Raw genomic sequence first — 494,791 nt, 5'->3', positions numbered from 1 at the left:
GGCATCCTTGCTAGGCTAGGTTGAATGGGATGGAGTAACCTTGCTGCTTGCAAACCTGGCCTCTTTCTACCTTGCAGAATCCTTGGTTGGCCAGTTTGCATAGCAATAAATAGTCTCGGTGTGGCAGGTATGAATGCTGCAATTAGCCACCTTTATTATCATGTAATGGCCTTGCAGCTTCAGAGCCTGTCTGCTTCCTACCTGGGGGAATCCTAAATTGGGAGGTGTTAGCTGGCCCTGATTGTTTCCTTTCTGGAATTCCCAATTTTCCTGCTTTCAGAGTGTTGCTCTTTATTTACTGTCCTGGTTTTAGAGATTATATTGTTCTGTATTATTATCCCACAGTAATTATTACATAATATATTTATAATCTTACGTTATCTGCTTAGAAGTGGATTATATGAGGCCCCTTCTACACAGCTGTATAAAATCCACACTGAACTGGATTATATGGCAGTGTTCAAATCCAGTTCAAAGCAGATACTGCTGTTTCACAATTATGGATTATGTGCCTTGGCATTCTGGGTAATATAGCTGTGTGGAAGGGCCTTGAGTCTACACTGCCATATAATCCAGTTCAAATCAGATAATCTGTATTTTATAGGCCGTGCGGATCAAGCCTAAGTGCACTCTACCTGTGCCCTGGGTGCCATTTTGGCTGAGAAAGTTGCTAGGACATGAAGGGGCGGGACCTAAAAGCAGTGGGGGGGGGGCCTAAAGGCAGCAGAGCCTACCTTTCTGACTGGCAGGGGGAGAAAGTCTTTTCCTCATCCTCTGTAATTTGGACTATTTTTCTAGGTTTTTTATTGAAATGGATGACTGTCTGTTGTGGCCAAATTTGGTGTGAGTGGGTTCAGTGGTTTTGTTGTTTACTCCGTAGTAAAATGTTTCATTGTACAAGTTTTCTTTCAGAGCATTACTCAAAGTAAACTTGGCTCATTCTTCCAACTGGATGCGCTTTAAGGGCTTTTCTTCGCACACTTTTGTGGGAGTTTGTTGTCTGGCCACCTTAGTTTGAAGCCAGCTTTGAACTGCATTACATGGTCAGTGTAGATGGGGCAAACCTCTGACACCACCACCCCAACACACACAAGTAAGGATGTTAATGTGGCAGTTAAAGCCAAAAGGGAGGGAAGCCAGTACACCTGACCTGGCACTAATTGTATCATTTGCTGGTGCTGAAACAGTGAGGAAAGTGGGAGATTTGGGGATCTTCTGCCACAAAAAGAAAAGGGCAACATACCCAGACTTTGTCCACACTCTGTAACAAAATTTGAAAAAAAACATGTTCCTGGTATGACAGTATTATTTCCTGTTTAATTGTACAGCACTTGCTTTGAAAGTACAGTAGAGTCTCACTTATCCAAGCCTCGCTTATCCAAGCCTCTGGATTATCCAAGCCATTTTTGTAGTCAATTTTTTCAATATATCGTGATATTTTGGTGCTAAATTTGTAAATACAGTAATTACAACATAACATTACTGCGTATTGAACTACTTTTTCTGTCAAATTTGTTGTATAACATGTTTTGGTACTTAATTTGTAAAATCATAACCTAATTTAATGTTTAATAGGCTTTTCCTTAATCCCTCCTTATTATCCAAGATATTCGCTTATCCAAGCTTCTGCCGGCCCGTTTAGCTTGGATAAGTGAGACTCTACTGTAGTTGTTACACTCCAGAAACTTCATGTTTGTTGCTGCCACAAACTATGCTGAATTGGTTGAGACTCTTGAGATGCACATTGGATTTCAATGGCTTCTCTGTGTAGTCTCACATGGTGGTTGTTAGAGTGGTCCAGCATTTCTGTGTTCGCAAACAATATGCTGTGTCCATGTTGGTTCATCAAGGTTGGTTCGCTTTGAAATCCACAAGCATGTGGACAATTTCAACAGAAAGGTGGAGACCATGAAAATGAACAAAATCTGACTGCCAGTATTAAAAAAAACCCTCTAAAATCAGAACAATAAATAAAGAACACTCAAAAACAGAGGGATTTCAGAAAAGAAATAATCAGGGCCAGCTAACACTTCCCAACAAAGGATTCCCCCAGGCAAGAAGCAACCAAGCTTTGAAGCTGCAAGGCCATTCAATGCTAATCAAGGTGACTAATTGCAATATTCACATTTGCTCAAACAGGCAAGAGTTCTTTCTCTCACCCTGGCCTTTCCATATACAGTAGAGTCTTGCTTATCCAACGTAAACGGGCCGGCAGAACATTGGATAAGCGAATATGTTGGATAGTAAGGAGAGATTAAGGAAAAGCCTATTAAACATCAAAATAGGTTATGATTTTACAAATTACACACCAAAACATCATGTTATACAACAAATTTGACAGAAAAAGTAGTTCAATACGCAGTAATGCTATGTAGTAGTTACTGTATTTATGAATTTAGCACCAAAATATTGCGATATATTGAAAACATTGACTACAATAATGCGTTGGATAATCCAGATCGTTGGATAAGCAAGTGTTGGATAAGTGAGACTCTACTGTATATATATATAAACCCCACTTGCCTAGTTTCTAGCAGACATCACAACCTTTTAAGATGCCTGCCATAGAAGCAGGCGAAACGTCAGGAGAGAATGCTTCTGGAACATGGCTATACAGCCCAGAAAACTCACTGCAATCCAAACAGAAAAAACATTGAGGTGGGGCTTTAAGATCCCCCAGGAAAAATCTGGCCATTTGGGAGACTGGAGAGAGTGCTGGGAAAGAATGGGAAGGGTCCATCTATAGCAGGCATGGTCAAACTTTATCCCTCCGGGGGTTTTGGACTCCAACTCCCACAATTCCTAACAGCCTAGCGGCTGTTAGGAATTGTGGGAGTTGAAGTCCAAAACCCCGGAGGGATAAAGTTTGACCATGCCTGATCTACACTGTAGAATGAATGCAGTTTGACAGCACTTTTAACTGCCATGCCCCCATGCTATGGAGCACCCAGAGATCTGTAAGCATGGAAACAGGCCTGTGAGAGTGACGTCACGCCGTAGTTTGAAGCCTGATGGGTCGAAGGGGAGAAGGGACCGCCCACTTCCCTTCCAGGCCACGCCCTTAAACTACAATTAACCCCGAGGCCACTGGGCTTGTCCCTACCGGGCTCCCGTAGTTGTGGAAAGCGGCGTTTGGAAGGAAGAAGGGAGAGCGCGCGGGGTCAGCTGACGGCTGTCTTCCAGATGCGATGGAGGAAGAGGAGGGGGGGGGGCTCCCTCAGCTGAGCGGCGACAGCGGCAACGTCTCACAGAGCCACAGCAGCGCCTCAGGCCTCGCCGACGAAGAGGCCTCCTCCGCTGGAGCGGAGCCGCTGGTGCTTCTGGGCAGCCACTATGCCGCCTACCTGCTGCCTTCGCCTTTCGGGCAGGTGAGTGAGCAAGCGAGCGAGAGAGGCGGCCTTTTCCTCTGAAGGACCCGAGTTTGGGAATTATTAGCTTAGCATTGAATAGCCTTCCAGCTTCAAGGTCTGGCTGCTTCCTGCCTGGGGGAATCCTTCGTTGGGAGGTGTCAGTTGGAATTGATTCCCCCGGCAGCATCCAGACCTTGAAGCTGCAAGGCCATTCAGTGCTAATCAAGGTGGCCAATTGCAGCATTCCCACCTTCCTCAAACAGATAAGAGTTCTTTCTCCCACCCTGGACATTCCACAGATATATAAACCCTTACTTGACTAGTTTCCAGCAGACCTCACAACCTCTGAGGAGAGCTGCTTAAAACAAATAAAAAGGCAAACATTCAATGCTGTATAAGTATACAAAATAACATAAGTCAAAAGGTTAACCCTATTTACATCTAGCACAAGCAGCAAGGACATTCAGGCAGTTAAACACAGACCAACAAATTCACATTATGACAATATCAAATTTAACAGATTTTACATTTTAGAGTTTAAAACAGTGATTCCCAAAATGGGCGCTACTGCCCCCGGTGGGCACTGGAGCGATCCAGGGGGGCGGCGATGGCACCTATTAGGACATGGGGGCGGGGCCAGAGGAGGGGTGGGGCCTCTTCCCAAGTGCCGGAGACAGGGCTGAGCACCTGAGGTGCCTGTTAGGACACACAAGGGGCAGAGCTAGACGAGTGGGCGTGGCGTCTTCCCAAGAGCCCGCGATAGGGCTAAGCCTCTGTACCTCTCTTGAGAGGCCTTTTAGGACTAAAGGGCAAGGCTAGGGGGGCGGGGCCTCTTCCCAAGAGCCTCTGTATACCTCCCCTGAGGCACTTGTTAGAACACGGAGGCACTTGGGAAGAGGCCCCGCCCCCTCCTCTAGCCCTTCCCCGTGTCCTGACAGGCGCCGCAGCACAGCGATAGAAGCTCAGCCCTGCCTCAGAGCTCGTAACTCCGCCCATCCCAGTCCTGGCCTCCCATTTGTGGCCCCGCCCACCTCCCCCTCCCAGCCCTGCATCTTGGACTGGGGAGAGGCTCAGCCCCACCCTCTTGAGCAGGAACCACACCCACCCCTCTAAGCCACACACCCCTTTCCAGGGGGCACTGAGTAATATTTTTTCTGGAAAGGGGGCGGTAGGCCAAATAAGTTTGACAACCACTGGTTTAAAAGATTATACTAAAGGTTTTTTAAAAACCAAATCCATATTCTACTTCATCTTATCCACTTGTGCAAAGTTTATCAGATATCCTCATGTTCCTAACTTGGGGCCTGCCTGCATTTGAAAGGAGGCCACATTGAGGAGGGGATTAGCTTGTTTTCTGCTGCTCTGGAAACTGGGATGTGGAGTAATGGATTCAAATTTTGCAGGAAAAGAGACTCAACATAAGGCAGAACATTCCCTAACAGTAAACGTTCTTAGGCAAAATGTGCTGCTGCCTCTTTCCTTTTAAGCAGAGGCTGAATGGCCATCTGTTGTGGGTGCTTTGATTGTGCTTTTTCCTGGCCTTTGGGGTCTCCTCCAACTCTAGGATTATATGATTCTAATCTAGTCCTTTCTGAAATGACTGGAACAGATCAGATTCCATTTTGTGTCCAGCTACTTTTTAAAAAATTCAAATGCTTCAATATTGGTTTAAAAAGAAGCATGGCATTTTCAAATTGGTAATCCACACAATATAATAAAGTATAACTAAGAATATTATATAATAGCAGCAATGGCATACGTATGTATTTGGTCAGTCCAAAATTACCAACTGTGTGGATGTCATTTTCACATAAGTAGCATTATTCATAGAAATTATCCATGAAGAGTCTGCTCTTATTTGGATTGTGTATTTTCTCATGAATACAGTAGAATCTCACTTATCCAGCATAGACGGGCTGGCAGAACGTTGGATATGTGAAAATGTTGGATAATGAGGAGGGATTAAGGAAAATCCTATTAAACATCAAATTACATTATGATCTTACAAATTAAGCACCAAAACATCATGTTTTAGAACAAATTTACAAGAAGAGCAGTTCAATACATGGTAATGTTATGTAGTAATTACTGTATCAATCAATTTAGCAACAAAACATCGCAATGTATTGAAAACATTGACTACCAAAGACACTGACTACTAAAAAATTAACTACAAATAAAGATCGAATTGCATAAAATGAGCGTACGTACAGTAACAACATCGTTGGGAATTAAATCTGTAAAAATTTCAGTCCTTGCTGCCTAGAGAAACAGCTGTGGATCCGGGTGAGAGACAGACTACATTGGATAATCCAGAACATTGGATAAGCAAATGTTGGATAAGCAAGAGACTACTGTATCAGCAACTAGATGTCCATGTGGTCTCTTCCAACTCTGTGATTCTATAAAAAGTGCAGGGTGAGGCTTTCTGTCATTATCACCATCATCATACATTTTAATGTATTGTTGAAGGCTTTCATGACCGGAATCACTGGGGTGTTGTGTGGCTTCCAGGCTGTATGGCCGTGTCCTGGTTTTATAGTTTTATAAATTTTATTTGTTACCCGCCTCTCCTAACAGCTCAAGGCAAGGTCCAACAAAGTCAAAACATGTCAACATAAAATACATACAATGAAAATATATATATCAAAGCACCCAATTATGAAAAAGCGAACACCAAAACATGGTAAAAGATCAAAATACACTGATAGTAGAATACAAATACAAACTCATGATTCAAAATTGACTGGTTACGCCTACCAGAATAGATGGGTACTGGATTGAACTGTTCCATATATATGAAAGGACCTCCACCTTTGTTTCCAAATTTATTTTTTGTTTTGATTAAGTCACAGATATCCCCTTTTTGCCTGTGCTTGTCGCCATTCGTGTTTTTTCTTTCACTTTTTTTTTGCAGATTGAAACTTTAGACAAGGGTCTGGAGGATTTGTTGACCAGGGTAGATGAATTTGTGGGAATGCTCGACATGGTAGGTATGCTACTGAGAAATGGAATAGTTAATTCTTGTACAGGGTGGGTCAAAAGTCACTAAGGGGTATCAATATTTAAAATAACATCTTTATTTGTTGTTTTTAATTTACAATACCATGGCATCAGACATAAGAAATACAATTAAATTGCATGTAAGATCTTTTCATCCCCCTCCCCCAAAGTTATTAACCTTTGGCTCATCCTGTATCAAATTCTTAGCAAATGACTGTCCACGGCCTTCAAGCAAATCATGTATAAATAAAGTTTTAACTCTATGTAAACATAATAAATATTTCAAAACTACTTAGAAGTTTTAACTCCCTTTGATAATCTTTTAAGAAGGTAAACATTTTCTTTCTCGTTTTCTTGCAAAGAAAAGCAATTGGCAGTCAGCTCTGGACTTTAGCTTAAATTGCTGTATAATAGCCAGTTCAAAACACTTGAATTATATTATTGGAGTGCATTTTATTCTGAGCCAAATCCAGCCTTTAAAGCATGATATAAGTATATAATTCTAGAGGAGCAATGGTTGAGATTATTAATCTTTAATTTATTATTAAATTTATTCACTCAAGTCTTTCTACTACAACATTTGTAGGCAACATTGTCTGTTTTTTTCCAGATTCGGAGTGATTCCTCTCAAGTAGTAAATGAAAATGTCCCACATATTCATGCAAAGGCTGTGGAAATGAGGCAGCTATATAGAAAGATTGACAAATTGGAGGTTGGTGTTTCTAGTAACAATGTCATAGTCTTTTTTCCCTGGGGCTAATATGAGAGTTTTTTTTACAGTGCTATGGAAAAGATGGAAAATAAGTATAAATGTAACTGTAGGTTATTATTGGTTTCACAATCTACCTGTTTTGAAACATAAGTGATATGTTTTTATTGAATGTATTTCATGATGATATATTTTAACTCTGTTGTGCTCTGCCTCAAGTTGTAAAGAGAAGTAACATAAATTATTACTACTACTACTACATTACCTTTCAAAAATTCAAATTAATTCAGCAATTTAAAATTAAAATAAACCTTGGGGTTAATCTTCACTGTGATGCCATTACTATTTCATAATTATGGAGTGATATAAAATTCCAAATGAAAATTATTACCCATAAGACCCAGTTTTCTTCTTGTGCAAAATGAATATTTAGCGTCATACCTGGAAAATAGGCTTTGTGTCCATTTATTTCCATGATGTTAATCAAACTAAGTGAGATTGTGGGTCTTATGTCATGCTATTAGTTGCATTTTCTGACTTTAAAATAAAACTACTTAGCTACAAAATATCCTTTCAGTATTTTTCTGTGCTTCCATGTGATCTTGCTGATTTTTTTTCTTTTTTCTCCCTGCTATCAGGCCTTTGTTAAAATGGTTGGAAATAGTGTTTCTGGGATGGAGGAACAGATCACAAAAGCAGAATCAGACCTGGGAACATTTCCAAATACTTTTAAAAAACTTCTACACACAATCAATGTGCCATCTTTTCTTAATGTAAGTATTCTAATGATAAAAATGCAGTGGAACCATGCATACATGTATGATATCTGTGCATCTATAAATATATTTGATAGGAATTTGGGTGGTTCAGAATCTCTGTGTTGAGATATCATGACTTTAGAGCTTGTAAATCAGTAATGGAAATCAGTATAATGGAATGTACCCATTAGAGTTTCAAGAGGTAAAATAGAAGCAGAAAGATACATTTCAGCCTAATTCCATTTCTTGTAGTTGTATCCCATGCAGATGTTTGCTTATAAAATGCCACTCTGTTTTCCCTGTTGCTCTTTTTTTTAAGTTAGACGTTCAGACAGCTGGGTATTCAGACTATATTTGCATATTGTGATAGGAGAGCATAGTTTCATTTATTAAGAACGTTCATATTAAAACCTTTCATAATCCTTTACCAGCACTTTCCAGGCAGATAATGAATTTTCTTACCTCCATAGAAAGTAGTGATGATTTTACTGCCTCCTTTTCTCCTTCTTAGGCCCCTTCTTCACTGCCATATAAAATCCAGATTATTTGCTTCAAAATGTTTTATATTGCAGTGTAAACTTCTATAATCCAGTTCAAGGCAGAAAATGTAGATTATGTGATTTGGTAATCTGGATTATATGGCAATGTATAAGGGGCTTTGGTTTATTTTTTAGTCCCAAATGTTTATTCCCAAAGAGTGGTGATTTGTACATCTTCTTACACATTTCCCAGTGTGTTCTCACTCTGGAAAATTAGAATGAGTGTAGATTTTGATTTTTATATTTAAAAACCCCTAGTGACTGTAGACTCTAAATTTCATTCCTTATTCTGTTGTGTGCAAATCTTTTAACAGAGATTTTAATTACAGAAATCATCTTCCTCAAGACAGAATTCAGCCTCTTACGAACCTTCTGATCTCTTCAAAACGGAAGATTACTTTCCTTGTCTTGGTGAAGCACAGAATAAGTGACATAACTGAAAATGACATTTTCCAAATGGTAGTATTGTAACTGGTTGAGTGCCAGGCTGTTCTTCAGGTTGTTGCTCTTTGCAAACAGTGGCCTGCTGCCTTCCTGTGTGTGTTTCAGTCTCTCTTCATCCACTTTGCATATAGCTTGGGTTGTTTTTTTTTTTGCTTTGAACATGTGATTTCTCATGTCTTCCTAAAGGCTCAGAAATATATATATCTTTGAGTGGCCACTAACCTTATCAGTTAGCCTTATTGAACGGAGGGGATAGAGCTGTGGAGAACAAGTGTACTTTCACCCTGCTGGTGCAACCAACTACTTTTCACAGACATGGGAAAGAAAGGAACAGCCACCCACCACTCTCTTTTATCTTGCCAAATTAGAAAGAAGCATGGGAGACGAGAACTGAAACCTAATATGAAAGAGATTTGTTCCTTGCATCTCCCCCTTTGCCAAACTCCAGTCCCTCTTTGGCTTTGCCAGAATGAAAACAAACAAGTAGAACAAGCAAATACGTTCTGCCGGTTTGTACTTCTCCCAATTCTGCTCTCCATGAAGGAGGGTGACAAGAGCCAAACAAGAAAATGTCCCTTTCCAAGAAAAAAACTCAAGAGGATCAGTAGAGTTGACCTAACAGCAACCAGTTGCCAGGACTTTGGTATATTTTTTCTTTGCTAGCTTCTTTTGGAAATTTTGAATACATGGCCTTCTGTAATTACTGAAAAATGATTTATGTAGGGAAAATGTATATTTTTGAGTTTTGCTGCTACTAGTATTAATCTGAATATCACAGGGGTGTATTTTTTAAATAGTTCTATGGTACATTTCAGTGCAATAAGGACCAAATTATATGCATTCACATGTTTCATGAATGTGTGCAGCTTCTGTTCACCATCTTTTAAGAGAAACCCACTGTTTGATAAAAGAAAAGGAAAAGCTCCATTGTCTGAACTGCCTCAGAGTAAAGGAGAACAGCAATATATTCTGATTTCTGTAACATTTCAGCAACAGGTCTCTGACAAGGTTCTTTTTTATGAATATCCTAAAATGTGTGTATATAATGCCAAAAATATAATGACCAAAGCTCTTATAACTTAAAACTTTAATTAAAAAATAAATACGGTTCTCCATATTGTGTACCCATTTTTAAACCAGAAAAAAGGTAAACTACAGGTAGACTTGTACAGATAACCAGGTTGCAAAATTATTGTCTTTGGGTCTTTAATACTTTTTGTTCTTCAGTAGTGTTCAATCACTGTGCCCAATGAAAAAGTAAAAAACTATAAATGTTCAAAAACAGGGTATATCTTGAAGTGTTTAGCGTACGTTATCCACAAGAATGTATTTGAGGCAATCATGTAACAAAAAATTAACCAATTTCTTCATATATTATGAGAGTAATATATGCTAAGGTTGATTACTTTTGATTACATGGATGCTTTAAATACATTGTGGGATAATATAGCCTGAAAACCCATATTGACTTTAGAACATTTAGTATTACTATACTTTTTCACAATCTCGAAGTTCTGGTTTTCTGTGTGTTTCAGTGTTGAAACAGGTTTTTTTCCCTCCCACTTGTGCCTCAGTCTCCTATTCTACCTTTGTACTGAAGAGCTGTATGGGAACAGGCAGCTTGATGACCTCCCATGTTTTTTGTACTTAACCGTTGTCAAGTACCATGGATTCTGAGAGGGCTGATTCTGATCTTTCCCTTCCATCATCTTTCTTTGTATAAATGCTCCTCAAATTCAGCTATTCCAAAACTGAGCCATCTGTACTCTGAATTTCACTTTATCCTGTCCTAAAAACCAGGCTCAGAAAAACGCATTCTTTTCTCATATATTCATATAGAGAAACAATTTATAGTTTTTTTAATATACAGTAGAGTCTCACTTATCCAACATAAACGGGCCGGCAGAATGTTGGATAAGCAAATATGTTGGATAATAAGGAGGGACTAAGGAAAAGACTATTAAACATCAAATTAGGTTATGATTTTACAAATTAAGCACCAAAACATCATGTTATACAACAAATTTGACAGAAAAAGTAGTTCAATACGAAATAATGCTATGCAGTAATTACTGTATTCATTAATTTAGCACCAAAATATCATGATTTATTGAAAACATTGACTACAAAAATGCGTTGAATAATCCAGAACATTGGATAAGCGAGTGTTGGATAAGTGAGACTCTACTGTATAATTCATATCAGGTCACTATTAGTCAGGCAAACTGCCAAAACTTCGGCTTATTTTCCACAAATAGTAACAGTCCTTGCAGACCTTCCTGTTAATATGTTTAAACCTCTCCACACTGCCCGTTATTACTTACGGTAGTTGATAATTTATTTCGTCATGTTATTCTGCTTTAATGACTTCCTCTTCCTGTAACCTTAAGTGACTGTATTTACTTGTTTTCAATGCACATACGTTTTTATTTTCTAGCTGCTCCTTTCTTGAACATTTTCCTCAAAATCAGGTTGGCATAGTGCTCTCTGGTTGTTGACAAACTACAATTTCCATCAGCAGGGCCTGTGGTGATATTTAAAGCTGTAGTCTGAAATTATACTTTGCCCACTACTGTTGCAAATATATTAATTGGTGCATTCTTATTTTGTCAACTTTATCAATTCAGGAAACATGGTGAGTTATCAATATTAACAATGCAGACAACATTCAAAGCTCAGTCCAACTGAATAAAAACAGCAATAATTCTGTTGGGGATTTGCATTTCAGGAATTAGACTTGTACAGTTATGTAATTTCCATATCCAGTGGAGGGTTGCTATTGTTTCTCCATAGCAGAGCCAGCAAGAGCCCCAAGTGTACATTGGTACTGATGCTGAACAAGCCTAATGTGCATTAGTCCCTATTGACATTAGGCACTAATGTGCAGCAGACACTCTTGCTGGTGTCTTTATGCATCTTTGCAACTCAATAGAAGGGTTTCTTAGCACCTTTGCTACATAGCTAGATGTATGTAAAATCATTTAGGATTCTGGCATGGTAATGTACCTTGAGAAAATGTAAGAAGCCATGTGCAAGTTTGATCCCTTTCCGTATTGGTATGACCTGAGTGGGGTTAGCATGTCCTCTCTCATCCGTATTTATTGAACACACAAAATGCCAGAATAGGTCCATGTTGTAGCCCACAGACCCATGTCAGTCTTGAACACACACATAGCATCACAGTAAGACTCGAGCTTTGTCTAAACATGAGCCATAGACAACTACTCACAGTTCAAAGAAATTGTATAATCTCCATTTTTTTAAAATAAATTTGTACGTATTGAAGATGGAATGCTTTTTCACCACAACTATTATCATAGTGCTTTGGAGATACATCCTAGAAGATGCTAAATTTCTGCAAAAAAAAAAAAAAAAGCTTTGGGGTGGGGTGTGGCAGGAGATTAAGACTGCAAAATATGGATTGAAGTGTTAGCAGTCAAACTCAATTCATCTTGAATGGTCAATTTTATCATACTAACATCTGCAAAAAACTACATCAGATTTCTGTGGTAGTCAAAGAACCAAATTTATTGCAACACTTTTCCTATTTAGCTGTCAAATGGCATTAGTTTTGTCAAGATTGTGATAACAGGAATTAGACCTGCAACTTCTGTTCCAATAGCCAATCGCCTAGCTAAGAAGCTGTATGCTGACTTCATCTAGTTACTAAAAGCATGTAGCCATACGGCAATAACGTTATTGAACTTTGTGATAGAAATGTAGTTCATCACTATTAAAGAAAACTTCTTGATCAGGTTTGTGAGGCTCTCAGCCAAAACATTCCTGTCAACCTCTATGGAGTACAATCTTATCTCTTCCAGACGCCCAACTTCATTAAACCTCAGACTCTGGTCCAGGAAGCCAAATCGTTCCCAAGAGCACCCTCTTGTGAAGCCAGTTATTCACATAAATGATCCTTTTCTTCCTTTCAGAGGAGAGATTAAATGACCTCAGCATCAAGGCCCTTCATCTTCCTACCCATAATCTTGTAATCCTATTTTCCCGAAAGATACTTTGCAGTGTTATTTGTTCCCACATAGACCAAAAAGTATCAATCTATGGCCATGCTGCTGAACATGTGGCCCTCCAAGTGTTTTGGACTTCAGCTCCCAGAATTCCTGGCCATTGCATAAGCAAGCTAGGGCTTCTGGGAGTTGGGAGGCCCAAACATCTGGAGGGTCACAAGTTGGACACATCTGATCTATTATGGACTTGACAAGCCTTGTCATTCTCTCCATTACATCACATAACTTGTACTGATTACAGAAAGGGCATCAACACTTGATTTTACTGATTAAGCCATACCAGAATTAACCAGACACAAGAGTCATTAAGAGAATTATTTGAACGTGCCAGTTATATCCATTTCAAAATAATCTTTATACACATATCATTGAAAATGTAATTTATTGGAACCCTCCAAAAATTACGGTCCAAATTGATAATATCCATTGCCGCGGTTTGCAAGATTTAGAAGTCTGGATAGGAACAGAACAAATTATCACAATGTTAGGTTTGAGTCTTATTTTGTACTTGTTTTACTCCTTCAAAGCTCAAGTGACACTCAATGAAGAAATGAAGGATGCTGCTCACCACTTCTAACAGAATCTCTATTCACTTCTATTCTCTATAGGCCACACCTGTGGAGCCAGGAAGGAGCACATGCATTTTACAAACTTTAGCCGGGCTGTAGTTTTTGTTTGTCTGCACTGAACAAATACCTTTATTTTATCATAATGCCCCTGCAGGTGGGATCATTTCTGCATATGTGAAGGCCAAATGTGAAATGGTCATCACTTTCCTTCTCTGAGTGGTCAAGCCATCTCTTCGGACCATCAATATTAATGGTAACATTTATGATCATTCTACCAGTCTTTGATGCACTCACATACGTATGGACCACAGGTCCCATATCAATACCTTTGCCTTTCTGCTGGTACATCTACTAAAAGGCTGAATTAAAGGACATGTAAAATAACTAAACAACTTGTAATGCAACTGCTGAAACTTCATTGTTGGTAACACCCAATTTCACCCGAACATCCCTTGGCACAAAAGATGTTAGTAACTAGAAAGAAATGCCAAGTTCAGTACTCAAAAGCTTTTCTATGTTACAGTAATCGTTTTGATTTATGTTAAATAGAACGATTTTGTCTACTGGAATCAACCATTTGTTTTTTTAATTTGGGGAGTGCGGAAACCAACAATGTCCAGAAATAACAGCAAGAACAAAATTTACCACTCAGCTCTATTCTCTTTATAAAAAATATCTGCTTATGCTTTTGTTTAATTTAGGACAAAAGAGTTGTTTAACCTCTCCAATTATTTAACTTTTGCAATAATACTGATAGTTTTTAGTCAACACTGATAAAAATTACTTGGCACTTTAAATCAGTTAAATAGCTTCAGGACAATGCAAATGAGTTTCACACATTCTATTTCATATATGAGCCCAAGGGCCAATGCAAGATCTTCCTACACGGGCAATGTTGAAGAGTTTATAATTGATCCCACACTCCAGATACAAGCTGCATAGGCACACACAGACATGTTACATGATACGCAAACGTTTTGCTTTGGGCATGCTTGCCAGGACCTAGCAATCCTTTGTAAACAATGCCAACTGCTTCCTAGAATGGCATACATTGGGACCAGGGTGTTCCCCTGCAAAAAAGAAGTGATCCCTCCTAGATATCACTTTTTACTGTATATTGAGCAGCAAATCAATACTGGAAAAGTCAAACAGAATGTTAGAAAAAGGAATTCAACTTTTTGCATAATCCCTTCAGAATGACTTACTGGAAAAAGGAGATGTTTTGGAAGTGTTTGCAAACCATCCTCTGATGTGTGGCACTGTAATGGAAGCAGTATTGTTGTTTTTTTAAAAAAAAATTAGTATGACTGTTACACTTGGTATTACTTCACCAGTACATTATATAGAAGTGGGGAGGCTTAGAGGGCAATATGAAAATCAGATTGGAAGCCAACATATTAAAAGAGTAGGATTTTTATTATAACTGTCTTACCAGGTTTGAGCTTTGACCAAAACTTGCATTTGTAAATACAACTGGTACGTTAAAAATACCTGGATGTCTTCCACTACTATATTTTATTTAAAAAAACATGGGTCGAATAAACTGCACAACAAACTTAAAGAGACAGCCTCAATTATACTATACCTTACCCCACTGCCACAATGAACAATTGTTCAAACTTAAATGAAGCATTGACAGCTTTTGTATTACATTAACTTTCAAGAGCAGTGTGCTTGGTGCATGTTTCCTGGTCCTGTCTATTGTGCTTCCTTTCAAAATAGGAGCAGCTATAGAAAACAGAAACTTGCCACAAATATTTTTAGTATGGCACCTCAACTACAACTCTTTGTACATGAGTCCCAGCCCCTCCATCCTATTTTCATCACTCTTGAATGAACAAGCAACCCATTTGAAATGGAATGCCTTTCCACGTGATCGGGAATCTTGAAATGCAACTCTTATCCTCCTGCTTGCTTTCAACTTCATTCCTAATGTTTGAGTAAGGCTATTCCCCAACATGCCAGCGTCTACTTTAAAAAAAACCAAAAAAAAAAAAAACCCTAGTATTTCTAGTCTGTCTGGAGGGAAACAAGCCAAAGGTCAGGGATAAGGCTAGCATTTTCCTTCCCCGAGAGTTCCTGGTTACTACATCCAAAAGACCGCACACCATGCACTAGTATACTGCTCAGGAACAATAAGCCAGAATTCCCTGCAATTCTGTTTTATAGTTTTGCGCAAATGTGGCCATCATTTACTAATATCTTAATGTCACAAGAAACTAAATTGAGAGAATTGCTGAAGTAATAAGTAATATTTCTTGCAGACCATAAGATTGTTTTTTATAGTTGCACATCTTCTGATACATGTTTCAAATTCAAACTGTGCTTTACATTTTTAAGTTCAGACATATTAAAGCCCAGAAGCACAGATGGCTGATGATGTTTTATTGCCCTTAGGCAGGTGTGTCTCTTTCTTCCAAAAAATGATGCAATATCAACTTTCCATGCGCAGAATATAGACGATAGTAATTCCAACTCCTTCTTAGTGGGATATGGATTCTTGTGAAAATAATCTGCAAGAAATCGTTTTTGAGCTTCATTTGAGCTATGTTGGAATGGCTTTGGATTTAACGCCAATATATGGAGATCCTCAAGTGAAAACTGTCCTTTAGTTTCAGCCTTATGATCTGTCTTTTGTCTTTTCAAAGGCATAAAATTCATGTCCTTTATTGGAAATTGGGCCATATCACTATTTACAATCAGGAATGGCTGGCTATCACTCCTTTGATTTCCTGCAGCAGCGTAAAGATGGTCAGATTGTTTCCTTTTGGCTGAAGAAGATGCTTCATGCTTCTCACCATTCACAGGCAGAGGCTCTTTTTTGACACTGAGTTCAAGCGGCAGCTTCACGGCTGATGTACTATCTTTTGGGGCACTTCGGCAACGGAGTAAATGCACAGCAATAGCAGTTAGAGTCATGTTGCCAGTGTATACACCACAGCAGTGGATGCACTTGAAACCAGGAGAGTTCAATATAGTATGTACAGTTGGCATGATGTGGTGCCTATCCTTCAAATGGATCTCATAGGCAGTTGTACTAGTAAAAGTACTATAACAAAAGGGGCAAGTTGACACCACCTTATTGTCCTTGTCCATTTCAGCCCCCTCATGTTGTAGTTTGATGTATAGAGGAATAAGGGTCCTTGAATTTACCCCAGCTAGGAGTGCTAGGTACACTTCTCTTTCACAAAGTTCTTCTTTTGCAGTTATACTGAAGTCAAAATGGGGAAACAAAAGGTCACCTTCAGAATCACTCTCAAGTTGAAATCCTTTGTCATCATAATTGGCATGTAGTTTCTTCTTTCCTTTATGTACAGCTCTAGTGTGGTCCACAAGGCATTTTAAGTCATGGAAAATATGTGTACAGAACAAGCAAGTTAGGCCATGTGTAAAAATATGTTTTATAAGCTCTGATTCAGATAAAAAACATTTACAAGAAAAACATCGGACAGTCTTATCTTTAAGCCACCTCAAAAAAGGTGCATAAGCTGCAACTTTGTCTATTTCACAGGCAACCTTTGCTGCACTGAATTTGTGAGCTACTTGCATGTGCACCTGATAGACATTTGACGGAAAAAGCTCACTGCAAACTGGGCATGTTTTCCATTGCTTAGCCTGTTTGAGGGCTAGGCTAATGGCAGTAGGAGACAGCTTCATCTTGGCGGAGACATCAGTGGAAGGAGTTGTTATAGCAGAAGACGGCACAGTAGCTGGAGCCTGAGAAGCTGGGGTAGATGGCATCAGATGAGCTGGCATCTGAGGTGGTGAAACAGTTGTAGCCCCACTACTAGGTGGACCAGGCAAAGCCACTGAAACAGACGCAAGGGTGTACGTGGGGATCCCATTAACTTGCTTTCCAGTTGGAATTAACTGTCTAAGTAATGGTCCTCCAGTGAGTAAAGGATTCTGAGAAACTCCTGGTCTGTTTGGCTGGTTCATAGGAAGAACTCCTGGTGCTATAGGCTGGTTAAACTGCAGAATCCCAGGTCTAACTGGTTGGTTTACTGGAAGAACACCTGGTGTGCCAGGATGATTAAACTGAAGAACACCTGGCGAAACTGTCTGGGTCACTGGAAGAACCCCTGCAGCACTGGACTTGTTCAAACTACCAACAGGCCGATTTACAGCAAGGATCCCTGGTGAAGAAGGCCCATTTATGGGCATAGTGGTTCTGTTCAGAGATCCAGCTGGCTGAGTACCCATGGGATTGCGAATTGTCCGCACTGACTGATTAACAGAAAGTAGACTAGGCCGGACAGAATGAGGATATGAAATGAGCCCCGGAGGAACTGCTCTACCTATCGCCCCTGCAGACTGGTTGAGACAGAAAACTCCCGGCCTTGCAGGCTGTTTTAGGGGGAACCGATGGGAAACAAAAACTTGTTGGGAAACTGCAGATGTATGATTTGGATCTCCTGGGTGGGATCCAGACATAAGTGCAAGACGTGATTGAGCAACTGAAGTTAAAGGTGAATTATGGGGAAGATTACAAGAGGCACTTGAAACACTCAGTGGTCCAACTGTGTTTTGAATTCCTTTTGTTGACATCATATTTGGATTCTGATGGAGTGGTGGGAGTGAAAGCGGAACACATGATGTGGAAGCACATGGCCCTGCTGAGCCAGGTGAAGCGGCCTTGGCTGTGGAAGGTTTAGGAGCAATATTGATCATCTGCAGTGACTTTGCATGACTTAATTTCTTTGGCTGTACCAAAATGTTAGGCCGCAGTAGGTTTTCCAGGTCTCTGTGGACTTCTGATGTCAAAATATGATATATTAAAGAATCTCGACTGTTTGCAAAAGCATTGCACTGTTTACAGTAGTGATCAATATAATTCTCTTCACTTTCATCAGTCCTCTCTTCAAAATATGTGCTCAATACGTTCTGGAAGTGGGTTACGAACACATGTTTCTTTGTATTGTAATACAGTGTGTCTGTAAACTGGCATTTCTGACATACAAAGTTTACTGCATCATTTCGGAACTGTCTCATGCCACCACTCACGCTATAGTTTTGTATTTTTTTCTTGGAATGAAACATCCGGAGATGTTTTCCCACTTTTTTGGAATGAGAAGCAAATGAACATTCTGGACAAGAGACAAGTACTTCTTGGTCCCTTTCATCTTCATGGCAACGATTCAAGTGATTTTTGAAAGAACAAAGATATTTTGATGAAAACTTGCACAGGCTACAGCAAAATGGATTTGTTCTGTATCTCTGCAAAACAAGTAAAAGACAACAACTGCTTCAGCAAACATTCACAAAATGCATGAAAGTACTAAAAGATACCACTGCCTTACTAACTAGAAAAGTTCCTCCAAGACTGTTCTTTATTAAATTGTTGAATGTATATCCTGCTTTTCAAAGTGAGGTCCAAGACCATTTAGATCTACTGGGACTAATAGATAAGGTTTTATAAAAAGCTACAGTTCTACATATTCACTTGCATGCGTTTCTAGAACAATAACCTAGCAAATGTTTCTAATGGTCTTGCTGTAGCAGTGGACAAAAGGAAACTGAGGAATTAAGTGGTAAGGATCCTATCTAGTGGTATAGAAGGTAGGTGGGGCTACCACCAAAACATTTATATAATGATCTATAAGGTTCCAAATTATGTACCGTACAGGCACACATGACCTATCTGCGAGTCACAAAAACCACACAGACAAACCAGCAATGCAACTGTTTCACATTTGTTTATACATATGCCTTCAAGCTGCAATCCAATGAATTTCAAAGGATTTTCTTAGGCAAGGAAAATCAGACTTCTTTCCTCTAGCAACACCTGGCACTGACATGAAGCCACCCATACACGTACTCTCCAGGGCTAGTCCTGCTTAACTTCCATGATCAATCAGGATATCTTGGAAGCTGTGCACCTGACTTCATGAAATTATCCCATAATTTTGTTTGCATAAAATCTTTCTTTTGCCAAATGACAAAGACATTTTGATTTAAGCAGACCTTTATAACACATATAATGCATTTTAAACTCAATTAAAAACATCCAAAAATTAAAAGATATATAAAATATTTAAATTTTTGGATGTTTTTAATTGAGTTTAAAATGCATTATATGATTTTAACTGTTTTTACATTATGCAGTACATGTTTATAACTTAAGGTTTTTGAAGACTGCTTTGACTACCGCTCTAGAAGACATATTAAAATAAACAAAGTACCGCAATGGATCAACTGCTCACAGCAAAAATGTTTCTTAAAGGTCCCAAAAGTATGCCCAACACTCTGGCTTCAAATAAGCAAGCTCTGTAAATAATAGATAACCTTTTGAAAGATAGTCTTCTGAAAATTATAGTGAATATACATACTCGTCTTTTAGTCACAGGCTCCAAATGAGACACATCACTCCATGAAGTGTTGTAGAAATATTTTTCTCCTGGATCAAAACGTTTCAGTGTCTAAGAAGAAACAGTCTTGTAAGAACAGCATATAATTGGGAAAATGCCATTTTATACAGTTAATTGAAATAATATTATTGTATTCATAAACACTGATTTCAAATCCAAATTATCATAGAAAAATGCCAATAACAAATCTTTTAAAACTGATGGGAAAAATGAAATCCTTAAAAACCTGCACCCTCTCAGAATTAAGGACTGTTTCCCCTCAAAGTAAAAAGGGATGCCCTGATTTACAAGAAGGCACCTTACCTTATGGGTCTTACAACAAAGGACAAAAATAGTGCAATTGCTTTCAATGGAAATAACAAAAACCTAGTTTAAAAATTGCAGGGCGGAAGGGAGTCAGAGGCATGGGGGAAGTGTGGCCCTCTAACTGTCAAGAACACAGAAGGCTACCTATTCTAAGTTTTATGAGATATAAAAGCAGTGAAATAAATGATCAAGATATTTCTCAAGTAAGATTCCTCAATGTTCCAAGAAGAACTGAGACTCAAGAGTGAACTGCACATACTGTCTTCGCTGTATCTGAAAGGTATGTTATTTACATATATTAAGATTTATAAAGTTCTAAGACCCATGTCCTTATTATACTGGGACTCAGTATCAATAAAGTACTGTGACAGATTTGTTTGCTTGTATTAAAAAATACATGACAATATAATACAACATCACAAATTCTAAATGTATGGTAAAAAAATGGACATTCATCAAATAACAGCTCTCCTTACCATAACTACTGCTATTATTATTATGTTTAATTATACCCTATTTTTTCTCTCAACAAGGAGACTCAAAACAGTTTACATTAAAAAAAAATACAATTTAAAATATACAAATATGCAAACATTAAAACAGGATTAAATATCATGGGTATTTTTTTAAATTCAATTTAAATTCATAAACACATATCCAAAATTAAAAACCACAGCACCCACTTATTTGATCTTAAAAACCTTCTTGATTAGCCTGCCTGAATAAAAATGTTTTAGCCTGCCGCTGGAAGGACAACAGGGAAGGAGCCATTCTGGCTTCCCTAGGTGAGGAGTTGGACAAACTTTTGGACACGAGGGCCTCATCGCGTGAAATTTGACAGACGGGTCGGGCCAGTGGCGGATGGATGGAGAGTGTTTGTGTGAACTAATTGAGAAAAAAAACCCAACAGATGGCTGTTCAGCCTTTGTAGTAGTAATAGTAGTAATATTAATAATAATAGGAGCAACGCCAGAAGCCATCCAGTCAACCCCTTATGTCATACAGGAAAGGAACAAAGCAACCCTGGCAGATGGCAATCCTGTCTCTGTAGTAATAGTAGTAGTAGTAATAAAAAGGTAAAGGTAAAGTTTTCCCCTGACATTAAGTCCAGTCGTTTCCGACTCTGGGGGTTGGTGCTCATCTCCATTTCTAAGCCGAAGAGCCGGCGTTGTCCGTAGACACCTCCAAGGTCATGTTGCCGGCATGACTGCATGGACCGCCATTACCTTCCTGCCGGAGCAGTACCTATTAATCTACTCACATTTGCATGTTTTCGAACTGCTAGGCTGGCAGAAGCTGGAGCTAACAGTGGGCACTCACTCCGCTCCCCGGGTTTGAACCTGGAACCTTTCGGTCTGCAGGTTCAACAGCTCAGCGCTTTAACACACTGAACCACCGGAGGCTCCTAGTAGCAATAGTAATAGGCACATCCAATTCAACTCCCTTCTGCTATGCAGGAAAAGCACATTCAAAGCACTCCCTAAACAATGGGAGGGAAATAGAGTTTTGGAAGCATAGAAGGTGAAGGGGAGGGGTCTGGATGGCAAGGAAAAGTGTGTGGGCAACAAGGGAGGCAGGGGAGAAAGAGCCTGTGTCCCAGCAGCTCCAAACTTTAATTTCCCTGTATTTCCTGGGAGGAGGAGGAAAGAGGAGGAGGCGGGAAGCAGCATGACACCACGGAGCCCCAGACTATCACTCGTGGAGCCCCAAGGGCTCCACAGAGCAGAGTTTGAAACCCCCTGAACTAAAGCATGTACCATCACAGTACATAATAGATTATCAAAAAGTATAGGAGCTGTTATTCAGTAACATCTGGGAACCCAAAATGGGTAAAAACTAAAAACACTAATCATTATGTAAAAATATAGTTGGGTTCCTCTGTATCCAGATTCTCCGTCCATGAATTCAATGGCTCTCTGAAGGCAACTATGAGGCTGATGTAGCCCTTGATTAAATTGAATGTGACATCCTTGCCCTAGCTACATTAGTTCACAATAGAGTGGTCTTATCACAGCAAGGCCAGCAGACTACCCTCTGCTATAGATTGTGCAGCCCACACTTACTTTCTCCTATTGTATTGCTGAAGATCAGGTAGTTTGTGGAAAAACATCACTGAAACAGTGATCCAGATTGAGGTTGCTCAAGAGAGGCAAGGAGAGGATACGTAACTCAATCATGCAAGAGGAAAGTATGGAAATCAGAAGCCTGCATGCTCAAAAATCTTCCCTCACCCTAGTACTGCATTGTGCTATTTTGAATGCCTGAAATCTTTCACAGCTGTGCTTCCTTCCAAGGAAACATATCTCAAAGGAATCTGTGGACTATATTCCTGGTGGGGAAATTTACAAATACTAAGTATATATGTGTCCATTTTATAGATTTTACAGAATCTTTTTACAAAACTCTCACACATACTCTTTTCTTAGTCAATCTAATGTTGGTGCTTCTTTGCCTTCCATTTTTACCTACTTCATTCTAGGCATTGTGGGTAATAAAGACACCCACTTACTGCATCCTCTCTTTTGGGTAGTGCTTCAATTCCACAAACACAGCTTGAATTACCACTTTACACCCCCAAATCCTGCAGTTAATGAGCTGGCTCGCACATAATGCAAAGCCAAACTCCAAGTTCTCTTCTTTCCTGACACATAGAATTACACCCATTTTTCTGTAGTCTGAGGCAAAATAAAGTCATCTGAAATGGGGAATTATGGAGAAGCAATTGGAGGTTTTTTGCATATCTTTTCAATGCATAATTCCTCAAAAAAATCAAAGATGCTATTAATAGAAAGATCACTACAGAGCGATTGCATTATAGTATTTTCCTGCATTTACAAATTCAAAATATGATTTCACAACAACAAAAACACTCAGTTAAATTGATTATATTTCTTTACGTGAATTAACTCCCGACAGCTATCAAGTCCAATATCCACAAGAATCCGCTTCACTTTCTTTCGAGCCTTTCTTATACAATCAAGATTCTGTACAGGAATCTGGAACATGTTGAATTCTGCCTATAAAAAAAGGAAACAACAGTGTAAGTACCATTTTCTTTTTAAAAAACTAAATCTGATTTTTGTGGCTTACGATTTTGACATGTTTAATGCTTATTTTAGCAATCATGGACACTATTTATACAGAGCGTCCATAAAGCCTCTTTATCATTTAAATGGTAAAGAGACTTTATGGAAACTCTGTATATTACTTTTACAGCCAATTCACACTATTTATGGCAGACTATGGAATTGTAAGCATTTGTAAGAAATTGTAATACAATAATTATACATTCAGAAAGAGAGCTGCACTGATGGCATTCATGGATAAGAATTGCGGGGACTTCCTAAATTGGCTGAACCTGTAGGTGGTTTTTATTACTATCAATCACAGTATCCTTCTAGGCTGCCTCGCTGGGATGGGACTTGAAGACAAGTGTTTTACAATGCCCCTTTTCCTTCCTGAACAGGTAAGCCCCGAAGATGATGCTAGATGATAGTTCAGCTTATTTACCATTAGCCCGTGGAATCCCCAAAGGCTCTATTTTATCGCCCATGCTATTCAACGCATGCATATGTGCTTTCAGGTCACTGGTGGGAATCAGAAGACACTATCTATCTATCTAAAAGTCAAAGTATGCAAGTCTGTCTGTACCACAAAGGCTCTTATTAGGTGACAGTCCAGTGGCCCTTTGTGATGTCACTGAATTGATTGCTGCTAAGTGAAAAACTGGCTGTTACTAGGCAAAGTGGTTGTCTGTGATGTCACTGGGAAAGAAAGGTGACATATCTAAGAGGGGAAAGGAGGAAGGAAGGAACCATGGAGACATTATAAGCACCTCTCAAAGCTGGAGAAGGGAAGGGGAGGAAATAAAAAGGAAGAAGGGAATGAGAAAGAAGAAACAAGAACAGGGGGGTCGTGGCACCTCCAAAGCCCGGCCATTGTCACTTCTGACACAATAACAAAAAACCTTTTGTCCAATTTAAGAATAAAGGATACTAGAGCAGAATGGAAAAACATTCTGTTCATGTGGTGGCCAACCCATTGTCTATGGAATGTGTCCTAGTAGAACATAAATCCAATTGCATTCTACCTCTGTCACTGTTCTATTTTTAATAGGAACCACAGCATTCACATTTGCTGGCATCTGCGAGGGGTCCCAGAATCAATCCCCTATGGATATCAAGCACCTACTGTACACACCCATCCTATCTAGGAGCCCCATCCTTCATTAACTTCCCAGTTCCATTTTACAATTATCCACACTGGCAAAATCATAATTTCCCATCATTCAATTTTGATACATGACCTTGGGTAGATTAACTGGAATTTTATAAATTTCCATTCATTTCATCATGGGCTATCACCTGTGGCTGAATATGATTGTCTTCCAAGTGTAGACTTGGCGGTGGGTTCCCAAATGACTGCAGAGACCTATTCTGCATCTGCATGGTCTTTTGCAGTGAGGACATAAATTTCCAGATAGAAGGCGGTCCCGACAAGGGTTTGCTTTATGAGCCTTCCTCTTGACATATTTGTTTCTCCCTCTATTTCTATTATAGCTATTTCTATTACATTTCTATGACACCTCCCCTTACTTGCCATTTTCTAAGATAAATGGTTCAAAACATTACAAACTGTGCTCATAGGCAGTTTTCTCCTAGCCTTTGGCCATTTTGGTCACCCTGTTTAGCATGTTTTCAATCTTTCTTTTTAAATGTGATGACCACAATTGTACACAGTATTCCAATGGTGGCCAGAGCATGGATTCATATGCAATAATAGCATTATGCTGTGTTCCATCTTGGAATTTGTCTTTTTTACAGCAGCCACACATTGGGTTGAGAGTTATCCAGAGGTAACAACTATAATCCCGCAGATCTCTTGGTCAGCTACTGCCAGATCATATCATATTAGAGTACTAGCGTATCTACCTGGCGTTGCCCAAGTGTCTCATTCCTGTATTGTTTTATTACTATTTATAGCATTTATATTTTGCCCTTCTCACCCCGAAGGGGACTCAGGGCACATCACAGAAAAAATACATGGCAAGCATTCAATGCCGTTAGACATACAGGACAGACAACTATTTCCAACTTCGGAATCCTGGAGGTTGTGTTCAATTCCTGCCACAGGGGGCGCTGTCACTCCATCTGCTATGATGACACGCCCTTGATCACAAACTTTTCCTCATGTTCTTTGATCGCAGCATTTCTGGTATTTCCTTTTTTATGGTGCTGTAAAATACCTCCCCGCTTAAGCGATGCCTGGTTTCTCTACGCACAGCTGTTTTCAAACTGCTTAGGTGGACAGTGAGCTGGGCTGAAGGTTGGATGCTCACCCCAACCCAGGCTTCAAACTGCCAACCTTTCGGTCAGTAGAGATCTACTGCTGCTGGTAATTAGGCAGCTGTGCTAAAGCCCTGCCCTTCTTTTTCTTCTCCCCCATACTTTTTCCCACTTCCTTCCTCCGCCCCCCTTCCTTCTCTTTTCCCTTCCTTTTACCATTCCTTCCTTTCCTTTCCCTGCCGTTCTCCCTCCTCTAACTCTGAGTGGATCTCATAATGTTGTGGTGGGATGCTGAAATAATTTATAGTTTCTAAATCATGACCTCCCTGAACTGTTGCAAGATGGATAGCAAGTGTCCCAGAAGCAAGCAAAAATACAGTAGTTTTTATAGCAAAAACATGCTTCAGCCTGTCTATTAGCAGAGTCCAACTGCCAGCATCTGACCTTATCTACACACTGTTTAATAAACTCATGGATCTAGGTGTTCACCCAAAATATCTGGAGGCTTTAGTCTCCACGGTTGCAATACATACAAATTTACAATTAGGATACACAGATCCTCATTGAGACCTGTCTTTGCAAACAATCAGAGTAATCAAATAGTCATATACAGAATAGGTAGATACTCATGACTGAGTCACACAGGAGAGAGAAAGATGGATTCTTTAATCCTCCTTATATAGCCACCTGCTGATAGGTCATCAGTTAAGGACACTGGCTGATGCAACCCTTTTGCAATATACCTCATATGGTTATGACTCAGCCATTACCACAACCCCATCATGACATTCACTGTCATTACCCAGGTGCTAACAATATCTCACACGTTCATCAAACAGTATTTTCTCTATGACTAGAAATGCTGTGCCATTTCTATCTAACAAATGTTTCTATTACAACATGGTTCCCTTTGTGGCTCTCTCCTTCCTTCCTTCTTCCCTTCCCCTCATACACGTCACCTTTTCTAGTGACATCAGAGGACAACTTTGCCTAGCAACAGCCAATCCTTCACTTAGCAAATGCCTATCTAGTGACATCACAAAGGATCACTGGATTGTCACCTAGCAACAGCATTTGTATGACAGAAAGGCAGACATTGTTGCCTGTTATATAACCAGATATGTGAAGGTGGTATTTTTGCCTCACTATGGCCATCTTTACATTTCTTTTCATTTTAAAGCCAGTTTTTCCAATGTAGAGAAATCTTTTGTAACACTTTACAATTTTTTTTGTTCTCATCACTTTAAATCAATTAACTGATTTCAAACTTGGCACTTCATTATATATCCCTAACTCCAGGTTTTGCATAAGGTGATTCTGAATACTTCAATCTGGGTAGATATGCATATTTTTCATTTTCTATTGAACTCTGTTTTTATTATCCCATATTTCCTCATGTATCTCTACATTGTTAAAGGATTTGTTAGGAGACCATACATTCCTTTAATAAAATCTTACATATTTTCTTCTCTGTTTGATATATTAATTGCATTATATTCAATTTTCTATATTTTCATTTATTACTTTGTTATTGCTTTCACTGTAATTGTTGTTGTTATTATTATTATTGTTGTTATTATCATCATCTGGCATTTCTCCCACAAGTGGAACTCAGATTAGCAAAAAAATGGCTAAAAAACAGAAATTACATTATTACAGAAATACACATCATTATCCTCTCAACCAAGTAAACAATAAACAACTACACCGCAGTCTGGTAATGATGATGATGGTTATTTTAGCACATTATATCTTGCCCCACTGTTTTGTAAAATCACAGTTGTAAATTTACATGCAGTATTTACAATGGGCTCTGGAGAAAATACTTTAGCTGTACTTCATAAAAAAAGGAAATCAGCCTGTTTAGCAAATCTTGGAAATGCCCATTTATTATCAGTAGTTTTTTTTTATACCTATCTTATATAAACATATATCTTTCTCGGGAGAAAGGGGTCACAGGTGGAAAAGGTTTAAGAAGCCCTGGACTAAACCACCTAACCCACCTAACCTTGTTCTGTCTGTTCCAAGTAAGCAGACATCTTTTTCCTCTTTGTTACCAAAGCTTCTTTAAAATAAAAAAGTCAAAACTTTCAGCCTGATGTCCACAGGGAAGCAAAAGGCTGGGACCAAAAATGTCAGCATATTTTTATCTTAAAGCTCTTCCAGTCAGTATCAAAGCCTTTAGAGATGCATTTTAGATGTGTACAATGAGGGAAAAGTACGAAATCTGGGAAAATACTAACTAATTGTGTATTCCTGCATGGCAGGGGGTTGAACTGGGTGGCCCTTGTGGTTCCTCCCAACTCTATGATTCCAAGTTTCAGTGGTACCTCGACAAAGATGGCATAACTTTCTGAGAGATCCCAGGTGAGCCAGATTTCACCACAGAGCCTGAGGTTTCCCATTCAGCCAAAGATTACGCTGATAGCTTTTCACATACAAAGCATATTGTGAAATACCACCCAATGCAGTAGTGGCCTAAACATAAATCAAAGAACACAAAGGGCACTGCAGACTGATTCAACCGGAAAAATCAGCAGTAGCAGAACCCATGATAAACCAAGCTGGGCACAGAATATTATTTGAGAACACAGAAATTCTGGACCACTTTGACAACCACTATGTCCAACTACACAGAGAAGCCATTGAAATTCAAAAGCAAACAGACCATTTCAGCAGAAAGGAAGAAACCATGAAAATGAACCAATTTTGACTATCGGTATTGAAAAACACCAGAATCAAGACAGTTACTAAAGACCACCACACAGACATAAGATGGCTCCAGGCAGCAAGCAATCATGGATACGTGAACATAACCTAGATAAAGGATGTCTCTAGGCAGTAAACAATTCAAAGGGAACAAAGGCCAGGATACTTCTAGACAGATGCCTTACTCACATGTTAATGGGTGGATCCAACTCAACACACACAAAAAATCTAGTTTGCTAATTGCAGCCTTCACACCGGGTTAACAGACATTGGTCCTTTCTCCCACCCTGGACATTCTACAGATATATAAACTCCACTTGCTTGACTACCATCAGATCATCTGAAGATGCCAGCCACAGATCCGTGTAATTATAGATCTTCTACAAAACTTGGAAAATTTCTAGAGAAGACTACAGTAACTGATGTATCAGATTTTTTAAAGACTGTTCTAGTTTCTTAAGATTTCTATTAAAACACTGTTGACAGATACATACACTAGAAAGGTGAAAAGGTTAATACAACAAAGGTGACCCAGCACAGAGAGCTTGATAGCCTCACTACGATGGACTAAAAACCACTGCCTGCCTCAAATAACCTTAACATTGATACTTCTTTGTTCTGTCTTCTTGATGATCATGAGTTATCATGATGATCGAGTCTATTTATGCCGATGACAATATCTATGGAATTAGTATAGGCCAACCATCAAAAAATGTTCTACAGCCAGCTTACAGAAGAACACATACCACCACTAAAAGGAAGTCATTTATTTGCCTTAGGAGGAGATTATGGTACTTTGCATAACTGAAGTCCCATAATCTCTGGTCATCATACACTCAACTGTATGATGACTAGAGATTATGGGACTTTAGTTATGCAAAGTACCATAATCCAAGACCATGGTTATTTTGGATTAAATTCAACTATTCATGGTATCAATCCCTGAAGGGCTTTCCCATTTGTGGATCATGCCATGGCTTCAGATCCAGGACCCCTGGAGAAACCAAAATCTGTGATGCTCAAGTCCCATTATGGTAGACTCTCAGTTAACCAAAACTCTGGCAACTGGCAAAATATATATATATATATATATATATATCTCAAAGAAATAAAAGTGTATTCACAAAGCTGTTTTGATAATACAGTAAAAGTTTGCCTTTGTCTTCATCTTGTTTTAATGACTGTATTTCAATATAAATATCAAGTCAAAACAGAATTTATGGTATAGTGTAAGGTGAAATATTACTTAAGCCTATTTTTATAGTAACTCTCAAGCAACCAAATTACATACATCCCAATAGATGCTGGTTAACTGAGAGTTTACTGTACACACAATGGCATAGTAAATGGTGTCCCTTTTATAAATTGGCAAAATCCAGGTGTTGTGTTTGGGTGTGTTTTTAAAGCCCTGGATGTTTGAATCCGCAGATACAGAGGGCCGGCTGTATGAGAAACCATTGAAAATGGATGGATTGGTTTTATGGCAAAACTAACTATAAAACTATGTAACAATTTTTTTTTAAAGAATTCTGTTCCTTAGAATCATAGAGCTGGAAGAGACCTCGTGGGCTATCTAGTCCAACCCCCTGCCAAGCAGCAGGAAATCGCATTCAAAGCACTCCAACAGATGACTAGTAGCAATGACTTCCATACCTTGAAAGTCCTTGTTATACTCTAGAAACTAGGTGTTTGTGGCTGCCATAAGCCATTCTGAATTGCTTGAGATTTGATGAAATATTCATTGAAAAACGATCACAAAATGTGCTGCAGGATGTCTTGCCAAAACAATTTTTTTGCAATTTAATTGTTGCATTGCTTAATTATAGTTTTTAAATGATTGAATTGTTATGTTTTTAAATGTTTTATTAGGTTATGCATGCATGTATTTATTTGTTGGCACTGAATACTTGCCTTTTATGACGTTACCCGCTCCAAGTCCCCTATGGGGAGATGCAGCGGGATAAAAATAAAGACAGGAAGAGGAGGATAACAATGATGACTTTATTTGTAACCTGCCCTATCTCCCAGAAAGGACTCAAGGCGGTTTCCATCAAAAGTGGCATTCAATGGCATATAAAACAGACAACAACCAATAATCAACAGAATAAATAAAACAATATCAATATAGGGTTGCTGTGAGTTTCCTTGATGTTTCACCTGCATCTATGGCAGGCATCCTCAGAGGTTGTGAGGTCTACTGGAAACTAGGCAAGTGGGGTTTATATAATTGTGGAATGTTCAGGGTGGGAGAAAGAACTCTTGTTTGAGGCAGGTGTGAATGTTTCAACTGGCCACCTTGATTAGCACTGAATAGCCTTTGAGCTTCAAAGCCTGGCTGCTTCCTGCCGGGGAATTCCTTTGTTAGGAGGTGTTAGCTGGCGCTGATAGTTTCCTGTCTGGAATTCCCCTTTTTTAGTGTTGCTCTTTATTAACTGTCCTGACTTTAGAGTTTTTTAATACTGGTAGCCAGATTTTGTTCATTTTCATGGTTTCCTCTTTTCTGTTGTCTACATGCTTGTGAATTTCAATTTTCATGTAGTCTGACATTGTGGTTATTAGAGTGGTCCAGCATTTCTGTGTTCTCAATTAATATATGTCCAGGTTGGTTTATCAAGTGCTCTGCTATGACTGACTTCTATGGTTGAGTTAGTCTGCAATGCCTTGACTAGTTTCCAACATACCTCACAACTTCTGAGGATGCATGCCATAAATGCCAAATGCCAGGAGAGAGTGCCTCTGGAACATGTCCATACAGCCCGGAAAACTCACAGCAACCCAGTAATTCCATCCTTGAAAGCCTTCAACAACACACTGAACATTAATATAAACTTATAATAACTAATAATAACCAAAATGTAAAAACATAAACATAATATATCACATTACACACATCTATCTACCTATACACATAATAAAAGTGAAAATCTGTATGAGGCACAGGTATCTACTCACACAGCCAGCCTCCGGCCTCCACAAACAGGCTATAATTCCCAGTGCTGAGGAGTCACCAAGTCACTCCCTCCCAGGACATTGCAGGTTACAGCGAGCACATCCCAGTGATCCTTTTTCTTTCTATTTGCATGACCCCACCCACTGCCTCTCCCTTAAGCCTTTCCTATGGCACACAGCAAACAGAGGAATTGATCAGCAACTTGAACATATTTGAAAGGTTTGGGGAGAATTCACGATGATTGTTGTAGGGACTGGAATGTATAGTTCACCTGCAATCTAAGAACACTCTGAAACCCACCAACAATGCACCTGGAACTAACTTGGCACACAGACATGGCAGGGTTTGGGGGTGGTTCACCTTAGCATCCAGGACCTAATAGTCCACCCATAGTCAGAGAACACGGAACCCATCTGATGATGGATCTCAACCAAACATGGCACAGACCCAACATGGCCAACTGGGAATACTGATGGACTTTGGATGTGACTGACCTTGAACTCTGGGAGTTATAGTTCACCTGTATTCCGTGAACCCTTTGAACCCCACCAACAATGGACCCGGAACGAATTTGGCACACAGACCCAACACTGCCAACTCTGAATACTGGTGGACTTTGGGGTAATTGACCTTGGCATCAGAGTGTTAATAGTTCACCCTTATCCACAGAGCACTGAACGCAGCCAATGTTGGATCTGGACACTTGGCACACAGACCCAACATTGCCAACTTTGTATACTGGTGGGGTGTGAGGTGATAGGCACATGGTTTTGGGGAATTGCAGTTCACCCACATCCTTATGCATTTTCTAATGGGAACACAAGAAATACAGTAGAGTCTCACTTATCCAACATAAACGGGCCGGCAGAATGTTGGATAAGTGAATATGTTGGATAATAAGAAGGGATTGAGGAAACGCCTATTAAACATCAAATTAGGTTATGATTTTACAAATTAAGCACCAAAACATCATGTTATACAACAAATTTGACAGAAAAAGTAGTTCAATATGCAGTAATGCTATGTAGTAATTACTGTATTTACGAATTTAGCACCAAAATATCAAGATGTATTGACTACAAAAATGCGTTGGATAATCCAGAACGTTGGATTAGTGAGTGTTGGATAAGTGAGACTCTACTGTACTGTACTGGCTTCTTTCTAATAAATAGTGTTACAAATTACCAAATTGACATGATTTAACACCCCAAAACAAACAATGCCTTTTTCAAATAACCCGGGCCCCGCTGGGTCCCCAGGGTAGCTTAATAATAAAGTTTATTATTATTTAATAAACATTCCATATTTTTACGATAGAACCCATTAGGAAATGGCACTGATAACCCAGGAACAGAAATGGTGTATCTTCCACAGATGGCCATCCAGCCTCTGTTTATGTGTTTCCAAGAAAGGAGCATCCACAACCATTGTCTCAGAACGCTGAATCCTGTTCCAAAAGTCCCAATTCTAGCGTTCCTAAGTTTTCCCCGCCCTGGTGTCGGGAGAATTTGGCGAGTGAGAAAAATTAGAGAGTGGGAGGGCTTAGACCAAGCATGGGCAAATTTGAGTCCAAGTGTTTTGGACTTGCAACTCCCGCCATTCCTAACAGCCTCAGGCCCTTTCCTTTCAGCTTAAGCGGCTGAGGGGGGAAAGGAAAGGGCCTGAGGCTGTTAGGAATGGCGGGAGTTGCAAGTGCAAAACACTTGGAAGGAGGGCCCAAGTTTGCCCCATGCCCTGGCTTAAGACCTACCTGCCTTCCCGCGCTTGGCGCGCTCTCCAAAGAGAAAGCAAAGAGAAAAGAGGGAGGGGAGGCGCGCGCGAGGCCAGCTGGACTCCGCCCAGAAGCAACAGCAGCAGCAGCAGCGCGCGGAGAGAAAGGGCGAGGGGCGCGCGCGCGCTCCCTCCCTCACTCGCTCATTCTTTGCTTGCAGAGCCTGGCTTCTGTTTAGGAGACTTGCACTTACCTGCCCCGGCCGCAGGGGGCGCGCGCACTCTCCCGCGCTCTTTCTCTGGCGCCGCCCTCAGGGGCGCGCGCGCCTGGTTGCTGCTGCAGCTGCTGCTGCAGCCGCCTTGTCTTCTTCCTCCTCCTCCTCCTCCTCCTCCTCCTCCTCCTCCTCCTCCTCTTCCTCTTGTCTGGTGTTCACTCGCTCAGCAGCCGGCCCGGCTCCACCTTTTCGCCCTGCAGGCCCAGCGCTGAGGGCCTCCGAGCTCCGAGCATCCCCCACTTGGCCCTGCTCTCGCGCCGAGGCGACGGCGGACCGCACGAGCCCCTGCTCCCTGCTCCTCCCTCCTTCTTTCCTTCCTTCCAGTGAGAAAGAGAAAATGGCGCTCGATTTGTCCCAGGAAGTGACGTCCCGCCTAATTTGCATCCCAGCCTGTGAACCAATGAGGAGAGGCTAAGGTGCAGGGCTCCCATTGGCTCCCTCCATCAGCACCAGCTCCTCAGAGAGGCTGGGGTTCCCAGTGCAGCCGCTGGGGAGCGCTCCAGGAGGGCCACTCAACCTGGGCCACTCACCTGCCCTCCTCTGGGGCCTGGGCACCTCTTCCACCAACCCAAAGTTGGCAGCTCCCACGTGACTTTGTGTTGTGACGTCACTGCAGAGGGGGGTGGGCCTTGCCTGCATCATCCCATGTGATGCAGTCATGTGGCCATGCAGCTCTCTGGCTGGTTTGCATACAATGTTGAGGGAGCCTTGTTTGCATCAGCAGGCCTCTTGAAAGCCTCCTGTTCAACCTCCAGTCAGTGGAACCCATCCAAGTCATCAAATTGAGTCTCCCATTGGAGAAAAGAGCCACCAAGTCATTTAAGAAAGACTGTTGCAAAGTTGGCATCAAACCCAGAGGGCTCTTCTTTGGGTAAACCATTCTTTCCATCTAGAACAGTGGTCCCCAGGTGTTGTGGCCTACAACTCCCACAATTCCCAACAGCTAATAAACTGGCGGGGATTTCTGGAAGTTGAAGTCCAAAACACTTGAACGACCAAAGGTTGGGAACCACTCATCTAGAAGAGCGAGTTTGTTTTCACAGAGTCAAAAAAATATGTTGAAACTGTGGAGGTGATGCAGATATTTGACCTGAACGGGATCTTGTTAACAGCTTGTTTATTTTAACTTCTTTTGTACCACGGGTTGTATGTTGTATGTATGTCTATGTGTTAAATGTTTTGCTACGGCCGATGGGCTAATCAATAAAACGTGATTTGTGGCTCAGACAATGTTGAAATGGCTGGTTCTTCTTCAAAATAACAATCCCATCATTTGAAGTCTTCAAATCATCCGGAAGTCAATTAAGAAAGACTAACAAAGTTGGCATCAAACCTAGAGGGCTCTTCTTTGGGTAAACCATTACAGTAGAGTATCACTTATCCAACATTCTGGATTATCCAATGCATTTTTTGTAGTCAATGTTTTCAATACATCGTGATATTTTGGTGCTAAATTCATAAATACAGTAATTACTACATAGCATTACTGTGTATTGAACTACTTTTTCTGTCAAATTTGTTGTGTAACATGTTTTGGTGCTTAATTTGTAAAATCATAACCTACTTTGATGTTTAATAGGCTTTTCCTTAATCCCTCCTTATTATCCAACATATTCACTTATCCAACATTCTGCCAACCCATTTATGTTGGATAAGTGAGACTCTACTGTATTTCCATCTAGTCCAGTGGTTCTCAACCTGTGGGTCCCCAGGTATTTTGGCCTACAACTCCCAGAAATCCCAGCCAGTTCACCAGCTGTTAGGATTTCTGGGCGTTGAAGGTCAAAACATCTGAGGACCCACAGGTTGAGGACCACTGATCTAGAAGATCAAGTTTGTCTTGAAAGAGTAAAAAAAATAAGGTTGAAATGGCTGGTTCCTCTTGAAAATAACAATCCTATTATTTGAAGTCTTCAGATCATCCGGAAGTGTTTTGGAATTGGGTTCCTCCATTTGTCCCACGGTGGTGTGAAACTGAACCAAAGTTATGCATCTAGCTAAAGGAAAGCAGGACCTAGAATCATAGAATAGTAGAGTTAGAAGAGACCTCATGGGCCATCCAGTCAATGAGTAGGAAACTGGGTTTTTTGTGGTCTTCCTAAAGAACAATCCAAAAACTGGACAACTCTTAACAACTACCATGTCAGACTACACCAGTGGTTCTCAATCTGGGATCCCCAGATGTTTTTGGCCTACAACTTCCAGAAATCTGTCGGTTTACCAGCTGTTGGGATTTGTGGGAGTTGAAGGCCAAAAACATCTGGAGATCCCAGGTTGAGAACCACTGGACTACACAGAGAAGCCATTGAAATCCACAAGCATGTGGACAATTTCAATAGAAAGGACAAAACCATGAAAATGAACAGAATCTGGCTACCTGTATTTAAAAAAAACTAAAATCAGGACAGTAAAGAAAGAACAACATTCAAAAAAGCAGGGGAAATCCAGACAAGAATAAATCAGGGCCAGACAACATCTTCCAACAAAGGATTCCCCCAGGAAGCAGCCAGGTCTTGAAATTGCAAGGCCATTAAAAGCTAATCAGGATGAAAAATTTTGAACATTCACATGTGCTTCAAGAAACAAGAGTTCTTTCTCCTCCCCTGGACATTCCACAGATATATAAACCTCACTTACTTAGTTTCCAATAGACCCCTCAACCTCTGAGGATACCTGCCATAGATGTCGGCGAAACAACAGAAGAGAATCCTTCTGGAACATGGCCGTACAGCCCGGAAAACTCACAGCAACCCAATCCAAAAACTAAACATTTTCTTAAATAAATAGGGCAAATCAACCAATTTAGATGTAACCTCCAGTGTCATTTCTGGTCACAAAACAAATATATAAAAATGGGGAGGCCATTGTGATGTTCCTTCAAGTTGACTCTGACTTCATAGTGACCCTCTTCAAAGATTTTCTTGGCAAGACTAATTCAGGGGAGATTTGCTATTACATTTTTGTGAAAATACGAATCCCTCAAGGTCACTCAGCATCAATTCCTGAATTCTCATTTTGGACTTCAACTCCCACAATTCCTAACATCTGGTAGGTTGTTAGGAATTGTGGGAGTTGAAGTCCAAAACACCTGGCGGGCTGAAGTTTGCCCATGCCTTTCGTGTTGTCTTCCATTAGTATAGTTCATGCACTTGTTATTGAAGTGATGCAAGATCTGACCATGATACAAGGTACAGTGAGCACTTTATATCAACTGGCGGCTTGGTTCCAAGACCCCCTGTGGATACTAACAGTCAATGGATAGTCATTATATACAATGGCATAGTAAATAATCATCCCTCATATAAAATGGAGAACAATGGAAGCTGAAGAAAGGCTGAGGATCTGTGAAATGACAGAACGCTACAGCATGGTATGTCCACATATCACTGTAGTGCTCAAGGTTTTTGGCATTTTCCCCTACATATTTTGAGCTGTGGTTGGTTGAATCCATAGATGCCAAACCCGTGGATATGGAAGGCTGACTAACATTTAGGTCTGATTTTTGCTGCCGTTGAGAAGAGGATAGCTTTAAATAAGGAGCAAACATCTGATGTTGATTCTGAGAGCCTTTAAATAATGGAGAAACAAGCATTAAGAGCATCACAAAGGTTTGAATTGAGACTATTTTTGATTACCATCTTTCCTTATAGAAGCCTGTGGATTCTCTGGTACCTCCTGCATTTAATTCCAGTGATTAAAAGTAGGAAATGAAGGGGGTTATAAAATACTTCACAAATATACCAAGGGAATAATGAACTCACATTTCAGACCAACATAACAAATTATGGTAATTGTTTTTTTTAGCTACAAGGTGTGATGTGTAACATTTTCCAATTATATTTAAATGGGATGTTAGAATCAGTGTAGTTTAATTTCTCAGGTTTGATGCCATTTTCTTTTAAGCAACAACTTATGTTTTTAGTTTTTAACTGCTGTCAAGTCAACTTCAATCTATAGTCACCCTGTGAATGAGAGAAGTCTGAGGGCTCTTCTACGCTGCCATATAATTCAGTTCAAAGCAGATATTCTGGATTTTATGCAGCTGTGTAGAAGGGGCCCAAATCATCTACTTTCCAACGGCCCTGCTCAGATCTTGCAGACTCAGAGCTGTGACTTTCTTTATTGAATCCATTTACCTGGAATGAAAGTTTTCTCTTTTCCTACTGCTTTCTGTCTTACCAAGCATTATTGTCTTTTCACGTAAGTCATGTCTTCTCTTAATATGTCCAGAGTATGACAGCCTTAGTTTAGTCATCATGGCTTCTAGGGAAGTCCCAACCTGATTTGCTCAAGGATCCATTAATTTCTCTTTTTCATGGTCCATAGTATCTGCAGAATCCTTCTCTGGAACCACATTCATTTCACTTCACTTTATGTCACTTTATTTCTTAATTAGTTGCTCTCCACCAGAGTGCTCCCAGCGACCTACAATTTAAAATATCATTCCACAATATAAAAACATTCAACATAAAAACATTCAACAGTGACTATTTGGCAAATTAGATCTGATTTATTTAAATGCACAACCAAACAGCCAAGTCTTGAGCGCTTTGACAAAAGATTGTAACTCCGACATTGCTCTAACATATGGAGGCAATGAGTTCCACAGAATTGGGGCATAGGTCGAAAAGGCTCTACGCCTTATAGCTTCCAGGTGTACCTCCCTAGGGCCCAGTACGTATAGGAGATTTTGATGAAAAAAAGGAATGAGGCGGTCCCTAAGATATAATGGTCCTTGGCCATTTCAAGCTTTAAATGTCAGGATCAGTATCTTGTAAGAGATCCGATGTTCTATTGGTAGCCAATGCAGTTGTTTCAGAATCGGTGTAATGTGGGATCTTATAGATGATCCCGCTAGCAGCCTGGCCGCCGCATTTTGGACCATTCGGATCTTCTGGGTTTTTGTCTTCAGAAGGCCGGCATATAAGGCGTTACAATAATCCAACCTAGTGGTGACTGTTGTATGGATTACCATTGCCAATGCTTCTGTCGAAAGGTAGGATGCCAATTTCCTTGCCTGGCGAAGATGAAAAAAGGCCTGCTTACTTATGGCAGTGATCTGGGCCTCCATTGTCAGCGATGAGTCCAACACAACCCCAAGGCTTTTAACAGTAGCAGATGGAACCAGAACTTCCCCATCAAAATCAGGCAGAGACTGGATTAACTCTGGTGGCTGGCCAGGCCACAGTATCTCAGTTTTTGTGGGATTCACTTTTAGTCTACTCGCTTGCAGCCAACTCATCACTGCTTCCAAACACAGCTTAAAGTTCTCAGGAATTGTGGTTGTCCCAGGTTCGAGATGCAAGAGTAGCTGGGTATCATCTGCATACTGGTAGCACTCTATGCCAAAACTCCACACTAGTCCAGCAAGTAGTCGGAAGTAGATGTTAAATAACAGGGGTGAAAGGATAGCACCCTGGGGAACTCCACAGCAAAGGCAGGAGCTCTCAGAGCTTTGGCCTAACCACTCCACCCTCTGTCTCCGGTCCTGGAGAAACGAATTTAACCATTTAAGAGCTAAACCTCGTACACCAGACATAGCCAATCGATGGATCAGCAAGTCATGGTCCACGGTGTCGAATGCAGCTGTAAGGTCCAAGAGTACCAATAGCGCTGATCCGCCCCGGTCTAACTGACGACGAATTTCGTCAGTAATAGCTACCAAAACAGTCTCTGTCCCATGACCTGAACGAAAGCCTGATTGAAAGGGGTCTAAGCCCGCAGTCTCATCTAAGAATTGCTGTAGCTGTCCCGCCACTGTCCGTTCAATCACCTTGCTCAAATGAGTTGATTTTCTTCCTATCAACTTTGTTCTCTGGCTAGCTTTCACAGTCATATATAGAAATGGGAAATACTATAGGATATATCTTTATACTTTGAGATCTTGTCTAGTTCCTTCATAACTGCCCTTCACAATCTTATTCATTGTCTGATTTATTGATGAAAGTCCCCATTCTGAATAATGGTTGAGTCAAGTCATTAACATTCTTGAACTAGGTAAATGTCTGCATTGACTTTATAATAATCTAAATCATGTGTGGTCATTATTTTTATTTTCTTAATATTCAACTGTAAATTTCTCATTGTATTGTCTTTCTTTATTTTCTTCAATAACCGTTCCTAGTCTTTGCTATGTACTGCTATGAGTATGGTGTCATCTGCATAACTTTATTGTTGATATTTCTTTTTCCAGCTTTTACACTTACTTTCTCATTATCTAATCCTGCTTTAAGTATGATGTTTTCAGCAGACAAATTAAATAGAAAAGGTGATGCAGCCTTACCAAATCCCCTTGACAACTGGAAGCCATTTCATTTCTCAGCAGCCTCTTGTATACAGGTCATGGCTCAAGATGTTGTGGCGCACCAGTTTCTTTAAGAGCAATCCATAGTTTTTTATGAACTGTACAAAGGCTTCGCTATGATCTATAAAATACAGACTGATATTCTTTTGAAATGCTTTGGCACACTCCATTATCCAATCTATGTTTTCAATATGATCCCTAGTGCCTCTTTCTTTCCTGAACTCAACTTGGACTTTTGGCATTTCTCAATTCATATTTGGTAAAAGTCTTTGTTGTAGAGTTTTGAGCAGCACTGTGCTTGTGTGAGAAATGGATGCAATTGTGCTAGACTTACTGCTGCCCTCTTTCTTAAATATTGGAATGTACACTGAGCACTTCCAGTCTTTGGGCAAAAATTGTTTTGTTTTCCTTATCTGTGGACAAATTTTACCTAAGACTTGAGGAATGCAATGAGATAATGTCATTGAACCTTTTTTAAAATAACAGTAATGGGTCCTATAAAAAAATTGCCATCCATATAGGACCAATGGGGGAGCTGGATACTGGGGACAAAGAGTTCACTTCATGATTGTTTACAAATTGTTTGGCAGGTACTTTGAGCAAATACTTTGTGTTTTGCAGTTTGTAGTTCAGAAATTTAACCCAGGATCACAAGATCAAACTGCTTTTTATTTGTAAAATATTAAATTTTCAAGACACAAAGAATAATATATCTAGGTATATGATTCCATGAGACATGTGGTCTCATAAGAACACAAGAACCACCACAATGGATCAAACAAATGCTTACATAGGACCTCATCCCATGGGAGGGGGGAAGCGGGGGAAATCATCTTCTTACCATAGTGTGTTCCTCCATTGTTTATAAGGAAAACGGATAATATATTCACCCCATCACATGTGATGTACTTTTGTCCATTTCTATAGTAATCCTCTGGCTTCTGATCTATCATAAGGGCAAATGTAGTCCCTACCCATACCACTTTTATTATTATTATTATTGGGGGAAATCTCAGAATTGTGGAAATCCAAAATCTAGGTCTTAAAAAGGGGGAAATATAGCAACAACTAAGTGGTGATACCGTGTTCCCTCACTACTTCGCGGTTCACTTTTCGTGGATTCGGTTTCATGGTTTTTCAATAAACTCTAAAAGACTATTATAAATAATAAAAATTACAATTTACAGCCTAAGGAAGGGAGGAACGAGAAGCCAAAGGGAGAGAAAAGGAGCCCAAGCAGCCACGGGAGGAGAAGGAGGCAATTTATCAACACACAATTGGTTGATAACGACTTAAAATAGTGTATAACTACTAAAATAATGTATAAATATTAAAATAAATAGTGCCCCTACTTCGTGGATTTTCATTGCAGGTGGTCCTGGAACTTAACCCCCGCGATAAGTGAGGGAACACTGTATATTGAAATTGCACAATTTTTGACAAATAAATTATTTTTTGAAAATTACTGTAAAAGAATCATGCAACAGGATTACTCGACCTCAAATTTTCAGCATCAAGGACTTGCAATGTACATTGGATGGGAATGGAAAAAATGTAGTATAATATTGATTTAAGGCCAGATGTAAAATATTTCTTGGAAATTTTAAAACTACCACCCTTTTTTACTCTTAGCTAATTGCTTCTTTACATCTATAATATAAAAAGGCAATGGCTACTACGGTATATAGCTGGTCTCAGTTTTAAAAACTGTCATCTTGTGATGCAAGGAGTTATGAGAAAAGGTACTTACCATCTTAAAAGGTCTGTTGTGTAGATCCATCCAAGCTAATGTGATTTATCATATGCAAAATTATCATATTCTGCATAATTTGTTTCTCAGCTGAAAGTCATAAGAAAGGCACACTTTCTTCTTTGCATTTCTAAATGTTGGCTAAAAAATATATCTCCTGTCCCACTTGAGGAAAGTTTTTTTTTTCATTTAGACTCATTAACTTTATTATGTTACTATAACAATGTAATTACTCTGTTAAAAATACCAGTTAATTAAGCTTTTCAAGAAATGTATATTTATAACAAATGTACTGTAAATAGAATAAAATGCACTGTATTTCCTGTACGGATGTTTTACATATTTTTTTGCAAATCCTGGAAGAGCTTAAGGCAACTGCTTATTAATATCTGATGGTTACTGCTGGTTTAAGTAGCATGACAATTTATGCCCACTAACGTAACAGCAGAATGCTCATAGACAACTGTCAAAGGTATTGCAACATTCTGGGTGAATCAGACCCTCCCCAAAGTGGGAGAGAAAGAGAAAAATTATTTAATAAAAGGGACCATAGCAGAAGAAGAGGAAAGTTTTTTTTTAATTTCCATTGAAGTAAAATGTTTCATTGGTTGCTTCTACACTTACCGACTTTTTTTGCTTCCTTTTTGTAGTACACTGGCAAAATAAAAATAAAGCTCCTTCCATCTCTAGGAAGCTGCACAACTTGGGAGTCCTTTTGCTTTCTTTTCGCAGTCCATGTTTATTAATTTGTTTTTATCTGTAGCCTGTGAATAACTCCTTATGATTATCTGCTTTTCACTTCTTGATACCCTTCTAGGAATTAAGACTCCTTCCTTCTTTTTCTGGAGTAAACTTAGTTTGCAAACTTTCAATTCAGTGTTTTTTGGTCTTGAGATCAGTACTTTTTATTCTTAAATTGATTCCAAATTCATTTAAAATGGTAATTCCTGCGCCACCTTCGGATACTCCCCCACTGGATACAAATCCAGCCATAGGAAGAGACTATCTTGCGGAGCGTAATGCTTAACAATATAACCTTGCTGTATGTTAGCAATATTTCTAGACCAGGCATGGGCAAACTTCAGGCCTCTGGGTGTTTTAGACTCCAACTCCCACTATTCCTAAGTCTACCTGAGGGCTGAAGTTTGCTCATTCCTGGTCTAGAAATATTACTACGGTGCAGAGAGGCCATATTGTTAAACATAATGCAGCTCTGCAAGGTCTCTTTCTATGGCTACAAGTCCGTGTAGGACTTTCGAACTGCATTATATGGCAGTGAAGATGGGGCCCAAGGCCCTCAAAGTCCTACCCAACACAAACTACCATGCCAACATTTACTGTTTGAGAATGGATGCCCTAATTTTGTTGCTTTTACTTTAAAAAGACATATCACTATAAAGGTTTTAGGCAAAATGCATAGTTTAAAAACTCATTTACAGACTAAATAGCATTATTTTCTTCTCCTCTGCCAGGATAGTTCATGTACTGCTCATTTTTGAGTTTTTTACACCTCACTGCGGAGTATTTCTGCTGGCTGCAGAGTACAACATGCAGAGGCTGAGATCCAATTATCAGGTTTTCTTCTAAGGCGGTGAACCCATCGTTAAGTGGTTTTACAACATCAGCTTCACATTGCAGAGTTCTTGATTTCCATGTGCCTGAAGCAACGGCTTTTGTTTCCCGCAAGGGCATGCTGTTTTTCAATGTTCTGCCCAGTGAAAAGTCAGACATCCTTGTCAGAATTTATTTAAACAACATATTTCTTATGCCGAATTGACAAGCACATTTTATCCTGAGTCGACTTCACCATATTAACAAATAATGTGAAAATGTGGTTGCAAGTTGTACAAAGGAAAGGCATTATGGAATAGCAAAACCTCGGCTCATGTCTACCAAATGGGTTTCGTAGTGGTTATTTTGTTAAAAAGTATGCTATTAAAAATCATAGGTTTCAGCAAATGTAATGCTATTTAAAAATCCAAGACAATTTATGAGATATTTTATGTGACAGATGTACAGGAGAGGAATATAGATATATCTGGCAAAATAAACATACTAGTTATTTTAATTAACACAACAGGACATACATGTTCTTTCAAACATGAATCTCACAAAAAATAACTTCAAACTAGGTTTTGTTTAGTTATACATTTTAGAAAAGGAAAGGAGCACTTGAAAACAGAGGTTTTAAGCATAGTTGTAAAGAGCCAGCCGAAAGATGTCATTGGAACAAACCCATTTATCATTAATGTTCTTGAGGACAAACAACTGATGAAATCCCATCACTGGATCGTCATCCACCTTTACGAAAAGAAGACAAGTTTCACTTTCATGTTAATGTGCCTATTACATAAATAAAGTCTGCATAGTGATTTAAATGTTACAGCCAAACCCCAACTAAATCTATGTTCCTGACATGAAATAATAATAATAACTACTATTACTACTACTACTACTACTACTACTACACACTCCTAAACACTTGGGAAGTGTTTGACTTGTGATTTTGTAATACGAAATCCAGCATATATATCTCATTTGCTATGTCATACTATGTCTTTGTGTCAATAATAATAATAATAATAATTTTTATTGTAGACAGCCCTATCTCCCCGAAGGACTCAGGGCGCTTTCCAACATATATACCAAACACTCAATGCCAAAGAGGAGAAGACATATATTAACAAACTAGCTGTGCTCAGCCATGCATTGGTGTGGCTTATGGGAATGCTTTGTTAGCCAGGTGGAATAGCAGTGAATAGCCTTGCAGCCTCAAAGTCTGGCTGTTTTCTTCTTATGAGAATCCTTGTTTGGTGAGCTGGAATACAAAGCAATAGGCTTGCTGCTTGGAAGGCTGGGTACTTGCGTTGGAAGGGAATGGTTTTTTGGGCTGCTAGAATTGCAATGAATAGCCTCACTACTTCAAAGCCTGGCTGCTTGCTACCTAGGGGAATATTTGGTTGGTTAGCTTCAATAGTACAGAGTAGTAGAGTTGCTTCAAAGCCGGGCCGCCTTCTACCAAGGTTAATCCTTTGTTGGTCTGGTTGAATTGCACTGAGTAGCCTTGCAGCTTCAATGCCTGGCTGTGTTATACCGGGGGGAATCCTTGTTTGGCGAGCAGGAGTAGCACCCTCAATCAAAGAGCAGCTTTGAAGCCTGGCTGCTTCTTTTGTAGGGGAATCCTTGTTTGACCAGCTTGAATTGCACTGAATAGTCTTGTAGATTAAAAGCCTGGCCGCTTTCTACATAGGGCATCCTTGCTAGACCATGTTGAATGGGACGGAGTAGCCTTGTGGCTTCAAAGTCTGGGGGTTTTCTACCTAGGGGAAATCTTGGTAGGCCAGGTTGATTAGCACTGAATAGCCTTGCTGCTTGTAAGCCTGGCTGCATTCTACCTTGTGGAATCCTTAGTTGGCCAGGTTGAATAGCAGTGAGTAGTCTTGGTGCGGGAAGTATGAATGCTGCTATTAGTCACCTTGATTAGCATTTAATGGCTTTGCAGCTTCAAAGCCTGGCTGCTTCCTCCCTGGGGGAATATTTTGTTGGGAGGTGCTAGCTGGCCCTGATTTTTTCCTTTTGGGAAATTCCAATTTCCCTGTTTTTAGAGTGTTGCTTTTTATTGACTGTCCTGATTTTAGAGATTATATTGTTTTGTATTATTATACCACAGTAATTATTATATATTATATTTATAATCTTATATTATCTGCTTAGAACTAGATTATATGAGGCCCCTTCTACACAGCTGTATAAAATCCACACTAAACTGGATTATATGGCAGTGTGGGCTCAAGATAATTCAGTTCAAAGCAGATACTGTGGATTATGTGCCTTGGCATTCTGGGTTATATAGCTGTATGGAAGGGCCTTGAGTCTACACTGCTATATAATCCAGTTCAAATCAGACGGCCTGTATTTTATAGGCAACTAGCTGTGCCCAGCCACGCGCTGCTGTGGCAAAGTGGTGGTGGTATTGGTTAAAAATTGTTGTGGAATTTGATGTTATTTGTATTTTTTAATTAATTTTATTGTAACTTATCTTTTTTATTTATTATATTTTATTATTTTCTTGTATTATTGTTAGTTATTTTGTGTTATTATAGTATTTTATTGTATTAATGTTTAGTGTTTTTAATCATTTTTAGTGTTTATTATTTTTATTGTATTATTTGTATTTATTTTATTTTTTATTTTTTATTATTTGTGTTTTTATTATTTTATTTTATTATTTGTATGTATTATATTTTATTATTTGAATATATTATATTTTATTATTTGATTATATTATTTTTATTTAAGTTTTTTAAAATTGTATTATTTTATTTTGTTTTTTATTTGTTTTTTGTATTTATTTTATTATTTTTGTTTCTCTTTGTATTGGGTTGCTCTGAGTTCTGTGGTCTGCCTGGTCATGTTCCAAATGTATTCTCTCCTGATGTTTCGCCTGTATGTATGGCAGGCATCCTCAGAGGTTGTGAAATGTGTTGTAACGAAAGCAAGTGGGGTTTATATATCTGTGGAATGATCAGGGTGGAAGAAAGAACTGTTGTCTGCTTTAGGCAAGTGTGAATGTTGGAATTGGCACTAAATAGCCTTGTAGCTTCAAAGCCTGGATGGTTCCTGCCTGCCTGGAATGAAAAAAATGTGGCTCCCAGTATTCTGTGAAATCAGGACAGTTAACTAAAGAACAGCACTGAGCAATCAGGGAATTCCAGACATGATGTCCTGAGGGCCAGCTAGCATCTCCCAACAAAGGATTCTTCTCTGAAGCAGGAAGTAGGCAGGCCTTGAAGGCGCAAGGGCATTCAATGGTAATCAAGGTGGCCAAGTGGAACATTCACAGTCACCTGAGACAGATCAGAGTTGTCCCATCCTGGATATCATTGGTGAGATAGAAATAAACATCCCACTTGTCTGTTTTCAAACAGAGCTCATAGTCTCTGAGGATGCCTGGCATAGACATGGGTGGCCGTTTGGCAGCAGAGAGGGTCGTGAGGGAATGGGATGTTTAATCGGCTTTTCCTGAATCCCTTCTTATAATCCAACATATTCAGTTATCCAACGTTTTGCCGGGGTGTTTATGTTGGATGAGTGAGACTCTACTGTATATCTTATATTATCTGCTTAGAACTGGATTATATGAGGCTCCTTCTACAGAGCTGAATAAAATGCACACTGAAGTGGATTATATGGCAGTGTGGACTCAAGATAATCCAGTTCAAAGCAGATAATATAAGATTATAAATGGGTTATATAGCTGTGTGGATGGGCCTTGAGTCTACAATGCCATATAATCCAGTGCAAATTAGATAATCTGTATTTTATAGGCAGTGTGGAAGAGAGAGTGAGGCCTGAGTAGGTTGCTAGGCGACCAAGTGGGCGGGGCTTAATCTTCTAACTGGCAGCAATTGGCTAAAGACAATTATTCCTCTCCCTCTAATTAGGACTTTATTTTTCTTTTCTTTTTGTTGCCGTAACGTAGGGGCAAGGATGGTGGATTGTGCTGCCAAATTTCTAGGTTCTGGGGCTTGTACTTTTGTTGTTTAGTGGCAGGGGAGAACACCATTTGTCTTTTATATATATAGACTAGCTGTGCCCGGCCACGCGTTGCTGTGGCTTAGTCTGGTGGTGTTGGTCAGTCTACATTAGGTTGTATTGATGCTGTGACCTCCACCCTTCTTTATACTCACATTAGTAGTAGTATTTGAAGTCTGTTACCTTCTTCAATTTTTGTGTTGATTGATAATTGCTTGAGATCCCTGTTGTCTTTGGTTTGTTGTTAATCGTGATGTCTGATTCTGCTGAGTGCGGTTTATATCTTATTGTGGTACAATAGTCTTTTTTTTTTTTTGCCTGTGTAGGTGTTTATTATTGTTGTTGTTGTAGTGGTCATGAAGGCTGGATAAGTTAGATGCTACTGTATTGTTTTTTGAAGGCCCAGTGTAGCACTGACTGGCCTCTCAGCCTCAGTGCCTGGCTGCTTCTTGCCTGTGATGGTGTTGATTCTTATTGTTATTATTGTCATTGTTATTATTGTAATTTTTTTTTGGAGGACAAGTGTGAATGTAGGGATTGGGGAGGTGGATGAGTACTGAATGGCCTTGTAGACTCAGTGCATGGCTGATTCTTGCCTGTGTAGGTGTTTATTATTAGTGGGTGAGTGGATGGATAGATGAGTGGATGGATAGATAGAGTGGGTGCTCTCCTTGTTTCCTTTATTCCTATGCTGTTCCCTTTCTCTGCTCCGATCCTGAGCTCGCTGATAAGAACACACTGGTCAGAAAGGAGGATAAATATAACCGGATCAATGGTCTTTCTCTCCCTTTTGCTCCTGGCCTTCCGGGCAGAGAGGGAGGGCTCTTGTCCTTGGCATTCCTTCGCTTCCCTCCCCTCCCTCCTTCCTTTGTTCTATCCGTCCCAGCCTTTCCTGCCTACGGAGCCATGGAACTGGGTCAATGGGTTGGATGGCGGGGAAAGGGAGAAGGAAGAGGCTTCTAATTGCAATGCATGGACTCCATGCCATGGGGTGCTGGAATTTGTAGTTTGCATCCAGTCCAACCCTTTTCTTTCTTTTTGTCATGGAGGAAGAACCCACCCAAACCTTTCAGACAGATGGTCATCCGGTTCAGTTGTGTTGTTATAGTCACGATGCATTGTTGTGAGTTTTATAGGTCCGGATTGTGGTTTTGTGGTGTGGTTGTGTTGTTACAACCAGGAGGCAAGGCTTTTGCATTGTGTTGTCAAGTTTTGTATTTCTGGGGCGTTTAGTGCTGTGCCAAGTTTCGTATTTCTGGGGCGTTTAGTTGTGGTGTTATAGTCACGATGCATTGTTGTGAGTTTTGTGTGTCCGGATTGTGTTTTGTGGTATGATTGTGTTGTTACAACCGGGAGGCAAGGCTTTTGCGTTGTTTTGCCAAGTTTCATATTTCAGGGGTGTTTAGTTGTGTTGTTATAGTCACTATGCGTTGTTGTGAATTTTGTGGATCTGGATTGCGGTTTTGTGGTGTGATTGTGTTGTTACAACTGGGAGGCAAGGCTTTTGCATTGTTTTGTCAAATTTTGTATTTTTGGGGCGTTTAGTTGTGTTGTTATAGTCACGATGTGTTATTGTGAGTTTTGTGGGTCCAGATTATGGTTTTGTGGTGTGGTTGTGTTGTTACAACTGGGAGAAAAGGCTTTTGCGTTGTGTTGTCAGGTTTTGTATTTCTGAGGCATTTAGTTGTGTGCCAAGTTTCGTATTTCTGGGGCATTTAGTTGTGTTGTTATAGTCACGATGCTTTGTTGTGAGTTTAATGGGTCCGGATTGTGGTTTTGTGGTGTGGTTGTGTTGTTACAACCGGGAGGGAAGGCTTTTGCGTTGTGTCGCCAAGTTCCGTATTTCTGGGGCGTTTAGTTGTGTTGTTATAGTCACGATGCGTTGTTGTGAGTTTTGTGGGTCCAGTGTGGTTTTGTGGTGTGATTGTGTTGTTACAACTGGGAGGCAAGGCTTTTGCATTGTGTTGCCAAGTTTTGTATTTCTAGGGCGTTTAGTTGTGTTGTTATAGTCATGATGCGTTGTTGTGAGTTTTGTGGGTCCGGATTGTGGTTTTGTGGTGTGGTTGTGTTGTTGTAACCGGGAGGCAAGGCTTTTGCATTGTATTGCCAAGTTTCGTATTTCTGGATGTTTAGTTTTGTTGTTATAGTCACTGCGCCCACAACTTTATCCTTATATATATATAGATAGATGTAGATGAGACCTAAGTGAACTTTGCCTGTCCCCTGGGTGCCATTGTGGCTCAGGGGGTTGCTAGGAAATGAAGGGGGTGGGACCTAAGGGCAGCAGGGCCTAGCTTTCTGACTGGCAGCCAGGGGGAGAACGGCTCTTCCTCATCCTCTGTAATTTGTACTATTTTTCTAGGTTTTTTAAATTGAAAGACATAGATTGGATGACTATGTCTTTTGTGGCCAAATTTGGTGTGATTTGTTTCAGTGGTTTTGTTGTTTACTCCATGGGAATTATGCACATTACATTTATATATATATAGATTACATCAAAACAGAACACATCAAACAATATAAGCAGCCTAATTTTAAACTGAAAGACAGACAAAATTAATAAAAGATAAAACTTAATAAAACCCAAACAGACATAATTTATCACAGGATAAAACATGTAAAACTAACAGCTAATCTTCAATAATTTCAACCAAGTGGGATCTTACAGTGGGATTGTACAATATCAACCTCTGATTAGATTATATGCTTTGTCACCTTTTAGATGAGTTTTAGACAGCTTAAATAACATGTAAATCAGTTTCCCTAAACATCTCTTCTCCACATATACTAGATTAAAAATCCTATAATTCCCAATCATTACAGAGCTAGCTCATTGTCTAAAGAAAAAGTTAGATATTGTGCCACATTGGGGATAGATAAAGCTAACATATACCTGCCTATACCTGCCTTATACTTTGATTTTATTAATAACACAATTTTGTCTGGGTGCCTTGAGGATCCAACTTACATGATGAGTAATTGTCGATGTAAATACTTTGTAGTTGTAGTAACTAAAATGCCACTGATTTCCAAACTCACCTTCAGCTGACCCACTACCATACTAAGAATACAATTGTCAGGAGTTGGCTGATGATCTTGGGATGTGATGCTGTGCTGAATTTTTTGGAAAGGGAGTCTCTATTTCCAAGAAAGAAAAATCATATTAAGCCTTTCAATAGCTATCATACAAACATGATACAATCCAGTCAGTCCACATTCTTCTTTAGCTTTCCCAATCAAAGTTTAAATATTGAAAACCAGTGCAAGGAAGATTAGTTGAATAAAACACTTTGACGACTACTTTTAAATGATAACATACCATCAATTTTTCCATAATTGAGGATTTTCCCTGGAACTGTTGTCCTTCCCATGACAAACACGAAGCATCTGTCTGCAAAAGGTTTTTTTTATGTCAGTAATGCATATGTTAAATGATTAATCGAAAGCAAAACGTATAAATGAATAATCATAAATCTGATACAAACCCTCGTTTCCCACAACCAATCACACCCCAGAACCATTGCAAGCCCACTGACAATATTTTGTGGCTGATTAAGCCAAAGCACTGCACATCATCTCTCTATAGCAGATAAAAGTGCCCATCATTTCCAGCTAAATGTCCAGACTGCCTACACTTCAAGGGTTTTATCTTCAGTTGCTAAAAATAATGAAATTCCTATTTCCTTTTTTACATGAAATAACATCTCTCCAAGATCTCTAGGTTCTCCAGCATGAGTCTATGGTCAACTTCCACATTGGAAGATTTAGAGATTCCTTTTGCAGTGTTATCTATGGGAATCCTTATGTCCTCCAGCATGATTCTATGATCAACTTCTGGTGGAAATTTACCATAGTGTTGCACTGAAGGACCTAGGAATTGTCAGAGGACGTTTTAATCGAGTTTATGAATACAGTAAAGTTCTGGTTATCTGACATAAACGGGCAGGTCGAATGTTGGATAACCGGAACTGTTGGATAATAGGGAGGCCCTGTTATCCCTCCCAACAAGCCGGGTGCTTGCCGAAGGGAAGAGTCTCGTCCCTTCGGCAAGCACCCGGCACTTTAGAGAAGCCTGGTGCGTGTTGCTGCCTAGCAACACGCACCGGGCTTCTCCAAAGTGTTGGGTGCTTACTGGAGGGAAGAGTCTCGTCCCTCCGACAAGCACCCAGTTTGGAGAAGCCCCTAGCAAAACACACCGGGCTTCTCCAAAGTGCCGGATGCTTGCCGGAGGGATGAGACTTTTCCCTCCAGGCAAGCACCTGGCACTTTGGAGAAGCCTGCTGCGCATTGCTACCTAGCAAGGAACAACGGGCCTGTCCCCAGCACTGGGTGCTTGCCGGGAGGGAAAGTCTGCGACAGCCACATCTCATCCTTCCATCAAGCACCCTGGGCCACGCAGCCTGGCCTGGCATGTCGGATAATACAGTATGTCGGATAACCGGAAGTCGGATAACTGGAACTCTACTGTAATCAAATTTGCAAAAGTCGAACTTGCAAATAGAGAGGTCCAATTTTAGTTCAAAACACAAACAAAAAACTAGCATATTGGGGTGGGGACCTTTCTATTGGTTTTTGATATGGGGATATAGAGGGACAAACCATCACAGAGGATTTCACTTAACCCAGTTAGATGGTACATTGTAGCTGACAAAACCAGGAGGCAATCTCTAAAACTGAGCCACTTTGTTCACACCCAAGCAGCACAAATCTGCATCCAACCACACAACAAACATGACTAATAACTCATGCATTAAAGGGTAAACTGTACCCCTTTAGATGGTATTGGACGGCAACATCTATACAGGCAGTCCCCAAGTTAAGAAAAAGATAAGTTCTGTTGGTTTGTTCTTAAGTTGAATTTGTTTGTAAGTTAGAACAGGTGCATTTTAAAGTGTAACTTCAGCCATCTTCAGAACAGGGGCACAGACAGCAAAACACAGGAGTGTTAACCCTTCCCTTTGCTATTAAAAGTGCTTATATGTGTGTGTGTGTGTACACACACACACACCCAAATAAGCTTTTAACAGCAAAGGGAAGGGTTAACACTCCTGTGGGGGTTGTTTTGCTGTCTGTGCCCCAGTTCAGAAGATTTAACTTCACTTTTTGTCCCTGTGATTGTTGGATTTTGAAAAAAATTGACTTACTGTGGAAACAAGCTTTGGTGAAAAAGCTTCAGTGGAGACCCCTTTCCCCATGATAACTCTTTCTGGGGTGTATTTCCCTTCCAAGGGATAGATTTCTCTCATTTCCTGCTGTCTCACCCCCATTCTTAAGTATGAGTCATTTGTAAGTCGGATGTTTTTAACTGCCTGTAAATCCTAGCCAATATAGACCAATGTTGCAGAATGCTGGGCGCTCCAGTTCAACAACTTCTAAAGGTTGCCCAGCCCTGCATTACACCAAGAAGAAAACAGTGCTAATACGTACATAAAGGGCTCCCAATTGTTCCCTGTTGTTATCAAACTGTTGATAATACAGCTGTATAAAACTGGTTCCAATTTGCTCCCAGACGGGTCTCTCTGCCATTTTACACACCTGTAAAGAGAAAACCTATTAGATTTTTTTTCATTTCAGGAGTGACTTGAGAAACTGCAATTCGCTTCTGGTGTGAGGGAATTGGCTATCTGCAAGGACGTAGCCCAGGTGACGCCGAGGTGTTTTACCATCGCTGTGACAGGCTTTTATTTATTTATTTATTTACAGTATTTATATTCCGCCCTTCTCACCCCGAAGGGGACTCAGGGCGGATCACATTATAACACACATAGGGCAAACATTCAATGCCCATAACACATCAAACAGATGTCCCTGCATGGGGAGCTGGAGCTGACAGACAAGAGCTCATCCCGCTCCCTGGATTCAAACTGCTGACTTTTCGGTCAGCAGTCCTGCCGGCACAAGGATTTAACCCATTGTGTCACTGGGGGTTCCTAATTTATTACATATGTTTAATTAATAAAATTGAATTAGATAGAAAACAGACAATCACAAGCTCACCCATAAAGCAAACAAGCTTGGGAGAATAAATGTACTAAAGTAGTTTAACATACATGAATTATTGTCATACTGAATTTAAATGTGAAGGAATTCAGGACTATAGAAACATAAGCAAGAATCAAATTGCATAAGGTATACAAATTCACATAAAGTAAAGGTGGACAATTGAGCATACAGTACCAAAGAGAACTGAGGGTGCATCTACTAAGATATAGAATTAATAGTTTGATTCTATTGCATTGATTCCATGGATCAGTGCAATAGAATCATGGAAATTGTAGTTTTACAAGGTCTTTAGGGTCTTTATATATATATATATTATAATTATATAATTATATATATATAATTATATATTATAATTATAAGGTCTATATATATATAATATACAGCTTAGAATCATAGAATAGTAGAGTTGGAAGAGACCTCATGGGCCATCCAGTCCAACCCCCTGCCAAGAAACAGGAAATTGCATTCAAAGCTTAATTTATAATAATATATAATAATATAATATAGTGTATATACCTATAATATTGATAATATTATAATGTATTACGATATAATACTGATAATAAGACAGTGTAATAATATTAATTATATACTATATATTAAATGTAATATTACTAATAATAATATTACAATGTAATGATATAGTACAATATAGTAATTTAATGCTAGTATTGTACTATGCCAATAATACAATGTACTGTATGTGAATGTAATTTGTAAGCCGCTCTGAGTCCCCTTTGGGGTGAGAAGGGCGGCAGATAAATGTAGTAAATAAATAAATAAATAAATGTAGCCTTCTCAGCCAGAAAGTGTCAGTGCCTCACCAAACTACAAATCCCAGGATTCCACAGCATTTCATTAGTGGCAGTTTAAAAGATGTGGTGTCAGAATACATTGATTCTACAGTGTATTTGCATACTGAGAGATTCTTGTTTACTTTTAAGCTGTGCAAGTTCATTCCCTTCAGATCCTACCTTCCAATTAGCATGACTGGGTGTCTTCCAAAAGTATATATACACCCCTTAACAGCTAATCATACCTATGGTGGTTATCAAAAGACTAAGTAGACACATTTACATTTAAGAGTGAATGTTCTTTAAAAGTTTGCAAATTTCATCTTAAAGTGCAATTTTATGTAAGGTGTCCAAAAGGCCAACCTTGTGCATTGTTGGCCTTCTCAAAGCACAGAGATGTTGCAAACTTCACTTAAATTTGTTGTCAAAGGCTTTCATGGCCGGGATCACAGGGTTGTTGTATGTCTTTCGGGCTATGTGGCCATGTTCCAGAAGCATTCCCTCCTGACGTTTCACCCACATCTATGGCAGGCATCCTCACTTAAATTTCCCTTGTAAACTTGCAATACTTTACTACCAGAACCATTAATCCTGTCAAAGGTGCATACATTTAAAAAATCATTGCAAAAAATATATTGTAGAATTATATACTGTTGTAAATGTATATGATGAAGTGTATGCATATTATAGAATTAATGCAGTTTGACCCCACTTTAACTGCCACAGCTCAAGGCTATTGAATTCTGGTAGTTGTAGTTTTACAAGATCTCTGCCAATGAGTGGTGCTAGGTCTGTTGTGACGTCTGTTGGAAACTAGGTAAGTGGGGTTTATATATCTGTGGAATGTCCAGGGTGAGAGAAAGAACTCTTATCTGTTTGGGGCAAATGTTGCAACTGGCCACCTCAATTAGCATTGAATACCCTTGCAGCTTCAAAGTCTGGCTGCTTCCTGCCTGGGGGAATCCTTTGTTGGGAGTTGTTAGCTGGCATATTGTTTCAGAATACAGAAATGCTGGACCATTCTAACAACCACTATGTCAGGCTATACAGAGATGCCACTGACCTCCACAAGCATGTGGACAATTTCAACAAAAAAGAGGAAACAATGGAAATGAACAAAATCGGGCTGCCAGTATTTAAAAAACTCTAAAATCTGGACAGTACATAAAGAATAAGACTCTGAAAACAGGGGAAATCTAGACAGAAAACAATCACGGCCAGCTAACACCTCCCAACAATGGATTCCCTCAGGCAGGAAGCAGCCAGGCTTTGAAACTGCAAGGCTATTCAATGTTAATCAAGCATCTAATCAAACTGAAAAAATCACACTTGCCTCAAACAGATAAAGAGTTATTTCTCCCACTCTAGGCATTATTCCACAGATATATAAACCCCACTTGCCTAGTTTCCAACAGACCTCACAACCGCTGAGGATGCCTGCCACAAATGAAGGCGAAACGTCAGGAGAGAATGCTTCTGCAACATGGCCATACAGCCCGGAAAACTCACAGCAAGCCAGTGACTCCGGCCATGAAAGCCTTAGACAACACAAAACCACAACTCCCAGGATTCCACAGCAGTTAAAGTGGTGGCAAACTGCATTCATTCTACAGTGCAGCTGCACCCCGATCGCTGGAGTTAAGAGTCACGTGTAAAGTGAGGAAGGAGAGGAAAGCTCTGTAAGGTTATAGGGAAACACGCGGGACCACAACCCACCTTGAGGAAAAGGCGTCCCGCAAAGACAGTCGCTGTTCCTGGGGATTTGGCGCCAGGGCTACAAACTTTTCCACGCCCCCCTCGGCGCTGTTCCGCAACACGTGGGCGGGCGCGCCAGATCCAAGGACCGCCTGCAGGGGGCGCTGTGCGGCTCACTACGTCACGTCTCCCTTAGCCAATTGTAGCCGCCACGCCACCGACCCGCAGAGGATTTCCGCTCTCCGATTCTGAAGGTTGGAGTGCAGCGCTTTTCAAGTCGCAGCCGGTCCTTGAGAATGAATGCAGTTTAGTCCCGCTTTAACTATCCATGGCCCAGTGCTATGGGATCCTTGGAGTTGTCGCCTGCTGAGGCACCCACACTCTCGTGGGTTCCATTGCATGTTTCCATTGCATGGAGTCAGGGAAGTGCATTCATTCTGCAGTCTAATGCACCCCAAAAGTATTCAGTTATTCAGTGCAATATATTCATGAACAAAGTGATATACATACATCAGTCTGTCCCTGAATATACTCTAGTCAGAGCTGCAATCTGCCTGATCTAACTTTGTCCTTAACAGTTTGGGAAACATTAGACTACAGAATGAAATTCAATGCAGCATATTCATATATGTGTGTGTGTGTGTGTCCCTGAATGTACTGCAACCTGTGTTTGTTTTTGAGTGTGAGGTCATATCACTTTGGTCACATGTTACGCTATGTCTTAGAAAAAAATTCAATCTTTGCTTCCGTTTTTTTATTAATGTTCCCATTGGAAAATGCGTAAGGATATGGGAGAACTACAATCCCCAAAAATATTGGGTCAATCCACCCCAAACCCTGCCAGTATTCACAGTTGGCCATGTTAGGTCTGTGTGCCAAGTTTGGTCCAGATCCGTCACTTGCTGTGTTCAATGTTCTCTGAATACAGGAGAGTTATAACTCTCTGATGCCAAGGTCAATCACATCAAAGTTCACCAGTGTACAAAGTTGGCAGCATTGGATCTGTGTGGCAAATTTGGTCCGGATCCGTCATTGGTGGGGTTCAGAGGGCTCACAGAATACAGGTGAACTATAACTCCCAGAGTTAAAGGTCAATCACCTCCAAAGTCCACCAGTATTCCCAGTTGGCCATGTTAAATTTTTGTGCCAAGTTTGGTCCAGATCCATCATCAGATGGGTTCATTTTTCTCTGAATACAGGTGAACTATAACTCCTGGATGCCAAGGTCCATCACTCCCAAACTCCGCCAGTATGCAAATTTGGCCATATTGGGTCGGTGAGCCAAGTTAGTTCCAGATCCATCGTTGGTGGAGTTCAGAGTGTTCTTTGATTGTTGGTGAACTATACATCCCAGTCCCTACAACTCCTATAAATCATGGTGAATTCTCCCCAAACCTCTCTAATATGTTCAGTTGCTGATCAATTCCCGTTTTGATGTGCAATAGAAAAGGGTAGGAAAGGGTTAAGGGAAAGGCAGTGGGCAGGGTCATGCAAATGGACAGGGAAAGGAACACTGGGATGTGCTTGCTGTAACCTGCAATGTCCTGGGAGGGAGTGACTTGGTGGCACCACAGCACTGGGAACTATAGCCTGTTTGTGGAGGCTGGAGGCTGTCTGTGTGAATGGACACCCATGCCACACACACACACACACACATATATATATATGCTTAGGCGATCCCTTGTTGTCTGAGTATGATGTGTGTAGTGTAGTGTCTTGGCGAGGGATACGTACGTTCTCATGGCAAACCCTTCTATTGATCTCTTCTAACACTAAGAAAACTAAGACTATTTATTTAATCAAACCTATTCTTCATACTATTGCTATTTGTTAATCAAATTAAACCAGGTCCTTGTTCCTTGTCTCTTTCACAAAAAACAGAGTCTCATTTTTTAGGAGTGTCCCTCTTTTCCCTGCATAAAGGGTCTGATGTACAATTACAGGCAGATGAGTTCTTATCCAGAATTACAAAATCTGAAATATGTTCTCAAACATTTTGGATAAGGGATATGCAACCTGTACGTGACATCCTGCAAATGTACTGAAGAATGCAGAATAACAAACTCAAGGGTGTGCACTTCTGCTTTGCTGTTACTATATGCCTTCAAGTCCACTCCCAATTTATGGCAACCCTATTCTAGGGTTTCTTGACAAGATTATTTATGCTCTTAGGCTAACTTGGGCTTTGAGCCCTGGTGTCACACACTCCCAGTTTAACACTTGTGCCACCACAGCACACTGGCTCGGTGCTTTAGCTCAGGTATCTCTAAATTCTGAAAGATACAATTTCAGTATTCATTTCTGCAAAAACTAGAAAAACATTTTTTCATGATGTATGTTGCCATTTTTCTAACTAATACATTCTTAAAACTGACAAAACAGATGGAAAAATGGTATTAATAATAATCAAAGTAAACTCAAGATCTCAGCTTTTTTTCTCCCTTAGTTTGAAAAGAAATAATTTACTATGCCATCCCAAAGCAAACTTTTATTTGACATAACCAGGAACTATCTTCAAATCATGCTTTGACGTGGATTTAGAGCAGGGTTGGGAAACTACAGCCTTCCAAATATTGGTGGACTGAAACCACCAGCATTACTTGTAAGGGATAATGAGAATTGCAGTCCCATAACGTCTGGAGAACCACAAGTTATCTGCTCCTAGTTTGTAGGTAAATCGTATTTTGCATTGGTCATTGTTTGTTTTATTTGGACATCATTGCAAACTATTGCAATGCAAACAAGAAAAAGAAGTCAATGTTCATCCTTACTTAACCTTGGTGGTTCTGCTATCTATCTCCACTTCATTATCATTTTCATCTGATTCATGTTCCAATTGATTTTCCTGTGAGGATGCAACTTCATGATCCCAATAAGCTTCATTGTATTTGTCCATTAGATATTTCTGAGGAGTAATATCATCGTCAAATGGTTTCTTGGTTTTTTTCCATCTCATTTTCTTTTGCTTTCGTATCTCAGCCAGCTGCTGCTCCTGCTGTTCTGACAGTCCAACCCCTTCTATTTCCTTGTCCTTTTTCATTCTTTTATACTCAAGTATTTGCTTATTTAACGCTTCATGATCAATTCCAAACAGATTAGCATGGACAGAAGAAGGTGAGGAGTCCAAGTACACGTCACACGTAGTGGAGCTTTGTTTACTGCAAGAAAGGGAGAAAATAAGCAAGAAGTATCACCATAACCTAATCTGTGCCTGATTCTTCCCAACGCCTATCTCCAAAGGCAGCCCATGCTCTTTTCCAATTGTCTTCAAAGAAACATGGAGGATTACATTGGAAATAAGGAAAATCCCATTGCATGAGCAGCCTATGACATATTCTAGACCTACTCAGAAGGAAGCCAAGTGCAGTTGATGGGCCACAATGGTCTGAGGCCTTTTATGGTCTGCAGGGCTCTCTAGGTCAAAACATTATCCCCAAATGTTATCTATTTTTGTATTGTTGAAGGCTTTCATGGCCGGAATCACTAGGTTGCTGTGAATTTTCCGGGCTGTATAGCCGTGTTCCAGAAGCATTCTCTCCTGACGCTTCACCCACAAGTATGGCAGGCATCCTCAGAAGTTGAGGTTTGTCGGAACTAGGCAAGTGAGGCTTATATATTTGTGCAATGTCCAGGGTGAGAGAAAGAACTCTTGTCTGCTTGAATCAAGTGTAAATGCTGCAATTGGACACGCTAATTAGCATCAAATGGCCTTGCAGCTTCAAAGCCTGGTTGCATCCTGCCTGGGGGAATCCTTTGTTGGGAGGTGTTAGCTGGCTCTGATTCCAGAGAGGAAACAATCAGGGGCAGCTAACAACTCCCAACAAATGATTCCCCCAGGCTTTGAAACTACAAGGCCATTCAATGTTAATCAAGGTGGCCAATTTCAACATTCATACTTACCTCAAGCAGACAGGAGTTCTTTCTCCCACCCTGGACATTCCACAGACCTCTGAGGAAGACTGCCATAGATGTGGGTGAAACGTCAGGAGAGAATGCTTCTGGAACATGCCCATACAGCCTGGAAAATTCACAGCAACCTTTTTTTTTTTTTTACGCCAAGACAATTTAGGTACAGAGCAATGTTTCCTTTTTGGATAGCATCCCATTCTGGGCTTCCATTAATGGAACGGTAGAAATGGGTGGATGACCAGAGTTCACAACCATCCCATAAACCAGAATTCACAGACTGCAAGAGCTCCACAGTCATTTTGGAGGCCAAAGAAACAAGGATGGCACTATCATGTTGGGTGAGGCAACTGCTACATTCGAGAGCATTTGACAATGCCCACTCTTTTCTACTGCCCCAGGAAGAGGTCCATATAGCAATGCTGCCTGTGCCTCACTCTCTTTAGAAGGAAAAGCAATAGAGCCCCATGCATGAAGGTGATGTAGCCACACATCCCCACACCTGTGCTGCACAAAAGGCCAGCCCTAGTTCTACACCTGGCTAACCATTTCCTGAAATATCAAGCTCTGTGGAGAGCCAACCCTTGGGATAGTGGAGGTATGGCTCCAAATCTTTCCTTCTTCTCTTTCTGAGGCACAAGTAGGGTCAAGTATCCTCTTCCTCTTGCTGTGGATACTGCAGGGAACAGAGCATTGCAACTGCCTCCTTCACTAGGAGAGCATGGGGAATCTACTGGGGGAAGTATAACTTCCCTTCACCACTTCAAATAGTGTCCAGGGGAGAAATGAAAATAGAAGCTCTGTTGCACTTGCAGTACACTACCAGTGCAATGCTGGGCTCTGATCATTTACCTGACATCATTAAGAACCAATTCAACACCTCCTTCTTCTGGCCCCATATCAGCAATTGCCAACAACCGTTCAATCTGTAAAAAAGTATATTTAAAATATCATTAAGAAACCACAAAATAAGTAAATCTGAATTGAAATCCATTCTGCAAGCAAATCACTTTTATGTCTCAACTACTGTGCATGTTCTACTTTTGAGTATGCATTCTGTTGCAATAGACTGCTGTTCCATAGATTGTGAGCCAAACATCTTTCACAGCAGTAGAACATTCTTCCATATACGTTCCATATTTTTTTACAAAATATTATTAAGTGTGTGTGCATAAATGTGCCTCCAAGGTGCCTGTTGACTTATGGCAGTCCCATAAATTTCTTAGGGTTTCAAAGCGTTTCAAAGATGATTTTGCCCATTCCTTCCTCTATTCTCTATTCTCACTGGTTTTCTCTGGTTCTGGAGACTTCTCCAATGCCATACTCATGTCAGGGAAGGGATATTTGTTTTCACAGCAAGCAGGATCGAAATATTTAAAATACATTGCTTCGAAAAGCAGAACAAAACCACACAAAAATATAAACATGCTTCAATGTTATCTGGTAATAAATTCCACTGAATTCAATGCTTGAGTTTGAGGACTGGATTGTAAAAACCTTTGGAAAAAAATGCCTTTCGACTGTATTTTTGTACACCTGTTGCAGATTTAAACTTTCATCTGTTTTTTGGTTTTTTTTAAGATTGCATTTTGACTAGGATCAAATCCCAATTCAGGGTATGGGCAAAAGACAATATATATATATACATATGAGATTCAACATTTCCTTTAGCTTCCTAATCCAAAAGATTCTTGGTTAACACTTGGTGGAAGGGCAGAGCTGAATGCATGACCAGAACACCTTCAACAATACTTTGGATGTTCCCCTGTGCACTTTTTACAAGGCCCAACAAGCATGGCTTCATGGCTTTGTTTTAACAACTAGTGAATGCATCCTGCAATGGTATTTGCTTGGAGACTGGTATGTATAACTGGGGGAGGAGAGAAACTGCAGCTGGATCCGCAATTAAATTTTTAAAAAAGATAATGCTTATGTACTTTCTTCCTTACCTCTTTTACAACAGCATCTTCCTTATCTCTAACAAAGACTATTGAAGGAACATTTCCCATGACTTGATATGTGATCAGAATGTGCCTATAAAAAAATAAAATCATCATCATAATGACCACATTTAAAGCCAGCTACCATGTTACACATGCCTGACAAAGCCATCATCTATGAAAGCACATAAGATAATATTTTTTTAAAATAGAACAAATAATTACAACATCTAAATAGCCTGTCAGACAATTATTTGGAGTCCTTTAAGTCTGATATAGACCCATTTTCTAGGAACTGTCTAGATCTTCCAGGGCAATTCTATAACAACAACAACAACAATAATACATTAAATATTAATAATAATTACATAATCCTAGACACTTGGGAAGTGACTGACGTGTGATCCAATACAACAGCCAGCATAGTAATCTTATTTGCTGTGTACTAATCTTGTTATGTATCAAATTGTAATAGTAATAAAACTTTATATTCCACCCTATCTCCCCAGGGGAACTCAGGGCAGATTCCAACATACAATGGTAAACATTTAATGCCTCCATAAAACAAATACCGACATAAAATCCCAGAAAAACCCCACATATGAAAATAACATTAAAACCTAACATCAAATTAAAACCTAACATCGGTAAATTAAACATAACATCAATAAATTAAACCACACATAGTCAAACAAAATTATATAATGACATAAAATCTGAACAAATATCCACATTAATTTACAACAGCCAACTAGAGTTCACAAAACTGCGGATTGGTTATGTAGTCAAATGATGGTCACTGGGCTGGCGTGGTCTAGGAGATATGTTTCCTACAGATGTTCTATTATAACATCTGTAGGAAACATATTAGAATTCACTGGAGGACCAAGACAACTCCAAGACATGACATATTTTGTTAGATGTGGTGGATTAAACTGCAGCTACTGGTCCTGTGATTACAGCATTTGCCCTCCTCTAGACACATCAGATTACCTTATACGTGGAGCACTCTTCTGCAGAACTTTCTCAATATGGTCATCCTGCTCTATGTTACCAGTAGTCCTCCAATATATTCGACATATTGAAAAATCTGATGTGAGGGATGCCTAAGGAATTCCAAAAGGTTACCAGATATAAAATGCACATTCTACAGGGTAAAAGTGTTTTTGAAGTAAATTTGAAAATCGTATGACAAACACAGATGAGGAAAAGATGTCCATAATTATTCTAGACAGATCAATTCTATTTCAAATGTTAAGAATGCCCTGATGGTGCTGAATTAAAACGTTCTTACAAACGTAAGAACAATAGTAACTAGTAGGGAAGGTTGGAATGATAGCATTATAATCCCACTTTAAATGCCATGACTGCACTCCTTGGGCATATAGTATACTGCATAGTTTACACTGCGAAACTAGCCCATAAATGCTTATGTGAAATATAATTATTTGGCCTTTAAGATGCTACACAACTCTTGATTTGATTGCACTGAAGTCAGTATGTGGAAATTCATCGTTTAACGATTTGTTCAAATGATCCAGATCTTAGCACAACATAAGGACACCTAGAATGTTTGGGATGTTTTAAACAATAAAGGTAGCTTCTAAGCCACAAAAATTGCATCATATACCAGGTACAGATTTCTGAAAATTATTATTATTATTATTATTATTATTATTATTATTATTATTATTATTATTTCATTTCTATACCGCTTTTTCCCATGAGTGGGATTCAAAGCAGCAACCATATATTAAATTTGTCCAGATTCTAAAAATGGGAAAATAATAGTACATGTAGATATGAACAACAACCTTTCCTCCTTTTCCACTAAGGGACTAAAAGTTAAACACTTCAGTAACTGGCCTAAGAAATGCTATATAAAAACCACAATACTGTATGGAGACTCTCCCAGGCAAACTATAACAAACTGCTGGTTATTTTCAGGGCAGCTTGCAGAAATGAGACTTGAGATTTCTATAACATTCCAATATGAAATATTTTGCTGGACTGATATACTTTATACTTGCCTTGGACAGTTCCACACAGAGGTCATACACTTCCTGACCGGCATCACAAGTACTCAGCACATCTCTCACAGCTTTAAATAACAAGACATTCAGCACCTTTTTCCGTGTGCTGTCTCCTTTCTTTGGTGGAGCAAGCTTTAATGTGTTTGCCAAACTGGATGGCTTTGGTGTCTTTAAAACAAAAAGACCAAAGGAGAAAAGAATATTACATCACAAGCAGGACAAACTGTATGACAAAGCGAAAGGATGTGTTTTGAAGTCCAGTTTGACTCTCACTTTTCTTCCTACTATTGCTTCTTTCTTGTGTTTTAACATATAACAACCAACACATAAGAATGAACGTGAATCATCTCCTGGCATGAAGATAAGTGTTAAGAAACATTTCAGTGCTGGGAAATATTCTAAAAAGCTCACAAAATTGCCAGTGGTAAGTGTCCTTATCCTGAAATCTCCCATCAATAAAGGGATAAAAGAAAACGAGGAAAGTCCCTGCTCCTGCCTTCTACAAAAGGAAATGAAATAAGAACACTATGTAACATGATTTTTGTTCCTAGGTTATAAATGCCATTTCCTAATTGGTTCTATCATAAAAACATGGAAAAAGTTTATGAAACTACAAAAACTTTGTTTTTGAGGGACATCCTGCACTACATTTTGCTGTAGTTTTTCAGTGCATATCTCTTAAGAGTCTCAGCCAATTCAACATAGTTTGTGGCAGCCACAAAAATGAAGTTTCTGGGGTATTATGTAAGTAACGCACAATAAAACAGAAAACAACACTTTCAAACTAGGAACGGAAACTTTTTCAAATTCTGTTACATAGTGGAATTGATCTCCTCGCTAACATCACACACAAATTATTTGGCCTAACTGGCTTGAGCCTTATCTCTTGAAAGCCTTCAATGAAAATATAAACTACATCTCAAATTAGGCTGGACATTCCTGCCTTATCACACACAAAGAATGTGGACGATTTTGGAGTATTTTGAATTTTTGAATTCCAGATAAAAGATGCTCAAACTTTAATGCCTTCTCAATGGCATAGAACTCCCTTCATATGGAGGAAAAATAGCATTTAATCTGTTGGCAAAGGATTTAAAAAATCCAATAGGTTTTTGAGACTTGAAGGTTTTTAGAGGATGACTTTTAAGAATGACTTTTAACAGTTTAAAATTATAGTGTTTTAAAAATGGATTTTTAACATTTGAATTGCATTTTAGAATCGTGTGTAGATTTGTTAATGGTTTAATTGGGGTTAAGGGCTAAGGACCCCCATGAAAGTGGAAAACTTCAAATAACTATTTTTTGTATTCATTAATAAACAGACCCTGCATACATGCTATGTGGATGGATGGCTGTAATACCATTTTAATGTTGATATATTTTTATTTTGTGATCTACATTGCATTTATTTTAATTTGTAAGCCTCCTTGAGTCATTGTTTTTATGACTATGGTGATCATGATGATGATCCTTCTGTTTAGGGATTTAAATAAAATACTAGAAAATACACAAGTGCAAATTGTCAGCAAAAAGGAACTCCACAAACACACCAGTCACCAACAACAGCACGATGACAGAATAAGGGGATAGAGAGCAAAATTCAGAAAACAGAGGCATTCTAGACATGAAAAAATCAAGGCCAGCTAACACCTCCTAACAAAGGATTCCCACAGGTAGGAAGCAGCCAGGCTTTGAAGCTGCAAAGTTATTCAGTGCTAATCAAGGTGTCAAATTGCAACATTCACACTTGCCTCCAACAGACAAAGAGTTCTTTCTCCCACCCTGGACCTTCCACTGATATATAAATCCCACTTGTCTAGTTTCCAACAGACCTCATAACCTCTGAGGATGCCTGCCATAGATGTGGGCAAAACGTCAGGACAGACTGCTTCTGGAACATGGCCATACAGCCCGGAAAACTCACAGCAACCCAATAAGAGGAATGTTTCAAATTAAAAAGGCTTACCAGGTGAGAGCTCAGAGAAGGACTTTCATACCAAAACTTCTTCCTTTGTGAAAAAAGAAAACATATATTTACATTATAATCAGTCTTTTGTAGCTATGAATTTTGCATCCACTGATTTAACCATCCATGCCTTGAAAATATGTTCACTAAAAGCACTATTTTACTATGCCATTTCATATAATTGGACTTGAGAATCCATGGATTTTGGCATTCCTGAACCAAACCCCAGCAAATAAGGGCCCACTCTTGGTATTCATTTAGCAATTGAAATAATAAATAGCGTCCTATGTGTGTATCCTTTTGTTCCATAAAATCCATACTGAATATTATTTTATAACAGATAACAATTTTGCATTTACTGAAATATTTCTAATGAAAGAGAACCCACCCCCTCTTGAAGTAACATCTTCATGAAAAACATTCAGATACATAAAAATCAACTATGAGGTCTCTCCTTAAATATTGCATTCTGAGGTCTTAATATGCCCAGCTCTTTCAAGCTTCTTCACAGACTTTCTTTTCCAGATTCTTCAAAATACAATGCCACAGAACACCGAATCTAAACAGACTAATGTAGAATGTAGGGAATTATTACCACCTGAGATTTGGATGTAATGTTTCCATTAATGCATGCCATGATTATACAGGGCAAATGTGCCTTGTTTGGGATTCCTAAAACCAAAATATGAGTAGAGCAGTCCTTATCTAGAATCCTTAAAATGGAAATACAGTAGAGTCTCACTTATCCAACATAAACGGGCCAACAAAACGTTGGATAAGCAAAAATGTTGGATAATAAGGAGGGATTAAGGAAAAGCCTATTAAATGTCACATTATGTTACGATTTTACAAATTATGTACCAAAACATCATGTTTTACAACAAATCGACAGAAAAAGAAGTTCAATACACGATAACATTATGTAGTAATTACTGTATTTACAAATTTAGCACCAAAACATTGCAATGTATTGAAAACATTGACTACAAATACAGGGTGTTTGAAAAAGAACTCCCTATTCACTATTTAACTTAAATGGTGAATAGGGAGTTCTTTTTCAAACACCCTGTACATTGACTACGAAAAGGCTGATTGCTTTGGATGAGCGAAGGTTGGATAAGCGAGACTCTACTGTACTCGAAAAATTATCCATCTGGGTGCCTGAGATATTGACAACTTTGTCTTTGAATGGTTCAATGTACCGACACCTTGCTTCATGCACAAAATTATGAAAAATATTGTGTATAACTTTAATTTTGGACTATGAGATATATAAGAAACAAAAATAATGTTGTGTTCAGATTTGGGTTCCATCTCCAAGGGATCTCATTTGCTCTGTCTTTATATACAGTAGAGTCTCACTTATCCAACATAAACGGGCCGGCAGAACGTTGGATAAGCGAATATGTTGGATAATAAGGAGGCATTAAGGAAAAGCCTATTAAACATCAAATTAGTTTATGATTTTACAAATTATGCACCAAAACATCATGTTATGCAACAAATTTGACAGAAAACGTAGTTCAATACGCAGTAATACTATGTAGTAATTACTGTATTTACGAATTTAGCACCAAAATATCACAATATATATTGAAAACATTGACTACAAAAATGCGTTGGATAATCCAGAACGTTGGATAAGCGAGTCTTGGATAAGTGAGACTCTACTGTATATAGTAGACTCTCAGACCCCATCTACATTGCCATATGATGTAGTTTGAAACTGTATTACAGTAGAGTCTCACTTATCCAATATAAACGGGCCAGCAGAACGTTGGATAAGCGAATATGTTGGATAATAAGGAGAGATGAAGGAGAAGCCTATTCAACATCAAATTAGGTTATGATTTTACAAATTAAGCACCAAAACATCATGTTATACAACAAATTTGACAGAAAAAGTAGTTCAATATGCAGTAATGCTGTGTAGTAATTACTGTATTTATGAATTTAGCACCAAAAAATCACGATATATTGAAAACATTGACTAAAAAAATGTGTTGGATAATCCAGAACGTTGGATAAGCGAATGTTGGATAAGTGAGACTCTACTGTATATGGTGAGTGTAGACCAGGCATGGGCAAACTTGGGCCCTCTAAGTGTTTTGGACTTCAATTCTCACCATTTCTAACAGCCTAGGTTGTTAGGAATTGTGGAAGTTGGAGTCCAAAATATGTGAAGGGCCCAAGTTTGCCCATGCCTGGTGTAGATGCACCCTGGAGCATAAAAGAGAAGGGAGAGCAAAGGCGCTTACTTTTTCTTAGAGAGGAACTTCCTGAGAAGGTTCCTGGAACCGCCAAGGGCGCCGGAACAGTGCAGAGCCCGGCAGCCGGAGCGCTGGGGCGGGGAAAGGCCTCCTTCGGCGCCGAAGCCACGGAAAGAGACGTCCAGCCAGGCTACGGCGCCTGCGGTCCGGAGAAGCGGGCTCGCCCTGTGCGAGAAACAGGAGGAAGAGGCGGCGGAGGTGGCTGCAGCCCCCGCGGTCATGCGGAGGAGCCACATGGAAGGATCCCCTTCTAGGCTTCTTCCCGGGAAGCCATTCCACTCGGCCTCCTTTGCCAGGCAGCCAGCACAGCGCCCCTAGTGGCCGCGAGGCACAGCTTCCCTTCCAAATCTTTTTGATCTCCCTCCTGCCTGTGTGTGTGTGTATAGTATATACTAGCTGTGCCCAGCCACGCGTTGCTGTGGCAAAGTATGGTGGTATGGGAAATAAAGTATTGAGGAATTGGTACTAGTTAAGGTAAAGGGTCCCCTGGGCTGAGTGGGTTTCTAGGAGACCAAGTGGGCAGAGCTTAGCCTTTTAACTGGCAGCAATTGGATAAAAACAATTATTCCTCTCCCTCTAATTAGGACTTTATTTTTCTTTTCTTTTTTGTTGTATCAACCTAGAGGCATGGATGAGGGGTTGTGCTGTCAATTTTCGAGGTTGTGGGGTGTTTACTTTTGTTGTTTTGTCCGCTGCCGTGATGCCATCACTCTTTTATATATATAGATATACCAGGCATGGGCAAGCTTGGGCCCTCCAGGTATTTTGGACTTCAACTCCTACAATTCCCAACAGCCGGGAGGCTGTTAGGAATTGTGGGAGTTGAAGTCCAAAACACCTGGAGGGCCCAAGCTTGCCCATGCCTGGTATATACAGTATATGTGTATAAATTATATTTCAAATATGCTATTCATAAATTATATTTCAAAATAGAATATATATACAGTAGAGTCTCACTTATCCAAGCTTCACTTATCCAAGGTTATGTATTATCCAAGGCAGTCTGCCTTTTAGTAGTCATTGTTTTTGTAGTAAATCTTGCAATGTTTTGGTGCTAAATTCGTAAATACAGTAATTACTACATAACATTACTTTGTATTGAACTGCTTTTTCTGTCAATTTTTTGTAAAAGATGATGTTTTGGTGCCTAATTTGTAAAATCATAATGTAATTTTGATTTTTTCTTAATCCCTCCTTATTATCCAAGATTTTCGTTTATCCAATGTTCTGCCGGCCCCATTTATCTTGGATAAGTGAGACTCTACTGTGTGGATATATATATATATATATATATATATATATACACACACACACACACACATACACAGTAGAGTCTCGCTTATCCAACCTCCACTTATCCAACATTCTGTATTATCCAACAGTCGGCCTGTTAGTAGTCAATGTTTTCGTAGTTAATGTATTCAATATATTGTGATATTTTGGTGCTAAATTCGTAAATATAGTAACTCCTACATAACATTATCATGTACTGAACTGCTTTTTCTGTTGATTTGTTGTAAAACATGATGTTTTGGTGCTTAATTTGTAAAATCATAATGTGATTTAATGTTTAATAGGCTTTTCCTTAATTCTTCCTTATTATCCAAAATTTTCACTTATCCAACATTCTGCCGGACCATTTATGTTGGATAAGTGAGACTCTACTGTGTGTGTGTATGTATGTATATATATAATTTCTAGATATTATATGCATGTGTGTGTATATATATGTGTGTGTATACTTAGGAATTATATTTCAAATATGTAATTTATAAATTATATTGCTCTCTTTCTCTCTCTATATATATATGTATAATTTACAAATCTTAAATGCATAAAGTAAAGGTAAAGGTTTTTCCCTTACATTAAGTCTAGTTGCGTCCGACTCTGGGGGTTGGTGCTCAGCTCCATTTCCAAGCCAAAGAGCCGGCGTTGTCCATAGACACCTCCAAGGTCATGTGGCCAGCATGACTGCGTGGAATGCCAGTACCTTCCCGCCGGAACAGTACCTATTAATCTACTCACATTTGCATGTTTTTGAGCTGCTAGGTTGGCAGAAGCTGGGGCTAACAGCTGGAGCTCACCCTGCTCCCTGGATTTGAACCAGTCAGCAAGTTCAGCAGCTTAGCGGTTTAACCCGCTGTGCCGCTGAGGGTTATATGCATATGTGTGTATATACCCTGTTTCTAGGATTTTATGTGGATACGTGAAACTGCAGATAATAGCAAACCTTATTGACTGAATGATTTCTGGCAGAAGCATACCATAGAATCTCCTGGAGGACCTAGAAAATGCCTGGAGGGACATATTTTATCAAGTGTGGGTAAATCAAACCATGGGTTCTGATCCTGCAGATATGGAACGGATGCTACTGTATATCATCTTTTTTATTTTACGTATTGACATCCTATCTTGTTTAACTCTATGGAATAATTGAAGAATACAATAAAAGGAACAACAAAAAAGAACTGTTTATTCATGTTCTCTTTTACATATCTGAGGAACGTAGTTGAAAAGATTCTGTTGCCGAACGAAAAGAAAAATCAGTATATCATGTTTCAATGTAAAATCTCCTGCAGATACAGATGGCTGTACACTGAACATAGATGCAGCATGTTATCCTTGGACTTCATTCGGGACAGGGAGACCTTGCACAGCAGCTAAGACGCTCTCAACCATGTTTCTCATCATAAGGAAGCGGGTTTGTGAAGTTGCGCTTCCAATGTGAGGTGTTATAATGCAGTTTTTTAACTGCAGCAAAGGGTGGTCTCTGGAAGGAAAGAAAAGGAAACCAGGGATCTTCATGAGATCTCAATGAAGCATAACACACTATTTCAGTTCTGAAAATACAACAACTTAAAGCCAGATGAAACTCATACTAATGTTTCTCTTCTTTTCTCTTATAGAAATAAGTTCAGCATTAACCCTATGCTAAATATTGTGCTACTTTACTCACAAACATCTTTCTGGAAAGTAAATAATAACATTTCTTCCAATCCTATAATAATAGACATCATATCATAATGACCTACAATATCAGACCTGATTTGTAACTCTTTTTTGGTATTTATTTAGCTGTAAATTGTTTTAATTCATACTGTAAGCCACTTTGGATCCCATGCTGGGAGAAAGGCAAGACATAATGGAGTGGAAGAATAAATAAATAAATTCCAATAATAGCTTTGCACATTAAATGGAAAGTTTTTCTTATTGGGATATTTCTTTTTTGATCCCATGCTGAGAGAAAGGCAAGACATACATTGAATACATGATTTCCCCCCCCAAAAAAATCCAATAACAATTTTGTGAATTAAATTGATTTTTTTTACTGAGGGATTAAAACAAATGCATTCAACCTATTCTGTTATGATACTTAGGATATTTAAGACCAGAGGTATCAGTTCAAAGAGGGATTTAGAGATCTTGAAATTCTGAATTCAGAATTTCAGTTATTTAAGTACATAGGTGTAGTTTGTGAATAATAGATATTGGCAATATAAATACTCTGAAACATCAGTTGATCTAAATGAGTGAAGTTAAGCACATAATTCACTGTATTAAATATTTATTGCAGCTTAGCCAAAAAGAATTCCAGGTCAACAAAATACATTTGAAGCAGCCAGGCTTTGAAGCTGAAAGGCCATTCAATGCTAAGGTGGCCAATTGCAACATTCACACTTTCCTCAAGCAGACAAGTGTTCTTTCTCCCACCCTAGACATTCCACAGATATATAAACCCCATTTGCCTAGTTTCCAACAGGTCTCACAACCTCTGAGGATGCCTGCCATAGATGTGGGCGAAATGTCGGGAGAGAATGCTTCTAGAACAGCCTGGAAAACCCACAGAAGCCCACATTTGTATTGTTTTGGAGTAAATGACCAGCAATCTCATCTTGAAATAACTCTGGGTTGAGATGATATTGATGGATTAGAAGTGAGTTTGAATATATTTTAGTATAGTTTATGCCGCAGGCATAATAGCAGAGCCAAAACATTCATAGACCCAAATAGATTGTACTGCTACTTAAGCATTTCACCCTGAACAATTTTTACCTTGGCAATGGCTCAGGATAGGTCACATCCAAAGCTGCAGCCTTAATAACTCCATTCTGGAGTGCATTCACTAGGGCATCTTGATCAACCACTTGGCCTAAATTAAAAAACAAAATAATTTTCATGAATCAGTATACAATACTGATTGTTTCATTAGAAAATAAAAAATAAAGACTTTAAGATTCTACTAACAGATTTTCACAAACGATAACTGATGCCCAATATCTCGGGGTGGGGTGTATGGTTGTACTGACATTGTCACATCTTTGTTCACCACAACCTATGTCAGCTAGGGTTGCTGAGATCTATATAGGCAAATAACATCTGGATAAACACATATTCCATTATCTTGCAATATTTAGCCCTCTAGTATCTTCCTAATCAAGTGGAGCCACTGCATCATAGAAGGTTGTCAAGTTTCATCAAGTGTCAAAGAGCCCCTGGTGGTGCAATGGGCTAAACCCTTGTGCGGAAAGGACTGCTGACCAACAGGTTGGCGGTTTGAATCTGTGGAGAGTGGGTGAGCTCCCTCTGTCAGCTCCAGCACCCCATGTGAGGACATGAAAGAAGCCCTCCACAAGGATAGTAAACATCAAACATACGGACATCCCCTCGGCAACGTCCTTGCAGACAGTCAATTCTTTCACACCAGAAGTGACTTGCAGTTTCTTAAGTCGCTCCAAACATGAAAAAAATAAAGTGTCAGAGGTCTTCTAACAAAGGCTTTTGTGAATCTAAGATGGTGTATTTGTGTTGATCTGGAAAGTGACTGCTGTTGATTTAGTTGCCGTTTTCATTGTAATCAACATGTTCCCACAGGTCTTATCAGGCATACTTCAAAGCACATGATAACAATGTTCAACTCTTCTAATGACTTTTGGATTAATCACTAAATGTTTACAGACATGCATGCACACAAACATATCAACAAAACAGTGGTTATGCCTACCCATTATTGCTTTCCGTCAATGCAATATGAATGACTTCCTTACAAAATATCTCAATCAGGGACAACATACTGGCAGAATTGCTACCATATCCAACACATACTCAAGGTAGGTAAGAGGTGGAGGAAAGACAGCACAAATGTTTTAAATGGCCTTTCATATTCTCATTAACCTTGGCAAAAGAGCCACTATCCACCAATCCCAGAAAATGCTGGAGAAGAGAGCCTGAGACTATCCAGAAACAGAAGGAGTGAAGCCATGGCAGTCAATATTCAGAAAATTGGGAGGGCTAGACAATTATTTTCCCTTTTATAGATCTTCAACTGGCCGCTCTTTAGTACAGTATCCTAAGTGTGTTCAGAATCAAGTGTGCTTAAACTGAGGCTACCTTTCCAATCAGATTTTACCGATCTGTTCACAGCTGTGATAGGTTTCATACCATGAATGAATGTATGGTTACAATGAGTGCCACAGCAGTGTTGTCTCCTACCTCTACAGATGTTGATTAGAGTAGCAGTGGGTTTCATCAGCTTGAGCTCCTTTTCCCCAATCAGCTTGTGTGTTTGAGGCGTTAAGTTAACAACCAACATCACAAAATCAGATTGTTGGAGTAACTCTTCCATCTTGTGACAATAATGAGCCCCAACCGCCTGTTCGTCTGCTTCTTTTCTGTAAGAAGCAAATGTTTAGCTCAAGTTAAAGTTTCAACATAAAGAATGTCATGAATACTGTTTAAACAAAGGTTCTTTTATTGCAGTTTCAATGTAAGAAGGTATATCAAAAATTTTACGGAAAGAACATTTAGACATAGAGATTCTATGTACTGTAGCTACACTGAATTCACAAACAGCCTACAGTTACACGGGCTAACAAACAAAGGGGAATTACATTTTTACTCAGCATTCACATTACCACATACACTTCCATCATTCTCATGCATACGTCACAATTTCTCCATACTTCCGCCATGAAGAACACCTGTTAGGACAGACTGCTTACTTGCAAATCTGCCAAGCACAAAACTTCTAAAATGCATACCCTCAGGAAAGCTGGAAACTGGAGAAGGTTTAAATTGCCTCTGCGTCTGTCTCTGTTCTATGTTATATGGCATTGAATGTTTGCCTTATATGTGTACAATGTGATCCGCTCTGAGTCCCCTTTGGGGTGAGAAGGGCAGAATATAAATACTGTAAATAATAAATAAAATGCCAAAATGCCCAAAAGAACATGACTCCAAAATGCACATCTTTCTCTTCCCTTGAGAAAAGGAGACAAAGTGTCCAGAATTCTGCTTTCCATTGCAGATCTGACACTCTCCAATACACTGTCTCCATAGAGCATAGCAGGTGAACAGCATTGCTATCAGTCACAATTTTTGGATTGTAATAAGGTCTCTTATATAGCAATATTTCTGCTGATGTTCCAACGTTGTAAATGATAGATGTTTTCCATCCTGAAATATCCTGGCTCCATCTCAGTTTCCTGGCAGATGTTGACTCTGCATAATTGGTGTTGATAACGTAAGTAGTCTTGTGTTGACTTCCTTAATGTTGTAAACATTTCCTTAACTTAAAGAGCCATTGTCTCTTATTAATGTAAACATATTGTTTTTCCACAAAAGTTCATCTAACACTGTTGTGATTAATAAAAAGTATCAAAACTTGAAAAAATGCCAATTGAAATGCCTACACATTCCCTTTGTTTGTTTACATTATGTTAATAATTCTGGGGTCTTACAGTATGACTCCAGTATACATGGGGTTCTTGGATATGCCATGGAAACAGAAAATTATGGATAATAGCAAATCCTATTGAAATTAACGGTTTTCACAGAGCTTTAACACAGACATGCACCCAAGGACCTAGGTAATTCCTAGAGATACCTTTTCTAGAAATTTGCCAGTGTGGCCCTATGGTAACTTCCAGCAGAGGAGAACCACAGAATTGTTTGGAGGACCTAGAAAATTCCTAAGGAGGATATATTTTGCAGTATTTGCATCAGTTAAATCAGGATCCTCCAGGGCATATTGTATTACACTCTTATTTCACACTAAAATAGTGCAAGTAAAGACGTTGAGACTTGTGTCTCCTATACTTTGACACATGCTTATATTGTATATTCCTAAACCCAAATATTATAGTACCTTTTCAGGTAATAAGTGCCCTTAAACATGTTCATGGAAATCAGGCTCACCTTCCTGACAGATCAAGCAAAGGCAGTAATAGTTTACCTGAAATGGGCCTGAATCAATGGAAGAGAAACAGTTAATGCTGAAAGTAGCAGAAAAGTGAAATCAGTTTAGAAACAGCCACAGTAAAACCAAGTTCAATGAAAGATCAAGCTGATCAGAGATTAAATTTACCTCCGGTTCCTGTTATGATAAAGGATTTTCATTTCAAAAGCTTTGGCTCTCTGGGCTACCTTATAACCTATGGTGCCCATTCCAATGATCCCCAGTGTTGCACCAGTTACTTCTTCTCCCAGCCAGTCAGCCCTAAAGTGTTTAGTGTCAGGAGAAACTGAAATCTGATGACCTGAAATAAACAAAGATATTATTCCTGCACTCATATGACTTGAATGATAGAAGTTTTAAGTGCTCAGAAGTGGGATACTACACTGGGAGAAATGAAATTTACACCATTTTAAATTGGGATTTTATTTTCTGGGGGGGAAACCTCCACCAACCAAAAGTAAAACTTTTCAAATTGGCTTCTACTGAAATACTTTCTTTTATCCAGTGCCTAGGTTAGGGTGCATCAACATTATAGAATTAATGCAGTTTGACACCCCTATAGCTGATATGGCTCAATGCAATGGACTTACGGGAATTGTAGCTTTACAGTTGGTAGCCTTCTCTGCCAAAGTGTGCTAGTGCTTCGCCAAACTACAAATTCCATGATTCCATAACATTGAGTCATGACAGTTAACATGAGAGAAACCTCACACAGGATGGTAAAACATCTGGGTGTCTCCTGGGCAACGTCCTTGCAGACGGCCAATTCTCTCACACCAGAAACGACTTGCAGTTTCTCAAGTCGCTTCTGACACACACAAAAAGACACTTATAGTGGTGTCAAACCACATTAGTTCGAAGTGTAAATACACCCTTAAACTCCTTTCTTGTCACAGAAATATTGTCTGTGTAACATACTACTTTCTTCACACCAAGGAGCCTCTAAATCACACAATAGCAAGAAACTGGTTTGAAGTTTTAAGGGGATCCATATAAGACAGCACTTAGTTATCATTTATTTGCACTCAAAAGTGATACTACGATTCTACTGTGAAACCTTGATTTAAAACACGGGCTGAGGATAAAGCAAGTATTTGTTGAGAATGGGATACATCTATGTTTTCCCAGTTCTGCATGATAAAATTGGCTGGAAAGCTGTTTTCTAAAAGACATCATCAACGGCTGCAGTTCAGACTGGAAGGAAGCCTTGGGCTTCTGTCCTGGGACCGACTCTCTGCAATAATTTTTGTCAGTGACCTGTTCTGTAGGTTGGAATGTCTGTTCCTTTACACGGAGAGGTAAAAGTGATTTTATTCTGCCAAAATTTCAATATAAACATTTTAGTTAGGCATTTTATTTTAATTGTTACACATTAGATTTTAATACTCTCCTTCAAAGCACATTGAGATTTTTTCTTTCACAAATCGCCTTGGAGGCTTTTATTAAAGTCACAAGGAGATATAAAATGTTTTTGGAAGAAAAAATAATAAATACAACTATGTGCTTATTTTAATGCTATAAAGTTATGTGAGCCTTTAAATAGTACTGACACCAAAGCATCTTCATTACAAAGTTATGACTATGACTATTTGTGATTCAGAGCCCTTCCAGACAGATGCTAAAATCCAGCTTGAATCTGGCTTGAGGTTGGTGTGTCCACAAAATATAAACACCCAATGCATACTGCAATGTGCATCCAGCCCAAAACAGCATGTTTAAAAAATGCCAGAAATTCTGGTTCAAGCCATAAAATCCACTGTACCTGATTAATGTATATCCCCTGTAGAGCGAGAATCCAAGACCAAAATGCAGAGGGCTAGTAAAGACAGGCCTAGTGCTGAAGCATCCAGGGGAAGAAATCTCATACACAGCTCAGGCAGAAAGTAAACAAATACCTCCGCCTGGAAAGGAAACGGTAGCGTAATACTTATACACTTTCCCGTTGTTCCTCTGCCCTGGTTTTGACCATCACTGATCTTCATTGGACAGAGCACTCCTATCAACGCATCCCACCAGATAGCTAGGGGAAAATTACTTTGATCGTATTGATCTAAATTAGCAGTTATTTGTGGCCACCATCCCAGCTGGTTCCTGGGGTGTTTGTGTGGGTACCATGTCTATTTAATCCACATCCTGACCCAGTTTACCTGGCTTTATAATCAGTGCATTGGTATCTGTGTCGTAAACATTGTACTGTATGTGGAAACCACATAAAACAGGTTTTGGCAGTTCTTTACTAGTGAAATCAGCTGTTCTCTGATCCACATCTGCATCTTGCTTACAACCTACATATGTTTTATGTAAGGCTTTCTACATATGACTATTCTTAATAATAGGTCTGTGTAATTAGGTACTTGTAGCATACAAACAATCCAAAGACAATACTCCTTGCCCAGCCCTCTCTAGTCTGATCATGCCCAACGTATTCCTGGTTAATGGTTGTTGAGTTTGGTTTGATATATTTTTAACGCTGTTTTTAATTGTGTTATAATTAGTCTGTTATATGTTATTATGTTTTTAACTGCATTTTAGTTGGTACATTTTGTTGCATGTCCTGGGCCTGGTCTCACTTGTAAGCCCCTCCAAATACCTTCGGGGAGACGGTGACAGAGTATAAAAATAAAGTTGTTGTTGTTGTTATTTGACAACTTTACAAAACTAGGAATGTTATGGTGCAGTCTTTCATCATACATTAAAGCTATACATGATCTAGCAAACTCACAAGCAAGATATTTATCTAACAGTAACAATGAGACTGAGTTGTACCTTCCACAATTCTCCTAGCAGAAGCTAGCATCAAAGTCATTCCAAGGTCTGCTGTAGCGTTGGTAACTGCTAATGGAGTGTTAGCTAGTTTCACACCAAAACTGAAAATCAGCTTTAGGTCGAAGTGATCTATTCCAGCACCAGAGTTTACTATCACCTTTAAGTTAGGCAGAGTCTGTAGAAGCTCCCTGTTAATCACGGGCTTGTGCATCCATACGAACACTGCTTGGATTTTATGACGAAGAGTTTCCTTGTTTTCAAGAAAGTCCTTCATAGGGATGAGCTTCAGATGTTTCTCCAGAAACTCTACATGGTCTTCATATATTCCACCGAGACCTCCTATAACATTTATTAATGTATAAGGAAGCTCCTGTTCTTCCATGCTCTGTAAAAATATATATATACATCATACAAAAAATCCTTTTAATGAATGTGAAGTTAGTAATGTTACACTTTCAATTATATTTCATCTCATTCATAGTGGTTTAATCATAGTATAAGTTAAGGAAGGTCTAATCAGAATGGTTATTCAACATTTCTAAGTGGTAAAAATTGAACTCTACTCAGTAGGACTCACTTTGGAGACTAGATCAAGATCTTTTAATGTCCATCGGTTCTTCTATACCAGTGGTTTTCAACCTGTGGGTCCCCAGATGTTTTGGCTTTCAACTTCCAGAAATCCTAACAGCTGGTAAATTGGCTGGGATTTCTGGGAGTTGTAGGCCAAAACACCTGGGAACCCAGAGGTTGAGAACCACTGACGTAGACACTCTAAGGACCCTTCCGCACAGCCATATAACCCTGAATATCAAGGCAGAAAATCACACAATATCTGCTTTGAACTAGGATATCTGATCCATACTGCCATATATTCCAGTTCAAAGCAGATAATGTGGGATTTTTGGCCTTGATATTCTGGGTTATGTGGCTGTGTGGAAGGGCCTATGCTACAAAAGCAGCACTACTGTTTGATAAAATAAGGCAGTAGGTGTTGGGAGGAGGCTACAAGGTGTGAAATGAGAATACAGCGTAGACCACTAGTATTCAACCTTTGGTCCTCTAGGTGTTTCAGATTTTAGGTCCCAGAATTCCTGAGTATTGGATAAGCTGCCCAGAATTGTGGAAGACACTCTCCCATTGCCAGGTTTAAGAAAACATTCAACTCCCTTGCATATCATCTTGTTCTTTGTCTCAGGTAAGAAAATGTATTGAAGCAGCCCTACTTCACCACTCAATTAATCGTCCACTTAACAATATATAAACTGTTCTGAAAGCCTTTTTGGCTAAAGGTTGGGCGCTAAAAACTCCAAATGCATATTATAAATAACGAGACATTAGAAGTACCCGTTTTTTAAAGTACAATTTCCAAAAGTTGGGAAATGCTGCCAAAAAGGGAACATTTCCAGGCTGAATCACTGACATACTCATGCAATTAAGACTGTGCTTAGAAATGAGAAAAGCAAATTAAATACATCCCAAATGCTTTCAAGACTAGGAATGGCCCAAACGTTAACCAAATGGTTGACATTAAATGCACTTTAACCCAAGGCAGCTGTCACCTCACTTCTTGTGAATGTTTGTCAAGGATGATAGGATCTACACTACATTCCTTTTCAAGATCAGTAAAATAATAATTCCAAAATTAGCTTTGGGTTGCATGACTCAATGGCTCTGATTAACTTTCTCCTTTGTGATAATGTAGCTTTCTTCTAGTGAAATTGTGATGACGTATAATGAAGCGCTAAAGGATTAAATACTCTAAAGGCACCAGATCCCATCTCATTTAGAAACTAAGTGGGCGCTCAGCCCTGGTTAGTACTTAGTTGGGAGACCAGCAAGACACACCAGAGCTGGCAAAATCACCTGAGTAATCCCTACCTGAGGCTCTATCTACACTGCTATACAATCCAGTTTCTGAATCCAGATTATCTGATTTGAACTGGATTATATAGCAAGTAGACTCATATAATCCAGTTGAAAGCAGATAATCTGGATTAAGAAACTGGATTAGATGGGAGTGTAGATCCAGCATTTTCATTATAATGATAGCTCTTTATTCGGCCCCTGAAACGTCTCCATACCAAACTGTTAAATGTGCTAATATCAAACATTCATGAACAATATACATGCACAGCCAAAATATTTGTTTCAGACTTTTCATACAATCCTCTTGGTTGTGTTTATTGTTTAAATTGGCTTTTAATACTCTCTCCTCACATGAAGTGAACAGCCTGCTTTCACTACAGCCAAAAGGCAGATCTATGAGTACTGTAATTGTGAAACTTAGTTTATCAATCTAGCAGCTGCAACAAGTTAGTTAATTATTATAAAGGATGAGGAGGAGAAAACATTCAAGCAGAGAGAGCTACCAAAAATGGGAAAGGGTTGTGAAGGCCAAAAGAAGGAATCTAGAAAGGAAATTCTGAGTGTCCAGGTCAATTCTGAAGCATTTATCTTTGTCTATTTTCATTAGGAAGGGGGGAATGAATATACAATGAAATCTCAAAGTATCCTATATTTTGTAATCTCGATGTTGACTACAGTGTTCCCTAACTTATCACTGGGGTTAGCTTCCAGGACCACCCACAATAAGTGAAAATCCACAAAGTAGGGACGCTATATTTATTTTAATATTTATACATTATTTTAGTAGTTATATACTATTTTAAGTCTTTATCAACGAGTCGTATGTTGATAAATCGCCTCCTTCTCCTCCCATTGCCGCTTGGGCTGCTTTTCTCTCCCTTCGGCTTCTCCTTCCTCCCTTCCTTAGGCTGCAAATTATAAATTTTTATGATTTATAAAAAATTAAATTAAATAAAAAAGTGAACCGCAAAGTAATGAAGGAACACTGTATATCCAAGAACAGACCTTTGAAACCTCTCACCTCTGCAGGAGGTTGTGAGGTCTGTTGGAGACCAGGCAAGTGAGGTTTATAGAGGGTATTTGGGGGGGAAAAACAACTCCTAGTTTAAGGTTAAAACACATTAAAATGAGGGAGTTCTTTTTCAAACACCCTGTATATCTGTGGTAGAAGGTGGGAGAAGGAACTCTTGTCTGTTGGAGGCAAGTATGAATGTTTCAATCTACTATCTACTATCTAAGAAAATCCAACAAATGCTACATTTAACAAAGGACAAGAGGGATCCTCTATATATCATGCAGCTGTGGACAAATCTACATAAGGATCACCAAACGCAGCATTGTCCAAACACGAAGCAAGGAACATGAAAGGTACTGCAGACTAACTCAACTAGAGACATCAGCCATAGCAGAGCACTTGATGAACCAACCTGGACACAGCATATTATTTGAGAACACAGAAATGCTGGACCACTCTAACAACCTCCATGTCAGACTACACAGAGAATCCACTGAAATCCACAAGAATGTGGACAATTTCAACAGAAAGAAGGAAACCATGAAAATGAACAAAATCTGGCTACCAGTATTTAAAAAATTTTAAAATCCAGGACAGCAAATAAAGGACAACACTCATAAAACAGTGGAATTCCAGACAAGAAACAATCAGGACCTGCTAACAACTCCCAACAAAGGCTTCCCCTAGGCAGGAGTCAGCCAGGCCTTGAAGCTGCAAGGCCATTCAATGCTAATCAAGGTGATTATAACATACACACTTGCCTTCAACAGATAAAGAGTTCTTTCTCCCACTCTGGACCTTCCAGATATATAAATCTCCCTTGCCTAGTCTCCAACAGACCTCAACAACCTCTGAGGATGCCTGCCATAGATGTGGGCGAAACGTCAGGAGAGAATACTTCTGGCACAAGGATATCTGAATGTTAATGGATGGCAAACTGGCAAACTCAATAACAACCTCCCTCCCACGGCTGATTCCTCCACCTATACCCGTTTTACCTCTGTTAGGAACAGATTACAAAATAGAAACACGACGGATCTGCAACCTACATCTGAAAAATTAATGCAGTTCGGCATCACTTTAACTACATTTGCTCAATGGTATGGAATCCTGGGATTTGTAGTTTGGTGATGCACCAGACCGCGTCGTCAGAGAAGACTACTAAAGGCTATGCAGAACTACAGCTCCCACGATTCCACCCCGTTGAGCCAGTTAAAGCGGTATCAAACTGCATTAATTCTACAGTCGAGAGACACGTCACAAAAAGCCCCTCCGCCTTCCAATCCCCCTCCCCATCTCTCTGCTGAAATTTGCATAAAACAATCCTATTGGTTGGAAATCGCTTCCTAACCCAATTGGGTCTGGAGCTCTGCAAGCCCCATTTCTAAAGAGAGGAAATGAGTTACCTTTAGGAAACTAAGGTTTTACGTAAGATAGTTAAAACGACAGTATTCCTTTGACAAAGAAGCAACAGAAGATAGGGGAAAGGATGACATTACATTTTCCTTCACTGTATGTGATCAAGCAGCTAGGACAAGCCATAAAATTTACCTTTTTCAGCTAGACTCTGCAGAGAAGAATGAGTTTCTTGTCCTGATTTGCCCCTTTAGCCCAGATTCCTGGACACTTGTGTTCAAAGGGCTTTTTAATTCCTGTCTTTCTCAAGCCCTGGAAGGAGTGCACAGGGAGGACTTTATACTTGAATTAAGAAGTTATAAAGTGGGAGGAGCAAAAGGAGGAAATCCTGTGTATTGAGATAGCAGGCTGAGATTGCAGACAAATAGTGCGTAGTTAGACCAGGGATTTCCAAACACAATTTTTAAAAATGCATCATTTTGCGACACAGTAATTCAGATTTACTAGCAAGGTAAAACGTAAAGGTTTCCCCTGACGTTCAGTCCAGTCATGTCTGACTCTGGGGGTTGGTGCTCATCTCCATTTCTAAGCCGAAGAGCCGGCGTTGTCCGTAGACACCTCCAAGGTCATGTGGCCGGCATGACTGCATGGAGCGCCCTTACCTTCCCACCAGAGAGGTATCTACTCACATTGGCATGTTTTCGAACTGCTAGGTTGGCAGAAGCTGGAGCTAACAGCGGGGGCTCACTCCGCTTCCAGGGATTTGAACCTGGGACCTTTCGGTCTGCAAGTTCAGCAGCTCAGTGCTTTAACACACTTCGCCACCGGGGCTCCATTACTAGCAAACCAGAGGTTAAACCAGTCCCTTATAAGAGATACACATAAATGGATGGGGACACAACATTGCTCATGAAAACATGTCATTGATGTTTCCAGTGTCTTATTTCACATAGACTCAGGTTTCTCATTACATTCATGTGTCATGACACAGTTTGAAAAGCTCTGAATTAGATGCTATCACTGAATACCTTCCTCATGTGATTTCAGCAGCTGTGGGCAGCCAGAAATTACATAGTAAAAGTAAAGGTTTCCCCCTGACGTTAAGCTTAATCATGTCTGACTCTGGGGGTTGGTGCTCATCTCCATTTCTAAGCCAAAGAGCCGGTGTTGTCCGTAGATACCTCCAAGGTCATGTGGCTGGCATGACTGCATGGAGCGCTGTTACCTTCCCACCGGGGCGGTATCTATTGATCTACTCATATTTGCATGTTTTTGAACTGCTAGGTTGGCAGAAGTTGGGGCTAATAGTGGGAGCTCACTCCGCTCCCTGGATTCAAACCGCCAACCTTTCAGTCAGCATGTTCAGCACCTCAGTGGTTTAACCCGCTGTGCCACCGGGGGCAATTGCATACTGTTGCATCCCTAGTTTGCAGAGACACCTTAAAACCACATTGGAACCCCAGGCTATAAATAATACAAGCTATTTATTGAAGATAATATGTAAGCATTAGCAAATCAAAGTTCAAAGTCACTACAACAAGGTTATAGTCCACAAGGTACGAGGCACTTGGTGTCCCTACGGATGTCCCGATCCTCAAATGCTCTCTGTTTCATTCGAAGAAATGCTGCACTTGTAGAGCTCAGGTGATGTTGTATTTCAATGTCGATGCCGATTTTTGTGGAGAGGTGGCTGCCAAGGTAGCGGAAATAGTCAACATTTTTTAATGTTACACCATTAAGCTGTATTTCTGACCTTGCAGAGGGACTGGCAGGTGTTTAGAGTGGCTTGTAGGTCTTCTTCTGAATGCGCACAGACTACGTTGTCATCGGCATATTGGAGTTCTATAATAGATGTTGTGGTGACCTTGGTTTTGGCTCTTAGTCTGCTGAGGTTAAATAGCTTGCCATCTGTCCGATAGATGATTTTCACTCCGGTGGGAAGCTTCCCATCAACAAGATGAAGTATCACAATGATAAAGATGGAAAATAAGGATGGGGCAGAAACACATCCCTGTTTGACACCAGATTCCACCTTTAATGGTCAGTTTGGGAGTCATTGCTATCCAAGAGTGTTGTCATCGTGGAGGAGCCCCACAGGATGTTCACAAATTTGTCAGTAAATTTGGAAATCGACTGTTAAAAGAAGTCTACTTGAATCTTTGTCTGCTGAAAGCATCAAATAGAAACAAGATATTTATGTGTCCAGTGATCTTCCATTATCCAATAAACTAAAGGAACACTCCTGAATCTCTGCTACCCAATAGGTTATGATCCTAACAGGTCATAATCTAATAGTCCAATAAGAACAACTCTGATCAATGAGCCATGATGGTGAAAGTGGTGTCAGACTGCATTCATTTTACAGTATTTAGATGCATCCATAGTCACTGCTCAACCATTCAGCACTGTCACCCAGAGGAGACCTCTCTGGGCTAAAGAGGAGGAGGAAGGTGCCAAAACAACAGGCCTTAGAGGGAATCCTGTCTTGGCAATAACAGCCTCCACCTTGTTCCAGGAAGCAGGTGCTGATCTGGAGAAGGATGCAAGCACATGAATTAAAATACCAGAAGCAAAGGGTCAGGAAACGCCCTGCTTCCCTTTGAAATGAAGATGTTCAGCTAATGGGGTCAACTCGACCAATTAACTACTGATTATGAATTAATTCAACCCAGTCTATTTCATTGCTGCAGACAAACAGCTCCAACATTTCTTTGTGGATTTTTAACTTTCAGGGTGTTTCCTCAATTACTTTTTTGTCTGGTAATGTTTTGGACTGTGGCCAGGATTAGCTTTACCTATTTGGACCTAGGACTAAATGTTTCTATTTGCAACTCTGTGTAAGCCCTACAACTGGTTTAGTATCCCTTTGCCAGCTCATGCTGACTGTAAAAACATTCACCTTGGTTCTTGGGTGCATCTACACTGCATAATTAATGCAGTTTGATGCCACTTTAACTGTCAAAGCTCAATGCTATGGAATCTTGGGAGTTGTAGTCTTACAAGGTCTGGTCCCTCAACAAACAACAACTTCCAGTGTAAGGGACTGTTCTTGTCCGTCCAGCGCATTCGGAGGGGAAGTAAAGGAGAAAATTCCAAGAGAGCGATAAAACAAGCCTTTTTTTTTGTTATCACAGCTATGATAAGGTAAACAGTCGTACATACCCCCATAGGGCTGTATCATGGAAATGGCCACCGCCCCGCATGTGGTAGCAAACAAATAATATATACCTTGGCTTATCTAAAATTGACCAATGGCTGAGGGTCTTCCTCACCTTCTACACCCACTTGGTATAAGTGATACCTGTGACCTCACTTGTTGATTTCAAGCTAACTTTTGGTCTTGGAACTTTCTGGAGAAAGGCACCAACTCACAGGAAGGGAGGGGCATATGCAGAGGCAAAGCCACATAGGCAAAAATTTACTATTTTCTGGCTCATGATCCCTTCACCAGGATTTCATAGCATTGAGTTAAGTGATGTCAAACTGCATTAATTCTACAGTGTAGAGATGCACCCTTAGCTAACAGGACAGAAGCGATAGCTAGTAGTTCTTTTTTTAAATAGGACTATGAATCTCCTCTGGATTCTAATGTGAACTTTAAAGGAGCTTTCCTTTAAAGTTCACTCTTTTAAGAGGATAAGGTGCATGAATCATAAAATCATAGAATTGGAAGAGACCTCATGGGCCAAACAGTCTAACCCCCTGCAAAGGAGCAGGAAAATTGCATTCAAAGCACCCCTGGCAGATGGTCATCCAGTCTCTTCTTAAAAGCCTCCAAAGAAGATGCCTCCACCACACTCCAGGGCAGAGAGTTCCACTGCTGAACAGCTTTCAGAGCTAGGAAGTTCTTCCTAATGTTCAGGTGGAATCTTCTTTCCTGTATTTTAAAGCCATTATTCCACGTCCTAGTCTCCATGACATCAGATAGCTTCTTCAAAGTTCAGATTAAAACCTAGAGTGGGTTCACCACCTCTTCAACAGGGAAGTAACCAGCTGCCATTGCCATCCATCGAAGTCAGTACATCCAGTATCCGAACCACACAATATTTTGGCTCTTAAATCAGGAAGTCCCATAAGTATACAAAATTATGTCTGCTTTCTGAGACGGTTTCCTCATCTTGGCATTGCACAGTAACCAAGCAGATGATTCTAGGAAGTCTGTGAGAAATATATGATGAAAGTAACAAGCCACTCCTGGTTTCTTTGCAGAAACAGGGACATGAAAGCCTAGGATGATAAATTAGTTTGGAATCAACTGGGTTGCTCTTGCGCTGTGAAATAGGTCAGCAAGGTTTCTGACTTTTAATTGCCTGACAGTGGTGACAGCTAAAAAATCTCCCTCCCTTTTAAAGGTCACCAAAGCTTGAGGAAAAATAAGTTGTATGTGTGTTTTAAAGCATATAGACTTTATTCTTGTACTCAGCAGCAATTCCGGGACTGATGATATTTTCATAGGTATGTTATTCTTTAATTCTTAGAATAACTCGTAGTGTATATGTGCACAGTTTTCGCACATAAACATATCAAAGTTGCAATACCAGATACAACCCTGAAGGTCAAAATGTGTGTATATTCCTGCAGCCAAAGCAGGTCATTTTGAAATGGCAGGCAAGCCTATTCTCAGAATATCCCTTATGCCTGAAATATCATTTTATACCGATGGCACTTGAGTATCAAGCCTCTGTTTGTTTCCAAATTATTACGAAGTCACTTATTTACAGACTTTGAAAGAAATTGATTTCATTAACAGAACTCTAATTTGATAGTACACAGTTTCACAATAATTACTAATTCAATAAACCGGTGAGCATTGCTTGAAATGGAAATGTGCAAAACTATATCAAATAATATATCCTGTATGTTATGAAATTGATTTACAGCATGCAACAATGGTTGGTTTGTTTCACACCTTCAGTTCAGAAATAAGTGTTATAAGTACTGTAGGAATTACAGTATGGGCATCCTGAAAACAAAAATACTCCAAAATCCAAAGTTGACCTCAAGGGTACGCAAAATAGGGATACTTGTCAGGGTCTGCAATACTTCTGAGTCAGTAGAAAGCAGGGAACAACAACAACTGCAGCAGCCTGACACTAAGGGAGTCTTGAGTTAACTCAGGATCAGAAGAGCAATGAGGCAGAGTTAAGTATCTCAGAAAGACTGCAACTGAGGACTCATGCTATTCAGCTGTGTAGATCCGCCCGGCTGTCATAGAGAAGGACCAACAGGTGAGAGCATTTGTGCTATGGAGCATAAAAAGTGGCAGTTTGTATTTGGTTTTTGCTGGGAGATTATTAATTATTCTCTTTTCTCTGTTTGGTTGTACATATATGATCAATGAGGGATTTTGGAAAGAGGTGTTGTTTACTTTGCCTGTTGTAGGCAAAAAATATACAGCTAGAGTAGAACTGGCTGAGAATAATCCCATTCTTTATTGTACTGTTTACTGAAGGCATACTGCTATAACCCAATTTTGAACATTTACATTTTTCCAGCCCTTCTTCACCATTTCTCAATGCCAATGCAGATAAAAGATTTCTTTATCTGTACAGATGACAAAGAGAAAAGGGGATTGGTTAGGCAAAAAAAAAGTATTAGTAACAGGAGCTTCCTTTTCAAAGGTTAATTAAGGAATGTTTATATATGTGAGATCAATACTGAATCAATATCCCTATTATACTAGGAAAAAATGTAGGATAAATTTGTATTCTGGGTGATGATATCCAGCATGCTTAACCAGGGAGCACTTCATTGGGCATTGGGAGACCATTAAGAGCAGCCAGTATATTTGCTACTGCTTCCTCTGTTATCATAAAGGCAGTTTTTGTTGTCCTGGCACCAAGGTGAGGTGTTATGATAACATTCTTTAATTTTAACAGCGGATGATCTCTGAAACAAAGAGGATACAAAAAGATAAAGTTAGGAAATGAATGACATCCAAATAAGTGAAAGAAAAATAACTTGGAGCCATTTAAAGAATTCTAACCAAAATATGGGAGCAGCTAGTTACAAGTGGTGTAGCAGCCATCTGGAATAAATTACTTTTTTGTTTTTGGTATGGAAGGTGAAATAAAGCCACATTCCAAATAATACAGTGTCCTGCAAAAGCATTTACTCCTTTTCATCTTGCCTACATTTTGTTGTCTTGCAGTTCAGAACTGAAATGGATTTAAATCACAGTTACCACTTGACATATGTGTATGCAAGATATACAACATTGTGAAGATGCATACTGGTAAATATAAACAAAAACAAACTAAGAAAAACAGACTGCACAGTACTGAATACCTTGTACACCCAAGTGGTAGCAATGCTACTAGTAATTTTAATGTCAACTTGTAACAGTGAAAGAGAGTAGAATATCGGTTATTCTGCAAGGTAGTGTATAACAAATTAAAATCACTTGACTTTATTGGTGTAATAATTGGTGTCTTACGTAAAAATATTTTCACAAGAATTTATAGTGCTACAAATCGTCTTGAATACTATAATGAATAAGGACAATGAATTTTAAGCATCAGGTGTTCCAAGACCTCATTTTAGTTGATTGTGTGGCTTGATGATGTCTAATATTTGCTCAGTCAGTACCATATAACCTATACAAATAACTTTTCAAAGGAGGAAATTAGGGACAAGTTGAGGGGAAAGAGATCGTGGCTGGAATCCTGGTTACCCGAAGGCTGATATTGGCCATAATACTAACATACGTAGTAATACAAGAGCAGAACAGATGTAGTAAATTAGAGAGTTCCAGATAACACTCTAATGTTTAGGATGAACCCTAAAACTGAGCAGGAAAAGAAACATAAAACAAACATATAACATTAGAGAGTCCCAGATAATTCAAACTCAGCCTACTTTCTCAATGTTATTTCCACTAAACACCTCTTCATGGCACATATCAAAAACTCATTATGTTCCTTATTCCTTGTCTATGTAGTCATCTCCTGTGTGAAATATTTGCTCCTATTGTTGGTGTAAAATAAGAATTTGATTCAACTGTATGCTGATCTGTTTTATTGGGAAAAATAAACTAAATTTTGACAATAGCTGACATCTCTCTCTGGCCTGTATTGCCATATTTGCTGAACTCTATTATTAATGATTGCTAGAAATGCTGTAACTATAAGGGTTATGATATTATGGTGACATACAGTGCCAGACCCTGAGAACATCCTTGTAAACAACCAAAATCTTGAACTATATTATGTGATCACATAGACCTTGGATAAGGATTTCCATGTATGCATTAGACAAACATTGCTTATGCACGCTTTGTATTTATCTTCATATCTCTGAAGTTGTATAAAAAACTGCTGCTTGAAATAAACTGTATTTATCTTGACCAGTGCTGTGAACAGGTTGGGCTGAAAGCTGTATTGGACTTGGTAGTACCTTTGGCCAAAGTTATTGTTTGTTTTATATTTCTTTTCCTGCTCAGTTTTAGGGTTCATCCTAGCTTTGTGTCCCAACCAGAAAGATACAGTAGGGTTGATATTTCAGGCACTCCTATACTTTCAAAAAGATATCAATACATGTATATGTGGAGTGTTTTAACAACTCTCACTTCTAGTCCTTGGACTATAAAGAGGAAAGCAAAAACATTAGTTTTTAATATGTGTTTCAGTCTATTGTCTTACAATAGATATGAGAAATGTGAATTGTTGTAACAGAATAGGAAAGACTTCAGAGTAAACTTCCACATCTTTTCTGCAATCTTAAAAATGTGCTAGTGGACATTTCCATATTTCCATACAAATGATAAATTGTTTACCTGGGCAATGGTTCAGGATAAGTAACATCCATGACTGCACCCTTAATGATACCACTTTGAAGGGCTTCCACAAGCATATCTTGGTCTATGACTGGACCTATGTGCAAATAATTATAGATCATGTTCATATGTATTTACAGATAATCCACGAAAGATATGTACCAGAGCTTGAAAAAGCTAGTTTTTGCTTACAACCCCTTGAATTCCCCAGGCTGACATGAATCGTCATATTGAATGGACGATTCTGAGCGCTATAGTGTCTAAAATAGCTTTTTCAAGCTCGACATTCACACAATAGTTACTCTCTACTTCCAGTTATTTATTCTAGTACACGATGGATTTATTACTACATTTCTTTACCACGTAACAGCTGCATCTTTCTGGGCTGTTAATAAAACAAAGTTTGAAGCTATGATAATAACAATATAATACAAAAGCCTTAGTAAAAAAGGTAAAGGTTTCCCCTGACGTTAAGTCCAGTCATTTCTGACGCTGTGGGTTGGTGTGCTCATCTCCATTTCTAAGCCGAAGACCCGGCATTGTCCGTAGACACCTCCAAGGTCATGTGGCCAGCATGACTGCATGGAGCGCCGTTACCTTCCCACTGGAGCGGTATCTATTTATCTACTCACATTGGCATGTTTTTGAACTGCTAGGTTGGCTGAAGCTAAGAGCGGGCGCTTATTCCGCTCCCGGGATTTGAACCTACGACCTTTCGATCTGCAAGTTCAGCAGCTCAGTGCTTTAACACACTTCACCTTACAGTTTTAAAAAAAGAATAACAAACAATATTGTTTCTTCATTAATGACATGCATTTATTAATCACTTTCCTAGCTCTCAGCCCTCCCAGCAAGGAAACAATTTGAAAACCACAAGCAAAAAAAAAGGTTCCTTATGTTACATTGATCTACATACAGATTTTTGTTCTTTGCAAGTTAAGTACTTAGCAGTAGTTCTTAGAGATTCTTTAAGGAGGTTCTTTATGGCCTACCTCTAGATATGTTTATGAGAGTAGCTGTGGGCTTCATCAGCTCCAGCTCCTTCTTCCCAATTAGTCGGTACGTCTGAGGTGTTAGACTGACCACTACCATGACAAAGTCAGACTCCTGGAGCAAGTCTTCTATTTTAGGACAATAGCAGGCACCCACAAGTCGTTCTTCATCTTCTTTTCTGATAGAAATATAACAGAGGTGCCTCGTTCAACAGATCTTGGAACTATGCTGGAAATAGCCACATATGTAGACACACACATGTTCCTTTTATACCAGTGGTTTTCAAACTTTTTTTGACCAGGGACCACTTGACAAGGGACTACTTGACCAGGGACAGCTCTCCAATATTAGTACCCAAAGGGTTATGCATCAGTTTTTGATCAACTTTAGATTTGGTTTGGTTATTTGGAGTTACAGAAAATTGCATTGGATAGACTGCATCAGCTCTAGTTTCCAATACAGAACATATGCCATCCAGTAGACACCATCTGCTTGCCTACAGAAAACCATATTTAATTAAAGCTGATGTTGGTCTATCCAATGCAATTTTCTGAATCAGCACCACACATAATCCCAGGAACAGGGCTAAAAACAAAAACATTAAGGTGCCCACACTTCCAGGTGCCACATGGAATGGTTCCACTCAGGGGGAGGGAGGAGGAGGGGAAGCAGCAGTCAGGAGGCTTGTTGTCATACCTTTCATGGGTAGTCAGCCTCTCTACTCCCAACATCCCCAATGCCTTGGCACTATAAGAGGGTTTCGCGAGACCAGTCATTCTTGTTACAATGGTGTAGTAACGGTGAGGCTGTGGATCATATTTTAGTCCATGGGCCACAGGTTGAGAACCATTGCTTTCTATCAACATTAGCTCTCCAGATGCTTCTGGCTTGCAGCTCCCATTATCCCTCACCACTCACAATGCTGTCTAAGGCTAACAACAGTTGTAGACTGTAGAATTATTGTTATTATTAAGTCATTTCAAGGGTTAGTTACCCAGCCCTCTTCATAACAGATTGTATATGGGCTATGCTCTTGCTGTCGTTTTAATCTGTTCCTTACAATTGGCCCATTAGCTTCTTCCTCACTGCAAAATTAAAGATGTTTTAGTTGGATGTGAGTCAATGGTAAGACAGACAGTAATTTTTTGTGAAACATTATGTTCCATCTTTACAGATGATAATGAACATTTTAAAAATAAATAACATATAAATAAACTATTTATAGCAGTCAGAAAATAAATTTCATGTTGGAAAAGATTTATGTGTAATCAGATGCTAACATAGAGTTTGGCATGAAGCATTAATGAAAAGTGAACATTCAAGGTTAACTTATTAAGGAATGATAGGATTAATTACAAATGTTGAGCAATATGGTATTTATTGATTAATAACAAGGCCCCCAGGCCAAGTTACTCATCTTTAGTGCCAATTCATGAGCCATCAGCTTCTGAAATAGATTGATATGGAATGAAAATGGGATCTAAACCAGAAATAAGATTTCAAAAAGAAATAAAGTATTGGTAAACTGTAATGAACTCTACATTGGACATAAAGAAGTAATACCAAATATCTATGGTTTTCTTGTGTTTTTGTTGTCTGGTTTATTTCTGTAATGTAATTTATTATTTATTGTTGTCATTGTTTGGTGGATGAGTATAACATGAAATAAAAGTAATTAAAAAGCAAACAAATACTCAATTCTTCTATTCGCTGCCAAGCAAAGAGACAGGAAGGACAGCCTAGGGATATGCTACAATGGTGTTAAGGGCTGAACCACCTTGGATCAGCAACTACTGTTTTCATGTGAAGAATACCAAACAGGAAAGCAGCAAGCATATCCGCATATCCCACAGCCCTTGACTTCATTTAGTCTGGATAGAAAGTGTGTCCAGTTTTGCCAACTCTTTAATATTACTTGAAGCCTTTAGTTTATTACGATATAGAGGTTATTTCAAACCTGTATCAAGACACACATTTTTACCTTCTGTTCCTGTTGTGATAAAGAATTTTCATCTCAAAAGCTTTGGCTCTTTGAGCTATTTTGTAGCCAATGCTGCCCATTCCAATGATGCCCAGAGTCGCACCAGTAACATCTTCTCCTAGCCAATTACTAGAGAAATGTTTAGTATCAGGGGAAACAGCAATCTGACAACCTAAACAAAGAAAGAGATAAAGCATTGAGAAAGGAGTAGTCCACAAATAAAAATAGAATTCTGGTATGTCATGACAGTTGTTCTGCACATATTGATAAAGACTGTATAAAGCCATGGCTGCGTTCAAACACATCAATGACAGAATTCTGGAGAATAATAGCTTGTAGAATAATAGAATCCTTGAGTTAGAAGAGACATCGTGTGCCATCCAGTCCAACACCCAGCCAAGAAGCAGGAAAATTGCATTCAAAGCACCCTCGACAGATGGCCACCCAGCCTCTGTTTAAAAGCCTCCAAAGAAGAAGTCTCCACCACACTCCGGGGCAGAGAGTTTCATAAATAAGCAGCATGCTATGGAGCAATGCTATAATAATGGGAGTTGTACTTTGCTGAGACACTGTAGTTTGCTGAGACACTGGACACTCTTTGACAGAGACTAAAGACCTTGTAAAACTGCAATTCCCAGGATTCCATAGCATGGCAGTTATAGTGATGTCAAATTGCGCTAATTCTTCAGTATACAGCAGACATGGATAAACAGGCCCGGGGCCAGATGCGGCTCCCTGGGCGCTTACCCCAGGCCCTCCTCATTTTCCCTCTCTTCTTGGCATAAGGACACGGTGGCTTGCCACATCCTAATGCCAAAAAGATGGGGGAGGAAGGCACATTGCAGCTGAGAGCCTTCTGGAGCGCTATCAGCCACCGTGTGTCTCACTCTTTTCCTGGCATAAGGACGGTATGAGTGACTCCGTCCTTATGCCGGGAGGACAGCTTGAGGAAGGCACGTAGCAGCTGAGAGCCCTCTGGAACGCTCTCAGCCACTGTGTGTCTCACCCTCCTCCCGGCATAAGGACAGTATGAGAGACTCCATCCTTATGCTGGGAGGAAGGCTTGAGGAAGACACGCGGCGGCTGAGAGCCCTCCGGAGCACACACAGCCACCACCTGTCTCGCCCTCCTCCCAGTATAATACCAAGAGGATAGTCAGAGGATCAGGAGAGGAGGATGGGAAGGTGGATCAGGACAGTCGCTGCATGTCCCACTTTCCTTCCAGCATAAGGATGGGACAAGTAGCCCCAGTCCTGCTACCTGGCCCCATTCTTTCTTGGCCCTCCTCACCTAGCATGTGCCCAGCCCCCCTCTCTCCTGGCCCCACCCTCCCAGCCAGGCCCACAATTTATTTACCCAAGGCAAATAAGTTTGCCATTCCTGGTGTAGATTCACCCTGATTGGTATGGGATTTACAATCAGCATCTGGATGGCAGCACAATTTCTACCCTTGCTATAAACCCCATAACTTTCTGTTCAGTGCATTTGTTATTGTTATTTTGTGCCTTCCGCTCTGGATACTAGAGTAAGAATCCCTGCTCAGCCACGAAAATATATTCGGTGAATTTGGGCAAATCACACTCTCCCAGCCCCAGAGGAAAAGAAAAGCAAAACCACTCTGAACAAATCTTGCCAAGAAAATTCCATGATAGGTTCACTTTAGGGTTGTCGTAAGTCGGAAACAAAGGCTCACAGGACATTCAGATGTCTCAGTGGAAGCAAATGATAAGGCAATCACATCTTGATGCAGGACCATTATGGAACGTTTAAATAAGAAAAAAGAATGGTCAGTTGATGCCATTTAGGGCAATTTAGGGCTGGTATAGGACTGGATAAGGAACAAAGGAATGTGTTGGCAGGACACAGGCTTTCATTAGCTATTGGGATGCTTAAGGTGTACCCATTTGATATTCAAACATCAACATTCAATGGCCTTCCAAGGACCTCCTCCTAAAGGAAACTTCACCTAAAGGAAACGGAACTGTGGTAAATCCTAGCATTCAAACGGTGAGCCAATTCTAACAATGTGTGGAAGCATACATATTATTTCAAACTTTACCTTCAATTAGTCTTCTAGCGGCTGTTAGCAAAAGAGCCATGCCAATATCTGCTGTGCTGCTGCACACAGCATGAGGAGCATTGGCCATTCTCACTCCATATCCAGAGATCAGTTTCAGATCCAAGTGATCCATTCCTACTCCTGAATTTGCAATCACTTTCAAGTCAGGCAGGCTGTCCAAAAGTTCCCGATCAATGACTGGTTTGTGCCACCAGACGTAAATAGCCTTGACTTTGGCACTGAAACGTTCTTTGCTCTCAAGGAATTCTTTCATGGTGATCAGGTGAAAGTGCTTCTTCAGAAATGGCAAGTGTGCTTCCAAGATCCCGAGTATGCCACCTACTTCGTTTACCAACAACCCAGGCAGTTCTGGTCCTTCCATGACCTGCAGAAGAGTAAAAGGCTATTACTTGTCTGGAAAATTTTAAAAGGCATTAGAGATCTACATAAAAAACATAGTTCAATGTTACTTTATTGTGAGTAGCCCATCCTACTCCCTGAACAAATCTACAATAATTGGTATCACATGAATGAGATAGTTTTCTTGCCAATCACATAGCCTTATTTGTCATCACTACTATCAATTACCTGCAAAGCTACTATTGCCGCAAGTTTAAAAAAATCCTTGAAAATCAATACACATCAAACAAATTAACAAGCTCTGTTGATGACTGGAATCCCTCAAAATAATATATAAAGCTTAATGCTGAACTTTGAACACTAGAATGCATCTAGTTACTTTTTAAGCCTTTTTACTTGCCAATAAAAGGTATTATGCAGCATGTTAAGTCACCAAAGTCCTTTAAATAATCAGGTTGATATTTGAACATTTTGTTTATCTCTTTGCTTAAAAAAAGTTTGAAAATTCAGGAAGTCGCCTCTTTTTATTAAACACTGACTCCGACTTAGGAAGCTAAAAATGCAAAAGAAGGCTGCTGCTTTAAAGCAGGAGGACCTTCTACTTCAAGGATGTAGCATTATTCAAACCATTTATATGTTAAGTGTGGGCTTTTACATTCAGCTGCAAGTTTCCTCTGACTGGAGATAAGGAAGTATGCAAACTTTAAGAATTAGCCTGCTATTGTTATTTTGTACCTTGATGTAAGTTCGGACTACAGTGCCCCTAAGGCAAATGCGGAGGAAAGAAAGTTAAGTTGTCTTAACTGAATTTAAATTGCAATAATATGTATGCTTATCTATAAGTAAGTCACATTACTTATAGATAAGTTGGAGCTATTTACAGGTAAACAGCTGTAAGGGAATCAAGTGATTAAAACCCAGCTTCCAAGGTAGGAAGTTGCTTTGTTCTGTACCTTCAAGTTGTTTTTGTCTTATAGTGACCCTAAGGCCCCTTCTACACTGCCATATAAAATCCAGATCATCTGCATCTATTTCAGCCTACTTGGGTTTGGCCCTGTCCACCCTATCCTTCATATTGCCGCCATCTGCTGCTGAAATGTGGGTCCCATAGACTTACCACTTTTGTCTGATTTCCCAGCTAAAAAGAACTTGCTCTATTTGTGTTACTGGAATTATATGCACAGCCAGAAGTATGTAGATTTAAATTCATTTAGCATGAGTTGTCGGAGGCTTTCATGTCTGGAATTACTGGGTTGTTGTGAGTTTTCCGGGCTGTATGGCCATGTTCCAGAAGCATTCTCACCTGACGTTTCGCCCACATTTATGGCAAGAATCATCAGAGGTTGTGAGGTGTTGGAAACTATGTCCACACGCTTGTGGATTTCAGTGGTTTCTCTGTGTAGTCTGATATGGTGGTTGTTAGAGTGGTCCAGCATTTCTGTGTTCTCAAATAATATGCTGTGTCCAGGTTGGTTCATCAGGTTGGTTCATCAACACAGAAATGCTGGACAATTTCAACAGAAAGGAAAAAACTACGAAAATGAACAAAATCTGGCTACCAGTATTTAAAAAAACTCTTAAAAAATCAGGACAGTAAATTAAGAGCAACACTCAGAAGACAGGGGAATTCCAGACAAGAAACCATCAGGGCCAGTTAATACCTCCCAACAAAGGATTCCCCCAGGCAGGAAACAGCCAGGCTTTGAAGCTGCCAGACTATTGAATGCTAATCAATAGGCAATTACTACATTAACACACGAGTTCTTTCTACAGATATATAAACCCCACTTGCTTAGTTCTCAACACCTCACAACCTTTGAGGATGCCTGCCATAGATGTGGGGGAAACATCAGTAGAGAATGCTTCTGGAACATGGCCATACAAGCCGAAAAACTCACAACAACCTATTTAGCATGACTCACATTTTCTAAAGGAGGAGTCAGGTTAAACCTGTATGAAAATTATCCAGAGCTTGGAAAAGTTAATATTTTTGACAGCAGCTTCCATAATCTCTAAACCAACATGGGGTTATTGGAGCTGGAGTTCATAAAACATTTTCCAATCTTTAGAATGATCCAGTAGAATGATCAGTCACAACCTCATGATTATATTTGACATTATTTGAAGATGAATATAATGAAACAATTTGAAATAATGTGTGTTGGTTCTTTGAAAATTAAAGAGAAAAATACATTTTTAGTCTTTTTCAAATTCTACAAACATTCACACATCTGGTTTGTAGGAATGAACTAATGACGGGCTCATGGATGTACTTATTATGTTCAGAAACCTTGAAACAAATTTTATTGAATACATAAATTGATCACAATATGAGAGTACACAAATCAAAACTGTGGTAGGAACCATTTGTTTTAGAACCATGATATTACATTGTTACTTAGAGGTTAATATTCTTTTGCTGCCGACACTGACTATTCTTTTTCTTAGAGAAATTATTTATGGATCACTTCACTGGGAATTGGGAGGTCATTGAGAACAGCCAGTATATTTTCTATTGCTTCTTCAGTCATCATACGCAGGGCTTGCACAGTCGCAGTTCCAATGTGAGGAGTTATAATGACATTCTTCAATTTCAACAGCAAGTGGTCTCTGCAGGAGAGGAAGAGCAGAATAATTATTCTCCTGTCAGAGTCGGAATAACTTTAATTGCTTTGGCATGTGAAAATAGTTGGAAAAAAGGAAAGTGAAGGTAAAATAGAGAAAGATCCATGCCATTAAGGAGGTTGTACTGCTCTAATTGTTGTTGTGTGCATTCAAGTACACAGTTTGTGACTTACGATTCTATGGTGAATCTGTTATGGAGTTGTTTTGGCAAGATTATTTCAGAGGGAGTTTGCTACTGTCTTCCTCCAGGAGCTGTATAAAATCCACATTGAACTGGATTATATGGCAGACTGAACTCAGGTAATCCAGTTCAAAGCAGATATTGTGGATTGTCTGCCTTGATAGGTAAAGGTAAAGGTTTCCCCTGTTGTTAAGTCCAGTCATGACCGACTCTGGGGGTTGGTGCTCATCTCCATTTCTAAGACGAAGAGCCGGCGTTATCCATAGACACCTCCAAGGTCATGTGGCCGGCATGACTGCATGGAGCGCTGTTACCTTCCCGCCGGAGTGGTACCTATTGATCTACCCACATTTGCCTGTTTTCGAACTGCTAGGTTGGCAGGAGCTGGGGCTAACAGCGGGCGCTCATTCCGCTCCCGGGATTTGAACCTGGGACCTTTTGGTCTGCAAATTCAGCAGCTCAGCGCTTTAACACACTGTGCCACCAGGGGCCCTTGATATTCTGGGTTATATGGCTGTGTGGAAGGGCCCTAAGAGAGTGTGATTTGACCATTTTCCATGGTCTCCTCAAAGCTCAAACCACTTCATCATATCCAGCCAACCTGATGTAACCGTTTGAGTTTTATAGAAATCCACTGGGAGTCCTTAAACAGGTTACACTCTCTCAGCCTCTAAGACAAATCCCTGTTGAACACATCAACCAAGAAAACCTTAGGGTTGCCATAGGTCATAAACTACTTGAAGGCACACAGCAACAGCTATTATGCAGCATATTTGGCACCTCAGTAACCAAATCTTGTTAGTATCTTGTGCCAATGATACTAACAGAATAGGAATTAGCCTTACAAATATTTGTTCCAGGTTGGAATGTTGTTGTCTGTTCTCTGAACACCATCCACCCCAACGTTCTTCTCCAATTATGTATATAAAATGTTTGTATATAATTTGTACGTTGCTAACTGGGGTTAACTTTAGGGAGCATACTGCGCCCCTGTTAAAGCAGTTCCACTGGCTTCCAATAAGTTTCCGAGCCCAATTCAAAGTGCAGATTATTACCTATAAAGCCTTATATGTTTCGGGTCCAACCTATCTTTGAGACCGCATCTCCTTCTATGAGCCAGCATGAGCTCTGAGATCTGCTGGAGAGGCCCTTCTCTCAGTCCCACCATCATTCCAAATACGGTTGGTGGGGATGAGAGAGAAGGCCTTTTCAGTGATGGCTCCCCGGCTCTGGAATGCCCTCCCTAGAGAAATTAGGCCAGCTCCCTTGCTTCAAGCCTTCTGTTCCAGTTTAAAAACATGGCTTTTTAAACAAGCCTTTGATCTTACATAGATTTTTAAGGGTTAGTCCGAGGATTTACTGCTGGCATCACTGGGTGTGTGTCAATTAGAAACAACTTGTTTTTTCCCATAGCTATGACTGCATTTTAGGAATTTTAATGTTTTATATTGTAATTATGTATGTGTGTGATTGTAATTTTATGGTTTTATCATTTTAGATTTATGTATTGTCTATATAGGCCCGGGCTGTGGTGCAAGCTGGTGAGCAGCCATCTGTAGCCAGCTGAGACCAATCACTCTGAGGTCATGAGTTCGAGGCCAGCTCGGAGCCTGCGTTTGTGTTTGTCTTTGTTCTATGTGAAGACACTGAATGTTTGCCTTATATGTGTAATGTGATCCGCCCTGAGTCCCCTTTGGGGTGAGAAGGGCGGAATATAAATACTGTAAATAAATAAATATGTGGCACTTCGCTGTATTTTGTTAGCTGCCCTGAGTCCCTTCTGGGAGATGGTGACGGGGTAGAAATAAAAAGTATTATTATTATTATTATTATTATTATTATTATTATTATTATTATGTAATTTATTTCCTTATTTCAGCTTTCTTTATTCATTCAATAAACTGAGAAGTTTTTAAAAAGAAACAAAATATATGACATGTGATATAGAAACAGGGTTTAGAAATTCAAGGAAGAAAAAAAGGCTCAAAATAGTAATAAACAATAGAGACAAGGAATGGGGATTGCTGTCTTTGTTCTGAGCCTGGTATACTGTTGTTACTAGTGGATTTCCTAATTTTGTTTTACCACCATCTCTTCTGAGATCCCCTGTGGGTTTTTGGTTTGTTTTAAACCTAATCCGTCAATTATTTTTTTTTCGTGTCAGGAGCAACCGGAGTTGCTTCTGGAGTGAGAGAATTGGCCGTCTGCAAGGACGTTGCCCAGGGGACGCCCGGATGTTTTTGATGTTTTACCATCCTTGTGGGAGGCTTCTCTCATGTCCCCGCATGGAGTTGGAGCTGATAGAGGGAGCTCATCCGCACTCTCCCCGGGTGGGATTTGAACCTGGCTGCTTTCAGGTCAGCAACCCAACCTTCAAGTTACGAGGCTTTTATCCCCTTGGCCACCGGGGGCTCCTATCCGTCAAATAAACTGCAATGGCTGATACACATATACAGATGGCACATATGTAGCTGACATTTACATATACCTCCATACACACTACAAAATCCAAGGATAATGATTTGGCAGGTAATCCAAAAAGAAATTCAGTGATAGTAATCATCTTCAGATATTATAACAACTCAAGGAGCTATGGGAACACTTGCTTATTAAGAATGAACATTAGATGAGTGTACACTGCATAGTCATATTTCATCAATATCTTCAGACATCATAACAATGAGCCTGTGTGTTATTTCTCCGGCTTGTTGTGTGAAAAAAACAACAGACCAGCATGCCTTTGATAGGCTGTGTCCTCTGGCTTCTTCCTCAAGCATATTATGGAAAAACAAGCTAGAGAGAAAGGTGTTGCTAGCTTTGGATATCAGAAGCCACAGAGCAAAGCCTTGAGATTTGTTGGGAGCATGCACCAACACAGTGCACATTTATGAGTCAGCTTCCTGGCTAATGTGGAGTCTCAAAACAGCCAATGTATGTTCAGTATATAAGGTATTATGCATATTGGTGCTAGAGCCACTCATATTGACCAAGGAACCAGGCCAAAAATAAAAAAAAAATAAAAAAGATCAAGCATGAGCATTTGTGATGTTTTCAGAATTATGGCTGGATCAATGAAGAGATTTTCTTTGTTTATTCAGTATTATTTTACCTTGGCAGTGGTTCAGGGTAAGTCACATCCAGAGCTGCAGCTCTAATAGTTCCTTTTTGAAGAGCATCTACTAAAGCATCTTGATCAACTACAGCTCCTAATGGAGAGAAAGCAAGAAGAGGGAGTGGGAAGAGACCCAAAGAAATAGATATTTACTCCAAGATATACATCCCAATTTTATACATATACTTGAAAGTATAAGGTACTCTATGCACTAAGATTCACTCCCAATGCACCTAAGGCCATAGACCACTCTTAGTAGCTACTCTATTTCATCACATAATAGTTGCAATTCCCCCTTTCATTTTCTGGGGGAAATGGAAGGTGCAACTATTATGTGATGGTGACTATTATGTGGTAAAAAAACCCATTTGGTCTTGGACTGTTTGCTGTTTGGATTAACCCCCATTTGGGATCTGGTTCTTGGTTTCATGACAGCACCAAAATGGCAGTCACACCCTTAGTTCCCTCCCCTGGATGAGTTAATTGAGGCTCCGACTATTATGCAGGGAATGGCCAAACTCCATTTTTGCCTTCCTCAAAGGTGAGGTGCAACTATTATGCAATGGTGACTATTACGTAAAGAAACACAGATAAATATTTCCCTTCATAAGATTTTATGCTAGTACAGGAATTAATGAGGGTGTTTCCAGGGAAGTGAGGTGGAGGGACGGTGGTGATTAGGCATTTTTGAGGAATAATATTTTATGATGGGAAAATGTACTGTATATACTAGAGTATAAGCCTAGTTTTTCAGCCCTTTTTTAGGGCTGAAAAAGCTCCCCTCGGCTTATACTCGAGTGAGGGTCCTGGCCGGCTTCTATTCAGGTCGGCTTATACTTGAATATATAGGTATTCAGAGTTGGACAGTCTTATCATATTAAAGTCTAATTATTATTTTAAATTACAGTTTTATATAAATATTCAAAAACATTTAACTTACTGATTCCTCAAATAATGCAATTTTTAATATCTATTTTTATTTTTGAATTTAACCCGTAGCTGCTGCATTTCCCACCCTCGTCTTATACTTGAGTCAATAAGTTTTCCCAATTTTTGTGGTAAAATTAGGTGCCTCGGTTTACATTCGGGTCGGCTTATACTCGAGTATATACGGTAAGTGAGAAGAAGGGCGAGAGAGCATTTCCAAAGCATTTGACTGTGACAGTAATCCAAAGTTTGTCTATGCTAAGGCATGACAATCATTTAACTGTAAAAAAAAATGGGGTTCTCCACTTTTCGGTGGAGAACAAAAGTTAACATCTGGGCCAACACATGCCGTACCTCTGCAGATGTTGATAAGAGTGGCAGTGGGTTTCATCAGCTCAAGCTGCCTTTTGCCAATGAGCTTCTGGGTCTCTGGTGTCAAATTCACAACCAGCATCACAAAGTCAGACTGCTGGAGCAAGTCTTCCATATTTTTACAGTAAGTTGCACCAACTTCTTTTTCTTCTTCCTCTTTTCTGGAAGAAATACATGTGAGAATAACAATGTATACTAATGCTACTCAGTGCTAGAATTGCTTTAGGGCAGGGATTGGAGCTCTTTGTGGATTCTTTTCCTGTGGGAATCAATGTTTCAATCCAGAAAGGTGATTCCAACCCATTTTGTACTCAATACTGCACACACAGGACACCTGTGTTGTTCTAAGTTCAATAAATTTTCTACCTTTCATAATTGTCAAATGACATTGTTAAAGGATGCACTGCTTACAAAAGGAATCAATTTGTCCATTTTAATGCAAATATGGGACTTATGCAATCCATGAGCCATATAAAGGTTACAGAAGCAATTTTAAACACTCATCCAGCCCACACTGCATTTTCAAAGTTTCTGACTAGTAATATTTTTCCAAAAACAAAGGCTTTTAGGAATATATTATAGTAGAAAACATATTTTTATGTATCCCATGGCTTGTGTTGACTACTAGTTCTGAAGATAGAATATCACCATTCACTGTTTTCTGTTCCTTGAGAACACTTTCTCCAGAAACAGCAAAAAAAACTAGATTACATCATTCTTGTTATACAAGCAAGTTGTTCTGCCCCTCAATTTTTACATTTTTTATGTTTCAAGCAAGTATATCTGTTAAACAGTGGTTAATACAGATAGGGTCATGACAAAGTCCAAGAAGCTCTGGTTTATATTTTAATCCTAGAGAGTGGTTTTGGTTGTTTGTGATTGGTAACGCTTATTGGAAATCAAAGTTACTATCTTTTTTCACTTCAATGTACAAATGTCAGCAGGAAGAATCACACTATACTGACTTTTCTCATTTCAATGTGGACGTGACAATAGGCCATGCCATCAAGAATTAGCATTTTAGATTTTACCGTGTTCCTGCCTCTTATAACCACCAGTCAGCCTCCATGATCACATGCAAATTAACATATTTTAACATGGCATACAGATCTGTAGTTTCAAGAAGCTGCTTCTGACTGAGTCAGAAGTATAAATCCTAATATCGAAGAACATCAACAAGTCACACAATGGTAATATCCCCAGCACACCTTTACCTACGATTCCTGTTGTGATAGAGAATGTTCATGTGGAAAGCTTTTGCTCTCTTTGCCACTTGATATCCAATGCTTCCCATCCCAATGATGCCAAGGGTGGCCCGGGTGACTTCTACTCCTAGCCAGTCCACAGCAAAATATGTGGTATCTGGAGATGTTGCAATGAAATGACCTATTTAAAAAAGCCATAAAACAGTGTGAACTAAATTGTACCTTTTCAATTTCAGAAAGAGCGTCGACATGAAGTTTAAATATCCTCCATTGTACAGTACACATTTCTGCTCTGAATCCATACAATGAGCAAACAAGAATATAGATCTGTAGTCCAATGGACATTTGTGTCTGTGTAGTAGATGATATTAAGTGATACATCTAGTTAGGATGGCAGGTCCCAAAATAAGGTCAACTTGAGCACACAGCACCCCTTCTACATTGCTATATAAAGTCCAGATAAATTGCTTTGAACTTGATTGTATGGCTGTGTCGACTCATATAATCCAGTTCAAAGCATATAATCTGGATTATCTACTTTGATAATACAGTAGAGTCTCACTTATCCAACATAAACGGGCCAGCAGAATGTTGGATAAGCGAAAACGTTGGATAATAAGGAGGGATTAAGGAAAAGCCTATTAAATGTCAAATTACATTATGATTTTACAAATTATACAACAAATTGACAGAAAACACAGTTTAATACATGGCAACGTTATGTAGTAATTACTATATTTACCAATTTAGCACCAAAACATCATAATGTATTGAAAACATTTACTACAAAAACATTGACTACTAAAAGGCAGACTGCGTTGGATAATCCAGAACACTGGATAAGCAAATGTTGGATAAGTGAAACTCTACTGTATAGATTATATGGCAGTGTAAATCCAGCTTCAGCTAGCACAACTAATGATTGGGGATTCTGGTTGTTTTAAAACAACATCTAGAGATCTATAATTAAGATTAAAGGAATTGAAAACCATCTGCAAAAGACTTTGAAGACTTGAAACTAACTAGAGTTCAAAACTGGATGGAATTTGGTCTGACTCAGTTTTAGTTCACACTCAATTTAATGTTGAGAAATGTTGAGACTACTTCAAGATTTTCAATTCCCTTATTCTGACTAAAGGTGTTGTACTATCTTCCTAATAACAGGCTAAAGCCATGCACTAGAGATTAAGGGATATATTTTTTTCTGTAGCCTTAGTTATACAGTTATAAAAATGCCACTCAGATCAAGAAAAACCACAGATCACATCAAATGGATGTAAGATTTAAAAGAAAGTTTTCAGAAAAATTGGAGAAGTGCCATGTGCTTCTTTGTAGTGGCTCCCCGACTTTGGAACACCCTCCCCAGGGAAACTAGACAATTGGGTTATTTTCCTATTTTCTGTAAATGTTGTTTTGTTAATTGGTATTGCTTGTTATAAAAGTAGATGTATTTGATGTGTTTTATGGCACTATTATGTACTGTTTTTTTAAGCCGCCCCGAGTGCCTTCTGGGAGATGGTGGCAGGATATAAATAAAATTATTATTATTATTATTATTATTATTATTATTATTATTATTATTATTATTATTATTTGCTGACAAATGTCCTAATCATTGGAAAAGGCCTGCTCCTATTCACAAATATCCTCACTTCTAGCTATGAGGTTTTGCACAAGTATTTAGTATAAAATCTTATTAACTACAACAGACTAAAGAGTTCATATGGGAAGGAATATCTCATAATTTGTACATGAAAGTACACATTATGTTCCTTCATCGTCTCACTTAATGGGAGCCCTCGGTGGCACAACAGGTTCAACTGCTGAGCTGCTGAAGTTGCTCACCAAAAGGTTGGGGAGCAGGGTGAGCTCCCGCTGTTAGCCCTACCTTCTGCCAACCTAGCAGTTCGAAAACATGCAAATGTGAATAGGTACTGCTCCGGCGGGAAGGTAATGGCGCTCCATGCAGTCATGCTGGCCACATGAACTTGGAGGCGTCTACAGACAATGCCGACTCTTCGGCTTAGAAATGGAGATGAGCACCAATCCTTAGAGTTGGACACGACTAGACTTAATGTCATGGGAAAACCTTTACCCTTTAGTCTCACTTATCACTCATAACTTTGGATATGCTGGAACATTTATTTGTTGGGTTAAAACGGCATTTTACCTTCTACTAGTCTTCTGGCAGATGCTAGCATTAATGCCATGCCAATGTCTGCCGTCGAGTCAGAAACTGCATGTGGAGTGTTGGTTACTTTTACTCCAAAGCTTGAAATCAGTTTTAAATCCAAATGATTCACTCCTACTCCTGAGTTTCCAACCACCTTTAAGTTCGGCAGACTTTCCAGAAGCTCCCGGTCAATGATGGGCTGGCGCTCAAATACAAACACTGACTTAATCTTTTCACTTAGTTCTTTTTGGTTTTCCTGAAACTCCTTCATAGTGATGAGAGTGAAGTGTTTCTTGAGGAACTCCACGTGGCTTTCCAATACACCAAATGCACCTCCTATTTCAGAAATAAGGACACCTGGAAGATTCTTTTCTTCCATGATCTGAAAGAAATGGAAACAAATATTAAATTAAGCAAATCATTGTCAAAGGTTGCTAAGGGGAAAGCTTTTGATGTCTCTGACTGTGGAGCGTGGTGTTCGCCTATACACTATGGAGTGTTATGAACAGGTTCATATAATCCAGTTTAAATCAGATAATCTGGGATCAGATACTAGATTATATTGCAGTGTAGATGCAGCCAGGGTCTTGCAGCCGCATAGAAATTAGAACTGAACTGCAGTTAGTCTGCTTACTTTCTCATATTTGTCATGAGATAAGGGAGGTAGTGTTGTGCAGTGCTTTAAGCACTGGACTATGGGCCCTTCCAGGCAGGCCCTATATCCCAGGATCTGATCCCAGATTTTCAGCTTTAAACTGTATTATATACAGAAAATCCCTACTGCCAGATAATCTGGGATAAACAGAAAACCTGGGATCAGATCTTGGGATCTAGGGCCCATCTGGAAGGGCCTTATGACTCTGGAGAAGAAGGCTCAAGTCCATGCTCAACCTGGAAACCCACTGGGTCACCTTGGGCAAGTCACATTATCTCAGCCTCAGAGGAAGGCAATGGCAAACCACCCTCTGAACAAATCTTGCCAAGAAAACCCTGTGTTTAGATTCACCGTAAGTCAGAAACCATTTGAAGTCATGCATCAATGATTTTGCATCTGTCTCCATATTGTATAATACTGCCTACTACTATAGCAGCTGATTTTTCCAGAGGACTGTTTTGATTTATATCTTATTCCTAAGAGTATTTTAGTAGCAGGTACTTTTGGGACATTTTTCTTTCTGTCTTTGGCCCCATCTACACTGACCATTTAATGCAGTTTCAAACAGGTATTGAAGAAAGTGCAGGTGATTATAAGAAATTCAAGAACCAATTTGAGTTCCAGATGGTGATTACACAAACCACAGAACACTGATGATCATTAAAGGCTTTTTTCCCTACCCTTTTGTGGGAGTTTGTTGCCTGGCTGCTGCAGTTTGATGCTAATTTTGCACCACATTAAATGGTCAGTATTTGGGGCCTTTGGCTGCTGGGGATACATGCAAGCGGCAACTCTTAAATACCTGTATTTTGTCTAGAGAGGTTACCAGCCACAGTGTAAAATTGCCCATGTATGATTCCCGCTTCCTGGGTGAATCAAATGACACAACATGTGAGATGCAAACTGTCAGCAATTTTGAGGCAGACCTTGAACACCCTTATTGAACTTTGGCACTCTCTGCGCATGGAGACTGCATGGTTCTGTGGGTAGGAGTTCAAACAAGGTCTTGGGATCAGTGTTCCTTCTAAAAAGCTATCAAAATTCAATAGGCACACAAGGCAGCATGAACTCCAATCACCATTAAAACAGGAAGATTTTTGCAAGGCAGTTTCCCCCATCTTTGGTACTAACCTGAGCCTGAGAAGAACTTGATGCTTTCCTCCCTGCGTTCCTTTGGCCAGTTCTGTAGCTTTGAATGCAAGCAACACTTTTCTTTGCCCACTTAGAGCAACGCCTGTCTGGCACCTTAAACCGTGCAGCAATCAGTTGAAAAGACTGTGCCAAGAAGGTTTTGACTCCAAACATAATCTCAAAAAACCCTGTGTTGGTAATACCTGTCTGAGAAACAAGTTCAGTTTGAGTTCACGTAGTGGAAATGTAGCAGATAACACTATGTAACAAAATTTCAACACTTTTATGTTCCTAGTTTGAAAATGCTATTTCCTGTTTAATTGTGTGGTACTTACTTTGGAAATACAGTAGAGTCTCACGTATCCAACATAAACGGGCCAGCAGAACGTTGGATAAGCAAATATGTTGGATAATAAGAAGGGATTAAGGAAAAGCCTATTACACATCAAATTAGGTTATGATTTTACAAATTAAGCACCAAAACATCATGTTTAACAACAAATTTGACAGAAAAAGTAGTTCCATACATGGTAATGCTACGTAGTAATTACTATATTTACGAATTTAGCACCAAAATATCACGATGTATTGAAAACATTGACTACAAAAATGCGTTGGATAATCCAGAACGTTGGATAAGTGAGACTCTACTGTACAGTAGAGCTTATCCAACGTTGATGGAAACAGTAGAGTCTCACTTATCCAACACTCGTTTATCCAACGTTGATGGAAACAGTAGAGTCTCACTTATCCAACACTCGTTTATCCAACGTTGATGGAAACAGTAGAGTCTCACTTATCCAACACTCGTTTATCCAACGTTCTGGATTATCCAACACATTTTTGTAGTCAATGTTTTCAATACTTCGTGATATTTTGGTGCTAAATTCAGAAATACAGTAATTACTACATAGCATTACTGCTTACTGAACTACTTTTTCTGTCAAATTTGTTGTATAACATGATGTTTTGGTGCTTAATTTGTAAAATCATAACCTAATTTGATGTTTAATAGCCTTTTCCTTAATCCCTCCTTATTATCCAAGATATTCGCTTATCCAACGTTCTGCCGGCCCGTTTATGTTGGATAAGTGAGACTCTACTGTAGTTGTTATAGTCCAGAAACTTTGCTTTTGTGCCTGCCGCAAACTATGTTGATTTGGTTGACACTCTGTGAGATATTCATTGAAAAACTATAGCAAAATGTGATGCAGGATGTTCCGCAAAAGCAACGTTTTTGGAGTTTAATACACATTTTCCATGTTATTATGATAGTACCAATTAGGAAATGATATTTATAATCCAGGAAGAAAAATCGTGTTACATAGTGTAATTCATCATTTTATCAATGGATTTTAACTTGTATTTTAACTCTGTGTATCTTGTTGTATGTTTTTAAATAGTGTTTTATCTCTTGTTTTAATGATGTTGTAACCCACCTCAAGCCACAGGAAGGTACGGGTAATAAATTTATTATTATTATTATTATTATTATTATTATTATTATTATTATTATTATTATTATTATTATTGGGTTGCTGTGAGTTTTCTGGGCTGTATGGCCATGTTTCAGAAGCATTCTTTCCTGACGTTTTACCTGCATCTGTGGCAAGCATCTTCAGAGGTTGTGTGCTATTATTATTATCATTATTATTATTAAGTTTTTGCGCAGAGTGTAAATAGTGATATCACCCTGCTATATATTTATTGTGTATGTGCCTTTGATTGATGGCAATCCCATGAATTTAATTGAGGTTTATTTAGGCAAGAAATATTTAGAAGTGATTTGAAATACAGTCTACATTGGTGGTTTCATCCAAGGCTGATTCTACTTATCTTCCAACATCAGACAGGATCTTATATGCCTTTATTTTCCTTTCCTTACATTAAAACCTGCATTTTTTCTTAACAACTCTTCTTTAGGAGGAAGATAACAAAGTGAGTTGCTCAGAACATTATTTTTCTTTAATACAGAAATATATTTAACATAGGAGACTCCTAGATTATTTCTTTATGGATGCTCCAATCCTCTTCCACTTGTCATCTCTCCCTCTAAAGTAGCTTTTCCATTTATGTCCCCGTCCCGCCCCTTTGTGGTTGCATCTGAACACTGCAGTATCCAGCTATGAGTCACCAATATAGGTTGCTTTGAAAAAGAAGGGTACATAGCAAAAGTGATGGAGTTGGGTTTTTTTTTTAGTTCAAACCCTTAAATATTTTACATTGGATAATGTTAGTACCAAGTCTGGTCCTGATCCATCAAGCCAAGTAGGTGCCTTTAAGGTACAAACAAACATACATGTTTCACACACACATATACATCCGGGGAGTGGGTGAGCTCCCGCTGTTAGCCCCAGCTTCTGCCAACCTAAGAGTTCATAAACATGCAAATGTGAGTGTTGCACCTCAGCGCTGGTTCACCTTGCTCTTAACACACACTCCACCACAGCAGACTTGGTTTTTCAGTTTATTGATAAAAGATAGCAAAGTCTTAATAAAAAAGCAGTTAAGAAAGCAGTAATCCGATTGCAAATGCAATCTGCAGAATATAGTTCAAAGTCTCTGTAGAAAATAGTTCGAATTCTCTAATATAGCGAATCAGTCTTGAAAAACAAGGTAGCGTGAACTCCAAAATATAATCCAAACAGAATCTAGGCATGAACAAAAGCAATAATCTTTTCCCATGAGCAAAGACAAGGCAGGAATTAAGCTTCCAAAATCAATGTTGCTTTGTCTGAAATCTTTCCCTGTTTCTCCCTATTTAACCATGCTTACAAGCTAAGAAAACATTCCTCTGACCTTGGGTTCCCACACGTTTACTAGCTATTCTCACAGAACGCCTGGGACGAATTCTTAACTTTAAACTTGTGTCTTCATCTAAGGAAGACTCCTTTGACTCGCTGCCCGAGCCACCTGGACTTTGTTGATGTTCTAAATCTTGTGAAAGGTCACCCTTATCACTAACTTCAGCTTCCCTGCTAGCCTGCGGCCTTTCTGACAATTCAGAGCCTTCAACATTTCCTTGGCCAACCTGTATAAACTCAAATCCCCCTTCATCATCAGACTGAACCACAACAGTGAGTAAACCAATAGGTACTGCTCTGGCAGGAAGGTAATGGCGCTCCATGCAGTCATGCCGGCCATATGACCTTGGAGGTGTCTACGGACAATGCCGGCTCTTTGGCTTAGAAATGGAGATGAGCATCAACTTCCAGAGTTGGACATGACTAGATCTAACGTCAGGGAAAAATCTTTACCTTTACCTTACTAACACATTGTTTCATAGATATCTTACCTGTTCTAGCAAAGCAGAAGAGTTGACTTCCAACAACGTTTTTCTCACCCCTAGGAGGACTTAAAGCGGTTCACAATATAGTAACTGGCAAAGATTCAATGCCTCACATCCATATGAAAGAAACATAGTCTAAAAGTCTAAAAGCAGTCACACATAACCATACATTAACTCACTGAAACTATATAAACAATCAAACATGCCATAAAACGTTAAAACATTAAACATTAAGGCATTGAAACATTGCTGTGATGCCGTGGTTTCCTGTAGCTGCTTGCGTATTGCTGTCATTCATTGAAGTCCTGCTTGCACAGCCAAGTTTTAAGCTGTTTCCTGGACGCCAGGAGAGAAGAGGCTGATCTGATTTTGTTGGGGAGTTTGACAGCCGAGGGGTCACCACAGAGAAGACCCTGTCTCTCATCTCCACCAATCGCACCTGTGAAGGCTGCGGGACCGAGAGCAGGACCTCCCCAGCCGATCTTAACGCTCTAACTGGTTCATAAAGGGAGATGCATTTGGACAGGTAAACTGAACCAGAAATGTTAAGGGCTTTATAGGCTAAAGCCAGCATTTTGAATTGAACTTGGAAGCAGACTGGCAGCCAGTGGAGCTGACGCAACAGGGAGTTGCATGCTCCCTGTATGACGTTCCAGTAAGGAACCTGGCTGCAGCCCATTCAACTATTTGAAGCTTCCGAACAGCCTTCAAAGGCAACCCCACATACAGTGTGTTGTAGTAGTCTATTTGAGATGTAATGAGAGCATGGACCACTGTGGACAAGTCTGACTTCCCAAGATATCGGTACAAATTTTAATTTTCTGTTTAATTATGTGGTACTTGCTTTGAAAGTAGTTATTAGGGCCGGGCTGTGGAACAGGCTGGTTAGCATCCAGCTGCAATAAATCACTCTGACCAAGAGGTCATGAGTTCGAGGGCAGCCCATGTCAGGGTGAGCACCTGACCTAAGCAACCCGAAAGATAGTTGCATCTATCAAGTAGGAAATTTAGGTACCACTTATATGTGGGGAGGCTAATTTACGACACCATAAAAATCATCCAGCTGCCGTTGGAACGAGGAAGTTGTTGTCACAGTGGATGATGAAGCAGCTGCTCCCCCTGTGGCCGGAATCAAGCATACCCTCAGGAAGCTGGAAAAGGTTTAAATTGCCTCTGCATCTGTCTCTGTTCTATGTTATATGGCATTGAATGTTTGCCTTATATGTGTACAATGTGAACCGCCCTGAGTCCCCTTCAGGGTGAGAAGGGCGGAATATAAATACTGTAAATAAATAAATAAATAAATACTCCAGAAACTTCATTTCTGTGGCTGCCACAAGCTATGTTGAATTAATTGAGCCTGGAAGAGATACTCATTGAAAAACTATACCAAAATGTGCTGCAGGATGTCCCACAAAAAACAAAGTTTTTGCAATTTAATAAACGTTTTCCACGTTTTTAAATGATAGAGCCAATTAGAAAATGGCATTTGTAACCCAGGAACAAAATTCATGCTATATAGTGTTCTTTGTACTGAGCAGTGTCAGGAGAGACACATGCAAACTTTTACAGGGCCTTTATCAAGACATACATACAACACAACTATGGGTCTCTGTGAGTTTTCCAGGCTGTATCGCCATGTTCCAGAAGCATTCTCTCCTGACGTTTTGCCCACATCTATGGCAGGCATCCTCAGAAGTTTTGAGGCCTGTCGGAAAACTAGTCAAGTGGGGTTTATATATCTGTGGAAGGTCCAGGGTGGGAACTCTTGCCTGTTTGAGGCAAGTGTGAATGTTGCAACTGGTCACCTTGATCAGCGTTGAATAGCCTTTCAGCTTCAAGTTCTGGCTGCTTACTGCCTGGGGCAATCCTTTGTTGGGAGGTGTTATTTTGTTATTTTCACAAATATGTGGAGCCTTTAGCACAGACTATTTTCATCAAGGGGAATGAATGCATTCAGTTATTCCACTTAGTGCTCATCTACACTACAGAGTTAACACAGTTTGATAACACTTTAGCTACCATTGCATCATGAGAATTGTAGTTTTGCCTTCTCTTTAGCCTTCTGTGCCCAAGAGTGCTAGTGCCTCATCAAACTGCAAATCCCATGATTCCATACCATGACAGTTAAAGCGGAACAATAGCGCGATAACTGCAATTCGAATTTCTTTCTCACATCAAAGACTAGGGTGGCTTTCTCAATTTAACATTCCCTTAACAGTCAGGGTCCCCGATCTCCCCACTTTTCCTTGCAAGTACCTTCCTCGATTCCTGCTACAAGTCTTCAGGATCTTGCCCCGCTTCCCGATCTTGACTGCTCTGGGACTTCAACTCCCAGAAGCCTCAGCTAGCGTAGCGATCACTCGGGAATTCTGGGAAACGAAGTCCAAAGAAATCTGAAGGTACAAAGTTGGATGAAGGGGAACTCACGGGGCGTTCGCTTTCTTAGCCCCGCCCACTTCGCGCTCTATCAAAGAACTGAGCTTAACCGGAAATAGGTGAACCGCAGAAGGGCTTCAATTTCCTTTGGCGACGTTATTGCGACGTCACTATAGAGAGAGCGCCTGCCTGAGCCTCGACCAGAGAGCTGTGCGCGCGGCCTAGATCCGTTGAAGCCTTCTCTGCTTTTGGGTGAGTTGGAGGAGGATTGCTGAAGGGACCCGGATGGTAGGCATTCTCCGCCCCGTGCGCTTTGGACTATATTGTACTACAGGCATGGGCAAACTTCGGCCCTCCAGGTGTTTTGGAGTTTAACTCCCACAATTCCTAACAGCCTATCGTCTGTTAGGAATTGTGGGAGTTAAAGTCCAAAACACCTGGAGGGCCGAACTTTACCCCTGCCTGATATAGGGACTGATCACAATCATCAACCTCCTGGGTCACGTTCTTGGTGTGTCTGGGTTGCTGTGAGTTTTCCGGGCTGTATGGAATGTTCCAGAAGCATTCTCTCCTGACGTTTCGCCTGCATCTATGGCAGGCATCCTCAGAGTTTGTGAGTTGTTATTGTTGTTATTACTATTATTCCGTTTTTGGGCAGAGTGTAAATAGTGATATCGCTCTGCTATATATGTATTGTGTATGTGCCTTTGGTTGATGGCAAGCCCATGAATTTAAATGGGGTTTTTAGGCAAGAAATATTCAAAGGTGATTTGAAATACGGCCTACTTATCTTCCAACATCATATAGGATCTTATATGCCTTTATTTCCCTTTCCTTACAATAAAACCTGCAGTTTTTCTTAACAGCTCTTCTTTAGGAGGTAGTCAATAAAATGCGTGGTTCAGAATGTTATTTTTGGGGTTTGTTGGAAACAAGGCAAGTGGGGTTGATATATCTGTGGAAGGTCCAGGGTGGGAGAAAGAACTCTTGTCTGTTTGAGGCAAGTGTGAGTGTTGCGTTTGGCAAGCTTGATTAGCATTGATTAGCCTTGCAGCTTCAAGGTCTGGCTGCCTACTGCAAAGGACAAGATAAATCTTCTCACCTCTGTAGGAGTCTACCGTATATCATGCAGCTGTGGACAAGTTTGCATAGGGACCACCTAACGCAGCATTGCCCGAACATGAAATGCACTGCATACTAACTCAACCAGAGAAATCAGCCATATCTGTGCACTTGATGAACCAACCTGGGCACAGCATATAATTTGAGAACACAGAAATGCTGGACAACTCTAACAACCACCATGCCAGACTACACAGAGAAACCATTGAAATCCACAAGCATGTGGACAATTTCAACAGAAAGGAGGAAACCATGAAAAGGAACAAAATCTGGCTACCTGTATTTAAAAAACTGTAAAATCAGGACAATAAATAAAGAAACCTGTTAAGGATGGGCCAGGTGTGGTCCCCTGATGTTTTTGTTTTTACCTAGTCAACATAACACCAGTGAAGGAGGATCATGGCAACCACATTTCAACATTTAATGAGCCACAAATTACTCATTTTCCTTTTGAACAAATAGGTTAATGGGCCAAGAAATAAAATATTTTTAGAAAAAGAATCTGCAGTACAGGCAGTTGGTTCTGTAGGTTTGTTCTTAAATTGAATTTGTGTGTAAATTGGAACAGGTACATGTTTGAAATGTAACTGCACACACACACATAGCTTTAGATGGAATTGAGCAGGGTTAACACCTCTGTGGTGTTTGTTTTGCTGTCTGTGCCCCCATTAAGGAGATTTCACCTCACTTTCTGTCCCTGTGATCACTGGGTTTTGACAAATGTGGCTTGTTGTAGAAACAACTATTGGTGATAAAGCTTCAGTGGAGACAACTTTTCCGTGTGTCAACTCTTCCAGGAGTGAATTTCACATCCAAGGGGTAGATTTCTCTCCATTCCTGTTGTTTCACCCCCGTTCTTAACTATGAGTCATTTGTATGTTGGATGTTTATGACTTGGAGACTGCCTGTAATTCTAAAACGTTATGTGTATTCATATTGTTGTGCTTTGGGTCTTGATAAAAAAAAACTACTTAATGAACAGGCTTGATTCCTTTAAACGTAGCACACTATGCAAGTGAGTTCATATGAAGTTTAAGAAGAAAGTGTGTAGGTCACCTAAGGGCTAACATCTTTACCATTATACAATCTGCATTGCTGTAGTAGAATGAATGCAATTTGACATTACTTTAATTGCCATTGCTCAATGCTGTGAAATTCTGGGAGTTGTAGTTGTACAAGAACTTTAGTTTCTTCCAAAGAATGCTAGTGTGTCACCAAACTACAACTCCCATTATTCCACATCATTGAGCCAGGACAGTTCAAGTGGTTGTCAAACGGCATTCATTGTACAGTATAGATGCACCTACAGTTCCTGAATCCATCTGTAAATCATCTCTCTTAAAGGAGGACTGAAGAGAGTGTCATCTCCCTCTCAACATACCTAATTGATATTGCACAGCTGGATTAAGCTTAATTCAAGCAGGCTTGGGAGTGAAGAGTGGCTGAAAAATGGATATTGGATCTAATGCAAGCTTTTCCTTTGTGGGAAATGATCTTTTAAAATAAAATAAATCTCTCTTTTTTATATTAACTCTTTTGTAACATTCAGCATGATGATAATAGCAAATACTCTTCTGTTTCTCTTCTTTTACAGGTATCACCTGAGTTCTAAAAAATGTCGTATATGCTCCCGCATTTACACAATGGCTGGCAAGTAGACCAGGCAATTCTTTCGGAAGAAGATCGTGTGGTTGTCAATCGCTTTGGGCATGACTGGGATCCCACTTGCATGAAAATGGATGAAGTTTTGTATAGCATTGCTGAAAAGGTATAACACAAAGTGGTGCAATATTGTTGAAACCATATGCATGAAATCTAATTGATATATGCTTAAACCCACAACACAAATGTAAGGGAAAATGCTTTCATTGCAGGTAACACTACCTAAATATCTTGTAGAGTACGAATTAAATGTTCACTTTTTGTGCAAGAATGTGGTAAGAAAAAGTTGCAAGCCAGAAACACTTTCTAGGATAATATATATAGTAAAATTTAATTATTGGCTATGGGCTGTGAGACATCTATATTCTAAAATAATTTAGCAATTTGCAGAATACAATACATTACAAATCAGCACAAACTTTGAAATAAACTGAAGAACTTTTATTTATGGAAATCACTGCCATCCGATGCTCTATCAACCACTGGTTTAGAAAGTTTTTTTAAAAGGTGAGTAAACAAGAGAGTCAGATTGGTTTAGTGGTTTGAGGATAAGAATACAATTCTGGAAACTAGGGCTCAAATTCCTGCCAAAACAGCAAATCAGAGATCAAACCGATGGGTAAAAACAAACTCAGTAAAATTATAAAATAACCTAAATAAACAAACATGACACATCATAAACATTTACAACATGACAAGCTTTAAAACTCTTTAAAATACACTAAAAGTGTTAACCCCAAGATGGTATACAACTTCCAACGAGTGAAGATTGGTATCCAACAAGCAGATGAGGTATGTATAAAGATGTTTTGCTCTTGGACCTTTTTAATTAGTAAACTTCTGTTTCAGGGGTGAGTCTTAGCCAACATGGTTAATAATTAAGAATTCTTGGAATGTAGTATTCAGTACAGTATTTATTATATAATATTTATTATGATATATCTCCTTTCCCTTCAACTCTCTAAAAAACTATTCTGGAGAACTCTCTAGAAGGAAAAGGTAGAAGATGTGGGAGAAAGAGGTCATAAAAATGCTTTCCCTCCTGCACAGCGACTCTTTATTTTTGACAGAAGTTATGTACAAGTAGAGGGATTTGCCTAAATGGTAAAAGCATATAACTTTTTAGAATCTCAAGACTTAAAAAAATCCTCACAAATAATACAACTCAAGCCTATTGTTAAAGAACTTGTGAAAGCCACACTATACAGTATTTTTCAGTATTATGTCATGTTAATGTGTTGAGGAAGAGCTTAGACATTACAAAACTACAGTATCACCAAGCAATGAGGAAAGGGCTTTAATATTATTTGGAATACCAATGTAAGCTGATTGTTAAGGAATTCTAGTAACGTGGACGACATACTGGCTTTTCAGTTTTCATGCAGAGGAAAAAGATCAGTGTAACTTTGTATTTAAAAATCTCCCTCTGCAGAAATAGCAGATTAAAGAGGGTGATCCATCCTCATCCTCTTGCTTACGAGTCCTGATCGGATATCACTGCTGTGCAAAAGAGTGAGTAAACAGTCCAGTTTGTACTGCATATTTATGCTAGAACATCATGCAGATCCATTGTTCTGTTGCACTTGCATTCTACATTAGGATAATATTTAGCAAGCGTTAAGTTTGCGCATTTATATACTAGACAATCTTTTCCAGTATATGCAGCACCTTCCTTCATTGTTTGTGTTCCTTCTCTTCTGCACAGAGTATACTTTCTATCCCAATTTATGGGCATGATTAATTTTCTCTCATGTCCACCATTGTTTGGGAGAGAAATCTTCTTTAAAAATGATGTGTTAGGCTTTACATTTTAGCTCTCTAGTATTTTAAGAAAGAAAACCAGTTCCAATTATTGTGTTTTTCACTCTATGAGTTTTAAAGTTATGTTACCATGTCTTATAATTTAATATGAGCACATGGAATGAAGTTGTATTTCCATAAGTCTCAATGTTGATACCTGCTAATGGTATTAAGGGTTATGGGTTGAAATGAGACTTGAAATCAGAGAAGTTCCATTGGTGTTAGAGGAAGGGGTCAGATGAGATGTTTTTGTTGATTCCTCCTTTCTGCTAAAGAGGTTTGGGGGATGCTATCAAATAATGCCTGAGATGGTACTGAAGCCTACAAAGGGAAAATACAGTTGGACCTCCATCCTTTTCCTCCAGTGGGAAGCCCCTGCTAGATATTGGAATGAGCTTGTCTGAGTTAATGTTTATACATTTCTAGTATGGTTTAGTTAGTATAGTGTTTATGTTAAGTGAATTATTTCCTGGGAGTACTTTAGAAAGGTAATACAATTGTAAAATATTTTACAAGATTTTAGTGTTGTGGACAGGAGTGTAGTAGGCTAACACACAGTTGGTAAATAAAATATAAATAGACCTAACCGTTCATTTTGCTTTCCTTCTTCCTACAAGCTTCCTACATGTTAGGTTGAACAATTGCAGAAGTGTATATATTTTAAAATATTTGTAGAAATTATTATTTTGAGTTATTACCCCCAGAATCTCCCACTATCTCCACATGACTGGGAGATGTAATCCAAAAAGTAGCTGTTGTATTGATAACTTACTACACTGCATAGATATGTTGTAAACCAACCAAGCAGAATGTATCATCGTCTCTAAATTAAGAATGGGCATTGTTGAAAAATATGGTGTTGCAGAATTGTGAAATGTTATTATGTGGTATGGGGAAGGAAATTGGATGAATATTTGGTTAGAAACATTTCCTTTTCTGGAAAGTGGAAATGTATTTATTATTGTTAGATGCCAGCATATATTCTAAATGGCAGTGTTTTAACAAATATTTTAAATTTATCAAAGTAATTATATCTTTCTATTCTGACACATTTTGCAACAGTAGGATGTGCTATGACAACGTGAAAATATGGTGAAGATTATTTGGTACAATTGTCACATCCAGGGGGCGCCTAACAAAACTTGCAGAAGAGTAATAGCTAATTGGGAAGTTAGTTATTACTCTACTGGGACGTTGAATATAACCAAAATCACAGTAGATCTTTCAGGTATATTGCACATGCCTTATTATTCCTTAATTAGTAGGAAAATAAATAATTTATTTGTCTTTTGTAAAGTTAAACCCCGTGGGTGTTCCTTTCAACTTTACAGGATTGTGGCAGCAATTTTGCTTAAGAATATAGTATGTTCTAAGCACAATTTTCATTCCATAGGTGAAAAATTTTGCTGTTATTTATCTTGTGGATATCACAGAAGTGCCAGACTTCAACAAGATGTATGAGTTGTATGATCCCTGCACCGTCATGTTCTTTTTCAGGTACATTCTATTCTTACATTTAACACATATATTCTCTGATGTTTTTTGTTATCCCTGTCTGTAAGAATTCCTGTTTTAGTATATTGATTGTTTACTCATGTCATGTAGTGTAGGCTGAGCTGCAGTAGCCAATCTAGGGTGATATTATAACTTACATTGCTGACTTAGAAACTTTCTGACTTTCCTGACAATGTTAGTTGAATGTTATTCTGTGGGAAAGTACCAGCACTACCTCAGCTGACCAACTACTCTTGGCTGTTTCCTTCTGCGTTACTCAAGATTAAGGGAAGGTGGTTTACTCATGAGTGAGCAAATGGAAGATCATTCTTTGCCCTCAAACCAGCTCTTGCCTCACCTGTTGCTGGGTTTGGGGGTATGGCTTTCTCCTTAGCTGTCAAGGCATCATACCCCCACTTCTGTTCTGGCTTTCTCTATCTTTGATGGTAGCAGCATGCTCTTCTACTTCAGTTCCTGTATGGGCATGTGGGCTGGCAGTCATAGACACATATCCCATGGCAACAGTACCTCTGGAGCAGCATTATAGATTATTGTGCTGCCTGGGAACTGGAAGAAATCATGCCACCATCTCCATCACAAGAGTAGAAGCTAGGACAGGAATGCAGGGCCTGGATAGCTGAAGAGGGAATGGTTGCAGCAACAGTAACAGGTAAGACAGAAGCAGCCTAGACAAGGGGAGCAATGAAGAATGAGCTTCCACTTGCCTACTCATAGGTAAACTACTCTCTCTCCTCGTGGCTCAGAAGGGAAGGGTCTTCTCTCTGTCTCACCTCTCGCTCAAGTGTGTTTGGTGTAAACACATTTCTAAAATTAAAAAAGCTCCCACTATCATGTTCTCCAAATTTGTTCAAATTTTAGCTGTAGAACCAGTCAGGTGTTAAGTGATCTAGTATATTATATTTTGTGCATTTATGCATTGTTTTATGCATCCTCATGGTCCTGTTAGTTACTGCATGGCTATTGGGCCTAGCCCCTATGGTGATGTGGATGCTGGTTTCAATGTGATGTATACTATACTTTGACCTGAGTAAATGGATACTTAATGGTCGAACTGCAGAACAAAAACATATTAATCTTGTAGAACAAAATCTTCTCTTTCAGATGATACTATTCACAAGCATATTCAGGTAGACTCTTTTTTAATAATTGGCTTCAAACTTTAGTAGATTTTACCATTTGTGCCAAAAGTGCCAAATTTGAAGAGATCCTGCAGGGCAGTTGCAAATTTGGCAGTATTATGTCCAGCACAAGCATAATGTTTGGTCAAAGTGTTCAAGTCCGTATCTTCATTTACATGGAAATGGTAGCAGTCTGAATAATTTGTCACAACATATTTTGATACACACTTTGAGTCAACTTGTTTGACTGGATTTTGCATCCATAATGTTAAAATTAATTTCATCGGAATCAGCAGAAAAAATGTACAGGATTTCAATTTATACTAGCCATTCTCACGCATTTAGTTTAAATTGTATTAGACTTCAAAAATTGCATTTTGCTAAATGTCGTGTGCGGTCTAGATTAGCAACTATTGCAGTTAGAGACCTCAAATTTTGGGAAACGTAGTTTATTACGTGACTGGCGCTACAGCTAAAATTTGAACAAAATTTGAGACATGATGGTGGAAAGGTTTAGATGACTTCGCATGGAATGACCCTATAGCAAAATTTACTGCAGGATGTCCCACAAAAACTTTTTTACAATTTAATAAACCTTTTCCATGTTTTTATGATAGAACCAATTAGGAAATGACATTTATAACCCAGGAACAAAAATCGTGTTACATAGTGTAATTAAATAAACAACAACAACCCATGTATAAGTTCACCCTGGATTTCTGTCCAATTTTTGTCAAACACTTTTTGACTTATATAATGTAGTTATTTATGTGGTGTGGATGTTCTGTCAGTTATAAAACAGAAATAATAATGAACAAGAGCAGGTACTGCAATGATCTCGGGGAGCAGCTGTCCCTTCATGCACAAAGTAGGACCGCAGCATCAAGTCTTGATATCCTGATATCCCCAGCATGTATAATTTGGCAGCAAATAGTTTCAATTTCCTCCTGAAGAAAATGTTTAAAAATATTATAGGCTTTTCCCCTCCCTCTGATAATGTAAACATTGGGGTTTATAATCCTTCTATTAAAATTTATTATATAAGAAATCTGAAGTAGTAAACATTGTTGTAACATTTGAGTATGTTGTATGAATATTGATGCAACTCTCTTTTCTCCCTTTCTTAAAGAAACAAGCACATAATGATTGATTTAGGTACAGGGAACAACAATAAAATTAACTGGGCGATGGAAGACAAGCAAGAGATGATTGATATAATCGAAACCGTTTATAGAGGAGCACGTAAAGGCCGAGGTCTTGTTGTGTCACCCAAAGACTACTCAACCAAATACAGATACTGATATTTAAGCTGTTTCTTACCATCTTTTCTGTAGAAACTTCATAAATGAAACTTTGTACAGTTTTTTTTTTGCTTACATCTGGTTGTCAAAATATTTTGAATTTATATAAATATTTTATCCAAGTTCTGGGGAAATGCTAAGAGATACTGGATTTTGGAAATAAAATTGTATCTTCTTGTTTTTCCTTTTAAATATTAAAATGGCCTTTCATGTTTACTATTTTTATAAAATAGATCTGCTGTTTTTAAATAAACAGGTGTAAACCAGCTGAAATAGAACAGATGCTTCTGGACTGTTTTGCCAGAATAGAAAAGGAGGGCTGAGATTTTGAGCAGAATCTGAGGATCCAGACTTCTGTTTAAAGCCATTTCCTGGAACTGCATGAATTTACTTACTCTGGCTGTGAATGCAGAGCAGTTGGCATTTAATATAATAAAATAAAATTGTCTTGATCTGGTCACTCTAGCATTTCTTAGAGAACAGATTTTATTTAAAAGTATATTATCCAAATTGCCGGAACATTCTCAAAATTTGGTTCCAGAAAACAATATTTTGCTTACTTCCTACTGTGTGTTTTCATAGTTTGGATTGAAGTGAAATATACACCTCAGGCTGCAAAATACAGTATTATTTGTTCTTAGGTTTATTTCAGTGTCCTTCACAGGAACATCACCAAATGTTGTATAAAATATTTTTCATAAATAAATTAAAATACATACAAATTAAAGTGGTCTTTTGTACACCTTCTGTGGCTTCATTCAGATATCCAGTTTATTATTCATACCCTGAATTATGTTCACATTATATTCTGGTCGACTGCTGAAATGATCTTAAGACCTGCTCCCCCGGGATACACTGGTTAGAGTTCAGAACACACAATACAGGGAGAGTGGCCAGACAGTGTAAATCCTTTCTTGCAAAGGTAGATTGTAGAATACTTTCTTCCCATTTGATGCTCATAACATTTTTTTCATGCATGATGGGGGAGTTGGGAGCCTGGACAAAGCAATATATTTAAAAAGCGTGTATGTTTGCTTTTATTATAAATATATAAATCATTGCGAGATCCAGCATTATCAGGTTTCAAAGATTATCTTAATCTTATAAAAATATTTAAAACTTTTCTTGTAATAAAAGCTAGATATTTTGTTTCAAATTACTATAGCCACTGATGTAATAGGCCGAATTTGTCCATTCTTCGGTCAGAGACTAGTGTGAACAGCCTATGTTGTAGAATTGTAGCTCGCTCTTAAAACCTTTGTTTCTGAGTACTTTTGTCTGATGTACTGATGACTTCATCTTCAGTGCTGTAAGAATAGAAATTTGCACAGGGATTGAAATAAAAGTTGAGAAAATAAAGCTATTAGGTTGATTGTGGCATCTGCAGAAAATAGTTGTAGACCCTCCATTTTCTTCTAATTTCATAAAAATGCTTGAATTTAATAAATGGCAGCTTTTAAAATGATAGCTAATATTTCAATAGTGGAAGAACATATGGAGGAAACACATACCGGCAGTTATCTTACTTTCTGTCCCTGTAATCATTGGATTTTGAAAAAAAATTGCTTGTTGTGGAAACAAGGATTGGTGATAAAGCTTCAGTGGAGACTTTTCCTCATGATAACTTCCAGAAGTGAATTCCCCTTCTGAGTAGATTTCTCTCACTTCCTGTTTCACACCCCTGTTCTTAACTGTGAGTCATTTTGCATGTTCAGGCCTCTAATGTCTCTACATTACTCCATCTGTGAGCACAAATGGGCATGCCTCTCTTGCTACAATTCTACAATTAACCAAAATTCAACACTGCCAACTTTTTCTTCCCCAAACCTGAATTGAGCTGGCTCTCCTGACAGACCCACCTCTACAATTGCAGGGCAAGTAAATTGTTTTCTTTTAACCAGTGCTCATACATTTACCAGCAGACATACAGCTATTAACATGTATTATTTAAGAGAGCCTGAACCTTACCATTATTTCTTCACCAGCATTTTCTATCCCCGCTTGTGTCATCAGTCCAGTAACATGTTCTTCTAAATCATCTATGCGTTCGCCCATTTCATCCAGTAAAAATGTTAAAGAGCACTGCATTTTTGTTTTCTGGGTTTGTATGCTTCTCAAAATAATATGGCCATGGAAAGAGAAACCATTAATATTCAAAGTAACATGAAACTGAAGGACAAACTAATCAAGTTCGATGGGTACTGAGAAAAGGACTATACTGGTCTATTTAAAAAGCATATTCTTTTACCACTCATAAATTATTCCCTTTCCATTATGGACTCTGAATGGTATATCACCAGAATTAAATGTTCGTGTCATAACTGGGTTTAATTTGCAAACACTTTTAGTACTACCTCAGGACCCTACCAGACAGGCCCTATATCCCAGGATCTGATCCCAGGTTTTCTGCTTTAAACTGGATTATCAGGAAACCATATCAAATTCCTGGGGTCACCATAAGTCAACAAGGGACTTGAAGGAACATATATACATGCGTTTAAATCAATATCAATTACTGTACTTCTTAGTAGAATTACAATTAAACAAATTTTGGAATTACAGTAGAGTCTCGCTTATCCAAAATAAACGGGCTGGCAGAAGGTTGGATAAGTGAAAATATTGGATAATGAGGAGAGATTAAGGAAAAGCCTATTAAACATCAAATTACATTATGATTTTACAAATTAAGCACCAAAACATTTGTGTTTTACAACAAATTGACAGAAAAAGCAGTAACGTTATGTAGTAATTACTGTATTTACGAATCTATCACCAAAACATCGCAATGTATTGAAAACACTGACCACAAAAACACTGACTACTAAAAAGCAGACTGCATTGGATAATACAGAAAGCTGGATAAGTGAAGGTTGGATAAGTGATACTCTATTGAATTATAAATGAAGCCATTTCTTTGCAACTGCCTTTCTAAATATAGTTAATGCCCAGGTTTTGTGATTTTTGAGTAAGAAACGTTAAAGGATATTTCTTAATTTTGTCTTGTCAATCAGTGCTTGAAAATTTTCTTGCAAATGTTGTAGTAGGTTTTCTGCCTGAAAAAACAAAAAACAAAAATGCTGTCAGCAAATTACTGTTATTCTGTAAAGGTAGGATAAGGAAAATATTTTCTGGAGCAGTCTTGTGCATTTAGACCTAGTAGAAGAGGGAAAATTGCTGGCTACAGCCCTTTGAAAGGCCCTTGGTATCACTCCTGCCCCCATCCGGAAGTCCCTGGTACTGCTTCCATAAGTAAAATATGAAAGTCTCCTTAGTGGGGCGATTTCATGATGTTTTGAGGCATTTAATATCCTCAAATAGCTCCCAACAAAAAGCTTGAGAATTTTCTGGAAGCAATACATGTCACTTTCTGTCAATCAGTGCAGTTCTACAATTCTGCAGGAGAAAGAAATCAAGTAATTTAGTCCTTTGGTCTCCAGAGTGTGGCCACCTGAACTGTGAATACATTACTTTGGTAAATCAACACATACTTAATTAAATTCAATCGATACAATGGGACCACTAAAACTTGTGATTCAACAGTAGGATTCACATTAATGTTTCTTTTCTTAGGAAAGAATATATACATGGAAAGTTGAGTTTTATTTCAGCTAGCATACGTGGGGAGGTAGGTATTTTAAAGTGCCTAACTGAATCCCTTTATTATTTAAAAAAAAACACATTAGAGAACTATTTACAGATGTTGAAAAAGAACACATCTGGAACAAATAAAGGAAACGTATTTGAGAAGCTTGAAACTCATTCAGTCTTTAATTACAAATCTATTTTCCTATAAAATATTCAGTGTTACTAAGCTGCTTTGAGTGGCCAAATAAATTTAACTTTTACATCATGTTATTTTTGTGAAATCTTATAGATTGAAAAAGATGCCTGCACCTGCATAAGAAATTTTATATATATACACATACACAGTATATTGGATATGTGAACTATAGTTATCTATGTTATTGCAAGAGAAACATGAAACTGAAGGAGGCATGAATCATCAGTATAAGACTTCATTATTATGACTCAGGAAATGTGAAATGGCAAACAATATTGGAGAAAATCAACTCATTTGAAATGTGCTGGAGAAGAGTTCTAGGAACAGCATGGACTGCTACAAAGAAAAATACATGAGTCTTGGAGAAAATCAGGACTGAACTACTTCTAGAATCCAAGATGACTAAACCGAAACTGTTGTACTTTGATCATATTATGGGGAAACTGGGTGCACTGAGGCTAATGAAGACATGGGCAAACTTAGGTCCTCCAGGTGTTTTGGACTTCAACTCCCACAATTCCTAACAGCCTACTGGCTGTTAGGAATTGTGGGAGTTGAAGTCCAGAACACCTGGAGGGTTTAAGTTTGCCCTTGCCTGGGCTAATGTTTGGTAAGGTATAAGAATGCAGTAGGAAACAGGGAAGACTACATTCCAGATAGAGAGACTCAGTCCAGGAAGCCATGGCTCTGAGCCTGTAAGACCTGATTAGGGCTGCTGGAAGATAGGATGACTTGGAGATTTCTCATTTGCTTATGTGTCTTCAAGTGGCCTGCTGACTTTCAGTGACCCAATTTCTAGGTCAACTTGTTAGCAATTAACAAGAAAACAGTACTACTTAAGTAACCAAGAACATGTATTTCTGCTAGTTTTAGCACGTCAAAACCATTAAGGTTTAAAGTTTTATAGCAAAACTTTAGTCATGCTTAAGAGTACATCCTCTGAAATCAGTGGGACCTCTGATATCACTGGCCTCAAATATTAGCTTTGTTCTGAGGATAATTGACCTGCTGATTCCAAAAACAGCACCAGTTTCCCCCTTTCAGTGCTAGTTTTTGAGATACAGAACAGATGCCATGTACCAGTTGCCATCTGCTCTCCTATAGAAAAACATGATAATAATATCTGAAAAATTAGACTGGATGAAGTTGATTTTCTGAATCAACGTCCCAAATAATCTGAGGAACAGGCCTAAAAACAAAGATACTAAGAATTTCTTTTGTTGGGCTGTTTTGTTGGCTTTAGTTGCTTTACTCTAAGACTATCAGGAGCTACGGTGGCGCAATGGGTTAAACCCTTGTGCTGGCTGAACTGCTGACCGGAAGGTTGGAGGTTTGAATCTGCGAGACGGGGTGAGCTCCCGTCTCTCAACCCCAGCTTCCCAATGCGGGGACATGAGAGAAGCCTCCCACAGGATGGTAACACATCGGGGCATCCCCTAGGTAATGTCTTTGTAGACAGCTGATTCTCTCACATCAGAAGCAACTTGCAGTATGTTCTCAATTCGCTTGACACAATAAAATTTTTTCTTAAGACTGTGACTTGATCCTGACATTCATTTTTTTCCCTTACATAACACTATGTAACAAAATTTGAAAAAAAAAACAAAAAACCATGTTCCTGGTTTGAAAGCGTTGTTTCCTGTTTAATTGTGTGGTACTTACTTTGAAAGTACTTGTTATACACCAGAAACTTTGTTTTTGTGGTTGCCACGAACTATGTTGAATTGGTTGAGAATCAGTGAGATATTCATTGAAAAACTATAGCAAAATGTGCGGCAGGTTATCCCACTAAAACAAAGATTTTGCTATTTAATAAACCTGGTACTATTCCATTATCTGGGCAGACTTCAAAAGGGAACCTAGACAGAGAAGGATACTCAATTTTATGTGGGAGGGAGGAGATGAAGGAGGAAAATCATTTCCCCCATTTTTGCTGGTCACCCCCTCCCTTTTCCCATATCCTAAATAATGATTGTTTCCACAACAGTGACACAGGAGGGGGGAATAACATGAAAACGGGGAAATGATTTAACTCCTTCAACCCCCTTTCTCTCTCTAGCGCCCCCTTGTGTCCTCCCCGCCCGGATACCACAACCATAAACATTTCCTATTATTTTATGATAGAACCAATTAGGAAATGACATTTATAACCCAGGAACAAAAAATTCCTGTTAAATTGTATAATCTTTGTATCATAAATGTGATGAAATACATGAGTTGTTGTGTGTCTGCAAGTCATATCCTACTCGTGTAAGACCCTAAGGCAAATCGATCACTAGACCTTCTTGGCAAGATTTCTTCCCAGTCAGTGAGGATTTGTTATTGTTTTCCTCTGAGAGAGTGTCACTTGCCTAAGTCATCTAGTGGGTTTCCATGGCCAAGCTGGGATTCAAACCCTGGTCTCCAGAGAAAGTCTAGCACTCAAACCACTGCACCAGGCTGCCTTCTCTTAAGTCCCAAGTAGTCCAGTTTTTTTAAAAAAAACACCCCCATTTACAGAAAAAGTGTCTGTACCCTAAGCAAGTTTTAGTGAGCCAGAAAATGAACTGACTTTTCCAGGCTGTATGGCCATGTTCCAGAAGCAATATCTCCTGACGTTTCACTCACAACTATGGCAGGCATCCTCAGAGGTAGTGAGGTATATTGGAAAAACTAAGCAAGAGAGGTTTATATAACTGTGGAAGGCCTAGGGTGGGAGAAAGAACTTGTCTGTTGGAAGAAATTGTGAATGTTACAATTAATCACCTTGATTAGCATTGAAAAGCCTTGCAACTTCAAGGCCTAGCTGATTCCTGCTTGGGGGACTCCTTTGTTGGGAGATGTTAACTGGCCTCGATAATGGATTTCTGTCTGGAATTCCCCTGTTTTCAGAGTGTTGTTCTTTATTTACTGTCCTGATTTTAGAGTTTTTTTTAATACTGGTAGCCAGCTTTTGTTCATTTTCATGGTTTCCTCCTTTCTGTTGAAATGGTCCGCATGCTTGTGGATTTCAGTAGCTTCTCTGCGTAGTGTGACATGGTGGTTGTTAGAGTGGTCCAGTATTTCTGTCTACACAGGTACCACCAAACGCAGCATTGCCCAAACACAAATCAAGGAACATGAAAGGCTCTGCAGACTAACTCAACCAGAGAAGTCAGCTATAGAATTTATGTGTTTTAAATGCATTTTTTATCCTGTATTTTTGTTTTGATATATTTTATTACTGTGATATATATTTATATTTTATAGTGTGATTTGTATTATGTTGCCTATATTTTGTCCTAAGTTGTTAGGGCCTCTGCCCCATGTAAGCCACCCTGAGTCCCCGCGGGGAGATGGTGGCGGGGTATAAATAAAGTTTTATTATTATTATTATTATTATTATTATTATTATTTTATTATTATTATATAGAAGAACACTTGATGAATCAACCTGGATACAACATATTTTTGTAGAACACAGAAATGCTGGACCACTCTAACAACCACCATGCCAGACTACACAGAGAAGCCACTGAAATCCACAAGCATGTGGACAATTTCAACAGAAAGGAGGAAACCATGAAATTGAACAAAGTTTTTTCTTCTTTACTCATTCAGTCATTTTTGACTCTTTGTGACCTCATAGACCAATCTGCGCCAGAGCTCCATGTCGGCCGTCGCGAACAAAGTTTGGCTACTAGTACAGTAGAGTCTCACTTATCCAAGCTTCACTTATCCAACGTTCTGGATTATCCAATGCATTTTTGTAGTCAATGTTTTCAATACATTGTGATATTTTGGTGCTAAATTAGTAAATACAGTAGAGTCTCACTTATCCAAGCTTCTGGATTATCCAAGCCATTTTTGTAGTCAATGTTTTCAATATATCGTGATATTTTGGTGCTAAATTCGTAAATACAGTAATTACAACATAGCATTACTGCGTATTGAACTACTTTTTCTGTCAAATTTGTTGTATAACATGATGTTTTGGTGCTTAATTTGTAAAATCATAACCTAATTTGATGTTTAATAGGCTTTTCCTTAATCCCTCCTTATTATCCAACATATTCGCTTATCCAAGCTTCTGCCAGCCCGTTTAGCTTGGATAAGTGAGACTCTACTGTACAGTAATTACTACATAGCATTACTGCGTATTGAACTACTTTTTCTGTTAAATTTGTTGTTAAACATGATGTTTTGGTGCTTAATTTGTAAAATTATAACCTATTTTGATGTGTAATAGGCTTTTCCTTAATCCCTCCTTATTATCCAACATATTCGCTTATCCAACAGTCTGCCGGCCCGTTTATGTTGGATAAGTGAGACTCTACTGTATTTAAAAAAACTCTAAAAGCAAGACAGTAAATAAAGAGCAACACTCAAAAAACATGGGAATTCCAGAAAGGAAATAATCAGGGCCAGCTAACACCTCCCCACAAAGGATTTCCCCAGGCAGGAAGCAGCCAGTCTTTGAAGCTGGAAGACCATTCAATGCTAATCAAGGTGGCCAATTGCAACATTCAGGGAGACAAGAGTTCTTTCTCCCACCCTGGAACTTCCACGGATATATAAACCTCACTTGCCTAGTTTCCAATATTCCTCACAACTCTGAGGATGTCTGCCATAGATGCAGGCGAAACGTACTTCCTTCCTTCCCCTCCCTTCCCTCACTCACAAACTGAGAGAGCTCCCTGGCGCTCTGGGGGTCGTTGCCGTCGGCCATCCCCTTCCTCTTGCCTTCTCTCTCGGTTTCCCTTCCTTCTGGCTGGCTGTTTCCTTCTGGCTGGCTTTTCCGCGCTCCCTCCCGCCTTCCTGAACCCGGCTACTTGGTTGTTGTCTCCTTCTTTCCCGCCCTTTGGGCCGCCCAGATGGGAAGAACGCTCGCCCAGGAAAGCGCGCCGTCCAGAGCTGGTCCTTCAAGGAGCGCCTGTGTGTGGAAAGTCTTTGCGCCTCCGAGATGTTCAATCATGCAGAAAAGCAGGAAGCACTGAACAGTCCGGGTCTGAGGAGCAATGCTATGGAATAATGGGAAACCAGTATTGAAAAACTCAAATATCAGGACAGAAAATAAAGAGCAACATTAAAAAACAACAACAACCCCCCCCCCCAAAACAGGGGAGTTCCGGACAAGAATCAATAAGGGTCAGCTAACACCTCCCAACAAAGGATTCCCCGAGGCAGGAAGCAGCCAGGCTTTGAAGCTACAAGGCCATTCGATGCTAATCAAGGTGGTCAATTGCAACATTTACACTTGCCTCCAACAGACAAGAGTTCTTTCTCCTACCTTACTTTTACTTAGGCGATCCCTCGTAGTTCAAGGACCATTGTCTTCCATCTGTGGGGTCTTAGGTGGCTGAAGAGACCTATTCTTGATCTGCATGTTCTCCCACAGTGATGACATCGGTTTCTAGGTGGAAGGCGGTCCCCGTCAATGTTGGCTTGACGGGCCTTCCTCTTGGCACGTTTCTCCCTTAAGCCCTCCATTCGTGCCTCTTCGAACTCCGCAGCACTGCTGGTCACAGCTGACCTCAAATTAGAGCGCTCAAGGGCCAGGGCTTCCCAGTTCTCAGTGTCTATGCCACAGTTTTTAAGGTTGGCTTTAAGCCCATCTTTAAATCTCTTTTCCTGCCCACCAACATTCCGTTTCCCGTTCTTGAGTTCGGAGTAGAGTAGCTACTTTGGGAGACAGTGAACGGGCATTCGGACAACGTGGCCAGTCCAGCGGAGTTGATGGTGTAGAAGCATCACTTCAATGCTGGTGGTCTTTGCTTCTTCCAGCACGCTGATATTTGTCCGCCTGTCTTCCCAAAAGATTTGCAGGATTTTTCTGAGGCAACGCTGATAGGAATGCTCTAGGAATTGAGTGTGACGTCTGTAGACCGTCCACGTTTCGCAGGCATAGAGCAGGGTTGGGAGGACAATGGCTTTATAAACAACCACCTTGGTCTCTCTACGGATGCCCTGGTCATCAAACACTCTCTGCTTCATTCTGAAAAATGCTGCACTCGCAGAGCTCAGGCGGTGTTGTATTTCAGTGTCAGTGTTGACTTTTGTGGAGAGGTGGCTGCCAAGGTACCATGTTGAAGGTAATCATGTTGAAGTTGAAGTTTTACTGCTCGGTTTAATGTTTTATCTGATTTGTGCTGTCGTGTCTGGGCATGGCCCCATGTAAGCCACCATGTAAGATGGGGCGGGATATAAGAATAAAATTATTATTATTATTATTATTATTATTATTATTATTATTATTATTATTATTATTGTAGCAGAAATTATCAACATTGTCTAATGTTACCCCGTTAAGCTGTATTCCTGGCATTGCAGAAGGATTGGCTGGTGCCTGTTGGAAGAGCACTTTGGTTTTCTTGATGTTCAATGAGACGCCGAGCTTCTCGTATGCTTCTGCAAAGGTGTTTAGAGTGGCTTGTAGGTCTTCTGAGTGCGCACAGACTACGTTGTCATCGGCATATTGGAGTTCTGTAATAGATGTTGTGGTGACCTTGGTTTTGGCTTTCAGTCTGCTGAGGTTAAATAGCTTGCCATCTGTCCGATAGATGATTTCCACTCCGGTGGGAAGCTTCCCATCAACAAGGTGAAGTATCATAGCAATGAAGATGGAAAATAAGGTAGACATTCCAGATATATGAACCTCCCCTGCCTAGTTTCCAACAGACCTCACAACTCTGAGGATGCCTGCCATAGATGTGGGCGAAACGTCAGGAGAGAATGCTTCTGGAACATGGTCTTACAGCCTTGAAAACTCATAGCAACCAAGTTATTCTGGCCATGAAAGGCTTCGACAACACAATGGGAATTATTGTTTTACAGCGTCTTTAGTCTCCTCTACCAAAGAGTGCTGGTTCCTCCCCAAATTAAAAGTCCCAGGATTCAATAGCATTGAGCCAGGGCCATTAAAATTGTGCTAAACTGCATTAATTCTGTATTGTAGACGCATCCAAACTCAACAGCAACTCCAAACCCCAAAACATGTCACATCTCTTTGAGAAGGGAAAGAGTGCCTGCTATTGCATTTTAGTCTGTATTATTTTTGAAATAATGAACTTTGAAAAAGTTTTATTGCATTATATTATGTGAATATATATACAGTAGAGCAGGGGTCCTCAAACATTTTAAGCCGAGGGCCGGTCCACAATCCTTCAGACTGTTGAGGGGCCGGATTATCATTTGAAAAAAAAATACAAACAAATTCCGATGCACACTGCAAATGTCTTATTTGTAGTGCAAAAACAACAACAACAACAACAACAACAACAACAACAGCAAGAACAATGAAAGAACAATACAATATTTAAAAATAAAAACAATTTTAACCAACATACATTTATCAGGATTTCAATGGGAAGTGTGGTCCTGCTTCTGGCCAATGAGATAGTCAAGTTAATTAGGGTTGTTGTTGTTGTTGTTGTTGTTGTTGTTGTTGTTGTTGTGTGCCTTCAAGTCATTTCAGACTTTGGGTGAGCCTGTCTAAAATGTATTATTTATTTATTTACTGCATTTATTTACTACATTTGTATCACACCCTTCTCACCCCAAAGGGGACTCAGAGTGGCTTACAAATTATATGTACATAGAATATATTATATTATTAGCATAGCACAATATTAGCATTATATATTACTATATTGAACTATAATAATAATAATAATAATAATAATAACTTTATTTTTATACCCCGCCCCATCTCCCCGAAGGGACTCGGGACGGCTTACATAGGGCCTGGCCCATAAAACAAACAAATAACAGTAACAAAGCAATAAAACAACTATACCACTATACTGTAATATTATTAGTAATATTATATGTAATATAGAATATAATATTATTATATGGTATTATTATTAGTGTTATATTGTATTACATTATAAAAATATTATCAGTATTATATGTATATACAATATATTATAAAACTGAGGGCAGGGGCCAGGTAAATGACCTCAGAGGGCCGCATCCGGCCCCCGGGCCTTAGTTTGGGGACCCCTGCAGTAGAGTCTCACTTATCCAACATAAACAGGCCAGCAGAACGTTGGATAAGCGAATATGTTGGATAATAAGGAGAGATTAAGGAGAAGCCTATTAAACATCAAATTAGGTTATGATTTTACAAATTAAGCACCAAAACATCATATTATACAACAAATTTGACAGAAAAAGTAGTTCAATAGGCAGTAATGCTACATAGTAATTACTGTATTTATGAATTTAGCACCAAAATATCACAATGTATTGAAAACATTGACTACAAAAATGTGTTGGATAATCCAGAACGTTGGATAAGTGAGTGTTGGATAAGTGAGACTCTACTGTATATATATATACCGTAGAATCTTGCTTATCCAACGCTCTGTATTATCCAACAGTCTGCCTCCCGCCCGGATCCACAGCTGTTTCTCTAGGCAGCAACACGCAGCGGCCCAACATGTCCAACAACAAAACAAGCACACTCCCAAATAAGTAGCGGACTTATTGTAAAACATGATGTTTTGGTACTTTGTGAAATCATAATGTAATTTGACGTTTAATAGGCTTTTCCTTAATCCCTCCTTATTATCCAGCATTGTTCCTTATTCAACGTTTTGCCGGCCCATTTATGTTGGATAAGTGAGACTCTACTGTATGTATATATATATATACATATATATACATACTAGTTGTGCCCAGCCACGCGTTGCTGTGGCAAAGTGGTGGTGGTATTGGTTAAAAATTGTTGTGTAATTTTTATTTGACGTTATTTGCAATTTTTTATTAATTTTATTGTAAGTTATATTTTTATTTATTATTTTTTATTATTTTCTTGTATTATTTTTAGTTATTTTCTGTTATTATAGTATTTTATTTTATTAATTTTTAGTGTTTTTTATTATTTTTTATTGGGTTGCTAGGAGACCAAGTTGGAGGAGCTTAGCCTTCTAACTGGCAGCAATTAGATAAAAGCAATTATTCCTCTCTCTCTAATTAGGACTTTATTTTTCTTTTCATTTTGTTGTATTAACCTAGAGGCGTGGATGATGGGTTGTGTTGTCATATTTCGAAGTTGGGGGGCCTGTAGTTTTGTTGTTTTGTGGGTCGGCGTGATGCCATCACTCTTTTATATATATATATATATATATATATATATATATATATATATATATATTAGGCTTGATCGATCCACGAAAAATTTGATTCTAAACTCGTTGCAAATGTAGAGGGGGGCAGCATTTCGTTTTTGAAGGTATTTCCGAATTTTGTCCCCAAAAAATTTCGAAATTAACGAAAATTCGTTATTTTCTAAATTAATTCGTTAATGGCGGACGCGCATGCGCAATTCCCAAAAACAGCACAGAGGGAGAGGACTTTACAGGACTCTCCCACCCTCATTTTTTTAGTGATCTTCTTCAAACTTGGTACAGTGGTAGAACACATTTAACACTGATAGCTCACCAAAATTTGGAACGTTTCCCTTATCCTCTGATTTTTGGCGAATTTTCATAGCTTTTATAATAAACCATTTTTTAATAATTGCAGAAATCTGTTCCTGGTTTGAAAGTCTTATTTCCTGTTAAATTGGGTTGTCTTTACTGTGAAAGTCATTGTTCTACTTCAGAAACTTTGTTTTTGTGGCTGAAACTTTGTTAAATTGGTGTGTGTGTGATATATACTGTGTATATAGTCCCTGCATAATGTGTGTGTGTGTGTGTGTGTGTGTGTGTGTGTGTGTGTGTATAGGTAAAGGTAAAGGTATCCCTTGACGTTAAGTTCAGTCATGTCTGACTCTGGGGGTTGGTGCTCATCTCCATTTCTAAGCCCAAGAGCCAGTGTTGTCCATAGACACCTCCAAGGTCATGTGGCCGGCATGACTACATGGAGTGCCATTACCTTCCCGCCAGAGCGGTACCTATTGATCTACTCACATTGGCATGTTTTCAAGCTGCTAGGTTGGCAGAAGCTGGAGCTAACAGCGGGCACTCACTCTGCTCCCGGGATTTGAACCTGGGACCTTTCGGTCTGCAAGTTCAGCAGCTCAGTGCTTTAACACACTTCGCCATCGGGGCTCATGTATATATAATATACATACACATACACACAATGTGGAGAATATGTGGAAAGGTAGATAGATAAGTTGGGAGCCACAGCGAAGGCACCTTCCTGGGAGCAAGGTCTAATAATAATAATAATAATAATAATAATAATAATAATAATGAAAAATCCCTTACAATATCCAAGATGGGTACCATTATTGGCAGAGAAAGCCAAGCTGTAGGAGTTGAAATCCAATCATTTATCCTCCCTATAGAATCAATTTTATATGCATTTTTAGCTACAGAAAAGCTAAAATCAGGACAGTAAAAGAACAACACCCAGAAAATGGGAATTCCAGACAGGAAACAATCAGGGCCAGCTAATACCTCCCAACAAAGGATTCCCCCAGGTAGGAAGCAGCCAGGCTTTGAAGCTGCAAGGCTATTCAATGCTAATCAAGGTGACCAATTGCAACATTCACACTTGCCTCCCACAGACAAGAGTTCTTTCTCCCACCCTGGACCTTCCACAGATATATAAACCCCACTTGCCTAGCTTCGCACAGACGTCAAAACCTCACCGCCGGGCCCCTCTCTGTCTCTCTCGGTCTCTCCATTCCCGGCTCCATCCGCCGCCTTCCCGCCTCACAGAGAGACACCAGGCCTGAGCTGAGGCGAGGCGGCGGCAGCGGCCATTTCCCCCTCCGTCTTCCTCCTCCTCCTCCTCGGCCTCCTTCCCCCTCGCCCCCTCCCATTGGCTGAGCCCGTGACGCCCCTTTTGCTGAGGGGCAAAAGGAAAGGGCCTGAATGGTGGGAGTTTGGGTGATTTGCAAAAGCTGTTTTTTCCTAACGAAAAAAACGACGACATAACGAAAAACGGCCTCTCGCGATTCGAAACCGCAATATCCAGACGTGTGGACAATCAAGGTCGTATATTGCTTCAAAACAAACGAAAATAATGAATTAATAACAGGTAACGGGGAAATCGAATTATTTGAGCAAGCCTAATATATATATATATATATATATATATATATATATATATATATATATATATAGAGAGAGAGAGAGAGAGAGAGAGAGAGAGAGAGAGAGAGAGAGAAATGAAGCAGCATAAAGTCCTTTTACTTTCCCACAATCCCTGAATCTTATTGGTTTTGCTATAACCTATGATGATAAATATGTTTTTAATTATCAACGACGACTGCGAAACAAAGAAGCATGTATTTACTAAATAGGATCATGTTTGTCAATGGAAAAATCAAGCAGAAATCTCTTTTAAGAAAGGCTACGAAGGGACTGTGGAAATGGGGAAAAGATGTTAATTTTCCTCTCTCACACACACATTTATATGCAGACATACACAGGATGGAGAGGTCATGGCATTACATCAGGAAAACAAGACAAGCTATTGGTTTATATCAATCATGGGCAAACTTCAGCCCTCCAGGTGTTTTGGACTCCATGCTTGGTTTATATGGATTTTTGGATACATGTCTGTCCACATAAAATGCCAGGAAGAAGCAGAAAAACACAGCTACTTGTGGTCGTGTGACCTATAATAATCTGATACAGTGAACACATGACTATGATAGAAATGTCCTTTTGCACCAAGGTGACTTCAGGGTAGGGAAAATATGTGGCTGTCAAGACCAGTTTGAGATCAAACAGACGGGTAAGTATGATGTTAAAAGGGTCAAATAGGTGGAAGAAAGTGCACCCTGGAGCTGGGATACAGTCCTTTCCTCCTCTTCTGATTTGTTGGAACTAAAACTTGAATGTGATCCTATTTAGTAGACACAACATCCTTTGTATTGAATCATTGGTGGTTATTACAACTTTATTTTTCGCCACATTTTATAGTGAACCTGTCATTAATACTTTTTAAAACAAAGGTTCTTTTTATAGTAATTGACAGCGTGAGAGGCTATATCTGTTGCACTCCTAAGCTGTGACGGCACCTCAAAACCACACTGGAGCCCCAAAATATAAGCAAGCAAACTGTTTATTGAAGATTATATGCAAGCAATAGCAAATCAAAGGTCAGAGTCAATAGAATGGGTTTAAATCCACAAGAACAAAGTACTTGAAAATCTTGAAGCAAGAGTCTATTACAGTCAAAGAATATAGTCCAAGCCAGATATCAAAGTTATTCCCAAGAAAGGCAACAAGAATAGTCCAAGCAAAACATCAAGGATTAATCCAAGGCATGAGTCAAACTGGAATACAGGAAGCCAAAACTGGAACACAGAAATCCACAGAAACATGGATAAGGCTGAAACAAGAGTCAATGTACAAGGCTGCAGGAAATGACATGGAATTCACAGGAATATGGAGCACGGAGCAGAGATCTCTCTCTCTTGAATAAGCAAAGTTATCACCTCTGAATCTTTCAGAGAAAGCATCCCTTCTTAAGGGAAACTCAAGGTCTTTTCCCGTGAGAAGCCCACTCATTATTTCGTTTGAATAGCAATTGTTTACTGTGTCTGACACACTCCCTTTCTCTCCTCTGCTGAGTTATTACTTTCCTTCTGTCAAGCTCATTAGGCTTATCACTTCCAGAATCCGAACTAGAATATCCATCTGGCACCAGGTTGTCCGACCTTGACTCCTTTGAGGAATGTAGTTCAAACTGCCTGCTTGAAACCATTATGTCTCTGGTCCCAGAATCCACTGGGACAAACTCTGGCTGCATCTCAGGCCCAAACCCAGAGTCCTCTGACAAGAATCTTAGAATTACATCTTCAACTAAATTATTAGGTCTCATTCATTCATCTTTCATACAATTAAATCAAACCAAATATCATATTTCTGTGACAAACCCATTAAGACTCGGTTTATATTTTGGACCTTCTACTAGTGAACTTTAATTGATGTGGCTCAATGTTATGGATTCGTAGGAGTTGTAGTTCTTCAAGATTTTTAGCCTTGCTTGTCAAACAGCAGTGGTGTCTCACCAAGCTACCTCTCCCATAATGCCATAGCACTGAGGCATGGCAGTTAAAGTGGGGTCAAATTGCATTGAGTCTACAGTGTAAATGCAAGCTCAGACTGCTATTGTACAAAAAGCAAGTTTGAATCCACCCTGGACATGCAGAGCATGTCTGACAGGTCTTTAGATCTTGGGTATATTTGCAAGTAAAAAAGATCAACATTTTAGTGGAGCTGTCATTCTCTATTCAGGAATGTTTTACATATGGAGTGCCTAGCAACAAGTATTTAGCTTGACATATTTTCTCAGTCTTGAGTACACAGATGGTTTGTACTGCTGAGGGAAAATAAGTTAGAAAAACTCACCAGACAAGTTAGACCAGTATTGTTCATCAGCCACTTTTTTCTGAACTTTTAGAGCCTGGATCTACACTGCCGTACAATCTAGTTCAAAGCAGACAATCTGGATTCAGAAACTGGGTTATATGGCAGTATAGATGAGGCCTAAGAGTCATTCAGTATTCTTTGTACTATCATATAATGCAGTGGGTATCATAAGAGAAACTCAGGATGCATCTGCACTGTGAAATTAATACAGCTTGATACCATTTTAACTGCCATGACTCAATGCTATGCAATCATGGCAGTTGTAGTTTTACAAGGTATTTAGCCTTTTCTGCCAGAGTGCTGACAATTTACCAATCTACAAATCCCAAGACTCCATAGTTCGAGCCATGCCAGTTAAAATGACATCAAATTGCATTAATTCTAGATGCACCCAAGGTATTAACCAGTATAGCTTGTGTATGGATGTTGTGTTTCAGTTAAAAAAACATCATTCATCTCATGCCTTCGCAATGCTTCAAACTATCATTTTCATCAGGATGTTTCTTCCCTAGTCTAGCGTGTTTTGATAGAATGAGAACAGGAAGCAGAAATTTCTGTGTAGTTGGCTGAAACCAACGTCTTGTTAGGTAGAACAGCCTGTCTGTAGGTCACAAGGATTTATTTTATTCAAACTGTGAGATGGGGCAAATGTAGTAAGGCAAGACACATGATGAATGTTATGTGAGATGTATGGCCTCGATTACCTCAGAAGTATGTGTTGTTACTTAGAGTTATTTATGGAACAAAAGATCTGATCGCATGGTAGCAATATGATGGCATTTTCACATACTGATTCAGACCATTCTCTCTCTCTTCCTCCCTCCCTCCCTCCCTCCCTCTCCATACATACAATACACACACACAACAAGGCCATGCTTTTCTTGACTAGTGGTTTTCAAAAGGTGGCCTCCACATGTTCATGGAGATTCACATTTGCCAAATGGACATGACATCATTTTTACCTTTTCAATAAGGTTATGCAAGTTATTTCCAATAGGCTATGAAATTTCCACTAGTATAAAGGATGTAAATCAACTTATTCATAGGTAGCAGATATAGTATCTCTTCAATACAGAAAGTCTATGGAGATGATAGAACTATGAAACCATAATCCCCCAACATTGCTTCTTTTTAATCTATATAACCCAGCCACTTTGGTTTGCAGACACATTGTATGATGACCGATATGCGTGTGCTGAACTATAGCCAAATGGAACTCTTTCTCTAATTGATTTGAATAAAAACATTAGCAGCAGAGAGAAAAACACAAGGACAGAATATTTAGCATCAAATATTTGGTCTCTTGGAACATTGTAATGAAATAAAGATGCAATCGGGTATAGTTTATTTTGTATGCTTGACAGTCTACGTATATATTATGCGTGTATTTATGTACATCTGTCACTTAGTGTAGTTCCCTGTTATCTGCAAGAATAGCATTTATGTGACTCAGTAGGAGACAGAAGATAAATGTTTAATTTAACAAGGTTATGCTACTAGCCAAGTGCGAACAATTGAAATTGTTCTTAAAGCCTCTCTAAATCCTTCCTGGAATAATCGCAGAATAATTATCCCTCTCTCTCTCCATTAGAAGACAGCCTCTAACATTCTATCTTAAAAACTGCTAGTAGATGTGATCGTATATAATAATGTCCTGTATAAGCGATGCTGTGGCTGCATTGCCATTGTTATTACTTTATTGCTAGACATTTTACTGACTATATAGATAGCTCACTGAGCAAATTGCCTGTCAAATTATGAGCAAGTGGATTTTCCCCAGCAGGTTAGAAATTTCTGCTCATACTGTGCTGACCAATCTCGGCTTTTGTGGAATGTTATTTCAACATAATTTAAAAAATTATTCGGATTCTACATTGTCATGACCAACATGTGCAACATGTCATGATACTATGCTAACACAGCAAAGGCTAAACATTACCCCAAACATAAATATAATTGCAAAGAACATATTGAACAAAATATGAAGAAAATATAGCCATAATTCTTCATCTTAATGAAATGTAGATAAGGCTGTCTGCTTTTAATGTGATTCGCTATTAGGAAGGTTTATGTTTGGGTTTAGACATTTTACTGCCAGCTGGCCCTTCATCTGCTTTATATTAATTAATATGTTTGAGCGCCAATTGTTTTCCATGGAAGTTTGGAAAAAAAAATCAGGTCCAAACAGTGGTAAAGATAAAACTCCAGTCCCGTTAACTTTAGGGACTTGTGAGGAACATGTCGCTCTCTAGGTTTCAGTAGATTACAGCTCTCATCAGCTTTAGCCAATGTTGAGGGTGGATGGGAGTTGCAATTTGACAATATCTAGAGAGAAAAATATCTCTCATCTTTGTGAATAAGTGTGTGTAAAGTTATACTGTAGGGAGGAGTTAACTTTAAAAGCCAGGAACTTTTCTCAAAGGCATGATTATTCAGCAGTATGTGTACATAGGTAAAGGTTTACCCCTGACATTAAGTCCAGTCGTGTCGGACTCTGGGGGTTGGTGCTCATCTCCATTACTAAGCCAAAGAGCCGGTGTTGTCCGTAGACACCTCCAAGGTCATGTGGCCACCATGACTGCATGGAGCATCTACTCACATTTGCATGTTTTTGAACTTCTAGGTTGTCAGAAGCTGGGGATAACAGTGGGAGCTCACCCCACTTCCCGGATTCAAACTGCCGACCTTTTGGTCAGTGAGTTCAGCAGCTCAGCGGTTTAACCTGCATATAGAACTGCCTGCATATAGAAATATTTCAATTGGGATAGCAAATTTTTATATACATTACAACTTTTCATAATATTTTTGTATAATTTTTAATACATTATAACTGTAGTTTCAATTCGCTTCTGACACGATAAATAAATTGGTGTAGTTAGTGCAGGGCCGCACTAGTGACTGCAGGTGGATATGTATACAGTATTCCAATAAATTCATTAAGAGTCAAAGCTTTTATTATACAAATCCAGATATTTTGCATGTGCTATTGCCTTGTAAAAGGGAACTGGTTTAATAGCCATCTGTTACCCACTTGCAAGATCTGGCTGTTCTTTTAGCAGGTTTGGATGTGGGAGAGAGAAACGGTCGGTCGGAGATGCAAAGCTGCTTTGTTCCATGTTCCTCAAAGCGATCCAGAAGAGCAGAAAGCAGTGTATCAGATCTGAGAGGAATAGAAAACAAGAAAGGGGATGGTATGGCTTGTCAGTGTGTTTTGTTCTCCTTATGTTGCCTATTTTGTCTTTATAAGCTGCTTCTATGACAACCCAGAAGGTGTCTCCAAACTGTGAGATAATCATCTGTTTAATTCCATATGCTTTGGTGGAGGCAGTGTGAATGCTAGCTTCTAAAAAAGCAAGTAAGCATAAGGGCAGGATCAGCTATATTTATTTGAAAAGTTTATAAAGTTGGGTTTTGATTCTTCAAGGTAGCTTGCATAATATAGATTGAGCAGTATATACTGTATTACTACCTATGATTCCACAGGATTGAGCTCTAGCAGTTAAAAGTCACATCAAACTGCGTTCATTCTACATTGTGGATGCATCTTTTGATGATTTTCACAAATAAGGAACTGGGGATAAGGAATCAACTTCAGGTATACATACATTACACACACATATATACACACACGTGTGCGTGTGTGTGTGTGTGTGAGTATACATATACATATATACACACATATACAGGAACATAGCCAGAAAAAATTTCGGGATGGGGGGTGGGGCGGGTTGAATCTTTTTAAAAGTGAATCATGAAAAGTAGTTCCATAACGCAAAATAATTTAGAAATCAAACTCCATCGATAAACGTCAGTGGACACTCATGGGGATTTGGTTAATCAGTTAAAATTCATGAGTAAACCAGGTTTTATTAAACTTGAAAAAATTCAGGAAGGAGGGATTGAACCCCTAACCCCCATGACCAACACAAAATACTAGAAGTCTTTGGAGGGATTGATAAGGAGTTGTAGTTCATCTACATCTAGAGTTCACTATGAACCCAAACAATGATGGATTTGGACCAAAATTGGCATGCATCCCCAATATGCCCACGTTTGAATACTGGTGTGTCCTGAGAGGAATTGGCCTGAACATTTTGGAGTTGTAGGTACTGGAATTTATAGTTGACCTGCAATCAATGAGCACTCTGAACTCCACTAAAGATGGAATTGGACCAAACTTGGCACACAGAGCCCCCATGACCAGCAAAAAATACTGGAGGTCTTTGGGGAAAATTCACCTTGATTTGGGGGAGTTGTAGTTCACCTACATCCAGAGAGCACTGTGAACCTAAACACTGATGGATCTTGACGAAACTTGGCATGCATACCTGATATGCTGAAATTTTATTACTGGAGGGGTTTGGGGGGAACTGACTTCCCTTTCTGGGACTTGTTCACCCAGAACCAGAGGAACTGTGACCTCCACCGATGATGGACCTGGACCTAAATTGGCACACAGAACCCCCATGACTAACTCAACCTATTGGAGGGGTTTGAGGGGACTGGCTCATCATAGTGGGAGTTGTAGTTTACCCTGCAGCCAGAGAGCACACTGAACCATACCGATGTTGCTTCCAGAGCAAGCCTGCCCAACATAACACACTTTAAGTACTGATGGGAGTTTCTGGGGGCTAACCTGGCATGATGTGAGTTGTAGTTCACCCACAACCTTATGTATTTTGTAGAATTAAAAAATGAGTTTTTCAAATAACCCAGGCAATGCCGGGTACCCATGCTAATATTGAAATATTTATTTATGTGACACTAGCTGTGCCCGGCCACGCGTTGCTGTGGCGAAGTCTGGTGGTATGGGAAATAAAGTATTGAGGAATTGGTGGTAGTTAAGGTCAAGGGTAAAGGTTTTCCCCAGACATTAAGTCCAATTGTGTCTGACTCTGGAGGTTGGTGCTCATCTCCATTTCTAAGCCGAAGAGCCGGCGTTGTCCGTAGACTCCACCAAGGTCATGTGGGATGACTACATGGAGCGGCGTTACCTTCCCGCCGGAGCAGTACCTATTGATGCACTCACATTTGCATGTTTTTGAACTTCTGGGTTGGCAGAAGCTGGAGCTAACAGTGGGGGCTCTCTCCGCTCCCCCATTCAAACCTGTGGCCTTTCAGTCCAGAAGTTCAGCAGCTCAGCGCTTTAACACGCTGCGCCATCAGGGGATATTATTTCCTAAAGGTTGTGAATATACAATATTTCTGATTGGTTTTTTTGTTTGTTGGAGGCAAGTATGAATGCTGCAATTAGGAAAAATGATTAGGATGTAATGGTCTTGCAGCTTTAAAGCCTGGCTGTTTCCTCCCTGAGTGAATTTTTTGTTGGGAGGTGTTAGCTGGCCCTGATTGTTTCCTGTCTGGAATTCCCTTGTTTTCAGAGTGGTGTTGTTTGCGATATTTTATGTGCTTCTACTGTCTGTGGCCCTGAGAAAACAGAGGATTTTCCAGACTTTGATGATGGGAATACTTTGTTGGGAGATGTTAGCTGGCCCTGATTGTTTCCTGTCTGGAATACCCTTGTTTTCAGAGTGATGTTGTTTGCGATATTTTATGTGCTTCTACTGTCTGTGGCCCTGAGAAAACAGGATTTGCCAGACTTTGATGATGGGAATACTTTGTTGGGAGGTGTTAGCTGGCCCTGATTGTTTCCTGTGTGGAATTCCCCTGTTTATTTACTGTCCTGGTTTTAGAGATTATATTGTTCTGCATTATTCTATCCCAGTAATTATTTCATATTAAAGTAGAATCTCACTTATCCAACATTCTCTTATACAATGTTCTGGATTATCCAACGCAGTCTGCCTTTTCATAATCAATGTTTTTGTAGTCAGTGTTTTAAATTCATTGTGATATTTTAGTGGTAAATTTGTAAATACAGTACAGTAGAGTCTCACTTATCCAACATAAACGGGCCAGCAGAACGTTGGATAAGCGAATATGTTGGATAATGAGGAATTAAGGATAACCCTATTAAACATCAAATTAAGTTATGATTTTACAAATTAAGCACCAAAACATCATGTTAGACAACAAATTTGTCAGAAAAAGTAGTTCAATACACAGTAATGCTATATAGTAATTACTGTATTTATGAATTTAGCACCAAAATATCACGATATATTGAAAGCATTGACTACAAAAATGCGGTGGATAATCCAGAACATTGGATAAGCGAGTGTTGGATAAGTGAGACTCTACTGTAAATACTACATAGCATTACTGCGCATGGAACTTTTTCTGTCAAATTTGTTGTATAATATGATGTTTTGGTGCTTAATTTGTATAACGATTACCTAATTTGATGTTTAATTGGCTTTTCCTGAATCCCTTCTTATTATCCAACATATTCACTTATCCTGCCGGCCTGTTTACGTTGGATAAGTGAGACTCTACTGTATATTTCTAATCTTATATTATCTGCTCAGAACTGGATTATATGAGGCTCCTTCTTCACAGCTGTATAAAATGCACACTGAAGTGGATTATATGGTAGTGCGGAGTCAAGATAATCCAGTGCAAAGCAGATAATATAAGATTATAAATATAGCTGTGTGGAAGGGCCTTGGGTCTACACTGCCATATAATCCAGTGCAAATCTGATAATCTGTGGAAGAAGCCTAAGTGAGGCCTAAATCTGCCTGTCCCCTAACTGAAACCTGGCTGTCCCTTGGTTGCTAGGCAACCAAGTGGGCAGAGCTTAGCCCTCTAAACTGGCAGCAATTGGATAAAAAAAATTATTGCTCTCCCTCTAATTAGGACTTTATTTTTCTTTTCTTTTTGTTGTATCAACCTTGAGGCGTGGATGATGGGTTGTGTTGTCAAATTTTGAGGTTGGGGGGCCTGTACTTTTGTTGTTTTGTGAATTGCCGTGATGCCATCACTCTTTTATATATATAGAAGATTTATATCCTGCCCTTCTCACTCCGAAGGGGACTCAGGGCGGCTTACAAGTTATATATACATGCAATATATTCTATTATTAGCATAGCACAATAGAAGCATTATATATTACTATATTGTACTATGCCACTATATTGCAATATTATTAGTAATATTACATGTAATATAAATATACAATTATAATAGTGTATATTATATTGTGTTATAGTATAACATTACTATCAATATTATATGTATATGTATTATTATCAATATTATATGTATATACAATAAAAATATTCCATATATATAAACATACACACATGGAATACAATGTGAAATATTTTCAAGGTATGAATGGTTGAGGGGCGTCCATTCTCTCCAGCCATAGGAGCCCATGGTGGCTCAGTGGGTTAAACCACTGAGCTGCTGAATTTCCAGACCAAAAGGTTGGGGGTTAGAATCCAGGGAGTGGAGTGAGCTTCAGCTTCTGCCAACCTAGCAGTTCGAAAACATGTAAATGTGAGTAGATCAATAGGTACCGCTCCGGCGGGAAGGTAACAGCACTCCATGCAGTCATGCCAGCCACATGACCTTGGAGGTGTCTACGGACAACACCGGCTCTTTGGCTTAGAAATAGATATGAGCACCAACCCCCAAGAGTTGACATTACTAGACTTAATGTCAGGGGAAAACATTTACATACATGCTCATGGAAAAAAACGTGATATTCTCTTTCCCTATATATGCACATACATACACATATAATAAAATGTGAAATATGTTTATATATATATATGGAATGAAAATATTCTACACCCACATATATATACAGTAGAGTCGCTTATCCAAGACTCCCTTATTCAAGGTTCTGGATTATCCAAGGCATTTTTGTAGTCAATGTTTTCAATATATTGTGATATTTTGGTGCTAAATTCATAAATACAGTAATTATAACATAACATTACTGTGTATTGAACTACTTTTTCTGTCAAATTTGTTGTATAACATGATGTTTTGGTGCTTAATTTGTAAAATCATAACCTAATTTGATGTTTAATAGGCTTTTCCTTAATCTCTCCTTATTATCCAAGAAATTCACTTATCCAAGCTTCTGCCAGCCCGTTTAGCTTGGGTAAGTGAGACTCTACTGTACATGCACATAGAATAAAATGTGAAATATGTTTATAATAATAATAATAACAATAATAACTTTATTCTTATACCCCGCCCCATCTCCCTGAAGGGACTCGGGGCGGCTTACATCGGGCCATGCCCAGAAACAACAGTATAAAAGCAAATGCAAAACAATAAGCAAATCAATCAACAATAAATCATCAACATTAACATCTCATATATATATATATATATATATATATATATATATATATATGTATGTATGTATGTATGTATGTAATGAAAATATTCCACACACACACACACATATATATATACACACGCACACATGGAATAAAATGTGAAATATTTTCAAGGTATGAATGGTTGAATCCGCGGATACGGGGTCCCGACTGTAACAACAACAACAACAAAACAACTTTATTTATATACCGCCCTATCTCCTCAAGAGGATTTAGGACAGTTTCCAACATACATGGACTCTTTTAAGAGGTCCATTCTCTCCAGCCAAGCCTGCTGGAGACAGAGAGTGGCAGCCACTCCCACGCGAGCCTCATTCCTCGCATAACACGGGCAAAATAGAGGAATGTGCCCATTCCAGTCCCACGAACCCGTCGCCTTCTAGGACCCCGAAGAAACGTTGCTTGTCAGGCGGGGCGACGGAGAAGAAGAAGAAGGCGGCTCGCTTTCATTGACGGAGGCGCTCCTGGAGGCTGTGACGTCACAGAGGCAGGCGGGCTCCTTCCCTTCGCTCCTGGATGCCTCCGCTGAGCCTGCTGAGCCCCGCCAGTCTTTGGTGAAAGCAGAAGCGGCCGGAGCCAAGGAGAAGGAGAGGGAGCCAAGGCGCAGGCGCAGAAGGGGCGTCCAGGCTGGGGGCCCGCTCCGGAGAAGGGGATGCGGAGGGGGGCCGACCGCAGCAACAGGAACAGCCGCCCTAGCAACAGCGTCCATCCTAGCCGGTCATTGGAGGGGCGCGCCGAGGTGAGAGACCGGGGAGCCTTCTGCGGAGGGAGGGGGACCCCAGGTGGGAAGAGCCGCTTTGTATTCAGACAGCGGTCGCTTCCTGAGTCACTTTGAAAGAAGGCAGAGGAACTGCCTCAACTTGGGAAGAGTTTTATGGCCCTTGCCATTAAAACTGAGCATCTCTTGTCCGGAGTGCTTGGGAGGGACCAGAAATGTTGTGGATTTTGGAATATTTGCATAAAATAATTAGGAAGGGTTTTGGATTTGGGATTTTGTTTCCCTTTTTGGAATATTAGCAGAAACATTAGACTTGGAGACGGGACCCAAGTCCAGACATGAAATTATGTTTCCTATACACCATGTACTCAAAGGTAACATGTATGCACAATATTTTTTTGTAATAAAGGGTGCGTTCGCGCTGTGAAGTTAATGCAGTTTGATACCGCTTTAACTGCAGTGTCTCGGTGCTATAGAATCCCCAGAATTGTAGGTTGTTGTTGAGGCAATGCAAGTAAAAAGAACTTGTAAAATAAAAATTATAAAAAATAAAGTATTATTAAAACTACAACTCCCACAATTTCATTGCCTTCAGCCATGGCAGTTAAAGCGGTGTCCAATCATTGAATCTTGGAGAATATTTCAGTCATTCTGGAGGGCACAAATGAAGGCAGAGATATTATTTCAAGACACGTCTTCCTTCTTGTGGTTGCTGTTTATTGCCCTGTCTTAAAATTATTTTGGTTTTTGCACTTTCTTCCAGGGATCATTTTTCTCCCCTTCTTTAATGTCTGATGAATAGTTACTGGGATGGGTTGCTGTGAGTTTTCTGGGCTGTATGGCCATGTTCCTGAAGCATTCTTTCCTGACATTTCGTCCACATCTGTGACAGGCATCCACAGAGGTTGTGAGGTATATTGGAAATTAGGCATGGGAGACTCCTAGGCAGACTCTTCTGCAGGGGTCTAGCGTTTACCATGCAGCTGTGGACAAGTTTACATCGGGATCTCCAAATGCAGTGCCCAAACACAAATCAAGGAACATGAAAGGTACTGCAGACTAACTCAGCCAGAGTAGTCAGCCATAGCAGAGCACATGATGAACCAGCCTGGACAGAGCATATTATTTGAGAACATAGAAATGCTGGACCACTCTAACAGCTACCATGTCAGGCTACACACAGAAGCCACTGAAATCAACACACATGTGGACAATTTCAACAGAAAGGAGGAAACCATGAACATGAACAGTGAAGAGTATTAAAAAAAACTCTAAAATCAGGACAGTAAATAAAGAACAACACTCTGAAAAAAGGAAAATTCCAGACATGAAACAATCAGGGCCAGCTAACACCCCTTAACAAAGGATTCCCCCAGGCAGGAATCAGCCAGGTCTTAACGCTGCAAGGCTTTTCAATGCTAATCAAGGTGATTAATTGCAACATTCACACCTGCCTCCAACAGACAAGAGTTCTTTCTCCCATCCTGGACCTTCCACAGATACATAAACCCCACTTGCCTAGTTTCCAATATACCACACAACCTATGAGGATGACCCATAGATATGAGCAAACTGTCCGGAGAGAATGCTTCTGGAACATGGTCATACAGCTGCGAAAACTCACAGCAACCCAGTCATTCTGGCCATTAAAACCTTTGGCAACTCATAGTTACTAGGATGACGACATGTACAGATTGACTATTCCTTATCTGGAGTTCCAGGATCTTCCAAAATCCTCCACTTGGGATAGTGACACGTTTGCTTTCTACACCAAGATCGATTCATGTACAACATTATTAGAAATATTGCATATAAAATTACCTTCAGTTTATGTGTATAAGGTGTATATAAAACAGAAATAATTTTCATGTTTAGACTTGGGCCCTATTTCCAAGGGATCTGATTATATATGTATGTGCAAATACAGTTACTCCAAAAACTCCTAAATCTAAAATAATTCTGGTCCCAGGCATTTCAAATAAGCATGATGAGCCTGTGATACAGTGCTGTTGTTACTACTGTAGTATCTGATTAATGCAGGGACATGAGAGAAGCCTGCCACAGGATGGTAAAACATCAAACATCCGGGTGTCCCCTGGGCAACGTCCTTGCAGACGGCCAATTCTCTCACACCAGAAGTGACTTGCAGTTTCTCAAGTCACTCCTGACATATACACAAAAAATGCTACGTGTGTTTTTAACTTTTAAAAATGCCTCACATTACTTGGGATCAGATTATAACTTTAAAATAAATAGAAGTAGTTATAAAAGGTGCAGTTGGGAATGTATTTATTGTAGAATAAATGCAGTTTGGCTCTGCTTTAACTGCCATGGCTCCATGCTATGGAATAGTGGGAGTTGCAGTTCCACAAGGTATTTTGCCTTCCCTGCCAAAGAATGCTGTAGCTGCACCAAACTACAACTTCTAGGATTCCATAGCATGGAGTCATGGCAGTTAAAGTCCTGTCAAACTGCATTCATCCTATAGTGTCGATGGCTCCTTCAAAGACAAATTCCCTCCCCTCACACAGAGCATGTCTCTTTAAGACTGCCAGCTGTGATTCTTGTGTGCATGACCTGAAAGGAATGACCACGTGCTGTCTTCTCCAGTACTATTAATTTTCATGGAAGGAAATTACGTTGATTAAAACTCATACATAAAACATTTACATACATTTTATTTTTTGCAAATTCATGCACAACATTATTGGAAATGTGTTTCATGGGTGCCATAAAAATAATTATTGAATGCAATACCTGTGCAATCCTAAGTTGTAATTAATTGGGTCATGTCCCTAATCAACATTTATCGCTTTACCATCCCATGATTTTGCGTAACCTTTTGTTTGATTCATGCATGCTGTTTTGAAAAGGGCTTCCAAAGTGGGGCATATCAGCTTGCAGTCTGGAAATGTGTGGAGCCATTCATAGGATGTTTTTCAGCCAAGGTTGTTTCATGTTATCTGCAGCGTAAGGAAAACTCCAATAATTCAGAACAAAGGAGTTAAAGCAAGTGAGATCAGAGATCTAAAGTCTTTATGGGTGTAAACACTGTAGAATTAATACAGCTTGATGCCACTTTAAATACCATGTCCCAATACTGTCAAATTTGGGAGTGGTAGTTTACAAGGTCTTAAGCTTTTTCTGCCAAAGAGTGTTAGTGACTCACCAAACTACGATTCCTAGGATTCTATAGTATTGAGCTATGGCAGTTAAAATGGTGCCAAACTGCATTTCTTCTATTATGTAGAAGCACCCTGTGGTTTCTCAGTGGAGTGGACTATGTGGCAAGCAAACCGTCTTGCTCCTATTGCTATTGACTAAATGACACTGAGTCTAGCTATTTCTTCACTGAATCAGTCTCTTAGTAAGTTTGTTCACATATTACACTCTGAGCAATGAGAAATCCACAGAAGTGCAACTGGATTTCAAAACAAACAAACCAGTAGTTATTTCATTGTTATCTTGCATGCTGTAAATGCTATACAGGTGGTGTACCGTGTCCTTTATTGACTCATTACTGCATTGTTTTATGCATTGCTTTATCAGATCCTGCATTGTTTTATGAGATCCTGGTAACTTGGAACCAGCTGTAAAAGATGCAATATTTTCCTGAAAAACATTAGTGACCTAAGTTCAGATAACTATCATTTCTTTGGGTATGTAGAATGAATGCAGTTTGGGATCACTTTAACTGTCATAGCTCAATGTTATGGAATCAGGGAGCTGTAGTTTTACAAGGTCTTTGGGTGCCTCAGCCAACTCCCAACTGCCATGATTCCATAGCATTGAGCCACAACAGTTAAAGTAGTGTCAAAGTGCAATTATTCTATAGTGTTGATCTACCCAGAGACAATTTTATTTCTAGGATTTGAATGCATCCAAAGTCTTCGTGTAGAAGTCAAATGTTTAGCTTGAATGTAGAGAAGGCACTGGTTGAAACCATGTCTCCCTTTCCATTTTAACTGCATTGGCTGAGATTTGTAGTTTGGTGAAGCACTAGGCACCCCAGGCAGAGGATACTAAAAATCCCTAAAGTACAAACCCTCAGATTCCAGATTATTCAGCTGTGACAGTTATAGTTAAATGGCTGTGTAGTGGAGTAGTACCTGAATCCTGTTTCATCTGTTTCTTTCGTGGTTTTGTACTGTTTTGCCTATTCGGATTGCACGTAACGGTACAACCCCACAGGAACAAAAGAAACAGTGAAATGAAAGGCTAAGGGGAACGGTAGCCGTTTGGTCAGCTGATTTTCAGCGCTTGGCTGTAGGCCCTGGCCAGCAGGGCCTTCAGCCAAGCGCCGGGCGCACAATTCTCATAGGCTCTGCCTGCCAGGCCTACGAGCATCGAGCACTCAATGTCTCGTAGGCCTGGCTCACAGGGCCTACAATCGAACGTTCAATGGTAGGCCTGGCTAACAGGGCCTGATGTTTTGCCGTCCAAGGCCTGAATTTTTTTTTTCTGGACCTTGGGCAGAAAAGCCCATTTGTATAGGTGCCCGTTTCTGTAAGCGGCGAATGGAAACGGGGCCATACAAATAGAACAAACAGAAATGTTATGTAATTCCATAGAAATGCACAAGCCTACTGTGTAGTGTTTAAAGGCTTTTGATCAGTGATTCCCAACCTTTGGGTCCCCAGGTGTTTTGGACTTCAGCTCCCACACTTCTAAACAGCTGGTAAGCTGGTTGAGCTTTTTGGGAGTTGAAGTCCAAAACACCTGGAGGCCCAAAGGTTGGGAACCACTGCTTTAGATTTATACAGGTAAGCCTTTTCTACAATTTTGTGATCTGGCTAGCCTTTGATTTAATGATTTTTTAATTTTCAAATACAATCTTGCAAGTTGGTGTTTTTCTCTTTTTGTTTTCTTAGGGATGCGTGAAGAATGACACACGTCCTTTGTCAAGACGTATTAGACTTGAATAAAACTCAAAATCAATAAAGTTTCAAGAAGAAGTAAAAGGGGATCCCCTATCACTGCCCTGATGCTAAGGGACTTTATTTTACCAATAATGGAAGTGGATGGCTGGGAGTGGCTGGTGGCACCAGTGCATCAACTGATATCCTGGGGTGCATCAGCAGCCATGGTGTTTGGAGGCGTGGTGCCGTACATCCCACAGTACCGGGATATTAAAAGGACCCAGAATGCAGAGGGTTTTTCAACCTACGTGTGTTTAGTATTATTAGTTGCAAACATTTTAAGGATACTCTTTTGGTAAGTTGACCCTTTGAACAATATGAATGTTTTCTCTCTACCTGTTTTCCTGGGTGTTTGTGTGAAGAAATGAGGAACGAAATGTATTCTTTTAATCAAGTGCTAAATCTAACCAATCGCAGTCAGAGTAATTTGGCTGCTGAGTCCTGCTTTCTGTGGATGCTTGCCTTTGTCCCTAGTTAGAATGCTACATTTCCGTTGTACATTAACTTGGGTTGAAGGCTTCGAACAAACCCAAACTGCGGTATCGCATGTAGGTTCACATTTGAAGGCTGTGGTATTTAACTGGAAGAACTATATACTGATAACAATCCTGAGTTGCTAGCTTAGTGCAAGATAGGAACCTAAACAAAATCTCTTCAGTTATAAAGTCAAGTTTTAATCCTAACATTTTTGGAAAACTACATTGGCACACATAGTAATAAAATTCTGTCTTCAGAAACAATGCTTTAAACACTCAAGACTAAACTGGAAAGAATGAGAAAGAAATAGGATTATTTTGGCTATACAGTACAACCAATTTGATATCCATGGTTTCAATTATGTAGACTCAAAACATATTCCCTCTGGAAGTGTTTGTGCACTTTTCTAGGGCCCGTTCCTCACAGCTGAATAAAATCCCACATTACCTGCTTTGAACTGGAATATATGGCAGTGTGGACTCTGATAACCCAGTTCAAAGCAGATATTCTGGGTTATATGACCATGTGGAAGGACCCTAGGTTTTCCAGTGTGATTCTATGGTATGTTTCTGTCCCAAGGAGAGACAACCTTCTTCATTTAGTGGGATTACGGATGTGAATTAAAAATGCTGCTCAAGCAGGACTATGTGGTCAGTTTTTTTTTCCAGAAGTTGACCATAGAATCACATTGGATGACATAATAATTAGTAGAAATGTTCTTTTTAAGAGCTTCCCAAGCCTCCATTGTTACTGTGTGGTCAGCTTCTAGCAGAACCTCACCATAAAGTCATACTGGTTGTCCTGGAGATTTCTAGAGGGAATATTTTCATCAAATTGCTGAGTAATCAAATCTGTAAAAATCAAATGTGCTTAGAGTCCAACCTATCTTTGAGACTACGATCTACCGGGGAGGCCCTCCTTTTGGTCCTACCTCCGTCTCAGGTGAGGTTGGTGGGGACAAGAGAGAGGACCTTCTCGGTGGTAGTCCTCCGACTTTGGAATCGAGATCAGGCTAGCCTCCATTCTCTAGGCTTTCCGTATACAATTGAAGACATGTTTTATTCAACAAGCCTTTGACCATATTTAGATTCCTTTTCTGAATATACATGAGGACCTATAGATTATTTCACCAAGTACGTTACAAGACTGAGATTGATTACTGTTGTTTTATATCTGCAGCTATTGCTGTATTTTACTGATTTTAACCAAGGGGTTTTATGACGTGTGATATTTATGCTGGTTGTTCATTGTTTTATGTTACTATTTCTGCACTTTTTGTATTTTGCATGTTTGCACCTTTGAGTGCTTCGTGAGCTGCCCTGAGTCCCTCTGGGCGATGGCGGTGGGGTATAAATAAAGATGATGATGATGATGATGATGATGATGTGCAGTCAAAATATAGGGTGTGCTATCATCCACAGTTTCAGCTATCCAAGGAGGGTCTTGGAATGTATTCCCAGTAGATATTGGGGAGGGGTCATACTCTACTAATTTCTTTGTGGAAGGACCAAGAGACCTAGATGTAGATTATGGCTAGGATCCTTTTGAGTCAAACCACTCATTCAGCAGACTGTAACGTTAATGACCTGCCTGTCAAAATGTTTGCAGAAGGAGGGATTCATAACCACCTTGCATCCCAATGTCAATTGCCATTAACAAGGAAGTAACCACCATATATAGCTCCCTGCAAAAAGTCAGCTTTATTGCAAAGCTGGCTGTTCAACCAAACCCAGCTGTTTTCTCAATGTCCTTGGAGGCAGATGGTGAGGAAATAGTGAACCTTTCATAGATCATGTGAGCTTCCGCTTTGCCAGGACAAAACAGGGTCTTGGCCTATAGTTTCTGCTGTTCTTGACTGTGGCTTATGGATAAATGCTTTTTGCAATACTTGCTTCTGTAGCCCCATATAATAATGCACATATTAATGTCACACCTATTCCTGTAGAAGAACTTTTTTATTGGACAGTTTCAGGAACTCTAGTTATGAACTTTCGTGTACTAATCTGGAATTATTATGTGGTGAACTTCCCTTAAAGATAAGGTATTGTTTGCTTTGTGCACTCATAAAAATTAAAGCTTATATCCTTCAATAATTCCCATTTTATTATTTCCTGAAGAGTAGAAGGAGTGTCATTATCTTAAATGTGACCAATTAGTCTCAAACTAGTTTGTGACAGCTACTTCTTGGTTCACATACCTCAGAGTTAACAATTGAAAGACTAGCCGATAACTCCTAAATAGGCTGGATTTGACTCTTTTGTTTATCGATTTCTTTTGTGCAGTATTTAACTAAGTGTGCGATTTGTGGTTTCCAACATTTTATTTATATTGTAAGCTTCTGTTCCATTGAAAAGAAGATAGAATATCTTGATTAATTATAACTCATATGTGTCCTTTTCTAATGATAGCAACAATCTTATTTAAGTTAGCATTAGAGAATTTGAATTTTGAGAGGGAAAATTGACATATTAGGCACACTAAGATCATATTTGATCTTTTAGAAATAATAATAACCCTATGATTTTTGAGTTGCTCTTTTACTATTGCAAGATTCTGCTGGATTATTTGACATATGGCAAGCCTTTTTAGTAATTTTTTTAATGGGTAGCACGTGCCGATATATTATGTACCTAACGCGAATCAACATGTTAATCAGTATTATCCTGAATGGTTTGGTCTCACATCCCAGCCTCCATCCAGTTAAACAGGCTTTTATAGCAGTATTGGCACTTCTCATAGTTTACTTATGATTATGTCATTATTTGCGGTCTCCTTTTCCTGAAGGAAGCACCTGTTCTTATACTTAAACATAGTTAAGGTTTTCATTTGAAAACCATATCAACACAAATATTTTTGCTTAAAATGTTGACATCACAAACTCAAAAACTCTGGGACACAAAAAGCATTTAAATAGAGCAATTGTTGTGTACCTTCAAGTCATCTTGACAAGATTTGTTTAGAAGAGATTTTCCTTTGCCTTTCCCTGAGGCTGAGAATGGAACTTTGCTTTTCATGGCTGAACAGAGATCTGAACATTGGTCTCCAGAGTTGCAATCCAACACTCAAACCATTATACCACACTGGCAGTAGCTACTGTTAATGGTCTTGAGAGTGACCAATAAGGTATAGTGCTTTCAGTGTGCACTAGATAACTAGGAGACAAAGGTCTGAATATCTGCTCAGTCTTTGGGCAGATCACATTCTGAGCCTAAGAAGTAGGCAATGGTAAGCTTCCTCTGAATAAATCTTTCCAAGAAAACCCTATGCTAGGGTTGCCATGAGCCAGTTTCAAGGCACAGAACAGTAATGATTTCCTTGTGATCAAATTATTTCTAAGTGCAATTCTGCTATGAGAGTTAAAACGTGTCATTTAGCATTAGGGAATACTTTGAGAACAGGTTGTTAACACTCTCTTTATCTTCTAACATCTTTCCACTTATCCAGTGGCTCTTTGCCTTTTTTTTTTTAGTATAGCTCCCAGAACAAGAAAATAGCAATTTGGAGCAAGTTAAATTAGGGTGACCCAGTGATCCAATCATATAAACTAAATTTTGTACTGGAAAAACCGAAGGAAAACCTAACTGGGATATCTTTAAGGCTGAATTCTGCCAACATACTAACCTGCTTTTTAAATTTCCCCCTACCTCCTTACCAAAAATGGGATTGTCATGGGAGTGCTAAAGTAGGATGACACAACTAATGGAGAGGTCTCATCTAAGTATCTTTCATTCTGGCTCAAATAGAAACATTGAGACAAAACAACATATCCTTGGTCAGTGTTTTCTGCCCTCTTTCTGATGTTGAGAACTGTGATTCCTCCCCGCTTCCCTATGTCAATGAACTAATAAAAATCTTTTATGTTTTGAACATGAACTTTGAGTCTCCTTATGGAGAGAAAAAGAAAGTTATAAATAAACATAAACATAATAAATAAAAACTTAATGTAACAGCCTTTTCCTCAGTTTTAATTTGGTTATGGAGGATCATTTAGATAGCACTGTTGTAGTTTTTTTGTGTATGTAATAAAAGAATGTGGGCACTAGCCAAATGTTACCAAAGAGTCTGCTTGTCAGTTGATTGCACTAGATTTTGCTTTAAATCCTGCATTAAACATCCAGAGAGGATTGGCTGTTCTCCAGATGCCACTTGGTGTATTGCCTGAAAGAGAATAATGTTTACTTTGTAGGAATGTGTTTTCGAGCTTTGAAACATTAACTGATAGCTTACAAGTTTAAAATAGGAAGTTGTGAACTTTGTAAACAAAGTGTGTTCCATTTCCTGTTAGAAGGCTTTTGAATCTTTATAAGCAGTCTCCATACATTCAAAAATAGAAGCTGTTGAGAAAAATAGGAACACTGAAACTGATGATATTCAACTTTCATTTCCTGTGTTTCTCTGGCTAGTGCAATTATTGCAAAGGGAATGGGGTTTTTGTTAAGTCTCCCTTATCTGGATGGTCTCTGCAGTTCCTTTGACTTATGAATTAGCAAAGAAAGATCCTCTACTCCTGGACATTTTGTGTGAGGAACTATGGGAATATCAGCCAGCCCTCTCAAACATCCTTTCCTTAGATGTTTCCTTAGATGAAGTGTGCAGAGTGCCTTTATGATCACAATCTCTCGCTTTCAAGGCAAAATAATAGCATCTAACCATTGTGGATTATTGTATGAACCTCCATTATAAACCTGCAAATGCCATATTTACTTCACGTCATTACTATTCCTCTATGATTATGAGTTCAGAAGTTAGTTGCATGAGTGGATCCAAAGATCAATCCAGCAGCTAGTCATCAGTATTTGAAGGAACGGTGCAGTAACAATGACATTGTATTAGCTTAAGAATTATGCTAATTCCCCACCATATAGCAGTACTCCATGGAGTACCCAAATTCTTCTAGCTAAATAGTTGCAGACCTTGACTTTCCTTTCCTGCTACAAGATAGATGCAAGGAGTAGGATTGATGCTGCCTTTAAAAGAGTTATACTGTGTATTCCTGTCTTGCATGACCCCTTTGAGAGAGTTGAACTGTATTCTTCTTGAGCATGATGTTCCTTTTTCCTGTATTTAATAACTTGCTAGTCTGCCATTTGTGTGTGTGTCAGAGACCACAAAGAAGAATGTCAGGATGGCTACCTGTAGTTGTCATTCTTCAAGTTGTCATCTGTGAACTTACACAACCCCACCCATTTTCCCTTCTTTGTGTCTTGTCTTTTTCTTTAGTTTTTGGATTCTGGCGCTTTGGTGTCGGTGAATCTGAAGGTTTGGGTTGGAAATGCACTGTAGGGATCTGTGATGAATGGCCAAAACATATGTAATAGCTGTAGAAGCTTCTGAATGATGCATTGTGGAGGCACAGATAACCCATTTATGTTGGATACTTCTTTACACAAGTGTCTAATATGCTCTTCCATATAATTAAGGCATTGTTTGGGGAGAAAGATCAAAGAAGAGTTTGGTCTGAATGACTCATAACTTTATTAAGCATAGTGCAGTGTGATTGCCTTTCTCTCATTGCAGTTCAGGAAAAAACAAGATTATTTGTAAAAGATTTTTTAAGGGCAACACAGACGAGAAGTTGTCAGTCAGCTTCTCTTGACCAGTTTGATTAGAACAATTTAACCGAAAGAATTTCCCCAGAATGTACTGGTATATGTTGCTGTATGGTGGGGATATATCAGGAAATGTAGCACCATAAATTTTCTGCTAGTACTATAACATACTAATGTTGTTTTTGCACCCTTCGGTCAAATACTGGCGACTGGCTACTGGATTAATCTTTGCCATTTGTTTGGATACTGTAGCTAACTTCTGTTTTTATAATCATAAGGGAATACAGTACTGACATAAAGTAAATGTGATATTTCTATGTTTTTGAGGGAGGTTGAAACAAGACAGTAAACTATGTTTACAGGGGTGTATTTTGCCTTGAAAGCACGAGATTGTAATTGTAAAGGTATCAGGCACATGTCTGCTTCTGATTTTGACATCCATCATAAGATTTAGAATGATAAAAGACTTGATTATGCACAAGCTGCAATATATATGAAATGCCTGCTATCGCAATGTCTGAAATGATTGGACAGCGGATTTTTAAAACTCCTTTTTCATGTTATATTGTCTGCAGATTAGATTGATTATGGAATTACGGAGACCTCTGCAATTCAAGAAGTAGGATCTGGATAGCTGCCAGTTTTCACTGCATATCTAGCTTTTGTGATGAGAATCTAATGCAGTCATGAAAAGTAGACTCTCCAATAACATTTGGCTGATGTCCCACTCCAGATCCACAGTAAGCCTAGCTGAAGGACATTAGTAAATTAATTTATTTGAGAAGCCATTGTTGCTAAAACTGTTCTGAAGACTTAATGTCTGCATTGTTTGCTATGCTTTCTGAATAATAATTCTTTACTTGGCCTTTCTCTAATGGTCCCTAGAAACATATAGTTAAGAAGTTGGCTAATTTATTTAAAACAGTGCAGAACTCATCTATTCTTCAGTCCTGTGGTCTTTTTAGTCTTCAGTCTGCAAATCACTCTTATTCTCTTCCTTGTAATCAAGGAAAGCCCTTGCTTCCCCAGTGTGTGTGTATCAGCATGCTTTCAAGTTGCCTGTTGACTTACAGTGAGCCTATATATTTTGTAGGGTTCTGTTATGCAAAGAATATTGAGAGGTGGTTTTGCCAGTTCCTTCCTCTGAAATATATCCTACAGCACCAGATATTTGTTGGCAATCTCCCATTCAAGTACTAACCAGGGCTGCTTAGCTTTTAAGCTCAAAAGGCTCTGATGCCTTTAGGGTATTTAGGCTCTCTTACCGAAACCCTTGATTTTTCTGTTCTTTTCCTTAACCTTCTGCCTCCACTTGTATTTTCTTTCCTTTCAATTTTTATTTTAGTCATTCTTCTTTTATTTCCCTGGGGAGAGGGGGGACTCCTTGGGTTCAGTACATCCTTGACTCTTTAACCGGCTCATCTGTTTGCATGGCCTACTGCTCCTTATAGGTCTTGTATTTTCCTTGATTCATAATCCCTGTCAAACTGACCTTTTGTCTGCCTCAGAGAAGCTGCTCTGTTTGTCAACATTTTATTGCAGGCAATTCTTTCTATGCGACAAGAGCATTAATATTTGGATTTACAAGAATTGTAGGAGATTGATTAGAGTTCAGAGAGGAAGAGAACAGTACTAAAAGAGGACCAACTTTAATGATTCCACAGAGAATTGTCTTTGTTGGATATTGGGCAAAACCTCAAAGTCTGAAATGTGTAATTGCTAGTTTTCAGAATAAATTTTGCATTAATTAAGATGTTTAAAAATATTCATTGAGGATGGTAGAAGTGGTGGTGGAGGGTAGCAATGTTAAGAGTAGTCTGGTCTGCATATTGTCTTGATATGGTAGAGAGTAAGTGTGTTCAAATGTTCAACTTGAGCTAATCGGACACAACTCCCATTGACTCTGGGATTGATGGATATAAAAAAGGTAATTACAACAGAACAATAAAATTTGAATTTCCATTGGAGAATGAAACTTTAAATCTGTTTCCATCTGGGTTGCTGTGAGTTTTCCAGGCTGTATCGCCATGTTCCAGAAGCATTTTCCCCTGATGTTTCTCCCGCATCTATGGCAGGCATCCTCAGAGGTTGTGAAATCTGTTGGAAACTAGGCAAGTGGGGTTTATACATCTGTGGAAGGTCCAGGGTGGGAGAAAGTACTCTTGTCTATTGGAGGCAAGTGTGAATGTTGCAATTAATCACCTTGATTAGCATTGAAAAGCCTTGCAGCTTTAAAGCTTGGCTGCTTCCTGCCTGGAGGAATCCTTTGTTGGGGGTGATTAGCTGGCCCTGATTGTTTCTTGTCTGGCATTCCCATTTTTTCTGAGTGTTGTTCTTTATTTACTATCCTGATTTTAGAGTTTTTTTAACACTGGTCGCCAGATTTTGTTCATTTTCATGCTTTCCTTCTTTCTGTTGAAATTGTCCACATGCTTGTGCATTTCAAAGGCTTCTCTGTGTAGTCTGACATAATAGTGGTTGTTAAAGTGGGTCAGTATTTCTGTGTTCTCAGATAATATGCTGTGTCCAGGTTGGTTCATCAAGCGCTCTTCTATGGCTGACTTCTCTGGTTGAGTTAGTCTGCAGTGCCTTTCATGTCCCTTCATTCGTGCCTGGGCAATGCTGCGTTTGGTGGTCCCTATGTAGACTTGACCACTGCTGCATGGTATATGAGCATGTTTCCATCTCACTACTTTGCAGAAAGAAAGCCATCTCTTTCCCAGATACTGTCTATATTGTCAGACCTGGTTAGACAAACCAAGCCTGTAGAAGCCAATTTTGGTAGCTTTATCTTTGGTTTATGAGAGCGAAACTTGTCTGGCTGGTTTCCTCCATGTTTCTTTTTTTCTATTTTGTATTGGAATACTACAGGGTTGAACTGTGGAACAGGACAGTGATTAGTACATGTATTTGAAGAAATTCCTTTCTTCACCACTTTAGACTCCTTGGCACAACGTTTTCTTTTGTCATTTGCTTTGTAATTGTGTTGAACAAGGATTAAAGTTTAGCTTGATATCTGATTAAGACATTCATTGAATGCCTATTGCTTAAGACATGTCAGAAATAAACAGTACCTATTTTCACATGCCTATTTTTTTATTTTAAATATAAATATGGACATGTTCATTCAGGATACTTTGAAATGTTTTAACAGGTTATATACAGTATGTTTATTTTTAGTGCATTTTTAACTCCTATGAAAGGAAGAGATCTCCCTCTAGTGGCTGTAGTGAGATTGGATTGATTTCTATATTCACTCCAATGGCAGGAACAGAATTCTATGGGATTTTTTTCTAATATCACCGGTACCTTCTAAGGCCAGAAGAAAGATGCAAAGACCACTCATGCATACAATCTTTGCTATTGCTTTATAACTCCAAAGTTTGTTTTATTTGGGAGTACATATTACTCTGAACTACATATATTATAAGTAGACAAGTTATCCAGTTCATATTTAACACCATGCACTATGTAAAAAAGAGATGGAAAACGTTTGGCCCCTCAGACGTTTTGACTCATACCTACCATCAATCCCATCCAGTATGACCATTGGATTGTGGAAGTTGTCACATCCTTTTGGACAGCCAGACCGTATCTAGCATTTCTAAGATGTTGCACAATTGCATTCCCCAGTGTTTTGCAAAGGGACTGCCACAAGAAATGTTGTTGACTTCCATTTGGCAAGCATGTTGCAACATAATTAGAGCATAGGAAGAAGCTGTTAGCCTCCAGTAATCTGAAGGAGGCAATTCTTTTCTCTGATTCCAGACCAGAAAAAATACACATTGGAGGCTGGATCCAGAAATACCATCCACCTTCTCATCAAGGAGATGTCTGTAAATAGGTGTAAAGCTGTCTTCACACTATTCTGCAAAAGAGGGTGAAGACCAGAGGAAAGGAATGGGCTTAAAGTGACAAGAGGGGTATCTTCCTGAATCTCCCACTGGCTTTTGATACTACGGATCAGAGTGTCTTATTGGACTAGGATTGTGTTCTAGGGATTCTGTTCTTATCTTTGGGGCTGGTTCTGGAGAATATCATCAGAGAATCCCTGCTTCACCCTGTTGCTATTAAGCTGTGAGGTGCTGCATTGCTGTAAGTTTCTATCCTATCTCCCAAGTTATTTAATATCTTCATAAAGTAATTTAGTGAAGTCATGAGAACTTTTAGGGTGGTTTGCTGATGTCACTCAGCTCTACCCCTCCTTGTCGTCAGAGTTGGCCAGTGCTGGGCAGTGCCTAATAGTGTAATGCGCTGGGTGGCAATAAATTGAAGCTAAATACCAGCAAGGACGAGGCTCTGTGGATTATGGTTTTCTCAGATCCTGAACATGGATAAATGACCTCTCCTGGATGAAGTCACACTTCACTTGAAACAGTATGTGCATAGGTTGTGGAAATGCTAAGATCTTCACGGTCCCAAGAGGACTGCAGGTGGACTTCATCGATAAAAGTACTTGAGTCCAGTTGTAAATGTCCATGCACTATGGCCTTTCTTGGACCTAGATTATCAAGCCATGGTGCTCTGTGGACTGGTAACTTCCACGTTAGATTACTGTAATGCCGCCAGTTTTAAGTCTTCCTATTCCAAATAGAATACAATTCACCGTTTATATTTTTGACCAGAACATCAAATAGAGACAGTGTAATAAAGTACTGGTCTTGAAGGAGTTGCACTGTTTAGTGGTCTGAAATCAAATCCCTAAACCTCTTGGGGCTTTGATGTCAAAGGATTGCTTCTTCCTGTGTACAGTCATATTTACATAGTTGTGGGACCCATACTCACAGACAAAATACGTCTTGTCTTAGCATTTTATAGGTCCTCCTGGTTATTCTATGGTATGCTTCCATTGGTGCAGTCAAGTCTGCTCTTTCTGGAAGTAGTAAAGGTAAAGGTTTTCCCCTGACATTAAGTCTAGTTGTGTCCGACTCTGTGGGTTGGTGCTCATCTCCATTTCTAAGCTGAAGAGCCAGTGTTGTCCCTAGACAACTCCATGGTCATGTGACCGGCATGACTGCATGGAGCGCCGTTACCTTACCACTATCGATCTACTCACATTTGCATGTTTTCAAAGTTCTAGGTTGGCAGAAACTGGGGCTACTCCCCAGATTCGAACTGCTGACCTTTCAGTCAGCAAGTTCAGCAGCTTGGCGTTTTAACCCGCTGCACCACCAGGAGCTTCCTGGAAGTAATTCACTCAGTAAGGGTTCACTATTACCCATGGTTTTGGATATCTACATGAAATCATGGAATGATGCACGCACCCGGCCTTTATTGGCATACAACAGCAAAATTGTAACATAGGCATATACAACAAAAGGAAGTCACAAATAAAAGGGAAAACATACTTCATCCAAATATGTACATGTTGTTAAAGGGTTGCAATTTATTTGAATTCTTCCATATTAACTTGGCAAATTGTTTAATATTGTCTCTTATTGTTAAAATTGTTTCCTATTGTTTATATTTTTAAAATTTGTTAAACTGATTTTATTCCCTGTTCGAAATGCTTGGGTAGATGGTGAGATATAGTTTTCTTAAACAAATATGAAGAAATACAAATAAGTAACAATATTAATATAGGCTTTGAATAATATTTTCTTTACATATATACTGTATGTTTTTGCTTAATTAGTGGAGGCTCACCACTCTTCACTATCTGATATCTCTCTCCCCTTTCTTCTAGGTTTGGGAGGCATTTTGAGTCTCCACTACTGTTGCAGAGCATTATAATGATAATCACAATGTTATTGATGCTGAAACTGTGCACTGAAGTACGGGTGACAAATGAGCTGAACATAAAGCGGCGCTCCTTTTCAGGTTGGTTGAAATCATTGGTTAGTGAGGTTGCTTAATATTGGCTTTTTGTGGTTTCACTTCATTTGGTTTTACAAAATTATAAAGTGCGTCTAATTCTCTCTTGGTAATTCAGCACTAAAGGAGTGTGCAGCTCACCTGATGGAAATGGGCTTTATTATTATTATTATAATTCCCTGAAGTTTGTTATTTCACTTTACTGCTCATTGGAGAGTCAGGCCTTGGTAGTTTTAGCCTTTGCTTTACTCCAGTTGTTTCAATGTGGATTTCAACATTTTCTCAACAAGCATTTGCGTTGTGATCATTCATGTCAGAAAAACGTTAATGTAAAGCTCCTTTCAAGAGGAAGAATGCAAACTATCTGTGGATGTCTGTTCTGTAGAAGGAAAGGCAGAAACTGGATTGAAATATGAACTGGTGTTTGTTGAAATTCCGGATCAGCTTTCTTTGTGCTTTCTTGTCCACTTTTGACTTGGCCTTCCTTTCATTTTTGTTTTCCTATCGCAAGAGACCTTTTTACAGTTTTCTTTAATTCCTTCATTCTTTTGTACTTCTTTTTTATGCATCCTTTTGAAAACATTTATTTAGAGTGGACTACTGTGAAAAGGTGTTGCCCTAGTGGCCCATATAGGCACATCTCTTTTGAACAGGAAAAAAAACAAACATTTTTTTTTTGTTAATTCCAGAAATATTTTGATCTCAAGCCTGGCTTGTTTCCCAAATCATCTGAATTTAATGACATGCATCTGAGAGTAAACTCAATTTATAATTCATCTAAATTTGTACAGTATGTATGTATGGATCCCCCCCCCCTTTTATACGGTGTCTGCTACTGTATGAGAAGGGTCGTTCTCAGACAGTTCTCTCAATTGGAGGCTCACTGAACAGTTAAACTGTGAGGATCCTGTAATATCTCACTTTCTAGGTTGTAGAAGAGGACTTTTAAAAAATTTATTTCCCCCAGGAAGTAAAATAAATGTTTCATTATTAAAAGCCATATTCTCTTAGGTACAGGCATACCTCAGTTAACAAAGCCTCTGACAAAGAATTTTTGTACACTTTTTTATGCCTGCAGACCTCCTTTTTCATCTGTACAGTCATCCTCCTCATTTGAGGCTTTGACTTTTGGAAGATCTGATTATCCACGGATTTGATTTAAAGTGTTCTTTCTAGAATCTCGAGGTCCTCCAGTGCAAATCTAGTCTATTTCCTCTTGTCGTGCTGAAGGACCTAGAGATTTCAAGAGAGAATACTTATTTAATAATCTCTAGGTGTGATTCTATGGTCAGCTTCCAGTGGAAATTAAACAGAATAATGCTGGAAGACCTAGAAATCCCTAGACATGTGTTTTCTCAGGCCCCTTCCACACAGATGAATAAAATCCCACAATATCTGCTTTGAACTAGAATATATGGCAGTGTGGACTCAGATAACCCAGTTCAAAGCAGATATTGTGGGATTTTCTGCCTTGATATTCTGGGTCATATGACTGTCTTCCACACAGACCCTTAGTTAAACAAATCAGCAATTTCTTTCTTATGCAGTTTTTCACATTCATAGGGATCCTGTGCCCCTGATCCCAGTGAGCATGGAGAGCTGACTGTATAGCTGAAAATGTTTCAGCCATGTCAGCATTGGGAGAAGGGGGCAGGACAACTGGAAAAACACAAACTTTTGGTGTTGGGTTTCAGAAGAATGTCTGTATTAACATGTAACAAAAATTGAAAATAAATTCTGTTTCTGTTTTGAAAGTGTTATTTCCTATTTAATTGTGTGATATGTACTTTGAAAGTAGTTGTTATACTCCAGAAACTTTGTTTTGTGGTTGCAACAAACTAGGTTGAATTGGTTGAGACTCTATGAGATATTCATTGAAAAACTATAGCAAAATGTGCTGCCGGATGTCCCACAAAAACAAAGGTTTTGCAGTTTAATAAACCTTTTCCATGTTTTTATGATAGTACCCATTGGGAAATGACATTTATGACTCAGGAACAAAAATTGTGTTACATAGTGTAATGGATGCAATTAAGCTTGAGCTTGGAAAGAGGGGATTTTTCTCTAGCTCAGTGGTTCTCAACCTGTGGGTCCCCAGATGTTTTGACCTTCAGTTCCCAACCACTGATGTAAGATTTGGTAAAAACTAGCTGCCCCAAGACTCTCTTGCATGAAGCTCAAAACAGAGACAAAAGGGGAGAGCATATACTCCTTTCCATCTAATCCCAGCATATTAAAAAAGCAAAAAAGCATGAATCTATAACTTAAGACATCAAAATGGAAATTTATAAGGAGGCTGTGGAAAAGAACCCAAACTTCGATAGAGTTTGGAAGAAGCCTTCTACTGATTGCTGGAATACTCAAAATGTTTTTCTTTACATATACCGTGTTTCCCCGAAAATAAGACCTCCCCAAAGAATAAGACCTAGCAGGGGTTTGGGGGGATTGCCAAATATAAGGCCTCCCCTGAAAGTAAGACCTAGCAACTAAGGCTGCAGCAGAGTTCCATTGGGAAGCATGGCTGCAGGGCTAAAGCAGCACTCATACACACACCGGAGGGAGGGAGGGAGGGAGAGAAAGTGCTTGCTGGCCTTGCCTTGCCTGCCCTCCTGCCTCCGTGGCTGCTGCTGCGCTGCCGTTTCTTCCTCCGGAGACAAGGCCATGCTTCTTGGCCATGCTCGCTTCGCCCCCAAGGCTTCTGATTGGCTCCTGGAGCCAGGGCAAGGGAAGGAGGGAGGGAAGGAAGAGGGCTTTCCACTCGTCCTGCTCTTTCAGTTTCTTAAAGGTACAGGACGCATTGGGATTCTCCTCTCATCCTTATTCCTATCCTATGCCCTGAAACATTATTTTATACTATTATTCTATTGCCATATTATTATCATCATATTCTGTTACTATTATTATATCCCATTATTATATTATCCTATTAATATATTTTATATCATTATATTATATTTTTCAATTATTATTATTATATCATTATATTATTATTCTATTATTATTCTATTATATTTTCATATTATTATATTATTATTCTGTTATTATTATATTCCATTTTATATTATCCTATTAATATATTTTATATCATTATATTCTATACTATTATTCAATTATATTATCACATTATTATTTTATCATTATTAGCATATTCTTTTATTATTATTATATTCCATTTTATATTATCCTATTAATATATTTTATATCATTCTATTCCATTCTATTATTCTATTATATTATCCTATTATTATTATATTATTATGCTATTCTGTTATTATATCCCATTATTATATTATCCTATTAATACCATATTATTATCATATTCTATTATTATATCCTATTATTATATTATCTAATTAATATATTGTATATCATTATATTATTATTATATTATCATATTATTATTATAGTATATTATATTATTCATCATTCATGACTACATTGAAACTAGAATAGAGAGAAATCAGCGTGGAAACCTTGTGAAACCTAAACTGCAAGAGGTACCATAGATTGTTGCACATGTAAATAATGGTAGTAACAAGAAATTCTTGATAGGATTCACAGTTTGTCTGGTTATGCTGGTTTGTGATGACAACTACTTTACAGTATATAATAAATGTTCATTTTGTTGTTCAACAATAAATGTGAGCTCTTCTTCATGGAAAAATAAGACATCCCCTGAAAATAAGACCTAGTGCATCTTTGGGAGCAAAAATTAATATAAGACCCTGTCTTATTTTCGGGGAAACAGGGTAGAAATCTTACCTGACCTAGATGAGTCATTTCATTTGTACATATTGTTAGTGTGAATAAAAGACGGTTGAAACATGTTAAATTGCTCTTCTTTTTTGTGATGTAGGAACCTATGCCTATTCTTTTTATGTTATCATTGCCTCTGGTACCAAACTTTCTGTTGAAGAAGTAATGCTGAGGAGCACATTGACTTTGTTAACTGAGGTATACTTGTATTGATCTCCATAAACAAAAGGCCAGGAATATCTAAGCAAGACCTGTTTTGGGTTTGTCTTATTGTCTGCTGTCAGTTTGTTTTCAGTCCATGTGTTATGTATTCTTAGTTTATTTAAAAAGAAAATAAGAGAATTTTTAATTATTAAAAATGTATTGATCTGTTATGGCTTGCTGTGTACTTGTGCATTCATTATTGATGTTGGTGCAAAATTCGTTCTGCACTCACAGACTTCCCAGGATTAACATGAAAGAATGAATTTGTTTGATATCTGAAAAATATCTCTTAAAAATTCTCTTCTGGAATGACTCATAAGTTGAACTTGTAAATTATAGATAGACTTCATGTTGAATTTACTTAATTTTTTTTTACTCAGCTGCAAATGTATTATTAGAATAGGCTGTATAGCCAATGCTTTTGACATTTTTTCCCATTGTAGAATCACATTTGCCCAAGAATACAGAATTGGATTATCTTGGACATAATGTAATGGCTCTTTTTCCTAGATGGGGTATAAATTACCATTATCGAGCTCTAAAACCCGAGAAGCCTCCTTTTTCCACCTCAAATGAACTGAAATAATAATAATAAAATATTTTCTTCAGTAACTGACTGGTAGAAGCTGAATTTAAATGTACTGAACACTGTAAACTCTTTGCTATCTCCTGTGTTTTGAAAAAATAGTAATAATAAAGTACTAAGTTAAGCTCTTTCTTTTTGTTTTCATTTGATTAAGCTTCAAAATATTTAAAATGAAACTGTCTTACAAAATCTTTTTTTTTTATCAAGGGCAGTGTAAATAAAGCTTAAATGATATGTGCTTGGTAGTAATTAATTAATTAGATATTTGCTTAGGCCATGGATAATATGTTACATCAGACTTGCTTTTGGTGTTTTTTCAAATATTTTTATGCAGCATATTGTGACTCCATTACTTGTAGCTTCAAAATCTGCAAGTGTGCCTCTTAGATGTCGAAGGAACTAAACCAACTTTTGGCATGATGACTAGCAGCACGACATACTAACGCTAAGTTAATCTCAAATTCGAGAGGAGTCAAACTAGTCTGTTTTGTCTTTGCTTTCTCTTCAATCTTCTAATGTAGCTGCAGATAGTAAAGATGAAGAATTCAAAACACCTCCCAAGAGATCCTTTCTGGGTATGTACTTTACAAACCCATGCTGCATGAGGTTGCCACTTGCCCGTCTGTCTTTCATTACTTTTTTTTTGCATTTTTAATGTGTATGCTATGGTAGAAATGAATGCATGATTGTCATTTCTACAAAAAAGGCTATCTGTAGCATATTTCTATTAACAACAAAATCTCACTTCAAAACAGTTTCAGCGTTGACTGAGGAAAAAGATGCATTAGTGTCACAGAGATTAGTGTCACAGTTACTTTTGTTCTTGACTTTAAAAGTAATTACACTCAGAGGTCATGCTGCATACTTTTTTATCCCTGAATGACAATGTGGGTGTTCATGGTCAAGATATTTCAGTTTATGAAATTTACTGTGTATAGTGATGTATAAATTGACCTCATGTATAAATCATGTATATTTCTAGACTTATATTTGAGTACATATAGTCAATGATGCTTAAAACACATTTACTCTAGAAGAGTGACCAATGTGCTTTAAGCACCATTTACTGTATATACTAATGTGTAAATCTAGAAATAAGCATGATTTATACATGAGGTTGACTTGTATACAAGTATATATGGTAAAACTTTTACACTAGGTCACTCAAGTGGTATCATTTGTATTCACTAGTAAGCAGTTAGCACTGGCTAGGTTTTTATAGATATATATGTACAATATATGCAAAAATCAAATCAGTTGTTTACAGTAAATGACTGTACTCAAATAGATTTATATATTAGCATGTTCCCAAGACTCTAGGCTGTCATCACAGCTACTGAGTTTTGAAATCATGGGCAGAAGGTTGTGATCATGAATTTAAACGTGTGATGGCACAACCCCTTATTGGCCTCTAAACAATTGTGTTGGAAGTTCATACATCACCTTTGTGGTGTGGCTGCTGTCAGAAATCAAATACCTGCCCCATCATACTCCCTGTTGCAATCGTAAGATGAGCAATGTTAAGCTTTATGGGGCAGCCAGGTGACATGGATGCTTCCTTTTCTCAGTAACTGCAGCCCTGATGGAGTGGTCTTCTTTGAAGTAAATAGTATTTTACTTTCCTTATGGATGTGAAATACTTTCCATATGAACATATTTTTTATCTTCGTTATGCTTATAGGTGTGTATGAGCTCATCCTAAACAAATCACTGAAAACTGACTGCCCAACAGAATTGATAGCCTAAGGATTATGCAGTCTTCTATGCGTATTAGGCAGCCCTTTTTCAGTTATTTCTTTAGGGTGAGCTCATACATTTTTAAAATTTGACCTGTTATTACACTTTAAAGTATAAATGATGACTGGTTATTCTAGATTAGTTGCCTCACATTATTTCAGGCTATTCTTGATAATTATGGGAACATAATCATTTTGAGATTTAGCTATTCCCCATCATTGTTAATAGTAATCTTTTGGCAGGTTGACCTGAGATACCCTCTGTGAAGAATATATTAAAAATTAAGTTGATACATCCTTCATTTTGGGAATAGGAGACTTCTTCCTCCAGTGTGTCGATTGTCTTAAATCTTGTATGCCCTGTTGCATCTTTTTCAGAAAGCATTTTTTGTGTGTAAAATTTCTGCACCATTTTTTTTGTTTTTCATCATTAGCTTATAGCAATTTTCACCTGTTTCCCATACAAACTCTGCTAACCTATGGAATGTAAAATGGGCTGAAATGCCATAACTTTACATTCTTGCTTGTGCTTGTGTTGCATGGTGGAAAACGGTCTTCTATTAATATTTTTTAAGTTAGAAGAAGTATTCATTTTGGATGCATGAAGGGTGCTGTGAGTAAATAATTTAACATATTGGTTTGCTCATTTCTTAATTTTTTAAACAAGTGTCTAAATTAGTTGAACTCATTATGTGCACATAGACGCTATGTAAAATTGGAATGGATTGTTGTGAATTAGCTGTGAATTTGGAATTATGTTGTAAAATAAGAATAGAATGTACTGACCCCCCCCCCTCTCCCACAGCAAAGAAAAAGATGTCAAATGCAGGTTTCTTATACTTGTTTCAACCTGGAAAAATGTGTTGAAAAAGTTATGTGAGTCATGCAGATGAGTAATCTGGTAGCAAACTTGGCATTTCATGTAACCCTAATGTTAAAGCACATATTTAGGTTACATAAACAACGAACAACTACTTTTTTGTCTTCATCCTCTTCTTTGCCCTCAAGTCCATTTTCAAAGTACAGCAACTCTAGAGTGACCCTGTGATGGGGCTTCGTGCCTCACTAATTGTGGGGAGCCCACCTTGCCTTTAGACCTGCTGAGACTTGCACAAGCCAATTTTAAAAGATTTAGAGGGGATTTGCTGGTTTTTAGCAATTTCATGAAAATTATTCCCATGTTCTCATACATATCAACCTCATGTATAAGTCGAGGTTAGGCTTGGAACTAAAGTTTTGGATTTTGGTATGACCTGTAGATACGTTGAAGGTAAATTTTAGGGGAACCTTCTTTTAAAAAGGATAGAGAGAACATTTTCAGGAAAAGCTAAAGAGAAGGGGAGGATATGTTTATTTGGGAGATTACAATGGGGATGTGTGTAAGTTGCATTGCTGATCTTAAAATGTCTACATCTGTATAAAACAGATAGAGAAAGGCATATAAATGCAGAAAAATAATGAGAAAATGATCTCAAAAAGGGTTGGGGGTGGGAGAGACGAGCAAGAAAAGCAACCTACCTCTATTAGGGAGGCATTGTGAAGGCAGTGATAAAAGACAGAGGTGCAGCCCTTGAAATTTACCCACCTCTCAGGTACTGTAGGTCCTAAATATTCTGGAAGTATCTGATCATGGCTGATCTTGGAAGCCAAGTAGGAGTAACCTACTTAGCTTAGGACTTGGATGGGAGATTGGCAGCGAATGCCAGGTGCTGTAGGAACCCTCTCAGAGTATTCCATGCCAAAGAAAACCCTCTGAAATTTGCGGGATTGCCATAAATTGACATAAGGTTTCCATAAGTGAAGTGAAAGCACGTAAACTACAGTGGAACCAAATCAGGCTGTACCTTACTTTACACAAGTCTGGCATCCTTGCAAATGGTCATTTCCATTGTACACTATAGCCAGCCCTCCATATTTGCAGGTTTAGGTTTTGTGGATTTGATTCATACATTCTCTCTAGGAATCTCTAGGTCTTCCATTAGGTCTTCCACTATCTTTGTTGACCATAGAGTTGAGGTAGAGGATCTAGAAATTCCTAGGGAGAATATTTCTCTCAGCATTTTGTAGGTCCTCCAATATGATTCTGTTGTTACCTTCTGACAGAGGTTGAAACAGAATTGTGCTTGAGGATCCAATGACTTTGGTGTGTGGAGGCCCTAGAGATTTTGAATGTGGAAGGCCTACTGCAGTTGGAATATTTAAAGTGTCAGAATTAGCATACGGTTAGATTTAGAGAAGTGTAGTAAACTTGATAAGATTATGTTGGAGTTATCATTTCACATTACCTTACAATCAAAACTGGGATGTTTCTCTCTGCTTTCTTCCTTGGCATCATCTTGAGATACTTGTCAGCTATCCAGCAAACCACTTAATGTCATTGATTCTCTCTTCCTAGCCTGCAGAAAAAAGAAAAACAAAACATGCTTTTATCTGTTCACTTTATTTCTGAATCCTGTCTCTTTTTTTATTGTGCTAATGGATAACTTTCTATTTTTCAAATGGATTCAAAATGGTGATTTTCATTGAAAATAAGGAAAAATGTTGAATAAAAATGAGTTCAGTGACATTTTTATGATTCCATTAAGCTTTCTTAATCATGTTCAGATTTTTAAAAACCCTCTTATGCCAATTTTAACCATTACAATTATTTCACTGATGTTGGTGGAAGTGATATTTTGAAGCTAGTTAATGATGTTTCTTTTAAATAATGAACTTGTAATGTGTTTATATGATCAATTTAAAGTAATCATTCCTCGAATCAAGAGGAGATGCACCAAGTGTTTACATTTCTTAACTTTTGTGGTTTACTGTTAAAGACAAGCTAAAAACTATGCTTAATGGCTGGTCATGTGGATCGAGTGCAGGGCTTCTTAAACCTTTTCTTAAACTTTCATAGCCTTATGTCATGTTAAAGAGATGCTATAATTCCATATTCCTTTTCCGGAAATTGTCCTGAAACTGTCAGTATAGCAGTGATGGTAAGATAAAAGTGCCATATACACAAACATCTCCATTTTTGGAGATTTCTGATCTGACCACAATGGTAAATGCTTTGGTTGCATCCCGTTTTGATTACTGTAACACAGTCTTTGTGAAGTTTTCTTTGCAAAACATTCTAAAACTTTGCCGGTTACACAGGGAGAAGAAAAGCTTCTTGTTATATCAACTTCATTGGCCATGATTCTCTATCCAAGTGCAATTAAAAACGTTGGCTGTGGCCTACAAAGCACTTAAAGTGCTTGGGACCAGACTTTCTAAAGGACCATGCGTGTCTGCTTCAGTTTTTGACCTTTTCTAAGAAAGACTGTGTTCTCGTCCCATTCCCTCCACAGATGTATTTAGTGAGAATATGAGATAGGACTTATTATTATTATTATTATTATTATTATTATTATTATTATTATTATTAACTTCATTTCTATCCCGCTCTTCTCACCCCACAGGGGACACAGAGCGGCTTACAACGTACATTTAGACAAAAATTCAATGTCTCATTATACAAAACAAATAAAAAGTAACATGAAATCAATAGAAAGAATCAACATATAAATACAATTTAAAACCATTAACATTAAGATATTAAGATATAAAACAGCATCTAGATACACTCTACTAGCCCCCCCCCTCCCCCCCCCCCGGTCATGATCTTAAGGTCTTCTTTGGCTTCCTTGGATGGTAATGGGTGGAACTCTCTACCATGGAAAACTATGTACTCTTTCTGCACTTCATGCAGTATCATCCTAATTGAGACTTGTTTTTGACCACTAACTCATTGCTGCAGAAAGATTGTTTGAGGTGTGCATGTTTTACTTCTTCCCTTCTTTCTAATCCAGTGCTTGGTTTTAATATAACATCTTATTTAATAGTTTTGAATTGCTCTTCATTTTTATACTTTAATATTACAAGTTTCAACCACTGTGTGTGCATGTATGTGCCTTCAGTTTGACTCTCAACTTATGATGACCCCATTAATTTCACATGGTTTTCTTAGGTAAGGAATACTTAGCCAAGGGTTGCTCCAATTCCTTCCTCCTCTCCTACATCACCTGGTATCAGATTGGTGATCTCCAATCCAAGTTTTAATTAGAATTTATCTTTCTTAGCTTCCAAGATCAGATGGGATCTAGTGCCTTTAGTTTGGAAGGAGAGTCCATATTTGTCATTGGTGGTATAACATAAGTCAGGGGTCCCCAAACTATGGCCCGGGGGCCGAATGCAGCCCTCCAAGGCCATTTACCTGGCCCCCGCCCTCAGTTTTAGACTTAGGCTCGCCCAAAGTCTGAGATGACTTGAAGGCACAACAACAACAATCCTACTTGATTATCTCATTGGCCAGAAGCAGGCCCACACTTCTCACTGAAATCCTGATGAGTTTACAGTATGTTGGTTAAAATTATTTTTATTTTTAAATATTGTATTGTTTTTTCATTTACTAATATTGTAAATGAATGATATGGTAATAATATAATATACTGTGTATACATATAATATTGATAATATTATAATGTTATACAATATTTATTTATTTATTTATTTATTTATTTATTACAGTATTTCTACCCCGCCCTTCTCAGCCAATAGGGGACTCAGGGCGGCTAATAATAATAATACAATATAATAATATGGTATAATATAATAATATTAATTATATATTATATGTAATATTACTAATAATATTACGGTATAATGGTATACAATATAGTAATATATAATGCTAATATTGTGCTATGCTAATAATATAATATATTGTATGCACATACAACTTGTAAGCCGCTCTGAGTCCCCTTCGGGGTGAGAAAGGGTGGGGTATAAATGTAGTAAATAAATAAATAAGTAAATAAATAAGACATGTGCAGTGAGCATAGGAATTTGTTCGTTTTTTTCTTCCAAATGATAATTCGGCCCCTCAGCAATCTGAAGTTTGAGGACCCCTGACATAAGTGATGAGCTTCTTCTGTAGGGTAGGGGAAGATATAAAAGCTCTTCAAATTCTCTGTAAATGAGTAAAAAGACAGGTGAAAGAATGGTGTTATATGGTGGAGGCATGAGTGGGATAAGGTTCCAGATTCCAAACTAGTGAAATAGGAGATGACAAGATATAATCTTACTAGAAGTGGATTTGACAGTAGGAGAAAGTAGGATGGACTGACAGTCTTTATGGTGGGTTCAGTTGTGATTCTGCTTTTGTATTATGGTTTTGGTTGGCCTGGACAAGAAGGGCTGATGTGTTGAGTGAGCCTGTTTCCTCAATGAGTTTATAGCCCCATCAGTATAAACAAGGTAATAAAACAGTTGGGTTGTAAAATAATGTTTGTGCATATTGAAATAGTGCCCCAAATTCTAGTGGATTTACTCTAGTCTCTGTTTATCATATGGCTAATGACGAGGTGCAGGAATAAAAAAGAATGGAATGTTCTTCAAACAGGAAGCGCTAAACTTGAAACCTAGTTGAAATTGACCCACCACATTTACAGGTTTACAGATTTGATTATTTGTGGATTCAATTAATTTGTTTAAAGAAAATCTAGGTTCTTCAGGGCAACTCTGTCACCTTCTGGTGGAAGTTGGCTATGGAGCTACTGTCGAGGACCTAGCAATTCTGAGAGAGGTGTTTTCTCAGATTAAAAAAAAATCACATTTTTTTTTGTTCAGAATGTTCAATTTCTATGCAGATCTTGTGCCCCTGAATCCCATGAAAGTGAGGGTCTACTGTAGTTCCCAAGTTCTGTGGAGCTGCAGTTGGAGAATTGGCAAGATTGGGCTCTTTTTAAATCCCCCCCCCCCCTATTACTCTATCCTTTATTTGTCTACTGTATGTCATTGATATTTTTCTTCTTGGTAGTGGTCTAGCAAATTGCATTTGTATTCTGAGTGCTATTGCGTAACTCCAGAAAGATTCCGAAACTGCCACAATAACAACATAACATCCTTGCTGGGCAAAATGGCAAGAATGTTGTTTTAAATTTTCGAAGAGTGTATTGATATTCACTGCTAGTTCTTTACATCAAGTGTGTGAAATATTTTTTTACAAAATATGTTCCTATTTTGTTGCATAGACTGCTAGAAAGCAGAAGCATGGGATGGGTAGTATACATCATTTTAATCAATAAACTTCTCCTTCAGTGCATGCTGTGAGTATGCTTTGCTTTAACAAAAAGAAAGACTAGTGTTTCATGTAAGCTTCTTACCCAAATTTCAGATATTGACCAAGACAAGCAGTTGTATTTTGGCTCTTATACAAGCCAAAATACAACTGTGTCTCGTATTAGATTTTTGCATCAGTTGTTCTGTGTTTAACAGATTTTCCAAAGATATTGAGACACTCTATTTCACAGAGAATGTCCAATTGGATAGTTTTTTTTACACATCCTTGCCCCGTACACACAAACACACATAACGTAGATGGTACTTATACTATAAAACCTTATATTATGAAAATTGTTTATTTTTTTAGTTTTGGGTAACAGGATTTGAAGAAATACTGGGTTTGATAGTGAAATAGGATCTTTTTATTGGAGCTAATTTGGTGTAATTTTAATGAAACTGATGGAGATGTTGCATTTGTTGTATCTGACCACTTGATGGTGCTCTTAGGTTTTCAGAAGTTAGTTGTCAGGCAGTGTGTAAGTTAAATAGAAAAAAATATTTTGCACTTGCAAGTGAAAATTTGGAGGAGCAAGAAACTTGCTAACTTGTTCTACTGTTCAAGGTTATACTTATATGTAACTGAATAATAAAGTGTGTTGGATTCCTGATTTCAAAATCAAGAAGGAAAATGTGTAGAAAATGGATTAAATTTTTAGTATTTGGAATATTAGGTAAATCATAAATACATACAAATGCATTCACATGCTGGCAGCATTTGTATGATTAACATAGTTAATTGTATATAAGTTGAAAACAAAAATATATTGAAAACAGAAGGGTATGATTCTGGGTGGGGAGATTTTTAAAAAACAATCAAGTCAATTGAACAAAAGCAAACCCAGGTTGGAGTACTATGGTTGTAATTTTATATTGCCATCGGTTTGATTTAACTGTTAAATTGGTTCTGTGCATTTTACTGAAACATTTAGTGATTGAGGATACACCTGGCCTAGCTAAAGCTTTATGCATCTGCCAACTTCAGCAAACTTCGATGTCCATCTCCAGATGGATCATAGTTGAGTAGCTACATTAATATCTTCTGCTGTATGTGCCCAGTTTCTGTCTTCAGCCAAGCAGCTGATCGCTCACTTGAAGTTATTTTTTAAAGGCAAACATCTTGGCTACTTGTTTTAAGGTAGGCTGTTTGCACCTGCTATTCCTTGTAATAGGGATGCTTTTCCGCTTTTGGAAAGGATTCTGCACATGAGATCCTGGCATGGTGATGGTTTTATGTCTTTCATACTCAAAGAACTTCGGATAAGTTGAAAAATGAGCAATCTTATTACCATACCAAATTCACACAAACTGGAAAAGTTGCTTTTTTTTTTTTTTTTTTTTTTTTGCTTTACAGTTCTCTGAATGTGTCAATCTCTGTGTGGCACAATGAGTTAAACTCTTGTTCCGGCTGAACTGCTGATCTGAAGGTTGGGGTTGCTGGCTTGAAGGTTGGTGGTTCAAATCCCGTCTGTCGGCTCTTGCTTGTGGGGACATGTGAGAAACCTCCAAGCAGGATGGTAACACATCTGGGCATCCCCTAGGCAGCGTCTCTGTAGACGCCCAATGCTCTCACACCAGAAGCGACTTGCAGGATGTTCCCAAGTTGCTTCTGACACAATAAAAAAGCATGACAAATTGCCCTGGATTCTGAGAGTGTTGGTTCCCAAAACAATGTTTGCAGCTTTGATTTTACCAAACAGTTCATGAGCCAATAGGAAAACCCTTCTCGTAATAGTTGGAAGATATAGTCCTTTGTAGTGCTTTAGCCAAAAGAAAACAATGTAGGTTGCTCTCCAAACGCAGGTGTGGGAATTTTTATGAGATCTAAGCAGTTGCCCTGAACCTATCTTGCTGCCCTCATTTTATTTTTTCCCTTCCAAAGTGTTGGATCAGATACATTTTGCTAGTACTGGTGGTTATAGCTATAAACCTCAATCACCACAAAGAGACAGTTTCCCTATAATCTCCTTCAGATGTATTCATGTGGAATCCCATTATATTTCTTGTACGTTGTGAATCACCAACTATATAATGGGGGAAAGCACTGAAAAATGGGACTGTTAAGAAAAAAATGAAAGCAGCCTGGAAGAAGGTAAAAGGTCCTATTAACTCCTAGAATGTTGAAGAAACGGCTAGAGCTTTTAAAGGTCTAGTCAAAATGTACTTTTATTCATTCTGTTGGTTTACTTTGAATACAAGTGTCTCTTTCTGCAAGAAAGTGCTCTTTCCCCAGTAGAGCAGAAAAAGCTCTCATATGTGTAATAATGACTGAAAAGCTTCAGTGACTGTCTTTAGACGTTTTGCTCCCTCTGCAGACATTTGAATCACCCCACATTCAAATGTCGGAACTTTCTTGTTTAGGCAGATTTCCAAAGTAGACTTGGTATTGAATAAGGGTCAGTGAACAGTGTAGGACTTAAAGTTGCATGATTTTTAAAAATCTTGTTTCCACCATTTCTTGTTCTTCATTGTTGCCTTGACTAGATTACTATTCCCTTTAAACCTGCCTTTAAAGCAGTAAAACAATGTGCTACTCACATACAGACTGTGGAAAAAGGAAAATTAACAATGAAAGTATTTTTTTACACAAAAATCAATTATCTTGTGTATAATAGGTAAGGGTAAAGGTTTTCCCCTGACATTAAGTCCAGTCGTGTCCGACTCTGGGGGTTAGTGCTCATCTTTATTCCGAAGCCGAAGAGCCAGCGTTGTCTGTAGACACCTCCAAGGTCATGTGGCCGGCATGACTGCATGGAGCACCGTTACCTTCCCGCCTGAGCAGTACCTATTGATCTACTCACATTTGCATGTTTTCGAACTGCTAGGTTGGCAGAAGCTAGGGCTAAAAGCGGGTGCTTACTCCGCTCCCCGGATTCGAACCTGGGACCTTTTGACCCGCAAGCTCAGCAGTCAGCATTTTGACATGCTGTGCCACCGGGGGCCCTGTGTATAATAGTCAATGATTAAAAAAATAAAATAAGCCAGCATGGTGTAGAGATTTGAGCATTGGATAATGACTGGAAACCAGGGGTTGAAATCCAGTGTGATCTTGGCCAAGTCTCCTTTTTCAGCTCCAAAGGAAGGTAATAGCAAACCAGTTTAAAACATAAACGGTTAAAAAATCCAGCACAACAGCTAGAAAATTAGCAAATCTTTAGGTGGAGTGGCCTTGTACACTTAGTCTGCAAAACCTTGTTGAAAGAAAAAGGTCTTTACTTGTCTGCAGAGTGAAAGTAGGACACAAAGAAGGCCCTCTCCTGAGTTCCCACCAGATGTACCTGGGAAGGAGGTGGGATGGAGAGAAGGGCTTCCCAAGCAGATCTCAAAACACAGGCAGAACCAGGCTTCAAGGTTCCTGACCATCTGTAAAACAAATAAATGAATACATTTTCAAAAAGGCTGATCTTAACACCACTCAAACACTTCTCAGCATTGTAGAGACAGCTATCAGAGTTTGCTGCAGCCCACTCAACAACGCTGAGCAACAACAAAGTGTCATTTCTTCCTTCATCTTGGGGAGACTTTGTGGCGGCTGGCAGCTGATCCTTGTTGATGTGTTTTTCAAAGTGTGCCAGGAACTCCATAGGGTCCGGCAGTCATTTCAAACCCTTCACGCTTGTCCGATCCATGGCGACCCCATAAATTTCATTGTGTTTTCTTAGAAAAGGCATACTCAGAGGTGGTTTTTTGTCTTCTCAAGTATAGCACCAGGTATCCATTGGCAGTCTCCTGTCCTATCCTATCCTATCCTTTCCTATGCAAGCACTAACCGGAGCTGACCCTGGTTGGCTTCCAAGATCAGATCGGATCTGGTGTCTGTTGGGATATTTAGGTCTCATGTTTTTTTCCAATATAATAAAACTTCGTTGTGTATCAAGGTAAGTGACCTGATGAAATTATTGAGAAGCCGAAGAAAGGTTTTAATAGTTCTTCTCTTTTGAAATTGCCTGGTTTTCCTTCAGCAGTGTTTTCTCTTGTAAGCTGACAGATCAATACATTATATCTATACAAACTTTTCAGAATAAAAAGTCTTATCCATTACCAGAAAGCTTTTGTAGATGTGCTAGTTGCAAATGCTATCCATAGGAGTTTGGTTAATTTGGGGAATAATATAATTTGTTCAGACTTATGTAGGATGCTTTTTGTTCATTTGTATAAAATGTCTTAGCTTCCTTCTGCTTTTTTGGTAGTATTAATCATGCTGTTAATGGTCCCCTGCCCCTCATATCCAGTATTTTTAATGCATTCTTCTCTGCTACCCAATTATTTTTCCACTGACAGTGATGAGTACACCTCTCTCTCTCATTTTGCTAACTCTATCTTAACCTTGAAAACTCTTTGATGGCACAAACCTTCTCTTTACTCCCCCCCTCCCCAAACTGCTAAAGAAATGGGATAAGTACAAATTCTGTCCTGCTGTGAAGGACTTCTGAGCTTGTTGACTTTCTTAGAGACGGATTCTCAGAATGATAATTTCAGATTTTCTGTTGTACTGGCTTATAGAAAGAAATGTTAATAGCGGTGCATGCCGAGTTCTTTTTTCGACAGGAATCTTTATCATTTTATATATTCATATCTCTTGGGATTGCATATTGTGTTGCAGTGAAATGCCTAGTTTGCTGCTAAGCATTTCGGAAGAACTTTTACTAAAAGTTAGAAAATTTTACTAAAAGGAGCACTTTGAGAAAAAAAGAAGGGTGGATTGTAAAGCTTGAGAAAATCCGGTGTTTGCATGGGAAGGAAGCATTAGTGTGGGGCACCAAAACCAAGCCCTAGTGAAAAAAATGTTGAGTGTCTATTGGGCAAACAAAAATATAATGAGGGAATGGCATAGAGCAGTGTCTCTCCGTCTGTCTGATGTGGAATCCACATTTTTCCTCATGTGCCAGGGGCTGGGGCCATATTTATGTTCATTGGCTACAGCTGTTTCCTTCGTTCTTGGAAACTCTTTACGGACAAGCGCTGATCCAGGGATAACCACTCTAAATACCGTTGGAGTAGAATATGATGGAGGAGGACTTTGCCAGCAGGAATTCATAACAGAGTATTAGGACTGTTGCAGATCCTATTTGGTGTATTTCAAATGTATTTGTGAAATACGTTTTTGATCTAGATTTTTTTGGATATTGCTATACATTGTGGTTGTGCTGTAAAAGAAACACGCTTTAAGATTTTAACAGAGGAGAAGATGTTTCAGTGCCTAATTACCTGTGAATTCAGATATTTCATTTGTGAATAAACTAGAGAGACAATTAAACATGCTCTGAGGCTATTTTTGAGGCTGTAAAGTATTTTACCCCAGTGGTGCAGTGTATTAAACTTCTGAGTTGCTGAACTTGCTGACCGAAAAGTCGGTAGTTCGAATCTGGGGGGGGGTGAGCTACCACTGTTAGCCCCAGCTTCTGCCAACCTAGCAGTTCGAAAACATGCAAATGTGAATAGATCAATAGGTACTGTTCTGGCAGGAAGGTAACGGCGCTTCATGCAGTCATGCCAGCCACATGCCCTTGAAGGTATCTACGAACAACGCCAGCTCTTCGGCTTAGAAATGGAGATGTGCGCCAACCTCCAGAGTCAGACACGACTAGACTTAACGTCAGGGGAAAACCTTTACCTTTACCTAAAGTATTTTCATCCAGATTCGCAGGACATGATGTTAAACTAGGGCATTGTTCAAGGTTCCAATGTACTTTTAACACTTAAGAGTACTCTCACTCTTCTTTCCCTCTGTGTCAAGCTGACTTGTAAACTATTGTCTATGAATGTGAAATGCTTCTCCAGACTTGTTGACTGTTGTGGATGTCTTCATAATCTCGGTTGAAATGTTCAAAGAAAACCAGGTTAGGAATTAATCCCTGTAGGCTTCACATGTTCGTTTTCTACCTTCCAGTGTACAATATCCAGCTTAAATGTGATGTTATTGTTAAAAACCATAAATAAGCATGCAGTTAGAAAGGCTAATGAGGACAACGTTTACCTGAGCATAATGGCAAACACCTATCATGTCCCCTGGCAGCTTCTCTATGCTGATGAATAGATACTGTCCATAACATTTATTCGGACTAAGCCTCTTTTGTTGTATACTGTAACACTTCTGCAAACATATAGTGTATCCTCTCTTTGCTATTTTCCTGCACGTGTAACTGAGTATTTTGTTCCATATGTCCTATGCCCATATTTTTTTATTTAGCTATTTAGGAAGTACAATTGTATATCTTCCCTTTCTTATTAAAAACCTATCCAGCATTCATAAAATCTGCTTTTATATTTCAGTTGAAATGCTTCATATTGGCCTCATTTAATTTTCTTTTAAGACTCTTAGGATTTCAGATTTTTTTCTTCTTAAATGGAATGATTTGTCACTGTTCAGTAAGCACAGCACAGCTCTTATTAGACTTATTAGGAAGAGGGATACTTTAGGAATCCGGTCTTTGTGAATTGTCATGCAAATTGATGGATTAGAAAGTCATTGATAAATTAATATTGCTCTTGTAATGTGCCATCAAGTCAGCTATGAATTTTCTTGACAAGTTTTATTCAAAGGAGTTTGCCATTGCTGAATGAGTGTGACTTGCCCAAGTGGTTTTTAGAGAGTTACTATGGGGTGAACAGGTATCTGAACTCATGTCTCCCACAGTTCTAGTTTAACACTCAACCGCTATACTGTTGCAGCCTCTTTAGAGCTTATATTATGCTATGTGCTACTTGTGAATTTTTCATGGTCTTCTATTTGCCCTATATGGGAAACTGATGATAGCCCAGATAAATATTTGCACTAATCCATCACAACTCCACTCACGTTCTTGTCTTCTGAGGAGATGTGAGTTCAGTAGTAGAGCACATGCTTTGCTTGAAGAATGTCCTATTTCCAGTACTTGGAATCCCCAAGTAGGACTGGGAAAACTGTCAGGACAAAAGGTCTTCCGCAATGCTAGATAACTCCCTGCATTCCTAATGTATAGTTCCATTTGCATTTGTTCTCACTAAATGTTCCTGTTCAATCCAATAAATAAAATAAAATTTAAAAATGTATTTTAAAATACCTATTTTAAATCTATTTTCTTTCAAAATATGCATTTAAATTCTTTTTGTGGGGGTGATAACACAAGATTAAACAGATTTATGAATTATTACCATAACCATATCTCATATGATCTAGTAGCTAAACATGATCAGCCCTGGTTAGTCCTAGGATTGGATACTGCTAACAAAACGTGAGTCCTGTAGGCTATATTTCAGAGAAAAGACTGGAAAAACCACCACTGATATTTCATGCCTAAGAAAACCATATGAAATTCATGGAGTTGCTATACGTCAACAGGCGACTTGAAGACATATACATACATTTAAAAGTAGAATAGCGCATCCATCCCTCTTTAGGAATAGAAATAGTAATGTGCTAGTGGCATGCTCAATTTATGGTATCATTTTCATCATTATTTAAAGAGAAAGGAATGTTTCTTGTTCCTTTTTGCCAGGAGAAAAGGAGGCTGTGATGACTCTGCCAAATGGCTTTCAAATAAACCAACTGAGACAGTTTCTGTGAACATTTATTTTATTACATATTGATGCAAAAAGCAAGGTGTCATCCTGCAGTCAGTGCGAGTTTGTTTATATTATTTATCGAACTTATGCCTCCCCTTTCTTCTGACATGGTTATTTGGAAGGATTTATTTAATAAAATAGTTATACTCTGCCCTTTATTTGATGCTGTCAGGGTGGCTTACAATGAAATACGCTTAATACAACAAAATTTGAGAAATATGCAAGTATATTAAATAGTTTTTCACTTTAATACTAGCTAAAGCAATCTTGGATAATATAGCTACTAAACGTGGGCAGCCTGGATAAAATAAGTTTGGCTGAAGGCTTTAATAAAAAGCCATGTTTTTATTAGTCCCAAAATTATTATTTTCCCCGTCTATCCTCCTTATTTGAATATTAGGGAACCCCCGGTGGTGTAATGGGTTAAACTCTTGTGCAGGAAGGACTGCTGACCGAAAGATCGGCGGTTCAAATCTGGGGAGCTGTGGTGAGCTCCCATCTGTTAGCCCCAGCTTCCCATGAGAGATGATAAAACATCAAAACATCCAGGCCTCCCCTGGGTAATGTCCTTGGAGATGGCCAATTCTTTTACACCAGAAGCGACTTGCAGTTTCTCAAGTTGCTCCCGATATGAAAAATTTTGAGTATTTAAAAGATAAAAACATACATTCCTTGTTTCCTTTTACTCCCCCTTCCAAGCTTTGTGTGTTGTGTCAAAAAAGTGGTGTGGAGTTGAGCAGGCACAGCCTTTTGTAACTTGCCCTTTTTTTCAACGCTATTTTGTGTTAGCATGAATTGAAAGATTAAGACTATGTACTCAGAAACTCAAATTGGTGTGAAAGGTTGTAGCTTTTTCTATTGTACTATTAAAAGGTTGACAAAGCAGTGTTTTATATTATACCTTTAGTAATGTCAATCCATTTTAGCAGAACAGGTTTTTTTTAAAGTACCTATTCATATACCAGCTGGGGTGAAAATAAAGATTACATTTCATCTCCCAGCACGAAGTCATATTAGAATTCAGACTTACCTAATCAGCACACACATGATGCGTGGTATATTATGGGTCCAGACAAACACTGCAAATCATTCCAAAGAAGATATTTTGCACTGGCCCTGAACAAATGGATGGCTTAGGACTAGAATTTGTTAGAGGTCACACTGTGTAATTGGAACAGGAAAGGTTAGAAGCATTATTACTAATTATAGGGAGGATAGTATTTCTGTGAACATATATTTAATCTACGCAATTATGTGAGTTAAGTGAAATACTTTTAAGTAGTGCAATAGGTAATTAAGGACCAATATTCAAGCTACATGAAAGATTCATGATGTGACCCCCTATTTAATTCTTTCCCCCTTCATCTTTTTCCGGGCCAAAATTTCCTGGCCAAAATTTATCCTGCCTGCTGTTTGCAAGGGAGGAAAATGTTAGTACTGATTTTAAGTCAGTGATGTGTTTGTGAAAAGGCACTGAGGAAGAGGGAAGTCATGTCTATGAAGTATGATTTAATGCAGTGTAATTAGTAAAGATAAAAGGCAAAGACAAAATATAAGATATCATCCATATCAGAACTGCTGTCGCCAAACAGGTGCCTAAGAAAGATAGTCGCAGAACTTGGAAAGGGCTTTTCCCCCCAAGTTTTGGCTCAACACTCATAAGTTTCTAGTCCTGCTAAAGGGTAATATCCCACATTCTGGTGCTGGACTTTTTCACAGGATCCTCACATAGAGCTGAATGAATGCAGTCCCATTTTCCCAAGCAATATACTAGTGGCACAATGAGTTAAACTTTTGTGCTGGCTGGACTGCTGACTTGAAGGTTGGGTTGCTGACTTGAAAGCTGCCAGTTCAAATCCGCAAAACGGCAAGCTCCAGCTTGTGGGGAAATGGGAGAAGCCTCCCAGTAGGATGCTAACACATCTTGTTACTATGCCAGGGCTCTGTCAGTATGCAGGCAGAGGTGAATCAAAACAAACACCCATCTTGTGTCAAATTGCTAATTAAAGCAGCACTTACTGTCTGGCTGTTTTCAAAGTCCCAACATAAAGATAGCACTCAGCCACAGAATCAAAACAAAACTGATAGCAAACGCTGATGCAGGTACAAGAAAACACCATAGTCCAAAAAGGTCTAGTTCAATAGTAAAACACCAAGAATTCAATGAGTGAAATCCAAGGAACAAGTGTCTATCTATACCATAGCCAATTGCCAATCCAGAGGTTCCAGGGTTCCAAGAGTTCAGGAGACTAATCAGGATACCAAAAATCCACAAACCTGGGAAAAAAACCTTTCTCCCCAAAGATCATTCTCTAGGCAAGGTCCTTATATCCAGTACAACCCAGCTGCAACCTATCTCTTGCATGCCTCCACCCTTACTTGCTTTCACCTGTAATTCCTATTTACAGATTACTCAGCCCTGTAGAACTAAGACTTACATTAACCTCTTCCATCACCAACTTCTGAACATGATACATGACACATCTGGGTGTCCCTTGGACAATATCTCAGTAGACAGCCAATTCTCTCACACCAAAAGCAACTTGCCATGTGTTCTCAAGTCTCTTCTGACACTCACAAAAAAAAAAGCAACATACTGCTCCATGTACAAATATTGGCACAGGGACCAGCAAACTTTATTCTGCTTCTTAGATACATCTGAGAAAGTAGACATAGTCTACAAAACCTTATATTTCCAACTTTGTTCTCAGTTAATCTCTAAGGTGCAAAAATATATTTTGTATACTGTGGCCGAGACTTTTATAGCCGAACGGGGAATTGAGTCCTGGTCTCCAGAGTTGTAGTCTAACGTTCAAATCACTGCACCATCTTGCAGACTTCAGTCCCACTGCGTTAGAACTTGGGGAAAGTTTCTTTTTATTGTTGCTGTTGGATTACCAATGCCCAGAATCTCCCAGCCAGTATGGCCAAACTGGTTGCGGGATTCTAGAAGTTGGTGGTCCAGAAAACAAATTTCCGGAGCTCTACATACTCACACACCCCTTCTCTGAGTGTCTTGCGCTTTTTCTTTTAGTGTGGTTTCTATTTTTGAAACCATAGGTTCACACTGCTTTGTTGAGTGTTGATTAGTGCCATCACAAGCCACTTGGTAACCATTAAACTGGTACTAGACCATACTGCCATCCCTGGTTTTCTATTACAAGCACACAGTGTCTGGCTTTCTGCTTTCTGAAACCTTTTTAGTGCCAGCTAGCCAGCTGTTAACTGGTGCTGTGGGGAGTTTCATTATAGCTGTTCTGTGAAAGCTGATGCTCAGCTATGCAGAACTTCAAGGATAAAATAAATACATGTAAGGTGTTTTTAAAAAGACATTTTAAACATGACCTGAGTGAATATTATTCTTGGTATCTGCAATATCGCAGCAGAGTTCTGCTTCCTTTACTGTCTAGGAAAAATAGGTAATAACTTGTGAATTATGGCTTTTCACATCATCAGTAACAGCATGCTCTTGCATTATAGGGTTTCCACCAAGAATAAAAGGTATGTTCCTTTGTTGTTCTATAGATTTAATTTCTTTCTATTTCCTATTCTAAAAAGCTGGGTCAAAATTCTTCCTTTGTCATATATACTCTGTTCAAGAGAAAAAGCCTTTGCTCAAAGTTTCAGCGAGTGAAATAGCTCTGCCCTTACCTTTTTTGCTTCCACCACTGCAGTCTTGACTGTCAAGGCCCAGGTGAGCTTATTGGCATTTGACTGCATGGAGCTGGGCAGCCAAAAACTATTTTTGTAGCAGCATCAAGGGATGAATTCTGGCAGCAAGAAGATCAGAAGATTGTGTGGAGCCCGAGTGTTAATTTGAAGAGAAAATCTTTATTTCTGTTGATGGTATTTGTTGTGAAATTTGTTGATTTTTTAAAATGTATTTGTTGTATATGTTGTCAAAGGCTTTCATAGGTTTTCCAGGCCATGTTCCAGAAGTATTCTCTCCTGACGTTTTCGCCAGGAAACAGAAAATGCTCTGGAACATGGTCATACAGCCTGGAAAATTCACATTAACCTTCTGTTGTATGTTATAGAAAAAAGTGGATGTGTGTGTCATGCACCCCAATTAAATTTTCTGAGCAGTTGGAAAACACTGCAGAGTAAGTTTTCATAATTGAAGGGACAACATGGTGGAGAGGTAGCTCAAGAGCCCCACTGATATTTTGTGATTGGATTTAAGCCTTTATCGGTATTAAGCATAATAAATACAGACACACCCCCATTTTTGACAGTCTGCTTTTTGAGAAGCCATTCTTACAACAGTCACCAGAACTACTAGTGCCCTTCACTCTGTCCATCTTGTCCCCCTCAAAACCTAACCCAGTCAGAAAACTCCTCATGGAAAAAGGTGTAGATTGTTGTTTTAAAAGCATACTTCATTTGGCCCCCCACACGTATTCTGCCTACTTCTTCTCCATCCATCACTCTTTCTTCCTCCCACCCCATGTATTCTAATTGTTTGCACCAGTTTCTTGCACTCATAGTAAGAGTGCAAGAAACTGCCCCAGGCATCTTAAAGATAAGCTTCCACATTTTGATCTTTTTAATTGTGTCAGAAGCAACTTGAAAACATACTGCAAGTTACTTCTGCTGTAAGAGAATTGGCTGTCTACAGAGACGTTGCCCAGGAGACACCCGGATGTGTTACTAGGAGGCTTCTCTCGTGTCCTCATAAGGTAGAGCTGACAGACGGAAGCTCACCCTGTCTTGCAGATTCGAGCTGGCAACCTTCAGGTCAGCAACCCAACCTTCAGGTCAGCAGTTCACAATGGTTTAACCCATTGCGTCACTGCGGCTTTTGACGATTTCCTGCTTTAGTCGAATTTTTGGTTGAATAAATCTGGGATATCTGTACCTAGATCCCGAGTCCCTTGGTGTAGGACATAGAGATAAATGAAGATGGTTTCTGTTAGATAACTTTCACCTTGGTCAAAAGCCCTTGGGGGGGATTAAGAGAGAAGATGAGTGTTGGGAACATAATAATCTTTGGCAGAGGAAAAAAGCAGAAATTTAAGAAATGAAGGAAATTGCTATTATAAGCAAAAATAATGTAGGCATTCAAAAATATAGTGCTTCACTCTTGCTTTATTCTGGGTTCTCTGGAATGCAAGTACAGTAGAGTCTCACTTATCCAAGCCTTGCTTATCCAAGTCTCTGGATAATCCAAGCCATTTTTGAAGTCAATGTTTTCAATATATCGTGATATTTTGGTGCTAAATTCATAAATACAGTAATTACAACATAACATTACTGTGTATTGAACTACTTTTATGTCCAATTTGTTGTATAACATGAAGTTTTAGTGCTTAATTTGTAAAAAATCATAACCTAATTTGATGTTTAATAGGTTTTTCCTTAATCCCTCCTTATTATCCAAGATATTCGCTTATCCAAGCTTCTGCCGGCCTGTTTAGCTTGGATAAGTGAGACTCTACTATATATTTTTTAAAGGAAGATATAAGGAAATAGAAAAGGAAGAAAATGTAAAAGTTTATTTTTACAGTATGCAAACCAGAAATGGGGGACACAGGCCATGATTTGTTTGATCATTTGCAATCCATGGATTAAGCAACAAACCAAGATCAACAACTAACCATGGCTTACTGTGTGCGCATGTGTCCCTTGTTGGTGACCATCATAACTGCAGAAGTGAGGGATTAGGCAAAATGTCCATAGGCAATCCACTCAAATGTAGACCAAAGTAATGATTTTAAATATATTTTAAATTCATAGGCGTTCTGAAGCGGTAGTTCATAAGTTTATTCCTTTATTATAATATAGAAAACTTTCCTAAGGTCTATGGATAGTACGACTTGTAAGTTTTTGAAAGTTTTTGTAAGTGTTTTACAAGTTTGTTCCTTTGTTATAATATAAAAGCCTTTCCCAAGGCCTTTAGACAGCATGACTTATTTAGAACTCCTCCGTAACACATCCTGTTATATATGATGATGTTAAATACTGGTGTTGTCATCTGAGAGGAGCTTAGCTGAATTAGGGAGGAGTGAAATAAATTCTGGTATCCAATATGACATTATTTACTTTATTCTTTTGGAAAAAAAGAATTGCTGATGCCCTAAAAAGAGCCAACAACCAGTATGTACCAAAATAAACTTCTCCTTTTAGAAAATGCAGCTGTTTAATTGCACAGTAAAGTATCAATTTGATTGTTTTTAGCATAAATTAGATCATTCTGATTCCCTCACTATAAATTACTCATGCATTTTGATTTTTCTACCCCTGTGAAACTTAGCCCAAGTAGACAGTTTTGCTATGTTCCCCACAGAGAAAGGTATGAATTGTACACTAGAGTGTACCATAAAAAAGAAAAATGAGCAGTTCTATCTTAGGGAGCATATCTTCTTATTGCCGAAGACTTGCAGCATTTCACCTAAGTGTCCCAGACTACTGATGCATTCACACTATTTATGAGTAAGGAATAAGCTGTGTTTCATGTTGACTGAATCATCAGAATACAGCTGGGAGAATCTTCACATGAATAAGCTTTGAGATTTTCTAAATTCTGTAGTAGTGTCTTGATTTTGTGTTTTATTCATATGCTCTGTGCCGTGTTTACTCAGTGACTTCTGTTTCAGTTCATTGCTTATATTTTCTGTAAAGAAAGCTTTGGATCCTAAGTTACCTTACTCATGAGTCGACCTTACTCCTAAGGTGTTCCTGCTGGCAGAAAGAAAATAGTCCTTTTCAAGATTTCTCTACAGCAGTGTTTCTCAAACTACTACTCTATGCATTTTGGACTTCAGGTCCCCTTACCAACTGTTAGGAATTGTGGAAACTAAAGTCCAAAACATCTGGAGGAGCACAGTTTGGGAAACACTGGTCTACAGCTCCCAGTATCACTCAAAAATTTGCATTGGATGGTTGGAGAGATCTCTCCCAGTAGCAGGGTAGAAGGTGTTTCGTGTGAAAAGGAAGGGAAAGGTTGGCTCAGCCCTTCTGACATTACTGAATTAGACTTCTTTCATGAATAGAGGGCCAACTCAGAATCAAAAGCATGGCTATATTTTATTCTGAGTGATGGTTGGAATCATGTTAAGTTTTCCAGACAAAATGTAACACAGTGTTCTGTCATCATATGCATCATCTTGCACTTTTTGCACATGGTAGCTCTTTAATTGTTATTAATGGCAATGGAACTGAGAAAACTGTGGCTTGTGTTAACATTATTCAACAAGTTCACATGCAGTGGCAAACGGAACTGCACCATTCATCAAGTTGAATGTGAGGAGGAAAGATGGTGTGAGCCTGAAGCTTTCATTTGCTCATTGTGTAATGTAGATATCCAAACACAGTATCTACATTCTGAAGCCTTACAATATACTGTGAGCGTTGTTTCACTTTTAGCCTTTACAATATGGTTGATTTCCACCAGCATCACTACTTCTTACTACTAGCATTGTTGCTAACTTTGTCTGTGCAATTATTATAAATGTTTGTGTTACTTTCTCGATTTGTCTTCCATCTCACACTGTCCAAATGATCTAATATTATTCTTTCCTCTTTTTAAAAATGTGTACAGTACTACATGAATTACCTTGATTGTTATCTATAAACGTTGTCTTTCAGATTTTGACTTGAACTACTTCTGGCACTGGAACAAGTTTACAGATTATGTGCAGTGTGTCCTGGCTTTCACTGGAGTAACAGGATACATCACTTACCTTTCTCTTGACTCAGTGGTCTTTGTTGAAACTCTTGGCTTCCTCGCTGTATTCACTGAAGCCATGCTGGGTGTCCCACAGCTCTACCGAAACTACCAGAATAGGTCAACTGAAGGAATGAGGTAAGATTCTATTTATGTATAATTTCAGTTAGGTTTTTGGCTCTGTCTTAGCACTTAGTCTTCCTTCAGCAACAATTCCAGAATTACTTTGATTGAAAAATAAAAATGAAACCATAGTTCTGGCACAACTCCAGCATTTTGGTGGAAACAGTGACATCACATTGAAATAAACTCCTTTTTCTAGAGAGAAAATCATACTGTGGATGAGCTAAAATAATGTACAGTCGACTCTCCATATCCATCAGTTATGCAACCCTCTATAGCTTGAATTTTTAAAAATCCAAAGTGCAGGCATTACTTCAGAGTCAGACATTTGGACCTGCCTTGTCAATCTTTTCTCTTATTCTGATGCTTTCAGATGTCTTTTTCTGGTGAGCTGGTCATATTCAAATACCTGGTGCTGAGGATGTAGTTTCTCACAGCCAATAATGGTTGTGGAGTTGTTTTTGAACAGGAACAGAGAGGGGGATGGCAGCAGTTGGAGGGTGGCAAATTTGTGGGATTGAATGATGGCACTTATTTATATTGAAAGTATATCCTGCATTTCCCATGTGAATGAGATTTAGAATAAAATAGAGTGATTATAGAAAATGAATACAAGCATCTCTATAAAATGAAACACAATTCGGAAACCACTAAAAGAAAGGACACACACAAAAAAGGAAAATCCCACCTCAATCCATTTGCAAGCCTGTTCTTCAGCAAGTGAGATCAGTTGCCAAATGTATGTCTGAATAAAAGGTCTTTGTGTCTTTATGTGTGAATATATGGTGTGTCATGAGCAGACTTATATAATTTGGAAATCTGTGACAACTGAGCACACTGATATCCCGATATTATGTGTGTCTTTTAGTACAAAAATAAAGTTTTGGATATACTCATGAATTTGCAAAGGTAATGCCTAGTAAAATTTCAGAAGTATAGGTGGGAGTGATGGAGTTGGTTGAGACTTCCAATGCCATGCATTAGACAACATAAGAAATAAATGCTATGGAAAATATGGATAGTGAATGTATTTTGCAAAATTGGTATGTCTTGGCAATGTCTCCTCCTTGCCCGCATTATATATGTAATCCATCAGTTTATTATCATTATAACATAGAATAAGCAGAATGCATGAAGAACTTTACAAAGTGAAGCTCTGCGTTTCATCATTATTTCGAAGTCATTGGTGAACGATCTATGGAAAAGTCTTCTATTTCCCTGTTCACAACTGATACTGATTCATCTTATCTCTGTCCATGGCATTTTAAAAAATGCAGATAAATGCAGAGCTCCAAGAAATGTTGCACGCCTGCCTGCATAAAATAATTTTCTGTCTCTTAATTATTCAAATTTGAAACAGAAAAAAATGTGTAGGAGTGTGACAGTATTGCTTTGACGTCCACCAATTACTTGGATGATGAGCATCATTTTTCCTTTCCTGGGCATCGTCTGGTTAGAGTGCCCAGGCATGAGAAGCATGAAAATCATATGCAGACTGTTCTTCTTTGTGGTGGTTGCATTTGTGTTGTTTTGCTGCATGTATTCCCAGTGTACATGTCCAGTGAAAACACAGTTACTTGCACACTGCCAAATAGAGTTATATATGATGGTCCTACTTCACATGCTGTCTGTATTACTTTATTGGTGTTTTTCAAATGTCACGTTTGAAACAGCCTGAGTGACTTAGACAAGACTTTTGACCAGGCTCAGAATATTGTGATGCATTTTGTGCAACACTTGTAGGTATGCCAACTTCTATCAGATTGTTACATATGGGACTGTTTGCTTATAGAAAATATTTTATGCAAGTGTTTCTTTCCTTCCTAGACTTTATTTTAGAACATTTCTGTTACTCATTTAGACTTTTTTTTGCCTGTCAGAGAGCAGTTTTTGAAGTGACGTCTTAAGCTTATCCCTCTGCTCTCCACCAATGATGCCTGCAGCAGTTTTTAGAAGAATTCAGAAGCCTTACTGGCACTGACTGAGTTGCATGTTTTTTCCTAAGCATTTAATTTTGCATCCACACATAATATCTATAGCATGTGGAGGAGTGACTTTTTTTACTGTCAGTTCTTCATCAAGTTGGTGCTAATTCGAGTTTTGGCTTTTGCTTTCACGTTCCACAGTCTTGAATTATGCCTTTCCATCATTTCAGTATTTGGAACCTCATGCTTTTTATCTCTCTTAATAACACTGTTGGGATCTCAGTAACACCCTTTCAGTTTTCCATATGCATTATTAAATAAAAGTGCAGTAAAATTCTCTTTGCCAGCTTGTTTCTTTATGCAGTACAAAAACATAAGGATACAAAATTAATATTTTAAAGTGAGTTTCTAGTAGAAGCATAAGTTTCCCATCTCTTTGAATTATGTTAGCTGTAGAATACTGTAAGAAAATAACTTTTGGTCTGATAATTGTTTGCAATATGTTCTTATGGCTTCATATGTTTTCCAGAAAAAAATTAAGTGTTTTTTATTTTTTAAATTCACAATGGACCTAGTTCAGTCAGGTAGCAGAAGTTTTCCAGGCTAGGTCCTACTCAACTGCTTCCAGTGGTTCAAAATCTTTTTGAGCTGAGGACAACTGTCTCCTCTCCCTACCTTTCATATCGAATTGATTTACATACAACAGGGACTGTGAATTCACCTTCACCAGCTCAGCACGAACAGAAGCCTCTGGCTAACCTTGTCATGAACTGAGATTCTTCTGTACAATTTACAATGGATACTGACAAGTTTTGCTCAATACAAAAATGCCTAAGGCTCAAGCGTGGCTTTATAGACTGGTTACCCCAGGTAGCCCAAGAGCCCTTTTAGAAAAGGGAAAGTGACTTATATTGGTAGTGATAAAAGCAAAAAAGCAACATGTTGTCCATCTAGTTTGCTATTTTCATCTCCAACTCGTCTTCCAGCATGATTGACAATTGCCCCTTCTGTTTTGAGTGTTCATGTATTTATGCAATGTTACATTTGGAGCTTTGTCAATGGGAAAAGCCATTTGATAGAACTCTTAAATGGAATTCTTCCTCTCCACATTTCCATTATTTTGAAAAAAGATGTATCTCAAAGTACTCCCAAGGTATGTACCTGCTCCTTCAATGAGAGTTTAATCTCATCTAGGGTGGGTTGTTCAACTAGTTCTAAACAGAGCCTCAATTTTATTAGGATTCAGCTTCAGTTTATTGGACCTCATCCAGCCTATTACAGGCCCCAGGCCCTGATCCAGCACCTACACAGCCTCATCTAATTGATAACAAGAAGAAGTAGACCTTGGTGTCAAACACATATTTATGGCATTCCGCCCCAAACCCCTTATGACCTCTTCTAGAAGCTTGGGGGACACAGTTTTGCTCTGTGGTACCCCACAGCTTAACAACCATAGGACTGGAGTCCTGTAATGCTACTGTCTGGAGCAAACCTTGCAGATAGAAACAGAACCACTGTAACATATTGTCAACTATTCATGTCTAATGATTTAGCAAGATATCATGACAAGTGGTATCAAAAGCTGCAGGACGTTCAACAAGGTGATATTTCTCTCATCTTGTAATCCGTGAGTGCAAATGGGATTGCACTCTGGTTTGAAACCAGACTGAAATTGACCCAGTTTCTTCTGAAACTTTGTCCAATCACCACATTCTCAAGTTCCAAAGGGGAATATTGTCAATGGGCAGTAGATGTTACAAGTATCTGGATCCAGAATGGTCCTCTTTAGAAGATGTCACCACCACCTCTTTCTAAGTAAAAGGCACCTCTCCCTGGCACACTGAGGCATTTACCGTCTCTTGGACCTAGGTGAACAATCCACTTCTATTAGATTTTATTAGCCAAAAAAGGCAAAGACCAATCTTCATATGGTGGGATTGGCTAATTCAAGTATCTTGTCTACATCATGCAATAATTGGAGCTGATCCCAACAAATCTGACCAGATGGTACATTGAACACTTCTGTGTCAGACTCTACAATAACAGTGGTATGAAGTTCTGATTAAGGAAGGCTGGATTAAAGTACTGAAGTGACTCTCCACTTAACACCAAGGAGGAGTCATGAGGATAAAATTGTGGGGAGGGCATACATGCTGTTATGAATACCATTGAGGAAGGGTGGGTTATAACTATGAAAAATTATTATAGAATGTGCGATGGCAAAAAAGCCAATGGGATTTTGGCCTGCATAAATAGAAGTACATAGTATCTAGATTCAAGGAAGTCATGCTACCCGTCTATTCTGCTTTGGTCAGACCACACCTGGAATACTGTGTCCAATTCTGGGCACCGCAGTTGAAGGGAGATGTTGACAAGCTGGAATGTGTCCAGAGGAGAGCGAATAAAATGATCAAGGGTCTGGAGAACAAGCCCTATGAGGAGCGGCTTAAAGAGCTGGGCATGTTTAGCTTGCAGAAGAGAAGGCTAAGAGGAGACATGATAGCCATATATAAATATTTGAGGAGAAGTCATAGGGAGGACATTAGGAAGAACTTCCTAACTATGAGAGCTGTTCATCAGTGGCGCTCTCTGCCCCAGACTGTGGTGGAGGCGCCTTTGGAGGCTTTTAAGCAGAGGCTGGATGGTCATCTTTTGAGGGGTGCTTTGAATGAGATTTTCCTGCTTCTTGGCAGGGGGTTGGACTGGATGGCCCACAAGATCTCTTCCAACTCTATGATTCTATAGTTGTCAGAGAATTCCTAATGCATATGACAACAGCAATAAGAGAATAGATAGATAAATAGATATGAAATGTATTGTGAACATCAGGTGTTTTAGACATTGATACTTATAGCGAGACCTGCCAAGGTAATTCAGATAGTCACAGTCATTTAGATAGTTGTCTTAGTATCTGTTAAATGAAACCTTAGTTGCTATAAGCTTATTCCACCCCATCTACATTGCAGTTGCTATTGTAAGAGCAGCTCTCTTTGGTTGTAGAATATGTTCAGAGCAGAGAATTTAGGCAGTGAATATTGAATTCTATTAATGACCATCTAATCTTGGCTTGAAGTTCTAGCTGTCCCAGAATAGCACATTAGCACAATCTGTTAAGGGAAGAATTACTTAATTTTTATTCAGTTCAGGACTCTAGTAAGTCACCAGTCGATTCTTATTATAAATGAGTATTTTAATAGAAGCTAATTGTTTTATAAAGAAGAATTCAATTTATGATTAATGATTAGACTATGTTTAATTTCTTCAACATCATCTGATTAAAAGAGCTAGGAAAGAAATGTGTCATTTTCAGAGTTATGCCATGTTAACAGATAGTAAGACTTGTGACATCTGAGAAAAGGGAATATATAGCCCAAAGTTGAGCGTCCCCTTCAAAGTGCCCTTCCAGCATCAAATCCTCTTCATCTTTAATTCCCTTCTCTTCACTGTTAGATGGAGTGACACTCCCTCTAAAATCATGGGTTCGCAGTTTGGGGGAGTAAATTTACCTCTGCGCCTGGAAGCTCAGGTTTCAGCTTTTGCACAGTTAAAGCCAGTGTACCAAATTGGCCCATTTCTGGAGATGTCAGATCTGGCTACAGTGATATATGGCCTGTTCACATCCCATTTGGGTTATTATAATGTGCTCCTTGTGGGAGGCTGCTTTTGAAAAGTGTTCAAATACTTCACTTGGCTCAAAGAGCTGTGGCCAAGTTGGCACATCTCCGTTGCAGCATCTCCGTTGATTGACAGTCTCTTCCAGACACAATTTAAAAAATCTGATTTTGACCCATAAAGCCTTGAGATGAGTTATTTGAAGAAACACGTCTCCTTGTATGAGCCCCATGGAGCTTATTTGGGTGTTTTTAACATGTGATTGTGACTTTTCCCTTTTGTAGTTGGTTGACTTTTTAAAAAGTGGATAGAGAATCATTTAGAACAAGATCATGGCTTTATATGTGTTTTGATATTTTCAGGGGATAAAGCCCTTTCCCAAATGGTTATCAATATGTAGCCATTTTAAAGCATTGTGTTATGGCTAATTATTGATAGGGATTTGGGACCTGGCAACTGAGCTTGTAATACTATATATACAAATATCAGAAGCTGTGTCTGACAACATTCAATGGTTTGATTTGTTCTTGATGGAACCCTGACTGCTTAGTGTTGAACCTAAGGAAAGAAAACTGGATCTTTGACATTCTGTATGAAACTTTAGTTTCAAAGATCCTCCATGGTTTACTGAACATGTGTAAGGAGAAAAACTCCATTAACTAAGTGCGAGAACATAACTGCATTTAAAAACTGCTTGAGGTAAGATGTACTTTGTGGGTGTGCTGCAGTTTCAGTATAATTTCCAAAGCTGTTGGGGTTTAATCTCTCTCTGTGCATGTATATCCAGATCACTTAAATCATTCTTTTCTGGAACTCTTGTGGTTACTTTCGATTCACACTGTTGAGAGCTTCAGCATGGAAATTGGTCCCAGAAATGCCTCACTGTTGGGGCAGGGAAGAAGACACACATAGAAAAACACACACACATACACAATTTTAATCACTAAATGCCATACTGGTGTTGATGAATGGGCTATGGTTATGAATGAGTACACTAGCAGAAGCAAATGAGTCATGGGTAAGAGAGGTTTTAATGTTTCTTGGCAGGAAAATTTGGTGGCTGGAATTGTCTCCCTTTATTCTTTGTTATTTTTGATACACTTTCATTACATCAGCCTGAAAATGGACCAAAATTAAATGTGAATATTTTTGCAATTATGATAGTTTCCTTATAGTGGCGGTTGGGCAGTTCTATATTCAAAAGAGGCATGAATGCAACCAGCTTTCAAAAGGATCCTTTAAAAATCCTAGTCACTGTTTGGGGGAAAAGATAGACACTACATGTCCAGAAGAGATGGCTCAGTTGTAGAACACAAGCTTTGCATCCAAAAGATCTCAGGTTCAGTTCCTAGCATTTTCAGTTCAAAGGAGCACCAGGGTTGCAGGTGATGAGAAAAACCATTCTTTGAGGTCCTGGAAATATGCAGCCAGTCAGGACATAAATCATATTTGGTAAGATGGACCAACAATTCTTTCAGTAGGAATGCTGTGTCCAGTTCTGGGCAACACAATTCAAGAAGAATATTGACAAGCTGGAACATACAGTATACAGAAGAGGGCCACTCAAAGAGCCAAAAATCTGGAAGTCAGGCCCTATGAGGAACAGTTTAGGAATCTGGTTATGTTTAGTTTGAAAAAGAGAAGGTTGAGAGGGGATATGATAGCCATGTTTAAATATTTGAGAAGAAGACGTATTGAGGAGAGGGCATGTTTGTCTTCTGCTGCTCTTCAGTTTAGGTCACTGAGCAATGGATTCAAACTGCAGGAAAGGAGATTCCACCTAAACATTAGGATGAACTTCCTGATGGTTAAAACAATTTGACAGTGGAATATGCTGCCAACACACTCAGACCCCAATACTCTTCCTCAGCTTCTCATCACGACGTCTTATCTGAGTTTTAAGCCCTTTCCTTCATCTCTTCTTTCCCCACCTTATCACCACAAAATTAGGGGTAAAAACTCCAGATGAGGTTTGGAGTTGAGAAGGTAAGGAAGGGAGAGACAAAGGAAGGGTCTTGAAACCTGGATGAAGTTTTGAACAACTGACTGTAGTAATTTAAAAGTAGAGAGAAGGAGTTATGGTGCTGGCCAACGGAGGCATCCAGGAGATTCCCCAAGTGCTTGTGAGAGCAGTTGTGTATAGAGTTCCAGAAAACAGACTCCTATATTAAAAGCTCAAATACCAAAACTAATGAGTTAGAGCTTTTGCTGCCCATATAAAGCATGGAGGTTGTGCTTTTACAGTCCCTTGGCCAAATAGCATCCATATCAGGGACTGGCTTCTTGGAACCCTTTTACCCCGTAGAGAATGGCAACCTGAAAATGTCACCGTTGTTCCTCTATCCGTTAGTAACATTGGTCTTCTGAGCATGCTTGTGTGTTACATTCTCTAAACAAGCAACTGCTTAAACTTTAGGTTAGTGATATTATACAGGGTTTAGACTAGAGCTACAAATAGCTCTTTGAAAGCAGTGCTTTCTGGGAAGTACCCTAGTGTGTGATGATGGGGATAGAGCAAGAGAGAAACAATGGAGGAAAAATGTATTTGTTGGGTTTTATAGCTCCCTGGTGCTTAATGTACCAAAAGCTTGCTCTTGCTGAAGGGTGTGATTAAGGCATGGAAATTAACAAAGAATATTTTCTCTGCTTGGATGTGAAACTATTGTATTTTAAGACCATTGATTTAGGCTTTGGGGAGTATTGAAGTTGCACTGGGAGATCTTTAATATATATTTTTATTTATGAGAAGAAGAGAAAACCTCCATAGTAGTAGCTGCTGTAATTGAAAACTGTCTAATATTTAAATAGCACAGACAGACCATTGAGGTGGTATAATAAGACAAAGATATGAATCATTGACAATATCTCAGCTAAATTGAATGAAGAGTTTAAATATTTTATTAGTATTATAAATTCATATTTTCTAGAGGGGATTGCAGGAGGATTAAATATTTTTTATTAATAATAGGGATTTCTAGTATGACCTTTCTTCTGCAAGAATTATTCCCCCAAGCAATAATAACCTTTTATTAAATTGTTTGTAGAATTCCAGAATAGAAATAATGAGAATTTTATTGTGCTGTTAGTTTCCTAAGTGTCCCTGTGAATAAAAAGAATACCTAGGTCTTCTGTGGACAAGAGATTAAATTTGCGTGTTTTTATGCATAAATCCATTTTACCTTTCATTGGTATTATGCACATGAACCACTGTAGTCATGTGAGGCATCTATATGCTGTCAAAATGTCCATGACAGTGACTCTGGGCAAGGAAGTGCTGCTGTTATCAAAATGTGCCCAATGTATGTAGTATGAGACCCTGGCCCGTATTCTCAAGGCAAATTAAGTATGGAATATTTGAATGTGCCACAACGTTTGACTATACTCGGGACAAGAGGCTACCGTTAGAACAGAATATGGAGAAACATAATGTTTCCAATTAGTGAGGGGTCAGGGTGCATTTTATTATTGTTTAATTTATTTGCTGATTATATTTAAAACAAGATTAGCCTCGGAGGACGGAGGTATGAAAATTGGAGGAAGGAACATCAACAATTAAAGATATGTAGATGAACCATACAACCAGCCAAAAATGACCAAGATTTGGGATAACTATTTATTCAAAAATGATAGGCTAAAGAGCAAAGGCAGGTTGGAAGAGAGTTTAGTTGGAAGAAACCACAAGGGCCATCCAATTCAACCTCCTGCCATGCAGGAACACCCATTAAGAAACATCAAGAAAACAAAAATAACAGCCACTGATGGCTTACATAATTTCAAAGTAGACAATGAAGACATTCAAATAATTCAAGATTTTCATTACCTTGGCTTAGTCATTGATCAGAGTGGAGACTGCAGTCAAGAAATCAGAAGAAGACTAAAACTTGGAAGGGCAACTATGAAGAAACTAGAGAAGATCCCGAACTGTAAAGATATATCATTTAAAGTTAGGATTGTTTGTGCCATCCTATTTCTCATTTCTAAGTATGGTCATGAAAGCTGGACAGTGAAGAAATGGCCAAGCAAGAAATCAGCTCATTTGAAATGTGGTGTTGGAGAAGAGTTCTAGAGATACTATGGACAAATAAATGGGTTCTAGAGGAAATCAAGTACCCAAGATGACTAACTTGAAACTGTTGTATTTTGGGCGTATTCTGAAAAGATGCAGCTCACTAGAAAAGAGAATAAAGTCTGATAAGGTCGAAGGCTGTAGGAAAAGAGGAAGACCACATTCCAGATTGATAGACTCAGTCAAGGAAGCCATTGCTTTGAATCTGGAAGACCTGAGTAGGGCTGTTCATGATAGGGTGACTTAGAGGTCTCTGATTCATAGAGTCACCAAAAGCTGAAAATGACAGAAGTTAACAACCATGAGCCTGAAGTGTAGACAGTTAACAATAAAACTGTGTTACCAAGCTTGCTAGTGCCTAAAAGTGTGCTTTACATGTTATCCTTTGAGTAAGTTGCTGTTTGATACCCTACTATGGTTAGCTGATTGGGTGAAATGACACTTGTTTGTGTTGTGCAGCACTGGGGAAAAACTCTGAAATAAGAGATTGCCCTGACATTGCAAGAATTTTTAAATGTATTTATTTTTTATTTATTTATTAAACTTATATACCACTACTCCCAGTTTGGCTCGGAGCGGTTTACAAATATAGATTAAAACAACACACTTGGCTTTAAAATAACAATAAAAACAATAAAAACAACAATAAAAGCAACAATAAAAACAGACATAGCCCCGAGTTTTTCACCCATTGAACGCTTGTCGGAAGAGCAAGGTTTTGCAGGCTTTCTGAAAGGCAAGTAAGTCTCGGGTGGTTCGAGTTTCCCCTGGCAAGGCATTCCATAATTGAGGGGCTACAATCATGTTTGATACTTTTAAAAACTGCTCCGAGAAATGGCCATGTAGGTCAGGATCTTGGCAGCCTGTACACACCTTTTGATTGAATGAGTTTGACCTTAATTCTATTCAAAAATAAGTCCCTCACTGATGGACACATTCCAAGAAGATGATGTGTTTGCTTCAGGAATACGACACAGAGTTTGCTCAGGATTATCTTTCTCTGTGCAATTTCCACCATATGTTGTTATTGGAGGGTTATACATACATTTCCACCCAGCTCCAAAGCTGGCTGTAACAAACCTCTCATATTATGTTATTCATTCACTCGGGGATATAGTTTCTGCTTCATGCCAAAGTTCCAAAAATAGACGCTGAAGCTCTTCCTTCCCAATTCCAGTTAACTGGGTTTTGTGATAGATGAGGGCTAGACATATTGCTTCCTCTTGAGGTTCTCAGTGCTGCTGTAATGCCAGAGAGATTGCTGTAAAGTGACATAAGACATTCCTTCCAGAGGTTGTGCATGCAGGCATGCTGGAATGAGTTTCAAATTTAGAACTCCTAATGGCTGACCAAAGTTGTATACCATCTGCCTTTAAAAAGGCACTGATTCTTCTCCAGGAATTCTGTATTTTAAGCACAAACTTAATAGATCTGACTTTAAAATACTCATATACTCTTAGCACTTGTGAAATGTATCCTATTAATAAAAATACCGGAACTAATTGCATTACTACTAATCTGGAATCATGTTTACAATTTCTAACAGATTCTTTGATATCGTTTTCCTTGCACTAGCTTGTATTCTGGATTCAGTCCTGCCTTGTATGATGGTAATGTCATTTACTGGTACTTGCTATAGTGAAATCATACCATCACAGTCAATAGGATCCTTGTAACACTTTCAAAACAAACACAATTATTCCGTTATTTGTCTTCATCACTAGAGTCAACTTTATCAGATACAATGAAGTATTTAATGATGTAGATGTTGTTCTGTAGAAATCTCCCATAGAGGTAGTTGAGCATGACCATATGGGTCAAATTGCATTTGATGAGAAATTTTACAGCAAGCCACCCTGAGTAAAATGTAGCATGTACATGGTGCAAAATTTATCTCTGCTACGACCATGAGGCAAAGAGTAAAAGTGATTTTAAAAATCAGAACTAATGCTCCTGAGATGTGACAGTGAAAAGGTGATATTAGTGGTCTTTTTCACAGATCCTAAATGGAGAACATGTGGCAGGACATGGGAGTATTTCACACTGTGCTTAAAGTCTTTTCTCCTGACTCTAATGACAAATTGCATGATTTGTTAGGCTGTTTCCTGTTCTTTTCCAAATTAAAAGGCACCTTTTAAAAACTGATGTCATAGGCATAGTTCTAACATGTAATATTTGTAATGCACAGAAACACTGTTGTGGTTTATTTCTAAAGTTATATACTGTATATACTAATGTATAAGCTGAGTTTTTCAGCCCCTTTATAGGGCTGAAAAAGCCCCTCTCAGCTTATATTTGAGTGAGGGCCCTGGTCGGCTTATATTTGGGTTGGCTTATACTCGGATTATATAGGTAATCAGAGTTGGACAGTCTTATCTTAAATTACAGTTTTATGTAAATATTCAAAAATATTTAACCTACTGATGCCTCAATTAATGTAATTTTATTGGTATCTATTTTTATTTTTGAAATTTACCAGTAGCTGCTGCATTTCCCACCCTTGTCTTATACTCAAGTCAATACGTTTTCCCAGTTTTTGGGGGTGAAATTAGGTGCCTTGACTTATATTTGAGTATATACGGTATATATTTTAATTTAAGGGAGCATTGTGGATAAGGAAGTGCACCCAGAGACAAAATGGGAAGGGAATGGAGAGTATTAGATACACCCCCTCAATCCTGCCACAACCTATGTCACACCTACAATGAACTTGAATGTGCCTTGAATGTCCCTAAATGTGCCTGCAGCTTTTGGACAAGCAAGTGCCTAGGAGTGACACAGAGCAAGCAAGAATGGTGATGTTAAATGGTGTGACACAAACGAACATGAGTTGCCGATCTGGAAGAGCCTTCAGTTGTAGAACTAATTTCATGTTTTTTAGATTTTATATGCACAAGTTAACTTGCATTTGTGTCTGTGTGACCTCCTGATGCAAACACTTCAGTTCACTCAGAGGTCATAGAAAGGGTTGGTCAAAATATTTCAGTACAGGAAATCTGTTTTGCCCAAAGTCCTTGTATATATCTAAGGCAGGGGTTCTCAACCTGTGGGTCTCCAGATGTTTTGGCCTTCAACTCCCAGAAATCCTATCAGCTGATAAACTGGCTGGGATTTCTGGGCATTGTAGGCCAAAACACCTAGGGACCCACAGGTTAAGAACCACTGATCTAAGGGGTTGAATCCAGGATTTGCCATATGATGATGGAAGAAATCTGCTCACAGAATTTGGTTTTATGGGATAGTTCTACACCACATCCCATCACATTCAGCAGGGTTCTTCAGTTCTTTGTGCACAATTTCCTAGGGAAAGAGCTGCCAAATGTTAGAGTAGGGAAATTATTTTTGCAAGCACAATTGCACATGCGTAAGGGTGCATTTACACTATAGAATTAATATAGTTTGACCCCATTTTAACTGCCATAGCTCAGTGCTATGGAATGCGAGAGGTTGTTGTTTTACAAGGTCTTTAGCCTTCTTTGCCAAAGAATGCTGGTGTTATTCCATAGCTTTGAGTCATGGCAGTTAAAGTGTGGTCAAACTGCATTCATTCTACAGTCTAGATGCATCCTAAGTCATGGATGGATTCCTAAGTTTTCATCATTGCAATGCTAGGATGACCCTGCTCTTGTGGAGCTGTATGTGTAGATGTACCTCATAGGGGTTTGGCTTGTGACCACATACTATAAATGAGGTTACTTGATCCGACTGAAATTCGTCTTATCAGTCTTTAACGGAGAATAGAGATTCTGCAGGGCAGATACGCATTTTCCAGGTAGACTTCCAATGAAATGTCCTCTTGTGACTAATAAATGCTTTTATTAAGTCATGTGTTTAGATAAGCATTAATGGATATTTGCCTTTGCTAAGCTAAATGAATCTTTGTTCTGAGTATTCTTTAAGTGCTGTTCCTAGTGGTTTCTGTTTTTTTTTAAAAAACAAGAGCTTTGATATCCATCAGTGGTACTTGGGATGTTTCCATGACTTACACCACTACAGAAATTGCATCTTCTCTTTTCTCCATTCTGCCTCCCCCTTTTTTTGTGTAAGAATTCATCTGACTATTCTTAGAGCACATTCTTGATGTAAACTCATAAATCATCTACTGACAAATATCCCGCTGAAAGTTTGGAGATTTTAATTGTAGAGTGTGTAAAGTGAGCACTGGTGTCTATTATAGTAAGGATGTAATTACACCAGGAAACCACATCTGTTCCTTAAAATATTATGTACACTTCTGTGCAGAGAAACCACTGTAGAATTTGAAGATACCATTGTTTTTCAAATGTTTTAGTTCTTTCTGGTTATAACAGCATATCTCTAACTGAATGTAGCAAATTCAAATAAAGATGATGTGAAACTTCAAGGAAATGAAAGTTCAGGGCAAAGGAAAGCTATCATAAGCATTCAGATTGCAGATAAATGACAGTAATAATGGGGACATTTCCACGGGGAGTCTTGTAACTAAGTAAAGTGTTTAGGTTTGAGACTAATACAATTTTGAACAGTTAGATGTTGCAGAGACTTTTGTAATGATCCACCTGAGGTGAAAGATTTATCAACTGATATGTGTATATGTGAGAGAAAGGAAAGTTAGGAGATTCATCAAGGATTTGAAGTCTTTATCTCTGCAGTTTGTTTTAGGAAATAATATACTGTTAATGTACTGTTGAAGGCTTTCATGGCCGGAATCACTGGGTTGCTGTGAGTCTTTGGGCTGTATGGCCATGTTCCAGAAGCTTTCTCTCTTGACGTTTCGTCCACATCTGTGGCAGGCATCCTCAGAAGTTGCCTGCCACAGATGTGGGTAAAACATCAGGAGAGAGAGCTTCTGGAACATGAACTGAAAGATTCACAGCAACCCAATATACTGTTATATTTTAGCAATATGTATGCAGCAAAGGCAAGATCTTTTTAAAAGGCTGACAATTTTCAAGAAGATTCCTTTGTCCACTTAAGGTAGGAAGATGTTTGCAGGTGCAATTGTTCTTGCTATTGTGTTACTGAGACAAGAAACTCCCCGTTTGCTGAATTCTCTGTGCCATTCAGCTTGTAAGACATGCAGACTTGTCAGCTATTCATCAAAATCTCCTAAATGCCATAAATAACTGTCCTTGGTGGATTGTGTATGTGAAGTTTAGCTATCCTAACTTTATGTGAGGCTGAAAATCACTTCCATACCTTGAATAGTGGATAACCCATTTAGGCTCAGGAGCTACTCTTAGCTTGTAAGAGGGTTTGAAGTACATGATTACCACAACAGATTAGACCAGTTTCCATCTGTGTCCTCCTTATGACTGCTACTGTAGAGGAGGGGAACAAATATGGTTTCCTACGGCCATGTGCTGAAGAATCACACCTGCATTTTGGACTGGAAAATGTTCCGGAATGAATTTGACATGTTTCCAAACCAATTACTGTTCTGTGCCTGCACCAAGCTTGGGTTTTCCAGCTCTTGGCAATCCGCTATAAAATGGCAAGACTCCCAGTCCCAGAGATGGTATGGACTCATTGCACCAGAGTTCTCACAACATCTATGACTTTTATTTGGAGAAAGGTTGTGGCCAATCTGTGACAAGTGATAGCTTTTCTAGATGGCTGATGAAAAATGTAGTTTTTCTTCATGTCTTGTTTATTCGTTCAGTTGCTTTTGACTCTTTGTGATTTCATGGACCAGCCCACGCCAGAGCCCCCGTCGGCCGTTGCCACCCCCAGCTCCTTCAAGGTCAAGCCAGTCACTTCAAGGATACCATCCATCCATCTTTCCCTTGGTCAGCCCCTCTTCCTTTTTCCTTCCATGGTCAGACTTCACAGGTTCACAGGCTCACTTTTCATCTCTTAGATCCACTGTAGGTCATGTCATCTCTCAAAGCAAAAGTGTAAGTCCACTTCTTATTTTGTAAAATAAGAAGTTCCAAGCCCACCAGAGTTCCAAGCCTATAAAAACATCAGAGGTTCCTTGTACCCTATGGACTATGTATTTTCCCACTTTTTTCATGTCAGGAGCAACCGGAGCTGCTTCTGGACTGAGAGAATAAATCAAATAAACAATTTAAACATTTTAAAAATACAATAAAACACATATAATCAGAATAAATGAGTAATAATACAGCATCAGCCACTGGAGATAAAAAGGGTCAGGCATATAAGTAGTGGTACAAATTCAAAGAAATATAAAAATAGAAATATAAAATAATTTGTGTTAAAAAGGAGAGGCTCATAAACCATTACTGCATGATGTAATGGGCTGTGACAATCCTCCATATTCTGTTAACTGCTGTGTATCCTGATGTAGGTCAGCAATGCCCACCTAGAGCATCTACTAAGTTGGTAGTCTGTAGAAAGCCTATACAGGTATTCATTCTGATCTAAAATTTTAGACTAAACATCCATAATATAAGCTACTTTGTACAATAATTTGTCCATTTGAAAACGGTCAACCATTTTATAATTCAAGTCGGGTGTTATTGGATCCAGCCACTAAGCAATATTTACTGGCTGAACCAATCAGATATCGCAGACAAAATAATTTCCAATTTCCACTAAAAATAGTAAAAGTGTGAGGCATCTTTTATCCCTTGTTTTCCTATTTACATTTAACCAGGAGTCAAATGTATTCCCAAATCATCATCCCTGAGATAGAAAAGTTAGATTAAGTTTACTGAATGCAAAATTACTGATTTTGTCTGGAATTATGTATGAGTGAATTGTGTTGTCCTTTGAGTTTCCTGTTTTCTCCCTATCTTCAATAAATTCATTGCTGCTGTTGTAAAAGGGATATTTCTGTAAAATATTCCCCATATGTAAGATATAAAGACCTGAAAGTTTATTGCTTGGGTTCTTATAATATTGTACAAGCTTCATTAAGTACTGTGTTCTTTGAGGTTTAGGCAAGTCAAATCCAAAGTAAGTTCTGAAGATGCCTACCATAGATGTAGGCAAAACATCAGGAGAGAATGCTTCTGGAATATATAGCCCAGAATACTCACAGCAACCCAGTAATTCCAACCATGGAATCATTCAACAACACATTAATTTATTTTTATTTATTTATATTTTACCTTCAGGTAGGTTGAATGGAAAGGCATGGCAAAAGGGAGTACCCCTTAGCTATGAAGAGTAGGGTAAAAAAAGGTAAAAGTTTTCCCCTGACATTAGGTCCAGTTGTGACCGACTCTGGGGGTTGGTGCTCATCTCCATTTCTAAGCCAGAGAGCCGGCGTTGTCCGTAGACACCTCCAAGGTCATGTGGCCGGCATGACTGCATGGCGCGCCGTTACCTTCCCGCCAGAGCGGTACCTATTTATCTACTCACATTTGCATGTTTTTGAACTGCTAGGTTGGCAGGAGTAGAGTAGGGTGGAACACATGAAAAACATGACTTGTTGTTGTTGTGTGCCTCTAAGTCATTTCTGACTTATGGTAAACCTAGGACAAACCTATTTCAGGGTTTTCTTGGCAGATTTGTCCTTGGCCAAGGTTTAGGCTGAGAGGATATGACTTACACAAGATCTTCCAGTGGTTTCCACGGTTGAGTAGGGAATCAAAGTCTGGCCTCCCAGTATTTAGTCCAACGCTTAAACCACTATACCATACTGGCTGTTGGATGTCAACCCATTGATAATTCTGCTTTGAAGAACCCAAGTTTTAAAATAGAGGAACTGCCCAACAATAAGAAAAGTCTTCTTCATATTTGGAATATGGATATTGGCTAGTAAGTGTCTGTTCCACTTCCTAGTTGAATGGGGCCATTTTTCATGTTCACAATATTGTAATGAATGCTTAGATGGTATGGTAGCTGTGCAGTTTGAAATACTTTCTTGAAAGGAAGTAGTTTAGGTTTCTTGCAGCTGTTGGGTATGTATTATTGAAAAGCTGTCTAGAAATTCTCTCTCTAGAAAAGGAATTCTAAAAAGGAAATCCCTCTTTCCTTGGGGCCTTCGTATGGTGCAGTCTGGTATCTTGAATCCTTTTAATATATTTTTATAAATGCTTGACTAAGGGTCTCCCATGTGTTCCTTTGAGACATGACGACAATCACATCATAAATATTCACCCTGTCATATTTTCAATTCAGATATAATTGCCGGAAACTCCCTTGATTGTTGTAAATTGAGCTTTCCATATTGCATAACTGGATTACTGCATTTGCATCCATAAACTAGCAATTTTATAAGGCTCAGCCATAAGAAAAGCACTTGTATTAGAGAGGCGTGTTGTCACTGGATACCATGGTAGTGAATTACATCTCTGGGAAGCGCTATTTTTGTTGCTTGAGCCTCTGGCAATAACATCTCTTTCAAAGCAGCTCCTGCTTTCTTTGTTCCCTCTGGCATATGTGTTTTTGCAAAACCGGATGCCACTCTTGCACCTCTTGCTAGTTAACTAGCCATGTTGTGTCATGGTTCAATAAACACCTGATCCTCACTCAGCACTGCTTTGATGTTTGTGGGTTGTTGTTTTTTGACAACCATGAAGATTTAAATGTTTTTTTTCCAATTGATGGTTCCCTTGATAATTTATGGCCACTTAAGTACAAGGCCCTGTAGGAAAATCTGCAGGAAAATGATTCATTTATTCATTCATTTTGAAATCAGAAAAATTAAATTCTGTAGTCATCTTCCAGAATGGCTTGGAGTAGGGGACTTCCAGGTATTTAGTGGTCATATTAACTCCATTATCCTTCTAGAATATGTTGGAGACGATATTGCTATCACTGCAATTTGGTGAAGGCTGCCATTTTGTCACACCATGGCTGCTGCAATTTGGCAGACAATGATTTAGGAAGGTGCCAAAGCAGCCTGTGCACCATGGCTCTCTGCCACTGTGTAGAGAAGAGCATCTCCTTCCTGTTCTGTGAGGCCAGAGGAAAAGATGGGCATTTTTTTTTCCTGTGCCAGTACTGTGATCAATGTAGAAGCACCAAAAGTGAGTGTGCCTTTGTATGTGTGTGGCTTCCAAAGTGGCTTGAATTGTTGCCAATTTCAGAATTAGATTGTTGTCCAAATATATTACTGTATACTCATGAAATTAAGACGCTTTAATGCATACGTTTCTTGTACAGCTTCCCTTAAATATATATTTTAGTCTACTAAAGCTCCACTCCATGCATCTGATGAAGCAAATTGTGTCAATGAAAGCTTATTCTATACATTTCTTCTGCCCAGTTAGTTTGGATGTCTTTATGTCTTTGTATGGTAAAGCACTGACATGCCTATCTCTATACTTTGATGCAGGGGTGAGCAAATTAGGACATGTGCCAACATGTCAAGTTATTGTCCCCTCAGTTTCTCTCTGTCCACCAACAGAATGATACCATATTTTTCAATTACTTCTCCTATCGGTTGAGTAATTTTCCCTCTGTTGGCTTTCTATTGTGCTTACCTTGTTTTCCTTCATTTTTATCACCCTTTTGTTGTTTTGATTTTAAAAATATTTCCCTTTACTTTCCCCTTTCCCTCTCTCTTCAACATTTACCATTTCTGTAGCTCCTCTCTTTAAATGGTATTTTATAAAAGAAAGATTGGCAAGGAAGAAAGAAGTCCCTTTGTTCATTTTGTTTGGGAGAGGGACATATTGAAGCAGTATAGCATTTGTAGAGGATTTACTTCACAAGCCCTTGCAAATATAGCATCTCAACAGAAAGTCTGTTGAAAGAAATCACATCAAGAAGGACGACTCAAACATTTTTTTGGACACTGCTTTGGTTTTGCTCTCAAACAAGAAGAAGACAATGTTGGTACTGAGGGTATCTCTTTCATTCACTTTTGCATTTTTGATCCCAGCCATTCTGTCGCACTTATGGCTTCTCCTTGATTTCAGCGACCACACTTGGTGCTGCTGTTTTGGCAGATGAAGATGCCTGTTTGATTCGGAAAGCAAAAAAGAGCACAGCAACTCCTGAGAAGTTTGGTTCTGAGAAGTTGTCTATGATGGGTCCTTCTATATCAATGGTTCTCAACCTGTGGGTCCCAAGATGTTTTGGCCTTCAACTCCCAGAAATTCTAACAGCTGGTAAACTGGCTGGGATGTCTGGGAGTTGTAGACCAAAACACTTGGGGACCCACAGGTTGAGAACCACTGTTCTATATCAACAGTTCCTAGGAACAAGGTGGTTTTACTTCCTTCTGAAAGTTTGGAATTTCACTTTCATATATATATCATCCTTCTAACTTTCTACGCAAATCCTACATCTGATCTGGAAGTGTCTCTACATGGCTTTGGTGTCTCTGGGTCTCACGTTTTATGTTCTTTTTGTCAAAATAGTTGCATCAAGTCTCTTCTCAGAGATCTGCCAAATGGGTAGACCAAACTATTAGATAGATACTCATATGAACTAGTGAAACAACCTATTTCAAGTGGGTTGAAGACTCACACCATTAAGCTAGTAGCATTGTCTGCTTTACTTTGTGGCATTCTGTTTCCAGACCTGTGCAGATCTAAAATGTGGTCACAGTCTTCCATATTTACCCAACATTATAGACTGGACTGCAGGGTTCGTGCAGATGCCTTTTTGGGATGTGCTGTTGTGTCTTCTGTTCTTCAGTGGCCTGACTCATCATCTGATGGTAAACTTTGCAATCACCTATTTGTGTGAGGCATAGAGGTTACGCAGAATAACAGGTTGCTTACCTTTGACTGTGGTTCCTTCAGTGATCATCTTCACCATCACATAAACTCCTCAACCTCCCCTCTTTCAGGTCCCTGTGGTGTTTCACAGCATACTTTAAAATTGAGGGAAGAGAAGTATGTGGTATGGAGGAGAAGCCAGCACTTGTTCTTGCAGACTCTCCCGGTTCAATCCCATTGGTGTTCTTGGTGAACGTTCATGATTTACAGTTATATTCTTTTAAAATTATCTGGGGTCTTTGGTTTGGATTACAAAGTTCTTTAGTTTATATTCAGTTTTGTCAAAATGCCTTCTTCATCTTTCATAAAATAATTTCTGTGTTGCACCTCTTCTCTCTTCCACTAATGGAGAGGAAAACGGTTCTGTAGAACAGCTGCTCAGAATGGGAAAAATAACCTTTGTATAATGAAATCCTTCTTATCTGTCCATGCACTTGGCTTCTTTCTTGCTTCTAGGCAGATTGTGTGCTACTTCTAGCTTCCTGCCTATCTGGGGTTTCTTTCTGTGTTTCCCCCCTATTCTTTCCCTTAAAAATAAGAATAATTCTGTACAGCTGCTGGACTTCACAGAAGGCAACATTTTTATACAAGCCTGCTTCTGTATGAAATTCTGAAATGACTAAAAAGAATGGTTCCTGCAGCAGAAGCTAGTCAGACTACCCTTGATATATACAAACCTTCTGTTATTCCAAACTAGGTCTGAGTTTGTGCAGTGAGGAGACAATAATTATCATAAATGGGAACACACATGAAGCAGAAATTTCCAGTGTCATTAATTGTACCAGATGAGCTCCTGCAATGAGAGGAAACAGCCCTCTTTTTTTCATGGCCCTCTGGCCAAAATGCACTTTATTAAATTGAGGCTGTCACAGCTAGGTTGCTTTAATCTTTTTTTCCTGTTTTAAGTGGACTTGAAATACAAAGGATTGCTAAATGAATAGGAATGACCTCAGTATAGTGCAAGAATTTAGGCACTGTATTTACTGCAATGTTGTCTAACAAGCTTTGTTCGTTTTAAAAAATAAGACATGGAATTTATGTGCAAAAGCACAAGACTATGATGTAGGGTGGGGAACGCAACATATTTTAAAATGGGGTTGAAAGGGAAGGGTTAATGTGTATATGGAAAGCACTGCACGTTGTCTAAGGATAAAAAGTATTTTTAAATTTCCATATATCAGTTTCCAAGTTCTATGTATGATAGGTAAAGGTAAAGGTTTTCCCCTGACATTTAAGTCTAGTTGTGTCGGATTCTGGGGGTTGGTGCTGATCATCGTTTCAAAGCCAAAGAGCCGGTGTTGTCCGTAGTCCAAGGTCATGTGGCCAGTATGACTGCATGAAGCACAGTTACCTTCCTGCTGGAGCGTTACCTATTGATCTACTCACATTCGCGTGTTTTCTAACTGCTAGGTTGGCAGAAGCTGGGGCTAACAGTGGGAGCTCACCCCACTCCCTGGATTCGAACCGCTGACCTTTTGGTCAGCAAGCTCAGCAGCTCAGCGGTTTAACTTGCTGAGCCACAGGGCACGACGGAATGCTATTATTTGGGATTAGATGCATAAAAGATTTTACCTATACTATACAGTGTGTTAAAGTGCACGTGTTGTTGCTTATACACCATCAAGTGTTACTTATAACACTTTTTCCCAGTCTTGTGATTTTGGTACACATATGACAATATCGAAGTACATATAGGGTTCCTGATTCCCAAGAATGCCTTCCGCTTATGGTCTGTGAACTTGTTAAGCTTAATAAATGAGCCATCTTGACTGCTTCTGTGTGAGAAAAATCATCCGCCAGCGCTCTTACATAGTTCATACAGTGACAGCTTCCCAGGGATGCATAGGACTGCATCTGGGTATGAATTAAGAACACTTCCAGATGATGACTTTCTTTGGCATGTTTTTTCTAGGCTTTCTCCCCTGCGAGTTCAGTGTAGAAAAAAATAAACCAAGTGCAAATACTTGTGCATATACAGCACTGACAGTGATTTCAAGCTAAGTTTAAGTCCCAGCGATTTCCTGTTGAAATCATGGGATTTAAATTGTCATGACTAATCTATCCCATCAATTTCAATCAGACCTGAGTTCACCTCACTCAACCTGCTTTGAGCCCATTATTTCCAAACCATTTGAGTTTTCAGCTCCCGTCACAGGATGTGACATCTCAAGGTCACTTGAGTACGAAAATTATAAAACTGCATTGTCTGTTTTACAACATCAATACAGTCTTCTTTTAGGATTGCTAATTTTCAATCCTAAATAGACGATTATTCTGAGGGCCTGATCCAGTCTTGTGTAATGTTAATGCATAATTGTGATAATTACCTTTGCTGTCGTCAAGCTCTAGTTTCCCCATTGTGCTTAGACTGTGATATTCTGGATGCACTGTGTTCTATGGATTAGGTCTCATTAAATGCAGTCAGACTTATTTCTCTGCTACATTGGGACTGTGTGGCACATCTCTCATTCATAATTTGTAAACTTTGCCCCATCTAACATCTGTCCTTGCTTCCCCATTGTCTCTGATTGGACAAATAGAGGGTCTTGTCCCTATTTTGTCACACACATGATTACACCTGATTAATTGTAAAATAAGATCTGAAGTGCTTGTTGCTTTCAATTACCGCGTATTTCTTACATGTTGCATAATATATTTTAGGCTATTATGACAATGAACTCCAAAGCTTTTACTGGGCACTGCTTATCATTCCATTAAAAACGCTGCCCATTTATAATGCATGGCAAATGGGGGCACTTTAAATGGGCAGTGTTTTTAACTCCCAGTACTAAGAGTACATTAATGAAAAACATTTCTTAAAAAATTATAAAAGCTATCTCAGAGCCTCTTCCTTTATTTTCACCCTTAAGAGAAAAAAGCAGAATATTATTGAATTTTATGCTCTCAAGTGGTGAAATCGATGAGGGTGGCTAAGGGACCACATGAGCCCTCTAGGAAAACTTCGAGGTCCACCTCAATGCTATTCACACGTCTGTGAGAAAAAAAACCCAAAATCCTTCCCGATGTTCTCAAACACCCTCTAAGGCAGTGGTTCTCAACCTGTGGGTTCCCAGGTGTTTTAGCCTACAACTCCCAGAAATCCCAGCCAGTTTACCATCTGTTAGGAATTCTGGAAGTTGAAGGCCAAAACATCTGGGGACCCATAGGTTGAGAACCACAATTCTAAGGGACGTAAGGGGCATTCTTGCCATGTCTTGGTGCTTTCCTGGGGAGAAGTTTTTTTAAAAACAGGAAATAAACAGAATTCACTTTATTTCCAAAAAAGGTATTTCCAGTGTGTAGATTGCCCCTAAAACACGGTACAGTTGTTCCCAATGACCCCGAAGCGCTTGGGGATGGAGGCAAAATATTTTTTTGAAAATTATTCCAAGTAAATGTTTTTTTGGGGAAAAATCCTTTTTTCCTGACCCACAGAGAGATCCAGGAGACTTACAAATGTGGAAGTACTTAAGACTGAAATCATTAATTATCATTTGGAGGCATTTTGGACCATTTTTTAAACCCTTAGGGAACTCACAAAATGGCTCTAAAGAACACATGTCGCTCATTAGCTACACTTTGTCTGATCCTGAAATAGATTATCAAAGTGCTTCTCCTTCTTTCAATAAACTATTTATATAGTTAGAGCATCTGTCTTAATACTGCTGTATTATACACAGTCTAACTGATGGGCTGGGACACTTTGTTGTTGCTGTATGCCATCAAGTCATTTCCGACTCATGGTGACCCTAGGATAGTGGTTCTTAACCTGTGGGTCCCTAGATGTTTTGGCCTTCAACTCCTAGAAATCTTAACAACTGGTAAACTGGCTGGGATTTCTGAGAGTTGTAGGCCAAAACACCTGGGGACCCACAGGTTGAGAACCACTGCCCTAGGACAACTCTACCATGAAATGTTCTTGGCAAGACTTGTTCATAGGGGGCTTTCCATTGCCCTCCTCAGCAATGGAGAGTGGGATTTGCCCAACGTCACCCAATAGGTTTCCATGGCTTTGGGGGATTTGAGCCCTGGTCTCCAAAGTAATAATAATAATAATAATAATAATAATAATAATAATAATAATAATAATAATAATAATTCCGCTCTATCACTCCAGGGGGACCCAGGGTGGATTCCAACATACAAAAAGGCAAACATTCAATGCCTTAATAAAAACAAACATACCTACAAAATAATCCAGAATAATCCCGCATGTAAATGTAAAATTAGAACCTAACATCAATACATTAAACAAAATGTAAGCAAACAAAATTATATAACGACATAAAACCTAAGCATGAGACATCCATATTGATTTACAGGAGCCAACCAAAGTTCACAAAGTCATGTGGGTTGATTGTGTGGCCGGTAATGACTGCTGGGCCAACATGGACTAGCCGGCCCAATTACAACAATTCAGTCCTCAAACTGCCACATCACATTGGCAAACTAAAACCAATCAATCAATAGCTATCAATTCATGTAGAGTCTTAGTACAAGACATAAATTAAGATACTTTTTAATCCAGGTTTCTCTTTTCATTGAAAAAACAAAAGAAAACTAAGATTTTAGACACATTTCAAACAGTTAGTTCAGGATATTGGCTTGTATTGAAGTTAGAAACCATATTTTGCTAGTTCAGTCGAAATGAGACTTGCTGATTTCATTGCATTTTAAACAAGAGGAAGCATACAGGTTCTATGGATGTGAACAAATGGGTAACTTACATTTTGACTTAAAAATGATATTGGAATATTTTTTTGCTTTACATATTGCATGAAATCACATGGCATTGTTCTTTATCATATTCTTTAATATGAATTGAATAACTTTATGATGGGGTATTCTGTACAAGCATAAGCAAGAGGTCGCATTCTTGGTGCAAGGCATTTATCAGATGAGAAAGGATTGTGATCACTGTTACTTCATTTCAGTCCCCATCACAGCCATCACCATCAGCATTGATATTTAATGGAGTCACTATGGCAGTTTTCTGATATGACTGTATTTTTTAAAAAAATCTTCCATTTCTAACCCTGTTAAAATGTCCTCCTTTCTTTCCTTTTAGTGTTAAGATGGTGCTGATGTGGACCAGTGGTGACACTTTCAAGACGGTGTACTTCCTCCTCAATCAGGCTCCCTTCCAGTTCTCCATCTGCGGACTTCTTCAGGTCTTTGTGGACATGGCCATCCTGTTGCAGGTTTATTTCTACAGCTGCTACCCACAGAAGCCAGTTTCACACACAACACACCCAGCCAGTACAAAGGCACTTTAAAGCACAACTATAAGTCGAAACGTTTGGAGCCAGGCTTTCAGCATCACTTCTTCTAACTACGATGTTTCTGGAAATAGCAGCATCAGATATGGAAACCTGTAAGGGTACCATAGCTGGAATTGCTTTTAATGATTTACTTTGCTTGGGTTGCATACTTATTTACATGGATTTTCATCTTTAGGACTTTCTCATCCCTTCCTGCCCTATCTGTGGGTAGAATCGAATTTTATTTACTTCACTTTGTATTTGTGCACGTGTATGTATCACAAGGGCTGGATGTTGCTGTTTTCAATGCTGTTTTTTAAAAAGCTCAGTCACAAGAACCAGAGTATTTTGTCTGAAGCTTTAACCTATTTATATAAAATATGTATATGAGTAGTAGTTTTGGAGTGTCTGTTATATTTCAGATATGACTGATGAAGGCAATGCATTCACCGCAAGGGAGAATGCAAAATCATTTTTTAAAAAAAATGATCGGTATGATTGCTTTTGGGTGGAGGAGGCTGAAGCCTGGGAAGAAAAGGGGCAGTGTAAAGAAATGTATTTTATTCAGTATAAATGTGTTATTAACATATATACCTGCACACTGCTGGACCAGTGTGATCAATGAATATATATCAAAGAGGAATGGTCATAGTATGGGTGATTCTCCAGACAATGGTAAAATACAAATCAGAAATCAATATTTGGTAACTGGTATTTAGACAGATGGAGAGAAAGGAAGAAATCTAATAATGTGTAGTAGCATTTCTGTTCCAACAGCTCAACTCATTAGAGAGCCGAGGGGAAAAATGTAAGAGGCTGAAAAACCCTGTAGAGTGATACTGAAAGAACCACTGATGGATTTATAACAACAGTGATGTGAAAATGGCAAAGCCAGAAAGTATGTAACTTGGGACTCATCAACACTCTTTGTGCCAGTATACCTCTTGGGTGGAAAACCCAACAAAGTTTATTAGTTGTGTCTTCCCATAGTGCACTGAGCTTTCTTGATGTTCTAACCCAGTGGTTCTCAACCTGTGGGTCCCCAGGTGTTTTGGCCTACAACTCCCAGAAATCCCAGCCAGTTTAGCAGCTGTTAGGATTTCTGGGAGATGAAGGCCAAAACATCTGGGGTCCCGTAGGTTGAGAACCACTGCTCTAACCAATGGGACTTTCAGTATAACTTGAAGGAGGAGAGACCCATTATGTGGTAGAAGAGCAGTAGCCTAGTGATGTATCACAGATCTAGTTGGAGGAAAACCAGAAGTATGAACTTCTCCTAAGTATTATTTAATGCCAAATCAAACCATTTTGTGTTATGGAGAAAGTTTTTGTAGTAGCCAAATATTGGAGAGGAAGAGAAACATAATTTAAGTAAGAACCATAGGCAAACTGCTGTGATGGTGAAAGAATGGAAAAGTGGGTGATGATCTATATTATTTCCATGCAGTGTAGATGAGAGATAAGGAGAATCTGTATTTAATTTTTTGGTCAATTTCAGATTTATGTAATACTTTCCTGAGAACTTGATCTGGACTTAAATGCAAGCACAGTGCAGCTTGAATTGTTCCATTTTTCAAGCTCCTTGCCTTTTGACAGTTGCTTTGACCCCAATGAGGTGAACACATAATCATGCTGTGGTTCAGGAACTGTTCTGTTTCCTTAAAAAAAAATCTATGGTGTTCAGAAACTTGGATTCTTCATTGTTTAACGTGTTTTTCCAGATAAATCCTGCATGGGGATGACATTTCAGGTCAGCAGCAGACACTCTGTGAAATTGTTGCTCTCTTTCCCAAAAGTGTTCCAAAGAATAAATTACTTTGTGTGCCTGAGAATCTGATCCACAAAACTTGCTTTCAGTTGGGCATTTTATGTGCTTGATGCATTTGGCTGTGCCAAATATCCTTTGTCTTTAAGAGACAACAAGATTTCATTGTAGTGAGAGTATCAAACCTTGTCAAGGATTTTACTTTAATTTTTACGAAGCTCATTTGCCTTCTGTGCCCATACATTTGGCTTTCCAAATTCTTCATCTGTTAAGTACAGAGAAACCTCAAAACTGGCTGGGCTTCCTCTTCTACAAGTCAAACCTTCTGTATCTGGCAGCTTAAAAGTGCAGGAAAATGGCCCACCCAGGTAAAGAGGTTGGATACTTCCACTCTACAGAAGCCTGTAATAGATTTCTTCCTAGCAATTACATAAAACCTCAGGAAAGCTGCTTTCAATAAAAGCTTGGTGTGAAGCACTATGTAGAGTTGACCGTAGACTTTATGCTATTGATTGGCTCCCATGCTTATTCAACTTGTGCCTGAAGTGACCTTACCAAGCTGATTTTATGTGGCATGGCATAATATGAATGTTTAATTGCTCTCCTTTTCATAAATGTTCTGGCTATGTTTGAACTTCTGGGCATTTGTCTTTTAAATTATAAATTTCCATCATTGTTCTATTTCCCTGGTATGATGCTGCAGTTAGGATTGTACTTCTATTTGTATGACAGGATTTCTTATAATAACTTGCTATGCTGGACTTTATTTTTGTACTGGGCACTCTCCCAACCACCCCCTTCTTTGAAGAGGTCTGGTATTAAACTAAGCATTAGCTTAGCCTGTGCAGATCCCCAATGTCTCGTTGTACAGCAGGTCTCACTGAAGGTGAAATTACTACTATTTTTCTTCTTCTGGAATGCTGTGTACCAGTTCCCTTCTAATGGCAATAGAGCAGTCATGATGCTCGGGCTGCAAAAACATCAGAAAATTCAGTAGATTTGTATTAAAAAAGCATGAGTGAACTTTCCTGAATTTGACAATACATTTCGGCAAAAGATCAAATACTATTTTTAAGATTTCCATTATATACCATATCTTGACCAGTATCAGTTGATATCAGTGGGATTATTGCTACCGACTGTAGAGATGGGGAGACTAATTGTTGGGGTGTTTTCCTGCAGCTTGCCAGCACAGAGCTTTGTTATGTGAAAACATCCTGTGATGTCTGCCCACATGAATGCACCATCGTAAACTTTCTCCCAGTCACAGGGGAACTATTCACATATAAGCAACTCCCGCACACCTGGGAGAACCTCTATAAAGAGCATCTCAGTGGTCGGAGAACCATATCCTTTAACACACTGCAAAACGTTTTTCACGGGGGGAAAAACCTTGAAATGCTTATCACACCAGAGTTTGGTTGTAAGTAAATTTTAAATGCATCTCTTGAATGTATGGAGCACTCATTTTGACTATCAGTTACATTGTTTGTTTTTTTAAAAAGAAATAAACCAATTATGCACACATTCACTCTGTACTGTTGCTCTTTTCAAATGTAAGATGAGGAGGATGTGTCCTTCTTGAGAACTTCAGTTAATATGTCAGTGGAAATCATAATTTGTGTTACCATCCTACAGATGGTGGCCAAGGGAACAGATGTGTGTGTTGGAGTGTGAAAAGACACTTGAACACACATGCAATCACACACCAAAACTTCCAAACTCATTGTCTGATCTCCTAACATCAGAAAGTGCTGGGTACTTCTTATTGCAGCTTTATTTTCATTTTAAAGCTTTTGTTTACTTGACTCTCAGACTGCCAGGTGATGTATTGTGGATAACTCTATCAGGGCTGGTAGTATCCCAGTTTTTGAGAGGTACAAAGCCCTGTTTAGCCATTTATGAAGTATGTCAACTCAGAAGCTGAAGAAGAAAGTGTGCCATCCCTCTCCCTTCAGGTAGAGAGCAACAAGCGGCTATGTCTGGAGGCTATGCAATGGGAATCCTGAAAATCCCCCTGCCGGTGTTCCCACTTATGTGGAATGCCTCCATGTGTAGCAAAAGCTCTTTTGTTCCAACACACCCATTTTACATAAGGAGGACATCAGAGTTGAAGATGGAGAGGGTAGTACTAGAGTGCTTTTCTCTTTGCATGTTGATTCAGCATCCTTGTCTTTGCTGTGTGCCTTCAAATCATTTCCAGTCTATTACAACCCTAAGGCAACCATATCACAAGGTTTTCTACTGAACATCTAAATAGGATTGATAGTATTCTCATATTTTAAATAGCATCATCTCTCTTACACTCTAATGTACACTTATTAACCATCCATCAGAATTATTTTAATTATTTAATAGGTGTTTTGCCAATGAAGCCAACTGACTTGTCGGCAGGACTTAACAGTTTTCTGGAGGAAACAGAACTGAGTAAGTGTTTGCAAAAAATATGATTGAGGCTCACCAGCTATGTTCCTACACTGGGGGTTGCACAGCATAAATCTCAACACACTGTTATATATTGGTTGTGCTACACAGCCTTTGTGTTTACAGGCATCCTTCCACAACCATGTCTACATTCATATCCATAAAGGTACCAAATGTGGGGACCCTGCTGCCACAACCTTAAACTGAATACAGATCTTCCACGTTGGATTAAATGCCCAAATATAGGTGAACATGTAAAGCCTGCATTAGATATTGACAGGGTCATAGTCATCCTGTTCACTGATCCACACCCAGGGATGGTAATCGAGAATCTAGATAAGTGGTTCCCAACCTTTTTTTTTTGGACCAGGGACCACTTTGATCAGGGACCACCCTCCAACATTAGTACCGAAAAGGTTATGAATAAGTTTTTGGTCAACTTTAGATTCAGTTTGGTTATTTGGGGTGCTGATTCAGAAAATTGCATTGGATAGACCACATCAGCTCTAGTTTCTGATACAGAACATGTGCCATCTAGTACAGTGTTCCCTCACTACTTTGTGGTTCGCTTTTTGCGGATTCGCTGTTTTGAGGTTTTTCAATAAATTCTAAAAGAATATTATAAATCATAAAAATTACAATTTACAGCCTAAGGAAGGGAGGAAGGAGAAGCCAAAGGGGGAGAAAAGGTCCCGAAGCAGCAACAGGAGGAGAAGGAGGCGATTTATCAACACACAATTGCTTGATAAAGATTTAAAATAGTGTACAACTACTACAATAATGTATAAATATTAAAATAAATATAGCATCCCTACTTCACGGATTTTCGCTTATTGTGGGTGGTCCTGATACGTAACCCCCGCGATAAGTGAGGGAACACTGTAGTCGCCAACTGCTTGCCCACAGAAAACTATATTTAATAATCTAGAGCTGATGTAGTCTATCCAATGCAATTGTATGAATCAGTACCCCAAATAACCCCAGGAACAGGCCTAAAAACAAAGACTTCAAGGCACCCCCGCTTCCAGGTGCCATGTGGATTGGCTCCGCGCATAGGGAAGGAGGAGAAGCAGTAGTCGGGAGGCTTGTCGCGCCTTTCATGGGTAGTCAGACTTTCCCTTTTCGACATCCTCATTGCCTCAGCACTATAAGAGGGTTTTGCGAGACCAATTGCTCTCGTTGCAACGGTGTAGTAACAGTGAGCCCGCAGACAATATTTTAGTTCTTGGGCACCACTGGTGGTCCACGGACCACAGGTTGGGAACCACTGGTCTAGATCAAGTAGGAATCATATGGCTCTCCAGCTACAGTTGGACTACAACTGCTAGGGGTAATAATGTATCTACAACGTAACCACATGTGGAGAGCCACCCAATTGCCATTCATGATTTGGAGGAAATTTTTGATTTAATGTAGCATGCTCTTATGTTCTCTCAAGGCAATGCAGCATTGCCTCAGCAAGTGCTGCAATAATTTTTGAGTATCTGCATTAAATGAGAAGGGTTACACATTTATACAATTACTGGAGTTAATTGAGTCCTATCTAATTGTGACTATGAACTTCTGCTCATTTCAATAGGCCCATTCTTTAAACAACTAACATAGTATTTGATCCATATTTCATTACTGTGTGCATGATCATGGGCTCAGAAGAAAGGCATACTTGAAGCCTATTGTCATCAGGGAGTCTTTGACATGACTAATGTTTTGGGTCTTGGATCAGAAATACTTATCCAGTCTTTTCTATGGCAAAGTCAGCAAACATTTAAATTTAACGTTAGTATAAAATGTCACTAGCACCTCTGACTTTGACAATGAATATGGATTTCATTGGAAAGGAAAACTGCTCTTGCTACACCACATGGTGAATATCCCCAGTAGTTCTAAGCCTGGTTTCATTTGTTAAATCCCTCTCTGCAGCTGAGGACTAGAATCCCTTTACCGCCTCTGGCAAATTGACTTGATGCTGCAGTTTGAAGTTTGAGCCAAACCTATATTCTATGTCTGATGGAAGCCTCTCCAAAAAGTTGGTAGGTTGGTGATTCAAATAGCCCCAGTAGAAAATCAGCTTGCAAAGCAGCATGGCTGGCTCTTTCTCTTCCATTGATTTTCAACAGTGTTGCTTTAATCCAGCCAGCATGTTTTGGATACAAAAAGGGGAAATGACATTTCTTTTATCCAGAACACTGAATGCAATGGAGAGAGTGCTGTCTGTACTACTTGCCATTATCTAAGCCTCCCTCTGGTGTAGTAGCGCATGGATTAAGGTGGCAGCTGCTGTCATTATGCTACCAAAATTAAAATATTTTATTAAATTCTGACAACAGCAATGAAATCATGGAAGAACAAAGGCAAGCATAATTGACAGTGCTTGAACAAGAAGGCGGAGTTCCTCAAAAATGTAAAGCAAAGAAACCTACTCTATGACATTATTCTATCTTAACTGACTTTTAAAAAGGGATCACATTTATATATGGAGGGAGTAAAAGCTGATAGCCCCAAATTCGTTCTGGAAAAGAAATGTCAGGCTGTGGCAGCAATAGTGTCAATCATCAACTCTGGGAAGTTCCAGCTGGTGTTACTACAAAATATCCATTATGACAAAGTGTTGTTGAAGGCTTTTATGGCCAGAATCACTGGGTTGCTGTGAGTTTTTCCAGCTGTAAGGCCGTGTTAAATAAAGAACACCACTCAGGAAACAGAGGAATTCCAGACACGAATCAGTCAGGTCCAGCTAACACCTCCCAACGAAAGATTCCCCCAGACAGTAAGCAGCCAGACCTTAAGGCTGAAAGGCTATTCACTGCTAATCAAGGTGGCCAGTTGGAACATTCACACTTACCTTAAACAGACAAGTTCTTTCTCCCACCCTGAACATTCAACAGTATATAAACATTGAGTCAGAGTCTGCTTGGAGTGTAATACCTGTAAAACTTCTCACCCTCCCTCTTCTGGGAAGAGAGGGCTGGAAAAAAATAAAGTATGATTGTGATTATATCAGTAGTTGTATCATTTAGACATTTGCATTAAGAGGTATCAAGTTCCTACTTACATAAAGGACTTCATCACAAGGAGCTGGATATAACAAGGGAAAACGGGAAAATTCTGAGAATTGCAATTCAGCATCTGGAGGACAAGGTGCATATACCAGCAATAATTCTCTAAGTAAAAGGTTGCCTCTCGTATGTTGAGCTCTCACGCACATTAAATGAAAGCAGCTCCCTGTAGGCAGCGCATGAACAAGTTTTGGTCAGATATGACAGAATGAGTTTATTAAGAACAAAGAGATTTGGATTCTGTGTCTCAAGAGGGCTTTATTGTCCATATTTTTATTTTCAAATATTTTGGAACAAGTAATAAGAAAAAAGGACACAGCAATTAAAAGCTTTGTTTAAAATAATCTGATTATACGTATACTGTAGCAGCATTGTTTAAATGCAGCTATTTTGTCAACACCCCTGCTCTACGAAATGGACTAGAAGAAGCAACCTCCTCATGATCGTGCTATTCAGAAATAAATGACGCCAGCCTCATCACCTTTCTCTTCTGCTAGAGCACTCTTTTTTCTCTGGTGGTAGCCCTGTTAATTTTTGCTCAGATTTGAAGCACTTATTTTTATTCGGATAATGGGAATTGGGGCTGGCAACACCAGTTGTTGTGGCAAATTCTTTTCTCACCTTAGGTAGGAAATAGCCGATACTGGACAATTATCTAATTTCCTCATTGCTCTAAGGCAATAATTTTCATAGATTAGTAGTAAAGGTAAAGGTTTTCACTTGACATTAAGTCTAGTCGTGTCTGACTCTGGGGTTGATGCTCATTTCCATTTCTAAGCTGAAGAGCCTGTGTTGTCCATAGACATCTCCAAGCATGACTGCCGGGAGTGCTGTTACCTTCCTGCTGGAGCAATACCTATTGACCTACTCACATTTGCATGTTTTCGAACTGCTAGGTTGGCAAAAAGTGAAGCTAACAGCAGGAGTTCACCCCGCTCTCTGAATTCTAACCACCAACCTTTTTGGTCAGCATGTTTAACAGCTCATCGGTTTAACCTGCTGTGCCACCAGGGGCTCCTTTTCATAGATTAGCCATGAATAATAATAGAATCCTAGAGCTGAAACGGTGCTCCATGCAGTCATGCCGGCCACATGACCTTGGAGGTGTCTACGGAAAACGCCAGCTCTTCGGCTTTGAAATGGTGATGAGCACCAACCCCCAGAGTCGGACACGAGTAGATGCAATATCAGGGGGAAACCTTTACCTTTACCTAGAGCTGAAAGGGGGCCCATAGGCCAATCTCCTGCTCAGTGCAGGACAGAAATGGTTTGCATGCTACAAAGGTAACCAAGTAGAACAAAGCCTAAGATTGACGTCATTTTGCATATCTGTGAAATGCAGACTTTATTTTCAGCCTCGGAGCAGCTTTATTTGTTAGATGCTACTGCGGAAACAGAAAGCGAGAGTGTCTTGTGTTTCCTTTTTGAAAATGATCAGAGTTCAACTTTTGCATATTCTGATCTCTGTCCCATAGCAGTATGTGTGCAACCTGCTTTTGTATCACTTACTGTCTGTAACATCATCTCAGTGTTTCTTCTTTCTGGGAATGAAAAGAGGCAAGAGGAGCTTTCCCATTTCCCCCAGCTATGGCCGCAGGGTGTGTTTGTTGGAGAAAAGAGAAAGCCAAACTCTTTATTTTGATTGCTGAGGGACCAGAGCACATTGGCTATCTGTCAGAAAGCCACTGCTTTTCCTTAAAGGTTCTCTTTTCCAGTTAAAAAAGTATGGCTCTGCAGCAGGGGAATATATATATGCTGAAAGACTAATCATAATAATGTCATTTTAAAAGAATGTACATTCAAATCTTAGCAAAGACTGTATATGTCTGTCATCCAGGCTAGGATGCAAAAGCTTACTGTGGCAAATCTGCATGTTCGCTAAATAATGCATAAAGAGCTAAGCACACGTCAGGCCTGTCAGCAGGCAGCCAAAATCGTGGTTATTGATTTGTTTTTATTGAAGAAAAAACTACAACAGAGGTAAACTAGGGATAGTTTTGTTAAGTTAGCTAGAAAAGGCCCTGTATCCCTGTGCTTCCCCATTAACCTTTTACCCTTTCTGTGCATATTCCATGAGGTTGTACAACATGAATCTGTTGCTGGTACAAGTTTTTGGGAGAAAAGTTGCCTTGTGCAATCTACTCTTCAATCCAGTCTTATTTATACTCAATGGCACACATATCTCACTGTGGATTTTGGGCACTTTAAAAAAAAACAAAAACCTTCAACAATATTATTTTTACCCATAGATGCACAGTGGAGACCTGTCTAAAAATGGCTGTTATTTTAAAAACCATACAGCAACATTTTTACTTCTAAACAGTCTTGTGTTCTAAGGTTGCTAAAATTGTCTTCAATATTATTTCAATACCACCATTGATCACTGAATTCACTGGTCATAAAGTAGATTCTTTCTTTCACTTCGTGCCTTACTACCATAAATGGAGTGGTTTCGTGATTATATCAGATACGTAAATATCTAGTTGCCCACTTTTTCCATTCTCTTGTACAAAGTCTTTAATTTGGTTTAAATCAGCAATCCTTAGTCTCTGTTTGTGTCTCAGGATGAAGCACCCCTCCATCATTCCCTTGTGGACACGTGGAATCTCCTTCCTGGGAGCTGTCGTCATTTGAGACTTTGTTTTCCGCCTGGTGAAGCTGCCGGCTAGCGGCTCGCTGCTGCTCTTCTTTGAGCTCTATGTAGGAACGGGAAAACGTATGGAAGATGGAAGTGACAGGGAAAGCCATAAGCAAAATGCCACTCAGGATACTACTCAGGGCCACCACTTGTCCTGGAATGCTACGAGGAACCATGTCACCATAGCCCACAGTCGTCATGGATATTACAGCCCACCAGTAACTACTGGGCACACTGGTGAATTCATGTTTGGCTCCCATTTCACTCTCTGCCAGATACACCAGTGGAGAAAAAAGTGCCATAGCGACGCAGAGAAAAAGGAGGAGGAGTCCAAATTCCCTTGTGCAACGGCGCACAGTCAGTCCCAGGGTCTGCAGCCCCAGGGAATGCCGGGCTAACCGCATGACGTACAGGATACGAAGGGCTCGCAGGGTGCGGAGAACCAGGCCCACTCTCTCTAGGTACTTGTTTCCAACGCTGCCTCCGCCCCCGGGCTTGTCCGTGTTTTTGGTCGAGGCCAAATCTATAATCAAAGAGATGTAGAAAGGCAAGATGGCCATAATGTCTATAATGTTGAGTGGGGTCTTCAAGAAGGCGCACTTGCTCTCTGCTTGAATGGAGCGCAAGATGAATTCAAAGGAAAACCAAGCCACACAGACAGTCTCCAGCACAAAGATGTCATGGCACTTCTGGGAACATTCACCCTGTGAGGAAGGCAGAAAATTTAAACAGTGTCTTAGAAATCCTGCCCAAAAAGTAGGATACTGTTTTCACAGAGATGCCATGTGTGAGTTTTGAGTTCAATACACAGGTAATTTGCTACAGCATTAAAACTTTAATTAGAAAGCCAGAGTGGATACAATTTCGTGCTGTGATGTTTGGGGAACATCTGATTTACTAATTGCACGAACCTGCGTTGACAACAGTATCCTTGCTCATATACTTTGCTTTATCCATTTTGTGCCCATATTCTCTGAATTCAACATGACATATCAATATGCTGGTAATATTTTAGTTTCAAAAAAATCCTACCAAAATAAATAAAAGTGAGAAAACGATGCCCAGACTGTCCTAAATTTTGATGAATTCCCAGTTATCACAGATATCACAGTGGGGTATTGTCATCATGGTGGGAATAGTTATCATGGTGGGATATTGATGAATGCCCCAGTGGCGAAGTGTGTTAAAGCACTGAGCTGCTGAACTTGCAGACCGAAAGGTCGCAGGTTCAAATCCCGGGAGTGGAGTGAGCGCCCGCTGTTAGCTCCAGCTTCTGCCAACCTAGCAGTTTGAAAACATGCCAATGTGAGTAGATCAATAGGTAACGCTCCAGCAGGAAGGTAATGGCGCTCCATGCAGTCATGCCAGTCACATGACCTTGGAGGTGTCTACGGACAACGCCGGCTCTTCGGCTTAGAAATGGAGATGAGCACCAACCCCCAGAGTCTGACATGACTGGACTTAACATCAGGGGAAAACCTTTACCTTACCTTTTACACCATGATAGAAGTCAAAATCTCACTGATGTTATGAACTTGTTTCCTGCTCCTCCAGAGGGTAACTATGATTTACTTGATTGAAATTATAGGAATAGAGATTACACCTAACATTTCTTTACTGTCAGAACTATTTGACACTGGGATAAATTGGCTAGACAGTGATGGACTCTCTTTCTTGGAAGTCTTAAAACAGAGATTGCATGGGCATCTGTCAAGAGTATTGTATTTGTGATTTCTAGCATGGCAGGGGGTTAGACTAGATTGCCCTTACTACTCCCACATAATATACTTTGATTCTTTGAACATAGCCAAAGAAACATGAAACAAAGAGCTTCCTGCCTTGTTCAGGAACAGAAACCAACTCTTGATCCCAACTCTTGATCAAATAAAACAAACAAACTTTATGTCTATATAGTCAGTCCCTGAGTTACAAATATTCGACTTGCAAATGATTCATAGTTAGGAATGGGGTGAGATGACATGAAATGAGAGAAATCTACCTCTCGGAAGGGAAATTCACTCATGGGAAATCATGGGAAAAGGTATTTCCACCGAAGTTTTATCACTAATCCGTGTTTCCAAAACAGGTCAATTTCTTTCAAAATCCAATTATCACAGGGTCAGAAACTGAGGCAAAATCTTCTGAACAGACAGCAAAAGAAATACCGCACAGGTGTTAACCCTTCCCAATGCTATCCAAAGCTAAAGAATATATATTTTTGGCTGGAATTTCACTTAAAAACATACTTGTTTCAACTTAGAAATTCAGCTTAAGAACAAACCTACAGAACCTATCTTGTTCGTAACTCGGCCACTGCTTGCATATATTTTCTGTATCATTAGAACATAACATACAGATAATATTTTAGAGCATAATAATGTCAAATTATTTCCCCTGCATGCTTGTTACATTATGAGGAACCCAGTCAAGCTGGTGTTTTACACTTTAAGACCAATAAAGGTTTCTCTCAACAAGGTGGTGTTTAGATTTTGTTGTACTACAGTAAATTGTGCTATTGGAAAGCTACTTCTGTAGGAGAAAGAAAGACCTATCCTACAAAACAATTTCTCTCCTAAAAAGCAATCACTGCTACTTGTTTTTTTAAAATATCTTGGAACAGAATTGTTTGAATGAGCATTTATCAGTTCCTAATGGGAAAATAAACATAGTCCTCATTTTAAAGCCCGTGAACAAATTCACCTTCAGAGCACTTAAACAGCACTGAATAATAATGATGATGAGTTTTGTTTGATTGCTTGTCTCTACTTTCAAATATAACTGCAATTTATTACACTATGTAACAATTTTTTTCAAATTTTCTGTTCCTGGTTTGAAAGTGTTGTTTCTGGTTTAATTGTGTGATAGTTACTTTGAAAGTATTTGTTATACTCCAGAAACTTTGTTTTTGTAGCTGGTTGAGACTCTATGAGATCCTTATTGAAAAACTATAGCAAAATGTGCTACAGGATGTCTCTCAAAAACAAAGTTTTTGTATTTTAATACACTTTCCCCATGTTTTTATGATAGAACCAATTAGGAAATGACGTTTATAACTCAGGAACAAATATTGTGTTATATAGTGCTATTGCCTTTTTGTTATGAGCTTCCCTGTGAATGTTCATCACCTCCAGCAAGTAAACAGGATACACAGCAGAAAGAGGTTATTAGGACACGTATCAATTGTTTTCCATTACACATTTCATATAACATGATATTATTATTATTTTTATGGCTCTGTTGCAAAAAAAGAATCTTATGGGCATCTTGTGCCCCATTTGCTGTTGCTGAATGGCAACTCTCATCTCCCCTCACCTCTGTCTATCCTGGCTAGGAATTGCAATTCAACAACATCTGGAATATATAGAGAATATTTACTGGTTTCAGGAAGCTATTTTTTTGTGATGTCCTACTTTTTCTGGGATTCTTCCAGGGAACGGAAGGACGGAAGGAATAAAAATTAGATGCTATAGATCAGTGGTTTCCAACCTGTAGTCCGTGGACCACCAGTAGTCCACAAGAACTAAAATATGGTCCGTGGCCTCGCTGTTACTACTACGGATAACAACACAGCCCAACCAAAATAAATCTTTTTTTATTGGTGTCTTCGTTTTTAGGCCTGTTCCTGGGATTATTTGGGGTGCTGATTCAGAAAATTGCATTGGGTATGTCAGCGTGGAGGTCAGGGTGCGTGCTGGGTGGGTTTCTTCAAGCTCCATCGATCATCTCCTCCAGCACCCTGATGAATTGGTTGCAATCATCTGCCACACCAATTCCTCTTCAATGTCAGACTCAAACACATCTGTTGTCTGAAGTCCAAACATTTATTTCAATGGGTTGTTGTATGTCTTTCGGGCTGTGTGGCCATGTTCCAGAAGTATTCTCTCCTGACGTTTCGCCCACATCTATGACAGGCATCCTCAGAGGTTGTGACAACCTCTGAGGATGCCTGCCATAGATGTGGGTGAAACATCAGGAGAGAATACTTCTGGAACATGGCCACACAGCCCGAAAGACATACAACAACCCTGTGATCCCGGCCATGAAAGCCTTCGACAACACATTTATTTCAATATCTATAATACATATTTACAAAGCATAGCAAAAGCCATCGCTCTGAGCTGGCATTCTTCTATTGCCTCTCGCTCCAGCAAGCACAGCTCAACACACTCAGAGATAAGAAAAACACATTCCTCAGTCCGAAGGAAGTTCCCGGTCTCCAAGGCCGGAAATCATCCTGATAGGTCATAGTAGTCACAACATGCTGTCAGTCAAACCAGCCTGCTGTTAACTGTATCATTGCTGAGACACACACTCTTGCAAAACAGCAGAAACACTTGATTTACATTTCATACACATACAACCATAATCCAACAGGGTAGACCACATCATCTCTAGATTATTAAATATGGTTTTTTGTGGGCAAGCAGATGGTGACTACTGAATTGATATGTTCTGTATCAAAAACTAGAGCTGATGTGGTCTATCCAATGCAATTTTTTGAATCAGCACCCCAATTAACTAAACTGAATCTAAAGTTGTCCAAAAACTGATTCGTAACCCTTTTGGTACTAATGTTGGAGAGTGGTCCCTGGTCAAAAATGGTTGGGAACCACTGCTATAGATGTTACTCTCAATTCTGATGCATAAGGAGCTCTGCTATCTTTTCCCTGACCCTGAAAAATGTCCCGATTATGGGATAAACAAATGTGGGAAAGCAAAGGAATGTTTCATAGTCACTGCTGCCTCACCAGGCACACCTACGGAAGCAGTTTGGGGGCATATCAGGTTGGCTGAAGATGTGCAGGCTCTCAGTAAGTGTTTCCGTATGCCCTCAAATAGAATTAGAAACTACACCAGGTGTTTGGCGTTAATTCCCTTCATTTGGCAGGGATGGCTGGTCCTGGCTTTGGTAGTGTTAGCCAACAGGATTCAGGCAATACCTGTACTTCCAGTTGTAGCAGCTTTCCTGCTCCTCCCCATGAAGAGTGTCCTGAACCAGCAAATTCTACAGCGGGGATGTTTTCGCATTATACAGTCATTTTATAATGCTAAGATTTCACTTTTATTGCTTGGCAACATCCAATCAAGACAAGTCACCCAACTTTTTAAAGTTTCTTTCTGAATGGCATACTGGGCATACTTTCTAAACATGGTTGAGTTAGTTGATTCTTGCCAGCTCATATTTGCAATGTTAACATATGACACAGAAACTGAGTTGAGTTCCCGAAATCAGACTATGAGCTGGATATACCAAAATCTGCGCTCCAGTCGGAATCAGAAGGTGTTTAAGTCAGGGGGTGCTGTGGTTGTATATGCTTTTATGGTTTTAACTTGAATTGTTTCTAATATTAATGATGTTTTATACTATTTCAATATTGGTATATTGTATATATTTTTAACTTAAATGTAAATGGGAATTTATGTTTTTGAAATTATTTTATTAGTTATTTGACAGAAACAATCTAATATACAATCAGAAAATATAACATTAAAAATAATGAAACGTGTCTAGATCTGTATTCAAATGGCCCCTTGTGCAAAATAAGTATAACATACTTTACAATTCACTCGAATTCAAGACATTTTCAAAGCAAAATCCATGCAAACTATTCCTAATTAGAATTATTGGTTGCTGCATTGTATATTTTAAGTTGTATTGTAATACTTTTAATTGTGAGCAGCTTTGAGTCTCCATATGGAGAAAGAAAGTGGGATATAAATAAACAAAATAATAATAATAATAATAATAATAATAATGTTCACTGTCTTACGTCATGATAAAACTTGCTAACTAAAACAAAATAAACCTTTAACTGAATCACTTTCTCTCTGCTTTTCTTCTAATCTGGATTTTGTAAGAAGAGAATCCTTGGAATTGTGATCTTAGAGAGTGAGAAAACATGCCATAACTTTCTAACATTTTTCACCAAAATGAAACACAGTCATTCTTCTGGGGAAAAACCTGTGTATTGCCAAGGAAACTGCTGAGAAAACAGCGCAATGAAAAGGTGATACTGGAATTCAACCTTTTCAAGTGACAGCTTGTTTTTGCTAGTAACAATTGTGAAGATTCTGCATGGCCCCAAATCTTTAGCCTGCTCAGATTGTTGTAGACAATATTTTGGGAATATTCAGTGTAATTTTAAATACTTCCTCCAAATCTTCAGTAGAAAAGATTGTTACTATAACAGAGTAGTACGCAAGCCAAATAACATGCTTACTACCAAAAGGTTAGATTAATCTATGGAATTTATCAATTGTTATTTGGTATCACTATGCCGTCACACCCAGGCACCTTTTAAAGTTTTAAGATGTGCTTCTTCCTTTGCCCAGATGAACTGGGCCTTACTTAGAAGCTCTGGAAATCCCAGTAACCAAAGGCACTTCAAGTTGAACAATCAAACAAAATTTCATTTTCACAAAGTCCTTGGCAGACTTGGCACACATAGTTAAGGTTGCAAATAAAACTTATAAAACCTTGCAGATGTTCCTTTCTTGCTTTTTCCCTTTAGTTGCTGGGTTAACTTCCACCAAAGGCAAAGAGATCCTGAGATCCTCTTTACCCTAGCCCTGAGCTGCTATAAAAAAAAAGCAGGTCTATCACTATAAAAGCTCAAAGCTAGTTTTCGAGGCAAAGTTGGTAGGGCTTCTTCCAGTGGCAAAGAAATCCGTAGATGTTCTTTGCCCCAGTGCTAAGCTACTATTTTTAGAAAGAACAGGACTTTCCCCTATCTATGCTCGGCACTGGTTTTAAAGGCAGGTCAATACTTAGGATGGCTTTGTCAGAGATGGCCTGGCTTGGCTAAACAAGCACATCTGAGTTCTTTTTCTTTCTGTCTAGAAGGCAGGAGGCTTCTCAAAATGGAGCCTTCTTTCCCCAGGAAAAGGGCGGTCTCCAGAACAAAAAGATACATTTGCAGGCTGCCAGCAGCAAAGCTTTGCAAACAGGCTACAAACTATGCTAATGGCTAAACTATCAGGTTGCTGCAGAATCTGCAACAGCCCTAGAAGAAATGCAAAGAGATGCTATTCCTGCAACTATGAAAAAATGCAAACCAAGCCTCTGGGGGACGGAACAATCATAACTATGATTATTTGATGGCGGGACAAGCGAAAGCCCCTTATTTTGATCTCAACTTGTTGGTTACTATCCAAGAAATATTTATATCTCAGGTAGATATTTCATATCATATCATCAGAAAGAGAACTCTTATAATCTTTAAAGAAACTGTTCCTTTTTAAAAATCATGTCAGAAGTAATTTGAGAACATACTGCAAATCACTTCTGGTGTGAGAGAATTGGCCATCTATAGAGATGCTGCCCAGGGGACACCCAGATGTGTTATCATCCTGCTGGGAGGCTTCTCCCCCAGTCCTTGGAAGCTACAGCTGACAGAAAGGAGCTCATCCTGTTTTGCAGATTCGAACCAGCAACTTTCAGGTCAGCAACCCAACCTTCAGTCCAGCAGTTCAGCCAGCACAAGTGTTTAATCCATTGCATCACCACAGCTCCTAATTGTTCCTTGTAAAATTGCCTGTTGGATGAGTATTATGTTTAATCTATGCATACTATTGTTGGATTGCAAAGTCAATTAATAACCTATGATGACTTAAAATTTAATAAAACTATAGAAGTGCATCTCTTCTCAGAAGATGCTGAATAACAAGAGTTCATAAATGTAAGTGAAAATCTTTGAGAAGTATTACAGTTTTTATTACTGTTCAGCTTCTCCACCTAAGATTTTTTTTAAAAACTGATCTGGGGCTTTGTCATTTAGGCATTGCTTCAAAAAACTCATATCATTTAAAAATATGGGCATTCCAGATAAGTATGGTTTAAAAATAAACATGACATCAATTAAGAGTTGTTTTGTTGCTATAAAAGAAACACTGTCAGCAATTCTGCAGTTTCCTCTACAATTTCCTGATTTTTGTAATGTTCCCAACATTCATCTGCATTAAATCCATGTTACATTTCATAGGAACTAGTATTCTCTTGGTTAGTCCTAAACGGATAGAAACACTGATTAAATTGTTGAATAGTGAATCAAAATATAGGCAAGTAAGTCCAATTGATTCAATGGCTCTGTTGTAATCTAGGCCAGGTTGTGTATATTGCAATTTAGTGGCAATGTTTTACTAAACACATACAGAGTTTGGATACTGAAATTTAGTTGTAAGGATAAAATGAAGAAAGCAATACTGGTAATTCTGAGATTTGGAATCTGTCCATCGTCAAGTCCTAAACCATCAAGGCTGAGCAGAAATAGGTATGGCCAATATAACAGATAATAAGCCGCAATGAAGAGGTATTATCCAAGGGAACCCAGGCAGAATCCAAATTATGGATGAGTAACAAAATAATTGCAGGCTGAATGTTCAAATCAGAATTTCAAATATGTGTACAGGTCTACAATGCACAGAATCTCTCATGCATTCTGAATGTCATAGTTCCCAAACGACAGCCTTCCCAAGCTCTGGAATTCATAGGTAATTTGATATAGAATAGCTCTAACCCTTTTTGCTGAGAAAATCATGAGATAACCAAGACATGGAGATTTTGGTAAGGCATTTGCATACTTGGGAACCATGGAAAGAAGTGTACACACATAAAGCTGAATATATAATAAGGAATGTTTCAGGATGCCAAGCTGCATGAAAGGACATACACAGTTGAACAGGCATGGGCTTTCCTTAGAAGAGCTTTCTTATCTCAATCTGTGGTGCGGTTTTGTTACATAGAATTTCTGATAATCAAGCAGCCTTTAATTCTTAGTATTTTGCTGAATGAAAAAATAAGTTCTTGAAAAAATGTTTCTAAAGTTTTTTAATATAGCGATGTGAACAGGAATCCATAACTTTATGTACTGTATTGTTTTGCTATGATAAACAACATTATATCATGGATTCGTCAAGAAATTAACATAAAAGTAGGTGTGAATATTTGTATGTAATGAAGGGCCTTTTTACCTTTTGCTCAGTGGTTCCCAAACTTTTTTTGACTAGGACCCATTTGACCAGGGACCACTCTCCCACATTTGTACCAAAAGGGTTCCGAACCAGTTTTTGGTCAACTTTATATTCACTTTAGTTATTTGGAGTGCTGATTTAGAAAACTGCATTGGGTAGACCACATCAGCTCTGTTACAGAACATATGCCATCCAGTAGTCGCCATCTGCTTGCCCACAGAAAATCATGTTTAATAATCTATAGCTGATGTGGTCTATTTAATACAATGGTCAGCTCTGCAGAAAAGGAGCAGAAATAAAATAAATAAAATAAAATAAATAAATAGGAAGGAGTTTCACGGACCAAATTTTTGTTCTCATGGTCAGTAAGATAGGAATGTCAGAGTCTTCCAAGCTTCTTTGCCCCCATAAATCTCTGTGGTTTTCTAATTGTCTTTGACAGACTGAGAAAACAAGTGTGATGGCGCTAAAGCCAATTGGGAAGACTCAAGCCAATTGCAATGGTGTCAAAGCAAATTATAAATGCTGTTTCCACTGTTGAGGGGATTTTTGAATCTTTTAATCCCTCTAGATTATATATATATATATATATATCACCTTTATATGAGGGGAAGGATTACATTTTTATTTCAAGATCCCAGCCTCTGTCTCTGTAGTTAGGGATTTCTGTGTTGTTGTTCCCTTTCTGAGGTAACTGTGACTATTACTCTTCCCCAATTAGGTGATTTATTAAGGTAACTGCCACCAATGTGAGGCTTTTGAATGATCACCGATGAAATTTGGCTCCACAGACACAGATGAAATGAGATGAGTCGGTTGTTAACAAAGAACAACAAGTTTATTGCGTACAAAGCTTATGGTTGCAGGTTGACTGATTTACTTATGGAACTTTAGATAAACAAGTGGTTTAATAACTCTTATAACCACCACAACAGTAGTCTCTGGTGTACTTCCACTCTCTCCTACTGATGATATAAATTGTAGCGAACTCTAACCTCAGCTGAGCTCCTTAGTGAACAATGTCCCAACTACAATAAAAACCTTTAATTTGATATATTACCGATCAAATTCCTGATCACTAGTCCTTCCCAACTAGAGATCTTGACTAGGCTCCCTTTAGTCTGCCTTGACTAAAGATTTTGGCCAGGCCTGTCTCCTCAGCCCTTCTTGACTGAAAAGCCTCCAGCCACACACTCCCTGGCTTCTTTTAAAAACTCCCATTTTTTCTTTTCGTGGCTCCGCCCACTTCTCCCTCTGGTAAGCTAGCCAGCTCCGTCTCCTTGGTTACAGCACTACTGTGGATTGAAACAAGATGGCTTCTGTTTCAGCTACTGTGTCAACTAAACACAAATACATACTCTAACAGTTAAAATTAAACATAATAACTATGACTTCTCCACACAAGTTTTGCTTCTTTTTTCCTTTTCAAATGGAAACCTCATGCCTCATCCAGACTCACCCTTTTTGTATCAAGCAGAAATGTAAAACCATAGTGTTATCAGTCTCACTACCAGCTATACCACTGATGCTGAAAATCAGCATTGGCTGACTGAAAACAGGAGCTGATGCATGCTGAGAGCTCAGTGAGAAAAGCTCTGTTTTGTGCTTGCTTCTGAGCAAAAAAGAAATAATAAATATAATTCAGTAAAAGGCCTAAATACATTAAAGGTACAAGGATCCTGCCTGATCTTGGAAGTAGGATTAGCTCTGGTTAATATTCGGATGGGATATGAATACCACTAGGCTACATTTCAGAGGAGCCAACTAGGAAAACCAACTCTGAGTAGTGTTTGCCTGAGAAAACCCTATGAATTTCACAGACTCACCATAGATGGACAGATAACTTAAAGGCGCATACATACAAACATAGTTCAGTCAGTGTACTTATCAAAATATCTTAAGGATAAAGGATAAAGGTTTTCCCCAGACATTAAGTCCAGTCGTGTCTTACTCTGGAGGTTGGTGCTCATCTCCATTTCTAAGCCGAAGAGCCAGGCTTTAAAGCTGCAAGGCCATTACATCCTAATCATTTTTCCTAATTGCAGCATTCATACTTGCCTCCAACAAACAAAAAAAACCAATCAGAAATATTGTATATTCACAACCTTTAGGAAATAATATCCCCTGATGGCGCAGCGTGTTAAAGCGCTGAGCTGCTGAACTTCTGGACTGAAAGACCACAGGTTTGAATTGGGGGAGCGGAGAGAGCTCCCACTGTTAGCTCCAGCTTCTGCCAACCCAGAAGTTCAAAAACATGCAAATGTGAGTGCATCAATAGGTACTGCTCCGGTGGGAAGGTAACACCGCTCCATGTAGTCATCCCACATGACCTTGGAGGAGTCTACGGACAACGCCGGCTCTTCGGCTTAGAAATGGAGATGAGCACCAACCTCCAGAGTAAGACACGACTGGACTTAATGTCTGGGGAAAACCTTTATCCTTGACCTTAACTACCACCAATTCCTCAATACTTTATTTCCCATACCACCAGACTTCGCCACAGCAACGTGTGGCCGGGCACAGCTAGTGTACATATATATGGCAAACATTCAATGCCATTAGACAAACAACACAGAGACAGACAGACACAGAGGCTATTTAACTTCTCAGCTTCTGGCTTTGTGAGGGTATGCTCGATTCCCGCCACAGGAGGAGCTGCTGCTTCATCATCTACTGTGACGACGAGTCCTTTTTGATGGAGTACTTCCTCATTTGATGTTGTAAATCAGTTAAATTAGCCTCCCCACATAAGCGGTCCCTAAATTTTCGAGCAGGGCTATTTTTTTATTTTAATGGTTGGGTGCTCACTCCACCACGGGCTGGCCTCGAACTCATGATTGTCATTGTGATTTATTGCAGCTGGATGCTAACCAGCCTGCGCCACAGCCTGTTCTTAAATATTACATGCAAGCAAAACTTATTGCTTTAATTCGAGTTTCTCAGAAAATATCAACACACTCTGATATACATGTATTCAATTGGCGATCAGTTAGAAATTAAAATGAGTACTTATTTAAGAGATCCTAATTCACAAGATGGTGCTCATTTATATCATAGGCTAATGGCAGAGGCAAAACTGATAAAAAGGTATCAATCATAGGCATGAAAGATATATTTCACAGGTACTCAGAAATATGTTTACAGGAAAACATATTTAGACTTCTGGTGAGAAAATAGGGAGGGCTGATAAAAATCTTCCCACCTCACACAAAATCCAAAAACCAGCCAGGTGCAAAGTATTTTTAGGTTACATTTTACTTGTTCCCTCCAAGTTACACCTTGCTTAACTGACCCTACCATACTGTTGCATTATCAACACTGAACAACTATTAAGGAACAAGATAGAAAGCAGGGGAAGAACCAATGCAGACGTGATGTCTACGGACAGAGCAATCAAATGGATGAAGTGGAATGTGGATGGAATGAGAGAAAGCGGAATGAGGCAGGAAGGGGCACCATTTCTTGAGAAACGTTTGCTCAGGTTTTGTTTTTTTTAAAAGAGGAAATTAGGGTTTTTTTATCCTTGCTTTTTCCACTTTCATATGGGTTCTCTACTCCTAATCCCCACACAAATGTATGATCTACTGTTTTTTGTACAGAGCGCCATTAGTGGAGCATCTCATGCAAATCTGAGTGTGAGAGTATCCCTTGTTAGTGTGTATGAAAGAGAGATAAAAATGGGCAAAGCAAAAATAATGAGCATGTGTTTCTGAACTTACTACACATATTCATTCTGAAATTCCATGAGCCAGGTTCCTTAATTCCATCCTCAACAAATTGCTAGTGCCTGAATGAACAGGACAGGTAGCGCTCATGCGCACACCAAAACCAGCAGCTTTCCTTGGTTCTCCCTGTGTGTAGCAATGCAGGCATGGGCCAATAGACTGTTAGGAATTGTGGGAGTCAGAAGTCCAAAACACCTGGAGAGCCAAAGTTTGCCCATGCCTGGTGTTGTGACTGCGCCTTCGGGGATTATGGTTGATGGTGATGGGATTCGAAGAGGAAGAAAAAACCTTCGTGATGAGGGTTCACTGGAGGAGTTGCGCAGGAAACGACTTAGAGAGCTATATGGGGGATCTTCTGACTAAAATTCAGATGGGGAGTTTGGGGAAATGGATGCTGAGGAACAGGTGGTGGCTGGGGAAGCGGGCACTGAATGGGCACAGCCACCGGAGATGTCTGGGGATTTGGGGCCTATGGATACTCCTGAACCTGGGGTTTCTGCAGGAGCTGATCCCACTTGGGATGCTTGGAGAAGGGAGGATGGTTCTTTAAGTGTTCATGGGGCTAAGTGTGGGCAGGATGATTGGGACTCCGACGAATTGCTAGGTACTCTGGATCCACGAGCTCTAGCTGTGTGGATTTCAGACTCTGAGTAGATTTGGGACACCTGGTGTTTGGGTGTGAGTGTTTGGTCATCCAGGAGGAAGGGGAATAAAATGGGAATGTTTGGCCACTGCACCTTGCATGTGGCAAGGTGTTGCTGAGGCGCCATTGGGATCTCTGTGTTTCCGTGAAGACTGGACTTGGACTGTGATTCGGATCTGCTGATACCATCTGGCTTGGCTCTTGCTGTGTCTTATCGTGGACCTGGTTTGGATGACTGCACCCTCTTCAGACTTTGGATTGAATTTGACCTGGCTTCTGTCTACGCCCTCTGAATGACGACTACTCCCGGCTTCTGACTACTGGTTTGCCTTTCGGAATTTGCTGCTGCCTCCTGACCTGACCTTGGATTTTCCTGACGACGGATATTCATCATCCCTTTGAAGCTCTCGGCTTTATCTGCACCGTGGAAGCAGTTTACTGCTCTTCTAGTTTGTTTGTTTTCAAGCCAGTTTGCTGTTTTTCTTTTGGGAACTGTCCCTTTAAATCCGCAGAGCCGGCTGTCTGTTTTCAGAAACAGTTTGGAACCAAAAGAGGCTTTTGCACTTTCAGTTATACTCTGCAGCTTCTGGAAGGTTTCAAGCCTTCGTTTATTTGCATATTTTCTAGCAGTCAACTTATTTTGTTCTCCAAAGCTGAATTGAAGTATCTTTTAGTTTTTTATTGAATGCCAGCGTGGGAAAATAGCGTGGCTTGTTTTTGAGTTATTTTTGTCCAAACTACTCTTGAAACACTGATAAGTGAAGTGTTTCAAGGATACTTTCTGTGTTTATGTTATTTCTGGCTTATCTTTTGAATAAACTCTGTTTTGTTTTTTAACTGGCGTCTGACTCTTGACACCTGAATTACTGGGATAAAACAGATTCTATTGACCACTCTCTTTCACTTCCTTATCTCATATGTCCATAATAGAATATTATTTTGTATGCACACATGAAGATAGAGTACAGCTCTTGTAGTATAATTTGTGGGGATTTGTAAAAAGGCACCATGATGTAAATGGGTTGACTGGAAAGGCATGTGTCGGCAGTTCATTGGCTGAGCCCGCCGGGAACCAATATTCCAATTGGCTAATGTCTCTGGGTAGCTGCTGAGAAAAATGGTTTTAACTGTGATTTTTCATCTCAGAGAGTGAAGAGAGTGCTGACTGGAAATAGTCAAGAAGGAAATGGCTGCCAATTCTCTGAAATTTTTTTTATTTCTAAGACAAATGAGGCATATTTAAAGTCTTTATTCCCACTGTTCTCTGTAAGAATTTAGAGAGACTGCTGTACTGTATGTATTGTTGCCCTATTTGATCTTTTGAACTGAAGTAAAGTTACTGTTACAGTAGAGTCTCACTTATCCAAGCCTCACTTATCCAAGTCTCTGGATTATCCAAGCCATTTTTGTAGTCATTGTTTTCAATATATCGTGATATTTTGGTGCTAAATTCGTAAATACAGTAATTATAATATAACATTACTGTGTATTGTATTACCTTTTCTGTCAAATTTGTTGTATAACATGATGTTTTTGTGCTTAATTTGTAAAATCATAACCTAATTTGATGTTTAATAGGCTTTTCCTTAATCCCTCCTTATTATCCAAGATATTCGCTTATCCAAGCTTCTGCCAGCCCGTTTAGTTTAGATAAGTGAGACTCTACTGTACTTGTTACACAAACCTGAGTGACACTTTATTATACTGTAGGGTATATTTTGGTTCAGAGACAGTGGTAAAGCTTCTATTTATTTACATCTACAACCCCCAACATAATTTTGATCTATTACTATTTGCAATCACCTTTTGCACGCACACACACAAAAGGCACAGGGATACTAACTTCTGTTTATTTTGTGATGGCTCAAAATTTCCGATTATCCATTTCTGTTCTTTCCTCATTATCACAGTCTAATTTTTTCATAATAATTTTTATTTATTTCTTGTAAGTATAGATACAGCAAAAGTGGGAGAACAAAAACCAAGTAGTAAAGAATGGTGAGAAGAAAGACGGAGTGAAACAAAAAGGAGAAGTTAAAAAAAGAAAAGAAAAAGAAAAAAAGAAAATTAATTTAAAAAAATGAATGAAGTGCTGTTTGGCTTCCTTGTATATAGAAGTGAGCTAATGGAAAGGAGGCTAGAGAAAATGACAAAAGTTAAAGGAAAACGAGAAAAGAGTTTCCGAAGCACAGATAGGAAGTCAATGACAGTCTAATTTTTTAAATGGTGAATTTGACTAATATATAGAGTATCTATATGATTCATAAGTAAGCAAAGCATGCCAAGGCCCTGGGATCAAATTTTGTTTGCTCCAAAATGCGATTGGGGTGGTCTGGACACACACTGAGAAGCTGAAGACCACTTCTTTGGGAAATAAAGAAAAAGCACTGAAATAAAACTGTCATGAAAAGCTGTTAAGGGATGGAACAATAGTGAGTGTTGTCAAGAAATCCATCACAGTATGCTGCACTACAGACATACTATTTCAAACTTTCCTCGTATATTAGAACAACTTCCCTCCTGGGCTCATCAAGATCTATGCCTTAGATTTTCTCTATCCCAGTGCTAGCATTTCTATTTTCAATGTGTATCTAGGACTTGGATGTTTGCTGAAGCAGGAAGGATGAATGTCTGAGCCCTGCTTCCTGCCAGTGACATTTCTCCTGGATGCAGTCTGTTTCAAGCGAGTCATCTGGCTCACAAAGGACCTATTGCTCAAGACTTAGCAGCAACCAATTATTTTGGTTGGAAATATATAATTAAATTTAGGTTTAGTATTGCCCTTCTGTGCCAGTATTGGCTAAGGCATTTCCTCCTCGTCTTTTAGTTCCAGTGCTACATTAAAAGGACACACACTCACAGGAGCCGTCTCAAAACTGCTTACGAGGCAATCACTTGCCTAAAATATTAGGCTGCCACACTCTGAATGGCTGCAGTTTGATATGCTTCCCTCTTATGAAAGGACCTCACACACATCTCATAGAGTTATGATTCAAGTTATGATTTCAAAACTCTTATAACATGTCCCATGAAAGATCCAACAGGGAAAAGACAGGTAGACAAATGGTCAATGTATTCTTCCACTCCAGGCTTATACGAGATTGAATCACTAGTGAAAATACTGTAGTAACACAGAGGCTATCACCCTAAAGGAAAATGATTTTGAAACAAGAGGGTGATGGCAGGCAACTCTAACAATGTACAATAGAGTCTCACTTATCCAACGTTCTGGATTATCCAACGCATTTTTGTAGTCAATGTTTTCAATATATCGTGATATTTTGGTGCTAAATTCATAAATACAGTAATTACTACATAGCATTACTGCGTATTGAACTACTTTTTCTGTCAAATTTGTTGTATAACATAATGTTTTGGTGCTTAATTTGTAAAATCATAACCTATTTTGATGTTTAATAGGCTTTTTTCTTAATCTCTCCTTACTATCCAACATATTCGCTTATCCAACATTCTGCCGGCCCGTTTATGTTGGATAAGTGAGACTCTACTGTATTTGTAATTACATTGTACAGTAGAGTCTCACTTATTCAAGCTAAATGGGCCGGCAGAGCCTTGGATAAGCGAATATCTTGGATAATAAGGCGGGATTAAGGAAAAGCCTATTAAACATCAAATTAGGTTATGATTTCACAAATTAAGCACCAAAACATCATGTTATACAACAAATTTGACAGAAAAAATAGTTCAATATGCAATAATGTTATGTTGTAATTACTGTATTTACGAATTTAGCACCAAAATATCACGATATATTGAAAACATTGACTACAAAAATGCATTGGATAATCCAGAACCTTGGATAAGCGAGTCTTGGATAAGTGAGATTCTACTGTACTTGTAATTACATTACTTGGTGCAAGTTGCTCCTGACATAAAAAAAAGCTATATTACAGTTCAGTATGGGAAGGAAATGTCTGTGGAAAAATAATACATGGCATGAAAGCCAATGAAAGGAGGAACAACTACATGATTCGACGCAGACAAAAGCAAATAGGGGTGTTTTATCGAACATTTTTTTGTGTCAGAAGCAACTTGAGAAACTTCTGGTGTGAGAGAATTGGCCGTCTGCAAGGACGTTGCCCAGGGGACGCCTGGATGTTTGATGTTTTACCATCCTTGTGGGAGCCTTCTCTCATGTCCCTGCATGGAGCTAACATAGGGAGCTCATCCGCACTCTCCTTGGGTTGTATTCAAACCAACAACCTTCAGGTCAGCAACCCAACCTTCAAGTCAGCAGTTCTGCCAGCACAAGGGAGTTAAGCCATTGCACCACTGGGGGCTAGATAAGACGTTATGTTGGTTCAGATTGTGCTGTTAAGTATTCATTGCAGTATCAATCTTAAGTTCAGAGGTAGTACTAAACCCTATTAAGATTTTTCTTACACAAATATGCAGTGCAGATATCATCTAGGTTTGACTGCATGACCCACTTGTGATAGGTTCAAGGAATGAAGTGGCCATTCTACCAGCCAACTGTACATGGTGCATACTTATCACAAGCTGCCCAATAGACAGTCCACCAGTATAATGGCCATTTCACTCCTGACTGACTTCCATAAACGTCTTGGCAAAGGTTTTTCTGACTGTGCACCATTAAAATAGTGATGAGACCCAACTGTCTATTCGATTATACAAACAGTAAGGAGCAGCTATCTCAGTACTCAGCCCGAGTCTGGAATTAAATACAGCAAAATTAACAAGCTGTAACTAAATGCATATGCTCTTAAGATAAAAGTGATGCCTGTAGGAAATCTTGAAACTCTAGAGCTGATTAGTTTGCTTAAGGCAGATGAGGTTAATATCTACTACATATATATATGTGACCTCAAGTATTACTCCAAGTCAGGTTTCGCCAAAATTGTAGATTTTCATATATCCCATACATATCCCATACATATATCTGGGGACAATCCACAAAAATGGAATGAGCTTTCTCCTCATTTTCCCATTTAGGCATTCAAAAAGGTTGGAAGAGGATTGTTTTAGAGAAAGTACTAGCTGTGCCCGGCCACGCGTTGCTGTGGCGAAGTATGGTGGTCTGGGAAATAAAGTATTGAGGAATTGGTGGTAGTTAAGGTCAAGGGTAAAGGTTTTCCCCTGACGTTAAGTCCAGTCGTGTCTGACTCTGGAGGTTGGTGCTCATCTCCATTTCTAAGCCGAAGAGCCGGCGTTGTCCGTAGACTCCTCCAAGGCCATGTGGGATGACTACATGGAGCGGCGTTACCTTCCCGCCGGAGCAGTACCTATTGATGCACACATTTGCATGTTTTCGAACTTCTGGGTTGGCAGAAGCTGGGGCTAACAGTGGGGGCTCTCTCCGCTCCCCCAATTCAAACCTGTGGCCTTTCGGTCCAGAAGTTCAGCAGCTCAGCGCTTTAACACACTGCGCCATCAGGGGATATTATTTCCTAAAGTTTGTGAATATACAATATTTCTGATTGTTTTTTTTTTGTTTGTTGGAGGCAAGTATGAATGCTGCAATTAGGAAAAATGATTAGGATGTAATGGCCTTGCAGCTTTAAAGCCTGGCTGTTTCCTCCCTGAGTGAATTTTTTGTTGGGAGGTGTTAGCTGGCCCTGATTGTTTCCTGTCTGGAATTCCCTTGTTTTCAGAGTGGTGTTGTTTGCGATATTTTATGTGCTTCTACTGTCTGTGGCCCTGAGAAAACAGAGGATTTGCCAGACTTTGATGATGGGAATACTTTGTTGGGAGGTGTTAGCTGGCCCTGATTGTTTCCTTGTATGGAATTCCCCTGTTTATTTACTGTCCTGGTTTTAGAGATTATATTGTTCTGCATTATTCTATCCCAGTAATTATTTCATATTAAAGAAGAATCTCACTTATCCAACATTCGCTTATACAATGTTCTGGATTATCCAACGCAGTCTGCCTTTTCATAATCAATGTTTTTGTAGTCAGTGTTTTAAATTCATTGTGATATTTTAGTGGTAAATTTGTAAATACAGTACAGTAGAGTCTCACTTATCCAACATAAACGGGCCGGCAGAACGTTGGATAAGCGAATATGTTGGATAATGAGGAATTAAGGATAACCCTATTAAACATCAAATTAAGTTATGATTTTACAAATTAAGCACCAAAACATGTTAGACAACAAATTTGTCAGAAAAAGTAGTTCAGTACACAGTAATGCTATATAGTAATTACTGTATTTATGAATTTAGCACCAAAATATCATGATATATTGAAAGCATTGACTACAAAAATGCGTTGGATAATCCAGAACGTTGGATAAGCAAGTGTTGGATAAGTGAGACTCTACTGTAAATACTACATAGCATTACTGCGCATGGAACTACTTTTTCTGTCAAATTTGTTGTATAATATGATGTTTTGGTGCTTAATTTGTATAACGATTACCTAATTTGATGTTTAATTGGCTTTTCCTGAATCCCTTCTTATTATCCAACATATTCACTTATCCTGCCGGCCTGTTTACGTTGGATAAGTGAGACTCTACTGTATATTGATAATCTTAAATTATCTCCTTAGAACTGGATTATATGAGGCCCCTTCTTCACAGCTGTATAAAATGCACACTGAAGTGGATTATATGGCAGTGTGGAGTCAAGATAATCCAGTGCAAAGCAGATAATATAAGATTATAAATGGGTTATATAGCTGTGTGGAAGGGCCTTGAGTCTACACTGCCATATAATCCAGTGCAAATTAGATAATCTGTGGAAGAAGTCTAAGTGAGGCCTAAATCTGCCTGTCCCCTAACTGAAACCTGGCTGTCCCTTGGTTGCTAGGCAACCAAGTGGGCAGAGATTAGCCCTCTAAACTGGCAGCAATTGGATAAAAAAAATTATTGCTCTCCCTCTAATTAGGACTTTATTTTTCTTTTCTTTTTGTTGTATCAACCTTGAGGCGTGGATGATGGGTTATGTTGTCAAATTTTGAGGTTGGGGGGCCTGTACTTTTGTTGTTTTGTGAATTGCCGTGATGCCATCACTCTTTTATATATATAGATAGGAACCAGTGTTTTTGGCTTCTGTTCTGTTTCTTCTGCTGCTTCTTCTTCTGCTTCTCCACCTCCTCCTTTTCCTCCTCCTCCTGGGACAGACTTAAAGTCTTTCTTTTTTCCACCCAACTCAGAGAAGGATATGGTTCCTTTCTAGTAAGAGTTAAAGTACTGTACTTACAGGGATCTGTGAATAAGCTGACCCAGATTTTGAAGGACAATTCTTTGACTAAAATTTCTAGACTTATAGATGAATATATTCACCGTCTCTCTGAGAGATATGCACCTTGACAAACTACATCAATGCATTCCTTCATGAACATTATAAATGACTGAAAGAAGTCAGTTTTAGTGTTATCGCTAGTGTTAATTCACTTTAAATAAAACTGCAGAGAAGGCATCCAATGAAGAATAGTTACCATAGTTGTCCATATACTGCTCTCTATATTTTAAGATAGTTATTCTATATAGAGTAGGAAGGCCACGATGGCACAGTGGGTTATACACTTGTGGTGCTGAACTGTTGACTTAATGGTTGGCAATTCGAATCCATGGGACGGAGTGAGCTCCCGCTGTTAGCCCTAGCTCCTGCCCACCTAGCAGTTTGAAAGCATGCAAATGGGAGTAGATCAATAGGTACTGCTTTGGCAGGAAAAGGCAAAAAGACGCTCCAAGCAGTCACGCTGGCCACACAACCAGGAGGTGTCTATGGACAACAGTGGCTCCTCAGCTTGGAAATGGAGAAGAGCACCTTCCTGAGAGCCAGAGATGAGACCACCTCCAGAGCTGGAAATGAGAGGAGAAGCCTTTACCTTTGTCTGTGTATTTGTGTCTCATTGTATTTCATTGTAACAAGGAACTGAATGTTTGGCTGTGTCTGTTTATACGCTGTAATCCACTCTGAGTCCCCTCAGGGAGATGGGCAGAATATACATATGTTGTTGTTGTTGTTATTATTATTATTATTATTATTATTATTATTATTATTATTATTATTATATAGGAAGGGAACACAAGTGTTATTTAATCCAACATCTTGCCAATACAGGAATCGAAAGTCAACATATCTGTCAAGAATCTGTCCAATCTTTGTTTACAGACCTCTAACCTTTCTGAGACAGTATATACCACTGTAGAGCAGCTCTTACCAACAGGTAGTTTTGCCTATATTCAGCCAGAAATCCTTTATATGCAATTTGAGTCTACCGGTTCAGGTCCTATTCTCTACAGCAGAAACTAAGCCCATTTCTTGTTAGGTGTTTAAATATTGGCATTACAGAAGACTGTTCAGAAAAAGCTCTAGTTATTTACCTAAGTGAAACAGACAAGAAGCTACAGTCTGTTTAAAATCACTGAGACATGTTTAGCCATTTTACTCAATATTAACATAATGTACAACCTCATGTAGAAAAATTTCCCCCCCTCTAATGGTAATATGAACTGATGGGATTTTGTAGTAATTAGTAGCATTTGCTACTAATACTCTAGTTTTCTGAGAAGGGAGTCTTGGATGATACTTGTTTTATCAGGGTTTTTGTATTTTATATTTTTATTTTATTTTTATTTCTTTTTTATTTTTAGTCTTTATTTGTCGTCATTTTGTTTATTAAGTTACAGTTAGGTTGTTTTTATTGTCTAATGTGCCATGTCTTGATGTAAACTGTTTGTATGGTTTTCTTTTGGCATGGAACGGTTGCTATATTGTTGGAAATAAATTTTATTATTTTTATTATTCCCCTCCCCCTCCCAAATCTGGTTGCTACTGTATAGTATTCAACAGAGTTTGGTCTCCTAATATCATTTTAATATTACTTGGTTCTTGTTAGGCTGTAAAGCCAAATGAGCCTTGCCTGTCACTTTTCAAGTCCATCCAATACTTCCTACAGTTCCAGAGCTTCAGATGTAAACCAGCCATATGCCTCTCGCAACAGAATCAGGATTGCAATAACCTTGCCTACATATACTGCAAGAGCAGAATACAGTAGGATTTTGCTATGTGTGCTAAAATGAGACCCCATTTATTCTCTGCAATAGTTTTTTGCTTTGGCATATTAATAAGCAATTCAACATTTCTCTGGAGAATTAGCTATTTGTCCTTTTTGCTTGCCATTCCTAGTCACATTAAAATGTTGTTTCAAGGAGATTACATTTTGATACTGACGTATTATCACATGCCTCAAAAGACATGTTATCTCCTGAAATGACTTCTTAGTAGCTGTTTTTGATTATACCAACTCCATCAAGACTACTGCAGCAGCACATTAACTTCTCAAGTTCTTTGATCGAAATCCCCGATTTCTTAACTATACATATGAAATGTTTAATAAATCCTGAAAAAGAAATAAACGCTGAATCTCAGTTTTAAAAGAATTCATTAATTTACTTTCCCTTAAACTTTGTTATCTCTTTATGTTATGTTATCCCTCTGTGTACGTGTAGTGTAATGCATGGTAGTGTGCAGATGTTTATAGATATCCTTTTAATGCTGTTTTATACGATTGGAACATTCATATAAAACAACATTAAAAGGATATCTATAAATCTAAAAAACCTTTAATCTCACTTTTTCTGACTTCCCTTTTCTATCTCAAAGTGGGAATGGAGAAGGAAAGATATATGAAGGGCACAATCTGCCCAGAACCTCTATGCAAGCTCTACTGTGACTTGTACAATAGCAGGGCCATGCTGTAAGATTAGTGCTGGAGTGTGAAAAGAAATACAAAATCATATTCTGAAACTTTTATTTATAGTTGTTCACTGGTGCAACAAGCTATTGAGTTTGTAAAATGAAAATAACAGCAGAGCCTATAAAGAAGACCAAATTATAATAATAATAATAAACTTTATTTATACCCCGCCACCATCTCCCCGCGGGGACTCAGGGCGGCTTACATGGGGCAGCAGCCCAACCAACATACAAATTGCCCAAATTGTCACAAAGCTTATGCAAAGATTTCAAGTAGCAAAGATTTTTTTAACTAGATGAAGATGATATAATAACATTTATGGTAAAGTGATCCCTACATATGATAGGATTTCCTCCCCAGTAATTCCCACAACTATTAGTTTTCAAAGTAGTTTTTATGATGGTAATGTAATGGTAAAGATTTTGCCTGACATTAAATCTAGTTGAGTCCGACTCTGAGGGTTGGTGCTCATTTCCACTTCTTAGCTGAAGAGCTGGCATTGTCAGTAGACGCCTCCAAGGTCATGTGGCCGGCATAACTGCATGGAACACCGTTACCTTCCTGTCGAAGTGGTAACTATTGATCTACACACATTTGCATGTTTTCAAACTGCTACGTTGGCAGAAGCTGGGACTAACAACCGGAGTTCACCCCGCTCCCTGGATTTGAACCACCAACCTTCTGATCAGCAAGTAGTGCAGCTTAGATAATATGTTGTAACAAAAACGAGCAATAGTATAGTAGCATTATATTAACCAATTAATTTTAGTGAAACATGAGTTTTCATCAGCCACTTTATGAGTTGCTTTAAATTTTATCAAGTTCTCATGTGCACTGTATATAAATGCAGAAGGAAGATGAGACTGTAGTGAAGTTTGCTTATTGCTACATGTGTATTATGCATATACTGTGGAAGCTTAAGATATACTAAATGTGTGAATCTTGTAAACGTGCTCAAACACTCTTGGCTATTTTGGTCCCAATTATCAAGATACTAAATGTTCACGTTAGCAAAATGACACAAATCTAGCACCCAATTAATAGTCTTAAAAAGAAAAGAAGACGATAGCAGTGTTGATTATGATGATGACAACAACATCTTTAATTAAATGAACTAGGATGGAAAAAGCTTATTCCATGACCCTGAGTTACTTCTGCTTGTACAACAGGTGGCTCGTAATTTCACTGCGGTCTGTCATGCAATTTTAGAGAGTCATTAACCCACAAATATATTTTTTTTCAGGGAAAAAGAAGATGGTGAACTCAAAACAGTCCTGGTGTAAAAAGATATCTCTGCTTATATTCGTCTGGATCCATACAAACAAAATCAAGATTCATTTATTTTTAATTGCATTTGGAAGGAAATCATCTTATGATTCAGTCCTCAAATTCAGTCCATTTTTTGTTCTACATTTGGGGTCTCTTTTTTTAAACTAGCCCACATATTGGGTAGGCAGGTAGTAGGGACACACAATCCATTAAAAATGGTTCAAAAGTCATTATAAAACTGGGGGGTGCTGGTGCTTCATTTCTAAAGTGTTTCAAAAGTATACTTAGTGAAAATTTCATTACTATAATGAGACTAATGAAATTTCGTTACTATTTTGTTACAGTAATCTATATATATAAAAGAGTGATGGAATCCTGGCAACCTACAAAACAACAAAACTAAACACCCCACAACCTTGAAAATTGACAGCACAACCCCTCATCCACGCCTCTAGGTTGATATAACAAAAAGAAAAATAAAGTCCTAATTAGAGGGAGAGGAATAATTGTTTTTATCCAATTGCTGCCAGTTAGAAGGCCAAGCTCTGCCCACTTGGTTTCCTAGCAACCCACTCAGCCCAGGGGACAGGCAAACTTAGGCCTCACTTAGGCCTCTTCCACACTGCCTATAAAATACAGACACCACCAGACAACGCCTCAGCAACGTGTGGCCGGGCACAGCTTGTTGTGTATAATTAAATTACTATAATTGGGGAAACTTCAGGGGCTTTTAAAGCTATTGGGGTAAAACTTGCTACCACTGTTAACCCACCAAATTTCAGAATGTTTCACTTATCCACAGATTTTGGGCAAATTTTCAAAGTTTTTAGAAACAATATTTTTTAATAATAAAGAAAATCTCTTCCAAACTTTGAAAGTGTTATTTCCTGTTTAATTGTGTAGTCTTTACTTTGAGAGTAGTTGTTCTACTCCAGGAACTTTGTTTTTGTGGCAGAAGCTTCGCTAAATTGGTGGAGACTCAACAAAGCAAAATGTGCTATAAGGCGATGTGCCATGTGCAAAGGCAAAGTTTTTGCAGTGTAATAAATTTTCATCATGTTTTTATGACAGAGCCAATTAGAAACTGCCATTTATAACCCAGGAAAAGAAATCATAGTGTAGAATATTAACAAATATATTGGGACTGGCCGGCAGTGGCTACAGACCGATCTCCTCTCCTGATTGATGTTTTCTGATGCTAATGCATGCTGGGAAATGTAGTTTAGGGCACAACCTTTTGAATTCTTTGCTGCAAGTTGCTTCTGGTGTGAGAGAATTGGCCGTTTGCAAGGACATTGCCCAGGGAATACCCGGATGTTGTAATGTTTTACCATCCTTGTGGGAGGCTTCTCTCATGTCCCCCCATGGGGAGCTGGAGCTGACAGAGGGAGCTCATCTGCGCTCTCTCCAGGTTGGATTCGAACCGGCAACCTTCAGGTCAGCAACCCAACCTTCAGGTCAGCAGTCCTGTCTGCACAAGGGTTTAATCCATTGCACCACTCTTGCTGCCTCCTGATTATTGCTGCCACTGCTAAGTTTTCCTGCTGCTTAATCCCCAGCTCCTGCTCACTTGGTACTTTGAAGACAACTGGGATGTGACTGGGAGAACTGGCAGTTAAACACTACCTCCCCCCCTGACTGGTGTGAAGCCTACTCCAGTTGTTCCCACCAATCAATGAATTAAAGCCATAGTGGTTCCTGCTTCCCTGCACTGGACCCTGGGAGGAAAATATATACTGGTTGTGATGAATGGGGAGTGAGGAGGCAATGGTGCTCTACTTCTACCCTGAATCACAAAACCCTGAGTGATGAGTTGTCATTTTAATGTAATTTTAAAAATATACATCTTTCTTTTTGAACGATTTCATTTCAGGGCTGGTAATCATTCTGTAGTAGTATATTTCTATTTATCTGTTTCCTAGAAACAAGGATGCTGTTGGATGATGTATGGCTATCAGAAGTGCTTTTCCTTGGTGTGATAAGGAATGCTTTCACTCATAGTTATCAAAAATGAATGAGAACTTCAGCTTTGCAAATAAATCTAATATAATCTACTGTTAACAAAGGACTCTGTTGCTTGCCAAAACACATGCCCTTGAAATAATACACCTGGCGCTATTGATTCACAGTCAAGCATTTTAAGATCCATTAGTTTTCACAGGTGTTTGAGCTTAAAAGCAAGGTTCTCATTGAAATGACGGAACTATCAAATATTTTAAAGATGCAATATATTATATTTAAAGGTACAAGGTATTTAATACTTAATAATGAGATGAATGTGTTGTTTACCCAAATGTACCATTTTGTAAGACTTCTGTAAAAGCTCAGGAAAATCTTGAAGTTTACATATGTCTTTCTCTTACAAACATCCACCTTTCTCTTGTCTAGTTCCTCAAAATAACCTTTCAGAGAGTACTGTGCCCACACATCTTTGAATAAATAAATAAGTTATTTCCATGAAAACCATAACAAGAAGAAGGCACAGCAATAAAATTCCACCAATAGGACAAATTTGTATAAAATGGTATAGTGGCGTTCGAATAAAGTGTTGTTGGCAGTGTGTTTTGCTAAGATTGGTGGTCTGGAAAATTACAGAGTTGTCTTGTTACACGTGAGTGGTGAGTTTCAAAACTCATAGATATGAAGTATTTTAGAAAATTCACTCCTGAACATACCTTCCATTACCTCAATTCATCTACACCTGCCATACTTTGATCTCATGATCTCACATGCCTCACTGACTACAGATAATGCTACAAGAGCCAACACTGACTATACCAAATAGTGTAAGTATTCATTAAAAAGGGAACAGTGAGAATTCCAACAGTGTGGACAAAGAGGATCATAATGAAAACCATGCTGTGGAAGATCAGGTAATGAAAATAATGTGGTCTTCAGAAGTGACAAAGGCTAGCCAAATGCTATTACATTCAGCTTACACTTTGGTGATCATGCTGTTTGAACGACTACGAAATCTTAGAGGAAAGGGGAAGAACTAACTTCTAAGGTATCCTAAAAGGCTTTTTTTTTTTTGCAGACTAGAAGGATAATGAGGTAGCTTACAACCAAACCTTCCTGCTTGGGGAGCAAAAGGAAATTGCCCCAAAATGTTTATTTTGACTCCTCCCCCAATTTCTCCTCCCACAAACTGGGTGATCCTAACCTGAGAGCCCCTGATGGCACAGTGTGTTAAAGTGATGAGCTGCTGAAATTGCGGACCAAAAGGTCCCAGGTTCAAATCCTGGGAGCGGAATGAGCGCCTGCTGTTAGCCCCAGCTCCTGCCAACCTAGCAGTTCGAAAACATGCAAATGTGAGTAGATCAATAGGTACCGCTCCGGCGGGAAGGTAACGGCACTCCATGCAGTCATGGACCTTGGAGATGTCTATGGACAGCCGGCTTTTTGGCTTAGAAATGGAGATGAGCACCAACCCCCAGAGTCGGTCACGACTGGACTTAACGTCAGGGGAAACCTTTACCTTTACCTTAAACCTGAGAGCAACGAGTGCTACTTCATTAGAAATTTGGCAAAATATCCGGAGTTTTGAGAAAAATCCATTTCCTCACCTCTTCCTGATATGTTGGAAAAAAATGCAGCCCTCCATGTTTAAAAGACTCAAAAACTGCACTTTAACCAAAACCAATGTAGTGAACCCAGTGGAATACCAGATTTTAAGTGTAGAACTCAGTGGAATTTAAGTTATGTGATGAAGTGGAAAGAACGATAGGAAGGAAGGAGAAGAGGTGACTATGGCTGACCTCCTCCTCCTCCTTTGGGGGCCCGGCTGCAAGTTAACCAGGTCTGTAGCATGCTGCCTTTCTGTGTCCTCCACCCCGTCTTTCTCACCTTCCCTCCTTCTTATCCACGGACTTGGGGCCTGCCTCTCTCTCCAATAAGGAAAAGGGAGAATGGAAGGAAGGGAGGGAGGGGGGCAAGCCTACCTCCACCGCCTACTCCCTGCTCCGGCGGGAGACTTTATGACACAGGCATAAAAAACTTGTCCCACAGATGACAACATGTATTGAATTGAATGGTCATTATGTGGAAAAATACTGTAATATCTGTGCTATAATCCATGTAAGTTTTATTAACATAAATTCATTCTTTGTATTTAAAAAAATATTGTAACCTTATTTTCCGGATATCCCTTGTACAATGGCTGTAAATTACACTGTATGCACTGAAGGATTTACTTCTGTGTGAACATGCTTTAAACCAGGTCATAAAACCTTTTACACATAAAACCAGGGAACTTGGCTTCATAGCAAAAAATATATATTCTGAACTCCATTTACTGACTTAGCCGCAGGGTATTCAATTTTTCTAAAGGAAAGTGCTTATTGTTTCCACAAAGCCTTTGCTACACCCCAGATCCTGAAATCCTACATGCTAACATAATTATACATGGTTAGAGAAAATATTCAGGATATCCAACAGAGCTGCATTTCATTTCAAAAGGAGATTTTTTTTCAAAAGTAAAAGGTAGTTGAGGGTGGAATTGGGAAAATAAAATTCCTCCAGGACAACCCAAAAGACACAAAAAATAGCTTTGATGTCATGGGCAAACAAACACAATAATCTGAAACATCTTTATTGGATTATAAAGTAGCAAGGATGTGCAAAAAGTTAGAAACAACATTTTTCTCCTACTCTAAAAGAGATATTGCAACAGCAGTGGATGGTCGTGCACCGAATTATTTTGTTTTCAAGAATAAAAACATTATTAAAGTGAGGGCTCAAAGCTTCCTTTCATCTGATTTAGGAAAGGTCTTATATGGTAGTAAGTGTTTTTTTATTTAAAAAACACCCATACTGTCAGAAGAAGGGAACCAAAGTTCCTGATACAAAGAGAGGATTTGGGACAATGGCTAGAATGGAGGACTTTGTGAAACATCTGCCAAAGCTAAATTTCCAAAAAGTGAGCCTCTTTTCAAAAGAGTGCTAACTTCCATTCAATGCACTCATAAAGGACAACCAGAATGTATGATTGAAATGGTACTGAGTGCATGAACTCTGTATGTTATTCTCATTGTTAGGTTGCATTAAAATGAAAGAATGTCAGGTTTTCCCCTGACATTAAGTCTAGTGGTGTCTGACTCTAGGGGTTGGTGCTCATCTCCTTTTCTAAGCTGAAGAGCCGGTTTGTCCATAGACACCTCCAAGGTCATGTGACTGGCATGACTGCATGGCACACCATTACCTTCCCACCTATTGATCTACTCACATTTGCATGTGTTCAAACTGCTAGGTTGGCAGAAGTTGGGGCTAACAGCGGATATTAACTCCACTCCCTGGATTCAAACCACCAACCTTTTAGTCAGCAAGTTCAGCCGCTCAGCGGTTTAACCTGCTGCACCACCAGAGGCTCCCTATACATACTGGTTGTTTGCATTTGAGTTATACCCATGTAAACTTTCTTTCACATCATTATGCACTTACCCGATCTTCTTCTTCTCTGAGATCTGGCATGGTGCTAATACAGAGGCTAACTGCAGTGATGGCAACAAAAGAAACAGATATGCAAGCGAAGATCTTTCCGGGAATCCCCGAGTGAGGATTCTCCACCATATCCCTGAGCCTCCTCATGCACAAACGCAAGCGGCTGGTGTCTTCGAAGGCACACTCTGGCACTTCTTCAGCAGCCATTTCCTCTTCAAACAAAGCAGCTTCCGCCATCTCCTCCTCTTTCTGCCGCAGTCGCTTTTTACAGCACCACTCCAGGTGCTCTTCTTCTATCCCCCAATAAACCAGCTCGTCTTGGAACGAGAGGGCACACATTTCCCTGAGGAGCCTTAGTTTCCCCGCTGTCAAAAACGTCATTATGGTCCTGAAGGCACAAGGGTTGCGGTCAAAAAAGAACTCATTGCAGTTCACATCATAATCATCACAGATATCCATTATTTCATCATAGTTGTTGCACGATTTCAACCTTCCCAGCCTGGTCAAGGGGCAATTTTCTAAAGTAGTCCAGGGAATCCTGTACTTGATGCCACCTACGTTGATGATTACGTACCGGGTTCGGTCCTCCCGGCAGGCAAAGCAATACAAGTCTTCCCCAGGGTGCAGAAGTTTGGCTTTTTTGTAGAAGAAGCCTTTCTTTGTCTGCACTTCGCAATATGTCTCCAAGTTGTTGTAAGTGTATGAGGTGAATTCGGGATCTGCATTCCCAGGGAGTAGTGCCATTTCCTGATACATTTGTTACGTTCATGGGGCTGCCCAGCCTAGTCAAAGAAATGGTAGTGTCTTGGATGGTTGGGGCACAAAAGGCCAGCCTAAAAAACAATAATAATCATAAAGCAAGAGTGTCAGACTTAGCATTCTGTAATTAAGGCAAAACAAGCATCTCCTGCAACTTCTGACCTACTTAAATATACAGTAGAGTCTCACTTATCCAAGCTTCGCTTATCCAAGGTTCTGGATTATCCAAGCCATTTTTGTAGTCAATGTTTTCAATATATCGTGATATTTTGGTGCTAAATTTGTAAATACAGTAATTACAACATAACATTACTGCGTATTGAACTACTTTTTCTGTCAAATTTGTTGTATAACATGATGTTTTGGTGCTTAACTTGTAAAATAATGACCTAATTTGATGTTTAATAGGCGTTTCTTTAATCCCTCCTTATTATCCAAGATATTCCCTTATCCAAGCTTCTACCGGCCCGTTTAGCTTGGATAAGTGAGACTCTACTGTATATATTTATACTTGAGAAGCTCTGCTGAGCTGTTTTTAACTTCCTTTAGTTTCTTATTGCTCTTATGAAAGAAGACTGGGACGATTGAGTGTATGCAACACAATGTTATAAAATACAGGTAATAACACATGATAGGGAAGAAAAACTAATAATCTACATGGGAAGATATATAAACATGTTCATAATGGTAATGATGGGATATCACATTTCTGGAAAAATTGAAAATTTTACATTTGAGAGTTTTGCTCAATTATGTTTATTATTACTGGGGTGTTTTTTGTCATTATTATCATTGCTGCATACACACTGTTTCTCCACTGTGTATCATATGCAAAAATATTGCAAAATAAGAAAAAGACAGGCGTCTACATAGGCTCAGTATAAGCAAACTCCCAAACCATCTCTTTACGTATGGCTATTCTATGAACTTCATGATTTTTGCTTATAATGAAGGGGAAAACTTCCACAAATCTAAAGCCAGGTAACGGGCCTTGAACATATCAATGATGAAGTTTTACCTGAGGAAATATGCATGGCAAAATAAGAGAAATAAGGGGAAGACCCATAAGGTGTGCATTTAGAATGTGAAGTATGGGCATTACTTCTTATAATGGCTGCCAGTCTGCTACCGAGCACAATTCAAAGTGTTGGCTTTAGCCTATAAAGCCCTAAACGGTTCTGGCCCAGGTTACCTGTCTGAACGTATCTCCTTCTATGAACCATCTTGGAGATTAAGATCATCTGGGGAGGCCCTACCCTCGGTCCCACTTCCTTCACAGGTGCGATTGGTGGGGACGAGAGACAGGGCCTTCTCAGTGGTGGCCCCTTGACTATGGAACTCCCTTCCCAATAAGATCCGATCAGCCTTCAGGAAAAAAAATTGACCTTCAGGAAAAAAATCAAGACGTGGCTTTGGGACCAATCTTTTGACAAGTAATTGGAGCAGTGCAATATGTGACTGCGAATCAATGTGATTGACAGATGGAATGCTTCTGAATTATGTTTTGGATGGCGTGATTTTAATTGATATTTTAATAATTGATGTTTTCATTACTGGTTTTAATTGAAATTGTTTACAGTAGAGTCTCACTTATCCAACGTAAACGGGCCGGCAGAACGTTGGATAAGCGAATATGTTGGATAATAAGGAGAGATTAAGAAAAATTCTATTGAACATCAAATTATGTTATTATTTTACAAATTAAGCACCAAAACATCACGTTGTACAACAAATTTGACAGAAAAAGTAGTTCAATACGCAGTAATGCTATGTTGTAATTACTGTATTTACGAATTTAGCACCAAAATATCACGATATATTGAAAACATTGACTACAAAAATGTGTTGGATAATCCAGAACGTTGGATAAGTGAGTGTTGGATAAGTGAGACTCTACTGCAGGGGTCCCCAAACTAAGGCCCGGGGGCCGGATGCGGCCCATCGAAGCAATTTATCCGGCCCCCACGGCACAAGGGCAGAATGGTGTTGGGCTAAATGACCCAAGGGGTCCCTTCTTCTCTTACAACCCTTATTATTATTATTATTATTATTATTATTATTATTATTATTATTAACATTGAGGCTGGGTGGCTATCTGTCAGGGATGCTTTGCTTGTGCTTATGGTGCACAGAGGCAGAAGGGGGTTGGACTAAATGGCCCAAGAGGTCTCTTCCAACCCTCTTTATTATTATTATTATTATTAACATTGATTCTGGGTGGTCATCTGTCAGGGGTGCTTTGCTTGTGCTTTCGGTGCACAAAGGCAAAGGGGGATTGGACTCAATGGCCCAAAGGGTCTCTTCCAACCCTCTTATTTATTATTATTGTTATTATTATTATTGCTCGGTAGCCAACTATAGTCCGGCTCTCCAATGGTCCGAAGGATCGTGAACTGGCCCCCTGTTTAAAAAGTTTGGGGACCCCTGCTCTACTGTATTTGATATAAGTGTATATGGCATCAACTTGCTGCATGTTGTAAGGCTGCCTTGATTCCCCTCCGGGGTTGAGAAATATGGGATATCAATATGGTAATAGTAAATTAATGCAGAGCAGTGCTTCCCAACCTTTGGTCCTCCAATTGTTTTGGACTTCAACTCCCAAAAATGCTAGACATCTTACCAGATGTTAGAAATTGTGGGAGTTGAAGTTCAAAATACCTGGAGGACCAAAGGTGGGAACCACTGATCTAGAGCAGCAAGAGTTAGCGATTACATTTGATTGTTACAGAAGCTTGCAAACAAATAACTCTGGTACAAAGTACAAGATTGATGGTGGGAAAGGGTGCCACCAGCACCAATGTCTATAACTTGCTGAATGTTAAGATTGGTTAGAAAGTGGGCTCAAGAGATGAGACAATGTTACGGATTCATAGGTATGTCTGTGAGGTAGGTTCTCAGAAGATACCTGTATGACTACAGAAAAATATTTTTATGTAACTTAGTGAAAATCTATCCAAATAACACATGTGATTCCTTAAACTATGCAAAATGAATGTGTGTTTTGTTACTTCAACAGAATGATGTTTATGAAGTAGACTCTCAAAAGAAATGAAACGCTCATTCCGTTCTTTCCGACCATCTTAATGTCCCCCACTTCAGGCGAACAACTTGAATAAAAACAGCACAGTTTTACATTCTGTTCAGCAAGATAACAAATTCAGAGCTAAAGTGGCAGACGCCATGCTTCCATGCTGTTCTTTACATAAGTGCTACTTAAAGGGCTGGTCTATGGATTAGTGCTGGTACCAGATATATCTGCTGATGGTCTCTGGTGAATTTCCAAGAAAGAAACAATGATAAGTAATAGGCACAAATATGGGCATGGATATGTTACTGTTCTTGATACACTAGGAGAAATTTCCATTTGCCACATCAACTTAAGAAAGACTACTTTACATTACTCCATAGTCAAATTTCTGTGACAATAAGTCAAATAAGGGTCTTCCCCTTTCCATATATTTAAATAAACCCTTGGTAATATTTCAAAATGAGCAAATTTTGCATCCCGTCCCCACCCTACTTTGGCGTGAAAACACACAGAGACACCGAAATATATATTATTTCACTATGTTTCTGTCTTGCCACCCTCGTTCCTCTAAAATTTAGAATCCAAGGTGTGATGATAGGCTTTCACTTGTGTTTATAAATACCCTAGAAACTAAATGACAAACATGCATTCAGCTGTGTCATGTATTCACTGGAAATCTTGTTTTAACATATGATGTGACCTACTTTGGGTTCCATATTACAAAGAAACTGGATATATACTTTTTCTGCCACATGCAAGTAAAACAAATAAAGAAATACATCTAGAGTAACAATGAGGAAATATGCAGTATTTTAAATATGTCGGCACTGAAATGAATATGGAAAACATTGCAGGTGGTTGTAGCATTTCTTCCTGTTTCAAATAGTGGATTGCTTGCACCAAATATTCTCCTTAGTATGACTTTTTTTAAAAGGTGGGAAGTAAAATTTAATCTCTTGACTAATATCTGGGATGGGAATCCACCCCCAACCTGTAGCTTGAGGGCCATGCTGCTTAGGAACAAGAAAAAAATGAGATTCTGGGGGACTAGAAATTGTTTTGTGTCCTACCTTCCCTGCCTCAAATCTAAATTTTAACAGATAGTGAGTCAATTTACTATGCTGAATGTATGTACCCTAAGGATGGACACTGTATAAGGAAAAGTCCAGCACTATCAGTACATGTACACCGCAAAACTAATTTCCTGTATGGGTTTCATTTATTATACATGTTTTATGATATTGCCAACATCACTCTACAAACATTGTTCTCTAGCGTATGTTAACATTCTTTCTTACTAAATTATAAAATACAAATTTCATGCTCTCTCTTTCATATGCATGCATACACACAAGTCTGTGTTGTTGCTAAGACGAAAAGCAACATAGGCCGTTTAAATAAGTGTGTACAAAAATTAATAATCAGGGAATATTCTACTTTAACTGTACAGTATTATCTTACTGCGTATTCATATGTATCTCTGTCAAAAGATGCAGACACACAATTCATTGGGGTGCAGAAAAACCTTGCAATTGTGATCAATTGCACTGCCATATCTGTATCAACTTCATGTAGCATATCTTCTTTCTACAAAAAGATCAGATTTCAAAAAGGAAATGTATGCACAACAACAATTTTCTTCTATTAAATCAACAGTTCAAATTTATCTTAAAAAGCTAACATCTAAAACTGCAAATAAAAAACAATACAGCGATTTTTTAGTATGTGTCTACAGTATACAACTGTCAGGATACTTCAAGCTTGCGATCTCTAGAACTCCCATGAAATACAACACAGCTTTTTGTGAAGTGATTCAAAGGGACTGATGGGAAACACTGAGAAAAAAAAGACTTTGCAGAGGACTCCCTGATGTTGGAGAAGATTTCACATAGAGAACCCAGTTGCCTACAGTGATCAGTGACATCTAACAGGACAAAAAGTGGTATCAAGTACGACCTCAAAGAACATGAATTCTTTCCTGTTCTGACTCCACATCCCTATCAGGGATCTTGTGACCTTCGCCAACAGTGCATTTTTGGCAAGCTGAACTCAACAAACCACATTCACACAGAGCTCTCTAAAAGAGGTGGGGGATACTAACACAAAATGAGCAAGCTTGTAAGCCTGCAAGGTTTTGGAATTAGTCTGTAGGAGTTGCTAAAAGGAGGAAGAGATGGAAGAAAGAAAAAGGTTCTACAGTAAGTACAGTATAATACGTTCCCCATATGCATGCACACAAACATCAACAGAGAAGGAGGGAGAAGTTTTGGAGTACTGTAATACGCATGGAAGGTGCAGCCGGCCCCTCCACATTTGCAAGTTTGTCCTTTGCAGATTTGATTATTCACAGGTTTGATCAAAATGGTTTCTCTGAGAATTTTAGGTCTCCAGTACAACTCTGGCCCCTTTCCACATAGCTGAATAATATCCCACATTTTCTGCTTTGAACTGAAATATATGGCAGTGTGGACTCAGATAACCCAGTTCAAAGCAGATATTGTGGGATCTTCTGCCTTGATATTCTGAGATATATGGCTGTATGGAAGAGCCCTCTGTTGTCAACTTTCTTTGATCAAGATAGAGAACCTAGAATTTCTAGAGAGAACTCTTCTCTGGGAGACTTTAGGTCTTCCAATGTGATTCCATGGCTAGCTTCCAGCAGAAGTTGCCCGTAGAGTTGTGCTGTAAAACTTAGAAAATCCTAGAGAAATATATTTTTTAGAATAATATTTTTTCACTTGTTCCCCTTACCTAATGAGGGGGGCTGACTGTACTCCTCAAAAGATAGAGTTTACACATGCCAAAGATGGCTTCTTTTTGGATTTTTGAGGAGCTGGATGTTCCTGACTGGGGACAGGCAAAACACACACAGTTTTTGTGCCATAATTAGGGCTTTGAGAAAGGAAATGAGCTAATGAGATTCTTTGGTTGCAATCCTCGATTCTGGAGTGTTGATGGGAGTAATTTCAGATCAGAGAAGTTTAACCTGTGGGTTGATTTGAGAAGTGGAAGTCTTGGCTCTGCCTTTTCCTCTCCTTTGCTTTAGTTCCCTCTGTTTATAGGTTTTCCCAATAGTGTAGATACCACCTTTTGTATTACTTTTTGGGTGGAGAATAAAAAGCCCCTAGAGGCCAGCCTTAGTTGGTCTATTCCATTTGTCTGTACAGAGCTCTCTTGCTAGATTTCTCCTTCTTTCCACAGCAGAGTTACAGTGACTAGAGGCTTGGGCATTGTCTGGTAATCTTAGGCCCAAGCAATCTAAAACAGGCATCCTTAGCACCTGCATTCAGCCAGTATTCATATACCACCAGTCCCAGAGACAACAGAAGCTTTTGACCAGCTTAAGCTTCACAAGAAATAAGATTAAGACAGTTTATGAGCACCAGTTTGTAAACCATTGCTTTACATCAGGGGCAAAAGATTATCAAAGACTCCAGAGAGATGACTGCAACCAGCAAAATCTCCTTTCGTAATGTATTGTTCTAAGTTATCATATAATAGTCCCAGGTGGAGTTAACACTTTATTCATCTTGTTTTCAGTAAAACTCATTTTGGTTATCTTTTCACCTTGCCTAAAGTGCCTCTGTATATTAAGGGTCTTGATCTTAACAGAAGGTTTACAGATAGCCCCCAAGTAAAGCCAGACACTATAGTTTTTAACAAAGGCTCAGGCATGCCATCACAGTGGACCAAAGAAAATCCAGTGATTCCCAGGAAGAGGCCTCTAGAACAGTGGTTCTCAACCTGTGGGTCTCCAGATGTTTTGGTCTTCAACTCCCAGAAATCCTAACAGCTGGTAAACTGGCTGGGACTTCTGGGAGTTGTAGGTCAAAACACTGGGGACTCACAAGTTGAGAATCACTGCTCTAGAAGGAGGAGGTGCATGGCTCAAATTCTTGGTTCAAGTACTTCCCACTCCTAGAGTCAACTATCTTTGAATGTGGCGTCCGTATTAAAACATCTCAGGCAGGAAAATGATCATGAAATCAGGAAGCACTCTAAAATAAACAAATAGTGTCCACCTCGACTTCCTGCGAGATGTTACTTAATAACTGGCTTAAACAAAAGGCAATAATGTCTCAGACAAGCACCTATTTAAGAAAGACACGAGGGCAGCATTAGGCAGATCAATCCTTGCCCCAAAGGTGACATTTTCTATGAGTGGCATCCAATGCATTATTTACTAGCTTCAGAGCCACATGCTGGGAGGGAAAGAGCATTGTCCGAAGGCATATCCATTTGTGTTACAAGATTTTTATTAGTAATCTTGACACATCAAGTGTTGGCATTAATGGAATTCAGAACTGATGCCAACTGTAGGATTGCACTGGAGAGGTGTTTCCAGCTGACATTTCTGTGTCCTTGGCCAGACCCTATTAAGTAGCTCAATTTTAGAACATATGCAGTACAGCAGGGATGCTGGACAGATCCTAACATTAGGAAATCCCTCTACTCACCAAAAAGCAATTCCTTTCATTAAGGAAGTGGTCTGCAAACACTTAGAAACAAATGCGGTCATTGCTAATAGTCAACACGGATTTACCAAAAACAAGTCATGCCAGACTAATCTGATCTCTTTTTTCGATAGAGTTACGAGTTGGGTCGATACAGGGAATGCCGTGGATGTAGCATATCTAGATTTCAGTAAGGCCTTCGACAAAGTCCCCCACGACCTTCTGGCAAACAAACTAGTAAAATGTGGGCTAGACAAAACTACGGTTAGGTGGATCTGTAATTGGCTAAGCGAACGAACCCAAAGGGTGCTCACCAATGCGTCGTCTTCATCATGGAAAGAAGTGACAAGTGGAGTGCCGCAGGGCTCTGTCCTGGGCCCGGTTCTGTTCAACATCTTTATTAACGACTTAGACGAAGGGTTAGAAGGCACGATCATCAAGTTTGCAGATGACACCAAACTCGGAGGGATAGCTAACACTCCAGAAGACAGGAGCAGAATTCAAAACGATCTTGACAGACTAGAGAGATGGGCCGAAACTAACAAAATGAAGTTCAACAGGGACAAATGCAAGATACTTCACTTCGGCAGAAAAAATGGAAATCAAAGATACAGAATGGGGGACGCCTGGCTTGACAGCAGTGTGTGCGAAAAAGATCTTGGAGTCCTCGTGGACAACAAGTTAAACATGAGCCTACAATGTGATGCGGCAGCTAAAAAAGCCAATGGGATTTTGGCCTGCATCAATAGGGGAATAACGTCTAGATCCAGGGAAGTCATGCTCCCCCTCTATTCTGCCTTGGTCAGACCACACCTGGAATACTGTGTCCAGTTTTGGGCACCGCAGATGAAGGGAGATGCTGACAAGCTGGAAAGCGTCCAGAGGAGGGCAACTAAAATGATTAAGGGTCTGGAGAACAAGCCCTATGAGGAGAGGCTTAAAGAGCTGGGCATGTTTAGCCTGCAGAAGAGAAGGCTGAGAGGAGACATGATAGCCATGTACAAATATGTGAGGGGAAGTCATAGGGAGGAGGGAGCAAGCTTATTTTCTGCTGCCCTGCAGACTAGGACACGGAACAATGGCTTCAAACTACAGGAAAGGAGATTCCACCTGAACATCAGGAAGAACTTCCTCACTGTGAGGGCTGTTCGGCAGTGGAACTCTCTCCCCCGGGCCGTGGTGGAGGCTCCTTCTTTGGAGGCTTTTAAGCAGAGGCTGGATGGCCATCTGTCGGGGGTGCTTTGAATGCGATTTCCTGCTTCTTAGCGGGGGGTTGGACTAGATGGCCCTTGAGGTCTCTTCCAACTCTACTATTCTATGATTCTATGATTCTATGATTCCTTGGTCAATTTGGCATAACATTTCTTAATGCATACAATGAAAGCAAGATACCACAAGAAATAACCACAAATTGTAGCTAGTATTTTGGATGCATCATAAATGTGTTTGAACCGTGCAAGTTTAATTCACTGAAAAAGTCTCTAATGACATCCACTTGAGATAACTGTGATAATTCCATCCCCAGTTCTATTTCTGGTTTTCTCACATCTCCCAACACTTATCTCAAGAGGAAAAAATTCAGTGTTTTGTTTTTGTTTGTTTTTTTGGAGCAGTAGGTTGATTGCACCATTTACACTTCATGACCATTCTACTATATTTAGGCCTGTATACATTCTGAATTAAATGCAATAAAATTATATGCTTGCTTTATACATTAAAATGGGAAAGTGCATTTTTCTGTTACAGTAGAGTCTCGCTTATCCAACGTAAATGGGCCGGCAGAACGTTGGATAAGCGAATATGTTGGATAATAAGGAGAGACTAAAGAAAAGCCTATTAAACATCAAATTAGGTTATGATTTTACAAATTAAGCACCAAAACATCACGTTATATAACAAATTTGACAGAAAAAGTAGTTCAATATGCAGTAATGCTATGTAGTAATTACTGTATTTACGAATTTAGCACCAAAATATCACGATGTATTGAAATCATTGACTACAAAAATGCGTTGGATAATCCAGAACGTTGAATAAGCGAGGCTTGGATAAATGAGACTCTACTGTCTTTGCAACCAAGATGCTAAATGCTTGTTCCAAAAATATGTATGCAAGATTATTACTTTTCAAACTTTGTGTTTCAGTGTAACAAACTTCTACTGAGACTACAGAGATGATTCTCATAATGCAACTTGCCAGATTTTGCATTATCAAAGTTTGGAGACAGAACAGGAAAAACGGTAAACTTTCCAATGAAAATAAGCTATGTGTGAAATGCACCTTGCTTTAAAACGAAAATTCTAGAAGACTTCAGAGAGCATGGTTTTCTTTCAGAGGCAACCTCTTCCAACTTAGTGACTTGGAAATGAAATTGCAGTTTTTGATACAGGATTTTAATAACATAAGAGCGAATTTGCAGTGAGGAGACCACAGGACTGCAAAATGGTCAAAGGAGCCATATGTGACCTGCACATCATTTTTTGTCTTACTCTTTCTTCTTCAAAAGAATAAAAAAACACAAACTGCTGTGCTTTGTACCAAGTCAAGCACATTTGTAAAACTCCTGTGAGTCATGGGCTGCTTTCAGACTGTTTGATCCTAGTATTGTTAAAAGACTGCTCTTCTATCTATCAAGACAGCAAAGTGTAAATTCACATTTTTTTAAAAAACTTCCCAAAAGAGATTTAAAATTTAAACATATATAGCAGCCACTTGTATGAGAAATCTGACATTTTACACTTTAAATCTGAATAACGTGGAAGTAAGAAGATGTCTTCCTGCTAAAAAGAGATTTATAGCTATGAGATTATCACTCTGTCAGCCCATTTGATATCATATACCATGGATATCCAATAGAGACTCAGGCCCCCTCTATATTGATCTCAGGCCCATCTACACTTTCACACTGATATTGAAGAAAGTGGTTTCTCTGTGTAAATTACTGGTTTCCAACCATTTTTTGACCAGGGACCACTCTCCAACATTAGTACCAAAAGGGTTATGAATCAGTTTTTGGTCAACTTTGATTCAGTTTGGTTATTTGGGGTGTTGATTCAAAAAAATGAATTGGACAGACCACATCAGCTCTATTTCTGATACAGAACATATGACATCTAGTAGTCTCCATCTGCTTGTCCATAGAAAACCATATTTAATCATTTAGAGTTGATGTGGTCTATCCAGTGCAATTTTCTGAATGAGCACCCCAAATAACAGTCTAAAAATGAAGACAGCAAGTCACCCCCGCTTCCAAGCACCACAAGGAGTGGCTCTGTTCAGGGGAAGGGAGGAGGAGAAGCAGCAGTCAGGAGGTTTATTGTTATGCATTTCATAGGTAGTCAGCCTCTCCGTTTCCGACATCCCTGTTGCCTTGGAACTATAAGAGGGCTTCAAGAGACTAGTTGCTCTCGTTGCAATGGTGTAGTAATAGTTAGGTCAGAGACCATATTTTAGTTCTTGGGAAAATGGACCACAGGTTGGGAACCACTAGTGTAGATGATTAAATAGGAAATCCAGAAACCAGTTTGAAGACCAGATGGTGATTGAACAAACCACACAGCACTGATGCACATTTAGGGCTTTCTTTTACATGCGTTTGACTAACAAATGAATGAGTAAACTGACTCCACTGAGAAAATTGCACTTTAAATACAATGTAGAGCTTCCACCATTTAAACACTGGTTTTGTGCATTTAATTGATAAGATATAGCCCCCTTCCCTGTTGTTCTTCCAATGACAGGCTAAAACCTTTTCATTCAGGAAGGTTTTAAAAGAAAAACAGGATAGGATGCAGGACAGGAGGAAGGATAGAACTGCATTGTTTTAATGGAATTGTTCCAAAATTAAATATATGTTATAAATGTATTTTAATTCAATTGTTTTAATACAGTAGAGTCTCACTTATCCAACACTCGCTTATTTAATGTTCTGGATTATCCAACACATTTTTGTAGTCAATGTTTTCAATACATCGTGATATTTTGGTGCTAAATTTGTAAATACAGTAATTACTACATAGCATTACTGCGTATTGAACTATTTTTTCTGTCAAATTTGTTGTATAACATGATGTTTTGGTGCTTAATTTGTAAAATCATAACCTAATTTGATGTTTAATAGGCTTTTCCTTAATCTCTCCTTATTATCCAACATATTCGCTTATCCAACATTCTGCTGGCCCATTTACGTTGGATAAGTGAGACTCTACTGTAATTGAATTAGTTTAATTCTATTTTCATTCTATTTTAAAGTTGTGACCCCAATTCTGGGAAAAAGGCTGGTTATGAATACTACTACTACTACTACTAACAATAATAATAATAATAATAATAATAATAATAATATTTATTCCCTAACAAGAATATACACAATCAATGTGGAAGGAAAATACATATTAGAGAAACACTGTCAAAAGATTATGAAGAACGAGAACAAAGAAGACCAAGGCATGAGTGTGTTAAGTGCTTTTGCAGCAATAGCAAAACACAGCACTTCACTATATTGCAATGTCTAATTTATTCCATTAAAACCCTTTCCAAAAGGCCATGTTTCAACCACAGTGAAAGCACTGAATTGCTGGAATTGGAATCAGAGGCTAATTAATAATTTGTGTAACAAGTGAGAAGAGGTCACTGACATATTCTTGCAGAATGTCAATGGGCCAAAGGTTTAAAAAAATGCTTCAGGCAAGCATTTCTGGGCAAAATAACTTGTTGCTGTAAATGGCAGAGGTACTTCACTCTAACAAGTACGCTGGGCCTTAGTTGTCAGCCTGTCTTCTTCTCCAGGGACCCCTGAAAGAGGAAGGTTACTGAGCAACTGATGAGTTTCGAACAAATCTTCTGGTTCAAAAAATAACCAAGCCTTTCACAAAACACAAGCTGATTATTCACACTTCACATATGATTTGCAAAGTTTCTTTACTAAGCGGGCAATGGTATGGCCTCTATACAGGGAGCATTCCTTTGCTTGGAGCAACATAACTTTTTGAAAAAAATTCCTACAAACTTCTATTTGGAAATGACATTGTATACATAACAATGCTATTTTTAAAATACACATGTCTGCATGCACACACCCACATGTACATTATTTCATTATGAAGGCCATTTTATCTATACACATAATAAAAGTGAAAATCTGTATATGTGTATGTGACACTGGTGTCAATTTACACATATCCACAAACAGCTACAACTCCCAGTGCTGAGGAGCCACCAATGGCCCTCCCTCCAAGGAACATTGCAGATTATAGTGGACGCCATGAACATGTCTAAGAGTCCTGCCAATGTCCTCCACAAACACCATACTGCCCACCACCCAGGTGAAGGCTTTCATTTGGGGACAATTTCCTCCTAGATTTTCTGTTTTTCCTCCACCAAAGACACTTCCCAGTGTTCTTTTCACTCTCCATTGGTCTGGAATTTGCATGACTATGCCCACTGCCTCTCCCTTAACCCTTTCCTACCCTTTCCTATGGCACAAAGCAAACAGAGTGGGATTGATCAGCAACTGAACAACTAAATATACAGAAGGGGATTGGGGCACTAACTTAACATGATGGAAGTTGTAATTCACTCTGCATCAAGACACAGCACTATGTTCCCCACCGACAGTGGGTCAGACCACATTTGGCACATAGAACCCCCATGATCAATAGAACATGATGGAGGAATTGGCCTTTACATTTGGGAGTTTTAGGCACTGGGATTTATAGGTCACCTACAATCAACCAGCACTCTGATCCCCACCAATGCTGGACCTGGACCTAACTTGGTACAGAGAACCCCTATAACCAACTGAGCCTACTGGAGGGGTTTGGGGAGAACTGACCCACGGGGACCTGTAGTTTACCCTGCAGCCAGAGAGCACACTGAACCCCACCTATGATGCATCTGGAGCAAACTTGTCCAACATGACAAACTTTAGCCACTGATGGAATTTCAGGGGGTTAACCTGGCAAGATGTCAGTTGTTGTTCACACACAACATTATGCATTTTGGACAATTTAAAATGACTTTTTTAAATAACCTGGGCAACGCCAGGTACCCAAGCGAGAAAATACATAAAAACATCATGAGTGACAGGTTTTTGTTTCCAATCATTTATTTTCATGCTGCAAAGGACAAGCTGTTACTCATAAAGCATATATTGTTCTGCCACACATATTAAAACCACCATGTGTTAGTTCAAAACACCTCAGACACCCTTCACGCTTGCCAAGAATTCTCTTCTCTTCACCCCATCAAATGGTGTCATTTAAAAAAATCCCATTACAATGGAAAAAATAATCTCTGCTTTCAATTCCTTCAAAAGAAAATCAGCCAAGCACCTTATTTTGAACAGATGTTACTGAGAGATATGCTGTGCCACAATGTAAGTCCTAATTCATGATCTAAAACTGAGATAAATTCAGAGTTTTGTACCAAAGGAACATATCAACTCAGCCATTAAGGACTGGCCAATCTTAGACTCATCTAAACCAACCTCAATTGTTTTTAGAAATAGTTTCTCTTTTTTCTTATACAACATATCGTACAGAGAGATATAGATTGTTCCATCAAAAGCTTGAGAAAGATAATGGATCAGACTGCAGCACACATGCTTTCCAGATCCTAAAACTGACTTCATTATCAATGAATAAAGTGATGTACGAGCAGAAAAAAAAATATTGCAGTTTCTTAATTAATTGCATGGACAACAATTTATTAACGTATCAATTACTTAATTGAGATTATATAGCATACTTGGAAATAGACTCCATTGATCTTATGACGGCTTACCATATATACTCATGTATTAGTCGAGAACAGGGTTTGGGGCCAAAATTGTGGATTTTGATATGAACCGTCGATAAGTAATGGGTCATGTCACATAGAGGGGGAAAAAAACAGTGCTAGCTCTCGGGACAAGCTGCCATTTCTCAGCCCTGGCTGAAGTCAGAAGTGGTGTCATGGCAAAGAGAAGGTTGAGGGGCTCGGTGCTTCGTTTAGCTTATCTTGGAATAGGCTGAGTCAAGGCCTTTCACTAATTTGCTTTTCACAAAAGGGATGGTTGCTTTTGTGATAAGAATTAAGGTACAGTACTCACATTGATCCATGGATAAGTCAACCCAGGTTTTTAATGAACATTTCTAGAATTATAAAGGTAAAGATTTCCCCTTGACATTAAGTCTAGTCGTGTCAGACTCTGGGGGATATGGGATTTTATTCAGCTGTGTGGAAGGGGTCTCCGACTAATTTAAATGGATTTACTTAAGCAATTAAATAAATGAAAACTGAAGCTGTTAAACTAAGACCTCCATCTATTTTCAAGTTACTTCTGGATAGCAATAGTTCTGTTTTTGCCAAATGCTGTTTTGTTGTTGTTGTTTCTTGCAGACAGGCAGGACATTTGGCATTTGAAAAGGAAATTTCTCATCTTTTATAGCCATCTTGGTGCTGCCATTTAATCATAGCAGCACAGTTTTGGGTGCATTTATGGTATTTTTGTGATCTGTGGCACCATCTGGAACAAATAGCCAATCTTCCTGAATGGATTTGGTGCTTCTAATTCTGTCCTGCATTGTTGGTTTTTTTGTTTTGTTTTTTTAAAAATAATTAACTGTGACTATGTTGGATACTAGTAAAATCCTCTTGATTGACTATGCCATTGTTAATTTTGCTGGCATAAGAAATGGTGGCGGGAAGGAAAATGTATCTGGCACAACTGCTGCGAAGGAAATAAGGCACTGGAATAATAGGCTGCCAGATTTTCTTTCTGCTTTCCCTTGTCACCATCACAAGACCTCAAGGGGTGGGGGTGGGGGTGATACAAACCAGTGACTAAGGATATTCTAGCTACTGCTAGCATTCATATATAAACAATTGTTTTATAGGACTACTGTCATGGTTTCTGCATGGCCATCTCATGTACTACCTACAGAACAATCCTACTGCTTATGGGGAGAGGAGATTCCAGCAGCTGTAACACATTATCTAGATTCAAATCCAGAAATCTGCAACACAACAAGAGCAAATCTATGCTTGTTGTTCTATTCACAAGGCCACTAAGGACCTCTTTACATGGCCCTTTTGGGTCATGCCATTGCGCTGGCAATTGTCGGCGAAAGGGAAGGCATATGGGGTGGCTCGTAGAACCCCACGTACCCTCCCTTCTTTCCTCATCATATGGAGGGTAGAAGAGAGGGTGCTTTGGCACCCTTTCCCTCCCCCGCCAGAGGGCAGATAGGGTCTTTTAATAAGACCGCCCCCTCGCCCTTTCCTGATCGCCTTTATATTATTTATGAGCCCTATCCAGAGTTCTGCACAGTTTACTTCTCTGCATATGTATTTTATGTCCAGGTTTTTAAAATATTTGATGTGTTTTATGTTGTTTTATATTTATTTTGTTATATTGCTTTAATTCATGGATTGTGAGGAGACAGGAAAGCTTGGAAAATATCATGATGCTGGGGAAAATGGAAGGAAAAAGGAAGAGAGGCCGACCAAGGGCAAGATGGATGGACGGTATCCTTGAAGCGACTGGGTTCACCTTGAAGGAACTGGGGGCGGTGACGGCCGACAGGGAACTCTGGCGTGGACTGGTCCATGAGGTCACGAAGAGTCGGAGACAACTAAATGACTGAGCAGCAGCAGCAGTTTTAACCTATGTTGATGTTGGCTCTTCTCCATGTAAGTCATCCCGAGTCCCTTCGGGGAGATGGAGGCTGGATATAAAAATAAAGTTACTATAGGGTGGCAACCCAAAATACACTTTCCTCCCCGTAGTCATGGAGAAAGCACCTTTCGGCGCTTTCCCCAACTTTGGGAGGAAAGTAGGCAGGGCTGCCATGTGAAGCAAAGTGGCAAAACGGGGCAAAAATGTCCCGTGTGATGGGGCGGTAACTCACTGTTGCCTCCTAGTTAGAAGTAGAGGACTTAGCAAGCTATTTCTTCATACTCCTGATAAGCATCAGTTTGATGGGAAAGGATTTAGGAGCTGAAAAGAATATCCTGAAAATAGAAGCTACAGATATTTCCATAATTTCTTGTTGCAAGATCTGATAGGAAAGCTTCACATAGGATGATATTCAAGAACCATGGGATCATACAACTGGAAGAAACTGCAATTGATTGATATGCGTTTTAATTGTTTATATGTTTGGATTGTTTATATTTTGATGAGATGTGTTTTCTTGTTTACCTGTGCAGCATTGAATTTTTGCCAGATTCATGAGCCACCTTGAGTCCCGTCTGGGGTAGAGAAAGGCAGGACAGAAATGAAGAATAAATAAATAAATAAATAAATAAATACAAGGGCCATCCATTCCAACACCCTGCCATGCAGGAACACACATTCAAAGCACTTTCAACAGATGGCCATCCATGTAGCGGATTGATGATGATAAATGGAAACTCTTACATGTGCCTGCAATCCAGAATCACCCGCAGAACAATAACATGCCACCCAGGTTTGCAGAACAAAAATACAGGAACTTTACTGATTTCAAGAGATCAAAAACAGTAGTATTTACAATGGTCCCTCTGATCACTTACAGAAGTCCACAATCATAAATAGTCATTTCTCCGTCCACAAATCTGCTTCAGAGAAGAATATAGTCCTGGTTCTTCTCCCTCTTTTCTCAGCAGCAAAATAGGCCTCAAAATATCAACGCCTCTCTCTGAGTATACATTGATCTCTTCACCAGCAGTACATAGTCAGCAACTGAAAACTTGTCCAAATTGGTTCTGCAGCAGCAGAACAGAAACAGTACCAAAATTAATCCCCAAACCTTTGCAGGCTGAGCCAGTCAGCTTCATGCATTTCATTTTCCAGTTAACACACATAGCACAGTGCCTTTGCAAACCATGACAATCCAGTCTCTGTTTAAATGTCTCCAGAGAAGGAGATCCCACCATGCACTGAGGCAGCATATTCTACTGCCAAACAGCTTTTACCATCAGGAAGTTCTTCTGAATGTTTTGGTGAAATCCCTTTTCCAGTGCTTTGAATCTATTGCTCCACATATTAGTCTCTGGAGAAGCAGAAAACAAGCTTAACCCCTCTTTGATGTGACATCGATTCAAATATTTAAACATGGCTACCATGCCCCTTCTCAGCCGTCTCTTCTCCAAGCTAAACATACTCTGCTCCCTAAGACACTCCTCATAGGACTTGGTTTCCAGACTTTCAACTATTCCGGTCTCCCTTTTCTGGAGACATTCCAGTTTGTCAGTATCTTTCTTGAAATGTGGCAACCAAAATGGGACAATGTCTTCCTGGTGAGGTCTGACCAAAGCAGAATAGAGGGATACTAACAATACCTTCATATTTCAGTGACCGTAAAGTAGAATGGAACAAAATACTAAAAACATTATCTGCTGCCATTCTATTTAGGCATAACAAAAACTGAAATGTCTGCTGTTAAAAGGGAAGGTGTGGGATAAGAATTCCTTCCCATATTTACAATTCACATTGCTCATACACCAAATTGCTACTTCCATGTAGTACTTACAGAGCCAATTTTGTGGTGATAAATGATAGCTAAAAGATCTATGAGGGAACCAAAGTGTGAAATAAATAGAAGATAAAAGCAAATAGGCTTGCAGCTACTGCAAAAGGGAGTGGAAAGAAAAAGCACTCAGCTAAACCCCTGGTGGTCAACTAAAGAATGTGAACTGGAAATTTTTACATAATATATGAAAATAAGCTGAGATCATCTTGTGATTAATGGCATATTTTCAGAAGCGTTCATGGCCAGTCAGGAAATAAAGAACAAACTTGCAACAGAAATTTGCAGAACAGAATTATCCCTTTTCCATTACTTGTTTCCATCACTTATTTTCCACCACCCCCTCCCCAACAATGCCTACTATTTATTTATTTATTGAATGTATATCCAGCTTTTCCCCAGAATAGAATCTAAGGCTAGTCCTTGTAATATCATTCTTGGGGCTTCACTTACGTAAATTGTATTTTTATATACTTCTGCAAAGATAGATGCTTTCCCAAACATTTCCTGCCTGTTTGTGTGCTATGCCAACATGCCATAAAACCAGCATTACCTACAACTTGGACATCAGATATACAAAGATTAAGTGGAACTCCGGAACAAAATGATATTGCATAGACCCCTTATCTTTATGATTTCAGCAGCCCCATTCTCTTTTCCTGGTTTTCCTTCCCTTTGATTCCAGTTATGCACACTCCATCTTGTCTTCACCAAAGCTATGGTCCGCCCACTTCACCATCTTAGAGCAGTGGTTCTTAACCTGTGAGTCCCCAGATGTTTTGGTCTTCAACTCCCAGAAATCCTAACAGCTGGTAAACTGGCCGGAATTTCTGGGAGTTGTAGGCCAAAACACCTGGGGACCCACAGGTTGAGAACCACTGATGGTAGAGTGTATGGTGAATAAACATGCTCCAAATCACAGTAGCATTAAAATCTAAGATTTTGCCATTTATTAATATGGGTACTTCTAGGGTTTTCTTAGAAATGTGGTTAGCCTACAGCACCTGGTATTCATTGGCGCTCTCCAGTCAAAGTACCAACCAGAATTGACCCTGCTTAGCTTCCAAGATCAGTTGAGATTGGTGGCTTCCAGTAGTTGCTCATGTGACTCTGTTTTCACAGAGTCTAGAAATGGATTTCAAAGGTGGGCAGAAATCGACTATTCCTTTTTCTGTGCAGAAATGCTTCAAAACAGGTATTTTTCCTTGTGATGGAAAGTGGTGGATTTGTCCAATGAATTGGGACCTTTCAGTGTGGACATTTATGTGGGCGATCTGCTAATGCTCCTTCTGTTTCCATTAGTGGTTGAAAGATGGTGTGGGTCCCATTGAAAGAAGTGTTCTAAAATGGGTGCCTGTCTCTTCTAGTGTTGGCGATTAAGGAGAACGACCTCATGGAAAGTGGTGTCTCAAAAAGGAAAAGATTCCTGCCCCCTTCAATGTAAGGAGTTTAAGGGAAATGACGTAATGGAAAGTGGTGTCCGTTTCAAAAAGTGAGCTGATATCCTTGGAATAGTTGAGCTAGAAGGGGAAGGAGGAGATCCTTTATGATGGGGGAGCACTTTATCCACTCCCTGGGATATTCTGATGCACTAGTCTTTGACTAGCCCTCAAAGTTGGACATGTCCATTTATTTCCATCATTTCTATCCTGCCCTTCTCACCCAAGGAGACTCAGGGCGGTGTACAATTCTGAAGTTCTGGTTATTGGCACTTTGAACCCATTGATGGAGCATATTGAACTGGAATTTAATTTTTGTGGTTGTTTTAATAGAATTGTATGTTCTTCTTTTATGATGTTTACTATGTTTATTATGTTTAACTTTGTTGTATGGTTTCCTTTTGGCAATTGAATGTTTTGCTTTATGTTGGAAACCACCCTGACTCCTCTCGAGGAGATGGGGCGGTATATAAATAAGGTGGTGGTATTATTATTATTATTTTATTGTATGACACAGCAAACAAGATAGATATGCTGGATTTCGTTTCACAAAATCACAAGTCGAACACTTCCCAAGTATTATTTGTCATGGAGCCAGATCCCAGGGCTGAATTTCCAAGCCCTGAATCTGACTTCATAACATAAAACAACCCTGCAAGCACCTGGCGGGAGGAGATAAAATGAGCCTGGGAACTCAGAGTTGAAAGTATAAACAATTATAATTGCTGTAGTGTGTGGGAATAGAAATCATGGTAGAAATGTGATCCCGAAGGTGGGGTTTGATGATGATATTTGCGTGTGATATTACGTTGCATCAGAAGTGATAAAATTAGATGTATGTAAACATTAGGTCATTCTCGACTTTTCCAAAGTCATGTATTCTTCAATAAAGATTGAATTTGAGAGCAGCTATCTTTGATCTGCGTTCAGACTGGTCCTTTGAAGTGAGCCTGACATTAAAGTCGAGAATCCATTTCTCACCCTCCTGCGGAATTCGCAGTGAAGTGATAATGAGTGAAGAAGGAGATCAAAGCCCAAATGGGGCAGAGAGGCCTTTGCAAGGGGCCCGGCCGAAGAGAGAAGAAACGCTGCAAGCCATAGCTTCCTCTACGGGGTACCCCAGGCCGAACGGCGTGACCCAGAGAATTCCCAGGGGAGGAAGAGGCGTCTCTGCGGCTGCAGAAACCAGTTGGGGATCTGGAGGAAGTATGCCGGAGACCGTGGCCCTGCGGTTATCCATCCTGGAAACTAATTTATCCAGGCTGTCGGAAACCGTGGGGAGATTGGTGCCATTATTGGAAGAGAATCTCCAAAAGGAGCCCAGCCGATATGGCGCCGAGAGAGAACCAAGTAAAGAAGGAGATTGGAGCCAGAGGGGCCAGCGAGCGTCAACGCAGAGTCCCGTGGCGGCAAGGGACGAGGGAGATGAGGAATACTGGCGGGAGCTGGAGTTCCGGGACAGAATGGCGCGAGAAGTGGAGCGTCAGCGAGCCCTGGGAACTCTGAGGCCGCCATCTCCAACAGAGCTCCCAACCCCCCGAATGGGCGTCGGGGTGGAAAGGCCACTGGGGCCAGGGATCGGGTCCAGTGGATTAGCAGACGAAGGCGGAGAGGAGCGGGGGATCCAGGAAGAGGAGGAGGATGTGCCGTACGACGAGGAAAGGCGAGATGAGGGGGCTACAGCAAGGCCAGTATGCGGATGGGCGGAAGAGCCGACAGCGGCGGCAGACTTTCGGGAGCCGCGCAGAATGACCACCGGAGTGGGGCGCGGCGTGTTCCAAGGAGCCGCCCGAGGAAACCTGATGCAACCCTTCCCCATGCCTCCCAGACAGCATCAACGGGCTGCAGAATGGATGCCTAGAAGGGAAGATCTCAAACTAGAATACGGAGGGGAATCAGATGAACTGAACTTTTTTCTAATTAGCATCAGAGGATACATGGAAGACAATGCACACACATTCCCCTCCGAGGCAAGCAGGGTTCGAGCCATCGGCAACACACTAAAGCGAGGAGCAGCCAGCTGGTATGTGCAGCTTCATGCCAGACGCGACCCATGCCTGAGGTCAGTGCCCCGCTTCCTCGCCGCACTGGAAAACCGGTTCAGAGACCGGCTAGAGCAATTGAGGGCTCGAGACCAGCTGAAAGGAATAAAGCAGAGGGACAAAACAGTGCCCGAGTACGCAGAGGAATTCCTTCACCTCGCGGAAAGGGTACCAGAATGGTCTGAAGTGACCAAAGTGGAGTTATTTAAAGAGGGACTGCGCCCCGAGATCTTCAGCTGGGCAGCGCACAGAGACGACCCCGAAACGCTCCAGGGATGGATTCAACTAGCGGGGCGCGTCGAATCCACCCTGGCCCAAGTAAAGTGCTTCAGGAGCGGCAGCGGCCAGCAAAGACCGGTGGCGAGGGGTCGAGGAGAAACGAGGAAGCAGGAAAGACCCGGAGGGAGGCCGGGGATTCCCTCCAGAGGAGACGACAACAAACCTAAACCGGGATGCTTTGTATGTGGGAAGACGGGCCATCGAGCAGCAGAATGCTGGGCCCGGAAGGGGGAGCCGCCAAAAGCCCCAAAGCCCAAGCCAGCAACCGGGAGGCGCGCGGAAGAGGAGGTGCAGGCCCCAGAATCTTCAGAAAAACTGGTGAGTCGGGACAACCGCATGATAGTAGTGCCAATCTGCCTCTCAGGGCTAGAAAATCGGGCCACCTGCAAGGCATTTGTGGATTGTGGGTGTTCTAGAAATATTATAACCCCGGAGTTAGCAGGAGCGCTGAAATGCCAGCAGATGGCGCTTGACTCCCCAATTGCATTTTCGCAGCTAGATGGATCAGTCGCTGCTGGGGAAGTATCTACAAAGGAAATACGAGGAATCCCATGTAAAATAGGCAAATGGGAAGGAAGAATATCCTTTGTGATAGCCCCTATTGCCACATACCACGTAATATTAGGGATACCATGGCTCGAACAGGCAAATCCTGAAGTAGATTGGAGAGGAAAAAGCCTAGCATTCAAAGAACAGCAGATGCAATGGGAGATAAGCAAAATTGCAGAAGAGGAGGACGAGGAAGATGAAGCAGGGGAAATAGACCCACAGCTATTGCCACCTGAATACAGGGACTTTGTGGATGTTTTCAATCAGAAAGAGGCCAGTAAATTGCCTCCCAAAAGGAATATAGAAGTAGAAATTGAAATAACCCCAGGAGCAAACTTACCCAAACCAAAAGTGTATCCCATGTCTGTGCAGGAGAAGGAGGAATTGAGGAAATATATTGATAAAAACCTGGCGCGAGGCTTCATTAAGCCATCCAATTCTCCTCTCGGGGCCCCAGTGTTATTTAGGAGAAAGAAAGACAACTCCCTAAGATTGTGCATTGATTATCGAAATTTAAACGCAATTACTAAGGACAATAAATACCCTATGCCCTTAGTCAAGGATTTAATTACCGTATTGAAGAAAGGGAGCATATTTACTAAACTGGATTTAATTGAAGCGTATCATAAATTAAGGATCAAACCGGAGGATACTTGGAAAACTGCATTTTCCTGCGCATTCGGCCATTTTGAATACGAAATTTTGCCTTTCGGGTTAAAAAACGGAGGCGGCTGCTTTATGCAGCTTATAAATGAAATACTACACCCGTTATTGTACAGAGGGGTATTCATATTTCTTGATGATATCTTGATTGTAACTGAAGATAAGGAAAAGCACGTAAAATTGGTCCGGGAAGTTTTGCAGAGACTAAGAGAAGCAAAGCTGTACGCAAAACTGTCCAAATGTGAATTCAATAAAACTCAAATTGACTTTCTGGGGTATCGGATATCTCCAGAAGGGTTAGCTATGGATCCAGCTAAAGTAGCAGATGTGAAAGAATGGGGAGTGCCTCAAACAAGGAGGCAATTACAATCATTTCTGGGGTTTGCAAATTTTTACAGACCCTTCATAAAAGGTTTCGCGCAAATAACCGCACCCCTTACAGAACTTTTAAAAACAAAAGGGAAAGGGGAGACAGCAAAAGTGAAAGCTCCTGGCGCCAAACTGAGTTGGACGCCAGAATGCCAAAAGGCATTCGAAACCTTAAAAGAATGCTTCACTGAAGGACCCATCCTAAAACACCCCGATATCAGGAGCCCTTTCATAATCCATTGCGATGCCTCAGACTGTGCGTATGGGGCAGTACTATTGCAAAAAGATCAAAATGGGAACTTAAAACCCTGTGGATATTTGTCACGGAAGTTCAGCGAAACTGAAAAAAGTTGGCCAATATGGGAAAAAGAGGCATTAGCCATATTAAAAGCCTTAGAATGCTGGCGACACTTCCTCGAAGGAAGCGGAATCCCATTTGAAATTTGGTCTGACCATAAGAACCTACAATATTTAAAGTCTCCTAGAAAATTGTCCCCCAAACAAATTAGATGGGCGCAATACTTCAGCAGATTCGATTTCCAATTAAAGTTTTTTCAAGGGAAGCAGAACGTCTTGGCAGATGCTCTTTCACGCATGCCTCAACACGAAGGCATAACCACAGCAAAAGAGGGGACAATATTCTCTGACAAACAATGGGGCTTAGCTGTCAGGACAAGAGCACAAACCCAAAAGGAGGACACGGCTTTTGTTGAACTCGGCGGGGAAGAAAACTGGGGAAATGAACTTAAACAGTCTTATGAAGGAGATCAATGGATCGCGTCCAACGCAGAAAAGGGGGAACAGAAGGGGGGATTTTGGTTTGTAAACAAGAAACTGTATATCCCAGCAATATTAAGGATTAAGATTCTGCATCGTTTTCACAACAACCAGAGCGCTGGTCATACAGGAATTACAAAAACAACAAAGGCAATAGTAAAACATTGTTGGTGGCCAGGAATGAGGAAGGACATAAAGAATCATGTTGTTCAATGTGATGATTGTGCCAGAAATAAATCGGGAGGAGGGAAGCCTATGGGATTGTTACAAACAGTAGCGGAACCTACCAGACCTTGGGAATGTGTAGCTATGGACTTTGTGGGAGAACTGCCGGTTAGCAAAGGACATCGTTATATTTGGACAGTATTAGACCTGTTTTCTAAACAGGCTCACTTTATAGCGCTGACGAAACTACCATCGGCTGAGAAACTAGCTGAATTGTACATAAATCATATTTACAAACTACATGGATGTCCCAGTAGAGTAGTCAGTGACAGAGGAGTACAGTTCACAGCAAAATTTTGGGAAAAATTCTTGGAAATGCTAGGAGCAGAAAGGAGTCTAAGTTCTGCTTTTCACCCCATGACAAACGGGGCGGTAGAACGTACTCAGCAAACGCTTGGGCAGTTCCTTCGAATGTACTCTAACTTGAGACAAAATGACTGGTCTAGGTGGTTGGCTTTTGCGGAACTAGCCTTTAATTCAACTATACATTCAGCAACAAATAAAACCCCCTTTGAAGTAGTTTACGGGTATGAAATACAGCCTTTACCCCAGTTGCCAAGGTGGACAGAAAATGAGGAAACAGAGGCAGAGAAGTGGAAAACGCAAATGCTAGAATGTTGGAGTCAAGTGACTGCATCCTTAAAGGAAGCACACAAAAAGTATAAAGCGTTCGCAGACAGAAAGAGGGTGGAAGGCGATAAATTAAATAAAGGAGATCTAGTGTGGTTAAGTACCCAAAACATCAAATTGGGGCTACCTTCAAGAAAACTGGGCCCCAAATATATTGGACCATTCAGAATACAGGGTGTTATCAATGAAGTGACTTTCCAGTTGGCATTGCCAAAAAGTTTAGGGAAAATACACCCAGTATTCCATCGCAGCTTACTGAAAAAGTATATGGGGACTTTGGACAAAATGGACACATAGAGTTATTGTTTGATTTGTTTCAGAACTATGATGAAAGAAGAACCGAAGAGGAGGACGAAGAAAACGAGGGCGCCATGTCATGGAGCCAGATCCCAGGGCTGAATTTCCAAGCCCTGAATCTGACTTCATAACATAAAACAACCCTGCAAGCACCTGGCGGGAGGAGATAAAATGAGCCTGGGAACTCAGAGTTGAAAGTATAAACAATTATAATTGCTGTAGTGTGTGGGAATAGAAATCATGGTAGAAATGTGATCCCGAAGGTGGGGTTTGATGATGATATTTGCGTGTGATATTACGTTGCATCAGAAGTGATAAAATTAGATGTATGTAAACATTAGGTCATTCTCGACTTTTCCAAAGTCATGTATTCTTCAATAAAGATTGAATTTGAGAGCAGCTATCTTTGATCTGCGTTCAGACTGGTCCTTTGAAGTGAGCCTAATAATAATAATAATAATAATAATTATTATTATTATTATTATTAGCCATCTTCTTTAAAAACAGAACCCCATGAAACGCCACACAAAGAAAACAATTTCACCCACCTTCCCCCGCTTGTGGGATGAAGTCCTAAATTCTCAATCAGTTAAAACTCTTTAGGAGAAAGAAAAAGCAACACCCTCTGAAGAAATCATACCAAGAAAACCCCATGGTAGGGTTGTTACAAGGTCACCGCACCATCAAGTTGGAAATGACTTGAAGGCACACAACAAGAACAAGATTTTTTCTCTGTATGTGTTTTGTATGTGTGTGGGGGTGATTCTGTTATTCTCACTACATTTTCTCAAGCACAAAAGAGTTGAATTTGAAATAGAAGTAATTTCATGCAATACTGTCAGATGCATATATAATTGAGAAATGATTTTAACAGGTACAGCCAGAAAGCACAGTACATTTTGCTTGTAAAATACAGATGGTATATACAGGGAACTTGATGTTTGATCAGCAGTATGTATTTCCTAGTAAATGTACTAGGATGGGACTGTAAGAGCTATAGCCTAATGTTTTCAGTTACGAAACTCTAGGGACTGATCTTTTGCAAATTACAACACATTGTTATAATGTGAAACTAGCATTCCTGGTTATGTCATTTATCTTACAGTTCACATGAAACGAAAAAGAAGTCTCTTTCTCACAATCTAACTCTTCAGTTAGTTTAAATTGATGTCCTAGCATAAATACTAAAGTGTTACAGTGGGTTCCTGAAATCTGGTTTGACAGTGGAGTGACTATGGTTCTAGTTATAGCAGATTCCTGCTTAATGCTGATAAAGCCAATGTGTTAATGAATAGATCTCTATGGCCTAAGATTTATTCTAATGGATTGAATGGGTCTACTCTATTGTTGAATGAAACTGAATACAGTATGTGAAAGTCCATAAGACATCTGAACAATATGTAGTAGCAGATACACTTACTTTGGAATAAAACTCACAGGACTCAGTAAAATCTGCAAAGAAATGCATCACACAATGAGAAATGCCAACTTCCAACATTATTGGAATAATTAACATTATTTACTTGGACTATGGATCTTTCTAGTGATCAACAAAACTAAACATGATTATAAACACTACCACAATTATAACAATGACTTAGTTGTTAACTACCATCAAGTCAACTTTGACTTATGGCAACCCTATGAATGAGATGCATACGAAACCACGCCATCTTCCACAACCCTAATCATACCAAGCATCATTGTCTCTTTTAAAGAATCATGTCTTCTCACAATATCTCCATGGTGAGCCGCGGTGGCACAAGGGGTTAAACCCTTGTGCCAGTTGAACTGCTGACCTGAAGATCTGACGGTCGGCAATTCGAATCCAGCTTCCATGCAGGAACATGAGAGAAGCCTTTCACAGGATGGTAACACATCCAGGTATCCCTTGGGCAACGTCTCTGTAGACGGATGATTCTCTCACACCAGAAGTGACTTGCACATATTCTCAATTAGCTTCTGACACATTTATTATTATTATTACTATTACTATATTATTATTATTATTATTATTATTATTATTATTATTATTATTATTATTATTATTATTATTATGTCATTTCTATTCTGCTTTTCTCCCATGGGTGGGACTCAAAGCAGCGTACAAAATTTAAATACGAATACAAATATATTGGCACACAGAATACATAATCAAACAAACCATCATATACAAATATAAAAATAACCCAATTTTAACAGTTAAAATTTACAACAGATACCATTTAAAAATATCCCAAACCTTCGGTCACTGAAGTTATTTGTGAAATTAAAAATTATGCAGCTCCTAAGACATCAGTTTTCAAGGTGAGACCACAGCTTTCAGGGCCAACAAAGCATTCAATTGTGAAGTTTTACCAGCAGTTATCTGGCAGTGCCTGTTATCATTTGTCTGAGAAGGCCTGGCTCCACATAAATGTTTTAATTTGGGAACAAAAGGCCAATCGTACCTATCTAGGAAAGGGGTTCCAGAGTTGTGGGGCCACCACCAAAAAGGTCCTCTCTCGTTCCCAAAAAACCTGCCTGCAATAGATAAAAATACAATATCTCCATACTAGTACTAATTTGATTTATACCCCACTCATCCTCATAGGAGCCCATAATGCTGACCAAGATATAGTAAGACAATTTGCAGGGACAGAAGGGCTAGCAGAGACAAAAATAAGGTGAGGCTCACTTTAAAATACATTCATTTATTTTTTGTAAAAGTCTTTCACAGGTAGTGACAAAAATAAGTGCCAAATAATGCATTTCAATTAGAAAGCATGTTGAAAAGCTTCCAAAAGCACATATCAATTTGAAATATAATGTTGTCCACATGCATTAATAGTCTAAACTAAATAATTATGACTAGGAAATAAAAACATATTGTGCAGCTCGCCCTCCTGTAGTATAATGATTTGAATTGTTAATAAATGAATTCACTTGTGAATAAGTGAATGCACCATGAAAACCTCCAGTGCCTGCCCACTTGGCGATTCTACAAATATATTACTTTGAAAAGCCAAAATTACTTTATTTGTTTTTCTCTGGTGAAGCAATGAATGCCTTTATGGTGACGGCATATATGTCAAAATTGAGAATACATTTTTACACATAGTTGAAGATGTATCAGGGGTGAAACACAGAATGTATATATAATGTACACATGCATAGAAAGACGTCCCTGGATATATGCCATGTTTTAGTATGACTGCGAAATGTTAGTGTTGAGACTTTCCATGACTTTACTTTATTTAGATGCCTTATTGTGTTTCTACATGCTCAGCTGAAGAATGAAGTTACTGCAAATTGATAACTGAAGGAAAAATTAATGTAGAGGGTAGACTTTTTATTTGGAGCACAATACCCTCATTTGTTAATCTCTCAGCCCTCTGTCCCAATATCTACACATCTCATGCTAAATTAATAGACTAAACTGAAGTCCTTTAGGCCATTTAAGCAGCTTGACAACAGGAATACTAGTCTTAAACTTCGCCACCAAATACACTTATATAATTTAAGAGTAAGCCTTTGCTTCTTAACATAAGGGTTGTATTGGCTATGAGAAATGCATTTAATTTTATTTTGTCAGTATCTGTTTCTTAAATCAGTCTGCAAGTTGTAAATGCAATTCTTTCTTCAGTAAATGCATAGAAAAAGGAAGCAAATATGCAAGCAGGGACACAAACGGCAGCCCCAGGAGGGCACGATTTGAATCTAATATCCAACACAAATTTCTTGGAAATACACAGAAGCTACAAAGCAATGGAGCTTCCAGGTGTACCCATAACTTTTCATGAAACAGCAGTTTAATTTGAAGAGATCGAACAATCACTCTTTTCATAAACTGGAATGGGAGAGAATGAAACCATTGCCCCTGGCACCTGCATCTCCCTCTTCCTCTTCCTCTCAGTAAATTTGTAGCTGCCGGATCTCTAAACAATTTATTCTTTACAAACGCATCTTATGTTATCAGGGCAAGGTCTTTCAACATGTCCATCAGCATAAATTTTGAAACAGCAAAACACATTAAAATATATTTCTTAAAAGCAGAAAAGACCAGCACAGCATTAATGGCCAGGATGCATCAAAAGATCCTACTTCTACTGCAGTGTGAAAGACTATCAGACTTAACGCTTTAGAAGGAGTTACTGAGGTAAGGCACAACTCTAGAAAAAGCTTCTCATAGGTCCTAAGCTGCCTATCTTCGGGTCTTCCCCAGAAAAGCCTCCAAATAAAATTCTGGACATTTATTTGGAAAATAATTACATGCCGTTTAGATCCACATACAGTTTCTTGATTCCTGATTAATTTTTCTTTTAAAAAAAACCTAAACCTTATCTGGGTTGCTGTGAGTTTTCTGGGCTGTATGGCCATGTTCCAGAAGCATTCTCTCCTGACGTTTTGCCCACATCTATGGCAGACTTTCTCAGAGGTTGTGAGGTCTGTTGGAAACTAGGCAAGTGGGGTTTCTATATCTGTGGAATGTCCAAGGTGAGAGAAAGAACTCTTGTCTGTTGGAGGCAAGTGCGAATGTTGCAGTTGGCCACCTTGATTAGCACTGAATGGTCTTTTAGCTTCAAAGCCTGGCTGCTTCCTGCCTGGGGGAATCCCAGTGTTAGCTGGCTCTGATTGTTTCTTGACCAGATTTCCTCTGTTTTCTGAGTGTTATTCTTTATTTACTGTCCTGATTTCAGAGTTTTTAAAAAATACTGGTAGCCAGATTTTGTTCATTTTCATGGTTTCTTCCTTTCCGTTGAAATTGTCCACCTGCTTGCGAATTTCTGCAGGAGTCTACTGTATACTTCCGAAAGGAAGCTGTGGACAAGTCTACACCAAACACAGTGCCCAAACACGATTCAAGGATAAATGAAAGGCTTCTGGAACAAGGCCATACAGCAACCCAGTGGTTCCGGCCATGAATGCCTTTGACAACACATTAAACCTTGTCTTCTTCTACTCTGACCAGACTTCTAATGTCTGAGAAACACTGAAAATTCTGCAGGTGAAGTTTATCCTGGAGCTTCAAAAGTTTGTTCTGGTTGTGGCGCAGGCTGGAGAGCAGCTGCAATGAATCACTGCAATGAATCACTCTGACCAGGAGGTCATGAGTTTGAGGCCCGCTCGGAGCCATGTTTGTCTTCTCTTTGTTCTATGTTAAAAGGCATTGAATGTTTGCCTATATGTGTAATGTGATCTGCCCTGAGTCCCCTTTGGGGTGAGAAGGGCGGAATATAAATGCTGTAAATAAATAAATAAATAAATAAATAAATAAATATAGACAGTCTACCAGCAAGTGCTGCTTCTACCCTCATATGCCAGGCAAAGTTACATCGATTTAATTTCTTGTTACTTGTCACACATCAGATAAGAATTCTGAACACCTTAACCCAGGCTGCATCTACACTGCCATATAATGCAGCTTCAAAATACAGTTCAACTGCATTGAACTGGATTATATAATCCTATACTGCCATATAATGCAGTCCAATGCAGTTAAACTGCATTACAAAACTGCATTATATGGCAGTGTAGATGGGGCCCTAGTTAACCTAGAAGACACCTAAGAGTCCCTTTCCATGATGTTGGGAGGGCATTAAAGTCAAAGGCTAAAAAATGCAAAATGACAAAGGAAGCCACTTTTGGGTTTAAAAGTTTCCTGATTAAAAGCTAAAAATTATACCTATATGAGCAACTGGATTAATCAATTCCAAACACATATTATAGCAGAGTTACTCCAAGTGGTGAGCTGAAAACATGCTGAGCCATGGAGGGGTTCCCTGGAAATAAAGTCTATACTGTAATAACACAGGACAAACATGGTGCTAGTTGCTGACAAATTGGGGGGAAATTGCCAGTCTGTCACATCAATGCTTGAAAAGCACTGAGTTATGCCATGTAAGTATAATGGTTGCTACTTATTTTCAAAACAATAACTCATTAGCTTAATGGTGTAATTTTAGAAAATGTTGACCATTTCCGCTACCTTGGCAGCCACCTCTCCACAAAAGTCAAAATTCACACTGAAATACAATACCGCCTGAGATCTGCGAGTGCATCATTTTTCCAAATTAAGCAGAGACTGCTTGAGGATCGGGACATCTCTAGAGATATCAAGGTGCTTGTTTTAAAGCTATTGTCCTCCCAACCCTGCTATATGCCTGTGAAACATGGACGGTCTACAGGCGTCACAATCAACTCCTGGAATGATTCCATCAGTGTTGTCTCCAGAAAATCCTGCAAATCTCTTGGGAAGACAGGCAGACAAATGTCAGCGTGCTAGAAGAAGCAAAGACCACCAGCATTGAAGCGATGCTCCTACGCCATCAACTCCGTTGGACTGGCCACGTTGTCCGAATGCCCCATCACCATCTCCCAAAGCAGTTACTGTACTCCCAACTCAAGAATGGCAAACGTAATGTTGGTGGGCAGGAAAAGAGATTTAAAGATGGGCTTAAAGCCAACCTTAAAAACTGTGGCATAGACACTGAGAACTGGGAAGCCCTGGCCCTTGAGTGCTCTAGCTGGAGGTCAGCTGTGACCAGCAGTGCTGTGGAATTTGAAGAGGCATGAATGAGGGTGAAAGGGAGAAACGTGTCAAGAGGAAGGCGCATCAAGCCAAACCTGACCAGGACCGTGTTCCACCTGGAAACCAATGTCCTCACTGAGGAAGAACACATGGGTCAAGAATAGGGCTCTACAGTCACCTACGGACTCACCGCCGAGACACTGCACTTGACAACGAGGGATCGCCTAAGTAAGTACGTGCCAACAAAAGCTCTTTTCAGCTACTTTTAAAGGCAAAAATAGTTGCTAGTTCTTATATGTGTTTTTATAGAAGAGACAAAATAATGTAAAATACCTTCCCTTATATTGGCGCTTCTTAAACAGATAAATACAGTAATATCAAATAGAAGATGGTTGGTGAGTGAGGAACATTATTTAGCTATGCATCAGCCAGTTTAAAACCTGCAAGGAATAAAGGATATTTATTATTTAGTGCATGAATCAGCATAGAAAAATTGCTTTCAGTATGTATATCAGTATTCCAAGGAAGTTAAAATACATTCCCACAATATAAGAAGTGGGATTAGATAATTTGTGGAGTGGCCAACTTTCTAGACTCAGCAGTGGGGTGGGGAATCAGGCTTGACACCATGCAAGACAGCAATTTTTGTTTGTATGATTGAGTAATTTTAATCCCTTTATTTTAATACAATACTTCAGGCATATATGAAAGGGAGGGGGCGAGATTAATGATAAATTTCCCAATGGAGCAACACTGTTATTTAACAGAGATACTTATCAATCTGCTCATCTTTGTTCTAATAAACCTATTCCTTAGACTCAAAGATCTGTGGTCTCTGATACTTCTGAGATACCCTTCGAAATGTTTCCATTGGTTACTTCAATTAACTTCTAAACTGCCCAGTTTAGATTAGCCCTGAATCAACATTTGTATAATGAAAAATAAATAGCTCAATTAAAACTATGGCATGCATTGGAAAAAAAAGAAGAGGTGTGCTATTTGGCCAAAAGGCATTTCTTTTCAGGGTCCATTTTCGGCTAACCCCTCATTTTGTTTACTGGGAAGTTACTCGAATCAGGAGGAATGTTGCCGTTTTCATTCGGCAAAGATTCGGCCCATTGGCTACAATGGGAAACTTTAAAGGCTAAATCCTCAATCATTTTAAGGCCTATCTGCATGGAACCTACTTCTGTTTTAGAAGTACATTTACAACTGCAGGCTTTCCAAGTTTCAAAACAATTCACCAATCTATTGATTTTTTTTAGAATTATTGTAAGTTTTTACCATCACTTTTTAAAATAAGACCCCATTTACAACTGCAGGCTTTCCAAGTTTCAAAACAATTCAACAATCTATTGATTTTTTTAGAATTATTGTAAGTTTTTACCATCACTTTTTAAAATAAGACAAACGGTAAGAGAGAGTTCTGGGAATTGTAGTCACTGATTGTGTTTATTCTGGACACAACCAGGCTTTTTATTGGCTGAGAAACAAAGTGAGAGAAAAACTTCAACTCCCATCATGCTCTGAGAAGAACTCAGAGGCTTTTCAATGCCTGTCCCATGCAAGTGCTGCTGGGAAAGCGAGTTCCCAGTAGGACCCTCTCTAGAGGTGGAACCTAGGAAACTTTTAAAAAAGAAATAGACGCATGCTGTTGTTACCGGGGAGGGAGAAAAAGATGCTGCAATAATCCATCTTCTCTAGGAGCCTCACGGCAGACCCCTACTTCAGGTATATTGCAGACTTAGCTCCATCCTCCCCAGTAGCTAATAAAATCCGGCTCTCTTAAAACATTTTGATCAGCTTCTCAGTTCTCTCCTTCCTGTTCTGTTTTCAGAGATTATACAAAACGGATTACCAAATATTACAAATTTTTTCGTTCAAACTGATTCGGGCCCAAGCCTACAAGAAACACTATCAAAACATGCCATCAGAGTTTCCTAGCTCTCATCCTTTCAAATGATGCCCAATTAGATACAGTTATTTGTTGTGTGCCTTCAAGTCTTTCTGACATATGATGATCCTAAGAGGGGTTTCTGGGGTTGAAAGTACATGACTGGCCCAAGTCACCCAGAGGGTTTCATGGCTGGGCAGGAAATGAACTCTGGTCTCCAGAACCACTGCCCAATGCTCCAATTCATACACCACACTGTCTCAGCAATTATGTAGAATAGATTTAAAATATTCTCGAAGCCAGAAATCTCTGCAAAGAAACAGAAATGCTCTCATCTTAATTTTTCAGCAGCAGATGCTGAACAGAGTGAGTCACTGGAAGAGATTCAAACCCTTTCAGATAGAACTCCAAAAATGAAATCCTAGATAAAAAACAATCTATGCACTTTTAAAAAAATGAAATGTAGTAAACAATATCATTTGACAAACAGTCTTTTGATAACATGTTTTTCAATTAGATACTCTGTTGTAAGAAGCTGAGATGAAAACATGTTTTGGCAAGGGAAGAAGGCATTTTTGCTAGGAAGTGAACAATAATCCTGGTGACATATATTTTATGATAATTCTGTGAGGATCGGATTGAGCAGGCTCTGTGAACATCATTTGCAAGGGCCAGAAAAATAATTCACAATACATTCCCAGCAATACTGTTACTTTTTCTGCTTGTTCACTGATATGATATTGTGCATTCCCTTCCTTATAAACGATAACAGTAAGATTCCTTATTATCTCTTACTGCAGAAAACACATCTATGAAAACTTTTTAAATATTCTAAATAAGTAGCAGTCCTACTTTCTCATGTAAGAAATGCAGATTTATTTTACTTGCAGTCAATTAGACTCTGCCTACTTTCACATATAGCTGCTTATAAATGCGCAGTGCATACATATGCACACTGTAGACATATAAATAGATGGTTCATTAGAAAAGAGATTATTTACTGCAAACAAACCCACATGCAGAGACATGTAATTCAAAACTGAGTCTAATTAAATATGGTGTTGTTTAACTTTTGCAGATATAACAGACAACCACATTACCAGTCCCTTGGGGGAAAACAGCCACTGGAATAATAAATTACATCTTCAAGTTTTGAGTTATTGGTAATGTTCTTCTCAATCAATCCAATCATTACAGCAGAAACATAACAGGATTGTTGTGTTTTCCAGGCTGTATGGCATGTTCCAGAAGCATTCTCTCCTGACGTTTTACCCACTTCTATGGCAGGCATCCTCAGAGGTTGTGAGGTATATACCTCACAACTTCTGAGGATGTCTGCCATAGATGTGGGTGAAACATCAGGAGAGAATGCTTCTGAAACCTGGCCATACAGCCCAGAAAATACAACAACCCTGTGATTCCGGCCATGAATGCCTTCGACAATAGAAACATAACAGTTTAACAGATTATAAAAATCCCAATTCTGTGCTGATGTTTAGGTTTCACATGAAGTGATCCTGTAATGCTTCTCAGAAATTCTCAAACTTTGGAGAAGTTTACACTGACCAGATAGTGCCTTTTCTATTGTTGCTCCCCGGATCTGGAATTCCCTTCCGGAGATCCGGCAAGCACCCACCCTGGCTTCCTTCAAAAAGCTGCTTAAAACCTAGCTTTTCCGCTGCACCTTTGGATAACCAAGCCCATAGCTATAGTAGTTGCACAGGCCATCTCTTTGACTTGAAACACTGCACTTTATTCCTCTGCCCCAAAGCATTTTAGAATATAACCTTGTATTTTAGTTCTAGTGGTCCCTCCAGGCCATCCTCTCCTCCATCCCAGTGGGTTTTTTTTCTTTTCAGATTCATATGTTATTTGAGTGATTATATTCCTTCTGTTTATGTGATTGTTTTAGTCAATTGTTATGTTTTGTTTTTGTTTTTAATTCTTATAGCGTTTTATAGTGTTTTCAGTGTTTTATTGTACAATGTTTTATGCTGATTTTACATTAGAAACCGCCCTGAGTCCCTTTCGGGAGAGAGGGCGGTATACAAATAAACTTTTACTTACTTACTTACTTACTTACTTACTCCATCTACACTCACCATCTAATGCAACTTGGGGTCAGCTTCAAAGTGTGGCAGCTACAAAAGCAGGCTGTAGTGGGCTTTAAGCCTTTTAAACTGAGATCAGCAAATTCAGGAGATAGGCAGAAATAGAGCCAGTAATGCACATCAGCACATGCTAATATAAATCACATCATTCTACAGAATGTGAATTGCTGTGCAGACACCCAGAGTGCCAAAGCTTTAGGTGCTCTAACTGACTATTACAGCAAAAACCAGTTGATCCCTAATCCATCCAAAACGTAGATGCGCGCTTTTCATCTTAAGAATAGACAAGCATCTCGAGTCTGAGGATTACCTGGGAAGGTATCCCACTGGAGCACTGCAGCACAGCAAAATACTTGGAAGTTACTCAGGACTGTATTCTGACTTATAAGAAGCACTGTTTGAATATCAAGCAAAAAGTGGATGCTAGAAATAATATCATACGAAAGCTGACTGGCACAACCTGGAGATCACAACCAGATACCCATCTGCTCTTGCACTTTGCCACTCTGCTGCTGAATATGCATGCCCAGTGTGGAATACATCTCACCATGTTAAACCAGTGGATGTGGCTCTTAATGAGACATGCTACATTATCACAGGGTGTCTATGCCCTATGCCTCTGGAGAAAGTATACTGTTTAGCTGGTATTGCACCACCTGACATTCACTGGGAAGCAACAGCCAATAATGAAAGAACCAAGGCAATGACATCTCCGGCCCATCCTCTGTTCGGATATCAGCCATCATGCCAATGCCTTAAATCAAGAAACAGCTTTCTAAGACCTACAGAGATACTCGCAAGAACCCCTTAGCAAGCAAGAGTCCAAAAGTGGCAGGTTAAAACTCGGAACCTCAATCAGTGGCTGATACCAGATGAGAAACTCCTTCCTGGGCACACAGAAGACTGGGCAACCTGGAAGGCGCTGAACAGATTGAGCTCTGGCACCACCAGATGCAGAGCCAAACTTAAGAAATGGGGCTACAAAGTGGAGTCCACAACATGCGAGTTTGGAAAAGAGCAAACCACAGATCACTTACTACAATGCAGCCTGAGCCCTGCCACGTGCACAATGGAGGACCTTCTCACAGCGACACTAGAAACACTCCAAGTGGCCAGCTTCTGGTCAAAGCAAATCTAGTATAATGTCAAGTTTTCTAACTTTGTGCTTTTAAAAATACATTATAACTGTACCCCCAATTTGCTTCTGACACAATAAATAAATACCCAAAGTGCCCCACTTTGCAGCTGTCAAGCTGTGGATACTGTCATCCTGGCACTAGTTTAAGGTCAGTCTTTGTATTTTGTATAATCACCATCCGGGCCTGGAATAGGTTCCATGGAAGTCAATCCAACAATCCTCACAGTGAAAACAGTTTCTGCTATTCTAGTTCGGAACCAACCGAAGTCAGTGTAGATTTATGTACAGAACCCCTGGAATCGGTTCGAGGTGTAGATGCTGCTTTTACATACCGCAGAGGCTGGCTTACAACCAATTCCAGAATCCACAGGATCCACAGCTTTATGGTCATGGAGGAATCTTCTTTTTTTACCTTACTCCACCGCAATGTGTGTATGCCAATTGCCAAAGTGCATGTCCCTTAAATGGTTTGGTCATGCAATGTGCTTTCCACTTAGGTGCATTGATGCACATTACAAGCTCCATTTAGACTTTGCCTACCCGGTGGTTTAAAGCCCTTAATGTGCATTGCTGCTTAAAAAATGTACTTATTCTGACATACATACAAATTCAACTTAACAACAAACCTACAGCAATGTCAGTGACTGAGACCTATTCAGCAGACAATCTTTCCCATTAGAAATCTGAAACTGGAGTTTTAAGATGTTTAGACTCCCTTTTTGCAATTTTCTCAATTTTTAATGCACTGCTTACTATTTTAAGCATGATTACGTTACATTTATACGAATTCTCTTATTCATGCCTCTTTGCACACAAACCATAGTACAGAGATGATGGCTCCAATAGTCATATTCATTGAAACTTGATTAACTTGATATATCTGTCACTAACTAGTGAAAGCTAACCTTTTGCAATATGTTATTCCTCAGAAGAACTAAGATGACAAGAAAGCAACAGATAACATACAAGAGCGGTTTACTTAACTTCATCAGTTCTTCACCTAGCAACAGCTAATCCCGTGACATCAGAGGGCCACTTCACCTAGAAGCAGCCAATCCAATGACATCACAGAGGGCCACTTCATCTAGCAACAACCTTTGCAATACAGACAGACATACTTTGACATACACACATATATATACATTTATAAACTACTTTTTCATTTCAGTTCCCATTACCAAGTCCTTCTGTTCATTTCTCAAAAACAGCCTACAACAAATTACTGTAGTCAGAGTAAACCCACAACTTTTTTCTGGGGCTAGGAATTACGTCAAATACACATTAAACCAACAACGTTTCAAAACAAAACTTTAAAGAATTAAAATTTTATAAACAAAAATAGCTGAGGGGACAGTGTTTTTGAATCCATTCAAAATTCAGAGCACAGTTTATCTTCTCTAGAAGTGAACAGTATTTGCTAAATGTTGGTGGCTGGAGGCATAGACTGAATTTGCAGCTGAGAAAGTTTTCCAAAGTTTTGATCCCAGGGTTAAAAAGTCCTGTCTTAGCAAGGATGTTTATATGGGAGAAAATAGTACTTTAGATGCAAAGAACCTGGAGTATTTGCGGCTATAAACTTCAATGCCAAAATTTTAGATACCTGTTGGGAGCCAACAAGACTCTTTTCGAATTGGTGTTGTATGTTTTATGGCAATTTGCTATAACTGTCACATTGAAAAAGCTTAATCACGTCGCTGGTATCTGGAGAGGCTTTTTGAATAGTTTCTTGTTGATGCAACAATACAATCTTGGCACTACAGATCTCAATTCATTTCACTCAATAGTATCTTTCGGTGGTTGAAATGCATGCTGCATTATTTGAAAAACCACGCGAACGTACTAGAAATTGGCTTCATAAATATAACACCACAATGCAATGTTTGTATGTCCTTGCAATCTCAAAGGAACTTGTTTTCCAAACAAGGTCTTGCTTTTCTCCAGCTGTAATCTCTGCAAAATCCCTGAAGACTCTTCACATCAAATGGGAATCACTATTGGAAACAACAAGTCTGCAGGTCAAGTGCTGCCCCGCTGTTCTCCATGCATATTCATCCATTGGACCTGTACAATCATTTTGAGTAGAGCTGCACAGAAATACCAACAGTCACAATTGTATAAAAACCAAAATATACAGCTGACTTTCTCATAAATCAAACAGCACTTCATAGCTCAGTGGCTTTGGATTTCAAAGGTTTTTTTTTATTACAAAAACAAACAACTCTTTGATTTAAGAAACCTTATATAATGCAGCTAAACCAAATGCTGAGTTGGATCTTTCCCAAAGGAGGACCCAAGTCCATTGACCATATCTAATGGATTATACTTTAACAAGAAATCATGTTTGCATGAAGGGATAGTTGATAAATAAGAAACGGAGATAACCCTGTGGTTATTAAATACCATTGGCCACAAGGAAAATACAAAATGGCACTGCAATCCAGATTTTACTATTCGGTTAGAAGCATGTTCCAAAGCCTAAGACAAATTTACTTTTTCAAGTTACAAACTTGTTGGTTTTGCTTTTTCTATATTCATTTTTTAAAAGCTCGCAATTTTCCCTGTCAAATTTAGAAAGAAATTTGGAAATTCTGATAAGTTCCCATCAAAAATAAACTAAAAGATATTCTCAAATACGTGCAATAACCACATTCAACACATACAGCTATTTCTAGAAAAGGAACAGATTGTCCCCGTAAGAAGGAGGGAGGCATCCTAAAACAGGATAGAAAACATTGGGATTCACACTTTTACAAACTAAACACTAGATGAGTCCAACTATTGGTTTTGCTATTCCTCATATTTTTAAAATATCCGAAGTTCTTTGCACTGAATTTATTATTAAGTTTCACAAACTTGGGGAAACTCTAAACACATCACATTTTTTTTCACCATCTCTAATTATTGGCAGTCTTCCTGAATCCTGGTTCTCTTCTGCTATGATCTAACAGCCATCAAATGGTTAATTTGCAAAATTTCTCTTAAAGCAGAAGTAGTTATCATATATACTTGAGTATAAGTTGAGTTTTTCAGCCCTTTTTAAGTGTGGGTCCTGGCCGGCTTATTTTTGGGTCGGCTTATACTCAAGTATATAGGTAATCAGAGTTGGACAGTCTTATCTTATTAAAGTCTTATTATTAACTTAAATTACAGTTTTATGTAAATATTCAAAAACATTTAACCTACTGATGCCTCAATTAATGTAATTTTATTGGTATATATTTTTATTTTTGAAATTTACCAGAAACTGCTGTATTTCCCACCCTCGGCTTATACTCGAGTCAATAGGTTTTCCCAGTTTTTGGTGCTAAAATTAGGTGCCTTGGCTTATATTTGGGTCGGCTTGTATTCAAGTATATACGGTACTTCACCTTGTTTCTTGCAGATACAACAAACTGGGGTGAATTCTTTTTCCTTTTATTTAAATTCTCAGGCGTATTTCAGTTAAGCAGTCATTCCTACCCTGACATATAACAATGCATTAGCGTATAATCTCCACCACCCTCTGCCATGTGGAAGCACTAGATTAGATAAGACTGAAATGGAATTTCTACAGATAAAATGGGATTTTTCCTCACAGATCCCTCAGACTGAGAATATCCTAGTTTTCCACGGGACTCTTCTTGTACTTTTTGTCAGTTGTGTGAACCCGACAGAAGTAGTTCACTACCTATTTAAGATTAAGTTAACAATACACAATTGTATGTTATAAAATACATTTAACAGAATTAGATCCAGATGTAGGGGCTCTTCCAGGCAGCCGCTTAATCTGGAGGAAGGAAATGGGATTAAAAATCCTGATACCACAAGGAAAGTCCACACACGGAGCTCTGAATCCCAGGAAATAGTCCCATGTCATCCAGGGATATACAGTGTTCTGTAGCAGTGCATTTTTCACTCAATATTGGATATTTTTTGCAAACATTTTTTCATGTCGTCCCATGATCAAGCACACATTATGGATGTGTTTTCTAGCCTCCTCCCACCATATCCCACTTTCTACTAGGTTTTCAGGCCTGTGTAGATGACCCCTTAAGCAAGGTGAAGATAGCTGTTCTGTTTCCAGCCACACCACACCTTTGACCAATATGATTAAGATTTTTTAAAAATTACTTGGATGAAAACTAGTCTTTTTTGTGCTTTGATCTGACTATGTTGCCACTTGCTTCCTTGCTTGAAATAGCATCTCTTTTCATTCACTTGGAAGGAACTAAATTATGCATATAATACAGTACTGTAACTGACTTCCTCCCCTGAGATGACCAGCATACAACATTGAAAATCTATGCAATTTTTCTTTTATATTTACATTCAGTAGAATCCTTTTATGTTTTAATAATGGGAGGTGAAATCAGTTTGAGCTAGTTTTTGCTTAAACGATATTAGAATCTTATTTCTAAGAACACTTATTTCACAAGTGTAATAATTCACTTCCTGGCACACAGAAGCAACAATAGTAAAACAATTAGATATTTATACTTAAAGTTCTCCCTAGAATTTAACTTTACAACTTGGAGATATCTCTAAAGTTATCCTTCTGTTATAAAAAGTACGTACAAACTTAAACACCCTGCATAGAGAATATGAGCAAACTAATGAAAGGAACTGGCATGCTAACTTTCCAAGTATGGGGATTTTTGACTTGGGAATGGAAATACATTGGTTTTTCTACTTCTGTTCTGTATGTGGGTGCTGCTCACATTTTTTTTCTTCTCTGGGTACAATATATCATCATCATCATCATCATCATCATCATCATCATCATCATTTAATTACTTATTAATCGCCCTCCTTCCAAGATGCTCTAGGCGACTTACAAGATAAAATTGTATATATAAATAAATATATAAAACACAGGAAGATTATCTTGTGCAAAATATGGTTCTATATTATTAATATAAGTATTAATATCAATTGCCAATGGCAAGAGAGTCAGTAAACAATTATTTCTGTGTCCAGAATTATTTTGTCTTGGATGAAATGGATTACCTGGACCCATTCCAATTTGGGTTTGTGGGACAGAATAGCCTTGGGTCATCTTAATGGATGACCTACTCTGGGAGCTAAACAGGGGAAGCGAGTCCCTTTAGATTCTCCTGGATCTTTCAGGACATTTGAAACTGTCAACCATGGTATCCTTCTGGATCATATGGCTGGTATGAGACTTGAGGACATTGTTTTACAGTAGTTCTGGTCTGTCTTAGCTGAATGTTACCATAAAGTTGTACTGAGCAAATATTCACCCTTTTGGCTATTAACCCTATGGATTCATATCCATAGGTTAATAGTCATATGCTGTTCATATCTTACTACCCCGTGCTGGGTGAATCCATCTGGAATTTGGGGAATGGATGCCATCGGTAGAGCCCCCGGTGGCACAGAGGGTTAAACCGCTGAGCTGATGAACTTGCTGATTGAAAGGTCGGCGGTTCGAATCTGGGGGGCAGGGTGAGCTGTCGCTGTTAGCCCAGCTTCTGCCAACCTGGCAGTTCAAAAACATGCAAATGTGAGTAGACCAATAAGTACTGCTTCGGTGGGAAGGTAACAGCGCTCCATGCAGTCATGCTGGCCACATGACCTTGGAGGTGTCTACGGAGAACTCCGGCTCTTCGGCTTAGAAATGGAGATGAGCACCAAGTCCTAGAGTCGGACACGACTAGACTTAATGTCAGAGGAAAATCTTTACCATTACCTTTACCTGTCATCAGTATGCTCATGCTACGCAGCTATGTATTGTGTCACATCGTGAAGTTATGGTGGTGATTGCACATAACAGGGCTTTCACCCGCAGTGGAGCAATGGATTAAACCCTTGTGCCAGCTGGGCTGCTGACTTGAAGACGTGAAGGTTGGTGGTTCGAATCCGCGAGACGGAATGAGTTCCTGTCTGTCAGCTCCAGCTTCTTATTTGGGGACATGAGAGAAGCCCCCCACAGGATAGTAACAAATTCGGGCATCCCCTGGGCAACGTCTTTGTAGATGGCTAATTTTCTCACACCAGGAGCAACTTGCAGTATATTCTCACACGTGCTTTTGACACGATAAAAAAAGCTGCAGCAACATCTCAACTGTGCAACTCCCTATCCAAGAATGTTAAGCTGGTCCCATTTCTTTTAAGTTTCCAGTTGGCAGATATTAAAAGCCATGTTGTTTCCCATGGCATTCTGTGTCTGAAATCACTCTTTTAACTGTTTCAAAACTGTATCCAAGGATTGTTTTTAGGATTTTTAACATGGTACAGTGTTACCTCACTTATTGCAGGGGTTAGGTTCCAGGACCACCCGCAATAAGTGAAAATCCACGAAGTAGGGACACTATATTAATTTTAATATTTATACATTATTTTAGTAGTTATACACTATTTTAAGTCTTTATCAACCAATCGTGTGTTGATAAATTGCCTCCTTCTCCTGTTGCCGCTTGGGTTCCTTTTCTCTCCCTTTGGCTTTTTCTTCCTCCCTTCCTTAGGCTTTAAACTGTAATTTTAAAAAATCTATATATATAAAAGGGTAATGAAATTTCGCCCTAGGACAAAACAACAAAACTACAAGTCCCAGAAACACTAAACTTGGCAGCACAACCCGTCATCCATGCCTCTATGTTCATATAACAAACAGCTCCAGCTACTCCAGAAAACGGCCAGGCTTTGAGACTGCAAGGCTATTCACTGCTATTCCACCTGGCCAACAAAGGATTCCCATAAGCCACAGCAACGCATGGCCGGGCAAAGCTAGTAATTTATAATAGTCTTTTAGAGTTTATCGAAAAACCGCGAAACAGCGAATCTGCGAAAAGTGAACCGCGAAGTAGTGTGGGAACACTGTACTTTAATGTGTGTTCTTTATAGTTTTTTTTAATGCCTTGTGGGCTTGAAGATAATACAGAAATAAAATAAATGGTTTATTTGAAGCAGTAGGACACATTCTGGTGAGTGGTCCTGGCAGGTGGCAAAGAATATTTTGTAGAGAAGTTCTGCAACAATTCTGCCACAGCAGGAATTAAAAACAGAACAGTGCTAGATGATGGAAAAGACCCAGATGCTTACACACACACACACACACACACACACACACACACACATAGAAGGAAGAAATAAACGTACAATATTGTCAACTGCTTAACATATTCTAGGTGCAAAAGTTGTTTTTTCTTGTGTTACAAGAGTCATACTTTCCTCTTTATGCATGTATACCTTTTATACATCTTGTATTTTAATATTTGTTCTGTGTATTTTAATATGTATTTTATAGAAATATGTTTTCATGGGCTGCTGTGAGTTTTCCGGGCAGGGATTGCCTGCCATAGATATGGGCGAAACGTCAGGCGAGAATGCTCCTAGAACATGGCCATACAGCCCGGAAAACCCACAGCAACCCAGTGATTCCGACCATGAAAACCTTCGACAATACATTTTAATATGTGTATTTTAAATAAAGTTTACGATGATTATGTATTTTTACCTATGTTCTAATATACCTTCAGCCATGAGGAGAGGCAGAAAAGAAATAAAATTATTATTATTAAAAAAGAACACTTTTGATCAAAAGAAAGTGTAGAACATTTTAATGTTTGGTCTTTTCAGTCTGTAGCATTTATCTCATCCCTTGCTTGGAAACTGCAAGACAACATCTTATACTTGTTAAGGACTGTCACTTGTCCACAGGACAGGAGTCATTTTGTGTAATAAAATAAACCATCTCTCCAAAACCGATTTCTATCTGTCACAGTAATCTTATTGACTTTGTCTATATTATCTATACACTGTCCCTTCTCAGCAGATTTGATTTAGATTGCTAAACATGAACCAAGGACAACAGAGATGCAATAACCAGGTTGTTAAAAAAATGAAAGGAACAAATAAGCCTTGTCAAAGAGGTTCTTTTACTCGCATGCTGTAGCTTTTGTATCGAAGTGAATGGCAATACCAAATGTACAAAGCCAGCTACTTCCAAAAACGAATGAGAAGAATTGTGGAATTTCTCAGACATCGAGGTTAAGTTCACACTTTTAAAGCAATTAGTAAGTGAAAACCTATTATAGGTTTTCATGCTTTATGTTCTCTTGGGAGAACAATGTGTGTTCTTTATTTACTGTTCTGATTTTAGAGTTTTTTTTTAAATACAGGTAGCCAGATTTTGTTCATTTTAATACTGATAGCCATTGAAATCCACAAGCATGCGGACAATTTTAACAGAAAGGAGGAAACCATGAAAATGAACAAAATCTGGCGACCAGTATTAAAAAAACCCCTCTAAAATCAGAACAGTAAATAAAGAACAAGACTCTGAAAACAGGGGAAATTCAGACAAAAAACAACACCTCCCAACAAAGGATTCCCCCAGGCAGGAATCAGCCAGGCCTTGAAGCTGGCAAGGGCATTAAATGCTAATCAAGGTGATTAATTACAACATTCACACTTGCCTCCACACACATGAGTTCTTTCTCCCACCCTGGACCTTCCACAGATACATAAACTTCCTTTGCTTATTTTCCAAAGTACTTCACAACCTCTGAGGATGCCTGCCATAGATGTGGGCGAAACGTCAGGAGAGAATGCTTCAGGAACATGGGCCATACAGCCCAGAAAACTCACATCAACCCAACCAATCTATTTTTACCAGAAGCAGTTTTATATGTTAATTTGATTTTAGAGTTTGATCTGTTATACGTAGGATTTTATTAACTATTACTTAATATCACTTGGCAGGAAAACAGTCACAATTTCAGATTTAACTGCATGGAACAAACATGAAGGCTCTGCCTGATGCTGATGAGACACAACAAATACCTGCCCCTTACTAACCTAGGTCTTCATTTGGGCTTGGCAGAAGCTAGAATCCCAGTTCAAAGAAGTGCCACAGATGGCTTCCAAGGATTTCCAATATCAGTGTGGAGCTCTTTGTTCTGCAAGTTATTTTTTTTAACTGAATTTAAAAATGGCTGGACAAACAAAACAGTTTGATCAAAGTAAGACCAGGAAATCACTGCATCACCCACTTTTTAGCATGAATTTCCCCCCTCTCTCTAAGCGATTACAACAATGTGAATTCCATGTAAATCTGCATCAGGCTGAATGCCAATTACACCATCTGTATATAGATGATTGCCCAAATAAAGCACCCCAACATTATTCTGTGATTATTCTTTCTGGACATCCTGCAAGATGAACTAGAAGCGAGTAATCATAGCCACAGATGTTATAAATCCATGGGTGGGTTGAATGAATAAATACTTCAAATCTATGTGTTTTATTCAGTTTAATGGGCTTTTTAATGATTTTATTGGTTTTAACTATGCATTTTAAAACAAGTCCTGTGTTTAACTCTATTTTAATGTTTGCATGCTCTGTGTTTTAATTTATATATTGTATTATTTTTAGTGTGAAAAAAAATTTAGAGTCCTCATGGACAAGTTAAACATGTGCCAACAATGTGGTGTGGCAGCTAAAAAGCCAATGGGATTCTGGCCTGCATAAATAGGAGTCTAGTGTCTAGATCCTGGGAAGTCATGCTACCCCTCTATTCTGCTTTGGTCAGACCACATCTGGAATCACACTGTGTCCAATTCTGGATACCACCATATAAGGTAGATGTTGACAAGCTGGAAAGTGTCCAGAGGAGGGTGACTAAAATGATCAAGGATCTGAAGAACAAGCCCTATGAGGAGCAACTTAAAGAGTTGAGCATGTTTATTCTGCAGAAGAGAAGGCTGAGAGGAGACATGATGAGGACCATGTATAAATATGTGAGAGGAAGCCATAGGGAGGAGGGAGCAAGCTTGTTTTCTGCTGCCCTGGAGACTAGGATGCAGAACAATGGCTTCAAAATACAGGAAAGAAGATTCCACCTGAACAATGGGAAGAACTTTTTAACTGTGAGAGCTGTTCAGCAATGGAACTCTCTGCCCCAGAGTGTGGTGGAGACTCCTTCTTTGGAAGCTTTTAAGCAGAGTCTGGATGGCCATCTGTCGGGGGTGCTTTGAATGCGATTTTCCTGCTTTGTGGCAGTGGGTTGGATTGGATGTCCCACAAGGTCTCTTCCAACTCTATGATTCTAGTGTCAGCCACTTTGAGTCTTGTTTGGGAAAGAAGAAGTGGGAAATAAATACATATCACCACCACCATCTGGGACATTATTGGGGAAAATATAGCCACACGAGACATACAGCAGATTCTCAAATTAATTGGCACTCAATGGGATTGGCAGATGCTGGAGAAATGTAGTTTCTACTTGTTTGAGAGTTACAATTAAAAATAAGTCTAATACTATACCATACCACAAACTGTATTTACTTGATATTAATATTGAAATACAATAATCAAAAGCAAAGAAAGACAAAGAAAGACAAATTTAGCTCACTGCAACATGATTACATTTAATGTATTTTTATTTTTTATTTTGCCTGTTGCTTTAGTTTTGGTTGCTTGTGTTTCAGTTAACTGTGAGTCTTATTATGTAACACAGTTAAAAACTCAAATGCCAATTAAAAATACATAATAATAATAATAATAATTAAAAAAAACTTTATTTATACCCCGCCACCATCTCCCCGTAGGGACTCGGGGAGGCTCACAATGTTAAAAAAGTAACAGCGCAAATACATTAACAATATACACAGACTTGATAAAGGCACATAATTAGTTAAAAGAACACAGCATCAGTTTGAAAAGCATATATATTAAATTAAATCAACTAATGTCAAACCTCATAATTTAAATCCATCGGAATAGGCCTCCTTTACCAATCTGAAACCTGCAAGGGTCAAGACACAAAGTATTTAGAATATTGCAGCTTCTTATATCTAGCGATGAGGTGGTAGATTTCATCCCAGCTGAATATAACTTTTACTGTTTATGCATTTAGGACATTTTTTATATGCAACCCCCTTCATAGCTATGGATTCTGTAATCACTGATTCAATCATTTGAAAAAAAATATGAATTCCACTTCTCTTAATTTTGTCATTATATATAAAGGATGCCATTTTAATATGCCATTGGATATACTGGGACTATCCATGGTTTGTTATTCATTGAGGGTTTCTGGACCAAACTCCAGTGGATACAAAGGCCCCACTGTAACTTCTCTTCAAACCTTAGTATTCAGGTGCCATTGAAATATACAGTTACTGAGTTTTAGATATTTTTTTATCATGTCAGAAGTGAATTGGGTCACTTCTGGTGTGAAAGAATCGGTCATCTACAAAGGCGTTGCCCAGGGGACGCCCAAATGTGTTACCATCCTGTTTGGAGGCTTCTGTCATGTCCCCGCATGGGAAGCTGGGGCTGACAGACAGGAGCTCACTCTGTCTTGCGGATTCAAACCACTGACCTTCAAGTCAGCAGTTCAGCTGGCACAAGGGTTTAACCCATTGCGCCATCGCGGCTCCTGAGTTTTAGATCAAAACTGTGTATTTATTATTTTACATACTATGATAAAATAGTCTTCAACAGAGCATTTTAAACATTAACACACACAGTTACATAATAAGACCTTGTTTATATTTTAGTATATATTTTATTGACAGTTAAAATGAATTATGTATGCTCTGGGATTTAAATAATAATGCTTCATCAAATCTTAAATAAATACAATGATTATTAAAAGTATTGAATGCACTCACTGACATAATAAACCTAAGGGTTTTGAATAATTTACAGCTGTAAGATTGGTAAATAATTTATTCTTTCAGAAAACACTTTTTCAAGTTTAAAAGTCCATGCAATTGTGATTTCATGCAAAAAACTGCGTTGTTGACTGCAGCAAATGGAAGAAATAAATGATTGAGTTATCATCTTGCTTTGCTGAGCCAGCAGGCTAGCTTTAGAAAAAACAACAACGGAACACTTGATTAGAAAAAGTGGAAATAACTCTATATGACTTGTACTTCTACTTTTGATTCTCAGAGATATTATTATGGTGTCACATATAGTAAGAGTTAGTGAGCGGTTGGCTCAGGAAGGTTCCGTATAACCTTTTTAAAAAGTCAGCCTGTAGTCAAAGCATCCAGAACAGAAGACTACCCAAGCTTTTGTGAACAGCTTATCAACTAACGTTTTTCTGTTATGACATTTTTTCTCTCTGAAGTTATCAATGGAGCTATCTTTCTATAGGTTAAATACATACTCTTTGTTGACTTGTCCTTTTTTCTCTTCTTGCTATATCATTCCAGGTTTTATTTATTAAAACCCCATTTCTTTCAGGTCTGGTTAGGAGATAGGTAAAGGTAAAGGTTTCCCCTGACATTAAGTCCAGTCGTGTCCGACTCTGGGGGTTGGTGCTCATCTCCATTTCTAAGCTGAAGAGCTGGCGTTGTCCGTAGACACCTCCAAGGTCATGTGGCCGGCATGGAGCACCGTTATCTTTCCGCCGGAGCGGTACCTATTCTTCTACTTACATTTGAATGTTTTCGAACTGCTAGTCGACCTTAAAACAGAATTGGCAACAGACAAAGTCTTGTTGGGTTGTTGCTTGATCTTATATATACAGTATATTTGTGTTTTATGTTTCATTCGATGTTTCCATATTATTACTCTGGTATATTTTCAATGTTCTATATAGGGATTTTTAACAAAACAACAAGCCACTTTGCCGTGGTGGTAAACCGGGTTAAACCGCTGAGCAGTTGAACTTGCTGACTGGAAGGTAGCCGGTTCTATTGTAGTTCAGCCTGTGTTACCTGTGTTAGTGCCTGATGTCAATGAGGTTTCTGCGCCTGAACCTGTGTCTGATTCTGGGCCTGTGTCTGATTGTAATGGGGATGATGGTCTTGACAAGCTTGCCTTTAGAACCAGAGGCTTCTGCAGAACAGAGACCAAAGCCTCAAGGCCAAATTCCTGAAAGGGGCTGCTTTTCTGAGGGAGATTCTTCAGATACAGATGCAGCTGTAGAGAGTAATGAGCTGGCAGATAGGAGGCAAGACTTTTGTAAACAGAGAGTTCCCAGCTCCTTCGTCGGTCAGTTCATCTTTGAGAAAGATGAGCAGATAAATCATCTGCTGAGAAAGTAAAATGAAATGTGTTTTTCTTAGGGGAGGAGATTTATTAAGGCAAAGGGAAAATCCTGTTACTTCACTGGGGTCAACATTGGTGCTTCAAGTTAGTCATGTCTGTTCATGCTCTAAGTTTCCTATATGGATTTCGATTCATGGTTCCTGTCATGCCAAGTTTTGCTCTTTGAATCCAAGTGTATTCTTTCCTGGTTCCAGTTTACCAAGTTCATGCCTTATTTCTTGGGATTTACTCTGCATTGTGTTTTTGGATTTTACAACCTTGTACCTTGTGATTTATTCCTGTACCTTGGGTGTTGTGAACTATTGCTGATATTTTGAAGAAGTCTTTTGAGACATTACCTTTTAATTCTTTAAAGAAACTTTCAACATAGCAAGATACATAGGTCTTTCTGTATCTTCCTTATAAAAATGATTATGCTTGGCATGCTTGGTTAACAGGAAGAAAAAGTAAGCTTGCTGAAAGCCTTGGCAAGTCTATAAGAAAGTATATTAGGTGTCAAAATTAAAAGCTAAATAGACTTTCAAATAGCCTTCAAGGAGGTTCTTTCTGCCTCCCAAGAGTTAACTTTCTTTTTAAAAAATTCAATAATACATCAAAGGCATTTTGTGCAAAGAGACTAAGCATTCTTGGTCAAAAGCCAAGATTTCAGAGTCACAGGGAAAGAAATCTATGCTCAGAAAATTATCCTGCAAGGCTATGGAACTGTTTCACTTATCTATGGTTTCCTTATTTAGTGATTCACTTAGGGCCTCCTGTATAAGCTATACTCTCTTAAATGCATAGAAGCATTGACTTGGAAGACACCATATGGGTCACCTAGTCCAATCCCCTGCAATGCAGGAAAAGCACAATCAAAATACCCCCAGCAGATTGCCATCCAGCCTCTGTTTAAAAGCCTCAAAGAAGGAGTTTCCACTATACTCCAGGGCACAGAGTTCCAGTCAGGAAGTTCTTCCTAATGTTCAGGTGGAATCTCCTTTCTTGTAATTTGAACCCATTGTTTTGAGTCTTAGTTTCCAGGACAGCAGAAAACAAGCCCACTCCCTCTTCCTTATGACATTCTTTCACACATTTATACATGGCTATCATGTCTCCTCTCAACCTTCTTGTCTACAGGCTAAACATGCTCAGCTCTTTAAATCACTCCTCATAGGGCATCATCTCCAGACCTTTAAACATTTTAGTCGCCCTCCTCTGGACACATTCCAGCTTGTCAACATCTCCCTTAAATTGTGATGCCTAGAATTGGACACAGTATTTCATGTGTAGTCTGACCAAAGCAGAATGGGCAACACATGACTTCCCTGAATCTAGACACTATGCTGCTTTTGATGCAGCCCACAATCCCATTGGTTTTTTAGCTGCAGCATCACACTGCTGGCTCATGTTCAACCAGTTGTCCACTAAGACTTTGAGATCTCTTTCACATGTACTGTTGTCGAGCCGGGCATCAACCATTCTGTTATCTGTGCATTCCATTTTTTTTGGACTAAGTGTAGCCTCCTACATTTCTCCTTGTTGAAATTCATTTTGTTAGTTTTGGCAAACCCTATAATCTGTTAAGGTCATTCAGAATTAGTCTACTGGAGTATTAGTTATCTCTCCCAATTTGGTGCCATCTGCAGACTTGATAAGTATGCTCTTTATACCTTCATCCAAGTCATTAATAAAGATGTTGAATGGCACTGGGTCTAGGAGAGAACCCTCCTCCACATCCTACTCATCACTTACAGTAGAGTCTCACTTATCCAACATAAATGGGCTGGTAGACCGTTGGATAAGTGAAAATGTTGGATAATAAGGAGGGATTAAGGAAAAACCTATTAAACATCAAATTACATTATGATTTTACAAATTAAGCAACAAAACATGTTTTACAACAAATGACAGGAAAAGCAGTTCAGTACACGGTAACATTATGTAGTAATTACTGTATTTACGCATTTAGCACCAAAACATCACAATGTATTGAGAACATTGACCACAAAAACATTGACTACTAAAAGGCAAACGTTGGATAAGTGAATGTTGGATAAGTGAGACTCTACTGTATTTCCAGGATGAAGATGAATCATTATTGAGCACCTTTTGAGTTTGGTTGGGTTTGCTTTTCTTAAAAATAACGGGATTCACTATTATCTGCAGTTTCATATATCCACACATATATCTGGGAATTGATCTCCTATGAATACAGTAGTAAAAAAAGTCTACATAAAAGATTTGATCATGAATGTTATAAATATGTAAACATTCATTTATGGATTAGATCATTAGATCAGTTCTGTTCTGTTGGTGGTGTCTATGACATTCATTTTCTTTTTCAAGGATTTGCCTCTCTGCAAGTACAGTAGAATTCTGGTTACCTGACATAAACGGGTGGGCCAAATGTCGGATAACCGAAACTGTTGGATAATAGGGAGGCCCTATTATCCAAGCCTCTCCATGCTCCAAGCTGAATGCTTGGCAGGGAGGGAGGAGACTTTTTCCTCCTGGCTAGTACCTGGCTTGAAGAGCCCTGTTGCTGCCTAGAAAAACAGCTGTTTTTCTAGGCAGCAATGCGCAGGGGGCTCCTCCAAGCTCCTGGTGCTTCCTGGGAGGGAAAAGTCTGCGCCGGTCGCATCTCATCCCTCCCAGAAAGCACCCAGCTTGGAGAGGCCCACTGTGCATTGCTGCCTAGAAAAACAGCAACCCACAGTAGGCCTCTCCAAGCACCGGGCATCATGGGGGTGGGGGGTGGGGGAGAGAAGTCAGTGCGTCGGATAATACGGTGTGTCAGATTGAGTCGAAGTTGGATAACCAGAACTCTACTGTATAAAGACAGTGAAAGTCAACAAGCAGAGAATTTGACAAGATGTGGTTAAGAATGTGGATATAAATGCAAGAGATTTCATTTCTGATAAACTGAAAATTAACCAGAGAATTATTACTATTCTTGTTGTTATAACTGCCACTACAAGATAGCTTATAACTGTTAATATGAACACAGCTATTAAGCTATCAATAAAAAGAATAAATAGGCAAAACAGAAAACTGTGCAGGGACCATTCACCTTAAATGTCAATCTTCAAAGGAACATTGCCTGCAGAGAGACAGCAAGAAGGGTGCTGGTCTAACCTTTCTAGGGAGGGAATTCCAGTGCATGGGGGCAGCCACAAGTTTAGTATTGTGCATTACAATGGGCTATTGCTAAGATGTGTCACTGTGGTCCCATCCAATATCTGTAGGAGTTAATATACAATCCTTAATTGTGCAAATGTGCTCCTGGTCCCTGCTGAAACCTGAGCTTCCAGGCTCAGTGTTGAATCCAGGAGCACACCCAACTGTGGACCTGTGTCTTCAAAGGGAATCCAGCACAAACTAAATCCCTATTTTCCAATCTCTGTCTCGTCTTGTTTAAATTTCTGCTCATGCTTATCCAGTCCACTATTGATGACAGGCACTAGAACTGAAACATGTTCCTTGAACTGTAGTGGGAAGAAATAATAAAGTTGGGCATTATCCAGATACTGAAGGTAGGGTGCTATTGCCGGTATGTATCCACTATCACTGTTTGTACAATAGTGGCTTTGTTCAATAAAGCCCATATATTATAACAATTAATTTCCAGTGGCCTTTTCTTTCAAAACCACTCATTGTTTAGAAGTTTGAAGCATGGAACAATGCAGTTTTATACTGCATTATTTCTATTCCAAGGGTAAAATTAAGCACCCATTATATATGTAGAATGAGCTGCAAAGTGACTTCCATACAGCTCAAACAGAAGGCTTCCTTTTACATTTCCACCTCCAGAACATCAATGCAGTTCAAAATAGACTGTGGCGCAGCAGGACCATTCATCTACAGCTCTGCAATTGTTTTTAACAGATGCCTACAACTTATGACGTACCAAATCAAGTTCAGCTCACAGCTTCTGCTATTACCAGTTCTGTAACATCACAATAGACCTACCACATGCCATTTGTAAAGATCTAACAAATGTGGTTCCACAAAAACACCAACAAGCTTGGCAGACCACACACAAAATTTATTTTTCACTCCTTTTTATTTTTTTAAAATAACCTTTTGATTTTTAAAATCAGTATCAGCATCCCAAATGTAATAAACTGTCAGTAATCTATTGGTTCAACTGCTCTTCTCAATAAATGAAATCTGAAAACTGGGAAACTGCTGTATTTACTCAAATCCAATGCTCACCTTTTTTTTGGCTAAATGACCTTGCCAAAATTGGGGTGTGCATTAGATTCATGTCATACAGTAATCTTAGTGCTGAGCCAAATCAAACAGGGAAGGTGTTTTAGGAGCTGCATTTGGCACTCCTCTTCGAGGGGTGAAATATCTAATTAAATGAACAAGGCTATGGGATCCCGGGATTTTTAGTTTGCTGAGGCACAAGCAAAGTCTCAAAACTTTGCCAAACTAGAGCAGTGATTCCCAACCTTTGGGCCTCCAGGTGTTTTGGACTTCAGCTCCCATAGTTCCTAACAGCCTACAAGCTGGCTGAGATTTCTGGGATGGGAAACACTGAACTAAAGCCCCCAGGATTCCATAACATTGAATCAAGGGAATTAAAATGAATTAATTCTACAGCAGAGATGCACCCCAAGTTTTGCTTTTCATTGCTGGAAGCTTTGGTGTTTGAGTAATTGTTTAAGGAAAAGGTAAAGGTTTTCCTTTGACATTAAGTCTTCTTGTGTCCAACTCTGGGGGTTGGTACTCATCTCCATTTCTAAGTCGAAGAGCCGGCGTTGTCCATAGACACCTCCAAGGTCATGTGGCTGGCATGACTACATGGAGCGCAGTACCTATTGATCTACTCATATTTGCATGTTTTTAAACTGCTAGGTTGGCAGAAGCTGGGACTAACAGTGGGAGCTCACCCTGCTCCCTAGATTCAAATGGGCGACCTTTCGGTCAACAAGTTCAGCAGCTCAGCGGTTTAATCCGCTGCGCCATTGGGAACTCATATTCATTTTTGTTTAAACATAAATTTCTAGGACGAAGGAATTTTGCTGCTAAGCATTACATTTGGCAAGAAATGCTTTTTTTTGTGTCAGGGTTTTGCAGTGCGCATTAGATTCGATGACACATTAGACTTGAGTAAATACAGTGTTCCCTCACTTATCACTGGGGTTAGGTTCCAGGACCACCTGCAATAAGTGAAAATCCATGAAGTAGGAACCCTATATTTATTTTAATATTTATACATTATTTCAGTAGTTATACACTATTTTAAGTCTGTTGATAAATTGCCTCCTTCTCCTCCCACTGCTGCTTGGCCTGCTTTTCTCTCCCTTTGGCTTCTCCTTCCTTCCTTCCTTCCTTAGGCTGTAAATTGTAATTTTTAATGACTTATAATAGTCTTTTAGAGTTTATTGAAAAACCACGAAACAGCGAATCCGCGAAAAGTGAAGTAGTGAGGGAACACTGTGCGGGTAATTACTAACAAAGTTTTGTTGAATCCTTTTAATTCCTAGTACCGTAACTTTATTACATGTGGCTCTTAGATGCCTAGCATTTTAATTTTCCCAAAGCGTTCAGTTTTGATAAAGAAGTTAAAAATGTGATGACTATTTAGACTGAAAAACTAACTTTAGGCTGTCTTATTAAAATACTCAACAAAGCTTTGCTTATCTGTATGACTTGTTCAGCTAGAGACATTTGATGACTCAAGATTATAGAAGTTGGAATGGCAGTTTTTAGAAAACGTACATTATTTCCTGCTCTCACGGGGTCCCAGAGGAAAATGCTGAGGACCTGGTTGTGCTGAGTACAGACAATACTTTTGGAATAAGCATTTTGCTCTTGACAAAAAAAAGCACTTCAGAGGGGAAGGAAAATAGCAGTTAAAGATTGGCTTTAGTTCTGTGAGTGGTTGATAGCTGCTTTCTGAAATGGGCAATAGTTGCAAGAATAGCATGCTGTTTCGGTCTGTCAGCTAGTTGAGACAAGCCCATGGGCAGCTTGTCAACAACTGCTGTATACCCGAAGTAGAGATCTGTTGTGTTTTAGATGACTGGTTAAGAAATGTATTTGATTTGTAGCCCACCACATGCCATAGCTCAGAGAAAATTAGGAGACTAATGATGGCACCAGTATACAAGAACAAGGTTGTCACAGGCTATATCTCTCCATGATACACAAAGAAACATCTTAATGAGTTGTCTACCAGGCATGCATCACTACTCTGGATGTTCTAACCAAGCAGAATCACTGAAAAATCCACTGAATGCGTTGTTATTGTATCACCAACATGTCATGACTAATGGCATTAAGACTGCAGAAAAATTCAGTGGAAAGAAGTTTCCACTGTACACTTCTGTACAAAAACTTGAGATATATTTGAAAATGTAGAACTCGTGTCATTATGAGTTTACCTTTTAAGGTGTCATGAAATGCCACTAACACTCTTTTAGAACAAAAGATTTGATTTTGGAGTTAAGTCAGAGCATCAGTCAATGCAACATGAGACTTCTTTGCCCAGTTCGAAAATGAATATACAGTAGAGTCTCACTTATCCAAGACTCGCTTATCCAAGGTTCTGGATTATTCAAGGCATTTTTGTAGTCAATGTTTTCAATATAGCATGATATTTTGGTGCTAAATTCGTAAATACAGTAATTACAACATAATATTACTGCGTATTGAACTACTTTTTCTGTCAAATTTGTTGTATAACATGATGTTTTGGTGCTTAACTTGTAAAATCATAACCTAATTTGATGGTTAATAGGCTTTTCCTTAATCCCTCCTTATTATCCAACATATTTGCTTATCCAAGATTCTGCCGGCCCGTTTAGCTTGGTTAAGTGAGACTCTACTGTACTACAGTTCTAGAAAGGTGACAAGATTCAAAAGCAATCAATAGTCTTTTTTGAAAAGGTAAGGGCAGAAACACAGATTTGAGCAGGAATCCATGCAAATTAAGGCTGTCTGACATTTTTCTCATGAGAGATTAACGAAGGGCCACCCTCCAACACCAACTGGTACATACTGGTACATATTAAGTGTATATTTTACAACTGGAAATTTTCTAAATAAACAAGAAAAAATTGAGATGTTGGATATTCAAACTCTGGAATATAAATTGTGATTTCCAAGTGAAACTGAATGCAAAGGATTTCGTATACACTACAGTGTGCAACATCCATATCAGTAAATGAATGATATTATTATTATTTGATACACAACAAGATTAGTACACAGCAGAAAAGATTGTCATGGTTTGCAAAGGCACTGCACTATGTGTGTTAACTGGAAAATGAAGTGCATGAAGCTGATTAGTTAAGTCTGCAAAGACCTGGGAATTGATTTGACACTGTTTCTGTTCTGCTGCTGCAGAACCAGTTTGGACAAGTTTTCAGTCTTGACTGAGTACTGCTGGTGAAAAAAAGAAGTGTACTCAGAGAGGCCTTGCTATTTTGAGACCTGTTTGCTGCTGAGAAAAGAGGGAGAAGAACCAGGACTGTATTCTTTTCTGAAGCAGATTTGTTGACTGAGAAAGGACTATCTATGATTGTGGATTTCTGTAGGTGATCTGAGGGACCATTGTAAATACTACTGTTTTTGATCTCTTGGAATTAGTAAAGTTCCTGTATTTTTGTTCTGCCTACCTGAGTGGCATGTCATTGTTATGCGGATGACTTTGGATCGCGGGCACATGTAAGAGCTTCCATTTATCATCATCAATCCATAACAAAGATAATTATGCTGGTTTTTGTATTGGATCGCGCGTCAGACACTTCCCAAGTGTCTAGGACTATGTGATCTATCGGCGAATAATGCATGCAGATCCAAGTAAGGGGGCTTTTTGCAGCTGACCGATGATGAATTTGTCAGCGACGATTGTTTTCAAGTGCTGGCCAAGTTTCTGGTTGTTGTTGTTGTTATTATTATTATTATTGTTATTTTTACTATTATTAACTTTATTAATACCCCATCTTTCTTTTCATGGGGACTCAATGAATTTATTTCACAATTCAAAGGGAATTTCCTGTTTTATTAGGTAGTTTACCCACCAGACGAAGAAAAAGAAAGAGGCAATGTGATTTCCTTCAAAATTAAATTAAGGGAAAGATACAAAAATTGATAAAAGAATAAAAAAAACCCTTCAAAGGTTCAACAATACAGTTCTACTAATAAAACAACTTTCCTCAAGAAAAGTGTTTATCTGCTTGTGAAGAAATATTCACCAAAATATGTCTGTCATTTCAGAGTACGTTTTTTTTATTATGCCAGAAGCAACTTGAGAAAATACTGCAAGTCGCTTCTGGTGTGAAAGAATTGGCCATCTACAGAGACATTTCCCAGGGGACGCTGATGTGTTAGCTGGGAGGTTTCTTTCGTGTCCCTGCGAGCTAGAGCTGACAGACAGGAGCTCACCCCATCATGTGGAGTCAAACTGGCAACCTTCAGGTCTGCAACCCAACCTTCAGGTCAGCAGTTCAGCCGGCACAAGGGTTTAACCCATTGTGCCACCGTGGTTCCATAGGACGATTAAATTCATTCTCTTTCCATTTCAGGCACTTTGCTTCTTGCTTTTGTTTCTTTGTATTTGGGTGGGGGTGGGATTGTTTTTTTGTAGTTGTTGAGCTCCCAAAACAGATCTGCTGAACAAGGCTTTGCCGGCAAACTGACAGCCCAAGAGAAAGGTTACTTGGCAGCCATCAGTGCGATTGGCATCATCTTTTCAGAATCAGATATGCAGCAATTGGCTTGTTTCAGAGAAAGATGAGAACCATTTGTGCTCTTTTCCTTCCTGTTTCATCTGCCTCCGTCAGGGGATGTACTGGCAAAGATATGGGAAAGGATGCATGAGGACAGTTGTGGAAGTAATCGAAAATAAAGCTGTTGTTTTTACAATCAAGGGTAACAGGCGTATCTGCCATAGAGTTTATAAATTAGTTGCTTGGTCCATGAGACAAGACTTCTAATTAAACCACAGACCCTTAATTGAAATGGTATGTGTCTGTGCCTTCAGAAACTGATGACTACAATGACATGACAATGTTCTGAATTGTTGCGTCAAAATTGAACGTGTTTGCTCCTAATAAAATTTGTGTGTGTGTGTGTGCATGTGGGTGGGCCTTCAAGCAGCCTGTCAATTTATGGCAACTCCAGGAATTTCATAAAATTTCCTTAGTCAAGAAATACATAGAGATCGCTTTGCCAGTTCCTTCCTCTGCAATATAGTCTACAGCCCCTGGTATTCCTTGGCAGTCTCCCATTCAAGTATTAACCAGAACCGACCCTGTTCATCTTCCAGGATGAGATGGAATCTGGTGCCTTTAGAGGACTTAGGCTATTGCAATAACAAGCATGAAAGAATCAATGGTATTAAAAGTTTCCAAAGCCTGTCAAAAATGGCTAATCTTCAGAACACAACTTTGGCAATTTATTGTTTTATATTCTGAAAAATACATCTTTACAGAAGAATACATTATTTTCTAACTTCCATTATTTTTTGTGCTTACTCATTATGGTCAAGTTCAAAAATAATAGTATCATATACACTAATTAAAGCGGTTGGTAATAGTGATTTCTCTTTGCTTAATAAATCCACCACAAGAAGATCCAACCAGTCCATTCTCCAGGATATAATGCCCGGCTGCTCACTGGAGGGAAGGATATTAGAGACAAAGATGAAGTATTTTGGCCACATCATGAGAAGACAAGAAAGCTTGGAAAAGATCACGATGCTGGGGAAAATGGAATGAAAAAGGAAGAGAGGCCGAGATAGATGGATGGTATCCTTGAAATGACTGGCCTGACCTTGAAGGAACTAGGGGCGGCGATGGCCGACAGGAAGCTCTGGCGTGGACTGGTCCATGAGGTCACGAAGAGTCAGAAACGACTAAACGACTGCGTGAATAAAGAAGAAGAAGAATAAATCCACAAATTACTTCCTTTGGACCACCCTTTTACAAGTGCCACAGAAGTATTATACTTACAGTTCACTGTTGATAAATCAGAAAGATATGGCTCCAAAAGCATGATGAAGGAATTTAGGTTCTAAATTTTACATAAACAATACTGATATAGTATGTTACTGGAGAAACAATGGGATTATTAATGTGTGTATTTGTCTATGTAGGTTTACACAGTAAAATCACTGGCTGTTACCATGACTTTCAATGTTCCACAGAATCAAGGTTATAACTTGAGTCTTCTTAACCATTTGGGAAAGCCCCTTTATCTAAATGAGAATTGACATTATTGAATTGACAGACATGTAAAAAACAACCACTAAAGCAGTGGTTCCCAACCTGTTGTCCACGGACCACAGGTGGTTCTCGCGACCTAAAATATGGTCCGCGAAGCAAAGACCTTGTAAAATAGGTGCGGCGAAAGGAGTGTGTGCTACATGTCCACCCACACGTTGCAAGCTGATCCTCATGCACTTTCTCTCAGCAGCGGCCACAGGGAAAGGAGAGTAAAGGAAGGCGAGTTCTGCTGGATTATGGGAGTTGAATTCCAATATATAGATGACTCCTGGTTGACAATAGTACAAGCGAAAGGGATCTAAGGGTCTTAGTAGACCACAAGCTGAACGTGAATTAACAGTGTGAGGCAGCAGCTAAAAAATGCAATGTAATTCTAGATTGTGTCAATAGAAATATAGTGCCTAGGAATAGTATCACTCTATTCTCCTTTGGTCGGACCTCACTTGAAATACTGTGACCATTTTTACGCACAATTCAGTAAGGACAGTGATAAGCTGGAATGCAAGCGGAAGAGGGTGTGTTCTGTCACGCGCTGGGCCTGTAACTGATTGTCTATTACATAGGACGTACACTTTACGCCCAGCGGGAAGCCAGGGTGCCTAAAGAAAGGTTGTTGAGGAATTTCCCTGAAAAGATGGCCTTGAAGTCTTTAAAGAAATAACAAAGTCTTTATTGACGAACAAATAATAAATCTTCAAGGAGTCTTGTCCCCACGGGACAGGCAATTGGCTTTGAATAACTGTGAAAACCCTCTTATAACCTCTCCCAGGCTATCTATTATCTGGACCTAGCTGGTCTGGGACTCACTGCTGACTCCAAGTGCGTCTGCGTGTCGAGTGGACCTACCAGCCAAGGCTTGCAGATGTTTCTGTGCTGTTGTTCTGTATCCCCGGACAGTCTTTATCCCTGGTGTTCTGTAGATATGAAGCTTTTCTACGGGACGAGCTGATCTACGTCCGGTACAGCTGTACCAGCACAGGGTGACTGACATGGTGTAGAAGGTATGGATATGTTTAGCCTAGAGAACAGAAGGTTAAGAGTTGACATGCCAGCCATGTTCAAATATTTGAAAGGATGACATATTAAAGATGGCACCAGCTTGTTTTCTACTGTTCCAGACACTAAGACACAGAGTAATGGATTCAGAAGAGATCATTAAACATTATGAAGAACTTCCTGACGGTAAGAACTATTTGACAGTGGGATATACCACTTCAGAGTGTGAAGGCGTATTTTATTCTGGAAGTTTTTAAACAGAGGCTGGATGGCCATTTCTTGGAAATGCTGACTGTGTGTTTCTGCAGGGCGGGGGCTAGGACTGGATAGTCCTTGTGGTCTATTCCAACTCTATGATTCAATGATATCTGGAGGTACCAGCTGAAGAAAAACTACTGATAGAATATACGAATTTTCAGTTGGTTGATTGAGATGAATCACCTTCCGGTCTCTATTCCTTCTCCGACATTCTGGCAGTCTGCTCAGAAGGCACGAATTAAAATATGCTCCACGACTGCTTAGTTCAGCTTATTTAAGCGGCTCAAACTTTATTGATTATTTACAACTATATACAAGACAGATCGGACGATCACGAGACTCCATCTGTCTACATCGGAGCGTGCTACAGGAGTGAACTTTCCATTCTTATCTCTAAACATACATCCGGATAGCAACCGGAAACTTCCCAAAGTTAACACTCTAGCAATTTCATTTCCACTCTATGCATTTAACCTCTTCAGTACTGGATTACACACACAGCTTTAAACTCTAAGCACAATTTCACACTATATTGACCCATTTTACCGACACGAATTGTCATGATAGACTAAAATTTCTAGTTCAGTATAATGCTGTAAATTATGGGATATCATTATTATTAAACAACCTAATTCAGTGGAAAAATAGGTTCATTGATCACATGAAAAGTTCCTATTGGATTCTTGACTAAACTGCTGGACACTGTTCTGTAGTCTCAATAGTCCGAACACACTGATGAAATTGCTCTCTCCACCATTCAAATTGTCTCCCAAAGGCCATCTGTTCTGTCTCACTGTACTGCCTTTAATATGTATTTCTTGTTCTTTGCTCTCCGTATAACAAGGGAATGAAGCAGCCGGTGCATGGCAGTATAGCATATCAACACTTCTCTGAAGCAATTGCCTTGTTCTTTACCATCCGAGTTTTCCTTAGAAATAATTGTCTCTAGATGGTACAGTTACGAAGAAAACTTCAGAAATGTAAACCAGATGTCTTTAAAGAACCCTGAACTATTAATACACTCAACACATCCCAGGAGATATGGTATACTATTGTTCTTAGAGACAGTTTAACTTAAAAGACACAGAAAAGTGTTTCTTTTCAAAAGACATTCATACAAATGGAATAGATAGAATGTTTTAAATGAAACATGGGATATCATCTGTCCTTTTTGTCCTTCACTCAAATGCAAGCATAATATAAGCTATTGGAGAAGAAGACTACCAAGGTTTCATACCAACCATCTGCTAGCTCTCATGACATCTCTTGAGACATAAACTACAAAATATGCAATTTTATCTTAGGGCCAGGGTTCAAATACGTGTCACCTACTCAACTAACCTATGTTTCCCAAAAGTTATGTCTGCTCATGCTTTTACTGGTCAATCCCACTATTTCATTAAAGTTTATAGAAGACCCATCATCACTGGACAGAATCCTAGAGTACACCCACTGAATCAAGTGTTGAATGCTAGATAAAAAAAACTTATATAAATCAAACTTATTTAATGAATCTACTACTCTAGTTGGGTCTAATAATAGGTTTCAGGCCAACAGGTTCAATCTTCCAGTATTTCCGATTGCATTTTTCATCTTTTTCTTACCATACTTTTGATACCATGAGATACAGTTTTCAGCATATTGCAAGAGACTATGAGTATCTACAGAGGAAGCTAAAGGACCTTGCGGTTTGTTGTTTATTCATTCATTCACTTCCGACTCTTCCTGACCTTATGGACCAGCCCACGCCAGGGCTCCCTGTTGGCCGTGGCCACTCCCAGCTCCTTCAGGGTCAAGCCAATCACTTCAAGGATACCATCCATCTATCTTGCCCTTGGTTGGCCCCTCTTCCCTTTTCCTTCCATTTTCCCCAGCAATCATTCTCTTCTCCAAGCTTTCCTGTCTTCTCTTTATGTGGCCAAAGTACTTCATCTTTGCCTTTAATGTCCTTCCCTCCAGTGAGCAGCTGGGCATTATTTCCTGGAGTATGGACTGGTTGGATCTTCTTGCGGTCCAAGGCACTCTCAGAATTTTCCTCCAACACCACAGTTCAAAAGCAACTATCTTCCTTCACTCAACCTTCCTTATGGTCCAGCTCTCACGTCCAAAGATTACTATGCGGAATACCATTGCTTTAACTATGCGGACTTTTGTTATCAGTGTAATGTCTCTTCTCTTCACTATTTTATTGAGATTGGACATTGCTCTCCCCTCAAGAAGTAAATGTCTTGTGATTTACAATCTTGGGATGCAGGTTATTATTTTATCACTCCTTCCAGTAGAAGGCAGTAACTGAGGAAGAAAAGCATGCTGGGACCACTGGCTTTAGATGGTGCCTTCAAGAAAGATTTTAATTCTTGGGTGAAGGCCTGCTCTTCCATAAAGAAGAATTTCTGACAAGAGATTTCGTAACAGCTGGAACAAATGTATTCGCAAAGCTGATCAACGGGGCTTTAAACTGAGTTACATAGGTGAGGGAGACAGTCTTCTAGAAGGCAGGAGGAACAAGAAAGTGGGGTCACTATGTAAAGAAGATTGCAAAATGCTCACAGGGGAAAGGGAGAAGGCTGAATTGTTTAATACTTTCTTTGTTTCAGCCTTCCATCAACAAGAAAACAGTACCCTAATTGGTGAAAATAGATTAAATCACTGGGCAAGAGGACTGTATTTCAGAATAGGCACAGGGGTAGTAAAGGAACACCTAGCTTCTCTAAATTATTTGAAGTCTTCAGGGCCTGATAGACTGCATTCAAGAGTACTAAAGGAACTTGGAGATGTAATCTCAGAGCCACTACCCATGATCTTTAAGAATTTTTGAGTGCAAAAGAGCTTTCAGAAGATTGAAGGAGGGCAAATGTTTTCCTTACCTTCAAAAAGAGCTAAAAAGAGGACCAACTAGTCAGTTTGATATTACTAGGAAGGATTCCATAACAGCCAATACTATACTAAGAGCAGAAATACTATAACTACTAAGAGCAGCCTGTGACAAGCTAATTGTATCTCTCTCTTTTTATAGAACTAGAAAATAGGTAGATAAGGGGAGTGCTGTGAATGTAGTATATCTTGTAGTAGGCTTTTGACTAGGCTCCCCATGATGTTTTTGAGGGAAGCTGGTGAATTGTGGGCTAAAGAGTGTTACATTAGGTCTGTGGTTCTCAACCTGTGGGTCCCCAGATGTTTTGGCCTTCAACTCCCAGAAATCCTAACAGCTGGTAAACTGGCTGGGATTTCTGGGAGTTGTAGGCCAAAACACTTGGGGACCCACAGGTTGAGAACCACTGCATTAGGTGAATCTGTAGCTGATTAATACACTGTATTCAAGAGGAAGAAACTTGTGGGGTGCCTCTGAGTTTTGTCCTGGGACCATTGTTGTTCAACATCTTAGATGATGGAATATGATGGACATGCTTATCAACTTTGCAAATGACACCAAATAAGTGTGGGATAATGAATACTCTACAGGACAGGAAGAAAATTCAGGATGATTTTGATACATTGAAGGGCTCGGTCAAAACTTAAAAAAACAACAGCAAGGATAAATGTAACATAGTATAATTAGGCAGGAAAAACAACATGCACAAGTTTGGGAAGAGTGACACTGGACTTGAAAGTAGTACCTGCAAAAAGTATCCAGGGCTCTCAGTAGATCACAAGCTAAAATGAGTCAACAGTGTGATGAGGCAGCTAAAAAAAGCCAATCCAATTCTGGACTACATGAATAGGAGTATAGTGTCTAGATCAAGGGAAGAAATAGTATCTATTCTGCTTTTGACAGACTTTACCTGGAATACTGTGTCCGGTCCTGTGAACAACAGTTCAACGAGGATATTAACGGGTTGGAATATGTCCAGAGAATAGTGACCAAGAAGATCAAAGGTCTGTACTCCAACCCTTAAACTAAATAAGTTGTGGACCTTGATATGTGTTAGCTTGGAGAACACAAGAATGATAGGTGATATGACAGCTATCTTTCAAAATCCGAAGGGATGTCATAGAATTCAAGATATAGGCGTGTTAGTGTGAAACAGTATATGCGAACCTTTGAAAATAATTAGAAAAAGAATTCTATAGCATAAGCTTTTATAGACTGAGGGTGCATTGACTGACACCGTAGAATTAATGCAGTTTGACACTAGTTTAATTACCATGGCTTAATGCTATGGAATCATGGGAGTTGTAGTTTTACATCTTTAGCCTTCTCTTCCAAAGAGTATGGCGGCCTCAACAAACTGCAAAATGCAGGATTCCATAGTATTGCATCATGGCAGTTAAAGCGGCATCAAGCTGCATTAAATCTATAGGGCAGATGCATACTCTGACTACTCCATCAGAAGCAATCGGCCTTTGTAAACTACAGGGAAAATGGAGCAAACTTGTTTTGTGCTGCTCCAAAGACTAGAACATGAACCAATTGCTTCAAATTATAAGAAAAGAGATTCCACTGAAGTATTAGGAAGAACGTCATGACTGTAAGGGCTGTTCAACAGTGGAACAGATTACTTTGGAGGGTAGTGGATTTAAATATAAAACAGCAGATATCATTTGGAGGAGAGGACATTGTCCTTTTTAATCTTCCCTCAACGTTTCAATAAGAAGTGGTTGTACTGTCTGCTTTAAACTCACTTGACAATGACTTTTGCTTGCACAAGATATAGTTGAATGCTACCTACATTTACTCTAAAATGAGTCCTGCTGAGTTCAATTCCGTTTATAACTGGAAAAGTGTCCAAAGGCTTGGGCTATAACTCTGAACTCAGACTTTTTTTGAACAGATGTGTTATGTGGATAACAGGGAGTTTCGAGGCGAAGTTTATTTATCTTTTTATGTATTTATTTGCTAATTACTATGTGCTAATTAGCCGCTAAGACTAATGAAGAATATCCTGATTTATATCACTTTTTAGAGGAACAAGGAATCAGGCCCTCTTTACTAGCAGTCATTAATTCCAAATGAGGCTGCTAAAGTGCAGTAATATAACTTAATTAATATAAAAGCAACATTTTTCTCACAGTTTCTTCGACAACTGTGGTAGCTAAAAAGTAACAATAAATCTGTAAAATAAACTAATAAATTTCAACTACAATTGTTATTTCAGTCACAGACTTGCACAAATAAAACACAAAAACTTCAAAAATAAACTAATAAATAACATATACCTCACAACCTCTGAGGATGCCTGCCATAGATGTGGGCGAAACGTCAGGACAGAATATTTCTGGAACATGGCCATAAAGCCCAGAAGACACACAACAACCCTAATAAATAACAGCTAAACTGGGCTCTACAGGCCAATGGTTAGTCCATCACAGACATCTGAAGAGCTGCAAGGCCAAGAACATGCCACGAAAGTAAACACAATGATCCACCCAGAAGAAAGGTGTTTTTACCATACATCAAGGGAATCACTGAACACATAGGGAAGCTGGGGAAGAGACACAACCTACAAACTATCTATAGACCCACTAAGAAAATCCAACAAATGCTATGTTCAGTGAAGGACAAAAGGGATCCTCTCACCATTGTAGGAGTCCACTGTAAACCATGCAGCTGTGGACAAATCTACATAGGGACCACCACACGCAGCACTGCCCAAACACGAATCAAAGAACATGAAAACCACTGCAGACTAATTCAACCAGAGAAGTCAGCCATAGCAGAGCACATGATGAACCTACCTGGATACAGCATATTATTTGAGAACACAGAAATGTTGGACCACTCTAACAACCACCATGCCAGACTACACAGATAAGCCACTGAAATCCACAAGCATGTGGACAATTTCAACAGAAAGGAGGAAACCATGAAAATGAACAAAATCTGACTACCAGTATTAAAAAAATTCTAAAATCAGGACAGTAAATAAAGAACAACATTCAGAAAACAGGAGAATTCCAGAAGAGAAATGATCAGGTCCAGCTAACACCTCCTAACAAAGGATTCTCCCAGGCAGGAATTAGTCAGGCCTTGAAGCTTCATGGCTTTTCAATACTAATCAAGGTTGCCAATTGCAACACTCACACTTGCCTCAAACAGACAAGAGTTCTTTTTCCTACCCTGGACATTCCATAGATATATAAACCCCACTTGCCTAGTTTCCAATAGACCTCACAACCTCTGAGGATGCCTGCCATAGATGTGGGCAAAACGTCAGGAGAGAATGCTTCTGGAAAATGGCCATACAGCCCGGAAAATTCACAGCAACCCATTAACAGTCTTATTTTTTAGAAACATTATTCCGTTTGCTATTCTCTAAACAATGGCACCAAAAGCAGAATTCTCACAAAAATGGCAAGCCATCTCTCAATAATAATAATAATAATAATAATAATAATAATAAGTTCCTTGACAAAATTGAAGGAAAAGCTGATAAGGAGAAGACCTGGCTCTGGCTCATGAATGGGACCCTGAAAAAGGAGACAGAAGGCCTGATCCTTGCAGCCCAGGAACAAGCCATCAGAACAAATGCAATTAAGGCCAAGATCGAAAAATCAGCTGATGACCCAAAATGCAGACTGTGCAAGGAAACTGACGAAACCATTGATCATATCCTCAGCTGCTGTAAGAAAATTGCACAGACAGACTACAGAGACACAACTATGTGGCCCAAATGATTCATTGGAACTTATGCCTCAAGTACCACGTCCCAGCAGCAAAGAACTGGTGGGATCACAAACCTGCAAAAGTATTGGAAAATGAACATGCGAAGATACTGTGGGACTTCCGAATCCAGACTGACAAAGTTCTGAAACACAACACACCAGACATCACAGTTGTGGAAAAGAAAAAGGTTTGGATCATTGATGTCGCCATCCCAGGTGACAGTCGCATTGACGAAAAACAACAGGAAAAACTCAGCCGCTATCAAGACCTCAAGATTGAACTTCAAAGACTCTGGCAGAAACCAGTGCAGGTGGTCCCGGTGGTGATGGGCACATTGGGTGCCGTGCCAAAAGATCTCAGCCGGCATTTGGAAACAATAGACATTGACAAAATTACGATCTGCCAGCTGCAAAAGGCCACCCTGCTGGGATCTGCACGCATCATCCGAAAATACATCACACAGTCCTAGACACTTGGGAAGTGTTCGACTTGTGATTTTGTGATATGAAATCCAGCATATCTATCTTGTTTGCTGTGTCATAATAAAATAATAATAATATATTTCTTATAACCCGCCTCCATCTCCCCGAAGGGACGTGGAGTGGCTTACATGGGGACAAAGACCTAAAAACATCTGTTTGATGTACAATTATAACACAATACAAATTACAAAATTAAAACATAGCAATGATAATTAAGACTATCATAAACAGGAACCCCAGTGGCGAAGTGTGTTAAAGCACTGAGCTGCTGAACTTGCAGATCGAAAGGTCCCTGGTTCAAACCCCGGGAGCGGTGTGAGCGGCCGCTGTTAGCTCCAGCTTCTGCCAACCTAGCCATTCGAAAACATGTCAATGTGAGTAGATCAATAGGTACCGCTCTGGCAGGAAGGTAACAATGCTCAATGCAGTCATGCTGGCCACATGACCTTGGAGGTGTCTACGGACAAGCCGGCTCTTCAGCTTAGAAATGGAGATGAGCACCAACCCCCAGAGTCAGACATGATTGGACTTAACGTCAGGGGAAACCTTTACCTTTTTAAAACAGGTTTTAATCAAAACAAAAAAGTATAATGCTGAAACAATTTCCAGAATAGCATTCTAAGCCAAGAACATTGTATAGCGCCACAGTTCTTTGTTGGCCCAAGTCATGCCAACTTCCATGGGACTTGTGCTATCATAGCACCTTTTAAACACACTTCAAAATAAAAATGCAAGCCTGCAGCCATGGTGCCGGCTTGTAAATTTCTTTCTCCACAATCCTTCAGCCACCACCTACTTACTCAGCAAATGAATTGTAAGTGAATCTCTCTCCCTCTCTGCTCCATGTGTTTCCCTATATGCTGCCCTGGCCCATCCACCCTTATCTACCAACTCTCTTATCCATCCCTGACACATGTACTGCATGCGGTGAGATTTTACAGACTCAAGCACTATTAACTGACAACTGTATTTCCCCAGGCAGTTTGGAGCCTCTCACCACTTTCACAAGTATGGTTTCTATTAGTTTATGAACTTTTGACATCTGTGATTCAAGTTATAAAGCTTTCACGGGCTAGAAGTGTACAGTCATTTTTCAAAAAAAAGGCATCCTTCCATATTCTATCAGACATTAACAACACTAAAACATGATGTGTTTAGACTAAAAGCTGTTCTAAGTATCATTTATGAAAATGCTGTTTGTCATTAAGTACAAGACTTACATCTCGGAGACAAGTGGCTTTAATTGCCTGACAAAGGCAATTCGGTATTAGAGAGGAACAGCCTGAAATCATACTGAAGTTTAAAATAACCTGTGAATTAGTGCATCACTCAAAGACTGGGAGAAGGCCATGGACCTGCCATTGTGGGTACAGCACAACTAATTTGATTTGGACTGAATCGAGCTCTTTGGATGCTGCGTTCTTTTCCTTCAGAGTTTCTAGACTGGCAGACCTCCTGTATTACTTGATACAACTGTAGGAGGAACAGCGATAAAATCAAGAGAAGATCCAGGATTCCCATGGTACCAGGACCAATATGTGGGTTAGGAATCCACGTGTGGCATACCGTGTGCCAGGAATACATTTTCAACTCCTACTTTCCAAACAGTAGCCTTCTTACTCCTCATAAATGATTCAGATGATGGGAAAGAGGGAATTCTCATCTAATGTACAGATGACTCAAAACTAGGAGGGGTAGCTAATGCATTTGAAGATAGCAACAGAATTCAAAAGGACCTCGATACTCTAGAAAACATGGCTGAAATGAATACAATGAAATTTAACAGCAACAAATGCAAAATTGGGCATACAGGTCACAAAAAGCCAAATGCAAAGGTATAGGATGGGGGATACTTGCTCTGAAGTACTACAGTTTTTGCAAACACTAATATTAAACCATACAGCACACCAACAATACCCTACACCTAATTATTACTATCTACAAAAAATATCCATCCCCTTCCCCATATCTAGACACATAATAAAAGTGAAAAAATGTGTGTGTGTGTAAGTGGTGGATGTACTGATTTTATCAGTATATTTATTGTATGTGACCTCATTTGTTTTATGATTTGTTTTATTGTTGATTGACTTGTTTTATTGCTATGTTTTTATATTGTCTGATGTCTGGGCTTAGCCCCATGTAAGCCGCCCCGAGTCCCTTAGGCGAGATGGGGCGGGATATAAAAATAAAGTTGTTGTTGTTGTTGTTGTTGTTGTTGTTGTTGTTGTTGTTGTTGTTATTATTATTATTATTATTATTATTATTATTATTATTATTATATATTTGTATGTGGTAGAGGTGTCCACTTACAGAGTCTCCAGGATCCACAAACAGCTATAGTTCCCACTGAGCAGGAGATACCTATGGCCCTCCCTCCACTGACATGCAGGTTATAGTGAGCCTCGTGAACATGTAGTCCAAAACCTGCCAGTGTCCTCCACAAACACCAATAGATAGCCCAGGGTTCCTTTATTTGCATGATCTTGCCTACTGCCTTGACCGTAACCCTTTCCAACCCTTTGCTATGGCACACAGTGAACAGACGAATTGATCAGCAACTGAACAAGTGGCTTGGGGAGAATTCACCATGATTTATGACAGTTGTACTTGACCTACATCCAGAGCGCACTGTTAACCCAACCAACAGTGGATCTGGACACATACTGTGACCCCCACCGACAATGGACTGGGACCAAACTTGGCACAGAGAAGCCCCATGACAAACTGAACATACTTCAGGAGTTTAGGGAATGGACCTTGATTTTGGGAATTGCAGTTCATCTGCATCCAGAAAGCACTGAACCTAGCTGATATCAGATCTGGACCAAACTTGGCACACAGACCCAACATGGCCAACTGTGCATACAGGCCTGGTTTGGAGGTGATTGACCTCAGATCTGGGAGTTGTAGTTCACCCTTATCCAGAGAACCCTGAACCTAGCTGACGACGATTCTGGACTAATCTTGGCACACAGACCCAACATGTCTGGGAAGGCCCTGCTATTGGTGGGGATGAGAGTCAGGGCCTTCTCAGTGGTGGCTTCTCAGTGGTGGAACTCCTTCCCCAGTGACATTAGGCAGGCTCCATCCCTTCTGGGTTTTAGAAAAAAGCTGAAGACCTGGGTCTGTGCATAAGCATTTAAAGAATAAGTTTCTATGGCTTTGACACAGTCTGGATTAAGGATTATGCACAAGGTTTTTGGATGAATGTTTTTAAGTTTTGTATGCTGTTTTATGTGTATTAATGCTTAATGCAAATCATTCTTAACTGTTTTTATGTTTTACTGTTACTGTTAGTTTTTATCGGCATAGATTTTTTGCCAGATCTGTAAACTGCTTTGAGTCCCTTATGGGTGAGAAAGGTGGGATAGAAATGAAGTAAATAAATAAACTGTGAATACTGACAGGGTATAGAGGTAATTGCCCTGCAAATCTGGGAGTTGTAGTTCACCCTTATCCAGACAAGACTGAACCCAGCCAACACCGAACCTGGACCAAACTTCAGTGATATTACCTAACATCCCAAAACAAACAATGCCTTCTTCTAATGACCTGTGCAGCGCCGGCTCCCCAAGCTAGTTAAAGATAAACCTGACTCTGGAATTATTGCAGATGTAGAATTGAACATGAGCTAGAAGTGAGATTCTGCAGAAAAAGAAGGCAAATGCTGTCTTAGCCAGCATAGTATCCAAATCGAGGGAAGCAACTGTTCCATTATACCAGTGGGTTCTCAACCTGGGATCCCAAGATGTTTTTGGCCTACAACTCCCAGAAATCCCAGCCAGTTTACCAGCTGTTAGGATTTCTTGGAGCTGAAGGCCAAAAACATTTAGGGACCCCAGGTTGAGAACCACTGCATTATACAGTGGTACCTCTATTTAAGAGCATCCCAACTTAAGAGCATTTTGTGTTAAGAACTGTTGCTTGGCCTGGGTTTTGCTTTAACATAAGAGCAGCATTTTGAGTTAAGAGGTAGCACCAGAGGGAGTGCTAACGCCAGACCACAGAGCTTTAGGGCTTCAAGGGAGCAGCCACCGTGCCTCATGCTCTTCTCTGCTTTGAAGAACTTTGGGTTAGTTGATTTTGTATAGTTTTTATTCATGGTTTGTTTGGCTTCATGAAGAGAGCAAGAAAGGGGGGGAGGCTGGAATTAGTACAGTATGAAGAAAATGATGCTTCCGTCTCTTCATTTTGTGCTTTATGCTTCCTTACCACAACTTTGTGCTTCTACCATTTCAAAGTCGATCTTTTTTTTTTATTGTTCCACGTGAATGTGCATTTATATTTTATTTTTGGTATTTATAAAGTACATTTTTACATTTTAAAACATCTAACAAAAATAGGGGGTGTTCAAGGGGCTGGAATGAATAAACAGTATTTCAACAAACTGAAATGGGAAAATTCACTTTAAGATAAGAGTGTTTTGAGTTAAGAGCTCAGTCACAAAATGAACTAAGTTCTTAAGTCAAGGTATCACTGCATTATGTACTGGTTTTAGGACTCATCAGCTTTTTTGGGTGCCTCATTTGTAAAAGGATAGAGACAAGTTGGAGCAAGTTCATAGGAGGGTAATGAAGATGATAGGAAGGATGAAGAACAAAAGATATGAGTAAAGGTTGAAAGAGTTGGGGATGTTCAACCTGGGAAGAAGAAAATCTTCTCTTTAATAAGTTGGTGATCATGTCACCTCTTTACTAAGAGGTGACAAGATCAAACTCTTTAAATAACTCAAAGGCTGCCAGAAAGAGTAGGATACAGATGGACTGTCTGCTGCCTCAGAGGGTAGGACTAAATCAAATATTTTTAAGTTGCAAGAGAGTAGATTTCAACTGAACATTAGGAGAAACTTCTTGATGGTTAAAGCTGTTTTGCAATGACCAATTGCTCAGAATGCTGGTGGAGTCTCCTCTGAATATCTTCAAAAAGAGACTAGGCAGCTACTTGCTAGTAGGGTTGTACTGTCGGGGTAAACCTTGGCCCATTTTGTGTCCCGGTTTTTGGTAGAGGCCCCAATCTGGTTTTTGGGAGCCTCCTGAAATCGAGAGGGCAGATATCTGTTTTTGCTCTGGGGTGCTGAAAAATCCATTTTCTATTGGCCCATTATGGGGGGGGGGGAGCTTCCCAAGCTCTCCTTCCCATCATTTTAGACATGCAGGCAGGTGTGTACTTTAAGGAGGCTTCTAACCTGTTTCTTACTCTGGAGGAGGTGCTTGGCTGCAGGCAGTTGCATATGCTTTCTGGGCCTGCACACCAAATGCACTTTCCAAGTCAAGGAGGCTGCTCACAAAAAGCAGGTGAGGACCTGGGATCGGCTCCCACTTGCTTTTGTGTTGAGCGGATTTTCGTACTGGGAGAGGGCTTTCTGTTACATGCTCCCGAAGGTTATGAAAGTAATGAAAGGAAAATGGGATCAATGCACAACTCTACTTGCTAGGTGCACTTTAGCTGGAGATCTTGTACTGAACTGGGGGTTGGAACCCATAATCCGTAAGGCCCTTCTAGCAATATGGTTCTACTAATTTAGAAAAATATTCACTGATTCAGTTTCTGTGAATGTTGATTTTACTTCTGATTATTATCACTATCCGGTGAAGTTATAAGCATGATCTAAAAGCCATTGGTATCAAACCCTGTAGAGACCAATGCTGAGTACAAATGTTCTTGGCATTTCTGAGGTGTTAGACAAATCCCTCACAAACCTACAGATTTAAAAATTGTTCAACTGTGACCTTTGGAAATGAGATCATTTATGTTGTATAAAAGCTAAAGGGATGGACATATCTCCATGACAAGATCTTTATGTCTTCAGAATGCCTATTTTCCCAATTCCTTCGTTGCCTCTTCATTTTATCAGCCCAAACATTGGATGATCAATAAGAAGAAAATTGGAGTGATGGAGTTACAGCTAAAAATTTAGCCCACCTACACCAAACATGCAGAGTTGTACTGAGCAAAGGATTAAATATTTTAGACAGCTCCATAGTTCCAGGCATAAGAAAGGGCAATAATTTCTGATAGCATGAGTCACTTTTGAGTTTTGACTTTGGAATGTATTAAACTAAACATCAACTGAATTTGCAATCATCATATTTATCCCCACTTTCAGAACCTGGAAAAGTTAAATGTTACAAAAAGATCTTAATATGGAAATAAAGTTAAGACTGAGATAGGATTTGATTCTGACTTTCTGGGGTTATTTAAAAACCTGGGCTATAAATGCCCCTCTTTAAGTGCTGAAAGAAGCATCAAAAGAAAATTATTATTCCCTGTTAATCTGTCACCATTTACATGGTGACAAATTATTGCCTTGCATCTTTCCACTTAGGTTGTAAATTATCGTTAACTTTCAGAGAAAAGAGCAGCATATCCTTCTAGACCTTTTCTGTGAGGCTTCTATTACAGTTGATTCTTCGTATTCATAGATTCAGGAACCACAGATTCAATTACACATGGCTTGAAAACATTTTTAAACGTTTAAAAAAGCAAACCTTGACTTTGCCCTTTTTACTACCGTATTTCCCCAAAAATAAGACAGTGTCCCAAAGATATTTTTGCTCTCAAAGATGCGCTAGATCTAATTTTCAGGGGATGTCTTATTTTTCCATGAAGAAGAATTCACATTTATTGTTGAACAAAAAAACGAACATTTATTATATACTGTACAGTAGTTGTCATCACACACCAGCATAACCAGACAAACTGTGAATCCTGTCAAGAATTTCTTGTTACTACCATTATTTCCATGTACAAAAATCTATGGTACATACATTGACCAATCCTGCAGGCTCTGGTGTTCTGTTTGGCGGACATGCTTCCAAACAAAAACTTTGCTAAGTTTTACTTTTGGGGAGGCCATATATCTAGCAATTCAGCAAAACCACTTATTTTCAGGGGATGTCTTATTTTTAGGGAAACAAACAGGGTACATCATTGTATATAATGGGATCTGAGCATCCATGTATTATAGCATTTACTGGGGTCCTGGAACTAAACCCCTGCAAATACCAAGAGCACACTAAACTTCAGTAACAAAGTAGATGTCTTCTTTTATTTCCTTTCACTTTAGCATAAAATTTGGCACCAGAAGCACATTGAAAGAAATGGGATAGTTTTCTGCACAACAAAAAAAAGAAAAGAAAGAAAACTACTTATTATTCAAAAATAACAATATGCACAAGTGAAGTGAAACAACCAGGACAGGTAAACTATGCATAAGCAAAGGGGAACACTTGGAACTGTCTGGAGACCGCTTGAAGCCTTCTTCCAAAATGCATCCAGGGGCATTTGTTTCGTTCATCAACCTCTATTTTTCTTATCTGTGATTCCACATTACCAGTCCCCACCCCCTCCCCACATGTGGAGCAGCACATCATAAGCCTTCAATTTAAACTGGGCTCTACAAGCCAATGGATACTCCACCACAGACATCAGAAGACCAAGAACAAGCCAGGAAAGTAAAGACAAAGATTCACCCAGAGGAAGTGTTCTTACCATACATCAAGGGAACCACAGACCGTAGAGGGAAGCTGATGAAGAAACACAACCTACAAACTGTCTAAAGCCCACTAAGAAAATCCAGCAAATGCTACATTCAGCAAAGGACAAGAGGAATCCTCTTACCTCTGCAGAAGTCTACCTTATACCATGCAGCTGTGGACAAGTCTACATAGGGACCACAAAATGCAGCATTGCCCAAATACGAAGCAAGGAACATGAAAAGCACTACAGACTCATTCAACCAGAGAAGTCAGAGCCATAGCAGAGCACTTGATGAATCAACCTGGACATAACATATTATTTGAGAACACAGAAATGCTGGACCACTCTAACAACCACCATGTCAGACTACACAGAGAAGCCATTGAAATCCACAAGCATGTGGACAATTTCAACCGAAAGGAGGAAACCATGAAAATGAACAAAATCTGGCTACCAGTACAGTAGAGTCTCACTTATCCAAGCCTCGCTTATCCAAGGTTCTGGATAATCCAAGCCATTTTTGTAGTCAATGTTTTCAATATATCATGATATTTTGGTGCTAAATTTGTAAATACAGTAATTACAACATACCATTACTGTGTATTGAACTGCTCTTTCTGTCAAATTTGTTGTATAACATGATGTTTTGATGCTTAATTTGTAAAATCATAACCTAATTTCATGTTTAATAGGCTTTTCCTTAATCCCTCCTTATTATCCAAGATATTTGCTTATCCAAGCTTCTGCTGGCCCGTTTAGCTTGGATAAGTGAGACTCTACTGTATTTAACAACTCTAAAATTGGGACAGCAAATAAAGAGCAACACTCAAAAAAAGGGAATTCCAGGCAGGAAACAATCAGGGCCAACTAACACTTCCCAACAAAAGATTCTCCTAGGCAGGAAGCAGCCAGGCTTTGAAGCTGCAAGGCCATTCAAAGCTAATCAAGGTGGCCAATTGCAACATTTACACTTGCCTCCAACAGACAAGAGTTCTTTCTCCCACCCGAGACTTTCCACAGATATGTAAATCCAATTGCCTAGTTTCCAACAGACCTCACAACCTCTGGCCATAGATATTGTAGAGTGTAAATGATGATCACTACCATTTTGATGGGGAAACTCATAGATCTATGCTTTAATTGAGTTGATGAGGCAGATTTATCTGTCTCCGTATTTCTATTTGTTTTGTAGTTCATACAGCTCAGTAAGGGTTGCTGGGGTCAGCTGCTATTTACCTTACCAAATGTAGGCAGACATATACAGGAAGATCAGCTGGAGTAAAATCTCATAATTTCCAAGATGAGGATTTATTCCATTGTTTACTATAGGCATACTGTTGCAACCTGACACTGACACTTCTCCTAATGCAGATTCAGCTTTTTAAAATGCCTTTGAACTAGACAAAGGACAAGAAAGAAAAGGGGAGCGAGGCTGGCATAAAAAGACTATATAAAAAGAAGTTTTTTTGTCAGAGGCTTTGTTAAGTGAGTCATGCCTATATACAGATGTACCTACAATTTTTTAAAAAGTAGATGAGTTCCTGGGCTTGACTTCTTGAACAGACAATGTTATATCAGAGGCAGAAATACCGTAGAAAAGACAGGGGTAAGTTGCTACACCGCAAAGAAGAAGAGCAGGTCAACATGCTTCAGCAAGCATTCTATTCAAAACTAATGAATATGCACATATGAAATTGAACAACCAGGTCAGGTAAGTCTTGCATAAGTTAACAAAACATTTTGAACTTTATAGAGGCCAAATGAAATCTTCCAGGGACAGTTTTTTCCACCAACCTCCACTTTTGATTTCTATTTTGATGGACAGACTATCTATGGGGTTTAAAAATATATATGGTGGGTGTTAGGTGCTGAGCTTGGCTTATCAACTTTCCCCTTTCCCTCTGTTTGGCTGTTGATACATTCAATTCTGTCAGTGGCTTTGCCTGCTGTTGGTAGGCACACGCAGCTACAGTTGGGGTCAACTCAAGATTGATGGGATTTTAAAAAAATCACAGACACGTTTCTGTAACCCAACAAAACCCACTCTTTTTCACTATCAGTCAAATGCTGTTGCTGCTACAAAATTTCCAGCTAAGCAGAGGATTAAGAAGAAAAGTGAGTCTGGATGGACATGAGAATATTTTGTTTTAAAAAGGGCTCTGTTAATTCAGGCATGCCTCTACTCTGTGTTTTGTTGCCTTAACAATTATGTAAAAATTATTGTGATTTACAATTTTTTGAAATTAAATGTGTATCATTTTAATTTTTAAAGAAATTAAACGTGAAGACATCTGCTCTTGTGCTTTGCTACTCTGCTGCTCAATACGCATGCTCAATGTGGAATACATCTCACCACAATAAAACAGTGGATGTGGATTTTCATGAGATGTCACATTATCACAGGATGTCTACACCCCACACCACTGGAGAAATTACAGTGTTTAGCCGGTATTGCACCACCTGACATCCGTCGGGAAGTAGCAGCCTGTAATGAAAGGACCAAGGCATTGACATCTCCTGCCCATCCTCTGTTCAGATATCAGCCAGCATGCCCAAACCTTAAATAAAAAAAGCATCCTAACATCTACAGAGATATTTGGAGGAACACCTCAGCAAGCAAGAGTCCAAAAGTGGCAGGCATAAACCTGGAACCTCATTCCATGACTGATTGAGCGACTTGGAAGGCGCTGAAGAGACTGCACTCTGACACCACGAGATCAGAGCCTTAAGAAATGGGGTTACAAAGTGGAGTCCATGACATGCAAGAGTAGAGAACAGCAAACCACAGACCACTTAGTACAATTCAGCCTGAGCCCTGCCACGTCGACAATGGAGGACCTTCTCACAGCAACACCAGAGGCACTCCAAGTGGCCAGCTTCTGGTCAAAGGATATTTAGGACAATGCTAAGTTTTTAACTTTGTTTGCGGTTTTTCTATACATTATGCCTGTATTCTCAGTTTGCTTCTAACACAATAAATAAATACATTTTAAAAACAGTAATTAAGATTATCCCTTGTATGAAAGTATCAAATGGGGATATTTGATCTCAAGATGGAGTCAGATTGTATAACCTCATTCTAAGAAATACTATGGAAAACTGAAGCAACTTTTAAAAAATGCTTTTTTCATTTCATATAATCAAGCCTTAAGCATGTATGGCAATTTCAAGCATCTATAGGCTACAATAACAGACAAGTGTAAGTCCAATTGAACTTTATGCTTCAAACGCAGTACTTCTAGCAGAATCCTCCAGTGGAGGAAGACAGAACGGAGGAAATTCTCTGAGCAGTCCTTTACATTAGGTAAAGGTTTTCCCCTGATGTTAAATCCAGTCGTGACCAACTCTGGGGGTTGGTGCTCATCTCCATTTCTAAGCCGAAGAGCCGGCATTGTCCATAGACACCTCCAAGGTCATGTGGCCAGCATGACTGCATGGAGCACCGTTACCTTCCCGCCGGAGCGGTACCTATTGATCTACTCACATTTGCATGTTCTCGAACTGCTAGGTTGGCAGGAGCTGGGGCTAACAGTGGGCGCTCATTCCACTCCCAGGATTTGAACCTGGCACCTTTTGGTCCGCAAGTTCAGCAGCTCAGCGCTTTAACGCACTGTGCCACCAGGGGCCCCTCCTTTACATTATAACTGACTATTTCTCAGCAATTTCCCCCAACTTTTGTGGCTAATTTTCAGAGATGGGTTTCCTGATTTTCAAGTGGCTGGAAGAAAAGGGAGAATCAGGGAAAAGAACCTAATTATTCTCTTCTATTCCAAGTGTGACTGTCCTATGCCTGGAACACTACTGAGAAGATACATTCACCAATGGGAAGTATAAACATTTGAAACTAACTTCTGAATAGACATGTAGAGAACTGTGCCGATTTTCTATCAGTACTAGTGTTATAGCCCTTTCTACCAAATTATTGGTTTTTTAAAATCGTGTCAGAAGCAAATTGAGAAATTGCAATTCGCTTCTGGTGTGAGAGAATCAGCCATCTACAAAGACGTTGCCCAGGGGACACCCAGGTGTGTTATCATCCTGCTGGGAGGCTTCTCTCATATCCCAGCATGGGAAGCTAGGACTGACAGGCGGGAGCTTACCCCATCTCACGGATTTCAACCGCCAATCTTCAGGTCAGCAGTTCAGCCAGCACAAGGGTTTAACCCATTGCGCCACTGCGGCCCCTAAATTATTGGTGATATATACTATTAAGGCAATTCTGATTTATGGCAACCCTGTTTATTTTCATAGAAGGTTTGCCATTGCCACTCTTTTAGGTGGAGAGAGCATGACTTGTTCAAAATAATCCAAGTAGGGTTTTCATGACTGAACCCTGTTCAGTCATGAAAACTTTACTTGGGCGATTTGAGCCCTGACTTCCTGGAGTCCAATACTCAGAATAGTATACTATGCAGGCTCTTCTACTACTATGTAAATGCATACATTTAAACTAAATATTCATCTACACCCAGTACAGTGTCATTGGGGATCAACACGTTACTGAATAAGTCATGGATCAGATTGAAAGGTCATTGGGAAGTCATGAGCTTCAATCTAACCTACTTCACAGAGTAGCTTCATGGGGGGTGGGGGGGATGAAAATGCAGTAGAGTCTCACTTATCCAACCTTCGCTTATCCAACGTTCTGTATTATCCAACGCAGTCTGCCTTTTAGTAGTCAATGTTTATGTAGTCAATGATTTCAATACATTGCGATGTTTTGGTGCTAAATTTGTAAATACAGTAATTACTACATAACATTACCGTGTATTGAACTTCTTTTTCTGTCAATTTGTTGACAGATGTCAACAAATGTTTTGGTGCATAATTTGCAAAATCATAATGTAATTTGACATTGAATAGGCTTTTCCTTAATCCCTCCTTATTATCTAACATTTTTGCTTATCCAACGTTCTGCTGGCCAGTTTATGTTGGATAAGCGAGATTCTATTGTAAATAAATAAAACACTGCATTTTGCATCCAATATAATTATTGCAAATGAAAATGTCTTGTATCATAGCAATTGTTTTGCCTACGCTACACAATGGATCTTAACTACCAGGTATGTGGAAACATATGAAGAGGCTGAAGTGGAATTCCAAGTAATGGAAAGTCAGGGTTGTTTGCTGCAGAGAGGCTCCTCAGCAACGCTGCACACACACATACAAACAGACTGAAGGGGAAAACTCATCAGAATACAAGGAAAGCTGATAATAGTGGTTGACATCTGTTTTGCAACAAACTATAATCTTATCTTTCATACTTTGGCTGATTTTCACTGAAACGTGCACTTGGTTAGGACCTCACTTATAACATATGCAAGAGACACATTTAAAGACCGCTTCTTTCTCGTAGGTCTTCTATGCGAATCCTACCAAAAACATATTCTGCAGACACAAAACTGAAATAAGTTTATTCTAAATATATTTTTAAAATGTTTTTTTTAAATTCAGTTCTTAGCATCCGTCAGAAAGAAAACATCATATTTATCACAAGTGAGAACTTAACGCCAGGCATTAAAAAGAGCTACAAACAAGAGATTCAGACAGCAATGAAATCTTAAATAAAATTATTGCAATGCAGTAAAAAGAACATAGAGGCTTTATATAATAGGCACATTTTGGTAACTCGTTATTAATTTAAAACAACCAAGTTCTTTCTTGCACATTTAAGAGCAAAGGCTCACTGCTTTGGTTTGTGCTTCCTAATTTTTTTTCCAAAGGTCTCCCTTGATTATCCATAGGCTTAAGAAAAAAATTACATAAACAAATGCAGAGATGCAGGATCATTTAGGGATGAAAACCATTAGGATCTGCTTCAATGAAACCAAAAGAACCTGAAAGCTAAAATCAGGGACTATCAATTACACTACATAATTTAGTGTGTTCTCTACACGCAAGAGAACAAACCCTCTCTTTTTAACTCAGCTCTCAAAGCGTATCATAACAAAAATTACACACATACACAACTATTATAGTGCCATGAAAATGTATTTCCATATGTGGGTAACTTTCCAAAACACATTCTTTGGAAACTATTAATGCCAACAACTTCATCTTAGGTCAGGAGGAAATTATTAGGATTTTGTGTTATCAAAGGCTTTCATGGCCAGAATGTTGGGTTGCTGTGGGTTTCCGGGCTGTATGGCCATGTTTCAGAAGCATTCTCTCCTGACGTTTCGCCTGCATCTATGGCAGGCATTCTCAGAGGTTGTGAGGTCTATTGGAAACTAGGGAAGTGAGGTTTAGATATCTGTGGAATGTCTAGGGTAGGAAAGAGAACTCTTCTTCTATGTTTGAGGCAGGTATGAATATTTCAATTGGCCACCTTGAATAGCATTGAATAACCTTTCAGCTTCAAGGTCTGGCCGCGTATTACCTGGGGAAATGAGAAAACCTTGAAAATGAACCAAATCTGGATACCAGTATTTAAAAAATTCTAAAATCAGGACAGTAAATACAGTAGAGTCTCGCTTATCCCATCTTCGCTCATCCAACATTCTGTATTATCCAATGCAATCTGCCTTTTAGTAGTCAATGTTTTTGTAGTCAATGTTTTCAATACATTGCAATGTTTTGGTGCTAAATTCGTAAATACAGTAATTACTACATAACCTTACCATGTATAGAACTGCTTTTTCTGTCGATTTGTTGCAAACCATGATGTTTTGGTGCTTAATTTATAAAATCATAGAGTAATTTGACGCTTAATAGGCTTTTCCTTAATTCTGCCTTATTATCTAACCTTTTCACTTATCCAACGTTCTGCCAGCCTGTTTATGTTGGATAAGTGAGACCCTGCTGTAAAGAACAACACTCAGAAAACAAGGAATTCCAGACATGAAACAATCAGGACCTGCTAATACCTCCCAACAAAGAATTCCCCCAGGCTGGTGTGAATGTTTCAATTGGCCACCATGATTAGCACTGAATAGCCTTTCAGCTTCAAGGTCTGCTTACTGTCTGGGGGAATCCTTTGTTGGGAGGTGTTGGCTGGCCCTGATTGATTCATACTGGTAGCCAGATTTGGTTCATTTTCATGGTTTTCTTCTTTCCCCAGGCCGTAAGCAGCCAAACATTGAAGCTGAAAGGATATTCAATGCGAATCAAGGTGATTAATTACAACAGCCACACCTACCTCCCACCCTGGACCTTCCACAGATATATAAACCTCACTTGCTTCGTTTCAAATATACCTCATAACCTCTGAGGATGCCTGCCATAGATGTGGGTGGAACATCAGGAGAGAATGCTTCTGGAACATGGCCATACAGCCCGCAAAACTCACAGCAACTTAATCAGCACTCAAGGAGGAGCCAAGTTTAAAGATCTCGTCATGGAGATACAGCCATCTCTTTAGATATTGTAGACTGTAAATGATGATCACTACCATTTTGATGGGGAAACTCATAGATCTATGCTTTAAGTTGTGCTGATGAGGTAGATTTATCTGTCTCCATTTTTCTATTTGTTTAGTAGTTCATGCAACTCAGTAAGGGATGCTGGGGTCAGCTGCTATTTACCTTACCAAGCTTAGGCAGGCAGATACAGATACAGAAAGATCAGTTGGAGTAAAATTTCATTCTTTCCAAGATGAAGATTTATTTCATTGTTTACTATAGGCATTAATGTTGCAACCCAATAACAGCCTTATTTTTTAGAAACACCATTCCGTTTGTTACTCTCTAAACAGTGATACCAAAAGCAGAAGTCCCACAAAAATGGCAAGCCATCTCAAGAATATGGCCATACAGCCTGGAAAACTTACAGCAACCTATTAGGACTTTGCTGGGTGTCACATAAAACTCCTCAATGCTACGCACCTACAGTAGAGTCTCACTTATCCAACACTCACTTATCCAAAGTTCTGGATTATCCAACGCATTTTTGTAGTCAATGTTTTAAAAACATCATGATATTTTGGTGCTAAATTCATAAATACAGTAATTACTACATAGCATTACTGCGTATTGAACTACTTTTTCTGTCAAATTTGTTGTATAACATGATGTTTTGGTGCTTAATTTGTAAAATCATAACCTAATTTGATGTTTAATGGGCTTTTCCTTAATCCCTTATTATCCAAGATATTCACTTATCCAATATTCTGCCGGCCCGTTTATGTTGGATAAGGGAGACTCTACTGTACTTCCAAATGTTTGGCCAGGAACCTAATAATAATAATGCTACAGTAGAGTCTGACTTGTCTAACATAAACAGGCCAGCAGAATGTTGGATAAGCGAATATGTTGGATAATAAGGAGAGATTAAGGAGAAGCCTATTAAACATCAAATTAGGTTATGATTTTACAAATTAAGCACCCAAACATCATGTTATACAACAAATTTGACAGAAAAAGTAGTTCAATAGGCAGGAATGCTACGTAGTAATTACTGTATTTACGAATTTAGCACCAAAATATCACGATGTATTGAAATCATTGACTACAAAAATGCGTTGGATAATCCAGAACGTTGGATAAGCGAGTGTTGGATAAGTGAGACTCTACTGTACTTTATTTTTCGATCCTGCCACCATCTCTCCGAAGAGACTCGGGGTGGCTAACATGGGGCCAAGCCCAAAGAACAAAACATGAACAAAATTAAAAGCATATGCAACAAACAGATAAAATAAAACAGATTAAAAACATCATAAAGGACACAGCAGTTAGAAGGAGATTCCCACTAAGGTTGTGCCTTGACCTTTGGAGAAGGAAAGACAAGCAAACCACCTCGCTTTTTTCTCCTTTTTTGCTTTACAAAGGAGGACCCTCGGAGGTGAAATATAGCACACAGACGGTCCCCGAAGTTTGCTTCCTCCTTGCCAACGAGGAACGAAAGATAACGGGACGAGAGGAGAGATAGTGTCCCCACTTTAAAGATAGGAAGCAATCTGTTCCCAAGCAGCAATGGAGCCAAGAAACAGGGACTAAAAGGAGGAGGAAATATCAATGGGAAAGTTCCTTTGCCAGAGGAACCAACTCTGCACTTGGAGAAGAAGCACTTGGCCCTTTGCAAGATGAGTAGCCAAGCTAAGAAGGGTTTGCTAAACCTCTAGGTTTGCAGATGCTCATTACACAGGTGAGGCAAGAGATTTCTGTGCTTCTCTCCTTAGTGAACTCTGCAGAGTGAAGGCAGTCTTGACACGACTTTCAACGCTTTGAAACCCTGGGCATTATCGCCTTGCGAGGTCTTTCAGAGTGCAAAACTAGAGCAATGGAAGTGGCGTCGAGCTGCCTGCAGGGCCAGCCTCAGCGCCAAGGGCTTGGCTTGGCAATGGGACTGGCAAGGCAAAGCTTCCCCCCTTCCTCTCTCTCGCCTTTGCCAAGAGATTGAGACCCAGCCTCACCTCGCTCCGCCAGCCGCTCTTCTCGCCCGACAGCGAGACTGGAGTTTCTCTTCTGCCCCGAAGACGAGATAGAAAGGGATGGAGAGGAAAGGAGGTGCCTTGCTTCCTTGCTTCTCCCAAGTCCCGGCAGTAGAGGAGAAGGAAGCACGGAGCGAAAGAAAGAAAGAGGAGAGAGGAAGAAACGAGGCGGGTCGGAGGAGGGGCGCTTCCCCCGAGGCGCCGCCCCTTTGAGCCCCCTTTTCGGCGCCTCTGCCCCCCAAGAAAGGTGCTTCCTAGGCTGGAAGGGTTCCTTGTAACCAGCCGCTCTTTCGCCCAAGCTGTATGCGTTTCAAGGCGGGGAAGCGGACCCGCGTGTCTTTCCGCGCTCGCTGGAGACTGTCTCCCAACCTGGCCCAAGGCAGCAGTGTAGGCTGAAGGCCAAAGTTAAGAAGGGGTTTCTCACACTGTAGCTCGCCTTTCTATATCTGCTGGGGAAAGTCTCGGGACAGCCAGGAAAGCGGATTAGAAGGAAAGCCAACTGTATTTTCGCAGTCTATGGTACTACCAGGAATGGGTTCCAGGATGCCTCTCTTGAAACCCACCAGCATGTGGACAATTTCAACAGAAAGAAGGAAACCATGGAAATGAACAAAATCTGGATACCACTATTAAGCAAAGGGGAACCTTCTGGAGACTGCTTGAAACCTTCTTCCAAAATGAATCCAGGGGCATTTGTTTCGTTCATCAAATTCTATTTTTCTTCTCTGTGATTCCACATTACCAGCCCCCCCCCCCCCCCCACACACACACACCTCTCCAAATGTGGAGCAGGATCATAAGTCTTCAACTTCATCTGGGCTCTACAAGTCAATGGAGACTCCACCACAGACATCAGAAGAGCTGCAAGACCAAGAACAAGCCATGAGAGTAAAGACAAAGATCCAGCCAGAGGAAAAGTGTTCTCGTCGTACATCAAGGTGTTGGGGACTGGCCCGGAGGCGAAGTAAAGGAGAGAATTCCAAGAGAGCAATAATACAAGCCTTTTATTGTTATCTGAGGAGCCCCGGTGGCAACCAAAAGGTCCCAGGTTCAAACGCTGGGAGCAGCGTGAGTGGCCACTGTTAGCTCCAGCTCCTGCCAACCTAGCAGTAGATCAATAGGCACCGCTCCGGTGGGAAGGTAACGGCGCACCATGCAGTCATGCCGGCCGCATGACCTTGGAGATGTCTATGGACAATGCCGACTCTTCGGCTTAGAAATGGAGATGAGCACCAATCCCCAGAGTCGGTCACGACTGGACTTAACGTCAGGGGAAACCCTTACCTTTACCTTTATTGTTATCACTTCTAATGATAAGGCAAACAGCCGTACATACCCCAAAGGGCTGTATCATGGAAATGGCTGTCACAAAAGCATGTCATAGCAAACAAAGAATATATACCTTTAGCTTATCTAAAATGACCAATGGCCGAGGGTTTTCCTCACCTTCCACACCCACTTGGCATAAGTGATACCTGTGACCTCACTTGTTGATTTCACGCTAACTTTTGGTCTTGGAACTTTCTGGAGAAAGGCACCAGCTCACAGGAAGAGAGGGGCATATGCAAAGGCAAAGCCACATATGCAAAAGTTTACTATTTTCTGGCTTATGGTCCCTTCAAAGGGAACTACAGACCGCAAAGGGAAGCTGATGAAGAAACACAACCTACAAACTATCTACAGATCCACTAAGAAAATCCAACAAATGCTACATTCAGCGAAGGACAAGAGGGATCCTCTCACCTCTGCAGGAGTCTACTGTATACCACGCAGCTGTGGACAAATCTACATAGGGACCACCAAACTCAACATTCCCCAAACACAAAGCAAGGGACATGAAAGGTACCATAGACTAACTCAAACAGAGAAGTCAGGCATAACAGAGCACTTGATGGACCAACCTGGACACAGCGTATTATTTGAGAACACAGAAATGCTGGACCATTCCCACAACCACCATGTCAGACTACGCAGAAAAGCCAGTGAAGTCCACAAGCATGTGGACAATTTCAACAGAAAGGAGAAAACCATGAAAATGAACAAAAATCTGCCTACCAGTATTTTAAAAAAATCTAAAATCAGAACAGTAAATAAGGAAACACTCTGAAAACAGAGGAATTCCAGACATGAATCAATCAGGGGCAGCTAACACCCCCCAACAAAGGATCCCCCCAGGCAGGAATCACCTAAGCCTTGAAGCTAGTAAGACCATTAAATGCTAATCAAGGTGATTAATTACAACATTCACACTGGCCTCCAACAGACAAGAGTTCTTTCTCCCACCCTGGACCTTCCACAGATATATAAACCTTCCTTGCTTAGTTTTTCCAATATACATGGCGTTTATATATCTGTGGGGTTTATATATCTGTGGAAAGTCCAGGGTGGGAGAAAGAACTCTTGTCTGTTTGAGGCAGGTGTGAATGTTGCAGTTGGCCACCTTGATTAGCATTGAATAGCCTGGCAGTTTCAAAGCCTGGCTGTTTCCTGCCTGGGGGAATCCTTTGTTGGAAGACTATTCAATGCTTATCAAGCTGACCAATTGCAACATTCACACTTGCCTCAAACAGACAAGAGTTATTTCTCCCACTCTGGACATTCCACAGATATATAAACTCCACTTGCCTAGTTTCCAACAGACGTCACAACCTCTGAGGATGCCTGCCATAGATGTGGGCAAAACGTCAGGAGTGAATGCTTCTGGAACATGGCCATACAGCCCGGAAAGCTCACAACAATCCTGTGATTCTGGCCATGAAAGCCTTCAACACACAGCCTCTTTCTTTCTTTCTTTCTTTCTTTCTTTCTTTCTTTCTTTCTTTCTTTCTTTCTTTGTTTCTTTCTTTCTTTCTTTCTTTCTTTCTTTCTTTCTTTCCTTCCTTCCTTCCTTCCTTCCTTCCTTCCTTCCTTCCTTCCTTCCTTCCTTCCTTCCTTCCTTCCTTCCTTTCTTTCTTGGTGCTGCCTTCTCCTCCACTACCGGGACTGGCAAGAAGCCTATGAGTCCTTCCACACAGCCATATAACCCAGAATATGAAGGCAAATAATCCACATAGAATCATAGAATTGGAGGAGACCTCATGGGCTATCCAGTCCAACCCCCTGCCAAGAAGCAGGAATTCGGATTCAAAGCACCCCCGACAGATGGCCATCCAGCCTCTGCTTAAAAGCCTCCAAAGAAGGAGCCTCCATCACAGTCTGGGGCAGAGAGTTCCACTGCTGAACAGCTCTCACAGTTAGGAAATTCTTCCTAATGTTCAGGTGGAATCTCCTTTCCTGTAGTATGAAGCCATTGTTCCACGTCCTAGTCTCCAGGGCAGCAGAAAACAAGCTTGCTCCCTCCTCCCTATGACTTCCCCTCACGTATTTATATATATATACATATCTCTTCTGCAGGCTAAACATGCCCAGCTCTTTCAGCCGCTCCTCATAGGGCTTGTTCTCCAGACCCTTGATCATTTTAGTCACCCTCCTCTGGACACTTTCCAGCTTGTCATCACCTCCCTTCAATTGTGGGGCACAGTATTTCAGGTGTGGTCTGAATAAGGCAGAATAGAGGGGTAGCATGACTTCCCTGCATCTGGACACTAGACTCCTATTTATCCAGGTTAAATGCCATTGGCTTTTTTAGCCGCCGCATCACATGGTTGGCTCATGTTTAACTTGTTGTCCACAAGGACTCCAAGATATTTTTCACACATATTGCTGTCGAGCCAGGCATATCCCATTCTGTATTTTTGCATTTCATTTTTTCTGCTTAAGTAGAGTATCTTGCATTTCTCCCTGTTGAACTTCATTTTGTTAGTTTTGGCCCATCTCTATAATCTGTTAAGATCATTTTGAATTCTTCTCCTGTCTTCTGGAGTATTAGCTATCCCTCCCAATTTGGTGTCGTCTCCTGACGTTTCACCCACATCTATGGCCGGCATCCTCAGAGGTTGTGAGATCTGTTGGAAGCTAGGCAAGTGAGGTTTATATATCTGTGGAAGGTCCAGGGTGGGAGAAAGAACTCTTGTGTGTTGAAGGCAAGTGTGAATGTTGCAATTAATCACCTTGATTATCATTGAAAAACCTTGCAGCTTCAAAGCCTGGCTGATTCCTGCCTGGTTGTTTAATTCTTGCCATTTATAAAGGGATAGAATCTTCTGTTTGAGACAGGATTCTAATCCCAGTTTGGCCATGGAAACTCAGAGGCAGGCAATGGTAAAGTCTGACCGAATCTTGTCAAGAAAACTCCCATTGGAAATTACTAGTCTCTCTCTTTAATTTAATTTCTCCCTGTTGATTTACAGTATTTATAGATCTGAGCATTTTGTCTTTATCTTAGCTTTGGGATTGTTTTCCAATTAGTAGTAAAGTGGTTTTTTACTCGCAATTTCTTCTCCTCCTCCTCCAACTACCCAAGAAATAATAGTCTCATTTCATAATTCCAAGAAGAGTGGTAAGGTGACAGCCAGACAGCTCAAACACTCATTATTGTGTTTTCAAGTGAGATTTAGTCAGAGGTAATTTGAGAAGTACCGGGGCAGTGGGGTGCAGTGGGTTAAACCACTTAGCAGTAGAACTTGTTGACCAGACAGTCAGCGTGTCAAATCCATGGATGGGGTGAGCTCCTGTTGTTAGCCCCAGCTTCTGCCAACCTAGTAGTTTGAAAACATGCAAATGTGAGTAGATCTATAGGTACCGCTTCGGTGGGAAGGTAATGGCACTCCATGCAATCATGCCGGCCACATGACCTAGGAGGTGTCTATGGACAACGCCGGCTCTTTGGCTTAGAAATTGAGATGAGCACCACCCCCCAGAGTCGGACTCAACAACCAAAACATTGTTTGAGATCATCAAAAGATTTTGCAGCAGTAACTCATTAAGCCCCATATTTTACCTTCAAGATTCTTATAATCAATATTGACACATTAGATTTCAGCTTTATTCCTGTAATCTGTTTTTTTTAAAATCTAGCTTTGTGTTTTCTTCTGCATTTTAGTCTTTTCTGACAATATTCATGTCTGTTTATTTGAAATATTTCTATACTGCCAAGGCTACAAATGCAGTTTATAATTTGTTAAATACTGAAGCAAACAGACAAACAGATTTCTCTCAGGCTGAATGAAACTCTCTACAGAAGTACAATGTACTTTGGCTTGATTTTCTCTTCTTAAAAAGAAGCTTCATGGTTTGAGCTTTTCCTCTTCATGTAATGTCTCTGTTTGTTCTGGATCATAGGAAATTATTTGATTCTACTCTTTCCCAGACTTCATTTGTCTTGTCATTCCAGAGATGTTACCAATTTTTAGTTCACGTATCTCTTATCTTATGTACATATTATTGTATTATTCTTTTTTGGGCGGGCCCATTCCTCTACTCCTAAGCCTTCCCTCTGTTGGGAAGCTGTTGTTTGTTTGCCATTCCTGCTTCCGAGGGGGTATCCCCACTAGACACTTACAGCAGTTTGATTCCACTTTAATTGCAATGACTCCATCATAAATTGTGTATAAATCCCAAGATTCCATTAGTCAAAACCATAGAAGTTAGAGTGGCCTCAAATTTTTGTAACTTTGCAGTGTGGCCAGTCTTAATCATTTGGATATCCTCCATTTTCATATAGGATTGCTGTGAGTTTTTTGGGCTGTATAGCCATGTTCCAGAAGCACTCGCCATACAGCCCGAAAAACTCACAGCAACCCAGTGATTCCAGATATGAAAGCCTTTGACAACACATTTTCATATATCTTTGAGTTTCTTGTTTTTAATAGGTTATGTCTACTCATATTCATAGCGTACCCACTGAAATCAATTGGATAATTTACTAATGACTTACATTTTGCTGATTATAGTGTCTCTGCTCTTCTCTTTGATGTTGCTTGCACTCATGAACCCAACCAACTCATCTTCATTATCTTGTTAATCTATTTCTATCTTCTCTTCATTCTCTCCCACCAATGATGCTACGTTTCCACAGTTGTGGGATGGTGTGCAGTTACCAAAAATTAGAATAAAAAATACAGGAGAACACTAAACCTGTCATTCTGTCAAACTACAACCACAAAGAACATTCCCATAAAACGTAACTATATAAAATATGTATTTGTACTATTAACCCTAATTGACCAGAAGCCAGAATGCCAATGGACTGAAGCCAGGGACATTGACAAAGACGGTTGAAAAAACACTTATCGGTAGCCAAAAAGAAAAGGAAGTCTAAATGGATGATAAATGAAACTCTACAAGCAGTATGTTTTCGAAGGCTTTCATGGTTGGAATCTCTGCGAGTTTTCCAGCCTGTATGGACATTGTCCAGAAGCATTCTCTCCTGACGTTTCACCCACATCTATGGCAGCATCCTCAGAGGTTGTGAGGTCTGTTGGAAGCAGTTTTCACTAGGAAAAATGGGAGAAAGGGTTAAAGTCCACCCCGTGTTATGACCATAAGGAGAATTTTTTAGAAAATGAAGTAATTGGCTGCAAATAAATTGGCTAAAATCTGATGTATGTTGGGAATATAATCAATTTACCATATGCGGTGAATCTGAGAGAAAGCAAACGAATTCTGGAATAAAATGTACAATGGGTTTCAGATTATTCTTAAGGTAAACATTCAGTTGAAGCCAGACCTGTTGTTATTGGGACTACTGGACGAACAATTGGAAAAGATTAATGGAAGATTACTACATTATGGTCTCAAGACTGTTGTTTGCACCAAAGTGGAAGAGTACAGAAATTTAATTGCAGAAAGAAATTCCATATTTTTTAAAAAAAATTTAGCTCAAATGGACATGTTAACTATTCTAACAATAGATAATATTTTGTGAAATACTCCCAACCAACCATTCACTGCATATCTGCTGGGCAAGAAAGATAAAATGTTCTTTGTAGGATTTCAAAATTAGCATATATGTACAAGTAGTATGAATAATAAATATTGTTGATATTATGTAATGATAAAGTAGAATTTTATATCATCTAAAAGCATTGATAGGAAAGCTGGAAGTCAAGATATATGTAGAATTTGAGTACCTCAACCCAACGGTTTACTGTAGCTTATCCAGACTGGTTCTTCTTCCTTATTATTTTCATTATTTTTCTAAAGTGTCTTCTCTACTGGAAGACTGCAAAGTCTACAGGTGGTTTTTAAATCTTTTATTTATGTGCAACACCTAGCTGTTTTGATAAATAGATAAACATAGCCACTTGAGACCAGCATATTTGTATCAAAAGACAGCTCCAAAAGCATAATAGAAATCTGCCCGTGAAGCACTGTACTTACAACACTTCAACAAACCTACTTGAGATATATTATTTAACTTCGTATGTTTAATATTTTTCTTTTAAAGTTCTTTAAGATTAAAAAAAACTTGGAAAATTTGAGTTTGGGGGTATAACTTTCTGAAAGCTTCAGCCAATTTTAGACACTGGTGGATTCTGGCTGGCAGAGGCAGCCGGATTGCTAATTGGAGTGGCGAAAAGGGAGCACATAACCCCCCTGTTGTGTTAGCTCCACTGGCTGCCAATTTGTTTCTGAGTACAATTCAAAGTGCTGGCTTGAGCCTATAAAGTCCTGAATAGTTCCCGCCCAGCTTACCTGTCCGAACACATCTCCCCCTATGAACCAGGATGGACCTTAAGATCTTCTGGGGAGCTCCTGCTCTTGGTTCCACCTCCTTCGTAGGTGCGGTTGGTGGGGACAATAGACAGGGCCTTCTCAGTGGTGGCCCCTCAACTGTGAAACTCCCTTCCTAGCGATGTGACATCAGCCTCCTCTCTTCTGGCATTCAGAAAACAAGTAAAATTCTGTCTTAAGAACCAAGTGTTCAGAGACTAGCTACAATGCAATAGACAGCTGGGAATAAATGTGACTGTAACTAAAATGGACTCTGATTACAGATTATGTGGTTGTTTTAATTGCTATTTTAAATCGTGTTTTAATTGTATTTATATGTTATAAATGTTTATATGGGGGCCGGGCTGTGGCGCAGGCTGGTGAGCAGCCTGCTGCAATAAATCACTCTGATCATGAGGTCATGAGTTCGAGGCCAGCCCGTGGCGGGGTGAGCATCCGTCAATTAAAAATTAAAAATAGCCCCTGCTCGTTGCTGACCTAGCAACCCGAAAGATAGTTGCATCTATCAAGTAGGAAATAAGGTACCACTTATAAAGTGGGGAGGCAAATTTAACTAATTTACGACGTTGGAATGAGGAAGTGCTGTCACAGTGGATGATGAAGCAGCTGCTCCCCCCTGTGACCAGAATAGAACATCCCCTCAGGAGAAGGTTAAATTGCCTCTGCGTCTGTCTATCTCTGTCTCGGTTCTATGTGTATATGGGCATTGAATATTTGTCCTATATGTATATAATGTGATCCGCCTTGAGTCCCCTTCGGGGTGAGAAGGCGGAATATAAATACTGTAAAATAAATAAATAAATAAATAAATTATTGTTTTATGTTTAATGATTTAACGTTTAATGTATTTTAACCTGTTATGTTTATGTTTTGATATGGCATTGAATTGTGCCAAGTTGTAAGCCGCTCTGAGTCTCCCTTAGGGTGAGATAGGGCAGGATAGAAATATGGTATTTAATAATAATAATAATAATTCTGAGTGTCATAACCTAGAAAAGTAACTTTTCCAAGTTCTTCAAAGAAAAGCAAAATTACAACTGAACTGATGTATCTCCATTTATGAACCATCACGGAGTTTAAGATCTTCTGGGGGAGACCCTCCTCTCAGTCCCACCTCCTTCACAAGCACCGTTGGTGGAGATGAGAGACATGGCCTTCTCAGTGGTGGCCCCTCGGATATAGAACTCTCTCCCCAGTGAAATTAGATCAGCACCCTCCCTCTTGGCCTTTAGAAAGAAAACAAAGACATGGTTATGTGACCAAGCTTTTGGCCAGTAAAGTAATGCAGTGCAAGAAATAAATAGGGAATACAGTAGAGTCTCACTTATCCAACACTCATCCAACGTTCTGGATTATCCAACACATTTTTGTAGTCAATGTTTTCAATATATTGTGATATTTTGGTGCTAAATTCGTAAATACAGTAATTACTACATAGCATTACTGTGTATTGAACTACTTTTTCTGTCAAATTTGTTGTCTAACATGATGTTTTGGTGCTTAATTTGTAAAATCATAACCTATTTTGATGTTTAATAGGCGTTTTCTTAATCTCTCCTTATTATCCAAGATATTCGCTTATCCAATGTTCTGCCGGCCCGTTTATGTTGGATAAGTGAGACTCTACTGTATGTGCAATTGACAATTGGAATAGCCCTGGTCTACGATTTTGGATCATGTGATTTTAATGTTTGTACTAGGTGTTTTAATTCTATGTTTTTATGTCTAAATGTTGTTTATATCTTATGTTTCCATGATTTTATTGCTTTAACGCATAGTTATATAATATTGTTCAGATTTATGATTTGGTTACATGTATGTTCAGCATTGAATTTTGCCATTATTATGTTGTAAACGGCTTTGAGTTCACCGGAGGGGTGAGAAAAGAGGTACATAAATACAGTAAGTAAATAAATAAATAAATAAATGTCTTATTTGGAATAGAAACACTGCCCTATATGATGTTTGGACAAGAAAATTAAGATTCATTGAATCTTAAAGTTGGAGGTCCATAAATACCATTTTGTCTCACATCAGAAGCAACTTGCAGTTGCTGACATGAAAAAAAAATCTAATCCAATCCCTTGCTGTACAGGAAGATATAGCTAAAGCTGAAAGAGGACCATCCATCCTCTGTTTAAAGACCTTCAAAGTGGGAGAGTCCCTTGAGGATAGTCCAGTGCACTGTTGAACAACTCAAAAAGTTCTTCTTAAAGTTTAAATGGAATCCCTTTTCTTCTATTTTGAATCTATTGCTTCATGCGCTAGTCTCTGGAGCAGCAGAAAACAAGCTTGCTCACTTTTCTACAAGACATTCCTTCAGATATTTAAAAATAGCCATCATGTTGCCTGTCAGCCTTCTCATCTCCAAGCTAAACATACCCAGCTCCCTCAGTTGTTCATTATAAGGATGCTGCCATCCTGGTAGACAGAGGCTAGAATCTTGTGGGTGGCTTTTGCAGAGGTAAGGCCTGCTTATGACAACCTATGTATTTTGAAAGTAATTGTAGAAAACCATAATTTGTGCTGGGTGATCAAGAGCACTAAGAACATGGGAACAGCTGGATTGGAACATGTACTGCTCTTGCATAACTGATGGAAGATAAAAAGTTTGAAAATTATATTTATGGATCTAAAATAAAGACTGAAAGGAAGGAAAATTAAAAATAATTATAAATCTTATAGTCTAAAAGTACAATATGTATAATAGTTATAACTCTATAAACCTAACTTTACAGAAGGTACAGTACTACTTTACCATGTATTGTTTCAGTTTGTAACTGTTATTTGACTTCTTGATGGAATATACTGATTGGAACTGTAACTGTGTCCCTTTTAATTAAACTGTTTTTTACTGTTCTCTTATGATGTTGTTTTTATTATGTTTGTTATGTTCATGCTGCTGTATGATGTTTTGACTATTGACTCTTTTTTGCACACATGCTGGAAACCGCCCTGAGTCGTCTCGATGGGATGGAGCGATATATAAATAAAGGATCATCACCATCATCATCATCATCATCATCATCATCATCATCATCATCATCATCGACAACATTTCCCCAGTTTAGTTATTTATTTGGCTTTTGTTCTCTTATTCTATGCATTTCTGTGGAAATGCCAGCCATTCTCAAATCTGGTTGTTTGCCATTGCTTTGTCAGAATTTTTGATCCGTATTTGGCATTTTTGCCCCATGTTATTATAACATTTTTCAACCTTTTTGAGCATTTTAATGCCATTCAAATGCCACTGAGGCTGGATCTATACTGTCCTATGTCCCAGGATCTGATCCCAGATTATCTGATTATCCCAGATTATCTGGCAGACTCATATAATCCAGTTCAAAGCAGATAATCTGGGATCAGATCCTGGGACGTAGGGGAGTGTAGAAAGGCCTGAGCTATTTCTCTTCTCCATCTGGTTACCATTGTGGCTCCAGCTGGAGTTGGACTGGCCAGCCAAGGGACAGCGAAGCAATGAAGTGCTATCCATGTGAACTACTGACACTTGCAGCCATGATAAGTCTGTTCCTTCTGCAGCCCAGCGGGAGAAGTGCATGTTGCCAAGCCTTGGCAGCTTGCTCAGTAAACACACAGTGATCTGTATTTTAAAATTAAAACAGCTGACCAGCATCTAACCCCTATAGCAACTGAACCATTTTTAAAAGGTAAAGGTTTTCCCCTGACGTTAAGTCCAGTCATGTCTGACTCTGGGGGTTGGTGCTCATCTCCATTTCTAAGCCGAAGAGCCGGCATTGTCCGTAGACACTTCCAAGGTCATGTGGCCGGCATGACTGCATGGAGTTCCCTTACCTTCCCACCGGAGTGGTACCTATTGATCTACTCACATTTGCATGTTTTCGAACTGCTAGGTTGGCAGGAGCTGGAGCTAACAGCGGGCGCTCAAGCCGCTCCCGGGATTGGAACCTGGGACCTTTCGATCTGCAAGTTCAGCAGCTCAGCGCTTTAACGCACTTTGCCACCGGGGCTCCATTTTTAGAACTTACAGTAGAGTCTCACTTATCCAAGCTAAATAGGCCAGCAGAAGCTTGGTTAAGCGAATATCTTGGATAATAAGGAGGGATTAAGGAAAAGCCTATTAAACATCAAATTAGGTCATGATTTTACAAATTAAGCACCAAAACATCATGTTATACAACAAAATTGACAGAAAAAGTAGTTCAATATGCAGTAATGTTATGTTGTAAATACTGTATTTATGAATTTAGCACCAAAATATCACAATATATTGAAAACATTGACTACAAAAATGGCTTGGATTATCCAGAAGCTTGGATAAGTGAGGCTTGGATAAGTGAGACTCTACTGTATTTATTTACATCATTTCTATGCCGCCTTTCTCACCCGAGGGGACTCAAGGCTGCTTAAAGTTTTGGCCAAAATTCAATGCCAATAAAAACAACAGTAATACAATACAGTAAAACATAAAGCAGTTAAAAACAAGTTACATTAGGGATTAAAACACACAAGACAATATACAAAACTTAAAACATATAAAGTGCATAAGTCCATTCGTCCAAAAACTTTGTGCATAATTCTTGGTCCAGACTGTGTCGAAGCCGTAAAAGTCTATCCGTTAAACGCTTATGTGCATAACCAGGTCTTTAGCTTCTTTCTAAAGCACAGAAGGGATGGAGCCTGCCGGATGTCGCTGGGGAGGGAGTTCCATACCCAAGGAGCCACCACTGAGAAGGCCCTGTTTCTCATTCCCGCCAGTCGCACTTGCGAGGCAGGTGGGACCAAGAGCAGGGCCTCCCCAGATGATCTTAAAGTTCTCATAGGCTCATAGGAGGAGATATGTTCAGACAGGTAAGTTGGACCAGAACAGTTTAGGGCTTTATAGGTCAAAACCTGCACTTTGAATTGGGCACAGTAGCATATTGGCAGCCAGTGGAGCTGACGCAACAGAGGAGTAGTATGCTCTCTGTATACCGCTCCGTTTATAAGTCTGGCTGCTGCCCGTTGTACTACCGTGTTTCCCCAAAAATAAGACAGTGTTTTATATTAATTTTTGCTCCCAAAGATGCACTAGGTCTTATTTTCAGGGGATGTCTTATTTTTCCATGAAGAATTCACATTTATCGTTGAACAAAAAAATGAACATTTATTATATACTGTACAGTAGTTGTCATCACAAACCAGCATAACCAGACAAACTGAATCCTATCAAGAATTTCTTGTTACTACCATTATTTCCATGTACAACACTCTATGGTACGGACATTTACTGATCCTGCATACTTTGATGTTCTGTTTGGCGGGCATGCTTCCAAACAAAAACTTTGCTAGGTCTTACTTTCAGGGGAGGCCTTATATTTAGCAATTCAGCAAAACCTCTATTAGGTCTTATTTTCTGGGGATGTCTTATTTTAGGGGAAACAGGGTAGCTGAAGCTTCTGGGCTGTCTTCAAAGGCAACCCCATGTAGAGCGCGTTGCAGTAATTCAAGCAGGCTGTAACAAGAGCATGGACCACCGTGGCCAAGTCAGACTTCCAAAGGTATGGGCGTAACTGGCGCACAAGTTTTAGTTGTGCAAATGCTCCCCTGGTCACCACCGAGAGCTGGGGTTCCAGGCTCAGTGATGAATCCAGGAGAACACCCAAACTTACAGATACATACATTTTAAACATAGCTTCAATTACTAGATACACCATTACATTTTGTGAAGTAGGTAGCAATTGGATGAGAAACTCCTAATGAATAACCAAATATTTCCTAAATGCTGAAGCATTTGGGATTGATACAATCCCAAACCTTGTTTCAGGTTCCCTTTTATTTGTATTTGACCATGGTGTTTTTGGTTGATAGGGGACTGCACCTTGAATTAAACCTATGTTTCATTATGATAGAGGCCACTACGGATTTTAAAATCACCTTGCCTGTTTAGAAGAGCAAGCCACTGGAGAGACAAATGTAAACAAAGTTTAGGCTGCATGCCCATTTCTTCTGTCTGCCTACATATTTGCGAATCATGGCCTTTGTCTCTTTTAGTTCTATTTATTCTTGTTTTGTTTATAGCAGAATATCATACTTACCTTGGTTCGTGCATTGTTTAATCTCTGTGTGTTTCTGATTTGTAACTTCCCCATACAGTTGAATGGTGTGTTTACACTGAAGAGACACACATTTGTTAAAATAAAGCATTGTGTTCCTTATGCATAACACTATTTACATGGTGGTAGATTGATTTTTCTTTAGTTTTAAGCCAATTTGGTCTGTGGAAACAAATGAAGTACATTGTTATTTTTGAGTCTATAAAGCCATGCTATTTGACACTGTGCTGTAATTTTAACTGAAGTTTGTCTGCCTGCACTCACAGAGCTTCATTTCCCTTTGACTTAACTTGCTATGAAATAGCAACGAAAATAATTTTCTGGTTGGGAGTCACCCCACAATATGAGGAATTGTATTAAGGGATCATGACATTAGGAAAGTTGAGAACCACTGGTTTAAAGTATTTATGTGGAGACTTTGAATTCTTGTTTGTTGGAGCTCAGAGTGGATGGTGATACTGGAAGTGCTTCTCTACTAGGAATTCATATCATACTCCTTTTGTTGCAACTGCAGTTTTAAATTCAAGAGAAAACCTTATCTACTGTTCGTCTTCCTTTGCAGTTGTGAAATATCTAAAAAATCACAATGTTTCTCCAGTTTCCCTGGCATGTTATTTCTTACTGTATATTTGCTAAAATCACTAAGAGACAGGTTGCCATTCAGTAACAGATAACATCTCCAAGTGTAGCTTCTCTAGTTATTTGTGCTTATCATGTGAACAGGAGAACCAAAAACCCTTGGTACCTGTCAATAATGTAGAAGAATGAAGACTGTGTAATTTGAACAGTACATAAAACATAAATGAACATACTGGTGCTTATGGTTTCCTTTACATGACATATACATTTAATAAATGATTTTGGTCAGATCCAGATTTATCAGGTTTTGTCACTTAACATATGTTGTTGAGAATGAACTAATAAAACATTAATAACCACCAAAAGTAGCTGGTTTGATATAAGTTTAAATAGTTTTTAGTTTCATAGACTGAAGCTTTTGAGAATGTTACAACATTGCTGGAGTTGGACATACTGGTCTGAATCCAATCTATTAGTTCTGTCTGGAGTAAACTACTGAATCAACTGTTGACTGGGGAATCAAAACACAATTAAATCTCATTTATATAATGTGTTTACTCTAGTTGGATTAACAATAGCGTTCAGATCATTATGTACTGTTATATGTTATGGCAGCCCTAGAACTTTCAACTTTGGACTGTTTCCTCCTGGTTTCAAAGCATTGGGACCAATGCTGGTTAGGAAGTCTTCCCTTATTGAATGGAATTGATAATTTAAATTAATTAATTAAAATGTTATTCACGAAGTTTAAAACAGGGTTTAGAAAAGCTACATTTTGGATTTCAGCTTCCAGAATCCCCTAGTGAGCAACACCAATGAATTAAGGAAATATATGAAGAACATTGAATTTAATGAAAATGCTATCCATCTCTTTCTCTTACATATGCAGCCAGGAAGTAGAAGTACTTTATCAGTTAATGGACCCATTGGAAAAGTGAAAGCATCTGTCATAGAGGAAATACCACTTGCTAAACCTTGCAGAGTTTACAGTAACTAGAGGCGAATGGCAGTTTTCTCTGTTCCCGGCTATTTTATTTTCATTTCTCTCTCATTAGTTTAAATGAAAAGTGAAATACCTATAACAGCTCTGGTTTAGCATGCTTTGTTGCCCTCTCAGAGGGTTTTATTAGGAGAAAGAGGCACTCCTCAAACATACCTAGTAGAAGCTTGCTAGCTATAGTAATGACACAAGTGGAGAAGGCCACCATTTCAATAGCATAGATTGCTTTCTTCTTCCTTTCCTCTGCACCATTTGGATGCCTGGGAAGAGGTAGCCAATCAGGGCCTAAGGATGGAAGGGTTTCTCAAACATACAACCTGAAGGATGCAGTTTTCTCTCAGGTCCTCTTGAGTAGCACTTAAGTGGGAGTGCTGCACTCTGCCAGGCACTCCTGTTTCAACAGGCTTCCCACCTGTCCCTCTTGGTTTGCTAGGGTGTTGGGGTTGTCATGTATTTTTATTTTCCTCTTGGTTAAAGCATGCTTACTGATGTCACAATGTTTGGGGTGGAAAAGCATTGGGTGAAATCCATTGCTGCAGGAGTTATGCCATGTAGGACATTGCCCATCAATTCATGAGTCCCCATTGAGGGATGGCATGGGTGCGGGCTTACAGTAATACCTAGCTTATGCGAATCTGCTTCCCTCTCACGGTTGAGTACCACATGGTGGCTGTGCACCTTAGTGGCTTCACAGGAGCCATCTCTTTTCCTGATTCCTGATCCGGATCAAGAATCTGGTGAGTGGTGAACGTTTTGTGTCATTTGGTTATTGGAGACTGGATCTTTGCCACACCAACCCATATAAGTGTAGGCAATAAAAGTTGTGGCCATTATCTGCTAAAATTCTGTATGGCCATGTGTGTGATTTTGGCCTCTGCCAACTTGCCTAGGGTCTTGCCTCTGGGCTTACAATGAAGGGTTCTAACATATCAAAGGTGTATCGATACCAGGCAAGATACTGGAAAAGATCATTAAGGAAGTGGTCTGCGAACACTTAGAAATGTATGTGGTCATAGCTAATAGTCAACATGGATTTATCAAAAACAAGTTATGCCATACTAATCTGATCTCTTTTTTAATACAGAATTAGAAGCTGGGTCGATGCAGGGAACACTGTGGATATAGCATACTGGATTTCAGTAAGGCCTTTGATAAAGTCCCCCATGACCTTTTAGCAAACAAGCTAATCAAATGTGCAGTAGGCAAAACTACGGTTAGGTGGATCTTTAATTGATTAAATGGACGAACCTAGAGGGTGCTCACCAATGCTTCTTCTTCATCCTGGAAAGAAGTGACGAGTAGAGTGTTGCAGGGTTCCATTCTGGGCCCGGTTCTGTTCAACTTCTTTATTAATGACTTAGATGAAGGGTTAGAAAACATGATCATCAAGTTTGCAGATGACTCCAAATTGGGAGGATAGCAAATACTCCAGAAGTCAGGAGCAGAATTCAAGACGATCTTGACAGATTTGAGAGATGGGCTGAAACTAACAAAATGAACTTCAATAGGGACAAATGCAAGATACTTGCAGAAAAATGCAGAAAAAATGAAATGCAAAGATACAGAATGGGGGATGCCTGGCTCGACAGCAGTATGTGTGAAAAAGATCTTGGAATCTTCATGTAAACATGAGTCAACAATGTGATGCGGTGGCTAAAAAAGCCAATGGGATTTTGGCCTGCATCAATAGGAGTATAGCATCTAGATCCAGGGAAGTCATGCTCCCCCTCTATTCTGCCTTGGTCAGACCACACCTGGAATACTGTGTCCAATTCTGGGCACTGCAATTGAAGGGAGACTTTGACAAGATGGAATGTGTCCAGAGAAGGGCGACTAAAATGATCAAAGGTCTGGAGAACAAGCCCTATGAGGAACGGCTTAAAGAGTTGGGCATGTTTAGCCTGCAGAAGAGAAGGCTGAGAGGAGACATGAGGGCCATGTATAAATATGTGAGGGGAAGTCATGGGGAGGAGGGTGCAAGCTTGTTTTCTGCTGCCCTGGAGACTATGCCCTGTGGAACAATGGCTTCAAACTACAGGAAAGGAGATTTCACCTGAACATTAGGAAGAACTTCCTCACTGTGAGAGCTGTTCAGCAGTGGAACTCTCTGCCCCAGAGTGTGGTGGAGGCTCCTTTTTGGAGTATCTTAAACAGAGGCTGGATGGCTATCTGTCGGGGGTACTTTGAATGTGACCGTCCTGCTTCTTGGTAGGGGATTGGACTGGATGGCCCACAAGGTCTCTTCCAACTCTATGATTCTATGAAAGACACTATCTGCTTCTGACATGTCCCCAAGAACTTCCTGTCTTCTCTCATTGTAATGATGGAGCCTTCCATTGTCATCGAGGGAAGGCTTCTGGGATGAGTTCCTTCATAATATTATCCCCATGGCATTACTTTAAACAATCATCACCATATTCATCCAAACCCAGATTTTTTTATTTTCTGTTCAGTAATGGCTCTTTCTCATTTCTAGACATAAAAAGACCAGCAGGCTGCCTGCATAATGATCATAACAGAACATTTCAACAACTGTCTTCAGAGCAGTAGCAACAGGTTAAAGAGAAAAATATTCAAATCAGTGAAAAACTGAGAAATGAAAGAAGAAGCCTTGTGCATAATAACTTAATTTGTTCAACTTAATCGCTGCTTAGAAATCTGAGAACTTTCCTTCTTGAGGTCCCCGAGAATATGATTGATAAGAAGCAACCAAGAAAAGTTTTACAGCGCCATCAGCTACTTATATATGCATTTTTCTTAGTCTAATAAAATAAGCTAAAACTAAAACCATAGAATAAACAAAGGTCTGTAGCCCTGGGCAATATGCATTTATGAAAAATGTGCGGATTCCTGTAATAAGCTTTATATCTACTGTCTCTTCAAGCCTTCCTTGTTCCTGAACAAAATATTCATACCGTGCTCATACTTTTCCACGTCACCTAGACAAAGTAATTTTGCAGCTATATATAAACTGTGTAACTATGTAAATTGATAGTTATGATAGATGCTTTTTATATTCAAAGTGAACTATTTCAAATAGAACTTATGAAACTACTCACTTTTATGCTTCTTGGAAATTAATCTACTTCAAGGAATGCCTGCCAAACACCTGATCATACAGGTACCTTGCTGAGAATAATTGCAAGGCATAATTTTCTGCATCCTTTCCCACAACTAGCACGTAACATAAGAACAAACAGAAGTGAATGCACATCTAATTGGAGCTCAACCCATTTTAAAGCACTAAGAGGGAACAGAATTTGCAAAATAATAAATACAAAAAATTCAAAGCATTTCCATTCTCCAAATACATTGTAGCTCTTTTACCATGAAAATGTGCTTCTGGCAACACATACTGGTTAAATGAAAACAAAATATTAATAATATTTTTATTTTAAACTAGTTAAAAACAGTGCACCTCACCATACGCAATGTTATGTTGAATTTTCAAATATGATAATAAAATTAAACTGTTTCTGTTTGGTAGGAGACTTGATCCGGAACCTCAATCCATGGCTGATACCAGATGAGAAACTCCCTCCTGGGCACACAGAAGACTGGGCAACTTGGAAAGTGCTGAACAGACTGCACTCCGACACCACGAGATGCAGAGCTAATCTTAAGAAATGGGGCTACAATGTGGAATCCACAACGTGTGAGTGTGGAGAAGAGCAAACCGCAGACCACGTATTACAATGCAGCCTGTTTGGATATCAGCCAGCATGCCAATGACTTATATCAGGAAAAAGCTTCCTAAGATCTACAGAAATGGTCACAGGAATACCTCAGCAAGCAAGAGTCCAAAAGTGGCAGGCTAAAAGCCAGAACCTCAATCAGTGGCTGATGCCTGATGAGAGACTCTCTCCTGGGCACAAAGAAGACGGGACAACTTGGAAAACGCTGAACCGACAGTGCTCTCGCACCACGAGATGCAGAGCCAATATTAAGAAATGGGGCTACAAAGTGGAATCCACAACATGCGAGTGCGGAGAAGAGCAAACCACAGACCACTTACTACAATACAGCCTGAGCCCTGCCACATGCGCAATGGAGGACCTTCTCACAGAGACACCAGAGGCACTCCAAGTGGCCAGCTTCTGGTTAAAGGAGATCTAGTATAATGTCAAGTTTTCAACTTTGTATGTATTTTTAAAAATACAGTATAACTGTATTTATATCAATTAGCTTCTGACACGATAAATAAATAAATAAGGAGACTTGATCTTCCCTAAGCTCCACTTTGTCTGTGATTATATTCAGAAACAGAGAACTACACATCAATCAATCATCATATGCCAATCTCTGTGATTTTTATTAAATGCCAGTCAGCATTCTGTAGTCCATTTTAAAATGCTATTTTTGTTAGTGACAAAAAATAGCCCATGTAGAATAAATAGATTAAACACAGCATGTACCTTGAGTAGAAAAAAAGCATTGGAGACTTCAATCAACATTAAAACCTATATTTAAATTATCAGTTCAGTAGAAGCATCCAAGATTCTTATACTCACGTGTTTGCTGGAAAATTCTTTGCAAATTAACATAGCCCTTGTTTGAATCACTGGAACAGGTAGAATTCCATCTTGTGTTTGGCAACTTTTATAAAACTTAAAATGCCTTGATATTATTTAAAATGAAACCACAATATTATTTAAAAAGAAACTATAATTAATATAACAAAGTGTAACTCAAAATGCTATATATTAGCAGCAATGGCATACATATATATTTGATCAGATCAATTATACAGACAGATTCTACTAAAAGTTACTACAGTAGAGTCTCACTTATCCAACCTTCACTTATCCAACGTTCTGTATTATCCAACACAGTTGGCCTTTTAGTAGTCAGTGTTTTTGTAGTATTGAAAACATTGACTACAAAAACATTAGCTACTAACAAATTGACTACAAGTAAAGATAGAATTGCATAAAATGAACTTACAGTAACAACACTGCAGGAAGTTAAATACGTAAAAAGTTCAGTCCTTGCTGCCTAGAGAAACAACTGTGGATCTGGGTGGGAGGCAGACTGCATTGAATAATCCAGAACGTTGGATAAGTGAAGGTTGGATAAGCGAAACTCTGCTGCACTTGAAACTGATAATCCCCTGCTGAGACTGACTGCATAGTAATCTAATGGTACCATTTTGCTTTACTATGGTGTGTGTATCTTGAATTTTATTGCACCCCTGGTCCAAGGTGTGTGTGTGTGTGTGTGTGTGTGTGTGTGTCTGTGTGCACCTCTCCCTCTCTATCTATCTATCTATCTATCTATCTATCTATCTATCTATCTATCTATCTATCTATCTATTGAGTATATATTTCTAATTGTCTATCTTTGTTGTCCTTCACAAATTTCCACAATGGGGCCAAAGTCCATGAGCCAACTCAGATCAGATTACAAAACTGGCCTGTTTTTTATTGGAAAAGATTGAGTTCAATATAAAATATGTTTGTTGTGTGATACAATTCACTTTTTCCTCCCCCCCCCCCCCCCACACACACACACACTTTTTAATCCTATTGGACCATTGCAGCACACCAAAATACTTAGGAGTAACCCTGGACCGTGCTCTGACTTACAAGAAGCACTGCTTGACTATCAAGCAAGAAGTGGGCACTAGAAATAATATCATATGAAGGCTGACTGGTACAACTGGGGATCACAACCGGACACAGTGAAGACATCTGCCTGTGTGCTTTGCTACTCTGCTGCTGAATACACATGCCCAGTTTGGAATACATCTCACCACATTAAAACAGTGGATGTGGCTCTTGATGAGACATGCCACATTATCACAGGATGTCTATGCCCTACAATGCTGGAGAAATTATACTGTTTAGCTGGTATTGTGCCACCTGATATCTGCTGGGAAGTAGGAGCCAGCAATGAAAGGGCTAAGGCACTGACATTTCTGGCCCATCCTCTGTTCGGATATTAGCCAGCATGCCAATGTCTTAAATAAAGAAAGAGCTTCCTAAGATCCACAGAGATACTCACAGGAACACCTCAGCAAGCAAGAGTCCAAAAGTGGCAGGATAAAACCCGGAACCTCAATCAGTGGCTGATACCGGATGAGAAACTCCTCCTAGGCACACAGAAAACTGGGTGACTTGGAAGGCGCTGAACAGACGATGATCTGGCACCACGAGATGCAGAGCCAACCTTAAGAAATGGGGCCACAAAGTGGAGTCCACGACATGTGAGTGTGGAAAGAGCAAACCACAGACCACGTATTACAATGCAGTCTAAGCCCTGCCACATGCACAACGGAGGACCTTCTTACAGCGACACCAGAGGCACTCCAAGTGGCCAGCAGCTACTGGTCAAAGGACATTTAGTATAATGCCAAATTTTTAACTTTGTTGGTTTTTTATACATTATAACTGTAGTCTCAATTTGCTTCTGGCATGAAAAGTATACTTCTGAAGATCTGACACAAACACACAACATACTGTTTGAGGATTCTGCTATTTTGTTTTTTGAAAAAGAAGCACTTGGACAGTTGTGATGAATTTAATGATAACACTGACCTTGAATTACCCTTGTTCCGTAGTTGCAGTCTGAGAGAAAAGGCACAACAGCTTGTTCAAACCAAAGACAAGCTTTGTACTTATTATGTGAGTGAACAGCCAGAATGTGGAACTGACTTCATAAGGAGCCTAATTAATATTGTGACATTTCTTTCTTTTTTTTTAAAGAAGTCTGTGTGTCTCTATGGCCATTAAGGAGAAATGTGGTTCATATGAATAAGTGAGGATGCAATGGACTTAGGGATTCTAATTCCTGTGGCTATTAATTATTTGTATAGTGGCTTAATTTGTACTGCTATTCCAATTGTCTTTTAATGCTTTGCATTGATTGTTGCTATTGTAATGACTTTGCTTTGACAAATGACATATGGGTTTTGATAAATAGTGAAAATAGAGGGTTTGTGGGTGTAAAGAACTAGGGAATATAATGTATCTTTAACAAATGTCTCATTAAAAATTTTTAGTTACCAAGTGATCTAATATGTACTGAGATTCTTGGCAAATGAGAGAGAAGACAGAATCAGGAAACACATTCCTGAGTATTGCTCTGTTTCTCAACTGTTGCTAACGTTAAATAGAGGTCCTCCTGGTCAGTCGTGGGGCCGATCAGAATATAGGGTGGCTATCTGTGCTCGATGGGATTACACTCTCCCTGAAGACACAGGTCCGCAATCTGGGGTTCCTGCTGGACTCAGTGCTGACACTTGATGCTCAGGTGTTGGCGGTAACTGGGAGGGCCGTTGCGCAGTTAAAACTTGTGCGCCAGCTGCGACCGTACCTGGAGAAGCCTGACTTGGCCATGGTGTTCCATGCCTTGGTTGCACCTAGATTGGATTACTGCAATGCACTCTATGTGGGGCTGCCTTTGAAGACAGCCTGGAAACTGCAACTGGTGCAAGGTTGGCAGCCAGGCTATTAACTGCAGCTAGTTACACGGAGCGGACAACACCTCTACTGAAGCAGCTTCACTGGTTGCTGATATGTTTCTGATCCCAATTCGAAGTGCAGGTTATTACCTATAAAGCACTAAATGGTTTGGGTCCTGCTTATCTTCGTGACCGTATCTGTCTTTACGAACCGGCGCGAGCCCTAAGATCTGCTGGGGAGGCCCTTCTCTTGCTCCTGCCTCCGTCACAAGCACGGTTGATGGAGCTGAGAGAGAAGGCCTTCTTGGTCGTGGCTCCCTGGCTCTGGAACTCTCTCCCCAAGGAGATCAGATTAGCCCCCACCCTGGCCACATTCCATAAAGACTTGAAAACTTGGATGTTCCAATGTGCCTTTGAATAGCGGTTTAGCTCGTGATCATGGCTGCCCAGCATTTTGCACAAGCCTTACCCTTCCCTCTCATATCTGAATGTGGCCACTTTTCTATATGTGGGGAGGCTAATTTACAACACCATAAAAATCACCCAGCTGCCATTGGAATGAGGAAGTTGTCGTCACAGTGGATGATGAAGCAGCTGCTCCCCCTGTGGCCGGAATCAAGCACACCCTCAGGAAGCTGGAAGCTGGAGAAGGTTTAAATTGCCTCTGCGTCTGTCTCTGTCTCTGTTCTATGTTATATGGCATTGAATGTTTGCCTTACATTTGTACAATGTGACGCGCCCTGAGTCCCCTTTGGGATGAGAAGGGTGGAATATAAATACTGTAAATAAATAAATGAATAAATTTTTCCAGTTACTGGTTGTGATGTTAGGGTTAGGCTTAGGGTTAGGGTGATGAATTTTTATGATGTTTTTACTTTCCAGTGTTAATTGTTTTAATCATATTGCTTATTTGTTACATGTTTTTAATTATGTAACTTTGAATTCCTTGTTTATACTGGGCTTGGTCCCCATATAAGCTGCCCCGAATCCCTTTGGGAAGATGGTAGCGGGTTATAAGAATAAAGTTGTTGTTTTTGTTGTTGTTGTTGTTATTGTTATTATTATTATTATTAGAGCAAGAAGGGTGCAAATGATGCTATTGACTTTATCCACTTTGTGGACAGAGCATTATTGGCAGCACTGATGGCCAATACAAACAAATGAATTCCCTGCATAATCCTTTTTGCAACAGAACATGCACACAAGTTAGACTTGACTCTTTGGAATGTACTTTGTTTTCCATTTTCCCCACTTTTTTATTTTTTATTTTAATGGCAGAACTGGCCAGAATTTCAGATTAGCAAGGCTTTCTGGAAATGAATTAGTCTTCCAATGGAAGAAAAGCCAGGAAGAGTAAGCATGACTTTCCATTGCCTACTGCCCCTTTTGATGCCCAGCTTGCAGAAAATGTGAATAAAGGACATGCTAAGCCCCCTTTGTGCTAATTGTTTGGCCAGCAGAAGATTGCAGTCCTGCAAGCAATGGACATGACCTAAGCCAAGTGATTTAAAGCTTACCATCATTTTTGTTCTGCAATGAACAATAATACTTCCTTTGGATATGGTCCTGGTTATTCTCAATGTATTATCCTTAGGTCATGTATTTCTTTCCAGTGTTTCTTCATGTGAAAACAAAGCCTTTAAGGCATAATTACGAAGTTTCCTAGTTCATTATGCTTAGACCATCAGTCCTAGATGTTGATAAATTCTTGTAAGGTTTACAGTGGTCTGAAGTTCAACTATTGACCTTGGGGAAAAAGGCACTTAGCTGTATCATATGCATCCATAGCATTAATCTAAGCAATACTTTTAAGATGGCTTTATACTATGTTTGCATCCTTAAAATGCATCCTTCTATTCCACCTGGGGTTTATTTTTACCTACTGCTGCAAGATTGAGCAGACATCTTCATCGAACTGTTCACAGTTACCATAAAAATCACTGCTGAAAAGCACTAGCTAATTTAGAAAACAACTTGCGTATATGAAAAATGTACATGAAGTCTGCCGGGGTACTTTGAAACATTACTAAATGAATGCCCCGCTATGACCCTATAGGCTGGATACAGGATAATGTGATGAGTCAAGGAAAAAAAATTGTAAAATAGTTTTTTTAAAATCTCCTGTTCTCCTCCTGTTCCTTATATAATTTTTTTCAAGTAAATAATTGAACAAAACCAATTACCCTTTGTGCTTCGATTCCCACCCCAAGCATTTAGGAATAACAGTTTCTGAGTTAAACTGGTCTCTTGTGCTCCTTATAGTTTTACAGTAGGGAAGAACAGAGCAAGCAGAAGTTCTTATTTTATAGTAATGCATAAACAATCCTCCATTGTTACATTTTTTTCAGCTGCTATAAATTGTTTCAGTTTCTCTGAAGTTTTTCTTCACTCTTCCCCTTGTACTCGGCTTACGTATATACTCGAGTATAAGCCGACCCGAATATAAGCTGAGGCACCTAGCTTTACTACAAAAACTGGGAAAACTTATTGACTCGAGTATAAGATGAGGGTGGGAAATGCAGCAGCTACAGGTCAATTTCAAAAATAAAATATATATTAATAAAAATTGCATTATTTGAGGCATCGGTAGGTTAAATGTTTTTGAATATTTATGTAAAACTGTAATTTAAGATAATAACAAGACTTTAATAAGATAAGACTGTCCAACTCTGAATACCTATATACTCAAGTATAAGCTGACCTGAATAGAAGCCGGCCAGGACCCTCACTCGAGTATAAGCCGAGGGGAGCTTTTTCAGCCCTAAAAAAGGGCTGAAAAACTAGGCTTATACTTGAATATATACAGTAGTTGCAAACCAAACTGCAAAAGTAGTTTGCACTCAACACAACAAGAAGAGAAGAGTGAAGGGGGCAGAATATTGCCCTTCCCTGTGGAGTCAGGTAAAAACAAATTGCTGCACTCTCTTCTAGCTTGTGTGTTCTTTCTCATTAATAACTTTTGCCATCTTGACTATACTCTGATGTTGCCCAATCACACGTATTCCAGTTTTCATTTGTGAAATGTTAGCGAGTAAGCGCAAGTTAGTGTTATGGTTCACATAGATGAAGATGAGTGGATTGAGATTCCAGAGCCTGGAGGGCCTGGGATTGTGGTGGGTGGTTCTTTCATTGAGAGGAACAAAAGGATTTTAGATCAAGATTCTGTCTGTGAGACGGGCCTTGAAAGTGAAACTGTTTCGGAGTTCAGCTGACGGGGAGAGACAGTGAATGGTGGAGATGACTTTTATCCTACAAGTAGCTTAGCAACTCCTGATAAAGGTCTGGAAGGCTGAGATAGCTCATTTGAGAGAGCAGGTGTGTTCGACAGGGGTAGCAAGCTTCTTTTGAGGGAGGAAAACATTCAGAGCAGAAAATCCAAATGGCTCAGTGAGAACGAAGCTCAGAGGATGTCAGAAAGTCAAGGTCATTGACCCAGTATTCAAAACATTGAATAATGGGCAATTAATCTAACAATCAAGCACATAAAGATTAGAGAAACGTGAAGGAAAATACTGAGTAAATGGTAGAGAACCCCAATTCAATTAGCTCATATAACTAAATCAATCACAAAATTGTGTTGCCACAGATGTGGAAAAATTGGCTCATATATGCATATGGGGTGGGAATGAGACAAAGTACAAAAATTTTATAACGAGGTAAAAAGGGAAATGGAAGATTTAATAGGACACAAATTGGTATTGAATAATAAAGAATTCTTTACCCAGAAATTAGACAAGAATGAAAACATTACGGTTTTTTGGGGGGGGGGGGGGGGAGATTATAAAATCCATGATAGTTGCCGCTCAAGCAACTGTTGCCTTAGGTTGGAAAGAGCAAAGAAAGTGGGAAATTACAAATGGTATGGATACCTAGCTGATTTTATGCTCCAGGATTACATCCTTGAAAGGAGAACCAAATATACAACAGGTCGGAAAAAAAAAAGAACTGGGATTTGAAATGGGAATGATTGATAGATAAAATCAAAGGAAACGGAAAATATAAAGAACTGAACCATTCTCTTTTTACTATTGATCAATTAAAATAATATCTGAAGGAAAGAAAGTACTGTTCCCAGAAGGTGGGGGGAGGGGCAAATATCAATAGACACAAGTGGGAAATAGAGGTGGAATCAGCAAGGTTAAAATTACTAAGAAAATAACATCTGATATGTATATTGAAATGGTGATGGATTTTGATATTATTCTATCTGTGTACATAATAAAAAACATATTGGAAAAAAAGAAAGTCAAGGTCAAAGAAATACATTCATGTTTTACAGTCCTTAAATGAGAGAGCATTTCTTTGAAGTTTCAGATCAGACAATGCTGTTACGTAGTGAGGATCTCTAGTCCTGTTTCCAGTTCATGTTTTAGCCAAAGTTCATGGGTTTTCTGGATTCGTGTTCATGTTTTGATTCCTGTTTCCCTGGATTCATGCTCATGTTATGATTCTTGTTTTTCTGTACCTTTTGAATTATTTGACTTATTGCCTTCGAAGTGTTTTACTCCTCACCAGCGTGATTGGGTTTTTTACTTATAGACTACCTTTTCTGATTACCTATTGAATTTTGCCTTTCTTATCCCTTTTAGTGATTTTTTCCCTTTTATATATACTTTCTTCAATAAACTGTTTTATTATTGCTTTGGAGTCCTGGTTGATGCTAAGGGCAAAGTGAACTCTGGCTGAGATGCAACAGTTATGATGAAGGATGTTTCTGGAAGCTTTAGTTTTACAAATTAAGTTTGCAAAGCCTATCAATAGTAAGTGTGATTATTTAAAGTCACAGGGTCAGTGCAAACAGATTTTTTAATTCCAGACAGGATTGAAAATAGCTATTTGAAAAATATGTTTCCTAATAAGTCTCTTCCAAAGCATATTTAAAAATGTTTACTTCACTTTCAGGAGATCAGTATTTGAAATCTTCACACCCTTTCAGGAGATCCTTATTTGAAATTTTCACACAGTAATAGGAGATTCCTATGATGTTTTTAAAAGTAATGTTTTATAAAATTACTGCTTGATTTCTGTTCTACCTTAAGCAAATGCAGTCAAAGGGTATAGTAAACAAAATTTAACAAGCCATCTAAATAAAACTGATTACTATAATGACGTTTATGTTTCAACTAGAGAGAAAGAAGAAGAAATTGAAAGACTCTGTGCTTAGGTCCAGAAGGAAATTGAGCACATATCAAAGAATGACATCTTGGCAATTTGAGCACAAAAGTAGGAAGCAGCAGATTCACCTCATCACACTACAGCTTGGATCTACTTTAAATCCACTTTAGGGAGGGGGCTTTAAACAGCTCAGTCAGACAGGTCCTGGGCCTCAGCAAACTACAAACTCTAGAATTCCACAGGAGGTAGAAACTGGATTTAAAGTGGATTCATGCTTTAGTGTGATAAGGCAGTAAGCAGTCCAACTGTTCATACAGACCTGAAGTCAGAATTTGGAGTATCTCCCAACTTTGGTCAATGTGGGGCTAGGCCTTGGCCCACATTACCTTAGGTAAAGGTAAAGGTTTCCCCTGACATTAAGTCCAGTCGTGTCCGACTCTGGGGGTTGGTGCTCATCTCAATTTCTAAGCCGAAGAGCCTGCATTGTCCGTAGAAATTTCCAAGGTTATGTGGCTGGCATGACTGCATGGAGTGCTGTTGCCTTCCCGCTGGAGTGGTACCAATTGATCTACTCACATTTGCATGTTTTCAAATTGCTAGGTTGGCAGAAGCTGGAGCTAACAGCAGGCGCTCACTCCACTCCCTGGATTCGAACCTGCGACCCTTTGGACTGCAAGTTCAGAGCTCAGCTGTTTAACATCCCGGGGGCTCCTTGGATCAGGTCTATACAGTCTTTGGCTGCTGTGGAGCTGATATGGGGCCCTTTTGCATTAAGTGGTCAATGTAAATGTGTCCCGAGACTGTCATATCTTGGTCACATCCTAAGAAGACATGGCTCACCAGAATAGGCAATAATCCTTGGTAAAACAGAAGGCAGTAGGAAAAGAGGCAGTTGTGTGATGCTAGCAGAGATGTGATAATGATTGTCCCCATACGGCTAAGTTGCCACTACTCCTGATTGCACAAATGGTGCAGGATTGTGATCCATCATGTGATAAAGTCCTAAATTACATAAGGGAATTCAGTGGGCTGCATAGCCAAATCATACAGAGTGGGTGGGATAAAAACACAACCCATCCACCAAAGAACCATCTTGCCAGCCATCTCACTTTGAAACAATGTTTTTCAAGGCTGCAGATTTTTAAAATACTCTTTGCAATCAAGTATAAGCAACTATTTAAACCTCTTCTCTCAGCCAAGGCCAAGATTTATTTTCTGAAAAGACCTATGCATTCTTTGCTAGGTTCTAATCTGCAGCCTGAAAACATAAGCATTTCCTTAAAGCCACTCTTTCATGTTGCAAAGTGATGCAGGACACTCTCCATTCAGGGGGTCATTAATCTGATGGAGGCTTTTGAGCTTTTAAAACTAAGATCTAGAGAGATGTTTTGTGATATACACATCTTCTTCTTTGTTAAGAGTATTGCAATAATCCATTTGCTTACTTGCCTTCTACGACCTTTTTACTGCGAACTAATGTTCATAAAGAGGAAGCAGGAGGGCAGATAGATTTCAGTAACCCAGCAAGTGGGAAGACAACAGAAGACTATGAGAGTGCTTAGATACGTACGGAGACAGCCAACTAAAATGTGTCAAGGGTTGGTACATTTTCCCAACAAGAGAGGCTAAAGTGACTGAAGATTTTTTAGCTCAGAAGAAAAGAGAAGAGAAATGTTTGAGATGTATAAAAGAAAAATAACGCAAAGGGGAATTTTGTTCCTTTTTCAAGGGCTAGAACTCAAGGCCATGATTCAATGAAATTGGCTTACAAACTGTTCAGGATAGACAACAGGAACAATTTTGTCATATAGCACATTAATAACTTATGGAATTCATTAACCTGCATTTTATAGTGAAGAGTACAAAATGGATTAGATAAATGAATGGATTGATCAATCAATCATAGCTATTAGTTATAGGACCTGAATAGACTCTTTAGAGTGGTGTTTCCAGATAGAGGGCTCCTAGAATTATCTGTTTGCTTCAAAGAAAATGCAACATTATCAGTCCATATCTCAATAGGTTTTGTCTTCCCAGAGTACAATATTGCTAAGAGGGCAACCTTGTCTTCTCTTCTAATGGTCACCATATATTCCTTCTTTTCATATTCTTGTAGCAGATGCTCTTCAGGATTATTTTAGAATCTCGCCTTATTTTCATGTTTTTAAGTTTTTGCAAAGTGTGAGATCTGATTAAACATGATTACAGTGGAGCTGTACATTTGTACTTTATGTTTGTTTAAGACAGTCCGTTTATTTTTTTCTAATTACTTTCCCGAAACAGATAGTATGAAACCTGCCAGATTCTTCTAGTCATTTCACAATTTAGTTATGAAGCTTTAGGATTTTGTTCTATGCTCACTCTTTCCTTTCTCATACACATTCTTTTGATATTTTATGGGGCTCCTGTCATTCATTATTTATTCAAGGGTGAATGGCTGTAATTGATCTGGCAAACCATTTGCCAATTTTATATCCCTGAATTTTTTTAAAAAAGAAGCCAAAAGAGGCAAAAAAGGTGCATTTTCAGACCCCCCGCCCATTCCAAGGATAGTAACATTTGACTTGCCTAAGGTCACCCAGTGAGTTTCTACAGCTGAGCAAGGACTCAAATTCTGGTCTCTCAGAATGGGTCTACACTGCAATATAATACATAATGGAACTGCTTTATACAGTCAGTGTAGACCGTATATTACAGTTTACATTTTATGGTCAGTGTAGAATTTCCAAGGCCCCTGCTGGGCCACTGTAGGGGCCTACTGGCCTGGCCCCGCCCCCTTCTCCTCCTCCTCCTTGCAGCGGCCACGTCCCTACCATGCCATTGTCCATGTCAGGTGGGCAGTGGATGGCGACACCGGGTGTTCACGCTTGGTGCTGGGCGAGCTGACGACGGAGCCTGAGATCTCACTGGCGTTGCTGGGTGCTTCGCTGCCGTTGACCCTGCCGCCGCTGTCTAGCAGGTTGTGGCGGCTACCACTGCGTGGGGTGTGTGAACCCTTCTGGCCCACACTTAAGGCCTCAAAGTTCTTGTTCTCGCCTGCCTGCCTCCTGCCACGCGTCTGGGAGGATGAGGTGGGGGTGCATGCACACACATGCATGCATGCATGCACACGGGAGAGGGAAGGTGAGGCGTGCCCTGAGGGCATGCCCCCTCCCAGCTGGGAGGGGAAAAAAGGAAAAAAAGACAAAAAAGAAGCTGCTCATTAGCCTTAGGGCACTTGGAGGCGCCTCAACTGCGCCCCTCAGAGGATGGTGCCTTCAGCAACTGCGTAGTTTGCCTACCGGTTGAACTGCCCCGGTTGGCCACTAACCAGCTGCGCCACAGCCTGGTCCTCACAAAACTCAAAATCCTGGAATTCCATGGCATTGAGCCATGGCAGTTAATGTAGTGTTTTACTGCTATAATTCTGCAGTGTGAGTGCAGCCCAGAACTTCAGGCAGACCTCTTATTCATAGCCTTGACATAGGCTGAAGCTGAATTGACAACAAATAACAAGAAGATGGATGTTAGAAATTAAGAGCAAGGACTGGCATAGTAAATGACAATATCTAGGTTATCTGTTTGAAGCAATTGAAGAAAATCCCCCTAAGAATCTTGGAATGCTAATCAGATGTCTATATTACAGACTTTCAATGAGACGTGAATGTAAATACAAAGAGCTGTGGGAGAACGAGAGTACAAATTTATCCACATCTTTTGGAAATTATCTGCCTTTAGGTGGCCGGAATAAACACATCCATTTAAGAAAATTGGTAACCATGTTTGAAGTACAGTTCAGAGGAAAGAATAATGAGTTCTGTATTTTGTGTTTTTAAATAAAATATTTCATTGAGTAAACAATAAGAGATAAGCCCAAAGCTAACTTTTAAATAATATTATGGTGAAAATGTGTGACTTATGGGATAGATACAGCCTTTTCCTTGCCAATGGTGGCACTCTCTAAGTACAACGTCCCACTGGAAAATGGGAGAAGCAGTTTTACTAATCTTTCCTCTCCACCTGCTGCTTTCAGCGCCATATAACACATAAATAACTTATGGAATGCAGGATATTTTAGGGAGCATAGAGTATTAAGGGAAGACAGGGGAATCCATAAAAGTAATCTGTTTTACTCCACTATCAGAAAACCATGTAATATCAAAAGGCTACCTTGGTTAGAAAGAGCATTCAACTCACAAGAGGAGAACTCTGGATCCAAGCTATATATACAAAACAAATAGCAATGCATTAATACTGTAAAGTGAAGGTTCACCTGAATTATTATGAAAATCTCACTCGAATATGTCTATTCAAAAGATCTACTTTGGTTCCTAAATCCAGTCATTCTTTTCATGAGTGAGAGAGGATCTATACTGATTTTCTGAAACCAAGGGGATGGTTAAGTAGGATTTTGATTATTCCGATATAAGTTTGGGATTTTTTTTACTGCAATTAAGAAAAAAAAAAACCCTCCCTAAAATCCCACCCCAACCAACACAGCTACTGGCTAGGTTTGTTGCAGGAATACAATCCAAACAAAGCAACATCTGTAAGCCCCTATATCTGTGTGTATGCACCCAAATGCAACACTCCATTTTCTCCAAGGTGATTATAGAAACCTATGTACACAAGCTTTGTCTACACAGTGTGAGCAACACAAAACATTAGAAGACAGACCTTTTTCCCACTCCTACGAGTTCCTCACACCTACCTTCGCAACAACTGCACAGGGCTGACAAGCGTCAGAAGAAACTTGTAAAGGAAATAATACGTGTAGAGGAGAGAGGCAATCTCCAGCTTGATTATAGACATGAGTTTAAGATAAATGAGAAATATAAGAATATGGAGTATTTTTAAAACTCTGTCTTTGATACAGCCCTCAGCAGTCTTTGATGCAGCCCTTAGTGGAGATAAGTTTAGATTGCATTTTGCACCAAGTCTTTACTGAATCAGTAAACAAGATCCTATGCCGACATTCATTTGCAAATCAAATGCTTGCCATCTTTTCTATTGCTTGGTTACCACAGTTCTAGAACTGTATTTTTGTAAAAAAACTGTAGATATGAATTGATAATTATCAATAACCTATATTTTAAAATGGCTATCACTTTTCATCACCTCATCTCCAAACTAAACACAACCAATTCTACAAGTTATTCCTTATAGGACATGATTTCTAGCCTTTTACTAGCTTGGTCTTTTACCTCTGGAATGTTTCTAATTAGTTCTGAATTATAGTGCCCAGAATTGTATGAAGTATGTTAAGGATAGGTGATGAAGAAGTAGGAATCAAATGTCTACCTTATCTATTGCCATGGTCTGCAGTTTAGGTGACAGACAATATGCCAAAACCAGGGGTCCTAAAGATATAAGAAATGTGTCATGGTTTGCAAAAGACACTGTGGGAAATGAAGTGCATGAAGCCGATTGGCTGAACCTGCAAAGACCTGGGGATTGATTTGATACTGTGTCTATTCTGCTGGTGCAGAACCAGTTTGGACAAGTTATCAGTGCTGACTGAGTACTGCTGCTATAGAGTGTACTCAGAGAGACGTTGTTATATCCCAGCCACCTTTGGGTTCTGAACCTGGTTCAGAAATGAACTTTGACCAGGATGAAGCTTATTCTGACTTTTTACCCAGTTCTCCTTCCAATTACAGACCCCAGCTGTGGATAGCTCTGATGCTTCCTTAATTGGGAGAAATACTGAAAACATTACTCCCGTGGTAGAACCAGATGTCCCGAGTTCCCCAGGGAATGTATTCTTTAACAGAAGGGAGTTTTTGCATCAACAGAGATCATAGAAACAGGAACTTTGAAGGAGTTAACATTTGACATCTAGAGGGGATACCGGATAGCAGATTGCCTTGGGAACCTTTGGGGAGTTGGTTTCCCTTCGCTGTGATTAGATCTAAGTTCTATAAAAGTGTCTTGCACTGTGAACAATTTGTGGTGTCAACATAGCGATTTCTGAGAACATTTCACCGTTTCCAGTTCCCTGATTTCACCAAGCCAAGTCTCTTGTTCCTGGCGGCCAAGCCGAGCCACGACTCCAGATTTAATCCGGAGTAAATTCACATCCTTGCCTTGTTCCTGAATCCAGATTGCTTTCAGCTTCGTCCTCTGTCTGCCTTGACATCCAAGACTTCCTAGTGACTTTGGACCTTGTTATTCACTCCTGCTTTCTTGTTGTTTTCCCCGCTCAAGAACTTCTCAACAGTTTTGAGCGTGTTTCGGTTTCTGGACTTTGGACAATAATATTGGCCATGTCTCTTCAACTCTTTGGACTAATTCATACCATTTCTTAAAGGACTGTTGCTCACTCATCCTTTCCACTTATTCTTTCCTGAATTTATTATTGTTTTAATAAAGATATTAAATGATTATTGGTCTCTGTTTGGTTTCCAGTGCTCATGCTGCCTTGGGGTGCAACAGGCATCTTTTGAGGCCTGTTTGCTGCTGAGAAAAGAGGGAGAAGAACCAAGACTGTATTCTTCTCTGAAGCAGATTTGTGGACTGAGAAAGGACTATTTATGACTGTAGACTTCTGTAAGTGATCAGGGGGATCATTGTAAATACTACTGTTTTTGATCTCTTGGAATCAGTAAAGTTCCTGTATTTTTCTACTGCAAACCTGAGTGGCATGCTATTGTTCTGCAGGTGACTCTGAATCGCGGGCAGACGTAAGAGTTTCCATTTATCATCATCAGTCTGTAACAAAATGCACAGCTCCATAGAATAGTATTAATAGGAAGGGAAGAGCTTTGCCAAGCCTATGACCAAATGTCAGAGGTATGTGGTATGTAGCAGTATAGACAGAAGAAGAATAGCAGAACTCACTGAGAAATGCATTATATTTCAGGGCACTTTGAGAAACTCATAGTCTTGAAAGATGATGAACAGCAATGGGCAAGGTATTTGAAGGAATAGATAGCGAAGACATCTGTAATGGCATTTCAATCTTTCTTCATCCACCACCAGAAGGCCATCTTTAGGAGCCACAATCTAGTCCCTTAACAATGTGCTTCTCCTTATTGTCTCCAGCATCTGCTATCTGCTTAATGTGGTGAAGCTGCATGCTTTTGTGCCAGGTGGCTAAGAAAATATTAAATTATATATGGGACAAATCAAAGATTCTTATTGCTGGCTGGTCGGGTAGCAGCAACCATTGAAGGTGAGCAGGTAGGGGATTAAAGGATATATTTCAACTTGTATCAAACCACACACCCAGAGAAAAAACGGAGGGAAGGCCAAGAATCCCAAGGGTACATGAAAAGGAGTTTTTAGTATTTTACTTACATACCCAAAATTGTTCGTTTTATAATTGCATTCTTGGCAATGAACTTGTTCTAGCTAATTGGCTAATTCAGAATTTGAAGATCATTAGTCCTGGCAATAACAAAGCATATTGGATTTGTGAATTTGAAAGGGCAAAAGGAATAGGAATGATCAAAACATAACGCAGATAAAATTGTTATATGGAAATATGAATAGTTTATGAGGACAATAAATTACGAAGTGGAGAATATACCAATTAGTAGAAAATTCATTCTGTTGAATAGAGTAATTAATTTTAAAAAAAACAATAAAGGATATAATATTTAGGGTTGTAATGCTATATGTGTTGACTAGTCATAAGCTCAATTGAACTTCTAAGAAGATATATAACAGCACAATATATCCTCTAAGAAGATATATAGTGCAGTACATAGATGGGTGCATTGCAAGGGTCAATGGAAGAGCTTTCATTCACCGGAAGGCTAAAAATGCTCCAAAAGCATACATCAAATATGTTGGTGAAGCTGAATTTAGGTCACTGCTCCAGTTTGATTCAGTTGCAAGGCCACCCCTGTTACACAATTGAACACTTTCATTGTTTCAGAACAAGGTCACTGAAACACACATAAACACACAGCCGTCGGCAAGACGATGAATGTGTTTCTAAAGCAAATTCTCTAGACACCGGCAGACCAAAGTGACACGGAACAAGTAGTAAGTGAGAGCCTACTTTTCCTGATTCTGCTTTGACTTCCTTATTATTAAACAATGTGCAGAGTTGGAGTTTTTTTCCGGCATGTTATTTCTAAAGCAAAATCATAAGGCCAATCCTGGATATAGAGGAACAATGGCAATTTAAACTACAGGCCTGTAGCTAAAATAAACATGACATTTTTAGGCAATTAGCAGTTGAATTAAAGCAGTGGTTCCCAACCTGTGATCCATTGACCAACAGTGGTCCTCAAGAACTAAAATATAGTCTGCAGCCTCACCGTTACTATATCATTGCAATGAGAGCAGTTGGTCTCGCAAAACCCTCTTATAGTACTGAGGCAACAGGGATGTTGGGAGGGGAGAGTCTGAATACCCACGAAAGGCGCAACAACAAGCCTCCTGACTGCTGCTTCTCCTCTTCCTCCTTCCCCTTGAGCAGAGTCTTTCCATGTGGCACCTGGAAGCGGGGACGCCTTGGTGTCTTCGTTTTTAGGCCTTTGTTTTTGAGGTTACTTGAGGTGCTGATTCAGAAAATTGGATTTGACAGACCATATTAGCATTATATTACTACATTTTTTTTTGTGGGCGAGCAGATGGCAACTACTGGATGGCATATATTCTGTATAAGAAACTAGGGCTGATGTGATCTATCCAGTGCAGTTTTATCAGCACCCCAAATAACCAAACTGAATCTAAAGTTGACCAAAAATTGATTCATAACCCTTTTGGTACTAATGTTGGAGAGTAGTCCCTGATTTTAAAAAAAAATGGTTGGGAACCACTGCATTAAAGTAACCAAAGGATAACAGGACACCAATAAGGATCAGGACATTGGCAGTGAGTGGAGAGACATATGATATTTTGCCTCATATGTCCTAATCAAGATTATGCACTCAGACATATAGCCCATTTCCTATGAGGAGTAAACACTCCCAATTGGTGTCAATATTGAAAAGAAACAATACAATAACCATTCAAGTGCAATGTGATTACAGGAGAGACAAGATATCGTGCAATAAGCTCCACCTTAAGGGATTTTATCCTGCTGTCAATACACTTCATCAGCCACATGTGACAATGTCATATATCAATGCATTGAGAGCGAATTTCTTAAATGGAGCCCCTTCTGTGTTAAGCATTCTTGTTAAATGTTGACATTGCATTTATACTGAGATTTTCTCATTATGCATTCCAATGAAAGACTTTGCAGTGCACAATGATATGTTTTCTTAGGAATATTAGTTGATTGGGTCCTCATTAGTACTATGGAGAAAAGTACTAAAGTCTTGACTTTCAACATAATGAAATGTTGAAAGGCAAGACTTAAAATAGTAAATTAATACTTATACTCAGAAACTAATGCTCCTTAAAAAATCTCTTCTATTTGCAAACACTCGTGGACAAAAAATCTTCTCTCTTTGTTCTTTGTATGGTTTAATCAAAGCTGTTTAAGACTAAAGCTTCATTATAAGAGCCGTTTAACAGCAGCACACTATTTTCAATCCAATATTAGGTCTGTGTGAAATCATGTTGGAACAAAATCATGTGAAGTGTGTGAGAAGTACTTTGCAGAACTTAAAAAAAATATGATGTAGTCATCTCCTGATTTGATCTGCTGGATCATTGAAGTCAAGTGTTCAAAGGACTTAATGTAAGTTTCACTAGAGCTCAGCCACAAAATGTCCTTAATCCCAAATGGCATCTCTTTGGAGCTGTGAGCATCAGAAGTACAATTCCCCCTTCCTTGCTTGTTAAGCATCAAGATGTCAAGGTAAATGTGCTGGAAAAGTGATACCATGAAGTAGAAAGGTCGGAAAAGATTACTTTTGTGGTCAAGATTTTCTATAGAGCCAACTGGCTTTATTCTGCAGCATTTATCGGAGGGTGTGCACTCCAAATGGAATTATACCCTGACAACCAAATGCTTGCAGCTTGTCCTAATCAAAATTAATTCTAATTTCCCATGTTTTTACTGGTTACGGATTCAAACTGAATGCAGCATCGTATATCCAGCATTATGACAGAGCCCTGATGAGAGTTGTATGGCCTGGTAGATGCTGCTGAACTGCAATTCCCAGCAGCCATAAATATAGTCAGTGGTAAGGAATGCTGGTAGAAAGATCGAATAGGCTGCTTGGTTGTCACTGCCCTTTGTGTGTGTGTGTGTGTCAGGAGTGACTTGAGACACTGCATGTCGCTTCTGGTGTGAGAGAATTGGCCATCTGCAAGGACGTTGCCCAGGGGACTCATGGATTTTTTGGATGTCTTTACCATCCTTGTGGGAGACTTCTCTCATGTCCCCGCATGGAGCTGGAACTGACAGAAGGAGCTCATCCATGCTTTTCCTGGGTTGGATTCGAACCAGCAATCTTCAGGTCAGCAACCCAACCTTCAAGTCAGCAGTCCTGCCAGCACAAGGGTTGAACCCACTGCACCACCAGGGGCTCCTTGTCAGAGAATAAAGTACAATAGATGGTGTTCGTCTGCTAATCTCAGTAGCACAGTCAGTGCAACTATCTTAAATGACATCGAGCCAACGAAATTATAGTGCATTCTGCAATGGGGTTTCGACACAACTTGTCAGATGGTTTGTGCATAACTGGAACCAAGGTATTGCAGCTGACATGTGTGCAAGAATTAAAACACAGCTTCTGCAATTGGTAGAATTTTGTGCTAGTGAAGGGGAAGGGAACCAGTTGTCGTCCAGATGTTTGTGGAGTGCAACTTCTATCAACTCTCAGCAGCCTAACTAATGGTGAGGCATCATGGGAGCTGGAGCCCATCTAGATCTGGAGCACCAGAAGCCGTCACCTTCTATGCAAATCGAACATTCGCTTTGGAGCTTTAGACTGATTGTTGGGTTGTTATGTATCAGTATACTGTATATCAGGTATGGGCAAACTTTGCCCTTCCAGGTGTTTTGGACTTCAACTCTCACAATTCCTAACAGCCAGTAGGCTGTTAGGAATTGTGGGAGTTGAAGTCCAAAACACCTGGAGGGGCAAAGTTTGCCCATACTTGCTGTATACCCAACAATCTAGTGATTGAATTTAAGATATAGGGATTCAGAGCAGTTGAGTAACATATTCGAAGCGACATTATTCTTGTTACCTTTTTTTTGTAACAAAGAATTTTTTAGTGTTGAGACTTTTAACACAAATGAAGTCAATGTTTTTTCTTAAGCTCTGATTTCAAGGTTATTTCCTAATATTTTGATTTTCACACCCTAAATAGTTATGGGAACAAATCACACAGAATTTTAGATCGGTAGAATGTATTACCATGTGCAGCTTTGCCGTGTTGCAAGGAACACTTATTTTCATTTTACCTCATTACATTTACCAATGCCTTATGTTTGAAAATGCAAGAGAGGAGGCTTTTGCCTCCTTTCTCTGATCTTCATATTCCCACTGCTACGAAAGCCCGTGTTTCTGCTTATGTTCTCTTTCTAAAAGTATGCTAATGTTTAATATTTTAAAAACAAGATACTTCATACCAGCATGCTATAGTTAATTCAGAACCCTGCTGGGAAGTGGGGTAGTTCTGTTTTCCATTTTCCTTCCTTTTCTCTCTCTCCTAGGAACCCTGATTTTTAAAAAAGGCCTTTCTATTTCATATAAGTCAAAAGAAAAATATATAAACCATTTTTAGGTTGGGATAGGGAGTGACCTGAATCCTAAAGCTTTATTGGTAAATGGAAAGACTTTGAACTCAATCAGGAATGTGGCTGCAGACATGAAGAAAAATGGAGACATCACCCTTCATAAGAATTTAACCTCCAAATTATATTTCCACCAGTTTCCACATTTCTATCAGTACAGAATGAGACATGGAAACTTATTTAGGCGATCCCTCATTGTCCGACTATGATGGCCTTCCAAGTGTAGTGTCTTGGTGGTGGATACGTAGATTATTGTGAAGCCCCTTTCTTGACCCACATGTTCTTCCACTGTGAGGGCATTGGCTTCCAGGTGGAAGGCGGTCCTGGTCAGGGTTGGCTTGATGCGCCTTCCTCTTGGCACGTTTCTCCCTTTCGCCTTCCATTCGCGCCTCTTCAAATTCCACAGCACTGCTGGTTACAGCTGACCTCCAATTAGAGCGCTCAAGGGCCAGGGCTTCCCAGTTCTCAGTGTCTATGCCACAGTTTTTCAGGTTGACTTTAAGCTGACCTTTACATCTCTTTTCCTGTCCACCAGTATTCCGTTTTCTATTATTGAGCTGGGAGTATAGTAACTGATTTGGGAGACAGTGATCGGGCATTCGGAAAACAGTTCACATCTAGAAAGCTCACATTTGCTGTGGGTACAGCTACACTGTATTAATGCAGTTTGATGCCACTTTACTGGACATGGCTCAATGCTATGGAATCATGGGAGATGTAGTTTTCAAGCTCCTCTAGTCTTCTCTGCCCAAACTGATTCCATGGCATTGAGCCATTAAAGGGACCATAAGCCAGAAAATAGTAGACTTTTGCATATATAGCTTTGCCTCTGCTTATATCATATTAGCTTCATATAGACAATAAGCTCTTTGTATGAGCCAAGGTAACAAAGGACCTGTGCCCCTCCCTATCTCTTTGAGCTGGTACCTTTCTCTAGAAAGTTCCAAGGACAGAAGCTAGTTTGAGTAAATAAGTTAGGTCATTGGTATCACTTGTGCCAAAGTAGGTGTGGAAGGTGAGGAAGACCCTCAGCCATTGGTCAAGTTTAGATAAGCCAAGCTATATATTCTTTGTTTGCTGCGACATGCTTTTGTGGCGGCCATTTGCATGGTACAGCCCTCTGGGGTATGTACGACTGTTGCCTTCTCACAGTTGTGGTGAAAATAAACTTTGCTTTTTGCATCTCTCACGAGACTGGGTTTTTCTGCCTGATTTCCCTCCTGAGCCAGGACCCATTGAAGGTAATTGTCTTACAACATGGCAGTTAAAGTTGTGTCAAATTGGATTACTTCTACAGCAGGCATGGGCAAACTTCAGCCCTCCAGGTGTTTTGGACTTCAACTCCCACAATTCCTAACAGCCGGTAGCATAGATTCATCTTATATTCTCATTTCCTTGGTAACTTTATCTTACCTTTCTCTTTGCACTTTCAAATACTGAACTGATGTTTTGGGTTACTGAAGTGCTGGTGTTTGGGAATTGAAGTGAAATTTCATAAGGAAAATTTACTTTCAGGGAGCCAGACCCTCATTTTGCCCTCTCCGAGCCCCTACGTCCTTGAACCCACAACTATTCACACCCCATTGCTGAAATATCCATGTGTCTATTAGTTGTGGGACATGCTTGGTACCAGATTTATATCTGGAAAAAAATGGCTAGAGCCAGAACCTGGGCATTGTTCCATGATTGAAGGGTATTTATGCCTCATCACACTTCTCTTAAACAGCCATCCATTGGGAATCAGAACACCATCCTCATTTCACATTTCAGGTTAGGGACACACCACTTTTATAGTAAAGGTAAAGGTTTTCCCCTAACATTAAGTCTATTCGTGACCGACTCTGGGGGTTGGTGCTTATCTCCATTTCTAAGCCGAAGAGCCGGCGTTGTCTGTAGACACCCCCAAGGTCATGTGACCAGCATGACTGCATGGAGTGCCGTTACCTTCCCGCCGGAACGGTACCTATTGATCTACTCACATTTGCATGTTTTCGAACTGCTAGGTTGGCAAGAGCTGGGGCTAACAGTGGGTGCTCACTCCACTCCCGGGATTTGAACCTGGGTCCTTTTGGTCTGCAAGTTCAGCAGCTCAGCGCTTTAACACACTGTGCCACCAGGGGCCCCTTTTATACATGCATCAGTTTGTGACCCAGTCATTCAGTTTCACGAGCAAACAGGAAGATCAACCCAACCCCTTGTAAGAGAAACGGAGATACATAAATTGTAATAACAACATATATGAGGACACAAGATATCTTATGAAAATATTTTATATATGTATATATCTATATATATAAAAGAGTGATGGCATCAGGGCAGCGGGCAAAACAATAAAACTACAGGCCCCCCCAACCTCGAAATTTGACAACACAACCCATCATCCATGGCTCTAGGTTGATACAACAAAAAGAAAAGAAAAATAAAGTCCTAATTAGAGGGAGAGGAATAATTGTTTTTATCCAATTGCTGCCAGTTACAAGGCTAAGTTCCGCCCACTTGGTCTCCTAGCAACCTACTCAGCCCAGGGGACAGGCACAAGAGTTTGGAGAGACCCCTAAGGGCCATCCAGCCCAACCCTTTCTACTATGCAGCAGGACACAATCCAAGCATTCACAACACATGGACAACGTATAAATACTATACAATATGACACAGGGACATAGACCCCCTCTACCCTCACCACTTTCACAGTACACAAACAACCAAATGCATGCTAAACATAAAGACAACCATACAACAGACATTCAATACCACCACTACCTCAACAATTTCTCACCAACACCACCAGACAACGCCACAGCAACGCGTGGCCGGGCACAGCTAGTATATATATAGAATGTAGTAGCACTTACAAAATCATCCTTCCAATGTATATTGGTGAAAGAGAACAAGGTAGAAAAATGATGCTGTCCGAGCAAGTCACAAGAGTAAGAAATCAGTTTGGAATATGGTGCCAATGAATTGAGGAAAAGTGTTTGCCTTGCAAAACTCAGAAAAGAGGTCTGCATGGATGTGTGTGTGCGATATGCGTGCATACATAAGGTGGTGGTAGTGGGGGGAGATGGAGATTGTGACTGCTAATTGGACTGACTGTTAATGCGCACGGAGTGTGCCTTCAGGCTAAAGTGGAATTGTCAGAGCAAACTTTGAGAAACCCTACAATAGAAGGGAGAGAAAGGGGAGTGAATGGCTGCTCTAAGTTGTGCTACATGGCAACCTCATGAATATTTCAAAGCAATAGGCATGCTCAAGGATGTTAAGGTGAAGTGTAATGTAATTAGAAATAGCAGGTTTTATCAGCAATGTATATTACTTTGCCCTTAGTATTCCACTAAGCATGATGAAGTGGTTTTGTGTGCCACTGAAAACCTTCCCTAGTGTGGTACATGAATATTCCCTAGTGTGGTACATGAATATTGAGTTTTGTGCTTACAGCTAAGGACCGATTGGCTGTCATTGTGGAAATATTTTTGCGCTTAGGTTTGTAAACCAAATGAATGTCTTTGTCTGATATCCTTTGCATGAAAAATTGTGGTGAAAAGCTTGTGCTGAATAAAATCTTGCTTATTGCCATTTCACTGACCTACCATGCCATTGGTTTAGTTATTGTTAATTAATCAGAATCATTTTGTAATCATTCTAAAGTCTTTACAAATTATGAACTACAGTAGAGTCTCACTTATCCAACACTCGCTTATCCAAGGTTCCGGATTATCCAACGCATTTTTGTAGTCAATGTTTTCAATATAGCGTGATATTTTGGTGCTAAATTTGTAAATACAGTAATTACTACATAGCATTACTGCGTACTGAACTACGTTTTCTGTCAAATTTGTTGTATAACATGATGTTTTGGTGCTTAATTTGTAAAATCATAACATAATTTGATGTTTAATAGGCTTTTCCTTAATCCCTCCTTATTATCCAACATATTCGCTTATCCAACATTCTGCCGGCCCGTTTATGTTGGATAAGTGAGACTCTACTGTAACTGAAAAAGTAACAAATAACACATACAGTAGAGTCTTCGCTTATCCAACGTTCTGGATTATCCAACGCATTTTTGTAGTCAATGTTTTCAATAAATCGTGATATTTTGGTGTTAAATGCGTAAATACAGTAATTACTACATAGCATTATTTTGTATTGAACTACTTTTTCTGTCAAATTTGTTGTATAATATGATGTTTTGGTGTTTAATTTGTAAAATCATAACCTAATTTGATGTTTAATAGGCTTTTCCTTAATCCTTCCTTATTATCCAACATATTTGCTTATCCAATATTCTGCCGGCCCGTTTATGTTGGATAAGTGAGACTCTACTGTATAAACAATTACCAATAATTTGAATATGACAGTGGAATGGGATAATACAAAATTTTAACCTGCCTTTGAAAGGATAGGAAAACCAGAATCACACAAAAAACAAACATTATTTTAGTGTTCTGGCACTATGAAGCTGAAAGCCTTGTTTATTGTGGAAGAAGTAAAAATGATGCTTTATCGTCTTTGCTTGGAAGAATTTGATTTAGAAATGAATAAGGGCTTCTGGTGGCACAGTGTGTTAAAGCGCTGAGCTGCTGAACTTGTGGATCAACAGGTCGCAGGTTCGAATCTGGGGAGTGGAATGAGTGCCTGCTGTTAGCCCCAGCTTCTGTCAACCTAGCAGTTTGAAAACATGCAAATGTGAGTAGATCAATAGGTACCGCTCCGCCGGGAAGGTAATGGCATTCCATGCCGGCTACATGACCTTGGAGGTGTCTACGGACAACACCAGCTCTTCGGCTTAGAAATGGAGATGAGCACCAACCCACAGAGTCGGACACGACTGGACTTAACGTCAGGGGAAACCTTTACCTTTACTAAGATACCCTCCATATATTGGGGATGAGGGAAAGAGCCTTCTCGGTGGTGGCCTCCCAGCTCTGGAACTCTTTTCCCAGGGAGATCAAATTAGCCCCCACTCTGTCCACATTTCGCAAAGACTTGAAGACATTGATGTTTCAACATGCTTTTGACCAATAGATCTGTTGTAATTTATTACCGCCCAGTCCTAAAGTTCCTCAGCTACTCCTCACTTTCAGCCATCAAAGTGGTATTGTCTGCATATTTAAGCTTAACGTTTCTTCCAGCAATTTTAACTCCAGCCTTGGATTTGTCAAGCCCCTGCATGTCGCATGATGCATTCTGCATACAAGTTGAATTTAATATGATTTCCTAAACTGCATTAATTCTACAGTGTAGTTGTGGTCTTAATGGTAAGAAAATTAAAGGAACCCAAAAAGAATACCATGGTAGAATTGTGTGGCAAGCGGGTAATGCACAAATATCTATAACAACACAGAACAATAATGTATGTGTATATACAATTTCTTTACTACAATTGACATTGGCCCAAGATTTCACGCAGCTCCAGGAATAATATGGACTTGGTTGTCTCTTTATGTCTGTTATTTACTCCCTGAACATTATATCCTTTGTTGGATTATTACATGGAAATTATAACTTTACTTTTGATATTCTGAAAGTAATTTCCTTATATGTAATATAGTTGAAGTAACTTACTCTCAGGTAAAGTTCTAGAAACCAGATTTGTGTTACATTCTTTGTGAGTTACACAAGCGTGTATATACACATACATTATTGTTCAGAATTGTGTGGCAGCCCAGTATTGAGTGAGGCCCCATCTAAACTTGCTGTAGAATCCAGAATGATGTAGATTATAAGAGGAATATGGGGATGTGTGGCCCCCGGTGGTGCAACGGATTAAACCACTGAGCTGCTGAATTTGCTGACCAAAAAGTTGGTGGTTCAAATCCAGGGAGTGGGGTGAGCACCCAGTGTTCGCCCCAGCTTCTGCCAACCTAGCAGTTCAAAATATGCAAATGTGAGTAGATCAATAGGGGGGAGGTAACGGTGCTCCATGCAATCATGCCCTCCACGTGACCTTGGAGGTGTCTATGGACAATGCCGGCTCTTCAGCTTAGAAATTGTGCCAACCCCCAGAGTAGGACAAGACTAGACTTAATGTCAGGGGAAAACCTTTACCTTTACTTATGGGGATGTGGCTAGAGAGTGCACACACCAATGCATGCTGCAATGCACATCCATATTTAAAAAGTCAGGAGAAAGCCTGAAATCAGCAAGAAAATGTGCTGCAGCTCATCAGTGTATAGACACTGCAGAGCAGAAATTCGGGAGGATCAGGCGTAGCACTTGTGTAAACAGCACAATTTCTGAAAAATTCAGATAAAGGAACCGGATATGGCACTCTCAGGAAAGTAAATTAACACTTTTTCTTTCCCTCCCCAGAAGAAATTGCTTTCCTTTTTTGTTTTTGAGTTGGAAGGTAAGCTCCACTGTTGATTCTCATCTGATGATGTGCTACAGTTCAGCGCTGTTCTCCCAATGGAATAAGGAAAAAAAGTCATTATGTTGGTTTGATTCGGCATGAGAACACCACAGTAGGTTTTTCATGGTGAGTGTGGAGACTCTCTGGAGTGGGACTGAATTCCTTTAATCCATATTCTGATTTGGATTATGTGGCTGTATAGAAGCAGCCTGAACTTGCCTCCTCTCAACACATGAGGTAGCAATGGACCCTGCTTCACACAAAAAAGTAGGATTGTGTAATTAATGAAATATGTTGTGCAACTACATGAAAAAAGATTTGAAAACCAGATAAGTTCACAAATGAAGCCATGAGAAGTATGTCCCCAGAGGTGTGTGCATGTTTTTGAGGGGGAATGTATAAAGGAAACTATGTGCTGCAAGAATAATTCCAACTTCAAGATAGCAGCCTCAAAAGGATATATGGTTTCCAAACTTTCAAACGGCATAGTACATTTCGGTCTGCCAGAGTTTTACAGTTTCCTGTTGGAACTGAACAAGACTTCTGTAGAAACTAGCACATCTCAATATTCAGGTTCAGGTTCAAGTGTGCTATTACAACGTATGACACAAGTTAATAACATCTTCAAAGGCTAAAGAAATACGAAGGTAATTGTGCTCTGTGACAATTACAATTAATGATTTGTCTAGAAATTTTCACAACTTGAACTCTTCGGCTTCATTTTAAATAGAAACATAAGAATAATCTGTTTCAGTAGAATTTAAAAGAAAAACTGATGCTAAGAAATCTGAAATAATTTCCTTTTTAATTCAAGAAACCAAAAGAGAAAAGCAATTAATTAAGAGAGGAGAAATTGTTTTCAAAAGTGCTAAATTTTGTTGAAGTTGAACATACTTGAGTAACAGAAAACTTCTTTCCTGGGCCAATTTGCAACGTGCAAAAAGTAAACTTCTTGGTTCTCTCATTATTGAATCAAACTGACATGTACAATAAATTATGCTTTATGAAATTATCAGCCCTTACATAATGTGATTTAGACATTGGATCCTCCTTGGCTTATTCTGTGAATACAGAGCTTTTAAAGTAGGTGTTGTTCTATTCTGTATAAAATGTCAGTCAATCGTTCTTGATCTTGCCCTTGCTGCTAAAAGTTTGCCAAAGACAGAAAGTTTGGTGGGCTTATCAATAGAAGGGATGGATCCACTTTTAAAGGGGGAGATGAAATGTCTTGTAAAACAGCCATGATCTAAAATAGCTAGGACTTTTATTGATAGGAATGGAGATTCCAGTTCAAGATTCACTTGAAGGCAAATTAAAGGATTGCTGCATGCCTTCATTCAGAATTTTTTAAAATGCAAAAGAATAGGAAAAAAGTCATAGCAACTTTCTATTCCTTTAAGAGCGGGTCTTTGGCAAAGCTAATGGCTCTTAATTGCTGATTCAAGATTAAACTTGCTCCGGACTGTGATGGTTTACAACAATACATACTTGCTAGTAAAATTAATTACTGCTTCCATCTTCTTATTGTGAAGATATCTAATTTTTTAGTGCACTTTGGTGCACTTGAAAGAACTGGGAGGGATACATTGAAGTTTATCATGTTATGAATTGGTAAAAGAGGTATGGACCTACTCCAGGGACCGGGGGATTATACCAGTTTATTTGGGCTCATCCTTACTCTGGAGAGTGTAGTATTAAAAGTGTCCTCTGCCTGACAAATCTATTTACTCATTTTGACAAGAGAACAAGTATAAAAGCAGTAATACAGAGTAGTCATAGTAAAAAAGCAAAAATGTAGTATGAATGAGATCAAATGGAGTAAAATCATTATTTCAAAGAATATACAGTAGAGTCTCACTTATCCAAGCCTTGCTTATCCAAGTTTCTGGATTATCCAAGCCATTTTTGTAGTCAATGTTTTCAATATATCATGATATTTTGGTGCTAAACTCGTGAATACAGTAATTACAACATAACATTACTGCGTATTGAACAGCTTTTTCTATCAAATTTGTTGTAAAACATGATGTTTTGGTGCTTAATTTGTAAAATCATAACCTAATTTGATGTTTAATAGGCTTTTCCTTAATCCCTCCTTATTATCCAAGATATTCCCTTATCCAAGCTTCTGCCGGCCCGTTTAGCTTGGATAAGTGAGACTCTTGTAAGTTCAAAAACACTGCATTGGGGCAAGGTTGAGTGATGTGGCAAATTTATCTTTTAAAACCTGTAATTGAAAAAGTATGCAAGGCAAGAGCAGAAATAAAGATGAATTTCCCCCTTGTACAACAAACAGGTAAGCCTAGTAAAAAGAGTATCATCACAAATGAAATGGACACTCTGGTGCAACAGATTTCATACTCTCGGACTGACATAAAGCTAAGTTTTGGTTCCTTTTTCTAGTGCTGCAATCTGCCCATTTCCTACCTCTTCACTTATTTTCTGCTGTAGTTGGCAATGTTGCTGCACCAGCATTGTGAAGGCTTTGATGGATGAGGTTGTGAAAGTCGGAGAGGATCTCTCCTATTAACTTGGACTGTCAGAGAATTCTTGAGTGCCAGCACAACTTTCATACACGAGGATGATGGCAGTGGTTGGCATTTCTGAAGGTTAGTGTTTGGTCCCATTCCTCATCTTGATGCTGCTGCAGCAGCCTTCCTAGGATGCTGCTACAGACAGAATTACACTTGCTTTTGTGCCATTGCAGCAATATTTCAAGGTATCAGTGTACTTTTGAAGATGATGAAGGATTCATATGGAAAGAGAGGCAAGAGACCGTAGGTAATTTTAGACATCATGCCAAACAGCTTTAGACCTAGCCTTCGCACAGTCCAGTTGAGAATGCAACATGTATTATTGGAAATAACTGCACCCAGTCTCTGAGAACATATTCCTTTGGAAATAAATGGCAATCATAACCTTATTGAAAAGGAAAAATGATGGCATATCCTTTTGGCAAATGTGAATCTCCAGGAACATGTGGAGACCACCTTTTGAAAACTACTAGTCAAGAAAATCATCACCTTGTTAGAAGTCAAGCCTTTGAATAAGTGATATTAATAAGAATTCATGAAATGGCACACAGGTAACTCAGCTGTTAAATTGAAGAACCATGTCTTTGAACTGCCAAGGACAAAGTCATGCCACTACAAAAATATATTTCGTTAGCAGAGGATGGTTGTTTCTTTGAAGCTGAAATTGTAATAGCTCAAAAGATAAACACTCCCTTGAAACCGCTTAGTTTAAAATATGTACTCAGAGATAAAAAAAAAAGCCAAAGTCTACTTTGAAACAAACCTATCTTGTTTACTCGCAAACATGTTGTATTAATTCTCCATACAGGCACATTTCTTATTAAAGTTCAGTTCTAGATAGGATGTAGATCTCTGTGTGTTGAGTACACAGGGTATCGTTCTTAATCAATAGTTCATAGTCTTTAGGTATAGTTGTACTGAAGACCATAAGCCATACTTCTTTATTGAGGTGTAAAGTAGACACTGAATACAAAATGGAGTCCTGAGTCTGAACATGCTCAGTACAATCACATGTCTATAACCCCTCCCACACCAAAGAGGTAGAGTCAAACTGACAAATCAACATAGACATAGAATACAGGTTAGCAAATATATACATTAACAAATAAGTAGTGAAAAGTTGCTATTTCCAACATATATTATTTCAGCTATGGTCAGCCCTCAGTATCCATGGGTTTGGCATCCATGGATTCAATTAACCATGGGTTTAAAATGTTCAGAATTTTTTTAAAAGGAAGTCTTGATTTTTTTTATTCACCAAGCAGTAGATTGATATGCAATTATACTCTGCTCTAGCCTGCCACCATGTCACAGATCCTCAGCCTCTCTCCGGAACTGATTTGGGATTTTCACCATTTTATATAAGGGATGCCATTTTTACTGCACCGTTGTATATAATTGGACTTGCACATGCGCATATGGATTCTGAGTATCCATGGGGGTGCTGGGAATCCAACCCCAGCAGATGCTAAAGGCTTGTTGTACTTCAAAATTGGTGAGCCCACTTTCCTTCCTATGGGAGGCTTCCTGCCTCTTCTACTGAATAGCACTTGGAGTTCTGTCTCAACATCCCAACGATGTTGGTGACAAGGAAAAGTGGCTTTAGATCTCTGTCTACTGCTGAAATAAACCAGTGTGTCTTTGACTGATAATTAGCTCTACAAGTTGTTGCACTACAAATATCTTTATGAGTTGAACAAGATCATTATCCAAACATAAATAGGGTGACTATCAAAATTTGAATACAGTCCCTTGGCTCACTAAGCAGCCATCTATTCTTTTCCTAGACACATTAAGAATGCTTCCCCAAGCCATCATTCCCTGCTTTAATTGCTGTGGGTTGGATATATAAATAAATTAAAGTTAGCACTGAGAATGGTGCCTTTGCCACCAATGCCTGTTGAGCACTGAAAAGGACCTGTTCCTTCTGCTATGAGTTTTATTTGCACAACCTGTTTAATTATGCATAGTGTTTTTAAGAGCATAATATTCTAGAAGTCCAACTGGCCAGAGACATAACAAAATTTGTAAAGGTATGGCATGGGGGAGCTTTGATTTAATTATGAATGGGCACTGCTATGCGGACATTGCCGTGAACATAAGATTGCTACTCTGGATGGGGGATGAAGAACAAAATTAAGGTAGTAAAAGTTGTGACATAGCTGAGTGGTTAGTATCGCTGAAGTCTGACATTGCTCATTTAAGTCCTGCCATTAGTGAGCCAAATAGCATTTAAAACCACAAAGGAGTCATTGGCTGTTAGCTATAATGTTCAGACTCTTCTGGTGCAACTTGCCCTTTCCTGAGCTTTTATTATATTAAGATTTCTACCCACCACTGTTGCAGGACTAAGAGCATTGCGGGAGATTGGACTGGTGACAAAAAATATGAAATAAAAGTGGAGCCATGCTCTAATTTTCCCTCCTGCATTCCCTTTTTTCTTTTTTATAGGTCTATTGAAAAACGAATCTTGTACTTCATAGGCCTATTATTAACACACTGCTAGTCAACTCTGCTTAACTACTGTTACCGAGTTAATAACTATAGCCTGATTCTACATAATGGCAGTTAGAGAGATTCTATGTGGGATCAGAGCAGGAGGGCAAGCAGCTGGACATTTTAAATAGGCTCTTGAACTCTTTAGAAAGCCTTTGCCACAGAGTAATCAGATGCACTTCTACCAAAAGTCAGTTTTCAGTGAGATTTTAAAGTAAAATGGATATGGAAATGATAGCAAAGGAAAATGACATATGCCACTGGGTATATAATTTTACAAACAAAGGGGAACCAGGTGCAACGTATATATGTTTTTTCATTGTATAATGATGAAATTAGTTTTCATTCCAGCTTTGAATTAGTTTTGAATCCAGTGTTGATTTGTTGTTGAGACACACAGGCCTTAAAGAGCCACACACACTATTTAGTCCAACAAAAGGTTTATTGCAAAAACAAATAGAAGCTCAGAGACACTTAGCTTCGGTGTCTCTGGCCAAAACTCAAAGAATTTACCCAATCTGGGCTTCAAAAGCAAACGGAAAATAATCCGGGTTAAACAGGAGGAAAAACCGGATTAAAAAGCAAAGTTACCAGCAAACAAGCAGCGCTGTACACAAAGAGTTCCAACAAACAGCACTGCACCCAAAGAGTTAACTGCAAGGAGGAGTTGCCAAAGCCAGCTGAAGTCCAAGCATTGTCGCCGAAAAAGCCCAAATATACGTCGTTTCCAAGTCTGTCAAACAGAGTCGTCGTCAAGTCAGTCCACAATCCAGGAAGGGAGAAAGCCACTCTCACGAGAAGTCAGTCCAAGTCAAAGATCCACAGGTAACACGAACTCCAGGCTGCAGAACCCAAACCCAAACCCAAAACCCAACACGAGAACAGGCAGCGACAAATACCCATAATACAATAACATAACCGACACTTTGCCTTCTGCAAAGGTTCCCCATTTCAGAGCCTACTTTTATCTTAAACATCATCATCCGATGATGAGCTGGCCTCCACCCCATCATCATCTCTTACAGCTGTCCTTGTCTTCACACGTGAACCCCTGTTTCCATCCCTCCAGTTCCTTCATCTCTTGTCAAGACTTAGGCTTCCCCATGCTTCAGATGTATCTCCCGTTTGCCAATCCTCATGTCCCGAAAATCCCACAAACGTGTCACTAGAGGTTGGCTCTGCACATATATCCCTTATCTCTTGTACCTTAGTCCAATCCACTCTGTCCTCCCCATCCTCATCACTCCCAGACCCATCATTCCCAGAGAAACCCATAAACGACTCATCATCTGTGGGAGCAGTAAGTATATCCCGGATCTTCTTCCTCTCCTGTTCTTCATCTGATTCCTGCTCCCGAGTAACCATCTTTGTGCCTCTATTCCCATCCACCACATCTCCTTCCTCGCTCATTGACTCCACACCACTAGAAAGCCCTTCGAATGTGTCTTCATCAGTAGGTGCCATAAGTATATCCTGGATCCTTTTCCTTTGCTGTTCTTCATCTGACTCCTGCTCGCGAGTAGCCCCTTTCCCCCTTCTGATACTCATACTACTACTTGCAACATTACTAAAGGCTCTACTACAATATTTGTCACTTCCACCAAGAACTGGGTTGTCCCTCAGGATCAGCTGAGGAATCAGAATATATATCCAGAAGAAATCAAGATGCATTTCTTTAAAAGGCTTGGGCCCCTTCCACACAGCTGAATAAAATCCCAGAGTATCTTCTTTGAACTGGGACATATGGCAGTGTGGACTCAGTTAACTTAATTCAAAGCCGATATTGTGGATTTTCTGCCTTGATCTTCTGGGTTGTATGATTGCGTGGAAGGGCCCCCAGTTCAAAGCAGATATTGTGGGATTTTCTGCCTTGATATTCTATGTCAAGGACAGAACGCCACAAGATAAGATATAACAAAGTTTATTGGAGTTACAGAACCAAAAATGCCCGTAAAAGACAAGGGCTAGGCAAACATTGGCCTTAAAAGTAAAAAGACACAAGGAAAACGTTCAAAAGATAAACCGGATTAAACCGGAGTTTAATCCGGGTTAAACCAAAAAAGCTTACTTCAGCCCGGAACTAAAACAAACAAAAGCTGGTGAACAAAAGGTTCAAAAGAATACAAAAAACTGGCAGCAGATGCTTCTCTGCTGCCAAAAGCTATGTTTGAGTAACTAAGAGGTTACTCCTCCACACAGCAAACAATTTCCAGATACAAACGCAGCATTCAAGGGCAGAAGCGGTCAGCGAAGTTCCAATCCGGTCCGAAGGTCGTAAGGCAGGTACAGACGTTTGTAGTTCACCAGGTCCAACGATAATCACAAGAAGGAGAGTCCGAGGCCGTAGTCAGTCAGTCAGTCCAGAGTAAACAGATGGCGTTCGTCAAGAAGACGACGGAGGTCCAAGGTAGTCAGCAAACGAATCACACCCGTCTTCAGGAATTTCCCACACAGAGCCCAAACGTTCGTCCAGATTACCTTACCCAACGCAATTAGCCGTTGCTTCCAAACCCCATTTTATGCCAGTTTACAGCTCCTCATCACTATCAGCTGTCACCCTAATTCCAGGCGTTTCCTCATCACTTTCCTCATCAGAACTGAAACACCTTTGACTACGCCCCACAGCATCCCCAGCTGTGGATCCCGTCCCATCCCTCCAGCTTGTCCATGGGTCTAATCCTGAAGGTCCCCAATCGCCTTCCATACTATCATTGCCAGTGGCACCCAAATCCTCCCTCACACGAGTCCATTCCATGTCATCCTCCTCTGAGCCAACCATCTCTTCCTCCATTCTCTCAGTAAAACCCTCAAAGGAATCCTCGTCAGATGGTTCTGCAAAGATATCCCGCAGCCGCTTCCTTTCTCGCTCCTCGAGAGTATCTGACTCCCGAGGAGTCTTACGACCACGTCTCCCAGTATCGGAGCCATAAGGCTCAACCATAACACTCTAGGTCAGTGAGGTCCAACCTGCGGCCCACCAATTCATTTTTGTTGGCCCTTGACCTTCTTACTGGAAAAATATTTTAATTTAACATTTGGAAAAAATTGTTTACCCTTCTTACTGCTTACAAATATATAAATCTGATTCGTTTTCTTTTTGAAGTGTCTCTGGCCCTCACATTTCTATACTACAGTTTGATTGGCCCTTGGGTAACTAAAGGCTGGACCACACTGTTCTAGGTTATATGGCTGTGTGTAAGGGCCCTTTGTTAAGTGGGCTCTAAAAGCTTCATTTAGGGAGCCCATATTTTCCACCAATACACCGCCCCCAGCTTTATCCCAGTGGCAGCTGTAGTTTTCTTGTTAATAGAATGATGCACTCTGGGTTTTAGCCAGAACTATAACTGAGTCAATCAAAGTGCTGTGTCCACAGATAGGACCAGTTATCTTGTAGTGATTTTGGCTAGGATCGCAGTTAAAGGGTCCATGCTCAGAGAGCGTATGCTAAATCAGATTGGTCAGGATGGAGAAACAGACAAGCCACAGAGGTTTATTATGATTAGGGTAAAAAGAATGCAAGTACAAGCAATTTGCTTTAAAAGGTACAAGCATAAACATACAGAGAAACGCAAGACATCTTATACAGTTCTGACAGCTATTTAGACTTTCCACTCCCTCCCCTGATTGGCTGAAAAGGAGGCTGGCTAGGATCCACACCAGGATTGGCTGGGGACTCCTTTGATGTCACAGCCCACAGGCAAAGATTCCCGTGGTAGAATGAATGGTAGCCAGGGATTGGTCTATTCAAGGAGCCAATCTGCTGCAGATATGCCCCCTGGAATAGTGCAGTTCACGGGGGGATAATGGTTTAGATATGCCAATGAGTTTCTGATTAACTCAAGTGTCCAGTTCTGTGTGAGACAAAGGCATAAGACTCAAAAGACAAAGATGCTGATCTTAGACAATCAAGAGCTTGGCTGCCAGCATAGAAAGTTAATGAATGCACATCTTCTAAGCCCCCTCTTCCGTGGGAGTGGCAGACTCTCAGCCTCAGTTTAAATGGACAAACATCCTGAACTTATGTTGTTAAAAGAGGATCGTCTATCTACATATCTATACAATGGGTCTGATAACTATCTGGCTTGGGAAATGACTGGAGGGATCTTCTCCACAATCCCCTTCCCAAGGGATAATATCAAGTGGATTACGGAAAAGTGGCTGTCTTCAAGTAATATTTGAATATATATAGTTAGAAACAGTTCGTACACTTCATATAAGGAATTGATACAATACACAGTATATAAAAGATGCAAGTTACACAAACTTATCAAATTGATACAATTTATTAAAGAGTTTGAAGGAGCCCCGGTGGCGAAGTGTGTTAAAGCACCAAGCTGCTGAACTTACAGACCGAAAGGTCCCAGGTTCAAATCCCGGGAGCAGAGTGAGCGCCCGCTGTTGCTCCAGCTTCTGCCAACCTAGCAGTTCAAAAACATGCCAATGTGAGTAGATCAATAGGTACCGCTCCGGCAGGAAGGTAAAGGAGCTCTATGCAATCATGCCAGCCACATCAACTTGGAGGTGTCTACGGACAACGCCGACTCTTCGGCTTAGAAATGGAGATGAGCACCAACCCCCAGAGAAAGACATGACTGGACTTAACGTCAGGGCAAACCTTTACCTTTACCTTTATTAAAGAGTTTAGAATTTGTAGGGTACAGCTGCTATTAGGTCAGCTCCCAAACCACTAAAATTTCAGAATTTTGCAATTCCAGACCTCTGGAAATAGTTTTTAATAAAAAGAAAAAAAATCATATATTTTCTTGTAATCTCTTGATAAACTATACATCCTTTTTTGGGGGGGGGGGGATATCGTAATTTGATAACAATCTGAATAGCCCCTTTAAACCAAAATCTAGAATGGACTCATTACTCCACTTGAAAATGAAGCCACAAAAATTACCACCTCTTTTTTAAGCAAATAATTTACTTCTGAGAGTGGAAGTTCGGGGCCAGGGAAGCTGTTGATAACATCTTTAATCTTTCTGGATCAGGAATTATTCTCTTAAAAGTCTTTCTGCTTTTTTGTCAAGGTCTAAGGGATGTAAGACCAGGGAGAAATTTCTCCTGATACATTTGTTTTTTAATTAAAAAAATGGAGAGTAGGGAAGCGGTGGACAGTTCCTTTTGCTTTTGTTAGTCAGGCATCTTACCTAAGAAGTCCCATGGATTGCTTGGGCACATTTTGTTCATGTCTGTTCTCTGGCTGTGACACTCTATTTTTCAGATTATTAAAGGAAGATAATGTTCTCTTAGGACAGATATGGATTGGGCTACATTCACTTAAACATCGCCTAATATTGCAGGGACAGTACAAGGAACAAATGATGGATCCATCTAATGAAGAAGTGTCTGACTTGATTTAGTTCAGTGTTACTTTCCAGACAAATCAAGAACTTATATGAATCCATATAACAGTCAAATTAACCTGTGCAGAGCTCCATATTTGAAGGCATCTATCAGTCATTGTTGATAACTTTACTATTCAGATAATAACAACATGAGATATTTGAGGAGGAGGAAATCCTTGCTATTTCAAGGCATAGCACATCATAATTTTATATGCCAGATAAACTAGGATATTTAAGAAGCTGTGATGATGACTAAGAGGAGGAAAAAGATTGCACATTTAAAGTAAGAGAAAGAAAGCAACAACCACAGTTAAAAAAAACATTAAGTAAGATAATCAGAAAAAGGAAACTGACATAATACTAGATTTCAAGATATGCCACTTCACCCACAACTGTACAGAACTGACAAACTTAATTTAAGGTTGGCAGATAAAACCTAGCTGGCTCACAACCAAACTGTGGTTTAACTGAATTTCAGATGAAGATGTCAGTCAAAGGAACAAGCAAAGCAAGTCTGTATTGCCATCCAAAATATATCAGCACTTAAATGTCTAACATAAAGTCACTGTCCTTGTAGGTTTTTCTATGTGGGATACCAACCCCAAAGAGTGGGTGTGATAGAGGTTCAAGAGTTGGAATGGATTTAGGAGATCCAGCTTCTCATCTCCAACTTTCTGGGCAACTTTCCCAGTGATGCAAATGGGGCAAGTCATGTAATCTGTTATATCTTTTTTCTATTGAACAGTCATCAGTGCAGATACATTTTAAGTTAAGATACCCAGGCTAAATAATAATAAAAATAGGAAACTGGCAGTCCGGAAAGATGAGGTACAAGGATGTGCTGAAGTACAACCATGGGACCATGAACTGGCAAATTGGCACAATTGTATTAATGAAGAAAAGTGAAATATCAAAGGTGCTCAACTCTGTATGTATCCTCTATGAATGATAACATGTCTGTAGTGGAATCATATGTTCATGAAATAAAGTCCTAAGCCTTCCAACTCCAATCACATATATCACACAAGCTGTCTGTCTGTGTTGCACTCTAGCCTTGAGACACCTTTTCACCCAGAACCACACCAGAGTCCAATAATACTAACTACAGCAGTTTATAAGAGAAAGCACGTACAAAAGGGGGAAAAAGCATTTTCCAAAAGAGCAGTAGAAAAGCAGCTATAAAATAGCAGTAGTCCATATACAAAAGAACAATAGTCCAAAAAATGGCAAGTTACATGAAATCAAGGAAGTCAAGATCACATGCATAAATCTATAAGCATGAAAGCAGAACTTTTCCCAAGACAAAACTCTTCCAGGAACATAGCCAAACAGAGGAAACTTGAATCATGAACTTGAGAGCTAAGACAGGAACCTGAAGCTTTTGACAATGTCTGCTCTGAGAAACAGCAGTAAACATCGTTTAATTTAAGCCCAGGCCTGACCAAGAAGCTGTGAGATCATGCCTCACACACCTGGGTTTCAAGGACTTCCCACAGAATTTTTGAACAGCTAATTAATCTATCCTTCACTCCCTCTGTGCAGAGACCTAATCTGATATTGTGAGAAAACTCCCCATCAGCTGAAGGCTGATTCCCAAGAGAAATTGACCTTTCACCACTTTCCCTTTCCTCTGTTGCTAAGGAACAAACATTGGCATTCAAAACTGTACTTCTCTCTGATCTAAAGCCTGCAATTCACCCTGATCACACAGATTCCTCAGTAGGAAACCCATCATCCCCCTCATCTTCTGAGAAATCACCAGTGCCTTGCTGAGCTCCAACAGCCTGAGAAGTGATTTATATTATCTCTGTCAACGGAGATGTACTATTTAAAAACATATTTTGGAGACCTCAGAGTTATGCAATGAGCCATTTTAGGATGGAGATACTCTGTGGTTCTGTATGTACTGAACATAAATATATAAGATGGCTGTTGAGCTAGTGTTCCTCTCTCATCATCCTTTCACCTGGTGCTACATAAAATACTGGAGAGATCTCCAACACTGTAACCAGACCATCACTGAGATAACACATGCAGACACATATAAACCTCTCACTCTGCAGGGCTTTCCGCTGTGGCAGGAAAATAACGGAATTAATGTAAAACTTTCAAGCTGTTAGTGAGCATAACTATTGTTTGAAGGCAGGTTTTAAAAGCTTCAGTAATGTTACTCCAACAAAAGAGAAAGAGATGTAGTAATGCAAACCACAGAAGTGCGTACATGGTTTGCAGCAGTCAGGGTTATACCACTCTGAGGAGAAATAGCAACAGCAATTCTGTTATTTTTTTCAGTTTACAGAAAAAGATGTCTTTATTAATTTATAGTTGTCTACAGGTGTGCAGCAATTTGAGGAGAAGAAAATGATAAAATAAGATGGTATTCTGCTTAGAATGTTTACACAGTGATATTGGACTGCCAGGGTTTGCAGGGCTTGGTCTTAAAAACAATTAACAGGGATAATTATTTCATCTACCATGCCCTTCAGATCCTCAGAATTTAATAATAATAATAAATAATAATAAACTTTATTTATACCCCACCACCATCTCCCCAACGGGGACTCGGGGCAGCTTACATGGGGCCATGCCCAGAACAATACAATATAACAAAATATAATAGAACAACAAATCATTTACAAGTTACAAGCCTCACAATAATTGCATTAGACAAATTCTTTTTTTCCAATGTAGCTTGAGAATGTTAGTCATTGGTCTCAAATTGGCAATTTTGAGCTGTTAACTTTATAAAAGGAGCCCCTGGTGGTGCAGCGAGTTAAACTTGCTGACTGAAAGGTCAACGGTTCAAATCCGGGGAGTAGGGTGAGCCCAGCTTCTGCCAACCTAGCAGTTTGAAAACATGCAAATGTAAGTAGATCAATAGGTACTGCTCTGGTGGGAAGGTAACAGCACTCCATGCAGTTGTACCAGCCACATGACCTTGTAGGTGTCTATGGACAACACCGTCTCTTCATCATAGAAATGGAGATAGCACCAACCTCCAGAGTCGGACACGACTAGATTTAATGTCAGGGGAAAACCTTTACCTTTATCTTAACTTTATAAAAGACTTCTTTCTTATAGAAATGAAAGATGCTAAGATTGTTTTGTTGCACTTTTTAAATATGGCATAATGCAGCTGCTCTTTTTTTTAACTCTCTTTGCTGAGATGGTGCAATATTACATGTTCAGGTAAGTGATTTTTCCCTTCAGATGTACATATTGTAGCTTAGCCTAGCTTTGGTCAGCCTTTCATACACTTGAACCAACAGTCTTTCTTCTATTTATGACAACTGTTATCCAACCTGGAACTGGAGTTACAGATAATGAAAGGAAGCAGTAGCTAGCTGCCAGGAAAACTTTGAATATCAAGGCCATAAGAAAGTTGTCTTATATCAGCTCTTATTATCTGAAGCAATACTGTCTCCTTTTGACTGGCAGCAACTCTCCAGAGTCTCAGGCAGAGAGTTTCCAGATAATTTGTGAGCTAAAGCTTTTCTTTAATTGGATTGATCCTGGCAGTTTCTATATTTTGACTAAGAGCCTGTGTTCATTAAGGTACATGCCAGGTAAGATTTGCATGATCAATAATAACAGAGAAATCTGCTATTTTATGACATTTTGACTTTTTTGTGGAGAGTGAAATTGTAACTCAAGGATGACATTAGCACCAGCAATATTGGAAACCTATGAAGACTGGTGGATAATTGAAGGTCTCAGTGTGAAACTCAACTCTTTCTAGTCCGCTCCCAACCCCACTGGAATTCAGAAGAAGAGAAGAGGTAGCAGCGCAAGAACAGCAGAAGTGGATTAACTAGTGTAGACTGCACCTCAGATGGAGAACTGTTCCTCATAGTGGACGCTTCATTCTGTAGGAGAGGACCCTAGTTGTACAGTTGTCCTTCCACAATTGTGGGTTTAACTTTTTTGAATTTGGTTGTTTGAGGATGTTATTAATATGTTCTTTCTTGGAATCTCTAGCTCTGGAATAAGTTGATCATACAATGGCACTGGAAAACCTAGAGATTCCTAGAGAAAATACTTTTCTATGCATTTGTATATTCTGCAGCCGTCTTCTGGTGGAAGTTGAGCAACCTAATGGTACCAAAAGAGATATGGATCCTCATCTCTTATTTCCAAAAAAATGAATTGCTCTTCTGCATGATCTCCTAATTTAGACTTCTCTGATACCTTTTAATTACTTGGGGCACATCTGGGGGGTTGCAAAATCAAAATGAACTCCATATTGAAATAAATGGTTTCTTGCTGGACTGCTCCAGATCCCATACCTTTTAACATACCTTTAAAACCAGGAACAGATCTAAGGTGTGGAAATGTTGAGTCAAAGCAGCATAATTTATCGTATCTGAAAGTAAAAGAGCTGACTTGTGTTGTCTTTAGCTACTTTGAAAGACAAGCCTTGAAAGCCTGAGTGTAGCTTTCATCCAGAGTGTACTAAGGCCGAAAAATCACGCTCTAGCCTCTATAGCTGTACTAACAATGGCACTAGCATATCCTCCAAGATTTCATAGCAGAAATCTGGCACAAATGTGACCAAGAAACATCAGACTGTAGTCAAGATGTAGTCAAGATGGCAAAAGTTAGTAATGAAAAGAACACACAAGATAGGGGAGATTGGTGCATGCTAACTTTGCCTGAGTTTACTGGGAATTGCAGGACTCCTGTATCTCTGGCTAAGTTTATTGAGTGCAGATTATTTTTGCACTCTGAATTTGTAGCAATTGACATAACCAGAGGACAAAGGAGGAAAATTGGAGGTGGAGAGATGAATGGGGTCATTGTTAAACCTTCAAAAAAGCAGGATGAAAGGATTAATTAATTGGTCCTATCCCTACCAAATCAAAACAGGTGGATGGTGTGTGCTAGTACCGGCTTGGTGCTGTATGCCTTCAATTTATGATGATCAGTGTATTAATAAGTTTTTCTTGCCAAGATTTCCTGTAAGCTTGAGAGATTGTGACTTGCTCAAAGTCACCCTGTGGGTTTTCTTGACCAAGCAGGGATTTAAACTCAGCATATAAACTACAGACCCATGAAGAAAATCTAACAAATGCTATGTTCAGCAAAGGACAAGAGAGATTCTCTCACATCTGCAGGAGTGTACCATATACTATGCAGATGTGGACAAGTTTACATAGGGACCATCAAACATAGTTCCCAAACACACATCAAGTAACATCAAGGTACTACAGACTGCAGGGCTGGGCTGTGGTGTAGCTGGTTAATAGCCAGCAGCAATAGATCACTGCTGACTGAAAGGTCATCAATTCGAAGCCCGTGTTGGATTGAGCTCCCAACTGTTTAATAGCCTAGCTTACTGTCCACCTAAGCAGTTCAAAAACACCTGCAGTTGTGAGTAGAGAATTTAGGGACTGCTTAATGCGGGGAGGTAAATTTAATTTAATTTAATTTACGACACCATTAAAAAAACTGTCAGCGAGCAAAGAGCAAGGAGGAAGTACTACGATCAAAAGGACTTGGTGTCACAGTAGGAGAAGCGGCAGCTCCCCCTGTGGCCAGAATCAAGCATAACCTCATGAAGCCAGTAGTTGGAAAATGTTAAATAACCTCTACTGTCTGTCTGTATGTGCTGTATGTCTAATAATGGCACTAAATGTATAAATGTGCATTGTGATCTGCCCTGAGTCTCCTGCAGGGTGAGAAGGGCAGAATATAAATACTGTAAACAAATAAATTAATAAATAAATCAACTAGAGAAGTCAGCCCTAGCAGAGCACTTGATGAACCAACCTGGACACAGCATATTATTTGAGAATACAGAAATGCTGGACCACTCCAACAACAACCATGTCAGAGAAGCCATTGAAATCCACAAGCATGTGGACAATTTCAACAGAAAGGAGAAAACCATGAAAATGAACAAAATCTCTCTACCAGTATTAAAAACTCTAAAATCAGAACAGTAAATAAAGAGCAAGACTCAAAAAGAATTCCAGACAAGAAACAATTAGGGCCAGCTAACATCTCCTAAAAAAGGATTCCCCCAGGCAGCTATCAGCCAGGCCTTGAAACTGTGGGCCATTAAAATGCTAATCAAGGTGACAAATTGCAACATTCACATGTACTTCAAGCAGACAAGAGTTCTTTTTCCACAGATATATAAATCTCACTTACTTAGTTTCCATCAGACTCCTCAAACTCCGAGGAAGCCTACCATAGATGTGGGTGAAACATCAGGAGAGAATGCTTCTGGAACATGGCCCTACAGCCCAGAAAATTCACAGCAACCCAGATTTAAATCCTGTTTGCCAGGAGTCCAACACTGAAACCACTAGACCACATTGATTCTCCTAATACTAGCTAGTGCACATTTATTCAATTACTTGCTCATTTGAATTTCCAGATTTGCTTAAAATCAGGTTGTTGCATTGTATTTCAGGAGATTTTAATGTTTGTTAAAAGTTTCTTATAAATATTCAGTATATTCATAATAACTCTTGAAACGCTGAACTGACTGTCCCCATGGGAACTGAATCCACTGCTGTTCAGATTCAGGTATTGCCATGCAGTGATCAAAGTATTAGCAGGGATGCTCCCCAGGAGTGCTGGATTTGCAACAGGAAATTCCCCAGGTACTTAGATTTTATGGGTGCATACTGTTCAGAACATACTTCAAACATTGTTTTCAAAGTTTGTCGACATAAGCATAATTCTACTATTTTATTTTAGCTGGTCATCATGTTGGGAAGAGAAGCCACTACAGCCACAATCATGGGATGGGAAACTTCTTTGGGTCTAGAAACGACTTTTAAAATTGGACAAGTGCTCAAGACTTGCACGCCAAGGGAACGTGTTCTAAAGGAAAGGGAACTCGGCTAACTTTGAAAGGAAGAAATCCATAAAATATACAGAAATATTTTCTTTTGTATTTTATTTCAAATTAAATGTCAGTCTCTCCAAATATCCTCCTCCCCTTCCCATTATTGACAAATGTAACATTCCATATGTTATTAATAAATAGATTTAGCACCACAGAGAGCTCCCTTCAAGCCTGGTTTAAAACATGTGGAGGACTCAGTGTCCCACCAGAATGGGAGCCACCTGCTGCCACTAAATGGAAATGTTTGTAAATACTAATTTCCCACATTTAACATTAGCAAAAAGACTATGTCCATATGTAATTAATTATTGCTACCTAGCAGTGATATATAAATAAATATTGTGTATAATTAGGTATATATTTCTTGTCAGGAGCAACTTGAGAAATCCCGCTTGGGGAGCTAAAGCTGACAGACGGGAGCTCACCCCGTCATTCGGTCAGCAGTCCTTCCAGCACAAGGGTTTAACCCATTGCGCCACTGGAGGCTCCATGATACATAAATGAATTTTATGTTTAGCTCTGGGTCCCATCTCCAGGATATTTTATTATGTGCATATATGTGGAGCTCGTTTCCAAAAGGTACTAAATCTATCTGAACAAATTTTGCAGGAATTGAAAAATAGTGCTGAAGAAATGCATTCTTTTGCTATAAAATGCAGTTTTCTGAGCCCTGTATTGAAGTGCTTTGATACATTTTGATAGTTTTAATTTGTATCTAATATTCAACTCCAAGAGGGCAATGTGCCGCCACCTATAAGTAATTTTTTTCCAATTTAATTTGGTACTTTTTGGAAACAAACACCACATGTGGATTATATCACAACATTTATAAAAATTCAAAAAGCTTGTTGAAAAAGCCTTGAACAGAATATTTTCGCATAGTCCATTTGAAAACTGAAATGAACTAATGAATGCCACGGTAGATCTAGATACAGTAGAGTCTCACTTATCCAACACTCGCTTATCCAACGTTCTGGATTATCCAACGCATTTTTGTAGTCAATGCTTTCAATATATCGTGATATTTTGGTGCTAAATTCATAAATACAGTAATTACTATATAGCATTACTGTGTACTGAACTACTTTTTCTGACAAATTTGTTGTCTAACATGATGTTTTGGTGCTTAATTTGTAAAATCATAACTTAATTTGATGTTTAATAGGGTTATCCTTAATTCCTCATTATCCAACATATTCGCTTATCCAACGTTCTGCCGGCCCGTTTATGTTGGATAAGTGAGACTCTACTGTAATCTTTATTTCTTCCAGGAAGCCAAACGTGTCATGGTTTGCAAAGACACTGGGCTGTGTGTGTTGACTGAAAAATGAAGTGCATGAAGCCGATTGGCTCAGCCTGCAACGACCTGGGGATTAATTTGATACTGTTTCTGTTCTGCTGCTGCAGAACCAGTTTGGACAAGTTTTTCAGGTGCTGGTGAAAGGAAGCAATGTACTCAGAGAGGCCTTGCTATTTCGGGGCCTGTTTGCTGCTGAGAAAAGAGGGAGAAGAACCAGAATTGTCTTCTTCTCTGAAGCAGATTTGTGGACTGAGAAAGGACTATTTATGACTGTAGACTTCTCTAAGTGATCAGAGGGATCATTGTAAATACTATTTTTGATTTCTTGGAATCAGTAAAGTTCCCGTATTTTTGTTTTGGAAACCTGAGCGGCATGCTATTGTTCTGTGGGTGACTCTGGATTGCGGGCACATGTAAGAGCTTCCATTTATCATCATCAATCCGCTACAAAATGCAGCATTTTAATTTCACAAGAGCAAGAGGAATGTGAGCAAGGCCAGGCACTGCGCAACACAGCAGAAATGGAAATCTGAAACTGCATTTTCCACAGCTAGTAGTGATACTCTGGCCACTTTTCTGCACTCTCCACCTAACACTTTTTCTTGAAGTGTCAAATCTTTCCCAGATTGACTGCACACACTTTTCTCAACACTGGATGAATTGATCTTTGGTTTGACAGCTTGATTTGTGAATTGATCCATGCTGTGGTTTAGTGACAGGACTCTACATCTTTTCTACTTCAGATACAGATGTACTAAATGAGCTTGCAGGAGCCATCAGATCCTCACATCGAAAACGGGGATGTGATTTAATTACAGGGCCTTGCAGAGGGAGAAAGAGGGAGAGACACACTAAAGAAGAGCCCTTTGCTTGATTAAATTCTATAAATGATTCATACAACTTTGTGTTGACTATAATGGCTCCCAATTAGCTCCTAAAATATTTGATGTTGTAAATTAGCAGTATTTACAGTTCCTTTGTAAATTTGTTTAACCAAAGAGCTGAACACCCAAACACACGCAATAGCTTTTTATTAAGAAGTATCTGCAGCAGAGCAATTTCTAAAAAGAAAAGAATTTGGCAAAGCAAATGTCAGGCCGCCTTGGTTCTTGTAACGGCAAAGAGCTTTGCTCCCTGTCTCTTGGAATTGAGCTGCATCAGAAAACAAAGCAGCTCTTTTGTTAGAGGCTTATTCAAAGAAACAAACGTGTCCTGAATGTGCAATAAGTTTTGTGGCTCTCCTAAACTGATTTGTGTGCTCTCACAGAGGGCAATAAAATAATTATTCTTTTAACTTCCTGGCCATCATCCTATGGTACCCACCATGGATTGAACTGCCGTCTTCCTTGTCTGTCTCCCTTTTTTTTAGTCTGCCAGTTCTTTTACATTTTTAGAAATGCTAGAAATGATGAATTGCTTAGACAGCCTATCTTTGTATTAAGCTCTCAGAACGCAAGTCAAAGGACACAGCTATCTGCAATATGGTGAGTCAGGTTGTTAAATATTCTATAAAAATGTCAGTGAGATATCTGGCACTTTAGATTTTTGCCACAACCGTCTAAAATGGCAAATCTTCAACAAGGAAAGAAGGCAAATTTGGAGTAAATAAAGTTGATTCCACCAGTCACAGTATCATAAGAGACCAGTGATACTGTTTAGTGGACAGATATGAGACTCTGAAAAATACATCTCATAAGCAGATTAGATAAAAGGAATAATTTTGGAATTACAGTAGGACTATAGAAGTTTCCTTTATTTGTATTTTGAAATATGGTTGGAAATATACATTTCCATTGAGCAATTAGCAGGCTTAGGCTGTTTGGGAGATTTGTAGTTGAACAAAACACCTTTTCCAGCTTTGTGTGTTGTCGAAGGCTTTCACGGCCGGAATCACTGGGTTGCTGTGAGTTTTTCGGGCTGTATGGCCATGTTCCAGAAGCATTCTCTTCTGACGTTTTGCCCACATCTATGGCAGGCATCCTCAGAGATTGTTGAGGTCTGTTGGAAACTAGGCAAGTGAGGTTTATATATCTGTGGAAGGTCCAGGGTGGGAGAAAGAATTCTTATCTATTTGAGGCAAATGTGAATGTTGCAACTGGCAAGCTTGATTTGCATTGAATAGCCTTGCAGCTTCAAAGCGTGGCTGCTTCCAGCTCTCTTTTTGCAGGGTAATGAATCAGATTATTTCCTCATATGTAGACAGACACATACTTTTCAGCACCAAACTCTTACTTTCTCTACATCCCATAGAAAAATGGTATTTGAAACACATGTGCATTGATTAGGAATACTTTGGGATATTTTTGGAAATGTATTTACAGTAGAGTCTCGCTTATCCAACCTTTGCTTATCCAACGTCCTGTATTATCCAACGCAGTCTGCCTTTTAGTATTCAGTGTTTTTGTAGTCAATGTTTTCAATACATTTTGATTTTTTGGTGCTAAATTTGTAAATACAGTAATTACTGCATAACGTTATCGTGTATTGAACAGCTTTTTCTGTCAATTTGTTGGGCCTGGGCTGTGGCACAAGCCGATGAGCAGCCAGCTGCAGCCAACTGAGACCAATCACTCTGACCAAGAGGTCATGAGTTTGAGGCCAGCTCAGAGCCTGCATTTGTCTTTGTTTTTGTCCTATGTCAAGGAATTGAATGTTTGCCTTATATGTGTAATGTGATCCGCCCTGAGTCCCCTTCAGGGTGAAATAAATAAATAAAATATGATTTTTTTCCTTAAATTTGTAAAATCATAATGTTTACCCCTCCTTATTATCCAACATTTTCACTTATCCAACATACTGCCGGCCCGTTTATGTTGGATAAGTGAGACTCTACTGTATTATCTATTTATTTAAACCATTTATATTCCGCTCTTCTCACCCCAAAGGGGACTCAGGGCGGAGCGCAACATACATACGGCAAACATTCAATGCCAGAACATAAAATAAACTATAGATATACATAAACACTAACATCAGTTATCTTCACATTAAAACAATTTTTTAAAACCATCACAAGTCAGCCATACCGTATCCAATCAGCAGGGTGAAATTTCCTATTGCTGCCATTATTGCACTGCCCCAAAGTCTTGGTCCCACAGCCAGCTCTTTACCATCTTTCCAAAGGGCAGGAGGGAGGGGGCTGATCAAATCTGGCCAGGGAGGGAGTTCCATAGCCGGGGGCCAATAACTGAGAAGGCCCTGTCTCTCATCCCTGCCAATCATGCCTGTGACGGTGGTGGGACGGAGAGCAGGGCCTTCCCGGAAGATCTTAATCTCCGTGGTGGTTCATAGAGGGAGATGTGTTCAGACAGGTACACTGGGCTGAGTCCATTTAGGGCTTTATAGGCCAAAGCCAGCATGTTGAATTGTGCTCGGTAGCAAAATGGCAACCAGAGGAGCTGACGCAACATGGGAGTTGTGTGCTCCCTCTATGTTTCCCTGGATACCATCCTGAGGAAATGTGTTGGACAATGGCACTTTCCCAATATATAACTTAGTGTAAACACTCTAATAAAATATGATATTAATATGCAAGTATGAGAAAGCAAAATCCGACTAATGAATCAGAATGGGCATCAAGCAATTAAGATCCAATTGTGTAGTTAAACTTCACTCTCTGCTTAATTGATCAGCATGCCTAAAACAATTAAGTATTTTCTGTACCTCAAAAGCAGAAGTACTTTCCTTTCTTGATTTAGTAACAGAGACACATTTCTTTTGATGTCTTTCCTTTCTTACTACAATGGATTTTGTAGCGGATTGCTGATGATAAATGGAAGATCTTACGTCTGCCCACAGTCCAGAATCACCCACAGAGCAATAACATGCCACCCAGGTTTGCAGAACAAAAATACAGGAACTTTACTGATTCCAAGAGATCAAAAACAGTAGTATTTATAATCGTCCATCTGATCACTTACAGAAGTCCACAGTCATAAATAGTCCTTTCTCAGTCTACATATCTGCTTTAGACTGCTTTAGTCCTGGTTCTTCTCCCTCTTTTCTCAGCAGCAAACAGGCCTCAAAATAGCAAGGCCTCTCTAAGTACACTGCTCCTGTTCACCAGCAGTACTCAGTCAGCACCTGAAAAACTTGTCCAAAATGGTTCTGCAGCAGCAGAACAGAAACAGTATCAAATCAATCCCCAGATCTTTGCAGGCTCAGCCAATCTGCTTCATGCACTTCATTTTCCAGTTAACACACACAGCATAGTGCCTTTGCAAACCATGACAGATTTGGTATCTCTAAAACAAAGTATGCTGTTTTCCTCAAAACTGCAAACCCAACAAGATTATTGTGGGGATGAAATTTTGCCCATTCATTTTCCCTCTCACTGAAAACCATGAGAGGGACTTTATGAAGCCCATTCCTGCCACCTCTGCCCCGGTGAACAGGAATCTGGTAGTAATGCTTAGAGCAGAAGAATTATGAGTTCTGTGGAAAACCAGAGGCATTCCAAGTGGCCAACTACATTTAATATAATGCCAAGTTTTTAACTTTGTGTTTTTAAATACAACTGTACCCTCGGTTTGCTTCTGATATGATAAATAAATAAATGAGTTCTCTAACTGGAATATAGTCCTGGTAGCAGTTTGTTAATGTTCGAAAGCATTTGATTACACTATGGACAAGGTGCATCTACACTGCAGAATTAATGCAGCTCAACACCACTTTAAATGGCATAGCTCCATGCTATGGAATTCTGGGAGTTGAAGTTTCACAAAGACGTTAGCCTTCACTACTAAGAGGGCTAGTGCTTCACCGAATTATAACTCCCAGGTTTCCCATAGCATCGAGCCATGGCAGTTAAAATGGTATCAAACTACCCTCATTTGAAAGTGTAGATGCACTCAATTTCTTTCCTGTATTATTTCCTATTAGTACTGGAGTTATTTTCAAACTCCAGATGCTATTGCTGGCTAACTGTAGCATGCATGGATGCTTGAAATGAACTGGATTGTCATTCTATGGCATTATGATGAGATGTTCTGTACTAGCAGCCTCCCCACATTTAATGTTTTTGTTAAATGATGCACCTCCAAACAAATGAATGCAGATTTTTTGGGAAGTAGCTGGATCTTAATCATATAGCTAGCGCTAATCTGTGGGAGAGTGAAGAGGAATTAAAAAAAAAGAAAATGTTAGTTTGCAACAGAGTAACTTTGGGGAAAGTCAGCCTTCTGGATGTATGCTCAATTTCTTTGCTGAGTCTTAACTTTTAAATAAAATAGAATGGTTACTTAAAAGAAATTGAAATTAATTATGTAGTTCAAAGTCAAGGACTGTTCAGACTAATCTGATTATGATGCAACTATCTTTTGCGCAAGACCCAGAGGGTGAAACATTATTGCAAAGCAGTAGTTTGTTGAATGACTCCTAATAGATTAAAGTATAATTAATTACTTCTGGGAGAAGATACTGTTATAACAATATACAAGGAAAAATCCATTACAAACCACTCTTGGAGTGCCGTTCATCAGTCATTTCTAAATTGCCATATAATTTTCCCTTCAGGTAGCTTTCAAGGTCACTGTAACAATAGGAGTGAAATGTTGAATATGCAAAGATTTGTTTCACTTGCCCACTTCATGTGGAAGAGCCAATGTCCTCTTGTAAGATTTTGGGGGCACTGAGCCATTCAGGTCCTGACCAAACTATTGCTTTGTTCATTGCAAACAGATGGGGAAAAGATGCAGCCTATACACATAATAAAAGTGGAAAATGTGTATGTGTGTATGTGGCAGAGGTGTCCACTCACACAGACAGCCTCCCTCTGGCCCCCACAAACAGCCATAGTTCCAGGGTTGTTGTATGTCTTTCGGGCTGTGTGGCCATGTTCCAGAAGTATTCTCTCTTGATGTTTCGCCCACATCTATGGCAGGCATCCTCAGAGGTTGTGAGGTATGGAATAAACTAGGTAAGGAAAGGAAAGAATATATATCTGTGTAGAGTCCAGGGTGTGGCAAGAGTCCTTTGTCACTGGGAAGCCAGCATTAAGGTTTCAGTTAATCACCCTAATTAGCATTGGAAAGGTTTTGTCTCTTGCCTGGGGGCATCCTTTGTTCAGTCATTAGCTGTCCTCTGCCCTCAAATAATATACTGTGTCCAGGCTGGTTCATCAAGAGAACACAGAAATGCTGGACCACTCCAACAACTATCATGTCAGACTACACAGAGAAGCCATTAAATCCGCAAGCATGTGGACAACTTCAACAGAAAGGAAGAAATCATGAAAATGAACAAAATCTAGCTACCAGTATTAAAAAACTCTAAAATCAAAACAGTAGATGGGAACCAACACTCTGAGGGCAGAGGGCAGCTAATTAGGGTGATTAACTGAAACATTAATGCTGCCTTCCCAGTGACAAAGGACTCTTGCCATACCCTGGACTCTACACAGATATATATTCTTTCCTTTCCTTACCTAGTTTATTCCATACCTCACAACCTCAGAGGATGCCTGCCATAGATGTGGGCGAAACGTCAGGAGAGAATACTTCTGGAACATGGCCACACAGCCCGAAAGACATACAACAACCCTGTGATCCCGGCCATGAAAACCTTTGACAACACAGCCATAGTTCCCACTGAGCAGGAGACACCAATGGCCCTCCCTCCACTGACATCCAGGTTATACTGAGTGTCATGAACATGTATCCCAAACCTTGCCTGTGTCCTCCACAGTCTCTCCACCCAAGTGAAGGCTTTCGTGCAGAGTGTCACGACCCAGGCTACAGAGCACCAATAACCATACGCAGAGGCCAGATTCTATCTAATATCTTTATTAAGGAAATATATAAAGTTAGTAAAAGCAAATGTAAAAGATAGTCCAGAAGCAGACCTTTCAGGAAAGGTCAAAATTAGTCCAAAGAAATAATGTCCAATATGAAATATTAAGGTCCAAAGTTGTAATCCAATAACCGAAACACTCACTTTGCCAGGCAAAGTGAGGGGAGTTGACAAGGTCCTTTAGTCCATAAACTTGAGCAAGGCTAGGAAATAACTTGATACTTGAAACAAGGCTTAAAACGTGGAGCAAGGTAACTAGGAACAAGAACAAGGTCCGTGGAATAACTTGGTAAAATCCGTGGAACAAGGCAAGGTTTGGTCCTGGGAACAAGGCAAAGTCCGTAGATAAACAAAGGCTGGGAAGCAAGGCGAAGGCTGGATAGCAAGGCAAGGCTTGAGCAGGAGCGAGGCTTGAATCGGAGCGCGCTGTCCAGACACAACTCGCTCCGTAGGTTGACGAATTGACTCCGCGAAGTTACTACGCGGGTAAAACCCCTATATAGAGTCTAACTTTCCCACCGAAGCAGTTCTCTGGGAATCAGAAACGAAAGCTAAACTCTGAGACCAGATGTTAAACTCCTTAAAGATTCTCACGAGAAGCAGTCTTAATTGGCTACATTCTTAGCTGCAATTCTTGCACTCCTGCGCGAAGCTGATTCCAAACTTCTCTGTTGTTTACAAAACTCCCGGCGCAAGAACACGGGAGAAGTAGGCTCTGGGCTTGTTTGACATACTTCTGGGAGACAACTTTCTTGCAGGTGCAAGGTTCCCAGATCTGCCTGGGAAAGATCTGGCTGAGAGGAATCCAGTTCAGACTGGGAAGGTAAAAAACCCAAGTTTTCATCTTCATCAGGAATTACAATGTCCTGAGCAGGACTACAAGGCCCATGGGTCATCACACTATCCCCCTCCTCAAGGCCCCTCCCAAACTGGGGCCCTCTCCCCGAGGCGCGAGGTCGCGGCTTGGCGGGATAGGTCTGATGAAAGCGACGGGTTAGCTCAGGAGCATGGACTGTGGAGGCGTCTTCCCAAGAGCGTTCCTCAGGGCCAAAACCCACCCAGTCAATGAGATATTGTAGGCGGCGGCGGTGAAAGCGAGAATCCAAAATGTCCTCAACCTCGAACTCCTCCTCCCCATTCATCAAAACAGGAGGGGGGGCCGGTTGGTCTGTATCAGGACGCACACCATCCGCCGGAAGGAGCAGGGAACGGTGAAACACTGGGTGAATGCGCATTGAACGCGGAAGTTGGAGTTTGAAAGTCACGGGGTTTAATTGCGCCACCACTGGATAGGGGCCAATGAAACGGGCATCTAACTTCCGGCAAGGGCGGTGGGAGGGCAGAAAGCGAGTGGACAGGAAAACCCGATCTCCTACCTTGATTTCGGGGCCCGGCTGGCGGTGTTTGTCAGCGTGGCGTTTATAGTCCTCCTTGGCTTGGTCCAGTTGCTGGAGCAAAAGTTGTTGCACCGCTGTGAGTTCCTGCAGCCAATCCTCTGCTGCGGGAACTTCTGAAGTTTCAATGACGGGGGGAAAGAACCGTGGATGGAAGCCGTAGTTTGCAAAGAACGGCGTTTCTTTTGTAGAAGCTTGAACTCCATTGTTGTAGGCAAACTCAGACAGTGGTAACAGAGAAGCCCAATTGTCCTGTTGGTAGTTTACATAACAGCGAAGATACTGCTCCAAAGTGGCATTGGTGCGCTCTGTTTGCCCATCGGTTTGGGGATGATGAGCTGAAGATAAGCGAGAGTCTATGCCCAATAGTTTTTGTAGCGCCTTCCAGAAACGAGAGGTGAATTGAGATCCACGGTCTGTGACTAAACTCTTGGGCAATCCATGTAGTCTGAAAACATGTTGAAGGAATAGATCCGCAGTCTCTTTGGCCGTGGGGAGGCCTTCGCAGGGAATGAAATGGGCTAACTTGGTGAAAAGGTCCACCACCACTAGGATCGTGGTGAATCCACAGGAAGGTGGTAGGTCAGTGATGAAATCCGCAGAAATTATCTCCCATGGGCGAGATGGGGTAGGAAGGGGGTGTAAAAGCCCTGAGGGCTTCTCCCTTCTTATCTTGGAGCGCTGGCATACTGGGCAGGTGTTGACATATTTTTCCACATCCTTGCGGATCTTGGGCCACCAAAAATCTCTTAGGATCAGATGCATGGTTTTAAATAGTCCGAAGTGTCCTGCTGGTTTGCAATCATGACACAGACGAAGCGCTTTTTCCCTGCCCGGTCCGGGTGGGATATAAACATGATTTCTATAGCAAAGCAGCCCATCCTTAAGCGAAAAGGGAAAATGCAGACCTTGGCGAAGTTGGTCCTGCGCCCAGGCATCTGCTTGCTGACTAGCCCTGATTTCTTGAGCACAGAGGGGTCCTGGAGTAGAGGAAGCTGAACCAATGGGAATGGATTTGGTGTTCCCCACTGTGAGCGTGGCAAAGTTCCCGGGTTGTAATAGTTGGGATTCAAAGGTCTCCTTGCGTCCTGCAGCGTATTCCGGTTTACGTGACAGGGCGTCTGCTTGCTTGGTCTGGGCTGGGGTCACATAATGAATCTGGAAGTCGAAACGTTCGAAGAATAAAGCCCAACGTTGCTGCCTCTGATTTAGTTTGCGGGCAGTTCTTAGATGTTCTAGATTACGATGATCAGTGTGGACTTCAATGGGAAATTTGGCCCCTTCTAGCCAATGTCTCCAAGTTTCAAAGGCTGCCTTTATGGCCAGTAGTTCTTTTTCCCAAATGGTGTAATTCCTCTCTGGTGTGGTTAGTTGACGAGAGTAAAAGGCACAGGGATGGAGGTGATCTCCCACCGGTTGTAAGAGTACAGCCCCAATTGCCACATCAGAGGCGTCCGCTTGCACAACAAAAGGGGTTCCAGGATTTGGGTGCTGTAGAATTGGCTGGGAGGTGAATAGTTTCTTTAGTTGCTGGAACCCTTTCTCTGCTTGATCAGTCCAGCGGAAAGGCTGCTTTCCACGGATGCAGCTAGTGATGGGGTCGGACCAGCGGGCAAAATCTGGAATGAACTTGCGGTAATAGTTCGCGAACCCCAAGAAACGCTGCACCTCTTTCTTGTTAGTTGGCGCCCGCCATTCCAATACTGCTGAAACCTTGGCTGGATCCATGGAAAGCCCTAGAGGCGAGATGCGGTAACCAAGGAAATCTACTTCTTGTAGATCAAAGGCGCATTTTTCCAGCTTGGCATAAAGTCCATGGTCCCGCAATCGTTGTAACACCATTTTGACGTGGTTCTCATGTTCTGATTGTGATCTAGAAAACACCAAAAAATCGTCCAGGTAGATTATCAAGAACCTGTCTAGATAGTCCTGAAAAATGTCATTGACAAAATGCTGGAACGTTGCGGGAGCTCCGCATAAACCGAAATTCATAACTCGGGACTCGAATAATCCGAATTTGGTCTGGAAGGCGGTCTTCCACTCGTCCCCTTCCCTGATGCGAATTAAGTTGTAAGCCCCCCGAAGATCCAGCTTGGTGTAAACCTTGGCTCCTCGAAGCCGATCCAGTAGATCCGAGATTAAGGGCAGGGGATAGCTGTTCCGCTTGGTGATATTGTTCAATGCTCTGTAGTCCACCACCAAGCGTAGTTCCCCTGACTTCTTCTTCACAAACATCACTGGGGAGGCGGCTGGGGATTGAGAGGGTCTGATGAATCCCTTGCGAAGGTTTGTCTCTATGAATTCCCTGAGAGCTTCTTGCTCTGGTTCAGTCAGGGAGTAGAGATGCCCTCGCGGGATCGGGGCCCCCTCCACCAAGTCAATGGCACAGTCATAAGGTCTATGTGGGGGTAATTTTTCGGCTTCTTTCTCATTGAATACATCCCAATACTCGGAGTACTTCTTTGGCAAGGTGATGATGGGCTCGGTGTCTGTGGCATGGCAGACCTTGGCTACGAGGCAATGGTTTTGGCAGTACGGTGAAGCAAACTGCAGTTCTCTGTTGGACCAGGAGATGTTAGGGTCGTGGAGAGTCAGCCATGGAATTCCCAAAATCACAGGGAAATGGGGAACCTCGGTAACAAAGAAGGAAATCTCTTCCATATGTTCCCTTATCCACATCCTGGTGGGTTCCGACCACTGACTTACGGGGCCCGTCTTGAGGGGGCGGCCGTCTATGGCTTGCACCACACGGGCATTCTTGAAATCATGATATTGTAATCCCAGAGAGTCGGCATACTCTCTATCAATGAAATTGTTGGTAGCTCCAGAGTCTATCATGGCGTGGATCATGACGGGTCCCCTTTTTGCTGACCATAATGTGACCACGAGAAGGAACAGGACCCCGGTTGGCGGCTCTTGAATGGATTTTTTGACCGGGTTGGCGAGCCTCTCTACACCCGGTCGTTGGCTTCCCCCGCCGGCTGTGTGCCAGTCGGCTCAGACGCCTTCGTCTCCGTGGAGGACGCCGCCGCAAGACGGGCGGCAGGCTTCCCTTTGGCTGGGCACTCTCTGGCGAAGTGGCCCCCGTTCCCGCAGTACCAACAGAGGTTTAAGCGTTGACGACGGGCCTTCTCGGCGGCATCTAGTCTGGGACGCACATTGCCCAACTGCATCGGCACCTCCTCGCCTCCTCTGGGGTGTGGGGTTGGCGGTGGGGGTCTCCACACTGGACGTGGCTGAACGCTGGCGGGAGCGGGGGGTTTTGCCCCGGCTCTACTGCCCTGGCCTCGAACCCACTGTTTCCTGTTGGCAATCATGACTTCAGCCCGTAAACATTGATCAATGAGTGCCTCGAGGGTCTGGGGAGGATCCACCTTGGAGATTTCTTCCAGCATTTCAATGTTGAGACCCTCCCGGAATTGTCCTCTGAGGGCTACATCGTTCCAGCCGGTGTTGTGGGCCAGCACTCGGAACTCGGCTATATACTGAGACATAGGTCTGTCTCCTTGGAAAAGGCGACGGAGTTTGTGACCGGCTGCCTCCAAATTGTCCTCGATTCCCCAAGTCTCCTTGAGGTGGTCCAAGAAGTGTTGCGCTGATCTTAGGTGTGGAGAGGCTTGGTCGAACAGTGCCGTCGCCCAATTGGCCGCTGGCCCGTCTAGAAGACTGTAAACCCACGCCACTTTGATGTCTTCTTGGGGAAACTCGGCATCACGGGCCTCTAGATAAGCTTGACATTGGCGACGGAAAACATGAACCTTAGAAGCTTCTCCAGTAAACTTGGTAGGCAACGCCATGGCCGGGAGGCGGATTCCGCGCTCCCGCAAGCCCTTTATTTCTCCATCCTGGGCGTTGAGTCTGTCGCGGATGCGATCCACTTCGTCCTTGCTGATGGTGTAGCTCAGTGGCTGCCCACCGGGCACGGTTCCGGTAGACATTCTGGCCGAGGTTAATTGGTGCTTAGGGTGGCGGAGTCAAACTGTCACGACCCAGGCTACAGAGCACCAATAACCATACGCAGAGGCCAGATTCTATCTAATATCTTTATTAAGGAAATATATAAAGTTAGTAAAAGCAAATGTAAAAGATAGTCCAGAAGCAGACCTTTCAGGAAAGGTCAAAATTAGTCCAAAGAAATAATGTCCAATATGAAATATTAAGGTCCAAAGTTGTAATCCAATAACCGAAACACTCACTTTGCCAGGCAAAGTGAGGGGAGTTGACAAGGTCCTTTAGTCCATAAACTTGAGCAAGGCTAGGAAATAACTTGATACTTGAAACAAGGCTTAAAACGTGGAGCAAGGTAACTAGGAACAAGAACAAGGTCCGTGGAATAACTTGGTAAAATCCGTGGAACAAGGCAAGGTTTGGTCCTGGGAACAAGGCAAAGTCCGTAGATAAACAAAGGCTGGGAAGCAAGGCGAAGGCTGGATAGCAAGGCAAGGCTTGAGCAGGAGCGAGGCTTGAATCGGAGCGCGCTGTCCAGACACAACTCGCTCCGTAGGTTGACGAATTGACTCCGCGAAGTTACTACGCGGGTAAAACCCCTATATAGAGTCTAACTTTCCCACCGAAGCAGTTCTCTGGGAATCAGAAACGAAAGCTAAACTCTGAGACCAGATGTTAAACTCCTTAAAGATTCTCACGAGAAGCAGTCTTAATTGGCTACATTCTTAGCTGCAATTCTTGCACTCCTGCGCGAAGCTGATTCCAAACTTCTCTGTTGTTTACAAAACTCCCGGCGCAAGAACACGGGAGAAGTAGGCTCTGGGCTTGTTTGACATACTTCTGGGAGACAACTTTCTTGCAGGTGCAAGGTTCCCAGATCTGCCTGGGAAAGATCTGGCTGAGAGGAATCCAGTTCAGACTGGGAAGGTAAAAAACCCAAGTTTTCATCTTCATCAGGAATTACAATGTCCTGAGCAGGACTACAAGGCCCATGGGTCATCACACAGAGTCAATTTCACCCTAGATGTTCTGTTTTTCCTCCAGAATGGACATCCCAGGATTCCTTAATTTGCATGACCCCGCCCACTGCCTCTCCCTTAACCCTTTCCTACCCATTCCTATGGCACACAGTTAACAAAGGAATAGATCAGCAACTGAACAAGAGGTTTGGGGAGGATTCACCATGATTTCCTTGTATATTGTACTTGACTTACACCCAGAGAGCACTGTGAACCCAACCAACGATGGATCTGGACCAAACTTGCCATGGATGATGGGACTTGCAGTACCTTTCCTGATACTGTGATCCCCACCAGCAATAAACTGGGACCAAACTTGGCACAGAGAAGCCCCATGATGAACTGAACATACTGCAGGGGTTTAGGGGAATGAACCTTGATTTTGGGAGTTATAGTTCACCTGCATCCAGAAAGCACTGAACTCAGCTGACATCAGATCTGGACCAAACTTGACACACAGACCCAACATGGCCAACTGTGAATACTGGCAGAATTTGGGGGTGATTACCCTGGGAACCTGGGAGTTGTAGTTCACTCTTATCCAGAGATCACTGAACCCAGCCAATGACAGATTTGGACCAAACTTTTTTTTCGTGTCAGGAGTGACTTGAGAAACTGCAAGTCGCTTCTGGTGTGAGAGAATTGGCCGTCTGCAAGGACATTGCCCAGGAGATGCCCGGATGTTTTGATGGTTTTATCATCCTTGTGGGAGGCTTCTCTCATGTCCCCGCATGGAGCTGGAGCTGATAGAGGGAGCTCATCTGCGCTTTCCCCAGGTGGGATTTGAACCTGGCAGCTTTCAGATCAGCAACCCAACCTTGAAGTCACAAGACTTTAATCCACTATGTCACCGGGGGACCAAACTTCAGTGATATTACCTAACATCCCTAAGCAAAAAAAGGCCTTCTTCTAATAAGTAAGTAAGTAAGTAAAAGTTTATTTGTATACCGCCCTCTCTCCCGAAAGGAACTCAGGGTGGTTTCCAATATAAAATCAGCATAAAACATTGTACAATAAAACACTGAAAACACTGAAAACACTATAAAACGCTATAAAAATTAGAAACAAAAACAAAACATAACAATTGACTAAAACAATCACATAAGCAGAAGGAATATAATCACTCAAATAACATGAATCTGCAAAGAAAGAGGGGGAAAAAAATAACCCGGGCAACATCGGGTCCCCAGGCTAGTAAAAAATAAAAGTAGAGCCATCTCCTCACATTTGTAGTGGGATTTGTGTCTCCTTCTCTGGAGGTTTTTAAACAGAGGCTGGATGACCATCTGACAGAAGTGCTTTGATTTAATGTTCCTGAATAACAGGAAGTTGGACTGGATGGCCCTTGTGGACTTGTCCAACTCGATGCTATAGTTCTATCATTATTTGCAGGTTTGATTTAATTTTTTTCTCTAGGAAGTCCTCCAATGTAACTGTGTGGTTCGCTATATCTTCTACATAGGGCAACAGCATTCCTCTTTCTTGTACCCAGATCACCATATGCCCTGAGAAAAGGTTACATACTTCAACAGGATTGACATTTTAGAAAGTATGGTAAAATGTACAAGTTGGGGGGCAGAGAGAAAGAAGACATCCCTAGTTTCAGGAATCATAGAATCACAGAATCATAAAGTTGGAAGAGGCCACAAGGGCCAGTCCACCCCCCTGTTATACAAGGACACACATAAGCTATATTTCCAAGGAAGGAACTGCCTAAACTACTTCTGAGTATTCCTCGCCTAGAAAATCCTATGAAATTTGTTGTCAAAGGCTTTCATGGCCGGGATCACAGGGTTGTTGTATGTTTTCTTGGCTGTATGGCCATGTTCCAGAAGTATTCTCTCCTGACATTTCGCCCACATCTATGGCAGGCATTCTCAGAGGTTGTGAGGCATCCACACAACCTCTGAGGATGCCTGCTATAGATGTGGGCGAAACGTCAGGAGAGAATACTTCTGGAACATGGCCATATAGGCCAGAAAACATACAACAATCCTATGAAATTCATTGAGTCTCTGACACAAGTTAACAGGTGTCTTGAAGGCACACAGCTGTTTTGCACAGCTTTTTTCATGCCCCCCTTTAAGACCTATAAGAAATTCAAACAGAGAAAAATAAGATTCTAGGAAGCTACAGTTGGTGTGTTTGTGGAAAAAAAAGAAGCATAACAATAGTATTAGAAGTAGAGGTGTACAATTCAGCCAAAAGGCATGCCGCTTTGGGGTCCATTGTCAGCTGATCCCTCATTTTGTTTACCGGGAAGTTACTCGAATTGGAAGGGGTATTGCTGTTTTCATTTGGCAAAGATTCAGCCCATTGGCTACAATGGAAAATTTAAAAAGCCAAATCCTCAGTCATTATAAAGCCTATCTGCATGAAACCTACCCCAGTTTTAGACTCCATTTACAACTGCAGGCCTGCCATGTTTCAAAACAATGCACCAATCTACTGATTTTTTTAGAATCATTTTAGGTTTTTACCATAACATTTTTAAAAATAAGACAATTTGCAAGAGAGGGTTCTGGGAATTGTAGTCATTGACTGTGTCCATTCTCAGCCAGTCAGAGCATGGACATAAGCAGGTCTTTTATTGGTTGAGAAACAGAGACAGAAACTTCAACTCCCAATATGCTCCAAGAGGACTTTTCAATGCCCGCCCTATGCAAGTGCTGCTGGGAAAGTGTGATGTCTCATGGGCCTCAGAGTTCTAACCCTAGTGCCATCATGGACAATGATGACGACAACATGGGGTTTTTGCCGCCTGAGCAGGAGACGGAGTCATTCCAGATGCCTCCTGTTGTTGACACTTCTTGCCAAAAGCCCATTAAAATGGACCTTGAACAAGTTTCTCCCAGCGCCTCTCCTCCCTTCCCGAGTCCTATGCTGCTAGTCGGGGTCAAAAAGAACAAACAAGAAAAAGTGCTAGATTAGCAGCCAGGCAGAATGTTAATTAGCTAAGTTCTCCTGGGAATTTGCAGGGAGGATCGCAGCTGCAGGAAGATGTGTTTTGCTTCTCTTTCCCTTGGGAAAGGAAGCTCTGGACACCTGCTCTGCAAGAAGATGGGACTTCCTTAAAAGTTCCCCGCACAGAGAAATCTGTGCGGAGTCAACAGATCAGCTTCAGGATTAACTTCGGCTCCAGACTAGTGTGGACTGCGTTTTAAGTCTGCAACTCCAGTTTCCTTGCCTTGCCGTGCCTTGCCTTGCCTTGTCAAGTTTTCAAGAACCATCTCGTCGTGTTTTCAGCCTTGGATTTTGTCTCAAGTATCTAGCCTTGTCTCCAGTTCTCGCTTTGGACTTACTTTGAACTTTAGAAACACTTTGGACCTTTCCCCACTCTACGGCTTGGAAATAGAGTGTGTTTCGGTTTTGGGATTACAACTTTGAACTCTAATATTATATATTGGACAATATATTTCTGGACTATATTTGACCTTCTTTGAAAGGTCTATTGCTGGACTACATTTTCTACTTGTTTTTATTCCACTTTAATATTTCTATAATAAAGATATTAGATTGTATTTGGCCTCCGTGCTTGGTTCTTAGTGCTCCGTTCCCTGGGCGTGACAGAAAGCAAGTTTCCAGCAGGGCTCTCTCTGGAGGAGGAGCCTAGGAAACCTTCCAAAAGGAAAGGGAGAAAAGACAGGGCAGGTCCCTGCCCCAGGTATATTGCAGACTTAACTCCTTCCTCTCCAGGAACAGATAAAATCTGGCTCCTTTAATCCGGAGCTTTTCAGCTCCCTCCACCCACTTCTGTTTTCAGAGATTATATTAAATGGACCACTGAATAATACAAATCATTTTCGTTCAAACTGATTTGGATCCAGGCCTAATTAGAAGTACAATAACTACACTTCTTGCCAATCAACTCAAAATACCACCCCTTTTTTCTTTACCTTGAAATCTGAAATTGAACCTTTTTGTAAGTACAAACAGTTACGATGAAAACCCGCATGAAGAAAACCCCTAACTCTGTGTTTTCCTCTTCCTCCGCCTCCTTTCTTGGCCACAGTCACAAAGGACAAATGTGACTCGACATGGCGAACCTTTTTGCTTGAACAGAGCTTCAACTATGGCTGTTTAATATGCATTGAGAAAATCTAATTGTTTTCAATTTTAATATTTTTAAAAGGCGTTTTCATTTATTTGTACTATTTAGTGCTCTTTTAACTTTTGTACGTCATACTTTTTTTAAAACAGCACTGTTTTAATTTACTGTATATACTCGAGTATAAGCCTAGTTTTTCAGCCCTTTTTTAGGACTGAAGAAAAACTTCCTCGGCTTATACTCGGGTGAGGGTCCTGGTGGGCTTATATTCAGGTCGGCTTATACTCAAGTATATATGGTATATTTATTATTTTCCTCTATTATTATTGGTATTGTTACATTTATTATTTTACTCTATTAATTATTATTATTACATTTATTATTTTACTCTATTATTGTTGTTACTTTTACATTTATTTTACTCTATTTTATTATTATTAATACATTTATTATTTTACTCTATTTATTATTACATTTATTATTTTACTGCATTTATTATTATTATTATTACATTTATTATTTCACTCTATTATTATTAAAAGGATACATAAGCACATTTACATTGAAGAAGATGAAAATAATGATTTAATCAGAGTTGAACAGTCATATCTTAAATTACAGTTTGATGTAAAGATTCAAAAACATTAAAACTACTGATGCCTCAGTGTAATTTTATTGGTATCTCGGCTTATACTGGAGTCAATGTTTTCCCAGTTTTTTGTGGTAAAATTAGGTGCCTCGGCTTATATTTGGGTCGGCTTATACTCAAATATATACGGTATTCAGTAAGTCACTTTGAATCTTATTTGGGAGAAAAGTGGGATAGAAAGAAAAAAGAAAGAAAGACAAACAACTCCAAGTACAAATGTTGCAGTTTACGTATTTTCTTTCACAAATGTTTCTATGTCACAGTATTTTTCTCATCACACAACAAGGTAGTGGTCTGTAAATTTGGAAAGAATAATGGTCTTTAGCCAAAGAGCAACTGTTACATGTGATTAAGTTGCTACCCACAATAGACCCCCAATAAGGTAAGAAATGAATGCTGCTTGATAGTCTTTAAAATGACATCTCCTCAGTAAGTGTGTAGCACTTAAATAAATCATTCCACAATAATTTTCAAGAACAGTCTGCCCACATGATTTCCTTCTCTGTCACATCGGCTGCTGAAAAATTCTATTTTTATATTTCAGAATGTAGGTTCCAATCTGCTTGGTTTAATTGACTTCAGTGCATCCGACATATAGCCAGGCTTAGAAGGGGAACTCTAATTTCTGCCCACCCCCAAGCGGCAACAAGAAAAACAAAAATACATTTTATTTCGTGAGATATATCTGTACATACTACTTTTTTTACTGGTTTACACATGAATATGTTATGCAATTTTAATCCTATGACATATAGTATCCTATTAGTGTTCTATATCTTCATAGATCGGTTTGAAGTATAGAACCGTGTGTTGTGCTATTCATGGAAAAATTCCTCACATCTGTTAAGGTTAGGGTTATGGTTACATCTTGTCGGAGTGAGCTCAAGTCTGAAACAGAGCATCAAGTCCCACCCAAGACGAGTAGCATAGCTCTCAAAATGATCCATTTTAATTTGGCACATGAATCTGAAAATCCCAAGAGCACCTCTTCCTGACAGTAAAAGGGACAGGAAATTCGGTGCCCTTTCTTAACACTGTAAAATTGATGCCAGACTGCTGCTCCACTCTGGTTAATAATAAAGTTAGCCTTTCATCTTGCAGTGTCCTCCATCCTGGTCCCTAAGACAGGCATATGTTCCATTATGAATATCATGGGTGCCTACTATAACCACATGCTTATAGTTCAAATTTAACAATTCTCAGGGAGATTAACACTTCCATGCCTGTTTAAAGATGTTTAGTAACCCAGCAGATCAGATTGTACTTACTATTGTCTATATCAGTGGTTCTCAACCTGTGGGCCCCCAGGTGTTTTGGCCTACAACTCCCAGAAATCACAGCCAGTTTATCAGCTGTTAGGATTTCTGGGAGTTGAAGGCAAAAACATCTGGGACCCACAGGTTGAGAATCACTGGAATATATGGTTATGGATATGATACCCTGTTTCCCCGAAAATAAGACATCCCCAGAAAATAAGACCTAGTAGAGGTTTTGCTGAATTGCTAAATATAAGACCTCCCCCGAAAGTACGACCTAGCAAAGTTTTTGTTTGGAAGCATGCCCATTGAACAGAACACCAGAGCATGCAGGATCGATAAATGTACGTACCATATACATGGAAATAATGGTAGTAATAAGAAATTCTTGATAGAATTCACAGTTTGTCTGGTTATGCTAGTTTGTGATGACAACTGCTGTACAGTATATAATAAATGTTCATTTTTTTTTGGTTCAATAATAAATGTGAATTCTTCATGGAAAAATAAGACATCCCCTGAAAATAAGACCTAGCGCATCTTTGGGAGCAAAAATTAATATAAGACACTGTCTTATTTTCGGGGAAACACGGTATAAAGGACATAATTACAGTAGAGTCTCACTTATCCAACATAAACGGGCCAGCAGAATGTTGGATAAGCGAATATGTTGGACAATAAGGAGGCATTAAGGAAAAGCCTATTAAACATCAAATTAGGTTATGATTTTACAAATGAAGCACCAAAACATCATGTTAGACAACAAATTTGGCAGAAAAAGTAGTTCAATATGCAGTAATGCTATGTAGTAATTATTGCATTTATGAATTTAGCACCAAAATAGCACGATATATTGAAAACATTGCCTACAAAAATGTGTTGGATAATCCAGAACGTTGGATAAGCGAGTGTTGGATAAGTGAGACTCTACTGTATGTGTAAGTTAGAGTCAACAGGGACAAATGCAAGATACTCCACTTCGGTAGAAGAAATGGAATGCAAAGATACAGAATGGGGGATGCCTGGCTCGACAGCAGTACATGTGAAAAAGACCTTGGAGTCCTCATGGACAACAAGTTAAACATGAGCCTACAATGTGATGTGAAGCCAATGGGGTTTTGACCTGCATCAATACCGTAGGAGTATAGCATCTAGATCCAGGGAAGTCATGCTCCCCCTCTATTCTGCCTTGGTCAGACCACACCTGGAATACTGTATCCAATTCTGAGCACCACAATTGAAGGGAGGTGTTGACAAGCTGGAATGTGTACAGAGGAGGGTGACTAAAATGCTCAAGGGTCTGGAGAACAAGCCATATGAGGAGTGGCTTAAAGAGCTGGGCATGTTTAGCCTGCAGAAGAGAAGGCTGAGAGGAGACATGATAGCCATGTACAAATATGTGAGGGGAAGTCATAGGGAGGAGGGAGCAAGCTTGTTTGCTGCTGCCCTGGAGACTAGGATGCAGAGCAATGGCTTTAAACTACAGGAAAGGAGATTCCACCTGAACATCACGAAGAACTTCCTCACTGTGAGAGCTGTTCAGCAGTGGAACTCTCTGCCCCAGACTGGGTGGAGGCTCCTTCTTTTAAACAGAGGCTGGATGGTCATCTGTCGGGGGTGCTTTGAATGCGATTTCCTGCTTCTTGGCAAGGGGTTGGACTGGATGACCCATAAGGTCTCTTCCAACTCTGTTATTCTATGATTCTTTATGAAAGATCTGCATAATGCCTTAATGGACACTATGAAAATTGTGAAAGGACTTACTGCTGCTGGATGGCTAAAATACACTATTTAAGATGATACTATTCATATATGTGTTTACTATTTCAAAGCTTGTGAAGAAATGTATAAATGGAAGTATAATATCATAATGGCCATATGATGTAATATAATGAATGAATGTTGCCTTGTATGCCATGCAAAGTAATGTAATGATGTTCATACTGACATGACTGTGCTTCTCCTTGAGGGAAATGGATATGTGTGTCGATTTGCAAGTGCATATAATAAATAGTCTGTTCATTTCCTGTATAAATGTCCTGAGATTCCAATACTTAAGATTGTTTAAGTGGAACGTTGAAGTTTGCTCTGCTTGTAACCATCATGATAGAATCCATTTCAGGCAACTGGCAAGGACTCTCTAAAAAATAGTAGTGGGGAGCCTTGCCTGTTTGACCAGAACCATGTGTCCAGTCTTGGTTGAGGACTATTAGGGAGAATGTGAGTAGGTGTGATAAGGATGAGGAGATGAGAAGAAGAAGGATGGCTGTCAGATAAATTTGAATAAGTAGGAGGAGAATAGAGACATCTATAGAGGTGAAGGGTCTCAGTGCCAGAGTGAGATTGCATCTAGTGTATTGTACTAGGATTAGTTTGTTTATAGTAAAAAAAAAAATGAAAGAATAAAAAACATTAAATTGTGTTTACATATTGCATATTGTGTTTAATAAACATTTGTTTCACATAACCATGCCCACTGCCCATCCACCATGCAGATATTAAAACATGCCATTTTTGTTATGGGCCATGGTCAACACACACCTAGAAAGATGTGGATTTTTAATCTGGAATCTTTCAACAAAGATACTGTGCTATCTGCTTAAGCTTGAGGACAGTTTCAGTCCCCTGAGGGGTGAGAAGGGCAGGGTAGAAAAGATGTGATAAATAAAATGTAATAATAAATCCTATTGTTAGTCCTTTTTTTTAAAAAAAAATAGTTTTTATTGAGTTTTGTTAGTTTGTTGTGAGTATTGTTAGTCCTAACTAGCCCAACTAGGGTAGACTTACCGAATTAACGGTATTTACAAATGTATTAACTCAGTATTCAGGAATTGATCTGATGGGTTTACTTTGGTTGGGATTAACAATTCAATTTAGCAGAAACACAGTTGAGGAAAAAGAATAAGAGAAATCCTATACAAATCATAGTCTTTTGTTTCTGTTAAGCTGAAGGCACACATTGACCTACTGGTTCTGGCAGGAATGTTTCATACACAGATATTTTGAAAGAATTGTGGCATTCAATCTCAGGTTGCCACATCAAACAATGTTATTTTTTTGGGGAAGGTGAGACATAAACTGATGTGCTTAAAGAGATTTAGTGAGATCACAAGGTACTTGAAGTTCTACAAGGAAAGAAAAGCAACATGAAGAGTCATCTTTAAATTGCCTGCCTTTTAGGATGCAAGGATATTTGCTGACCAGCCTTTGACACCATACAGATCACGGTTGGCTATAACAAGTGATGGATAGTTGGTTGAGTCCAGAAGTAATACCCATGGCAGCATCATATGCCTTGTAAGCAATTATGTATTGATAGAATATTATGGCATCATATCTTCTGAAAGAAGAAATTTAACTAGACAGCCTGAATTATCACAAGAAGCCCAGATTGGTTACAGTATGGTGAGAACATTAGGTAAAGGTAAAAAAAATTCCCCTGACATTAAGCCTAGTTGTGTCCGACTCTGGGGGTTGGTGCTCATCTCCATTTCTAAGCCGAAGAGCCAGTGTTGTCTGTAGATGCCTCCAAGGTCATGTGACCGGCATGATTGCATAGTGTGCCGTTACCTTCCCGCCGGAGTGGTACCTATTGATCTACTCACATTTGTATGTTTTCGAACTGGTAGGTTGGCAGAAGCTGGGGCTAACAGCTAGAGCTCACCCCGCTCCCCGGATTCGAACCACCAACCTTTTGGTCAGCAAGTTCAGCAGCTCAGCGGTTTGATCCACTGTGCCATCAAGGGCTCTGTGGTGAGAACATAGATTCAGTCATATTTCCACCTTGGACAAAATGTGGTGGGAGACAGTTTTTTCACCAACTTACAATTGGCAGAAAACTCTCCAACTAAAATGTTACCATTCAACGGTATTATTTGACCTTGTCATTGCTGTTACTTCTACAATGGGACAGTGAGCAGAAAAATCAGTAGATAATGTACAATATGTGGGAAATTTTCTTGTAAGGACCATTGCAGCCCTGAAATCCAACTGGTGCTCTATTGAATGGCTAATACAAATAGCAGCCTCTTAGTGGAAGATATATTCCCCAGTAGAAATTTTCTATTGAGACAGAAAATTGTCCCATAACACTAAATATCATATCTTTTTTCCTTCAGAGCTTTTTCATCTCCATTTTGGAGGAACAGGAAAAAATGTTATTTCAATTTAGAAATGACATTAGCCACATTATGTCGATTATGGCTGACAGCAACTCAGACTAAATGTTCTCCTTCATGGGAAGATGTATTTTCTGGTTCCGGATCTTCGAGTTTTGTGGACTGCCCTCCATTGTGGACTCATAAACTTCATGGACATAGAAAATTTTACATCCTTGTAATGTAGTGGAATTCCCACTGGGAGAGATAATAACTCAGATATCATTTTCTATGGCTTTTCTCAACCTGAATTATGAATGCATACACCAGAAATCACTCAATGTGCATTTTTTATCTGCCTGGATGGTATAACAAATCAAGATGAAGGGAATTGTGTAGTGTTAACATTTCATTTTCTGCCACTGTTACTTTTGAAGCTGGACCATTAGCTTTGAAGTAGGGAGAAGCTAGATCTTGTACTTACTGAAACCTAGTTTTAAGGCAAAGGAAAAAATCTGTAGAAAAAGAATCTCCCTGAGCTTATTGATGCTCTAGATGTATTACTTTAAAACTGAATATATTTCAGCCTGTTTATAAATTGACTGATCTTCTTCGGGGGCTACGGTGAAAATAAACAAATACAAATATTAAAAAAACAATAAACACAGCTGGACTTTTTCATCATTGTTAACAACCTTTTCCAATACCCAAAACCTAAGATCTGATAGTTGGGTGCTGGAAAAGATAGTTAACAAGGATGGAAAAGTTTTGATGGGAAAGGAACAGATTTTGATGTTGAAATCTTTGATACCAGTAAGTTTCAATGAAGGGTTGTATCTTCTTTGATTATTGTAAGGCCATTCAAAATGCACACATGAAACCTTTCAGCTGGACTGCAGCAGATGTCCTTTAAAACCTATTACACTACATTTTTCAGGCTAGTGGTTCCCAACTTTTTTTTGACCAGAGACTATTTTGAACAGGGACCACTCTCCAACATTAGTACCAAAAGGGTTACAAATCAGTTTTTGGTCAACATTGATTCAGTTTGGTTATTTGGGATGTTGATTCAGAAAATTGCATTGGTTAGACCACATCAGTTCTAGTTTCTGATACAGAATATATGCTATCCAGTAGTCTCCATCTGCTTGCACACAGAAAATCATATTTAATAATCTAGAGCTGATGTGGTCTACCCAATGCAAATTTCTGAATCAGCACCCCAAATAGCCATAGGAACTACAAATGAGGAAACCAATATTTTTTTTTGGTTGGGCTGTGTTATTATTCGTGGATTTTGTTAACGCTCATGTAAAAAAAAGAAGGAAGGAGAGTGAGGTTGAAAAAATACAAAAGCGGAGTGCGAGACCCAAAAACTGTCCCTAATGGCTTTCTCTTGCCTCCTTGCCACGGGTGCATGGTCACGAGGAAGGGGGTGTTGTCTGTGGAGCTTTGCAATGATGTAGTAATGGTGAGGCCACGGACCATATTTTAGTTCTTGCGGGCCACTGGTGGAACCACTGCTTTAGGCCTTCCCCTAATGCTGACCATTTGACAACGTGTATAAATAGTATTATGGTAGTGTGGCGGGTTAAACTGCTGAGTTGCTGAACTTGCTGACCAAAACATCAGCGATTTGAATCCGGGGAGCGGGATGAGCTTCCACTGTTACCCCCAGCTTCTGCCAACTAGCAGTTCGAAAACATGCAAACATGCAAATGTGAGTAGATCAATAGATGATGCTCCAAGAAGAAGGTAATGGTGCTCCTTGCAGTCATTCCGGCCACATGACCTTGGCGGAGTCTATGGACAACACTGGCTCTTTAACTTAGGAATGGAGATGATCATCAACCCCCAGAGTCGGACACGACTAGACTTAACATCAGGGGAAAATCTTTACCTTTGCCTATAAATAATACAACATTTTTGAGATCAGTGTAATTAATTGCTTATCACTTCAGCTAATACACTGTATGTATGTAAAAGATTACATACATACAGTCTAAACTAAACCATTTTATTATGGTATTTTATAAGTACAATATTTTTATTTAAGTGTCCCCTTAAAAAATTAAGTTAATATTTATATTTGCACTTATTTTTAGTTCAGCCCTAGAAGAAGACCAATCGGTTTATGTACAGGTTGAAATGTACTCCATGCAGTCATGCCGGCCACATGACCTTGGAGGTGTCTACGGACAACGCCGGCTCTTCGGCTTAGAAATGGAGATGAGCACCAACCCCCAGAGTCAGACATGACTGGACTTAACGTCAGGGGAAACCTTTACCTTTACCTTGAAATGCACTGGATTTTTTTTAAAAAAATAATAGATTTAGTAAACATCAATAAACATGTGGAGACCAGTTTTCTTTTTCTATTAAGAAAAGTTCTGCTAAGATACTAAAAATATTAAAGCTTGAGAAAGTAGAAATGAGGGAAGATTGCTTACGAGAATTATGAGTAACTCTGTGTCTCCTGCTTTCCAAATGTCCTTTAGGAACTGCAGTGAAGGATAACAGCATAATTTTACTCTTCCAAATATATATGTGTGTGTATGTGTATAGAGAGAGAGAGAGAGCAAGCATATCTGAATATCCTAGCAAGAATGTATAGTATGAGATCAGTATTTAAAATGGAAAAATGCTTTTCTGAGATGAACCAGAAAATATTCAGAAAGCAGTAACCAGAGATTTCTGCTGCCAGCAATTTGTGCCTGGCACTGGTATGTGTGTCAGGCTAGGGAGAGGAGGTGGCTGCCTTATTGGGAATCTGTAGGTTGGATGCACTATTTGTTGACAAAAGACCCAAATAGCTTAGTGCCTGCTGTTGACTAGCTCAGTAGGATTAGGGGTGAGGTACCAGGACTAAGAGTTAGTGTAGTGTAGCGCTTTGAACACTGGACTTCTCACCCTCACTTGGCCACGAACTTCACTGAGTGACCTTGGGCAAAGCATGCTCACTCCTCAGAGGAAGGCTAAGGCAAACCTTTTCTGAAAGAATCTTGCCAAGAAAACCATGTGATAGGGTTGTCGTATCCTCTCCACAGGTCTGAAATTTCTTGAAGGCACACAGCAACAAACCAGGACCAGAGAGAAGGTCCTCCTTTGAGCAGCACCTCAAAGATTATATATCGAAAGCACCAGAAGGTTTTTCCAGACTTTCCTTTCTACTTTCCAAGATTATTTTAACTTGCAGGTACATTTTGTCCCTGTGTTGTGAACTTTATTTTTATTTATTTATTTATTTATTTACAGTATTTATATTCCTCCCCTCTCACCCCGAAGGAGCCTCAGGGCGGATCACATTGTATATACATATAAGGCAAACATTCAATGCCATATACACCTAGAACAAAGACAAAGACAGACGCAGAGGCAATTTAACCTTCTTCTGAGCGGATGTTTGATTCTGGCCACAGGGAGCAGCTGCTTCATCATCCACTGTGACTGCACTTCCTCATTCCAATGGTGGCTGGATTAATTTTTTATGGAGTCATAAATTATTTAAATTAGCCTCCCCACTTTATAAGTGGTACCTTAATTTCCTACTTGATGCAACTACTTTGGGGTTGCTAGGTCAGCAACGAGAAGGGGCCATTTTTTTTAATTGTCGGGTGCTCACCCCGCCATGGGCTGGCCTCGAACTCATGACCTCTTGGTCAGAGTGATTTACTGCAGCTGGCTGCTCACCAGCCTGTGCCACAGCCTGGCCCCAACTTTGATTGATTGTTGAATGGGCAGAGGATATGATGATTTATGATTTTTCAAAGAGCTCTCTGACTGGTAGCTGAGAGTTGTACCAATCACAAAAAGTCTCCCTTCTATCAAAGGACACATCTTTTGTTTATATGGCTGTTGTCGTAGTGATGTGCAGTTTTTCACATTTTCTCCAAATACAGATGTTTGGGTATTCAAAAGGATTTCAAAATGCTCTATGAGATGTCCACTTACGGGCTGTGTGACAATGAAGCTACCAGGGCAACCCAACACAGGAATTAACTGACACTCCATCTGCTGCTGGGGCTACTCTTTCTCCTCGGCAGCTGTGAGATCATTGTGAAAAGTTATGCTAGCAACAGTAGAAGGCCTCCAGAAACACTGATGTGTCCTTGCCTCTATCAACTTTTTAAATTGCTGTTTTTAAATTGTTTTAGATTTTAGTCTGTTTTGGAAGCCGCTCCGAGCCCTAGGGGAGTGGCGGCATATAAGTTTGAAGAATAAATAAATAAATAAATAAATAAAAACTTCATCACAAAGGTTGCTGGAATTACCATGTATTGTGACAATTCCAGTGGTGCTCATCAGGGGATGTGGGAATCCATCTCCCCACATTGACCAACTTACATGAGTCCCCATCCCAAGAGGAGACGTGTCGACAGCCCAGCTTCACCCCATTTTTCCTGGCTCAACACAGTATTGTTTTCTGTCCAGGAATGTAGACTATTCAAATATTGAATAGTCTTCCATTATTGCACAGTTTTCCATAACTTTCTTGAAGTGATATTAAAAATGGTAAAATTATTTGTGTCTAGTCTGAATGCATGAAATGTATGAATTCCATCTCTACTATTGCTAAAATTGATATTTGCAGCTTTACATTACAAATAAAATGTCAGAAATGTAACTACTACTACTACTACTACTTATGATAATAAATCAGAATCTCTCTCCTTTCAATCTATATAAGAATCATCATGGAGATGATTCTTATAAATGAAATGTAACTACTACTACTACTACTACTACTTATAATAATAAATCAGAATCTCTCTCCTTTCAATCTATATAAGAATCATCAAGCCCACAAGCATTGTTCATGCAAAACGGGACATCATCAAAGGACAAAGTTAAGGGGAAAGTAACCAGAATTTTAGTATTCATAAGCCACCGCCTTGAATAAATGTGAATATATATGACATGAACTACTTATAAAGAATTCAATGATACAGTTGTGTTAGTCTGGGCCAGCATGCAAAGGGATCTTGCATCACCTTTGAGACTGAGACAAAAGAATTCTCTTCTAGATGGAGAGAGAAAAGTTAGACTGACTCAGTCTCAAAAGTACTGCAAGTTCCCTTTGCATACTTAGAAGGAAGCACCTATCTCATGCTGGTATTTGGTTCACTCACTTTTATCTTATATCCATGGACAAAATATTTGAAGTCTCTCCTTTTAAATGTAAGTGTTAAATCTCTGAGGAAGGGTAAAGAACTTTGGCCAGAACAATTTTCAGCCTGAAATAGTACTTCAGCCACAAAAAATATGTTGGGTTTTTTTTGTTTTTGTTTTGCTGAGTTAGGTGGTTGAGTAATAGACGCAATCCTTTTTTTAATTTGGTGGCGACAGCTCTGGCGCCTGTCGACACAGAAAAGTCAAACCCACCACTGTTTTCTAGGACAGTGCCTCAAGTTGCAGCCAAGAGGATGTTAGCTGAATGACCTTATATTGTTGAGCTGGCAGAAAGTTTCTGCATAAAGGGACGGCACAGTAGGGATCCCTTGTGATCAGGCGCTGTGTGCATCCAGGCGCAAGGACAGGCAAGGGGAGATTACCCAGATAATCTGAAGCATTTTCTACCATTGCTGCTACTTGCAGTCAGGCATAAAACATATACTGCAGTGCCTTGCAATCGTGAAATGAGGAGAGGGCAGCCTATAAATTATTGAACATTGATTCACTCAAGCATATGACTTCCAAATTGCAGCCTCTTAATTAAGTTGTTGGTTCAACATTGATAAAGATGCCTGAATGACACATTTATTACTTGTCTTCCGGAAGGAACAAGTTTGTGGTCAATCTAAGCTCATATTACTATTGTAGAAAGGGTTGGATTAGCCACCATATGGCACTCAAAAGTACTGGAATGAAATCATAATAGCAATATCAGTAAGTGTTTCTGGGAACACTTTTCTCTATGAGCTGCTACCAATTGAGACAAGGCAAGTGGTTGTGAGGAAGTGGGAGCTTTTTTGTGGTTGGCACCCCACTGTGGAATAGCCTCCCTAGAAATACTTGTCTAGTACCTATGTTATGATCTTTCTGATGCCAAACACAGACCTTTGTCTTCTTCCAGGTGTTTAAAGCAGGGCGCCAGGTCTATATTCATTCCATTTTCCGTTGTTTTTGTTTCCCCTCCTTTCCAAATTCCTCCCTTGGATTACTTGTGAAGTATTTAATCAATATATTATTATTATTATTATTATTATTATTATTATTATTTATAGAGTGTACATTATCTGGAGAATTCTGTCTGCAGTTTAAAAGTGCAATAAATAAATAATGCATGGCATTCCAGTTGTTATTGAATTTCAACACTTATCTGTTCATGTCAAGCTTGGTAATGGCCTGGGATGGTGGGAACTGTAGTCTAATATTATGTAGAAGGCCATAGATTCCTTGCATATCAATTGAATTTTCACCTGGCAAGGTTCAGTGGGAAGCAGCAAAGTGCCAAACAGTTTGATATCAGTGTTTTTCTCACACAAAACTGAGGCTCAATCCAACTGTTACATGTCACATTGCCTTTGATTCCAGTCTCTGTAGACTTTGAGAAGTAGCCTTGCCCCTGCTCATGATTATTCGGAATCACACAATTGTTCTTATTTGTCTTATCTTTGGTTGTGATGCACTTATATTTCTTGTTCAGAGCTAAACCAGTAATATCTGGGTATGCTGAGATTTCTGCATACTTATAAGGAAACCTAACCATTACTGCTAAATTGTCCTCTGTGAGTGTGCTCAAAAATTTGATAAATTTGCTTGAGCTATTACGAATGGATAGAACAGTGGTTCTCAACCTGGGATCCCCATATGGTTTTGGCCTTCAACTTCCAGAAATCCTAACAGAGTGTAAACTGGCTGGGATATCTGGGAGTTCTAGGCTAAAATCATCTGGGGACCCCAGGTTGAGAGCCACAGGTATAGAAAAACAAGCTGAACACCTATCTTTTAAGAAAACCCAGAAACTGAATTCCAGCAGTCTACCAGGTAGGGATTGCAAATGTTATGTAAAAGGAGAAAGAGAAAGTTGTTTTTTTTAAAGCCAGTGACACATTTTAGCCAAAGATAGAAAATGTTTTGTATTATAAAGAGGAAGTATCTTCTGAATGAGCAAGTGCCCTATATATGGTATTTCAGAATGAGGACAAACTTGGAAGTTAGCTCACTGGGTGGCCTTGAGCAAGTCACCATTTCTCTAAACAGCTGACTCAAAAAAGCTGCTATGATGCTAAGCATTACTTAGAAACACACTGGTGACAGATGAATGAAATAAATAATATCCCATTCTACCCAGGGCCTCATAAAATCTAGGACTGCAGGCTATGGGACATGTTCAAAGAAGATACTAGAGAGATTATCTCATAGGAACAGGGATTATATACTGAGTTTGATAGAGTGGGGAAAAATGAGATCCTGAAGGTTTTAGAGGACATCCATGAGTCCAAAAATACAGAAAAATCCATCGTGTCCCAGACTCTGTAATCAGAGCCGGCCCAAGATAATTTTCAAGTGTAAGCGAATAGAAATTTTGGTGCCCCCCCCCCACACACCAAACCACATGAACGGGCCAGCAGAGCATTGGATAAGCAAAAATGTTGGATAATATGAAGGGCAAGTGTGAATAACTGCAGTTGATCACCTTGATTAGCATAGAATAGTCTTGCTAGACATGGTTATGGTTATTGAGCATTATTCCTAGCAGTGCAGTAATTGAGGACTTTTTAAGTATTGACCACTGGACTGATTCTGGACTATGATTTTGAACTTATGTGGTTGTAATTGTTGTTTTTAGTAGTTTTTGTTTTAATGTTTGAGTTTAATTGTCATTATATTATTGGAATTTGTATGTCGGCCATCGAATTGTTGCCAATTGTGAGGCCACCCTGAGTCCTCTTCGAGTGAGAAGGGCGGGACAGAAGTATGGGAAATAAATAAATAAACAAATAAAATCAGGACAGTAAAAAAAAGAACACTCAAAAACAGGGGAATTCCAAACATGAAACAATCAGGGTCAGCTAACACCTCTCAACAAAGATATACAAACCCCACTTGCTTAGTTTCCAACAGACCTCACAACCTCTGAGGATGCCTGCCATAGATGTGGCCCTCCTCTGGACACTTTCCAGCATTATTTGGCAGAGAAGGAGAAAGAATTTGGGCCCTTCCACACAGCTCTATAACCCAGGATATCAAGGTAGGATAACCCACATTACCTGCTTTGAACTGGATTGTCTGAGTCCTTACTGCCATATATCCCAGTTCAAAGCAGGTAATGTGGGTTATTTGTTTGAAGCCATTCTTCCACGTTCTAGTCTCCAAGGCAGAAGATAACAAGCTTGCTCCCTCCTCCCTATGACTGCCTCTCACATAATTATACATGATGAGGAAATTCCCAGCTTGATTTCGTCCCCACAGGCTATATGATTATGTGGGATGCAGGACTTCTTTGGGGTCAGAAACACCGTTTCCCGCCAAAGGGAAGGGGATGGGGTCTCAGAAACATAATGAGGCAACATAACACATGGGCAAGTAGGAACACATAAACAGAAACACTGAGCTTTTAGGGCAATTTTATATACATGAGAGATGTAGTTTCCCAAAGTACCCTAGCAAGCCAGACTCCTTGGAACATAAATCCTGGGGGACTCTAAAGAGAGGGATGAAGGAAGGAATGTCCCCAAGTTTGGGAAGGCCAGGATGGCCCCGATAGAGGGAAAAGATGAACTGATTGCAAAAGAGCAATTTAATATATAACATTTAATATATAACATATAATTAAAATTATTAAATTGCATTATTATCAGTATTATATCGTAATAATAAATAAATAAAGTTTTATTATTCTTATTCTTAGAAGATAAAGGGAAAAGATAAATGATTACAAAGAGCGAATAACTATAAGTTCCGGATTGCTATTGTTATAGGGCAGTCGGTGGCTCCCAGAAAGAGCACCAGACTCAGAACCAGGAGGCTGCGAGTTCGAATCCCGCTCAGGGACAAAAATGTCAAAATCAGTTGGAAATGTTTTGCCAGAGAAGGCAAGGCTTGACAGCTCGATTTATTTATTTACTACATTTATATGCTGCCCTTCTCACCCCAAAGGGGACTCAGAGCAGCTTACAAATTACATTCACATACAATACATTATATTATTAGCATAGTAAAATAATAGTATTAAATTACTATATTGTACTAAATCATTACATTGTAATATTATTAGTAATATTACATTTAATATATAACATATAATTAACATTATTAAATTGCATTATTATCAGTATTATATCGTAATAATAAATAAATAAAGTTGTATTATTCTTATTCTTAGAAGATAAAGGGAAAAGATGAATGATTACAAAGAGCGAATAACTATAAGTTCCGGATTGTTATTGTTACAGGGCAGTCGGTGGCTCCCAGAAAGAGCACCAGACTAAGAACCAGGAGGCTGCGAGTTCGAATCCCACTCAGGGACAAAAATGTCAAAATCAGCTGGAAAAAGGCATGGAGGGTACGGGGCGCACCGAGAGCTGCCAAAGCACATGTTTTGCCCGAGAGCGCCCCCCGTCGACGTGCGCCCAACTCGGAGGCGTAATTGGCGTGCCATGTTGGACCGGCCCTGTCTGTAATCCATCACTAGAGATAAGACAGATTGAGGAATTAATCCCAAATGGAGACCACAGTGGGACAACAGTTGGTATCATAAGGTCTTTGCAAGTTAAGCACAAAGATGGTTTGAAAAACAACTGCATATTGAGCATTAACCATCTGCACTCTGGTAGATAAGCGAGATAATGCAGCCTGGCCCAACTAGACGTCTTTCAGATATATCAGACTAAGATCCTACACTGAGCTGCAGATTGAAATGGCTTGCTTGTGCACTTCCATGCCCTTTCCCCATCCCAGCAGTTAGTAACTTTCCAGGGGGACCTCCGCTGCTCCTTTCAGGAAGGTAGCGGAGGTAGGATGAAACAACTAAGGTGAAGCAGCAGCTGGACTCAGCTCAGAGAGCGGAGAAGCAAGAATGTCCTCACAAACAGAGTTCATCCTTCCCATAGGAGCTCAGAGCTGTCTTGCCTTCATTTCTGAATTGCATTTCTTTCTCTGCTAACCAACAGTAAGGAACTATAGCCGTGGCCCCTACTGAGGTTTGATAGCTGCCATGGAGGGATGTTTGCACAAAGCACCAAGGGATTACGAGTAGCTCCCTGCACCTGATCAAAAAGAGACTATGAAAAGGATACGGCACAATATTTCTCATCAGTTGCAGTTCAATGCATCTGGAAGCCAAAGGGTTGAGAATGCAGGTCTCTTGCCAAGGAAGCTCAGGAGGCAGGCTGATTCTGAGCAGGGAGTGAAGACCTGAAGCAGTATCAGACTCCCATCCCTATTCAATTGCACACCAAACTGTTGAGTAGTCTCCCGAAGTACATTCATTTGCAGATGTTTATATTTGTACTAATGCTATTTTATTCCAGCCTCATTGACATTAAAAATACATGAATAAGCACTGTTAGAAATATTACCTCCATTTTGTATGTGAACACAGTCGTGTCCAAACCTTTAACATGTTACCTTTCAACTATCTTCCAGACTCTATCAGCCATGGACCTGCTCCCCTAAAAAGGAACAAGAACAGGTCATATTCAGGTCTTTCCTCTGAAACCTCTTGAAGTGTCCTGCCAGATTAGGATCATTTTAAAGTATGTTGACCCAACAGTGTCAAAGATGGTTTCAGACATTAAATTAAATTGAACTTAGAAACAAGTATGTGGATACAAATATTAGATGTCGCAAATTTCCATTAGACATAGGCAAACAACTAACATAAATGTCAAAGAATACATTTTTTAGCTATTGCACATCTTCTGTAAGTGGAAGATCAAATGGAACTTTGATCAGCACCCAAAAGGAAGACAACTGTAGCTTCCTTTGCAGTGGATGAGGTATAGAATTAGCAAGCAGTTTACTGAAGAAAAGTCAAGGAGAATGACCATCCTAAGAGGAGTCAGACTAATAGGGCCTGACTGCTATCATCATATATGGATGGCTCAGCATCTCCTCTTATACTTTGTTTTTCTAGCTAGGTTGGAAGTCTTTACCTACCTAACTCTCTGAATTTCCTTCAGTATAGTTGATATATAGTTCGATATATCTGCTGTGCCAATGGTCTACTTCTTTGTCATGGTAGAATGTCTTATTGTCACGGAAAACCTGGAGGATCCAGTAATGACTTTAGACACGTATTTTATTTTTTTCCAAGAAAAGAACAGCTGGAGAAAACTTCCAGCTACATCCTAAGTACAGTGCCATTTTGTGACTGAATTATGACAATACCTATAATACTGTGAAAGACAAGCTCCATCACCAGAGAGCCTTGATGGGTACATACGTATATTTTTTAAATTTCAGGGCATCATCTTACTACTTTGAACAAATAATTCCCCTTTTCCTGAGAAATAATCACAAAAGGTTTGAAGTTTCCCAGGAATATGAAGGCTCTGGATAGATATTCCTGAAATAACTTTTAAATCTCTCTTACTGAATAAAACAAAGTATTTGAGTGCCTCCTACCCTACACAAATTATCTAAGAGGAAGTATTATTTTGATAACTGACTTATTTGATTTCTAACTCAAATTCCTGTTCTGCACATCCGTAGTTCAGACTACATCACAGGTCTGCAAGGCACAGAATTCAGTGAAATAACTAAGTTTGGCAGCACATAGTTTAATGTAGGTCATGCCAAGATATGTAATTTAAAAAGATCTATCAGTGAAGTGCTAAAACAACCAACTAAATTTTATAGTTAGTGTCTTGAAACTTCACATTTCCCCTTAAATCTTAATTACTTCTTCCCTTGAATTATATTTTGTTCATTATTTTTATAGTTTCTTTTACCTTTGTTCAGTAATCTTGTTAATTCAACTGCAGCTTTTTGCTAATTGTTTATCTTTTAAATACATTTATTTTATTGAGCAACTGTGAGGAAGAAGGGAAGATTTTATATATTACCATATTGTAACATTTGGTGACTGATCAAGACCACAATGTATTGGAAGATATAGAAAACACCTGCCACATCCCACCACAATGTAAACCTAATGTTCCACACTAGCTTCTCCTCCGTGTATATGTTGAGTCACCATGCTACAGATAGGAAAATTATTACATCACAGCAACAGTATTAGGCAATCCAGGGATAGATACTTTTTTACTCCAAGACATGGTTACTCATTTAACAGTGATTGTGCGAAATACCCCTTTCAGCATTGGTATAGACTTTATGTGAATATGTGCCTTCAAAATTCCTGTTGATTTACAACAATCCCATTAATTTCAGTTTTTTAAGGTAAGAAATGATCAGAGGTGATTTTGTCAGTTTCTTCCTCTGAAAATAGCCTACATCACCTGGTAATTCTTTGGCAGTCTCCTATCCAAGTATTAACCTAGTCTGACTCTGCTCATCTTCCAAGATCAAATGAGATATATCTCTAGCACATTTAGGATCCATAGAATATATAGTGTGATGCAAGTTTTTATGCTATATAACCAATGGCAGAGAAAGGTTTTCTAATCGATTGAGCTTTTCCAGCAAAATATGAGGTGTTGGAGGGCAAGGGACTGATTGGATACTTATCTGTAAATGCAGTTATTCATAACTTTTCCAAATCTACTTAAAATTCCTTTTCAGTTCATTAATAAGTTGGCCTGGGTCCTGACCTAGATTGATTTTCGTGACCTTGGTATGGAAGGAGGAGCATAATCATGTCTATTTATAAAGGGGGTGGGATATAGAGAGGCAATTGTTGGCTCAAATCCACAGACACATAAGTATTTTAAAAGACAAATCAGTAGCAATCTATAATTGAATGAGAATAATGGGCTCACACAATTATTCTCTCTTTCTGTCAGGGTGGTTACTGACCTAAATAAAATGAAGAGCAAATACATATGACAGGGACAGGGAAAACATTTCTATGGTAAGTTGCTTTGAACTTCTGAACAGTCTTTATTTACCTTGCCTTTTCCCTTTCAGTTTATTTAACTGTATGTAAGTCATTGGTGTATTTACTGGTGTGTACCTGAATCTTCTGTAACCTCTGTAAAGTACAGTAGAGTCTCGCTTATCCAACCTTCGCTTAGCCAACGTTCTGGATTATCCAACGTAATCTGCCTCCCATCCGGATCCACAGCTGTTTCTCTAGGCGGCAAGCACTGAACTTTTTACGGATTTAACTTCCGACAATGTTACTGTAAATTCATTTTATGCAATTCTATCTTTATTTGAAATCATTTTTTTAGTAGCCCATGATTTAGAAGTAAATGTTTTCAATACATTGCGATGTTTGGGTGCTTAATTTGTAAATACAGTAATTACTACATAACGTTACCGTGTATTGAACTGCTTTTTCTGTCAATTTGTTGTAAAACATGATGTTTTGGTGCTTAATTTGTAAAATCACAACGTAATTTGATGTTTAATAGGCTTTTCCTTAATTCCTTTTTATTATTCAACATTTTCGCTTATCCAACGTTCTGCCAGCCTGTTTATGTTGGATAAGCGAGATTCTACTGTACTCAGGAGTAATAAAGTAAACACCAAGTTTGTGGAGCATACCTAAAATCAAGCCTAAAATCAAAATATGTCAAGTACTTCTCCTACAGATACTATGCTTGTTTTACAAATGTTTCTTCTCTATACAGATGAACTATGCACCCGATCCCATACATTTGTTTAAAAATACAAAGGAAAACTATTATTTATATACATGCTGATAAAGCAACATTGTTATTATTTAAATAGTATCATCAACATACACAGTGCTTTACAAGATAACATAAGCAGCATATTGATCCCTGCCCTGAAGTGCTTACAATCTAAGTTTAGACAGAGGTATGAAAGGCAAAAGGGTCACAAGGAATGAAGGCAAGCAGATGCAAATACAATTTTTGATGGATTATTGCTAAACCCAGTCTGGACAATCTATGTCTCCACCCCGTGATACTATTGGACTCCTTTTGATATCAGCCTAGACAGCTGGCCAATTGAGAGTTTATGGGAGCTATAGTTCAAAGGGTCTACACCCCTCTGGACTACCATAGATTCAGTATGCAAAGCCAAAATATAATTTGGCCCCTAACCATAGCTTTCATTTAAAAGCTTATAACTGATCCATTAGCCGACCTATTAAGATGATAATAACACAAAGTCATTTCCCCATCAAAATTCTATTTGAATCACAGGAGTAAAAACATTAAAATATAACCTTAAATAAGAATCCTGTGATCAAACTTCTTGACAGTTCAATTAATAAACTCATGAGAGGCGATAGTTTTCTAAGCCCTGAAGAGAATTTCCATCAAAAACACTTTGGTCCCATTGCAAAGTATGTTTCTAATTTCATTGTAGTTACAATCTTTAAAAAGGTACATTTTATGGAAACAACCAAAATGGAATGATTAGCACTGCAACTCATGAACTGAGAACAGAGCTTACAAAATGTATTTTATTAAACAAAAAGAATTTCTTGTAGATCAAATATGAAATAGAATGTACAAAAACTTTACATCTGTTCTTTCAAAGAAATAAAATGCTACCAAGAATTAGCTTACAGCCATTCCTTCAAAACACAACAGAAAATGAATTTTTGTGAGCAGTACAACAATGCACAGGGAAACCTGTGAAAGAACTGCAGTTGCAAAAAATAAATCAGAAAAAAATAAATCTAAATAGTTTCCTAAAGGATACAACTAATCCACAAAGTAACTTAAACACACGGAAGCCAATAATCATATATTCTCTTAGATGCAAGTGGCAGGTAGATCAAATTCAGAGTTCGCAAAGCTTGCATATAGCATTCTCATTCCTATACAAATATAAATTGTTCTTTCCTTTAAAAAAAACTTTGTATTTTAGAAGAAAACATATCCCAGTCAGTATTTTATCCATGCAATATATTCCTTACATCTTCTTTCTTTATGAGGCCTGGTACACAAAGCCTTCGTGGCAAAAGTTTTAAAATGTTTAGCTGCAAATCTTTGCAATATTCTCTTGCATATGAAGGTTCGGCAGAGCTCATAACATGTCTTTGGCATATCGCACCAAGTCCCTCTTTAATACTTTTCCTTTTTAAAAAAGAATATATTCCTTTAGTAAAACACCTTAAAAACTTCTATTTCAGATTTTGTAAAATAATGAGTTATCTCCTATGCTGCTTTGCAAAATATACATAACATTTTGGAGGAGACGGGAAGTTCTCCCACTGGAATTTAGAGTGGTTGAAGAAAAGAAATCAGATAAATACGAATTCCCTCCCATATGCAGGCTACATGAAATCATTCAGCTCAGCTTCCAATGCTGCGGCCATTTCATCTGCCTCTGAACTGCTGCCCTCATCTTCATTGCTGGATCCTTTACTGGATTCACTGGCAACGTCATCTTCAACCAGTTTCCGCTTGTGGCCCCTGCAAATAGAGACAATGATAGTGGTCTTTATTAAAACATTGTTCCTACCATCTTTCCGTATCATCATTCAAAAAGAAAGCAAAACTGGAAACAAGAATGGATTTTGAGGAGGGAGTTCTTCCCAGCCAAGGTTCTTCTCTCCCACTGATAACAATGTGGGGAGACACCTATGCAAGCCCCACAGGCTTTGTTGTTTCTAGTTCACTTGGGGAAAAGTGGAGGGAAGGAGAGGGCTTTGAACCCACAGCTTCCCTTGATCTGTTTCTTACAAGTTTTCACTCCTTCCTGTCAAGTTGAAGCATCAACAGTAATGGCCTGGTGCAGTAGAGCAGTTTTGGTTGAGCAGGTGTTTTGACCTACAACTCCCAGAAATCCCAGCCAGTTTACCAGCTGTTAGGATTTCTGGGAGTTGAAGGCCAAAACATCTGGGGACTCACAGATTGAGAACCACTGCAGTAGAGATTTCTACTGCTGTTGGCAGATATAAATCACCTGCAGCCCTTCTTCTATAGAGTCTGCAGTACCCCAAAGCCATTGGGACGACCCACATGTGGATATGTGAAAAAATGTGGGATTTACATAAATACTTTTACTCTAGTCCCATTACTTCCTGTGTAAAACATCTGTATGTATTCCTAGTTGTCAATTTAACAGATTGAAAGAAAATAGTGCATTCGAGATTGGCAAATTATGTGTTTGGAATCTAATTCCAAAAGGATTTTTTTCTTGCACATTGTGATGAATTCTTATGTAGATTTTCCTATACATTTCATAGCAAGGCATTTTACTGTCAGATCTTGCCCTATATTGGATAATCAATATGCTCCACTACAGAGAGCTGTGATCCTGGACTGTTCCTTTTATACATTTGAATTAGTACTTCTGCACATGAGTCAACTATTCATAGATACTAGAAGTCTAGAGATATAGTATGGAATTCTACGTTTAGTACCAAATAATGCTGATCGATTCTGTCAACTGTTGAATGGTGAGTCAACAAGTAGGAAAATCCAACACATTCAGATGCTCCACTCTGGTTGGACTAATAATCTAGCCAGGACTAACAACAGGTTTTAGGTCTTAATGTCCAACAAAAGTTAGGCCAAAGTACTACCAAACACAGAATACTTAAACACACACACTATAATACACTTAAAACCAGCTCTCAATTCTGCTCATGAAAGAAACTCAACCAGTAGATATCCATCATGGATCCTGGCCACCTTGCCCACTGGATTGGCGGCATAGTACCATGCTTTTTCACCTTTGTGGCCATAGAAGCTTATAAAAATGATCAACGTCTAAAGAGCCAGCAGTATGTGTCACTATTCCTACAGCATAATTTACCCTGTAATTCATTTAGGTCATGGGTCTCTGGAAAAATCATACCCTTAAATCAAAATGCTTTCTGCGGGGACTTCATTATTTCAATTTGAGATGGCTACTGTGTTATTCTGTTTCAAAATTACTCCAGATTTTCTCATCAGATGTTTAATTTATAGTGCCTTACAATTACTTACACGTAAAGCTAATCTTCATCATTAACAGTCTCAGAGCCCCACTTTTACCTTTCTCACGCACAATCTCTTCTTCATTTCCTCTGCCTTGTATCCTAGCTCTACCCTCTATGTTGACTACCCAGTGTCTCCTTTCAAGATGAAACCATCTATTAAAAGGGTATTCCTACATTTCCTTATCTTAAAATGTTGGTAACACTAGCTGTAATTTGGGGTAATACACATTACCAGATGCTATTATTAGAAGGTTTGCTTCCTTAAATTAATATTCGTGTGTTCTAAGGAAAGGAATTTGACTTGGAATTTTTAAGAGAATAGTTTTATGAACATTAACTCCTCTGCTGCATTTAATCTAAATGCTTCCATGTTTATGATATTATTGAAGGAAACAGTAGAAGTGTCAGAGGTGCCCTCATCAGGCAGCATACTAATAAAGAAAATCTGCTCACAATTAGCTTATCTTTAGGGCATGGTACTTTGATTCGTTTTGTATTCCTATGATCACTGTATTGCATCTGTTGCATTTTATTGCTGATGCAGCAAAGTGGTGTAGTTCTTTGCATTTGTTATAGTCTTTCCCATATTCTGGGTGATGCATCTTTTATTCTTAATACTAGCTGATGCGGGACTGAGTTAACCCTGCCTTGTGAATCATCCTAAATAAAGCCCCAACAAGTTATCCTACCTTCTTTTTCTTTTTCCATTCCATGAAACATCTCTAGCTTAGGTTTTGTGCAATTTTGTGTTTTCTATTTCTGTTTGTCTTGCAAACTGCCAATAATAATAGTTTTTAATTATTTCAGACCAGGTTTTGGACTACAGTTTGGCCAAATTAGTGAAATTAAAACAAAATAGGGGTGGGTGAATCTCCAAGAGACTGTGCGAGATTCAAGGAATGCTTGCAGACTATACTTTCCTGGGTTCAAATTACAGGAAAGGAGAGTCCACTTGAACATTAGGAAGAAATTCCTGACTGTAAGAGCTGTTCAACAGTGGAAATCACTGCCTCGGAGTGTGGTGGAGGCTCCTTCTTTGGAGGGTTTTAAACAGAGGATGGATGACCATCTGTCGGGGATACTTTGATGATGTTTTTTCTGCATGACAGGGGGTTGTACTAGATGGCCCTCTTGGTCTCTTTCAACTCTATGATTCTATGGGGGGAAAAAAGCTTAAGATAGCTTATCTTAAGGAAAAGCAAGTAAAAGAAGAGAACTAGCAAAACAGGAAACCAGGAATCATTCTTTCAATCAAATGAAGGTCTCCTTATTTTTTCAGCATTTTGTTAAGACTAGGCTGTTGCTCCAATCATGTCAAAACAACTGTCTCAAAGGCTGGGTTTCTGCACATTCTTCACGCCAAAGATGTTAAGTGCATGTATATGAGGGTCCTTTCCTAACATTATTACCTATTTGATTTCTCTGAAAGGCTTAAAACTGCTAAACTTCCAAGAAAAGTTGCACAAAATGTTGTGTTATGTGCATCTATACAAGTTATAGATGTGCTATATCACTGGCCACTTTGCTTTCTCCTTTATTATTTCCTCTCCCCTTATTATTTGTAAGTCCTCCAAAGAACACACAGATCTTTCAGATACAATTTGACAGGTACTGGAAATAGTTTCCTAGTTTGAAATTAATTTTCAAAGGCTATAAGCTCTGTGATGGATTTTTATTTCATGGAACTACTAGAAATGAAAAAAATTGATGCACATGCAATCATTCCATAGATATAGTATAAAGTCAATGGTTTATTAATAAAAGCAAGTTTTAAAATTTACATTCCCAATTTTAAAATTGCATGTGGTTATTCTGACTAAAAAAGTGGAATGATATAACAAGAGTCAAGACTGGTGACAAATAGAGGGCAAAATATTTTCTGGCATTTGTTCAAATGGATCAATGTGCACAATTTGTGCTGCACACATTACACAGTATCTTAGATAAAATGGAACACCACATAGCTATATAGCAGAATGGCTTATTAGTTCTATTTGCATCCATGGGGAATCCATTTAATCTTGAATAAGGGGTAATATTTGCTTAAAACCGAAACCTTCAAAATAGCTTGAAAGCAGGATATGCTGAAAGCTGTTTTTAAAAGTTCCTTTACTATATGGCATCCTGAGTTAATGCAAATCCCTCTCTCCATGGTGCTTGCTTTCCCAATCAATGGCAACACAGGCAATGTATTTGCTTTTCAGAGTTCTATCTGTACTAAGCTGTATATAATTAATATGTAAGGACTAAACTCTATGCAATCACAGAGAATAAATGGGAAAGTGAGAATAGAAAGCTTGCTCTCTTTTCTATATATATATTCTCTTTATGCTATGTATTTTAAAACTGGTGACACTAATTAATTAGGGGAGGTTTAATAAGGTTTCAGTTAAACCTTTTTTTAAGAGCCAAGGAAAAAACAGTATCCCCTGATGCGTTTTGAAAATTGCTGCACTTATAACCATGTTAGGAAATTAGTTAGATGCTTTAAAAACTACATATGCATTTTAAATTTTATAATTCATGTTTTAATAGAGTTTAATAGAGTTTTTAATTAATGTGGTATTGTTGTAATGTTTATTGTATTTTGGGCAATGTAAGTTGCTGACTGTTGTAAGCCGCCCTGAGTCCCTACGGGCGAGAAGGGTGGGGTAAAAGTGATGTCAATAAATAAATAAATAAAAAACCCCAACATGCATACATACCTGTGGCATCTATGCTTTTAAATCAGTTCCTTTATCACTATAAAGGAATTAATGCTATCACACATCTCAAACACCACTGTGAGAAGTGCAATTAATGCCTGAACAGCAATGTTTTAATATTACCATATATATTCATGTATAAGGTGACTTAAAATATAAGTCAAGGACAAAATTATGGATTTTGATATGACATGTGGACAAGTTGAGCTACTCTGCAGAGGGGAAAACAGCAATGCAGTCACATCCTTAGTTCACTCGTCCAGGGCACTGAACTAAAGGTGCAACTATTATGCGAGGAAAGGCGAAAGTCCGATTTTGCTTTCCCTAAAAGGGGTGTGTAAGTATTATGTAGTGGTGACTATTACATGATGAAATATAGTAATTACATTTAAGTAATTGTACGCAAAACAATCTTAACAAATTTAATAGAATTATATTTGGATTAGTATTCCAAACAGCAAAAAAGAACTCTAGAAATGTTGAGCTTTGTAGTTGTTAGGTTTTGTGTTATCGCCCCCAAATGAAACACTTTTATCAGAAGTCCAGGATGAGTTTAATGAATGTCTATTGTCACAATATATCTTTCTGAGGTTTCCTGAAATATAATTAACCTGAGGAGCCATTGTGCCAATTAAAATGAAAACTGCAAGCTGCTAACAATAGGGAAAAATCTTCCTGGCATACACTTCTGTAATTCTTAACTATACTGTCATATACCTGCAATAAGTGTAATAAATATCCCCATATACATTTTTGTGACTGCAACTTCAAGTGTTTATATTCTTTACTGAAATGTTTCTAGAAAGTGAACAGAACTCCACTCCAGCTTCTTTTGAATTCGTTCAGTAGCCTTGAACAAACTACCATTAGTTTGAACTTTTCATGTTAAAAGGAGGTTGATAATGAATTATATCCATTAGGATTACAGTTAAAGAAACAGATGTTATGGATTGGCTTTACATTCAAGGAGACTATGTGACTATCTCAGCTGGTTTTTCTATATAGTGAACCAATACTTCTAAGCAGTCTAAAATAGCTTGATTTGAAAGAAGTCAAGACAGAGACTGTTATATTTTTATTATGAATACATCATGTAAAATACCTCTGACATTTGATTGTGAATGGTATATTGTGGTTTGATAATACCTCAGACAACAGTCACAACTAAACAGCTTGTTGTTATGCCTGGGATAATTCTAACAATTTTAAAATCAAGGTTATGGTAGGAATCAGCATATGAAAGACTGACAAGCCCACTCAATCCTACTCAGCATTCAAATGACAATAATTATATCTAATTTAATTCTAGAGAATGGGAAAAATAGCAATTCTATTGTAAAGATTTCAGGTACTTGTTCTTCCTACAATTCCTACATAATCCCCAGAGTTCAATTGGTTGGATACTTAAAATATATACAGGAATTCTATACACATATCTGCCTCCATCAGCCAGAAAACTATTTTAATGAACCTCAGCGAGGCAAGCTAGAGCATCGTCAAGAACAACTGCAACTGGAAACAACAAGGTTGCACATTAAATTGTGACAGCACCTACTTTAGACTTAATCTAAAAATAAAACTATCAAAACGTTGGTGAGTTAGCCCAAATTGCCACACCCACATGGGTTTTAAAAAATTAACCAACTAATTTTTTTTGAAAGATTAGAAACAATTTATGGAAAATTTGAAGAATTAAACTGCCAGGATATTTTTTCATTATCCTAGCTATCTTTCTATACATGGGAGAGCAATTTATACAGTAGGCCTTCCACTTTCATAGGGTTAGGGGTAGAGGATACCCACAAATTAAAAAAAACCCACCCATACTTTTTTAAAAACCTGAAAGAACTCCTCTCTAGAAATCTCTATGTCCTGGAGGGTCATACTGGAAAGCCTACAGATTCCTCGAGAGAGAACATATTAATCAAATCCACAAATAATCATATTTGCAAAAGTTCAAATTATAAATGTGTAGGCTGATTACATGTGTGTTTATGTGTGTGTACGGGCCTTCAAATGACCTGTCAACTTATGGTGATACCATGAATTTAAGAGGGTTTTCACCAGTTCCCTCTTGAGAAATATAGCCTACTGCACCAGGTATTTGTTGGCAGCCTCCTTTCCATATGCTAACCAGAGCTGACCCTATTTAATTTCCAAGATCAGACAGGATCTGATACCTTTAGGGTATTTAAGATTCTTTACATATTCACACAATACAGAGAAATGAGTGAGTGAATGAGGCCAGTAAATACAGTGACCACAACTGAAACAAATTGGAAAGTTAGGAAGCAACTTTTCCATTACCAAATGAACTATATGAACCTATTGAGATTTCATAGAGAGTCCACAATGTACAGTGGGAGTTTCTATAATATGTTTCTTGCCTTTCTTGTATGGACTTGTATATATAGTATCTTTAATTTCCTGGTGCAACATTTGTGCCAGCAAAGCCTGAAGTCTAATTTTTCATTTCAAAAGCAAATAAACAAGCCATGACCAGATTCTTATCTAGTTGTATCAAATTCTCAAGCAAAATAGACATGATAATTAAATCCCAATGAGAGAGTAGAAGAACAAAAACATATTTTCCAAAAAGTTGGATAAAATAAATTATTTTAATTTTATACAATCTACAATACTACTAAATGTAGATCATTGTTTAATTATAGGTCAATAGACATCATCTTAAAATCCAACGTAATTTCAACAAGAGAATAGAAAATACATAATTCCATCATATGAGTCAAGTTTGAACTAGTACTGCACTGATGTGTACTATATTAACACATAGTTTTCCAAGGAATCTGTATCCCCAGCTTCAACCATCCATAGCATGAAAAGATTTTCAAAAATCCCAAAAGCAAACCCTGACTTTGACGTTTTATATATGGGATGCCATTTTACTATGCCATTGTATAATGGGACTTCAGCAGTGATGGATTTTGTGTCAGGAGGGGTGGAGGAAACTTTTTGGAACCAAACCCTAGTGGATATGAAGGGCCAGCTACAAAAAGTAACTAATTAAATGAAGCCTTGTTCAGGAACTGAAAGTATGGTTCCGTCTCTGCAGAGAATGAAGGACAGATTCACCTGGTTCAGATATATTCATGTGTATGATAGTGATCACAATGTTGGTCTGAAATGGGACTTGGAAAAGAAAAGGTTTAGGAAAAAAAGTGTTATGGTTGAGCCTTCGGGCTCCGGTAATAGAAGAAGGGGTCATAAGACTCCTCGAGAGTCAGACTCTTTCGAGGAGCGTGAAAGAAAACGGCTCCGGGATTTATTTACAGACCCGACAGATGAGGACTCTTTGAGGGTTTTTCTGAGGGTTTGGAGGAAGAGATGGCCAGCTCGGAGGAGGACGACATGGAATGGACTCGTGTGAGGGAGGATTTGGGTGTTGGGGAAACAGGCAATGAAAGCATGGGAGGTGATTGGCGGGTTGCAGGATCAGACCCATGGACTGGCTGGAGGGATGGAGCGGGATCCACAGCTGGGGATGCTGTGGGGCGTAGTCAAAGGTGCTTAAGCTCTGATGAGGATGATGATGTTGGGGCACCTGGAATTGGGATGGCAGCTGACAGCGATGATGAGCTTGAACTGGGATAAATTGGGGTTTGGGACCAATGTCTAATTGCGTTGGGCAAGGTAATCTGGACGAACGCTTGGGCTTTTGTTTGGGAACTTCCTGAAGACGGGTGTGATTCGTTACTGGATACGTAAGTTTACCAAGGACACTGGGCATCGACGGCGGGAGGAACTGTGCGGGGTTTTTCTCTGTGCAACTTGTGTTTAATCTCGATAGCTTGGACCTCCGTTGTCTTTTTGACGGGCAATATCTACTCGCACTGGATTGACGCTGGACTGACTGACTTCGATTCCGGATTATCCCTACTGCTGGCTATCGGTGAGACCTTTGGATTTCTAGACGACTACGCTTGGCTATTGACCTCTGGACCGGATTGGGACCCTGCTGACTGCCGTTACCCTGACTGCTGTGCCTGGACCTGGATATCGTTGGCCGCTGAACCTTAAACTGAATCCTGACTACGACCACGCTTCTCGTTCGCTGCAGGAAGGAATAAACAAGCCTGGTTTATTCTCCTGCTGTTTCTGAGTAGCAGAGAGGAATCTGCTACCAGTCTGTTGTTTATATTCTGACTCCTGTTGATCCTCTTTTGTTTGCATTGTTTGCCATGCTGAAGTAAGCACTTTTGATTTAATCCGGATTATACTTCTGTTTAACCCGGTTTATCCCTTTGAATCGTTTAAGCTCAAATTGAGTTGTTTTTTGTTACTTATCACACTGAAGTCAAGCGTTTGCCCTGTTTTTTGTCTCCTACGGGCGTTTTTAGTTCTGTAACCTCAATAAACTGAGTTTTGTTTTACTCGCTGGCGTTCTGTCTATGACAAAAAGGGTATAAATGTAATTAATACATAAATATTATGTAGTATAAGTGTAAAAAGTGCATAATACAGGTTAAGTATAAGTTGAAAATTTCCAAATCCAAAATTTGAAATTTACATACAGCTGACTGAGATAGTAAGACCTTCGCTTTCTGATGGTTCAATGTACACAAACTTTGTTTCATGCCCAATTTTTTAAAAGAAATATTGGACATTAAATTATCTTAAGGCTACCCTGTGGATATATATGAAACAAAAAGAAATCTGGTGCAGTATTGTATATAGAACAATAACCTGACATAATTTTTCATTCTGAGGATGGTGCTATAAAACATTTTGTCAAATTGAGTTATTGTAGTGTGATGCTTAGTAAATCAAAAAATCATGAGCTTTTTCCTATCAGGTTCTCAAATAACTGTGAAAACTGCCAAGCAGTAGAAAGAAAAATAGACAGACAGCAAACATGGTGAAGTTAATAAATTGTTCTGACAGAAGACATCTATCTTCTCAGCAGTGTCCTTCAGAGGATATGTAGCCCCTTTGGATAAAAACATTGGCACAGAAATGTGTAGGAGAATCTCATTTGTATTATGTGTATGTTTTCTTTTTAAAAATATTCAATAATCTTTCTGGAAAAAAGATGTTTTTTCAATGTGTAACTATGGAGTTGTTTTTCAACTGAAATTTTAAAACATGTTTTTTTTCTGGGAGAACAAATTAAATGGTGTATTTCTATGATATTGTGCAGGGAAGAGAATGTAGATGTGGCTTCTACAAAGGAACACTATTGTTCTACCTCAGACAAAGATAACCTCCTCTTTTGAGGATAAAGGTAAAGGTAAAGGTTTTACCCGACATAAAGTTTAGTCGTGTCTGACTCTGGGGGTTGGTGTTCATCTCCATTTCTAATCCGAAGAGCCATCATTGTCTGTAGACACCTCCAAGGTCATGTGGTCGGCATGACTGCATGGAGCGCTGTTACCTTCCCGCCAGAGTGGTATCTATTGATCTATTCACATTTGCATGTTAGGCTCACCCTGCTCCCTGGATTTGAACTGCTGACCTTTTCAGCAGTTCAGTGGTTCAACCCGCTGTGCCACCGGAGACTCCTCTTTTGAACTTGTAGAAAATCAAATTAATGGACAATGACATCAACTCAGAGACTCTTTTAACACTCTTTTAACACTGTTAATCACATGGGCTATTGTTTCAATAATAGCCCATGAAGGGAATCTATTGGAATTGATTCTTTTTATTTCGTTAGTCAATACCAAAGTCATAGCTTAACTGATAAATAAATTAAGACCTCTATAAATAAAATTAAAAGAAAAGAAACTAAAATTAGAAACAATATGAAAGAGAAATAAATAAAAAGTTTGACTGGATGGCTAGGCAGGGAAAAGAAAAATGAAGTGAGAGAGGGAAATCAATATCAATTAGCAGAAAGGAATTTTTGAGGGTTTAATAATAATTAGAAGAATTTTGTTCAACATTGTTTTAGGGTGACATAGGTCTCTGATATCTTCTGCGTATGTGTGCGTGGGAGGAGGGGGGTTGCCCACTGGACCAACAGTAGTTACACACTTACAGTCTATTCTTTCAAATTGACTATTCACAGGCATTTGCCAAAAGCTACTAGTTGTCTGCAACTGGATTTATTTAAAATGTTTCTATTTTATATTCAGATATATAGTTCCTACTTATGAAGTCCACAGTAACATTAGTATAAAGTTGCTAGATCATTTAGGAGGTACACGTGCTATCTTTACTTATAGATTTATGAGATTTCTGTTGGTGAGTTCTCAGTATCAAGTGTCATCTCTGAAGTTGCGCAGCAATTGTTAGCCTCACTCATGCTGGCAGTCACATGAGAAGTTTTGCCAACATCAGAGTACAACCACCCATTTCAAAATTGATTTAAAGAATAATTCTTTATTTTCAAAGCTGTACACAAATGACTCTGTCGCTCTCACACACATTAATATTACTGACAAACCTTTGATCATTTTAAAGTTGCGTCTGGTAAATTTAATAAAATGAAGGGACATGGACACCATTTATTTTTAAAAGCTGAAGAGCTTACCTGGGTATGCTGCCGGTAAAACTTCTTTCACTTGATGATGTTGATACGGGTCTCTCTTCTGTTTTTATATTAATAGGATCTTTTTTATTATTCTGTGGTGCCTTTTCCTTTCTTCCTCTTCCCTTCTTTTTTTCACTATCACTGTCGTCACTGCCTTCTCCTAATATGTCATCAACCTACCGAGTGAGCAAGAGTGATATAATGACATAATAATCCAGGAAAAACAATATAAAAACGGACCACTCTGTCTTTTTGATTTCATTACCTAACCCACTCAGCAAATAACAACAATTTGCTAAAAGAAATCAGCAAAAAACAAGAAACCAAAGCCCCTTGCAGAAAACAAGTCCCATGGGAATTTCAAATTAATTGTCCAGTATTTAGTATTTACCTACTTGATCTGAAACACAGAATTACTGCTTTTTAGTGCAAAAGATACATTAATGTAAACTGCAAATGAAAATACTTGGCTGTTCAAAAACATCTATATGATTCAAATGTTAAACTTCTGTACGTAAAGAATACCTGTATTTCCATTTAGTGTATTACATTAAATTAAACTCATATCAAATCAAGTTTTGTTCATAAAATGAACATAATGTGTGTAGTAAACTATAGAAAAACCCTGCCCATATTCATGGTAATTCCCCCCCCCCCAAAAAAACCCCCTCAAGTCATAAAAAGTCATGAAAAACAAACTCAAAAAGGCAAAGTGCATGCACAGAGATAGAGGAGAAACAAAGCTAGACATTTGGTACAAAGAAAGAGGCAAACATATGCAACTTGTTTTGTCTCTTCAGTAAAAGCAGAAATAAGGCGGTCAAGGTGTTGAAAAAAGGTGATCTTTCACTACTTCTAAAGCATGCACTTATTTCATGTTTTAGAAATACTTGAAATCAGATAGCCACAGGATCTTCAGAGTACCACTTTTCTGGACAAATAGAGCAAACTAACAGCAAAATATAATGGACATTTGTCCACATTACTATCCCACTGAGGCCTCAACTGTTGATATTTACTGTCCACTTTCTAAATCAAAGGAAGAAATAGTCCCACTATATTCTGCATTTGTTAGGCCTGTGATGTGCTATGTTCAGTTCTGGCCATTTCATTTTAAGAAGGAGCAGGTTCTGAGGAGAGAGACAAGGATGATGAGTTATGGAGAACAAAACATATGAGGTTGAAGAAACTGGGTATGTACAACTTGGTGGAGAGAAGATTGAAGGGTGACTTTTTTTTAGGCAGGTAAAGATTCTAGGTATTACTGTATGGTAATTTGCCATCTTATCTGTGTGCCACCTCTATTACATTTGCTGCTCTGGGAGGGTGTGATCCTGAAAGGTAGGCTATATTTGTTGTTGTATGCTTCAGTTTATGAGACCATATTCTTAACACTCCTGCTTAGTTATTGCAAATTCATTGCTTGGTTTCCTTAATTGAGTTTGTCTACCTATTCCTCCTTTTTTCCTCATTGCCCTCCATTTTGGCAGCATTACCAACTTTTATAATGAGTCATATCATTATATGATGTGACCACCATATAACAGTTTTAATTTAGCCATTTTAGCTCTGGTGGATATACATCTGCTGAGTACCCGAAATAAAGTGTTCTTTAGATAGAAGGGCTAATAATCTTCTCATGCTCTAAAACAAAAAGCCACATTGTACTAATTTTTGCTGTCACTAAATCAAAACTATTATGGTCATTAATAATTACTTAAAATCATTATTTTCTTTATTTTTTCTTTTTAACACTATTAACAGACAAAATTATCTCAGCAGTGTGTATTGAAAAGACAGGATGCAGTGGAAGAAAACACAAGCTGAACAATTGCATAAAGTTCAGCCTTTCATTGAATAAACAATATTGCAAAAGTATTTGCTACCAAGAGAGACAAATGTAATGGCAATGGGTTCATGGCTTTGTAAACTAGCTGCAAGACATGCTGGCGCCCAATGTGTGCTTCCAGTACTTGAACCACTTGAAATGCAAGTACAAAAATAACTGGACACGACTATTAACTTCCCTGAAGTAAATCTATTTATAAACAAAAGATGTATCCTTTTGCGTGTTCTGTATTGCCTTTTACAATATCTCTGCACAAACTCTCACTATATGAAGAAATACTACAGTTCTATAAATCTGAGGATAAATAAGATGTTACTATTAATTACTAGGATCTGGTCCATTTGTATATTTTCAAAATTAAGAATCATCAAATTTATGTCAACAACAACACGTATTGCCTTGCTCTCACTATAGATCAAAGTAGGGAACAGATTAAGCAAGAAATAGATACAGATATCCAATATGAAGCATAAGTAAGGACAACATCTCCTCAGTCAAAAGCTTTAGAATTATAGCAACTTCAAACATTTCTAACACACTCATAGATCATCCTTGCTTTGTCCCCAGATTTGTAGAAATCTTGGGCTTTTATGGTATCTTGTGTCACTTTAATATATCAGCTCCTGTCCAAGTGTGCCCAATAGGGCTTTAAATAAGGCAGTTGCTCCACTTTGGATTGTCTCCCATGCCATTATCAGAATAATGGCTTAGCCCAGAGATGACAGATCAATCAACAGATAATATTTCTAGAGAAAATTCTATTGCTCTTTCTATAAAGATAAGCATAAAACTGAATGAAAACCCTTCAAACCTAAGATAAAGGATGAAATGCAAATTTGGTGAAAGTATACCCTCACACACATCCTGGAAATCACCTCCCATGACTGAAAGGGCAGTTTCTCAGAACATGGAACTTTTGATGCTTTTTTCCTGAAACAATTCTGAGCATCATAATGTGATAATACTGCAGAATCATTAAAAAAGCAAATAAAAGGGAAATTTACAACACAAAGTTGCTGTATCTATGCTTATCTATGCTATGTTATGGAGAAGTTTTAAGTTAATTTAGGAATATTTATTCCCAGTAAAATGTGTGTACGGTCAACTATCAGAATATATTCCTTTTTATTGTAGGGAAAAGGGATAAAAGGAATAAGAGCACACTGATTATTTCTATCTTTGTGGGATACAATTATAAAACAATATTTTTCCTTCCATTTTGAAATCCTTCCCTCCCTTTTTTTGAAATATATTATTACAATTTCCTATACTCCTAATGCTAACCATAAGAGCACCACAAAAATGGGATATGTTCTCAGAAAGGGCAGATACTCTTTTACTGGAACATTGCTATACTTATGTTGAAGTGCCAGCCATGCAGTTTTTAAGCAATTCTGTTGCTGAGTAATAGACCAAGAGGAGACCAACAAATATTAAAGTTTCCAGCATTTTCCAGCTGAACAGTGCTCTTGATTACTGGTATTAGAACTAATGCATTCCTATAAAAGTATGAAAAGGTTTGCAGAGATGGCCATCTGCAGGGAATTCCACTGTTAAATGTGGTCACTTGGTGAGCAATTCATCTTCACATTATAGATTGCTTACAGTTCTACTATAGCAGTGGGGATCTAGCCTCAACCTATTTATTAAAAATACTTACACAGATTGCCTCATAATTGCTTATACAAGACCTAGCATTTCTGCAATTCAGACAAAGAAATAAAAGCTGAGTAGGGTGAATATAAGGTATTAATTTTGAAACAAGGAGTTTTGAATAATGTACACAGAACAAAATCGATGTTAGTTAAAATAACAAAGGAAGAGAGTCATATTAAAGTATGACTTCTAACTGAAGCCCAGAAAGAAAACTGACAGAATTTAAGGGTAAGGCTGCTGTTTGAATTATGGTATTTTCTGCCTGCTTACAGGTTTTATTAATTGTTCCACACATATAATAGATATATATAGTGGTTTTGCTGTTTGCATTCCTTCCTAAGGGAAAACAGTGTGAGAAATGATAAAATATATATTATGTGCTCTTAAGTTATAAGTGTGTGTGTGTGTGTGTGTATGTGTGTGTGTGTATATATATATACATGTTAGTATTCCAACTAAATATTATTTTGTGATACACGTCAAAGAATCTCCAAAGGATTTCATATAATACTGGTTATAGTGTGCTACAAAAATGCCTCCTTGGTGGATTGTCACATTGTTTTGAGGGGGCGTGTGTATTCCAGTGAATCCGTGAAGTCATGTGCTCCCAAGGGGTCTCCTTGGGCGGCAGGGTAGGAACCAGATCTGAAGTCTTCAATGTCAGAGCAGGCGGTTGATAACATGGTACATGTTACAATGACTGTGAAGGTGGAAGAAGGCTACAATAGATGAGAAGCCACCGTTCGTCGGGTTAATCATGCCACTGGATGTGCATCTCATTCTGTGAAGACTGTATGTTGATTGGTTGTGCACTGATCTCTATGCATAAAATAAATTCATGCACAGATCTCTTCCAAACAAAACAAAACAAAACAAAACCAACAAAAGTCCTATCATGACTCGCAAATAGTGACAGGGGCAGGACTGCGAAATCTGGAAGTCCCTAGTCACAGACTTGGGCAGCTGATATGGATTCAGTCATTTCTACCAAAATGTCCAAGGCGGTTGAGTAGTTCGGCAGCTGCATCTATGATTGAGCAGCCTTTTTTACGATCCACTCTGCCTAGGGGTGGTCTAGGGGCCACCACCTTGCAGCCAAAAAAGAAAAACGAACTTTGAAGCATGGAACGTAAGGACATTGTTGGACAACACAAACAATGAATGCCCTGAACGCAGTACTGCTATTATTTTAAGGGAGCCTAGACGCTTTCACATCGATATAGCAGCACTTCAAGAGACCCGAAGAGCAGGAGAGGAACAGCTGAAGAAAGAAAAAACAGGCTACACCTTCTTCTGGAAGGGACTGCCTGAACAAGAACAAAGAATACACGGAGTTGGTTTTGCTATCAGAAACACCTGAACAAGAACAAAGAATACATGGAGTTGGTTTTGCTATCAGAAACAACTTGTTAAAGCATCTGTCTGAAGCACCCATCTGCATTAATGAACGACTGCCAACCCTCTGAATTAATCTTTCCAAAAACCAGCAGGCAACTATCGTAAGTGCCCATGCACCAACCTAGATGCTGACAAAGACATCAAGGATTTTTTTTACTGACAGTTGGACACCATCCTATCGGAGATACCTAATGAAGACAAAATAATCCTCCTCAGGGATTTTAATGCAAGAGTTGGACAAGACTTTGACCTGTGGTCAGAGACCATAGGAAATGATGGGGTTGGAAACAGCAATCCGAATGGCATCCTGCTTCTCACCAAATGTGTGGAACACAACCTTGCAATCACCAAGATGCTCTGCCAGAAAAGCAAGCTTAAGACATCATGGAAGCACCCCCAGTGAAAGCATTGGCACCACTTAGACTATGTAATTATACATGCCAGAGACCATCGTGATGTGCTTCTCACAAGAGCCATGACAGATGCTGATGACTGATGGACAGACCACAGGTTAATTCGATCCACGATGGCCATCAAGATCGCCCCCAAATGCACAGTGGTACATGCCTTGGTTACATCCCAGTTGGGTGGGGGTTAAGAGTTTTAAGGCTATTTTAATTGTATTTATTGTTTTAACCACACTATGCTATTTGTTTTTAACTTTTTATTGCATTTTTAAAACTAAAGTGTGGGATTGTTAGCTGCCTTGAGTCCCCACAGGGAGAAAGGTGGAGTATAAATAAAGTTAATAATAATAAGGCTACCACATGCTCAATAACTTTGCCTAAACATGGATTATTAAAGCCTTCCAATAGCAGCAGATAGAAAGACTCCGATATGCTCTAACTTGGATGCCGTAACTGATACAGATCCAGTGGATGTAACTTTGGCCCCTGCTTGTCTAGAAGCAATGGACATTTTTCTATTTGTGTAACTTGATGAGGCTAGGATTTTTGTAGATTAAAGTCACCATGTGCATGTTAGATTCCTGCCCTTCCTGGCTCATTAAAAAAATGGGCTGGCTGAGTGGGTAGTCTGAGGCGTTAATGCCTCTCCAAAGCAAGCTAGAATTCCAGCTTGCTTGTAGGGAGCTATGATAAAAGCATTTCTAAAAATGGATCATCTTAATGGGTCCTCCACCCCTACAGAATCCCAACCAGTACAAACCTGATCAGATTGTGATGTCTCCATGACAATGGAGCCACAGAGAGCTCCTCCATTCCCAGATCATCATAGTTTTTACTAGCACTCAAGTGCTTTTAAGTCCGCCTTCCATAACTTCTCACAATTAGTATACAAACTAGTGGCCATTATCACAAAGCAGTAAAAACACATATATCTAAACGTAGCTGGCCTATTTGCTGAAACACATAGGATGCAAAAGTTTTTATATATGAGATAACATACAATTTTGGTTTTCTATTTTATCTTCCCCACACAACAGCCCTACACATGACATTTAAAGGTTTATGTATTAATAATCCACAATACCAAAAAGAGAAAAAAACAAAAAACCGATCACAGCTCAGAAAAGTTTCCAGATATAACTTTATGCTCAGTTTAATAGTCAATTTCTCATCTGTAATCTTACCCCTCTCTCTTTATCTTGTGACCATTATTACACTAAGAAGCTAGCACCAGAAAATATTACTCAGTAATACCTGGATTCTAATACACAGTCATTTTAACTCACCTCTTTATCCATACTTTCTAAATCCTCTTTACACAAGGTGTATAATGGCATTGTTTCAGACATACTTGGCTGGCGTTTCCTTTTGGAAGGGCCAGGCTCTTCATTCTCACTTGATGGCATCCCATCTTCATCAAATAGCTGCTGATGTGGTTGAACAATTCTGAAACATTTCAGAAGCTCTATATTACAAAAATGTTATGACTGGAACTGAGAAGAATGTCAGATTTAGCACAGATTTTTTTTCAAAACTATTATGTTGGAAATATGTGCCTCTTTAATTATGTTGCTACCTAGAATTCTCTCTCCCTCATTTCATAGAATTCCATAGACAACGCCAGAGCTCTGTTAATTAGAAAAGATTCACCCATGACCTCGATTCTCTCTATTTGTCTTATCAAGGACACAAACCAAAGTGAAATAAAAATTTGGGAACAGTTTAATTTGGGCGGGGGCACATTAATCCAGGCAACTCAGAAAAAAAGTCCCTTGAAGAATCATCTGACCTATGTGCATGTTTAAGTTTTTTGCTTCTATATAATGCACCTGGGTATAACTGACTCTTATCCAATGGGATTATACAACATGTTTTCTCTAGTCTATAGTGAAATTCTCTTGTCATTAAAATAGGAACAATTTTCCTAGAGCATCATTTAAAAATACAAAAAATGGTTAAAATGTTAGACTCACATTTGTTTTACATAATAATATACGGTAATGATGCTCCCAAAATATTCTTGAAAATGTTATTCTTCTGGACAGTTCTTCTTTCTAAGTGCCGTGTATACTGAAAAAATACTAGTTTAACACTGAAGATTTTTAAAAATCCTATAGCTTAACATATTATTTTAAAAACTACTATTACTACTTATTCTTATCCGTGCTTACTGAAAAAATCTGCCTCTACTAACTATTTATTTAGTCAGTATTCAAATGTGCTGCTACAAGTACTTAGTTGATGCTACAGATAAATTAGGAGAAGGCAGCCATCACTGAGATGGAACAAAATATAAATTTCAGACTTGAAATCTAAACAAATAATCAAAAGGAATGTGAGAAATAACTAATTTTTCAGAAGCTTCCAAATATTGTTTAATACATGGACATCATCAAATGCAATCTTTATCAAAGTTCTAAAACATTCATTTTACATGTGTTTCTTCATTATATTTTCAATTAAAATAGAAAGACTGGAGAGCCTAAATAAGGAAACATTTGCATGCCACCTTTTTTTCTAGCCTAGTATTGCAAGAACTGTTCTAATCCAAAAATTCGCATGGACTAGTGTACATTGACTGGAGTATCTCATTCAAAACTACTAAGTGTATTTTGGCCTGTATATGATAGAAGAGCTTCTTGATACACTGAAGGCCTCCAGCTAAAATAAACTATCAACGTTGGCCATATTGTGTGTGTCTTACTGTAGCCACTGGGGCTAGGATCCATAAACATCACTGCTGTCATGACATGCCTCAGAGCATTGTGAAGATGTCTATCAATTCACTAACTAGAGGGGGCTGTCCTACTGCAGGGAAGAGAGAACAGTTCTGTATTGCTTTGGACTGTCACCTAATTTTAACCATACTGCTTGTGAGCATACACAATGGTTTTGGAAATTTGACACAGAATGCCTACAAACGTATATTTGCATTGATTTGTAAGGTTTAACAGAGCTAACAACAATCCAGTATAGACATTTTTGACAGTAGTGGTATGAAAGTCATGTTTTGAGTCTTTAGGATTCATGCTCCTGGAGGTATCACTTTAGGAGGTAGATAGTCACAATCTTTTTACAAACATAAATGCCAAACCTACATGACTAAATGTTTATAGTAAAACATTAGAGTGCAACTATGGATGCTAACATGTGGGGATTGAACATATGCAAAATTGGAGACAGCTTTGAAGCTATTCATTTTAATGAGTAGTGAATATAGATTATTCAGTTTCTCATAATTGTCCAAAAACCCACAAAAATATACACACAAAGAATTGGGTACAACCAAATACATTATGAAAACAAACTTTTGGCTTTGAATTTTAAAGTTCTATTAATTAGATATTTGTTGGTTGCAACATGCACTTTGATTGGTGTCCCCCCGTTTTAGTTAATTCTAAAAGGATTTGATTGAGATTTATCCTACTATCCATACTAAAAATACAGATAAATCATTATATAAATGAGCAGAGTAACGGGAGTTCTATGGACAGAGGCAACTTTCAATCTGCACATAATAACTTGCTGGGTCTGTGGCTTGGACCTATATCCAAAATATGCATCTGAACACACATGCTAAATATCTACAGTACTTTCAACTGAAGGTGCACTACCAGCTTGAGGACAATTTTCTTCTTAGAAGATGCTTTCAGAGGGTTGGATCAGGGCTTACAGAACTTAAGTATAAGAGTAACTCTTTTTCACCTTCCCATCACTGCAGCTTTAAGGTTGAACTAAAACTAATAGGATGCATCTTCTTTCCATCCCATTAAACATCAATGTACATAAGATGAAAATTTAGAAAGGATTTCTCTGTTTCTATGCACCTATCACCAGCTTGACTAATGGCAGCTACTAAGAGCTAGGGTGCATCTACACTGTAGAATGAGTGTAGTTTGGTGCCACTTTAACTGCTATGGCTCAATGCTATATAATCACAGGAGCTGTAATTTTACAAGATCTTTAACCTTCTCTGTCAAAGAATGCTGGTGCCACAACCACAAATCTTATGATTCCATAGCACTGAATTATGACAAATAAATTAATGCCAAACTGTACTCATCTAGAGCAACAAAGGCTGCCTTGGAGCTATCCCTAATTCACGATCTGTTGTGAAATAGGTGGTGGTTGCACCCTTTGAGATAAAAATAAATAGCACAAAATTGTAATTCTGTTAAATCTTTAATAGATCACTATTAAGGCAAAATGAAAACTAAATTTACAGTAAACACTTAGGATGCATATTAAAAAGTAATTGAGAAACCTGACTTCGTGTAAAATTATATATTATTATCCAGGTAAACAAAATACTTGTTGAATCATTTACAGATGTGAAAATAGTGCAATGCACTTATTTCAAATTGGTGTTTGCATGCAGATTTATTTGCACTGGAAGAGAAATACAAAAAGCAGAAAATTGCATTCTCAAGTTTTCAGTAAATCAGGTATTGTGGAAGATTTAAAACAAACAAGCATTCAAAAATAACATATTACATTTTCTAGTATCAATGGCAAGGGGGAAAATCATGGGATTATTTTTTTTTGCAAGTCTGTTGACATCATAATACCACCCAAACTTTCCAGATTGCTTATGAGCATTATTATGTATATACCTGAACAAGGAATGCTCTCCATGGACTGGTAGATTGAGGGGAGGAGATGGTGCTTGAATATACATAGACTGACTGGAATTCTGAGATCCCTTTCTAATTAGTTTTCCAGTGTTAGGATCATAAAGTCGAACTTCAGGACTAGGCTGACACTTTGGATGAATTGGAGTTGGATGAAAAAGGGCAGTTTGGAAAGCACTGTGTATATCTGGAAACATAGCAGGGCTGTTCTCTCTATTAAGACAAAATATGTAAAGTATTTATTAGATTAGCAGTCAGTTCTACATATCTTTAGAAAATTGTAAATGATATCTAGTTGGTTTGAACCTTCAACTGTAGATCAGCAACTGTACATTTAAGTAAGATATGCAGTTTATTTTAGATTTTGAAATAATGTATTCATTCTTAAATTTTGTTCCGTACAAGGTTGCAATTGGGAAAACACAATTATTTCATGGATAATATCAGAGGAGATATAAATATTCCTCTTTCTCTCACAGCCACACAAAATTTGAAAGAAGTCTGGACATATAAAAAATAATGAAGGTGGCACTCTATTTTTAAAAATCATCTTCCTATGGAAACTGAAGTTTTCATTGAACTGAATTCAATGGAAATATTTCATTACTTTTATAGTAAGGTTTTATACTGTAAGTTTTATTACTGTATTTATTCAATTGTAAGGTGCCATTGTTTGTAAGACCACCATCAACAAAAATACATAAGATATACCAGCAATTCTGAGACGCATCCCATTTTTAGAGATGGTTATATAGGAAAAAGTGTGTCTTAGAATTGAAAAAAATGCAGGATTATTTTAATTAGCACAATTACTAACAATATACAGCACTGTTATATATTCTTACCAGTAAGATATAAATTTAACTGTAACACAACTGATGTGTAAACCAAAGTGTACACTCGCTCTTGCTCCTTATGCATAAATGTTTATTTTAAATGCTAAGCATTTTTTTCAAATGCTCAGTTGTGAAATCGCACTTGTTTCTTGAAGAATTCAGTTTCATCCATCAAGTTTTACACTGCTTTGTATCAAACAAAATATGTTGTTTACACTGAATGAGATCAAAGCAATTTTTCAAACTATAGCGGTATATGCCTCCAGCACTGAAATAAGCACGGGGCTTTGAAGAATCATTCTTTTAGTAGTCCAAATGAAATGTAATATAATGCATACACTCTTCAATCAAGGGATAATCTGTAAACTAACATATATATGGGTTTCCCCTGGATCAGGTTTTGGAGGTGTAAGGGGCTGTAGAAGAAGGTCAAACTTTCCCAAAACTAGTTCTGTCTGGGAATCAAACCTTTCTAGAGTCTAGCCTGAACTTCCAGAAGAAGTTTGTTCAAAAGCATGTTCCTTCTTCTACATGAAAGGTCCTGAAGGTGCAGTCATCCCAGGTTTCTCTTGAAAGGGACTGCCCACATGATATTTCTTTTAATGAGAAATCTTTTGAATAACTACTGTTTTATATTATGCGTTAATTTTAAAAAATCAAACACATGGGAAGAAAAACACATTTTATTCCTATACATTCTTATGTTTTTGTCGGGTTTCATACTTTTTTCTCTACTTTCCCTTTTGAATGGCAAAGATTACATTTTAGGTACAGTCAGCTAATTCAAACAGGATAAAGAATGTACAAGCAGGTTCTCTGTAAAGTTTGGCCTGGTCTGGGTTAAGGCATTATTTTTTTTTACCTCTGTGTTTTAAGGTAATCATCCTTCAAAGGAAACAGTTGTTCTTCCACTTTGTCCCAACGCTCCAAGCAGCTCCACAACCAGTCTGGATTTACAATATGGAGACTTTTACAGGTCTGACCTTGCCGGACTTTTTCAGTGCCTATATAAACAACTGACTGTAAGTGTTTGTAAAAGAAACATTTTTGTAATAAGTCAGTTTATAGATGCAATTTGTCAGAAGCAGTGTGACCCTACAAGGCCACAACAAAAATATTTTTCACCTTCACAGTCCTGAATATATTGTGTCCATAAAAATTAACAATGTCAGTTAAATTCATTACAATTAGTAGTTTAGCAAAAATATGAAAAAATCAAGAGGCACATGTATTAAGACTACTTCTTAAAGGGAATGCACATTCTATTGATTTGGAGGATAAGTCAAACAACATCGATTTCAATCCATTATCTATCTTTTTAAATTTACAAGGGCTATACTCTTAATTGCAACAAAACCCTTTAAAACTAAAAAGTTTTAGTAATGAGAGTAACTAAGATCTGGAGCCTAACTTGTGTTAAATATTTTGCAAATCAAAATACAGTTGTAAAAGTAGTATGATTCTATAGTGTCTAGATTCAACAAACATTTAAATAAATTGCCTGCATATTTCTAGACAGAAACATAATGCAAGAAAAGCAACTTGGGATAAAAGAATAAAGACCCTTAAAGTATTCCTGAATGTATTTGTGCTCAGAAATATCTGAACAGCAATTCTGGAAGCCTACTCAATTACTGGAAGCTTCAGATGGCCACTCACTCCAGAAATGGAAATTGCTGAGCTCAAGCCCTCCAAGACCCTTTGTTCACTTTTAAGTTCTCTCCAGGCATCTAAAATTCTCTGGATATACTAAACTGGCTTTTTAAATTTTTTAAACCCACTTTATAATGCATCCATGTTACTCCTGGAGTGGTATATTAGCACTAGGATCCCTGCCACATCTGCCAAATCCAGCGACTAATTACTCCCAGTTACAATTTTTAACTGATTCTGCAGCCAAACAGATCACTGTAAAGAATGCAGGAGTAAGAGTTAGTCCCCGTTGCTCCAATCTATTCGCACAGACCCATTATTTAAATCCTTGGTTTTTAAATGGCTTGGCCCCATGATACACTGTACTTACCAGCTCTTGCTGCAATAAGATGGGTTGTCTTATTGGGATCATTTTCATCTAATATTAGAGTTTTTGCAATCTTGGCTCCGAGTGCAGTAGCATGGTAATTCTCCCGGGTTCTTTCGATAGCAAAATTAGTTGGATACAGTCCACTAAATAAAATAGTAACCCCTGCCAATACTTTTCGCTTCAGTTCTGGTACTATTTTTCTTATATCTGGAATTTCATCAGTTTCTTTCCTGACGTATTTATCATATTTTGAATAATAATCTGCATGGACCCGCACAAGAATCTCTTCCAGGTATATTAAATGGTCGTCCTGGTCTGTATCATCATCTTCCTCTTCCTCCATGCTTTGATCTAATGATTCTCCCACTGTTATCCCAGACTGCTCACTATTTTGTGACTCTGTCTCAGCCTCTTTCTTGTCCACACATCCATTTCCTAGACTGCAAAGGCTATCTTGTTCACTCTCTTCATGTGCTTCCAAATCAAATGGCTTGGGATGAGGATTGTTACTAGTTGAGGATAGAGTGTCTCCAGAATGGTTTTCCAATCCATCTTTTTCTACATTAGTTTCTGTTTCCAAAAGAGGCACTTTCCTCTCTTCCTGTAGAGACTGCTTCGATTTTCTCCAGCTTCTTTTCCCTTCATTTTCACTATCTGAGGCAGAAGAGGAAGATGATTTCCTAGCATCCAGCCCACTGTCACTGTCACTATCTGTAGACAATTCAAAGTCCAAACAATTTGCTGTCTTGTCTGCAGTCTGCTGCTTCTCTGTAACTGTCCTCTTATCCTGGTCTGATGATACATGTGATTCCTTGGCATTCATCTGATCATCATTTGCACTGGTAACATCTGCTATATGATCAGGATCACTTAAACAGTCTTTAACTTTGTCACCAGAATTTAAATCCCATGACGAGGCCTCACTGCTGACAGAGTTATTGCCATTTATTTCCTTTGTAGTTTTTCTAACACCATTGCTTTGTTCTTCTATATTTGTAGCATTCTTTACTTCTTCTGAGTCTTTTGTTACTGCATCAGATGTCTCATTTAACTTTGAGGAATGATTTGCTGTATTGAACACATAAGAACACCGATTATTTTCTAATCTTGAAAAATCAGCTGAAGTGTTTTGACCAAATAAGCAAATGTATATGTATTATCCCATTACAGTTAAACAACTTGCTATTTATTCTAATTTATGCCAGTAGCAAGGGTTAGTACTGGACTTATTCTTCTTTGCAATATGTCAACAAGAGCATATAAAGATTTCGAGATTGTAATGTATGCTTTTATACTGAATGAAAATATTGTTTTGACAACCACTGAATTCCCTTTTCCCAAAATAAATAATGGGTTGGGGACCACTAGTTAAGGGAAAGAGTATCATAATTTTCCTTAACTAGAGAGTCCGCAGCCCATTATGACCACTAGGTATTTCACTGGACATTATTACTTCAATGCTTCTTTTAATATACTCTCTTCCACAAGTCCTAAAGGGTGGATGAAGGAGCAAAAATGCTCCAAGGCACAGTTAATATTCTGGGATATAAGTAAGGGGGCCATTTCCTAATGTGAACCACGTGAAACACTTACTCTTTATTCTTGATGAGAACATGAGACACCTTTAAACTCAGTATCTTGAAGCTGCATATTCATTTTGATTTTATTTGCATAGCTTGACTGCTTTTTACTTTTCAGATCCCCCAAATCAGTGAAATTCTGACTTACAGATTTCCCATTGTTTCAGTGGGTCTACTGTACTCTGGTTGTGACTAACCACCAGATGTAGGAAATACGAGGCACTGTCAACTTTAAATTATAATATTCTTTCAATGAATTGAGTATTAGTTTGATTCTGCACTAAACATTTCTTGGAACATTATCAAGAAGTATGTATGTTCGCTTGAATTATTTGCTTATCCTTGTTTGCCTGAATTTGAAGGATAATTGGAAATGTTTGAATATCCCATAATAAGAACCTCCCATTTGCCATGTCAAATGCATTGTATAGCTCTACCAGTTGCATATTCTTATGTATATTCTGAAAACTAAACAATGGACATATTTATTAGGCAGATAATAATAAATAATAATAAACTATTTGCATACTGTCCTATCTCCCTGAAGGGACTCGGGTGGTTTTCAATATGTAATTGTTGAAAAGAAAACCGTACAGACAATACACTGAAATAAACACATTGAACAATACAACAAACCTAAATAACACAACCAAAATATCATCCTAATAGGGCTTTTTAGGTCAAAACCTGCACCTTGAATGACAGGATGTATTATAATTTCCTGATTATATTGATTTAAAAAAACTGCTTTTGGATTATTTTTAATAACCTGTGTTCATATTAACACTTACCTTTCTTTCTCATTTGGGCTTCCTTTGACCCAGGTGGTGCATTAATATCTCCTGTGCCCTGAAAGTATACATACTTCTTCACAGTTATCAAATTAGGTGCAAATTTCCAGACATCCTCTCTGTCATCAATAATACAAACCATGGAATCTCCACAGGGAAATAAATTTCTAGACAAAGAAAAGGAAGTCCATAAAGTAGGTGACCATCCAGAAACATTATTTGGCAAATACATAACAACAGGAATATATTTTAATTTCAGTCCTTTACCATCACTTTCAGATGATGTTTGTTTTTGTGAGGCACCTGCCCTGTCATCTATATATTCACAATTATTAATATTAATTTTGCTTAAAAGCTTTCAGATGCAAAAATGAGAAATACTGATCATAGTAATAACAGCAGTAATATATCAAAATCAATACAAACACCAAGCCCTTTAGTTTGAATTCCACATACAACCATATTGTTTATTGCAGATAATGTATCAGGTTTACCAAGGTTAACTAATCTTGAATACTAAAATAGCAATTGATAAATCAAAATGCAGGAATACTAAACTGAAGGTGGGAGAACATAATGACTTTTGGGATGCTAAATTAGCAACCTAGCTAATGAGATTTCTTTAGAACAAAAAGGTATTGAGATTTTTTTTCCATGAACAGAGTTAAGGAAGAACTATATTCTTGTGTTATCTTTATTATTCATCATTTTATCCTCCAGTAATATTCTATCAAGTATCACACAAGAAACATTAGGCTTCCAATACATACCTAAGATTCCCCGTTTTAGAAAATGGATCAATACATTCATCCCTTGATAATATTCGATGAGAAAAGAGCTTCTTTTCAGAGTCTAAGAATGCTTTTAAGGGAAAAAAACCTGAAGTTAATGATTTTTCAATAGTATGTTATGTATTTTATTTTATTCTATTTCTCAGAATGATCCTAATATAACACACAATTCTCTTTGAACTAGTATAAAATCAGTCTTTATAGACAAAAATATTTTAATCTGAATTATTCTGCATGTATAAAAATCATTACTGAGACGCTCAAACATATCCGCTCACTAATATATGGTAAATATTAAATAATGTGAATTAAGTAACCACATACTTCAAGACACTGGCACGAAGAGACTAAAAGTTGTTTAGTGCTGATCAATATATTATAGAATGTCAATATGTTTTGTAAAACAAAAACATGTTTTAAGAATTAATTATATAAATAAATATTCATATACTTAACATTTGAACAAGATATAGGCTTAGTAAGCATCATAATGTGTTGGATCCAGAACCTGGCTTTTGCTAGTGTAAAAACTCTTCTCATAAATTTCCTATTCCCAATTTTGGGGACATTTGCCCATCCTATTTAACTGATATTCCGTAGCCCTATAATTGCTGTGGGAAGGAGAAGATGGGGAATTCTTCTTCTATCGGTTCAGTTACATGCATGTAAAAGTGGATCCAACTCATTGTCTTTTGTAAAGCTAACTGTAAATATTAATGCTTTCATAGCACATGCTAGGACTGGAAAATGTTCCTTATTTGTTCAGCACTATGCCTTGAGACTGCAGGTAATTAAAGCAGGGAAAATGTGCTACAATCCTTAAGCAAAATGGATGAGTTAAAGGGAAGATAGGAACAGAAGTTCTTGCATTTTAAGGTTTTAAGTTATACTTGTAAGATTTATAAAAAAAATACTTCTAAGCTACCTTGATATAAATATATATAGTGACTATTATTAATTGCTACCAAAAAGTGTCTGGGCATTTGTTAAAACAGCAGGAATTATGCATCTGATTTCTTTATGTAAAGAAATCAGTTTCAGCAAGGCTTGGAGGGAAATCATTAATTTTAGTAAAGGCCTGCACAACATATGGCCAGCATAACATATATGGCAGTTTGATAAGGTTCCTGACTTTGTTCTCTGGCTAGCATTACAAAATTTGAAGAGCTGCCAAGCAACTGGCAGGTTAGGATTTATGTCATAGGCTGAATTCATTTGTGTTGGTCATAAAAAGCTTTATTATGTATCCCAAATATGACCACTGCAAACTTGTACCAAAAATGATGCTGTCAAAGTTTCTAAGAAACATAAAACTGTGACAAGTACTCTACTGTACAGATTCCTTTTCCAAAGTTAGTGGTGATTCAGGTTATTCCCACTTTGAATGAACTATATATACAGGAGTGACTACACAGTAAATTCTGCAAGTCTCAGTAAAATACTTTTAATGACACAACTCCTAATAGCACTGGTCACTCACTAAAATTTGTGCAAGTAGGCCAAACTATTTTATCTTACATGAATAACTTAAAACCCATGACAGCAAGAAAATTTGAGAGTTAAGGATAGAAATTCAACCTTAACTCACCCGATTTTGCTTAAGAATTTCAGCAAATTCATGTAGAATCATCCCTGTTGTGAGACCCTTGCAGTACCTAGGTATAATGAAGTAAAAGAATTAGCTAGAGAGAATCATCACCAAGTAAATCTAGAAAGATGCATCAGTTTACTGAAGTGAAACAACCCACGTAGTTTGGGGGTGGGGGGAGAAGGGTAAAAATAAATTACTTTAACTAAAGATGTTCATACAAAGTCTATTACTCTTCCATAATGTAATTAATCAAATAAACTTTTCAGCTACATTGGTCCATGCTTAATCTAGACCAGGGCTTCTCAAACGTTTCCCACCTGCAACCCCTTTCTGCCCAATAAATTTCTGTGTAATCCCAGGTATATAAAATAGGTATAAAAATCAAACATTTACTGATAATAATTCATCATTTGAATGGCTTGCAAAACAGGCTGGTTTTCCTTTGAACCAAGTACAGCTGAAGCATTTTTAGCAGAGTCTACTGTAAACACTGCAAGCTGTTGTTAACAAATTTGGATTATTTATTTTTAATAAGCCTTTTCGTTACCCTAACATTGAGCTCAGAGGACCCCACTTGAGGTCAGGACATACAGTTTAAGAAACAGTGATCTAGACTTCCTTCCTACAGGTCTTGATTAAGCATACTTAACAGCAATCTAAGATTTGACAATGAAATAATATCTCTGCATGTATTAATAATACATATTTACTTACATTACTTTGGTTATCAATAAGCAGTAAATGAAAATAATTAAACACTTTTTTATTATTTCAATAGTTGTGAATCTTTCTACTTAAAAGACCAATCAGCAGGAAAAATAGATTCGATGCAACAATCAACACATTTGTGGAATGGAAATATTTTATTCTCGGTGCTTGAGAATAAATAGTATAGTATTGCTGAAATAATTTTCAGCTGAGATTTCCCTAAGAATGGGCCTCACATGTGGGCAACTTACATTTCTATGAATCACGTGTGATTTGTCAGCTAAAGGTAACAGTAGTACGTACTGGTTATTTAATGTGTAATTAATCAAAATGAAATAAATAAACTAAAATAATCATTTTAAAGATTTAGAAACATGGGGACATTCAAATAAAGATTATGTATAATAAATTGCTTTTAGTTCGATATATCTGAGGTTATATTGAACTCCTTTTCATTATCTGAGGTTATATCTATCTCCTTTTCATTAGTAGCTAAGATGTTTGGTGGTGTAAGTTAAGAACCAGCTGGATAAAAATCCATTAGCTCTGGAGTAGATGTAGGATGAAGCAGCTCAACTGGTATACCATCTGTTCTTGGTGATTTATTTCTTCTGAAAGTTGAGTGCAACTTCCATTTGAACTTCTAAACTTGTAGGTTCATCTTCAAATGGTCTTCTCGTTATCTTTTCATCTTTTTAATAGTTTTCATTGTATTGTATCATTATCTTATATCTACTTGGGGTCTATTTACATAGAGTTGGCTCAGGGGTGAATGGACTCCACACTGTACACACAACACACGGAGTCCATTTGTTTTAACACAGCCCTGTCCCACATTCAAGAAAGTAATGGGATGCCTGCAGTTTCCTCATGCTTTAGGGGTCAATGTAAACAGTTGGGCTGCTTCCTATTTGAAAGTGCTTCCTATTTTAAAATTCACACTCCTATTCCGCTTTCCCCGCTACAGCTTCAACTTTGTGAGGCAAAAGTGGCAATAGTAAAGGTAAAGGTTTTCCCCTGACGTTAAGTCTAGTCGTGTCTGACTCTAGGGGTTGGTGCTCATCTCCATTTCTAAGCCAAAGAGTCGGCATTGTCTGTAGACACCTCCAAGATCATGTGGCTGGCATGACTGCATAGAGCGCCGTTACCTTTCTGCCGGAGTGGTACATATTGATTTACATGTTTTTGAACTGCTAGGTTGGCGGAAGCTGGAGCTGACAGCCGAAGCTCACTCCGCTCCCCGGATTCGAACCGCCGACCTTTCGGTCAGCAAATTCAGCAGTTCAGCGGTTTAACTCACTGCGCCACTAGGGGCTCCTGAGAGTGGCAATACAAACTTACAAATAATCAAAATCACAAGTGTCAAAACCATGAAAGGGGAGAGATGACTATGGTTCTCTTTGGCCCTGCACAAGTTAATGAACAGTTGGATTCTGGCTTTTGACCTTATTATTGACACCTTTCACTTTTGCTTGTCACCTATCCTTAACTACTTGGAGAGTTTATCTGGTTATCCACTAAAATTCCTCTTTCTTTTCGGCTGAAAACTGTCCCCCCCTCACTTCCCCATCCTTCCTTGACAATATCCATGGCTTCAGTCTAGAGTTCTTCCGGTTCCCAGTCGGAATAATTTAAATTATTCTTTACATTATCTTTAAATTTTACAGGTATGTGCTTAAGGTTGCATTTTTGGGCACAATAGTTTAGGGTTCTTCTTTACTCTGATATTAGGAACTAATGGTCTGTGCCACAATCCGATCCAGATCCTGTTTTTGCACTGAGAATGAAGGTGTTCTGTCTTCAGCTTTCAATTATCTAGCCTACTTGATGTTTATATTGGCCATTAGGTGGTATTTTGTTGCTTCAAGAATGTGTTTGTGATGAACAAACTTTGCTTCCCAAAATTTAGTCAGTTGGTCTCCTGCTTCATTTCTTGATCCTAGGCCAATTTTCCTGCAATATTTGATATGATTGTCTCCTACCTTTGTGTTCCAATTGCCCATGGTTAACACCATGTTTTGGTGTGTGATCAATATACTTTTGGACTACAGCATAGAATCTTTCATTTTCTTCTTTTACTGCTTCTATAATAGGAGCATAATCTTGGAATATAGTTATATTGATGGGTTTCCCTAATGTCTTATTGATATCATTTGGTGAAGACTTTGCATTATATTATTTGGCTGCTTTTGCTACATCTTTTCTTACCCAATTTCTTCTAAGATTTTCATCGCTTGAGTAAAACACTCTAATTAACTGACTAAAAATGTCCCATTCCTGCCCACTTTAGAATGGTCATCCCAAGTACTGCAATGCTTATGCATTCAATTTCTTGTTTTACTACATCTAGCTTCCACTTATTTATGCTTCTCAAATTCCATGTTCCTGTTATAAGTGTTTTTAACTTCAGACTTCCACCTTATTTAATTGAATACAAAATGTCACCTCTAGGTCCTTCAATGTAATTTATATTACCAAATGTCAACAGATAGGAATTAATGTTCTCTTTGCTGGTAAAACAAATTTGCTTTGGGAACCATAAATCTGCAATTTTTATGAAGACAGTGAAAGTAAAAGCTGTAAAGCACTTCTGTTCAAATAAACAAAGCATCTCGGAGTAAATTATAGGAACAGAGATGCTGTTTGGCTCAAGAATTTTAGAATAAAAAGAAAACTGAATATATATACTTGACACCCTAACACCACATGACCCGAACCTGAATAAAAGCATAACATTTGCCTGAAGACTTGCCTGAAGTACTCCTGGACACTTTACAACTGTATGTAACCTCTCTCCCTCTGTAACACAACACATATACATATATTTGTACTTCACCACAAGGAGGAAGAGATTTTCTAACAAATTTAAGAGAGAGTTCGGTTTCTCAAGCTTTCATTATCATCATCTCCAATCAATTTAAAAGAATTTTTGCCAAATTTTATGAAATCTCATTTTGTTTTATTAGAAAAGGGGAACCTGTTTTTTTTAATTCAACCAGCAGTTGAATCTAAAATTACAAGAAAGTAGCATGTTTTTAAATGTTTTACTAAAACCATTATCTGTAAAGTACTGCCATCTACTGTTTTAAGCATGTATGCAGTGCTTTAAGCAAAGGCCTTTCACAGCCACATATTCAATGGAAAACACTTTTCCCCTCTTGAGAATTAAAAATAAGAAAACCATGACATTTCCCAAAACATTGAAGCAGGGGAAGAAGAAAAGAAGAGACTCTATGAAAGATAATAACAACTTTTGACATTCTAGACTTCTCATAAGAGGAAGGCGGGTCATACTTTTTCAGGGTGATAGGTACTAAGCAGCTACCTAACAGGTAGAGGCATCATTTTTATTTTTGAAAAAAAAAAAGCTAGGCCTGCCTTCTTACTCCATGAGTTGCTGGTTAGGGGGTTGTACATCTATGAAGCTGGTGTATATGTGTGCATTCTTGGGATATTGAGTGATTTTTGTTTTATTTTTAGTATTTCTTTGCTCCTTTTCTAAACACAATCTCCTTAGTCAAAATGTTGTTGTGTTATCTTTATCTTAATTTGTTTTTAATTACTGTATTTCAGTGTTAATATCAAGCTAATTCAGAATTTATGGTATGGTATACTATAGGCTGTATAACAAGACTCTTTCTTCAAGAGTTAAGTGTACTTTGTCATGTATTTCAATAGGCAACAGTAGCTTAAGAAAAGAGCTACAAGTTAACAAAGTAACTAGAAGAACAATGGATAGAAGATTTCATGCTGCACAAGCAACTCTGTAGCTAGGAGGAAGAACCAGTGAAGTTAAATAAATAGACATATGTGGTCTTGTACTCTGTTGGTATAAAAAGCAAAATTAACAGGGGAGGAAAGGTTCCACTAATTACACTATGTAACAAAATTTGAATTTTTTTCTGTTCCCGTTGAAAAAGTTCCTATTAAACTGTGCGGTGATTACTTTGAAGGTAGTTGTTTAACATCAGAAATTTCATTTTTGTGGCTGCTATTTTTACCCTTTCAATGTGCCATTTTAAACTTTTCATATGCCATTTTAATCTTTTGTGAAAAGGTTTTCCAAGTTAACTTTCCATGTTTTTTGATAAAACCAATAAGGAAATGACATTTATAACCCAGGAACAAAAATCGTTCTATAGTGTTATTGGATCATGCAAGATCTAATTTTGCTATAATTTCTGTTAGGGTCAGCATAGCTCGTATTTACAGTAAACCTAGAGGTGAAACTAGTAAGAAGAAATAGTTATGCAAGTAATAAAGGTTCTACATGCTTTCCAGCCTTGTGTTAAGTTAGGAAACATTAGCAAAAAGGAGTACTTTAGTATAGCCAAAGTAAAAAAACAAAAAACAAAACAAAAACAAAAAAAACCAAGATGCAGGAATACACTGGATATGTAAGGATGTTTCCAACAACAAATCATAACCATGTAAAACAGGCACAAGAAATTATACATAAAAGCTTTACTGCAGGCCTTCTTGGTCATGGAATCCAGACTGTGGAATGCTCTGTCTTTGGTCCAAATGGCACCCACATTGGTTTCTTTCCAGCACCAAGCCAGAACAGTTTTTAAAATATCAATGAGGCCTTTAGAAACTAATTTACTTCAAAGAGTACATGTACATGGTTATAAATGCCTGGAGCTTTTAAAGTGGCTTTGCCTGCTTAATGAATGTAATATGATTTCATGTCATTTATTCTCATTATTATTAACTGCATTAATACATCTTTTCCCCAAATTGGGATGAAATTTATATTTATGGAAGTGCTTTAGATTACTTAAATTGTTCGCTGCCCTGAGATCTCATGATATAGGGCAGGATATAAATATTTTAATAAATAAAAAATGCAAAATAATTAAGTGATGCAAGCTGAGTATTCCTTATCTCAAATGGTTTCAAACCAGAAGTTTGGGGTTTTTTTTCAGATTTTGGAATATCTGTATTTTCCTATATTAACATAATGAGATATTGTGGAGATCTTTCATACCTTTTAAGTTAATTTTAAACAATATTTGAATACTTCTGAATATGAATAAAAACTGGTATACACTAACACATTAGGAAGCAAAGGTGTCACCATCTCAACCATCTATGTGACCAATTTCGGATTCTGAAGTATTCTTGATTTTGGAATTGTAGATAAGGGATTCTCCATTGCCCTTTGGTGTCTTTACATCAGATTTCTCATGAAAGAAAAGTTACCTGATCGTACAACTTCATTGAATCATAGAGTTGGAAGAGACCTCATGGGCCATCCATTCCAACCTCCCATCAAGAAGCAGGAATATCACATTGAAAGCACCCACAACAGATGGCCATCCAGCCTCTGTTTAAAAGCCTCCAAAAAGGAGCCTCCACCACACTCCGGGGCAGAGAGGGTCTTCTTTCCTGTAGTTTGAAGCCATTGTTCCACGTCATAGTCTCCAGGGCAGCAGAAAACAAGCTTGCTCCTTCCTCCCTATGACTTCCCCTCACATACTTATACATGGCCATCATGTCTCCGCTCAGCCTTCTCTTCTGCAGGCTAAACATGCCCAGCTCTTTAAGCCGCTTCTCATAGGGCTTGTTCTCCAGACTCTTTCTACGCTAACACAGCTATTTGGCATTAGCATTAAACTGATTTTTAAGATTGCTGTATCATAATGCTTTTTAAAGTTCTTGTACATGTAGATTTGAAAATCACTCTGGAAAAGTCCTTAATATTAAGTATGCCGCAACACGCTCTTTACCTGCAATAGTATGTGCATATAGTCTGCTCCCAAAGGTGAAAACATGTAGTTCATACAGCTTAGCAATTTTTTCTAGGAACTCCTTGCAATGAGGACGTAAACGGGTATGCAGCATAGGTTCCCCTCGACCTAACTGATAATGAAATATTCCCTAAATGAGAAAGAATACACAGGTAAGATTTACTAATGTTATACAAGTAAAATGCACTTTTCAGCTTAGGTGGAATGAGTTCAACCATGACAGGTTTAATTTTTCAACCTGTATTGGAAAAAGTTCTAAATGGAACTGAAGATGTCAGCCACAGATGCAGGCAAAACGTCAGGAGAAAATGCTGCTAGAGCATGGCCATAAAGCCCGGAAACCACACAACACCCTAGTGATTCCAGCCATGAAAGCCTTCGACAATAGTAAGTCTCTATAGTATTAAATTTTTGAATGCTATATACTCATATGCTTTTTCTATACACCATGTATCAGAAACACAATGAAAACCATTTGGCAGACATCTGGCTAACTACTATTTCCTTACTGTCTCTAACAAAGAGAGACCTGCACACAGCATGAAAACCCTGGCTCAGAGCCAGTTGGCTTAAACCAACTGAATCAATGGGACTTATGTATGTGCTGACTTCCAATTCAATACCTGATTCAATGAATCAACTCTAACTGGGATTAGTAACTGGATTTATGCCACAGCCATTGTATCCTCAGAAACAGTTTGCAAAGGCTGTAATAGGATGGATTCCTGAAAAGACCCAATATTTATGTTTTTCACAATCCAGTACCATTTTTTTGGTAATTTTATCAGTAGTGGTGATGCAACCACATTTAACAGGAACATTTAGCAGTACTGCATTTATCTGATTGAAACCTAAGACGTCCCCATGGATTATACCCCAGATACATTCCAAAGACAAGTAAACATAACATTCCACAGTTTCATTTAAAATGATGCAAGTGTAAAGGTCTGTTTATTAGGGGGTTATTTAGGTGATTCTAAAGTGCAACCGATATGCTGCAAACGGCCCTATATGGCAATTTCTGTGAAACACAAGGGACATAGAACCCTAAAAAATGCTGCACTTTTTTGAATTCCAAATATAATAACTCTCTTTGAAAAAAAATTGGACTGTTTGGCATTTTTTTAAACCGAGGAGGAACTTTTTTGAAATTTGAAGTGAACTGGAAATAGATAAAGACCTGTAGGGAAGTCTTAGAAGTTGTCCTTCCCAGTGAATGGGAATTGTAAGAGAACCAGGAAAGAATGCACAAATTCATAATGAAGGCCAACCTATAGACAGTGTATTTGCATTTTTAAAAATATCTTGGAACATAACAATATGTTTTATAAAAAAATTAAAAACACATTTCTAAATGCCAATTGCACATAAAAGGATTTAAAATAAAATATTTATACAAAACACTGCTGAGTGCATTAAGATTGATAAAGAAAAATAATAGATAATATTGCCTTACTCTGTTAGACATCTGTTGGCAATGCTGCTCTGTGGTATGGATCAATGTCTGGTCCAAATCTACCATTAGCACAAGTTTTCGATTTCGACGTAGCCTCTCCTGATCTTCTCTTCCCAACTGTTCAGCTTGCTACAGTTAAAAGAAAAAAAGGTGGTTAAGTACCTTCAAGAAAAATTTAAATGTAACAAAACTGATGAAAATACCTTACTAGAAATTACTCACAGCAATTAGAAAGAGAAAAAATCATCACAAAATAAATGTATGCGCTGTAACAGAAAAAATAGCTTCTCCTAGTCATATCAAGGAACTGATTGAGAGAAAGGGAATGGTATCTTAAAGCTGCCATCAGGCTCTCCTAGTAGTTTATGAAAAATAAGTTCATTATATTTGCATATCTAAACTGTGAGATTTCTGGCAAGTACTTTATAGATATCACCTAGCTGGTGCGACATTCAGAAGAGCAAGAAATATTTTTCGTGATCATTTTAAATTTTTTATATTTATTTTTCCATACAACAATACTCTAGACCAGTGGTTCTCAAATATTTTCAGCCACAGAGCCCTTTTTTGAAGCAGAAGTTTCTTGTGGAGCCCAAAGAAGTGTTTATATATTATATATAATGTATATATGTATCAGGCGTGGGCAAACTTTTTGATGCATAGTGTTTTAGAATTTGACAGATGGGCCGAGCCAATGGCAAGTGGATAGAGAATATTTGTGTGAACTAATTGAAAAAATGCACATATCTCCCTTGTAGTACAAAAAAAGGAGCATAAAGTACAATGTAATATTTAAAATGAAGAACAATTTAACCAACATAAACTTAACAGTATTTCAGTGGAAGACCTCAGGGGCAATCCAGTCTGCCATGAAGGAAAAGCAAAGTCAAAGCATTTCCAACAGATGGCCACCCAGCCTTTGTAGGAGGAGGACTAGTAATAATCAGGCCTGAGCTGAGGCGAGGCGGCGGCGGCAGCCATTTCCCCCCTCCGTCTTCCTCCTCCTCCTCGGCCTCCTTCCCCCTCGCCCCCTCCCATTGGCTGAGCCCGTGACGCCCCTTTTGCTGAGGGGCAAAAGGAAAGGGCCTGAATGGTGGGAGTTTGGGTGATTTGCAAAAGCTTTTTTTTCCTAACGAAAAAAACGACGACATAACGAAAAACGGCCTCTCGCGATTCGAAACCGCGATATCCAGACGTGTGGACAACCAATGCCGTATATTGCTTCAAAACAAACGAAAATAACGAATTAATAACGGTTAACGGGGAAAACGAATTATTTGAGCAAGCCTAGTAATAATAGTGATAATAATAATAATAATAATAATAATAAGAAGAAGAAGAAGAAGAAGAAGAAGAGCAATCCCAGGGGTATCCAGTTCAACTCCCTTCTGCCTTGCAGGAAAAGCACAATCAAAGCACCCACAGAGCAGTGACAGGGAAATAGGGTTTTGGAAGCAAGCAAGGTAAGGAAAAGAGGCTTTTGGCAGCAAGGGGACTAAGAGAAAAAGGCTTTTGGTGGCAAGGTAGTCGGGAGGGGGGGGGAGGAACAGGAAAGAAGAGAGGATTAGAGGAGGCCTGGAAAGGAGAAGGAGGAGGAAAAAGCTTACTGTGGTGCCCCTCAGTATGCTTTGCAGAGCCCCAAGGGCTCCACGGAGCCCACTTTGAAAACCTCTGCTCTAGGCTATTTTTACGATTCTTTATCTACTCTGAGGTAGATGATTTTACATTCGCTTTTGGGCCAATTTTCTGCTCCCGAGATCCTATAAGGGCTGCAGAGACCTCCAAACATACAAAAAAAACATACAATACAAATTTCCAAACTGTTTCCAAATCCAGCCCCATCTGGAACACATTACAGTAATCCAAATGGAATGTAAACAAGGCATGTGTCACCATTGCTAGATCTGACACCTCCAAGAAATGATGCAGCCATTGTATGAGGTTTAGATGTGTAAATGCAATAATGGCACTACCTAAAACTAGGGTTAGTTTACTTAGGTCAGGAGTAAATTCAAGCTCTGAACTGAAATTTTAGAGGAAGTACAACCTCATCCACCACATGTTGCACCTCTATCTTTTGATCTGTCTTCTATTTTACTGAGAAGACCTGTCTTCTCTAGATTACATTTAAACATGTTTGTTCTCACCTAGCCCATTATGGACAACAGATCTTACTAGGGCTGTGTTATCAATGAAAACAATGTTTCAATACTTATTACTAAATTAGGGAGTGGGGAAATCATTTCTAGAGTATTTTCAAAATTGGATGTGATCTGTGTCAGAACTATAATGAGGCAACTACTTTTTCGTTAAGTAATTGCGTACTTACTATCAGTCCTATTTGCAGATTCAATAATTTATTGGAACTTATTGGAACTTTATTGGAATTTATTGGCTGGATGGATACTGCTACGGAGAGGCAATAGCTCTTCCCTAGCCTAATTGGGACTTTCTGATGCTGAACAGAATTCTGGGAAATGTAGTTTAGACCAGGGCCTCTTGAATTCTCTGCCACAGGGGTCCTCACTTTCCCAGAATTTTGTGTTCTCTCAGTCTCTTTCCCAGCTTGCTCAGCTCATCCCACTCAGCTGCTTTCCCTCATGGCAACAGGCAGTCTGGCTCTTCTTAATTTAAAGATGAATGGTGGCCTCTTTGGCTTTGCCTCACTTGCTTGCGCTGAAAATGAAACTGACTTTGTATTGGGTGAGTTTTGATTATTTTTGCATGGCCTCTCCTCCCCCGGTTTCTTAATATTTGTTCACATATACAAATCTTATGAAATAGAATCGACACCCAAAACAGAATCCATTTTCTGCACAGCCCTAATATCTATAGAAACAGTTTCCCTGGAATCTGACAGAAAGTAGAAATAGAATTGAACATGATTAACATACTAATGATATTGAATATCAGAACTCTCACATAATCTATCTCAGCAGTTTCAAGCATATGTTAAACAGCATGGGGGTCAAAACTGAACTTTAAGAGATACCAAATATTAGGGAATCGGATATCAATATGTCAATGTATCCCTTAAAGAAGAACAGGAACTACTGTAAACCAAGCCCCACCCTAGAAAGGCAGTCCAGAAGGATATCATAGTTGATATTGTTTTCCACCAGTAAAGGCGTCGTCACAGCCTATTTCAGGCATAATGGAAACTTTACTGCAGTGAGGAATTCCCACTTGGTCCTCTGGAAAGATACAGTATTTACATGGTAGTTCCCATCTCTTCAAGGATCCTGACCACAGTCTCAGGCTGCATAAATATATCTAATAATACAGGATAAGGAGAAGCAATGATAAATCTACTGGATGGGTAGCAACTACAGCATCCAAATCAGTGTGGATCTGAGAGATTTTACCTATAAACTGTCTTGTAGTTTTTTTTCATAGAATTCTATCAATCCAATCCTATGAAAGTTTAATCTCAAATTCACCTAGTATGTTCAGTTCAGCTTTCTATGAAGGATGTGGCTTAAATTGTCTGGTATCCAATTAGGCTTTCTAAGTACATTTTCTAAAAACATCAGACTGACAATATTTTCAAAGAAATGTGTCAGTAGCTATCTTTAAACTCAACGGAATATATATGCTTTGAAATTCTAGAGTTGCTCTCAATTTAAAACCTGGCTCAAACGAACTGGTAACATACATGCATGCTGCACAAGAAATTCCTCCAGTTAGATATGCTGACCTTTGGACATCTGTTAAAAATGAGAGAAAAACAGTGGGAGGATACTTGCCTCAGAGCTAACCATCAGTTCTGGGACACTATGAACCATTGATACAGTTGCTGTAGATACTGGCATATTCTGCTTTCCATTCTTGCTTCGTAACCTAATATCAATGAAGGAAATAAAGTAAACACATTAGATAAATGTAATAGTAAAATATCTAAAAACCTAAGAAGGTTAATTGATTTACTGTGGTATGAATTTTCATAACCACACTATTTAACATATAGGTCAAGCTGACTTAAGTGCATAAATGCACATCATGTTTAATTGAAAGACTGAGTCATATACTAGTATATTCATAACTGAAGAACTGGATAAACAGCATACCACAAGTTTTGTATGCTTCAAAGAAAATGAGAAATATCTATGCTTAAATGACTTATACTATGAGCTCTGAATGGCATATGGATGTTTCAATGTCCAGAATGCTACCCTGTAAATGGGAAGCAGTAAAGAAGGAAGGGTTAGGATTAGTTCATTGATTATTTTTTAAAAAACACAATTTAGTAAGCAAAATTGAGATTGTCTAGAGAAGATCAGTGGATTAGCATTGCATTAGAACAGAGTTTCTAAACAAATGTTATTGACACTTTTTTAGACATGTATCATTTTGCGACATGTTAATTTAGTTTTACTAGCAAACTGAAAGTTAAACCAACGATAGGGACATATACATGAATAGTAACAATGAAATCTATGGGGATACAACATATCTCATGAAAAATATGGTTCCCCTTTTCTGCATTTTTGTTTTTATTGAAAAGAAAAAAAATGTACTCTAATAAAAATTAATTTAAAATATGATTTATTGCTTATTTAACATAGATCAGGGGTCCTCAAACTTTTTAAACAGGGGGACGGGCTATTGTTTGAAAAAAATGAATGAATTCCCATGCACACATATCTTATTTGTAGTGCAAAAACATGAAAAAAACAATACAATATTTAAATTAAGAACAATTTTAACCAACATAAACTAATCAGTATTTCAATGCGACGTGTGGGCCTGATTTGGCTGATGGGATAGTCAAGATAGAATAGTTCTTGTTCTGTGCCTTCAAGTCGTTTCTGACTTAGGATGACCCTAAGTCTAACATTAGAAAAGGGGGTGGGTAAATGATCTTGGAGGGCCGCATCCAGTCTTAGTTTGCGGACCTTCACATAGAGGTTTTAGGGAACAATTTTCTTTAATTTCAATAAGCCTAAATGAGAAGTGTGGATTTGGTATGTTGCTATCAATTGATGAATGTCCACCTTTATGTTCATGTGACACACCTACACACTGCAGTCGATACACTAATGTACTGCGACGCAGTTTGGAAAGCCCTGTACTAGAGTATATAAAACAGGATCTGTACCCCAAGATTTATATCAGCTACTACAACAGGCCTATGACATTTATTGCATTCTCTTTGACCTAAAAAGTTCCCAGGGTGGCTCACATATAAGTCATGAAAAACATAAGGCAATATGCTTATGCTTAAATATTCATCAAGTCCTTGGTCTTCTCTTGATAAAACCAATGTATAAATATCTGAAAGGAATATAAGGAAGAGGGACCAGGCTTGTTTTCTGCTGCTCTGGAAACTAGGACTCAGAGCAAAGGGTTCAAACTACAGGAAAAGAGATTTAACCTGAACATTAGGAAGCACTTCCTAATGTTCATGTATTCCCTCCCTACTGCTTATGCTCAAACTCTTGCATTTTGCAGTGATGTGTTGCTGAAACAGATAGTAATCAATGTAGTTAATACATATGCAGGTCACTATCTTGACCAGTTATTTCTAGCTTTAATGGAGTTTAAATAGGCTTAACTCCCATCTTTATCCTAGAGGAGGGAATAATGGTCACAGACCTCAGTTTTAAAATATGAACAATTCGTGTCCAATGTCATGAAGCAGTACTCACTGTGTGAGATCCTGGCCACATTCTGCACATAAGCCTTTCATAACAACAGGATGGCTGCATGCTTCCAATCTCACCAGAACACCCCTAGAAAGGAAAGCAGAAATATGATTTAGGTAAAAACTCATTTCATAAAATGTTATATTACATTCATAACAGCCAGCCCTCCATATTTGAAAACAAAGCATTATTGCATCTGATTATTCAAAGATTACTGCATTTTCTGCCACCTCTACTTCTCTATGCCATTTTAACAGGGACTTCATGGACACCAGGGTTGATGTGAGGAAACCAAACTGGTGGGATAGTTAAGCTCAGCCTCAGTGTGCGTTTCTTTTACCCCATGGGTGAAAGGCGATAGGACAACAGAAGGACATAGGCATATGTTAGCTCACTTGCATGGGGATGAGAATGAGATAGAGTAGGTGTCCCCTTTCATCCCTTTTCTTCTTGCTCCTCCATTCTCTTTCCTATACTGAAATGAGCGAGCAACTAAGGGAACATGTGCACAATCAAGCTCAGAAAACCCATCACTACTGTGTATGTTTTTGGAGATGTGTTAAATAAGGTTTGAAGGAGCTAATGCCATCCAGTTTTGCCACTTTCAAAGCAAGCCAACACTCCCAATTCACACAAAAATTGAATGTCTATTATATCTAGCCTGTTCTCAACCATCATATTCAACTGCCAAAAAAAGATAGGTTCCAAGTACAATCAGCAACAAAAAAATCTCTTGTAAAATTTCAACTCCATACCAAAAAAACCCCTCTAATGAAATAAGCAGTGTAACAAGATAATAAGCATTCAAGAAGAACTAAAGGTAAAGATCTGTTATAGAATTAACAGTATTAATTCTATTTCAGCAACCAGTTTCTACTTTAAATGTTCTTACAGCTCAACCAATTAGACATTTTTGACGCATTTATGGCTATCACCAGTTACAGGTTCTTCCACACCAGCAGCTGCAAATAATCATTTCCCCAAATATTCTACACAGCCCTAAAACTCGGGCTAAAAAATTAATTAGCCTGAAGCGTCCAGATGAAGTTTCAGGTTAATCCATTTCAAATTAGAGTAAACCAAATTTACACAGAGGGCCTTGGAGGAGGAATCCACCTTCATCTTCCATTTCGGCTCTTCCAAGGGAGTGGAGGAGGAGGGAGAAAGACTTCAGGTCTTTTTGGACTCTTCACCTGGAAAGCAAGGAGGGGGAGGCTAGCACTGCCCCTGAACATCTGTGCTGATCTCAGATCAGCACAGAAGAGCATCTAGCCACCTCAGATCAGTACAGAAGAGCATCTAGCCACCACCTCCACTGCAAAATCCCAGGGTTTGGGCCAGCTGTGTGGCCTCCATCCCGAGAGGAAGTGGGATTTAAAATTCCAATTCCTCTCAGATTTTTGGCCTGTGTAGAAGACCCCATAAAGTAACATTACCAGTTATCCTCTAAGGCACTCTTTGATCCTCTGGGTGTTTTGGACTTCAGTTCCCACAATTCCTAATAGCTGGTAATCTGGCTGAAATTTCTGGGAGCTGAAGTCTAAAACACCTGGACGACCAAAGGTTGGGAATCACTGCTCGAAGGTATGACAATAACATTATCACATCCAAGTCTCTCCATCACAGAACCAAGGACAGACTATGTAGCAAGATTTTTATTCCTGGATTATATATGTCATTTCCTAATTGGTTCTATCATAAAAACATGGAAAAAGTTTAGTAAACTGCACAAACTGTTTTTGCAGGACATCCTCCAGCACATTTTGCTATAGTTTTCAATGAATATCTTGTCGAGTCTCAACCAATACAACATAGTTTGTGGCAGTCACCAAAATGAAGTTTCTGGACTATAACAATATTTCCAAAGTATTTACCAAACACTTAAACAGGAAATAACACTTTCAAACCAGAAACATTTTTTCAAGTTGTATACATTGTGTTATCTATAGCTCTAAAGCTCAACTGTTCGGGGGTGTTTTTGGTAGTTATTACATTGCATAGTATTTAGAACATGGAAAATTTGGATAAAAATGTTCTTTAGAAAAATACACTTCCTTTTGCAATTTTTAGTAAAAAAACTAATTACAGCTCAAGACCTTTATAGAAATATATTTTAAAGTATTTTGCACTGTTGGCCAAATAGTTAAAGCACACTTGGCTAATCATCCCTTATAGCAATTTGCAATCAGGAAAAAAATTGTGAAGACAACAGCATGATAATTACAATCAGTTTAATTCAATTAGAATAGATTGAAACATACAATTGGAAAATACTTGCAACGACTGACTGCTAACAAGAAGCTGTCCATAATGCAAAAGAGAATAACTCATTACATGTACAGAAATGAAAAATGACTAAGATGCAAAAGATGCACAATTTATATTTTTAGATTATATATATAAATTATGTTCGGATTCCCACATGGGATTTTTAGATGGTTCAGTACTATAGCTACGGTGCTATGCAGTGAAGCCCAGTCCAAACCCCATCCCTTATACCAGAATGCAGTCACTGAGACGGGGTCTGCTCTGCCATCTCTCTGGAGATAGCTGACAGACATTTCCAGTTTTGATTTTCTCATGCTACCCAACCTCTCTTCTCCTCGTGGCATATTCATGTAAGAGGTGACAAAAGGGTATCATGAGCATTGTGCAAAGCTACCAGAAATTCCAGGTAATTGAATCCCATTCACATTATGCAGTCATAGCACTATGATTCCACTTTAATTACCCACTTAGGAAGCTACACTCTAAAACCCAAAGAACAGCAAACTTTCCATGGGCCCATCTTGACAAATGACAGGTTCTCTTAAGAGTCACCATTAAGTCAGAAACAACTTGAAGGCACTAAACAACAACCAAGTGCAACACTTGCCATAGTTCCATATGATAGAACCATGCAGTTACAATGGAGTGATAATGCAAATTGAGCATCCTTTATCTACAATTCCGAAATATTCCAGAATTGTCCACATGGATGGTTGAGATAGTGACACTTTTGCTTTCTGGTGGTTCTCTTTTCACAAACTCTGTTTCATGCACATAATGATTTAAGATATTGTGTATATGATTATCTTCAGGCTATGTGCATACAGTGTGCGGAGTGATGCAGCCCATGTTTAGGATTGGGTCCCATTTCTTAAGATATCTATATATGCAAAAACAGACTACAAATTACGAACAAGGTAAGTTCTGTAGGTTTGTTCTTAAGTTGAATTTGTATCTAAGTCAGAACAGGTATTTTGTAGGTGTAACTTCTCATATATAAGGGCACACAGAAACCTGGGCGACTTGGAAGGCGCTCAACTGCCTGTACGCTTAGCACCATGAGATGCAGAGCCAACCTCAATAAATGGAGTCACAAAGTGAAGTCCACGACATGCAAGTGTGGAAAGGAGCAAACCAGAGACCACCTATTACAATGCAGTCTGTGCCCTGCCACATGCACAATGGAGGACCTTCTTATAGCGACACCAGAGACACTCCAAGTTTTTAATTTTGTGGTCTTAAATACATTACAGCTGTACTATTGACACCATTAAAAAATTGGAGGGAGTGCTTTTGTTGGCTCCTGAGCACTATGGCTTAATTTTTTTTTTACTGCATTTATATACCGCTTTTCTCACTCCTAGGGGTGGACTCAAAGCGGTTTACAACATAATGGCAAAATTCAATGCCAAACATACAAGTAAGACAATAACAAACAGATCAAATCATAAACAATAAAATAAACATCATCATGTGTACTTATAGAACTCAAAAATAACAAAATTAGAAATCTAAATATATAAACAATATAGATTTTTGTGGAGGCGGGTGCTTGTTTGTGCAAGTGGATACCCATATCCGCCACATACAGATTTTCACTTTGATTATGTGTACAGATAGATAGAGAAGTATGATTCCGCAGCACTGAAGCACAGGCAACTGAAACGTGGGGTAAAGCTGCCTTCCTTCTCCAGTGTCAGAGCAACCGCGAGAGGGCGGGGAACGGCGGATGCCGTTCTTGGCGCCCTTCCCTCCCTCCTCCTCGCCTTCTCCTGCTCCTCCTCCTCCTTCCTGCGCCAGGGAAGGAGCGAGAGCAGTCCTTGCTCTGTTAAGCTGCGCGGCGAGGCCCAGTCCCGCCCCGACTGCCCTCCCCCGACTCACCCGGGCGGGATGACTTGTCCCAGCCGCACGCACAGTTCCCGCACCACGCCGGGCAGCTCCGCCTTGACCTTCCGTTCCGGGCCCCGCGCCTCAGAGGCCGAGATAGGCGCGCACACCGCTAGCACCGAGCCGATTTTCACCGCCGCCCCGGCCGAGACTTTCCACTCGAGGAGCCGCAGAGGCTGCGGGCCGGAGACCCGGATCTCCGTCACTTCAGAAGGCGCGGCGGCAGCGGCGGCTGCTCCGGAGTCCTCCTCCTCCATGGCCTCCTAGGCCGGGCCCGTCCGCCCAGGGGTCGCTATGGCAACCGCCGCCTCAACGATAAGATCCGAACGCCAAACGGCAGCTTTTTTCCCTCCCCCTCCTCTCCCCCCTCCCCCAATGTTTTCAAAAAAACAATAACAACAAGAAGTAGTCACGAGCAGCGCCGCGGACGGAGCGCGAGGTCAAGGCTCTGCTGCGCAGGCGCACGGCGTCTCGATGCCTTAAAGGAGCAGCCGCACCAAATTTCAGCCCAGGCGGTAGGAGGTCTGACGATGGAAAGTTTTAAGCCACGCCCTTCCTGCTTCTTCGCGCGCTGGTGGTGACGCAATGGGGCCTCGAGCCCTCTTCCCCACCCCTCCGCGTGGGCTGCATAACAGGCGAGCCCGCGGCGCGCGCATGCGCAGCAGAGTTTGTATCCAAAACGAAGACGGCTCCACCGTGGCTCTAATGCAGTTTTGACAACCATATTAACTCCCATGACGCAGTGTTATGTAATCCTCAAAAGCTGTCGTTTGGTGAGGTCCCAGCACTCTTAGACAGAGAAGACTAAAAACATAGTAGTATTACAACGCCTAGGATTCCATAGCACTGAGACATGGCAATTAAAGTGGCTTGAAAATGCATTAATTCTACAGTCTAGACGAGGCATAGGCAAACGGGCCCTCCGGGTGTTCTGGACTTCAACTCCCACAATTCCTAACAGCCTCAGGCCCTTTCCTTTTCCCATCAGACGCTTAAATAATACAATTAAATTGTGTTACATTAAATTAAATGTGTCTATTTGCTTTTAATTATTGTATTTCAAAAGTACAGTAGAGTCTCACTTATCCAAGCCTCGCTTATCCAAGCCTCTGGATAATCCAAACCATTTTTGTAGTCAATGTTTTCAATATATCGTGATATTTTGGTGCTAAATTCGTAAATACAGTAATTACTACATAGCATTACTGCGTATTGACTACTTTTTCTGTCAAATTTGTTGTATAACATGATGTTTTGGTGCTTAATTTGTAAAATCATAATGTAATTTGATGTTTAATAGGCTTTTCCTTAATCCTTCCTTAGTATCCAAGATATTCGCTTATCCAAGTCTCTGCTGGCCCGTTTAGCTTGGATAAGTGAGACTCTACTGTACTATCAATTCAATAAAGAATGCTGCAATTGGCCAGCTTGATTAGCATTAAATAGCCTGGCAGCTTCAAATCCTGGCTGTTTCCTACCTGGGGGAATCCATCTATGGCAGACAACCTCTGAGGGTTGTCTGCTATAGATGTGAGCGAAACGCCAGGAGAGAATGCTTCTGGAACATGGCCATACAGCCCGGAAAACTCACAGCAACTCAGTAATTCCGGCCATGAAAGCTTTTGTCAATACAATAAAGGGTCCATGGTGTGGTACAGTATTATTTAGGCCTAGCTTTAATAGGAGCTTTCAAGCAATCAGACACTACAGTTGTCCAGCATCTACCAAGCCTCATGGGGTGCCCTTTAAATGAGAGTCTGTTGCACCAGTTTGGAATCTAGTCTGTGTTGAAGGGCTAAATACAGTAGAGTCTTGCTTATCCAACCTTCGTTTATCCAATGTTCTATATTATCCAATGCAGTCTGCCCTTTAGTAGTCAGTGTTTTTGTAGTCAATGTTTTCAATACATTGCAATGTTTTGGTGCTAAATTCGTAAATACAGTAAATACTACATAATGTTGCCATGTATTGAACTGATTTTTCTGTCAATTCGTTGTAAAACATGATGTTTTGCAATATCATAACGTAATTTGATGTTTACTAGGCTTTTCCTTACTCCCTCCTTATTATCCAACATTTTCACTTATCCAATGTTCTGCCGGCTCGTTTATGTTGGATAAGTGAGACTCTGTTCTATGTGCAATTTTTTGGATCCAGTCATTTAGAAATTTTGGAAACTTTTAAACCCAAAGCATCATCATCATTATGAAAAAAAATGTGCATAATCTGATATCATGCCTTTGAAGTCGCTTCTAGTTGTCCTTGCCCTCTGTTGCTGCAACTCCTCTGTACTTACAGAAAATTACCATAATTCCAAATATTTACATTCCATTTTAATTTTCATTCTTCCAGAAAAGCCAGTTCCTCTTGTAAAACAGCTAAATAGACTTTTCCACAGTAACTTTAAATGTCTGAGGGAAAATATACATTTGCACTTCAGCCTTCTTTAACCCCTTTAGGGAACAAACAGTTACTGTATTCGAGGTTTAAAGAAAACACAGAGAATATGTGACCCTCTTATAATTCTTCAGCATAGAGTGAAATGGGTAGGACTGATGTCAGTTGCAATTCAACATCTGGTGATTGTGTATTCCGCACTCTGGATGAACCTTAGTTTTCCACGGTTAAAACAATTAAAGTATCTAATCCTACATGATCCACTGGGCTTCAGAATTGTTCCTTTATTGCAGTTGGCCAACACAAAATTTCCAAAATGTATCCTTAAATGATTCCAAAACAATAGCAATTTTTCCTGAAATACAAATTGAAGTGTTCCACAGGTTGAAATACCAAGATAAGCTGTATAAAACAATTCAAGAAGATCTTTATAAATACCCAGCTTACATCCCAACACAGACATACACCTTGCTTTTCAAGAGTATTCACATTTTCAAACAGCAGTGT

The 494,791-nt window shown here is 39.3% G+C and overlaps 11 protein-coding genes and 1 long non-coding RNA gene across 32 annotated transcripts; 3 read left to right on the top strand and 9 right to left on the bottom strand.

Annotated features, from left to right (window-relative positions):
- Nucleotides 1–3,058: 3,058 nt before the first annotated feature.
- On the top strand, nucleotides 3,059–9,918 carry bloc1s4 (biogenesis of lysosomal organelles complex 1 subunit 4). 2 transcript variants are annotated; one of them, XM_062980633.1, is made up of 5 exons: nucleotides 3,059–3,368; nucleotides 6,268–6,339; nucleotides 6,964–7,065; nucleotides 7,701–7,835; nucleotides 8,674–9,918. In XM_062980633.1, exons 1-5 carry the CDS (start codon nucleotides 3,189–3,191, stop codon nucleotides 8,680–8,682), a joined length of 498 nt encoding a protein of 165 aa, XP_062836703.1. In that variant the 5' UTR covers nucleotides 3,059–3,188; the 3' UTR covers nucleotides 8,683–9,918. The 2 variants fall into 2 exon arrangements, with proteins under 2 accessions (XP_062836703.1, XP_062836702.1); XM_062980632.1 differs by having other exon boundaries at nucleotides 3,063–3,368; nucleotides 8,689–9,918.
- Nucleotides 9,919–14,794: 4,876 nt separating this feature from the next.
- adnp2 (ADNP homeobox 2) lies at nucleotides 14,795–33,328 on the bottom strand. 3 transcript variants are annotated; one of them, XM_062980630.1, is made up of 5 exons: nucleotides 32,980–33,328; nucleotides 30,747–30,863; nucleotides 22,969–23,088; nucleotides 19,727–19,816; nucleotides 14,795–18,614 (listed from the first exon to the last, which is right to left on the bottom strand). In XM_062980630.1, the coding sequence occupies exons 2-5, from the start codon at nucleotides 30,771–30,773 to the stop codon at nucleotides 15,678–15,680; spliced, it is 3,174 nt and encodes a 1,057-aa protein (XP_062836700.1). In that variant the 5' UTR covers nucleotides 30,774–30,863; nucleotides 32,980–33,328; the 3' UTR covers nucleotides 14,795–15,677. The 3 variants fall into 3 exon arrangements, with proteins under 3 accessions (XP_062836700.1, XP_008106982.1, XP_062836701.1); XM_008108775.3 differs by lacking the exon at nucleotides 30,747–30,863; XM_062980631.1 differs by lacking the exons at nucleotides 30,747–30,863; nucleotides 32,980–33,328 and adding an exon at nucleotides 23,582–28,651.
- Nucleotides 33,329–42,784: 9,456 nt separating this feature from the next.
- LOC134298958 (nuclear transport factor 2-like) lies at nucleotides 42,785–55,246 on the bottom strand. Its single transcript, XM_062980629.1, has 5 exons — nucleotides 55,103–55,246; nucleotides 52,017–52,124; nucleotides 49,909–49,980; nucleotides 49,629–49,727; nucleotides 42,785–43,355 (listed from the first exon to the last, which is right to left on the bottom strand). Exons 2-5 carry the CDS (start codon nucleotides 52,113–52,115, stop codon nucleotides 43,242–43,244), a joined length of 384 nt encoding a protein of 127 aa, XP_062836699.1. The 5' UTR covers nucleotides 52,116–52,124; nucleotides 55,103–55,246; the 3' UTR covers nucleotides 42,785–43,241.
- A 2,308-nt stretch (nucleotides 55,247–57,554) lies between these two features.
- On the bottom strand, nucleotides 57,555–67,518 carry rbfa (ribosome binding factor A). The gene is made up of 7 exons (XM_003219767.4): nucleotides 67,185–67,518; nucleotides 64,927–64,969; nucleotides 62,958–63,128; nucleotides 61,921–62,033; nucleotides 60,937–61,021; nucleotides 59,840–59,913; nucleotides 57,555–58,239 (listed from the first exon to the last, which is right to left on the bottom strand). Exons 1-7 carry the CDS (start codon nucleotides 67,430–67,432, stop codon nucleotides 57,849–57,851), a joined length of 1,125 nt encoding a protein of 374 aa, XP_003219815.2. The 5' UTR covers nucleotides 67,433–67,518; the 3' UTR covers nucleotides 57,555–57,848.
- Nucleotides 67,519–69,648: 2,130 nt separating this feature from the next.
- LOC100560052 (probable 2-ketogluconate reductase) lies at nucleotides 69,649–81,849 on the bottom strand. Of its 3 annotated transcripts, none has more exons than XM_008108773.3 (6): nucleotides 81,629–81,849; nucleotides 77,197–77,581; nucleotides 74,560–74,731; nucleotides 72,687–72,865; nucleotides 71,250–71,346; nucleotides 69,649–69,966 (listed from the first exon to the last, which is right to left on the bottom strand). In XM_008108773.3, the coding sequence occupies exons 2-6, from the start codon at nucleotides 77,576–77,578 to the stop codon at nucleotides 69,813–69,815; spliced, it is 984 nt and encodes a 327-aa protein (XP_008106980.1). In that variant the 5' UTR covers nucleotides 77,579–77,581; nucleotides 81,629–81,849; the 3' UTR covers nucleotides 69,649–69,812. The 3 variants fall into 3 exon arrangements, with proteins under 3 accessions (XP_008106980.1, XP_003219785.2, XP_062836697.1); XM_003219737.4 differs by lacking the exon at nucleotides 81,629–81,849 and adding an exon at nucleotides 81,076–81,231; XM_062980627.1 differs by lacking the exon at nucleotides 81,629–81,849 and adding an exon at nucleotides 81,127–81,222.
- Nucleotides 81,850–86,842: 4,993 nt separating this feature from the next.
- LOC100559853 (probable 2-ketogluconate reductase) lies at nucleotides 86,843–112,709 on the bottom strand. 6 transcript variants are annotated; one of them, XR_010006091.1, is made up of 8 exons: nucleotides 112,530–112,707; nucleotides 106,982–107,188; nucleotides 105,193–105,577; nucleotides 103,032–103,203; nucleotides 101,800–101,978; nucleotides 100,516–100,612; nucleotides 96,991–97,210; nucleotides 94,487–94,625 (listed from the first exon to the last, which is right to left on the bottom strand). XR_010006091.1 is itself a non-coding variant. In XM_062980616.1 (7 exons), exons 2-7 carry the CDS (start codon nucleotides 107,153–107,155, stop codon nucleotides 97,054–97,056), a joined length of 1,164 nt encoding a protein of 387 aa, XP_062836686.1. In that variant the 5' UTR covers nucleotides 107,156–107,184; nucleotides 112,530–112,709; the 3' UTR covers nucleotides 96,869–97,053. The 6 variants fall into 6 exon arrangements, 5 of the variants coding, with proteins under 5 accessions (XP_062836690.1, XP_062836688.1, XP_062836686.1 ...); XM_062980616.1 differs by lacking the exon at nucleotides 94,487–94,625 and having other exon boundaries at nucleotides 96,869–97,210; nucleotides 106,982–107,184; nucleotides 112,530–112,709; XM_062980617.1 differs by lacking the exons at nucleotides 94,487–94,625; nucleotides 112,530–112,707 and adding an exon at nucleotides 110,277–110,295 and having other exon boundaries at nucleotides 96,869–97,210.
- Nucleotides 112,710–112,766: 57 nt separating this feature from the next.
- txnl4a (thioredoxin like 4A) lies at nucleotides 112,767–121,894 on the top strand. Of its 4 annotated transcripts, none has more exons than XM_003219736.4 (4): nucleotides 112,767–112,901; nucleotides 115,366–115,539; nucleotides 118,627–118,730; nucleotides 120,996–121,894. In XM_003219736.4, the coding sequence occupies exons 2-4, from the start codon at nucleotides 115,387–115,389 to the stop codon at nucleotides 121,165–121,167; spliced, it is 429 nt and encodes a 142-aa protein (XP_003219784.1). In that variant the 5' UTR covers nucleotides 112,767–112,901; nucleotides 115,366–115,386; the 3' UTR covers nucleotides 121,168–121,894. The 4 variants fall into 4 exon arrangements, with proteins under 4 accessions (XP_003219784.1, XP_008106977.1, XP_062836691.1 ...); XM_008108770.3 differs by having other exon boundaries at nucleotides 112,826–112,937; XM_062980621.1 differs by lacking the exon at nucleotides 112,767–112,901 and adding an exon at nucleotides 113,244–113,262.
- On the bottom strand, nucleotides 115,860–129,957 carry hsbp1l1 (heat shock factor binding protein 1 like 1). Of its 4 annotated transcripts, none has more exons than XM_062980625.1 (4): nucleotides 129,588–129,945; nucleotides 124,154–124,220; nucleotides 123,136–123,230; nucleotides 115,860–116,017 (listed from the first exon to the last, which is right to left on the bottom strand). In XM_062980625.1, exons 1-4 carry the CDS (start codon nucleotides 129,633–129,635, stop codon nucleotides 116,003–116,005), a joined length of 225 nt encoding a protein of 74 aa, XP_062836695.1. In that variant the 5' UTR covers nucleotides 129,636–129,945; the 3' UTR covers nucleotides 115,860–116,002. The 4 variants fall into 4 exon arrangements, with proteins under 4 accessions (XP_062836695.1, XP_062836693.1, XP_062836694.1 ...); XM_062980623.1 differs by lacking the exon at nucleotides 115,860–116,017 and adding an exon at nucleotides 121,788–122,163 and having other exon boundaries at nucleotides 129,588–129,953; XM_062980624.1 differs by lacking the exon at nucleotides 115,860–116,017 and adding an exon at nucleotides 122,177–122,548 and having other exon boundaries at nucleotides 129,588–129,957.
- Nucleotides 129,958–141,185: 11,228 nt separating this feature from the next.
- On the bottom strand, nucleotides 141,186–142,643 carry LOC134298957 (uncharacterized). The gene is made up of 2 exons (XR_010006090.1): nucleotides 142,578–142,643; nucleotides 141,186–141,409 (listed from the first exon to the last, which is right to left on the bottom strand). It is a non-coding gene; the product is annotated as an uncharacterized LOC134298957 (long non-coding RNA).
- A 4,326-nt stretch (nucleotides 142,644–146,969) lies between these two features.
- slc66a2 (solute carrier family 66 member 2) lies at nucleotides 146,970–220,528 on the top strand. Of its 4 annotated transcripts, XM_016992919.2 has the most exons (7): nucleotides 146,976–147,249; nucleotides 152,100–152,442; nucleotides 163,860–163,993; nucleotides 169,055–169,108; nucleotides 187,439–187,459; nucleotides 191,546–191,762; nucleotides 217,044–220,528. In XM_016992919.2, exons 2-7 carry the CDS (start codon nucleotides 152,213–152,215, stop codon nucleotides 217,249–217,251), a joined length of 864 nt encoding a protein of 287 aa, XP_016848408.1. In that variant the 5' UTR covers nucleotides 146,976–147,249; nucleotides 152,100–152,212; the 3' UTR covers nucleotides 217,252–220,528. The 4 variants fall into 4 exon arrangements, with proteins under 4 accessions (XP_062836685.1, XP_016848408.1, XP_003219783.2 ...); XM_003219735.4 differs by lacking the exon at nucleotides 187,439–187,459 and having other exon boundaries at nucleotides 146,978–147,249; XM_062980615.1 differs by lacking the exons at nucleotides 187,439–187,459; nucleotides 191,546–191,762 and having other exon boundaries at nucleotides 146,970–147,249; nucleotides 217,044–217,205.
- Nucleotides 220,529–226,955: 6,427 nt separating this feature from the next.
- On the bottom strand, nucleotides 226,956–343,303 carry kcng2 (potassium voltage-gated channel modifier subfamily G member 2). 2 transcript variants are annotated; one of them, XM_062980613.1, is made up of 4 exons: nucleotides 342,916–343,303; nucleotides 284,283–284,314; nucleotides 256,859–257,691; nucleotides 226,956–227,823 (listed from the first exon to the last, which is right to left on the bottom strand). In XM_062980613.1, the coding sequence occupies exons 3-4, from the start codon at nucleotides 257,612–257,614 to the stop codon at nucleotides 227,014–227,016; spliced, it is 1,566 nt and encodes a 521-aa protein (XP_062836683.1). In that variant the 5' UTR covers nucleotides 257,615–257,691; nucleotides 284,283–284,314; nucleotides 342,916–343,303; the 3' UTR covers nucleotides 226,956–227,013. The 2 variants fall into 2 exon arrangements, with proteins under 2 accessions (XP_062836683.1, XP_003219813.3); XM_003219765.4 differs by lacking the exon at nucleotides 284,283–284,314 and having other exon boundaries at nucleotides 342,916–343,302.
- A 101,618-nt stretch (nucleotides 343,304–444,921) lies between these two features.
- On the bottom strand, nucleotides 444,922–492,445 carry ctdp1 (CTD phosphatase subunit 1). The gene is made up of 13 exons (XM_003219764.4): nucleotides 491,882–492,445; nucleotides 487,736–487,819; nucleotides 485,834–485,927; nucleotides 482,088–482,216; nucleotides 480,611–480,761; nucleotides 472,559–472,649; nucleotides 471,789–471,955; nucleotides 469,418–470,485; nucleotides 468,257–468,398; nucleotides 466,541–466,771; nucleotides 463,214–463,373; nucleotides 456,618–456,793; nucleotides 444,922–445,905 (listed from the first exon to the last, which is right to left on the bottom strand). The coding sequence occupies exons 1-13, from the start codon at nucleotides 492,142–492,144 to the stop codon at nucleotides 445,767–445,769; spliced, it is 2,895 nt and encodes a 964-aa protein (XP_003219812.2). The 5' UTR covers nucleotides 492,145–492,445; the 3' UTR covers nucleotides 444,922–445,766.
- Nucleotides 492,446–494,791: the final 2,346 nt, after the last annotated feature.

The sequence above is a fragment of the Anolis carolinensis genome, chromosome 4 (genome assembly GCF_035594765.1).
Source record: "Anolis carolinensis isolate JA03-04 chromosome 4, rAnoCar3.1.pri, whole genome shotgun sequence".
NCBI lineage: Eukaryota > Metazoa > Chordata > Lepidosauria > Squamata > Dactyloidae > Anolis > Anolis carolinensis.
The sequence above is the reverse complement of the archived record's forward strand: the minus strand, read 5'-3'. Positions and strand labels throughout refer to the sequence as shown.

What these genes read in the sequence shown, in the direction of transcription:
- LOC134298958 (XM_062980629.1), bottom strand. Translation starts at nt 52,115, where the DNA reads ATGGCAGAGAGACCCGTCTGGGAGCAAATTGGAACCAGTTTTATACAG. An exon ending in AACAATTGGGAGCCCTTTAT is followed by an intron (nt 49,981 to 52,016) that starts GTACGTATTAGC and finishes AACCTTTTGCAG; the next exon opens with ACAGATGCTTCGTGTTTGTC. An exon ending in TGGTAGTGGGTCAGCTGAAG is followed by an intron (nt 43,356 to 49,628) that starts GTGAGTTTGGAA and finishes CTTTTCGTAAAG; the next exon opens with GTGGATGACGATCCAGTGAT.
- LOC100559853 (XM_062980616.1), bottom strand. Translation starts at nt 107,155, where the DNA reads ATGTTTGGAGTCAAAACCTTCTTGGCACAGTCTTTTCAACTGATTGCT. An exon ending in TCTTATCAACATCTGCAGAG is followed by an intron (nt 100,613 to 101,799) that starts GTACGGCATGTG and finishes TCTCTCCATTAG; the next exon opens with GAGCTGTAGTTGATCAAGAT. An exon ending in TACCCTGAACCACTGCCAAG is followed by an intron (nt 97,211 to 100,515) that starts GTAAAATAATAC and finishes CCTCTCCTGCAG; the next exon opens with AGACCACTTGCTGTTGAAAT.
- LOC100560052 (XM_003219737.4), bottom strand. Translation starts at nt 81,153, where the DNA reads ATGCCGAACTGCATTAATTTTTCAGATGTAGGTTGCAGATCCGTCGTG. An exon ending in TGCTAGGAGAATTGTGGAAG is followed by an intron (nt 74,732 to 77,196) that starts GTACAACTCAGT and finishes TGTTTATTTCAG; the next exon opens with GTCATCAGATTTCAGTTTCT. An exon ending in TCTAATCAACATCTGTAGAG is followed by an intron (nt 71,347 to 72,686) that starts GTAGGAGACAAC and finishes TTTTTAATTTAG; the next exon opens with GCCAAGTGGTTGATCAAGAT.
- adnp2 (XM_062980630.1), bottom strand. Translation starts at nt 30,773, where the DNA reads ATGGCATGCATCCTCAGAAGTTGTGAG. An exon ending in GCTGTCGGGAGTTAATTCAC is followed by an intron (nt 19,817 to 22,968) that starts GTAAAGAAATAT and finishes GTTTCTTCTTAG; the next exon opens with ACACTGAAACGTTTTGATCC. An exon ending in AGCCTGTGACTAAAAGACGA is followed by an intron (nt 18,615 to 19,726) that starts GTATGTATATTC and finishes CTTGTTTTGCAG; the next exon opens with AGATACAGAACAAATCCATT.
- bloc1s4 (XM_062980632.1), top strand. Translation starts at nt 3,189, where the DNA reads ATGGAGGAAGAGGAGGGGGGGGGGCTCCCTCAGCTGAGCGGCGACAGC. An exon ending in TGCCTTCGCCTTTCGGGCAG is followed by an intron (nt 3,369 to 6,267) that starts GTGAGTGAGCAA and finishes TTTTTTTTGCAG; the next exon opens with ATTGAAACTTTAGACAAGGG. An exon ending in TTGTGGGAATGCTCGACATG is followed by an intron (nt 6,340 to 6,963) that starts GTAGGTATGCTA and finishes GTTTTTTTCCAG; the next exon opens with ATTCGGAGTGATTCCTCTCA.
- slc66a2 (XM_016992919.2), top strand. Translation starts at nt 152,213, where the DNA reads ATGCTAAGGGACTTTATTTTACCAATAATGGAAGTGGATGGCTGGGAG. An exon ending in TCCCAAGAGATCCTTTCTGG is followed by an intron (nt 169,109 to 187,438) that starts GTATGTACTTTA and finishes CTTGCATTATAG; the next exon opens with GGTTTCCACCAAGAATAAAA. An exon ending in AGGTCAACTGAAGGAATGAG is followed by an intron (nt 191,763 to 217,043) that starts GTAAGATTCTAT and finishes CTTTCCTTTTAG; the next exon opens with TGTTAAGATGGTGCTGATGT.
- rbfa (XM_003219767.4), bottom strand. Translation starts at nt 67,432, where the DNA reads ATGTGGCTCCTCCGCATGACCGCGGGGGCTGCAGCCACCTCCGCCGCC. An exon ending in CTTCTCTGAGCTCTCACCTG is followed by an intron (nt 63,129 to 64,926) that starts GTAAGCCTTTTT and finishes TTTGTTTTAAAG; the next exon opens with ACACCAAAGCCATCCAGTTT. An exon ending in TTGGTTCTTAATGATGTCAG is followed by an intron (nt 58,240 to 59,839) that starts GTAAATGATCAG and finishes CCTTTCTTGCAG; the next exon opens with TAAACAAAGCTCCACTACGT.
- txnl4a (XM_003219736.4), top strand. Translation starts at nt 115,387, where the DNA reads ATGTCGTATATGCTCCCGCATTTACACAATGGCTGGCAAGTAGACCAG. An exon ending in TGTATAGCATTGCTGAAAAG is followed by an intron (nt 115,540 to 118,626) that starts GTATAACACAAA and finishes TTCATTCCATAG; the next exon opens with GTGAAAAATTTTGCTGTTAT. An exon ending in ACCGTCATGTTCTTTTTCAG is followed by an intron (nt 118,731 to 120,995) that starts GTACATTCTATT and finishes CCTTTCTTAAAG; the next exon opens with AAACAAGCACATAATGATTG.
- hsbp1l1 (XM_062980623.1), bottom strand. Translation starts at nt 129,635, where the DNA reads ATGGCCGACGGCAACGACCCCCAGAGCGCCAGGGAGCTCTCTCAGTTT. An exon ending in CCAGGGAGCTCTCTCAGTTT is followed by an intron (nt 124,221 to 129,587) that starts GTGAGTGAGGGA and finishes TTGTTTTTTCAG; the next exon opens with GCAGAAAACCTACTACAACA. An exon ending in TGACAAGACAAAATTAAGAA is followed by an intron (nt 123,231 to 124,153) that starts ATATCCTTTAAC and finishes TAACATTTTTAC; the next exon opens with TGGATGAAATGGGCGAACGC.
- ctdp1 (XM_003219764.4), bottom strand. Translation starts at nt 492,144, where the DNA reads ATGGAGGAGGAGGACTCCGGAGCAGCCGCCGCTGCCGCCGCGCCTTCT. An exon ending in GCCAACAGATGTCTAACAGA is followed by an intron (nt 480,762 to 482,087) that starts GTAAGGCAATAT and finishes TTTCTCATTTAG; the next exon opens with GGAATATTTCATTATCAGTT. An exon ending in GGAGAGCATTCCTTGTTCAG is followed by an intron (nt 463,374 to 466,540) that starts GTATATACATAA and finishes GAAATGTTTCAG; the next exon opens with AATTGTTCAACCACATCAGC.
- kcng2 (XM_062980613.1), bottom strand. Translation starts at nt 257,614, where the DNA reads ATGTATCAGGAAATGGCACTACTCCCTGGGAATGCAGATCCCGAATTC. An exon ending in TCAGAGAAGAAGAAGATCGG is followed by an intron (nt 227,824 to 256,858) that starts GTAAGTGCATAA and finishes CCTTCCTCACAG; the next exon opens with GGTGAATGTTCCCAGAAGTG.